Source organism: Falco cherrug, chromosome 5, assembly GCF_023634085.1.
Source record: "Falco cherrug isolate bFalChe1 chromosome 5, bFalChe1.pri, whole genome shotgun sequence".
In the NCBI taxonomy this organism is placed as follows: Eukaryota; Metazoa; Chordata; class Aves; order Falconiformes; family Falconidae; genus Falco; species Falco cherrug.
Window position 1 is genome coordinate 57,302,862 of NC_073701.1, and position 576,716 is coordinate 57,879,577.

Sequence of the window (576,716 nt, forward strand, 5' to 3'; positions counted from 1 at the left end):
CTGCCGTGATTACCCTGCTATCAATACAGGCTGAGTGGTGGAAGGTTTGAGAGCAGCCTGGAAGGTTTGAGAGCAGTCTTGCAGAGTAGGACTTGGGGGTACTGGTGGATAAAAATCTGGACATGAGCTGGTGATGTGTGCTCTCAGCCCAGAAAGCCAACTATATCCTGGGCTGCATCAGAAGAAGTGTGACCAGCAGGCTGAGGGAGGCGATGCTCCCCCTCTACTCCACTCTCGTGAGACCCCACCTGGAGTACTTCATCCAGCTCTGGGGCCTCCAATGTAAGAATGACGTGAGTTCAGAGAAGAACCACAAAGATGATCAGAGGCTGGAGCACCTCTCCTCTGAAGACAGGCTGAGGGAGCTGGGGTTGTTCAGCCTGCAGAAGAGAAGGCTCTGGGGAGACCCTAGAGCAGCCTTGCAGTACTTAAAAGGAGCCTATAAGAAAGATGGGGACAAACTTTTTAGTAGGGCCTATACCCACAGGACAAGGGGTAATGGTTTTAAACTAAAAGAAAGTAGGTTTAGATTAGATATAAGGACGAAATTTTTTATTATGAGGGTGGTGTTTTTAAGGACTTAGGAGAACGGAAGGAGACAGTCTTTGGGTTTTTAAAAATAGTTTCATGTATTTTATCACAGACTAACTAGAAAATTTCTTTTCAACCAACAGTGGACAGAGCCTATGGAAAGATCCTACTGAAATATCAAGCCCCTGGGTGTTTTGTCCCTGTTTGCCTGAGTTTGGAAGAAACGTGCAGTTCTACTGGGAATCTGTCTGCCTTTTAAGAATGTTGGAGGTTTTTGGTTTGAACCAGCTGCCATTACAATCAGCTGAGGACAGTGGCTTGGTGGAGGAAGCCTTTCATATTTTTCTTTCTAATACTATTTTATTTGTTATTCCATTATGGATGTGCTGTGGGATACTGATTGGGGGTTTTCATTAATGAAGAACCGAGAAGTCTGACCACCTCAGGTTGCTGCTGACAGCTTTCTTCATGATCCTTTCCTGAGACCAAGAAGAATCACCCAAATCACAGACTTCCAGAGAATGCTTTATTTCCCTTGATGCTCTCTACCAGCTGGCTTGCCCTTTAAAATTTGCCTGCGGGGGGGGGGGACTAGAAGCTTGCTTGTGAGTCATAATAATAATAAAAAAGGGCTTAAGACTTCATGAGACATTTACTGCTGACATAAAGACCACCAAAGTTTATTGTGTTATTACTGAAGAAAACATTTTTTTTCAGAGGAGTTATTTTGACTAGATCTAATTTCCTATACTTCCAGAATTCCCAGGCACCCTCTTTGCTAACTAAATAATGGAAATTTGCTGAAATTTGTTTCCTAACCCATAACCAGATATTAGTTTCTTTGGTTCCTTCACACATTGGTTTTCACCAAAGTGATGAGCTTCCTACTCTTACATTGACTTCAGTTTCTCTCAATAAGGGAAAGGCAGGCGTTAAAAACCAGCCCTCTACCCCTTATGTTGGGAAAGTTGGGAAAATACATAGCATTGGCAACAGGCTGGCTGATATTCATAATAATATTTTAACTGGAGTGCAGCAAAAGTTTCTGCTAGTCTTTTGACTGTTCATGAGTATTGTATGAAAACATCCGTACTTCTCAAAATCAGCCTGCAAGCTGGCAGTATTTTCTGGGTTTGCAGTAGAAGACTGGAAGTTGAGGAAAAGACCTGAGGTTTGAAGGAAGATGGGATTGTCTTCCTGACACTTTGTCTATGATGTTTGATGTGTTCAGCTATGCACTGCTTGGAAATCAACCAAGGATGTTACAACAGATGTCTGACTAGACATTCAGCTCGATATTGAAGATGAGAGCAGTGCTGAGCTTGAAGTCAGCTGGTGGTAGCACTTGACCCAAGTTCAGTGATAGCACCCCAGGGCTTACTGAGCATGCAGTGATTGTTGGGTGATGTTATCCAAGCAGATGTTCAGCTGGCAAACTTATCTTACTCTGCTGTTCTGTCCTCTGTGAAAACATGGAAAACGTATGACGTTGTGTCTTCCTGGAGGAGAAATAGAGACTGTGGGGAGCAGAGCTTGTTGGTCATGGCAGCCAAATGTTCCCACTTGGAATTTACCATGTCCCCCTGTCCATTTCAGAGTGAAGCTGCAAAACTGGGTTCACTGGCAGCCCTTCTGAGTTTGCTGCCTGCTCTGGTTTATGAACTGAGCTCTGTAAAACCTATTCCATATGTTGGTTTTTTTTAACAGAAATCCTATTGTTTTGATATGACAACTGAGTGTGTTATGGATATTTGATTCCTGTCAGGATAAAACAAAGATTTGCTCTACAAGGAATTTTAAGTCAAATGTTAGTTCTGCCTCAGGCTGGATTATATATGTACTGACAAAAATTAATCTGGTGTTTTATTCCTGCCTTGAACAATGCAAGATTTTCCTTTGGGGATTCTAAGATTGTTCTTACCTAGTAATTAAATCTTAATCAGGTTTTGGCAAAAGCAGTATATTTTGCTTGCAAGGGGGAGATCTCTCCATGTCTGTCTGTCCCTTCTCCTCCTCCCAGTCGGGTTTGGCTTGTCAGCTGTTCAGTCTCTGACCCCGCAATCTAGCTCTCCATCGTGTGTGAGAAATCCCTGCTCTACGTCCTGCCAGGAGTAATTTCGTTCGGTTCCCCTGGCATGCAGAGGAGGTTTTCCTCCCCAGGAATTACACGCTTTCTCTGCCAGGAGCCACGGATGCACGGTGTGTCTGGCACAGGGCCACCACGTGCCGTACCTGCCTGCTGCCAAGCGGGGACAGGCGGCTGAGATCAGAGGGCTCCGGGCAGGAGGCCCTGAGAGCTCCAGCTTCCCTCCCATCCCCAGGGATTTGCTGGCAGAGTGACCTTGGGTAAATGGCTTCTGTCCTTGTAACAGCCGGCCTGGAAAACTGTATGTGCGTGACAGAGCAGGGAAACTTGCTAGATTTAGAAAAAGATAGTATATAATGCAGTGTGCAGATGTTTTATGTATATTTGTATGCATAGTATTTCATCAATGTCAACGATTGTAGATGTTTGTCCTGTTGTGAAATCAACCCCATATGTATCCTGTCTTGGATTCTGACATCATGTTTATCTTGTCAGGAGTTAAGACCTTTCTTTGTTCTCCCAAAGCCAAATCCTTTAGTGTTATTCTGTAAGAAAACACATTGTTCTTGTATTTCCACCCTTCTGGTACTGGAGTGCCGTATTACCATTGTTATTTTGTTTCTAGAAATGCTCATAAAAGCAATGTATTTTTTCAGGAAGCTGGATAGCTGTCTCTCTGGTTTTCAACACCATCACCATCATCAAAACAATGATCTGCAGTACTGGCACTTCCAGGATGCCTTTCTTTGTACAAAAAGGTAGTCTTCAAAAGCATTAAGTCATGAAGATCTGCAAAACCTTTTGTACAAGTAGTTAAGTTTATAGATGAGTTAACTACCATGAAAAACATGAATGACAGAACAATTAACAAAATCTGATCACCTCTCTTGTCTCTTGCTCAGACTATTGCCTAGATCTGCCCCAATGACAAATCTTTAAAATTTATCAGGGATTTCCTTTCAGCTAAGGACAAACTATGACAATACAATCTCTTGGAATGGAGTTTTCTTTTTTTGTTTTCATTCTGGAACCATATTCTATGCTATAGCACTTTCCAATTTAATGTACAAACCTCTTTCTTTTCCAGCCAAGAGTCAAACACATATTATATGTATGTATGAACACTTATTTCTCTAAGAATTCTTTATTTTTACCTTTTAAAATGCACATAGATGTTGCAAGTTATGAAATTTTTAGAGCTTGGGAGGGCTGGAAAATGTGGTAATACTGCTTTACCTTTATCACAGCTTTGTCCTTTGCGTGACTCAAGGACTTACACTGCTATGAAAATTATATGCATATCCTTGGAGAAATCTTTTGGTTTTCCTTTATTTTTTGTTTTCTTTTGCAGACATGATCTATATGATGGTAATAAAAGTAAAGCCTTGGTAGAATGTTGCCTGGAAGAATATTAGGATGCTTTCCCATTCTTTTCTTGTTCATCTTGTAGGGCTCAGGGGGGATTTGGTTTGGTTCTGGTTGCCACCGACATGTGCATTGCAGATGCCAGAATGACCTTTGGGAGACTCAAACACTGTCATGCAGGAGCCATTGGTAGTGATGACAGCATGCGATTTAGAGAAGGCATTCACTAGTTCCTTTTGTGCGTCTGACATGAGTTTGTGAAAACAGAGCAAAATGGTGGTTTCCACTGCTCAAACCAGTGACCGCTGTGAAGGAACAAAGCTTTTCCTAAGTCAAATAGTCTGTAACACGTGGCAGTGTTCAGGGTCATGACACCATAGCCAGATCATTTCAGGATGAAGCGTGTTGCAAGAAGTTTCTGTCACCTATTCTGAAAGATCAAAGACCTCCAAGATGTGCATATGTTTCACAGTCAGCGGTAATTGGTTTTATGTCGAGCTTCGCTACGAGATTGGTTTTGGATTTTGTCCATCTGAAGTAACATGGCAGTTAAGATTTACCTAGCATATAGTGTTGAGAATTGTATTAGAAGTAATTTACCTAATGACTAATATCTGACCATTTCTTTCAGGCACTCTTCCTGGGCAAGTCCACTGAAAATGGAGATGCTGCCTCCACTTCCCCAATGGTAGGATCCATACTCTACTCTCTAGCTTGAATAAACCTCCTTGTACTATGCAGGGCATTCAACTTCGTGTGCTTTAAAAAAAAATATGGAAGTAACATGACAATGTTGGGACTTCCATAGCTGTGTTCAGTGTTCGGTCTGAATATCTGCGCAGCCTGCTGTCTTCCTGTGCTACCCACGGACCACCAGAGCCTTCTTCAGTCCTCCTCCTCCTCCCACGAGTCCCTGGCTTCCTCTGGCTCCCAAGCACTATCTCCAGTAACCCCCTTCTGGTACCTTGCAGGGCAGTAGCAGAAGTCAAGTAAGCCGCAGCTGGTTTGACTCAATTCATTTACTCCTGTTTTGTGCCCTCCAGGCTGTGCTTGGATCAGCTGCCTCCCTTGCTTTGCCCCTCACACAGCGCTGCTGCCCTTCCCAGTATTTACACACAGGCTTTCGTTCCAATGCGTAAGCACAAAGTGCTTGGTGGAGCGGAGCTGGGGGCTGACTTGCACTTGATCCAGCTGGAGAATTAGTGCCGTTTAAGACAGTATGGTCATTTTTCTGGTGGTTGAAAAGACAGATGTTGAAGGGTGGTGGATAGGATCCCCACTGGTCAGTGCTATTTCCAAGGTGTGCACCCTGGCAATGCAGCGTAACTACATCCTTAGTGACTTCCCTTCGGGTCAGCCATGAATGTGTAAGGATGAAGCCAGGACTCAGTTTACCAGTAAGTCTGGTTCCAGAAATCCAGCTGAAGATTTTCTTGGTGGAGGGTGGGTGTTGGACTCGAGCATTACCAGATCTTGAAACCACAGAAGGTGCTCAGCCTTGCAGGCACCTCCTGTGGACTTATGAGAGGTGGGCTCCTCTGGCTGACTGTGGAAGGTGTTTAGAGGGATAATGTAAGGAGTATGTTAACTCCTGGTGAGGTGGACTGGTGGCAAAGGGTTGGTTTTTTTCTGTAGCACCACAACCAGTTGCCGTAAGCAGTGGAAAGACGCTTGTCTTGGTTATGTGGAAAGACACCTGCCTACTCTAGAGGTAAGCACTATGGAAAGCTGTCTGCCTGCTTCTGCATGTGCATGTGGACTATTTCCACTGTGTCTAGTTTTCATCTGTATTGCACCTAGGTAAGGATGAGGAGAAGGAAAAGTCAAAGCTCTTCATGTTGATGACGTTTTGGCAGCAGGTTGCTCCAGTGAGAAAGCATTACTGATGCGATGGGGCAGGGGGAGCAGGATGGACAGGAGCTACCTGCTGCTGGCTGTTTTCCTGCCTCTTAGGATAAATCTACAGCTTACATTTTTTTCTGCAGCCTTCATCATGCTGGCATTTAAGTCAGTCTGTGCCGACTTGTTTTCTCACAGCAAACACAAACAGTGCTTGATGTGCATATTGTCATTTTCACAGCCCATATGGTCTTCTCAGGTTCCTCAGGTGCTTGGCAGAAAGGGGTTGTTCATCAGAAGCTTAATTCACAGCTCCGTGGGGAGTCAGGGATGCTCCCCAAGGAGGGTGAGCCACTAATCCCAAGCCTACTACTAGCCTCCATCCAGGATGGTCTGATAATTGGCAATGTGGAGCATGGGAATAATTTAAGAAAAAAAGGAACCACCCTGAGGAAGGGACGATTCCTGAATTTACTGTAATCATGTGTCAAACACCTGTGTGTCCATGAGGGAGCCCAGCTGGATCTTCTACAGTAGCTGGGGCCATAGACTTCTACCCCCTTAAACATAAGTTGGAACTGGCTGTCCAGAGGAAAGGGCAATGAAGTGCAAATGCTTCAAAGGCTTCAGCTACTGTTTCCTTCTGACTGGGGTCAATCCCCTTAAAAGTGAAACTCTGGATAAACTATGTGCCTAGGAGGCACAGGAATTTCTGCCAGAACAGAGAGGCCGGGTAATCAGTCACATTAATTTGGGCTAAGCGAAGCGTGAATGAGGCCTTTACTATTCATTCAATGTTAATCATATTGTTAGCTAGAATAACAAAACTGACTCTGTAGAAATCCAGTCTAATTTCCTTTTGTTGTAAAGTTAATCCAACCATGTTGTTATTGCGTAGAAGTTCTGTCTTCCTAAAAGATCTTTGACATTGGCTTAACATCTCTTTCATAAGCTTAATTCTGATTGAATACTGTTTTGGTATTTAGCAGAGATAACCACTCCATATATTTTGTGAAAATAAACTTGTAATCATCTGTATACCCTTGAAAAGGGAGACTACCGAACAGGTGCCCAGGCAGAGTTTGATAACTCTGAAATAATAAGGCAGAATCAGATGAGAAATAGTAATATAAATAGTGATCTAGACATTTTCCAAAAGGTAAAATTGCATGAGAAATGTTAAGTTGTACCGTCCTCGAGAGATGAGACAGACAGGTATGTGTCTATACTCATTCTGAGGGTGAGAGAAAACAAGACTTGGAAAGAATGTCACAATCACTGTTATTTAAGGCATATTTCAGCTCAATAAATAATTAGATCATATGTATTACCTAAACCTTGGCTAATGATGGTTCTTCTTGAACGTGCCCTTAAAATACAGAACTTCACTGAAGAAAAGGTTTAGGTCAGTTAATCCAAACCTATACCAATCTCAGCCTGTGATGCAGAGATGATGAAATAAGTTGAAAAACACAACTGAATCCTATTTTTAGGTCTGGCTTTTGAACATGCCTTGTGCCCTCCACTTAAAATATTGCCTCCAGGTACCCTCACACACTTTATACACAAAAGCATGAAAAATATGTATACAGAGACAGTAAAGTTGCTGGCAACCAATGCATTTTAACTCCCAGCCAACCACACTTGTGTGGTGCATGTCCTTAGTGAACCTTCCTCTGGCATTTATTTTGTGTTTCCAGCTCATGTAACATTGAGTTTTTATTGTAAAAGAAACGGGGTCGCATTTGGTAGGTTGCTTGGTTCAGTGTGGAGATTGGTATGGGCTTTCCTTTACATCCGAAGTCTCAGTATAACCATCTTTCCCAGTATTGCCTGAGCCTACCTTGACAAGCTTATGCAGAGGTGCTTAAGAGCGTGCTGCTGCCCTGGGAGGGCTGGGGCTGCCCCTTCCGCCCTGGTGCTCCCCTCTCCTCCCTGTGTTGGTGTCGGTTGCTGCACTACTGTGCCACTGTGCGATGCACTGGGTTCAGGTTGAGGAGCACACTGAAACCTTATACAGCAAATGAATAAGCCGAGGTTAACGCTTGGTCAGACCCGTGAGCTGATCTGACACACCACGTGGCACAGCATCCCCAGCCCTGACCCAGAAGTGGCTGTGGGAACATGTAGCTAGGGACCAGCTCATGCCTTTCAGCCAAAACATGGTCTTGCACTGGCTTAAGTTGCCTGTAGTGCCTTTCCTTGCACCATGACTGAATTTATAGACAAAAGGGAACATTTATTAAAGTTTTTAATTCTTCCTTTGAAGATAAACCTTGCTTTCTAAACCCAGGAAACAGATAAAGAGAATAGCCCCTTCAATTTTAAAATAGCTTTCTCTTAAAGCTGGTTGCATGACTTCTTGACAGGCTGACCTGTAGTGTCCAAGGTGCTAGGCTCAGTAGCTTTATGAATGAAGTGCCCTTTTGGAGTTATCTTCCAGTTAATTGGCAGATCAGAGTAGTGATTTTCATTTGCATATTTACAGTTGCTCTTTTAGTCCCATTAATTATCTTAATTCAGTACACTTCAGCAGAGGTCCTTGCAGTGCTCTTGTCTCTGCATGTTGTATGACCAGCCGTCAGACAGAGCCAAGGCTGTATCTCAGGCTTTTGCACCTCCTACTCAGGGACTTCCACCTGCACTTTGGATGTTGTTCTGCCAAGAGAGGAAGCAACTCACCATTTGACTTCATCATCTTGCAGACAGCAGGACCAGATCATCCCCAAATTCAGAGACTTGGGTCTCTATCAAAATCTGGTGGTGGCTGAAAGTGTCACAGGACTTTCATGCAGTGTGGCATGCCAAAGCTTGAAGTTCTTCTCTCCGCCTTCTCCAGGCACACATCCTGTGTTGCTCCAGACATCACTGGCTGTAAAAGCGTAAAGCCTCCAAGCGATGCTCAGCATCACTAGCACAATTCTTCTCCTGTTAATCAACCAAAGTCAGAGAAGGTTAGAAAATATGTTGTAAGCTCACCTTTCCAGCTGCCATCCTGCAGTGAGGGACACAAGTGGTTCCAAAACTTCCTTATTTTAGTGGATTTCTGGGCATGAGCGACGTGCCAAGTCCACTCTGAAAGGAGGTGTCATTTTTCTCCTAGGCACAAAGTGACACCAAGAAAGAACACCCCAGCTTCCAGCACCGTTCAAAGCTGGGGAAGGTGGGCTACATTTAAGCTCACAGCAGCTCTGAAGACTCATTGCCTGGAGGTTCTGGCTGTAATCAGAGCAAAGTGGTTGTCTTTCTGCCTGCAGGTGCTTAGGTGGGGTTATATAGGGCCATAAATTGCTGCTGGGGAAGCACTTCCCTGGTCTTTGTTCTCTCTTGGCTTTGTGTGTCACAAAATTATTAACAAACACCTGTGAGGGATTCTCACTAATGGATTGTTGTCACTGTTTTATGAATACAGGAACTGCTTTCCAGGATAACCCTTGGTCCATACCTAGGTCAGTGTCCCATGTTCAATATTGGTCAACGTCTCTGGGAAAAATGCCTCTGAGCTCTGCAATAACACATTGTCTATGCATTCCCTTTGGCCTTACATGTGGTGCCTGAGTACCAATAAATCTTTGATCTTTTCCTCCAGTGTGTTGAAGAAAATGAGAATATTTTTGCGGGCTGCATTTCAGGGAAAGTGTCCTGAGGACTCCCTAATGCTCCCAAGTTTTCTATGAGCTACAAAAATATGACATATTTATCAACATGTTTCAGTTGTAATGCTGATTGCCTGAGACTGACAGCCAGCGTTTTGTTGGGAGAGACTCTCAATCCTATAGTGCTTTTTAAAGATGTTGTCCCGCATATACCTGTCATTAGGCTTATTGCTTGGTACACTGTCCTCAGTACTCCTAGCGTCTTTCGTGTGTGGCTGAGGGGCAGGTTCTGACTGGGTGGGCAGAGGGTCCGTGCATCCTCAACTTCAGATGTGCCTGGTGGGACTGCATCCTGGCTGCTGGGAAAGGGAAAGGCGCGAGGTGTCTGTGCAGGTGGTCTGCAGCACAGCAGCTCAGCCATCACCCCCGCAACCACCTCAGATCGTCCACCAGCTGCCTTAGCAGACAGATGTAAGTACGAGGTCAGATGGCTGCCGGTTCTGGTGAGCTGGGATTACGCTTGAGGTGCTGCATCTTTCGTGATTCATAGCTGGCATCACGTTTGCCTGCTTGTGTTGCTATTCCAAAGTCCCATAAGCGAGACAACTATTAGCTGCCATGCCCTTGCAGTTGTGACTTCTTATTCCTTCTCTCCTGTGGGAAATCAGATTTTTTTTTTTTCCTTTTTCAGTTTTAAAGATGGAATCTGGTGGCTGGAGTTGCTTGGCTTTGCTCCTCAGTGCGCAGCGTAAGATGGCCCATTGGGAACTAATTTCCTGCAGCTGTGGTTCAGGGGCATTGTTCACCTCTGGAGAGACCCTGGCCGTGTGAAGGCCAGCACAGGTGACCAGTATGTCTTCACACTACCCTGGAGCAGTTTCTTGAGACAGTGGTGCCCTCCTTTGTCCCTCAGGATAAATCTGACTTCTTCCAACTCATTCTCATTTTACAAGAAGTTGGGGACAGAAACTGTCCTTAAGAAATTCTGTTATGAAAATATAGTTGAGGCTTTAGTTATTTTGTTTAACAGAGTTCTTAACAGATGGAATTAACTGTCCAAAGTTCTTTTAGTTTTGGTTGGATGGGACAATGATATAGGTTAATTAAGTGGCAATTGATTTTTGCGAGCAACATTGGAGAATAGGAATTATGAAACATAAAATCAGTTGAAAAATTATCAGCCTTCAAATGTTTTTAATCAAGTGGCTTTTAATTAATCTAAAATTGTTGCATTGTATTTAAACATGTATTGTGATTGCTAAACTTTAATTAAATAAGAATTGATTACTTAAAATAGAAGAAGGGAAAACAGTCTGCTCTGATAACATCTTACTTGTAGTTTTCTGCTGACCTGCCTGCGCCCCTGCCAGCACTCACCACATCTCATATCACTAATATTTTCTGTTAGGAGAAAGACTGCTTCTTACTGAGATGTAATTAAGCAGTAAATTAGTGTTGATCATTCGAGCTATGAAAACTCTGGAGCACTTTGCTGGTGTATGTGGTGAAAGCTGCTCCTGGCTGGCAGCCGAGGTCGTGCGTTGCTCTGCCAGCCCTGCCTGGGGGGTGCTCAGGGTGAGATGGGGACCCCTCCTGTGCCCACCCCACCAGGCCACCCTGCTCTCCTTCCAGGGCCGTGGTGAGGACATGCTTTGTCAGTGAGAAGCGTGGCAAACTCAGGGCTGACGTGGTGTGGATGAAAAGGTGGTGGAAGCCGGTGCTGTATCCCACTGGTCCTTGGTACGTGTCTTTTGGCATGACTTTCTTAGTCAAGCAAGTTAACCATTAACTTTTAGGTTTTCTTCTCATTGGTCTCTTACAAGAATATGAAAGGCAGACTGTGTCTGATACATTATAAACAGGAATAGCGCAATGAGTTACCTCAGTAAGGAAGGTGTCAGGTGATACAGCGATGTCCAACAGCAGGATTTTGGAGAGACAGAGCATGAGAGGACAGCAAATGGACCTTCCCCGTGGATGGGTTAGGGGCAAAGGTTGCTGCCCTGCTAAGTTTTCTCCCATAGCTTTTACAGGCATGGGGTGCAGGGTCATGGATGTTGTTCTGCGTGTTATTCAACCACCAGTCAAGGGAACCCCTTGCAAAAGCTGGTACTGCAGCAGCACGCTGTTGCTCTCTATTTTGGTGGAGAGACCAGGGATGAACGAAGGAGGGATTTTTTCATGCTCTGAAAGCCACAGCCTTTCCAGATAGACATGGAAATGCGGAGATGAGCCTGTTTACAGGAGCTGATGCTGCACTTGTGTCTCCGTAAGGCATCTCTGAATAAAGAAGTACAGCTTCCAGCACTGTCGGTTCAGCAGTTTGCCTACTTCAAACACAATGACAGGTGTTGTTTTGAATTAGTGACAAAGTAGTCAGCATCGAAATTACACTTACAATATGATGAACTTTAGTGTTTACCAGGAGTTATGCATCTTCAGTATGTTTATTAGTATTTAATCTGCAAGGTTGGGTCCCCTCAACATAAAAGTTGACATTGAACTGCTTTCTGGATTCTCTCAAGTGCTGTAAGCCACAATTATCTTTACTCAAGCTCTCTGCAGATAAACTAGAAAATTAATTACTCTTAGATATTATTTTTTTAGAAGCTTTTTAAGAGAGAAGAAAAGTTGTAAGTTTTCCGAGGAAGGGGAGTTGTCTCCTGTGGGGTGGGAGTATCTAACAGTCTTATAAAAGAGCTGAAATAGGTCCTGTAACCTAAAACCCCCAGTGAAGACAATTTTTCTTATTCTACATAGTTACTTGAGGACAAGCCTTTATGTTATTTAGTTGAGCTTTGCCTCAGTGGTATTCAGTTTTTGTTTGTTTTTTTTTTAAATATTGATCAGGGCATTGTTTCCATCAGATTTTGCACTCAGCCAGCCAGGCAGGATTTGCTTTGCCCATGAGGATGCTGCTTCTCTTCTCTGAGGCTGTGTCACTCAAAGTCAATGCTTCGAGGCTTGAAGTAAGTCCAATCTCTGCCCCTTGGTGGCTGCCACGTCTCAGGTCTCCCAAGGAGAAGAGCTCCTCAGGACCTGTCTCTGCATCCTTTCCATGAGCTCCGAGGGAAGGGTCTCCAACAAACAGAGTATCTCTAATGCCTTCAATGTCTTGTGAGTACCTTGGCTCAAATAAAGGAGGCAGACAGTAGGCAAAGCAAACCCTTTTCTCCTAATCAAGAGGGAAAGAAAATAATTGGATCCACTGTTCAGTGGACCCTCAATTCCACCTTCTGTAAGAGAACCATGGAGTTATTTGCTCGACATACTAAAAACCTTAAAAAGGAATGGAAATAAATAATTAGATCCATCGTTTGCAAACAACATCAAATCTTTGAATTAGGAAAGAAAAAAAGAAAATATGCAAATGTAAAATTTATTATTCATTGGCAGTAGCTATTTCCCCTTAGAGCAGGGAGATTGGGAAGAGCAATTAACTAATGGTCTTGTGTTCTGGTGTGTGCAAAGAGGAGCACAATCCGCTCAGGTCAGAGCACAAAGTGGAAGAAAAAGTACTTCTGTCCCTCCTGGACGATGAATGAGAGTGAGCCTTGAGCATGCCTCCTGCTGAGAGGCAAAATTCATGGTGGCTTTGTGCTGTGGGGTGGCCTGGCCTTTGCCAGGGGTCAGGACCCAGCCTGGCATGGTACCAGGCAGCTGTGTACCCACCGAGGTGATGAGGCCTGGGATCAGTTCTTGTGCTGGTGAACTGGCCAAGGCCTTTATGAGCTGCTGACAAGAATGATTTGAACAACAGATTTACCCCAAGGGACTCTGGATTGATTTGCAGGTGGGATGGAGGGAAAAAGCAAGATCTGACCATTGACAGATCACAGAAACCTCTAGCCAATGTACTTAGTGATTTAAAAATAACAACCCAAGTGCCAGATTGTGTAAGGGACAGAGTGGAAAAAATATTACATGGGATTATTTTTTTTCCTTTCGAGAAATTTGCTGTCCACCTTACCAGTAGCATGGCTCCTGTTCTGTTGTTTAGCAGAGCAGAGAGTGCTCTGAACTGGGCAATAAAACATAATGAGAGCAGGTAAACATCTCTGGGAAATACAACAGACAAAAAATAGATTTTTTTTCAGCTAGAGAGGAGATGAATGCAGAGGCATGGTGGAAGCGTCTGCAATAACAAACAGTACAGAGCAAGTAAATTGGCCCAACTGAATTTCCTTCCAGTACTAGCATAAGAGGGGATTTTGTAAAATGAATGCGTTAATGTAAAATTAATGACTTAAAAGAAATTGTTAGCAATCTTACTGAAAGGAACAAACCCAGTGTATTTCAAAAACTCTGCATATCCTAACTCATCCAATTATACAACCTTTGCAGTAATCACAGTATTAAAATTTTACTAAATATCACATTGAAATACTGCTTTTTTTGGTGATGAATACTGATTTCAGTAAACAGTAGGGTGGTTTTACAGTCAGAATAATATTAACGTTCGCCATCTCCTCTTCAAATATGTAATTGTGCATTTGTTTATTAGCTAACTTGAGTCGACTGTGCTGCAGATTTTTTTTGCTCTGCCTTGTAAGTGAAAAGACATAAAACACGGCAGAGAGATTTCTGATTGAGATGTGGGTGAATTGTAACACTCGCCTCTCAAGAAGCAAAGGGGTTTTGCTGCGAGGGGCTGTAGGCACACCACCGATCTGCCCAGGCAATGCTGCAGGGTAGGGACACAGCGCTTGTGTTTCTGTGACTGGTAAGCAGTGGCTATTTCTTCTTGATATTTACAGGAGAAGTCATTCTGATCTTTGCAGTCATAGGGAGGGACTAAGTCTTGCTCCAGGCCTGAGGAGTGCTTACTTCGGCGACATTAGAAGAACGGGTTAGATCAGAGGTCCCTCAACCCTTGTTTTTCGTCTCGGGCATTTTACTATGTGTCTCCTAGGTTGTATGGCTTTCAGTGCCTCCCAGTGCCATTCAGCACAGCCCATCTCCAATCTTTTTTTTTTTTTTCTGGATGACTGCTGAATATGTGGGAGAGCACACAGCACAGCTCCTGCCTCCCACTAAGTGGGGAGCTCTGCAGAGCTGAGGCTCCCTGGGTTTCCGACTCAACTTACCCAGTGAGTTTTTTTGTGTAAAAGTAAGCAAAATCCATCCACTTTTTTCTGCTCAGTACCTTCGTAAATATTTCTCTAGAACTGCTCTGCTGGCCAACTAAAACGTGTTTTTATTGTTGTTGTCATAGTGTAATGAGATTTCCCTCTGAGATGTTTTTATGTACTTTTCAGAGTAGAACCGAGCCAACTACCGTTGTAACGTGGCTTCTTATCAGAATGAAATTGTACAGACTACAGAGATCAATTTTTTTCCTCTCTTTCTTTTTAAATTGGTTTCTGATTTACCATTGTATATAAAACTGCTTACCTGGAACTGTCATGTTTGAAGTGCTGCATGTTCTACCATTTCCATGTTTGGTTGTTTTTTTTCCTGAAACCTGGCACCTGTTTTTCCTAGTAATTAGTGCAACAGCTCATGCCAAAGGTAACAAATTAAAGGCTCGGCTTTAATTTCATCAGGTTACTAAAGCATGAGCTCATTTCTCTATTTATGTACTTCTAATGGTAAGTACAGTTGCCAAAAGTATTTTTCTAGTTCCTGCTCCACGCTCAGAGCAGGGAGAGAGGCACCCCCAGAAGGCTATTTAACCTGCAGATCTTGAACACTTAAGGAAATGGTCTGCCACTTGGAGATGCTCTCTTTCCCCTTTGCCAGAGAAGGAAGCCTATATGTTTAGATTAGACTTATCTAGCCTATACCTAGGTAAGACAAGTGCCATCCCACTTCACCAACTTAAATACTTACAAAGGTCTTCAGACCACAAGGTTGTGCAATATCCCACTGGCCACAGCATACACTGAGAATGCTCAGAATAGTCCTGTTTTGGTACCTGGTCTGTAATGTAAAACTTACTTCAGGAGAAAAAATCAGTTCAGAACAATGTTAAACAAGAAGTGCAGCCTTATCTAAATAATACCATGTGCCATTATATGTGATTAAAATGTCTCATTTTCATAAGTAATTGGTTTTTTTATTTCCTGCCTTTATTCCTGTCATATATGCTGTTTGTACATTGAACAAATTGAGAAGATTCAACAAATATTCTGCAATGGAAACTGAATTTAGCTATGAATAAAAATGACAAATCAAAAGGCTAAACCCCAGTGGTATCCAGAAGCATGTTAAAACCCCTTCTATAAAGCAAAGATACATAGCATCTCTGGATGGGATTCTACTTTGTGTAAAAAATAGGCTCTATATGTTTTGTTTGAAAGTTTGGGATTTTTTTGCTCTTCTCCTTGTCCTCTGGTACCTGCTGTGGGCTTCTACCCACCTTCTCTTTGTTGGCAGAAAGACTCAGAGATGACAGCAACTCTGAAGTTCCATAGCAAGGAAATGCCATTTTCCAGCCAGAGTTAATCTCAACCACAGCGCCCACAGGGTAATTGATGAGGTGAGGTAGGATATTTTTTTTTAAATTAAAAGCATATTCATTTTATTAGCACTACTTTTTCTACCTAAATATCCAGGGACCACAGCAAGATACCCCACCAAAAGTCATCAGAAATAAAAAGGATTAAAAGTTTCCAGTGTCTCTTATTATTGCTTAGCAGGTGCCTCAGGTCAGAGCCCCCAGGTAAAACGTCTCTTGGTTTTCTCTTCATTTACGATCCTCATGGTCTGAAATCCACAGCCATGGCTGGCCCTGGTGAATCACAGACGAAGCTCTTCTCTCAAACAGCAGTGCAAGCTTTACCATTTTTTCTGGCAAGAAATGAGTTATCCACAGTTTGATAACATTACAGATCCAAGAATGCTGTCACTGCAAAGGACACTTAAGTTTTTCTCCTGAACTTTGTATCTTTATTACTTAGTTTTAGATATGTTTGCCCAGAGTGCTTTTAATTCAAGTTTTGGTCAAAACATTCCTATTCCTTATTCGGCCTCAAAAATCACTGAATAAGGAACTTCCCTGTCCAGCAGGCATCAGGAACATGTCTTCTTAGTCCTTTTTTTTAATGCGATCTCTGATGCTGCATGAGGCACTGCATGCATTGCTTTGGAACAGCAGGAAACTGCCTGTGTCCTAATCTGATTTAAATTATTATGTTGTCTAGAGAAAGAACATTCAGATCAAACATCTTAAAAATAAAAATCTCATATGCCACAAATTCCAGACAAAGCTGGAGTTTGCCTGGGATGTGATGACACCAGCCTGTTGTGCTCTTCCACAACAGCCTGTTAATTATTTCTCTCCTCAAACTGTGCATATATCATTGAGGAGGCTGATACATAAATTAAAAGGCTGCATTAATTTCAAGCTACATTAGGGAGGCAGGAGTGGAAACAGCCAATGTCTGATAAATAGGAAAAAAAAAGGCAAAATTAGAAGAAGTCTGAATGCAATATTTCTAGGGGAGTTATACAGCAAGGAGGAAAAAAAATCATCAGAAACCAAAAAGGTTGCTATTGCTGCAGGATTAGATACAGCATGTGGGCTCTGCAGGTTCCTGCAGGTCTTACACTTACAGAATCATAGAATCATTAGGTTGGAGAAGACCTTTAAGATCATCAAGTCCAACCGTTAACGTAGCACTGCCAGGTCCACCACTAAACTACGTCCTTAAGTGCCACATCTGCACGTCTTTTAAATACCTCCAGGGATGGTGACTCCGCCACGTCCCTGGGCAGCCTGTGCCAATACCTGACAGCCCTTTTGGTGAAGAAGTTTTTCCTAATATCCAATCTAAACTTCCCCTGGCTTCATCATTTACAGGCTGGGCAAAGGCAGCACTACGAAAGTACAATGTAACCCCTGGGTCTTCATCTTGCCTTCTTCAAAGCCATGAGGGAAGTATCATCATGCAAAGCCCAGCTGATTGTCTAAATCACACTGTTTCTCCAGAAGGAAGACTTGTATTGGAAAAATGGGTAGATCTGGTTGACAGAAGCCATCAGGGAGGTGTGGCATGCTCTTGCTTTCCTTTGGCTGTTCTGGAATCTGCAGTTCAACTCCAAAGGCTTTGGTGTGCTTCAGTACCAGCTATTTGAAATAGTGGGTTAAATTGGCACTGGAATTTCACAGGAAGGTTGCATTTGACATGACAAATGAAGGTATCTTCCCATCCTCTCCGTCTCACGTCCAGTCCATTCATTCCTTGCAGCTAAACACAGGTATCTTCCATGTGCTCTCAGGAGATGCTGTTCTAGCTGTCAAAACAAGCTCTTTCAGACTAAGGGACATTCTCTTGCCACTTTTATTTTTTTCCACAGCTGCTATGTATAACCAGGAAGGAGGTGGCTGCATTTGTCAAACTGGCATATCAGAAGTTAAGCTTTTAAATCCATAATTAGGTGTGCAAATCTGAGCAATTCAGTTCCTGGAAGAGCTAAGCATTCACATATTCTGCTGAAATCCCAAGGGTGACCATTTTGGCTAGCAGATAATGTGCACTACATACAAAGTTGTGTTTTTTTTTTAAAAAACAAACAAAACCAATTCTGTTGCAGCACTCTCCAAACTATCAAGCTGCAACAAGGTCTTTTACCATCTCATACCAGCATACTCTTCATACTAGTCCCTCTGCTGCCTTCTCCTCATTTCATCTCACCTCACCCAGGGCATGTGTTCTCTCTTCTTTTGCTTCTTCCTCGGCTGCTCCCTCTTCATTGGCTCTCAACCACTTAACTTAACCAGCCACACCTGCACCTTATCTACATCAGCCAACCCACCGCCCCTGAAGCCAGCCCACAGCTGTATACTATCAATGATAATTAACCCAGCTTCATTCCTCTACACAATTCTGATCTCAAATGTTCAGCAATCAAGACCCTTGTTAGAAGAAAGGGGTATAAGGTTGAGTAGCTCGCTTGGTGCACAGCCATGTCCTTCCCAGAGAGCACGCTGTCACCTGAACCAGATGTGCTCAGCAATTGGTCTTGCTACTTTATTTTTCCTGAGCTCATACATCAGATTTAACTTTTCTAGCTAGGGGCTGAATGGTGACTCTCATCAGCATCACCCTTCTGGAAATCTCCCTCCAGCTCTCTGGCAGGGGCTTTGCCCCAGGTAAAGCCTGATGCTCCTGGCTCCAGAAAGGCAGCTGGTGCCTTGAGCCAGGAGGGAGGGCAGGGCTGGTGGCTGGGATGCAGGACCTGCAGAGCACTGCTGTGAGCGGTGGGTCTACGGCACCGGGAGGGTAGGAAGGAAGGGCTGCCAAGGATCAGGCAGCAAATTCTGCAGCCAAGCAGGAGGGGCAAGACCCAAACTCAAATCCCCATCCTGCTTCATGGGAGGGGAGATACTGCAGGGGAACAGAGCCCTTCCCACCGCAGGCTCCGATGAAGGCGTGAGCTGATGGCTGTCCAGTGTCTGGGGGCTTTCCTGTGCTTTTTCTGAATGTATGAGGCCTTTTATTCTGATCCCAAAATCTGAGATCCATTAATTTTCTCTTTGCCATATTTCAGGATTTGGGAAAAAGAAGTAGGCTGAAAATGAACACAAATTTCTATTTAATTTTTAAAGGACCATGGCGTTGGTTGGTTTTCCGTGTGACATACAACAGCTTAATGAATTTACAAGGACAAGGAATGAGGGACCAAGTTTTTTTTTAATGCAAAGTGCTTTACAGAAATCTGTTAAAATCCAAGTGCTGACATATCACACTTTCCGCTAGGGTTTGGGATTACATGGGTGCTGCTTATGTTATGACTAGAGTTGTAGCCTAAATTCAATTATGGGTATTCCATGGCAGGTTTTACTGTACTGTATATCCAAGTTAATCTCTGTAGCTTGATTGAATGGCACTAGTGAGAAACCTGACTCATGCAACACAAGCTAACAACTTGCTCCCCTCTAAATACTCGAGAATTTGTTTTTTTCTTGAGTGCTAGCAAGAGTGGATCCAAATAAATTCTTTTTCCGGCAGAGGTTGCTGAAGGACATGGAAAGATTTCTCCTAGAGTAACTGCATTGTCTGCAGAAATACTGAAGTAACAAGTGATTGCTTGGGAAAATGTGTTAAATACCACCCCCCTTCCCCCCCTTCATTCTCTTCTCATCATTGTCTTTTTCTTGCTCTTTTACATGTCAGTGTCTTTAAACAGGGAGCCGTTCCAGCTGCGTCAAAACAATTTTCTTTTAAGGGTGCATGTTCTTCTTTTATTGATCAAAAGCAATTAGAAAGAGAAGAGCTGACAGTTTCACTGAACTGTCAATGAAAATACCATAATGAACAGTTCATTTTGAAATAACCGATTCTCCCATTAAATGACCTGTAGCCCTGGGGGAAGAACTGTGCGGGAACAAGAAGTGTTGTTTTGCAGCATGTTTGTGTTGATCTTTTGATATTTTCTAGGAACATAGTGGTATAGGTATTTCGAAAAGAACACGGGGAAGTGTGAAAGAGGCTGCAATGTACCAGGATCTGACCTTGCATTGGTGACCACGAGAAGTTTCCCTCTCTCTTCAGGAACATCTGGGTGTTTTGCCTCTGTTAGAGCTTTGCTGTAAGCACAGAGCTCTGTGAACCTCTGTTAAAAATGGGAGAAGGATGCCAAGTCCAGCTTACTGGTCTTAAATAACTTTATCTGGTTAACTGCTTCATAATCCCAACTATGCTGGTGATTAACAAACCATTTTATGATATGATCGTGAATGGTTTGAAGCGCTGTCCTCCTCCTCTGGGAAGGGTTTTGTAGGACACTGCATATCCTTGATGTGCACTGTCGGGTGTGTACATATACACCTTTATCTTATTTCATAGGCAGTTGCATCCGAGGAGCATCAGCAGCTGAAAATGCAGTACATCTTTCCACAGCCCATCTGAAAGACCCCAATGGCTCTTGGTGGCCATGCTCTCAGGTAAATGCCTCTGCTGCCTGCCCAGAGGGTGAGAACTGAATACACTGAGGGACTGCTGGTGGGGAGACATAGGTGACAAAACCAAACGCTAGAAAGATGTTAAACCTTCAGTGGAGTATCAGAGCAGTTTGCTCAGCTGAGGCAATGTGCTCAATGTGGTTTAGATACACCTTGCTTAATGTAAAATCCACTGTAGAAAATGTACTTATCTTTATTTGACTGTACTAGAAAAAAAGATTGTTTTGTGCTCTTAAATGCTCCTGCTCCCTGACTGACCTCCCCAGGACCACCCGTGCCCAGACTTTTCCTACTTTCTCCTTTCCTTTCCATGATCTCTTACATGTTAGGGTCCTCCCTCATCCCTCAGACAACTTTTCCCCAAGCCAAGCCTGATCCTTGGGCTTGTGAAAGCACGAGGGAGAAGAGCCTCCTCTGCTCCTCGCTGTCTGATCCCGGCTGACTCACTGCTCTGATGGTGCTTGACCCATTTCCAGGCCAGGAGCCAGTGCAGGTGAGCGCCTGCTCCCCCTCTGCATCTCACAGACACAACCTATACTGCATTGCTTTACATCCACAGCAAAGTGAGGCAGCGCAACTGTGTCTCTCTTGATCAGCTGACGTCTTGTCTACCTCCCTGATAAAGCAGGGAGAGGGTCTTACACCTGGTATTACAAGTCTCCTGCAGGTAAAGGAAACTTTCTCAAAACAGATCTGAAGCTAACCTGTCTCAGAAGCGGTAGAGCTCATAATTTTCTGTAAATGTGCTCTCCTTATCCTGGGATTTGAAGGGCTTCTCCACTCTGCTGCTGGGCCAGGGCCAGGGCTGTGCTTGCCATGATCTTTTAGCAGTGTATCAAACAGTGAATGACTTCTCCATGATATGGGCTACTGAAGCACTTGGTCTCCTTGGCCCACTCAGGGTGGCACCACCCTCACACTCACTTATTTGGGACATATTTTTTTCCACAGTCCCACAGGATGTGTCACACTGCTCAGCCTCACGCATCTGATGTGACCACTTGCTCTCCCCATGCTGTGTCTCTGAAGCTGAAGGAGAGGTAGATGTGCTGAACACCTTGGAGGAGTGCTTGGTCTGCAGCAGGTATCTGCAGAGCTCAGAGGGTCGGCATAGGTGCTGAGTGAGAAGCTTGGCAGTCTGAAGCTCTTCCCTGGAAGGTCTAATTTCAATGTCTGTTTGGTACTCATCAGAACAAATTTATGTCTTATAGCACAAGTATCAGGAATAGCTCGTACACTGATATGACTGGCTGGCATCCCTCACACAGAAAGTCAAGCCAATAGTTGGTGATACCATTATAACCATCCTTCCTGATCTTTGCTGGCCTCTTGGCACTGCTTTTATAAATATATGTCATGGCTGCCACTCAGTCACCCATGACCTCATTCAGTCAGGCATCTGCCTGAACTACCAGAAGCTCCAAAATCACAGAAGAAAAATTGCCTACTGCAAGTATCCTGTGGTCTAGGGTACGGTAACCAGCTCTTAGATGCCTTGTTGCAATTTGGAATAGGCCACTTTAAAGCTATAATCATTTAGTCGATGTAATCAGCAAGAGTTCAGAAATCAACACCGAATGCAGCAAAAAATAGATGACCAAGTTGGTGTCTTGTCTCCCAGAGGTCTGGAAAAGGGAACTTTGTCTTTCCTACCAGACTGGCCAAATCCTCCAGCTGTTACAGCAACTCTCAGGCTACTGCTTCGCTTCCCCACTCTGGAGTGTTCAGCTGAGAATTTGGAGCTCATTATATATTTTTCTGGTTATGCTTATTTTTTTAGCACAATTTCTCACATCTCTTCAAGGTGTGCATTTTTTGTTAGTTCCTATGCTAATAAAAATCTGTGAAAAGCCTTTCCAGGATGGCAAAATGAACCCCAAATTATTAGCTCTGCTTAGTTATCGCTTCGTTTCCCAATTATTGTTTCCAAATAAAATTTGTCAGTTTATGCCTCCTGACCCAGATGTAATTATAGCGTGGCTGTCAAATAAGAGGTGGTTTAGTGCCAGCAACTAGGGAAGCCTCCTTTGTAGAGACATAAGGAGACCATTACTTGCAGCTTCTTTTACAGGGTTTGGGTCCCATTTAAATAATGAGAAAATAGCTGTCTGTCTCCAGGAGAATAGTATAAATAGTTGCCTGTCCAGGTTTCAGCTGGGATAGAGTTAATTTTCTTCTTAGTAGCTGGTACAGTGCTGTGTTTTAGATTTAGTATGAGAATAATGTTGATAACACACTGATGTTTTAATTGTTGCTAAGTAATGTTCATACTAAGTCAAGGACTTTTCAGCTTCTCAGGCCCTGCCAGAGACAGGGCTGGAGGGGCACTGGAAACTGGTAGGGGACACTGCCAGGACAGCTGACTTGAACTGGCCAAAGAGATATTCCATACCATACGATGTCATGCTCAGTATATAAACTGGGAGGCAGGCTGGCTGGGGGCCACTGCTTGGGAACTGGCTTGGCATCATTCGGCGAGTAGTGAGCAATTGCATTATGCATCACTTGTTTTGTATATTCTAACTCTATTATTATTACCATCACTATTAGTTTCTTCCTTTTCAGTCCTATTAAACTGTATTTATCTCAACCCATGAGTTTTCTCACTTTTACTCTTCCAGTGCTCTCCTCCAGCCTGCTGCAGCAGGGTGGAGTGAGCGAGCAGCTGTGTGGTGCTGAGTTGCCAGCTGGGGTTAAACCACGACGCTGCCTTTGAGTGAAACATTTGGTGCTGGTTTTATGCTTTTCATGTTGCAACAGCAAGCTGCCTCAGTGCAGCCTGATACAACCTCTGATGTGTCCAAGCTGGAGATGAAAAACAGCAAACATAATTTTACTGGGCTGTTCGTTGGGATTTTATATGGAGTTTTCCAATGAGAACCAGTGCTGCTGGGGTCTTGCTGGCAAACATGAAAGTACTAGTTATAGATGAAAAGTGCAACTTGCTTTGATTTGAGTTCTGTAGGACTAGGTTATTTTTGTGTAACTCATGGAATGTCATTTCACGCTAACATCTGATACATGGATGGATCCTCTCCTTGTTTTGAGGATGTTCACGGAAAGCAGTGGGTTGCACAAAGGTCTGGATATGGTGGGCCAAACACCCTTGGTTTTTTTTGATTGTTGCTTTGATGTTTTTCACTTGTGATCCTGTATTGTGTGGCATGAACAGCCAGCATATGACCATGGTATTTTGGCATCCCATTACAAATTCTCAGCCAGTCCAAAGCTAAGCAAACATCACGAGCATGTTCTAAAAAGGCAAATCGCCTCCAGAAAATGTCATCCAAATAATGGAGTTTTTCTTCTTGTCCTAAGGGTTAAGCAACCATCTTTGGTCAGTTTGTAGACCAGAGGGGATCAGCTCCTTTTAGGCAAGTTTTGCCTCATTACAACATCTCTTGCGAAATACAACTTCTGCAAACTGACTTCTGTAAGAGGCTGGTGTTCATATGAACAAGGGCAGCATTCCCTGGAATGGAGTTCAGTGTTCCAAGGAGGGCTGGATGTGGCCCAGTGTGATGCTGATTTGTTTTAAATCTAGAAAATGAATACACTGTCAGGTCTGGGTCATGCATTGCATTTGGGAGGAGACATTCGGGGAGAGTGTGTGCCCTGCTTGTGTCCTCGGGCACTCTGGAGCAGACTGCTTTAGGAGTTATTGCCTCTCCCTGAGCAAGATGCCCTTGATACTTTGCCTCTGGCAGGAACAGGAGGGTCTGGGTCCCCCCGCGAGCTGGGAGAGCTCACGGAGGGAAGCTCCTCCTCTTCATTCTGAGCTCCGGTGGTGGTCCCAATTCCCTGGGAGCTCCTGACTCTCCGAGAGGCAGGAGCAGCTCCCCACTGTTCTCCCTGAGGTTGGAGCTTCACCCCCGAGAGGAGCTATGCAAGGCAAAATCTCCAGGTGCCTGCTGAGCCTGGAGCCATGCCAAGCCTTATTTCTCCATGCTCAGCACCGTCAGAAAGATCAAAGCATTGTTGAGAGGTGGAAATAACAATTACTTAGCAGAATTAACTTCTGCCTCAGAAATTGCATCTCCCCCCTCTAATTCAGTTGCCTCTGTCCTTACTTGGAGCAAGGAAAATCTCCAAGGCCCAGCTTTGGATTTCATTAACACTCCTGGAAAGCTGGGGCAAAGGCACCGGCTCCTGCAGGGTCACTCCAGCTGTGCACCTGAATCCGGTTTGATGACAGCAGTGCTGACATGACAGCCAAGAACGTGCAGGAACAATTTAAAGCAGGAACGGAAATGTTTCCTCTCAAAAGGAGGTGATACTGAGCCCTTTCCACATGCTAATACACATTTCTGTAACGAAAGCCAGGCTGAGAGCAATAGATACATCCTGCACAGATTGCAAATCATCTCATCTCATGTCTGGTTGCTGAAGTCCTGGATTTCCTAAGTTCTCTTTCCAAACTTAAAAACTTTTTTCCTAAGTATTAAATCCAAGGCAAATCCATGTGGTGGATTATAACAAATACCAAAATGTTAAAAACCAGACTCTCAGAATAAATGATGTGATCAGTTTAATCAAAAACCTTTGGTTTTTGTAGAAGTTCTGCACTGGGAGACCTTCAGCTGCTGTTAATTTTGCTTGCTTGCGGGAGCTGCGAGTAGGGACTTGACAGCAGCACCTACAGGGGCACCTCTCACTAAAGTGGCCTGTCCTGTGACCCACATCAGTGCTTACAAGCAGGGACAGGGTGAATTCCCACTGGCAGCTGAGAAAAAAAAGATTGCCTTCTTCCTGACAATTTCTCTGTGTGATTCCCCCTTTTCCCCCAGAGCACAAAATCCAGGATTGTATAGCTGATCCTAGAAATTAAACTCTTCAGGTGTGGTTAATCCTGCCAAGAAGCTGAGGAAGGGAAGGAAAGCCTTAGTGAGGAATAACCTTCTTCCTCCTTGCTCACCTGAGTGCTTCTTGCTGGTGAAATCCTCCCGCCGGTGCCTCTGAGCTGCAGTAGTTCTCAGCCCACGATCTGGTGGCACTCAGCGGGGGGTGTCAACCAGGTCCATGGAAGGTAATTAAGAACAAAGTCAGGAATGTGGTTAGCAAACCCAAATTCTCTGCCAGCATTTTGGAGGGCAGACTTGAAAACTGTCATGTGAAGAGCCACGAGATGTGTGCAAGGTACCAAGAAGTGACGGGGCTGTCACACCATCTATTCCATTAGCTGCCCTATGCGACACTCTGCCTGATGTTGCTTTGTTTGGTGGCACAAAGCTTATTGGTGTTACACTTGCCACCGGGTCGCCGCAGCAATCCTGAATTTACTGTGCAGGTAATATACCTCTGCCCTTTCACTTTCTGAAAAGCAGTAGTAACATCAACACAAACCCTCTTTTTCTTAGTAGTCCCCATGGTTAAAGAAAACAGTGATCAAAAATCATAACTTTCCATGCAGCTTTCATAGCATTTGAAGGGCTGGGCTCTCCACTGCCCTCTCCATGTGGAGGCAAGGTGTTTGTACTCATGGAAGAGATGCTGAATTCGGCACAGTGGGCACTGTATGTGTGACGTGCTCTGGAGCGATCAGCATTATATACATAAGAAATCGCCTTTGGATGTTACTTGTATTGGTGCAACCTGCCAGAAAGAAATAGTATTAACACCCCACACAAAGCAACGTGGTGCTGGGCAAGGACACGTGTGGTTGGATACCCCCTCCCAAGTCTTGTGGTAGCTCCTACCCACCTCTCCCCAGGATCTCTTCCTCTCCCAGGATGCATCCTGCCCACCTTGGCCACCCCCTTGCCCTGGCTCAGCTGCACATCAGCATTTCTGTCCCCGCATGGATCCAGCTGTATGCCTGCTATTGAGGAAACCAGATGTGCTGCCTGTATCGCCTGCAAGTGGCAGGGCCATGGCACGCTGGTGGCACCACAGCCTCTTTCCTGATCCCCTGTGCTGGGCAGAGCGAGTTGCCAGGTCTCTGCTCTAACTGTGCTGGGCTTACGGGGAAGGCTGTGATGGATGAATGCGGGAGCAGGGACATGACAGATGCCCATGCTTCCCACGGCTGCGCTGTGCTGTACATGGGAGCCCCATGCAGAAAGCATGCTTCCAGGGCTGGCCTCGCGCTGCGGCTGCCTGGCCAAGCACCTCTGCCAGGCAGTGCCTCCAAGCCAGGGCCGGGCACCAGCTGTGCTGCAAAACTCACAGCAGCGCACTGCCAGGCAGTGCTATGCAAAATATCATAGCCTGCAGTAATGCAGCATGATCAAGTGATTAGCAGCTCATAAAGGACCGCGTAACCCCATAAAACTATTGGACTAACAACACAGACATTTCTGGCCTGTAAGAACCAAGTAATGGTATATGAGGTACCAAGGTGTTATTCTCCAGTCTGTCATTACCCTAGTTGGTTTGTAAACTTGCAGGCATTAAGCCCAATATTGATGACAATGGAGCTGATTGTATTTGAGAGGCTGGACTTCAATTTTCAGCAGAGGTATGAAACCCACAAAGCAGCAAAACCAATCTGCAATTAGGAACATTTTTCTGAACATCTAGATTTACTCACAGCAGTAGAAAATCAAGTGCCCATCACTGTGATTTGGCACTTGGAGCTGGATCAGTGCCTTGTGCTAAGGAAAAATGGTATTTTACAGCACCACAGTTCCACCTTCCACACCAGGTTAGTGAAATTACCCTGAACTGGAAAAGGTGCCTTTGCAAGGAAGGAGATTGAATGGACTGCAAGAGCCTCTATTTGCAGACTGATAGAATAGGCATGAACTGGAGATTCAATCCCATCGCATGTATAATCTTCATAAGGGAATAACAAAGTAAAGGAAATACTTGTCTTCAGGTTATGGTTGTCTTGATACACTTATTAATGCTGCTTAAACTGCACATTTCCTGGGTAGTGTCTGATGAGGGACATTCATACGCCAGAGTTTCAGTTGCCACTAATATAATTGTTTTGTGCCACTGGAGTTTTATTTCACAGCAGGTATATCTGCCTTGCCATCACAGGGACCTGTTTGTGTGGACACAGTAGGGTGGCTTCAAGTGCTGAATCTGCATTTGTTAGCATACACATAAATGTACTTTCTTTTGTCTGCTTTGTTGGAAGCTGCAAGCCCCCAAATCTTGCCCTGAGCATGTGAAAGTGGTGCTGGGTGGGAGGTGCTGAGCACACAAACCTAGCCCGCTGCCTCATCTGCTGTTTTTCTCTCCCCGGATAACTGGGATGTTTCTTCAGGAGCCGTCCTCTGTAGCCACCACTCTGACCTCCTACTTGGATTGCATTAAGACCATTAAGATCGCCTCAATGACTTTTCTTAGTCTGTTTGTAAGCTGTCCCCTCTTTTAGGTAGTTCCCTGTTTTCTTAGTCCGGATGTCTGGAGAATCTCCTTGTAGATGTGATGGGATCCTGATGACCTGGTAAGGAAGGTGCTATTAACCCCTGCCACTATTTTGCTGCTTCTCCTAAACTTTCGCATCCATTCTTCATTCAGACTTAGCATTTCTGTTGCAAATGGGAATAAACTGCATTTATGGAATCTCTGCAGAGATCTCTGGAGATCTTTAAGAATGGGCCAAACCAACATCTGACAGAAATGGTTTAGGGATCGCTGATTCCAGCCATCAGGGTGAAGGGTGGACTACATGAGCCTTGACATCTCTTCCAGCCCTACTTCTGTGATCCATGCTTACATTGTTCTACCCAGATATCTTCCTGATAGCACAAAAAGCCCTAAAACCATGAGTTGAGAACAACCCAAACCTTCAAATTAGAATGCAACTAAATAATTTTGTTAATAATGTCATCATTTCTAAGACAGTGTCCTGATATTTTTATGCCTAGCATGATTTTCTGAACCCTTAAGGATTAGCAATTTTTAGTATAGCGTATGGCATATAGGGCTCCACAATAGCAGTAAATATTAAATAAACAAGTAAATATTTTAATTATTTATATATATAATAAAATACACAATAAAAACTATAAATAAATTTAAAAAACAAATACAGGCCTACGTTTACATCTAGAGTCCCCTTCACGTACTGATTATGTCCATTCCACACCTGCACCCCTAAGGGCATGAAGGCAGTTCCCATTTATTCCCTTTTTTCTTAATATTTAACAGCAAGGAAAGCTAATGCAGCTAAGCATTACTGTGGGATATGAAGCTGTAATTGAGGTTTCTAGGTGCTGTGTGTATACACATAATTTAATTGGGTTATTACACCCTTTGGTGAGGAATTGTTTGACAGACGGACATTGGTCTCAGGAAACCTAGCGAGAGCCTTCACGCAGTAATGCTCTCCTTCTCCCTGAAGAAATCAGGGTGAAAACCTCAAGTCAGTGGTGCTTTTGCCTTGGATGCAGCAGTCAGGTCCACACAACCAGCGTCACACTGCAGATGTGGCAGACAGCTAGCTTTCATGCAGATCCAAGCGTGGCTTGCCTGGAGAGCTGTCAGGCAGCAGCTCGTCCATGTTGACAACCTTGGCTGAACTCACACCTTTGCTCACCACCTCACTAAAATAGCCTGGATATTGCAGAGGAAGCCCAAATGATCTGTCTTAGCTTGGCACTATGAGTTCATTTACTGTAAATGGAAAGAAAGGGGCCCAAGGAAATGCGAGGAGCGGTTTTTTTTTCTTACCACCATTCAGTCCTCTTCCTCTTCAGGCCACCAATCGCTGGTCTGGCCTGCTGTTTGCTTCCAAGGTCTGTTCCCCAGTGGGTATTTTAAGGCTTAAGCTTTTATAGGGAAAGCTGATTTTTTTTTTTTTTTAAATGCAGAAGGACCAGGAAGTTTCCTGCAGTTATCTGGGAATTAATCCAAAGAATAGGACGAGTCCTGGCAAGTGGCCAGCCCTCCCTTTGAGACACCTGGGTTGGGCAGGTTCCCAGGCAATCCCTCTTAGCAAAAGTTTTCTCCTCAAACGGTGCTTTGCCTGCATGTAGCTATTTCAGGGTATAGTCAAAGCTAAATTGGGAAGTTATGCTCCAAGAAACTTGGCTCCACTCTAATTACATATTTAGTCACACTGTTATTGACATATTATAAATACCTTTAAAAGTGACACAACAGCCTGCACTTTATGTGCAATTTGGTAGCTCCTACCTCAGCTGATGTTTGCCTCCATGACCACATGAAACACTTCTGAAACACGGAGGGAGCCTCTCCCATACAGACATAGCAAGACGTGAAGTCCTTTCCCATAAATTGTTGCTGGTGTACACAGCAACACAGGGATTCAGGTCACCACAGCCCAGGTGTGTGAGTAACTGCTTTATGGCAAACTTTCCTATGAATATGTCAGAAGGTTTGGAAATGGGTAGGAAAATATCTCTGTGAACTGACAGATGGTTTCAGGAGTTCCTTTGAATGTGACAGTAAAACTGCCTGAGCACTGGCAGGTTTTTTTCCTGATGACTGCAGCTGGATGGAAATAGAAAATAAAAGAAGCTCCAGTTTGTCATGAAAGTGGATATTATTTACCAGACTCTCTTCCAGCTACCACAATGGTATGGTTACTGGTTTTCTGTAAAATGGATGTAAACTGACAGTAACAGGCTAATGGGAAGCAGATGTTGTCCAGAAAAAAACTCCTGGAACACACATCATACAGCATCGGACTTGTCACTGCTGCACCAGGGCTGCCACATCTGCAGGGAGGGGGCGACCCTTGGTCACAGCAGGAAAGAAAAGGGTTACACATTACCTTATCTTTTATTGATTTGGGAATTTCTGAGACCAGGTGCTTGCACACCTTCATCAAAGATGCTTTCTTTCATTTAAATGAGAGTATTTTCAGAACAGACAGCAGGGTCACAGCTGGGAGCATCATGTACCAGTTCAGACTCCATCCTTGTAACTACAGCTCTCCAGGGCCCTCAGTTCCTTCCAGCAACCTCCACCGCTGAACAGGGTTTAGCTGAGAAATCAAAAGGCTTTAAGTGCGCTAAATACACCTGTGACTTTATGTGCAGCAAACAATTTGGTTAAAAACAAAAGTTACCAGATTTTAGCATGTTCTTTGACAATGGGTTGCTGATGGATGGGAGCTACCATGGGCTGTCTAAGGAAATGTGGGGCTTCACGGTTGCCCCACTCCCTCAGCAAACTAGTCAGGTTCATCCCAGCACACCAGTTTACATGTCTTCCCATGAGGACAGGACAAAGGCCACAGCAAACGCTCAGAAAAAGTGTTTCCCAGTAAAGCCAGCTCCATTTTTAATGACGACAGGGTAAACTTTTTTTTATTAGCAAAATATCATGCTATATGTTTCTTTTCAATGCACTTACCCATTTGCCAGTGGTAGACTACAAGTTCCTAAATGTATTTAGGTGTATTATACTGTATCAAGACATTGTGAACTGAAACCAGCCATCCTGCCCAGGGTGTGCTCCTGGTGTGTGAGCTGTACTGGTTGTGCATGCTGATTTCCAGCAACCTCTGAGGGCTGGCATGTAGGAACCCTGGAAAAGGTGAGATGTTTGCTTTATGAGACTCTCTCTGGTGCAAAATAAAACTATAGAAAACATTATCTTTTTCTTATTTTTGTAAGCAGTAGCGGGATTTCCACACAGCAGAACCTTGCTTCATTTCTGTAACTCAATGGGGTCTCTGTAGATTGGCATTGAAATTGTTTAGCCACTGTAATCTTGCATTGTAATGGCATCACCAGGAGGTCCTTCTGTGCATATGCAAGGTCCATTACCCAAACACCCACCTCCTTCTGCTATGGCAGTCCCACCTAATAATGACTTTTTAATGAGTTTTTCCAGGGCTAAGGTTTTTTCTTTTAAATCCAACATTTTAATGACTTTTTTATGGCATAATCAGACAGTCTCCACAGACTGTTAGACTGTTTGTAGTGTTACAATGTTTAGTTGTGAATCTCAGTAGCATAGATTAAGTGCTTCCTCTCTTTCTCTAGGTATGTGGCTGTAGCACTTAGAAACCCCAAGGAAGGCAAAGGCAGAGTTGTGCAAGGCACGGTTTGAAAAATAAGGCAGTACCCTGACCATTACGAAGGACTCTACCTCTGTAGCTGACAGACCCCTGGCAGATGAGAGGAGGCAGGCAACAAAGGTCCCCGTGCTGTCACCCAGCCTGTGGCTCTGAGTGCAGCATCAAGGGCAGGGTGCTTGGGGCAGACATCTCCCTTATGCAGAAGGATTTTGAGTGAATGAACCACTAGGTTGTCCTAAGCTGTCACCAGCTTCCAGTCTCTTGTTTTATAACTTGCATATTTTCTTTATATTCCTCACAATTGCATTCCCTGCCTTTTAGAGTGAGGGTTAGCAGTTGCCCACTTTCCCATTTATGAATGTGATTTTTATCATGACCATTTTTTTATGAATGATAAATGCTTCTGTGGGGAGGGAAGGAGAACTGGTTTAAAATCCTTGTTTTGTATAATCTTCTCTGCAAAATGAATCTTTGTACATTTTTCTTCAGCTCATCTGTCCCACCACCTCTACCCAAACCCCTGTGCTTGGAGGGAGGTCACAATTTTGGTGACCATTTCCAGACGTTGCAGGTTATCAGCACCCTGCTGCGCTAGCCCAGATTTGCAGGGGAACACCTCGCGAGGCTGAGTAGCCAGGCTTAAACTCTGGCTGTTGGTAGGACACACAATTGCTTACAAACAACATCTCCCTGCAGGCCTCCAAGGGTGCAGGGAAAAGGGGCTCTCCCAGCCCCTAGACCTGGCTGTTTGGCCCTGGGGCAGCCCCATCCGTGCTGCAGGGTGCAGGGCACCTGTGGCAGCACCCCTGTGAAGATGCATCCCCTCTGCCTCACAGACCCATCAGGAGCTCCTGGGGTGAACGCACTGCAAAACTTTCACTTCCAGCCCTGGCTTTTCTCCGTGTATTGGTAGCTTTGCCTTTCTGGGCTTTTTTTTTTTCCTCCATCTTTCCTAAGACTGATTTGTTTCTTTAATACAAGGCTTTGTGGCTGGCTCAGCACAGAAAACATCCAGGGTTTTCCTGTGAATTTGCTGGTCCAGTTATTTTATCTGCTGTTGAATCTGCATCTGCTGCTTTCCTCAGCAGCCCAGCCCTTGGCTGCTCTCTGCCTGGGTTAAACAGAAGCTCTGCCACCTACGGCCCTGTGTGATCAGTTTGAAACCCTCTCTGAGCACAGATTAGTGTTCATTTCCTTGATGTGATGGTTCATAGATCTGACGGGCTTTTTGCACAGCCGCGGCAGCTCTGGCCTGGGGCACGTACAACACAACATTTACAGGTCTCAGAGACCTTCTGCCCTGGAAAGCCGCGCAGAGGACACGGTGCACAGCACAGCATTTGTACATCCCTGGTCTCTGGCTAAGGCTGTTGCAGGCTCCAATATTTCCAGCAAAGGGTGGGTTTGTGGCGGTGCTACCTTGAGGTGAGATTGTCCCTCTTTGCACTCAGGGTTGGCTGTGCCCCTGCCCTCCTGGGTTGGCATCTTCTCTCATGACACCATGCTCTGACTGTGCCCTCAAAATGGTCTGGACCTGCGCCTCTTTACCAGCTCCCCCTGGCACCCTGGGCACTGGCCTGCAGGAGGGACGGGGAGAGGAGCCAGGACATCTGCCAAGGACAGCAGGGAGGGTCAGCAGGGGAAGGCGGCCATACAGCACCTTTCTCCTCCGTATGCTGTGCCATTGGGCATAAGGCACCCCAAATTCTTTTCAGGAGGGGGAAATAGCCTCAGTGTGTTAAATGGTGAGAACAGGAGAGCTTTCTTAGAGCAGACAAAGGTGCCATGGAGTTCAGCTGAGCAGGTCAGGGTTTGGGGTTAAGGTGCCACATTCACCTTCAGGCACCAGGATCTCCTTTCAGATCTGCCCTGACACCCCATCATGGGATCTGGCCCTTCGCATCCGTGATCTCTTCAAAACTGAAGTGCAGCTTTCTTCAATGTTGTTTTTATTTTCTTTACTAAATCCAAATTGAACCACTCTTTAAAAACTAAATTCCCGTTCCTGATGAGTACACAAAGATAAGAGACTCGCTTTGGCCCTTGGTACTGAAAGCTCTTGCAGTTCAGCTTAGCAAAACGAGAATTGTTTGGGCTAGAACAGCCCAAAATATATTTTTCCAGCTCTCTTGCGGAGGATACTTTAAACAACACCTTCCTTTTGTCTTGGCATTTGCTCAGCTCCCAGCTTTAATCACAAGTAAGAACAGGAGTTCTCACGAGGCAAAAGCACAAAAAAGGCAAAGCTTGGTTTTTAAACTGATCTTCAGCCAGGTTTTGCCAATTAGGTACCCACAGAAGGGAAAATGGTTTTAGTGCAGCAAGGCCATCAAGTGATGGTGCCTTTCCAGGCCGAGCAGTCAAACGTGTGTCATCTGGGCCCTGTCCTCACTGCAGGAGCCGGACCATAGGCTATATCCAACAGTTAATCCCTGTCTTCTCACACCCTGTGCTCCTGCTCCTTGTTTCTTTTATCTTCCCAGCTGTGGAGAAAAGGGTGTTTTCTGTGCCCTGATCCCCTGCATGAACACCCTCCTCTCTCCCAGCACTTTCACCCTCTCTTCTCCCCACAGTTCTCCCCATTCCCCAGTGTACCCCTGTCTCCCCCCACAGCCCCTGTGCTCCCCAGGGAACTTGGCTGTGTATGTCATGTTTTTGAGGAGAATCATCTCAGCGCTGGAATCATTTGCAGCAGTGACAGCACCTTTTGTTTCTCCTGCGTGCACGTTAACTTTATCAGCCATTAGACCTTGAAATTACATTCTGCCCTTAAATGTACTGTTGGGAAATGAATTCAGCTGAGTAAATTGTAGCTCTCTCCAAACGTGTATAGGCTTGGGCCAGCTGGTATTTGAATTTCTTTTTATTGTATGCTTTCTTATGGGCCATAAAGTGTGTATGTGCAGTTTAGAAAGAAAAAATAAAAAGGATTCTGCTGTAAGGAGATCATTTGCAAATATTGAGCAAGTGTGTATGAATTTTACAGTGTAATTAATATGATGAAGTTGGTGTTTACAGAAGGAAGTTGGTTTGGCAAACCCGTGTTTGAGCAACGTGTCTGTAGGAACTGCATTAAAAGCCCCAGGTTATGTCTCCTCTGAAATGTCCCCTCCACTCCGTCCATCCTGATGAGAATCCCTGAGGTGCAGAATTCCTTCCAGTACAAAGTAACTAATTTTTCAATGTTGTTAGCTTCCTGGGTAGCTTTTGGGTGTATATACTCAGAACTTATAACCCATGCCACAAGTGCACTGTAAAATCCACCAAGACCATGTTCTTAAAAGAAGATAAACCTGAACGACTTAGAGTAAATGTCACAGGTAAAAAGCAAAAAAAAGAATGAATGGGACACAGCTCAAACAGCAGAAGGAGAGGACAATTTGTATACAGTAAGCAGAGAGGTGTCTCTTTAGCGTGTTCATGAAGAGGGAGAATGTTCACATTACCCAATGTCAGGCAGCAAATGTGGGTGCTGCAACAGAGATACTTCCCATATAGCTGCGGTGTGGGGTGGGGTGTGGGGATGGATTCATTTTCCTCCTTATTGACTCTTGAGGGTACTGAAGAAATGGCCCAGCACTCTGAGACCTGAACTGGCCCCTTGAGAAGTTCCTGGGAGGACCTAAGGACCTTAGGCCATCTGCCCTTTGTAATCCTTGCCTTGCTGCTTACCAAGAGTGTTTGCTTCCTCCGCTGATCTCTTCTGAGGTTGCTGCAGAAGAGAAGCATCCTGAAGAGCATGGTCTGGCTGTGCCTGCAGTGGGGGTCAGTGAGAAGCCCTGAAAGGGTAGGACTCAGATGGCCACATTTTAGGTGGCTATAGTAATTTTATGTGTGTGTCTCCCCAAATGCATAGGGTGCAGATAGAAAGCATGTGTTATTGAATGCACACATCCGAAGTCACCTTGAGGAAATCATGGAAGGAAACAAGCTGGTAGTTCACATCCAAGTGTTAAGTGTCTCGCATGGCTTTTGTTGTCCTGTCACTGTAACTGGCCACTCACCAGTTTGTCTGTGGTTGTGTCAATGGCTTATGTGCAGAGCTTGAAAGGAACCAGTCCCAACAGGAAGCCTGCCTGCCTCGCAGGTCGCGCTGCGGGAAGCAGCAGTGTCACGACTCACTGCTCTGAGCTGCGTGTGCCCAGCAGACCCACCATCCTGACCACTGCCTGTGTGAACACATCTCCTGAGCACAGTATGGCACTATGGTAAGGGACCTCCTCACCTGAAAAATCCATTGCTCACTTTTATTCCTACTCCTCTTTCTTCCTACTTCTCAACCCATATAGGAAGCTCTGACAGCTCCTTTTCCCTGCAAGTGCTATGTTTTCCTTCTCACATATACCCTCCCATTTAAAACACTGACAAACATCAGCATTAGAGAATTAGAGATATGGTGCATACTGCATGCAGCCATTCCGACTACAGATGCAAACCACTTAGTCTCCCCCGCTGAGCAGGTCTTAGACTCGCACCTTCCTGCCATGCCTGTTATAAGAACTGAGGAACTTTGATTCTAAGTGATTTTGATTAGTAAAATTTAATTATAAGAAACTTGTTTAAATGATTTAAATAGATCTATACATTGGGCACTTTGTATATAATTGAAGTCACAGGTTTTTATTTGATTAGATCTAACAGGTATGGATGTTAGAAAAAAGGTCATACTTGCATATGTTGCTGATTTCTAGGCTGGGTCTATGGAAAATACTGTAAGAATTTCTGGGTGTCAGTGAAATGCACAGCAGCAGTGAGCATCACGCATTAATGCTGATTAAATAGAGACAGAAACTACTGAATGGAGTAGTACAAACAGAATGTATGTGTGTATCTATAAACAAGGTATCTGGAATTTTTTCTTCAGTACTGTTTCTTATCTCAAGACAGAACATAACTTAGGAAAGAACCAAGGAAGACTAACAAAGTTAGAGATTTGGTGAGACTTACATTTAATGAGGAGAATACAAACCCAGGGAGTGGTTCTTTTCAGGAGAAAGATGATGTAGTGAGAATCTGATTGCTTGTGATGGGTGTAACACAGATCAATCTGTTCTCTTGACTGTATTTTATAATAAAGGAGCAAGATGATGCTTACATGAAAGTGAAGTAAAATTGCAAGCAATAAAATTTTATTCCCACAGCAAGTTTGTGGTGGTCAGTGCTGGAAGAGGTTATGCGAGCAGGCAGTGGGGCAGGATTTAAACAAATGTGCATCACACGGAAAGAACAGGTAAAGTGTTCTCAGACAGCACCATTTGGACCCTCACCTTCCCCAGAAGGGGTCCAGAAATAAGCCAAAGAGGAATGAAAAGCAGCCCTGGGATGGCCTTTGGGGCCTGTCATGCCCATGGTTTCAGAGATTGAAAAAGAAGGTGTTAATATTTTCCAGGATGGGAGGCCAAAGGGAATGAAACGAAATAGTGTGGTAATAGGGCCAGATTTGTTGAAAGTGAGTTCTTCCACTCCACATCCACGCAGAATTTAGCTGTTTGATGCCTTTTATTTGAAACTATTGGAGTCAATAGCAATTCTAGCTGTATCACGTACACATCAATTTAAGATTACTGAAAATACGAGGTGTGCAATGATTAATATGTTAATGTATTTTTATAGTCTGCATGTAATATACCCTCCTTCCATACAATGTAAATTCTCTGTTGCATCTGCTCACCAGCAGTTGCTACGTCTTTATTTGCACCACCACTGGTTTAACAGAATATTTGTGACATAATTCCCCTAATTAATTGCCTTAACAAAGTCAAATATTTTTCACGGTTATTTTTACTATGTTGGTTTTGGATAATTGTGTTGTTATTGTAGCAAATTTCTTAATTATCAGGCAATGTGCTAATTTAAACTAGGCTCTACTTGTCTCTGGAAGTAAGGTTCTTAATATATAATTAGCTAAAGCAACACATTATTTAGCTGTGGTTTTCAGACCCATATTGTATTTTTAAATATGCCTTCGGTGGGCTGGTGTTATTCTTTTATTTTTCCCTGGCAGTGCTGGCCCCACGCAGTCGCTGCTGGCAGTGACTGCCAGCCCGCCCCCCCCCTTACTCTGGCTGATCTGGGGGCACAATAAACCTCACACCCACCGGCGGCCCCCAGCTTGTCTCCACGCAGACACCAGAGGAGGCAATCCCTGCAGCTCCTTCTGGCTAAGCTTGAAGCTGTGTTTCTGTTTTACCGATTCCTGGTTCCGACCTTGCTTTGCTCCAGCACCTGGTCCAGCATGAGCTCCTTGTCTTCTCTGCCTCTACCGTCTGACCGTGCTCGTGACTCGCCCTCCCATACGGTATGCCCTCTGCTCCTCTTGCCCAGCTCCCAGCTGTGCCTCCTGCCCGTACCTCTACTCTGCGCAGCTTTTGCAGTGACTTTGGTTGTCCCACTGTAACACATTGTCCCAAGCCTGAGGCCTGAGCCCAGCCTTGCTCTGACTGGGACAACCTGGCAGAGAAGAAAACATCCCCAGCAGGCAGAGGATCTCAGCCCCCGTACGTGGTTCCCCAGCAGCCCTCGGCAGCCCCAGACCATGTTCCCTCCAGCCCTGAGCCTGCTGTCCCCTGGAGATAATGATGCAGATGTTTTACGTTGCAGTGGAGCTTTGCTTTGGGGCCTTCCCCAGACCTTGCTCTCACCAGCCCCAGCACCTGCCTTCAGTGAGGATTGTGCTGTACAGGGAGATGGCGCCTGCTTCACTTCCATCTCCCAGACGGCCTCCAGACAAACACGGGATTAACTAATGGGATCCTGGGTTAGCTGCTGAGGCAAGGCAAACTCTTGAAAGAGAGGGCATTTTTACACAGCCAGAAGATGTGCTGCTGTTTGCAGTGGCTTTGGCATGCCAATGTTGTTCTATCAGTGAGGAAAGAGAAGTACCCATCGTTACAGCTATGTTGGCCCTGTGGGAAGTACCATTATTGCATCTGCTCTCCCATCTTTAAGCTGATTAATTCTGTCCATAAAAGCTTATGGAAAGCGGAGATTCGCATTAGTTCTATTCATGAAAATCAAGATATTTAGCAACCCCTCTATCCTCAATTAACCCTTAGCTTCTACCAGGCTTAGGAGGCCTTTGACAGCTGTAATGGTGTTCTCTGAAGGGAAGGAAGACAATGGTGTGGGCTGAATGGCTTATTCCGTAAAGTCTCTTTGTCAGGAGGCAATTAGTTAGGCTATTTAGATGTCTAACTCTTAGATATCTTATTCCCATTGGGACTGATGAAAGCTGAGTGCCTAGGTAGCTTATTATGCCAATTGTTTTCAACAGGTTTGGGAAAAGGAATAAAAACCCTATACCTTTTTTTAAATTATTTTTTTAAAGGAAAACATACTTGTTAATGAAAACATTTCATCTTCAAGTCAGAAAAATCAGAAAGTTTTCCAAAAGAGAAGAGTATCAGCAAAAACATGTTTGTGTGAGAAACTAAATTTTTCCTAAGGTAGCTCTAATGCCCTTTCTCCCCTGCAGGTATGATTCTTTCTGTGCTAATTTCTGAAATACAAGAAATCCTAAACTGAGGAACCAATGCATGGTGATTTGACAAGGGAGAAGGGATATGCTAATGCAAAGTAAGTAGATGTAAATTAATTTTATGCAGGTCTTTGTGGTGCCAAGGAAAGAAAGGAAAAAGTTCTCATACCGGAACAATGCTGGAATGACTTTTGTAAAAACTTGGGTCTCTAATTTTTAGCCCTTTGGAGCAATAAAGCTCAAAATAAAACCCAGAATTTGCAAAAGTGAAGCAAACCCTGAGGAATATGGTTGTGTGACCTGATAAAGCTGATGTGCCTGTGTCTATGAGACCTTCCCTTGCCTGCTACAAAAGCTGCCCATGGATGTCCTCTTTGTGAATGCTGCATGTTTTCCAGCATCCTTTGTTCATGCTTCTAAATACTCTCTGGTATCTTCATTTTCCACCTCCATTTATACCCGAACTCTATGTCAAGTGGGGTGGGAGACCCTGGGGATCCCCTCCAGCTGCAAGGATCCTCCACAGCCACCCCAGGCATCTCCCTGTCTTGGGGCAGGTGCTCCAGCAAGCCCCCTGTCTCCCATGCTCCAGCTACCCGCCTGGAAATCATGCCTAAGTGGAAAGGAGATTGGGAAGGAAAGAGGATCGGGCTGAGGTCCAGGGTACCCATTTCTGGAGCTGCTGCCTCATTAACCTCCCTCAGGAGCCAGGACTTTGCTTCCTCTTGCTTTACCCAAAATAATTCATGAGGCTCTTAAAATGTATCCTGCACGTATTAAACAGGGAAGCCCATACAGCACACCTGAAAGATGGTATGAGAAAATAGGATATCTGAGGAGGTGTTAACAGTTTTATTGGGTCTTAATGACTGGGGGTGGAATTTTAAAGGCTGCTTCAAGACAGAGGTTTCTTTTTTGCAAGTATAACAACACGCTCCTCCCAGACACAGCATGGAGGTGTGGAGCCCCTTGGCCTGTCTACACACAAAAATGATACTGAAAACCCTCCAGTGGGGCAACGCAGCAGGAACTCCGGCAGTGGTTCAGTGTGATCCTACTGTCCCACTCACACAGGCATGTGTGACAGCACCCATGCCCACCTGGCTACGTGCTGCCTCAGTACAAGCAAAGCACCCCATGCAGAGGTACTGCAGGTTTCTCCTAATTGCCTGCAGACCAGCCGCCTTCTGAGAATTCTTGTTTTACAAGTTTAAAAAAAATTACCCCCTCCACCAACCAGCTCTCCAGAGAGTCTGGCATGCTGTCAATCCTGAAATGTCCGCAGGCTTTTATCCCTGCCTAAGAGTGTGTGTGTGCAGATTATTCTTCTGTATTTCAAGTTTACAAGCACACACACGCCTCGCTTTTGACATGTAAGTTAGTCACAGTTAAATCAGTTCTCTTCCTCTCATGTAGATGCATAGGCACTCACAGAGTCAACACCTCCATCTGCAAAAACCAAGTATTGTAATATTATGCATGATATACAGACACATGTACATACACACACACAGTGGACAACATATTGCTTGTCATTGTTCAGAACTAACCCATATTTTCCTGGAAGGACATCTGACCCACACATGACATAATCCTCAATGTGTCTTTGGTACAGCAAACCCATCAGATGTGGTTATCTTGAGGCCCAGTAATGAAAGGCTTGAAGAACAGCAAAACCACTGTTACTCTAGCAAGTGAAACACGCATGAAACATGCCTGCTTATGCCAGGACCAGGTGCAGACGCAGCTGTCAGTGCTTCCTTCAGCAAAGCAAAGGATTTGGTACCTTCTGCATTATCAAACCGAACTCTGGCCTTCTAGCTGCTAAAGAGAATTGAAGAACACACTGTGAAGAAAACTCAGAGTTTTCTGAGGGAAGAACGGATAAAGGCAAATAATTCCAAGGACAGACAATACAGAGTTTCTTTTTTTCCCTTCTGGTTACAGTAGTTCCTGTAAACTTGCTTGTTAAGAAGGTTATTTCTCCTAGTAGGCAATTAATGATAGTCTGCTTGGCATGCTCTTGCACTGCCTTGCGATGTATGAACCATTTCCATTCCAGACAATGACATTTTGACATGTGACATGGGATGTATGGAACTGCTCTCAGCTGCCTTTGGGGCTAATTTTAAGCCAATCAGTCTGGAGTTTAGCTGTTGCCAAGAGCTTCAGAAGGGTGCATCCTCTTCCTTGGCAATCCACTTTATGCTGTGATCTTCTAACGGGCATTAGCTGATTGGGATGCACACAACTTCTGTTTATTATTTTTGGTAGCAATTGATATTTTTGAAGATGCTAAGAACTGGCTTGTAAGCCCTGAAGTAGTGGTATGAATGACTGACATGCAAATCAGCCCTTAACAGGGTTCATCCACCTCTCCAGAGGATTTCTCCAGCATCAGCAAGCCCCCAGGGGACACACAGCTACTGCATCTGCTTCTGTGCAACCCCCAGGCTGGGGCTTGGCATTTTGGTGTTCACTCTGAGGTGGCAGTGGCTCAGCACTACTGAAACATCCCCTGGAACTGACAACGTAGCTGATGGCAACCACCAGGTTCCCCCATTTACAGTAAAAATGTGGCCAGCATGGCTTTGCAGCAGTGTGGGGAGTGGCACGGGCAGCTGGACCATGTTCCCCCTCACCTCCTGTCACTCACCATCTGCACCCCTGGGGTCTGTTGTGCTGCCCACAGGATCAGAAGAGGTGCAGCCGGTGTAAAATTTCAGAATTAGTCTAATATGATCTGACAAATGAGGGAACAGGACAGCTCTACCTCACCCATCAAGCCACCTCCATCCTCCTTCAGCAGAACAGTTCATTCCACTACTGCCCTTTGAAGTTCTGTTGAAAACAGCTGGTGACCCCCACAGAGTCTTCATGTCTTGTTACATCTAAGATTTTCAAATTTGGATGCACTGATCATGAAAGATTTACACAGCTGACCTGATTTTCCAAATTAGTGAAAATTAACATTAGTATCTGCAGCAGTGGCAGCTTGTGGAATTGAGATTGCTTGTTTACCCACTGAGATACAGAAATTGCTCTTCTTTCTTTGATCAGAGGTATCTCTGAGCACTTGAAACTTACTTAGCCCTGGATAAATGATTTGCACTGTTTGCATCAGGCCTGAAGTTAATGTCAACAGAGAGCTCTCTCCCAAACACTTCTGTCTCTCTCGGTGTACAATCCAGGTTTGGGGCTGCGTGTGTTGCTTTATTGTGTCATCTTCCCTTATAGTCTGAACTGTCAATGAACTTAATAAAGGTAAGATTTTCTCATTACATTTCTTAAGCCAAATATTTCATGATTGGTAATATTATAGAATATCACAACAGTGCAACTTTTCAGTAGGGACCACAGCAAAAATAAGGGACTCAAAAAGAAAAAGTGTGTTTTCCTGGGCTCCAAGTATAGATGAACCTTCACTTGAAGACTTTCAGAAGTCACCCACAGGGAAGACGCATTAGAAAATGTGCAGACAAAGATTTTACATACCAGCATAGAATAGATGATGGGTGAAATTTTCTCTCTGATGGTAAGGTTGCTTGTTTGCAAGGGTTATCTTAAGATAATTAGAGGTTTGTTTTTGTTTTAACTTCAAAAGGCTTTATAAGCTGAGGGAGGGGCTCAGGAGGCCTGGAAACATTCATATGTGTTCATTTAATCATTTATAATCAGACACATCGGCTCCATATGAGAAGCTAGCAATTCTATGAGTAAAACAAAATGAGTTTTGAACAACTCTGCTCTTCACCAGTAACCAGGTACAACATTTATTTTGTAAAGCATTTCGAACCTTACTCCAGGGAGGAGATGTGCAGGCAGTTCTCCACTTTAGTGGAGTTTCCTAACTGGTGTTTTTAAAAGCCTGCTCCCTGCCCCAGGACCCTCTGAGAAAGGGCCCCTATATGTAAAGGGAGAGAACCAGTGGGTGCAGCTGCAGCACTGCTGGACACCAGCTCTGGTGGGGTTCATTTCAGTCCCCTGTGTCAGAAGGGTTTTTGTAAAGAAGAAACCTCAAAGAGGACTTGTCTTGCTATGGCAGTGTTGGCATAGCCTCTGTTTTGGAGATCTCTGGCTGTGTTAATGCTGAGTCCTTTAACAAACATTTCCAACATCATTCACTTGTTGTTTGGGGTCTGTTGCTGAGGGAACTCAACAAGGAAAATTAGGTGAATGAATTAAGCTTCATTAATACCAGACAATCCCCATTATCTGTAGAAAATAATAAGACCAAACTGTCCAGCTGATGCAGTAGGTGATGTTCTAATCACTCGTATGAACAGTAGGGCTTAGAAAAGTGTAAGTAGTGCAAGTTATTTGAAATTTTAATAGTGTATCTTTGTGTGTAATTGGAAACTGGAAGGCAAAGTGCACAGCAGAAGCCCAAATTTTGCATGGTGAGCAGTAATGAAACAAAACTATTTTCTCCAGTGTTCAAGGTACAAAAATTACCAGAATGAGATTTCTCAGTCTACCAGAAATAGTAAGAAATGAAGAAGTGGGGGAGGGAATCTACTTAACTTTGAAAGAAAAAGAAACAAATGGAGAAATAGCCTCATGCTGTGGTAGAACCTGGTTTTGCATTGAGTAAGAAGCAAATTTCCTTTTGACTTTTAAAGGAGCCAAACCTTCTCATCAGAGCTGAGAGCATTGGGCCCATGACCATGTGTTTTCTGCCAACATAGCTGTAGCTCATGCTCAGATTAATACTCTGCTTGGAAGCAGCCAGCCTTGGGAATTCTCTTACCAGAGGGGGACATAGCCTAACCCTTGTCCCATCATTACATGGGAAGGCTCCAAGTCCACGTGGAGGAGTACAAGAAGCTTGGACCTTCACAGAGCCCCAGACCTCAGCCACTGTCTCTCTTCTGTTAAGAATGTGGATGGTGGCCTTGAGAGCCTAGAGTTTGAATTCACATTAGTTTTATGTTTAACAGGCAGTAAATTCACAATTGTATAATGAGGACATGATACAAGGAAAAGCTGAGAAAGATGCAGCTCACTCTGAGACACCCAGTCTGTGTGACAAGGGTGACGTGTGTCAATGACTCACCTGTTGGGGCTGGGAGAATGAACCTACCCTCTGGATAAGGGCTGACACAGAAATTGTAGATTCTTCCCCCATGCATTATTTATGAAGATGGATGCAGAGAAAATGCTGTGACATTGGAAAGTAAGCGTAAGACACCACATGCAAAGATAATAGCTGAAAGAGCTATATCTAGAGGGAAAAGGACTTGGGAAGAGTAAAGAAGGGGAAAGTAAAGGCAAAAATTGATACAGTAAAGCTGTGGTAGAGAAGGTTTTTAAAATTTCTGAAATACTAGGAGTGACCATTTTCATATTTGCTTTTTATGTTTATCAAATAGCATGCCAATAAAGGCTGATAAAGTAATTAATTAAGGAGTACATTTACAAATGTATTTTTCCATATATTTACTTGAAAAACTACAGATATAGCAGCCAAACTTAGTGACAAGACACAGAGATAATATGATGTAATTACATTCTCTCTCTGTAAGGAGACAAACACCACTGTCCTAAGGCTAGCTGTGGTTTCCTGAAAACTGCATTGTTATTTTCATTACGTGATGTGATACCTGGATGCTACCGAAGTATATTTTTCCTCTGGGAGGACTATCCTGATGAAATACAATTCTTTCGCCTCTTTACTATCCACAAGTTTGAAGTTTTACAGGTTACGTTTTCCAAATTCCTGCTCCTACAAACTCATTCAGGCTAATGCAACCAAATAATATTGAAGCAGCTGCAAATACAGAAACATTTGTGTTTCTCACCATTTCTTAAGTAATGCAAGTATTTTTTTCATTGCTTATGACTAATTGTTGTTGTGTCAAAAGCAGTAGACAGGAAAATTGGTGTTTCTTCTAAACATATCATTACAGTCACTAAAATAATGAGAAATACATCAGATATTTTTAGGTCATCATTTTTTTGTCAGGGAAAATAGCAACCTTTTTGAATAAACTGGAAATCATTATTGCTTCCACTGGGATTCACACTGAATGCACTAATTACGGTGCATTCATTTGGTACTGACAAAGTTACAGCAAAGTAATTTCATGGAAGCTCCATTATAAATTGCAGTGGGCCAGGTTGTCCCCAGGCCAGAAACTTGTCTTTAGTCTGTGCCAGGCTGCCTGTCCCCTGGTGGGGTGCCAGAGGGAGAACAAACTGAGCTGAGGGGTCATATATTGCTGCCCCCAGCAATCCCCTGGGATTGCCCTCCTGGCTGCCGTGCCCTTGGGCTCCACGGCAGGAGAAAGAAGGGCACTCTGGGGTTGGGGGAGAGGCTGGGGGCAGCTCCTGCCCTGCTGCAGGGCTTTGGGGCATCTTCGGGAGCAGCACTGCTTGCACTGAAGTGCTCAGGGGCTGCCTTTCCAAAATATCTTCATGTATAGGCACATCCTCAGGAAATTAATCTGTGTTAATTAGAGGTAAGTGTGTAAAATACCTCATTAAACCAGAGCAGACTGAGGTCCACAGATGTTCACCAGACTTTCAACGAACCAAATTAAGGCTATCTCACTTCCAACCAGGAGCATCTCAGTGCAGTCTGAGAGATGCAGATATCAAGCATGGTGCTTGATTCCTCCTTCGCATTCCTTGCCCACAGTGTCAGCTTCAGGCTCTCCTGCCCCAACATGTCCTGGTGACATGCTGCCACCACTGTTTGTGGGGCTGAGCAATGAGTCCTACCAGGGAGCTGCTCCAGGTAGAAAACAAAGCCTTCCCTCTTTTCATGCAGGCTTATTTTTATTCTGGATCAATTAACTGACATAATTTTACCACATGGCCCTAAAGGCAGCTGGGGAGACATAGCTGAGAAGGTGATAGGGAGCAGGAGTGGGTGGCTGAAATTTGAGGGAAACGTTTGAGCCAGTATTACCACAGAAATAAAACTCTGTGGCACTTGGCTAGCATTTGCCTGGTAGCATCTTCTCACTCAGAGTGGCTTTGTGATGATCTGTGCTTTGAAGATGCCAGAATGCTCAGGTACCGTCCTAGTATGGACACTGCACCCAATGTACGCTGTGATAAACATCCATAGAAGCAACAGCCTTGATGCCTTCTCGTAACCATGGCTCACAGAACCACTAAAAAAGACTTCCTTTTTTTTTTTTTTTTTTTTTTTTTTTTTTAATGTGGAAACTCCCTAGTTTCCCAGTGGGAAGGGAAGGCAAAAGAAGGCAAGGAAGGCAAAGCAAGGGAAAGGGAAGTCCCTTCCTAACACCCCCTGAGACTTTCCTTGGGTGTTAAAAGGATCATCCGCACAAACACACCCGATTTGCCAGGAATAGTTACCACTGCAATCATTTCCCTGTGTGAGTCCTCCTCATTATTATTTTTTTATTTGTGCTGAAAGCTGTTTGTTTTGTAGAGAATTCTATAAAGGCAGTTCTGCTCCTCACAACATCCTGAGGTGACTGTTGTGTGAAACATCCCAGGTGGGAGTAAGTAACGCTGCCATCCAAAAGCAGCTGAATGCTCAAAACTAGGAATATTTAATGATGTATAAAATTTCCAAAGACAGCCTTAAGAGAAACGGCATTTTCTGTTATTCTCCAAACATAACAAATTTTTTTTAGCTTTTTACTGATTATTTTTACATTCTAAACTAACAACTACTTGCCTCATCTGGAGTAGCAACTTTTTTTTTTTTTTTAAGCAGAAAACATTAAAAATATAAATCAATTTAGCTCATTATTTATTTAGAAAAAATATCTTGGCATTCACTGAAAAGAATCTCTCACATGTTTATTTAATTCATATACCCTTGCACTTTATTACTTTCAAAGCTTAATGGACTGAGATGAGATTAACAAGTATTGTTAAGCTATGCCCATTAACTAAAAGGCAATTCTGGAACAACAAAAAAACTATAATATATGTTAAAAAATCCTGGAAGATGTGGAATGACTCCTCTGTTTAAAATAAAAAAGAAAAAAAAGAAAAAAAAAAAAGAAGAAAAAAAAAGAAGCAATTGAGCTGTAAAAAAAGAGGAAAATGTCTCTATAGTCAAATTATCTAAAAATCAACATGCCTCTGTAAATTATTCCACAGATGCAAACTGCTAGCATGAACACATTGGCTTATTCTTCAAATGTATGATGGATCAAAACTCAGTGTTATTTTCCTGAAGGCACCAGGTTTCTAAACGAAATGGCCAATACAAGAGTATTTATGTTTCCTTCCTTTTTTTAGATCAAAGATTCACCTCACAGAATGGTTCCCATTACAAGGCAGGAGAGTGATCAGAAAATGAGGGTGGATTTCACTACAGTAGACAGAATTAAATTGAGATACTGATTCAGCTTAATTTAGCAGAAAGAGAATTAAGTTTTTAAATAATGAAACGTATTGCAAATTGATTAATGCTCACTTCCCTGAAGCCCTCTTTCTTTCATCTCAGTTCACTATTTGGAAGCTCAGGACTGGATTTTTCTTTCTCTCCCATCTAAGTAAAGGGTCCATGTTAAAGATTTCCTTTTGTGGTCACAAAACAGTCGTGTTTTGCAAACCTGTCTCTTCTGCTGCATTAGTCACTACACCTCTATGGGCACTGGAGACCAGAGGAGCTTTCCCATCATTAGACCTAGCATAAAACCTCTAAATTCTTCAGCCAGCATTGGGCCCTGGGAGCCCCGTTAACTCTTTGCTGTGGGCACAGTGGGACGGACCCACAGGGGATCCTGCAGACTACTGTATCTGGATACCACAGAACTGTGCAAAGCTCTTTGAAAGGCAGCCTAGCCATTTTTTGGTGGGGTTTTTTTTTGTTTCTTTGGGGTTTTTTTATACAAAACTGCCTATGTTTTTGTGTTTCATAGGCTTAAATAGGACGCCTGTGTCCCCAGAAAAATAAGCCTATCTGCATTGGCCAGCCCTCAGATCCAGGAGGCATCGCAAAAGGATCTGCATCAACCTATGAAAGGCAGGTATCAGCTCAGACACCTTTAAATATGTGAATAATCTCAGCTTCAACATTTCTTTGATGCACCAAATTCTGGCAACTAATGGGAAAGAACCTTTGTGCAATGCTTGGAGATGTTTCAGGACTTACACTCTGAAATCACACTGTGGCTTCTAAAGACACAACAGTCACACTGAGAAAAAATAATACAAGATTAGTAGAAAAGAGCTCCAGATCGCTTTCCGTGGTGTACAAAGACTGCCCTACAGAGCTTTGCAGCTGCACACCACCAGTTTTTGCCGTTTGCTGAACCTGCCATTCAGGTATGGGTCTGCACCATCCCAGTGGTGACCAAGCTTCTGGTCTTCTGTTCACAGGTACCTACGGGTTCAAAGGCAACCAAGAAATGCAAATCTATTGCCAGTAGGCTGTAACCCACCATGCAAGGGTTGGCACCTCAGCTGGAGGTGCTACCTATAATCAAGTGCCTTTGTGGGTTCAGAAAGGCACTGTATTAGAGAAGAACATCTGGATGAAGCCTTGGCACTTCTGATGCCAACGAGAGCTTTAACCGTGATTTTGTAGGTCTTTATCCACAATACTGCTTCGTTTGTTTGAGGTCAGGCGAAAGGGCCTGGCAGTTTTATGCTTACACGGTAACACTCAAAGAATGACGAGGCTGAAAAGCGTAATAATAGTTAATTCAAGAGCACTTTTAAGGCTCAGTAAAAGATAGTATTTAGAGATACAAGAGGATGGATTAATTTCTTGAAAGAAATAAATTATTACAGTATCAGAATAAGCGTATTTTTAAATAGTTTTTCAGAATATGTCTGCTCTGGGACAAAAAGAACATCTACATGTTGTTCTTAAGCTTTTATGTTTTATATTATAAACCTGCTCTCCACATTCATTTTCTTGAAATTACATTTAGTGACTTCTTTTTGTGTGTCATGAGTAATAAACCCTCTCAATATTCTTCATACTTTCACTGAACATAAAGACACAGTTTAAAGCCTTTTTGCTGTCTGTGGCTGAAGACGTATTTTTTTGAATGCTGCTTTCTCAGCAACTGATGTCCCATTATACAGCGGGGTTGTGAGCTACGATTTCGATTTATCATCCCAGGCTCTGCCTTTGCCCAGCAAATGAAAATGACTGAGTTTCCTGACATTCATGAGGAACTGCAGAGATGTGTATGCCTGCATGGCCTCCTTTTGTATGTACAACCTCCATTTTAAAGAGAGGAGACCTACGTATTGCCAGATCTGCTGAAACTATAGAAAGGGCGACTGGCACAGCCGGTGTCAGGCTGGAAGACCTGAGCCCTCAGTCTCTACATAACAACCAGAATGTAACCTGCCCCGTAGCCATGGGGCTGTATTTCTCTGGATAGATAACAGTGATTTGAAATAATTACAGAAAGGGTTTAAGTCCATGTTCTCATCAGGTTAAACACAGCCAAATGGAGACTCATGTCTGCATCTGTGCCATCAGAGGATACTGCCTTTGCTGCATGGAACATTTTGCTGAAATACAGCTCCTGAATGGATTCAGCTCAGTGTTATATGTAAAAAGACATGTGATTTTGGCTTCGCTAGCTAGCTGCAAGAACAGTGCCACCAATCATAATAAATGAACTGTCTCGCTTAGCTTAAAGATGCCACTGTATTTTCTCTTCATCACTGTAGTGGGAAAACAGGCAAGGTCTGAAGCCCGGAAAGGCTCAGAGGCAGCAAGAAGAATAAGTCTCTCTCCTAGAGTTAAATGAGCAGTGTAAATTACACCTTTTCAGTTTATTAAGTACTAATTAAGGGTTGCAAGCCTGGCATTCTTCTACCAGACGTGTGGTGCCAGGGAAGCAGCCACCCGTGCGTTTTGAGGTTGATTGCTATCCTGTGATTATACAGAATTCAAGCCTGGCTTTTTCTTTTTTGGGTTTTGCTGTCATTTGAATAATAGATCACCAGCATGCCTTGCTGCGGCGATCCATTATTCACAAGTGGTTATCATCCAAGAAAGATGTGTGACTGCTTCAGAGAGCCCATGTGACACCCAGACAGTGTGCCTGTGAACTGGGAGCCTCACGAAGGTCTGACTGACCTCAGGAGACGGAAGAAAGGGTCCCTGGCCATCCCCCAGAAGCAGTGGGAATGAGCTGATCCTTAGTATGTTTAGGCAGGAGATTCCTGACTCTGAATGGAGCCATTGCCTCTGGATATACTATAAATCTTGATGCAGCTCCAGGTGAAAAATACATGTTCCCTGAAATCATTCTCTGTGGGGAAAGTTTCTTCTGCAGTTTTCTTCTGCAGAGAAGGAGTGAGCTACATCACATCTTTTGCTGCTGTCAGAGCAAGGGGGCTTAAGAATGGGACCATAAAAGGACAGTGAGGTAGCTCTGTAAGTGATTGCAGGGAGTGTCTTCCAAGCAGGGAAGTATGTGTGAAGAATAATTGACAGAGGTTAACGTCATGGGCCAAGGTGAAGCAGAAGGTCCCCTCCTGATACCTAATAAGAGAGAAAAGTTTGTTAGGGGGTGGGAAACAGTAGAGATAGGGAAGGGGAATAACCACCGAAGAGCTGCACCAGCAAGGACAAGCACCCCATGCTGGGGAAGCGGGAGGAAAGGGGAATCCCATTGAGGGGACCAGCAAGGAGAGGGCTCTCTGCATCCCTGCTCTGCCCGGGTTTGCTGAGGCCAAGGAGGAGCATGCTACAGAGCCCGAGATCTCAGATGATGAGAACCCAAACAGGAGTTTCGTCTGAGTCCAGTTTAGCTGCCTGCAGCCAATCTAATCGTGCACTAAAATGTTTTCTTCCCACACTGCAGCCAGAACAAAACAACAGTAATATAGCTGAAGACTTTTTAGTGGCAGTGGAGCAAATCTAAGATCAAGAGTGGTTAATTGGGTCACGTGCCATATGATCTACAAACTTCAAACACAGAAGCTGACTTACGCTTGGCTGTTCCCACTGTGCCTTACGTTGTGCAATTGCTTTGTGTTGCTTTACAAAGGCGGCTTAGTTTAAACAGTGCTTTAGCCATACTCTGTGGATGTTTACAATGATCATCTCCCAGACAGGGAAAGCATGAGGGAGGTTCCTGCCAAATCCTGTACCAGCTAAACCCCAACTATCCAAGCATCTTCAGCACAATTCCAAATAACCCACTTGACTGAACTACAGATAAATAGAAGAAAGGCTAGGCTTATTGATTTTGTTTCAATGTTTTAAATACTTTTCTCCCCCCCCTTAAGTTGCATTAATAAATGCTAAAATAATTCCTTATTTTGTGACTTATGGCAACTGTTGTATGACAGGTTTTTCATTTTACTGGCATAGCTAATCAAAAAAATGCAGGAACGCACCCCCATTCCCCATTCATTTTTAAGATGGTTCGAACTGTTCTCCCTTTCTTACAAAGCTGAAAGCATTTGAAAAAAAAGTTCGAGGATAGACAACTTTGGCTCATAGTTTTATGCTTGCATAATAACAGCAGGAGAATAACAACAGTTAATTTAGAGCATTATTTAGCCAAAGTATAAGGTAGTATTTAGAGATAAAACCAGATGGAAGTTTTCAGAAAAGGTGTGTTCTGGGAAAATAAGACTAGGAAATGCAAAACCACAGCGTGCACTTCCCTTAACAGTTGGAACTGTAAAAATATATCTCACTGACATTGCAGACCCCAAGGTAGCATATGCATACCTCTATATTAGCTTTATAATTAACAGAGTAATGGTGATGGATACCATCATAAAGCTGTTCTCTGGGCTGATACATCTAAGCCAGTGTGTGTAAAATGGTATCATGCGGCACGGATAGAGGAGGGTGTAATTTCAAAGATATTACTCCCCAGGTGGCATTCCTTAATATTACAACCACTTTGCTTAATTATGCAACTGCTACTGAGAATATTAAAGGAAAAGCTGGAATCTCTGATTGTGTGGACCTTCTTGTCTATATTTTGGATACCTCCAACTGTTCAGCTGTAAATCTTTTAAGACAATGTGCTGTTGCAATAACTTTGTGCTAATTGTGTTTTGCACACAGGAATTACTGAGTTTTGCTAATTTTGAAAGAGACTAGCCCATTTTTGGCAATCACAGTTTGAAGTATGTACAAAAATAATTAGTCCACAAATATGTATTTTACTCTAAGCAGACATTAGTTCTAGAATGATTTCCGCTAAAATGTGTGGAAACAAACCCTCAAATTTTGACTTAAAAATAGCACAAATGAAATAAACCTGTCGACCAAATACAATTTTTTTCATAAATTTTCATTCAGAAAGTGTTTCCCACTTCAACTTACATAAAAAGCCACCAAATAAATAATGTCAAGGCAACAAATCCCCAATCCTACGTTGTTATTATTATTAATATGCTGGCTAGAATAACAATAAATAAGTATAAAGAACCCCATACACTGTAAAATTTGTCTTTGCATCTCACATATGTGGGGCAGATGGCTTACCTGCAATACAAAAATATAAGCAACATCCATTTAAGTCTGAATTATTTTAAGGTGTTTAGGTGGAGGGTTTGATCCGAACCCACCTTTCATTATCACATACACCTGAATGTAAAAAAGATTTACTCATCTGAATGAAAACATGGAGAAAGTCACATCGATCTCTCACTCCATAGGTTTTCTAAAGGCTTCTCTTGTAATGAAAGGTGCCTGCATAGTTCATCTTTTCGTCTGACGTATCAACATACCAGGGATACAGAAACAAATGACATCACCTCTAACAGATCTTTGCAACTGGATGATTATAGATTTACTTTACCCAAGAGATTTGTCTCTGGGATAGTGTCTGAATTTCCACTACTGTTTTTGCTCCCTGCGTGAGGAGGAAAGAAGGAAGAGTGTGATCAGGAGAAAGTCCAAGGAAAGCTGCTGATGGCAGCAAAGGCAGATGGAGAAATTTGTGTTACAACACAGTGAATCAGCCCTTCAGCAAGAAAGGGGATTAATTACTGCATACACGTACACAGTGACTAATGGCAGATAAATTGGAATAAGGATGAATTGTTTCCCTAATATGTCATGTTTGCTAGCCACAGGCTGCCTGTCCAACTGCCACAGTCCTGTGGGAGCCCTGCCAAACAGTGTCTTACAGCCATGTGAAAAACGGAGGGATTATCCCGTCATGTGCCCCTTATGGTGACTTCCAAATATTTCAGCTTAAACTATGTCCATGTCACCACACCTAGCTAAGACTGTCCCATACTATGCAGTTCTCCATTTCCCTAGGCAGAAATCTTTCAGATTGGAGACATCTGGGAAAACTGAAAAGCTGGCAAATAAATAAGAAAGATAATGTCTAGATAAGTTTAATTTGGTAAAGATCACTCTTCTTTAAGAAGACTGGGATTTAGTGAAGCTGTCATTCTGAAACATCTGCCCCCACCTTGGCAGGGTCCCTGCCTGAGCCTGCTGGGTGATGAGTGGCACCAGGGAGGCAACTTTCAGACTCATATTCATCACAATTAACACTAAAAATTACTCATTTGCAGATTCTTGGTTTCCTCACTGACTTGCACCAGTCCTGCACTTGCAAGATTCTTCTAACTCTACTGAAACTACTCATTGTCTGTGTGGTCATCTTAGAGGAAAGGGGAATCAGGCCATGTCTCTATCCTATAAAAACACTCTCACCCTGGCGCTAGCAGCATCTGCTATGGCTTAAACTGTCCTTACAGGACTAGGAGCTGGTTTTTAGAAAAATAAGGAGTCTTCTCAAAGGAATGTCGGAGCCTGGAGTCTCAGACACATCACTAATGATAGGTTGAGTTAAAAGTACAACAGCAAAGAAGTTGAAGTATACATTCCATAAGCTTAAGTACTTGGAAAATTTCCATTAATTTTTAAAAAAAGTTCCTCACAGTCTGGATGTCTTGAAGACCTCTGATATCTACAGAATTGTCCAACTATTAGCAGGCAGTTGACTGAAATTCACCCAGGTTTTTATTAATTGATGCTTGCAAGTGACTCTTTGGTCCTGGCAGCATAAATCCCCAGGAATATTTGAATACATCACAAAAATGATTGAGAACTGCATCCTTGCCTGTAATGACATTCAAAAGATCAAGTAGTAAATGGATAATCTGGCAGCCTGGATTATCCCGTTCTTTTGGAGCTGGTTCTGGCAGTTGAGGAATGGCTTGGTGGAAGATTGCTGGAATTCTCAGCTCAGGTGTTGTATCTACATTTGTTCTTGCCACATACTTGCTTGTAATAAGCACTGCATTAGTTTTCACAGCACAAGATTTGAAATCCTGCTCTTACACTGAAATGTAAATGCCAAAGGAAAATAAGAAGCAGCAGCAAAGATGGCGGGAACTTGGAGGGACAGATCTTCCTAAAAACTCGTGTTATTTTATATATTCTTGGTAAGCTAGTAATTCCTTGTTTCACTGGACTACAGAGATGTATGAAGAATTACTGAATTAATGTACATGATATCCATCAAAATAAGAATTTTTATGAATGTCATATATTAATCCTTCTGATCTAATAGCACAGTTGCAGAATGTAATTAGTAGCTCTATCAGCAGGAGTCTACATTTGTCAAATCATCATTAAATCAAAATTGGCTTTACGTGCACATCTTGTATAATCACAGAGGCCAGGTTCTTGCACACTTTCAAACAACAAATATAGCCTTCCTGCAGAGGTGATCCTACTGACTTTTTGTACGTGCTCCGACAGTTAATGTGATATACAGCACCTAGTTAAGGTTATATAAGCATCTGGCCCTAAGCACTATGTAGTGCTCTCGGCTGCTAGATAAGATGGAAGAGTGGAAGCACATTAATGTAATACTGATGCAAATACCTCCTTAGCCCAAATTCTTCTGGGTCTCCTCACAAGAGCTAGGAGAGAAAAATGTAAGGGTAAAGAGATTAGAACAAGAAAAGCTGCATGTAGCAGTGAAGGGATCAGCAGTCTCATAGTTCTTAGAATTTAATCAGGTGTACAAAATATTATTTTAATTTTAATCAAGGACTGGCCAGATAGTTGATAAATACTGGTTGTAAATATGACTTCTTGAAAATTAAGACTTCTAAATTGAAGCTTCTAACTGTGCTACTTGTGGAGCTGTTTGATCTGTATCCAGTTGTACTGTTGCTGCAGTAAGACATGGCCTTACAATGCAGTGAGTGGTTTGATAGCTTCACTAAGTTTAACATTGCAACAGAAAGTTACTGCTTTTTACTGTCATTTGCTACTCATGATTATTAATGAATCTCATACGTAAGGCTGTCTATACTTACCAGTCCTCATAGAACAGCATTATCAACTTTTCCCTTGTAGTGGTAAAGATATGTTACTTTGACATGTAATTTAATTAGCACTTTAAGTAATGTGAGGTTTTCTACTGAAAGAATTTGGATGCCTGTCTTACGGTTTAATACTATACACATGCAGTGCCAAATTCTGCTCTCGTGTTTATAACTTCAAGCTTTCTGGCACTTACTGCATCTTGCTGAAATGAGGCATCTAATTAAGTGAAGCATGGATTTACCCTGATTTCCTTTCCAGGCAGCGGAGATTTCAGTGGAGTAATTAGCCAAATGAAGATGCCAATGTCCCTTATTGGTGACAGAGCATGCCTAGCATACCCAGACCCTGAGATAGATGAGATGAATCTGAGACATTGACCTAAGATGTCCTTATATGTCTTCAGATAGACCTCAGGCCTTAATATTTTGAACTGCTCACTTCCAGAATATTAATATAATCAACAAATTAACTCACAGTATATTCAATAAAACCTGTCAAAAATATAGTATCTTTCTTCTGAAAAAAAGAAAAAATCCCCCAACAATAGATCAAAGTTCGGGTTTATTTTCTCTCGTGTTGCTCCCTACGCTGGTGGTCACAGCTTGGTACACAGATACTTTCTTCTTCTTTTTACTTGCTTCTTATAAATCTAAATTAAAAGTTAAAACAGTCTGTGGACTTTTTAAACTCATGAGGGAAGAATGCATGCTATTTTATCTCAGAAAGCAATTCCAGGAACAAGGTCTCTGTATGAAAAACTTGAGTATACTTCTTCAAGGCAAGATGTTGGCATCATGTCAAAGGCCACTTAATAGTGCATCTAAAAGTAATATTTTGGACTGAAACTTCATGGACAGGGAAAATCAAAACCAGCAGGAACAAAAGAAATTCAGCTTGTGTTGGAATCTTCCATGAAAAGTAGGTACCACGCAAAGGATGAGGTTGCAGGAAAACGAAATTAATGCTTAACTGATTGGCAAACTTTTTATTCACTGCATGGATGTAGTACTCTGGTTCTCTCTGCTTCTTCTCCTCTCTTGTGATTGACAGCATGTGAATTAATATATAGTGAGGTTTGTGTTTGTGATGCAGGCTTGTCTTGATGAAGAGCTACATTGCAGTTGCCAGTAGAAACTTCCAGTCCCCATTTTTCAAGTATCTTCTGCCATTTCCTCTGGGGTGGGTTATGTTTGGCAATCCAGAAGTAAACAGATCTGTGCTAGTGTAACACGTCTAAATAAGCCAGTCTCAGGTTTTGAGTGACATTGATTCGTACAGCTGAGCCAGTTTTTTTATGAATTTTCTGACTGGCAGAGCTTCATGGTACAGTCCTGAAAAGCTCCTGTCTGAGTATTGCACGTAGTATTTCTTTCACTTAATGCTTATAGAATAGGCCAAGTTAATGAAATTTAATACTGTTATTTGCAGAGGTCAACTGCAATTGCCTCTGTTTTCCCTCAAAACCCCAATATTATGTAAGTGAAAATCTCCAAACATGAAAATCAGTGAAAATACCTCTGATAAAACAAAAACTGGTACCCCCCAAACTGATGGTAAATTCAAAGAGGAAAGACAGAGTTTCCTCTAAGCTAAATTTTAAAAGCCATTATTTGATTTTCACAAATACACTAAAGCAAGAAGGCCTTTTCTGTGGGTATACAGAAAATGCATTTACCAAACTTTTATTGTTCTTCAGAAGTCTCTAACAGCATTGAGTTACTTGTGAGAAAAATCTTCCTCTGTGTTGTTAATTTCATATTATTGATGCGTATACTTTTTTTTAATCCCCATCCCAAATAATTTCAAAAGATGTTTTGCAAACAGATAATAAGCCAAAGTCTTTGGAAAGTCTTTAAAAAGCTGGAGAAAATAGGTATATACAGGTGAAACAGCTAATTATATTTTTTTCTTTCCATGGCCCTTGGGTATCCAGTTACACCGGAAATATTGCCCTGTGTAACTACTGTTAGTAGAGAATGAAGACACTGAAAAATATAAGTTATTGGAGATGGAACAAAGCAACAGAAATTGACTGGTTTAAACATGAGTTTTGCCCTGGACCACTGTCATGTTTTTGTCTTTTAATCAAAAGTATTCTTTTTCTTTCTGATCATATTGATGGAACATGGGCATCTGTTACATTTACCAAAAAAGCCCTCTCTGTCTATATTCTTGCATAGTGCATGCACCTTTTCAGGAATAGTAGAACAACCTGCTACGTGGAAATCTAGTCATTGCTGCTAACAGGAGCTACATTTATAGGTGAATATGATACATTTTCACCTTAAGAAATTTGCAAGTAAGGCTCACTTTCTTCCCCAAAAGTGGGAGACTGGAGCATTCTGCTGGACAAGTGAATCAGAAACACACAATGGACTGACTTATGAATGGATAAGAAATAAAAATGTTCTCTAAGGAAGAAGAAACATAGACCCAGCTGATGCAGAAGAACAGAGCAGTATTCCTCCTAATACAGACCTCCAGCATCTGGCAATATTTGCATTATTCTTGGAGCTGCTCCTGACCATGATGTATCAGGTTACTTGCAGCAGCTGGAATCAACTAGGATACAATGGTATGCTAACCAGCATTTAAAACACCATATATATTGGCCAGTATTATGAAATAAGTTTTACGGCAGGAACTACTGCATTCTTTTCCTCTAGCATTAAATTTCTATTTCAATCGCTAGCAGCGTGGAGCTGGTCAGATAATGTCTTTGTACTAGCTGGACTTCGATCCTGGGAACTCCCTGCAACAACAGAGTACTCTGAGGAGATAAATTAGTGTACGTGAATAAGAGTGTACAAACGATTCCATTTATTAATGGTGCCAGGAAATTTTCAATGATAATAACAAGCCTCCATACATAAACTTGAAAAATAATTCTGTACATAAGCTTTCTCTCCTTTTTTAAAGGGACACTTCTGAGGACAAACTCACAGGACTTGAGGTAGTTTCTTCCAATAGGAAAAATCAACATAGAGCAACCCAGAAATTAAAACTCTGAGAAGCAAAACATATATTTGTTTGTGTTTTACAGTGTTGATGGAAGGAAGTAGAAGCATTTGACACGTGTGATCTGTACATTGTCTAGGCTGGTCTAGGGTAGGTGTTGCCTTACCCGTTTTGAAGTTTGCAACAAGATGTGGGAAACCAAACCTCTTTCCTCAGCTTCCAGCAGCTCCTGTAGCTCTGCTCTCCGAGCTCCCCCACTGTGCCCAGACAGCTGGCTCCCTACCGCTGCATCCACCCAGCTCCTGAACAGGTCTCATGGTTCTTGTGCCAGGATGTCTCCATCACAGGCTCACCATGAGGCATACGGAGACTTCCATACCTCCTTTTTAAGGGAAATCGCAGCAAAACAGGCTTCGGGCAGACTGCCAGGGCAGGGCATTTTTGCACTCTTCACACAGGGTTTATTGCTGAGCAAAGCTGGCTGTCAGTACCACAACCTTCATGAGAACAAAATATCATTTGAAAAAGGAAGTATGTATGTTTAACTTGAACCAAAGGCTTACAGAGACAACCTCTCAGGGCTGGACACAACTCTTTCACTGATGCTTAGTTCTTTATGTTGGCCTGCAGAAGTCAGTGAGCCTGGCATCCCTCCTTCATTAATACCAGATCAATATTGAAGCCTGGAGGAGAACAACTTCAGCCTCATCCAGGCATGTCTACAGGCTGGAGATGGGCTAACCCCGCCACATCAGAGAAAGTTCATGCTTCTAGCCTGCTTGTGGGAGCACAGGCATGGCCTGATCTGATAGAAACTAGAAGCAGCCCAGAGAGATGATATGTGATTGGACTTGAATGCTGTTGTGCAGAGTTAACTCAACCCTTTTTAAGCAAGGTTGAACTAGAGATTGTGTTATACAGGGCACATCCTGGTGCCCAGTGGGGTTTTGATCTGGCTCCAGGAACCTGATAAAAGCCCTTATTGCATGGTCCAGCCACAGCCTGAGGTTTGCTCGCACAGGTTGTGCATCCCACTTCCCAAAGAGCTGTTGGGCAGCTCAGAAAGTTGGGCAGCCAAAGTATAGGAACAACGAATAGTCTCAAAAATTGTCATGCTTCAAATCTGTTCGATGTTTCCGCTGTCAGTTATACAAATACAGCAGCATTATTGTTGCAGGGCATGTTATTTTAAGACAGACAAACAGAGCTGGATTTCAACATTTGCTTAGATTCTGAGTTTTGCCATTGCATATGTTAGCTCTTGTTTTTTGTCAAAATGGCTTGACTAGAAGCAGTGTCTAGCACATACTCCCTAGGGAGGGATGCCAAGCTGAACTGTGACATACACTTGTTATTTCATGCTCTTCTACTGTTACTTGGGGTGAATTTGGTCATGCCAATCCCACTCGGGCTCTCCCAAAACAAATTAATCAGATGGAGTCTGTGGTCCTCCACAATTTTTAAGAGCCAGGCTGCAGAGATGTCAAACCGGGCAAAGAAAACTAGCAATCACCTGTTCAAAGGTTTGTCTCTAACTTCTTTCAGCTCCCTCCCTGGTAAAATAGGGGAACCTGGGCTCCTTGGTAAAGCAATTTAAAGTCCATGGACAAAAGTACCAGTGAACAAGGTTTAGGTGTTATAAGACTTAATTCCCAATGAAGAATTTTCTTCCTTCTCAGTGTGATTGCTGTGCCATCCCATGTCGATTACCATCATTATTTTCTTCTCCAGTACTTCCTTGCATTGGACATGTTTTTCACTACATTTGAGAGTAGGAAAGACCTTACAGTGACTTCTTTACAAGGACATTAATAATTTAAACTCCTTGAGAATGAAACTCCTTTTGTCACTTATCCTCAGCCCTACATAGTGGATTTTATTAGTATATATAATTTGATCTCCCATTAGTCTCTTCTTGTGACCTGAATATTCCCTCTTTCATGTCCTCTCTTGCTTTTTAACACCATGGAGATTGTCTGAAGCCATCAGCAAGCTACAAAAGTTTTTCACTGCTAGTATTTCTTCTTCAAAGAAGCCTTGCTATGGCCACTCCAGTCTCTACTAGCAGAGAAAGACTCTGAAATGCATGAGGCTCCACAGCATGGTCACAGTTATGATGAGCATATTAAAAAAAACCCCCAATGTTGTTTGTTTAAACTGTTGGTAGGGACCATATAATTAAAGAGATGAGAAGGTCTGGAGTTTGTCTTTTAGAGGAAGGTTACCCACGCACTGGCTTCTGCTTTACTACAGGTTGGGTCAACTATAGCCCTGCGGCTCACCCTGTGACTGCCTTGTTATTGCTGCCCAGATGGATTCGGCTCTTGTGCCTTGGCACAGCCTCAGCACATGCCTGCTAACCTGTGACTGTCTGGTGCAGAGTAAATGTGAGGTTACCCAGACAGTGTGATACCTCTTGGAGTGACCACAGGATGCCCAGCCTGGGAGGCTCCCTGCTGACCTTAAGAGTCCGACAGAGACAGCACAAGCCCAGAGGTGGTTTGGCACTGGCCCCAGGGGGGTTGCCATCATTCAGCAAAGCAAGTAAAAGCTAGAAATACCTCACTGGGTGCTCAGAAGCCATGGGATGAGCCCAGAGTGGGGAGGGTGAGGGCCCCATCATCTGGGCAAGCTCCTGGGCAAGCGGTCTGGCTTCTTGGTCTGGCAACCTGCCAGAGGCTGCCCCACTCTGCAGTGGCAGGCAAGCACTGGCAACGAGGGACCATGGCTGGAGATGTAGTTAAAACACGTTTTGCTTGAGGATGAGCCTTCAGCTGCTGGACCCAGCAGTGAAACCCCTCCAGGTGGTAAGAGATCATCGCAGACTCATGCCAACAACAGTGCGGGCCCTCGGAGTAAGTCCACGGATAAGTAATTTCCAACAAAGTAATGCAAATAGAGCAAAGAAACGAGACTACCTGTTTCATCCTATCTGTAAGCACACACAATTGCTCAGTTACTGTGTCAGGTAATCCTGGCTGGGATAGAATTAAGTTTGTTAGCCCTTTCAGTAAAGCAGCATTAGCTAAAATGAGAGCACATTTTATTCAATCTATCAAGCTAATCTGCTGTGCTAATGCGATAATCTTGGAAAGACAATTTGTGGGAGATCTCTAGGAAACCGGGTTTTACTTTTCCTTTGCCCCCTTTGGGAGAGTTCTAGGATAAATATGTGAAACATCCAAGCACTGAGAAGTTGTTGGAATAAAAAAGGATTAGTATATAACAATACAGCTCCATCTGTGGAATGACAAAGAACTTCACAGTTGCAAAATGAGCATTTTGTTAACTGTTGTGGGAATGCTTTTTTTATACTGCATTTCAGAATGTAGCAGGGAAGATTAGACAAATGTGCTAATAAGAGAGGAAAATATATGAGATTTTATACGAGTGCAGGAGAAAAAAAAGTTACGGGGATTAAACACCCTTTTGCTTGCTCCTGCAGGTTAGCCTCTGCACAGCATCTGCTCTGCCCTGTCATACCTGAGAACCTTATCAATAAAGAAGGCAAAGCTTAGATTTGGAGGTGTAGAGTTTTTTAACTTCATGGAGTTTGGATCAGGCCTGGACAGGGCACAAAACAGTCTGTAACAAAACACAGAGGCATTTTGAGTTAAATGGGATCTGGAGGGAAACACCTTCGTGACAAAATGAACCACAGAGATGCAGATACCTTGCTGATCAGGTTTTGCTGCAGGCAGGCAAATGCTGTGATTCACTTGGCAAGCTCAAGTGATCTGCTGGGTACTTCCTAATGCTTCTGGAATCTGCAGCTATGGATACATGTCCTCTTACTTAAGCTTTTCAGGATGAGAAATACGCAATAGTCTACACTTGCTGCTTGGGGTGATGGGGAGCAACCCAGGCCCCCAGGGGTGGTTCAGCCCCGATGCTGTAGAGCATCTCCATCTTCCCAGGCATCTCCATTTCCCCACACCCTATGGAGGAACCTCAGACAACCAGTTTAACCTCAGAACCCAGCTTTTGGAAGGCTAGGAGTGCCTGGCTGAACGAATCCTTCCGTGAATAACCGAAAATGTGATGCATCCTACCTGGCTTTAGTGATCTAAAAATTAGGTGTCCAGTCTAAGGCAGCTGACTCCCTCTTCTAGCCAATGCAATGAAGTAAATGCCTACAGAGGTCGATTTATCTGATGTGACTAGGTAACACAAATTACCCTCTGGCAGTGCCTGTTCCTCTCCAGAAGAGATAAAAGAAGTCCAGGGTGAGCAGCAGATGCTCTGTCTTGTCAACTCCTCATAGCCTTGTGGAGGCATCGGGATTTCCTCGTTATGGCAGATCTCCAAGCCTGCGCTGCTGCGAACACAACTGACCGCATATGCAGAAAGCCACTTCGGTAACGTTCTTCAGTTAGATCACTCAAGCTAATGTATTCCTGTGAGAAGGAACATCATCGTAATACGCTGAGTACTGTATGTAATGGTTTGGAAAAGTCTGTCTGGGCTGTAATCACCTTGGATGTTCAACGAGATTGTATACCTGCAGCTGCTCTATACACGTAGCCTATAGCATTCATGAATCTGAGTAGATAGATGTGTGAAAATACTTATATTTTATTCAATAGCGGTATCTGGAACCTGTTGAAATTTTTATTTTCATTAAACATGCAAGAACACTATGTACTGTGGTGTGATTTGCATGCATAATTTAGAGGGGAAGTTACCTTTTTATATTTTATGAGGGTTTGCTGCCATTCCTGCCTAGAGTTTATTAAAACAAATTTGTCTGTAAAACCAGCCACGTCTAAGGTGAGGATGCAACACTGCATTTACAGATTCTTTTTCCAAAAGCAATATAAATTGTGCACTTACAAAACTTGGTAAAGTACTTTTATCAGTCTTTATGAACCAGCTAAAATCTATGCTTTTAACAAAGAGTCTACAAAGTATAAAATGTTGGCAAGTATTCCTTGTATAATATATTTAGCAGGTCAGAGTAATTATAATAAATGTGGACTGTCTGCCCAGATTTTTGAGACGGAATCCCTGGGTTGCAGCTGCCTTTACAATTTCAAAGGTTATGCAGCTGGATCCCACACTATTAGTCTCCCCACTCACCCAAACTCCATCACTGCTCCGTCACTTTCTTCTGCACCAAAATACAGCAGAAACTTTCCCAGGCTTGCATTAGTTTTGATATAATCCCATCAGCTGCACTCAATCACATACTGCTCCAGACACCCTAAAAAGCCAGTTCTCCTGTATATGAGTTTTATCAGGTCACTTATTTAGTGAAATTTACTTTAAGATGAGCATGTTCAGCATGGAGAGAGCAGATTATGAATATTAATATCACAGTATATAATTGCAGTGTTTAGTGTGAAATTCAAAAAGCAGACACAGATATGCACCATAAAGCTCTTGCTTCCATGAAGTCCACTGAAGTAGAAAATAATTTTGAAGCCAAGCAAGGCATGATCAAATAAAATTCCTTGACTGACACTCTGGATTTCTAAACTTGCCCAAGTTTTATGTGACTTAGTCAAGTAATTTTCTACAGTTTACAAAATACTAACAAAAACACAGCTGAAAAAATGTAATCTGGTATTTCAAAGGTCTATTAATTTGTCAGGAAAATACATCACAATATCATATCTGTTACTATGCATTAACATTGGTGACGATTTTGTGTTTTTTGTGGGATGTATACTTTATCTAAACTACATGACAACAGCAGAATTGCTATTTTTCTGGTGGAGAACTTCAGAAACATCAAGAAGAGGTTGGTTAATTTTTTATTGAAAAAAAGATTATTAGAAAAAATTGGGAAGTAAAGTGGAGAGGAAGAGAGAAAACCATCTATTTTCTTTCTTTTTCCCATTTAAAAATAAAGAAAAAGACAGAATAAAGTGAAAAAAGGCAAGGACTGTGGGAAGGCAAATAGCTTATCTGTATACTTTTTGCTGGAAATGCTGTGTGTACTACTACGAAGTAGTGTTCACTTTTACAAACCTTAATAGGCAATAATAGTTCTCTGGTTGATGTGCAGAGCTAGAGAGGAGATGGAGAACTTGGCTTCATCTGTGCCACATGAGTCCTGAACTTTGGAGGGTCCACCTCTGTTTTGGGATCAGGGAGGATGTCCTGGGCCAGATGGGGATGGACATTTTGTCCCAGGACTCAGCGTGGGATGGTGTCTCCCACTCACCACATGTGCCTGGACCTGGTGGTGTCAGGCAGTAGCAAGTGGGGAAGGCAGCGCTCATGAATTTCATCTTGTGTCCTCCCAGGATGTCACACTGCCACTCAGTCGGCCGTGCTCTGTGTTCTCACTTGGCAAACAGACCCTTAAATCTGACATGACAGATGACATTTTCCATTTTCATACTTCTAAGCTCTGCTTTGTTTTTGCTGAACCTTCACTGATGTGCTGGACGTGGGCTCATCAAAGGTCTTTTGAACTAGCATCAAGGTGCTGCCACCAAGCTCTGGTGCCTATATACTGTGTCAGGGACAGCCAAATGTAGCTGTTTATCTAGCGTGCGGCATGACAGGGTGTGTATATTCATCGTTCCCATGCTGTAACATGTGCTGTCACAGCGTTAGCAGAGCAAGCATTTATTTTTTGTGGTGGTAACTTTCATGAAGAGATACTAGACTGTGCGATGGGACATCAAGTGCTGTTAAGAGCTGGCTGCATGCCCAAAATTATCTCACTAATGCTTCTCACTATAATGTGGTAATGACTGGGGTTATTTATAGCTGACTGGGTGGGGAGTCACAGAAATTGTTTTACATGCATGGGGAGAAGCACTCAGGCTGTTTCTGGTTTTGAGACTCTCAAGGAACGTGAAAAAGAGCTAATCATTTGGCCACAAATGAATAAGGACAGACAAACGAGTCGTTTTGAGGCAGTAATGTGATTTAGCAACTAGAGGTAGTGGACATGTGCTCTCAGAACTAAGCTGGAAAGCCCCAAACCACCCCTGGTCTTCTCAGCTTGTATCTCCAACCTCATCTCCTGCCTTCGCCAATGCACATCCTTCTTGCTTTCCTCCTGGGAGGGAAAGCAGCGCAAATGGAGGCAGCAAGGCCACCTGGATGCCTGCTCAGCACTGATGCCTGCCATAATTTGAAGGGGAACATACCCATAGCTACTGAAACACCTGGAAACCCATAGGAGACAGGGTGGCTGCAATGCACAGCAGCAGCAGCTCTCTCCTATGTGACCGTGCATGGTCTCAGGCTGTTAGGAGGGGTGTGAAGCAAAGCAGCAGGGGTGCCTCACTCTATACACGTACCATGCAGTGAGAAGAAAACAGATTTGGTTTCCCTGGCCCCATATACTGTGAGAAGTCCATCTCAGCACACCCATGCTGTCTCTGGTGGCTAGTGAAACACAGAGAGGGCCACTAGAGGGCTCAGAAACTGCTACTGCGGAGACACCCAAACCTCACCTATTGACATGTGCTGCATCTCAGTCATCACTCCAGCAGGCACCCGTGTGATTTCCTTCATTGTGGTGTTTACTTCATTGACTGCTAACAGGAGTAAATGGCATCTGCAAAATATCTTCTTGTGGGTTTGACACATCAGCCTATTTGCTCAGCAATGCATCTCAGCATCACTGAGTGCTATTTGCAAGTGCAGGGCATTAATTGTCACTGAATCTGAGTCTCAGAAGTTGAAAGCAATTACTAAGGAGTGAATGAATTCTGAATTGCCACCTACAGGGCATTTCCCTTTTTTGGAGATGTTTTTACTTTCATCTTACTGAAAAAAGAGGTAACCATATACTGAACACTTCAAAGGTAATATAACAGGGAATCATGTCACACATTCAGGTTATAGCTTGCACAGTTTTTCTGTGTTTCTAGATTACTGACTAAAAAGGCAAGCTGTTGCCTATGTTGAAATTACCGATTCCTGCCTTTTTTTTTTCCCTGACACATAGTAACGTGAAGTAATATATCTCTAAAATGCACAAAATCTTTCACATAAGCAAACTGCATGGCCTGATGTGGTCCTTTTTATTTTCACCATTTCATAAGTTGTTAAGTTTTAAGTACAGAGCTCACAGTTTATTTTCTCATTGTCAGCTATCCACCTACAAAATAAAGCATTGGCTAGGCATCATCAAATCACTGCTTAATTCTGCAGACAGGGTGCTTGTGTTCATTTTGGTTTTAAATATAATACAGTCTATTTTGTTTTCTAGAAGTAATTTTATCATTAATATGGTACACAGTTAAAGAATGTCTAGGAAACTATGTTCACCAGCATAAGTAATGTGATCTAATATTACTGCCCTCAAAATAAACAATGAGATGCATGGTGGCTTCTATTTCACTTCTTAATATAAAATATGTAGATAGGCATAACACTTTTTATTAGATCAGCTGATACAGCTGAATTAAATGAACACCCTGTCAGACAAATAATTCTTATCTCAGTCTAAAAACAGTATATCAAAAGTAAATGTTTCTAGCCTTGGATTTTTGACACTTTTTTGCCAGATCTGATGGAGACACTATGTGCTCTTCAGCTTTTGCAGATGACCTAAGGAAAATGTAACTACTTTCTACAAGCATTTTCTTGTAATGGATTTTCAAACATCATGCTTACAACACCGTTATGATAGATGTTTGCTAAAACACTGATTCTTTGTTGCTTGACATCATTGCCTTGAAGTATTGGTTTAAAATATATACTTTTATGCATCATCAATTAATTTTGGTTCACTGCTATCAGTAAATGATCCATTTTAGTGTTTATATCCACAAAGCAGTATGCCATGGATTTTTTTTTTTTTTTCTTAGACCTGGGAAGATACTTCTTTTGTATGGAATTCAGTGTTATAGCCCCTTACTGTTCACACCAATGCAATTACACTGTCCTTCCCATTATTAAATATTTCACTGAAGCAGATCAATCTAAAAATCTATGACATAATATAACTGTCAGAGCTTCAATACTGAAAAACTAAGAGTAAAATTCAGCACGTGCCAGGACTTAATCCTGGTGGAAGGTGCCTACCGGGTAGCCACAAGTCTACTGCACAGTGGGCAATGACTACAGAATCCTGCTGTGAGCTGCAAAGATCAGGGACTACCAGGAACCTAAGCACACTGCAGGGAATAAACAGCTCATTCTGAGTCAGATGAACCTGTTAGAGAAACATTTTGTAATTTGTTTCTGCTTTCTCTCCAGGTCAGTCAGAAAGTGCTGAAGAACCTCACTGTCAACAAGTGACTTTCTTTGCTTTCAAGAGATGGAGTCAGCCCCTGTTGATGCCTCTCAGCATCCTGATGGGGCACTGATTCAACCGTGCCTCAGAAGGAAATGTGTCACATAATGAGTCACCAGCATAGCTACCCCCAGACCTCTGCTATAGTAATTTAGGTCTCCCATCTGAGAGCTGGCAGTGACCTCATCTCTACTTGTGGTTCTTTGGGACAGTGAAAGCAAGTGAAAGATGTCATCACTGTAAGGCAAAAATATAGTGGAGACTGTTCAGCTACTACTGTGGTGTTTGACATCTGAAGCCCTTTGTACTCTTCTTGGTTTTGATAAGAATGGACAACTGCTCAAGTTTTCAATTCATGAAAAGCCAGGATAGTATTTACAGTACATTGGTGCTGTTATCAGGATAATGACCAAACATATTTGTACACACTTTAGACTATGGGTATCTAACTATGATCCATAGCTAGATAATAATTGGAAAATTGTGTCGTTTTCTTTTTTCTTGTTTTTTAATCTATTAAAAATATTACCACAAGGAAGAACGGGTTCACTTACAAAGAAAACTGGGAATGAAGAAGGCTGGGCCATCAAAGCAAGCAGAACGTGTCCAAAGGGAGCTACTCCTAAATTATATGTCCTCTTTCAGGCAAGGACCTAATGCAGTACAAAAATCCCTCACTTTTTTTCTGTTTTCTAAATAAATATTTCTGATCTGGATAAAGGTTTTGAGTTTTAATGAAGCCAGATGTCTGCCTCTGTGGGTCTGGGACAACAGATGGGTTCTTCTGTATTAATATTGCCTTCATTGTAAGCCTGAAACAGAAGCAAAGGTTGCTGAATGGTTTGGGAAGGGAAAGATATGTGGCTGTGCTGCAATATTTGTCATACTTTGGTTAATTTAGAATAGGAGACCAGGCAGAGAAATGGGGAAAAAAGGAAGAGGAACTTTTACTCGTACTAGTGCCTTTCCAGTGGGAAAGAAAATTTATTTGCAAAACCCATTTCCTTCCTTTCTTTTGCAAAACCTTTCCTTCCTCCCCACTGTTTGAGCTATTCTCTGTAGGGTCAGGATGCACTATCAATGGCCCTCTCCCCACCTCTCCCACAGTCCCATTAGTTTATCTGTTAGCAGGAGCAGTACGATGCCATGGCAGATATTAAGGCTATATGTCTACTGGTAAATCAAACAGGGGGGTAGGGGCTTAAGCCCCAACTCAGCCATCCACACACAGTTATTGGTGTGGTTCCTGAGAAATGCCTGGGCAATGTCCGGGGGCAGCATGTCCCCAGCACACATGCTCCATGTGCCCGCTCTGCAGTTGAAAAATCAGGCTGGTAAAGGCGAGCTGTGGGGGGTTGGTTGGCCTCACAGGCAGGGGCAGGCTCCCTGGCCTGTCTTATTTAGCAGTGTAGTTGCAGCTGGAGATGGTGTGAAGAAACCAGATGGCAAGCAGCAGGAGCGAAGAGGTGGAACTCCTTCTGTGGTCACAGGTCTGGGTGCTCTCCAACCCTTCTCAAACTCCTAGTCTTCAAGATCCCGACTGGTTCTTTGTGATCACAGTACTCTGATATATCTTTCCAGGGCAGTTTCTTCACTACAAGGAAACACTTTAAAATTGTCCATTTAAATGTGAAATATCTCATGGTTTTATATCAATTTAATCTGGTTTTCTGGAATAATCACACAAGTCTCTTTCTTGCTCTTTCACCACCCGAGAGCCAGGACTCTTTTTTTCCATCCTGTGCTAATGTTTTTAACCATCACCCCACCTTCTCTGGTCTGGCTACTCAGAAAACACAAGAATAGACAGTAGCATACTGTCAAGGGGAAGATACTTCTCTAAAAGCTGGTATTTCTGGTAGCAAAATATCATAAAACCTTTTTTCTCTTGCATCTCTTACCAGAAGTGGATCATATTTTCTTGAGCTTCTTAAATCTCTTTGTTTGAAAAGGCACAAAGACCATTAAGAGTACCTGAAAAACAAGAGCCTGCCATAAGGTGCCATGTGACCTTTGCTTTCTCACTTCAAATCCTGCACCAGGTGCCACAGAGGAACAACCACTGATGCCTAAACGATGGCTGGGGTCACAAAGCACCATCAGAAGTGCTGTTGCGCTGCCATCAGGCATCCTTGCAGAATTTAATCTCATGATTAAAAACAACTTTTGTAATCAACAACTTGTATAAGACAGAATTCCTGAAACATCAGCATTTTGGAGGTGTGCTTTTATGAGGCCTGTCATCAACCAACAAACATATAAAGACTTTTGATTTTCTAATTAAGAGTGAATTTATCTTGATTCCCCATATGCTAAGAGAGGTTGATTAGTGAAAGATACAAGGGATTAAAACTTTAGCTGATTATAATTAAGACCAAATTATTCACTGCAAATAAACTATCTGACAAGTTGGCTATTATCTTGCTCCTGAGCCAATCAAAAACCAATCTAACATTTTCAATTCCATAACTATTTTGCAAGTTATTTCCAAGTATTGACTACACAGGACAAAAGCATTTCAGGAGACAAACATAGGCACTTACATTGATTGTCCATCAACGTAAGATGAATAAGTCTGGAAAAGTTGGATGGTCTTAAAATTTTTACTGTATGTCTGAAAAAATATATAGATACACTTTAGGCACCATCCGATACAACACTCTTATGTATGCATTTTGTGTATCTTGCTAAAAGATATTTAAGTGTAAAGGAACTTATTTTCAATTAGAAGAGGGGCACAGCGAGGCATTTACTATTCTATTTTTATGATTCTGCAGCAGTGGGCCTGAGCAGCTGCAGGCTGCAAAATGGTGGTCAAGACCTTACGGTCTTTTTCAGGTTTTTCATGCAGTGCAAGGCTACAACAGCCCCTTTTCCTTTTATAAAATCAGCTTTACACCCAGTAATAGCACTTTGTCTGCCTACACCACTTCAAAGCTTCCTGCTGCTTTCAAAAAATCCATCTAGCAAAGGGTTTCTCTATTTCCCACTGGCAGGTGCCTAAGAAAGCAGCATGAGGTACCAGCTTGCTATGGCACGCTGTGCTGGTGGTGTGTCTCAGCGTACTGGGGGGATGTGGCCCTGGCTCTGCCAGCCACCACCTGCAGAGCTGGGACCAGCACCCTCCGGAACGCTGCCCTGCTGACCCCAGCTCCTTCGAGGCTCAGTAGCCACTTGCCAGGTAACACTACAGGAAAGAAACACAGGAGAGGGAATGAAGGCTTTCATAACCCCAAAACTCCTATTTGTTGTGGGAAAACAGATATCCTGCCGATGCTTGTATGCTCCAACAGCCCCACACCCCAGGTGCCCAAATACAGTGGTGCCTGTGATGGCGACAGAGCTATCTACACCCACATCATGGCACTGATGGCACAGTTAAGCCTGGCACAACCCCTTGTAAGTGGGCAGGGTGCCACATGAACAGATGAAAAGCAGGGCAGCCGTGCCAGGGATCTGGCTGACTTCATCCCAGGAGCACAGGGGTCAGCACCATCACACCTGTGAGCTCTTAGTGCCAAGACACTTGGCTAATGATTTTAGAGTTTGGTTAATACCTGCTGGGCCAAATGGATAAAGGACCATGTTCATGTCACTACAGGCCAGAAGTAGATTATCATGAAAATTTTAAATAAGAGTTTAGTGGCTGCATGTGAGAAATTGTTGGACTGAATTTTTAAATGAGCAAAGAGGAAACAATTATTTGTAAAGTTTGGGTGGGGTTTTTGTCTTTTGGGGGATTTTCAGACTGTTGGGTATTTTGCATTTCACAGTGATCAGATTAGAAATCCTGTTTGAATTCTTCATACTGAAGGATGACTTGCATGACTGGCATCCGAATTTTGATCGGGTTCTTGAACATTTTTCTGCTTTCAAACCAAAACATTTACGTAAATGCATCTTTCAAGGAAAAATGTCATCTGGCTTGTTCATAATTAGAAAGGATGTTTCGGGAAAGCAAAAGCTTTTTTCTACCTTTTAAACATGAACATCACATTTCTAGCTAGCTAGGAGGATTATTAGAGTTTGAAGCTGAAGCACACAAAATGCATTTCCAGGAAAGAAAATGCCATGTTATTGGGCGAGGCTGCAGTTATTATACTGAATTCTCCTGCCACGGTTCTTTCAGAGGAAGGTGTAAGCAGCAAAATGTAAAAGAGCCCGCCTACTGTGGACTCTGTCTTTACTCCTCTCTCTTTTCCCAGTTTCCTTTTGCAAGAGGACAGGAATAAGAGTGGCTAGAGAGGGGCATCATTTGCAGAGAATTGTGCTCCTGTAAGTGTCGCACATCCCAGGTTGCCAGAGTTGTGTGTGTGAAGCTACTAATAGCAATGCCAGAATTCTAATCCAAGCGCTTTTTCAGCACTTTTTTACTCTCCTTTTCACTTCTAGGAAGCAGCTTCATGTGCGACAGCAAAACATGACTGTAAGCATGGCCAAGGCTGAGGAGAGCCAGAGCCAGCCCATATGACAGGCAGCATGCTGGTGAGCCTGCCGCTGTGCTCCAGCCATCATCACCTCCTCAATGAGAGATTTCATGATGAATAGTCATAGCTGCCACATCCTTGGCCTTGGAGGTGATCCCTCATGATGTGTCACAGTTGGAAAGAAGAAGCTGCAGCCCAGGAGGGGTTCCCACATGCAAAAGCTTGTTTTGGCATGGTGGGGGATCGGTACAATCCCTGATGTATCAGTGTGCTCTGATGGTGATGAAGAAATCTGTACAATCTCTTCTCTCCGAGAGCAGCAAAATAGCTAAAGGCTTGTAAGAATCTTGTCATGCAAAAGAGTAAAGAGGAGAAACAGAAATCATTAAGACTTCACACTGAGAAGAGAGAGGGGATGTTAAGAGTGTGCACTACCTGGAAGGATCCTTTCTCCATCCCAGAGAGCTGGATGGAGGCAAGTGTAGAGTGCAGAGCTATACCAAGCAGGCAACATGAAACAAATAAAAAGACCCAAAGAAGTATCCAGGCTATCAAATTGAGAACAGTCTAAAAGACAGAGGTTTTATGGGCAAGAATGCCCTTTTCCACTGATCAACCAAATGGAGCTGAACAAATTGTCAAAGGTCAGATGAAGAGGGAAAGAAAGAGTCCCTGATTAGACAAAGAGAGTAACCTAGAAGGGAATTCTAGAAGGGTGAGGAGGGAGGAGGAAGTTGTCAGGAACAATAAGAATTTCCTGACCAAAATACTAAAGAACTCTAAAATGTGGTAGGGAAATCAAGAAGAGATTTATATGCTATATTTCTTATACTGCTCAAATAAAATCCAGTTGAAGGAGTTTAATTCAGAATGAGGATTTCCACATGATTTGGATTCTGGGCCAACACAAACTAAACTAATATGTTATATTCAGTGGTTATCACTGGTCCAGAGATGTTCACTACAGCTGTACTGGAGCATCCCACATAAGGTAATGGATCATGTTATGTAGATCTATAGATTTATAGACCTATACTGTCTATACTGATACGTGGATCCAGGGAGTGAGCTGGAGGGACCAACAGAGTCAGTGCTGTGGGTTACCCAGCCCAGGAGAGGCTCGCAGCTAGCGGGTCAGTGCTGGCAGCCAGCACGCAGCCATGCAGTGAATGCCCAGCAGGGACATTTGGCTTAGGTTATGACACTCCGTAGGCATTTCATGCAAGATCAGAATTTCATTTCAGAAGCAGACTTAAAATAATTAAATGTTGAATATATGATTTAGAAAGTATCAATGGACGAAAGATGTTCCTTTTAGAAGATGTGAAAAGAAAACCACTGCAGATCCCTCCCTTGCAAAGGTAAACAGGAAAATATTCTTATATGCAAGCTATAAGCAAAGTAGCAATGTATCTACAATAGAAATAAAGTAGGGAGGTGAATATCTCTGGCATTTCTGTTGTGTTATGACATATTGATTCCTTTTGTATGCCAATTTCATTTCTCTGGCAATTTTGGTTTGGTGTAGAAGTAGTGTTTAACTCACATACAATAGTCAGGGTATATCCCCTCTGCTAAAGTTCCCTGTCTAAAATAAATAAGTATTAGGACTCGAGAAGTAATTCTGTTGGCAGATGAGTGCAACACCAGCTGTATCTGACAGACAAGAGAAATCAGAATGTATTTAAAAAATATTTTGGTTTTAGATAGTATTTCCAGCTATTTGTTATACAAGAATTTCAGGGAGGGAATGTTCGTGTGAAAATTATATCTGGGCATCTCTTTTTCTCAAGAAACCCCAAAGAAAAAGAAAGTCATGAGATATGCAGCAGCAGGGGTGACTGGTGAGCATATATTTTCATCCCAGGATATGGATTTAGAAAGTAGGATCCACAACTGCTCTGTTTTTCTTGAGAGAACTGTAACAGTACAGTATTCACACACATACGATGCACATGCATGTGACAAGCCCTTAAAACACAATTCTTAGTTATTTTCATTGCTGTGGGTGGGTGAAGCCCCAGTGCTCATAAAATGTCTCTTATAAAGAAGAAGTGAAAGACTGTTTGACCAGTTTAGAGAAAACAAATGAGGAATTATTCTAAACTAATTCAATAGCTTTTCTTTTCCCCAAACTGCCATAAAATGTAAAATATTTGATAATACTGTAAACAAAAAAAATTATTGCTTGTACTTTTCCAGATGAATTTGTACAAGTTACTGCTATATTATACCACAGGGGTTTTAACTATATGTTACATATGATAAATTCTTCATTGCATTAGATATGATTAAACTTACGAAAATGCTTGACAGTGAGCTTAGAAACATATGTTTTTGCCACTAGGGTTACTCCCTTCCCTCCAACGTAATTTTTGTCCATTGCATCAGGAAGATCTGCTGAAACTAGCACAAGGCCAAGACACAGAAGTCACTTCACCGCAGACTTGAACTAAGATATCTATTTCCTGATAACTAGTGAAAATTTGGTCAGCATCACGCATTTCTTTATTTGCAGTGGCAACAGACGGTGAAAGGAAATGTTGAAGCTGGATACTTGTGACAGAGCAACCATCTGGAGAAACACAGAGAGAACAGGCTGCTTCTGGGCATCAGATCTGGGAAAAGGGCTCAATATATCTGCCCGAGGCTGCGCTAGAAACTGATGTCCCCTGCTCCACCGCAGCTGGCTGCTGTGCTGAGAACCTTCCAGGGCAGGTCCTGACCTAACACACAGTGACCTGGGCTCTGTTAAACACAACTCTTCTACAGGTAATTAGCAACTATAATAACGATAATGCCAACAGTAACATTGACAGTTGTCTCCCCAAATCCTGCTTACGAGCGCCTATGGGAATCACGAAGGGGTAAATAAAACTACTTATGTAAACGTGAATTCACTGATGGAGAGTTAAGCCAGCAGCAGTTAATGCCTAGTGATCAGTGTTTCAGCTTCAGTTTAGACCCGGATGATTTTGGGAATGAGTGTTCTACACCGTACTCCCTTTTATTGCTTTAGTGGTTCAACAACTAGAAATGATGGTTACAGATATTGCTTTAATGGTCGATGGGACAGTAAAACCTTCATCTGCACGAGAGGAGAGAGCAATGCCATCTCAGGTATCCCAAAAGCAATGAATGATGACTGACTGACACACTTCACCCAAGAGGAGGGTGACAAAGTGCAAAAGCCAAAGTTCCTAGTGCCTTGCCATGCAGCAGAGCAACGCACAGGCTGTGCTCTCAGGGTACATCCATTCGATGTTTTGCAGGCAGATGTGAGGCCTCTCCCACAGCTCATCCTCCATGAAAACAACACAACTTTGTTAGCTGAGCACAGAGACCTAATTATATGGGCTTCCTGGGCTAAGCAGCTTTTTGTCAATTTGCAATGTGACTAGCTGTAAAAAAAAAAAACCCAGCCCAAAATACGGCTATGCCCTCAGGCTGTGATGCCATGACGGCTCATGCCAGATCTGTGCACTTCTGGGTCACTGCACACTCTGGTCCATCCCAGTAAGGGCTTGCTGTCCCAGCCAGAGGTAGTTCACAGCTTTTTCTGATTTTATGTTGACAGCTAAAGGATGGACAATACATGATCTGGCACGAAGTTAGGCTCTTGATTCGGCACAAAGTCTGCTGCTACAAAATTAATCCATTTATGTTTTTTTAAACAAATGGGAACCAACAGAAAAGCGACTATGATTTTTTAGAGTCAGTATTGGGAACTCTGAAGTCAGATTTATGTTCTGACCAAACTTCAAGTGGTTTCAGGGCTCAGACCACCAGCTATCTATTCACTGGATTAACATGAGAAACCTCCATAAATGTTCTCACTAAAGAAACATTCAAGGCTGAGTGGGAAAGTTGGCACAGGGCCAGAGTACACCTGTGCCACTAAAGAAAATGCCTCAGACTATCTCATATTTGTGCACTTTTTAAAAAAAATATCATACTCAGCAGCCTTCAGCTACTATTTTACTTGGGTGCTAGTATGGGTTGCTAACAAGGATGTGGCAACGACAGCTATTCATCACAAAATTTTTTGCCATGCTACCAGTGCTAAAAATCATAAAATTTTTGCTCAGGATGTTCCATGTTTGAATATAATCTGTGATTTGTTGTATTGTTTTTCTCCCTGAGAACACTTTTCTTGAACTGGAAAGGCCAAGCTAACTGTAGGGTATGCTAGTCCATCTGCAGTCCCAGTCAGCTGCTTTTACCACTGCACTGGAGTTTGGGAGAGGAGACTGTTACATGACTTTTTGCAAGTTATTTCAACTCCTTTTCATCTTGTCCTCCATTTCTGTCTTGTCTCTTTTGACTGTAAGTGTTCAGGAAAGGGCTGTCTCCAGCTATGTATTTATAACACTAGAACCTTGATCTCTGGAGCTTGTAACAGCTCTTCATGCTTGTGAATTTGAAATAAATATGCCTTCATACTAAAAAAGCCAGACATAACTTAATCAGTATGAAAACAGGATGTTAGAACTTACATTTCAAGAACCCAATAACAATTTCACTTTAAGAAATTGTTTTCCTGCAGATGATTTTTCCAGCCCTGAAAAAGGCAGGGTCCTTCTGAAATTGTTTTTAGGAATAAACGTGAAGATTACATAGTTTCATATCTAGGATGTTCCTATTAAATGAAATTTTGCAGCCAAAAGAATACTTCCCATTCTTTTACGCCAACATAGTATTTTATGACCAGATTTACAATACAGTCCATAAAACAGAGACTTTCTTGCATACCTTCCAAACACAGGCCCCGAACAGCAAATCGTTGTTTGTGCACAAACTTACTTTTTAGTAAACACCTCCTAAATATACAGTACAAGTAATATTCAGGCTTCCCATCTGAGCAAATAAACTGTATGATTTCTCCCAGCTAGAGCTAGCCATCCGAGTACCACACATCCCATGTACACCAGCCACCCACAGCCCACAGAGACACCCACCCTCAGGACCCTACAGGAGGAGTAAAAATTCCCTTTTCTCTCCATTGACTTGCAGGAAAGCTGGATGAATAGTTTAGACTGGGTGCCTCCTTTTCAGACAGCTAAAAGTGGTGAGATGAATTGTATCCTCAGCCTTCAAATTCATATGATTTAACATCTAAGGAAAAATACAAAAAGTAAAATATATTTGTTTATGTGAGATACATGACTCCTGCCAGCACGTGATACTGTGTCCTTTCAGTTACCACTGGGACTCAGTGTTACACCGTTGGGTACTTAGAGGGAAAGTGTGTCTACCCCACCGACTTGCTGTGAACATAAGCTTGCTGGGACTGTACCTAGAAAAAAAAAAAACCCAAACCCAAAGATTTTAAAATGTGCAGGGTTGCCTTGGTGGGTCTGCCCCTGTGCCCCAGCTCAGGCACCACCTGCCCCAGCTTCTGCCTGAGAAAGTGCTACAGAACTGGGGTTTTAAAGCTTTCACCTCCAGCTATCAGAAAGTGTAATGAAATAGGAAACATCCTGGATGTAGAAACCATAATCGTAAGTTTTGCACAATATGACCTGTGTGTTTCAGGTCCATACCAAAATCTGTGGGGCTCTCCAACAGGCACAGTGGTTTGTTTGCGCAGAAGCCACAGCAGGAGTGGGGTCAGTCTCTTGCACTAAAAGGCTACTTATTGCAGAATATTTATATCACTATGTGTGTGATTTCAAAAATACAGCAAGATGAGAGAAAGAGATAAATCCAAAGAGACATGCAAGAGAGAAAGAGAAAAAGAAAGAAAGAAAGATAGAAGGAAAGAAGAAGGAAAGAAGGAAGGAAGGAAGGAAGGAAGGAAGGAAGGAAGGAAGGAAGGAAGGAAGGAAGGAAGGAAGGAAAAATAGGGAGAGAGAGAAAAATAAAGAAAATCTTACTTTCTTCTCTGAAGATGCTGCCACTTTTCTCAGTGCCACCCCAAGCAAGAAGTAGAACTAGGCGAGGAGCAGGGCTGTGATAGGAACCACAGGCTCTGTTGGAAGTGGTGGGAACATGGCAGGTCACTGAATTTAAAATTCAGCTTTTTTTCTGCTGAGAGACATATCCAACTGGGGAAGCAGCGGACTGCCTCAGTCTGTTGGTCTCCCCATGCAGAGTGGCTCTGTTGCTCTCAGATGTGGGCAGCTCCACCACTAAGAGTATTGAAAATGATGAGCAGGACTGGAGTGGGAAGAGGTGGGAGAAGTTCAAATGTTTGAGCATGCAATATTTACAGTTGAATTTCTGCATCATGAGATTTCATAAATAGCTTGGGTGCACAGTAAAAAAAAGTCTGGATTTGTGGTGGTATGCAAAGCTTTGGGAGCAGTTTTGTAATAAACTAGCACCCTACTTGCTCCAGCAAAACTGAGACCCAGAAAACTTCTGGAGGGTCCTGAGGTGGCATGTGCACAGAGTTGTATCTCTTGCTGGGCAGTGTACTGGAGGTGAAGAAGAGCTCAAAAGTAGCTGTTATTGCTCGATAGAGTGCTACAGTCCATGATACAGCAAGGCTGTTGCTCAGCTGGGAAGGCTCAGTCTAAGCACTGTGATGGTAATGGCTATTGGAGTTTCCCAGGCACGCCAGGGGTTGGTTTTGTGCAAGCCAGAATGAAAAGTAATTCAATTCAGCATGTTGACTGCAGACACAGATTAGCTTTAATGCAGTAAGTTCCCTCTCTCATCGGCCTAGCAACATGTTGCTGCTTGAATTGGCTAAGGAGGTAAGCAGCAGCTTTGGATTTACAATCTGGGTTTCAGCCCTTACTGGGATGAACAGGCAGATACACCAAGGCTGGCAAGAGCAAAAGGATGTGCATTTTGTTTTTCTGCTTAAGTCTGTAGTAAACAAGTTTCAATTTAAAACATGAGCTGATGATGGCCTTGGAAAATGAGGTAGCTCAAGCCCTTCCAAGCCCTTGTAAGCCTCATTCTGTCCTGGATCTGCAACCCAGTAACAAACTGGCAGCTGGCCTTTGGCCTTATCGCAGAAAAATTGTAACAGACTCTCTGCCCATGTTCAGAGTCATCCAACGCAATGGTCAGAACCCCAGCAAAACTTTCAAAGTAGCTTCACAGCTGACTCTCCTCTTCAAACAAGCGCAAAGACTAGCCAAATATTTGGGCAGTCAGCAAGCGCTCCCAGTGTCTGTCCACACATGAAACCATCCACAGGCTGCGGGGCCGGCATGAGACTGGGTAGTTAACAGCACCGCTGGGGAGCTCAGGGACCTTTCTCCAGGCACCATCAGACTCCTGATAACGGCACGAGTTGGCTAACTGGGGCTGCCTGGGCAGCTGTGCTCTTGTGGGTCTTATGCACGCTGGCAGCTGCGGCCACGCTCCCAGCACTCTGCCTAGTTGGGACAGTGGTGCTGGAGTCCTCTGGCAGCTGGTGGGATAGCAGACTATCATCATCTGCTGTAGTCAGAGTTTATTTGTTGAGCCCATTAACACTGATTTAGGGGAGAGCACATTTCTGGAAATAGGCCTGACTGTCAAACTTGAAAAACTGCCAGAAAGCAAGAACTAGAATCCAACACTTTCCAGGCTCCCCGGGCTCTTCCCTTCCTCAACTGAGACCTGTCATAAGGGAAACTAATTGTCCTTTTGACTTAGACACTTGTGATTGCTTTCCCCAGGCTGCTGGTTACATATTTACCAATAATGTTTTAAAAAGCCATTGTCATAACTCTTACTTCCCAGCTTAACATTCAGTTATGACCCTCTTAAACACTTAAGTTTATGTTTTTATCAATAGGCACTGCAGCTTAATGGAGAGAATGTCCTATGTAGCACTTATTCATAGTAACTACATCAGTCAGTCACATGGAAATGTCATGCCAAAAAGCCCACAACACCAAAAAGAAAACATTTTCTGTCTTCTGATATGATCACAAGCGATGTTCCCCAGGGCTCAGTGCTGGGGCCAGTCCTGTTTAGCATCTTATCAATGACCTGGATGAGGGGATCGAGTGAACCCTCAGTAAGTTTGCAGATGATACCAAACCGGGGGGGGGGGGGGGGGGGGGGGGGGGCGAAAGGTGGGGGAGTGTTGATCTCCTTGAGGGTGGAAAAGGTCTGCAGAGGGATATGAACAGTCTGGACCGATGGGCTGAGGCCCACTGAATAAGGTTCATTAAGAAGTGCCAAGTCCTGCACTTGGGTCACAACAACCCCACGCAGCGCTACAGGCCGGGGCAGAGTGGCTGGGAAGTGCCCGGTGGGAAAGGACCTGGGGGGGTGGCTGGCGGCCGGCTGGGCATGAGCCAGCAGTGTGCCCAGGGGGCCAAGAAGGCCAACAGCATCCTGGCTTGTGTCAGAAACAGTGTGGCCAGCAGGACTGGGCAGTGACCATCCCCCTGTACTGGGCACTGGTGAGGCCACAACTCGAATACTGGGTTCAGTTTGGGCCTCTCACTCTGAGAGGGACACCAAGGTGTTGGAGCGTGTCCAGAGATGGGCAACGAGGCTGGTGAGGGGTCTGGAGCACAAGTCTGATGAGGAGCAGCTGAGGGAACTGGGGTGGTTCAACCTGGAGAAAAGGCGGCTCAGGGGAGACCTTATCACTCTCTACAGCTGCCTGACAGGAGGCTGTAGCCAGGTGGGGGTCGGTCCCTTCTCCCAAGTAACAAGCGATAGGACAAGAGGAAATGGCCTCAAGATGCACCAGGAGAGGTTTAGATTGGGTATTAGGAAAAAATTTTTCACCAAATGGGTTGTCAAGCATCAGAACAGGCTGCCCAGGGAAGTGGTTGAGTCACCATCCCTGGAGGTATTTAAAAGACGTGTAGATGTGGCACTTGGGGATGTGGTTTAGTGGTGGATGTAGCAGTGCTACGTTAACGGTTGGACCTGATGATCTTAAAAGTCTTTTCCAACCTAAACAGTTCTATGATTCTATGATTTAATACTTCCAAATGAAAAACAGCACTTCTGAGCAGGCAGCTCTCAAATGACCACCAGGCACAGTGTCGCTGACTGCAATCTTGAGAACTAAGATAGGAATGGTTCCCCTGTCACCACTGCCATAACGCGTGTCTCTCCAGGGATAATCTTGCTTGGGAATGTCAGTCAGCACCTACTCTGGCACCAGCTTGTGTTTCTCTAATACTTTCTCTCCTCTGGAAAACAGATTTTTGTCTGCAGCATTATTCTTCTCTGTATTAAGAAATTACTTAAAACTGCTATCTCTAATTCTTGATTTATCCTCCCATTTACTAGCACTCTGGCAGACCTCTTAGTTGCTACACAGGAGCACGAAGCATCTTATTTTTGGAAAAATTTACATTTTATCTCCTGTTTGGGGTCATATTATTTTCCAGAACTGGCAGATTTCTTTTTAAACTTGATATTTTTTTCCCCTAGTACTCCGGTATAATTAGCACTAAATCAGACACTGAAGGCAGTACAGCAGAAGGCTGAGATAGGGTTTCCTGATAGTAAAAATATGAGAGACTGAGATAAAGATACTTCCGCTCCCAATATTCCCTCCTGGAAACTACAAATCCAGCAGATGAGAGGCCATCTGTGTGGATACCTTGTGATGCATTTTAACACTAAAACAGTAATGGAGCTGCACTTCTAGGGCTTTCCCTTGCCAGCAGCCATCCCTGGAAATCCCCTGTAGGAGTGAAAGGATAGATAAGGACAGTGCCATGGAAACAGCTGATCATTCCCTTACCTTTCCTAAATAGAGACTGGAGACTAACTTGCAAAGTCAAACTAACCAAATCTTCCCAAATCTAAGTATTTTGTGCTCCATTTTAGTGTAATAATTAAGAATTATGAGAAAATACAGTAAGAAAATGAGAGGTCTAAGTGCTTCTATTCTTGAAAAAATGTTTTAACACCTCTTTGTGGTGAGATCTTTAACACCAGATTTGACATACACTTTGACACACCTTTATTGTTGTGCTTTAGAAATATTTAAAAAATCAAATAGGCTGTATTTACAAAAGAAATCTGCTATGTTCTTCTAGGGCAAAGATTAATGCATAGCAGTGTTGTAACCTGAAAACCTTTTTCCAAAGAAAGCAACTGACAGACTTTTGAACATCATGCAACAAGAAACATATCCATGAGAAGCTGCCCTCCTGGTTGATGAGGCTCACACACTTATGAGTTCAGCAGAAATCACAAACCCCTGCCTCCTTCAGAAGAGGTATATGACTGGTTTAGCTAATCAAATACACCTTGCAATCAAGGGGCACTATCTTCTGGTTCAAGCTGGTTTTTGCAAGGATCTTAAACCCTAATTTGAGAAAGAAAAATACAGCCTGTTTCACCACTGATGAAAAGCTGCTAACCCTCACTCTAGATGATTGCACTGTATTTGGTTTTATTGAGGAATACTGGGACAATCTGTACGTGGGAAAAAGAAAGACCCTTGCTGCACTCCAGTGCACTTTTTTGTTCTATTTATTCTACTTAAAAATGACTGACGGGGTTGGCTATTCACCATGTCCTGCCTCCACTCATGATGGAGGATGGTGGTCTTACTGTGACTAATTTAATTTTATGTCTGGGTAAAGTGGAACACCTTAACTGTGCCCTGCACATACACTGGGCAATTTCCCTTCCTTCCACTTCTGCAACTGCATGGCCCACATCTATTGGAGATGCGTTGAATGGAGCCAAAAAGCATCCACAAACTCTCTGGAGCAAAGGTTCAGAAAAGCTGCAGAGAATTTCCAGTGCCATGATAATAATGCATTTGGGGATTCTGAGCACAGCTGTCTCTCTTGATGACCTCTTCCTAAATTTTCCAGCCAGCTGCTGTAGGCTTTTAGCCCTCTTTGAGTATTACCAGAAGCAATAGCCAGCTGGAAATCCAGATAGCTACTAGATGAATGTCATGACTGCTTCAGAACATGCACATTAAGGCCCTGGCTTTCAACATAATTAGGTAGAAGACTGAGCTGATTGACTTTAATAGCACCACATGAATTGTTGACTACATGGGCCTGTACATGGAGTCACCTGTAGGACAGGTTTTCTGTAACTGGTGCCATCATGTATTATAGTTCCTTTATAGTTCCTGCTGTCATAGACAAAAGTTTGCAGATTGACTCCTACAGACATTCTTACTTGGATTAAAAACTGATGTGTATCACCCTAGTCTGTGAAATAAGTTAAGAAAAAAAAAAAAAGACCATTGATTAAACAAGATTTAAAATGAAAAATGTGTATCTGTTTGTAGACAAAGACTGACACAAGGAGGTCAAACTGTACCATGTAAGGTTCAAAATGGATTAGGAGTGTCCACACATGATTAGCAGCCACTGCATTAAATGAACTCAGGACACCTCTTTAATTCAGCAGGTGCAATGATGCGTAACAGGCCTCACCGCTGTAGAAAAATGTATTGAGCCAAGACTAAAAGTAGCAAATGTATGAACACGTACATGACAATACATCCTCTTTAGTGGCTTCAAAGTTTATTTTAAATCATTAAAGAGCTAACAGCTTTCACTTTCTTTAAGAAAACAAAGAAGGAAGTCGAATACACACCTACTACAGCCACAGCAATGACGATGATCCTCAACTAAACACACAGTTTTAGGCAGAAAGGCAGGTTAGGATTTTTTTCATTAACTGAATTTAAATCACAATTTAACCATACTGTGATTGCTAGTTATGTTGTTTTACTAAGCTAACCATTCAAAGACAAGAAACCCCCTTTTTTTTTTTCCATTCCCTAGCTCTGTTGAATAACACAGACTTCTTGTACCGATGGTAACTCATTTGCATGTAAACTGTAATTCTGTAATGGACAGAGAGATCAGTCCACATAGATGCAATGACAATGTCAGGTTCTTATTTACTTGCCTCATACCATGGAATATCCTAAATCTTAAATTCCTCTTTTAGGAAATAGAAGAAAAATTAGCTTTTGAAAAAGAAACTCAGACCATTAAAGTCTAAAATGAAACACAATAAAGCAAAATGTTTATAAATGTATGTCAAAGAGTCAATCAAACTACAGAAAAGCTTATTTAACAACAGTAAAGATTAATAACATTCATTACTGTTTTCATCTAGAAATACTGCCTTTTTATCTGTCATGTGGTATAAAGAAATCTTTGGTTTTTCAGATTGAACAACAAAAGTACTCCAGGAAGTTCACACAAACAGGATGTCACTTATGGTGTTCCAACAACGTAACACCATAAACAAGTAAACAAACTATGGTATTTGTTTGTGGCAAATGCATGAGTATTTGAGTGACAAAGGAAAGTTTAAAGTATTAGAATGGAGTATTTTCCTGGGCAAAGTGTATAGACATTCATTTCATTGACTGGCACACACCCTCAGCACACAATTGTGCTGCACAAGAAAGTGGTGGCATTAAGAAACTGGTCTTTTAGTTTAGATGAAAGACTCTGTTCTTTGATCTTCAAAACATGTTCATGTTGATAGACATGTTACTGTAGTACTAACATTTCTATAACATATTCCTGTTGTGTAACCTACTGATTATTTTTTAAATTGTTTGGAGCTCTAAAATCAAACCCAACAAGAAAGCCTAAGCGTGAACTTACTGAAAGAAATGCCCTATTTCTGGCAAAGTATTATATACTCATCTTTTTTGTTTGAATTTTTAAACTTTACAATGATTTCATAAGAAAATTAAGGTAGAGGTGCTCTTGTTTTTCTTGATGAAGCAGAGAAGCCAGTTCACAAATAACAGTGGCCTTGGTCAGGTAAACACTTGCACACAGGCTTAGCTTTTGTACGATTGATAGTCTCATTGAATTCAAGGGGATTATTTGCATTATGTTTTGTGCACCAGCATGTGCTGTACTTGAGCCACTGTTGTAGCATACGCGTTTTCAGAGTTGAGAAATTAAAAAAAAAATAAAATAATTCAGTTCTGTCATCTTGGCAATGCTTTTCCATTTTAATAACAAAGGGGATAGCAGGGCCTGCCTGCCTACTGCTGCCTCACTGACAGAAAATACGAACTTTCACACAATGTACCCAAGCAGGATGGCAGCTCCTGACCTAGATCCTCCACAGGCTAACGCACAGATATGGCAAGGCCAGGCCATTCCTTCCGCGCTCTGTCACCCAGGCAAAGCTGACAGCTCGGGGCCACAGCGGATGGGGCACCCACCCCCTCTGGACGCTGGGGCGCTTCCCGGGGCAGTGAGTCCGCCTGGGGTAGGTCTCCACAGCCCGCCCGGTACCCCCGGGGGCTGATACCCCCGCAGGGTGAGAGGCGGCCCGGGAAGCCCTGCTGTGCCTGGCCCCTGCTCGTTCCCGCACCCCGCGCCTGGCTCGGCCTGGCCCGGCGCACCCAGCCTGCGCACCCGGGCCGCCCTCTCCCCTCACAAAATGGGGCCAGGCGCTGTCGCCCGCAGCGTCGGACCCGCGCGCCCCCGGTCAGCAGCGCCTCTGTCAGCGCCGACGCCGCCGGCCGCCCCAGGCCCACGGCGCGCGGCCAGGCCCCGCAGCCCCGCGGCCTACGAGCCCCGCCGCGGGCCCGGCCCCAAGCGCTGGGCCGCGTCTCCCGCGGGAGGCGGAGGAAGCGCAGCGGAGCGAGCCTCACAGCTCCTTCTTCTTCCTCCTCCCCGTCCCCCTCAGCCTCTCCGCGCTGCTCCCTGCGGGGCCGCTCCGCTCCGCGTCGCGCCAGACCAGGCCGTGCGGCGGCGCATGCCCCCGCCCCTCAGCGCTGGCTGCCGGGCCGAGCGGCGGCGGGGTCACGGCGGCGGCGGCCGGGTCAGAGGGTAAAGGTTGCTCCCCCAGCATCCTCCGTGCTGGATACTCAGCCATCTTGGATCCGCGGGACAAGAAAATTCATGCGGTGAGTCCGGCCCCGGCCGCCCCCTCCCCGGCCCCCGCCGCCGGCCTGGGCCCCGTCGCTGTCTCGGCCGCGGGCCGATGAGGGAGGGCCGGGCGGTGGCGCGGCCCGCGGCGGAGCCCTGCGGGTGCGGGGCCGTCCCGCCGGGTTTCCGTTTGCTTTTGTCTCCGAGGGGGAGCGGGGGGGACGCGCGGCGCCCGACCCGGGAGCGCAGCCGCAGGCCCGACCCGGCCCGGCGCCCCCCGCCCTCCTCCGCGGCCGCGGGCGGCGGCGGCCGCCGGGCGCCGCTCCGGGGCCGGCTGAGGCCGAGGCCGCGGCCCAGCGGTGCCTGGGCCCCGCATCCTCCGCGGCCGCCACTGGCAGCTCGGCCCGCGGCCCGCTCGGCCCGCCCGGGACGGCTCCTTCCCGCCGCCGCCTCGCCGCCTGCCCCAGCCCGGCCCCGGGCCTAGCGGTGGCTGCTTCCCCGGCCCCCCCTCCCGCCGAGCCTGTCTCCGCGCTGCGGCGGCCGTGCGCGGCCGCCTGGCCCCCGCCCGCCGCCTTCCCCCCGGGCCCGGCGCTGGGGCAGCGAAACCTGCCACCCGCGGCCGGGGCTGCCGCCGGCCCCGCTCCCGGGCGGCGCCGGGCTGCGCGCTTTGCCGGGGTGGCCTTGCGGCCTGCGCCGCCGGCCCCCGGGAAGGCCGGGGGTGCAGAGGGGGGGTTGGACGGGGCACTGCTGGCTGGCTGGCTTTAGAAAAATATTTTTTTCGCTTGCGTCTTTTCGCTCTCCTCCTGGCGGCGGTTAAGGTGGTGTATAAATCGGTTCTGGTTTTCCCTCGGACGTGTTTGTAAAACAAACTTGAAACGGGCCGAGCCGCTTTCCCGAGCGCTGCCCCCGAGGAAGGAGCCGGCCTTCCCCTGCCCGCCGCGGCGGCCGTTTGAAGCTTCGGCGTGAACCTGGCCCCGGGGGGAGCGCGCAGGTACGGGCAGGGATGACAGTTCGGGGATGAGAGGGGGACACTGGAGCAGCGGGGAAGGGTGCAGGAGGCAGTGTTTACACTGTAGTTAGTGTACGCGTGATCCTGGCGGAAACGAGGATTTGCTTACAGGTATTCTAGATTTAGCATTTCTCTTTTGGGTTGGGTTTTTTTGTGAAGTTACTTTGTTTTGGAGGTTTTGTAATATGAGAAAATGGAAACATGCTTGTGTTAGATGTGGATCAGCAGCTTCTGGTGCTGATCCACATCTAACACAAGCATGTTTTCATTTCTGCTGTAAGTCTGTTTTATCGGGGGAAAAACTTGTTTCCAACTTTGTGCTGTTTTATCCCCAGGGGAAGACAAGAACTTTTTGTGTCTCTTTCTTGTATATATGTGTGTGTGTGACTTGTGTGTGAAGGAGACATTCCTGTGTGCTTGCACGGCAGTAACATCTGGCGCTGGTGACTGGCTGCTAGTCTTAACGCTTCAGCTGGGGGAAGGGAGTTTGAGATGATCAAACCTGCTGTCACATCAGTTAAGTGGAAACCTTTGTGTTTCTGGAAACTTGGATGTGTTTCAGACTGTTAAGACTTGTATAGACCTGCAAGAGTGAAATAATTGTTTAAGTTTATATTGCAAAGGCATCTTTCTTTGGACCTGGAAGAATTGCTCTGAGTGTGTCAATGTACTTTGAGTTCTCTTATTGTGGCATGTTAATAGAACACAACTTACTGGATCCAGTGTTGTGATCTTGAAGACAATGTATGTGTCCAGTGCCTTTTTTTGGGGTGGGTTTTTTTTGTTTGTTTCCCCCAAATTTCACTGTTGTTTATGTTGAGAATTCAGCTGGCATGCTAAACTGCAAGGTGTCGAATGCTTCTGATTTTAGGAAGGGTTTTGAATACTTGCTATCATGAGCTGACTGACTTGACTTGCAAGTGTGTTTCTGTTTCACTTTCAGGAAGCTGTTGATAAAGCTAAGAGTGTAGTAGTAGATAAACCTTGTCTACAAGTCTCTTCTAGAAACTTTCATATTGGTGTCAAAATAGTCACTGCTATTGTAAACATTTGTGTGTCAGTTCTACCAACAAATGAAATCAAGAGCCCTTGGCTAAGAAATGAAAATAATAAAAATATCATGGAATGTATAAATTTGATTAGAATTCTCTTTAAGGTAATCTAACTTTAGAAAATTGGTATTCAGTGGGAAAAAGGGCAGTTAGCATGTCCTGAAGTTTCATGCTAAAAACTGGTCCCATAAGTGGCTGTTTGCACCTGAAGATCTTGGTCTGTCTGTACCTCAGTCCTTTTGCATGAAAGTTGTTTGGGCCTGCAGTGGAACAGTAGCTCTCAGGAAGTATTTCTGCTGTACTATCTATGCTTCCAAATGCATTTCTGTCTAGATAAGAGGTTAAGACTGAAATCAGAAACATTATTGCACTTTCAGCCTCTGCTGTGGCTTTAAAAAAAAATTATTTTTGTGTTGGTGTAATGGTCTGTCTGTTGTGTAGTAATTGCAAAGCTGTAACCTCATTATAGATTTAAAGCAGTCCTGTATTATTATAACTTTGTTTATTCAAAAATATCTTACGCTTCCTTGCTATTGACTCCAGAAGTTAATAGAACTTAAAGATACACTGCAGTTGGATTCAAATAGGGGTTTCTTGCACCTGGCTTTCTGACTTGATCTGGAAACTTGAGAAACAAATTGTTTGTTTTGTTATGAGGTAGTATAGAAAGTGCACCTAAGGTTCCAAGTACAGAATTTTGTTCTAAAGTAAGTAAATTCTTGGATTTAATGTTTTTTGTTGTGTCTTTCCTTAAAGCTATAATGTGCATGAATACAGATTTTTTTAAAGGCATTTTAAAAATGGTGTTCTTAAAAATAATCATGAATTCTTGGCAAAATACTTGCTGTATTTGTGTGTGTTTCTAAATGTTAGCTTAGATAGAAAACTGTGCCAGATTATATGAAAGTACAGTGCCATAGTAAGTAAAAATATTTTTTTTGACACATTAAAATGATTGCTCAAAAATGATACAATCTTATTTTTTAAAAATTATTGATACAGTGTATACATGAATTACAGTGCTTGTTGTCAAGAGCCAAGAAGTTCAAGTTAACCTAACTTTGCTGCATCTGGACTTTTGAGGTATAAGTAAATAAAAATTGTATATGAACATTCTTCTACAAAACAGGTATCTGTGAATATTTTTACTTGAACGTTGTCCTGATGTCTCAGATGCACTGTATTGAGCAATTAAAAACAACCTGTTTAAGTTGTTTCCTGCAAAGACCTGGCCTTTCTTTTCTCTTATTTTTTTTTTTTTTCTCAAAGCACGTATGTTTTGTGTTTATGCGTGTGTTGCATTGGTCTCCTGACCCAGGTTCCTGTAAGAACTATGGACAACTGAAAGTTTGTGGGTAGTCTCATTGACTTAAAAGCACCTACTTGCATGTTGGTGGTTAACTTTGCCTGAGAGTTTTTGGGATGGATGCTGTATGTTGACAGCTAACTATGCTTTATTGAGCATTATACCAGTGTAGGAAGAATTGTGTCAAATGAAATTATTGCACAGTAAGATGTTTAAAATTGTATGCAATTATTTTGTTTTTAGAGAAGGTGTGTGTTTGTACACCAAACGTGGTTTATGCTAGTCAGAAAGAGATTTCTACATAGGAATTTAAATCTTTTTGTGTTTGTATCAGCAAAAATAGTAATAAAAAAACCTCCTAAAATGTCCAGATGGCTTTGAATTTATTTTTTTATCTTTCATTTATAATACTCTGCTGAAAATGGAGTATTTATATTGTGGTAGTGTGTACTACTGGCTCAGCTTTTGGTCTGGTTGTGTAATAGGCCCCAAATCAAAGGTGTAAATGATCCTTGCTGAAAGAGGTTTCCGAGCCCCCCTCCAGTTTGTTTTGAGATCACATTGGTTATCAGTAGTGTTACAGAAAAGCCTGCATTATTTTTTCCCCTTGACTTGCTTGCTTTGCCATCTGACCACTCTCTGCATGCTAATATGCTTAATTTCACAACTCTACATTTCCTAGGAGGATTCCTTTCAGATTATGCTGGTAGGTTACAACTCGATTGTAATTGAGACTTTTTTTCAGACATACTCTTCTCTTGTTGAATTGCAGTGCAAGAGTTGTTGATCAGAAATTCATTAGTAAGTAAACTGTTGTTTCCTCCTGTTTTCCTTTTGATTTGGGATAATTTTTTGGGGGTATTTTTAAGTATCATCTTGTACGCCAAGTTGCTCAGGATCCTTTTTGGCTGCAGTGAGTAGTCTAATGAACTTCTGAAGCATTTTCAAAGCTCTGCCTTCAGATTTTTTTATGCATTTGAGGTCCATGATGGTTGAATATAGTTGGCTGAGGTCAAGTTATTTGTAAAAAGGTATATTTTATTTAAAATGAAAACTAATATGAAATGCTGATGGATTTGTGGGAAGTAAAATGGAAACTCCTACTTTGTATTACTCTTGCTGAGCAGACAGTAATCCAATGGGTTAAGCGTGAGTATAAGACTTGGAGCATGCTTTCTGTCTTTCTGAGTTACCTACTTAAGTGATGGGTGACTCTGGGTAAGTCATTTAACCAATTTATAGCCAAGTTCTAGTCTGTAATAAGAGAATCATGTTTTCCTGTGTTTTACTTGCATGGTTTGAGGCTTCTGGAACTTGATACCAGTAGCAGTTAACATGCATAGTTAGAGATGGCAGTGTTAAAACCACCAAAATGGTCCTATACCAAAATCGGGAGGTAGGAAGTTGTATTGTTTGTCCTTCCATGTTTTAGAATTCTATGTCCACAACAATTTCATTGCAATTTAAATGTGTACATTTGAAAACAATAGCAAGGAGTTTCCAGGCGCCAAAAAGAAGCAGTATGACTAACTACATTGAAATAACTGCTAGCTATTTTAAATTATAAACTGTTAATGTTTAGATTTGTAGGCAACTTCTTGGCAAATGAGTTTTTCTAAGGCTGCCTTCGTAACACAGACAATGATAATATATTATTTTTCTTGCCTAAGGACTGTAGGAAGATGGCTGTCCTAGTGCAAAATAAGTAACTAATCCTTGAGTCAGTGAACTGTGTACTAGTCATACAGTCTGTATGACTGTGAGTTTTTTCTTCAAGCTTCACTGGAATACTATTTTTCCCCTTCCAGCCTAATAATAAAACCTTGCATTGTCTGAGGTAGACTGACTATTCTTTGTAACTATTTTTAATGCGTTTTTTGTTCTAATTGTGAAAACTTGTTCTTGCAAAGGAAGTGTTGGTGGAGAATTATGATGGAAAAAAGGTCTGCCAACCTTCCTTCTGTTTCTCTACTGTGTAGGGGACTTCTTAGGTATATGCTTGAAATCTTTCATCATTCAGTAGTAACAATTAGTAAGAAAGTACTTGTTGCATATAAATATAATTTTTTAAAAAAAGTATAAAGCAGGAAAATAGCTGTGAAGTAGACTAAGTAGGTTAAAAAATGCATACAAGATAGTTTCTCTTCTTGAGAGTTTATACCATGCTTTGTGGTGTGGAGAAGTAGAAATCTGCAAGATTTTCAGAAATAAATCAGAGCTGTAGGCATTGTCAACTTTCGAAGGACTGAAGAGGTGATGAGTAATTCTGAATGTTGAAAGTACCTTGCAATATTGTATCCACCTGTAAAACTGTTTGCAGTAAAAAACCCCTTTCTATATGAGATATTTGATTAATTTGTTGCAATGTTGGTACTGTTATTGATACATAGTTGTGTGGTGTGCCTTTTTCAACATGTCAAAAGTATCATCATAAATTAGAAGGGTACCTTATGTTGAAATCTGAAGTTGTTGGCTTTTTTACTGGATCCAGATGCACATTTCTAGTAAGTTGATTCTTCAAGATCAAATTAAGATCAGCATTATATGTGAAAGTAAGTCAGTATCTCTCTTTATTTCATGGCAGAAGTTGGAAGTAAATTCAGGTTCCTATGCTGTTGTGATATGGAGTTAATTTATGGTTGTGTTTTAGGAAACTTTTTGGCATTTCAGGACAATATGTTTTGAGGCAAAATGTATTATTTGTTTTGTCCCTAATTTGTGGAATTTCAGTTATATTGGAACATGTATGCTATGGGATATCTATGATGACACAGGAAATACTCCGAATTTTGTGGAAGGGTAACAGAGATTTCCAGAAATTGGTGCTCTTGTGAGCTTCCCTTATCTCAGGTAGGTGTGTATTGTGACTACCAGCAGTATACAGTTGATGGCAAGTAGTATTTCCATAACAATTAAGCATTTGCAAACTGTTGATATTAGCTGTGATCTTAATCTTTTACTTGTCTCCAAAGGATGCATACCTTTAGTTTAAATGACCTTTTTTGAAGCATCTGGCAGTTCCTTTTGGGTCCTCACTGTAGATTCAATTTCAGGCCTCCCTTTCTTAAATACACTACTAGACTGAATTCATTTTTATAGCAACACTTTTACAAGTCTTGAAAACTGGGATGACCAACTGTAGGTCTGATTGGCAATCAGGAATGACTCGCTGAGAGCAGGCGTCTTTAACTGCCCCTTCAGTGCAGCATGTGTGTATTCTAGTGTACAACTGCTGGACTTTCCTATACCAGTGAATACCTGTGTTTGCGGAGTCCAGCGTTTAAAACAAAAATACTTAGAAGTGTATTTTAAAGCTTGGTAGACTAAGTGTAGTCCACAGGCCATGGTGTTAATGTACTTAGCAAGGAGCCTGAAGAGGAATAACATAGGCTGCAAATTAATAAGCTGCAGTAGTAAAATCTGCTGATAGTAGAACACACTTAATGGCCTGTATTATGTCTCTACCTGCAAGAAACAGGGGAAGCAACATTGATTAATCATTGTTTTGAAGAGCAGTGTGATGCATGATGATGCAGTTAACTGTAATTTTTTTAAAAAATGGTACAAATTAGAGGAACGGTGAAAATCGGATAGTGAGGGAAGAGTGGAGTTTAATCTAGGCAAATGCATGCTGGTTTCATTCTACAGTATCTAGTACTGCTTTAAAAAAAAAAGCAAATACCTAGGAAGCTTTGATACAGTTTTTCTCAGGGAAGTGATTTATGAGATTGTTTGGTTTCTCTATCCCTTCCCCCAGTGAGTGTATATATGTCTATGTATATATAAAGATTTAAAATGTCGTGTGTATAGGTAACCCAACTTCTGAGTTAACTCAGAAGTTAAGCATTTAATTTATACTTATATTTATATATGGAAACTTTAATCAGGAAGAGAATTTAAGCCTCAAATTATGGTCCTACAAACCTTATAGAATTGTGTCTAGGTAAAGGAAGGATGTCCAAATTCGTACACCCTCTTGGAAAAGATATAGTCAGACCTGATCTAGTATGTATTCTTTAGGATGATGGCTGGTCAAGCAGTTTGTGGCCACATGCAGACTTCCAGAGTGTGCGCACCACTACTCTTTTCCCTGGCTCAGGGAGGAGAGAGAGAGCGGGAGTCATGAAGAGGTGTGGAAAAGAAGGAAGTTGAGGGTTATCATGGTGTGGTAGAAGTATTAAGAAACAAAAAAACAGATCTGTAAGAAACTGGGTTTTATTAGTTCTGCTCATAGAATATGTCTGTATTTATGATTAGGAGTGTGTCTGTGTGTGTGTTTTCTTAATGAATGCAAATTAATTTTCTTAGTCTCAGTTGGTTCAGTATTTTCTGTGATTGGCAGAGGAGAATGCTAATCTGAATCGAATCTAATATTCTGCTCCAACTGAGCAATTGTTCTTTGTGCACATTGATGTAACTGTCCATGGCTCTGCAACAGCTTCCAGTGGAGTACTTATTTTTAGAAGCACATTACAAAATTAAGTGCATAGTCTTATGTAACACTTCTTGTATTGTTAGCACCTAGAGGCTTCCACCCCACTAGTATGAAGTGGAACATATCCTACATAATGTTTGATTGTATGTATTTACATCTGAAATATTTTCCCATCATTGTCTATGGCTAAACAGTAACTTTGCTTGTGTTTTAGGAATATCAGATATCTTGTTTGCACAGTTGGGTATGTTACTCCTCTGCATTTGCAGAGTTTTACAGTATTATTTTGGCGTATCTGAGCAAAACAACAGTTTGAAAGTACTGTAGAGTACAGCAGATATTTTTTTATCTAATTTGAAGAAGCCTGGTGGATTCCTGCTCACAGTTACTTGCACTTGCTCAGAGACTTATCAAATAATTTGGCTCTGCACGGTAACTGTGAGAGTTCTGAAGGTCTGTGGATGTTGCAGGTGTGAAAAGGAGATGTTAATCGTGTTAGTACACCGTTGAGGGCAAACTTTAAATATGCTTGAAGGCAAAGCTAATTTATTTGTTTTCAGTATTTTAAGTGACGTGATCAAATTATACTATTCTCTTACCTGTTATACACCTCTTGCTGTAGTCTTAGCAATGTTTTGATCTCTTCAATGTGACTTTGTGCTTTTCGAATTCAGGCTGCAAATAACATGTTACATTAATAGAATTATTATTAGTATTATTAATATTAGTAATAGAAGTATTATTAATAGAATCGTGTCTTGCTGATAGGATGACATCTGTACAGAACAAACTTGTCATGTAAATAATTTAATAGGCAGAAATTGGATTTACCGAGAACTATAGCTTTATTACAGAGTAACTTAATTCTCATTTTTTCACTGCTTCTTGAAGTAGGTGCTATATTTTTGTTGGAAGCACAGCTGAAATTTCAGAGTAGAGGACTAAAAGTTGAGAGCCTCAAAATCTGAGGCCAAACCAGAGACATCCATTGTTTGTTCTGTTACAAATTTTCTATGCTGTTTCTCTAGCATTGTTTTCTGACAACCCAAGTGCTTTGCTTTACAAGGTCCTTCTCTTTCTCTGAGGAATCTTGTAGTTAGTGAAGAGTGAATTCAAAGGCATCTGAGGTTTGAAGAAATAGATATTTGTAAAACTAAACAAACAGGTAATCTCTTCACTAGGTCACAGCTTTAGGAATAAATGAGACTTTGTAGATGCTTTTAATGATTGTTTTATCTGAACAATTCAGACTATTCAATTTCCTAGCAGTGTCTAGGTCAGGTATCCAGAACTTTCTGGGTAGCCAGTGGAAGTTCTGTCAGCTCTCAGACCTTCTTGTCAACCATGAAAGTCATCCTGAGAGACTGAAAAATTTGTGAAGCTTGTTTTTTATGATACTTAGAAGGCCTTCCTTCAGTATGAGGGTTTACCCTTGGCAAAGCATGAGTTACCTTTGTCCTTCCTGAGGCAAGCAGCATATATAGGTAGGTAGGTATGTACCATTTCTACACGGGTAGGTTTTGTTTCTAGGTTGAACTTGGGTTGTTCAGTGGGAGAGTGGGTAGGTGACTGCCTGCTGTCAAGCCTGCCATCCTGTGCCTTCTCCCTTCGGTTTTGGATCTTAAGAAACCCTCTTGATCCAGCTTATGTACTGGGGGGGGGGAAAACCAGCAAGCACTGCACCACCCTTCTTGAAGACCTCTGGGTACCATCCCCTTATTCTGGTGACAGGGAGACAATCCCTCCTGTTCTTGGGGAGCTGCTGGGTATGCTTGTGAGGGGAAGGAGCAGGATGTCCAACACAAAATTTTTGTTACTCAGCTTTGCCTTGTGAATAGCAGTGTTTTGTGTTTTTTCTCAGTTCTGGGCCCTCCAAAGAGCCCTGGGACACAGCTGGAGCACTGGGGGTCTGAGGAAAGATAGGAAAGAACATGCCAAGCGCAGTGTTCTTTGCATAGAAAGGCCAGGACTGTGCCCTAGCCACGGTGGAGCAGGCACACACTTTCCATAGGTGGGGCAAGGAGCTGGAGGGTGAGGATGGGGGAAGCATCCCAGAGAGGAGGAGCCTGTGCAGGCCAAGCCATGTTCTGTGCCTGGTGTGTCAGCCTGGGCCTGGCCTACCAGTTAATACTGCATTTGTAGAGGAGAAGTGCCATGTCTTTGTAGTAAATATGTTCCTCTGTTCTGTTTGGTATTGTTTCCTCTTTTTTTTCTGGAGTAGTAATCCAGGAAGCCAAATACAAGAATAACACCTTGGTTGTGTATTTCAGCATTTATATGCCCAGTCTTTTTTTTAAGAGCGTATCCCAGAGTTTCCTCACCATGGCTGTCTTTTGTTTGTCTGTCCACTAGTAAGAGAAGACTGCTAATGTCAAGGAGGCCCTGGTGGTTGTTGGCATTTTATCACTGAGTCTTGGCCTGGTTTTAGCCAGGGCTGTGTCAGGAAACTTGGTATTACGAGGTTCATGGGAGGTTGTTAGGAGAGGGGCGTTTTTGGAAAATCATTTCCTATTTATCTTTGTGTAAAGAATCACTACCTGCTTTTTACTTTAAATGCTTAATTGTCCTGTTAATATAACTTAATTTTGCGAACTTAGTGTGTTTAACCTGCACTCTTATAACTTGCTATTTATGAAAAGTTTTAGGTATTTAGGTATTTGTGGAAGATGGTGTAACCCCCCCTTTCCTCTTTAATTATGTGAAACTTTGAAATTTTATGTCAGGTTTATTCAATGTCTGTCTTTTTGACTTGCAACTTATGGAATGAAGGGATAGTCTTTTCATTGACTCATACAGGGTCGGAATGAGCTCACATCCCTCTAATGTTGCCCTTGCCATGGCATGCTATAAAAATGTCTGGGTATGTTTTGATCCTTTGAGGTATGGATGTTCTGGTTTTGAACATGTTTTCTGTGAAAACTCTTAGTCACTAATAATTGTAGTGACACTTTAAAATATCTGTTACTGTTTTTACTGGAAAGGAAGAAAGCATCTAAAACCGCAAGAGAATGACAGATTTCACTTAAGACGGTAAGCGTCTGCAATTGTCATGCATGAAGAGCATTTAAAATAATCCAGTTGTCAGTGTCAAACTCTAATACTGAAACAGAGGAGGAAAAAAAAAGTGAAAATGGTCTTGCCCTCATGCTTTGTAGTGTCAGACCCAGAAGACTTACCAAGTTTTGCCTTAGTTGAAAGAAAATTCCCTTTGGTGGTGTGTTTCTTCTCTCTTGAGTGCAGCTACCACGGTTCTGCCCACATTATCCTTTTTTCTTTTGATTTTCTATTTTTTTTCCTCTCTCCTCTGAAGAACCACTCAGTATTTTTCTCTTGGAGGTAACAGTCCAGCAGTGTCAGGATAAGAGTGCTTCTTGGAATAAGATGAACAGCTGCTGATAGAGTAGGTTTGGATTGGGTTCCACAGCAAGGTTGTGTCATTCACTGGAAACCTTACCAGGTCCTGCTCCTGTCAGCAGTCTGACCTCTGTGAATGCTGTCAAACTGGCAAAATAAAATCGGCAAAAAAATCAGAATTACGAATGGCTAGAGTACTAATGGAAAAATGTCTCTTGAGTAAGAGCGAGACTTCTAGTGATACCTTGTAATTACACATCTGTTATGAGGAGGTGATCTAAATTCAGGGTTGATATATGAAGTGAGAGTGATAAAAATCTATGCAGCACTGCTGTGGTAGTCATATTCCTCACATATTCATTTTGTAATAATTTCCTTACATTTTCTTGTAATATCAAATATGCTTTGAAATTTTGACTATTAAAAGTTCAATTTTTTTTCCCCACTTAGTAGCCTAACTCAGAGTTTCTCTGTGTAAAACTAGGGAGGAGCAGCTAGGTTCCATCAAGTGATGAAGGCATTCCCAGTGTTAGTATAGGCACATAATGCTGTGAAATTAATTTTTATCTGAAAATGTGGCTTTAGATAAATACAGAATGCTTTAGCTAGCCTTATTTTATCTCCTGTGCTCCCAGAATGTCTCCTTTTTCTGCTTCTATGCATTCTTACGGCTTGGGGTTTTTTTATCCCTGTACTTTTCTTACTTTTTTTTTTCCCCATCTATTCTTTCCACTGTTTCTTTGCTTCCCCATCAATTTAAGATTGAAAAGCGAAGTTTTGGATTAATCAGCAGGAATAGCAGTCAGGTAGTCTTTCTATTGCTATGTCATTAGCTTGTCTCATTTTCAGTTCATAAACTGAGAGGGATGTAGGTCACCGTTTATATGAGCATTTGAAGTTTCGTTACAAACAAACCCCTCCCTCAGTCACTACATAACCCCCTGCTTCAATAACTGTTAAAAATGCAAACTCAAGGAAATCAGAATTTAAGAAATGCTTGAATGAAGGTTTTCCTTCCTGTCTTAAGTCAGGTTTCATCTGCATATCACTGTTACATAGGTTTTTGATCAAATGGTGTTTTTCCCAGGGGACTCTGGTCTCATTTGTTAGACAGGATGCATGGTGTTTGCTCACTGAGGTTTTTCTTTTTTAATCCATTGTTCAGATCATGCTATGCAAAATTCTAAGTAAATTCCGCATTAATGTTGTCTCCCCAATTTCTTCATTACAATGTCATGGAAGTGCTGTATAATACAGTTTTCAAGAAATTATGTATTTATATTGCCTCACTGAGGTGACAGCCATGCATTACAAATAGAGAAATTGAGGCATTGCCTTAATATTTCATAACAGAAATATCTTTCATTTAATTTGCAGCTGTGAATGGTTAATGCTTCTGCATAGACTCTTGAAATATTTCAAGCAGAAGGCACTTGTGAAAATCTGTGTGGCTCCCCCATCATTAAAAAAAAAAAAAAAAAGGACAAACCGTGAGACAGGCATAAAGTTAGTTTTGTGACATTTAAACATTAGCTAGACATACTGCTTTCTTTCTATAGTCTCTGCATCATTAATTAGAAGAGGATAGAGGTAGATCTTGACAGTGGTCCCTGTTCCATTGACTGCACACCAAGAGAATGAGGAAATCCAGAAATGGTGGATCCTGGTCTGAAGCTCTGTGTGCTGTAGTGGGACCCTTTGGGACTGTCCGCTTTCCCATCAGCATCTTACATGTCTGTCTCTTTCTCTCTGCAGTTTCTCTTTCTGTTCCTGTTGTGAAGTCTTAATTCCTCTTCTGGTTTCCTCCTCCCCTGTGTCCTAGCTATTCTCCTGATGGCACCCAACTGATTTTCAAGAGAATTAAAGTATTTCTCAGTCCTGGGATGAAGAGTCCTTAACTACTCTGCAGCTGGGCTTACATCCACGCTGTCACACAGAGGTCTCATGCAAGAAGGTGAAACGTGTTATGGAAAGGCTGAGAGAAATTGTGGAATACTGTAGGATCTCAGTGTAGCATGTGAGTGTTGCAGAGCCTTACAACCGAAGCAGACTTGAGCATGTATTCCTTGTGATGGTACACAGTGCCTTCCTAAGATAAGGGCATGCCCTGCTTGTGAGTGTTGCACAGCTTTCAATACTAGAGCATTCCAACAGATGAGATATTTTAAAATGTTTTCAGCAGGAGGAGGGTATTTTCTTGTTCAAAAACATCCAGAAATTATTAAACTATCTTAGCTACTTTTAAAAAAAAATAAAATTAATCAGTTTGGCCTGAAAGATCATTGAAGGAGGTATTTGGACATAAAAGGTTTGTGTATTCTGTAATTTGGCCAAGTGAATGAATATGGGGTCTTAAAAGCAATGACAAAAATTATCCAACACAGTATTACTGCCTATGCTGTCTGGAACAATATAAGTTGCTCTTAAAAGTAAAAATGAATCTGTATGTTTTCATAGCTTTTTCCTTCTTCCCAAATAACACATTTGAAGGTAATTTTAAACAAGACCCAGATTAAAGTGCATTTCATGTGCATGCAGTTTATTGTGCAGCTCTCTGAATATAGAGTATAAGAAGAGCTGTAGAAAATTTCTGAAAAACGGTTAGTCTAGAAGTGATGGTTAAACCTGAAATTACAGGATTGTTTTCATAATTCCTAGCTTCAAAGCATGATATGGTTTTCAAAGTGAGTTACCTGCCCAAGATTTCTTTTGAAAATGGCAGTTTTGGAGTTATTAATGGAATGAAATGCTTAGAAAAAGTATTTTTGCACGCTTTTTTTTTTTCTCTGACAAGAAGGTTCACTTGAGGGAAGTTGTATCAATGGGAAGATTACTTATTTATTTAGGAAAATGGAGTGGAAAGCAGAGCTTAGCTGTAACTTCATAGTTATGGAATGGCTACCGTTGCTACATTAAAAAAAAGTTTGTATTGTAAATGAAGATACTTTAGTTGTAAGGGTTTGAGAGCGTTGTGTAGTAAGGAAAAAGGGTGAAACAATTAAAGAGCAAGTTTTTGCTACAAGAGGAGTGGATGTTCTTGAGTGGGGTGAAGGTTTTAATTGTATTTGGTGTGTTCACCTACGTTAGAAATATCTTGAAAATAATAAAGGTGTCTATTCAAGTAGTATATGAGTTGTTTTCTCCTCTTCTTTGTATTGTACAGGTGAGACAATTAATACCCAGACTCAGCTATAAATCTTTCGGTGTCAATTTAAGTTCCACATTTATCCCAGTATCTTCCTCCACTTAATGCTTGAGGTGAAGTTTCTCTTTTCTGACTTCAGCTGGCCAAAAGGTAGACGTCTAGGACTTTGGAAGTCCAGGGAAAGAAATGGAATCACTTCTTATGTATCCTTGAAAACACATGAATATACCAGAAATGAGCTGTTGTTCACTGTTCAGCATAACTGAAGAGAGTACGTTTGATACTGTAATGTGAATAACAGATCATACAGTCAGTTTAAGTGCTGCTGTACCATTTTCCTCCTTTTCACACTACTGGCAATATGCAGATATGCTGCAGATAATGAACAATCAGTAATTTTCTCTAGGATGGACTTAAAATGTGTAGCCGTGGCATTGTGAGTTGCTGGAGGAAAACTTTACCGCTTTATGCTTCTATTTCCAGGTAGAGATATTTTTTTTTTTTTTTTAATTTTTTTTTTTCCTTGCAGGTCTTGTTTTTTGCCTGTAACCCAGGGTTTTGGTAAAACTCTTCCAATGTAAATAGGCAGTAGTGATGCTAGGCTTGTACTAAAGTGTAAGAACCTAAGTAAGTCTTGTATCTCTATAGCAATTACAGTATAATGTATTAACAACTGTGAAACCCTCGGGTAATTTTTTTTTTTTTAAAAAAACAACACAACCCCACAAACCAGCCAGCATGTAACAATGTATAGTCAGTGGAATCCCTGCAGGATTATGCATTTTTTTTGAAGACTGCCTCCATGTGCCTGTGTGAGTAGTGTTTATTGAGATCACGAATGAGAATGTGGTTAGTGCATTTTCCTGTAAGGGATCAGTTCTGGACTCATGCTTTCTTCTCCCCTCTCCATCAGGCCTGTGTTGTGGTGTTTGTCCTTCTCGGTGAAGGGCCTGTATTGAATTATGGTTTGTTTGCCAGCTCTTCACTAGCTTCTTACTGCTTGCTCCTCAGGCATAGTGCCTCTGGGATCTTTCCTCTTTAAGCCTTTGTCTGGGAAACCAGAGTCTATAGTTTATAAAAATTGTTAAGATTCTTTTGGCTGGAAACTGAAAAATTTTTAATGTATAGTTTATAATGGCATGTAGCGTTAGTACAGATTTGTTAATTTTGCAGACCCTTAACGTGTGCATCCCCCTTCACACGCAGATATATAAATCACTGCTGGTTTTGACAAAAGATGTTTTAACTTCCAGTTTTGTTCTTAGTTTTAGAGACTCTGAACAGTATAAATTGGATTAGGTGTAGAATATGCAGAACAAAAAGTTTGCAAGCTGTGTAATTTTTGCTCAGTTAATGACTTGACGTCCTCTAATTTTGTGCTTGTTTTTAGAGTTATTGTGGAAAAGCCTTTATCAGTCCACCATGCTAACAGTATGAAGTTAGCCCAACGTACTGACCTTGCTTATAAAAACCTCTGTAGAATATGAGGTAGAGTTCTGGTCACCAATTCCTGTCTAACAAATTTCTCAGTCAGGCTACACTGCCTTCCAGGTTTTTTGAAGGTTTTTTTCAAATTGAACTTTTGTCTGTGTCAGGTCAAGTATTTAATTTACTCAAGAATCATTGAATTTTTGTAGTGTTCAAATTTCTTTGTGATGTGTTTGTCCTTTAAATTGGTTATTCAATTTTACAACTGTAGAAATCTGCTTGATACTGATGGACTTAAGGTAAACATGTACTGTGGAAACTTTTTTTTTTTTTAAAAAAGTTCTGGATCAGTAAAATATAATGGTAAAAAAAATATATCTAATTTTCTGAAAAGAGTTAAGATATGGAAGTTGTTAAGGGAGCCTCCATTAGGGTGGGAGAAGTATATTGCTTCCATATACATCATGTAACTGACACATGTTAATCATGGTGCACTTCAAAGGAGTAAACTACTGAAACGGTTTCTTTCATTTAGGCTTTTATCTTGGGATGTTTGGTCATAATTTAGGAACCTTTTACTCTGAAAGAAAAGTATGAGTGGGTTAATTGTATTTAATTGAAAACTTTTTCTTAAAGGATTTTTTTACACTGGAGCCATACCAAATGACATTAAATGGTAACTGTGCTAATTAGAAAAGACGAGGATCTTTCATACTTTAGTTAAAACTTTTAAGTTTCATGCGGTTTTGAAGATTCTTGAAAGGCCAGTTCTTTTTAAAAGTGAAATTTCTTTGTGTTAAGCATCGGCCTTGCTGGATTTAATTTCAGTATTAAAACCTATAGTTTCTCAATATTGCAGGTAATAGATTTAAGAGTGAGGTGAAATTTTATTTTTTTCTTCTTGTTACAGGGAGGTCTATAGAGATTTCTGGAATTTTTGTATATTTTAATTCTGTAGTGAAAAGAATATGTTTACTCTTAATTTACAAATAGGAGTTGCAATCTCCAAACTTCTATGCCATCAGCTATATGTTACAAAATAGGGCATTTGGTTTTTTACATAGGTGGTTTTTTTTTGAGGGATAATATAACCTGAGATTGTGGCTTTGCTACATTTTGCATTCTTGCACGACTTAGTAAACAGTTCTCAAGTGAACTTCCTTATAGAACCTTGTTATGGGAAAAATAAAATTTGGGATTGCATATTGAAAGGTGCCTCAAAACACCTCAAACCCACAGTGTCACTTTCATTAATCCAAGTTAACAAAATTTTTGTCCTCCTGAGATGTAATAAATCCCACATCTAATATGGTGCAGAGAAGTGCCTGTGATATCACTAGCTGTTGCAGAGGACTCTGATCCTGATCTCAAGATCAGAATGTCACCAGGAGGCGTAAATGTAAAAAGCATGATACCCACTTAAAAATATCTTTAGCTTGTGTCCAGATAGGAGACTGACAGTAGTGTCTTCTATTGTCAAGGTCACATTTGTTAAGCAAACACTTTGGATTATTGGGATGCTTAAAACTACCTGATGGACTTCCTAAGTAATGTCTCTGTTATCCCTTTAAGTAAATAATGAATCTGTTAAAGGGTTAACAGGGATGTTGCTTAAGCATTAGGTCTAGCTTTCCTCATTTAGCTCCAAGGACCTTCCCACAGGGTTCTTATGGAAAGTAAATGTCCAGATCCAGGGATTTCCCTGCTGTTGCTGAGTTAGGAGAGGGACAGCTGATTCTGGATCTCCTGTTTTGGGGACAGGTATCTGATCTAGTATTTGCTAAACATACCATACAAAACTCTAGGAGGGTGTCCCCTGAAGTGCTGTTTAAGGGTTTCTAAAGCAGAAGTCATTAAACTGTTCTTTGTTTATATGACTTCTCTGTTTCTTTGCAGCTGGTCTTGCAGCTTACCATTCCAAAGACACTGAGGAATAAGCTGTCTCTTAGAATTATTTTTATATCTCTGCCTTCCTTGGAAAATGCCAATCTTACCATTTATAGCCTGAAAAAGGTGTTTTGTATAGGAAGTGAAAAGCATTAGATGGAGAGATTTTAGAAGAAGTGTGGGAGTGTAAAAAGCAATGAAGGTCTGGGACTATGTGGGCTGTTCAGGACAGTGTCATGTTTTTCTCTCATGGAAGCAAGAGAGAGAAACTGTTTATGCAAGGTGCTGGCTTCCCCTAGAAAGAGATAGGGAAGAATGGTCTAAACCTGTTCTGCTTTACTTCTGTGGTGTCAGCCTTCTGAGTGAAATGTCACCTGCAGAGCAATAGCTTTGATAGAGCCATGTCTGAGCAGACTATTTATGATCATCACTGCCACAAAGCACTTTCTGCTTCCTTTTTTTCCTTCATTCATAAAAGCTTCATGGCAAACAACGGCCTGCCAGCACAGGTACCTGTGTGACAGGGAAATGAGAAAATAAACAGGAGATCCTGCCAGTCTTTAAACTGGCTACAAAGTTGCTGTGAGAACCAGTGGAGAAGTTGGTTGGCAAACCCTGCTCTGATAAATCTGGGAAGTTGTTTTTCACTGTTCATTGCTAGACAGGCTTGCAAGCACTGCCTCAGGCTCTAACAATTATCTCCGATTTCCAGCAAGGTAGCTGAATTAAAGAGAACTGCTACATCAGGGAGAGATGGGAACAAGTTTCTAAAGAGATATTTCAGGTAGTTTGCTGGGCTTTTGTCCAGCTTAAATGTCATCTAGGAAGCTATTGCTGTTCTTGGTCCTTCTCACAAAATTAGGTTTTGGAGGTGGGAGATGGAATGTTTCATAGATGGAGGAAGATCCTGGCTTGCCAACTAATTTAAATGTGTCATTGAAGTAAGATGTATGGTCTGTTCATGATGCGAGTAATATACTTCATGGAGTATCCATTTGAAATTGCCCAAGTTGAGGTGAAGTCCAAGATACTTTTCTGTATAGGGTGCCTTTTCTTGTAACTGTTCGTAGCCATTATACTTTTGTGCAGTATTTCCAGAATAACCTCTGCATTTTTCCTCTGCTTTGATGCCTACTTAAAGGTGAGTATCATGTCAGTAGGCAAATGTGTAGAAAGTCCTGTTGTTTTCCATGTCACTATTACTTTTTTACAAAATTCACTTGATAAGCTACTAACCCAAAACAGAAAAGGTTGATTGGGACAAATCTACAAAATGAGTTATGGTAAAATAAACTTTATGGGAAGAAACTTCAAATCTGTTGTCTTGCGTTCCTCTGTTTTTTTAATTTTTGTTTTTGTTCTGGTTTTATCTGTATGCCTGTCTTATCCAAGTGTAGCTTTCTGATATTTTCCTAACATTCAAATTACTTCTCTTCGTCTTTAATTGTGTCTGTTTCCAGGAGCCAGACCTTCTGCCTTTCTAGTAGCAAGTCCTGGCTTTTGGCTGCAGTAGGCTGAGTATCTGTTATAATAGGCTTATAGAATTTAGTTCTCCACAAGTAACAGTTTTTGTAGTAAGTTGTTTGTCTTACTTCTCAAACTTTAAATAGGGAAACAGAAGCTGAATTCCTTGCATTCTATCCACAGGGAGGGAATGAAGGAGGGAACCTATGCCATTCAGTAAAGAATATAAAACTGGGATTTGCCCTTTTGTGTAGTAGCAAAATATGCTAACAATTCCCCATAAATTTTGTTTGTGTTATTACTCTCAGCTGGTTAAGGTCTGTTCTAACTATTCTGTACTAACAAATATTTAGTGAAAAATTTTAGCTTTAGAGGCTCATTGATAGTATGCAAAGGAAGGAAAAGTAGACTAACTTGTATGACATTAATTTTCATTGTCAATCTTTTTATAAAACTGTTAGCGTCATTTTACTTATCTGTTGCTTTTGGTGTTCAAGTGGTACTGTCTGAGACCTTTGGGGTTTTTCCCCTTCTCAGTTGCTCTTTATGTTCTCATCAGAAGCAAGTGAAAATGGATGTAGGGCATATCCAATTCAACTCAAAGTAAACTCTAAAAGAGACCTAACATTTAATAATCCTGTCATCTAAACATAAAGTGTTCTGTTATGCTTTATTCAAATAATTTATTATGAGAATGTATTGAACTTTCCAAAAAGTTGTTTTGCGTATTGATATTGTAACTTAGGACTTACTCGAAGTCCAGGTATGTACAAGAGCAGAGATTATACAAATAATATTTTTCAATTGATTTGTCATGGAAGGTTTTAAAATACTTTTGTTGTATTGTTACAGGAGCTATTTTTAAGGGACGAAAGGCCAGCAAATGTGTAGCAAGAAAAATTTGAATATGAGGCAGCCTGAGGATGATACTATTGGGAAGACTTAATACAAATATATATTTTTATATTTAAATCCATGTAAATATCATTATCTCTAGCATTGACTTTGGAACACTTTTTGAATGTTTTATTATGCATACATATCTTTTAATCTTAATTACATATAGTTAGTCAAGATCATCTCTGGATACTCATTCCTAGAAGCTTAATTAATTTTAAATACTGCAGGAGAAGGGTTTAGCATACATAGTAACATTTGTAATACTGAAATTTGATGTAAAGCCTTAAGCATTCTAATGTACCTTCCTTTAGAAGAATGGTTCTTAATATATTGTAAAATAATCAAAGCAGTGCTCTATATGGCTCTATTTATAAGATTGCCTGTGTAATGACTTATTTTTAATTACAAGATCCTTATGCTTTCAGACATATCTGTGCGTACTTCAGAAAGGGAGCTTTTTTTCTTCATTTGTCTTCTAAATACTACTAGTGGCTTAAGAACTGATGAGTGGAATTACTGCTCTGGTCTGTCAACAGATTAAAAGTGTGGAGTGGCATAGACAATACTGAAGCAATAATTTGACCTAATGAGTTCTTGCATTGTCATCTGCAATACATCAAAAGAAAAGTTTGCTATTTAGCTCTTCCAATTTAAAGAGCAAAAGGCTGAATAGTTTTCTGACTTGAGAACTGATCGCGTTTATGAAAGAGGAAATGAGTAAGCTTCATGTTGTTCCTAGGTACTTTGGATTTACTGTCCAGGAATAAAGATGATTTTTCTAATCAAAGACAAAATAACCTGGACACTGATCAGCTGGAAGAGATGTGCCAATTAGTTAATTGACAGTGCTACCTTGTCTTTCCTATAAAAGGAATGTAAAATCTGGATAAGCCTTAGAAGGAGTAATTATAGCCGTACTTTTTGCAATTAGATTTTTGTATTTTTGCTTGATAATTATAGGTACTCTGCAAAGACATATGTTTTAAGTTATCTGTTGCCCAGTGTTGAAAAGTAAGGAATAAAGTCCGCATTTTCAGTGTACCTGGCCAGACAGTTATGCAGGTAAACATTCAGTTAGGAAAGAATATGCTAAGATATTTAATGTGAAAATCAGCTTTTCTTGAAATTTCTGTATGAAGGATATGTTATTACTGGGGAGTTGTAGATCATGGTGCTTTTCTTATATTTTTCACGTTGAATTTTTCTTCCTTGCTGTCTCTTTAAAGCAAGAGGAGGGAAAAGGCTCTTCTACAATCCTCTTTTCCTCCTTAAAAAAAAGGGGGGGGGGGGGCGAGGGGAACTTAGTTTTCAGACCTTAATTTAGAACAAATTGGGCCCTTTTGGTATTGATAAAATTCCCTGTGTGTAAAAGCACCTGCATTTAGGGATGGATTGGCCCTGATCCCATGCTAAACATAGCTCGACTTAAGACATGAGTTTCTGATGGCAAATTGTGTGTATAGTGTTTCCACTTGAGGAGTAGGTTGTGTGAAAAGTAAATAGAGGCATGATAGAAGGGACACTGCTGATTGGTTTTAAGTTGATACTTTTTAATAACACCTTTTGAATACTTTAGCATGAGGCCTTTTTATTTACTCAAATACTTCTTCCCTCCCTGCATCTCAGTTGCTGATCTACAGTTTGCTGCAGAAGCTCTTTTGATTGTCAGCAAAGGTATCTTGCTTGTCTGTTCTTCTCCTCACGCACCCTTTGCTGCCTGCTGGCTCTTCACGGACAGGATTGTTTCTGCTGTTTGTTGCGGTTGGGTGCTGCAGTTGGTCTGGGTGCACAGGAGTGTGTGAGCAGTGCACAGCATCTGTGGATGAACCAGGAAGTGCCAGTAAGAGTGAAACCAGTGACCTGCAAAGTGCTCTCAAACCAAATACTCAAAATACTGTTAGTATTTTTGCTTAACTTTTGGTGACAATTAGGCAATTTTTTGCAAGCAGAACTGACAAGTGCATAAACCACCGTTTCATGGTTTTAATAAAGTCTGTAAGAGATATTTATTGAAGTCATGTACTTGTGTCTCTGTAAGGAGTATGTGTATTTTAAGGGTGAAGGCATGTCTCCTTATCCTTGTAATAATAAGTCCTACTTAGGAGATCTGTAGCTGTTTATCATGAATTGCACTTTTATTGTGCTCTGTTATTGTTGCTGCATTACTGTAAAATTGCTGTACTGGCAGCCTAAAAATAAGGGCATTTTGGGATTATCTAATATCCACTTAAATAGCGGTGGATAAAATGCTTGAAACATTCATGGGATATTGTACTGTGGTGTTAGGTTGAATGGAAAATTGGAGAAGAAAAATATACCTGTGTCTGGGCTATGTTGATTTGAGTGAATTAAACTAGCTCTGCATCAGTGCTTGACTGTGCTAAACTAGCACAGGTGTGTGTTTGTAGCTCCACTTAAACATACGATGCTTGAAGAACTAAGGAGAAGGAGACTTGGAGAAACCATAATCCATTAGATGAAATTGAATGAAATCCAGTTTCAGTGTAAAAATAGATTTAGCTGCAGTGATGTATACTGACCAACTTCAAACAAGAAAGCAGGAATAGTGCAGGTGTGCTCAGGTGGGTGGTGTTGATTCACACTGAACTCCCAGTGTCCAGAGGCTGAGTTGTTGTCCCAAGTGTCTCGGTTCCATTTCTGCGGACACTGTGCCAAATGCTGCTTGTGTTCTAAAGACAGCGCTCAGATGCTGCGTACAACAGTTTGAGAGATCCTTAGTTTGCTTGTTAACATCTTTGCCCAAACTTCTTATTGAATGCAATACTCCTTTAACTATACTTAAAAAAAAAAAAGTTACTTTTGCAGGTTTCTGACGGTTGTGAGGATTGTTTTACCTTTGAGGCATGAGCCACACGTGTGCTTGCACAATGATCCTTGTAAGTACACAGCTACTTGAACTAGAGACCTCTTCTCCTTTGTAAGTGGTGTTTAGCTGGAGTGTTCTTGGTGCCCTGCCCTATTTGCTGACAACACTTCGCTATTTTTGTTTTTCCCTGAGTTGTACAGTTTTTCATTTGGAGTTTCTGGCCTTTAAGTCTACTCACCCTACTTGTTGTTGGTATCTGTGGTAGTGGCTTCATAGTCTTTTTCAAGTTGTGTGAGGTATAGGGCCAAAAGGTGGTGGCTAGGTGCAGAAGCTTCTTTTTAACTCTTCCTTAAACAGCAGATGATGGATGCCTGATAAATTAACCTGTCTGGGCATGTGCTTCAGGCTGCAAATTTGTGCAGTATGTCAGTGGATCTCTGTCTTCCCCACATCATCTGGAAGTAAAATAATTGACAGGTCTTGTGCCATCTTTGTCCTTCAGAGGAAGCACCACCCCCAGGTGCTAGGGGGACAGTGGCTTTACTTCTAGGATTTAACTGCAGGCATGGCAGTGTCTGGTGCATTAGAAATAGAGGAGGGGAAGGGAAACATCTCACAGCCTCGTGGATGCTCTGCAGTAGCTGGTAGGGGCTGGGCTGTTCTTACCTGCTGTGGTAGCCAAAACCCAGCTGTGCTTTGCTGCAGACTTCAGTTTCCTCAGTTCTTGGAAAGAAAGGTCAGAATTTCCAGGCTTGTAGGGGGGTATTTTTGGTATTGCCTTCATGTCTGGCTGTTGACAAAATTGGAGAAGTTTTAATAGTCAGAGTTTAGGGACAGGTGTTCTAAAAAAGCCCAGGATATGCAAGACTATACCTGTGTCTTTCCAAAATGGTTATGTCTGTTGTAGAGGATTTAATAAATCTGTGGCATTTGGTGTGAAAGCAGATGATCTTTCATTTTTTCAAGGTTTTTAGCTGACAGTGATTTCCATTGAGCATCTTTTCTTTTGCCTCTTCCCCCACCCCCCAGTTAAAGTGGATTTTATACTGCTTGAAGACCTTAGCTTCAGCTTTTCCTTACTTTCTGTTTAGACTTGCAGAAAAATACTGTCAGTTCAAGGTTTCACAAGCATTACCTCCAGTACCTATGACCCATCTGTATTCCCTTGTTGCTGTGACTAGATGTCCCAGCAGGTTCATATCACCTGCTTTCTTCCCCCTGCTTACTGTTTCCTTTTTCTTTAAATAAAAAAACCCCAAACCACAACAAACTCTCTCCTGTTCTTGATAACACTTGCCACAAGTCTTACCAGTTATGCTGCTACTATCCTACAGTTCATCACTACTTTTACCTTTCTGGAGTCAGAGTGTGGCTTTCAGCTGTACACTGGAGAAAGTTTCATTGCCCTGCAGAGGGGAAGGATTTTACAGGCTGTTTTTCTAATATTAAAAAGGAAGAATGTTGTGGTTTAACCCCAGTTGGCAACTAAGCACCACACAGCCACTTGCTTACTCCTCCCCTCCAAGGGGGATGGGGAGGAGAATTGGGGTAAAAGGTAAAACCTGTCTGTTGCGATAAGAACAAATTAGTAATTGCAATGAAATATAATAACAACAACAACAATTATGATGAAAGGGAGAGGGAGGGGGAGAGAAATAAAATCCAAAAGGGGGGACACCCCCCCCCTCCCCAAATGATGCACAATACAACTGCTTACCACCCACTGACTGATCTATGCCCAGGCAGTCCCTGAGCAGCGATCGCAGGCCCTGGCCAACTCCCCCCAGTTCACATGCTCAGTATGACATTCTGTGGTGTGGAATATCCCTTTGGCTAGCACAGGTCAGGCTGTCCTGGCTGTGTCCTCTCCCAGTTTATTGTGCCCCTCCAGACTTCTCCCTGGCAGGGCCCGAGAAACTGAAAAGTCCTTGACTTATTGTAAAGATTACCTAGCAAACTAAAAACATCAGTGTGTTATTAACATTATTGTCATACTAAATCCAAAACACAGCATTGTACCAGTTACTGAGAGGAAACATCAACTCTATTCCAGCCAAAACCAGGACAAGGAGAAAGAGGGAGACATACTAAACTTGGAGCATTCATCTTCTCCCCTCCCTCTTCCTTAGGGCTTCAGCACTGGCCGTTCTCTTGGCCAGTCAGGAAGGAGATCAGTGTATCTCTTGATTTCAAGATACTGGAATGGAAATATGGAAGTGAGCATCATAGAGGAAGTTTTTTTTGTTTTTGTTTTTTTTTTTAGTGATGCAGATCTGCTAACAGTAAAATATCTGGTTCATTGGCTTCCTTATGGCATTAAGATATGATGACATGGTCTCCATAATAATGAAATAGTGGTCTCTTAATTAAAAGAGACTCAAGAAACTGTATTCTTGAGTTGAAGCATCATTTTTTTTTTTCCTCAATGGAGGACTAAACTTCAAGCCCAGCGCCCAGAAATTTTGCTCATGTCCCATCAGTTGGATGCAGCTGACTGGGCTGATTCTGGACACAGTATCTGTGAAGATTCTCCTGTCGTCTTGGATTCAGAACCCTGTTCAGTCTTGGGCTAGAACAGGGATCCTCAAACTTTTTAAACAGGGGGCTGGTGCATGGATTAGGTGGCAGGGAGTCATCTGCGGCTGTTTGGTTCCCCCCCAACCCCCGGTGGGGGGTTCTGTAAATACCGGGGGCCAGATTGAGGACCCTGGGGGGCCATATCCAGCCTGCAGGCCGTAGTTTGAGGACCCCTGGTCTAGGTGCTTATCATACCACCTAGACTAAGGCCCTTAGGATTGTCTTCGTAACAGATTGCTCCTTCCAATTTAAAATTTAATTTAAATTAGCTTAACTTAATCTAGGATGGGATGCACAGGTCTTGCAGTTTAGAGTTGCTCATCCCAGTGAAGCAGAAATGTCACATCAACTTTCTGGAGTGATCATCTCTATCAGTACAATATAGCAGTATTGAAGAAAATACTGTGAAGTCACACGGTGTTTAGAAGGACCAAAGAAATTAACATGTCAGAGGTTGAGTTTGCCTTTAGTTTGTTTTCTGGGTGTCGTGAGTACCTTAGTAGAAGTCTGAGTCACTTCATGGCTTTGAGTTTGAATGGGAGACTTGGACCAGTGTATTAGAGGTGGACATGTACAGGTGGATCTCTGTCAGCTCTGCTTAACATATTCAGAAAATAATTCTTGAAATAACAGTTCTGTTAATTATAGTGCTGCAGTGATGTGTGTTGGGATATGCATGCCTTGAAGAGCACAGCAGGGTCAAGATTTGCCTTGGACCAGTGGGAAGGTTGGTTGCTCTTTTAATTACTATCCATACTCCTGTTTGGACCTGCTTCTGCATCTTGTTGGGAGCCTGAAGTACTTTTCAGTTTCCTTTTTCCAGCAGTAGTGTCTTCCAATTTTTAGGATAATATTAATTTAATGTTTCTTGAATTAAAATTTGCAATTAAAATAATGATTGCCTACAGTAGATATTTTGAAATGTCCTTTATTGATAGGAGAACCACTGAAAACCAGCTTGAGTGGTTTAGGTAGCTGTAATTTCCAGGTAATGGAACAAATAAGTGAGACCATAAAATTATGTAGTATCAACAGGAAATTGTATAATGTCATTGACACTGTAAATGCTTACCTTTACTGGCCCAAGCCAGATACTTTCTTTTTTTTTAATTACTTCTTGACCATATACCCATTTAAAGTTCCTTTTATCTGCGTGTTTATTCTCATTTTAGGTTAATTCAGCACTGGAAATGGCTCAGTATCAATATAGCGATGGCAATTTAGTCACATTTCACATTTTGCCCTGTTATGCCACAGTAAAATTGTTTTCTTGCTAGCATGTTGTCCAGAGAGACTACTGGTTTTAATTCTTACCATTGATCAGGTCATCGTAGGGAGCCTGTGTTACATCTGTGCAACGTGGGCTGAGTCAGTGTCTTCGGAATGCTGCAATTTTATGCATTTTTGTGGTGACATTTACTTGCCCTTTTTTATCCGTTTAGAAGATCTTTGACAATCTGAAATCTAACTAAATGAATGCTCCATCATTTTTAGTCATCTTTATTAAAAGTAGATAGTCTTCCCATAGGAAATTCACTCTTCAGATGAAGTCTTCAGTGTATGTACCCATCCTAGGTACTGAGGAAAACAGTTTATGCACAGATAAGAGATGCGGATTTTAAGGTTATGTTGTCAGAGGTGCAATATGAGGAGGAATTAAAAGTGAAAGATGAAAAGAAGTTGTCAAATTGTCCAGGCTAATGAAGAAATTTGAAAGGAGCAATTTGAAAAATGTTACTGAATGTGCATATTATTAGACAGAAACTGAATATCTACTTAGGTTTTATGACTTTGAATACCCTTCCATTATTATTTTGTGAGCTTTTCAGGGTGAGGGGATAAAAGAAAGCTTACGTTGTAAGAGTCTTCTATTGTACAAGTTAAAAAAAACAAAACCAAAAATCAAAAAGACCCCCAAACCCAACAACAAAAGCAAATGTAAGTGTTAGCAGTTCCTAAAGCTTTTTCAATCTGTAGTTGGCAGGGAGACCTTTTTATTGAGATATGGATGTATGCACATGTTTGTATGTGTTTATATCTTGATATATGGATTGTTACACTCCTGCCCCTTAACTTTGGTGAAATGAAAATCTTTGTTCTGCTAGGACTGTTAGGTCATCTGGATGATGCAAGTGAACAAGAATGTGGTTGTGAGGTGCCAAGTAGAGCCGTTTATTTTTTTTCCCAAGTAAACTGGACAGAAAAGTATGCAGAGATGTAAATGCTTTGGGATGATCTCTGCATTAATACGTTAAAGCTATTAATTGAAACTTTCCTGCATTATCTTTCTTCATAATAGTCAGATTGTGACTTTTTCTGAGGGGAAGCTGTTACTGTATTTTGGACATTTCTATGGAAAGAAAGGTGATCTTTTTGTTTTCAGCTCCTGAAGTGGTTAAAGGGGAAACTGATACTAGAACAAGCTTCAAGTATTTCTTTTTCCCTATTCATTTTACCTGCATAGTAGGAAATTTTAGAAGCTGTACTTGAATATTTCTGTGCATCTGTACTTACCAGGTGTGACACTTGGGTTACGTAGGTGAACTTGTCCACAAAGTAGCGGTGGTTCTGCTTTGATACCCATCTCCCACTCAAGTTAATATTGGTACTGTTACATAGTAAAAGATAATTGAGTATTATGGATCCTTTGTGTTTAATGTTTGTTTTCTGTTAACTACCCTTTGTGTAGTAGTTTTGTGCTCCTGCCAAAGTTCTACATGTTTGAGCAGTTTGTAAATAATTTTTGATTGTTTTAAGTGCAGGTCATTGGTGCCTGCTCTACTTCAGGCTTCAAGTGCTGCATCCTGAGAAACTAACGGCAATTTAGAGCCGTCTTAGATGAGTGTAAGATGCAGCTGAAATACAGTATGTGAAAGCTTAAGTAAATGAGATGCGGGTAAATACAGTAAGTGATAAACTTTGTTTTAGTTTATTGTGCATGGTTAATTATTCATTTTAGATGGTGGTTGTATTTCTGTGTGACAAATAAAATGACGATATTCATTTTAGCATGAGCCCATTAGAAATCAGGCATGACAAATTTAGGATTATTGGCTTTGTTCCAGTCAGTAAGATCAGAGGAAATGTAAAGTATACTCAGCTAGATGCAGTGAGTAGGTCTGCCTTGCTTATGTTTAATTACTAACAAGTTTGAAATCTGGTTCACCTACCTCTTCAGGCTCCCTTTATAGTCAGTGGATAGAGGTCAGTCTAAGAGTGATTCCTCCCCTGATACTTCCCTTGACTGACTATAAAGCAGGTCTTAATTGTTACTCTTGAAAGCAGGATTCTTCATGCAGCTCGCTGTTTCTGATCTCTTCCATTACTGACAAAGACCTTGTACTGCAGACTTGCTTGGTTTGGTGAAGCATACAAAAGGGCCTCATTTACCTAGAGAAACCTTTCCTTTTTATTTATGCATTACTATAGACAGGAGCTGTTTCTCTGTTAAAAAAAACAAATAAACAAACTAAAAAACCCTCACCAAACAAAAAAAAACCCATTCTCAACAGTTTGTTCCTGAAAATGACCTGCAGTGGTTGGGATTAGGATCTGCAGGTTTTGCAAGTATGTAAGGTTGAAGCATATAAGAGTATTTGATTTTGAAGGAAGGTGTGGAATTGAATTTGATTTTCAACTATAACAACAGTAAATCAAAGTTGAAAATGATGAAATTGTCCATCAGTCAGGACTAATGAGTATAAGACTAATTAATGAGTGTGAAGACTACGCAGAGAATACCTTTCAAAGTAATTCTTCTGCAGGGAAAAAAGCAGGCAACCTTTCCCAGTATTTAAAATGCAAATATTAAACTAATGTATCACAAATAGAAGCAGACTATATTATCTGAGCTTAGCATACAGGAAATGTTATGCAAAATGATGTGCATATTTTAATGTGTTTATACTAAAACACTGTTTTGACACTTTTACTGGGATTTATAAATTAAATAATGAAATCTTTCCAGTACTGAAATACTTCCTGTTGTCCTTACTGTATGTGACCTAACGTCTTAACATCAGACGCGTCTTTGTTTTAGCTTTGCATTAATCCATGTTAAAATTTGGAATGCTTGAAGAAATGTTTTCCAATTTTCCTGTCCCTTAATGTTTTTTTTGGTGGTGTTGGTTTTTTTTTTTTTTGGCTTTGTGTTTTTGGGGTTTTTCCTACTAGGATTGATTTGTATGGAGACAGTTGTCCAAGCTATGCTGTCTGAAATTTGAAGTGGGACTGGGTCAGTATGATCACTGCATAGTATTTCTGAAAATCAAAGGGCAGGGGGAAAGGAGGGAAGCTGATACTTGAGGAGAAGATGTTTAAGTTTTCTGTGCTTCTATCAAATTTATCATTAATACCCATTTTATCTTTTTTTTTTTAGAAGAGATGGTTACTTATTTTTCTGTGACCTTTACTCTGTGTCTAACTTTCTTGTAAAATAGCTCTTAGAGTGCATCATCATTCTGGGGTTTTTTGCTTGGTTTTTTTAGTTAAACTTTTTAAGTACCTAGCAATGTTTTTGTCTCTGTTTGTTAGAATGAAGGGTCAGTCACTTGGGTGAGGTTTTGGAAAAACTAAACCTATGCTATAGATAGAATTTGACTTGGGTATTACTCTGGAAGTTTAATCTGAAAGGGGTTTAGTACAAAACCAACCTGTGCTAAAGCAATGCAGTGTCCTCCTGTGGTGGATCAGAAGATCCAAGTAGAGTAGAAGCAGTGGCAACTGTATTTTAAGAAGAGCTTTTGGCACATGCAGGTATGGTCCATTTAAGCTAAGGAGGTATGTCCTAGACTGAAGCTGCTACTACAGGTTTTCTGGAAAATTGTAGTAGGAATACTTCACTGCAAAACTGGAGGGAAACTGTAGGTTTCATATGCATTTTCTTGGGCCTTGTATTTGTTGATATTTTCCTGAATTATTGTATGATAGACCAGAAACTAATATACCCATTTTGCATAAAAAGGCAAATGCTGAAATGACAAACAGTGCAAATACATAATGAGGACTACTGATTAACAGGGCAGGGATGTAGTGCTTGTTGTGAGTAATAAGCCGTTCAGACCAACAGTGCGTTGAGGGAGAGAGGGAAGCAGACACGGTTCCAGGATGTATACGTAGGAGTGCCTGTGTCCAAACTGTAGTGAAATACCGTTGCTGTATTCACAGATGTTAGGAGCTCACATGGAGTACTGTACTTACAGAAGTGTATTAACTTCTAAAAGGACTAAAAAGGAACATAAGTCTAGCAAAGATGGACCAGAAGAACAGAGAGGAAGAACCAAAGCTGCTCTCTGTTGGGAGTGAGCACAAAAGGAAGGGGAAAGGAAAAGCTGTTCTTTGCCCTCTGGGAAGGAATAAGATCATCATGATGTTTGTATAAAAGGGTTTTTAGGAGGTCAAAGGGAATTTTGGTAAGTATGATCAGATGCTGGGATAGGTTCCTCAGGGAGGTTGTATAAGCTGTTGTGCATCTGAGAGCTAGTAATGGTGTTGCCCAGTAGACACTGTCTCCTGCCTTCTGCAGAAGTGAAAGCTCAGCAGGAGCTAGGAGTTACCATGCAGGACATAGCTGCAGCTGCTAGCCTCTCTTGAGTATGAGGTATCTCTTTGCTAGGGAGAATTTCCCATTTCCTGCAAAATTCTTAATCAGCAAATTAACATCTAATTTGGAAAAGAAGAATACAGCTTGATGCACAGCCTTTGGGCCAAAGAATTCTCATTTTCCATGAAACATGGAGAACAAAAGCCTTGTAATGAGGTGGAATTATAGTGATTTTAATCAGCATAGTTTGTGTATATATATGAAATAGGCTAATATTTTTATTAGCATGTTCTTTTCTTAATATAACGTTATATACATGTGTAACAAAATGATGAAGATTGGCATTTTCTCATTCGAAATGTATTTATTTCCAATTTGCTTTGACTATAGAACTCTCAAGTCATATTTTGGTACTCAAGTAAGGTCCCACTCTTGCTTTATTAACCCTTGTCCCAAAGATGATGAGGTTGGAGTGTTGTGAAATCTAGTCGGTGCCATTTTAATTGGCCTGGTAAAGATTGCATTATAATGGCGTGAGGGCGTGAGGTGTCTGTCTTCCGTTAGAACTGAGTGGAAAGGTGCTTTGGTGTAGCTGGTTGATGCTGTAAAGAGAGGAGAGGGAAGAGCTGAAACCCAGATACTTCTGTGACACTGCCTGGAGAGGCTTTGCAACCCAAGTCCTTTCCCTTCTTGCAAGGGAAAAGGGCAGCCTAGTTTTGTGTTGAAATTGTGGTACTCGGTGATTATACTCTAAAACCAGTTGCTTATGCTGTGACTAATTTTATAGTATCTATTCAGGAAAAGAATATAACCCTTTCTCTCTAATTTCTCTTATGATTTTATTGTATTTGCATGTCAAATATGGTGCATGCTCCCGCTGATAGGGTTGTAAGACTGAAGGAAAGAGCCATTCCACGTATAACAAGTCTGAATTCAATGAAGTAAAAGAAACTTAATACAGTCTGAATGATTACAGCATTAGAAGAAATAATATTGTCAGGTGTATGGCTAGAACTGAAATCATAGCATTTTAAAACAAGTAAAAAAAGCATTACTGCCTGTGGGGTGAGGCATTCTGAGTTTAGAATCTACCTGGGAGTCTTGGAAAATAAAATTTTATGTCTTACAGTATTGGAGCTCTCTAAGGATCCAGTCCTTTGTCAGGTGGAAAGGATGTCTGCCTGTAAGACTTCAGTGATACAATTTTATATCTAATGTAGTTCTTACAGAAATCCCTTTCTCAAAAAAGAAACCTGTGGATTTTCAACAGTATTTAGTATCATTTCTGTATTGTGAGTTTAAGAACCAGCTGTCAGCCACATCCTTGTACACAACAGTGCCAAGTCCTACTTGTGTTGGGCAGTGCTACTGCTCTTTGCTAGTGCTGGCAAAGGGAGAGTGTCTCTGGATCATCTGGTGTAAGCACTCAAGAGACTAGGTCCCTTTGCAGGACCAGGGGTATCTGAAACTTTCTGCCAACTTTATTGGTGTTTTATATTGACTTGGCAACCATTGTAAGTGGAAGGAGGAAGACAGCCGCTTGCCTGCCATCCTACAGCTTCTTTGCAGGATGTGATGAGGCTGGGTGTGCACCAGGGTGATACAGCAACATCAGGTGGCAGCCTCTCCTCCTTTGCTTCCTCCCATTGTCCCACCATTGGCAAACCATGGTTTCTGCTGCATAATTGCTCAGGGACCACAGGGCTAACTGCTGTGGGCCTGGGCAACTCGGTTGCATTCTTCAGGCACTCAAGAACACTCTGACTATGTCCCCTGGCATATCAGTTTACCTTATAGCTGCAGTACCCTCAACTAGTTGTGCTGTGGTTCTTCTGGCCATCACTCTTAACAGAGTGAAAGTGCCTCTTGGCTCTTTGGTGAAAAAAGAATTACAACTTTATCATTGCATGCAACAGCTGATCCCTTCACTAGCTTAGGGTCCTAGAATGCCACACTGCATTCAAGACTTGGGTGATACGGTTTTTCACCAATGTAGTTGTTCGTTTCCTGTACCCATTACAACTGGAACGTACTGATTCTGGAGATCCTAAAAGGTCAGAGTCTCTCTGCTTTCCCAATTGTTTTTTAGTGATTTTTGCCTTTTTTTGGGTGGTTTTTGTTTGTTTGTTGGTGTTTTGGGGTTTTTTATGTTGTTTGGTTTTTTCCTTCTCATTTCTTCGGTGAACCAAGATTTCTGGTGGAAGTGTTTTTGTTCCCTTCCTTCTCCTTTGGATTTGGAAATGTGGATTCTGTGCTTCCAGCTTCTGTTTTGTTTTTTCCAGTCATCTCTGAAAACTGTTGGGGTGTGGATTTGAGCTTCTTCCCCTGTTGTCCCAAGGGTGGTTCAGAAGCGTTTAGGTCTGTCTTGTAAGGAGGCAAAGTTCCCTTTAAGATGTATAATAGAAAGATCCAGCCAGCATTCAAGTCTTATTGGGTTTAGCAAAGAATAAATTACACACAGTTTAAAATAATTTGGGGGGCATTTGTTGTTTCTTCTGTGGTTTTCTTATGAGACTTCATTCTGTATTACTTTTAGAATAACTTATCTTTAGAAGATTGAGGCGTCTGTGCCTTTCTGTTTGGACAAAGGATCTGTAGATATGTTAGATCTCTGTAGCCTTTTAGTTCATATTGCCAACTCCTTTTTCTGGGGAGGGGGGGAGCTTACTACTGATTGATCTTTTTGCTAAGTCTCCAAGGTAGTACTAATTTTGTTTTTAAAATGAAATTTTGACAGTTAATGACTCCTGCTTTACTTTGTGTGTGATCACTGCTTTTTATTGCATTTGCTTTAAAACTACTGAGAAGCTTTTTAATTTAAGTTTAATTTTATATTTTTTTAGGTGCACAAAATGTTTTTGTCTTCCCCCCCACCCCCCCATTTATGGGACAGTAAGAATTGTAAAAAGCTTGGAAGATAACTATATTTTTACTAATGATGTTTTATTAATCTACTTCATTTACAGGAAGTGGTCATCGGTCAAAATTTGCTTACTTCAGCAGAGACAAAAAATTAATGGGCAAAAGTACAGTGAGTAGGTAGGTAGCTATTTTCAGTGCACTTAAGGTTCTTTGAGGAGAACCTTACTCAAAGGGAGTGGGATAGTTATCACAATGTAAGATTTTGCTCTTCAAAACATTCAGGCAGTACATTCAACAATGAGGTGTTGAAGGAAGTGGCTCTGAAGTATGAGATTTTATTAAAAAGTGCCTTGGAATGCTGCATATATGCATTCATGTGGTAGAGAGAAATGAAACAAGTGTATTTATTTTTACATGTGCTTTAAAAATTTTTGCAAGTATTTTTCTTTAAGATTTGTAAGCGAAGTGTTCTTTCTGATAATTTCCCCAATTTTGAACATAGTTTACTTAATGTAAGTTATAAAGGGATTGGGCACAGGCATCTTGTTGTTGACTGTTGGAGTTTTACTGCATTCCATCTGCTGATATGTAGTGTGATAATTGCAACACTTCAGTATATTCTTTTCTTTTACAGTATTCTGTAATCAGAACAAAAATTAGTCAAGGTTCCATGATCGTAGCTTTGCAGCAGTAGTACCATACAGTGGGTGGGTGAGTTCTGCATTTTGATATGTGCATATTTATCCCCTTAATAAAAGAAACAGAATAAATCCTTGATTAAAACTTTCAAACTAACATAGTCTGCAAATAAATGTTCTTTGGAATCCCCAGTGTTCCTTCAGCTCAAATGGCAAAGGCTAAAAAAATCCCCACAAACAACTTTGTTTTGTTCATACCCTATGTGATTATTAACAACATACATTTCTGTATTTAAGGATAGCATTGCATTTAATTCAGTAGAGTAATCTCTGAAGAGGGAAGGTTCAATTTCAGGACTGTTTTGTTTTGTCTTTACATCAGTAAAGTAAAAATTCAGTGGCTTTATTTTTCTTTGCACGTTTCAAACTGTGGTGCTAGGTAATATAGCCAGTTTTTATGTTTGTGGCCTGAAAGTAGAGTAGGAAGGAGGTGACATTTCTAAATGGGGTATTACACTATTTTAAAATCTGTTTAATTCCTGTGACTTAGGAAGGGATTTCAATGGACTGCAAGACTGGGTTAATTAGAGCCTACGAATTATTGGAGGAAAAAAAAAAAAAGCAAATGTGATAAGAAGACATGGAGTTAAAAACATACTAGTTATCTTTAGGGTTTTGCCAAATATCATGTTAAAGTAGCATGGACATGTTCCCAGGAACATGTCATGACATGACGTGCTTAAGATTCATTAAAATAAGATGAGCAGTACAGTCAGTGAAGCTCAAGAACAGCTTGCTTTTGTGTTTTACATTTTGGCAATATGTGTTTGAATTTAATGATACACTGCAGAAAGTCCCAGAAGTAATTTTGAAGAGTTGTTCATTTAATTTGTCATGTATTGTTTGTTATGCTTCAGTCTGAGGATTTAAATGTGAATGTGAACTTTTCTCCTATGCTCTGTTAGCTTTTGTCCCAAAATCCCAAATTGGTTAGGAAAAAGTTATGCTTGGCATAGGTTGGTTTCTTGTTCCTCAGAATAACTTATCAGTGTGTTGCTTTTGCTTCCAAGGCAGCCTCCAGACTGTTTTGGCTTTCCTGAAGCAAAGCTGGGTAAGTAGTTTACTGTTAGAGAGTGTGCCTTTTTGCTAAGAGTCTGGTGTGGCTAATAGAGTGGTGGCAAAGTGTGTTTCTCTTCAGTCTCCCATGTAGTGCTTGAAAGAGGCTGAGATCTGAGCAGCCTGTAGCGTGGCATTACGGTTCCCTACAGAGGTGAAGGCTCAACTTTGCAAGCTGACATTTAAAATGCAGCAAATGGAGTGAGTATGTAGACTCGTACCAGGACTTTGGGAAGTTGCAGTTCAGTATCCTCAGTATCAGGAAGACAAAAGCTGTCCTGACTTAATTGTTGTGGTGAGGAAGGCAGGTGACTGCTCTGGTTTACTGAATTTATTTATTCTGAACCAGGCAGTAGGATCACTTCTTAAAGCCAGAAATCCTTGAGACAGATGCAGACACCAGGGCATGAGGAGTAAGGACTGGTATAGCTTAAGTGTTCCTACCCATGTGATTCAGGAGTGGCAGTGCAGCCCTACTTACTCAGATTTAGAGTAGATCTCATGCTTTTTGAAGCAGTACCAGACAGACCTGTTTTCAGATGAAAAGTAATTCGTTTATTGAGAGTAATTTTCAGCTCTGTTCTTTTTGAAGTATTGAAATGGGTTTGTCTGGTAAAATAAACCTGCTTTGGTTGTGTATTCTTCTATCTGCGTTGTCTCTTTTCCAGTCTCTAGCACTTTTGATACCAAGAAATATTACAGAAACCTCTCACAGAAGTCTATACCTAATGTGTGGTTTGCTTCCCTTAAAAGTAGGTATTTTAGAACAGAACTTGGAACAGAAGGATGCTTTCGTGAGAATGTTTTCGGATGTGGATTTTTGTTTGTATTAAATCCTTGAGAACAGGTTTGTTGCTTTGAACAAGAATGAAGTAGTTACATTTCAGAGACCCTGATTTAAAGGATATGTCAGTCTCTATGAGCATATATGAGGGGGAGGGAACAAACTAAAGATCTCCTTTAATATTAAGCGTAAGACCAATTATAGAAGCCAGTAATCTTTACAGAAAGAAACTGCAGAAACTTTTTAGAGAACAGCATGCATGCTCTCTTCCTGATGAGAAGAAATCAGGAAGCATCAATACAGAGCAAAAAAATTAGATAAGCAATGTTGGATGTTCCCAGAGGGACTTCTGTTTTATTTTTTATTAGGCTAAGCCCCACCTTTTCTTTCTTAGCAGTTTGTCATATCACTATAAATAATTGAGATTTGAAGTAATTTTTCCTCTGAAATTTATCAGAACTGTGATAGGGAAGCTGTTAAGCTGGAAAACAGTTGTAGAAGGAGGAAAACAGAACTGACCAAGGATGCACTTTCTACCCAGAAAGTAAAAAGCCTAAACAGTTTCATTTCAGTCTTTTGTCAGTTAATTGGACTATAGACTTCACAGGAAGCCCAGAAAAATGAATACACAGTGGATGCTGAGAACACTTTAAAAGCTCACAGAGCCTCAGCATACTGAAAGTCTTCATAGAATTACTGTGTTCCTAAATAACCTGAAACATAGAAACTTTTAAAGTACTCTTTTAAAAAGTTGGTCCTTTAAAGCAAAATCTACAGCTCTTCAGTTTTATCTGCTTAACTAGGACTGTGCATGCCCAAAGCAGCTAAGCATTTAATTTAAAGTTTACCAAATCAAAATAAAAAGCCTCTTCAAATCACACAACTTTTCTCTGTATGTTCTTTGTGGCTTGCTGACAGATTCTTTTCCTTTGGCATTCCTGTTATACTATGTGAATCATAAATTAACAAGCATTGGTCAATATTTTGTTTTTTTCAATGGAAATTTTAGACTGAGGGTTAACTCTTGATGTGACATGAAAAGCATAAGGGTAACGGTACTTTAGGTCTTTTAGGATCCGTGGGTTTATTGGGTTTTTGCTGCTGTTCTTTCCCAATGAAAAAGCAGTTGAGCAGATAAAGGAAAATAGCGCACGCAGGTGCTGCATGGCAACTGGCACCCTGTTGAGTGAAAGTGGGGTAGTTTGTGGTTGCTGCCCTCAGCTGTGTTCCTCCTCCTGTCCCAGAGGTGATTGTACCTGCTGTAGGGATGGTTAGACAGGGTATGTAGCAAATCCTGTGTGAATTTCAGTATACTCTACCAGGAGTAAATTGCTGGTGCTTCAGTTGCTACTTGTGTTCTGCAGCTTGTCAGCAGACCCCAAGGAAAGGGGCATGATGGAAGAATTTAAGCTGGTAGCAGTATTGGCCACCCTAGTTCAATCCACCACCGCATGTATTCAGTTACATATTATACTTGGTTAATGGTATTGTCCATCATTCAAGGAAGGATTCATCTTGCTGATAAAGTGAATTTGGACAACAGAGTGCTTGCTGTTCTTCATTTCCTAGTACCTTGATCTTCAGTTTCTTGGCTGTTAAAAGTACTGTAAATTGGGGCTATTATGTTGTCCTACCCCTGTGGTGTGGTGTAACCATGTAGTGAAGCCAAGCAAAACCAAGGAGCTAACTGGCTGGAAATTTAACAAGCCAGCCAAGAGCAAGACTGTGACAGTAGACTTTGCTGCTGTGAAACCCTATGCCTTCTGAAAATCCTGCTCGGTGATGATTCACACTGCAGTGAATATTTCAGTTAAAAAAAAAAACCAAAAAAACCAAAACACCAAAAAAACCCCAGGTGACACCCCCACCCCCCCAACCAACCAAAACCCAAAAAACTTCTTCCTATGCAGGACCTTAATTGTCCGATGAATATGTAGAAGGCTTTTCTCTGTCATTCCAAAATCCAAACCACTGGCTTCTTGTCAGATTTTTTAAATGTCGTCTGTAGTGGATCACAATTATTTGTTTGTATTCCTCCCTCCCGGTAACTGATTTGGTGTCACTTTTAAACTAATTTTAGAGTATCCTAAACAACCTTCCTATTCTTAAAGAACAGTTTGAGTCTTACGTAAACTGCTGTCTACCAACTATCAGTAGTATATTTGGTTTCCTTGTTCTGCTTCAAGGGTTTTATCAGGTATTTAGTTTGAGTCATCTGGACCTTTCTTTTCAGCTGCCAAACAAAATTCTCCTCACTACTTCAGAAGCAGTGAGTGCTAATGGGTCCTTCCAGGAATCTTTAATTTTGGAGGCAAATGGTTTGTCTGCAGTAAATTTGCTTGGTAACTATTTAAGTTCAGATTCCTACAAATTCATAATTTTTTTTGGCTCAATTTTTTCTGCATTTCACTTAGATGTGGGTGATCCAACAATCTCTTTATTTTGTTAATAAGTAGAAAGCTTTTAATGCAAGATATATAACCAGTCACTATATGAAATACTTTTTTTTTTTTTTACTCTTTTATTCTTACCTGTATACATTAAAATTATTGCTGTTTCTAAACTAGCTTTTTGAAGGTAAATTCTGGACAGAACTAGAAAAAACATACTTTTCAGGTGCATGGCTACGTTTTGGAAGTTGTGAATTGTGCACAGTGCTGCCTTATGGGCTGTTCATGTACGCTGCCTCCAGGAATGTTTTTCTTTGTAGTAATAAGCATTTTGATAACTTCCCTTTTAAAAAGAGGGGAAGAACTTAATAAACATAGTAAAGAATACATTTATGTAACAGCACAGTGAAAAAGCTTATGGCACCACATAGATTCAGAAACCATATTTAAAAAATGACAGTAATGAAAGGAGATCAAATACAAAGAATGCTTCAGTATTTGTAAGTGCTTTTGCCGTTTGTAGTTTTTGAGCTGATTACTGTAGACTTCCTGTCACTGAAAGAGAGCAGCACTATGTGGGTGATACTTTATTTAATTTAGGGATAGTTACAAATGTATGTAATGTGTAACTGCCTCTAGTTATGCAGTATACAGTTCATGATTAAATGTATCGCTCTTTGTATTGTCAACCAGCCTGATGCTCAAAGAAAGACATATCCATGCCTTTAGAGTATTCATTTGGATTTTGGAAATGTGGTAAAGGAATTAATCTTTCTCTGTCTTTTGTGAACAAGATTTAGTGCTGGAACAATGTGTCTTTTTAAAAGCAAAACTTTTAACAGTCCTGCTTCATGTTCAAGATTGTGCAGGGTGGGGAAGGGATTGTATCATTCAAGAAGCAAGACCTTCTTCCAGGACTTCTATGACCCTGAAAAGACATGAAAGAATTTGGCATCAGATTGTGGTGTAATGATTTCAATCCTTGTAATTTCCCTGTCTGAAATCCTGGTGAAGTGGGTAGAGACTGAAATAGATTTAAGCGTTTTGCTATTGCAACTCTAGATGAAAGCACAGTAATGGTGCTGGTCAGGATAACTTGAATCTTACAGTGTCAGCTGTAGGAAAACTAGAAGTTGAGATCTTGCATTTGCAAGCAGTTCACCTACTACAAAACTTTCAGTATGAGCAACACTATATACATTACCTGAAGGAAGAGTAGGCCTGTTTTCAGTAAAAATACTCTTTATTTTTTAATGAGAACAGAATAATGGGAAGTAATCCCCTGTTGCTTGTTTTACCAGGCTGTTGAGGTGCTAAACGTTGCTGTCCTGTCTTGGAGCTCTAAATACATGTGACTGTTTTCTGAGAAACTGTGAGGAAGGTATGAGATGGAAGGGACCATTCCATGCCTGGGACTTGGGCCAGGTCTAAGCAACACTTGCAGTCTGAGCTTAGGCTGCCAATTTGAGGTAGCTCTGTTTTAAAATGTTGTAGCGTAATGTCTGTCACTTCAAAGGGGAATTGTGTTAAAATGAAAAATGACATGTTATTTCAGTTTCTGATATGTGAACAAAGTTTACAGTACATATTGAGCCAAAGTTTTACATTGTGGGAGTCTGACTGAAGTCCACCTGCTCAGATGGGAGAGTACATAGCTAGATTAATTTTTTTGACAACCTTAATGGAGAACAGAATGATTGAAGAGGTTTAAATTAAATGTGGAAGATCAGTAAAGTGGAAAGGCATAATAGGTGCATTTACTGCTTCCTTAATTTTACATGATTGTATTTGTGGTAGCATAGTAGGGATCTGGGAGCCTGTAATTTATCTTTTCCAATGTGGTATAGAATCTAACTCTGGAAATTCTTTATTAACATCAATTAACACTTACATAATAAAAAAAAAATCAGTAAAGAATTGCAGTTCGGCAATTTAAAGTCTTAAATAATTCATTATCTTTAAAAAACATAATTACTGAATTTATTTCAGATTGGTTGTGTCCTTGTTCTTTAGATATGATGTAAAAACATCAAAGTTGTTTTGTCGTACTTTATTTTATGGCTGAACACGGTACAGCTATAATCACAGTATAGCCTGGCTGTATAGTCAGGTTACAAGAAACAGGCCTGGAATATTTTAAGAAACATGCTTCCTAAAGCATCTTAAGGATTTAATTTAAAAAAATAATAAACAAGTAACCAAAGAATTGAAATCTTCAATTTTAACTTTGCATTTTTGCATTTGCCCTGAAGAGTCACAGACTCAGAAGGGTATAATTATGTCCTAGGAGGATACGCTAAGAAGCCATACACAAATTTAACTTTAACCTGTCTGTGCTCTTGGGAAATGTTTCTGCATTTGCAGAATATACTGTTAGTCTGGAGGAGAGTCACTGAGAAGCAAGTATATTACCAGTAAGTCGTCGCAGCTCGTAAATATTTCTTTCTCTTCAAGGATTAAATATATTAAATATACTTATTGTTTTGAATCTTCCAGTTGTATTTTAAAGTAAGACAAGGTGTTTGATGGGCTGTGTGTTCAGAATGAGTTTTTTGGCAAGAATATTCTCAGCTATTTCTATTTTTAGAATACCTCTAGAAAAAAAAGAAGCAGCTCAAACCAAAAAGAACCTTGTATTTCCTAAAATTCAACATAAAGTAAAAATAGTGTTGTTACCTCTTTCTTGAGGATACTTCAAACAAATAAATGGTCAGCGGCTTACATTAAATAAATACTTTATTTGTGAATGTACTGGTAGATAAAACTTTAAAAATTAGTTGTGCTCTTTTTCAGTTGTCTTCTATCTTGTGATCCCTAAACAAAAAAAACCTCCAACCCAACAGCATGCCTTTTTTTCTTCTGGCAAAAGCTAGAGTAGAAATGGGCCTAGTTCTGATTTATTTAATGTCAACAAACTCTGTCTGAGTAATGAAAGAAAGAAAATAAATTCCTGTTGCTACTCTATTAATCATGATCTGCATCTGACTGTATAGTGCTTAACTGCAGGAAATGCTTGGGAAACAAGGGCTTATTTAAAATACAATGTTTCAGATTAACAAAACATGAAAGTTTGGCCATGTCCAGGAAGGAATAGATAGGCAATGCTGCCGTCTTAAAAAGTTAGTGAAATTGGTTGTTTTCTTTTTTTTTCCTCCTTTTTTTTTTTTTTTTTTTAACGTAACTGCCATATTGCTGGAAAGAGGAGCATGTTCAGAATCGGGATGGAAAAGTCCCAGCTGGAGCAATGATTACCCTTTTAGTTGAAGCATAGAGGCAGAAATCTGGCCTCCTGAATTTTGTTCACAGAAAGTGAATAAAAAGTCAGAAGAGTCCTTTTCTTTAATTTTGCATCTTTTATTCTTCTCCCACAATGGAAGAGATTTGACATGATGAAACCAGCTAAATCCTGAGATCATGAACCAAATTTGGATTACTTCAAAGTAGTTTGGTTTCCCCCCCCCCCGCCTCTGTTTATAAGCTTTATCTCCCTGTCTGATACATAGTGCAAAAGTTTTTACATGGTGAATGAACTAACAAAAGATAGTGTCCAGTGAGCAGGTACAGCCTACCCAAGGCTTAATATTTTACAGAAGTACAGATCTAGAAAGCTTATCAATGGGCATTTCTGGCTTCAACTGAATTGGGTGTATAGGAACTGTTAAGAAATACTACTTTGAAGAGTGTGTAAGGTAATGACTCTACAGAGAAAGCTGGAGGACACTTAGCAGATGAAACGATTTTAGCTTGGCTCAGATGTGCTATAAGGGACCACATCAAGATTGAGAGGAAGGGAAAAACCACTCTCTAAGTGATAGACCGCACATGTGGTGATCTTGCTTGTTCACTGACAAGTGTATCGACACCATTCTTCTAATGCTGCTTGAGAGTTGCTTCTTAGCTCCACTATCAGCAACCATCTTCCCTTGCTTGTGACGCCCAGCTGACCTTCATGTTTACTCATCCACTCCCATCCCCATGCTACCACCCCCTGCCCTGCCAGTATCGCTGCTGCTGGTGATCTTCAATTTTTCATCCCTTGGAGGGATAAAGCCTCCCTAAAACCTTTTGGAGTGTTGTTTTCTCTTTCCTTGCCACTGGCTTTCCCTGTAAAAGTTTCTGATTTGGCAACTGCAAGAGATTCAGCAGAGGTTTTGAAGCAGTGGGATGCAGTTTACATGTGAATTAAAAGGCTTTAAATTGTACAAAGTGAGTAAGATGTTTGGCTATCAGTACACAAGCTATTGTTTTAGTGTGCCACTTTTATTTAAGGCTATTTTGTTTCAACTGTCTTACCCTTTAGGAGGCTTAGGCATATACGTTTTTGTTCTTTTAATTATCATGTCATGCTAGAGTGGTGTGCTGTAGAGGAATGAAGCTGGGTTAATTAGCATTGGTAATATACAGCTGTGGGCTGGCTTCAGGGGCGGTGGGTTGGCTGATGTAGACAAGGTGCAGCTGTGGCTGGTTAAGTTAAGAGGTTGGGCAGCCAATGAAGAGGGAGCAGCCAAGGAAGAGAGGTGGAAGAAGCAGAGAAAAGAAAGGAGAGAGAATGAGCACCCTGGGTGAGGCGAGACCAGGAAAAGGCAGCAGAGGGACTAGCATGAAGAGTATGCTGGTGTGAGATGGTAAAAGACCTTGTTTCAGCTCGATAGTTTTGCTAGTGCTGTGACAGTGTGCAACTAAATGTGTAGATGTTTTAAAAAGAGGGAGTGTAATGAACCTTGCAGATAAATTTGTTGTGAAGTACCAAAAAGCAAGACCCTTTGTTTGCAATGATGTTGGTAATCAAATACCTATCTGTCCTCCAAGTGGGCAAATGATTTTCCTCGCTTTCAGTAAGTGGTAGCACAAGTTGGCTTGCGGAACAGGTAAGGACTCTTTCTTGGGAGAACGATAAGCTGTTAGCATACTAGTTACAATGGCCATAATTCAGGAAAATGGTTACCATCGTATTTCATTGTAAAATAAGGTTTGCATGTTACTCCACCCAGGGTTTTATTTTGTTTTTATAACTTCTTAGGGGACTCATCAGCATAAAACGTTTCTGAGATGCTCCTTATTAATGAAACCTTTATGTAATTTCTTTGATAATGAGAGCAATTATCTCTGCTTCACAAATGGGACCTTAGTAAGAGTAATTGGCTGGCTTGGACCACATCAGGACCTGGTTTGTTTTCCAGCTTAAGCTCTGTCAGTCCGTATGTGCATCATCTGAGTTGTCTGTCATTTGTGGAAAAAGGCGTTGAGTAGGTGGGAGTGATACAAGCATCAGAGGTGGCAAAGTATGTCATGTTGATATTGAAGCTGTAATGCTTGGTAGAGAAGAAGTATTTTAGCATAGCGTGTCTCTTGATTGTGAAGCTGAAGTCCCACGTACATAATCTTACTTAGTTAACATCCTGTTCTAATTGCTGTTAAAAAAAATGTTTTGTATGTGATGACTATTGAATACCAGTGAAGAATGACAACCTGTTAAAAGTTTTTTCTCCCCACCCCCCAAGTGTTTTGAGCTTTTCATCAAAAATCTTACTACTTTGCATTTTTAACATATCTGTCCAGTCTAGGGATTCTATGAATTAAAATGCTAGAGTTCTAAACCTGGTTTACTGCCTGTCTGATTATCGCTTAACCTACTTAATTCTCTTTATAGGAGCTCATTTATGTCCCTTGAGGATCTTTTCTCTGCCATGTTTCCACAGACATATCACAGAACATATACTAGTATAAAACAGCTGTCCTGTTTGGTGCGTTCTAGCAGAGGGGGAGTACAGTAAAGAGCGAGTTGAAGAGTACTCTTGACAGCAGACTGGCTTTTCCCTGTTGAAATCCCCTTATCCAGATTGCAACAGCTTTTTCAGGCTGAAACTTGATGTTCCCTATATCTGCTTTGTTGTCTTGGCACCCCTCCTTGAGCTTTCAGCTGAAGTTACTTCTGTTATAACTAGTTGTATGACTTCATACAGAAATCGGTTTGTAGGAAGTGCAGATTTCTTTAACTGTTGGCTTTTTTGTCACTATCTATTTTGCCTCTGTGAGAAATGCACAAAATCTGTCACAGTTCTAAGTCTTTGAGAACAATTTGCATGTGCTTAGTATAGTGTTATTTTATGGGCTTATTTCTCCAGTTACCTGATCCGGCTTTCAGACTGCACATACGTCATGTGAGTTTGGCCGTATGCACAATTTACTGCAGCAGGATTCTGCTGAAAACAGAAATTACATTTTTATCAATTTGCTCCAAGTATGGCAATGTTTAAGAAAATACCAAATTCCAACTTCTTTCTCTGGGGACTGTAGGGAATTACAGGATTCTGTTATTTCTGAAGAACTTAGTGGATTTGCTGATATTCTAATATTTTAAAGCTGGGTTTTACCATTGTATATGCCCTATTAAGGAACTCTCTAGACTACATCTGAGTAGATCTAGAATTCCTAACTGAGTAAAGTGCCTTTTTATGTTATAAAAAAAAACACAGCGGAGAGCAACAAAGAAGGCAGTCTCAGGCATGAAACTGGAGATAAAATTCAAATAGATAAACTTGCTGAATTAAAGGATATCTTACTCTAATTTGTTATGGAAGGGTGATTTCTGAAACACAGCAAGACTTGTTTTGTCTACAGCAAAATACTCAAAAGTAGTAATGCAGTCCATGTGACAAACTGCAATGTTGTTCAATTGAAAAACCAATTTCTATTTAAAACTGCAAGTATTTTTCCACCAGTGCATTTATGAACTACCTAATGGAATGAGTCAAAGGTTATCAAACAAAAGAAGGTAGGAACTTGTCATTTTGGTATCTTCCAATGGCAGTTTTCCTTATGGTTGAGGTGCAAAATGGTGGAGAGAAACTCACAGAATTAACTTGTGAGGAGCCAGAAGTGCCACTGTAGTAATAAGTTTATCATGAGAATATTTAAAACAACTTTCATTCCAGAATGGAATTTTGTTTTTCGCTTATTTATTTACAAACTTCACAGCTGAATTTTTCTAAGACTGACCCATTTCCATGTTAACCATATACCAGTTTTCACAGACAGATTTACTGTAATAGTTACTAGAAATGCAAGTTTACCCATCTGTTGTTTTATGTGCTTCTTCGCTTCTTTTTGGGTTTTATTTTGTTTTCCCATGACAGTGTAGGTACTTCAGAAGCATGTTTGGGTTTTGAACTTAATTTTGGTTAAGCCTGACTTCTTAGCATAACTGATTTCTTTGATGGTATTCCCAGAAGACAATCAGTGAATAATGTGATGCACAGGTAGTATATATTTAGCTGATAGTTGTCTTGATGGATCATCAACTGAGAACATACTTTAAAAGTTACTTTTTGTTTACAAATTGAACTAGTTTCTTTTTTTAAAAAAATATGGCTGAGGAATGTCTTAAGTAGGTAACAGAAGCATGCCAGTACATCATTTCTTTTCAAGATTCTTGCTGCTGTTCACTGCATTCCTACTTAAAATAGCATTGAATTTAAAAGTATGAGCCAGCATATTGCCCCCTAAAGTTACTGACACAATTGTCACTTCTTTCTAAAATACAATCATCTTTCATGATGAAACCTTAAGAGTTGAGGAGCATTGCACAGGCAAGTATATACCGTTTTAAAACAGTAAGTCAGAAATGCTGTTAAATCTAGAACTACTCTTAGTCTTGAATGGATTGTAAATACTACAAATGAATGGAAACATCAACAAGAGAGAAAGGGGCTAAATATACTTGCATTTTAGATAGGCTCTTGAATGTGATACATTGGTTTTGATGTGTTTTTTTTTTCTTATTACTGACTAAATAGTATTTGTAATATCAGACAAGTGATAGTTGTTCTTGACTGACAGAATTCTTAAACCATGTCTTTGACAGATAATCCAGCTGTGTGTTTTACAGTATGTGTGTGGGTATGCGTATGTGCAGGTCTTGTGACATCATTGCCCTGTCTATGAAGGAGATGCTTCTGCATCTCTTCAGGTCACATCACTAAATAAGGTTGAATGTACCTGGCATATTCTTGGTTTCTCCCCACAGCTGCTCCAGATGGAGTGCTACTTCATCTGCTCTTCTGGTCACTTTTGCAGATCCCTTGCTGCCTTTCTCATCTTTGAAATGTCTGTCTTGTGTGTGTTTGGATTTTGTTGAATGGCGTGTCCAAAGATTATTTCCTGAGTACATTCCACTGATCATACCCATAAGAGACATCCACGCAGCTTACTGCATAGTTATATCCCCAGCCACTGTTGATTTGTCATATCATCCAAATCTTGTGCTTGTGATTAACAGGAGTAGAACCTATGGGAATCTACCCCAGGATGGGCATGGTGTCAACCATCTTATGAAACCAAATGGAGCTTCTTGTAATCTCAATTTTCAAGTTTAACTTAAGTAATTTCAATGTTGGTTTATTTTTATTTTAATGTAGGATAGCTTTTCTTATTTCTTCTGTGCTGTTTTATTTCAGGAATGTTTTGAAATATTAATCTCATAATAGTTAAGGATGGTTAAAGGATTAAACCAGCCTGTAGATCTTGGTCAGGAGAGTTTCCGTGGTTTGTTTGATGTTAGGGACTGCAGTTTCCTGACACAGTTTGCATGCAGCAGAGATTTACAGTTCTAGTGTAGCTTTTGCAAACATCATTATACTTTATAGGACACTTGAAAAATTTTACCTTGTAGATGGCCATTCTTGAGAATACAAGTGGAAGATGGTCTAAAATCATAACTGTATGTTATTTATTTCTTTCATACTCAAAATTTTTGTCTGGAGTTCCTGCATAGAAGCTGCTATGCATCTTGTTTGTCGTATTTCATTTTTGTAAGGAAAGGCCATACGATGTTTTAAGGAGACTGGTTGTATGTTGAACTACTTTGAGACTTGACATAAGTCTGTAAATCAGATACTTGCTTTATGGCGGTTGTTCTCTACAGTGCTCTGTGAATTTTGAAATAATTTATGAACCATATGACACAAATACAATGAGATTATTCTAAAGACTATCCAACCTTCAGGTTTTTTTGGTAGATTTGTGCCTCATAGTGTGGTGGTCTTCATTTTAGTCTGCCATATAAAGAATGTAAAGCTAGTTGTTAAAAATTGACAGAACACCTATTTTACTATTGTATTCTTACAGTGAGTACAAATCTGTGCCAGTATTAAGCTTATCAAGGAAAAAGACTTTTTAACAAAAAAGAAATATAGTGAAATGTACTGTTTTCCATGTTTATATACTGTTAATACTAGAAAGTTGTTGCTTGAAAGGCTACCGTATCATAAGTGCATAGTATACTGTTAGAACTTATCAGTCACCTTGGAGAAATGAAGTGACTCATTGTGAAATGAAATGAGGGAACAAAGGATCTTAACTTCTAGTTTTATTTTGTCTTTCATTCTGAAAATAAAATATATGTATTTGTACCTCTGTGCTTTTCATGGTGTCTTTTAATAGCTGTACTTTATCACTCAAGGGTTGGGATTTTGCATCTAGTGAGTTGGTAGTATATATATTCTATTGTATATTAGTTCCAGTTTGGGCCAAATAGGAATTATCTTTGACACTGAGAGATAGGATCATAAAGAATGGCGGTTTTTACTGTAAATTGAGTTTATGCTATCTTTTACCAGCTGATGAAGTTCCAACTTCTATATTTTTGACTTAAATTGCAGGCTGATTTGGTGGTTACCAACATGTGGTTTCTGGTAGTCACTTACTTTTTGAGACACTCACTTCTCACTGAACTGCTCATTAAAGGTCACTTTTGTAGATACTTTGGATATTCAAGTATGTTGCCTTATGTGAAAACATTGATTTGTAACAGAAGAGAAATGGAATGAAGTGCTAACCTTGCTTACTAAAGACTTAAACAGCAACATCAGAAGCCTTAGTGTATAGATGGGTGGAAGCTCTGTAACATCAGACTGAGATTATAACCTCTAATTGCTCTCACATAATGATAGTGTACATCTTGACAAATACCATACTCATTGGAGGAGCAGGAAAGGGAAGATACTGCTAAAATTCCTAAAATGGTTTCTTTTTTTTAATTTGTATTACTGTATGTATCGTTCAACTCACGTAAAGATGAGATTAATCAGTTGTAATGCAATGATTGATTGGTGGTTTGGTTTTTTTTTCTGCTCTATGCAAAATCAAAACTATACATTCTCCAGGGAGATTTTGTAGTATTCTCTTAGTTTGAAGTTGGCTATGTTAACATCATGAGTGAGCTCTTCTTGAGCACTATCTATAGTAATACTGCAAAACAAAAACGTAATTAGTTTTCATACTTTAGTTTAACAGCCTGAAGCAAATTGTAGAATTCATTTAATATACAATCATAGAATCACTTCATAAGTGATTATAGAGAAGATCATTTTGCAACTGAAGATGACAACATTTTGAAGTGTCAACTTAAATTCTGTGTCAATAATTTATTTCCAGTTGTTGCTAACAGGTTTGTGTGCTGGAGTATGCTATACTGCAATGTTTCTTGTAATGAAAAGGATTTTTCTTGAAATCTGGAGGTTTTGTGGGGTTTTATTTTACTATTTTTTAAATAGCTATTGTTGATGGTTATTGTGTTATGTACTCGGCTGAAGGTAAAGATCAGAGACTGCCACAAACTGTTTATTAGATGCTTCAAGTTCTTAACATTTGTATGATGCTTTTAGTTCTTCCGTAGTGGAGGTTGTTAGGAAGTGTTCCACAGAAGAATTTAAAGATCTTGTCAGGATTGTATCTGCATTTTGCTTGGTTAATTTAACTTGAAGTTGTGGGCAAATCTGATTTTTAAGCATGACGTACTTGTGTTTTGAAAGAAGAGCTTGTGTTCACCTGATCAGAACTGGGCATGGTTTGTGGTAGCATGGCTGGTTATCTCTCTGAACTTGAATCCAAACATGTAGCTCTTTCCCTTTCTTTCCTCTGTTACCATGAGTATTTTTAAATAATATTTGTACATGGGTCTACCAGTGGGAGTTGTAAATACTTTTGCAATATTATGCTAAAGGATGAATTGATGGAAGTGCACCATTCCTACGTTTTTAATGAATGGTTACACTGTCAGTGTGTTTTGTGCAACAGAGGACTGGGTTCCCACAGTAGAACAGCAAAAGTAGTTACAGGATTAGGAGAAGGATCTGTATGGAATTAGGCTGAGTAGACAGGAATTCTTGACTTAGTAAAATTGTCATGCAACTGGAGTACAACTTCTGGGAGATGTGTTGGCATAAACATACACGCATGTGTGTGTCTATATAGGTGTGAACGAGGGACTTAAATACAAGAGGTGATTTCTACTTTTTACCTCTTCAGTCTAGACCCTGTGAAGATACAAAACCTAAAGACACTGTTACTTTCCAAAGGGTTTAAAATATATTTATAAGTGCTGCATGAACTTTGTTGTATTTACTTTTGTAGCTGATTGGACACTAATCTATGAGTCTGAAAAAGAAGCTGCAGTCTTTGTGTACAAAGTTTCCAGGTGGCTTCCTGTCCTAAGATAGAAGTGACAAAGTTCCATCTGCATATCTGCCCACATTTGGCACAGCCCCAGTTACTCTCACACCTTCTTACAAACAGTACCACAACAGTGTTTTTCAATATCCGTGTGTATGCTTGTAGCGTGACCGACTAATGAATATGTTAGTGAATACTGGAATAACTTAACGTGGATAGGAAGATGCCTACTGCTAATTTGGCAACCATGTGACACTGTCATTGAGTAAACCTTCTGTAACGTTATAAAAGTCTGCACTGGGGTAGATGCTGTGATTCAGAAGTTTGCCAGCCATTTACTGTCACTGCAGACTACTGGTACTGGCTGCTGGTGTTAGCGGAAGAAGCAGCAAGAGGCAAACAGCCTGGCTACCACAGCTGTGGCTTCAGTCTCTGATACCAGTTACTGGTCTTTAGCAGCTGCCTCGTTTTATTGAGCTGTTAGTTTTGTAACAGGGCTGGAGAGCAGCATGAATTGCAATGCGGTGTTTCTCTGTTGTGGTCTGTGCTGTGGTTCACCCTGAGAACAAGTGGCAGTTCTTTCTCGTGAAGTGAAATCTTGTTAGGGGTGCAGGCAGCTGCCAGAATGCCCTCCAGTGCCTGTACCACCTCCCTCAGTGGGAGCATGGACAGCTTGAGCACTGCATGCGACTGCTCTGCATGGCAGCATGGAACGACACAGAATGGCTTACAGAAATGCTGCTGTGAAGAACTGTCAGTCAGTCTCTGCAAAAACTTTTGAAGGTCTTCAGAGCAGCCCGGTGCAGTGATGCAGCTGGGTTGTAGGCAGGGCTTCTCCAGTCTTCCCCTCTTGCCCTGCAGCTGCAGCCTTCGGTGCACTGTAGCAGCACGTTCCTGTTAGGTATTGTGTAGAAATACAGGGTGCTAATAAAAATACCAATATTTAATCTATCTAATTACTAATTTTTTTTTTACAAAAGCATGGTCATTAAAGAAATTTAAGACTCCGTGTTAATATCAGTGCACTTCATCAGTCTTCAGGGCATAATCTTGATTGGTTTTTGGGCTACTGTCTTATACATTTATCAGTATAGAAAATAATCTTTTGGACAGTTTAAATTCAGTGGGGAGTATTTTTCAGCTTTTTGGTATATAGACTTCATATTTGGACATTGTAGCTTTCTTGCACCAGTTTTAAACACTTACTTTGAGACTGAAAGCTCTGAGCTTACCCCACTGACTCGGAAACCTTTATCATGCATGTGTAGTCAGCCATGTGTAAACCTTTGCAGAAATAAGATCAAAAGCTCCAGGGTCAAAGTCAGAATTGGTTTTTTCCCCTTACGCAGTTCCTATACTGTAGCTCAGGGTTAGGTATTACATTAGTACAGTGTGGTGTGTGCTTCAGTGACTTCTTTTCTGTCAGAGTTAAGTTTTGTTACTCTGATGGTGTATCACAAGAGGTTATGTGGCAAAAAAACCTCTTCTGTTATCCCAGGTATTGTTAAAGGAGCACCAAAAAGTTGTCTGGGGCTTGTGAGAAGCTGCCTTTTACCTTCTCAAAAGCAGTAGTTTGTTGAGACAGTCAACTTCCCCTGGTTGCTCAGGATAGCTTCACCAAAGCATTTCACTGTGCTTTTTACAGTGGTTAAAAGACAACAGCTCATCTCTCCACACTTTACTCAGGCAAAGGACAAGATAATCCCCTTAGCCTGTTAAATGCTCCATCCCATCTGGTAGGTGATAATTGCATTGTAAAGGGATTAGCACAGTGGGATATGCTTTGCTTATAGTGTAATGAAAGCTTCACTACAAGTGTGAAAGTCAGCTGAGTGCATTTGAGCAGTTTGGGACTTCACATTTGCACATTTTTGTAAACATTTTAAAATACAAGCTTCATCAGGAGAAGGTGTGCAGTACCTTTGCATGCCTTCACATGTGTGTAACAGACTATAAATTTGTTTTGAGACATCAGTAGTCTAAGTAACTGTAACCCTCTTGAAGGAGTGGTGGAATAAAGCTTTTGTTTAGCTGAACGTTTTTAGGCAACTCTCAGATTATAGCTGTATTAAATGCATCTCAAGTGCTGACTTTATTCAAAACTCCTACGACTTTGAAATCATGGGGTTAAGTTGTTGCTAGTATAGGAGCTGATGTTATTAAACACTACCTAGAAATCTTAGTCAGTAAAGGTGAAATTTGAATAAGCCACACTGTGAAGAATATCAGAATAATTTTGTCAGTAGGGATAAGAGGATTTCAAGCTGAAAGTGACTCTCCTTGTAGCTAACCAGAATAAATGTTTTGAAATTTCAATTTCAAGCATGAGACTAAGATAGTGCAGAATGACTCTTAAAAAAAAAAATTAAAAATGCTCCTGTGGGTTTTTAAGTTTAGCTAATGCTATCAGTAGTGAAGACAGTAAATCTTAGGGCTCAGGGCATTTCATAAGCCAACTATAACTTGGCTTCATTATCTTTCAAGATGTTTAAGATCTGTTTGAAAGTGTGTTATATAGGGTGGTAGCATAGGGTTGGTTAGCATCCTGTTGGTCGTGATCTCTCCAGTCTCCCCATATGGTACAAGAAACGAGGCGAGTTGCTCAGTACTGACCAGTATGTGCCATTTGGCTGGTTTGAACATTAACCTGTTAGGTCTGAACAGGGCTTTGTTAGCCCACACCGCACCATGTTAGTAGATAGATTAGAAACTTAAGAAGTATGTGTATTTTTACGTAAATGAGTGTCAGGTGTATAAATATGGACTGCATGTGGTAGATTCTTTAGTGATGTTGTATGATCTTACTGTGGGATTAAATTTTCTAATGAATGAAGGTTCTGTGACCAGCTGCATGGTTGTTGTTTCTTTAGTTTCCAGTTCCTGATTTAGCAGCTTGCTCTATGTGCCTGCAGGAGTAAGGGCACAAGAAAATTTAGTGGTTTTAATGGGCCATTTGCAGTAACTTTGCCAGTCTGTGGTGAGGTGGTTGACCATGGCTAGCTCAACTTTCTCTTACTTATTCACGATTCTGAATGCACAGGATCAAGTAGAAAGCTGCTTTTCCAATGTTGTGGTGATGAGACATGGGAGTGATTTCACAGATATTCTTTTTTCCTTCCCTTTTTCTTATTTCTTTTAAGGTGGCTGAGCACTAAAGAACATTCCTTAATTTTCTTTTAGATTGAAGGTGTTTACCTGAGGAGAGGAAATTTTGAGGAATTTGCTCTTTTTTCTGACATTCTGTAATTTTAAATAAACCTGAGTGAAAGGTTATGGGACTCAAAAAACCCCAAAAAACAAAAACAACCCCCCAAACCAACAAAAAACCCTCCAGCCAACAAACACACCTCTCTCCAAAAAAGTGTCCCCTCTTCCCACCCCAGTCCTTTCTGAAGTATGAGTTTGTCACATGAAAATCCCACTTGAAAGAACTGTTACATTGGCAATATACAGAAAATATTTTTAAAGAGGAATTTTCAAATCTTTAGAAACAGGGTGGGGGTTTTCTAGCAATGTTTACATATATTTAAAAGATATACTAAGTATGTAGCAAACCAAATAATACGTGGCATATAACCATTTTTCTTCTTATTTAGGTGACAAACAGCATGTTTGGTGCTTCAAGGAAGAAGTTTGTAGAGGGGGTTGATGGTGACTACCATGATGAAAACATGTACTACAGCCAATCATCGATGTTCCCACATCGGTCAGAAAAAGATGTAAGTTGAATACGCTTATTTTGTCCCCTTTCAATAGCAAGATAGTTTCAAGTACATGAAATATATGAGGAGGGGCTTCATTTAGCTTTAAGCTGTACATGACTCCTTTCAGTGGCAAGTGCTTTAATTTTAGTGAGTTTATGCATGTAAACTTCAGCCATGTGCTTGCCAGGGCTTTACTTTTTCACCTTTAAGAATTGAATTTGTAACTTAAATTGGGTTATATCTTGTGTTTACATGTGGTTTTGTTGTGGTTTTGTATTTTACATCGTCAGCTGTTCTTAGTTTTGGGAAATGCCTTGTGCAGCTTGTTTGTCTGCTCGGGTATTCTAATTTAGGTATTTCTTCCATTTGTGATGACACAAAGTTACAAACCCCATCATTCTTAAACATTTTTTCCCCTTGGTAATGTGTTATTGTATGTTAGAACTGCACTGGCATTACTACAACTCTGCTTATTATTTAATAAATAAATTAGCCAGTAAAGTATTTCACTTTTATATGGAGTGCCATGTAGAAATACATGGAAGACTGAAAGCATGACTTAAAGTTCATGTGACCTGAAGGTCAATCCATCTCATGACAGACTTGCATTTAATATGTGTAAGCAACATATAGGCTAGATTTTCTTTTTAATTAAAAAATAAGTCCTGCAGGCTTGCAAAAAGGTGTCATTGCTTCAAGTCTGCCTCCATGACTGTCCAGAAATATAGTTGTTTAATAGCAGATGTGAACATAGTCTTGATAGAGCTTAATGTATGTAAACAACCATTTCCTATAGACTCTTAACTGAATTTTAATCCAGATTTAAAAGTGAAGGAAATAAGTTTAGAGCAGAAAGCTTTTAAAAACAAAACAAAAGTGCTTAAATGCAGCTTTCCAATTCAGTTTCAGAAGTTACTTTAATGAGAAATTTCACGTGAGCCAGCAAAGGATTAAAATGTACTGCAATGAAAAGAAAATTAAATAGGATGTTCTTTTCTGTTTATGCCCATTACATATGTGCACGTACCACAGATACACACAGGCACAATGGAATATTTATGATGTTGAACATACTTTCTTTTCTGTGAGCACAGAGAGGTGCAGGTAGGGCTCTGAAAAACAGCAGACACTTATTTCTCTGAAGTGATTCTTAGGTATTAAGTCCCTGCTTTTAAATTGGATGCACTGAGGGAGAAACCCTTATGGTGTAGTAAGGAAGGTGAAGTGAGATGGATGCTATGCTGCACAGTGTGCACAGTGAAAGCTGATGCTTGGCATGTTGTTGACACAATGAATGAGTGTTTTAGTTGCCTACTTTTTCTGTAGGCAATGTTGCAGAAGTGGATCTTAGAATGGGACTTCAAGAGGAGGAAGGTGGGTGTTCCAGACACCAGGAATGACAAATAAGAAATCGTGAAAGTTTGTGGGAGAAGTGGCCAAAATGAGTCATAGAAGCTGCTGTAATTGGCAGAAGAGTGATGCCGTTCCGACAGGAAACGGAAGAGTGATTTTTGCAAAAGCTTTTTAAAGTTGTTTTTTTTTCCCAAATCCTTTTTAAGGGTTTTTTTCTTCCCTGTCGCTTCACTATTGACCATTACAACTTAGAGTTTATGCTCATGAAATCTTAAGCCATTATATGCTATTGTAATTTTTTTTGAAGTTGATCAAAATAAATATATGGCGGTGATATTGACATTGTACACATTTGTTTGCTCATGTATAGCTAAATGTATGTTCTGTGTTACATGTTCCTTTTGATATCTCATTTGGCTCACCTTAGATGAGAGAGGTTGCAAAGGTGGTTGTTGTATTTTAGTTTCCGACCAGTCTTGCAGCTTTGCAGACCTTTTCTATTTGAAAATAACTGTTTTCAAATAGTTTTTCAACTTGAGTTCTACTAAAGATGATGTTCTGTATATGAGAACACAATAAATACACTGCCTGTGTTGTTATTTGGATGACACTTAGTATGGACAGACAAAAATAAATTTGCTCAGAATTTTCTCTGAGTAAGTTCATAAGGGCTAATGTTCAAAATCTGGATCCAGTTTAATGGACACCCTGGGGGTAAAAATTCCAGCGTTCTAGATCTTGAAACACTTTGAGTCTTTCTGTCTTCACATTTATATTGAAATGGAGTAGGTAAGTTGGGGATAAAATAAAGGTAGAAGACACTTTGCAGGAAGGAGTAAATTGCTTTTATATTCAGAAAATCCAACCGGTAATAAAAAGTTTAAAACATAGCATACACAATCTCTTTGTAAGCTTACAAAAAACCCGGCATTCTTTATGCCTTTTTTTGTAGCAGAATTTTCTAAACAAGGTGTAGTGTTAGTGCAATTTAAATTATTCCTCTTTTTCCACTTTTGGTTTCTTGAATGTCTTTACTAAGGGCACATAAAATTAATGTGTTGCAGGGTTTTGCCACAAACTTGTAGAAAATGAATTAAACTTTTGGGGTTTTTTCCCCCCTCCAATGTATCATATGTACGCATGAATCTTCTAGAGTTCTTCAACCTGAAATAGAGTGGTTCTCAGGGAAGCCCTCTGTGAATGGCCTCCTTAATCACTGCTTTTTGGAAAGGGCTAAAGCGTGTTTGGTATTTACAGTCATACTGGATGTGACTAGGTCTTTTTCTATTTCTCACTTTGTTGAAAGCCTTCCTGATTCTGACTTTAAAATCTGCTACTTTCCAAGGAATTGTTACTGTGCTTGTGTATGTGTACTCCAAGCAGAGGAACACACGGAATGGTGAAACCTTCCTAAAATTGAGAGTAGAGTAAGGACTATTACTGCAAGCATATTTTGTATTAAACTTCAGAATCTAATTTTCACTTTTGCAGTAGAATTTTTGTCCTTGTGAAGAGGCATTGTGGGCTATGTGATAACTCTCACACAGTTTTTTGACTGGGTTGGGAGCTTTTTAGCTTTTTTCCTTGTTTTAACACCTAAGGTGGAGGCTTTCATTTTTTTTCAAATAATATTAGGAAATAGTTTTTCATTCAATAAGTGAAAAAAAGATTTAGAACCTATCTGAAAAAGATGTGAAAAAATATTGTATGCGTTTTAATAAATAATTTTCATAGCACTTAAAGTGGTATTCCTGTGACTTGTTGCTTTGGTTAATTTGAATTTTAAAATTTCCTTTACACAGAGGTGAAGTGAACTAAGGCTGCTCAAGTCCTGTCTTAAAATTTGAAGACTTTTTACAAATTGGAAGAAGTAGCAGCAAATAGTTGAGGACATACTATTTTGTTATTTTTAATCCAGAGCCTCAGTGTAGCTAAAAACTAAAAGCTTTCTTTTAATTTACCTGCTTTTTCATTAGGGAATACACTTCTAGACAGTCAGGGGGGGAAAAGTTGCATGTTGTTCATGCACAAATGATTCCAAAATCATACAGATGCTGTTTGGGTCTAATGTTTTAGGCATAAAATTGCAGTTCCTTAGATGAGATTAGGTCTTAATTAAGCCATCTAATGCTTCCTTTTTACTAAATCAGTGGCTTTACCTTGAGCCATCAGAAACCTTGCAGTGCTAAGTAGGGAGGTGGAACAGAGCACATCCATAAATGCTCGGTCTATGAATTCTGGGGTCAATGCATGATAACCAGGTCAATAATCCTTTGGCAAAGAAATGAGATATTTTATAGAATGCTTTAAGAAAATAGTTTAAGATTTGGCTTGAAACAAATGTGGTCCTGTAACTTAAATTGACAAGATGATGTACAGTGTGCTGACAAAATAATTATAAAGCTTATTTGTAGCAAATTTCACCAGCTTAATTGAGCTGTCTATGCACTCGGCAAAATCATTTTGAGGGGTACCTGTATTTTTATTTGCATAGAGTGACAGTGGTAGAAATTGGTAACTCAAAGCCTTCATACACTTCTGAATTTGTCTTCAAATAAGTAAAAAAAAAAAAAAAAAAGACAATGAGCTTTGAGAAAAGATGGGACCTGTTCAGTCTGAACTTCTTTGATTTCTCAGGTATAAGAATGTAAGAAGTGCTCTACAAGGTTTGATCAGTCTAGCCAAATTTTTTAATGATGATCTGCCCAAATTATGAGGAAAGTTAGATAATTTTTTTCAGTGAATGCTTTTTCCATTTCTTGGCCCAGTGCTTTGCTGTTCATTTTCTCTCCCAGTTGCTCAACAAATGATAAAATGCTCACACTAATATAGTAATAATTCACTGATTTGCACTTCTTATGTGTTAGTTTGAACTTACTCTCCTCTTAATGTGTTGTGTAATTCTGGACTTTCTCAGTTGAGATCTGATGTTCTTTTGCAGTTCAGTTCTTTCAAAATGTGGCCTCCTGTGAAGTCAAACATATTTTAACAATTGAGGCAAGTAAACTCAAGACTGCAGATTAGATTTGGGTCTTTGCAACTGGTAATCTAGCTCCCTGGCCTACCTTGCCTGGAGTAGGAGGTCCTCAGATATGGTTATTGAGCACAGCAAAACGGGTTATTGATTCTGGGAGCCTGCTTTCCAGAGTTTTCTTCCATCCTGATGTAGTGGAAGCGTGTCCGTGGTAGATCAAATTCAGGTGTTCCTTTGTCATGACAGTTGCATGAAGGCAGATGTCAGTGTGTGTGTCTTGTAATGGACACAGTGGTGGTGATAGAGCAAAAGGGGTGGTCAGAAGCTGATATCAAAGCCTTTTACTGCAAACTCATATTGAAGTTATTTTGTAGAACCTTTATCTAACTCTTGCTGTGTTTTGAAATGGCCTTACATAGAGGTGGTACTTTTACAAGAGAGAAAACCCTGAAACAAGATTTAGCTTACAATGGAGAATAGAGATCCAGGATCTTGCTAAGTCTAGGAAACTAAATTTGGAAAGGTTTAATCAGTCTTTTGGAGTCAGCTTTGGCTTTAGGGTTGCTGAACAACATGTTGTTCCAGCTGGATTGTTGACTTCTAATGATATTTTTTAGGATTCGAAGGAAACCTGTAGTATCTCGTTTCCCAAGGCATCTTGTTTGGCATTTGCCTTAGTCATTGCATGAGAGTTTGTTAGCTTAGTCATAATTTAACTTAAGATGTTGCACTTGGAGGAGTTGTAAGGATTTAAGAATTCCCATGGAACCCTCATGTATCAGGAGCAGTCATAGCATTCATGCTAATACTGCCTGGTTGAATAGAGCTACTTTGCATTAACGTAGCTTGTCATAGTCTGAATAGTTTTGATCTGTTTGTGGAGGACAAAAAAAGTAATTTATTTTCTTCCCAAACTAAGCTTTAATGTCTTTAATTATAAATGGCAAATGCATATTTCATGTAGGTTGCTTTGCATGTAAACATACTTGTAGATTTGACTGAATAGTGCATTGGTTTGCCTTGCTTCCTTTGTGAAACACATGGCTTAACCTTTTTTCTTTGAAGTGTGAGCTGCGAAGCAGCAGAGTTGCTTTTTACCTTCCCAGAGAGTGATTTTTTGCATCTTTTAGTGAGTACATAATATGTTTCTTTTAAAACAAACCCAAACTTTAAATGAATGAAAACTGCAATTCCATTAATGAAAACAGCTGGAAGGACTTGCAGGATTTAGAAACAAATTGGGGGAGTTTCAGTCTTTTAATGCAGTACACCCTCTCAAAGCCTACTGACATTCTACCTATAGCTTATGTTTTCATAATAGTTGTACAGTATGAAGAAAGAACAAAAGGTTTAGAATGCAAAATGCAGCCTTTTACTGTCACCTTTAAGTTGGTACCTGGATGGGTTTATCAAATAAAACAAATGATAAACTAATGTTACTTAGTGTATAAAACCCCATTTCCCTCTCTGTCACACAGTTTGCAAAAAGTATATATTTGAATTGGTTATTTCACATCACTTTACAATTTGAAATTCTGTCACAAGGATTAAATTGTTTAGATTTTTTTTCTATAGAAGAACTTAATGACTGTGGTAGGTGTTGTTTTTGTACTTCATCTAAAAGCTATATTTTACTGCATCTCCACTTAAATTAACAATACATAATACTTTTTGTATGTCTGCTTTAGCATTTGAAGTGGTTCCTTGGACCGGATTAATTCCATGCATAACATCTGCATTTTTTAGAAGGGGGAGGTTATGGTTTCTTACACAATAACTCAGTTCACTGAACATACTGTATTGTAGTATTGGTGGTTTACTTACTGAGTGTGTGGGTGGATTTTTTTGTTGTTTTGGGTTTTTTGTTTTGTTTAAAGTTTTTTCATATGCAAGTGGTTATTTAATTGAAAGAAAATATTTGCTTTATTTTTCTAGTTCTTAGTTGTTTATGGCATTTTTTGTAGCAGTTTTCAACAAGTTTTCAGTAATCTTTTGGCTCGTTAATACACTGTACCATCAAACTGGATGTCTCTACCCAGGGAGAATTTTTTTGAGAGTTTAATAGTCATGTTAACCTCATATTAATAGTGTTATGATCATTCAAGGCAACACTTTGCCTTTCAGATCTTGAGATACTGCTGCCAACAACAATGCAGTTCTACCTCCTTGTGCTTCCCAAGTGCCACTGGAGGCAGAAGACCACAATTGTAAATGATGAAATCTGAATGACTGAATAATTTATTTTTCAGTATTGTATTTAGTTTTGTATATCACAAATAATTTGGTAATAATTTTTACTTGCAGATAGTACCCTGTAATTATAAGGTTTTCAGAATTTCTGTATTGATCTCTGATTTTGAGATTTGGAAATATTTTCTTGCAACATGAGTATATTGTGAGCACAGTATTAAAAGGTGGTTTGTAATCTAGAGGAGGCCTACCTAATAATACTACTAAAAAACAACAAGCAGAGTATAGAAAAATCTGTATTCTTTTAATCTGTTGGCTTGATTTATTATTATTTTTTATAACATAAAAAGTATAACACTTTCTTCTTTTGAGGCTGTGGGTCAGCTGTTTTATTATTAAATAGTGCAGCACAGATGGCAGGTACCAGAAATAAAGTAGTGCAAATACAAAATGATGCTGATGTTTGCACCTGTGAGAAACGCATCATTTATCAGACCAGATATTACTCACAGACTTATTTGCTTATTCTAACACGCTTTGCTTTTAGGAGTTCACTTTGTAGTGTTGGATTGATGTATTTTAACTTCAGCTTGCCTTGTGTTTAAGAAAGTAGCTTTAGGCTGTAACTGCATAATATAGAAACCTTTGCAGAAGTGTTGCTTTATGGAGTTTTCTTGGTGCCGCCGCGCTGAGGTATGGTACCTCGGCAGTTATGGTGACAGGCAGCTGTCCCTTCGGTAAGTTGGGGGGTTTGCTTAAGAGGCAGGATGCTGCAGTATGGGGGAGGCAGGGAACCCTGTCAGCCAGCTTTGCTGCTGGGCCTCTTCCCACTGCCTCCCTCTGCTTTCTAGGAGGCTTCAGCCTGTGTTTGCCAGTCTCTCAGGATGGTTGTAAAGTGCGGCAGTTTTTTCAGCATTTTGGCAAATTTAAGCAGTTGCTGGTGCTGGGGTTTTTTTTGAGATTGTTGATACTCTGAAAGTAATTTATTGCAGTAAACCCATCACAAGCTAGTGAAAGCAGTTGCAGTAAAATCTCATTCATCACTAGGGATAGGAAATTGCTTGATAGTACCTTACAGCTTACTAATTTTTGGTGTGGAACAGTCCAGAAAAATTGGGCCATCTGCTTGGATCATCAGTTGGTTCAAGTTTAGATGCAGAATCTTCCATGTTCAGAACTGCACTATGACTGTTCGAGACTTGGGAGTAAAATCATGTTCACATCTTAGTTGACTGTTACCAATTCAGCCCATGAGTCTGCCAGTACCACTGAGTGGTGGTCCTTCCATACACTAGGAGAATAAAGCACGCTTCATGTTTCACAAGATCTGTTTGCTCAGTTGCCTCCTTGCTCTGTGGGAGATGCAAGTCTTAGGCATCCTCTGTCTCCTAACAACATGTACAGGGAAAGTCTATTGAAACAATCAGTCTAGTTCCGTCATACAAGGTTGGAATAGAAACAGAAATCCCCTGCTATTTCACAATTTGAGTTTTGTAGCTGTTAACCACTGGCAGATTGATCTAAACCTAAATGCCAAAGTTTTGAAGAGTGGAGGGTTTTTGTACATGTACAGGAAAAGCTATCAGTGTCAGAAGCTTATTTCAGAAATTCCTTGACTCAATTGAAGATTGTTAATCACTCTTTAAAAAAAATTGGTATTGTATACATATTGTTGGAATGTGCTGTTTGTTGATGTGACCTCAGTCATTTAGTACGTTTTGTTTTTCAAAGGTTCTTGCAGGTATAACTCTGAGCCTTTGTTTTCCTAATATATTAACATAATTGGGTAAAGGTTACAAGATCTTGGCAACTGGAAGAGCTTTAGTCACCCTAAGGGTTAGACTGCTTTAGTTTTTATTAAGGTTATCATGACCTTTGGCTGTTGTAGACTAAAAGAAATTGAAGAGTGACTTTCAGCCATTATATTTTGTGTCGTGTGGCTAGTAGACCAGTTGGGTAAAATAGTGATTGCAGAATGCCAGAAGGAATGTGTTTAATACTAGTAGTGTTCATCTGAATCTTTTGGTAGACCAAATTTGAGTAGACTATAATAGTGACTCAGAGGTGGTGAATGCAAATAAAGGTCCTGATAGCACAGGTTGAGGTTCTGGCTAATTTAGTTGTTTTGTTGTTGACCTAAATTCTATAGAAATAATAGAAAAAGATCAGTTTAAAATGGTCATCTTTAGCTATGACAGAAAAAAAGTATTTAATACTGGGGAGGGTGTTTTGGCATATTACAAAATAAACTAGAGAGAAAGTGAGATACCCATACAGAAGATTCCTTCTCCGTTAGGTTTGAGAAATGCTGCATTTAATCAGTGTGGAGAAGATCCACAGAAATTCATATTTATTCCTTCTTGAGGCTTGTTTTCTTTGATGTTCTAAGTGTGTTATGACTTTAAGACTAGTTGTTAGACTTACTGAATTTAATATTTGGCCTTTATTATGGTTTTCTATAAAGGTTTCTCTACAAGTCATTTTGCAATTATCTTTTCATGTAAAAGCAAATGGCACAATACATGTGACCTACTTTGTAATGTTTCAAAAGAAAATCCAGTTTCTAATAAGCAGTGTTCATTAACTATTATTTGCCATTCCTTTTCTTTTAACTGAATTTTAAAAAAATCAAGTAGTATTCTGTGTAGAAGAGATGGCATTCTTTTTCCTTTCTTTCAAGTAAACTAGTACCTCTCAAGTCTGTGACTTTTTATTAGTCTTATTTTTGTATCCAAGTTGTTATTACAAATAAAAGGGTTTTACGTGAGATTTGACTGTCTTATGCTTTCTATATTACATGCCATTACAGCAATTTTTTAATGTCCTGAGCAGCTGTTCTTACAGGATCATTGCTTTGCTTAACTGTTTTGCTTACCTGTCCCAAAGCTGGTAGTTTCCCTCTCAATGTCTAGTTGGTTTGGGCTTGTAGGTCGGTTTTTTGGGGCGTTGGTTTTTTTTTTGCTTTTGTGCCCTTATCATTGTCTCTGAAAGTGTCTCAGAACTTTTTCTCTTATTTTTTTCCAAGGAATTACAAGGTGTTCTGGGATTTTCCAACCTGTCAAACTTGAAGTATGCTTTTGAAGTCTGTCTTCCAAGGGTCCCCACTTCAGCATGCTTTGGTTTGTGTTGCAGAGCAGTAGTGTGAGTGAATTTGATATCAAAACAGGCTGGAAGAGGTAGTCCAGGGGTGCACCAAACACGCTCCACTCACTAACAGGCAGCCAGTTCATGGCATCAGGTGTTTTAGTCACAGCTAACTCTAGAAATGCATACAGTGTGTATGTTAGGCCCTCAGGACCAAATTTATTTTTTTTTTACAAATGCACTTCTCACTGGCTGTGTAACTTGCTGATGCAGATATGGCCTGTGAACTTTGCTGCATGGGTGCTGAGTTGAAGCCACTGTAGTTATTTAAAGTGTTCTTTTTGTTCACAGACAGTTCTTCACTGAGAAAGGAGAGCTTTGGTCCAGTTTGGCACTTTTTTTTTCTACAGGAAGTTTTTGTCTTAGTATTTCAAACCTCTTGTATATTTAAGTGTGGATGTTTATTGCTGTAGTAGCTTACTATAAAATATGTGCACTTTGTTCAGAATGTGTGACTATATAGTATTTTAGAGTGACATTTTTGATGCATTTTCTGATCGTATACAGTAATTGCCTGCTGTAATTTGTGGTTTTATGCCTTCTGATGTGTTCAAAAAATCATAAATACTTCATGATTTACGGGCATGAATGCTGCTTTTGATACTTGGTGTCTACAGTGTATGTTGTCTTTCTCATTTCTACTATCCAGATTTGGCTCCAGTATAGACAACTAGCAGATTCAGTTTATTAAGTTTGAGTTTTACGTCTGTTTAGATAAAGTCAACAAAGCAATTTACAGTTTATCACAGTAAAATTTATTTTGAGCTGAATTCTTTACTCTCAAGCTGAAAAAGCTTGAAATCCCCGTATGTGTAAGAATCCAGACATTCTTTTCCTCAAAACCATGCAAAGATTCAATCCAAGTTCCAAACTACTGTACTGAACAAGCAGACATTTGCTCATGGGTCAGTAAGTACGAGTCTTACTCTGTTGTGAGATGGATTGATTAGGTCAACTAATATGCCTCCTTGCTCCAAGGGACAGTCAACAATACCTAATGTTGTTGAAAATCGAATCTGTTCTTTAAAAGCATCCAAGGATAGATGTTCTGGTGCTTGACTGTCCTTAAGATTGCAAAAGGCTTTGTTTTCCCCCCATGTATTTAGCCTAATCTCCTGTTTCTCAGATTTACTAATAATTTCCATTTCTGCAGCAATGTGTAGTATAGTGTATTCTCTTCCTCTTACAGCAATGACTGGAAGTCTGGTGTCATGTCCCTGCCTCAGTTGCCTTATTTTTGGAGTATGTAAACCCAAATCTCAGTCTTCCTTCATAGGTCATGATTATTTTTTTTTTATTTCACTCTTCCCAAGAGTGTCTTTAGTTTGTCAGATTTCTTGTGTGATGTCTGAAAGTTGACAAAGACGGTTTTAATGGAAATATTTGGTAACACGTGATGTCTTCAAGCATGAAGCTAGCTATTGGGGTGGTACATTGTAATTTTAACATTGGAATCTTATCTGGAGTTCACATCTGTTTCTGTATACCTGCTGCTACCTTGCAACTCATTTCCCGCATTTTGCTATTGTAACTGATAATATAGGACTTTGCACTTGCTGTTATTACATTGAACAGGGATTGATCTGCTTCTGTGATGGATGTTTTGCAGGGGGGAAAAAAACCCTGTAAAAAATTTAAATAACTGAGTATTTCTTCCTCTGTAAAGATGGGTCTCTTAGCTACAAGGGTAGAAAACCTGAAAGCTTTAAGTCTTCCTCTATGCTATTTGTCACAAGTAGAAGAAAGTGTTTTTATTAAAGTCATAAATTATTATTGATGTGTAATAATGCTGTTACAGTTGCTACTGTGCAGATATTTTTGGGAAGTTTCTAAAACTTTTGATGACTTAAAATGAGTTTTCAGTTGCTGCTTTGACTTTTTTGGCAAAAGAATTTACTGTTATAAACTTTCAGAGCAAGATAGCATAATATCTTTGTGTCTTTAACTTTTTATTCTTATATTTTAGATGCTGGCATCACCATCAACATCAGGTCAGCTGTCTCAGTTTGGGGCAAGTTTATACGGGCAACAAAGTAAGAATTCTTTTTATTGATGATATGTTTATTTTATGCTTAATATGTTCTAGTTTCATGCTCTTTGGATAAAAAAACATGCATAGGGCTTTGTTTCCTGGTGATTGTTAAAAAAAGTCTCCTTATTTGTGTGATTTTTTAAGATACATTTTTGCTTTGCTTAGTATGCATTTTTGCAGTGTTTAGTATGCAAAGTGTCATATGTTGACACTGTATAGCTGTTAAATATCCAAATGTCATCATCCTATAAAGAATGTCTGTGACTTAACAGTGACTCTCTGAAGGAATAACTAAGGAAGGTGAGCTGGGCCAAAATGAGCCTGGTTCAGAATAATATGTAAGGAATAGAAGGAAATTCTACCTTAAATCATAACTGATATTTCGTGCTCTACAGCAGCTAATTAAATCTTGTGTACATGCTTGGCACCTTGCATTTGGCAAAGAAGTATGCTGGTAAGATTGTTGCCTTCTGCACCACTGTTTGGTTTTTTTCTTTCCCATCCCGTGAAGATTTTTTTTTCTGTATCTGCCAGTCTTGTGTATACTGCTGCAGTGGAAGACCTATAGAGCAACAGTCACAGTGTCTAACGCCAGCCACCTAACTCAGGGGCCAGTGTTGAGAACCGAACCTCCTTGTAGCTGAGAGGTGCATCCAGAAAGTGACTAGGAATATGAGTTAGATACACAAGTAAAATGGGTTTGTGAACACTTATCACTGTATCCTTTTGAATGTTTGCAACTTTCTTGCCAAGTGAATCTGCCTTGGATTCAAGAAAAGGTGTCTTCAGAGTACTTTAGAGAGTCTGGACTTTTTTATCGGGACAAACTAAAAGTTTTGTCTGCTAGATGCATGGCCTTTACAACTTCTTTCGGCTTTCTTCAAATAGTTTAAAAAAAATAGTGGGGTACCCCCCCACTATCTCAATGGCTGTTGATGAGTGACCATGTAATATAAACTGACATTTGATTATGCTACTGAAATTTATCTGAGCAGTTTCTGGCCAGGCTGAGAGTTGTGTTTGGCTCTTGGCTTTTTTGTGTCCTGAATCTGGCACTATTGAACCTTTCAGACTTAACTGTATAAAGATACTGAAGCAGTTTCTTCGTTCTCTTTATCAGTTACTTGTTGTTTGTTTTTTAAGTGCACTTTGTTCATTCAGTTGGTTGTGGTGCCTAGGACATAATCTCTCTAACATGGAGACATGCATGGCTAAAAACTAAATATTATCAGGCTTCAGTTTCTTCTAAATATTGAGAAAAAGGGGCACAAAACTTCTGTGTTGAAGTTGGTGCTTATGCTTAAAAATATTTCTAGGAAAAACAAAGCTCATAATGCCTATGCACTTTTAGATTGGTAGCTGTCAAGTCATTGAACAAGATTTCATGTTATAGAGTTAATGTAACTTGAACTTAGCTGTTAGACAAGAAATGGGCCACTTGGTTGATCAGCCTCCAGTACAGCCCATGCAGATCTTTTGTCTCAGTTAAAAAAGTGGAAAAAGGAAGCAAAAAAAAAAAAAGAAATCTTTTTTTCCTTATAGAGAATATTTCAACTACCCCTACTTGCCAGCCACAGGAATATGGTTCTGCTTTACTGTGACAGCCCTACTCATTAAAAATTCTAGTTTAAGAAAGCCAACAACAAGAAATAACCATTAGTGTAAAACTAGCTTTGCCGAAATAAATGCTTGCACTAAATTAACCTGAATATTGTAATCATGTTTTGCAGTGTACCATATCTAGTTTGGAAGTGTATGTATTTTTTCTTTACCATTTTTAAAATTCCATGTAATTTTTAATCAGTGTGAAAAATTATTTATAATATTTATGTGTTGAAATTATTCTGATGCAGCAAATTGCCAAAATATTTACAGTGAACACCTTGATATAATCAGCATTTAATGAAGTATTAAGAAGCTTGTTACAGCAAGTCACAGTGCATCTTAATCTGAGTGTATAGGGATAAATATAAGTGTTATCAAATCTTGGAGTGTTACAGGAAACTTCCTGGATTGCAAATTATAGGGTAGGACACAGACAGACAGCAGTTCCTCAGGTGTGAGAGCCAAGTCACTTGGAGGTTTTTTCAGACCTTGTCCATGATAATAAACCTGAGCATATGCTATGTCTGTTCTTTGTGTTCTTAGTATTTGATCATGTTATACGCTGGCACATTCAGCTCTTCTGCAGGGGATACTGCTGATTCATCATAATTTTTCTTTTGTTTGTCCTGCAAGATATAGTTTTGAGTTCTGTGAGCCTTCTACCTCAGCAGCCTTATGCCAAAGCAATAGGGACCGTTACTTAGAGCTGTCACATTTTGTATGTTGTTTGTTTCTATTGATATGTTGCACTAAATTATTTTTTCTCATCTTTGAAAAATAATTCTGAAACTACATAAACACAGAAAAGCAATGCGAGAATGATGAGAAACTTCATGAAGTTTTTTGCTATTTTGCGACAGGGCAGCAATGTGTTATCTTTTGCTGTTCTGAGTTAAAATTAATTTCTTTTTTATACCTCACTGAACTGCTTACTTTATTCTGTCACACCCAGTTGTTGGTGTAGAAAATACTTTTGATCACAATATTAAAAATCTTTATATTTTTAAATGCCAATAGAGAGCAGTTAAAGTTCTGCTTGCTTTCTTTTCTCCAGAGGCTGAACTTGACTTGATCGTGGACACTGAAATTCTGTTATCAAAAAGAAGCAACATAAACTTTACAGAGAACTGGCCTAGAATGTTGCTTTTGTTGTCTTAAAAGCACTGTTATTGTTAACTAAATATTCATAGCTTTCCTTTAATAAAAAAATTTGCTTAATTTTTAACAAGACAGATCAGTGTTCTAAATACTGGCCAAATAAATACCAGTTTATTCAGAAGTAATTGACACATTTCTTGAGTGCAGTTACTGATTTTCTCAAAATGCTGCCTTCTTTGAGATAATTACACTTTTCCTGTCCTCATCAAAAAACTGAAAACTGAACCCATTCTCTGCAGTATACATCTCAAAGGAAACAAAATTTTGTTATAACTCAAATACAGAAATTCCTTAAAGAGCCTTTCTAAAGTTTAACAAAAATGGGACTAAATTTGAGATAATTGGTCTTCTACTATGCAAGCAAGGACTTAGTTTTTACACTGCACTTTCCTTCAGTCTTTACACTTTTTTGTGGGTTGTCAGTGTAAATTGTTTCCATCTACACATGATGGAGAATACTTTGTTCCTGATTGCTCTATATCTCCACCCCTCTGAATTTTTTTTCAATAGGTGCACTAGGCCTTCCAATGAGGGGAATGAGCAACAATACCCCTCAGTTAAATCGCAGCTTATCACAAGGCACTCAGTTACCGAGCCACGTAACGCCAACAACAGGGGTACCAACAATGTCACTTCACACGCCTCCATCTCCGAGCAGGTATTTATTGATAGCCAATATTTCTGCGATTGTGTCTTTCTGCAGAGCTCTTGTTAAATGTTCTGCATATTTTGCCTCAACTACTTTACAGTCTGATTAATTAAAAAAAGAAGCAAAGTAGTTTCTATCGACCACTACCTGTGTTAGGGAAATAATACTGTAAAACAGTAAGGACTTACTGTAAGACAGTATTTGATTTTTGTATGTAAAGGACACATTGCTGGCAAATTCTGCTTCAGAATGTAAGAGGCTTTTGATTGTTCTGGTAAATGTACAGTTAAAATTTTTGTATGGATGTCATACATGGTATAAGAATATTAATGTAGTAGGTCTGAAGTGCTCATTAAAAGAGCTGTAACATCTTTTCAAATGCATAATACTTAAGTATTTATCTAAACCTGACCAAGGACTTGATTAGTATGTAATGGGTCACCTGGTATTTCTGAAGAAATCCAAAACTACATTAATTATAGAGAGTAATCCAAACATGCTTTATTGACGCTAAGCACAAATTAAGTTGCAACAGCTCAGAGTCCGCCCTACATTAGTAATCTAAAGGAGTAACCAAATACTATGGTACAGATTCATCTCTGTGGATGGTTTTTCTCTTTCAGGGGGATATTGCCTATGAATCCTAGGAATATGATGAACCACTCCCAGGTTGGTCAGGGCATTGGAATTCCCAGCAGGACAAACAGCATGAGCAGTTCAGGGTTAGGCAGCCCCAACAGAAGCTCTCCAAGCATAATATGTATGCCAAAGCAGCAACCCTCTCGACAACCTTTTACTGTGAACAGGTAAGGCTGTTTACTTGGACCATCCCTGTGCAGCCATGGGCATGCTTAAATGCTACTCTGGAAATCTAATTTTTATCCATTGCAATAAGCTCGAAAGCTGCTTTCTATGTTCTCATCTCCTGGCAATAAACTTTGAAGCTGCTTTTAATAGTCACACAAGTTTTTTGAGCCCTTTAAGCTAAGTTCTGTTTCTGACTATTGAATTTCTATGCTGCTGCTTTAAAATGTGATGTTTCTGATGTGTTCCCAAGTTTGTTTTTGAACCATATCTTGATTTTCTTCTTGGGGGTATATGCATCCATTTTAGACTGTTCATCTATGACTTTGGGAAGAAGCGAGGCAAGATTTAAAAACACAGTAGTTATTCTGGAAGAGTAGTTAACTGACCTAGACACGGTAGGGACCTAGTATTTTACTTTTTTCAAATTCTAGAATAATATAGAGAACAGTGGCTTGCCATTCATTTAAGAATTTGGTGCTCATTTGGATGCTAAAAGCTTCTCAATCACTTCTGCTGGTTTTCTAACTCTGGGCGAGATTCTAACATCATAGTCATTAGGCTTTTAACTGTGTTTGGTGCTGTGTTTATGCTTAGTTCATAGTGATAAACTCACAGAAAGTGTGTTGATTCTGATTATTTAATGTGTGGAGTCACAGCTTTGCACAGCGGACTGCTTTCCAGGCTTCATTCCACAACCTCCTGATTTCTGTGCTCCCAGTTTTGTCCTTTTTGTCCCTTCAGGCCCTTCCTTAGGGGACTGACTCTTAACAGGGAGCACAGACAAGTATCTAGTATTTTGCAACATAGGTAAAGGAAGGTGAAAACTAATGTCACAGTTACCTGAAACTTGGTCAGGCTAAATATAGGTCTGTAATTTCACTGATACAGGCATAAAAGTGCTTTTCTCAATCACAGCAATAGAGATTTGGTAGTAGCCATTAATGTTCCTGGAGTGTGAGAAGACTTTGTATCTTGCCTCTGATTCCATAAATTTGCCTTTTCTTTCCTGTGATGCATAGCAGCAAGTAAAGGAGATGATAATTTAAAAATATAATTTTATATTTTAAAGTATTTTTCAAACTTGTGTGTCATAAAAGGTTGAAATGGTAATGTACTTAATCACGTCCTCCTCATGCAGTTTTTTTGGAGATTGTTATATGTATAGAAGGTACTTGTTTAAATATAGTTCAGCTGTAGGGTAGATAATGAAATTCCTGTTCGTAGGAGCATTTGAATTAAAACCCTCATCTTTCCCTGTTTGCATTGTGTATCTCAATTACAAGCTGGGAAGGAAATATCACTGGAACAGTGACAAGTTCTTATTGCACAATTTATTAGCCTACAGAAGTGTGGCAGTAGTTAGTACATAACCCAATTGTTAATTGATATATTTAACATAATTTTGAAATGATACTTGGAGAAAAAAAATCATGGTGTTCCCTTGACAAGTGCATGAATTCTGTGACTTCCAAGAAGTGTTTTCTGAATGGTTGCCTTAATTGGAGCAGTGGAAGTGTTTAGGGTTTTGAACATAAAAAATAGCTCACTTTCCCTTTCTTAGTTACATTGGTAAAACAAGTTACAAATAATTTTAGAGAATATGCATTTTGTGGCCTAATCCCTTTCTTATCCCTGCAATTCTTAAGATGGTTATTTCTAATTACTCTAAAAGCAAACAACAAAAACATTGCATGAGAAATACTGTCTGTCATCAGGATAGATTATATGCCTTCAAGATTGAGTTGCCTCCTGTTGGTGCTCTCACCAGGTCTAGGATTCACAAATGATACCAGGAATTGATTTCTACAGATGTGTGAGTTGTCAAAGATCTGAATGTCTTTCAAATAACACCACCTTGGGAAAGCAGAGCAGGACAGGACCAGTCTTGTCTAACTGTTCCCTTTCCTCATGTCTCAGTCCAAAATGAAGCACTTAGGATTATTTCAAATTGGAATTAAGTACTTCAGATTTGTAACTGTGAAAAAAGTCCATGCAGGTAAAATTTTCACCAGGAAACGGTTTGACATTTTTATATATGGAAGCTTCTAAAACTTCAGCTTCCATCCTGTTACAGGGGAAAAATGAATGTTGTAATTTCCCACAGGTCAGCAGTTCAGAATTTCACTCAACTGGGGCCTACCTTTGGGCTTCTCAACATCTCCAGCTTGCACAGAATGAAGCAGATCATTTGTGAGGGTGTCTTTCCGACCATAGTAGTCTTATGTGGTACTTCGATGTCTTCAAAAATTTTTGCCTGACTACATGAACCTTTTAATTTAGCTGGTGTCCTTGTGTGGCAGAGACCATCCCATATGTACATGGTGGTGATTGCACGCCGTAACTGTTCAGCTTATAACGGAATCGTGACAAACTTTTGATCACTTCTGTGACCCAGCTTCCCACCTGCAAATGGGTGGATTGCAGTCTGACTTTTTTGCTGCTGCATTTACTGCTGCTTCATTTTTCTATATGAAATTCTTGAGTAATAATCACATTTTTTGTAACTTGCTGGTTGACAGATATCTCAAACAGTGGCTATTAAAAACTTAGTTCTTTTGAAGTCATTCTTGTTGTCTTCATACAGTGCCTGCTGCTGCTTCTCAGAGTTTTCAGAAGTATAATAGAAAATAATTAAAAACTGATTTTAGGCTAATGTGGATTGCATAAGTTTGATACAATTTATGAGTGTCTTAAGGTTTTCCCCTGCCCCAAATGCCTTCCACTGGAAATTGCAAAGTAAAGTACCCCTTTTGTCTGACTTCCTGGATTTTTTTCACAGTATGTCTGGATTTGGGATGAACAGAAATCAGGCTTTTGGAATGAATAACTCCTTGTCAAGTAACATTTTTAATGGAACAGGTGAGTTTCCTCTGATTAACGTTGATCTGAAAATACAGTGGAGAGATTTTTTTTTAAATTGGTCAATTTGAAAATTATTTATTCTGGTGGAGTGTAACTTTGTTATAATTTTCAGTTGTTCCATAGAAATGGTGCTCTGAGAGCAGTGCTATGAAACTGTTAACTACTTCATAACAGTGGATTTTAATACTTTTGAAGACAAGGTGAAACTATTCTGTAGAATAGTTACTGTACATCACATGACTGTAGATTATACTTAGTCAGAAATGCAAAATAGCTTACGGAATTGAAAAGGGGATCAGAGAAGAAAAGATTTATCCATTCTCTATGAAAACGTTATAGGGTAAAAGCAGTGAGAAAGCATTTTTTTTGAAATCTCAAATGCCTTTTGAATAGCTGAACGTGTGATCCTTTCAATCGGTTAAAAAGATTGAAAAAATCTGGGAATTTCTTCTTCACCTGAATTTAATGAACTAGAGAGGGGGAAATATCCTTGTGCCTTCGATTTCCATGCTTACATTGCTGTAGGTGGCTATGTATATGAAACAATTTGAGCTGCTGGTGACAACACAGAGTGGAAGGGTTTGGGCATCTCTTGGGACCTTGTGACATCTTGCAGAGCTGCAGCTGTGGCCTCACCTATGTAGTATTTTCTGCTGCAAATCAAAAAATAATCCCATGTAACTTGCGCTGCATTGGCTCTATGGCTGCTTCAGCTTTATCTTACCTTTTCTCAAGACAGAAGCTCCTTGATACTGCTGCTAATATGGGTTATTTTCTCAAATTTTTTGTTAATAGCTCCTTAAATTTTAAACAGGCTACCTATCCTAGTACTGTAATTTTGGTAGTCGGCGCAGTCTTTTAATTCAAAATGAGTAGACCTTGTCACTAAATACTGTTGACCAGCTATTGTTTGAAAACAAACCCCAAACATCTTGACAGTCTTTAGGCTAGCCTCATAACACAGAGGCTGTAGTTATTTGTGATAACTGTAGTAAGATTAAAAAGATCAGCTTGGAGAAAGAAAATGTGCCTGACATTTATCTTGTACATAATGAAGTCTTTGAGTAAAAAAACATAAGGGAATTTAAAATACCTCTTTTTATTGTAGATGGAAGTGAAAATGTGACAGGACTGGACCTCTCAGATTTTCCAGCACTAGCAGACAGAAACAGAAGGGAAGGAAGTGGCAATCCAACTCCATTAATAAACCCTTTAGCTGGAAGGGCACCCTATGGTAAGACTACACCTTTGAAAGCTCTTTGAATGAAACTAGTATTTGCTTGATTCGCCTTTTGCTGTTCATAAGACAAATAGGTAGTCTTTGCAAAAATGCCAGACACTTGAGCTCCTGCGTCTCATTTTAAAAAATAATCAATATATCTGTAACTGGAGAGTCCTCTCAGGCTTTTGTAAGTATTATAACTCATCTGCTTTAATTTCACTGTCAATAGAGGGGGCTGGGGTTTTCGGTCTGTATAGTATAATTACTCTGAAGCTGCTGGCTCTAGACGGTTGTTTTTTCATTGCACGTATACAAGAACTGTCAAGGCCTGAGTAGTAAATTTTGGAAATAATATTTGATTACTAGAGGTGTTACTGTGTAAGAAGTCAGCAGCTGTAAACGTACTGTATGTTTTCTCTGTTTATTGGTAGTACTGTTCACTTGTTGCTCTTACGATGAATGTGAGATTTCAAAAAATAACCTGTAAGCATCAACTATTATCAGTCAGATTCAAAATCTGTGTCTTACATAATTCTTGCTGAACAGCTTAAAAAAATGGTAGATAGAAATCTTATTTGGGTCTGGAAAAAGTTGAGGTAAGCTTAGTGTGAGGCACAATACTTGTTGGTTGGTTAGTGGGGTTTGTTACTGCTATAGTAGATTTTTGTCATGCATGTTGCATCAGCTACTCTGAAAAAGTGCTTTTGTAACCTGGAGTTATTTTTGTGACACTTGTGAAATTCCCAACCAAAAATAACCCAGTGTTTTCTAACTATAACAAGCTAGTATTTTTTCAGAGAGATCTCCAACTTTAATTGGAGAAAAATAACAGATACTGCATTATCAAGAGAAGGTAGCCTCGTGGATTAGGCATAACCAGGACTCTCTGCTTAAGATAGTTGAGAGAAATTGCTAAACAAGTTAAACTGAAGTGCTAAACACAGGGAAGAGTCACTTCCCCAAATAAAGGCACTGAAAAGTCACACTGAGAGTGGAGAACTAAAACAGCTTGTGGTTTACGTGAGGTTTTTGTCTGTCTGAAGGAGAAGCCATTACATAGGAAATTGATAGAAGGTAGGAAGAAGATCCACAGAGACATACTTCCAGCATGGAGCTGGAGTTCAACATTCAGCAGCAGTGCCACATTAAAAAACAGTCTGTAACTGTCCCCATGCTTACACCATTTCCCCATTTTGGTGCTAACACAGCTGTTCACACAACCATGTGGTGAACCAGGAAAGACATTTCTCCATCTGAAGAGTTGTCTTGAGCATCTGCTTAATGCAGGGGATGGGTATGGTGGTAGAAACAATCAGGAAATGGGGATATGAGATACACTGGACACTGTCTTCAGCAACAAAAAGTGGGGAACCGTTTTGGTTGTAGTCAAGAAAAAGTCTGAAACTGAGCAGAGATGTACTTCCTTGATGCTTCATTTATTCAGGAAAATAGACTTCAAAAACTTGTAGATAGAATGAGAGTACACAACATATTTAATTCATGATCAATTTTGTTCATCCTGCAGAAGAAATTGTAATGACTCTGGATGAAAAGGATGGACAGCAGAAACAAGATAAACTCAGTGCTTTTTAGTTAAATAGAGGAACTTTGATTTCTAACTTCAGAATACTAGAGAAAGTCAAATACAGTCACCTACTGAATCATTTTGGATCCTATACATTTATCAAGGATCTTCGAAAAACAGGCCTAGACTTCTTTTTTCCTTTTGTTCCTCTAGTGCAGTGTTGTTTGCAACCAAATCACTGTATTACTTCTCTGTCTCTCAGCAAAGATTGTTTGCTGGTGGGTGGGAGGGTGGGGGCTTTTCTTTGGTTGTTTTTGTTTGTTTGTTTTGAGTTTTGGTGTGGTTTTTTTTTTTTACTGGCATTCAAAAAAAAACCAAATACAAATGTTGCTTTTCAGTAGTCAGAATCCATGTTCCAATGTGACTGGCCTACTTTTTTTAAATTGGGGTCAGAGCAGTGAGAGTTGTAGGCTAAATGCTTTCAGTTTTCATACTGAAAGTAGGAGTTGTTCTTATGTCACAGGCAAGTATTTCATTGGTGATAATGTTCTGTTGCAAGTTAGCTGGGCATCCTTTAAGAATACATGCTTCGAAAGAGCTTATGCTGAGAGATTCCTCATGCAATTAGGGGAGGAGGAAAAACGTATTGCAATCTTATAAGCAGTACACCCTTCTTTCATCAGTGGATTTCCTTAAATAACATTTTAATAATGCCTGTAAAGATTATTTGATTATTTAGATGTGCAAAACAGGTACTGTTCCTGGTAAAAGTGCTGGGATTCATTCTTAAAGCAGTGGATGTGTGTATGAATTTAACACTGAGTGTTTCTCAGCTCACACTGAAGTAAGAGACTTTAATATGTGTGGATGTTTTAAATGAATACGCTTTGTTTTGGTTTACTTGTTTTTTGGAAGTAAGTTCTGGTGTACAGCTTGCACATAGTACAAATGGACAGTAAACAACATCAACAGCAGAAAACCCTTTACTTAGCAGTCATTTAATGTTGTTCCTGCTTTCATTTTTATGATAGTTGGAATGGTAACAAAACCAGCAAGTGAGCAGTCCCAGGACTTTTCAATACACAATGAAGATTTTCCAGCATTACCAGGCTCCAGCTACAAAGACCCAACATCGAGTAATGATGACAATAAATCTGTAAGTAATAATCTGTATTGTTAAATCTGTAATGTTGAATCTTCTTTTATTTTGAGTGTTCATATTTCTTTTGATGATTATGTTTTAAAATGGGAAGTGACTGTATTTGTAATATACAGTTTTCAAATTTGACCCTCTAAATTTTGCATAAGCAGCATTTCATATATAACTGTGTAAATGGAATTTCTCAGGAAGTTTTTTAGTCCCAACAGTCACTGTGACGTTGCTTTCTTAATTTGATGTGACTCCTGTGTATCTTTTTGTGTTTGGGGGAGGTCCAGGGAAGAACTTGAATAACACCTAAAAAGTTGAGTATTGATACATATTTTCAAGTTTTGCAATTCATAATTTCTTTTTCTACCAATTCCAGCTCATTTTTCGCTGTTGGTGCCTCTCATAAGTACTAGCAATTTACACATTATAACATCTTTCTCCAAAGATGTCAAATCCTTTAGAAGTTAGGTGGTACAATATCACTTCAAGGTAAAATTCTTGATGGGGAAATGAAATCACAAGGAATAAACTCTTTTAATAGACACCATTGCATTCATGGGTATATTGTAGACTAGTGCAATACATTGTGTCTTAAGTATTGTTGTAATTATGTGTTATGTAGCTTAGATCATAAGGTCATGGGATTTTTTTTTTGTTGTGTACTCTAAAAGTTTTGTAAGTTTGCTTTTTTATTACAAATGAAAGGTGAATAAAAATACGGATGGCAGAGAAGAGTTTCCTATAGTATTTGACAAAACGTTCTATCTAGTTTCTGATTGTTTTATTATGTGTAATTACAAAACGTAAGCTAATCAGTGTGGTATAAATACTGATGAGTAAGTAGTAGATGTGACTACAATCTCATGTGAAAACTGGAAAATACAACTGTTCAAAAAAGGCATGGGGGAAGCCTAGCCTCCAGATATTGTGGCCAGCTTTATCATGTGGAAAATGTTCTGATACAGTTAGCATTGGAAGCAGTAAGGAAGGAGGGAGTAAACATGATCACATTGTGTTACTGCAGATGTGTTTTAAAAATTATAAAGAGTAAGAAGTATTAGTTGTGGAAGATATCTTTTGTTAGTATATGGGCTGGAGCGCAATCGCAGTTTGCTTGCCAGGCATAGTGTTTACATCTCTTTCCTGATAGTTGCAAATGTGCCAACTGTAAGTTGCTTGCACTTGAAATTGGCTTGAGTTATTATCTGTTGCTACATCGTGGAGTGTTGTGTGGGGAAAAACACATGAAGTAATGAGTCCAGAATATCCTCTAGTCACAGGCACTTAGGATATCCATTGTGTATTCAAACTCAGGTGTGAAATATTTTCTTATCCTTCTAAACTACAAGCTGCTGTCTCGTTAATAGCTCTTACTGTATGACAGGTATACTTTAGGAAGGGGTAATTATTACATAAGGTTTGTCAAGAACTCAAGAGCTTCAGTTTGGTTCCATTGTAGTGCCTCATTTATTAGTGACTTGACATAGTGCTTTAGAGCACTTGACTGAAAGATATGATCGGTAAGGTTGTCCATTTTGGTTTGTTTCCATCTTACCAACTCTGCAAATCATTTTTTAATAGAATTTGAGTACATCAGGCAAAACATCATCCAGCACAGATGGGCCCAAGTTTCCTGGAGATAAAAGTTCAACTACGCAAAACAACAACCAGCAGAAAAAAGGGATCCAGGTGTTACCTGATGGTATGTGTAATCTCATTTTTTTTCTTCTTCAAAAGTTTTGACAGTCATTTAGATCACTTTGTTGATTCCTCTACTTCTTGAAAGGAGAAAATTAATCTGTTCTTCTTGCCCAGGTCGGGTTACCAACATTCCTCAAGGGATGGTGACGGACCAGTTTGGAATGATTGGCTTGTTAACATTCATCAGGGCAGCAGAGACAGATCCAGGAATGGTACATCTTGCATTAGGAAGTGATTTAACAACACTAGGTCTCAATCTCAACTCTCCTGAGTAAGTTTCTGGGTTTTAGTACTATCTTGAGTTTTGGATTTATTATGCTGTCATTCAAAATAGGCTCACTTAGCTCACGTGACTTGCCAAACCCACAAGATATCTTGCCACATAAAATTTGAAAATGTAATGACAGTAAAATAAAATTTTCATACAAGAGAATCGTGCTTCAAGGTGTGCTGAGATCTTGTTATGCAAGCTTCAGTGAGCCTAGTGGTTTTTCTTATTCTCCTAACTTCTTTAGGACTTTCTTCAAGGAATTGACAATGTATGGTTAATAAATTTCATGTATGTTATTTTTCAAATATAATAATATTCCTTGAGGATATCTGCACTTAACTCTCAGCAGTTTGGGGGAGGGGGAAATTCAATCTATATTAATGTAATAATGAACAGAGCATCTACAGTGTTAGCCTGCACCAAAGATTAATTTAAATGAAATTGTAGCTTTACAGTTAAATTCTAGCTATTCAGTTCACCTAAGTTTAGCCATCTAGGCTTCCTGTAGTGGCAGTGGGGATAAAAGCAGTTAGTGACTGTACTAAATAAGTGCTTAGGACAGGTGAGGTGAATCACCAGCCCAGGGTACCTCTCTTTCTCCACTAGTTACAGAAGGAACCTAGATCACTGGACAAAACAGGTATCTTCTATGTGACTGTAATTGTGAAAGAAATTTAATTTCCGGTACTCCAACTTTCCTGCTGAGAATCTCCCATCATTTTGTTTCAGCAGAGGTTTACATAGTGTTAGTTAGCCTTATTGACAGAGTAGCTTTATGTATTTTAAGGTTTCCACATAATATATTAACAAAACAAAGACTAAACAGCATACACAGGCACAGTTTCCATGCTTCACAAATTTATATGGAGCTGCATGTAATCAGGGTACATTGATGCATGTGGATATCAAGGTGAGAGGGAAAGCACAGAAAAATAGCTCCTGACTTTTCTTTTTGGAAATAATTGGCATTAATTTATGCATTTCTTTAGAGATGTTAACTTTTTAGAAATTGCCACTTCCAGAAATTCTTTCTATAGCGCTTGCATCCAAACTTCTTCAAATTGTTATGCCATCCGCACTTGTAGAAATATTTCAAAACAATTGTCCAAAGTCAAATGTCTGTAGTTATTTGCAGAATGTTACGTTAACGTAGTGTTGTATTCATGTGTAGTGCTAGTCTCAGAAGTCACTTGTCCATTAAATCGAGTAGTTTCCCCACTCCCATCCCGTTCTCATCCCCTTCTCCCACAACATAAAGAGGATGTGTAAAGAGCAGTAACGCTGGCCACAGGTTCCTGCTTTTCCTTGGTAGTCCAAGAGCTTACAGCACTGACTGGGAGACTGGCCTCCTGGATCTACGCAATACTTAATTTGCTGTTGTTAGTAGGGGCTGCTTAAACTTAATTTGAGGTTGATCAAGTACATCTGTGTCTGAATTCTTGAGTTGTTCCTAGACAGGTGGAACCTGGTTATATCATTTGGTTCTACAGCTACTTTCTCTAGGTGTTGGCATGCAGAATAGCAGTAGCGATACTACTTTTGGTGATACAATTTCATATATTATTCAGTGTTATTTGTTAGTTTTAATGAATGCCATAAAGCTTAAGCTTAACATACCTATTGGAAAGTCTACATAAACCCTCACAGGTTTACACAGTACCTCATTGCAGAGGAGTACTAAACATACTTTGCTGTGATGACTTGTAGCTGTGTTAGCAGCTACTGAATACAGCATCCAAATTACGAGTGTGTGTTTATATGAACAGTTTATATACCTGGCAGGCTGCTGCTTTTCCTTAGCAGCTATGCTATAAATAGCTGGGTTTCTAACATTTTTAGTGTTTAATTACTGTATATAGGGTATTTAGGGTCTTTGAAGGAGAGGATAGGGTTAATATTTATTCCAGACAGTTCTGTATCATAAAGTTAGTTTTACTTTATACTACAGAAAAGCTTTGCAAACAGCCTGTGCAGCCCTCAGTCTGGCCTGCCATCTTGCCTTAGGTTAAACAATACTTTGCTTGCTTTATGAATTGTTGTTTGAAAAACTAAAAGCATTTCACTTGTGGAAAACTAAAATTTTCTGCCCTGTGAGGTACTCTGGTAAAAATACCTGTGTGACTTAAACACTTAGCACAATAAATGTGCTTTTTAGAAACAGTTTTAGAATTTTGTGTATATCTCTAATGGTTTGAATTAACCCTTCTAACTCCTGGTTTTATATAGATTTTCTATGCAGGTAGGTTAAGATTTTTCAGTTGTTGAAAGAATGATTATCTATTGCCTGTACAGTCCTGTATTTCTTTGTTAAGAAATACGCTTTTAATTCCTTAGGACAACTTAAAAACCTACATAAACAAAAAGGAAAAAAATGGCCTTACTTCATTTAATTCTGTAGTGATTATGTAGCTGTTCACATTCTGAAGCTTTCTGAAATAGTCATCAAATAGACTAGGCAGTCCAGTACCTCCTTGAAAAATGTTAAATTAGAAGAGGTTTATTTGTATCTTAGAGGGAACACTGTGCACAAATTCTGCAGGTTTTATTGCATGCAATGGTGCAGTCTGGCTCTATAAAATCCTGGATTCCTTGCCCTAGGAAACCAAAACTCTAGAGCACACGACACCCCTCTTCTTGGGACGATGCCTATCCATACTTTCAGTTAAAGGAATGGTTTCACGATTTTCAACTTTTGCAGATTTTGCCACTGAGATCTTCCTTCAGGCTCTAAAGCTTAAGTTTTTGCTAACAGTAAGATTAGTTAGTCTAGAGTAAGATTGACACCACTTGATCAGTGTTGGTTTTTTTCCCATATAGCTCAACTGGGAGTTGGTTGTGTTCAGGTTATTTGATAGGTTTTCAATTATTTATTTTTTTAATAGTAAGTATGAGGTCTTTGACAAGAAGGAAGCAAGGATTTGATAAGGGTGTACCATACTCAAGTTTCATTTACGAAACTTGCCATAATGTCATGCTCTCTTGAATTATTAAAGCAGGCTGTAACTACCTGCCAAAAGTACATTTTGCTTGTCCTTTTTTTCCCTTTACCTGTTAATTAGAAAACTCATTCCTCGGTACGTCAGTCATTGTAGTAGACTTGAAAGGTCCATCATTTTCTCATTATTAAACTAATGGCTCCTTTTTTAATGTAACTTAGCAAAATCTATATGAAAGAAAAAGATTAAATAGTAATAACTTTATGTTCATGTTGGAATTCAATTTGTTTCAGTTGTCACTGAAATGTAGAAGAGTAAAATCTTTACTGGTTAGGTGTTTTGTTTTTTGTTTTGTTTTTTTTTTTTTTTTAAAAAAAAAAAAAGATATCTGCCAGTGTAAGCTTTTCCTCCCTTTTTAAATCCTAGGCTAATAAATCAGAACCCATCAGGCTTGTGGCAGCTGTTCCTACACAAATTGAAACCCTGTATAAGGTTGGATCCCTGAAAAGGGTTGGATTCCCTGGCACTTAACTTGAAGGAATGATAGATAAAAAAGAAAATCTTGACACATGGCACTTTAAATGCAGTCTTACTCTGCATGTTAAAAAGAAAATAAATGCAACTGTTTTAGGAAAGCGGGCTGGAAATTTCCTTTTTTCCTTCCTTCTCACCCCAGCTAGTGATTTTGGTTGTGTGGTGTGGGTTTTAGGTTTGTGAGGTGGGTTATGGAGGTTTTTTTGGTTGGTTGGTTTGGGTTCTGTGTTTAATTTTGATAAATGTGTGCTTTTCTTTTTCTTTAGAAATCTTTATCCCAAATTTGCATCACCCTGGGCATCGTCACCTTGTCGACCTCAAGACATAGGTAAGAGAGAAATAACTATTTAATTCAATAGTAATATTTGCAAATTATATTCATTTACATGTCTTAATAGTTGCATCAATTCCGATTCTTTTTTAGACTTCCATGTTCCATCTGAATACTTAACTAACATTCACATTAGGGATAAGGTGAGTACGTGTGTGTGTGTATTTTTTTGTTAACTTATTACCAGTAATTTTCTAAATTTTCTTTCAGATAGATAATGTTCAAAATCAGTGCATTTTATGGATGTCCTTAATCTTTTTAGGAACAGTGGTGTGTTAACCGGCTAATTGGACACATCATGCACTCATTCCACCTTAGGAACAGAAAGGGAAGATAAAACTGAGAATAGGCATGATTAGCAAAAGAGCACATTATGATTTTAAGAGTTTGCCCTTCATGCAAAATAAAAGTTACTTATAGTCTATATACTGTACTATTCACATGCCGTATTAAATTGAGCTATTTCTTCTTGAGATAAGCTCAGAATTGTAGTTCAAGATAATTTCACATTTATCTGTTGCATTCCATATCTACATGAATAGGGTGGGTTTTTTGTTGTTGGCTATATTTTCATTCAACTATTGTTCTGTAAGAGCAATCATTTAGAAATACTGTAAGAATTTTTAGCAATGTTTCTTAATAGAGTGTGAAGTGAGCAAATACATGTAAAGTTTGTTGGCTTGGTTTTGTATTTTTTAAATTAAAAAAAAAAAGTAGATAGATGAGGATACACACTAGTACAGGGACAAAATTCTGTCTTACCAATTCATTACTTCTGTTTCTTTTTCTGTTGTATCCTCTAAGTTGGAAAGGTTAACTAAAAGTGAAGAGAAATTGATTGTTTTTATATAATTATTACTCTTGTTATATTAGAGTATCACTTGGAACACACTTAGGATGGAAGCACGTTCTGGATGTATCCTTGTGTTATTTAAGTGGGATAGTATGTCTTAACACATTTATCTATTGTGATTTTTCATCCTCATTTTCTTCAATCTTTTTTCAGCTGGCTGCAATAAAACTTGGCCGATATGGAGAAGATCTCCTGTTTTATCTCTATTACATGAATGGAGGAGATGTATTACAGCTATTAGCAGCAGTAGAGCTGTACGTTCAAACTATTTTGTCAGTCTTATATGATTTAATCTATTGCACTAATGAAGTAGTAGATGTAAAAAAAAACCAAAAAAACAAAGAAGCCCAACAAGTTAGATACTGAAAACAGAAGCTTAGTCAATCTAAAGCCGGAAACCTTTTTTCAAATACCTCCTCCAACCTTGGTTCCATTTTGTACTTTTTTTTCATTCACATAGTGGAAATCAAAAGTCTGTCTCGTGAATTTTGCTTTATTATGAAGCACTCTGATAAAGTAGCAGGTGCTAGTCGGTATTAAACATCTAACTTATCTTCAACAAAATGAAAACTGGTAATTAGTGATGAAAAAGTTTGTTGTTTGAACCTACCAGACTTCTTAAAGTTTCATATGTGATTAGTTTGATGTGTAATAATTGTATGGAAGAGGTATGAGATCACAGGTATAATAATGTCTTAGAAATTTTGGTTTGATTTTGAATGCAGTGTACAGTTTTGATTGAAACCCTTGAAATTTTAGTTTTCTAAGTGAAATTCAGATAACTAACACTAAAAATTATTTTTCCTTCTATTAAAAATGGAAGATTTAACCGGGATTGGAGATACCACAAAGAAGAACGAGTATGGATCACCAGGGCACCCGGCATGGAGCCGACAATGAAAACCAATACGTACGAGAGGGGAACATATTACTTCTTTGACTGTCTTAACTGGAGGAAAGTAGCTAAGGTATCTCTTTTCCCTTGTGTGGATTCTTTAAGCTTGTCAACCATATATTTTTAGGACAAAAGTGAAACCCAGCCTCTTCCCCCCAAATCTCAGACTTGTTAACCTCCTATTGTTTAAGTTCATTATCTTAATTTCTGATGTGTGAGGGAATAAACATTGCCTAAAACACTAGCTTTCTTGTGGAAAAGGAGGAGCTGTGTCACTCTTCCCAATTTTCTTTGGGAGGTACAAGGGTGTAGAACTTGTGTTATGAATTTTATTAAAATTGAAAGCCTTTTTTTCATGTACAGAATTGTAAAATAGAAAGCATTATTTGGCATTTTAGAAATAGTGCTTGCAAATACTATTTTGCTTTAGAATGACTAGGGACCTACCACATCTCACCTTGGAACTAAAAGTGGGGGTGGGATGGGTGGGAGGAGTAGTTTTTTGTTCTGGTTTTTTCAGGTACTTTCTCTCCTTGAGCATACAGCAGAACTTGTTGTGCTGTTGTTGTTAGAACATCAGAGTACTTTGAAATCACTTCTTTAGGGAGGCGGCATATTTTCATGATGCTTGTTTTCTGTATTCTAGGCCAAGGCATTAAAAAAATCTGAAAGATAGTCTTTTCCCTTCCCACTTCTCATAGGTCTACACAGATTCTCTTCTCTTTATTTACCTGAAAGTAATTCCCCCAACATCAAGAAGCAATTGGTAGCTAGTATGTAGAACGATAGTATTTTCTAAAGATTTGCACTTTTTTAAAGTTTTGCAGCAGTAAGTTTACGTGATTCCCCCCCCCCCTTCCTCTCTTTGTCTGCTACACACACACACACACACACACACACCCCTGCCCTCCCCACTCCTCAGTGTCCATAGAAAGAGAGAACATCTTTTATTTTAGGCTTGTGTATTTCTTAATGTAAAATTGGGAACTGGAATATTGTTTTGAAATTATTACTTAATTTTGTGCAAAATATAGCAGGCAAGGTGAGTATTGATCACAGGAAGCTAGGGTAGGATTTGGGGGAGAGTTGCTATTTTGTTACATGGAAAAGGAATCACTTGCTAGAAATAGTTCTGTGACATTTCCCTGTGTGATAAATAAATAGCAACTCAAGTGTATGTCAGGTATCATCTTGGATGGGAATGTTGTTACCTCCTGATACTAACTTCTGGAGGTGACATTTCCTTGGAGGAAGACTAACACAGACTTACCATAACAAGAATGGCAGTATTTGGTAACTCCACGTTGCTTTGAACCCAAATAAAAATATGGCAAAGTAATCTTTTTTAACACACACAGAAGTATTAATTTATGTTTCAAGAAATTAAAATATTAGAAGGTGGGGGAAAAAGAATGAACTTGATAAATTTCAGTCTCTACCTGCTACATTATTAGTGAATGCTGGGAATATCAGTTCCTTAGAAGGCTGCAATAGCCATCACGTAACTGTTTATTAGTCCTTTTTTGAAGCAGTCAGACAAGAATTATTTCTGGTAAATTACTGTCTCTTATGTACAAATGCAACTGTTTTTCAAGGTACTTTATAAATTTGTCTTGTTCTAGTGTGTATGCTCAAATATAGGGCAGCACATATTTTAATGTGTTATGCTTTGCAGACATGGTGCGTTATGAGCTTATATATTTGTGTCTATTTTAAATTATACTGCATTAGGATAGATACGGGGAAATAGAACTGTTTACTTTGGATAATATTACTAAATCTTAAGACTAAGTTTGTAAAAACATAAAGCAGACATGGTTTAACAGATTTTTTTGATAGCATCCTAGATTGGTTTTAACAAAGCTCAGTAAAGTAGACTGAAAACATATTTTTTTTCAAGAAAAGATCAAGTAACATACTTATCTTTTTTTTTTATTAAGCTGTAGGCTCTATTTTTGTATTCCTAATAGACCAGAGAAGGAAATGCAGAAAAACTGCTGAGTTTTTTCCTGACTGCTGAGTCAATTCCTAAACTGTTAAGAAATAAAATCATATTAATTCTATGTTAATACGTGGTAGTAAATAGTGAAAAAATATGAATGACAATAAACTTCAAACTCGCCTGAAATGCAAAAGAAAATGCATGAAAATGCTGACTGCAGATATGTCTGTATATATGTTTTTTTCATTCTAGGGCATGTGGAAAGTATAGTATGGTTAAAGACACTTGGTTTTTCACTGAGGATTTGGCCATATGGTTTACTGTTGTTGAGGAGGCATGAAGGAGGAAGGGAAACAGATATGACACCAAAAATGCTTTCTACAATTGCACATTTACTGAGAATTTTAATTTAAATTGTCTGAAGTAAACTGTTTGGAATTTCTCATTTGAGAAGTAAGGAGAATTAAACCCATTTAAGGAACAAGTTTATAAAATCCTTTTACTTTGATTTTGTAGTTATGAAACGTAGAAATCTCTATGGGAGAGAAGGTTAATTTTCCAGGTGTTTATTTGCTTGTAAGACTTGCTGCCTATATGAAATTACTCCCTAGTCTTTTAAGGTCAATATTGATTTACATACTTTTCCATTGTTAGAAATCGTTAGAAAGTTAAATTTGTTCCTTTATTAGAGATGTGCCATAGCATTTTAATTTAGCCCCTAATTTAATTCTGAGTCTTTACATCCATCTTTAAGCCAGTATAAATGCTGCTTTTCTGGTCCCATTTTGAGTTTTTGAGCTAGCCATGGGATTTCTGCTGTCTCCTTTGATGGACTTACACAGTCCAGAATATTTTGTCCTCAGGACACTTCCTGTTCTGCTTTTTGTTTTGTTTTTACTCTGTTAATGTTATGGATCATCTTAAGCAATTCTTTTCTGTCTTTAGTATTCTTACCCATTATTGTTTGTACATGTGCAGGCTCATGTAACTTTACCATCAAAATAAGTTTTCAGAATGACATGAGAAGTGATTGATTTCTTTGCATAGAATGACTTATTCAGTGTTGCACATGTGCTTTAAGTTTCTGCGTACATTTAGTATTCGTTATTCTTGGTTAATAAAAGGTATTTAGTTTTTAGTAATTTTTTCCATATGGAAAATAAAACTATTTAACAGATACTTGTCAATGGATAAATGGCTTTTCACGTTTTATTTGTATCAGTTTATATTTAAAAACGTCAGTGCTACTGTTCACATCCTATACTACAGTGGCCCCTGGAATCAAAAAATAAAAACAAAAAGTATACCTGTAATACAATTATTTTTCTATATGTAATAAATAATTGCCTTTTAGTTTTCAAAAATATTTGGTCAATGAGTTCTTTTTCTGGTATTGTCAGATATAACTTTAGGTGTTCTTATACACTACTGGATATTGGACGTGAGTATTGCTGACACTGGGATGCAAAACAAAAAAGGCTGATTTAGGCCTGCTTATTTTAAAAATCGATGACAGTTTGAAGTGTAAACTCACTTCTAAAGACAATTTGGTAGGGATTCACATTTCTTCTTAATGAGGGCCTTGCGATTTGTGACACATGAAGGACTGCTCAAGCTACTGAGCATCTTTGAGGCACACACCTTGCTCACAGCTGCTACTGCCGATAGAGGCACGCAACCACCTGAAGTTTGGAAAGGCCTCCTCAGGCCACTGATGCTGTTTTACCAGTTTAAGTTGCCGTTTTCTGTAGGTAATTTCAAAGGCATTTCAAAGCTTGCAGAGGTTCAGGAGACTGACTGAAGCTGGCCATAGACGGATAGTAATCTGCAGATCCTTGCCACAATTACATGCAGAACGGAAACTTTGACAGCCATGAATGGAAGAGAAGTTTGGTATTTTTTTCTATTATAAAATTACTTCAGAATTACTGAAGATCCACCCGAACTAAACCAGCCTTTGACACCAAAATACCTGTGTGGATTAGTACACCTTGGTCTTGCTTCTGACAAGAGGAGGGAGCAGGCATCTCTTCAGTATCAGCACATGTGCATGTGTCTGCACAAAAGAGAGCATACACCACCTGGCCATGCAGTGTTAATGAGGAATGCCAAAAACAGTTGACTTGTATATACAACCTAAAAAAGCCCAAACTAACCAACACACCACTAAAATAGGGGAAAAAAAACCCACAACACAAAACCAAGCCAACCAAATAAAAAAGAAACAACCAAACAAAACACCTTGGTTGGAGTAGAGAGCAGAGAACCAGAAATGAAGCAGATGTGCAGCACTTTGGTGCAGGTGGCAGTAACCTCACATAGGCTTTGCTAGGATTTTCCAGGTTTAGGGACAGTATTCTCTAGGGAATACAGACGTACTGAATGCTTAGCGTTCTCCACAACTTCGTTTCTTTACCATGCTGAATGTTCTCGCAATGCTAGATGGACCTTCTTTTGCATTAAAGAAAAGTCTGAGGGTTGGATTTCATAGATTTTCTTTCTGGTCTTGCATTGACTTGGTTTTTAATTCGGTTTGCCTGTAAAAACTGTAGTAGTATACTGTTTAATCACTTCAGGGAGTGTTTTAAAATAATCTATTCACTACTTCTAGTTTTCATCTGTATGTGACAGTAGTAGGGTAAGTTTTCTCTGCAGATACAGATGATGTTCTGCTGGGGTTCTCCGCTGAGTTAGGCAAAAAAATTACTGTGCATGTAGCTGTTGTTGACTTTCCAAGAAATACTCTTAAAGAACAATTCTGAAACTGCCGCTTACTCTGTTTCTTGAATGAAGGTAAAATGGGGATGAGACACAAGTTAAGCTGCTGAAAGGATCTGAAAAATAAAATATTTCAGTAAGTCCTTATACATTTTTGCACAAATGAAGTAACAAGCACCAACTGTTGAAGTGCACTAAATGAGGGTTGTGTGCACAAATTAAGGTCACAGGGAAGGAAGCTGCTTTTTTCACCGGTATGATCGGTATGCATTTAGACATCAAGGGCGGGTGGCTACTAGTCAGAATAAGAATTCCTACTGGATCACGGAAGTGTTTTACAATTATGCAAACCAGACACCCTCAAATGCAAGTCAGGTGATTGTGCTGATGAGACAATAAAGCTCCTTATTTATGAACCAGTAGCTTGTGCCGCACCCAAGTACATGGGCAAAGGGTTTTTATTTGTGGTTATTTACAAAAGACAGAGAATTTCTCGTGAAAGATGCTGGCAAAGTGTAATACCGGAACGAGGAGCTTAGGATATACAGGAGGGTTGGGTGAGTCTGAAGCTTAAAACAGAGTATGAAATGTAGTGGAATATTTTGTTAAATAATGGCTTTAGTAGGTCTCAGTACTGTGTCTCTGGCATTTTAGATGGTGTTCCCCAAGGAGGAACCTAGCTAGTTTAACGTACAGTTGGGCCTGGTAGTATGCCACAAAATATCCCCCAGCTTCAGGTCATCCAAAATAGGTCTCTGTATGACTGATGTGTTGAAAGACCAAAGCTTTTATTCATAATTGAGCTCATGCTGTGATTGTGTATTTGTGTTTTGTGTGTGTATGTATATAAAATGGAGATCACGACTAGGGTTCTGAGAGTAGTGTAGCATTATTAAATGTTGCAGGTATAATGGCTTAGGATATTGATCTTTTTTCTACTTAAAATACATGAATCCAAGATGGAGAAATCATGTGTTCCTGCCTTAAGATAAGTTAGAACTTGATCCCTTCTGTGTTTGTGCTTTTCGAGTGTGGCTGGTACGAAGACCAGGGCTTGACAGGTAAATGATATGTTGTTTTATCTGTTTTTGTCTTTTTTTATTTTATTTTATTGTAGGAGTTTCATCTGGAATATGACAAATTAGAAGAAAGGCCTCATCTGCCATCAACCTTCAACTACAACCCTGCTCAGCAAGCCTTCTAAAGACTTCCCTTTTCTTTGGGGTATGGCTGTCTCAGCACAATACTCAACATAACTGCAGAACTGATGTGGCTCAGGCATCCTGGTTTTAATTCCTTGAGGATCTGGCAATTGGCTCATGCGAAGGGTCACCATTTGAGGTCCTGCCTTACTAATTATGTGCTGCCCAACAACTAAATTTGTAATTGTTTTTCTTTAGTTTGAGCAGGGTCTGAATTTTTGTTTCTGTTTTATTTTTTGCCAGCAGACAAGCTTGGGTCTGTAAAGACAAGCAAGTACACTGACAAAAGTTTACCACTTAGTTTTCCAAAATGTAAAAACAAAAAAAAAAGAAAAAAGACAAAAAATTAGACAACAAAATTTGCATTGTTCATTGTAGCACTATTGGTAATAAAAAATGTTTGTGCATTTTTATGTGAAGATCCTTCTCGTATTTCATTTGGAAAGATGAGCAAGGTTTGCTTCCTTCATTTTACTTCCCCTTCTGTTTTTGAAAGGCAGTTTTCGCCAAGCTTAATGCAAGAATATCTGACTGTTTAGAAGAAAGATATTGCCACAGTCTCTGGTTAGTTTCCAGAGTTGTGTATTACTGAGCTTCATCTTTCCAGAATGAGCAAAACACTGTCCAGTCTTTGTTACGATTTTGTAATAAATGTGTACATTTTTTTTAAATTTTTGGACATCACATGAATAAAGGTATGTATGTACGAATGTGTATATATTATATATATGACATCTATTTTGGAAAATGTTTGCCCTGCTGTACCTCATTTTTAGGAGGTGTGCATGGATGCAATATATGAAAACGGGACATTCTGGAACTGCTGGTCAGGGGACTACTTTGTCGCCCTGTGCACTAAAGGGCCAGATTTTCAGCAGCCAAGGACATCCATACCCAAGTGAATGTGATGGGACTTAAAGAAGTGAACTGAGACAATTCACTCTGGCTGTTTGAACAGCAGCGTTTCATAGGAAGAGAAAAAAAAAAAAGATCAATCTTGTATTTTCTGACCACATAAAGGCTTCTTCTCTTTGTAATAAAGTAGAAAAGCTCTCCTCACTGCAGTGTTGACTTTGATTTGAGATTGTGAAATTATTTTTTCAACAATGAAAAATGGAAGAAAAACAAAGTTGAAGTATTAAAACTATTGAGCTGTACAGTGGTTAAGACACTTGAAGAGTCTTTTTGCTGCTGACAAGTAAATTTGAGAGTTTTTATATTCTTTTCCACAGTAATGTTTCCACAGCCAAAAAGTTCGGTTAACCTTGGTTTCAGGTCCCCTCTCTATAATAGCAAATGGCAAATAATTTTTAGAAAGGTGGGTGGGTAACATTTAAAATGATAGAAAGATGCTTCAAGAATTCATCACAGAAGGAACATTGGGTTTAGAACTGATCGTAGCTTAGTTCTAGGTTGGTATTTTCCCACTTAAAACAGAAATACATTTCATTTGATGATCACTGCTACTTGAACTTCCAGATGCAAACAAACACGAACATGCACTGGTTCTGAAAATTGTAACTGTTCTCTAAAGCAGAGGAAGAAAAACAAACTGTTGGGATAGTTTCCTTTTTCTTGATGTGTCTGCCACTTCTCATTGAGTTGCCTCTGGTGATGCAAACAGTTTCAAAATAGCTTAAATTACCAAGACAAGAAAAGACAACAAAAGGCATCAGTGAATTGTGGGGGTATGGGTTTAGGTTTTCACCTGGTTTTCTATGTAGTGCAAGAGCAGCTTGTTGGCATGTATAGAATTATTCTTGGAAATTGGACCATTAATGGCGTTGCTGTGGCTCTGTATCAGGTGTATAGCAATTTTAAATTCTGCACTTTTTTATATCTATTTTAAGACGATAGACATAAAACTACAAGCCTATGGAATATAATTATTCTTTTTATTAAAGCGCGAACTGCTTACCAGCTTGAAAGTGGATGGTTATAATCCAGATGATGGCTAACACAGCTGAAAAAAATGGTAGCTTTTTTCTTAGAGCAGATACAAACATACATTTAACTATTCAAACATTAAATTTATAAACTTTAAAAAGGGTAATTTTCCAAAAGCATCTTGCTTACTACACAATGTTACATTTTTTTACTGTCAGAGGTCTGCTGTGATCTTTGCATATTTTTTTTAAGGATAACTGAAGTATCTTCAAATCAAATATGATTATTTCTTATTATATGGGCTTGGAGGTTTTTTTAATGTCATTTTTCATCTGCGTAGCCAATCTCATGGAAATGAACAACAGATATGGTAAAGGGAGCAAGATAAGTTACATTAAAAATGGTATCTTACGATGCTAAGTACCTATCAAGCTGAAACTGGGAACCTAAGTTCTCTAAAAAGTTACTTTGATGATACAGTTGTATTCAACTGCGTGATACTTCAAAAAAGCAAGGTGCATGATTTTAGCAAACTTCTCATCTGTGAGCGAGGAACCTGGTGCTTTGTTCCTTCCAAGAAGAATGGTCTGGCTTTTGTTTGTCAATTAAACAAGCATATGTAGAGACTTGAAAATCTGTGACTTAATTTCATATTGCACTTTGGGTTGAAGCAAGAGAAACAGGTTTAAACAGAAAGCAAGGTGTAAAAGTGTAAATTCTTCTTAGTTTATATCACATTAATTAAAAAAACAACTGAAAAGAAACCCATACTGCCTTTTTTTCTGAAAGGAAGAAAACCTCAGTCCTCATTTACACACAGGGCAGATTGGCAACTGAATTGACCTGGATTTTTAACACTGACAATTAAGGCCCGAGGCTGATTTGATATGTTTTTACATTCCACTAACACTATGAATAAGGGGAGAGAATAGAATGCTATTTTAAGAATACATTTATTTGAGATGGATTTTTTCCCTGTAATTGTAGCATTGTACAACAATGTGCAAGGTAAGTTCTGAGTAGTACACCTGGTATTCCCGGAAACAAGTAGTATTCCTATTTCTGGCCTGTTTAACACTCTCATATACATCGCTCCTTATTGCATAGCGTTTATAAATCTCTACTGAGTAACTCTTTCTTTCTCTGGAAATCTGCTACCCTGAATTTTCGGGGTTAAAATCAGTTTTGCTCACTTGATTATCCCTAGTGTTGCAGAAAACACTTGCAGTTGTTCTTTTAACAGTTGCTACTGAAACCACCCTCCTTGTGGGAAAAGTCATGGAGGAAGGAGGTAAGGATCCTCCACCTGGGTGTTTGAAAACAAAAAAGCACCCGGGGCTCAAATCTCTGCCTTGCTACCTGGTGCCACAAATACTTAAGCATGTGAGAACCTTCATGGGCTTGATTAATCTAATTACATAAGTAATCCAGGGAAGCCTGCAGATCCTCACATGGGTAAAAAACTATTTTGCACGTGACTGTGACCTCCGTTGAAGCGTTGGCTGCGTGTGTGTCAGGATTCCTGACTGACCACACTGCGCTTTCAGAGACGTGGCATCTATACGGTACAAAGATGTATGGTCATATCACTTTGCTGTGTGAGCTGCCTGAAGTCTTCTATATCCCTTAGCCGGTATTATTTGTACTTTTCTGTTTCCATTTTGCAGTTTCCATGGGGGAAAAAAATAATATCAAGAATGCACCCAAAATAAGAACTTGTGTACTGTATTCAGATAGGAAGTTGCTTGCAGAGTGCTGAGGGGCTCTTTCTGTTGGCGTGACCTAAGCAGCACTGGAAGGCATAGTGGTCTGTGGGGCAGTCAGCTCAATCCTGCGTGGCTCATATGTGGCCGTGGCTATTGAAGGAAGGGTGAGCAGTTTCTAAATAACGTTGTTTTAAAGATATTTGTCACCTAAAAGGAACATATTTTAATTTATTGGAGGGCGGGGGATTAACGCCCTGTAACTTCTGATTGAAAGTACTTCCACGGCTGGATGTTGACTGAAACAAAAAAGAATATGATTGCTATCTGTCACACTCAAGAAGAACTTCTAAATGTACAGTTGTCATCCCAAGCATGGCATGTCTAGACGGTGCTTTTGATTAAAGATCCTAAATACAACAATTTTTTCTATTAAAGCAAAATTTCTGACCATGCTTAGTTTTCAAATACTATATCCTTTCATCGTGTTCCTCAAAGTTTACCGCTGCCTAAAAATTATGCTAGTAGAAGTTGAATTCTGGTGAAGAATGTAGATTGCGCTAAGCAGTTAGTCTGGATTGACAGCTGATGCTTTTATTTTCACATGGTATGAGAATTAAAATGGTGTAACTGGTTTTGTTTCCTCTGATAAGCATGCATGCTCTCATTTTCACACACCTGAAAGCTGCTAGTATGTTTAAAAGACCTGAGGAAATGCAGCTGGATGACTTATTTTGAAATTGTGGTTTGAATGGCTTCAGTAGGTTTACCTCTTAAAACCACATTCCTGTTGGAGTTAGAGTTTGTTTTTTTGAAAGTAACGTTAGAGCACTCTGAACAGTAGTTCTGAGTGTTAATGGTTTGACCTGCTTTAGAATTAGCAGTGCTAGCTGTGCTTGCATATCATTTTCCTAGACCAGTTTATAATTTACATTTCATATTCCTTTGTCAGTATTAACATACCGATATTGAACGTGGGTATACATCAGAATTTTCCTGCTGAAGCTGCCAAAATAATTTTCTGCAAAACCACTTATTTGAACTTCATCTGCTTTAACAAACAACCCAGTGAAGTAGCCAGTTTTTACAATTGCACCATCCTGCCTCACCTGTAAAACGGTCCTGATGAGGAGCGAAGGGGGGGCAGGCATCCTGGCCCTGCTGTGATGCAGCCCTCGAGGCAGTTCTGTGGAAACTTCAACTTTACAGCTCTTCTTTTGGACAAAAGGGCTGTTTTGGTTGTTCCCTTGCCCCTAGGTGTGTTTCTGCCAGCTGGCTCTGATCTCCCTCCCATTGAAGGCCAATTTACTTTCTGGTGGGTGTCGCAGTATTGGTTTCAAAAAGGCATTTTGTTGTTGTGTAGATACGTGTTTGCTAGTCAAAAAAGGCAGTTCAGCACGGGCACTGTCAAACATGCAGTGCAAGGCAGCTCCACCATCGGCATCGGGAGGGAGGGCTGCCGCCGGGCTTCTGCAAGGGAGCAGGGCCCTGAGCCCGTTCCCGCTGGCTGGCCACTGCGGGTGGTGACACAGCCCCGCCACGGCTGTCCAGCCTCCAGGTATGTGACCGAGGTGGAGGCGCCCTGGCCATGGGCCGTGGAGCCCAGCCTGCCCTTGGGTCGCGGGGCAAGGAAGGGCCCAGAGAGGCAGGCAGCAACCTGTTCTGCTGCTGCTGGAAACTGCATATGGACGTGTAACTTGGTACGGCAGCTTTCTCGGCACTGGCTGCCCCTGACGCAGCCTGTGGTCATGGAGCCGGTGTCCCAACTCCTGCCCTCAGCAGGTGACAGCAGAGCTAAAATCTTGACAACAGGCCTCTGGTGCCCAGCTTTACTCTTACAAACAGGGCGCTGATGATCGGGTTTTACTTCCAAATGATCCAAATAGACTGAGTCCTGAGCGAGTTATTTGTGCAGAACTTCAAACCCCCAATTGAGATTACCTGCTTGAACGTTAAACACCGTTTCCAGTTAAAACAGTCTCAGCATCTCCTCTGGCTGCGGATGATACAGGAGCTGGGTGCACGCAGGACTGACTTTCAAGGTTACTGTGTCACCCAGTGAGCTGTTGCCTTAGTTTTCAGCTGATGGCACTTTACGTACAGGAGCAGCAAAGAACTGAACCGAGTACCGAGCGCCAGCTGTTCAGAAGGTAAGAAAAGACAAGAAGTCACAGTACATCTAACCTGGGAAAGCAGGGCTGGAGCTTCCCTTCAGGTGGCAGGCAACAAATCTACCTAATTAAAAATTTATTTTTTCATAATACGAGAGCACTTTGCAGCAAGCCTCACCATCAGGGGCTGCCATCACCACAAATGCTGGCAGCAAAGCCTGACTGAGGGGAACAGATGAACAGAGCCAAGGACTAACCAAGATGAGTTCAGTTTCTAGTACAAAAAACTATTGCAGGTTTAAGTAAAAATAAAAATAATCCCAGGCTTAGAGCTGGCATACTTTTTCTGAAACCCTTTGGTATTAGGGAAGGCTACTACAGAGCAGCTGGCCTGAGGGCAGCGTGGTAGTGCTTTGGTGCAACCAAGGACAATATTTGCATCCATTTATATTCATGTCACAGCATGGATTCTTAATAGCCTTCCTGCCAAACCTTGCTCAATAGTCCATTTGGGGAATGTATGGATCAACTTTATTTTTAAAAGTTTGACGTTGCACTCTGCAGTGGGAAAGTGATTGAAAAAGGTGTCCAGAGGAAAGTGCTATTTCCCGTATTCATTTTTCTATTGTTTCTGTGCCCTCTCGTCTGCTGTATCATCAAATTCGGCTACCGGCTCCAAAACTGTCACATTTTGTTCTACCTAATTGCCTATAATAAAGACTACAGAATAAAAATATACCTACTGCTTATGATACTTTGGCACTGAAGAGCTTGTTCTGTTGTATTGCCACGGTGGGAAATGCTGGATGAGAAGTACCAAACTTTATTTGAAAATTATGTGTATTTTCTTGGATCAACTGCTTTTCTGCAGACCTGCTTCCCCGAGGGCACTTCTTTTCAAAAGACCTTCCCGTTGAAAACAATTCCTTTGTAAAAACCTTTTGACAGCTATCATCTTGCTTACCTATTATCTTCAAATAATGCCGAAGGAGGCTGGGTCCGTCCCCGCTGCGCGGATGCTGGCTTTGGGGTTGGCCCGAGCGGAGCACTTGCCCTGCACCCCCAAGAAGTCACGCTGAGGCAGGATAACGTTCGGCCAGCTCCCGTTATCTCCCTTCTCAGTAAGGTGAAAATAGCAGCTGCTTCCTTACTTCCAGATATTTAATTTCATTAATTGCAGGTCTGACTTCTCGTGTATACGCAGCGTCCTCGCGGGTTTTGCTACGCGGGGACACTGATCGTGGCTTCACACGGACTTTCCGGGACTTGAGCAAGCGCGGGGTGAGGATTGGGAAGCACAAACTGTTTTCACATTCTGGCTCGAGCTGTGATTTTATTCTTCTGGATTTACCTGCACGGTTGTTATCCCATCCTGGGGGCGATGTTGGCTCAGAGGGGCCCCCACCCGCCTGCCCCCCTCCAGCTATTGCCCCTCGCCCAGTGCCCGCTATTAATCCGGAGCAGCCCTCCCCGCTGCAGATCTGCCGGGGCCGATAATCCCGTCGCAAGCTGTCCCTTCCACCCCCGGAGGGGCCTGAATTAGGTCAGCCGGCTTTACATTCGCGTTTTATTTACTTATCTACATTTTTGTTGCCGGGGGGGCGGCGTGCACAGCCTCCCCGGGCGGAGCCGGGCGGGGGCGGGAGCTCCGCAGCTTCAGCCGATGGCAGCGGCTGCCCGGCGGCGGGTGCCAGCGGCGGCCGGGCCATGGCGCGGAGCCGGGCGGCGTACGAGTACACGGAGGCGGAGGACAAGAGCATGCGGCTGGGCTTCCTGCTCATCGCCGCCGGGCTGCTCTCCCTGCTGGGCCTGGGCTGCTGCTGGCTGCGCCCGGCGCTGCAGGAGCGGGGCGGCGGCGGCTCCGCCAACTGCACGGTGCTGGCGGTGCGGCAGCTGGGCGAGCGGTTCGCCTGCACCTTCTCCTGCGGGGCCGCCTGCCGCGGCACGGCCCGGTACCCCTGCCTGCAGGTCCTGGTCCGCACCTCCCGCTCCGCCGCGCCCGCGCTGCTGCACGAGGACGAGCGGCAGCTCCGCTCCAACCCCAAGGTGAGACCCCCGGGGCGCGGCGGGGGGTCCCGGGGCCAAGCCCGCCCGCCCCCGCCGCCCCGCTGGGTGCCCTGCCACCTGCCCCTGGGACCCGCCGGTGGGCTCCGGGTCCCCTGCGCCGCCCTCTGCTCGGCTGCGGGCTTTGCTTGGAGGGGGGTGGGGGGTGAAGCCGCGGAGCACCCTTCCGAAACACCCGTGTGCTCTTACTCAGCAGGGAGCGTGTATGTAAGCGTGCTACACATGGTATGTGTAGCATATAGATGGTGTATATATATATAGTGTGTGTATATCTACACACACGGCATACAGTATAGTATAGCACTACTATATATATATATAACACCTTATATACATATATACACACCCCCTATATACAGATGTTTCCCGCTCAGCCCAAGCCCCTGGCCAACCCTCCCGTGGGAGCGGAGCCCCGGGCAGCCCGAGCACGGAGCAGCGGGGAGCAGCGGGGTACCTCTGCCGCTGGCCCCCGTTCCGCCCCACCAGCAGCCCCGGGACACCCGTGAGAAGCCAGGGAGAAGCTCCTGCTACGGGCAAGGAGGTCTGTCTGCCCCAGCGGTGACCGATGCTGTTGTGCTGCGTGTCCCGGAGGGTGAGGGGCTTCCCAGAGCAGCCCCCTGAAGTGCGAGGAGAAATTTCAATGGGGGGCTGGGCAGCAGGCTGGGCTGAAACAGAAATTTCCTCGGTGCTGTTTTGATTCTTAAACTTCTCCACACAAAACTGAAGGGAAGCATCTTTCAAGTTGTGTCTCCTGGCAAACTAGGATAGTCTGAAGGCAACGTGTGACTTGTGCTTTTTCTTTCTTTAAAGGCAGTTATTTTGCCTTCTCCTTTTTCTTTTTGTGCTGAGTGAAGATCACCCTGCCAGCATGCTGCTTGAGTGGAGCAGATTTCGTTCAGTAATTCCCAGAAAATAAAAAATGTGGCAGAACACTCCCCTTCCCCCTGAAACAGCCTGAAATTGGGAGTGTATTGGAGAAGCAGATTTTGCCTCTTCGACCAAAACATGGATGTAGCGCAGCGCCAAGGGTCGTGCTAAGCATGATGCAGGTGTCTGTGTGCAGGGGCTGGGGAGCAGACTTGTGTCTCCAGTTTGGGATGTGCAGCCTCACATCTCCGTGTAGTTACACTGGCAGGGCGCTCTGTCCCTTGGAAGGTGGATGAAGTTGCAAGCTCAGGTTTAGGGGGTTGGTTTTTTCCCCTTGGAGGCTTGTGGGCTCGGAAGGGTGGTCAGGGCAAAAATCAACAGAGCAAGAAGCAGGACGGTAAGTCTGACAGGATCTGGATTAAATTGTTGGCACTACTCAGAACTGATGAGTGATGAAGCTGTGGTGCTGGATGGCGCCTGACAGTGAAGCAGATGAAATGTTGGCCTGTGAAGGACCTTTGCAATCTTTTCCTTTCCCTGGGGGTGCTGCTGCCAGACTCCCCGTGGAGGGTGCCGTGGTTACAGAGATGTGCACCATGAGCACCCCAGCTCTCTGAGCACCAGGGCTGCCCTAAACTTCTCTCCATCTTCAGGCAGGCAGGGGAAAGTTGGTGAAATGCAGGAGAAAAGCCACCCTGTTGACATGGGGCAAGGATGCCGTGTTGTCACAGAGGGTGCGTTGTGGCTGTCCCCGAGCACAGCCCCATGGCCCTGTTGTGGCCGCCTCCAGCAGGGGTGGGAGGTGGGTGGTGAGCTGTGCCACCAGCGTGCCTGGGCTCAGCAGCTCTTGCAGCATCCTCGGTTTCAGCAGAAGCTTTCAAACTGGGCTGTGACCGCAATGTCTCTCTGAGTAGTTGGGGTGTTTTGTTTTGTTTTTACTTGATCCCATCTTCTGCCTTTCTGGAAGTCTGGTGGGAAGAGGAGAATTGCACCTGCCCAGGGGCTGGATTGCAGTTTCTTCAATGCCTGTAATTTCAGAAGCAATGCCTGTAAATGTCACTCAGAAGCCTATTTTTATTTAACAATTAATAACGAAACACAAGGCTGTGTGTTGGCAGTGCATGGTACTTGCATACTCTTACAAATATAGTCCGTTTTCTTTAACTTGCACCTTGCATGTCTAGGTGTGTGCGGTTTACTCTGGGCTATTGATTGCTGAGGATTAAATCTGATTTACCAGATGAGACCAAGCAGAAAGGATGTATTTTTTGATGTAAGGGCATTCTGTGGTAGTAATTGAATTTAACTAAGTGGAAAACAACATAGAAAAAAAACGCACTCCAATTATTTTCCTTAACTTAAGAAGCTTATATAAAAACAATATAAAATAAGAAGAAAAGTTGTTTAGGTTGCATTAGGAAAACATTCTCTTATAAGGGAATGAAGTATGCGTAACTGTCACTTTGGTTTTCCCTTTTGTCCCTAGTTTAATGTCTGTGAAGCTGAGCAGTTATACTTTCCTTTTAATTTTTGTCCTAAAGTCTCACTGTCTTTAAAAGCTTCCGGGATTTTGTACTGAAGTAGATTAGTTGTAGCGATAGAGTGGGAATCTGCTGAATGTAATGCTTGGGATCCGGTATGTATTTATGAATGAACACTTAGGGAGCTGTTTAACCCTTCCCATTTCCATCGCCTTCTTGCAGCGTGCTCGCTTGTGTTCATGCAATTAGGCATGCAACATGCTAATCAGTTCCAACTAACTAGAAGAAAAAAAAAAAAAAAAAGACCAATTTTGTTTTGAACAGTCTTGACATTTTACATTCTGTTTAGCTGCTTCTCTTTGTAGGGTAGCAATTTTTCCGGGTAAATCGATAGTGCAGAAAAGGCATAGTTCAGGCTTCTTAAAACATGCAACAATACTGAATCAGTTGGCAGCTTCACTCCACCCCAAAAATCCCCAGGTGTATGAGACTAAAAATCTGCTTTCTGCAACAGAGTGGGTTGGTACATGAACACATAAGCAGCTACGAATCCATCTGTTCTAGCCAGGTCTAGCTGCAGGAAAAAGAAATTTTATTCTTTTTTTCTCTCTTGCTTCCTAAGATAATCACATCATGATACAGCCCAGGATTCATTTTAGCTCTTAAAAGATTATATAGCTGGGTCAGAGTTAATCCAGAAATGTATATATAAAGCACTGGGCATGATTACATTTGTGTTCAGTCTGAGTGATTTGTGGATTTTTTTTTTCTTTAATTGTTGTCTCAGAGGAAGAAATTCCAGCAGTGACAGTAGCCTTTCTTCAGCTGCTTTGATAGCAATGATAATCTCTGAGATAAGGCTTAAGGGGGATTAAATCCAAAGTCAATTTGTCACTATCATTCTGGCCATCAAGTACGTTGGTGGTGTAGTCAGTGCTGGGACCCGGCTGTAGGTTTGGTTGGGCAAAACTGCAGGGGAGTATGTCAGCTGCTAAAAAGATTTGCTTTCTGGCTTTTTAGGCTTTTCCTTTTCTATGCTTGAAGTTAAGCATAGGGCCGGGAGAATTTGCTTACCGTTTTGTTGAAGAAACTTTCAGGGGAGTGACTGGTGAGCCTGACGTTAGCAGCTGTGCAGCAGGACCTGGTTCTCCCCATCCCTGTGGCAGGCAGGGGAGCAGAGCAGCCAGCCGCTGCTCCTTGTCTGTGCTCTGCATCCGTGTGTGCTCCTGTCGTGCTTCTTTCTGTAGCTGCTTGGCCTGACAAGATGATGTACAGTTATCTCTTCTTACAGGTCCACCTGTAAATGGAATTGGGTTTGGGGTTTGGACTCTCTTAAATATGACCCGTGACAGAGGAGGCTGCATAACAAAATACGCCCGACCCTGGAATGATTTTGGGAGGGTCTGGTGCATCTGATGAAGCATCAGATCTGTGTTTGGGCTGGTGCCCGTGAAGGGCAAACTCCACAGATGCTGTCTAGCGATTCCTCTGGAAGCAGCCCCAGGTACTGCGGATAAACCCCACTGCCCTCCCATCTCACCTGGGGCAGCCCTCACTGCCGCGAGCCTCCGTGAGGGCTTGTGGCTTTGGTCACTCCTGGTGGGTGTCTGTGCTGATGGATGCGGGTGAAAACCAGATGCCACGCTCAGGCCCAACTCCCTTGGTACAGTCACCTGGGAGGCGGGTATTTTTTATTACTAGTGGAGTGAGTCCTCCTGCTCGTCCTCTGCCACAGAGGAATGGTCATGGCAGCGCTTCCTCCCCTCCAGGTCATGAAGATAACCCAGTAATGTGTGGAGATGCTCACACACAAAGTTAGGAGAAGCTCATACAGTGCTTGGTGTGGTGGGTGGGACATCAGGTGCCCACCAAAGTCGCTCTGTCATTCCCCTCCTCAGCTGGATAGAGGAGAGAAAATATAATGAAAGGCTCGTGGGTTGGGATAAGGGCAGGGAGAGATCGCTCACCAGTTACTATCATGGGCAAAACAGACTCGGCTTGGGGAAACTAATTTATTGCCAACCAAATCAGAGAAAGGTAATGAGAAATAAAACCAAATCTTAAAACACTTTCCTCCCACCTCTCTCTTCTTCCTGCTTTTAACTTCAGTCCCCATCTCTCTCCCCGCTCCCCTCCCCGCAGCGGTGCAGAGGACGAGCAATGGGGGCTGCGGTCGGTCCATCCCACGCTGTCTCTGCTGCTCCTTCCTCCGCAGGGGGAGGCTCCTCACACTCTGCCCCTGCCCCAGCCTGGGCTCCCTCCCACGGGGCGCAGCCCTTCAGGCACACGCTGCTCCAGCCTGGGTCCCCCGCGGGGTCACCAGCCCGGCCAGCAAACCTGCCCCAGCCGGGGCTCCTCTGCCCACGGGGCCACAGGTCCTGCCAGGAGCCGGCTCCAGCCTGGGCTTCCCACGGGTCACAGCCCCCTCTGGGCATCCACCTGCTGCGGCGTGGGGTCCTCCGTGGGCTGCAGGTTGGTGTCTGCTGCACCGTGGAGCTCCATGGCTGAGGGGCACAGCCTGCCCCACCACGGGCTTCACCGTGGGCTGTGGGAATCTCTGCTCCAGCGCCTGGAGCCCCTCCTGCCCCTTCTGCACTGACCTGGGTGTCCGACGCGGGGAGAGTTGCTGCTCTCACATAGTGTCACTCTCTCTTCTGGCTGCTGTTGCACAGCAGTTTTTTCCCTCTCTTAAATACATTATTGCAGAGGCACTACCGCCATTGGTGATGAGCTCAGCCTTGGCCAGCAGCAGGTCCGTCTGGGAACTGGCTGGCATGGATTCTGTCTGACATAGGGGAAGCTTCTAGCAGCTTCTTACAGAAGCCACCCCTGAACCCCCCTACCCTGCTACCAAAACCTGGCCATGCAAATGCAATATGCTTGGAGATGGGGAGTCAGAAATTGTTGGCTTAGTGGTGCATTGTACTTTTGCAATGACACTTATCTAGAGCGTCCTTTCCACTCCTTCAGTTCATCACAAGCTTCCCAGCCTGCGTGGCACACAACGTGGGAGCTCTCTGCTGTGCTAAGCAAATGGCATGTGCTGTGTCCCAAAGTTCACCAGCAGCCAGGAGGATATTCTTTCCAAGCTGCTTGGAGACTGAGGCTAGAGACTTGCTTCTTAGTACCATCAGTCTGTCTTTTGACAGGCTGACTTCTACTTTGGGCCCAAATGTCTGTTTGTGTTTGGGACTTTCTTCATCTTATCTTGTAGACAGTGTCTTCCAGGCTTGAGACAGCCTGCCTCAGAGCCTACCTAGTCTGGCTTCTTTTTCATAAAATTGTGACTGAATTAGGCAAGGATTAGTCTTTGAAAAGCATGAATTGCAATCTGGAAGATAAAGCATGGTTAAGAGTTCATGACTGTGTCCCTTCTCCATGATATGGAAGAATGTCTGCTCTGATAAAGTGTTCAGAAGGACTGGGAATCTTCCCGGGCATCTGCAGAGACACTGGAGTGGGAGAATCCAGCAGCAAGCACAGGTACAAATCTTATAAAACCTTGGTGTAAAGGTATATTAGGTGCTTGCTGACATTTTTACTGAATTAAATCCTGAATCATCTATTTAAACACTGGCTTTGATTGAAGGGGGTATATTATTAGCCTGATACTGATTTTGAGCTGTGTAATTGAGACTGTATTTGAATTGCATAATAATTTTATCGTTGCTATGAAATAGTGTAGGAGGTGTGGTTATGGCATCATGTGCCAATGGATCCACTGAAAAGGCCTCTGCTTCATTAGATTTATTCTGAATGTCTAATCTTAAGTGTTATTCTCCAACTTTATTGTAACTTGTTTAAGGAAAAAACATCAAATAGATATGGAGTGGGACATTTCCACTGAAAACGGATGTTGTTGCGTGAGCTACAATTGAGCTCAAGGCGTCCTAGCTTCCTTTCAAACACTTAGCATTTGTTTATGTTTTGATGGTAGGATTTCATGCCGTGCCTTGTGGGGGAGGACTCCGGAATTAACCTTTCAGAAACCGCCTGTTGCCAAAGCCGGAGGTAGTTTCAGGTTCATCCACCAACTCACAGCAGCAAAAGCTGCTGGGTTATGATTCCCTTTTATCTGTCTGCTGACTGCTTTGGAGGGCGATACATTTGATCACACAGTCACCAAGAAGTGTGGCTGGGAGGCTGAGAAAAGCAAGATCCACCACCTTTGTGGATCAGAAGGGGCCAAAATGAATGTCAGGTTGGTGGGAACTGTGCTGGCATTCTTGGGGGGCAAACAACCTGTGGTGTTTGTGCAGCAGATTATAAATTCACATTGGAGTTGGACCTTGGGTGTTCACTGTGGCTCAAGGCCTTCATCACATTGAGAAGATGTTTCAGGGCGGCCCTTGGGATTCATATGGTGATGATTTTGTCTTGGGCAGGGACCACTCCTCTCTTCAAGACTGTTAATCCTTGACAGGCTTAAGCAATGAGTTCCCAGGGATTTATGGCAAGCCTCTGGGTGTCTCCGGTATGTTTGCCAGATGAAGATAAAGAGGAAGAGATGGAAATGAATCCCACATGTTTTCTGTCAGCTGTTGCTGGGATTACTTGTGCGAAGAGGGCTGTGAAATTTGAGTTACGGAGAACATATTCTCTGCTGTCCCCAGCTTCCAGGTGTCCCTCTCTTAGGCACTGGCTGTATTCCCATACACTGTTTTGTCTTGGCATGGGGAAAGACAGATGTGTTGATCAGGGAGGCTGTCTGTGGGGCCCTTTACATCTTCCAAACCAAGCAAAATCCCTGCCCTGAAAACCTCCACTGTTAATAGCTTCATATTGAGCTAAAAGTGTGGGGGCTGATTTCAGAAATTGTGAAGTCCTCTGTGACAGAACTGTCCTTGGAGACTGTCGTGGCTTGCTACTTGTCAGTTTAGATGGACATCTTGGACATCTCTTGGAGAAAGAGATCTCTGCAGTTGTTTCTAAGCCTGAAACTCAGGATGGGGATAAACAATGGTTCTCCAAGTTGTGAACTTTGTGAAGGATTCACATAATACTTGGGGGAGGTGGAAGGTCTCTGAAGGATCCGGAGAAAGTTTGGCCAGCAGAGGAGTGGTGGGGTGGTCACACTTTCGTAGCAGAGGACAGAAGTAGGTTCAGTCATGAGGAAGAAACAGTTCAGAGAAGAGAGGGAAACTGTATTGGAGCCGGTACCACAGGAAAAGGAGTTTTCAAGATTGCTGGGGAAATTTAGGCAGAAGAGGAATATATGTTGGTACTTAGTTGTGCCAACCAGTTCTGCATTTTGTGTTCTGGCTGAACAGTGGATGGTTTCGGGGACTCTGAGTAAAGCCTGTTTACTTCTATCCTCTTGTATACCTGTGTTGCAAAAGCATACCTAAAAGTTGGGGGCTTGGGGAAGAGCAGGGTGTAGATTACAGTCAGACGTAGGCAGTGAGTGTACTCACAACTCATGTTGTGATCATATGTGGGAATCCTTTTAGGGGTTTCCCATGCCCTGCACCTCCTGTTTCCTCATCTTACCTAAGTAGGAGTCTTTTAACTAACTTCACAGTCATTTTTTTCTGCTTGCAGCTCCCAGTTTTAAAGAAATTAAATATCTGTGCATGCACCTGAAGCCTTGCTGTCCATGTGTCAAGGGTGAAAAACCTTTATGTTATCCAAGGATCAGTTAAGCTGTGTTACTCAGTTTGGTTCAACATCTCCTGTAATGATCTCCCATACGGATGCCTGGTAACAATAGGAGGGGTTGGGCTTGGACGCTGAGATCCTGATACTGCCAACACTGGATCCAGTGGACTATTTGTTGGTTTGGTTTTTTTTTTGTTTAACTCCCTGTGGCTAGGAGGGAGGGGTGATGTGTCAAAGTCAAGACTTGGAAACGAAGTATGTGCATTGTGTGTGACCCAGAGCAGAGTCTCTGAAAGCCCAGTCCCTTGCACCAAGCTAGGGGAGAAGTTTCCCTTGATGTCTTTGGGCTTTGAAGCAGATGTCTGAGGGTGAGATCTGCAGATAGCTCAGCTGCACACTCAACTCTTGTTGACTTCTGTGTAGCAGAACCAGATGCTGAACCTTTCTGCTGAAGTGGGGCTTGGAACTTTCTGTGCTTGTTTCCCCGTGTTGGTGTTGTAACAGTGGAAAGATACTTGTCTTCTGCCAATGGTTATACCATCATCTGGGAAAGCTTGCAGGAACGTTTTGGTTATTTGTTAGCATCAGGCCTAAACAAAACCTGTGATTATGTGCCTCATTCAAAATAGGAAGTAATTCAAATCCAATCCATGCAGCTAGCTAGGAATATGTCAAAATGAAACAACCAGTTTTACATTCATCATGCAAAACCCCAAGGTCTTACGTGGCAGGTTGATTTGATAATGGAACCAAACATGGTAAAGCCCTTATTTTGTTTCTGAATGCTGGCTTATTCTTTTCCAGTACCTGCAGGGAGTAATTAACAATTGAAGTAAAGTTCAGCAAACTTTTGGTTTTTGTTTCTCTGAACTTGTACTTACTATTCTTTTCCCCTTTCTGTCACATTGGTTATATGAGGAAAATACAGAGGAAGTGATGCCCTGCCTTCTTGAGCGTAGAAGTAACTCTGTTTTGCAATGTGTGTTGGCAGTGTTCGTACATCCCTCCCTGCGCAAGAGATGATCAGGAGAACTCTGAGAACGTCACGTACAAGCAGAAATACTGGAAAGAGAAAGTGGGTTCACAACCATTTACATGCTATTTTAACCAGCACTTGAGGTGAGTAATCTAAGTTTGCATAGGCAGAAGTGTTTATGCATCTGTTTAACAGCTGTCCATTGGTTGTGTTTGAAAATACATGTACATGTATACATATATATATATGTATACACATATATATGAACAAACCCCCATATAGTCATGGGGTTTACCACACTGTGTTTAGTGGTGAACTTTGCGAGAAAATTCTATTGATTAAAAGCTACATAGAAAGCAGAGAAGTGTTTTTACCACTTGAAGCAAAAATACAAAACTCTGAGGAAAGTTTCCCTCAAAACATGACATTTTATGGTAAAGCATCCTGGCTTTTAACTCTCAGACAGAAAATTTCTGTCTTGGATATTAATGTTCCTTCCCTCCATGAAAGAGAAATTCTACTGTGCTCATGAGGGGCTGGAAGAAAAGGGGAGATCAGTAAATAGTATAAACCAGCTCAGGAGTTGTGTTCACAGAGGATTAATAAATCAGATACGTGTAATAAATGCTCACAGAACTGTCAGTTTTTATACATGCTTGCAGAGTAGAAAGCTGTAACTTAAAGTATCTCCTCTTCTGTTTCAATTCTTACTTTTACTGCCAATGTTGATGTGACTTACATGTGTGTAAGGATGATGTGTGGTTTCCGTCCATCAGTAACTGGGAAGGGGAGGGATTCTTTTTGCCTCTCTCTTTCTGACAATGATGTGCTGGGAAGTAAAAGGTGATGTGGTGGCAGCACCTTACTGTTACACAGTATGCAGGGTCGCTGGGACAACTTGGGACAACAGCAATAATTAGGATGATAGGTCCATGTAGACAGGGAGGCAGAAAGAGAATATTTAAAATCTCCAGATCAGCCAAGGTTTTATGGGGTTTAGACTCCAATTCTGGAGGCATATGACACTTCCTTAATTTGACCAGAGGAGTGATTTTAGTAGAGCTGGGGAGAGTGTTCTTGGCTGCTAAGTTAAGCACTCAAGTATCTGTCACATCAGGGACTAAAGGAGGTGGTTGCTTGGCCCCACCAGCACTTGCAAGTTAAACAGATGAGGGAGACCTCGGTGGGAATAGCTTGGGGCTTGCAGGTGCAATTCAGGGCTCAGTGTGGGAGTGTTGGCATCAGATATTTAAGTTTATTAAGACACACAAGAGGAAAACAGATGCCAGTGTGTGCTAGGACCTTAAAGGAACCAGGGAGCTGGAGCAGGGTGGCAGGTAGAGAGATGCCTGACTCTCCTGTGTGTGGTTCGCTGAGTGCCTTGGGGCCTCCAGGTTTGCCCTAGGCTGGTTATGATTGTTCCCCCTCCTTGGAGAGACTGCAGACCTAGTCAGTGTGCCCAGGATGACAGTCTCTTGTCTTCCGTTAACTCTTTGCAGAGGGAAACCCCCAATGCTTTGTAGCAAAACCTGGTTGTTTCTTATAGTGGGGAAACAAGCACTGTCTACAGTATGCAGAGATTAAAATCTAGGGCATCTTGTGTGGTGACATCAGACCTGGCAGGGACCTTCTTTGGGGCTGATTTGGCCCACAAGCTGTCAGTGCTTGGGTCTGCTAACCAGCTGAGTGATGATTTGGGCTTTTCCTGGCAGGTGCTATGTTCCCTGCGGTGCTGAGACATGGGACCTGCAGCAGCTGCTGCCTGAGTGAGCAGGAGAGTCAGAAACATGGGATCTTCTACAGGAGATGTCACGGCTAGGATTCATGTGAGCTTGGTGTGGGCAAGATGCTGTGAAAGTTTTTATAGTCAGTGGAGAGAAATAAGGGCCTTTCAACTTGCCCAGAAATAAATGCCTAATACAGCTTGGATGCTCAGAGATGTTCATTTCTCTGCTGTAAGGGAGCTTAGGGTGATCTGCTTGGGTGTAGGCACCTAGGTGGTAGGTGTCCAGAGCTAGGTGAGCTGGTTCTCACATCACATCTGTGGGTGAAGGAAAGGCAGAAATTTTCTGAGGCTGCATACCGCCTAGGGTCTGCCGTTTATGCAGGTTGACACTGAGGAATTGTGCAGCACTCAGGCAAGGTTTTTTCCTTATAGTTGCTGCATCCTGTACTGTTAAATGTTCTTGCCAAATGTAACGGCTGCCTTGAAATGCTGACTTTTGCTGATCATACAACAATTTATGTACAGCAGAAGAGAGGCTTGCTGCCAGAGATACTTGAAGATAGTCTAAGCTGAAATGTGTACACCATCTATTTTCCTCTGGAGATAGGATTGAGCTTTGAGGAAAGTTTTGCTGACAAGGTACGTGCTTGCTTAGGTATACTTTTAGAGCTACGATGACTAAACAGCTTGTGAAGCACTAAAAAAACATACAAACTGAGGGAAAAATCTGTTCACTTCAAAATAGAAGGGTACATATTTTCTGTCAGTATTTTTTTAACTATGTGGGTGAGCTAACTCTTCTTTGTCTCTATAAAACATATAGTGGTAGGTTCCTTAGAGAGAGCAGTATTTGCAATATTAATATTCTCTCTTTTGAAGTGGCAGAATAAAATTCTAGGTAAATATCTAGGCAATGCATGAACGTTGTCTCCTCTTTATCAAACTTAATTTAGCATCATTCTCAGAACTGCTGCTGCGTGCAGAGTGCACTGTTAGGTAGCACCTCCCTTCAGTTTGGCGGGGCACATTTCAACAGGCTGCTTTGAAAAGAAGAAAGTTATGTCATTTGTGTAGTCCAAAGATATACAAAAGAGATGAGAAGCAGACTTGGCAACTTCAATCATTCCTGATTAATATAAATAGAGAGGCCCAGCACAACTACCTGTCAGATATTTACCTTTGGGAACCAAAGCACGGCTTAGCTTGGAGCTCAGCACCTTACTGAAAAGTGAGGTTTTGTTTTGCCACTGTAGGCATTTCCCTTTAGTGTCCCGCTCTTCTCTGGCCAGCTTTGGGCCAATTGGTGCATGCTGTATGGGAAAGATGCTTTTTCAGACCTCTGGTGAAGGTGTCTGTTTGTTGGCATGATGATACTCTGGTCTGAAGGGAGCCCTGCCCAGCAGAAACCATCCCCCAGTGTTTCAGAGCACAAAATAAAGGACAAATTCAGATGAGGTTCTCAGGCTGTTGCCAAAGGTTTGAGAAGGCACTGAGCTCTAGTTCTTCAGTGTTCTGGATCTCATGCTGAGTGTCTCAGGATGTCTGTAGTCATGACCACATGCAAACAAGGGTCACAGCTACATGCCTAAAGTGGAAGGCCTGCAGGAATGGGTGGGAAGGGGGAGATCCTGTCACTTTATTTCTTCATGTCCCTGCTCTCATTGACATCAATAATAAGAATGAAAAGAGAGAAACCAAGATCTCCATCAGCTCAGACCCGTCAGTCTCATGCCGTGCAGAGACAGGCAGAGAAACATACATCAAGTATTTCTTATTAGTGGCTTATTTATGTGGCATTATTGCTTTTTAGCTCTGGGTTCCTCCAGTACAGCAACAATGCTCTGTGGTCCCTCTGCCACAAGCACAGCAGATGAACCAGCTACGTTTTATATTTCTCTGTGTTTGCTGCAGGATGCTGCACACAAATTAACCTGAGATTTAAAGAGCAAACACTGCCTAGCAATTAGCAACCGCCTGTGAGGTGTTTGGGTTCCCTGCAGGCCATTTATCTGGAAAGAATTATCTGCAGGCAGTAGGACTGCTCTTTCTTAAATGGTGGAACAGAAACCTCGGTTTGCTCTGGTATTTCACAAAGTTTTCTAAATTCCCTCCAGTCAGAAGATGCTGCTGCTATTCCTTATCCTTTCTTTTACTCTATCACCTGTGGAGGAGTGCTTGGGCCTGGGAGGGAAAGGACTTTACTATTGGTAAGACATAGCACTGCCTCTGTGTGCAGCCACCCAGCTGAGGATCTCTGTCTTGCAACAATAGGGGGAAAAAATACCCATGAGTGCTTGTCATCATGATGTGAATAATTGTGGGCAAAATAAGTGTATGCAGATTGCAAACATCTTTAAATCCAGATTGTTTGAATATAAAAAAATATTTGTAAGGTTTTCCTGTCCTGTGCCTCTGTCTCTGTCAGCTTCTACTGTGTCACATAAATTACATGGTGTGATGCATAAATGATGACTGAAATGTTTACATGCCTGTAACTTTTTGGTTCTGCATGACTTTTTGATGATCCTTGCGCCTAAGTTCTTCCCGTGATGTTTGGTAATTGCTTCAAAGTCTCTGATGGAGGCCTTTGTCCAGCATCTGTTTGAACTGCTTGGCAGCACCTAACAGGGACGAGTTGCATAACGCAACAACTAATCCAGTTACTCCTGGTCAGAGCCCCACGAGGCTCCAGCCTCGAGCTCAAAGTCCTGCTAAAAATAAGTACTGGTCTCACCTTTTAGCAGTGAAAACAAAATTCCTCCCTCCTTGTCCAGTGAAAGGGAAAGGTGTGTTTCCAGAGACTTCTTTAGGGCTTTTTTTTTTTTAGTTTGTTCATTCTTCCTTCACCCTGGGGCTGCTGCTGGGCGGCGGTGGTGTTGCACAGTGGCCATCGCTGCTTGCAGCAGAACCAGGTCTCAATAACTGAGCAGGGCATGAAAGTATTCAGGTTTTTTCCCCCCTTTTGTCCCACTAGATCTCTCTCTGTCCCCTGCCACTGCTTTGTGCACTGATGTTAGGAGTTTGGGTGCATCCTTTTGACAGGCTCTGCATTTACCAGAGAGGTAAATAGCAGCATCACCAGAAACAAGAGATGGTCCGTAACCAAGCTTAGAGGGAATATGTGCTACCCCTCTGGTCAACAACTTTGAACTAAAGTATTATATGGAAGTTACAGAGCAAAGATGGGTTTATTAAATGCTGTGCTACACTTGCAGAGACAAGGTGATATCTTTAATTATATCTGCTGATTTTCACAGGGAAAGGAAACCCATTTCTGGGCATGACATACCTCCTTTGGGTTTGGCATCTCTACCTCAGCACCAGGGGAGAGATGCTCTGGGGGCTCCCAGCAAAGCCATGTCTTTGTCATGAGGGGTTTTCCCCCAGGGATGTGGACACTTTCCCTTTTCTGTTTCCAGGCTGAACAACAAGTCTTCAGACTCTGGGAACAGGCAGGTCATCTGTACAAAAGTAGCAAGAAGAAGTCAAGACTGCAGTTTCGATACATGCTGACCTTGCTGTGCAAAACCAGCGGTTACGTTACTACCTTTCAGGTGTCCCGATACTTGTTTATTTATCTTCCCAAGGAAAGGGATTGTTTGCTGTGGATGTACAGCCTTCTCTCTTCTCTTCTTTTTGCTGTTTGGCTGTTAAATACACCTTTCTCCCTTCCCCCTGCCATCACCCCTTTGTTTTCTCTGCCCAGCCCCGCTAGCCTCTGCTGCTCCTGCCATTCCCACGGCAGCTCCATGGCTCCTTTCCAGGCTCCAGCTCTCCTTGCCTCTGCTGTTGATAAGAGTTACTGTTTTAGAGGCAGAATCCAGAGTTTCCAACTAAAGTTATCCGCTCCTTTGCCCTGTATCTATCGTTCCCAGGTGGCTGAAGTATTTTCCTACTGCTGTGCACTGCTGTTTCACAGGCAGGTGATAACCACCCACAGGCTCATTCTCCTGAAGGCCATGTAGTATGTCTGGTTTCTGAATGCCTGGTCATCTCCATCGTGGTGCAGCACCACACTGGGGCTCTGCCCCGCTGGCATAGCCCAGCTCTGGCTCCCCTCACCTCACAGCACAGCCACCGCGATTATCTCAGGGCTCAGAAGTAACTGTGACAGGCCCCATAAACCTGACGGCTCACTAGCAGTGTCTTTGCTCGCTTGGTGACACTCTCTATCTGCCCTTGGCAAGACAAGAATCTCTGGGCGCATATTTCTGACTCAAAAACATGTCGGGCAGTTCTCTTGTATTAATCACCATGTAAGCCTTGGAGCTAAAGCCAAAGGTTTTTGTACCAGGACAGCAGGACAGACCCAGCTCTTGATGATCCCTGAGGGTCACCAGCACCCTGGTAACAAGCCCAGCCCCGAGCAGGAGGTTGCAGCGAACTGCCCAGCCCCACAGCTGTGTCCCACTGGCCAAACAGAACTTCTGCAGTCCTGGCTGCTGCTCTGGGTATTTTCTACAAGCAGATTTTGTTCCTTATCCATCAGGCTTCATTGCAGGATCGCTTAGGAGTTGTCCCAGGGATGTCCCCAAACATTCTGAAGACTCAGATGTTAAAGGACAGCTGCTCTGCCCAGCTGGCCAGCTCCTTCAGAGGCTCACTGGGTGGTGGTGGCCATTCTGCTCTGTCTGAGAATTCGTTTCTTCAGGAGGTGGAGGATAACCCTTTTCTAAACTGATGTCATCATGTGAGGCCAACAAACAGCCTGGAAGAAGTGAAATCCAGCCTCTGCAGGCTAACCTGTTAATTAATCACTAATGACTTTGTTATGTTTAAGTCATCTGATTAATTCTGAATCTTACTCCCTCTATGTCCTAATTTTTCTGCAGTGTTTTGTTTTGGACCTTACCTATGGTTTTCAGCCTGGCACGGATCACCTGGAAACAAACACAAACATGTCTATTCTTCAGGTTTTAGCTGGGCGACTTCCTAGACCCTCACTCACATTGCCCACCATGCCAGTTCCTGGCTGCTGAGATGGGACTCGAAAACCCAGCTTGCAAGCCTGCCCACCTCATGCCTCCCTACCCCACTTTTCAAGGGGAGAACAAAAACCTGGGGATGAGCCCAGTTGCCTCACTCACAAGGAGCAGCATGTGGGGCCATGAGGACCCCCGTAAGCCCCTGTGGTTACCTCTGTGCATCTCCTGCAGAGCTGCAGGGCTGCTGAGGCTGCAGCATTCCTGCTGCAGAGGACATCTGGCTGCCCGGCCCCCACCCCTCGGGCTGTTCTCACCACCGACTTCCAAGTCCACTATAACGCATGTGATGCTGGTGCGTTCTTGCTGGTCAGGGGTGTTTTCCTCTGACTAGATGGTCCTTCTGAGGTTGTGAAGGCCAGCTCAGCTGCATGGGCGCCCCTCTGGCATCAGCCCTGGGCCTGGGGTCTCGTGCAGTGTGTTGTGAGGGTGCAGTACGGCTGGCTTTTGCTCCTTGCTTTGGAAGCTATTATTTGTCATGGGTTGCAGTCTCAGTGCCAAAAAGCAGAGGTAAAAGGAGTTATCTTGTAAAGGAAAATAGAAAACACTTTGGTTTTCAATAACCCCTCTTCAGGTATTTCCTTCTGCTGTAATAGCTGCATCTCAGTGGGACCCTCTGCTGCCAGTACATCCTCCGAGTTGTTTTCCAGAGCACTGTCCACAGCTGCTGGGAGCTCCAGTGATGGACTGCAGGGAAGGGCTCCTCAACTGGGCACAGCTGAGCCCAAATGGGTCGGCAGATGCAGAGGAAGAGCTGGCCCTGACAGGAGAGGGAGGGAACCATACGAACACAAAGAAATGGCATTATATGCTGCCAGAGTTGATCTTGATAAGTTTCCATGAGCTGTTACAGGCAGATAACCAGGATGCTGCCATCCAGGAGCGTGCCATCTATCTGCTTGCAGTGCTGTCTGCCTTTATTAGTTTTTCTCATTCACTCTTGGGGTCCAGCAGTGTTTATCAGCACTGGACAGTTAATTCAGGATAAGATAAAGAGCAGCTGAAAGCACAGCCGTTCTTCCAGAATAACCACACAGATTAAATAACCAAGTAGGAGCAAGGCTGAGATTTGTCCCATCATTTTTTGGCACCAAGAGTCAATACCAAGAAACTATACCATGGAGGGTCTCTGAGCTCTCCCACGCATCGGGTCACCCTCCAGGAGTGCTTCCCCCTCTGCTAGACTGAAGAAGGGCATTTAATGTCTTAAGTGTGGTGCTAATAGTAATTTAATGACTTATTTAGGAGGGACCCAGTCATGACTTGATGCATTGTCTGAAGAGACCCTGTGAGCAGTTGAGAGTGAATTGCTGTACGCTTTCTGCCATGTAGGAATTGCACAGGGACTTTTGCGGTAGCTAAGAATAACAATAATGTTCATCTGAACCCGAACCTCATCTTGAGGCTTCATTAAAGGCTTCTGTAAATCTTTGGCTGTTTTCCAAAAGGGAAACTTTTTAAAATTACTAAGTTGTAAGAGTTACAGTCAAACCTATAATGAGTGTTTGGTATCCATCACTGCTACCTTTGGTATAGATGTTTTCCAAAATATCTAAGGTTAAGTCAAAAGGGTATCTTGCTCTCCCCAGTCACACTTTTTTTTCTTTAACTGAATCCAGTTTTCTAGTTTGTTTGCTTGCCCCTTATTTTTGAACTCTTTGATTAGTATCTGCTTTTAAAAAAAATACTTAAAATTCAACAACACTTGTAAACTGAGAGCTACAAGGATTGAATACAGACTACATACGACCTCCTTGCCACTTAGCACTCTGTTATTCACAGATGATGATAAGGTAAATATGAGGGGAGTAGTAGTTTACCTCCTATGAAAGGGTGTTTCTGTTTGGGTGCTGTCATTTATATGGCATAGGCTGGTGAGTTTGTGCCCATAAAGCTAATATTATTGTATTCAATTTATGGTCTCCACATGTGCCTGATTATGTGTCTGGAGGATTTTGGTTGAGCAGATTCCACGTGTTCCACTATTGAATACACCTGGGTTTCTTTTGATCATTTTTTATGTTGCTGAGTTTCAGATTTTACATAGCTGAGCTGCTCATAATCAGTCTTCTTTTGTTCCTTACTACCAAAATAAAGAGAGATGTGTGGTGCTGGCCTTGGGGACCTGCAGGCTGGCACTGCGCAGAGGAACCTTAAGACAGCAGTTTTGGGGCAGGACCTCCAGATGCAAATGTGGGTGCAGTCAAATCAGGGATCGGATGTAGCCTGGCTGTCTGGCTCCACTAACTCCTTAAGGATGGATAAAACCCTGTAGATTTGTAGGCATCTCCATTAATTAACTTCTCCATGAAGGAAAAAGAGTTTCTTCTTGTTTCCCCTACAGGGAATGTTTTCTTAGTGGTGCATTCTGATCAGGATGAAGCTGTTGGGGGAGGGACAGCACAGTCATTGCACAGGTATCTGTTCCCTTGTGCCACTGCATTAGGAAAGCTTAATTCCCAGGGCCCAGCTGGATGAGCCTGGGTTGCCAGGATTTTAGGCTGTGAGGTTTGTCACTCCCAGGAACATCGGGTAGTGTTGATGAAGCAACATGGGATGGGAGTGTTTATTGTGAGTGAGGACAAATATGAGTCAAGACTACATATATTTTCCTAGAGAAAGTTCTGTTTCCTTCCTTTGCAGATAGTTTTCCAGCAGACTGCATCTCTGGCTGTAGACGGGGAAGCAGCAGTGAAGTACAAATGCCATGAGACTGATTTAATAACTGTTAAACTGCAGGGAAAGCAGAAAGAGCCAGAGCTGAGGAAAACCTGCCATCAGATTTCCCAACCAACTTCCCAGACTTGGAAGAGGCAGACGGACACCTGATCTTTCAGACATGTGGCATGGCTGAATTTCCAAACTTCTTGAGATGCCTCCATCGTCCTATTCTCCTCCTCTCTCTGTTTCCCTTTGGAAATGCATAAATCTGTCACAGACACAACTGTGACTGTGCGTTAGATGCTGTTGGCAGAGGCATGGAGGTTCGGGTCTTCAGGGGAGGCTCCCCAGACTGTTCCTGTAGGAGCATACTTAAGTCTACTGAGGAGCTGGTGTTTGGAGTACCAAGTCACAGATTATTGCTGAAGTAGCCTCTGCTGGGAAGAAGCTGAGTTGGGAGCCTCTGGCACCCCAGGGCCAAATTGGAGTTCTCCTGGGGGTAGGTTTTGTGCAGACCCCTGCGTGCCGGTGCAGCTGAGCTAGCCTGGGCCACCAGCAGTGAAGCACTGAGGACAGGGACTGGCTCTCCATCCAGACCTAAACCACAGCCAGGGCTTCATCAGGAGCCTCCCTACACCCCATGGACACACCAGCACTTAAATCTAGAAGGGAAGCTTTAATTGCACTTTAACTCATTGCACAGTGTTTGGTGCCATTTCAGGTAGGTATGAATAGCTGCTGCCTGGTATTTTTGCTGGAGTGCTTTTTTCAATCCACAGTGTGATATCGTATCTGTCATGGCTGTTTGTGATGATGACAACCCCTGCAAGACCTAAAGTACCATCGTTTTTTGGTTTGTTTTTTTCCTTTTCATTTGAATGAACCTGTTAACCTGTAAACACTGCAAGTGGAAAGCCCTCAGCCGCCACAAGTGCTGGTGATAGACGGGGCAAATGAAAGCAGTGAATGAAATGGCCCACTTCATCATTTTCTAACACTGTTGCAAATGAAACACCTTTATTGTCTCCATGGCAGATTCTTTCCGCTTATCATGAATTGATGATGACGAGTTGATTTATATTCTGTTCCTCTTCTGTTCCTCCTGTTCACAGGCCAGATGATGTGATGCTGAAGCGCACCCATGATGAGACTGTCCTCTTGCACTGCTTCCTCTGGCCTCTGGTTACGTTCCTGGTTGGAGTCCTCATCGTGGTCCTGACCATCTGTGCCAAGAGCTTGGCTGTCAGGGCAGAGGCAATAAAAAAGAAGAAGCATTTATAAATGGCAAGGCTGCTGGTGGAAAAGGAAAACCTGCAAGAAGGTCTCAAGTGGGGCAACCTGACACACCTGCAGGTCTGTGGGGCACCCAGCTGCACCTCCTTCCAGCGTCTCATCTGATGGTGGAGTTGCTCTTGCCTCAGGATTATTCTTGGGAGACTGCCCCATGAAATGTCAGCTAGTTGCTTCTTCTGCTATGACAGTAAATAAGTATATTCTACCAAAAAAAAATAATTCTACACTGCACCAAATATGCTGTGTGCTGTTAGTCCTGAACAGCAGCTACCCAGGTCCTAGTGGTATTGAGAGACAGTTTATAAAAACCCCTGATGATGCTCATTTCATCTCCACAAAATTATCTTTACTATTGTTTAATATTAAATATTTAAAATATTTACTTTACGATATATGGTATTTGCAAAATAATAAAGTTTGGTTGCTTGGGGTTTTTTTTAACCTTTTAATTCTTTTTTTAAAAACAGCTTTAAGACAAAAATAATACTGCCGATTTTGGGTTTTTTCCACTGTGTAGAACTTAATTTTAAAATTCAGACTTTAACTTCTGTCTGGGTGAAATCTTTCCTCACCACCTGTTCATTGTGAAGGAATGTAGAAATCTCTCAGAAATACTTCTCCAAAAAATGAAACAGTTATCGGAAAAGGTGATTAAATATTGGATCTAATTTTATTGCCTGGGTGGTATTCAGTCTCTACAGTTTTTCTTGTGTCCTTTCCAGTACTCTCTTCAAAATGCTCTCAGGCTGTAAGGAGCAGGGATTTGGAGTGCTTTTACAGCAATATGTTTTACCAGCAATTTCCCCAAATAGTGGTGTGTCTGAGCACTTGCTGAGGGGAGCCTGTGAGCCGTGGTGTGACATGTCACCAGACTCCGGGGATGGCTGAAGAAGGACATCAACTCTGTAGGGCTGTGGGTGTTTGCTGCTGAACTGCTCACCAAAGTCGTGCCAGGTCCATGCAGGGCTTCAAGGGGATGCTGCAGAAAATGCAAGGCAGGCTCGGCGTGGCATCTTGCTGGATCGCCTTTCTGTGCTTGTCGCAGTTCCTCGTTGTGTAAGGTGGGAGTACTGGTCGTAGCCCACTTGCTCAGTGCAGAGATTTCTGTATTTCTGGCAGTTTCCCCAAGCACATCCATTGCATGCTGTAGCCAGGGGCTGAGACCAGAGCAGCTTCGTGGCACTCATCCTCACCCCTGCAGAGCTGGACACCCCTGGGACCCGCTGTGCGGCTTTGCAGGGTTGGCATACAGCAGAGAAGAAAAGCTGTGTGGCTCAGTCAGGAAAGTGAGTCTCTCAGCATGTGATTACTGGCAAAGCATTTTAATCTACATTAACAGTTCTACAGCTCTAACCATACTGTTCATTGTACTAATCTCTGATACTCTTAGCGTTATGTTTAAATACCTTGTATTTTGTTGTGCTTTTAACACATAGGAGATGTATTTCCTGAGGATGAGAAAAGTGCTAGATCTGAAAGCCTGAAAGCTTTGTTGGCACAAGGCACAGTAACAAATCTGCTTGTATTGCCCAGCGTCTCTCTCAGATTAATTGCATTGTGTGTTTAAGAATTGATTTCCATAAGGCTTCTTACTTTGTAAACTTCTACGCGTCATTGTGCCCAGTGATGAGGGCAGCAGGGCATCATTCTTCACTCCCCTGCTTACTTGCTATATGAATTTTGGAGAGTCCTCTGGTCCCAATCCACGCTGGAATAGCTGTTCCTTTGAAGAAAGTTAAGGAAATCTGTTTCTGAAGGCAGGAACTTGATGCTTCTTGGCTAGTTGCTCTGTATGAAAAATCTAATTGGGTGTTGGTTGCATATGTTCAAGCACGTCCACTTCTGTGGATGAAAAATGCTACTTGTATGAAAGATTTCCAGTTCTCTCTGTTAAACATCATGCCTTTGGAGGTGCCTGTTGTTAGGCTCGTACAGATACCTTCTGCTGGCTCAGCCTCTGAAAAGCTACCTGGATATACCTGATGAAGAGAGGTGGTGAGCTCTCAGCCCATCATCTGAAAGCCTGCCAACTTGTGGAAGTGCTGTCCTGCAAAGGACACGGGTTTTCATTTCACTCGTGTCTCACTGCTGTGCTCTTGCTTGCATCCTCTGCGATTCTCTTGCCTTGGCAACCCACAGAAACGTTGCACACGTGCACACGTGTATTTTTTTATATGTATATAATACTTCTTTACACTCTGCAAATCCCAGAAAGCTGCCTTTGTGGGGTGGTTTGGTTATCTGGGTGAGGTGGTGGCAAATTCTCCTCCTCCATTTCCCCTTGGTAACTTCTTACAGGCAAGAGGAATAACCCCGATTTTCTACATATACACACCCATTGTTTTCCCAAGGGAGAAGGAAATACATGATGACACAGATTCAGCATGGATTTTTAAGCCAGTAGCTTGGGGCTTTCAAATCCAGATTAACAAAATCCCCTCTAGCTTTGCTCCAGAAGCTTTTGTGACTGACTTGTACAGCTGGCTCTCCGAGCAAAAGGCAAGAAGCGTATTGAATGGATGCAGCTCACTTGATAGGCAATCGCATCCTTAAATCTGTTAGAAATGCCATTTGCAAAGGCCTCTGGAAATAAGTAATGGTTACAAAGATGATATTAAATAATTTTGCAGAGAGATTAACATCCCAAGTTAAACGCCCAAGTTGGCATGCAAAGACAGGCAGCAAATATCTCCTGGGCATGGTAGTATGTGATGCTAAGGGGGGAAAAAATAATCCTAAAATTCACTCTTCTGTCCCAGCCTGCACCTCGTTGATTTAGAAATGTCTTTCTAATCCTCATACTTGATTGTGGAAGATGGGGATTTCCTTCCAGCGGATTATTCACTGATTTCCCCCTTGGCTTTGTGGATTTCCAGTTTTTAAGGCATAGTCTCTGAAGTGTATTTGCAGCCAGAGTGGCTGCTTTTTCCAGAGCCATCTGCAGAGTCGACTTTTGCGTTTTATTCAATATTTATATGCTATTGCTTTGAGGAATTTTGTTCCATCATGCTGTCTGCTGCTTTGCTTCAGCAAGATCTGCCTTCTCTTTCATGTATTGCAATTAAATCATTTTGTTTATACAGTATCTTTCTCTGTTAGCTTCTTAGGCTTCTTTTTTGTTGCACTTTTCCTGCTTTGTGTGTTTCTGTGTTGCCAGTAACAGGCAAGATTTCACGATGTATTAGAAAATTTAGCTACTGAAGAAGAAGCTTAGTTCAATGCTTGGAGAGGATGAGGGATGTCATGGGGGTATCCAGGGGCATTTGTAAAGATCATTACCTGTCATTTCTGCTATAAACGTAGTCCTTTGCCAAGGGTCCAGCAGAGTCTGCTGGATTTGAGGGGCTGTTATAACCTGGGCTCTTCGGTAGCTGCCACAGGATGCAAGCTAGGAAGCACGGTGGAAAGGTAGCACAGATCTCTGTTTCCAAACTTGCACTTCCAGATGTGTTTTGAGGGATTTGTCCTAGATCACAGCAAAGGTATCTGTGAGGCACTAGAGTGCAGAGCTCTCCATGTATGTGCCGCCCCAGCTCAGCCTGCTGCTGCCTGCCCCAGCCCTGGTGCTGCTGCCCACAGGACTTCCCTGGCTGCTCTTGGCCTCCAGGAACCCTCTGCTCCTGAGCCAGGGCTGCGGTGTCTTCTCCCCAGGAGCAGGGATGCCTACAGACAGCCGTCAGGCACCTCAGCTCATTTCATGCACTATATAAAAGGATCTGTTGAGCGTGTGTTGTCCCGTCAGAGTCCAGCTGGGAAATGTGAAAACGGAAACATTGGTTAATGTTTAAATCATAGACACATTGCAGGGATTAAGTAACCTTGAGGAAGTGGCTAATGCAGTTTGCTATGTATTCAGGCCTTACTTGACAAATTAAAACTGTTTTAAATTGGGCAGTCAACACCTGTGTGGGTCTGGTACAGCGGCGGGACAGTGTGGATTGCCTGTTAACAGAAGAAACATGCAATGTAAGCATGTTTGCTCAGCATTGCAAATACGGGAGCTTCCTGCTGAATCTGTGCTTCTGCAAACTTTAGCCTATGTGACCAAAAATATCTTAAAGCCAAGAATAAACACGCAGAAAAGGAGACACCTAGAACAGCATTTAATAAGAAAAGAAAAAAAACTGAGGCCATGGCTTATATTTAGACAAACAGATGAAAGGAAGCACAGCAGAATTCTTAATTATGAAGCATGTTGTATTATGCAAATATTTTCTTGCAATCCCTGACAGAAATCCTACAGCTGAAGTTACCAAAAAATCCACTTATTTCTGTGTGTGACCTCTTCAAGAATCTAAAGCTGTTTTGTTTTGTTTTTCTCTTAGCATGGAGCAGCTGCTATTCCTCCATTAACTTTCAGTCAGAACCCAACCCCTTCTCTTTCTGGCATCTTAAGAGGTTGCTACACCAACGTGTCAAGCTAACAATCCTTGCTGCAGAAAGCATGAGCGGGAAAACCTCGAAGGGAGTATGTGTGCAATTAATCATACTGCCTTGTCAGGTCACAGACCTACTAAATGAATCAATCCCAAAGTTTGATATTTGAGAGGCTGTGCAATTTTCTTTCTGGTTTGATATGCTAGCGTGAATGCCTCCATTACTTGCACTGCGTTTAATTCACAGCTCTTTGGTGGTCTAATGGTTTTAAGCCTCATGAGTCAAGAAATCACTTTGCATGCATTGGATGCACGGCTGGAGATGCAATAAGAAGACAGTGAGTAGCCCATTAAAATAGATAGCCCTAATTTGGATGTAAAATTTTATTATAAAGTACATTGACATAGCTGTAAAATAACATACTCACCTACAATATACAGTTTCCAAACAGCACATACAGCAATCAGCCTGAGGTAACTCTCACAGAAATGCAGTAAAAGTTACTTAAATCACATTTGGTATTGCATTAAAAAAAGAAATCTGCCTGTAATTTAATGAGCTATTGCAGTGTCAAACTTTACCTTCAATAACATAACCTTTTCATAACTTTACAGCTAACATAAGATTTATCTCTTTATTTGCATGCCAGTTGCCATTCACTAAAAGCAGTTGTACAAAATCAACTACTAAGCTCTTTCATGTAACTGTTCAGCAAGTGACAGGAACTGGTGGTTTCTGGACAAAATACTTCAACTGTTTGGACCCCATACAGCAGGATCAATTCAAAAATTGATGCAAGCAGCTAACGTTTTGTTTCAAAACCCCCGAAGAGCCAATTTCCATTTCAGGCCATTTCCATTCCCTCACTGTGGGATTAGGACAAATCCAGATTTCAGATAAGGAGTAATTTTTGACCATACCTATCAGAGCACATGCCAATATTGAAGTCTGTGTCTTTTCAATACACACACACGGCTGCATTTCAGTTCGATGTATTTCAGCGCAAGAATGCAACTTCAATGCATTTCAATACAAGAAATGCAGGACCCTACACCGAAGGTTTGTGGGGCTGCAACCTGGATTGCCCCTTTCCATCCTTACATCCTTACAGCAATCTGGTCCTGCTCATGGTACCCACAGGCAAGCGGGGAGAGCGGCCGCCCCCTCTCCGCTGTTGTGCCTGCCAAGGCTGGAGGCAGCATTATCTCCAGGATGTAATATTTGGCATTTTCTGGGGGCCTGGATATTGGGAACCCTGTCAGGGTGTGGGGCTGTGGCGCAAGAGCACAACCCGGGTATGTCAAGGAGCGTGCTCCTACCTAAGGGCAAATGCAAAACGCTGGAAGGGACGTGGGTTTGGCAAGTGAGATCTTTTGTGAAATTAAAAGGACTGAACTATCTTTTCCTGCACTATTGCTCTGAAGAATAATGTTTCAGATGATTAAAAACTAACCGTGAAATTGACTGGAAGTCTGTTTTTAGGCAGGGGGAGACGAGTTTGGAAGGACTGAATATACAGCAGTCAGTACATCTAAATGGCAAGTAGCCTAGATCCTATTTTTTTTCTAAAATGTAATGAAAAATGTGTCTGATACCATAGAAAAAGAAATAATATGGAAATTCTGGAGTTAGCTAACATCTCTTGCTCTTGATGGATTAATTTTCATTCCTAATTGAAAATACAGAGTGTATGCTATGAATCTACATGTATCTGGACAAGTGAATTCCAGGCAGTAAATGATTCTGGTGCATTAAAAGCAAATAGTGTCCTGTGAACTTTGCTGCTCTTTTTTTACAGCCAAACTGGAGACTAATGGAGACATATACGGGAAGCAATACACTGTAGAGAGCATTTTAAATAATGCCTCAAGATCTTATTGAAAAAATAATTTAGATCAGGCTGGCAACAAGCAAGGGGAGATTGAAAATGGGCTGCAGAACTGTCAACACAAAGCAATAATGAACAGTGAGATACTGAGCACAGGTGTGGGGTGAGGTGTCTCGGAAGCTTTATTTGTAATATGAAATGGCAAGGTACAGGGCAAATTAATTGAATTTTTTTAAAATATGCCAGATCAGGAGGTTTGTGAGCTCCGGTTTGATGGGCAGGTGGTTCAAAATCTGAGGTACTAAAAATATTAGCAGAAAAATAAAATGTCTTTTCTATTCCTGAAAAATACAAGGTAATAAATGAGGACAGGAGGGACAGAGCAAATATAATGTTTAGTGGGAGGAGATGCCTTGGCAAGCAAAAACATGACTGTAGAGCCTTCGGATAGTTGCCTGACAGCACGCTGGTGTGATTGCTGCTAGCTAACCCCGACACTGATGACATTTAGCTGGTGTTTCAGACTGAAACTGTTGCCTTTTTTCTGGTAGCTCTCACTCAGTGACTTCTTAGGGGAATATGGGGTTACCATGTTGGTTTTTTCAACCTGTTTCAACCTATTTTTTTAACCTGTTTTTCTCAGAGCAATGTGTATTTCCCATTCTTTTTATGGTAAAATGATTGGGACGTTTAAGGTAGTGTTGCATGGTATTTTTGCAGTTCAGGCAGTTTCTGCTACCTGAGCCTGCGTGTTGGGCACAGCATGGAGGGGGGTGGAGCTGAAGCTGGCAGAACCTGGCAGCAGCAGGGGTCTGCTGGCTTCAGGTTCTGTCACTGCAGCATCAGGACCTTCACACTGATTTTTCTTTCCGAAAAGCAACACTTTTCTGCTGCAAATTCCTGCATGGCTGCAGAATCCTTGCCTAAACTCTTTCCCAGAGGAAGGAGTTTGCACAAGTGGATGCAGCAAGCAGAACATCATTGAGGCTGAACATCTCAAAATTTGCTGGAGTCAATGTCAACAGGTTTTGGGTTAGGTTGCTTTTTCCTCCAGCGATATTTTGGGCATAAATGACATAGTCATGCACACAAGTTACTTGACAGTAACCTGTTTTCCTTGCATACAGGACATCCATGTGCACCTAAGGAGTTCTCAGTTTGAAAGGTGATCAAATTTAAAGGTTTAGGCAAAACTCCACATTTCAAGTCAGTTTTTAATGACCTACTGTTTAAATTATGTCTTGACCTGTCTTGAGACTTTGTGGTAATTTATTTTTTTTTGGTCCCTAATATCTCTACAGATTTACAGCCCATTTTGTAACAATAGAGCAGCTAATGTATGGCTGCATAGTGGAAGCTCATTGCAGTGTTAACTGTGCCTCCAAGATGGATTGGGAGTTGTTCCTTCCTTCCACCCTGCTACTGGAGTGACGCACATATTCTTTGATTTCACTCTGTTGCTTCCTTCTTAAGCACCCTTTCTCCAGGCACACAAATACATATGTATTGTGCAGTAAAGGTTTACCAAACTCATCATTATTCTGTATTCATGCACACTGAGCTGTCTCTCTCAATAATTAGCTTTATAATGATCAAAGACATTCTGTACCAACTTGCATTCCTCCTAGTTTTTTTGTTTCTCTATCACTCCTGTCTAATGCTTCTTATGTTGCATTTTCAAGGTTGGTTTTATTGATAGCCAAAATAAAAAGGCAAAACAAAAGTGAAAAGCCAAACTGATTAATTCTATATTTATTTTGCAAATACATATTAAAATTAACTTTTTTGTTGTGTTTGATGTACATTCTGTGCTTTGCTAAATAACCTTGAAGACTGTGTTGCCAAGTCAAGCATTGCTATTAGTATTACTCATTATGTAGCCCAAAAGTGCTCTGATAATTTGGCCCTCTCCATTTAAACGCTACCTATTATCCCCTATGAAATCTCAGAAAAACCCCACGTAATAAGTTCTGCAGTCTCTCTGACAATGAAGGATTTGCTTCCCCTTTCAAGAGAGTAGATTTCTGGCAAATGTGCGGTATTAAAATCTGCTCCGTCCTTGGGTGAGGAAGAAGAGGGCTGGCAGCACAGTTATTTTTCATAGCATATTTCAAACAGGGCTTTTAATTGGACTGTAGATCTCCTTGCATCCCCGGGAAATGGGCATTTCTTTTACAGGCAGCTGAACTGCTGCCTGCAGAGGTTAGGTGTTACGCAGAAGGTTGGGCAGTGAAACAGAGACAGGTATGAAGTGCAGGGATCCTAGTTCCTCAGTCTCTACCCCAGCTACTAGTGCAGTTTCTGGTCCTTTGCTGAAAATGTCTCCAGGAAGATGCAGATTTTGTGCTGGGATTTAGCATTTCTGCACATCAGTGGCTCCACTGAATTCTAACAATGCTCTGGGGATGCCAGTTCTGCAGGCCAGGACGTGCGATTGCAAGTGATGGTGCTTGCTTCTGCTTCCACAGCAAGCGCAGGACAAGAGTCTGGCGATGAAGTGGTGGTTCACTAGGCTAGCAGGGGATGGTACTCACACGCCCGAGGGAAGGGAGACTGCTTTTCCTCCCCTTCCTCCCTGTCCCCATTGCTTTATTCCTTACTGTTCCTCTACACAATGCCCTCACAGTTTGAACTAATTTTCTTTGAAGTGCAGGCACTGCATAACTCATACTTTTGCCTGCTATCCCTTCCCTAAACATCTGCCATTATTTATCCAGATGGTTTAAACTCTTTATGATCAATTTATTAGTCTCTGTGAGAATTACCTCCAGCTTTGTGTGGAAATATACGCAGTGGAGGAAACAGCTGCCAGCCGTAGGGCTCCCTTAGCTCCTCTTGTGATGGTTTTCATTACAAGGCGAACTCCAGCGCCGTTTCAGAGGGTGGGATTTGATGACCGTGCCACTTTCCTGGAAAAAGGCTGCTAGCAGCCCCATCCAACAAGCTAGCACAATCTCCTTTACTATCTAATTTTTGAGTGAAGACATTTTTAATGCTGATCCAGAGGCAGATGCCGTTGGCAAACCCCTTTCCTCAGCTACAGTGGCAGAAAAGCTCTCCTTCTCCTTTCCCGCTGGGCATGCAGCAGCTGGGAGGCCACAGTGGGCTCCCACCATGTGGTGCTTCTCCAGCAGGCTTGGGGACATGGCATTCATGCTGCCAGCAGCTGTGGCACCTGGTCCTCGCCCAGCCCTGCCCTGTCAAGTTCACGTTGTGTTCTTAACTGTAAGGAGGACTGTGGGAGAATGGGCTTAGAGCCCCACATAGATTAATTAATGTTCTGTTCTTTTTTTGTGTCATTCTGCCTTATTTTTCAGATTAGTGTTAGGCTAAACTGCCTCAAGATTGCGTCTTGCCCAAATCCCACATTTCCTACTGCTGACGTTTATCAGGAACTATGGTTAGGTCACACCAGCTTACGTGGCAAATTAGACCAGCCACAATGTTCAGGAAAAAGCTTGATTTTAATACTTAATTATGAATATCAAGTTGAAGGCTAGAGGGCCATTCATTTTTTCTGGTTAAAGGCCATTGCACAAGCAGCCTTTTGAAGTCCAATTACTTCAAGGCCCATATACCACTCAAATCTGCCTATGTCTCTGCCATAAGGTTTAAAAAGCACCACTGTTTTCTATAGCATCTTGCATGCCATCTGTTTTCCAAATCACTTTCCCCAGCTGCATAATTTAATTACTGAGATAAGAGCCAGAGGGGGGAGGATATGGAGATGTAGGTAAGGGAAATTTGTTTGTGAAGCCTCTGCACCCAATTATCCCTTTCAGTGTGCTGGTACAAGAAGATATAAAGTAGCATTTCAGGAGCAAATGGGACCTGGCCACATTAACAAGACCCTCAGCTTCCCCATCTTCCTGGAGGAGATCCATGAAGAGAACAAAGTCGCACCACGCTGGGCTTTCATGCACTTGGCATAACACAGGGCGTGGACCAATATCCATCCTCCTCCTGCTGTCCAGAGCTTTTCTTTCTTATTCGCTGGTTCCCTCTTCTTTGAGGCTGGTTCCCAGCCATCGATCATACTTACATCTATGGAAAAGTCAGTGCTAGACTCACTTTTTTTCAAACGCATTGTTCTTCACAGGGGCAGGTGGCCAGCTGGGGACTGAGCTGGGTGGGAGTCTCATTTTCTGGGGGTAAGTCATGCTCTGCCAGAGCAGCTGGGCTAAGGGAGCAAGAAAAGGTCCAAGAAACAAAACCAGCGATGTCTGACAACCTGTGTCCTGCCAGCCCACGGCTACATAAAAACCTCAGATGGTCTCTCCTGGGACAGACCAGAAAGATTAAAATTAGCCATTTGTTTTTGTTGATGACAAGGTAATTTTAACACAGATCACTTCCCTAGTCTGTTGCGCTGAGTGGCAGCAAGCAGAGGGATGCAGGAACAAGTGGGTGGCACAGGGGCTGGAAGGGAGGAGGCTGGGCAGAGACACTTCCCTGGGGACAGCTGCAGCTTACACAGAAAATTCAAGTGTGGTTTTCCCTGGCAAGGCTGAGTGAGGCTGGAGTGGGTCTCACTTTGGTAGGAGGACCTACTGGGTCATGTGCGTGTTCTCCCACCCACACCATGTGATCTCAGCAACTCAGCCCCCAACTCAGAGCATGACAGGGTCCAGCCCCTGCAATCATACTGTACGGTCCTTCACAGGCTTTTCTTTTACCTGGTCTCTGATGGTGATTCAGATAGAGAAGGGATTTTTTAAAAAAAACATGTCACCATAGAGCTGGTGGTGGTCTTTGGTGGCTTTATCCTTCTTTCTAGCTGTCTCTCCATCCCAGCATGAATGTATGTGCACTTTTGTCCACTGAAATGGACCCTAGATAAAAGCAGCAGAAGTTCACTCACCATATTTTCTGTGTGTTCTCCTTTTCCTCTAATGGAGTCAGTGCAACAAGATGTTTAGGTCTAATCCCACCAAAGCAAACAGAAATCCAAGCTGAAAAACATTGTCAAGTCAAAGAACTGAAATTTTCCTACCTGCATTGGTTCATTAACCACAACATACTTTACACAAGCTCTTCCTTTTGTTTTTTCCCTCCTTCATTTTTGCATTGAAATTTCTGGCATCTTAAAGGCAAGGTCTCAGCCACCCTGGGAGCTGTCAGAGGGGACTGGGGGAGCTGCTTGTTCACCAGAATGTTTACAGAAAATTTGTCACATCTTGACCAGATCTAATTGGCATGATGTGGAAAGAAACAGGCTCCTTGGATATTTTTAGTGCTCTACAACCTTTCTAGCACAGATCTGTAGGGCATTAATTAATTCCAGTTGTCTGCCAGTTCTTTCTCTCAAAGTTAGATTCTCACAAATAATTCAGCTCCAGGTATCTTTTGGATCCAGTGATAACAGGATGCTGGCATTTATCATGTGTGGTGTCTTGAGCATGTATTTTCTGATCTGTTTGATACTTTGGACATATATATCTCTTTATTGCCTTTGCAAGTATCCATCTTTTTCTCCTAGCGGTTTCATTAATGCTACTTTAGGCATTGACAAGCGAGAGAAATGCCCCCAATTAACACAGAGACCTTTCTGTAGCTGTCCTTTATTTGCATAACATTTTCTTCCCTAGCCAAGCTGCATGAAGCATTCTGACCACCTTCACTTTGCTTTCTGCACCCAATTATTTTTACTCCGTGTTTTTACAGTGTAGCTAGGCTCATACCAAATCTATTTGAGTAGCTTTACTACACGCCATCTGGTCTGTGTTTGATTCTCCAGGAAGTTTGGGCTTTCTTATCCATAATGCCACTGGTCTTTTTTTTAATTTCAAGATTCTTTACTCTCTGTGGGATGGAAAGCAGAACTGAAGGGCCTTCTTTATGTGCTGGCTGTGCTACGACATCAGACTTGGTCTAGGCGAAAACCACATGCATTTGCCCTGTGTATCCAATAGTACCGGGAAAGACCTAGTGATTATAGTGGGAACAGCTAATTTTAAAAACTTCTAATATTAAGTTTGCCAAGTAAAAATTATTTTCCTAACTTTGCATCATGTGGTAATGCAAACAGATTGATTTGAAACGCACCGCCATACCTATTGACATATATGTGCGTATCTATGCCAAGGACAGAAAATTTCTAAAGGAGTACGTATCCTCTGTCAATTCCTTCATGCTTTCAGACTGATGCAGGGATCTAGTGCTAGTGCTGGCACTATTTTCCCCCAGCACCTTGCTACTCTGATGATTAGTGGAGACATTTCAGCCGCAGATCTCTGGGGATCACCAGTAGCAGTCCTGGGGAAGAAGCTGAACTAGTGTGAAAACTGGGCTAAGGTTTTACTTTAGTGACAGACCTCTGAGTGTGACTCCAGAGGTCATTGCTGAAATTAAGCTTTATTCTGAAAATGTGGAGCAACTCCTACAGAGCTGCAAGGGTCTGAAACCCCCATGAGGCCCCAGGACCACCTCCACTGAGCAGGGTGAAGATGCTTAGCTCCTAGTCCATCCTCAAATGTGACCGGGATACAGGGATAGTAACCAGTTCATTTAAGCCCATGGATGTCTACACTGGGTGCTGTAGAAGTCTACTAAGATGACTGCTTTGTCAATCTAACCACTTTCTGTGTCTTTCAAGAGAGGCATTCCTCTGGGGTATGGGTCTTCCAAACCCCTTCGGCTGCCTGGGGTTAAGCAGTCATATTGGCATTTTGGGATGATTACCCTGGACAGGTAGACATCCCTCTGCTGGAAATGTTTCTCTGTGGTCAGATGGAAACACCCCTGGTATTCATTCTTTCTCCACAGTCAATGACCTTCTCCAGAAGGTACTTCGGACCTGAGATTCCAGAGCTGATTGCCACAACAGGTTTGTGGAGATGGAAGGAGCCAAGGTGAGTCATTGGCTTGGTCAGCGCCTCTTGAGTGAAGCCTGTGCAGGGCACATAGAACTCAATACTATCTAGGTGCCTGGCTCCCACATCCGAGGGACAAAGTTATTTTTTCTGAGCTGATGGGAAGGCTACAGCTCCACTAGAAGTGACAAGGACTTAATGAATGTATGTTGTTCTCCACAAGGAAGGACCAGACGAAAGCCAAATTTATACTCCTGGTAACCCACCAAAGGATTTTAATGAAGGTTTTATATTAGCCTGATCATCGGCTTTCTTCTACCCAGGTGTTGGACCTATGCAGAAGGGTGCACTTGAGCATCGCTCAGCGAAACATGTCTAGTTTTAAGGCCTGATGCAGACCAACCCAGCTGAGACAAATACATCCAAAAAGCATCCGTGAGAGCCGTGCTGTGAATCAGGGCTGCTGGGAGACACGTAACCCCAGGAGGGGCTCGCTCAGCTCACTCAGCTCACTGCTTTGTGCCTGTGCCCCACCTTTTAGAGAGAACAGTTCTTCCCCTTGAGCAATGGGTGAAGATTTGTAGGGGCAGAAATACCTGGTTTGGGGCCCTTTCCTGTGCTGAGAAGAGTCAGATTGCAGGTCTCAGGTGGCACCTGAGGACAAGGGTGTGTGGCCTCACTGCTGTAGGGAGAGCAGGAAACCTCTGCCTTTATCCTCAGTAAGAGGTGGCTGCTCCAGCTGCTCTCCGCTATTGATTTGGCACATAGGCAGGCCTGGGTGCCCAAACACCAAAGACAAGCAAGGACACGGCATGTAGTTTGGCAGGGATTTTGGCATGAGTGCGGGGAAGGCCATGTACAAAAATATCTGGCCCAGCTGCTGCAGCACTTGCCAGCAATGCTGGCCGGCCAGCATCCGGCTGTGCACAAGGCCACGTTGCCATGCCTTCCGCCCAGCTCTTGGCCACGTCTTGTGCTCTTGGCCCTCTGAAGCGTGCAGGTCCCCTCGAGCCTGGGGACAGGGGCAGCTGGGGGGGGTGGTGTGCCCCCGCGGGACGGCATGCAGCAGTCACAGACGCTGCCGGCCAGCAGAGCCAGTGTGTCCCTGTCGCGCCTCTGCAGGCACCCCCACATGCCATGGCTCGGGGATGGAAGGCCTCAGCAGGGAAGGAGGAACCGAGCCAAGTGCCGAGCCCCAGCCAAGTGTCCTCATTGTTTCCTCTCTCTTTCACCCCTGAAGCTGTGTGCACCCACCTGGAGCACCTCTGTGGGCTAAGATGTGCTAGGACACCCTTTCCTGCCAGGAACTTGGGTCAGGAGAGGTGGGGAGGGAAGCCTGTAGCTGGGCTTGGTGTGAACCCTCCCCATGCTGATGGTGCTGATGACCCTGTTTGGTCAGTGACATCCTTTAGGGGCACTTTAGCCTCCTTTGGGGACCCCAGAACCTCTGCAACAGCAGAGCCGTAGGTGCTAAGGTTATGTTTTGCCTGGAGACTTAGAGACTTTGAGGTCTACAGAAATCTTTGCCCTCTTGGGCCTTGGTACCTGAATGCCTGCTCAGTGCTGCTGACTACTCCATGCCTCTAGGAGCAGGGGCCACCCCTCATCCCAATCAGGGCTGCTTGTTGAGGTTTCGCATGATGCAAATGACAGTTAGCACCTAACGTGGGTATGAAGAGGATGTCAGGCACCTGCAGGAGCCAGATACCAAAAAGCATGAGGCACACGTGCCTGTTCTTGCAGATAGAAGCACCAGCGAGGGCCCCAGGGCTGTTTGTGCCTGAAGACCACCCAGCACCCTGGAGATAGTGCCCACAGCCGTTGTGTGATAAAAACCAGCAGATCAATTCAAAGGGACAGCCACTGGCAACTTGGTGATCAATACAGCCCAGCCACTGCAGCAGTGACCGTGGCATCACTGCCACCCCCACCCAGGGCTCAGGTGGCCGCGCACAATATATTTATGTTTATTTATGACAGCCACTGTGCATCCCCCCAGCCCCACATGTCACTGACCCTGAGAGCAAGGAAAAGTGGGTCTGGCTTTTGCAACGTCTCCAAAATGCGACATTTTCCACAAATTAATTGGAATGCTGGTTTTTTTCTCCTTTTCTACTTTTGCTGCTGGTGGTTTTTTTTTTTTGTTTGTTTGTTTGTTTGTTTGTTTGTTTTTTTCCCAAAGGCTGGGATTGGTATTGACCCTAAGTAATGTGCAAATGCTTGGTTAGTAACACTCGAAATTTTCACTTGTGGTATTTGCTGACACATCAATATAGCCACATTGTGTCTGCCATGAGACATTGACAGCAGTAGCTATTTCCAGGGTTTGGGAAACCAGCAGGTAGTGAAGATCGGGACTGGCAGAAAACGGCGATTGTGGTATAGGAAGTTACTTACCAGACAAAACAGCCAGCTCACAGGTATGAAAACTAGGTACAAATCAGGTCCATTTTATAAAAATAACAACTAGATTCTGGCAATATTTTAACAGGAATGAACCATCATGTTCTTGCTAAACTAGAAGAGACCCGTTGTGTTTCAGCTTCCTTGCTGTAGTATATAAAAACATTTGCATTTATTCTTGTCTGCAATGCTGGCTATGTTTCTCCTGTGTTGAAATATTAGTGGTACATTATTTTATCTTTATTACTGCTCTTTTGCGTCTACATTGGCTTCAGGACAGGGTACAGCTCAGAGATAAGCTTTTATGTCACAAAGAGAAAATCTAGCAATTCCCTCAGCCTTCAGTACACATCCCCTCAACAAATAGCTCACAGTACAAAATATAAGCTAATAAATCATTCCTTCTTTTAAATAAACAGAATTAACTTGTCCTAAACACTTCTGATGACAAATAAGGAATAACTGAGACACAAAGCGCTGGCAATAAGCATGCTACTGCCAAGCACCCTGAGCCCACAAGAATGCTAATGGTTTTTAAGCATTGTGGAGAGAGGGAGGGGAAGAAATACATTTGTTAAAAAGCATGGTTTAGATCCTCGGGTGGTAGGCAGTGATGGAGCTCCAATGCGGTGTTAATTGGTACAACTGCCTGGCGAAATGTCTCTAAAATAACAGGCACTCAAGTTCAAAATGCACTGTTGTTTCAAATACCCATTGCATAACGCAGACAGTATTTGGTTTATTAAAGGGGGAGAGCAGAGAAACCGGGGAGGCAAAGGGAACTACGGTATCTTTCCGCATGGGCACTAATCCAGCCAGCGGGCAACAGCAGAGTCCCCGTTCCCCCAAGAGGCTGAGTCTTCTGATGAACTTAATGTTCTCTGAAGACCGTCTCACTTGAAATCAAACTCACTTACGACCTTTTCTCTGAGCAGCAGGACAACAAAATCTATAATGCAAAGGCAGTCACACAGAAGACAAGGACGTGATTTTTTGTAAATGAATGTTTTATTCATGAACTATTTATAAAAATGTGTAAAATACATTCAAATATATTTGATTTGTTGACTGTAGCTAAAAATACAAAAATATACTTAACAAATGCATAAATTAAATTGACAATAGTAGCACAATTCTGTGTTCACCCAGTGTTTGTTAGGAACACAAATATAAGTAATTATATAGCATATGAGAATGGAATGTGTCCTGAAGATGTTTTTCAGACACTTTACTCCAGGCACTGGCAAAGAATTTACGGCTAGCCACATTTCAAAATTGTGGGTTTTTTCACTATAACATACTACCCTGCTGTAGAGCAATACACGTTTAGCTACCTGATGTTACTTACAGTATTTCCTTAGCTTTCAAATACACCAAGAAACCACTAAATCATCATGCGTATCAATCTACCAGCATCGTTGACCCTGCACGTGCCTAAATTCCACAGTATTTGCTAAATTTAGCTAGTCCCCAGTTTCCAGTATGTCCTGCCAGTCTTAGAAACCAAATCCTGGTCTGAACTAGCTGTTGAGCTGCAAGGCTACTGACAACAGACCAGTTTGCTTTGGCCATAGTGGCAGTACCAACAAGTCAGGAGTTTGACTTTATCGTCCTGAAAGGGACAGTCGAGGGCACGAGGTCCACAGCGAGCTGCCTAAGCACTGGGGTGCACACTCATCTTCTATCCCAAGTTGCAGCCTCCTGGGACTACAAATCGCAGAGCTCACAGCTCCAGAGCTGATGACAGGGCCATCAGGGGAGTGGTAGTCATTCGATATGTTGTTTTATTCACACAAACTGTGTATCTGATACACTGAAAGAAATCTGAATAAATGTAAGCATCTGCTACGCCACTCCTTGGTAGCGAAGCTGTGGCTGCAGTAGGCTGGATCTCTGGGATGTCAGACAAGTTTCTCTGATCTGTGGCCCTGCGAGGAGATGCTAATACAGTGATTAGATGGTTACTGTTCTCAGCCCTCTAGCCCATACATTAACATCCAGGCTGAGGAGCACAGCTAAGTGCTCATGTACTCCTATCTGCCTAGTATTTAACTTTTTGTTTTCAAAGTCAAAGCGTAAATAACTGTATGCAATACATAATATAAACTCAAAGCTCACACATTTTCTTTTCTCTGTTCTACAAATGAAAGGAAACTCATAGTATATTATGGCATAAAACAATATTTCTGGCAATTTTAGGCACGCATATAAGCTGTATAAATAACTCTAGCAGCAGAGAAAAATGTATAAAGTTGCACTTTTATGACATCTTCACAGTATGCCTATTTCTCTCACCCACTTTTGTGTTCCACTAGTAACAAAAATATCATTTATCAACTCCAGCTATGCAAAATTTTTTTCCCTACAATCGGTAGTGGATCTTGTAATTGTATTGCACAGATTAAAAAAAAAAAACAAACAAAACATTTATTACATTTTTTTCATTATTAAATAACTTTCAATACAAAAATTTGAATTAACCTAAAAGCCCAACCCTGCAAGTGCTTCAGAAGTGGAATGGTATTCTTCAGGCAAGCATACCAGCTGACTTCCATGAAAGTACTCAGGTAGCTTTATGGATAATGCAGAGATTCAAAGGACTGGGCTCCAAGTGTGCAAATCTTAGCTTATGGATCAGTGACAACACCAGCCTTGCTTTATAACATTATTATGGGGAAACATCAAGAAGGGAATTCTGAACATCATTCATGGACATTCAAAAGAGAAACATCCTCTTCAGTGGAGGATGTCCTTCTCCTTAAGAGCTGTCTTTGTTCAGTACACAGGCTCCTTCAAGTCCATTCTTGTTACATTAATGTTTTCCCATCAGTCCTGTTATTCAGCTTAGAGGCACAGTAAATATAATTAATTATACTGATAGCAGGTGTCTTATATTAACAAAATGCTACATAGATACTTTTTACTTATTCTTAGTGGATCTACACTGGTTTTACATGAGCAGAATTGGCTAGAAAGCAGAACCAGAGCAGTAATGTGTGTACAGTCTCACACGTGACCTATCTAGACAGAGTGTAAAGCTGCTCAAGAGCATTGTGCCGGAGTGTTTAAGGTCATCTGTCATGTTATTTAAGTGATGAGGAGGAAGAAGCTTATGAACTGTATCCATTATTAGCTGAGAGAAAAGATGAAAATAGCTGTCTGCTATTGCATCATCATTTTGGGTGCATATTTGTGAACTCTGTAGGTGCAGAGAGGGGAGCTGAGAAACAACGTTAAAATAAAAGAGCAGAATGATGTGTGTCTTTCTGAAAATGAAACAACATGCATACATAGTATACAATCAGACTTTTGACCATATATTGTTGAGCCATTTCCATTTCCCTCAGTATAAATGACACAGTGATATATAATGTGAAATAATTTAAGGTACATTTGGTATGTCTTCACAGTGTAATTGTACTGCTGGTAACAAACATGGTGATCTTCGTTCCTCAGCTACCACTGCAAAAAGAAAGGACTAAATGCAGTGCACGTAACAAAACAGCAATTTTAATGATGCTGTAAGTTCATCTGTTATTAGCAGGGTCAACAATCAATCTAAAGCGGCCATGCTTGTTTGTCCTTGCTCGGTAACCTACAGTCTATCTAGCAAACAAAACAGAGAAAAAAAGAGGCCTGCAGAAAATTTGCATGTTTCCTCACGGTTTTGCTTAGGTTTGCCTCTGTGAAAACGGCTTCCACTATAATGCTAATTCCCTTCTTCAGTTGCCACGAAGGGTGGTGAATCTTGAGGTTTGTGTGGAGCCAAAGAGGATGTACAAGAGGAAAGAGCAGTATTTTCATACAGAGACAAGTAAAAGGTTAACCAATCTTACATGTTCTGAGCAGCTGTGAAAGCTGGTGAAGAAGGACACAGAGAAAGCGGAGTTACTGAATGCCTTCTTTGCTTCAGCCTTTACTGCCAAGGCCAGCCCTCAGGTATCCCAGACCCTGGAAGCAAGAGAGAAACTGTGGAGAAAGTAAGACTGTCCCTTGGTTGAGGAGGATTGGGTTACAGATCATTCAGGCAAACCTGACGCACAAATCCATGGGCCCCGATGGGATGCAGCCCCAAACACTGAAAGAGCTGGCAGATGTTATTGCTAAGCCACTCTCCATTGTCTTTGAAAGGTCATGGAGGAGAGGTGCCCGAGGACTGGAGGAAAGCCAAGGGCACTCCAGTCTTCAAAAAGGGCAAGAAGGGGGACCGGGGAAATGACAGGCCAGTCAGCCTCACCTCCACCCCTGCAAAGGTGATGGAACAGCTCATCCTAGAGCTCATCTCCAAGCATGTGGAGGAAAAGAAGGTTACCAGGCATAGTCAGCTTGGATTTACCAAGGGGAAATCATGCCTGACCAACCTGATAGCCTTCTGTGATGGAATGAGTGGCTAGGTGGACAAGGAGAGAGCAGTGGATGCTGTGTACCTTGACCCCAGCAAGGCTTCTGACACTGTCTCCCATAACACCCTCGTAGGCAGGCTCAGGAAGCGTGAGTTAGATGAGTGGACAGTGAGGTGGATTGAGAACTGGCCGAACGGCAGAGCTCAGGGGGTTGGGATCAGCGGCACAGAGTCTACCTGGAGGCCTGTAGCCAGCGGCGTTCCCCTGGGGTCAGTACTGGGTCCAGTCCTGTTCAACTTACTCATCAGTGACCTGGATGAAGGGATGGAGTGTACCCCCAGCAAGTTTGCTGATGACACAGAACTGGGAGGAGCAGCTGATACACCCGAAGGCTGCGCTGCCATTCAGCGAGACCTGGGCAGGCTGGAGAGCTGGGCGGAGGGGAACCTGATAAAGTTCAACAAAGGCAAGTGTAGGGTCCTGCACCTGGGGAGGGACAGCCCCAGGCACCAGCACAGGCTGGGGGCTGACCTGCTGGGAGGCAGCTCTGCGGAGAAGGCCCTGGGAGCCCTGGTGGACGGCAAGCCGCCCACGAGCCAGCAGTGTGCCCGTGTGGCCACGAAGGCCAGCGGGATCCTGGGGGGCATTAGGGGGAGCGTGGCCGGCAGGTGGAGGGAGGTGATCCTGCCCCTCTGCTCTGCCCTGGTGAGGCCGTGTCTGGAGTGCTGGGTCCAGTTCAAGAGAGACAGGGAACTACTGGAGAGGGCCCAGTGGAGGCTGCAAAGATGATGGGGGGATGGGAGTATCTCCCTTATGAGGGAAGGCTGAGAGAGCTGGGCCTGTTTAGTCTGGAGAAGACTGAGAGGGGATCTTATCAATACATACAGATATCTCAAGGGCAGGTGTCAAGAGGATGGGGCCAGGCTCTTTTCAGTGGAGCCCAGCGACAGAACAAGGAGCAACGGGCACAAACCGCAATGCAGGAAGTTCCATCTGAATATAAGGAAAAACTTTGTTACTTTGAGGGTGACAGAGCACTGGAACAGGCTGCCCAGAGACGCTGTGGAGTCTCCTTCTCTGGAGACATTCAAAACCTGCCTGGACATGATCCTGTGCAACCTGCCCTAGGGGAGCCTGCTTTAGCAGGGGGTTGGACTAGATGATCTCCAGACATCACTTACAACCCCAACCAATCTGTGATTCTGTGAAAGGTGGCTTCTGAGGCATGCAAAGATAATAGGTCAAGAAAGGCTGAGACTCCAGATGCAGTAGGAAGGAAGAGTAACTATCAGGCTGTTGCCTTCTCTCTAGGAAAGCCAGTGTGACATGGATGTTCATAGTCCTGGTGGTTTGGAACCATTTAAGAAAACTATGTCAGAGCTGCCTAGCTGATTTCTTTAGCCATCAGCAGGCTGGCGTTCCTACCACAAGAAGAGTACAGCTTCAGTAAGTCATGGTATCTTGTAGTCACAAGTAGTCTTGGCTCAGGGTCACAGCAGTTCCTCAGTTAGGCACTTAGGTGTATTGGCTAATTCTCAGAAGACCTTCAGAAATATTTATTTCTCTCCAAAATAAACGTGGAATTTAGGCACTTGACTTCAGCAGCAGGCTGTTTTCTCTAGGTAAAGTAGGGGCAGATATATGAAAGGAGAACTATCAAGCCCTTCCTTCTTTTTGTGATGGAGAAAAACTGTGTACTGCCTTTTCTCTGTTTGAATAGTGTTTTATAGAGACAAAGAAAAGCTGAACAGTGTTCAGTCCTTTGAATGAGAAGCCTCTTTGCAGAGGAGAGGGGATGTGTCTTAATTCGCTTGGCTGGGCAGAACACCTGGTGAGTGCTCTCCGATTGTACTTGTTACTTATCACTAAATGCTTTGAGTCATCTGATGATTAGCACAGTCCTGCCAGCCTACATCCTCTGGTTTAGTGATGAGCCTTTCTCTGTTCCAGCTGCCCCTGTGGTGGTGACATCAGGCAACATCTACCGAAGCGGAGGAGTCTTTCTATGAGGACATGGTGGGGCCATGCTCTCCCTTTGTGAAAGCACGTGGCATTCAAAGACCAACACTTGGGCCAAGGCAGCTATGCTGCAAGCAGCTTAAGGCCGAAGCCAGTTTAAACTGTAGGAAATATACCATTATCTGTCTTTATTTCAATACGTTTATAATCTCTCTACTTTCTTAGCTGTCATGGTACAGCATTGTTTTTAGTGAGCTGCGGAAGTTGCCAGACTTCACACCCTTAAAGGTCTGTTAACATGAATGTCTGAGGTGTTTCCTTGAACACTTTTCGTATTATAATTATATGCATGTGAAAATGCACAGACACAGGCTGTGGTCTGATTCTGCTCTCTTAAACTAGTGTAAAGAAATCAGAATGTGACCCGTCTCCCCTCAAATCATACAGGGGGAAAAAGGCCTGCTAGGCTTCATGGCAGCATATGGTGTTTGGTATTTTTCTACTATGTCACATTAGACTGAAACAGTTGCTTCTAGTGAGGTGGACCCTGTTTTGCTCAGATGTTAATGAGTTCTGTAAAAAGTATGTCACTGTGTTATGGGTTATACCCATTTTTTCAGATCAAAAAAGCAGTAAGTTTAAAGTGTAGAGTAGCATTGTAACTCCTACACAGGACTACTGTTCCCTTGCTTAATAGTAGCTTATCTCATCTCACAAACATTGAACTAGTTAAAAAAAAATGAGGTTCTCCTTATAGGATTTTCCTGTGTGTTATATGCCAATACTGTCCTAAATGCAGCAGTCCTGGTAGCCATACAATTTAAAATAGTTTATGTAGAACAGTTCATAAAAACTGTGATGAGAAAAAAATAGTATTATCTGAAGCTTAATATTAATATAAACAATATAGAAAAATACATATTTACATAATGCCAAAATACAATTATATACATTAATATCTATTACACTTAAATTATATATCCTTTAAAAAAATCACCAGACCAATAAATTATACACAGTCTCAACAGAAAAATCTGGCACCTTTCTGTTGCATGAAATACATAAAAAACCCCAAACAAACCCCCTAGTTAAAAAATGTGGTCATGAAAGCAGATGTCTGTAACATCCTTAGTGCCTTGAATAAACAGCATCTGAAAGCAAGGAAAATTGAGATTAGAAAAAATAAAACAACCCAGGTGGCTTCATGTTCAGCATTGCCAGCTGACTACAGTGCTCTGAAAGGTAGCTGTGTGGCAGCAATGCTGGCTGGTGACTGATGTGACAGCTGAAGAACAGCTCCTACCTCTGCTTTTGTTAGCACTCCCAGCCTGTGAAGCCCTGGTTATTTCAGTCTTTGACCTCCTCCCAAGCCTGCTCTACCTGTCGATGACAACTCTGACTTCTACAGGCTAGATCAAGACAATTATTTTGATTTCTCATCATTTAATCTCAATTCCTAATGTTCAAATTTGAGGAGCTACCAAGATCCTGCTGCCTGACTCTGAAAACTTGTACACCCCTCAGGAATCAGCTCTACCAGGATACACAGGCCACCTCTGCTTACAGCTTCTCCAGACCGGTCCTCTAGCCATGAGAACAGGAGGTGAAGGGCAGTGCTAGTGCCAGGTTTGTTACTCCTGCAATTCATATCACCAAGGGACTGGATGCAGGCTAGGAAAAAAAAGCCTCAGGGATGGAGAGTTGAGGGAAAGAGAAACAGCACAGCCTTGGACACCTGCATTATTCGCTCAAAGGCAGATGGCAACTCTAAGGCCACCTGTATAGTCAGCAGCAGCCAAGGGTGAGTCAGGACAGAAATCGAACTCCATGAATGACAGGAGAGCCCAATGAGCCCAGCCAGTGGCCTCAGCGTGCTTAAAAGCAGATGGTGTAAACACTAGTGAAGTAAAGGAAGAAGCCAATATCATGAGAGGGAAGGGGTTCACTTCCCCCACCAGCACAGGAATCGTGAAGGGAGAGCATGAAGGTAAGGCAGAAGCAGGAAGAGATATTACAATGACTACTAACAGAGGAAATAAAGATGCGATTTTAAGGAGTATTGAAGATCTGAAGGTCCAGGAAGAGAACAAATATCAATGGCAGGGGACAGCACAATTTCCCCCCTCAATTACATGGTCAATGAGCTATTACATTTGGAACATTTCACTTTTAGATAAACTTGCACTTACCTCTGTGATATTCTGGATTCACATTTTCATATATTGGAAACAAGGGATTTTCCTGCTCGCTGCGAAGTTTTCTAGCTCTTAACACATCTCTCACACATTGATGTAGATACACATATTGACACTGCAAAGTAATATTTTTTTAGTCAATCTGGGATATTTTGTGATTTTCTGCATTGCGAGAAATCATTACAGGCTAATTCCCTCATGCAAAGTCAAGGGTGGTGTTAAAAATGAAAATACACTTCTAGAATTAATCCCCTTTTCACACTAGTAATACAGTAAACTTTTGTGATCACCTGTTCTTAGAAATGCTACCAGTAAAACATAAATGAACATAATATATTTTGACAGACCGTGTCATGAGTGAAAGCTCTATCAACTGTAAGGTATAATTTGTCATGATGTTGTGTTGGATAGCTACTGCTTCTGAATGCTCTGGTATAAAGTCTGTGTAACAGAATTAATATGTGCAGGGAAGCACATACAAGAGAGAAACATGTTTTGTTCTGAAAAGAAATCTTTTCCATGGAATGTTACCATAATATATAACTACTTCATATAACTTTGATGAAGCTGAATTTTCTACCATGGCACCCAAAAATTAGGCTAAGCATTTTTATATATCAAGGTGTACATTTTTAATATTACTTTATCTGAAAGACATAATTCCCCCAATAAGCATATGCATATTCTCCCCCGCCCCCCCATCTTCTTTACCTATTTTTCAGAAGAAATTCAGCTATTACTCTGTGCATTTTTCTCAGTGCTCTGGCTCTGGGAAAGTGAGGATGGCTGCTGTTATGCACATATGGCTGCTGTCTCTGCAGAGCAGAATCCTGCACCCCACCCACCAATTCAGTGGAAAGTTGGCCAAGGCACGGAGAACCCCTTTGGTAGAGACCATTTGGGACTGAAATGGTAGACAGCTTCTCTACCTGTGTTACAGCTGCTGTGCTGAGCCTACTGCCTTTTGAGCTGATGGACAGAGTTTTCCGTCTTTAACAGCTTTCAGCCAAGTCTAAAGCAGAGGCAGTGTTCTGTTGCTGCTGTTTTACTGTGACTGCATGATGTCAAGCAGGATTGTGCTATGACCTCTGGCTGGAGCACCTCATTGCAAACAGTCCTATCTGCTGGCCTGTGCTCTCCAGTGGGATTTGGCTTCCATCACATCAACAGATGGGGACCTAGCTGTTATCTCAACCCCCAGACAGACTGTGGAAGCCAAGACATGAACAATAACACCAGGAACTAGGGTCTTCACACATACCAAATGGAGTTTGTGGAGCAGATCTTTTCTTCCCCCTCTCCCCACCTCCTTTACTTCTTCTTAAAAGATGTGTAAGAATTACTTCATAATTCACCGCTCATTGCAAACTTTGAATCATCATAAAACTCCAGGATATATTTGCTTCATTTTCTTGCAGGAGCATGAGAGATAGTATTGCTTGTGCTCCAAGCTACCTTGATGAAAGGCTGTTCCAAATCAGAAACCATATACAGATGCAACTGACAGTCCAGATTAATAAGACTTGTTGAGAATACACCAGCTCAGTGGCTGTCCACTGACACAGCCACATGGTCAGTCTACAAGCACATTACAGCTCCAGTGGGGCGAGTGAGTATGTGTGAGCTGCAAAACCTGTCTCTGGGATGCTGACTGTGAATTCTTCCAGTAGTGGGACTGGTTACAGTGGGGATCTGGGTAAGAGTTGACCCACTGCGGGTTTGGGGCAGAAATGCATGTAGTGCTGGTAGTGGGAAGGTGGGGTGTTCCTTACCATTGCTGTAGATGTTTTGCTCGGATCTGGCTGCCTTTTGACTTAGATGTCATGTCAAGCTCATGCTAAAGGTGGACTTTGTATCACACAACTTCAGTTGTCTATAAGCATGGTGTCACATTTAGGCTTTTGAAGTAGTTGCCTCTTTTTTCCAGCTAGGGGAAAAAAGCCACCCTCCCGAGATACCTGTCTGCCTTTGCTGACTATGGCTGATGGGAATGTAGAAGGCGAGACAGACCTGTCTCTGAGGATGCCCAGACCAGGCTGAGAATCTGTCTCCCCTCCAACAGAAGGTGTTCTGTGATTAAGATAGTTCCAGAAAATCTTTATTTTGCATTCCCAGTTGAGCCTCTCTTTATACCCATGTGTAACTTTTACATCTATCAGAAAGTGCTGTCACCGATATTTTAATTTCCAAGTTGCAACAAAGAGCTCCATTAGTATCAAGCTACAGGCATACTCATCAAACTTGTTCTGATTCCTCTATTAACAGTTCGCAGGGAAAATGTAAATACTGCCTCCACAACTCGCCTTTATTAAATCAGCTCCTAAGTGTCTAGCTGCTATTAGTGTAATGTGATTTTCTTGCAGCTTTAAAAGTGCAGAAAGAAATCCCAAACATGTACTTTTTATGCACTTCAAGAATAAATGTACTTGCTTTTGCATAGTATCTTAGGAGAATGCTGATCAACTTTCCAATACCATTAATGAAAATGACAGAGCAGCTCAATAAAAAATGAACTGCAAAGCCACAAGGTCACAGTGCTTAGAGTTTTAAAATTATGTACATCTAATTTTCTCTGCCCTCCATTCCTTTTCCCTATTATGTCGATCTGTCTGGTTTAGATTTGTCTTCCAAAGAATTCCTGAAGGACCTATCTGTGCTCAAAGCTCATTTACTGGACACTGCACTAACACAACAACGTGCTGTTAAGTGTCTGCTGCATAACACTGCTGGGGTGGTTGTGGGCCACTGCCAATAGGAGAAATCTATAGGAAGCATAGCTATCCCTTGTTATGGTTTGGGTCCACTGAATGAGAGACAATGGAAACAATCCTGAACTAGAAAAACTCACAGAGCTAAAACATAACTAATTAGTATTTCACAGTGGGGTAACTGTGAAGTGCTTTGAGAGCTTTTAAGATGAGAGAGTGATTATTATATAGTGCAGCTGGTGTTGCTGTATTGTAGGCTATGCAAAACTTACCTCTGTCTGAACCATGTGAACCCGGTGAAGTCTTAGATCATGCACTGCTGCATAAATATCAACAGTGTCCTTTGAATCCAGCTGCTGCAGAATTCTGTCCAGTGCAATGAATGTGCCAGTCCTGCCAACACCAGCACTGGAAAAGAAAACAACCCGAAAGATTTAAGAGGAGATGGATCATAGCAATCAAGATTTTCATGTGACGCTTTTGTAAAGTTCAGATCTCCAGGGTGAGAAGCTCACTTTTCAAATGGCATCTCTGGGACTTCAAACACTTCATAGTGGCATTTGTTTAGGAAGGAGGAAAGGATAGCGAGGGTAGAGGTATCTCTGCTACTGCCTGTACTGCTTTCTGCTTTGCATTAACTCAGTCATTGAGATACACTGGGAGACTGCACCTGACTGTAACTTTTAAACCTCTTCTCTGCAGGCATGAACCAGTAGACTGGATCATAAAAGATCAGTTGGCTTGTGCCTCGTGGAAGGACAAAGCAAGGCAAAGTATCCCAGAATCCCCAGTAGCTGAAATGCTGGGAGGTTAGGTTTGGAGATAGGTGGCCAACAGTAGTGATGTAGTAGACATCTGATACATTGCAGCACATGATTGCATTGGGTCTGGCTGAGCCCCATAGCAGCCCTCATAGTGCTGTGCTTTGTACTGATAGCTAGGAAGGTGGTGATAACTCACCAGTGTTATGAGTACTGCTGAGCAGCGCTGGCACAGCATCAAGGCTGTCTCTCCAACCTCCCTCACACCCCCCTCACACCCCAGCCTGGTAGGCTGGGGGTGGGCAAGACCTTGGGAGGGGACATAGCCAGGACAGCTGACCCAAAGTGACCAATGGGATATTCCATACCATATGACATCTGCTCAGATATAAAAGCTAGGAGAAAGGAGTGGGAAGGGGAGCATTTGTTATTTACAGTGTTTGTCTTCCAGAGCAACTGCTATGCATACTGAAGCCCTGCTTCCCAGAAAGCGGCCAAACATCACCCACTGATTGGAAGTAGAGAATAACATCTTTTGTTTTGCTTCACTTCTGTGTGCACAACTTTTGCTTTTGCTTTATTAAGCCGCCTTTATCTTGACCCACAAGTTTTTTTTAATCTTCTTTTCTCCCCCACTGTTCTGCTGAGAAAGAGAGCGATAGAGCAGCTTGGTGGGCAGCTGGTATCCAGTCAAGGTCAACCCACTGCAATGATGTACAGGCAGATACAGGCAGGGTAATATGAGATACATGCCTCGGCCCATATAATGGGTGGAGGGGTCAGATGCAACATTTAACCAGTAGCAGTGAGAGATACAGCACTACACTGCACTCTCACTTTGCAATCCTATATTCTGCTGCAGCTGGCCAGTGGATCATGGAGCAGGCAGTCCAGTTTTGCCTGTTTTGTATATGTGTGTAGGGGTGAATCATGGAACAGAGGAAAAACTGCAGCCCTATGGCTGCCAGAGATGGCACAACAGCAGGAGAGCATGAGAAAGCAGAAGGAGAGGGAGTCTCAGTCAGAATGGGGAAAGGATGGATCCACCAGCTAGTCTCAACATCCATACATAGTCTGATTCACCCCTGGGTATATCTTACCTTTTCAGAACACCCCTTCGTGATTCAGATGTTGGGCTGCAACAGCAGTACACAGGTAGTTTCAAGAATGCAAAAGCTTATGAGCAGTGGCCACTGCGGACAACTTTAGTGCTCTCCTGCAGTCCCAGAAAGACACAGTGGTTCCCCTTAAATAATTTTTGGGGCATCTCCAGGGTGAGGTTGTGAGCAACTGCATGTGCCTTGGGAACACTCCTGTGATGTATCTGGAGACTTAATCCCATCAGCTGTCTCTCAGGTTCTGTGGCTGCCTAACAGGGATGAACATTTGGGATCTTCCCAAGGGTATGCACAAAGGCTCTGTGCCACTGACCTTTTGCTGCTGCACATACCTGCAGTGCACAATAGTTGGTCCTGTGTCTGGGGTCCTGTTGATATAATCCCTTACAGTTCTGACAAACAGGATCAGGGACTGGGTGGTCTCCGGCACACCATGATCTGGCCAGACAGTGTAGTGGAAGTGACGAATAAGCCTCGTTGAGTCAAGCTGCTCTTCCTGTTAACAAAAGTGTGGGTCATCAGAACAGGCGAGAGGAGGGGACACATACAACATGCACCCTCAGAACAAATGCTACTGCTACCACCAGAGATGAGCTGGGCATGGTGCAACTATGCTACGGTGGAAGAAACCTTCCAAATTTAGCCTTACAGGTGTTTTCAAGCAAATTATTATTTAAAAAAATCAAACAACAAACAAACCATGAACACAAACATACACTGCAGATTTTAAACTCTCGTATTGTCCACTCTGGGAGCACCGATTCAGACAGCATCTCAACAATCAGGTCTCCATAGTACAAGGAATCCTGGTCAAGGGGCCAGTAGTGGTCACACTTCACCTGCAGACACACAGAAAAAGACAGATATAGTGTGAGTAACAGCTATAAACAATGCCTCCATCCAGCACTGGCAGAAGCACACTTAGACCTTCTGTGCCTGAGGACAAAGACAGAAACGCAGCAGCTGAATTCAGAAAGAGACGCCACTCCCTGCCATGTCAGCTCAACAAACAGGGCCTTGGATGGGAACAGGCTAGGATGGGGCTAGGAAGTGGAAGTTTGCATCATAGATGTTTGTGGTGGGGGCGGGGGGGACAACAACGGGAAGTGTTGGAAGAAGGGTTTGCCGGAGTCAAGACGACACTCAATGAGTTATGCATCTTGCTCAATTTTATTAGTTTCTAACACTACTTATATAGAACCGATACACATGCATAACCGTAAAGCAGAAACATAATTGGTTAGTAGTCTCTAAACGCACGCGGTTCTCACACCCCTAATTATCATGACTAAAGTAAGCGTTCTATCCATGTAGCTAATTGTGTTGCTGTGCTTCAGCCTCGTAGTTTGTTAGTCCCTATTTTCCCATACCAGTCCCCATCTTTCTTGGCCCTGCACCTGCTTTCCCAGCAGCTGTAGCTTGTTACAGCCACGGCCTGTTGGCACAACATAATTACTCGGTCTCAGGATTCAAGAACAGCTCAAGGCTACCTTTCTTGTTAACTTCAGCACAGCAACTTCAGTACAATTCTGTTTACAGGCCTATTCTAATACCAGGCCCGGATTGTGCAGATCTTCAGAGATTCTAAGGCCATGCTTCTGCAGCCATTCTTCTACAGGGAAGCACTTCACTGATGCCCTCTTCATGATGCCATATTTTCTGCACCTACTCTTCTCACACATCTGCTTGGATGAGAGCTAGCCTTCCAGTGCCCTCTTGCCCACCTCTTGCTGAGACATGACAGTGGGTCCCACTTAGAGCCAGTGAGGTGCAGAAGGAGACAGGAGGCATCCTGTCCTGCATTTGCTTTTGCCATCTCCTCAAGAAACAACGGTAAACCGAAAGGAAACATCGCCATATGTGCCACTAGATGATCGCTACTTCATCTCTTTAACCTTTGTACAGATCTGGTCCCTGTCTTACAACGGGTGCAGGATGTGGTCATACATGGGGAGCTAGATTGCTGAAACAGCTAAATAACCTACCTACACTTGCACTCAGTAAGACTGTTAAGTGTGTGAGTGATCTCTTTGCTTACAACATTGGGGCTTATGTATCAGAGAGAATTCCATGTCTTTAATGATCAGCATTTGCTCTCTAGAGCTTAAAGTAGTCGTTGATGTGATAAACACATTTTTTGCTGGTGGTTGTCCTTTCTGCATGCTTAAGGGGATAATATTAGTAATAGTGAGCCAAGTCCCGGATTAAAGACCAGAAGCACTGAGCTCTGCTCATAACTCTAGCCTTGATGTGTCGCATAATCTTGGGATGGTCGTCACTGCATCCTCACTTCACAGTCTTAATCTGTCTACAGTCTTTAGATTATACCTCTTATCTCTTACTGTACATCTCCTTGACTGAGGCCTTTGGCATTAGTGTGATGCAAACAATAAGCGTGAACTTTTAACAGATGTTAGAACAGTCATTAATAATAAAGAAGAGTCACTGCTCACCCGGCCCTTCTCAACACACTGGGTTACCATGACAACATTGTGAACATTTTGCTCCCAAGCCATCTTCCAGAACTCATCTTTGGTGCCAGGCAAAGGGCCCTGAGTTGCTATGTATTCCCTGCGGAAATTATTGCCCTGCAAGTAAAGAGGACTCCATTAGTTTCCATAAAGGCAGAAAAAAAGAATTTCTAGCAACTGAACAAGCCACGGGGTTACAGCCAGGGCTCTGCAGCAACAGTGCCCTTGCTGGGACAACAGTTTTGAGAGTGAAGCTGTTGTGTTGGACCTGGAAGCAGAAGGCTGGTTGGAGCAGAGAGAAGGAAGAGACTGTGGCCTTGTATCTAAATACTGTTCCTTTTGTGGCAGTTAAAGCTTTTCATTGTTCTATTGTGTTCAGCACAGTCTCAAGCAATTTTGGAACTACCAGGGGGTTTTGTTTTATTTACTGTTTTCAATAAATTAGCTGAGCTCTGGCTTGAAATCTGGATTGCTAAAGCCACCGCTGTTATCAATCACAACTCTCTGGCAAATGGTATCATTTTAATCTCAGCCAGCTCCGCCATGCTGCAAGGTGCCAACACTGTCAGGATGAGCTACAGCTCCACAATGAGGATGCCACCTGCAGTGAAAGCTATGGTTGTTGTGGACACTGTATAAAGCCAGTGACCTTTACGAATGTGTCCTTGGCCAATCAGACCTGCTATCTTACATAACTACAGCAATCCAAGAAATCATCCTTAAATGCTGGGTAAATCACTCACAGTTAACTTAATGGCAGTGAGACACAACCTTTCAGCACACCCACAAAATAAGTTCTTAAGACTTTTAGCTCAAGTGAATAAATGAAGGGGGAAGGGAGCCTTAAGCATCCTGCTTTATATTTAGTTTTAGATGAAGGACAAATTACCACTGGAGGGAGGACTGTAAAATACTATCCTTGAGTCACTTACTGGTATGTAGCTTGCATTAATGTAGTCTGAGCAAGGGTCATCATCCACATTGGAAAGCTTCACTCTTGATGTATCATCTAGAAAGAAATTGATTACAAGAGGCTTATGGCTATGTCTTGATTTTCAGTCTCTCTCCCATTTACAGAAATGCATTTGCAAAAGGACTGGCAGCATTATTACAAGGATTTTATATGGAGGGCTAATTTAGAGGAATAACTTTAAATTTGTACTGCCTCTCTCATCCATGAGTGTTGTAGCACGTTCCAAAGACTAGGAGACGGATGGGTAAGAAGGAAGCAGTGAATATCCCAAAATTCCTCTGCTGAGTTGCATAGGATTTGTTATGGCAACGAAGGAGCCACAACAGCATTATCCTTTGATCCTGACAGCAGTGTGCTGTACTGGAGAGCAGTACCCAGTGCTGCCCTGAAAGAGCAGTAGTGCTTCAGTGGTCTGCACAGCTCGGGAGCTAATGTGTAAGCAGGCCAAACGTCTTCCCTAGGTAGAGAACCCTCTGTAGAGAGGTACAGAGCCTCTAAGCTACTAGGTCACTGAATTCCACGCTGGATCTCCGTCAGGTGCTGTTTCTTGTACATAGCAGGCATGCTCCCCAGCACGGCATGGCAGGCAGAACACGGGAGATGCTGTGAGGCTGTGTTCCAAGCACATACCACATCCAGCAGCAAGGCAGCATGTGGAGCAGCAAGACATGTGGTGTTCCTCCCTGATGCACAGCACGTGTTAGCTCCAAAACTGCTAGATAGGAGATTAAAGGGGGGAACTCTCAATGTCAGATTTGCCTCAGGAGAACAGGGCTGACTTCACAAGTGTGTCTTACCATGCAGAACCACACTAGCTCTACCTGTATGGTAGGTTTTTTGTGTCCTCTGAAGAAGAAAGATTTGACAAGACTGTCAAAAAGCACTGAATGGATGATACCCTGTATGTAAACAATCCTAATGTTATTTCTACTATCCTTGTTATCAGCAGTGACTGAATGCCCCTAATAGCTGGAGCTTCTTCTCTGTAAACTGAATGCTAGTCATTACATCTCTAGTGCGAAATGAAATTACTGGCCTTTGTGAAGCCATTCAGGGCCATATATCATCTGCCTCCAAGCACCAGAACCTGAGCTGGCAGAGGTATTTCATCTCTGACAGGAAGGAGGGAAGGGATTGGCTGCACTCTCTTTTCCACTAGGGTTGCTGAAAAAAGTGAAAAATAGCTGGTGTGATGTAATATTACACAACGAAACCTAAAACTCACAGGGCAATATATTATTGTATCGATTTTTCCCTCTGTTCTCTGGCAGAAGTGCTATGTCACATGTCTGGTTTCGACCCACATCTTTCAAGTCCTGCGAAAAAAAGTAGAAATAAAATGTGAGGTGAAAATAATTAAAGGACGTGACAACACAGGGGGACATAGTGCTTATCTGCTTTCAAAGGCCATGGACAGAGAATGGGTGTTTTTTTAAAAAAAACAAACTGAAATTAAATAGCTGACCATATTGTTTTAAAGCAAGCACATGGCTGGCAGGTGCTTTCCATGCTTTATCACACAGATATGCCACACAAATGAATGCTCCTGCCCTTAGTCAGATAGGTATCGGGCAGAGGCAGCCAACCAGAAGATGCTATGCTAAATGAAGAGCTGGGTTCTGTACCAGCACAAGTGGAGTTCAAACTTACTTGGATTTGTGTGAATAAGACAAACAAATGCAGGTCTTTCTGTTGTGTTAACCCATTAATTCAGCCATCCCGCCCCTTCATAAAATAAGTCCTTTGCCTAGATTAAGATCCCACCTCATACTCCTTGGACAGGAGGTAGTTGGAGTCTGCTTGAAGTTTGGTGAAGTGTGCTTCAAAATGACTGACTTTGATTGGACTAAAATATTCAACAGGAAGAAGAAAATCACAGGATGAATCAGAGTCATGAGTTACTTGGTTATCAAGAAGCTTGTTTAGGTATTAATTTTTTTCTTTTTACCTGGAAGTTTTCCGGTTCCTAGAAATGATTTCAAAAGAAAAAGAAACACTTCATCAGTGAGTGACCAGATGGCACTGTCCATCCATACTGTCATGTTAAAATATTGCTCTTAGAAACAAAACTTTTGATGTTACCCTTTCTGCCCCAGGTTCAGATGGACTGACAGTGGCCTGTCCCTGCGAATGCTCAGCCTTGCTGTAGGTCTCTCGTGGCCACTGCTGGAATAAAAAGGAAGGTATTCTGTTTTATCATTACGCTCTAATACTGGTAAGGGCTGCCAATAACACAGTTTATGTTTGAAAAAAGTTGGTAAGTTGGAAAAAAGGAATTTAAGAAAGTCTGGTTTGATTTGTGGCTCTGATCATGTGACATTGCTTTTAGCTGTGGCACAGAGTTTTCTTGTATTTTAGTTTGGTAATAGTGATCTGGAGTGTATGCATGTGCATAGGAAATAAGAATTCTTGCTCTGAAACACTCACAGCCCAACCTATCACTAAGGAGAGTGTCCTATGCAAAGACCGTCCCTAAATCAGTTGATTCTCTACATGCAGAGAGGAACATGTAGGTAGATTTTCAAAGCTGTAAAAGGTATGCAGATACCAGCACATACCCCCTTCAGACCAGGCCTCTACGAGATGCCTAGGTTCATAGCAGGGGTAAGTGGCAGTGCCACAGTAGGCTTTGGGAAAGCCACAGAAGTGGTACTGACTTCATACAGTTAGTGTTGCCCTTCTTCCTTTCACTGCCATCTCCTCCTTCAACACACCTCCCTCAGAGAACACTTTCTCTTTATGTATGATGTCGGAAAACCATACCAGTATACTTGCAGTCCTGCTGGCTATATAACTCACAACATGAAACCACACTATCTGAAGTTTATCTACACTAAAACAATGCAATGAGATGTGCAGGTGGAAAACACATCAACCTGCACTCTATTCTTGCTCTATATGACACTATGCACTGAGATGGTTAGGAGTGCCCAAGTCTATACATGCAAAAGCAGACTTTATTTACTATTGCTAATGATTTATGCCTCTTTTTTTTTTGGATGGCATATAGAGGAATACACCAAATTTCTTCACAGAGTCTAAGAACAGCATTGCTAAAGGTTAAATCCATTCTGGCTAAAAGCTATGTATGACAGGTTTTTTTCAATGTGAAATTCTGGTATCCGAAAAGCAAATTCACAACAAAATAGATCTAATCTTGTATCAGTAAAAGAATGGAATTTCAGATTTTCAAAGTTACCCTTGTAAAGGTTGTAAATATCGATTTTTTTAAATTTCAGAAATTACATGGAATTTCACAACAATAATATCATATCTCAGTCATGCAAAATGGTTTAAATTGATAAAGCTTTTAACAAAGTTGAGATAAAGTATTTAACTTTTTAAAAGCATATTTAAAATTTACTATTTAAGATTCATCTATAAAGTGAATAATACAACTATAATTGACAAAAAAATGAGAAGTAAAGTTTGAACTAATCTTTTGGACACTAAGGTAATGCCACAACTTAAAGATTTTTGAACTGAAGTTATAAAGCCTAAATGAACCGTTTCAAGAGCTTTCCATCAACAATCCAAATGAAATTGAAACATTTATTTTTTGACAAAAGGCATTCTATTTGAATGATAAACCAGTTTTTCAGAAATATTCAGACTCTACTGAAAACCAGAAGTTACAAGGTCCCTCTATGAGAGAATTCTGACTAACATCAGTAGGTATTTAAATCAAGAATATATAGATGTCTAATATGCGAGTCATTAGTTCTGTACTTTGTACAGATGTTGGAGGACATTAATTTTCTGTTGAATAGTCCAGTGCATTCCTTCAGTTTTACAGTTACATTTTAAATGTTGTATTGCTTAAATGAATACAATTTGACCTGACTTCAATAACAGAGACTGATATAGGGACTCAACTTACCTCACTTTTTGTCTGCAGACAAATAAAGCAGTAACAGCCACCAACATCACAATCAGAAACAAGCCAGCACTCACACCTTCAATAACTCCAAACAGAGGCTCTAGAAACAGAACAGTGTATTTATGTATCTTGAGGAAAAGACATGAAGAATCAATAACTTTCAGGGGTTATGCTATCATCAGCTATGAAAATGTTATTATCAGCTAGGAAAATGGTTAAATACAAGGAAATTTCGGCACTGAAACACTCAGCTAAAACCTAGCCTTGATGTTCTGTCCTTATTTTTTCCAGATATTACACAAAATCTTTCACTCCCAACTACAGTAAAACACAGCTCCATTGTAGAGGAGTTTGGTTCTCTTGCACTTCGAAGCTTTCTTGGTGATAGCTTCACTGAGCATTCACCCTTTCTTCTACCGTCAGCAGTTCCATCAAGCAGTCCTCTGAATTTTCAAACTAAGGCTGGATAAGCCATGGCTCCAGCCTCGTTTCAGAGCCGCCTTCAGTACACGCAAAACAATCGGGTTTTGTTCCACTCCTTCCAAATAGTTATAGACACCAGTGTTCTGAGGCACAATATATAATCACATGCTACAGTCACTGAAAAACCAGCCTGAAACTAACCTGCTTCTGTAGTGATCGGTAAAGAGAAGAAGGTGTCTGCAAAGAGTGGTTTAGGGAGTTCCTTTGGGTCTTCACTGAAGAGCTGGGTAAAAGCCCGTATGCTGATCCTAAAAAAACAGTACCATTATAGTTAGAGCTCATCAGATGTTCAGAACCAACAGCAGCAAAGTAAGAATTCATTTGCCCCTTAGAGAAAACTAAAGCCTTTCTACTGACCACAGGCAGTTCTTAATGCAGGCACCTGAGTTATTTGCTTTAGTTGGGAGAATACAGCTAGTGCAGGTGGAAGGCTCTGAGGCACCCTGGCAGGGGAAACAGATGCATCTCTGGCTGCTGGCACACACAGCCTGACAGTGCCTGAAGGCAGGACCAGCAGAAGCTGCAGTGGGGAGAGGACTCAGAAATGCCTGTCGGTAGCGTAGGACACGTTTTCCCTTTGCCTGGCTGGGTGGGGCTGTGCTGTCGGAGAATGTTAGTCCTCTTGGTAACGTGCGTATTTCCCAGGCTGAATTTTGGGGAAATGGGCCCTAATGAGAACAGACGGTGGTACAGCAGCACTGTCTCAATGATAGTGAAGCAGTTGAGAGGCATCATGTGCACTGCCTGGCACCCTTCTGTCCATGTGGCTGTTTGGCGAGCAGCTTGCAGATCTCTTGGGAGAGCGTTTGCCCGCGGGAGGGCTGTGACTGAGCTGCACTAGAGCTCAGGTTTGGCCTCACAGACTGCATAACTGCTGAGCTTGGTCTTGGCAGTTGTCCTCTTCTACACCCTACAGCTAACCCAGACCTAGCTCTGGAGCCAGGGGATGGTGCCACAGGTTAGCATAACCTCCAGGTTTTTCTAGCTTGTTCCAAAGGACTGGCATGGGGTACTGGTACCAGAGTGAAGCATCCTTGCCCTCTGTTAAGTACCCTTCTGACTTAGCTGATCGTCTTAAGTCTTTCCAAAGAAAGAATTAGCAGCTATAGAGCTCCCCATCAAGTTGAGGGAAATACATACACCTATTCACTGCAAAGAGTTTTGTGTAAAATTAATTGTTCATTCCCATGCTAGTGAAAGACTATGGAATGGGGGCATGTATAAAGCTTTTATAAATTCAGAGTGAAACACGAAGAACATCGTACAACAGTTCCTCTATGAACAACAGTTATTAATCTACAGAAGGTCAAGTGTATCAGACATTCAGACAGCACTATGCCTAATAACGTGACAGAGGACAGCTACCAACATAAATCTAACCTATAAGCAGTCCGAGGCTTTAGAGGTCCATCGCAGAATTTTTGCTGATCTGGATCACACCTTCCACCCAGATTTTCCATTTCTCCTCCAAGCTTAATGTCAAAGCTTTTATAGTCACTGTCAGGGTTTTCAGCACATCTACTGGCAAAATAGTTTGTCTGGTAGATGCGTATAGAGTCGTTCTGTTTGTACTCCAGGTAGGAAGGTAATGGGTGCTGCTCATCAGGCTTTGGTCCTTCACTACCTACATCATGTGCAAATAAAGACAGAAGGTTTATGTACTGCAGCCATTAATGTGATGCAGTTTATAGGCTCAAGCTGTTGACAGACATATTCTTATCCAGCTTTATAGCATTTCTTGGAGGCTGCACAGGCTACCTTGCGAATACGAAGCTACAGTGGTTAGGGTACCCTGTTTCTAGTACCAAGCTTACTATTATTTTTCTGGGGAACTTCAGACAGGAAGACAACACCTCAAAAGACCTCAACATACATTGCATGTATCTGGAATACATGGATACATGCAATAGCCGTGCACAGGTTGAATTCAGTGCTATGACTTTTTTTCCTGTTAGTGCTGTTGGTGGCAATCTGTGATCCAGATTCCTGGATCCTAGCACCAGCTATTTCAAAAAAGCAAGTAAAAAAAATCCATACACTGACAAGTCTACTGTATAGAGAGAAAAGCTGCAATAGGAAATGACAGGAGTTCCCTGAATGGAAACTCACCATACTGTGTAAAAGACTCAGGTAGGCAAAGCCACGGCAATGAATAGTCCCTTTCTCAAACAGCTTCATAGTCTGCACAAATACGACAGAGTAAATAGTGGAAATACTATCTCTGCTTTTTTTCCTAAGGGCTGATGGACAGAGAGATTAAGAAACTTTCTCAAGGGTCACAAAATACATCCTGGCATGCCAGTAAATGGAGCCACTTCCAAAACCAAGGTATTAATTGAGACATCCATCTGTTTTGTCCCATATAGGTCAACTGCAGAAAGGGAGGTTTACATGCATGCTGCAAGGGCAATTTCTGTTCTGTTTTACGGTGCTGCACAAAGTCATTTTCTTCAGTAAGCAGCCACCACCTGGGAGATGCTACCTTTGCCTTCTCAGCATAGCTTACTGAGGCTCTCCAAAAATGCTGCCTTAGTGTTCCCAGCAAACATTTAAACTGCCTTTTGAGATCTGTGCACAGCAAGGAAGTTTCTTCTGTGTTCACTTCCAATGGCATACAACATGTCTCCTACTGTGGAAATTTCCTGAACATGCATGACAGCATAACCTAGAGTACAGAAGCTAACTGCTGCTTCTGGCTGAGCTCTGCAATTTCTACTGACTTTCTGAGGAGAAGACTGAGTTCCTAAGTCCCCAGGCTAGGGAACAGGTATAGATCCAAAACATCTACGAAACTCAGCCGCTAGATGAGAAGAACCTCCTTTGATGTGTAGTGACAGCAGCGTACCTCCCCATGTAACTCCTATAGAGAGAATGGTGTTACATGACGACACTTACCATCAGCCTCTCTAACAACCACAGTAAAGTACTTCACAGCTCCATTAGTATCACTAAACCAGCTGCAGTTAAAAGTAAAGTTGATGGAGGATTTGGTAATCAGGACCTCCTTTTTGTTCACTCGTATGTCTGGAGGTGGCTGAGGGGGACCTGAGTAATTAAAAAAAAAAAAAAAAATAAATGAAAAGAGAGAGAAAGCATTATCTCTGTATTTGCTGTAAGCTAGACCTAGAAAGGGAAATGCAATTCATAATAAAGCTCAGCTGACTGGACCAAGTCTCTGATTCTATTCTCTTTGCAGTCAAGAAAGTGTCTTCACCTCCCCCAGGGAAACTGCCAAAGCATGAAACAAGCCAGCACCGAGTTAACCATAATAACAGTGGCAGCTTCTCAGTAGGAACTCCTGCAGAAGCCCACACTGAAACGCATTAAAGTCTTGCTAAATCTATGAAATCAGAAATTGTAGCTGCTAAAAATGACACAAGTTTAAGCCAGGTAATTGGAGGTCACTTAGCACACTCACTACAGAAAGTTACCTATTTTAAGAATGTAAATTTCTGCTTCCTTTTCCAGAGGAACAGCTCTGAGTCAGCCAGACACAGCATTCAACTAGAGTACCACTTTCCAGACTGACTGCAGAATTTCCATAGGAAATATTCTTCATATGATAGAAAGCTATACCTTGAACAGTGACACAGCAGAAGTACACTGGAAAGCAAAGTACATACAGAAAAACCTTCAGAGGACCAGTGCAGCAAAAGTGGGGATTTTAATCTACATCGCTGAATCTTTTAAGTCAGTATTATTGAAACTATTATTGCATGTATGGGAAACATAGTAAGCAGGTGGCTAAACTTCAAAGGTTTTAGATTATGCAAAAAGAACCAATAATTCACACATTTATATGTTGTTTAGCTGAACCTCTTAGATCCACAAAGCCTAGCTGCAACTTTTTCTGTTCCCTTGAGGTAGGGCCCCCAGTGTTAACCAGAGCCAGAGAGAGCAGCAGAGTTCAAAACCAGTAAGAACAAATGTGAAACAGCTAACCTTCAAATAGGACTCAGTCTCACTTCTTGTGGCACGAGTAGCTAGCTCTTACTACATCTGAATTTGTAGCATCCTTTGTGGTAGAGGAAGGAGATGACATGGTTGCAATTAAAAGGCAATTGATGGGGGCAGGGAGAAGGTGCATTAATGACTGAACTCTGCAGCTTAGCTCACTATCTTCCAAACCAAATATAATTTTTATGATCTAGCATTTCACACAAATGTGGCTTTTTATAAGCAGCCATAGAGGCATCCCTGAATACAGGCCTCCTGGCCATCCTGCCATTTTTGAGAAGTTTAGCCCTGGAATGGTTCCGGTCTCTGTGTTGGGCTGCACCACTGATCCAGCAGTGCTGGACAAACTGGAGCAGCTCTAGGGACAGCAATGCCAGGCTGTTAACCATGGTGATGCCTGGCAGTGCAGAGGCACCAGCAGATGCTACTCCTACCCTCTATCCAGCAGCCTTTGGGTGGAGAAACGGAACAAGCTGTTTCAAAGCACATGCTACAGAATCTGTGATCCTCTCTCAAGCATAACTCTTACAGGTGATTTGGTCAGGTAGCACCTCAGAAAAGTGTACAGAGAGTGCAAAGAGGATACAGTACCACAACCCAATGTCCTTACTGATGGATATTTGTGCTGAGGATGGCTACCATCTGTGAGGGAAAAGAGGCAGGCACAGGAAGCCAAGCAGCAACCTTGAAGACAATTAAAGGTGTGTGATGATGAGGGCATCTTTGGTGCTGAATATCAGAGTGACAGGATAATTTTTCATGATTCTCAGGCCATACTTCATGAATGAGCCAAATAAGCTGGCAAAGTAACGAGAGGCAATATAGTTAAGATCCTGCATTGTGTGTCACAACAGGGACCAAAGGACAGGTTCACTCTTTTGGCCACCAGATTATGAGTGCCACACATTGGCAACTGTGGAGTTCAGAACTCCTTTTGCTGTCTAACCAACACAAGCAATTGCTTATTGCTGCTTACTGCCTCCCTTTGCAGCAACTCTGTATTCCACTTACGGTCAATCATTGTGATGGTGCTGTCTTCAACTACTTCACTCGTCATGTCTGCAGAATGCACCTTGATGGACACCAGGTATCGCTTGTGGGGAACGAGTGTCATGATATTAAGCAGTGATTTGTCTTTTTCTATCCTTTTAGAAAATTCCACTTCGCGAGTGTCCATTTTTTTGCATTCGACGCTATACCCATCAAAGTCAGAATCAGGAGGAGTCCAGGAACATGCAATGGCAGTAGAGGTCTGGGGCCGACAATGAAGACTTTGTATCTTGTCTGGTTCTAGAGGAACGTTGAGAAGTTGAAGCTCAGTGGGAAAAGGGACAGGCATCACACACTCTGCTCACCCTACAGCCCCTAGATTCTGCATCTGGCTGGGAGCCAGAATTCCCACTTCTCCTGCAAGTGTGCGCTGCCTGATTATTAGGCAACGCTGTCTAACTCATTTTACCCACCTGATAGTGACATCAGCTTCAGCAGGGCTGTGAAGCTTCGGTAATTAATCATGAAAACAAACAAAACTACTTGCTGAAGTCTTAACAAAAACAACAATGCACAGCAATGGATTTCTAGAACTGTTACAACTTATTTGGAAGTTACATGTGGTCAACAGTATCTGTCATCTCATGATTGATCTGGTTTCCTGGGTAGCATGTGGTGGGCCCATATTACTAAAACATACTACAGAAGTATGCTCTATCCATGTAACACTGGAGCACCATTTATAATGCATGACACATAACAGAGATAGGATTTCACTTTCAGTTGGCGACATCTACACTTAAGTGAAAAAATACAGGTGAAAGAGGTAGATATGCTCTCATTTTAATCAGTACGCTGAATGAAGACTAAAGAGCTATTCAGCTTATTAAACACATATGTCGATTTGGAGCTGAATCCTACCCCAAGTGACATGAGGGTTTGCTGAGGCTCAGTTATTTTTACAGTTCCAGGTCACTTTTTCAAATCAGCCTGCTAACTGAGGTTGCTAGAGGCAGCTAGAGATGATGTGGATCCACAGACATGGACAGAAACGCAGAGAAGTGAAACACTCTGATTACAGTTTCAAATCTAGTACGGCAGGGTTTCATTCATCCTTCCTGTCTGATGATTCAGAAACATTTTGATTATTTCAGTATCCTACTGTCAAAGAAGTGTGGATGTTCAGCCTAATTTTACCCCTGAAACTGACTGATTTAGGCTCTGCAACCAAACTGCCCCACACTGGATGTGAAGATTGTAAATGTCAGTCCATTTTCAATCTTTAAACAGTTGACCTTGCATACAGAAAGAACTTAGAATCTAGCTGAATTTATTGCTTTAATTCATGAATTTATTAATGAAAATTACTGACTGTGAAAGGAATTGATAAGATTTAACAGTTTTGCATCTTCAGCTAAGTGTTAGTGGGCAATGGAAATCTTACTTACTCGTTCTCACACTTGCAGACTGTGACTGACTGTATGTCTTCCAGCTGTCACCACTGACAGTTCTAACATTGAACTCATAGAGTCTTCCTGGTCGCAGGCCATAGATGATGCGTACTTTAGATTTGCTGCTGCTGTAGGGATTGAATACTGTGAGGTGATCTTTTGGAAGCCACTGCAACTCAAAATCATCATAATCTGTCCAGTCTGGAGGACCCAGCCAAGTGATTGATAAAGAAGTGTTGGTAACATCAGTAAACGATACAGTGTTAGGAGGGCTGGGTGCTACACAGAAAGGGTGAGGGGACAGGGAAAAAAAAAAAAAAAGATATTATTAACAAATTTTTACAAAAAACAAGTAAGATGAAACATGCATTAATTTCTTCATGCATTACGAAGTGCTTTATATTATCCCATGTACAGAGCCAATTACTGCATCTGTGCTGATGGTGGTGACTTTCACAGACATATTCCTGAGTCTTTGAAAGAAAACCAGTGCTGAACAAAATCCCACTGCAATGGTTTAACATGCTTAAGAATATCCTTTATCTTTACACTTTCAGTGACTCTTACAATAAATCCTCACTCAGAGTAAGTCTGTTGGGAACTAGTATGAATTTTGACACATGGGACTAAATGAAAATCCCAAAGCTTTCGCGTCTTTTACCTGTTCTTCCTTCAGCATTTGCTGTGTTGGTCAGATCACCACTGTGAGTCACCACAAGCAGCGTGTACTTTCTGCCTGGAACTAGCCCCTGGAAATGCCATTCTTTCAGGTCTTTCCTGTGCCATGTTTCTTTCTGCGACCCATTTGGGTTGTAAAGATTCAGCTCATAGAAGTCAACATCTCCTGCTGCTGGACTCCAGGTGAACCACAGACTGTCTGTCATGTTTCGGTTGGATGCCTTGAGGCCAACAACTGGGGCTGGTACTGAAAAAAGATGATGACTATTACTTTATGTAGAACATCCTTAGGGTGAGGAGAAGCAACAAAACCAAGCTGACCTGAACCTTATCCTGTTAATGAAAGCTGTGTAATAAACTAGACAGCTATCACAGGTGGCCAAAAAGCCAGGAGGTATCAGGAAGTATATCTCAACAGTTTCCTTTCTTATTTTGAACTGTCACTGTCCCCAAAAAGAGGCTGAAACGTTTATAATAGTTTTCCAAATGTTAAGCAGCTTTTTCCTGGTCCGTGTCTGGAAACATCCAATTCTGAGGTAGCTGAAGAAAGTGCACTGCTGTCCAGAGGCAGTCTTACAACAGGGTTACTATACGGTGCCTAAAGGATAAATTTTCACAATGTTGGGGCTGCTAGAGCTGCTTAGGAAACTGCTTCCCACATGTGGCTGAACAAACATAGAGCTGCAGGCAAAGCTCTCCAAGGGAAACAAGTTTTATTTCGTTGGTAGATTGTCTACCAATTAACCCTACCTGCTTTGCTTTTTTGTCTTTTCCACTCATAGACCAATATTGCTTTTACGGTGGGAGACAGCTGTTTTCCTTTAAGGCTTAAGCAGCATGTATTTGGACATCCTTCTCCTGACCTGAGTACCTGGGAACTATTGTAAAGGTCTTTGCTTCACTTCCTCTGTTGTAAAGACATCATTCAGAATTTACCTTCTTATTTGCTTAATTCTTTTTCTGTGTAAGAGCCAATTTTGATATTTCTAATAGTTGCTCAGACCAGATCACTGGTGTCTCCCACGAGCACCATAACCAACACAGAGGAGACAGGTGGTTTTCTTATGTGTTCTTGCCTGTTCTCCCAAAGACAGACGACTCATTAGTGAGGTCTCCGCTGTGGGTAACAATCACCATTCGATACATCCTGCCTTGCCGCAAGTTCTGGAATGAACACTGCTGGAGGTGCTGCTCTCCTGAAATCCTGTCATGAAGGGACTTGTCTGGGTTGTATAGGAAGATGTCATATGAATCAAGCTCCCCTTGCGAGGTGGTCCAGCTGAAGGACAGTCGGTCAGGAGTGTTCTCTGTGACCTTCAGATTTGTAACAGCTGCTGGAACTGAAAAGAAGGATAAATGCAAGAGTAAATATCAAAGTGTCTAGCTACTAAGCTGAACTTTTAATAAAGTAACAACCCATGGCTGGAACACATTCAATTAAGCCACAAGTAGCTAAGTACTGTCAACAGCAACTTTCAGAAGCAAGGGGAACGAATTTATCAAGTGCTTCTGAGTCTCTTCAATACAATGTTCGTATTTCCCAGCAGGCCTGGTTCTCCAGCCTGTGCTCACACAAAACTCTCCATTAGCTTCTACAAGAAGCTTTAACTGAGTAAAGACTGCAAGGCTTGGCTTTAGGTTTAGAGGTGTGCATTCACATCAAATCCTGTGCTAAGAGCCTTGAGACTGTGAATTAAAAACTTGATGACAATAAAGCACTCAGGTAATTCTATAACAGACTGAGGAAAGCATTCAGCACTTTGGTTTAATATCCTTACTATGAACCATGGCCACATTATTATGCTAAAAAATTTCAGATTCACATACCAAGCACATATCAGATAAAACACATCTGGAATATGTTCCTACTAGGATATTTCCAGAATCAAGATATACAGATGAGACATGTATTTAATGATATCTAAGGGAACTATAAATAAACTGAGATGGTTTAGTGGTGGACTTGGCATTCCTGGGTTAATGGTTGGACTCAATGATCTTAGAGGTCTTTTCCAACCTAAACTATTCTATGATTTTACGTTCTAATTACCTGTTCGGCCAACAGTTTCTGCTCGCTTACTGAAGAGCCCACCACTGACTGTGAAAACTTGTATTTTATACTTCTTGCCAGCCAATAAATCTTCAAATTTGTGCTGTTTGGCAGTAGCTGGCTCTGATTTGTTGCTCAGGAGGATTCCTTGCTCATTCAAGAGCAGAATGTCGTATCTTTCAGCTACACCAGGAGCTTTCTGCCAGGTTACTAACAAGGAATGACTGCTGTAAGCATGACGTGCTAATAATTCCTGGACAGAGGCTGGAACTGGAAACAACAATTAAAGGCAAGACATTACCAGGAGAAATATGGACCATTCAATACACAACTGTGAACAGAGTAATTAATAGAAAATATCTTCATACATTTGCATGTTTACTGTGGGAAAAGGAATGTCTGTGCATATATTTACTCAGGCAAATGATTCCTAGATATAAATACAATCAGGTGAGGTTACAGAGCATCACGAATATCTGAACTGGGCATGGAGAAGCAATAGATACATACAAATTACCATGAAGAGAGAAAAGAGTGAGATGAACTGACTGAAACGGTTAAGGCAGGCATGTGAAAAAGAACTGAAAAATAAAGAAGTGGTAAATTGGTGCAAAATAGTGGCACAGAACATAAATGTTAGCCAGCAGCTGTTGCACAAAAGTCAAGGCCAGAGCAAATGCATGCAGGTGCTAAAGAGAGAGAATGGATTAAAAACAAGGTGTTCCACTGTTTTGTGTGTTCCCACACACAGTATATTGGGGCAATACATTGTTAAACAAGCCTTGACCATGCAATGGGTTCTGCTAGAACACAGTATCTGACTACAGGGAACCCTGCAGATGTATTTGTCAGATGGGTACAGGCATAGGACTGGGGAGGAATGGAACTGCATGCATCCTGTGAAGGCACATTTTGGGCTGGGGACTTGAATTTGACACACATTCACCCAGGTAGAGCTACTGACGTGCCAGATCTCGCTGGTATTAACAGACCCATGACTAAGTGTCTGCAAGAGTAAGGGCTCAAATGCTCTTTGAGATGAAACCTTCTCGTGCGCCTGGGTGTCCCCATACCCAATGGTGTGTTCATAAACATTACATAAGGGTCAGCTTCTGGGAATACATAATGCAACTTGCTCCTTGTCTCAAAAGAAACGTACTTGTTCTCCCAAAAGCTGCTAAGCTGTTGTGCAAGGTGCCACTGTTAGATTGCACCACCACCTGGTACTGCTCCCCAGCTTCCAACTTGTGAAACGTGTGCTCAGAGACATGTTTAGAGACACTCTGGGAATCAAGCTGATGGTTTTGCTGAAATATAGTCACTGTGTAGGAATCAACATCTCCACCTCCAGGAGTCCAGCTCACTTTCAGGCTGTTTGTCATGCCATTAGGTGACACATGAATGTTTCTGACCACACTTGGAACTGAAAAAAAGGGAACACAAAGGCACCTGCTCACAAGTTTCCTGTTTGATTCAGACTTTTTCAATTCCTACTTTTTTATAGCCACAGCAAATGATTCAAAGGGCAAAGAGCATTTACAGGTACAAGTAATTTCAGTCATGGGTAAACACAAGTAAAGCTGAAGACATTTGTGTAGGATTGTGCCATTTTAGAAAAGCAAGTCTATGTTTACAGGAACAACAGTAAGGAAAATATAAAAAAAATGGAAAAAATTTATATGTTCGTTTATCTGGAAAACCTCCTTCTTCTCCAAATAATACTTTAGAAACATCTCAGAAAATCAAATCTCTTTATTTAGACTTAAATTAGTTAGCTGTTTTGCAGTTATAATCTCACCCATTCATGTCAGGTGGGTAGAGGTGTAAAATAGCTTAAGTGATTTACCTAGAGATACTAAACAAACAACTGGCATACATAGGTGTCCTGGTTTCAGCTGGGATAGAGTTTATTTTCCTCTTAGTAGCTGGTGCAGTGCTGTGTTTTGGGTTTGGCGAGAGAAAAGTGTTAATAACGCAATGATGTTTGAAGTTGTTGCTGGGTGATGTTTATACTAAGTCAAGGACTTTTCAGTTTCTCAGGCCCTGCCAGGAGAGGGCTGGAGGGGCACAAGAAATGGGGAGGGGACACAGCCAGGACAGCTGACCTGAACTGGCCAAAGAGAGATTCCCTACCATAGAACATTATTCTAAGTATATAAACTGGGGGGAGTTTGCCATGGCCAGCCAACCACTGCCTGGGGACTGTCTGGACATTGATCAGTCAGTGGCTAGTGAGCAATTGTATTGTGCATCACTTGGATTATTTTTTCCCTCCTTCTCTTTGGATTTTATTCCTCTCTCCTTCTCCCTCCTTTTCATTACAACTGTTGTTGTTGTTATTATTTTTATTTAATTTCAATTATTAAGCTGTTCTTATCTCAACTCTTGAGTTTCACCTTTTTCATGATTGTCTTCCCCATCTCTTGGGCGTGATGAGGGGGTAGGGAGTAAAAGAGCAGCTGCATGGTATAGTTGCTGGATGGGGCTAAACCACGACAATGGGAATAACAAAAACCCAAACGCTAACATTTCATTACCATTCCTATGCAACAAATCAGATTATCGGCCAACAATCAGATATTGGTAACTGTGACATTTGTTTATTAAGTGCAGATCAAGTTGGCTGAAGTACCAGTGTGATTTTCAATGAGATGTGCTGTCTTTATGTCCTGTCAGTGTTACAGGAGCTCAAATAAGATTGTGGCTCACCCTTGATTTTCTGTGACTCATTCTTTCCTCTAGAGAAGCCTCAACACATTTTAAATACCACATTATTTCTTACTTGTCAGGCCTTCTATGAAAGTAGCACGTTGTGCATCTCCACTGATGGTCAAGACAAGAATTTTGTATAGACGTCCTGGAGTCAGAGCTGTGAACCAATACTCCTCAACGGTGTTCCCAAGGAAAATGGGTGGGAAGATCTTCATATCATTGAAGAGGAGCTGAATCTCATATTTATCAACATCCCCTTCAGCCTTTAACCAAGTTACCTGCAGATCTTCTGTGCTCCTATTACTAAGAGTCAGTTCCTTCACTGACTCTGGCACTGAAGAGATGAGAAGACAGACAGGAAACTTCTCAGTACTTATTACCAGGTCACAGCAAGAAGATAATAGCTCTGAAGCCATGCTCCTGAGCTAAAACTTTTCATTCAGTTCCCTAGGAAAAGCAGTAGACTGCACTTATTTGCAAGGGTTGCTGTTTGTGGTTTGTACCATATCTAACACTGGAAGGTCCCATTTCAAAACAGAAAGTCCACAATTTATCAGCATAAAAATAATGAACAAACAACAACAGAGCTTGCAAGGAGTTTGCATAGCCAACAAAAATTGAGCAGGATCTGCATGTACCAACAAATGAAGTGCAAACAGACCTGAACTATGGGAGACCTGAGGCAATCTACATGATGCAACATCACATGCGCAGTTCCCAACTCCTGCCAGACACAGGTCAGTTATTTTTGTCCAGTGCTACATCTGTGTTAAAAAACTCGGTTTCTTAGCATGACTCATTAACTTACATGTAGTGACAGGTGAAGACAGGCGGATTGCATCCAAATTCCTGCTGGCTCACAACTAGCCACCTTACCATCTTTGCCCCACGTTCTCCAACTCCAATTCTTTGGGTAATTTGAGTAGAGTGAGGTCTAGTCTATCTTCTTTCTTATACATTTCCACGACCAGAAAAAACTATCTTGTACATTCTGGCACAGTTTAAGCATTAATACTAAGCTTATGGGGAAATCTGTTTTTCAGTTTTCCAAGTTTCAGGATTTGCTTTCCAATTTCACAGTACAAGTCTCTTCTTTTAATTTCTATACATCTGTAACTTAAACACTGGTCATAAACAAATTCTGCTTTCCATATTTGGAACGACAAACATTCAAAGATTCACACTAAGTATTCTATGTTAAAATCATATGAGATCTTTGAGCCTAAGTATGGTAAATAGAAAAAAATCCTGGAGTGTCTCAGGATGTTTCCAGGGTGTTTACTTACTTGTTCTTCCATAGATCCTTTCACTAGTTTCGTATTTCCCACTCTTTGTGCTGACCGTGACACTGTACTGCCTCCCTGGGACCAGATTAGTGAACACACATTCATTTTCATCCTTTGGGACACTTTTTGTTTGGATGAAATCATTGTTGTTCTTGATGATCACTTCATAATTATCAAAATATCCAGAGGCGTGTAACCAGGACACCTTCAAGTAGTCACTTCTGGCTGAATTGCTGACAGTAAGTCCCTGAACACTGGAAGGGACTGAAAGAAAAAATACAATTAAAGATTCAGAAAGCGGTAACTTCCTGAAGTAACAGGAGCTGTGGCAGTAGACTATACTTGTGGTAATTACCAGACTTTTCTGAGGAAGTTGCAAAAAGACCACAATGTGGATTTAAGCAATACTCTACCCTCTAAAATAGTAACTGCAGTTTCCACGCTGCTTTACATCATATGACAATGGTTTGTCTTTCCAATTTTTGGTCTTTTGGAACTTGGTCAGTTTTGCTTACAGCAGTGAATTCCAAAGGTTCACATTAATCCTGATTTTGCTTCTCCTCATACAAATGCCTGTCCCTTGGATTTTCACTTAAACATAAAGAGAAGACTAAAACTGCACTAATTTGATACTCTTTGTCGTTTTAACACCCATTACTGTCATTCTTTTATTCTACTGGTTTACCAAGTGAAAAGTCTCAGCCTTTTCAATTTTCGAGGAAGTTCTAAAAAGTTTTCCATCGTTACTGTCACGCTTCTCTGAAATTTCTCTATTCCTGTAAAAATCTCCTTGAATATTGCACAACCAAAACCACAGATGTGTGTTATGTGACAAAAACCAATAGACATGGGTGTTACTAATCTATGTCACACCTTACTAATATTTTAGCAGTTAGCCTATCCTATCCCATTCTTTCAGTGTTTGAATAACTTTTTTGGGGATGCTCTGTGGGATATACTTGAAGATCCAAGCAGAGGGGTTAAGTAGAGGGGAAAATGCATTTGAGCCAAAACTGATACATGATTTCTGCTCACTTACAAGGACTGATACATGACTTTTACTCATGCTAAAGTAACTTTGTATGACATAAAGCAGCAGTAGGGGCATAAGAATAAAACTAAGCCTGTAAAGCTGTAATTTTATGGTTTGACCCTCCAACCCTTACTCCATCCTAGTTTAGTCAGATGTAGATAGATCATTGATAACAGCTATAGCAAGTAGTTATGGGGACTGGATTTACTCAGAGGCTCTCTTTACCTGTTCGTTCCTGGCTGAAGGAATAATTTTCATACTTCCCACTCTTTGTGGTTATCATCACATTGTAAAGCGTCCCAGGAGTGAGGCTGCTGAAGGAGCATTCACTGAAGGATTTGGAAATGGTGAGAGTCTGAACAATCTGGTCATCGTGAGAGAGCGTTACCAAATAACTGTCTACATCTCCAGAAGCTGGCAGCCAAGAAACACTGAGGTAGTCACTGCGACCTGAGTTATTTACTGTTACTCCAGTCACGCTGGAAGGAACTGTGCAACAAAAAGGAAAAACCAGAAGAGCTTTAACTAGCCAATTCCTGTTGTGAGAATGCCTGGAATGCCACTCTGCAAAATAAGCAGTCTGGGAGTCCTGAGAAGCTCTGCACTGACTCCCACTCAGCAGTACTCATCTGCTCTTTTGGATACAGTGAAGGAAATTGTCTTTGGTGACCTGACCCCAGCACTTCTAAAATCCCAGAAGATGAGTTACCCTCTCAAATTGCCATTCATCAGTAATAGCAAAAACTACTGAGGCTTGTATGAAGTTCAGGCCCATAGCAGAATATGTTTCATTTACAATGAGTTCTCTGACGCCTAGTGGCCAAAACATGAATGCAAGTTTTTTTTCAGGCCAGCAAAGTGAGCTCAAAGGTTTCACATTGCCAGAACCATCATCACTCAAGTACAAAACTATCATCAGAATTATCATGATTACCTTAATCATAATGAGCTGCCACATTTTCACTGGACTCTGATAAACTAAACTGATTTACCTCAGAAGAGGGGCTGGCCAGCAGCTGTCAGAGTCAAACCCCCTAGATTTTACAAAATATGTTTATGTACTTTAAGCCTTTTAACGTTATTCTTCTCCAATTGTTTTTTTTTTTTTTTTTTAAACTGAGAGGAGTTGTTTTCAAGAAGAACATTGGAGCCAACTGCAGAATGCCCAGCCTTTGCCAGATTCACATAAAAGAGGGAAAAATTGACAGCACAGGGCAGTTTCACCTATCTAAATATCCAAAGGACTGGTATTACATTTCATGAGTCATTAAACTTACAGATTTTGACACAATAGTACATCCTGTCCTATGCAGTATAGAAGGGCTTCATAGTAAGTAATTAGCACTGGTGGACATCCTTTAATATTGGATTGGAAAAAAGAATGTGTCATGAGAGACAGAGACACAAATTCATCCCACCACCTTTAGGCAGCTAATTTGCACCCAATCACCCTAGGCTGCCATCTAGTCAATGGAACTAGAAAGTCCCTTCCAAAGGAGTGATTCACCCACCACAGCTGTACAGCCCTCTCAGGGCATATTTTTGTCTTCACTCAGAGTGATCCTGCTCTACAGAGTTCCTCCTGTAGGCAGAGCTGTTAGCTCCCCAAAGATACATTAATATGAATCTGGATCCACAGTATGTCTGTGGTCATACACAGGAATTATATGGCTGAAATTCCTGTGTTTCTGAATTTTCAGTGCAGTGGCTTAATCATAAGACCATTCCCTTTAATAAATTCAGCTTTTTAGGAACTGACAAAAGACATGATGGAGTATTTTCCTTTTTACCTGTCCTCCCCTCTGCGATCGTTTGCCTTGAAGATATCCCACCACTGACAGTGGTGACAACAACTGAATAGAGTCCTCCAGGTTTCAGGGGATAGAAGTGGTATCTGTTGGTTTCACTGGGAACAGTCTCATTTTTAATGACAACATTCTCGTGAATCAGTAGCACTTGGTATGAGTCTACATCTCCCAGTGCTCTTGTCCAGTTGGTGAACAAGCTGTTGGTTGATCCCTGACTTGCCACGGTCAGACCAGTCACTTGGGCTGGCACTGCAAAGAAAATTGTCATAATGTTACTGAGGAGAAACAAAATAAACCAAAACAAAATCCCCCAAATAACCCAAGTTTAGTCACACTGAGGAAGTGCATCAAAAGAACATTCCAATTTGCAGCCAGACTCAACAGGGCTAAAAATAATCTAACTGTGGACTGCTTCCTGTCTGATGGGATGTGGTCTATGGGAAACTATCTAAGGCACAGAAAGGTCGTTCAGGCTTTAGTACAGCTTTTCTCAGGCTAAAATGATTCAAGATCAGGGAACTGGAGGAGATAGCATTTCATAAATATCATTAAACAAGAGCCATCAATTTAGGAAATCAGTCGGTTTTTTTGATGACTATTTCAAATAGAGTCTGTGACTTTCTCCCTTTCCTCTCCTATTCATTGTCTCTCATTCCTACTGAATGGCAAACTAGTTTGATGAATACCTCAGGCATAGTCATTACACATCAGCAAAGTGTCAGACCCTTTAATTTTGGGGGTAACTGAGATGGATGGTTTTGGTTTTAATTTTATGTCAGAAGATCTGCAGGATACTAACTTTTCTAGCATCAAAAGATGAATTAATTGTTAAGCAAACGGAACATTTCTCTAAGTATAAGCTGGTGAACTTGCCAGATTAAAAAGGAAAAAGAAAGAACAAAAAGGCACGTAATATCTAGCACAAATTTTACCCAAAATATTTTTTTCTTTAATTTGACAGCATTTGGTCAAAGTAAGGAAATACAGTTACTTCTTTCTAAGTATTTCTGCTTACACGACCAAGCACAACTGAAATAAAGAACACTAACTTTATCAAATGCAACTGCAAGTTCCATCTCGTTTTATATCGGCCTTTTTGCACACATAGTACTGAATTTGCAATCATTTAAGAAAGGTAGAAAATTAGGCACATAGCTGAAAAAATGTTATGTTGATAAAAAACTGAATCAAAAATCCCACATGTTTTATAATGCTGTCATGACACAGTAAGCTCCAACAAGACAATGAAGTGCCACATTTCTGTGCTAAAGATGACCAACCTGGGATGCATCTAAGACCTACTTCTGTCATATTACAACAGTATTTTACAAGCCTAGTAAGCCGTCCTACTGCAAAGAAGATTCAGGGGTTTGGAATGCTTATTAAGACCTACATTCAATTTAATTGATATTCAGTCTTCATCACTGAATGTCATGTTAACACACTATCCCTGCCTGATGTATTTTCAAGTATTGGTTCATACTAGTGAAGTGGGACACTGCAAACTTTATACCTGAATAGGCCTTCTAAAGGGGCATAAGGCAGAAAGAAATGAAATCCCAGCTATCTAATCACATAGCAGAGAAATGAAAGTGTAAGTCAAATTTTTCCTGTGGAAGGAGTCACAACATGTAAGGACAGACCACTATCAAGCCATAGCCATGACTAGATTCAGACACCAGCAGCTTGTTTTTCCCTGTGCTGTGCCAGACCAGAGCTACATTTTAGGACTTTGCTTGCACTGGAGAATGCATAATCCAAACAGAGTAAAGCAACACATATGGTTTAAAACTTGCACACGTGCACAAAATTAGCACCCTGCAGGGGGTGGGAATGGGACCTTCCTTGTGTCACAGTCATCCTAAGTGACAGATAGATTCTGGAATCAGAAGAGCGGAGAGATTGAAAACGCATTTTCAAGGTCACATATGTTTTGTGTCTGTCAACCTTGGAATGTTCCCCCTAAAGCAATGTTTTCCTGTATGATGGTGGGTTTTTTTCCTCCAGATGATGAATGCTTTGAATGAAGGAAATGACCTCCCTAAAGATATCCAGTGAAAATTTTTCTTCTTATGTGGAATATCGTGCTAACGTAGATTGATCAGACCTGACATAATATTTCAGGAAACCGTTTTGCCAGGAATTACATACCCATTTCCCCAAAACCTTAAATAAATATTGCAAGATAACTGACAGGCAGAAATAAGAGACTTAGAAACATAACATTTCTATTGAGGAAACAAACGTAAATTCAAAACTTTTGAGATTTAGAAACTGAGTTCATTCAGGTCACTAAAACGCAAAGAAGGTTGTTAAAGGTTAACAGAAGTAAAGATTAAAATAGTCTGACAAGATGATACCTGTTCTTCCTTCCACTGAAGTCCAGTTACTTAAAATCCCACTAATGGTAGTGATGGTAGCTGTGTATTTTCTTCCAGGTACCAAGTCAGTGAAAGTGAATTCCTTAGCTTCTTTTGCAAGTCCTTTTTTTATGACAGTAAGATCCCTGTCTCCCAGTGAAACCACATAGCTGTCCCATTCTGCAACAGGTGTCATCCACATGACACTAAGTGAAGATTCATTAGCATGCTTCACACGGAGATGGAGAACAGGCTCTGGAGCTGTAAAAGTACACAAATATCATGAGAACAGGACTTTGTAGCGAACACACATGCTATAGCTCAAGCTGCTGTAAAGAATATGTTCCATAAGACAGAAATGGGACAGCAACAGACTATTTGTAATCAAGAGGAGATTCTTTACCTATCTCTAAGAAGCCAGTCTTCTGGTATTTGTACTATTAGTATTATCTATAATATTATATATTATAGATAATACTATTATTATCTATATTATTAATATCTAGTATTTGTACTACTCTTTCAGTAAAGGGCTGTAGCAGCAGACTTCAGCAATACATTATGGCTGTAATGCTTATGTTTAAACTTATGTCAGGATTTATATTTTAGTACGAATGGAAATGCTGCAAAGACAGTGAGCTTCCTCTTGAACTGTGGGTGCTAGACAGGGATATAAAACATTTGTACCATAAACCAGACCTACGCCAATTTAGCTATAACAAACAAGAATGCAAATTACAGGATCAGTGACATTGATTTTGCACTGGTTCGTATCTCAGTCAAGTTGGGAGACAATCTGAACTTACAGTGGTATAAAAGAAAGAATCTGATCAGTGAATTTCTGTGTGTGTGCCTGTGTGTGTGTGTGCGCATGTATGCACACAGAGGGCATCTGTTGCCTGATGTAGTGCCCTGATCTGATTTTGTCCCTATTACATTGAAACACAACTCACTTTCGAAGATTGTGGGTTTAAGTAAGAGAAAATTAAGTCAGAATAGGGCCTAATACCTATGCTTCTTAACAGGTACATTATGTACCTGACTGTGGGTCAAACACAGTTGTGAAACACCCACTGCTGGATATTATTTATTGGACCACGTTCTAATTGCGTAGTTGTGTCAATTAAAAGCAACACCATAAGAAACTAACCTATTTGTAATGTATATCAAAGTAAGCAAGAAGAGAATGTGACTCGCTCTGATCAAGTTGGCTAGAAGTTAGAGAAAGTTTCAGTTCTGTAGCTTCTACTGGTCTTGTCATTGCACAAAATTATTAAAATCAAGCCCTACAGGAATGACAGGTAAGTGTGCAGCAGGAAAGGTGAGCACAAGAAAAGGTGAGGAGTAGCCCTATCTTCTCTCACATTTTTCAGTGAGATAAGGCTCAGGCTGGAGCCTTGCCTGATACTCCTCATCCAAGTCTTCTTTTCCTCTGAATTGCACTTATTTTGCATTTATGGAGCAGAAACATTAACAGTTATGTTGCAATTATTTTTTAAGCTTGAAGCAATCAGACGTGGCTTTGACTAACACGCTGCAGAAGAATTCTACTCATGTCCCTGCAGCGTATATGGATTTCCTTTGGAAAGGCTGACTTGAACAGACTAATCCCATTTTCTTTCTGGAGCACAAGAACAAGAACTGGGATGTTATGGAACAGCCACACTAACATATACCTCAGCCAGTTTTGGTTAACATCATTGATATTCTTTATACAGGTTGGCAAGGAAACCAGTTTGCCACCAAAAATACTGATGAATACAGGAAGATCTATATTGCTCTTTTGAAGAACTGTATCGAGAATCTAAAATCTATTACAAAACATAACAGTGAAACGTTATACATGTAGTGTAATGTCTCAGTCATGAAGAGTGGTGATATAATTTCCAAAACTTTCACTAACAAAACATTTACCACAAAAATAACCCTGAAAGTGTTCACAGAAACCACTAAAAATAATTATTTCTGTTGTTTACAAGGGAGCTCCTTTTTACTGTGTTAATAATGAAGTTCACCTGTGGATTCTCAAGTATTCTTTTTTATTGTCCACAAAGCCCCGCGGAGCATTTTGCACTTTCACACTTCCCAGATCAGCACACTGACCTGTTCTCCCTGTGCAGCTAGTCTTGCTCTGCAAATCCCCACTCTCCACAATGACATCCACGCTGTACTGCCTCCCCGGGATGAGGCCCACGTCGTGGATGAGGTACTCCGTGGTGTCCTTCTCGAGGGTGGTGTTGAGCACCAGGGCCGAGCGGTTCCACAGGAGCAGGTGGTACCTCTCCCAGTCTCCCGCAGGGGGCAGCCAGTTCACTCGCAGGGACCGCAGCCAGCCACCACCACCGGCTCTCAGCTCAGAAACTTTGAGGGGAACTGAAATAGATTGAGGGAGTAATTCTCAAGTGGGTTATTTCTGGTAAGGTGCAACTGAGCACTGGCAAAACCTGTCTCGCAGCATAGCTTTTTCTAGAAATACTTGGATCAGTTAGAGGAACGTGGCGTATCTTGTTACAAAGGTTGGCATTCATTTTAAAGACAATTTTTACTCTTCCCCACCCAAACCACTCACTGTCGGTTTCTGACACCAGAAATGGGGAAACCTTCTTGGTGCAGGAAAAATCTCCACCATGGACTTCTCAGATCATCTTGCAGTTTTCAGTTAGCTTCCCAGTTTTTTCCTGGACTTAAGTTCATCTAGAAACTGTCAATCAATTATTCAAAGCTATGGCCAAAGCTTCCTTTGCTATGAGCCAAATTCTGTTCTCAGCAGCAGAAATGCAAAGTCTGATGGCTTCTTGTGTAAAGACTTTGCATATCCTAGTCCCTCTGAGCTGTAAGGCACCACGTTTCAGAGGTCCGTTAAACCCTCCACTCTGTCCTGTCCTCCACTTCAAGGGTCCCGAATTTACATGCTCAGCCTTCCTGCCCTACTGCTGCAAGTCACACTGGACCACTGAAGCTCTTGTGATTTTCATGGAATAATTAAATATTAACCACAACAAACGGAGACTGGAAGACAGATGCAGATACTTAGGTTAGGATACCTATAACTTAGTGTTAAGATCCTCAGAGATCAGCATTGGAGCCCTGAGACCATCAACAAGTATTAGCTGTAAACTGCAAGGCTAGAATCATGCTCTCGTGTTTTCTCTGGCTTAGCTTAATTGCTCAGTAAAGGACTGAGAGATTTCTACTAGCACCACAAAATAATTGCCAGTGTCACTTCCCACAGACATAGCTGGGTGTCAAACCTAGATCTCCCACATGCCAGTGAATATGGGAGATACGTTTGAATTGCTGAGCGAGTGGATCTAAGCACACTGTTTTCTTAGGAAGCATGGGTGTACTTACATCACAACAGATAACGTTCAGCCTTGTCAGCCTGGCTGGACATCATTACACCCTTATGGCATAAGTTTCAGTCCCTGAAATGTCCATATTCCTTACCATAACACTTCTCAGCAGCTTCTGCTGCTGGTTTGGCACCCTCTCAGCACAGAGTGATGTGGATTATAGTCTTGGCATCCAGCTCTCTCTGTGAGTTACAGAGGGATCCTAAGAATTTAACCCCTTCAGTACCTGTAGACCTGACTGCCTGGACCTACAAATGGATCTTTAGGCCACAAAGCTTCTGCTGAAGTGACTCTGTTTTCAAAACTCTTGGTACCTATGGAAAAGTCAAGGGAAGGAACTGCACATGATCAGCATCCTTGGAAACGGGACTTCTACATCTTCAGCTTTGAAAGTACTGGGTCTAGGTCACAGATCTGAGGGTCAGTGGTTTGAGTGAGGGCCTGAAGCTCTCCCTTCAGACAGAAATGGGAATCTTTTAAGATCTTTAATGGTAGGCTAGACAAACAAAAAAGACATGCATATAACCAGTCCAGCTTTGTCCTTCTTGGACCTGAAAGGCTTCTCAGGTCTCTTCCAGTCTGCATGAGAACGGGGGTAGCAGCTATATGTCAAGGATGTGCCTTTCACAGGTTTAGTTGTAGATGATAAATATTCTCTAAAATAGATACTCTGCTCTCTCTCACACACACACATTTTATATTTCTTGGCTTTGAGTCTACTAGCAATTTATATATGTATTCTTCACCCACTTACATATTTTTTCCTATCTAAATTCTGCCTGGGCTAGGCTGGTGTGGAGAAGATGACATGGCTCTGTGACCAGCAACGCTGTGGGAGTATCATGACAGCATTTTTCAGGTTCAGAACTCATACAAGAGATATGTGAAAGAAAATTATACTTCTAAAAGAAAATTAAAAAAATCATAACCCAGCTCTACCCAGGCTGCCACATGCCTTCCTTAATCCATGCTGTTGGTACTAAAGAAAGCCGAGACCTAATCTTTTCCTATTTGTAGATTTGTATTTGGAGCAAGAGGTAATATTAGACCTTTCAAAATTACTTAAAAATCTGTTAACAATTTGATACAAGCAGACTTCCCCATGATATAATACATTTTATATACTATGCTGAGTTGAATTCAAGATAACAAAGTTGGTCAGAAGTGTAGTGGTGTGGAACAGTTTTGTAAGAGATTCACACAACTATAAGGTCCAAAATGCGTTATTGTTTCCTGCTCCCAAGCTATGCTGAAGGTGGGTTTGGCTGCCAGATTAACTGTTGCCAGAGAGTCAGGAAAGGGTACTCCTGGAACAATATTGTGCTCTTTATCTTATTTTCCCTGAAATCCAAATAATTTTGTCTCCTACAATGATTTTCTACAAGGCCAGTGTAGGCAAAAATAGCATTGGTTACAATGTTCTTACTGAAGCAAAAGACTTACATGTTCTGCCAGTTGCCATCCGATCAGTAAACAATTCACCACTGATTGTGCGGGCAGTAACCTGATAAAGACGTCCTGGAGTTAGCTTGTCAAAGTGAGTCTCTGTAACCAGTGGCTGTAGAGTTTTGACTTCTTTAACTGATCCAAGATGAGACAGAGTGATATTATAGAAATTGAGGTTTCCTGAAGGTCTTCTCCACTGAACTTTTAAAGCATCTAAGCTGTCATCGTTAGTCACCGTCAAATCTAAGACTTCGGCTGGGGCTAAAAATAGAAAATAAGAAAAAGAATAAAATATTTCCAGCAGAGAATGTGTACGACCTGCTGCCTCCAAACTACAATACTTAAGTTCTGCTTTTGAATAGTTATGTCAGATGGAGTATGAATGATTGTGCCTGAACAGTGAAAGGGCAAATTCTGGTTACAGTGAAACCGAACCCAGCCCTGTTTAAGATATTCTACTGCTGAGAGTGACACCTCTCACTATGCCCACTCTTGTTTCACAGAATACAAAATTTGTTAGCTATGTCTGCATTCACACTAGTCATGCTCACTATAAAACAGACCAGGTACATGCTCCTAAGAACAGAGACGTCTGCGTGCATTTTGGTAAATCCTACAGCATCATTGAAGCTATGCCTGATTTACACCAGTGTAGAAGGGATTGGAATCCATCCAACTCCTTTATTCAAATGCTCTACCAAAAGAAAAGCATAGCCACCCCCAGTATCTTAATTTCTCAGGCTCTGGGCATGCTGGGTACTGAAATAGAGGACCTCACTGCAAGCTAGATGAAGTGCTTCTGCACCCTGAGAAAACCTGTGAGATTTAAAGTTTTTGCACCCCACAACAAGAAGAAATAAAAAATTCTGAAGAAATAAAATTAAGCAAGAATATAATCCCCAGAACAACCAGTGCCAGGTGACAACAGCAGTCATCTATGTGCCCTAGACACCACAATATTGTTCACTTGATATTAAATTATGTTTACATGGTGAGATTTCTGTAGGAGAAACTGTACCTCATGTTTCCTAGAAATTAGGAAAGCAACTGCATGACCCTGGTTTTGTTTACATGAGTGTTTTAACCATTGAAGTCTAGTAGGATGTCATCTTATCTTCCTCTGTATGACCACAGAACTCTACCCTGAAGAACCTCCCTCCCCCCAAAATAATTTCTAAAACTCTGTTTCTGTGAATCAGTATTTCTCTGTAAAAAATAAAAACAAACAAACAAAAAAAAGAACCCCCAAAACCCATTCAATTTTAAAGTTCTTAACCTGCTCTACATTTTTTTTTCCCCACTTCCTTTTCAGAACTGGAGCTATTTTGCAATCAAAAAAAAAAAAATCACAGAAAATATTTTTTTGCAAAACTCACAAGCTCTACATCTCCCATTCAGCTAAGTAAGAATCATGGAGTTAAACTGTCTTCAGTACTGTAAAATAAGCAGACTACACACTGCTTCTGTTCACTGAAGAAGTTTGTACAGGAGCTAGATGAACCTGTTCCACAGATGGAAGATGATACCAGGGCACCTAGGCTCAGATTGTTAATACCTAACTTCACGTTTAATGGAGCTGCCTACATTAAGCAGTGCAGCTAAGCTCGCTGCAGACACCCTACAAGCTGATTTAGCCACTAACTTTGCTGCAGTGCTAACTTCAGGAGCTGAATAAGCGTATGGTGTCTCTAACTCCCTCTATAGCCTTTGGAGAGAAACACCTGCCAAGGGTAATTCAGCCACTGAAGTCTGGGAATATACACTTGGAACATGAATCATTTATTATTCTGAAAAATCGACTGTAATATTATTAGATTATGGCCTTAGCTTCTTGTTCTGTTGTGACAAATTCTGAAATCATACCTGTCCTGACTGTTTGAGAACTGCTGCTCTCCAGTCCTGCAGCCTGGGTTATGATAGAGAGGTTATACAGGTGGCCTGCTGTAAGTCCTGAAAAACTGTAGGAAGTCAGAGGATCTTCTTGGTGAATCTCATGAACTGGGACATGATTATCCGTTAACACCAGCCTGTAAGAATCCACGTGGCCAGAGCCAGGAGACCATGAAGCATGGATAGTGTCTGTCTTGACAGTGACCTGAATATTTTTCACAGGGGATGGCACTGTTGGAACAAAACCCACATGCTTAAGGCCTAATGGTTATCGCCACAATTTCAGCAATTTTAAACAGATTTACTTTTGAAATATGTTGAGTTTCTTTAGGGTTAGTGAAAACCCAACACCAAATTTATGTCCAAATACTTCATAAAAACATTAAAAAAAATTCCATCCTTAGCAAAAAACTCTCTTTTATGTTAGTCAGAGATTCATGCTTTGTTTATTTCTACTTATAATCAATACATACTTACATATAATATATATATATATCTCGCCAGGTAGAAGAGTTAGATATATTTGTTAATTTCAAAATGCAGAACCGCAAAACACTGTTAAATGGTTTTATTTAGATGAACTACAGTAAAAGAACTCCTACCAGTAGATCCACTTGTGTGAAGTTCTGGGGTAGTCTTATTTCCAGCAGCTGCGCTGAGGACAACATTGTATTTATTCCCAGGGATGAGACTAGAAAATGTGTATTCTGTTTTTGAAATACTTCCTGGTACAGAGACTTCTTGTATCTTTTTATTTTCATGATCAAATAATACTAGGTTATACAAGTCCACCTTTCCTGGGGAAGGATCCCACTGAACCTGCAAGCTTGTAAGTGTAGCTTTTTCCTTATTAATTTCAACTCGAGGTGGTGGTAAAGGATCTGTAGTTAAAAAAAAAAAAAAAAAAAAAAAAGACAACAACAAAAAAACCCAACAGAAAACATAAACTAGTGATTTTTGCACCGGGACTGTCTGATGTTTTAGACAGCAGCACAAAAAACCTTCTGAACTCTCCTTTATCATCATCATGCTCAATACTTTTCGAAAAGCCTTTGTCTTTCTATTTATAAACATCGTATCACTGAAACATGTCCAGAGTCCTGCAGAATTCAGAAATGTTACTTGTGCATATGTGTACACACTCACTCTCACACACACAAACACCACACACATGTAGGAAAATACTTCTAGTTGTAGATGTATGTAACAAGCTCAGAAATCTGCTGATAGTAAAACTGTAACAACTTTAATAAGAAACAGCAAACATGCAAACCCAGCAAATCACACTCCATGCCTCAGTGTAAAGTTGCTTTATAGATACAATGGTACCAGTGGCTTTCATTTCCTAGCACTCATGCTAAAGACTTTATCACTAATGGGCATGAGCATTTAGACAATTTTAGGGGCAACAATCCTTTGCTTTTAGTATTAACTTCAACCACTTCAAACAGATTCTGATAGAATACGCTTCTGCTCTGCTGTAGTATTGTTCATACAACTTAAAAAAAAAACCCAAATAGTACGTTGGATAAACTTTTAGGAACTATATTTAATTGGGACTATTTCTCTGAGAAACTCTCAACATTCATTATGGTGTTTATTAAGGAGCTCTCAAGTAAAATCACCTGTAAAATACAATACACTAAAGGGATGGCAAACATTGACCAAAACAACTCACTCTGGTTGCTTGTATTCTCCAGGTGTATTTCATCATTCACAAGACTTCATGTAAATCAAAAGAAATGTGTTACAAGTTGATGTACTAAAGTATTGACATTTATATATCCCAATAAGGTTAGGCAATTGCATATTAAAAAGGTATCATAAAACAACCCAAAGCAGCCAAATCAAACATTCACATGTCGGGGAGTTAAAGAATAAAGGTTTCCCAACAATTTAACAACTACATTTGGCTTTCACGTGAGTACACTCTGTGCTACTCTTGCCTAGCATCAGACAGGGTGCATCCAGGTAGAGAATTAACGTCTCCCTATAAACACTGCCTTAAACACAGAATAAGGCTGTATTTCCAGTGCCGTCACTGCTGTCTGGATTCCTGAACAAGACAGGAGAAAGAATGTGAGATGACATAATTACAAACTGCACTGTAAAGGCTAAAAGGACAAAGTCAAACCTACCCCTACCCTGCCCTACAAATACAGCAGTAAGAGTATCATGGGGCTAGTAGCCTTTAAGCTTCTTTTTCTTCAAACCCTGGATGGTGCAGAGGGTTTAACAGCTTATTGCAGAGCTCTGCTGAGAACACACTGCTGCCACGTTCTGCTGATATGCTCTGTCAACCAAGTATATTAGGAATTTTAAGGGAGAATGTCCTTCCTTAGAGACATTCAAAAGCTGTCCGGACATGGTCCTGGGCAACCAGGTCTAGGTGGCCCTGATTGAGCAGGGGGGCTTGGACCAGATGACCTCCAGAGGTCCCTTCCAACCTCAATCATTCTATGACTCTGTGAAAAATAGTGCATCCCCTTGAACCCAGGTCCCTGCTTAAATTCAGATTCTTGCTTTGGACTACAGAGATGCTAGTGCTCTTCAGAAAGAAAGATGAAATTTATATCAACAAAATCAATAAAGAAAAATAAATATCTTTTTTTTTTGACCTCTTTCTTAAAGGCCAAACTAAGTCTGTTTAAATCGGGGGGGGGGGGATTAAAACTCAAGTCAAAGACCAAGCACATCAAACTTCAAGCCAAATAGTTAAAATTTCACCCAATTACAGCAACTGCAACAGGAGGTTTTAATGAAAAGTGTCAGGAAATGTTAACAATAGACTTGACCACCAACTCCACCTATAATATATACTAAGCCACTAAAGACTATTATGTTGGCAAGAATGAATAGTGGGGGTATAATCTTGTTCCTTGAAGGCAATTGTTCTAATCAGAAAGGTCAAACTTTGCGAGTCAGAAATAAATTCCAGCGCTATATATGGTCAGATGCACAGCCAGCTGAAAAAGTTTTAATTTGACTGATATCAAGAGAACAGTCATGGCAAGAAGTTTAACTCTCTCTCTGACAAAGTTAGGATAAGGTTGACTGCTCTTTAGTCCTGCAAAAGTAATCAACATTGTAATCTGCATTATTTGCCAAATTCTACAAAAGAAGACATACACATTTTTAGAAGCGCTTATACTGTCCTGGGTAATCTGTCTTCTAAGGTGCATTAGCAAAGAAAAGAGTTGCGTGCCTAGAAGGTGAAGTTCAGAAATTCAGACTTTATCTAATCTCTCTGGTCCAGAAAACAAAACACTCAGTGCTTTGTACATCCGCTAGAACAAAGAAACAATGAGATTGGGAAGTGCCTGGCCTGAAAGAGCCCTGGATGGAAACAAACACTTAAAAAGCCATTTACATTGTTATACAAGTCTCTGCTGGCAACGATACAACCCTGATATATCACAGAAACACAGTATTTTCACAAAGATATTTTTATACCATTTGCCACTATATAAATTAATGTCTCCTGGTCTACAAAGGAATCTTCCAGAAGACTTAAATATTGTTTGGATTATATTGCACCTCCATTTTCAATTTTTGGGAAGACGATACGCTTTGTGTGCACAGCTGCTACAGATACATTTTATAGAAATCATAGATATCATCATGTCCAGTCCCAATGACACGACTCCCAAACACAGTCCGTAAGCACAGAAACAGCCCTATCTTATGCAGGAGAAAAAAAATAACTGAGAGATATGAGCCCAGGAATGAGTAACAGGGAATTCCTGCCAGTCTCAGCCATCTTCCTACCAAACTATCAACTTTTTTCCTAGTTTTCCCTATTCATAAAACAATAACCTACTTCACAAGGACTTTTGTGAAGATTAAGTAAAGAGGGTTGATTTCATGGTCCTTATTAAGTACAAATATTCAATTCTTTGGGATGATATGCAACCTAGAAACTCCTTAAAACACAGTTATTTATTTTCTTCTTGTACTCTGCCTTTTGAGACTATGGTCATAACCATTATGTGATTATGGATGGTAGGATTATACAGCCTATAGTCAGAGCCATGTCACGGTAGTTGTTCCTACAGATGGCTAATAAATCAGATTTGTCCCAAATAATTTGAAATTTACATGCTTCTGGCATTTACAGAGTTACATATCACAATGGAAAAATACTCTACCAGTATATGTCTTAGAAGGTAGAATTTTTAACCTCTTTCCATTCAAATATTTAGCAGTTTTTCTGACAAAAAATTTATTTAGCTGTCAGTTGTCTCAGTACAGGTAGCTTGGATTAGGCAGTAACATAAGATACTACTGCAATATTTTTGTAGAAAACAGTGTTGAAAATGGCATTTATAAGCCTATCATAGAAGACATATTCAAAAGCAGGGGAATTGCCAAGTCATTTTTCATGGCTCTCAAGACCAGTATTCCAAATCTGAATTTCAATTAAGAACTGAAAATCATAAATTTAACTGTAATTTAGCAGGATCTGTTCATGTACTATTGTTTTTAACTAGAATTCTATTTAAAGATGTAGTGATTCACCGAAAATATGCTACTGAAATACACAGTTATTCTGGTCCACAGATATTTGGAGAATTGAGAACTTAAGTATTTTATCTGAAAACAAGAAAAACACCACATTTTTTCATATAATAGCTCTCAGTCACAGAAATAGTTTTACTGAGACCAATAAAGAAGATAACATGAAAGGATCAACAGGTGCGTGTCCTAACTTTACAGTGTCAAGCATGCTGACTAGTGTATGGTTTTAGGTGCTGTTTAATGTATATATATTAAAAAATGTAACAAATGGTAAATATTACTGTGAAATAAATATACAGATTTGCGCCTACTAATATCTGTAATCTCAGTTTTGCAGTGGAAAATTTACTTGTAGCTCAGAGCTGATAAATGGTGTTATCAGCTTTTTCTTCGTTTCCTGTTCTACCAAAATAGCTGAAGTGCTAACATTGTATGTGTGTGTGTATGCCTGGGTATACCTGGCTTATATAGTGCATATGTGATTTTATTTTCCATTGTTTTGAGCGAACTATTTTAGTTCTGCTCTAGAGGATTAAATACTTGCCCTTTTAAATTGATAGCCCATAGACCAAAATTTCTTGAGTAAAAGAGACTCCACCTTGGTGGACTAATACGGATTATTGTACCAGTATGCTATACATTATCAGATTTGAGACCTATGCCTCCCCAAGTGAAACAGAAGCTGCTTCTCCACCCAAAGATTCACGAAGGGTCTGGTGTTACTCGAGATTTTATGCAGTCTTGGTGAGCTGTGCACTTACTCTATTGGAATACCAAACTCACTAACAAAATAGACTTAAAATCATAGCTATGACAATGAGTTAAGTACTTCACATTAAAAGGCCAAATTAAGTTAGGGATTTGGTTGTCTCCAAGCCTTCACATTACAGCTGCAACTATAGTATGCATTATTCGTCACTTTCACCTTAAGACCTTAGTTAGAACAGATTACACTCAACATTTAACAATTTATTTTAGATGTTATGGGCTTAGCTACTCCAGTACTTTATACAAGAAATACAACGAAAACTGAACTCGTAACAGGAATAAGCACATGAAAATTTTAACAGGATTGAATAGGAGCAAAAAGTTAAAAGTTTCTGTACTAGGTATCAAAACAAATTAAAAAATCTGCAACTGTCTCTGTGTACATTTATTGTATCAAGATGATACAGATGTTCAAAACCTCATTTTGCAAAAGTAAGCACATGAGATGGGATTCCTCTTACTTCAACCATCTAAACTTGGTCCGGTTTAACCTAGGCTCCTTTTATAGTCAGCATAGAAAGCTGGGCACCTCCAAAGGACATCTTAGCCCACCTTTCTCAAAGAGCTCAGGAAAGGAACCTCACTGAGCACCAAGGTCAGACATCATATTTTTAGACGGTCCATGATAGCTTAGTCCACTAGCATTCAAATCAGTGGGAATTATGTTTACCATATACCTGACAACGTGCCTCATGCTTCCATATTCACAGAATAGTTTCCAGGAACACGTCTATGGACATTCAGGCTGAGTAGATTGTAAACCGTAACTACTGACACAGGTTACAAAGGAACAGGTGAAAAACAGCTTCCAGGAAACTGGTTTACAATGCTTCCCCCCATGGAAACATACAGAGGAATAATTCTCCCTCATTCTCCACTGAAATGCATAATATTGACAATACAATGTGTGTTGTTGACGGGCATAACAAACACTATATATTCTTGAGAAATAGAACACATTGACAAATTTTGGAGCTAATTGTGTGTTTCAAACACCATCAAGCGATACAACTGATGTGATTCAATCAAGGGAAGAAAGGAACCAAGAAGCAATCTGAGTAGCTGTTTTTGCAGGAAACCTCCACAGTTCCTCTGTTCTTATTTTATGCTTTTGACTGATCTCTGCTGCCCAATATCCAAACATAAACTTCACTTCGACTACGGTCCACTGATGTGCAGTGTTTCAGCTTAAACTTTAATCAGTTTTTTCACTCTGATGTCAGCTACATGCTATGATTATAATCAGCAGTTGCTTCCCTAATCACTTGTATCTTACAGCCTTTGCAAAATCTATTTACTGATAAAAGTCATAAATGACACGAACACGCTATTGTCTAAATGCTTTTGCATTAATCAAAACACAGTCTAAAGTGGTATCTTTTTCTCTACTTCTATGCAAGTGTTCAATACTAGATCTCTACTGGCCAGTAATGATGGTGATTTATACCTGTCACTCTGGTAACAGTTGATCTATTCTTTCTACAAGTCATCAATATTAAAACCAGTTGGCATGATGCATGACATGGATTTAAATCACTGCCTGCATAGAAACTATTATTCATTTTTACCAAGTGACATGTGCTTAATGTATAGCTATCACACCAGCAGACTTGTCACTGGACTTTTTTAAACTTGACTTACCAAAGCAAATTAATGGAGGCTATTTAGTGCATTTGTATGGTTAATGCTGGGAAAAGGGTCTGACAGTAAATGATGTCTCTGAACTTCTAATTAAATATTTGGCTGCCATAATCTTCAATAGTAACACTGCAAAGTACCTCTCTGAAACTAACACTTTAGGAGCAAATCAGGGAGGCATCTAATGATGGACCTCATTTAAGACATGTCTGTTTTGAGTCTTGTGTTAATACCCCTAAGACGCTGGACTATACCGTATTTCATCATCTTTAAAAAAACCCCACTAACACAGGTAGAAAGAGTCCAATTCTGTCACTGCAGCTGGTGGCCCTGTGTCATTCATAGCTTCACAGCAGAGTTCACATGCATACACAAACACACATGCAGAAAGGGGGCTTTCCCTGGCAGCACTCTGGCAGGCTGCTGGCAATATTTTACAGCTAGTCATGGATATGACAGTGCTAGAGCTCTGCACACAACTGTACATCATAACACCTCACCGGTGGTATTCAAGAAAAACCTATCGCCAAGAAGCTTCAGCTTTACTTGCTGACTTGTAGACTATGGTTAGACTGAATAAAAGTATAGAAATGGGCTGAAATAGTAAGTTACCCTTGAACAGGATTTACCTGCTATGAAATAGATTGTACTTTTAAGCACAGTAAATAAGTTGGAACCTAAGGAAGTATGAAGCTAATAGTTTGCGTGAGCACGAAGAGTGTTAGGGGCTACCACTTCTTAAAGCATTCTGCTGGACGGCAGCTTAAAGGAGCTGCTGGGAGCACCCCCAGCCCTGACCCAGTCTCCTCACAGCACCTTCTCCTTAACTTCTAGCAGCGTTTATTTCTGGCGGTGGGGTAAAGTGACCTCAGGCGCAGCACAGCCACGTCCAGCAAACACCGTAGGTTTGCAGCAGCTGCCAGTGCATCGCCACCCTCCCCTTGCAGCCGGCCGAAGCAAGGGGCCGGGAAGGAAAATCGCGGCGTCCCTCCCCGAGCACCTGCCGCGCCCTCCGCCCGTACCTGTCCGCAGGGAGATGTTGACAGCTTCCCCGTCGGCGAGCGGCTCGATGCGGAGGTGGTACCGGGTCCCGGCCTGCAGGCCGCGCAGGGTGCAGCCGTAGGAGCCGTTGCCCGCGGGGGCGGGCTGGCAGCCGGCCGCCGCCCCGTCCTCCGAGCGCCCGCTCAGGCTGAAGTTGCAGGCGCGGCCCGCGGCGCCCCACCGCAGCCGGACGCTCTGCCCGGCGACGCGCCGCTCCGTCAGGTTGGCGCTGCATCCCGCCGCCTCCCCCGGCGCGGCCTGCGGACAGCGAGGAGAGCGCTCAGAAACCCGCCGGCCTCCGCCAGCCGCCGCTGCCCGCCCCCGGGCTCACCCGCCGACCCCGTCCGCGCTGCCCGCGGTGCCAACCCGCCCGCGCCCCGCCGCGCTCGCCAAGGGCGACCCCACCAACCCCCCCAGCCGCTCACCTTGGTCAGGGCCAGCGCCGTCCACAGGGCGAATCCCGCCCCATAGCTGAGCATCGCCGACAGTTTTTAACCCCGAAGACCCTCGCGGGGAGGGGAGGAGGGGCAGGGAGGCGGCGGGGGTGGGTGCGGGGTGTGGGGGCTACGAAGCCGAGTGGCGGCGGCGGCGGCGGGCCGCGGGGGCCCCCCGCTCCCCGCCGGGCTCCGCGCGGCGGCCGCCGAGCCCTCTGCCGGGCCGCCCGCTTGCTGCATGCGCTCGGGGCTGCCCCGGCCGCCTCGCCGCCTCCCTGCCACCGGGGTGGGGTGGGGTGGGGGGGCTGCCCGCCGCCCGCCCGCCCGCCCGCGGCTGAGGAGGAGCGGAGGAGGCGGGGGAGGCGGCCGCCGCTTCCCACGCTGCCATTCTGACCCGGGCTGACTGCCGGAGCCCTTCCCGCCGACTTCCGCAATCAAGAGGCTATTTCCTCGCGTCTCGCTGCGGGGGGCGAAGCGCGGCGACCCGGGACCTGCCGCCCGCCGCCGCCCTCTGCGCCCCCCGACCCGGGCGGCTGGCCCCGGGGTGCCGCCCCTCGCTCTCTGTGGGTCCCACCTTCCTCCCGGCTCCTCTCCCACCCCATCTTCCTTCCTTCCTCGCCGCATCCTCCCTATGGCAGCTCTCCCCCGGGGCTTCTCTCGCCGCGCTCCGCCGGGCTCACGGGGCCCCTCAGGCCGTGCCGCCGCTGGTGGGGGCGGCAGCCGCCTCACGCCGGCTGTGCCTCACTGCACGCCGCCTTGCCGTCCCTCATGGCTGCCTCTCCTCACAACCTCATCGGCCTCACCTGCAGCCCACCTTGCCTCGTGGCTGCCTCACCTCGTGGCTGCCTCACCTCGTGGCTGCCTCACCTCATGGCCACCATGTCTCGTGTGCCCCCTTCTCTTTACGCCTGCCACCCCTCACGGCTGTCTCTCCTCACGCCCGCCGCCCCTCACACCTGGCCCACCCTCCTTTTGGACTCAGCCATCACTCAACTGCCATTCCAGCTCCTGTGTCCCAAACTTTGACGTTTTTAGGGGTTAGCTGAGGCCTTATTTCTTTTCCCTGGCTTTGTGACATGGTGACTAGAGGCACTGTGGCAAGGAGAGTCCTGGCAGAGCCCGATGCCGAGCTGCTGCCCGCAGCCCCACACACCAGTAGAGGAGAAGCCCGTCTGTCAGCAGCCAAGTTATCTCAGCTTTTTGTTTTGTTCTGCATTGACTTGTGTCCTTGAAACAATTCCTTCCCACATCCCAGGAATAACTCCCAAGCTAAAATTACACACACCACAGAAAGCAAGAAAGTCTCTCTCTTTTCAGGCTGCACCAAACCAGCTGAGCGCAACTCCGAATTGGCTGGAACCATGGCACAGCTCTCTGTTTGTCATTTGTGCCCACTTCCTTATTGTTTACATTTCAGCCTCTTAAAACTCATGTATATGTGTATGTGGGGTGGGGTAAGGGAGAAGAAATATAGCCAGAAGTGGTTTAGACCTTCAGATACTCAAACAATACTCCAGCAGCCATGGGGTAAATTTGAGATTGCATAAAGAGGGAGGAATTTGACATTTACTTTCTTCAATGGGAATGGCACTTTTCTGCATCTTCCTGTACTGTGTGATATATGTGAGATTTCAACTTCTAAAAGCCACACCTCGAGCAAATTCAACATCACCTCTGTCTCACTTTTCCCCATTTTAGGGAGAAAAAGGTGCTAGGGTTTACAAACATTAGTCTGCATTTTCTGGAAGATGCTGCTGCAGGATCTTCCTGGGCATCAGCCTGTCAAACAAGGTACAAATGTCTGAAAAACTTTAGCTCTCATTCTTCTGTTCAGAAACCGAATGTTTGAGCACTCAGGGGTGTCACCTGCACCTGTGGAAAACTTCATCTGTCCCAGTGGAGCTCCATGCCGGGTCCTAGGGACATGGCACTAAAGGTGTTGGGCTTTACTCTGCAAAGCTCGGGATGATTCATAACTTTATGATCGTCGCCTTAAGTGATGACAGAAATATGTGTTTTTATTATGCCATTCGCAAGCTCATTACAGAGCAAGATCTCCCTTGGAAGAGATGTTTTATGTACTTCAGACAAAAGGAGGGACCATGCCCCAAAGAGCTAGCACAGTGATAAACAAACCATTGATGGAAAACACAAGATGTGTATATTAGACCTGAACTGGGACTAAAATGACATAGGTGTCTTTTAATCAGTTCAAGGTGAGAGAGTTTTACAGTGTAAATTCATCTTTAAATGATCATGCTTTTTGTACCTAATGGCATAAACCATGCCAATATTTTTCCAGCACTGGAGAAGAACAAATCTGAAGGCTTATCAGGATGTTTGGATTACTTCACACCCCTCTCTGAAAATGACAATATTCAGAGTAACCTGCTTTTTCTTGGAAAGTGGAGCTCACATTGTAAGGGTTTTTGAAAACATCCATAATCTGAATTTGCAGGGAAGATACAATTCAGATATGCATATGTAAGTTAGTTAAGTAGATGTAATATGTGAAAGGGAAAAAAATCCACAGCAGTGCAACTTGTAAGATTCAGGAAAGAAATTGAACCTACCACAAGTAAAATTTAAAGATTCCTGGAAAGCTCTGTCTGTTCTTCCAGCCAACTTAAGTTAAAGTGTGGAGAAAAGGGATGTTGCTGCTTGCTGCTCAGCGTTGCCCATAATTTAGAATTTCCTACTTTATTACTCTTACTCTTGCTATCACAAAATCTTTAAAACTACCTTTTTGTATATTCAGGAAAGTCCTGGTTTACTTTTGAGACTTCTGTATGTTACGCAGCACAAAGCTGCTGTAAGGGTGAGGTCTGACACAGATGTCTATGCCAGAACTGGAATAAAACAGGAGGGGTCCATCATTCACTGGTGGCAATATATTTATATAGAATAGCCAACACAATACAAGTAATTATTTCCAGACTGGTATTGAATAAATGGGCTTTTAGCAAATCAGCAGTCACACAGCCTTTAACACTTACTGATCTGTGTGGCAAGCCAAGAAACTAATTAAAAAAGAAAAAAGAAAAAAGAACTGGAAGTGAGTTTTGGGAGTGGCCGGACGTGTCTCTAATAGCAGGCTCCAAAGTCCCTTTCAGACACTTTCCCAAGGTTTCCTGACTTTTTTTTTTTTTTTTTTTTTTTTTTTTTTTTAACACCAACCTCTCTATGTCTTTCTAATCAAGAGGAAATGGGCTTTGCACAGCTTTTGTCATGGTTTGAAAGTGCAAGCTGCAGTTTTACTTGAAATCCAAGGCTGCTCTAAACCAAACATTTTGTTCGATTGAAGTGTCACCATTGTGTCCTTCCCCCAAAATGGGTATGCTCACAGACAAATAACATCAAGGCTTTGCTTCTACAAACAAGAGGACCTAGCCTGGGCAAATGCAGTTCGTAGAAGGTATTGTCTTCCTAACACCACCACTCAGGCTTACTTAGTCTATGTGTTTTCAAAGTATCATGTTAAATCCAGTTAATCCTTTAAAGGTCCCTGATAGTTTGACAAAAATGTTTTAAACTCTGCTCTGAAGACAGGGAGACAGAGACCAAAGATTTAAAGTTTGTGTGTCTAAATTCAAAAGTCCAGACCTGGCTGAAGGCTCTAAGGGACAGTTATTCATGAATATTACTTTTTTTTTTTTTTTCACAGATATACTTAGAGTGCTTATCCTCAGGATTCTGGCTTGAAAGCTTTGACCTACGCAACTTGCTCAGTGCAAAGCACGTGAATCAGAAAGTGAACCAGGGTAGGAACACAGGAGGCAGTACCTTCAGTTCAAACGGTGCCATTTCTCTAGCATCGGTGGGATTCTTTAGTAGGAGTGCTGGAGGCATCTTGGGTAATATCAGATTATACAGGACGTTTCTGTTTGGAGGAGACTAGTATTCTGGGCAGGAGGTATGCATGTGGATAGAGGGCATGGGGAAATAAGCTCAGCCTGCCTGCACAAAGCCAGAATAATCGTATTTTAAAACAACCATCTCCACCATCTATGGAACAGAGTGCAGCGCATCCATCATCGGCTCAGTCCCTTCCCCTCATCAGCACTAAAACAGCAGTGTCAGGGTCCGTAAACATTTGGGTCAACATAGTCCTGGGTGACACTACTTCTCCTTTCTCCCTGTCTCTAGTGATGTTGTTCATACCAGATTGCACAGATTGCTCTGTCCACAGCCTTCCCAAATACCAAACACATTTCTTAGTCTTACCCACAGTAACATGGACACCCAAAGTAGTAGCTGAAACAACATGTTTGCCTGCCCCAGTACACTGAGTGCAGTGTGATCTCCTGGAGAAGCCACCACAGGGAATTTAGGGATTTTCAGTCTAAACCGCTATGTGTTGATAGCCATACAGTGACCAACAATGTCCCGTATGCTTTAGCCCATGCACATCTTGCCAATGGTGATTCCAGATTTGCTCTCAGATTACTTAAGTGTGCCTTGCAGAAAGGGAAGACTAGAAACTGATGTGGAGGTACCGAATGCCCACCATTAGCTCCTATGGATGGGGCTGGCATTCCCCATTCTTCTCCTCTGCCAGGGCTGTTTGTGGTGGGAGAGGCAAGAGATCAAGAAATGGCTGTGCATCTCCACTCTGCTGGTCAGTAGATATGCTGACCAGGATCAAGGCCAGGGTTCTTGTAAGGCAAGTTACAGCATTCAGTTTTCACTTGTTTTGACCTGTAAATCATGTATGTAATTTTAGGACTCATTTATCCTAAATAAGTTCATAAAACACAGTGTGATTCTTAGAGCGTAATTAGAGCTAGACACTCATGTTGTGCAACAAACCAATGGCAGAGCCCAAGTCACTGACAGCAGATACCTGGGTTCCTGTGGCTCCTGCCACATCTGTGACCTTTCCATCACTCCTCACATATCCTCAGCATTTCCCTTGAGCTCAGAGATTTTCGCAATGACTGTGCACAACAGGATTGTGCTGTACAGAAGAGGCAGATTTTTTCTGCAGCTGTGCTTCTAGCAAAGGGCCCTATCAGCATGAACAAACCATCCCATCAAAATCAAGAACAAAGCTTAGCACTGTAGCTGCTTTTTTAGTTCATGAAACATCGACCTGTAATAGCTATCAGGCTCCACAGAGTGGAGCAGGCTTAATAAAAATCATTAATTCTTCTGCCTTACCTCTTCTGTGGTGCTAGAGTATTGAAGAGTAGTTGTTGGAATCCAGGCTTTCTCTGTTACTGCAGATTTCAAGTCGAAGTAGAGGTTTTCAGTAAGATTTTTACTGACATGTTCAGTCACATTTCTGATGAACATCTCTGTGCTACTCTTTAGCAGATTTTCAGGCTTAGGTGTAACAGTGTTTAAAGGGGGAGATGTAGTTCTAGTACTCCATACAGAAATGTCTGCATCAGGGAGACCTAAGACAAATAAAGGAAAATAATTAAAATCAGCTCTACATTTTTATAAACAATTCTTTGGATGCCAATATATGTGGCTGATATGACTTCTAGGAAGTTCAAGTGCATCTGTCAGTTCCACAGTTTTTTGTTTTCAGTGCAAACATATATTTTGCATCAATACCAAAGTCTGTGCAAAACAAAGGCAGAAGAAAATCAATTTCCCTGAATGTTCATACCATTCATTTTAAATACAGTCCATAAATGATTCTGAAGAGAAAGGTTGTACTTTGTCATTAATAGCACGTTTACACTTGTAGCTTTTTCACTTGCTTGAGTCTTACCAAACAGCACACAGTTTCAGCTTTATATTGTCAAACCCTGCCCTTTGTAAGTACATGGGCCAGATTCTCATCTGTCTTTTGTTGGTGTAAGTTTAAAATATGGCTTGTTCAAGATAATTTTTCAGGATAATTTGTTCAATATTTTTTTTTTTGTTCAAGATATTAATTCAAGATAGGTTCCTTGTGCCCATATGGGACATTCTTCTTGCTCCTTTAAATCACTCCCATGCAGATACCATGCTAACCCCTGGCTGCTTTCTTCCCAAGATTCAGCTAACATTTGTATCAGTTAACTGAAGTGCCTACAAATATAATGGTGGATTTGCTTTTTTAGTCACGTATCCTTCGGAGAATGCCAAAGTTGCAATTAGAGTGCAGGAAAGATTTTACTACACATTTTTCCTCCACATTTTCATGGCTCTTCCTCCCCATTGGTATGTATTTAATATCCTTTCTTTGTGGCTGTGAGGGCAGGGTTCAAGCTGTGGTGGCCTCTACATCTGGTAGCATCACATTTCAGCTAAGTGATTGGAATTACTCACTGGCCCCTTCTCCTCACAAAAAGCTGTCCTGCCACTGCTGTAGCACAGCTAGTGTGCATTGGCTCAATGCCCAAGACACTTTGTCTGTCCTTGAACTGGTGTCTCCAGCATGACAGAACCTTGTTTTGCTGCTGAGCCACTGGGCTGGTTGCCATTTATAACAATTTTAGTTCACAAACCCTCAAAAAAAAATGTAATGACTGGGTTAAATTGCAGCAGAAGCTTCCAAATGTAATTACTTGGTGTGCAATTATGATATCTTAGCAGGCCAATGTGTGGTTACCTCTTACCCAAAGGATCAGTGGGTCAGCTTCCATGAAGTCAATGTGATAGGTTTTTTTCTGTACATGTGTAAACATATATGTTAACATGTTTATATAAAGAAACTTGCAGCACTTTCATTTGCATTCAGAAATCAAAGTGAGATTGTAAGCCCTCGTAATAGACACCTTCATGCAAGTGTTTTCCTGTGCTTGACAGCACAGTATGTTCAACTGGTACACAGTTTTGGATCCTCCTGAAAAGGATTAGTTTTCTGGAATGGGTTGATAACCAGATTAAATATTTCCCCTCCTTTTATCTAACTGTGCTTCTCTGGGAATAAAAATCTCCAAGTCTCCATTTAATTACAACAAATGTTGATCAAATATTTTTTTCCAAATCAAGGCACTGAGAACAATACTACAGATCTAATTCTGCTCTCTCTTATACCCACACAAAGGGTTTCATTGAACCCTCAGGTCTGGTCCAACACTGCATGATCATCCTCACACTGCTGCATTTGCAGAATCCTCTACAGAGTGCCTATGGTGTAGAGTCTGCTCTGGTCCTACATCACATATCTTCATGGCCCTCACCAAAAGGACAGGGAAAAGTCTGGCAGGAGCAGCCCTGTGCTCAAGCTGTCATCAGCTGCCACAACAAAACCATTAGCTGACACAAGTCCTGACTTGGTCTACATTCCGTATCAGTCATTGTTTCTGGAGACCTCCTATTAATCAGGGGTCTTTGAAAGTCTGCAGTAGGCAACTAGAAATGCTAGCCCTAAAGACCTGGAAAGAATTAGGCCTGCTGGCTCTGTGCCTCTCAGATATCTCCAAGTTCAGAAGGGAGTAGGACTTGTTGATAGAAAGATGTCTAAAAAAAAGTGTATCTGAGTGATCAACAGCCACTTAGAAAAAAAAGGCCACTCAGCTGGGTTACTAAATATAGGTTTACACACCCAACTTAAAAACACATTAAAAAAAATATCTTGGCTTAATTTACAGACAAATAGCAGCAATTCCAACAGGAAGATGTTTGCATTCCAGTACAATTGTGCTTTAGGAAAGCTGCTGCTCCATAAAAGGGAAGCTGGTGCTGCCAGTGACATTTATGGGACACAGCAGCCAGAGGATAACCGGCATTCCTAGTGCAGGAGCCAAAGGGAGAGCTCGACCCTCCTGGAAGTGAAATGTTTGGTCCTCAGAAATGTTCCAACATCCTGAGGAGGTACCATGAACAAGCACTTGGTCACTATACAACCTGATTCCTTGTTAGGCTCAGGGCTACCCTGGGTTTCTAGCTGAAAGATCTTTCCCAGCAAAGACTAACAGTCTGTTATCTGTAACCTGTGGATGGAAATGGCTTCTGCATAGCACGGTGCCACCCTGAAACTTCAGATATACATCCCAGCACTTTCCATGTGTCCAACATCAGACTGACTAATAGGGTTCATATCTGCCCTCACTTCAAGAATTATATTCTTTTTCTAAGGAAAGCCACTAGGGTCCTAGCATAAGGACCCTCACAGCCCTTCTTCAATAGGAGGCACTTATAAAAGGAAACTGCATATTTATAAGACCCAAGCAAACAGATTTCTACACAAACACAACTTGAGTTACAAATTTTTAAACTAGAAAAAACTCACCTCCCATCTGGACATCAGTAAAGTACACAGAATTCTCAACAGTAGGGTCTTTCAGAAGTGTTTAGCATTGTTCTAGCAGTCTCTTTGGAAATCAGTCATAAAACTGTTCATGGGAACAGAGCTCCAGCACTGACACTGACTAGTGGCTGAATGATATACAGTGTGTGAACATACCATTGTAATCATCAGTAGCACACCCAGGAGAAATTATGACATTCTGACTAAGCGCATATTTCATCCATGGGGTGTACTGCAGACTGCCTCCATCTGTACAGCAGCAGGCCGCTTGCAAACAAAGGAAATCTATATGTTTTACATGTATGATGAGCACGAGCGCTGATTAGTTGTCAAGTACTGAGAACCTGACAGTGGTGTCTCCAGACTCAGACGAGTGAGCATGGTGCAGCTTTCTGAAATCTGCCTACCCTAAGTATGGTTTCACAAAACTAAGGCTGAACTGCTAGTGAAACATAAATGAATCAGATCTCTACTGTACAAGAAAAAAATAGTCTGTGAGACTGCATCTGACTTGCTGACAGCAAGACTTGAAGCTAGAAGGGGTTGTTTTAAGATCTCTGTATGTGCAGGACAAAATGAATTATCCTTTCAGTTGTCTAATTACTTGTAAATAGACTGCAAAAATGAAGACTCTTTAAAAAACATACTTCAGATTTCTCTTATACGTAGGAGTGTGACAGAAGAACAAAATCCACTAAATGTCCATCCTTTCCCATTCAGTGTAGACCTTTTAAAAACTGCAAAGTCTATGTTACTTGAAAAAAATTTACCTTCTTTATCTGAAATGTTGTAGAGTTAGCAATGTTTACATCTCATGTCAGAGTGGTCAAATGTCTCCAAACTCCACTCTCATCCTGAGCTGCTATTTTACTTGATTGTTTTTAAAATGCTGAAGTAGCCACTTAAAAGCTCTTTCATCACTGGTGGTAGCAGAACATCCCAGATAACTATGGTCATAATACCATAGCTCTATCAGCCCTATTTCTGGCACTCTGGATAGTCCCAGCTCACTCTGAAGTGGATTTTTGGTCACAGAAATGTATCTAGACTCCATTAACTCCATGGATGGAGCTCTGCTGAAGAAAGCTTAGAAAGGTAGCTACTATGAAGACACCTAGGACATGTTGCCTAAATATAGTTGCCTGGTGCAATCTGAGCTGCCCTAGGGCATCTGAGACATCTGCTCAGGGCTCTTATAGCACCTATGGGAGACCTGTCCCTTTCTGAGTAGGCAATCAGAGATCAGGTGGGATATCCTGGAGCATCTCAAATGATTGAAAGCACCTACATTGAGACAACTGAAATAAGCCCTTCCATCAGACACATACATTTAGACACCTAGAGGCTGAAACCCACTCCAGCTACTACACAGAGTTCCACACAAAGGGAGATAACATCATCATGAAAATTACCAGTATAATTTTCTGAAACTGGCATTTTTGTTAGCACTTGCAGCAGAAGATGAAATAGTAAAGCAGGACTTGCCATCCTCCTGGTTGCTCTGGGAAGCTGTTCGTATCGTTCCATTTTTTCCCTATGAAAGTAGCTGAGCTGATTTTGTTCTATACTGTCTGTGCTGTGGCTCACTGAGACTGAAAACTTATGAAAACCCAAAACCTAGGCTGAGCTGCAGATCTCTCCATTTCTTTTTACAAAATGTAAAAACACATTTGTCTTTGAGCTTCTCCCAGTATACTGTTGGATTGTGTACAAGGTCTTGTAATTATGTCCAAGGATCTGACATTGATTCCTTGCTTTTTCCAGGTGGAGCTGAGCAAAAGTGGTCAACCACGTATTGCTTTGAACAAAGAAAGAAGATTCAAGTAATTTTTGGTATTTCACAGGTTCACATCCATGTTAGCAAACTCTTGTACTTACAAAATCCTATAAAATAATAATGCAGGGAGAAAAACATGGGTTTGAGTGAATGTTTTTTAGGAAGAAATTTTGAGTCAGCTTGAAGGTTGAATGAAAATATTGTTTCTCACTGTTATAATTTATCCTGGAGAAATCTGTAAAGGTTACAGACACAACAATCCAAGCTGTTGTGAACCTAGAGATGGATTGTTGCAGGTATTACAAACACTAAAGGTGTGAAAAAATTAAAGCCCAAAGATATTAACATGATCACAAAAATGGGTAAGAGTTGTTGCCTTTTCTGTGCTTCTGCCACCTTTCTTTGGTGGTGGCCTGCTTTCCCAAGAGTGCCAAGAAGATACATGTGTCTTCCCTTACCAAGTTCTGCAGTTGCTACTGTTGCTCCAGTGGTTCAGAGCGTGCTCTGAGTGTGCACTGCTCTGGTCTCTTCTACCCTCCATCTCATCCACTGAAGCATCAGCAGTGTGATGTGAGCTCAGTAAACTCAGGTTCTGATATGAAGCAGGCAAACTGAAAAGGGGTTAAAGGGAAAAGCCCACATGAAACAGAAGATACAGGGTGAGAAACTGGGGCAAAAAAGGAGGAAGGACTGTGGTGGTAACAGTTTGAACATCAGATGGCACGTTGGGCTTTGGCTCATACGTAGTGTCCAATATTTTGTCTATTTTAGACTGCAAACAAAACAAGAGATAAGAAGATGCTGTATTCAGTATTGAATTCCTTGTCCAACTTGCTTTGTATCTTTGTAGATCCCATTATGGTTCTTAAGTTCTTGGCACATATCAGTAAGTAATAAAACCATTATCCTCGACAAAACTCTTTTGAATGGAGCTTTGTCTTGATATCCACAGTTCTAGAGCTTTGCAGCTACAATTCCTTCAGGAGATGCCCCTACTATGTATGATATGGTAGAAGAGAAATTCAATGCGGAGCGTCATGTTACAAAACAGTTAATGTCACCTTCTGCATCCAGATGGCTCTACAGGCTGTGTGACAGTCTCTAGATCTCAGTGAATAACTGCAGCTTACAGCCTGGACTTGTGTCTCCCTATTTGAAGTCATTCTCCACTTAGTGAATAATTTTTGGTCTGTAGTGGTTTTGTTGGTAATATTTGAGGTGCCACATAGTGTTGCTAATTTTATTGAAACTAAGCTACCCAGAACGAAAGAAGCTTGTAAGAACTGCTTACACAAAGCAGAAGTGGCATGGGTGTTAGTGTGTCAGCATTAGTGGTGCTCTGGGTGCTATCCAGACGTACAAGAGGAGATGGGGTTTGTTACACAATTATTTACATGCAACAATTTTTGCTCTTCTCAGTCATCCTGCCTTCTACTCCTTCACCTCCGCCATGTTTTCCTCCTCCTTGTTTCCATTCCTGTCCCTTTTGGATCCTGGGGTTAGAGAAGCTCTGATCCCAACAGCCGGCTAGTGAAAAGAAGGCCTTGGCCCAACAGAGTATTCCTCGCTCTGCCCAGAATCTCCTTATGAATTTGGTGAGAACTGAAGTATCACCACCTCAAGGGAGACTGACACCTCGTGGAGCTTCTTCACATTAGCTGTTTCAGCCAGAGACCACATTCAACCACGTGTTTGCCTGAGAAGGATTGTCTGTTGTTAAAGTCATCTCTGGCTGAACAGAGATGGGATACATATTTAAACTGATCCTGATTCCCACATAAAGTCAGGTCAGGATTGTAGCAAAAAATGCATATTCAAACACATCTCAGATGGCTGATTTGAAATCCAAATCCAAGCTCAAACTTTCCCCACGCTCAGAAAAATCATGCTTGGCATTTGAGTTAGGTCCAGAATAAAAGGTAGTTGCAGCTGTTGGGTTTGGAGCTTGTACTATATCTAGGCTGATAAGATGTTTGGGATGCAATTCAGTGAGTTATTCCTTTGCCAAAATAAAACTGTTTTTATGAGTACTATGAAAACAAAGGGTAAATTATATCAAAATATGGTGTTAGGCAGGAGTAGAAAAACTTACAGCTGTTTCAGCTCCAAAGACTTTGCTCAGTTTTTACTATCTTAGCTAAATATAGACTGAATATGTTATTCTAGGCTGATCCACTGCTGCTTTCACAGAAAGCAGACAGATGATCTTGGAAGACTAATTTTACACATTCAACAATGAAAATTTTGACACGTATATGGATGTCAAGACCAGCACTGTGGGCATTAGATTTTGTTCCTGTACTAGTTATTATTATTATTAGAAAAATCACTCTCTTTGCACTACTTCAACTCTTTATGAGTTTCTCATATACCTGGAATTCTTAGTTACATATTGAGGATCATAATGTACATTGATTTCTCAGCAGAGCTTCCCAGAGTTGTCAAAAAAGACATAACTGACACAGTGAGACCCTTAAAGGGGACTTACAGACCTGTCTATGTAGAGAATTTCACAAAATTAAGGTAAATTCATTACAGGACTGAGCACAGCAAATAGATGAGAAGGTGCTTTACGACCCCACGACAATTGTCTTAGTACTCATTGGTCTTAAATTGCTTCTGCTTTGAAGATGATTAAGAAAAGGATGTAAAGTTACTTTTAACTCTGTTAGACCACACTTCATCCAGTTATCTAAAGAAAATAACAATGCCTGCATACCTCATCTTAGCTTTTCATGGTGTCTTTGAATAGGCAAGCCATACTCACCCTATGCACAGGTCTTCAAATAATTTTCCCTTTTTAATCTCTAAAGTATATGGGAGGGCTGGAATGGCGTCTTAGCCAGTTTTCCATTCTCTGATTCTGCAAGCTGTCCTTTCAGACCTCCACTCAGGTGAGTGGTCCTGCTGCTGTGAGTAGAGTTCTGCACATGCAAATTCGCTGAAAAAATTGGTACCCTGCCTTACAATGAATGGGAGGTTAGAAAGGTTAGAAAGAACAAGGATTTGTTTTAAACATTCAGAAAACTTGGTCATATGCAAAAATATTGGGTCATAAACCACTTTTTAAAATCCTGTGAAGACAAGAATTAATGTGTGTTCCCCAATCAAAGGCTCAACTCTACAGGCTGTTCTTATTTATCATGAAGAACTGCTTAATAGTGCACAACAACGTCAACAGGATTGTCAGGAAGGACTGACAACAAGACATCAAGGAAAGTGTTATTAAGCAGTATTCAAAGTGTTATTAAGCAGTATTCAAACCATTCTGCCTTCCCTTTTGCTATGGATATGGAAACATATAACCACACAGGTATAGCAACACATCTGTAAGTCTGTGCACAGACCCATGCAGCTCAAAGTGCTACCTCAAGAATTTCTGAGATTTTTGATTCAGTTCATTATTTTCAGGATTTTGAGTGTTCTCATATATATTGCAACTAGCAAAGTGACACTGTGTAAACATGTGAACGTGTAAGCCATGTCTGTTCTAATCATGCATTTGGGTTAATCAGAGAAATAATTGTGCATATGTTTGATTTTCAGATGTCTTCTTGCTCTTGACAGATTGAATCTGGACTTGTATGATAAAATGAATGGGGAGGAGGAGGACTTATACATCCATATTTTTTTAAAGTACTAGGAATTAGCACCCACAATTCTGTTTAAAAGTGAAAAAGGAAATGACACAAGAATAGAAAGATGAGCTTAACATAAGCACTTTGATCCAAAGACTGGGAGTAGACAAAAGGAGAGACATCCTGGAAATATAAAACGGCTTAAAAAGCCCACCAGTTGTGAGAAAGACAGCAGTCATCTCAGCTGTTCTTTTTATAGTTCTCTCAACTCTTTTCAACTATTAAAAATGTTTTTCTGTATGAATAAAATATCATCATTTTTAACATTTGAGTTAGCACAGAAGAGACGTTTTTGTTACCAGAACTTTCAGGGTACTTCCTTGAAGGAGTAGCTCACCTTGCTTTGAGCACAGATTTACATAAACAGGTTTTCCCGTCTCGCTGGCTTCTAGCTGCATCCATGTGTGAAGGTATTTCTTACTCTGCTTGGCCATTACCTTCTGACCTTGCTTTGTGAGAAAGAGAGAGCTGTTGGCCACCTTCAGGAGCCCATCCTCCTCCTGGCAAGTCCACCTGACTGCCTGGGAACAGTCAACAGTGATGCTGCGAGACGACAGGGCAGAGCGTGTGGAGATGCTCAGGCACCGGGCAGATTTCACATGGAGGAGCCTGTCATCTGCCATCCACTGCCACCTCTGGTTGAGGTTGGTCATATTGCACTTTTCCATAATGACTCCTCTCTTTTCTGAAAGACATTGCTGTTTCTGGACATGGATAATCAGAAACCCTTCTGGAAGAAGAAAATTCCAGAAAAATACAACAGATTACACGTGGTTATTTAACAAAAAGCAAATTCTTGATGATTTAAAATACATTACTGAATAAATCTCTCTTCCCACTTTCTATGTGTTGAACTGTTAATGAACTTTACGTATGTTGAACCTACCTTAAAAAAACCCAGATGCACAACCCACATGATGCAAGTGCTGGTAAATGTAAAGATCGAGAATGAAAAAAGCAAACTATTGTAACAAAGGTTACCTTGACCTTCATTATACACAAAAATGAAGAAAAAGTTAAACTGGATATAAAAAAATCCTTGGACTACTAACTTTAAATACCAGTTCTAAATACCCAACTTCCTCTGCTTAAAAGCATACAGAGATCTACACAAACCCTCAGTCTGCTTTTCAGTTTTACAACACAGTCTTTTCACAATATAATTTACTGCCTGTGAATTGTTTTGGTAAAACTCATGGCATTTCTGAAGAAAACATATAAGAGGGCATTCCCAAATCTGTGTGCCTCTCAGTGCCCGTGCCGTTACAGGAATGGAGGCTCTTTACTGATAGGAAGTACATCTATTTTACTGGATTTACTCCAATGTCTCTAGCTGTTAGTTTTGTAATCATCCTAATTCATATTGGATTAGCAATTTGTGCTACCACACTTAAAGAGCAACACCAAACACTTAAATGAAGAGAACTACAGTGCATTCATCAAAAAAGCTCAAAGTTACCAATGCAAAATCTGTTATTTGTTACAGAACACAAAACTGGTGATTTCAAATGCAGCCCCCCTGCCATGACTTGTTTAGGATTTTTCCTTTTTTTTTAACTTTCAGTTACTCAAACATTTCTAGCCTCATTAGTTACAAAGTGCTAAACCTAATGTGTATTTATTTCCCTTGGTTGAGGTTTGTCATCCCCCTGTTTTTACAGACCTGCGTATTTTCTGACTAAGCATCACAGAAATCTCCTAGCTCTGGAAGTTTCACAAAGGAGGAATAAAAAAAGAGGAATCTCCCCCTCAAAGAGACTGTCCCAAAGCTCAGCTCCTGGGTTGTCTAGCAGGAGATCTTCTTAAAAAAAGAAGAGGTATCTCCAACATAGAAGGAGACAGTTTATTTTCCTTTAGAAAGAAATCTAAACAGAACAGGCTATGTTGGCCCTGCCCCCCATTCCTCTTGTATGAACCCCCGGCGAAGAAATGACTTGGTTTTTGTAAGTCACCAGCTGTGCCGGAGGGCTCTGCTCGGTGGCAGAAAGAGCAATACCGTGGAGGTGAAGTGGGGAGAGACACTTACCTGAGAATGTCAAGGCAAGACAGGTAGAAACCAGGACGTGAAATAAAGAGTCCATTTTCCCTCTAGCAACTCCCCATGCTTCTCTTAAAAAAACCACCTCAGATAAGTGAAGCGAAGGCTAGGAAGGAAATGTGCCTTCACAGGGGGAAAAAGTCAGTGACGAGCACTTCCTTCTATTCAATTGTTTTTGGGAATTTTACACCACTTTGTCCTTTCATACGATTCTTCAGAGTTTACTAGTTGCTTTATTTAGGAAAAGTACAAGCAAGAGAGACAGAGAGGTTTTCAAACACCTGGAAAACTAAAAGAGATGATATTGAATCTCTTTAGACTGAAAGAAAAGGGATTATACTTTTGTGTAGTTTGCTGTCTGTGAAATACTACAAATCTGCAGGTGATCTGGATGGTGCTGAGTAAGTATACACTGTGTTATCCAGGGAACACACATTTTTTTGTTACTATATATAATCAAGCAAAATCTCAATATTGATACTTCTAACTCCACAAGTTCTAAAAGCCTAGTGTAGGGGGGCGGGGGGTGGGGGTGGGGAAGGGGAAGAGGAGGAGGGAAAGCTCTGAGGTCTGCACTGGGTCTTACACAAACGCCCCTCGAGGGATCAAGTGATGCTGGTTTTGCCTTCCTGTCAGGTGATCTTCCTTGCTCCATGTCAGTGGGAAATTGGCTGGGTCCTCTGGATTGGTTCTCCAGTGGTCTGAAGCCATGGTGGAGGCTAACCAAATTGTTCTGGGCTGTGCCTGTTTATGGGGGTACAAGAGTGTGTGGTGCATTAACTGCTCTAGGCAAGAATAGAGACTTCAGCAAATATTTTATATCAAGTGTAATTTATTAGCAGTATGAAGCAAAGTCAACATCACTGCATTAAAAACTCATTATACCCTGTAAACAGACCTCCCAGTGCCGTAGGTCATAATGCCAACTTTGCATTTCTCTTAAAAACAAACTCTTACTGAACAGTAAAGGAAACAGTCATAGCAGCATTTTCTTTCTTGTATAACCTGTTGTGGAACAGTCCATATCACTAAAGGCATCTATCCCTTACTGAAAGGGATAGAGCAGATAAACAACATAAGCAAAAAATTCCGTATTAATAAAAGACAGACAAATATTTAAAATCCTTACCATTCAATATATGCTACAAAGTTCCTTTTAAAAGTAAAATGACTTACACAATTTACAAATACACTGGATTTGGGTCTGTAGCAGAAGCATGTTCTAAGACAATTAACAGTATAGAGTAAATACATACACACTGAATAACAGACATTGTGCTCTGCAACTGCTCTGTAAGACCTACAGTAAATACACATTTAATAGTTAATAGTATGAAGAACATATATTTCCATATAAAATATTAACTGCTTTTGAATATTTTCAAAAACAACTTTTAACTTTTTTATTATCTCATCTTCTTCTTTTTTCTTAATTCATAATTGAACACTTGCAATTTTAGCAGCAAGAATATTATGTGGCCAAGAAACAAGCTCACCACATAATCAGTAATAGCACTTTACAGTACAGTTGACAGTCCATTCACAAGACAGTTTGCAAACGTTAAAGCATTTATACACTTGATAAACATTTCTTCTGTAGAAGTTCCAATGTCCATCTGACTGCAGCAGTAGCACATACATACATTCCATATGGCAGATACCAGTATTACAGAATTAAACCCACCTTTAGATATATACGCGAAATCCATGTGTAGTTTCAGTACGGTACCTTCTTTATAAATCGTTTTTGGGAAGCTCACAGTACATTCATATATGGTAAGGGTCCAGCAATCTCTATAACTTTGCCAAACAGCCCACAGTCCTTTCAGAAGTTGGCCTCAAAGCCACTCTTCCCACTGCAGTAAACTCCTTGAAGAAGCTGCTGGTAGGTAATGAAACAAATTACCTCAAGAGACTGACATTCGGTTTTACCTTCCTTGGCTTCACTGGACAGCTTCTGCAGAAAGTCTGCTTTCATACAGACTCAGTGCATGGTGCACAAATTCATATTGTTCACTGGTCTGAACCATTCCACCCCTGAAAAGGAAACACATTGGAATGAGAACTTATTTCTTAAGAATGCAACAACCTCCAGCCCCTGCCAACCCCATGACCACCAGATAATACAAGCCTTTCTCTCAAATTCTGACTTAAGAGTTTGCTTGAGTAAGTGGGAGATTTGCCTGAGCAGAAGTACTTTCTTGATAACTTATGCCATCCAGCACATGCCCAGCATGATTCCTGATTCTGTCAGGGGAGGGACTAGACAGGAAAACACCTGGCGTCTACATTGTTAAAACCTACATTTCAAATTCAACACATTCAAAGAGAATTTTGCTCAGTCACTTAGGCAAGGAAGGCCAGATACATGGACACAGCAATAGTACTGATGAAGCCAGGGAGTAGTCAGAATCTGGCCTTTCATTTTTGTCCTTTACTAAAACTGTAACCTCTGGTGACCCTCAGATTGCCTGTGCAGAGAACACCTCTTCCTGTCCTCTTTCTAACGCCTACAATGCATCCTGTCTGAACAGCAGCCACCTAAGACATTTTACAGCAGTGACTCATTTCAGCACCAACAAGACAAAAGAGTTTAACTTGACCATAAAAAGGACTAGTTACAGCCAGCCTGGATTAGACGCCTGCATTTAATACATTCACCTGATAACAATCCCTTTTTCAGGTCTAAGTATGAGGATCAAGTCCCACATCTCCAAAGCCAATTGCACGGTAGTGGGGAGGGGATGATGTCCCACAGGAGGCAGATAAGAGTGGTTCCATTATTTAGTAAGACTGCTATTATTCCATTCTCACATTAAACTGACCCTCTTTCTGACAGCGCTAAGGTCTTCCAGGTCTCACTTCTCATGGAGTAAAGCCTCAAGTTTACTTAATTCCACTTCTATTTTCTCATCTGCCAGGGTACTCAAAGCTACCAACTCTGCCTCAAGAACCAAACGGCCAGTTCATCCTCAGCATATCCTGGAACAGCTAGTTACCTCTGGGGCGATGAAAGACTAAATGACCTTAGCAGGAAGGAAGACATTAAGATGTGTATTGTATTTGGCTTCAGCTAGATCTTCATTGAAACAATCAGGTTTGTGAGGGATTTGGATCCAGAGCCATGTCGAAGCCAGGCATCTTACAGGAGAAGATCTGAGAAACCCTCATGTGATCCCTTCAGACAGCCTAGCAACAAAAAGGTCTACTGATATACAAAGCTATACAAAAAATAGTAAAACTGCCTCAACGAATATTGACCTTTAGTATTAGAAAATATTATCTACAGCCACAAGGTCCTTTTATTTTCTTCAGTGCTACTGGATGGTGAAATGGCTGTAGCAGGAAAAACACAGAATAACACCTACTTCTTTAAGCAAGCAGCTACCTGTCTGTGCTCCTCCAGTGAGCTCAAGCAACTGTAGAACACTTTTTACTCAGCTGCAGGTCTATTATGATATGCTATACCTAGGGGTTAAATCACGGACCCTTAAATGGTCCCTGTCAGTGCAAAAAGCAGCAGCCTTTTAGCTTTGCCAACAAAGACATCCACAAATTCATAACTCTTGGCTGCCTGCTGCCTTCAGCTGCTCTCCTCTGTGCCTGTCCCCTGCCTGGAGATCCAGTGAGAGTCTAAAGGTGATGGGAGGGCTTTGCTGTGGTCCTCTGTGCTGCCTAGCCTCCTTCCTTCCTCCTCTCTGCTTGCATCCTGCCCTGCCCACGCAACCCCTTTCCAGCCAGCTTCCTTCCCTGTCTCCCCCATCAATGTTCCCCCAAGATGTTCTCTAAGGGAGTGGGTTTCCCAGGTTAGATTCGTTGTGTGGAAGGGGTGAAAGAAAAGAACATGTCCAGGGAGAAGGACTTGGCAGGAAGGGCAGGTTAAAACAGGTTTGGCTGCACTAGGCTGTTTCTGTGAGTGATCCTTGCTCCTCCCTTTTCAGTGCTGAAGTAACATCAAAAATCCTCACGAAGGCATATATAAGACTGCTGGGACTGAACCCAGCACTACCATATTTGCCTTGTGTCAGCAAGCACAGCTGGGATGTTATGATGCTTCTGAACTCTGTATGGGCAAACCCATGCACATTTCTGTCAGCCTAGGGGCACCTGAGTCCTATACAGAGGTTCAGACAACTTGGCCTTGTCGGTTAGGACCCTACCATCATAGAATGGTTTGGGTTGGAAGGGACTTTTGATCTAGTCCAACCCCCCTGCCATGGGCAGAGACATCTTTCACTAGATCAGGTCGCTCAAAGCCCCATCCAACCTGGCCTTGAACACTTCCAGGGATGGGGCAGCCACAGCTTCTCTGGGCAACCTGTTCCAGTGTCTCACCACCCTCACAGTAAAGCATTTTTTCCTTGCATCTAATCTAAATCTACTGTTTTTTAGTTTAAAACCATTACCACTTTTGTCACTACAGGCCCTGGTAAAAGGGCTTTGTCCGTCTTTCTTATAAGCCCCTTTATATATTGAAAGGCTGCAGAAAACAGTCCCTGGAGCCTTCTCTCCTCCAGGCAGAACAAGCCCAGCTCTCTGACTGCCTTCATAGGAGAGGTGTTCCAGCCCTCTGACCATTTTCATGGCCCTCCTCTGGACCCGCTCTAGCTGTTCCATGTCTTTTTTGGACTGGGGACCCCAGGGCTGGATGTAACACTCCAGGCAGGGTCTCACAAGAGCAGAGTAGAGGGGCACAACTACCTCCCTTGACCTGCTGGCCACATTCTTCTTGTGCAGCCCAGGATACAATGGGTTTTCTGGGCTGCAAGCTCATTGTTGAGTTGCTGGCTCATGTCCAGTTTTTAAGCTACCAATACCCTCAAGTCCTTCTCCTCTTTGTTCTTGTGCAAGGCTCACATTTAATAGTAAGGAATTATCTGTGACCCTAAGACATCAGATTGTGCAAAAGGCTGTGTGGAAGAGCGTTTCAGAAGGAAATCTGCTCAAGGAGGGAGGCTTCCTCTCCCGTGTCCCTAGTGCCCAAAAGGGATGTACCCACAGCTACAGCACCTCTGGGAGTGCAGCCTTCGTCCTCCGCTAGCCCGCACTGCCAGCTCCTCTGTGAGCTGCTGGGCTCTTTGCTTCTTTGGGACTTTCTGGGGTGATGCTCAGAAAAACCTGCTCCTGGTATCCTGAGGGCTTGGGGACAGTGACCAGCTCTGCCTGGCCAGCCATGGGGCAGGGCTGGGTCGTTTACCCTGCCCTCTGGCTTGCTGCTAGTGCAGCTGCATGCAGTCTGCTCCAGAATGAATGTGATGCAGGGGTTGGGATTTTTTTTTTTTTTTAACCTGAGGTGATTAGTCAAAACACTTGAACAATGAATTGACGCACACTGGAAACTCTTTTCATCCTGTCTGAGGAGCCAAGAGCAAAGTTATTGGACGTCATTCCAAGAATGTGCCTTTAAGGTTAAGAATGCGCAAAGTTTCTCAATATCACAGAAAGTCTTGAAGATGCCTCACATCAAATATTTCCTGTTTCTGTTGCAAAACAAAAAATGAACGGGGGGGAAAATAAGCTGAGCAGACCTGTGGGTCTGTCTTTCTACGAATCCACACAGAGTGTGGCTGTATTTCCATCCTGGGTCAAGATTTTGAGTGGGTGGTCCATTTCCTCATATTAGCTCAATACAGATGATTACTGCCAGATCCATTCACCCCTTAATTTACACTGAACAGCTGAGAAGAAAGCGGCACCTGTACATACTTTACCTAGGAACAGTTCTCTCCTGCCTCATTCCCTGTTGGAGCTCTATTTTAGACTTGGTTTCCAGAGGGGGTACATAGGCAGTTAATTGAACTATTTTTAAGCTTAACTTTTTGCCACAATCTGCAGTTTGCCTGGATGCTTGTTTGGATCTCACTGAGTGTGCTGGGCAATGAGAATGTTTTGGTACATTCCTACAGCATCACTGTGAGTCCCTCAAGCGCAGCTCTTTTATCCTGTTGCTTGATTCACTTCAGGAGAGAAGTGGCCACGGACCCATGTGACAAAAAGTTCACACACAAGTGGATACCATGGAGTGTGTTCATTCCATCAGTAGGTCTGTGCCTGGATGGTGCAGCTCTGAGCATGAGCAAGCCTGGCTGGGAACCCAGGAGAGATGAGGCATCAGGGAAGAAATATTCAGTGTACACCTTAGGCAGGTTTCTGGCTCCCAGGTGGTCAGAAAAGACCATCCTTTTCTGCTGAACTCTCTTGTTTTCTGTTTTGTGAGGGCAATTTGATGCACAAAGAATAAATTGGAACTCAGCTGCTAGCCACCATCATAAGGGAGACAGCCTCATCACTGTCCTGCTCTGCTCCTGGCTGTAGCCCATTGCTAACGTTGGCCACGCTGGTAACTGAAGCGCAACACAGCTATGTCCAGAGGCAGCTCTTGCAGCCAAGCCTAGTGAAATGTTAAGTTCATTTTGCCAACTTCATACCACACGTAATGACCATATCTCACAGACCACCTGCCAATAAACACCATGTCAGGACTGGGTCAGCAGGGGAAGCTGGTGTCATTGAGCTTTGTCCCTGTAACAGTGATACTTGGCCAATTTATGGACCCACAGTCTGGCTGGGCTAGCTGTGGCTACTCTAGTCTTAGGGGCTGCTAAGTTCTGTTAGCAATCCTTGTTATAAACTGACTGCCAGGTGAGTGAAGGCCATTCTACCATATGCCCAGCTGGAAAAAAGAGAAGTAAAAGAGGTTTTGGTTTCTGAGTTTTGCCCAGAAAAATGTCTTTAAAAATTAAAACACATATAAAAAGATATACTTTTTGTCTCCGGCAATGCCTGATAATATGAAGAGCTGAGGCACCTTAAGCAAGATCTCTGGAGTCTACTTATATAATCTGAATCTCAAAAAAATACAAAATGTGCAAATCACAAGATTTAACAATTCTTATAATGAACTTTGCGTCACTGAGATTGCTGGTATGAATGTTTATATTTGGGTCAGATTTCCACTCTCTTTCCAAGTTTATCTGGGCTACTAATACATATAAGAAATTTCATTAGTCAGATACACTCGATGAAATTGTGTTATCAATTAAATGCTGAAAATTTAGATTATTTTTTTCTGTGGCTGAAATAATGACATAAAAAATGATGTAGCTGAGACCTCAGTTTGCTTCCACTTCTCTAGGATGGATTGTACAAGCAATAAAAAAGTTATCTTATAATAGAAATATTAAAATGGGGGAGAACACTACAAACCTTCTTCAATAAGATGAACAGATAATCAGAATGGAGTGTTGGAAATTTGGAGTTGATAATTTAAAACAGAGTAAGCATTTTTCCCTCAGCTCTTCCATCTTTTTTGTTGCTGAGATTTTTAGGTCAGTAACTCCCCCTGGAGAATTTTACACTCCAAGTGACTCATGTTGCCCTGTAAGGATCACATTACAATCTCTAGTATGATGAAGGCACTGAGGAGAGGGCAGAGGAGATGATCCATAAACATGGTCAAATATATGGATTCTGGTCCTTCTGCAATTTGTGGTTCCAGTACCTTTCAGAGCTCTTCAGAACAAAAAAAGTCCCTTTGACCTAAGCTCTTTTTCAGCATTTGCACCCTTGTGGGTTGTTTCCATTTAAAGAAGAAATGCATGCCAGAAGCAGGTAAAATACTTGCATGGATATTATATGACCTGGTATCTACAGCAGGAGAGGAAAAAGACTTCTCTATTCTTGGTGCAACCCTGTTTACTTTATAGAAAATCCTGTTTTCCCAAGCAGACTAAGAAAGAAAAGTACAACCAAACCAACAGTTCCATTGTGCACAATACCCACATCCTCCTTTCCAACACAAATCTCTCTTCAGCCATGGTTTCACAAAACAAAGCGGTTTGCAACAATGCTGGCTTACAGTGTTCCTGCTCCCAAGCTGTGAATTCAATCAGGGAATTGATCTGCCTTCAGAAAATTCTGCAACAAATGCTTTGCTATTTTGTTAAGCTGGGTAAGTTTGCCAGCCCAATTCGAAAGGACCCCCAGCACTGCTGAGAGAATAGCAACAGCACCAGATCTGGAGCTCTCCGCTGTCCAAAGAAACTACACACTGAGTGAGCCTGGATGTCCCTGTCAATCCAGGCTCAAAGACAATCCCTTGCTTCCAGATTGCCCCATGTCTCCTGTATTCCAGTGGGATGCTGCAGACAGCAAAAAGCTCCAGGAGGGGAAAAGAGGAGTGCCAAGTGCCCTGCAACTGCAGGGTTGCCATCTCAGGAGAATTTCATTCAGTGGTGTCTCACAGAAAACAATATTCCTTATTTAGGATCTAAATACAAATGTCACCTTTAATATTGGGCTAACGCTGTCATAAAAGTCAACAAAAGTGATGGCAGCCATTTCATGTAATGCAACATTCAACTGTGAAAAGGTTTTCAGAATCATTACTGAATTATCACTGATCATTACTGAATCATTTCAGTAATGATTTGAGAATAATTTCAGAATCATTGACTGATTTATGGTTCTTTTGGAACTCACCGATCCACTCGTAGCTGGCAGACAATACTCAATGCATCTACAACTCCCTCTTCCTTCAACTGCTGACAACCAATGGTTGTGGCAATAAAACATCCAGTTCTTCCTATACCAGCACTGAAAAGAAGGCAAAATTTAATAGGGGAATAGAGTCCACAGATCAAAGGAGTTAAATAGAAAACACTAAATATATTTGAAAACACTAAAAATACAAAACAAGGAATTGCTAGAACCCACAGTTCCTGGGTGCATGGCTAGCAAGGGTAACCTCTCAGCTCACTTTCTTAGAGAAAAGTGAAAGGGTGCACTGTTCCAGCAGTCCAGTTCATGTGGGTAGTTTATGAGGCTTACATGTTTCCAGTTTGCACACAAGTGTGTGGTACAAAACCCAATCTCCATTAGCACCACAAAGTCCAAATGTACTCTGGTGCAGTCCAAGCAAATGATGGAGATATGCACTGAGGTGGGGGAAAAGTCCACCCAAAGGCAAAATCAGCGGGGCTTTATGTTTGAAGCCCCCAAAGTATACGGGGGTTTGTTCTGCTAACTGTAACTCTAACAGTGAAGGTAAAAAGGACATAGGACCATGCTGATGAAGTTAGCTCCCTCTCCTGTGACTCTGCAGGAGGGAGAAGGATTTGGTGCTGTAACTCTCCAGGTTTTCTTGATGCCTGCTTGGAAACAGCCATTTTGGCATTATTTTTACTCTGTGGCCTCCAACACTTTTGAGAGTCTCTGCCCCACTCTGTTTCTTGCTTAAGTAATGTGGAATTCAGTGCAGCTCATCCCTGTCACGCCACATGGCAGGAAAATGTGAGGAAAATAGTTAAAACATAGTCAGAGGTCAAGAGCTCCATGCCTGGCTTTATAATAAATACTTAACCATTGGGTGCCTTACTTCTTTATCTCTGCAATGGGTATGAATGCTACCTGCCTAATATGAGCCCTGCAAGAGTTATTTAAATTAATGCCAGGAAGAATACATTGAGTGTCTCAGATGGAAGCTTCATATATCTGAGTGCAAATTGTTACCAGGAGTATGTGCATTTGCTGTAGCTGAAACAAATCGCAATCTACTCAGCACAGAATGAAAGACAGGAGTGCTTTAGAGACTCAAGAGCCCTCCCATCTGGAAACGAAAACTTCCAAGAGGACTCAGAAATAGTAAATATATGAGGATAGTCTAAGCTAGCCATGAGGGGATGATAAGATGTAAAACTGGCAGTGTAAGAAAGGATCGAGTGAAATGAGATCCTGAGTTGACAGCCTGTCTCTTTGGACATCGATATCTATGGGGAAAATGTACCCAAAAGGTGAAGGCCATAGTTTATAAAGAGGGATTTCGAGAAAGCAATCTAATGCATACTCCCATTCTCTTCCTCAAGTATTTTGAAATCCTTGAAAGCAGGGCTAACACGTTTAACACGTTTAAACAATCCAGATGCAATTAAGTTAGCTATAATGAAGGGTTCTTTTTTTCTCTTTTTTTTTTTTTTTTTTTTTTTTGGGTGGATTAAGTGTTCTTGGACAAGTTCTTAATATATATTAAACTAACACTAGGGGTTTCTAATGTATTTTCTTCCTCAGCTCGGGCGTGCCAGTCCTATCTTACTACATAGTTTTATTTCAGACAGTGCAAGATAAAAATGACATTGTTCTTCACTTGCCTACACATTTCTTTCCTGGTATATCCAAAAAATACAGAGAGCTACTTAATTTGAAGTATATTCAAGCACCAAAACATGGTATCACAGAATGGCTGGGGTTGTAGGTGACCTCTGGAGATCATCTAGGCCAGTCCCCTGCTAAAGCAGTTTCACCTACAGCAGGTTGCACAGGATAATGTCCAGGCAGGTTTTGAATGTATAAAGGTTAGGAAGAAATTAAAACTTTTTTTTTTTTTTTCCCCTTTGGAAATCTGTGTTCTTGGGGTGTGTGTGATCAGATCTGCTGATTTCAAGGACCAAAACAAATGTTTATTCTTTTTCCTATTCTTTTGCAGAATACGAACTACTTTGCTAAAAACAAGTCAAATCCTTCTTATACCCTGAATGGGCTCATCACTGAGTGTGTGAGACAGCACTCTAGGCTGATAGGTTACCAGAAGTCACATAGAAAACCCTTTGTTTTTTGCACTAGTGCCATAATTCCCAATATTCTGAAGCATTTCTGCTTCAGATTGAAGATCATTTTTTGAGTATGCACTGTAATTGTCCCCTGGAAGTAACTGAGAATTGTGCAGTTCTATCTGAGGTCTAAGTTTAAAAGTACACGCACAGGCTCTATAAGACCTGGATGACCTCAACTGCAACTTCAGATCAAAAGGGAAGATATCTGACTAAAAATGGAGCATGAGTGAGTTTACCCATTTTGTAGACCATAGTGAAGTAAGTGTATAGATAGCTGAGTTGTCACTGAAGAACTATTAATTTTAATCACAACTGAGGTGATATCTAGGTCTTTAATCATGAATAAATTCCTGCTCATGATTACAGACCTTACTGTCATATCACTCATCTCAGAAAGACACCTTGTTCTTCTGAAGACCTTCATTACTGAAGATCTTTACTAGAAGAACTTTCAATAGCCATCTACAGATTTGTGGATTGTTTAGGGAAACTACAATTCCTGATAAAAATAGGTGCATAGAATTTGGGGAAGTTCCTTATACACCACATTCTGGTTTTGAAAAATGCTAAGTGGTCCAAATCTGGCTTTCATTTCCCTAAATCTCCTAAGTATGGAGTTGAAAATGAGTGGATCAAAGTGAAAAGTTTTGTTTTGATGTACTTCTAGGGGGAAAAAAGAAAAGGTACTATCCCAACTGTAAGAGCTATATTGTCACAGATACTAGACAAAACAAGTAAGGAAATGCTGATTTAATATTTTTTTTCCTGTTTTGCTTCATCTCCTTCTTTCCACCAATATAACAAATCCAATACTACTTCCTACTACTTAAATTGTTACATGGGGCCATGAATAAACATAAAGCAATAAAATGGAATTCAATTAGAACTACTAGAGGACATTCTCTGGTTCATTACAATTTGTGTGAATAACACTCTGCTCTTGAGTACTGAATAACACTTTGCTCTTGAGTATCAAACCAACTGCCTTCATGAAAGTGTTCACAAATTTTGTACTAATCTGTTTGGGTCTCCAAATCTGGACCTGTTGCCTGCTGTTAAAATTTGACTTGCTTTACAACATTTTAGCCAACCAGTGACAGGGCATTACATCTTACTTAGGTATGTAATTTTGCAACAAGACTAAAAAGAAAGAAAATAATGAATAAGAAACAGAAGCAAAATAATTTTTCCAGCTGGTCTTTCAAAGAAAGAGTTCATTAGCAGAAACGGAGAACAGTTCAGAAATGATTTGCTAGCAACAAAGGAATTCTCTCCAAAATGCAAATCCTCAAATAAGAACTGAAAAAGCCAGTTAGCATGAAGTGGATCTAGGATATTTTACTCTTCCCCAAAATGTGCTCTTTGTTTAGAAGGAGGACTGTTTGATGTGATTTGGTGTAGCCTTGCCTTGGGCGGTCATTTAAGAGAAGGATTGCCAATTACCTGCAGTGCACAATGACAGGTCCTCTGCCTGGTGATTCCACCCTGTCCTCTTCTACATCCAGCATGAGCTGCAGCAGAGGCTGAGCACTGTCAGGGGTTTTGTGGTCTGGCCAGGATGTGTACCAGTAGTGCTTCACACTCCGGGACTGACCCCCTTGCTGAAAATAACATGAAGTTTTTATATGCACACTTGTGGTGAACAATTCTTTTTATTTCTCTCAATGTTATGGTAAAAAGACAGTAAAAACATCAAGAGAGATTTAACAGTTGTGGTTTTTTTTTTTTTATTACACTCTGAGGTTGCAATTGCACGGAACAGGCGTGTTTCCAGGGACCCATTTGTAAGATGGGTTTGTGCACCTAAAAACTTAGCTGTTTTTCCAGCTGTGTAAGTTCTGCTCTGTCCATCTGACTACTGACTTGCTGACTGTGCTGTCAACTGGGAATTGTTGAAGGTCTCTGTTAGATCAGCAATAAGATCTAGAGAGATTATCTTGATCTGGGCTTCTGAATCTCTAAAGTATTACATATATTTCTGCTGCCTTTTAAGGACATTGTCATAAGGGTCTGATACCAAAATTACAAGAATATTTAAGTTAAAGGTGCAAAAGAACTGCCCTAGTAGATTAATCAAACATTCCAGTTTGTCCAGTTATTCTTTCCAACAGAGGCTGCTACCACTTACTTCAACAAGCAAAAGGGCTAAATATGGCTGGAGTAATTTATGTTGGTAGGTGTGACTTCTTCCCACTTCCCACTGCCCGGGCTGAAACCCCAAAAAAATTTTCCCAATTCATTATTTATTGTAATGCCCTGTCAAGAGCAGCAGATCGATCCAATAGCATGTAAGCATAATATAGGGAGTAACTCAGAAGAGGAGCATCTGTCTTACTTTGCACAGTTAATGCTTCATCAGAACCATGAAAGCATGAAGCTTTCCTTATATACTTCTTATATTTTTAGCTTCTCAAATGGGCGACAGATGCACTCAGCAAACAACATTAGCAGCATATCTTTTTCAGAATGATGCTACGCTAGTTCTTTCATTAACTAAAATCTTTCATTAACTAATTGGCAATGCTAAAGAGGCAATGCTAAAGAGGCCTCAAAGCAAATGTAATTCAAGAGAGTGAAACTTGCACTCTTTTTGAAGCCTTTTTTATTGCCAGAGTGATACAAAGCAGCAATAAGATAAGTGTTCCAGCACTTTGGTCTCAATCATACCTTGCAGCTGTGAGCTTCATAGCTCAGTTACTCCTCTTGTAAAAAATTATGCCCTTTAAAGAAAACTCCTTTAACTTCATTTAACATTAAAAAAAGAAAACATTAGGAACAATGCTTCTCAGATGCACATTATTACCTTTATTGTAAGCTGACGGACAGTATAGTTCTTGCATTCTTGCACACCGTTAACAAGGACTTCAACCTTCCCATAGATTCCTCTTTTTTCTGGCCAATAAAGCACACATTTCTGGAAAGCAAGCATCAGTGTTGTCAACAAACTGGATCCTGGAGCCATATTAATCTCTAATGTTTACAGAGAATGTATTTGTCTGGAAAGTTCAGATGAATTCAACTGGGGTGTTATTCCTGCCGGAAGCATTCCTAAATAAGATATTAAAGGGTTCTTGATGAATGACTTAGGCCTGAATTTCAGAATCTTGAGTTTTTTAAATAGGGATCTCTGTCACTGAACATTTTGAACAGATGTTTTTATTCTTCAAAGCTCAATGAACTTCAGTTAAAGGAATTATTTTCCACATTCAAAATCAAAGATCTTTGTTTTCTAGAACACTCTTTAATTCATCGAATTAAATTAATAAAGTTTACTCTTTCCAAATGGGATTTTCTTCTGAGCAAGAGATTAGGAATTTGTCCTCTTCTTACATGACTTTTTATCTTCTTTAACTCTCCTGAGCCCTGATACAACAAAGCATGTAAATGTGCCCTTAGATCTTACCAAATTCGGCGGAACTTAACATGCATGTTAAAGTATTTTGCAGAATCTGAGTTGTCTACTATATAACTTACTAGAAATGAATGTTAATAAAATGCATCACTCTTGCTAAGAGCTACACAAAACTATATACTGAATTCTTAATGAATCAGTAGTATTTTACTATTTCAGCAATGTATCTGACAAGCATCTACTATAAAGTAGATGAAGAAATAATATTTACAAGATGAATACTTTTATTTTTCCCCTGCAATAATTTGCTTATCTTCAAGTCAACTGCACTTTTATATTCATTTCCATTAAAGTATCTCTATAGTCCACCTGAAAGCAAACATCCCTGTTATATAAATACTTCTCTAAAAATAGATACTTATTACCTTAAGAATGTAAGGTGTTTGAAAGCAACATTTTCTGAAATAATGCTGGCCAATCTGACTTGTTCATTAAATAAAAAAAACACCCCCATCCCCCAACAATTAAAGAAAACCTTCTTTTTATATCTAATGCACAGGTAAAAACAACACTGAGAACAGACGTTCCTATAATAATAGGAACCTCAGGAAGAACTTGTTTGTATTTCCTCACAAACTTTTGCTGAAGAAACTGATATACATTTAGACAGTAGCCTACATTATGCACCAATACAAAACAAGTCCTTTAACATAATTGCCATAAAGCATAACTCCCAGTAAATCCTGCTACGAATGATCCAGAAAAAATTATCAGTGAGATGCAAGGCTTTACCACCAGGTGTGATCTTTAAGCTTCTATCCTACTTGATAACCCAATAGCTGATTGAACTGAATCATCTCTGTTGTAGAAATACTTTTCTAAAAATAGATGCTCATTACCTTAATAGTGTAAGGTGTGTGAAAGCCACATTTTCTGAAATAATGCTGGCCATTCTGACTGGTTTCATTCAAATCCTGTCTTTTGCAGAATTACTCGAACATCCTAAATTTGCTGTCTCCCCGAAGACATCAAGAATGGCAATAAAATACTCAGAAATTTGTATGAAAAAAAGTATTCACAAGTTGTACAGTCCCCCCATGTGACACATACAGCTACTATCATCTGCCAGATTTGCAATTCATGCCCCTCCCTGGGACTGTAGTTCTCAGTGCTAATATGGGAAAAAGAAAAGTTTAAATACACAATTGTACCCTGACAATCAACAATAGTTGAGTCAACCCCTGAGACTTCTTGATAAATGTGAGCATGCGACCTCACTACAAAGCCTGCAGGCACTCCAGAAGAGTGTTTTTCTTGACTCTTTCCCAGAACTGGAATTGGCAACTTGCGCTGGATGGACAATGAAATGGGGCTGTTCATTAAAATAACTTTCATTTAACAGTCTGTCTACATTTAGTGAGATACAATGGATTATTTTTAACACAGTCTCTGTGCATCTTTTAAAAATACCATTTGTTACTGCTTTAAAAAATAGCCTTGAAGATAGAGCTGAGATCAGCTGGTTCATGCACTTCTAAGAAGACAGATATGTGGAGGAATTAATATGCTTTTGAAAGTTAATTGTAAAAGAGGGATAAAGATGGGAGGGATAAAGATATCAGGCATACAGAAAATAGTATAGAAAATCCCATGAACATCAGCTAAAAAAGTAAATTGCCTCAAGCTATTACTTGAACCTGAAAGAAAATTCCACTATTTTCAAGTAGGTATAATTTGAACCTCTTCAAAAGACAAACACAGTGGTTGAGAAGGCTGCTTTCCAGCTTTGTATCTCTAATCAGTAAAAGCTTATTGCATATAGCATATATCAGAAAAAAGGAAGAATTCACTTGTTCTTATCATCACATAGTCCTCCACCTCTAATCTGTGCTGGTCTTGATTCTGTTCCTTGCTGTTCTTTCAGCCCACAAAATTTCCTTTCACCATATTCATCTATTACAGCATTTTCTAAATAGGTCACATAAACCAAACCCCCCCCCAAAAAAAAAAATACTTGCACGGCTTCCAAAAGTCTGGCAGTCTTCTTACGTTCATGTGGAAATTCTCATCTTCCTGCCATCTTTCAAATTCCCCCTTGGATTTATTTCCATTGGTTAGCTTTTTGCTAATAAATGGTAATTTATTTCTGATCTGGTGCCTGAACTTTTTTCTTTTTTTTTTCTTTTTTTTTTAAAAAAAACCAACCAACATTCCCAGACCTGAACAGGAAGTTTATACAAGAAACAGTATCTTGCTTGACTTTTAATTGATTTCAGCCTTTGTCTTTCCCTCTGACAGGGCTGCAGGCTTAGACTCCCTCCATCCCCTGTCCTGTCTTATTGCACACCTCTTCCCATGCCCACTGGGTACCAGGGTTCAAAGGATCTCTCCATCTCTCCTGAGGGGGATCTCTGTAAGTGAGTACGATCTGGCCCTGCCTCAGACTGGGGCTGGCACCTGCTATTTGCTGTGGTTGGCCTGTGCTCCTGCTCCTCTGCTGTTTGCTGTGTGTTGGCTTTAACTTGCCAGAAGTGCTCCTGTTGCAGCCTGGTCCCCCGGTTGTGCTAACGGAGGAAGGCTCTCCCAGCTGAAGTGTTATTTACCTGCTTTACTTTCCCTGGATTTGGACCCTTGGATTGGTTTAACAGCCCTCAAGTGTTAGTGGAGTTGCTTTACTTCAGCTCCACTTGTTCATTTTTCCATATAGCTATGTCAACAAATTTACACATTAAATGTCCCAATAACCAGGCCAACACACAACAGTAATGAATAATTACAACAAGGCTTCAGTTCAAGAATACCATTTTACTCCTGGCCTCTATTTACAGTTACTACTAGCTCAAGCATGAGAGGTATACTTTAAAAGGATTTCCCTTCATATGCTAAAATTCTCAGTTAGGACCAAATCTCAAGTTTTCCCAAAATCTAAGACATATCTATGATGCCAATACTCAACTGATAAGTAATTTTCAAAGAGGCTTATGTGAATTCTGTAAAAGGCAGGATTTTCAAATTCCAAAATGTATTTTGCTATGCGTAGATAAGTATGCCTATAGACCAAGTGAAGGAAAAAATGTTACATGAAAAAAACAGTGAGTTAACAAGACTGTCCTAGATAATTGCTGACAGCAAGATTTATATTATCTGAGTTAAATAAACATGTACTGTTTAGTGCATATGTCAGTACTAGTCCTTTCTTTTTGCAGAATGCTGCACAGTATTCTTTATGCTTCTCATAATTTTTCCTAGTTAACAGGTAATGTTTTTAGAAAGTTTTGAAGGCAAACTAAATGTGTATTATCTGTGGAGTACATAGGATAACTACGAAAAACAGCTGATACAACAGGTCTATAAACTTCTCTATAAAATTATAAAAAAGTCTATAAAATCCTTACACTCTGCATACTTGTCTAAATTCCACTGCTTAGTTGTCTTGACTAAACTCAGTAATATATAAAATTTATATGTGCCTTGTGGATAAAGGTTTGTAAGATCATGTCCTAAAATGCTACTACAGAATTAGAGATAGTGATCTTCAGTGGGCGATTATGTTATTCTCTTAGAGTGGCATGGATCACCCTCGCGAGGTGACTACTGCTGTTTGTTGACCAGGGAGGTACCTAAATCACTAGATGAGATGTGGTTTTTTCCTTATTATAGCCTAGAATTCTAAGTTTCTCATTATCAATTCAGGCAGAAGGTCCTTTGCTGTGGACTTTCCTTGCACAGGTAGATTTCCAATGTGTTCAGACATTGGGTAGTATTGAGGACAGGTTTTACAGATTCTGCTTAAAATACTCACAGCATCCATAGTTCCTTCAGTATTATTCTTGCTTAGAAATCAATCTCCTTTTTTTAATCAGACTTCAAAATGAAAAAGAAAGAAAATCCAGTAATTCAATGCTCCATGTTTTTTCAATACAGCTGAAATTAATATTTTGCTCAGCACTCTACTTTCATATTATATCTTCATCCATCTTACAAAAACTGTTACCACAGCAAGTCTTAACCATTTTTTCATCTCATGGAAGGAAGTAACTCTCTAAAAACCTTTTTTTATCATCATCATTTCACACAATTCCCATGGTTATTGCAAATTCATCACATCAGTATATTGAACTAGAACACTGATGTCCCTAATATTTTTACCTAGGCTAAATAAATGAATTTGTTGTTGAGATTAAAGTTTGGGGTTTTTTGAGCGCTCCCTCATTATACATTACTTTATACATTACAGTACATTATAGCTCAAATGGAGGTTTGACTGATATTATACCAAGTGAGGAATGGGGCCTATACGTGAGAGTCAGGTGTGAGGGTTTATTTGTGCAGGGGTGGATGTGGACAAGTGGATGAATACACTGTCAAACATGAAGGTATTCATATGCGTGCATATTGCAGATGCACCTCCCTGAAAATGATGGAAATAAACCAGGCCACAGAGAAGAAAAAATGTCAAGTGTTATTATGCTAAATAACATCTGCTCTTGCCTTCTCTATAGAGAGCAAACACTTTAACAGTCAAGTTAATATGCTGAGCATAGCCACTAGCTAAGCTGTTTTCTTTTCAATAGCAACCAAGGTTTCAGGGGGAACCTGCTAACAGTGGGAGAGCTCCTAAGGTTTCTAGACAGGGCAGGATAGCTTGTGCAAACACAGCCTCTCTATATAGCCTGGGAACGATTTGAGATTCCCCACCCTTTCTATTTGGAGGAAATCACCACTGCCAGGCCACAACAATGCAGACAAACACCAATGCCTACAGCCTGCCTGACTCAGGTAAACACAGGGTTTCCTGACGCGATGGAAACCACTGGGCACTTCTTTCAAGTCATTCTTCTTACACAGTGTCAGATATGAGTGTTTAAATAGTCAGCACTTCCTCAGTGAAATACTTGTTCTTCTGGCCAGTTAGGCTGGGGTAAGTTCTCTATGTTTTCAGGAATAATCTTTTTTAATGTAGGCTTCTGGACGCTTCACTTGAACAGTCTAGTGCAAAATGGCACCTGGTTTGGAAATATATCTTGGGATATTTTACAGGACCAACCTGCTTCTTGCATACAGCTTTCTTAAAAACTGTTAGATTTTAAGTTCATGTTAGAAGCCCAAACTCAGAGTGACAAAGAGCCAAGCAGTGGTCAAGGGCAGAAGAAGAAAGAGTATGTCTACGAGTCCATATTTAAATGAAGCAGTGAGGTTGAGCCCTGGGAACACACTCAGGATCTTGGTCCCTTGATCACCCAGCATGGGAACTTTGCCTGAGTAAACTGTGTTTCTCTGTAATCACGTGCACCTGAGTTTGGAGATCAGGGGTGTAAGTGGAACAGAGGCAATATGGCCCTGGTGCTTACGTGGCAAGGTGCTAAGGCTTGGTTGAGGCACCTATGTGGAGCTGGGAATTGTTTACTGAGTCTAGCAGTTTGGACTCAAGAAAAAAGTAAACCTCCTTTATGTCTGTCTCTCTCTTGTCCACAAGCCCTATAAACCACTTTAACATTCAGCCTTCCAGAACAGAGCTTTGTGTTGGTCCTCTGCACAGGAGAGTGATTTTTGTTCCTAATGTCTGGCAATCACAAGTATGGACTCTGGCGCTATCAAGGAAAGCCTGGCAACAATTTACATGAATACTAAATAAAGCTATTAAAGATGTAGTTAGGAATCCATCCAAAAGTAACAGAATGTATAACAGGCAGTTAGAGGGTCATTAGCAATTAAAAAGCAATTGTCATCTCTACTTGGTACTAAGGTAAAGGGCCATGCATTTCCATTCTGGCTAGGTCCCTCCATGGTATTGGCAGTTGGGAGCCCAAACTGTATTTCTGGGATGGTCCAGAAGATTTCTAGTATCTGGAATGGCTTAAAAAACTGCTAACTTCAACCATGTCAGAAAACCTCTAATCATAACACTAATCATCCATTCTTTATATACCAGAAAGTAACAAGAAGTACAGAGGTGACCAACAGATAAATAAGTTAATAATTTCTTAAAAAATTATGAACCCAACAGCACAGATCTAGAAAATGGAGTTCCTTTTTGTCTTTTTTTTTAATACATCTCTTATGATGCCTGAATGCCAAGAAGGCCAGTAGCATCCTGGCTTGTATCCAAAACAGCGTGGCCAGCAGGACGAGGGCAGTGATTGTCCCCCTGTACTGGGCACTGGTGAGGCTGCACCTTGAATACTGGGTTCAGTTTTGGGCCCCTCACTGCAAGAAGGACATTACGGTGCTGGAGCGTGTCCAGAGACGGGCAACGAGGCTGGTGAGGGGTCCGGAGCACAAGTCTGATAAGGAGCAGCTGAGGGAACTGGGGTGGTTTAGCCCAGAGGAAAGGAGGCTCAGGGGCACCTTGTCACTCTTTACAACTACCCGAAAGCATGTTGTAGCCAGGTGGGGATCAGTTTCCTCTCCTAGGTTACAAGCAATAAGATGTGAAGAAATAGCCTCATATTATGCCAGGGAGGTTTAGATAGAATATAAGAAAAAAATTCTTCACCAAAATGGCTGTCAATTATTGAAACGGGCTGCCCAGGGAAGTGGTTGAGCCACCGTCCCTGGAAGTATTTATAAGATGTGTAGATGTGGCACCTGGGGACATGGTGTAGTGGTGGACTTGGCAGTGCTAGGTTAACGGTTGGACCTGATGATCTTAAAGGTCTTTTCCAAACTAAATAATTCTATGATTCCATGATTGCTCTGCAATTGCAGTTGGTATATTTGGCTGCCCCAACGTTACTTTTCACGTTGCCCATTACCAGATTGTTTAAAAGGCGGTTATCTGCTAAGTTTTTTTCTGCAGTATGCAGCCACAGAAATAATTTCTTAGTTTCACTAGTTGTCATACCTCATTTTTTTCTTTCAGCTTTGTGATCATAACAATAACAGGGCTGTCTTCTTGCCAAACCATCTGCCAGAAATCATTCACAGTATTGATCATGGGTCCCTGGGTTGCAATGAAAGCCTTCTCTTTACCTCCATACCCCTGGTTTAGAAACAGACACAAAAGCATTTACTTTAAATTCATGTGGTAAACCAAAATTGCAGGTGAATGTTCTAAAAGAGCAGAAAACTTAATCTGGAATTAAAAAAAAAAAAAAGTTATTTAAACAGAAAGCAGTTATGACTAACAGTAGAGCAGATCAGAAAGTTTTCAGTAGAACAGTTTTTCCTCAGGAAACTACTGATTCAATGGACTGAAATGATCCTGAGAATACATCAATCCCTCTCAAATTTCTATGCTTACTTGGCTTCTTCTAGTTTACTCTGTTCTCCAAGTTGTTGGGGCTTTCCATTATCCAGTTGCACTTTAATTCATGATTCATATTGCTGCAGCGTTTACAAGGTAGTTTACAGTCAACATGCCACAGAAGACAAAAAACCCCCACCAACTATAAACCTCATTTCTTCAAAAATTAGCGACACAAAAAATGATTTAAAAATGCTCAAATGCTTGTGGAGTCAAAGACACTACTATGCATTCTTGCTAAGAGAGAAACGCCTTTATTGGACCTTATAGGAGGGACAGCATATCAGTATAGGGAGCTCTGAGAATGCAAATGTATAGGAGGTCAAAGAAAGGTCAGGCAAACAGCAGGGAAGCAGAGAAAAGGGAAAAAGCAAGAAAATAGGAAAAAACCCAAAAGACCACGTTATTTTTCAGGTGAGAAGGAGAACTTGTGCATTTGTGCAGTGACAGGGTGCCCAACAATAATGCAGATCAGGAGAGCCTGGCAGTGTCTGAAGGGGATGAGTGAATCAAGAATAACTGGAGGTGGTGCAGGAGCCTTTGGCTGTAGGTCTTCCTTTTGAATGCCTTTCTCCCTCACAGCTGTTATTCATTGCATAAACCAATAGGATAGATCCTCAGCTGGTATAAACAGTTCTCCTACTCGGCAATCTGCCTGAGCATGCTTTGTCTGAGACAGGTCTGTCAGATTCCCAGCAAGCCCAATGATATTGCATACATGGATGTGAAATTGCATTGCATTGCTGGGTTGTATTTTTTCTGCAGTTTCTGACAGTTCAACTGGTGTTAGTAGCAGGAGAAATCAACATACATTGGTCTGAAGGGTGATGGTATAGGGAAATGGGAGACCTCAGAGGACTCAAAACATGGCCTGGCTGACAGAAGAATTGCTCTCAAAAAATAACTGCTTTGTCTAGTTATATGATAATGCCTTCCATACAGAACACTGAAAGCATTGCATGTAAAGTGAGGCAGGGTAAGGGGCATGGGGATGTGCATGTATGTATTCATGCACTGTTATTTAAATAAGCAACATTACCCTAGAGGTCTAGGGCCAAATTTCAGTTGCACTATTACATTTATTCCAGCTGAGGATTTGCTATGTAACTAATCAAAGCATTTAATTTTCCAGGTAGAGGACTACACTCCTAAAATATGACTGAAGTAGTTTCTTAGTAGCTTATTCAGCATATACTGTGCCATGAGTTCAAGGCTCTCTGTGGGTGGTTCGGCAAGGATTATAACATAGCTGACACAGAAATAACGCTTTCCAACAGGGTTCATGCTGGTAAAGTCTTTGTATCATGTAATCATTCAATATAGGGAGTAAAATGTGAATGAGTATGTGTGCTGCTTCACATGTGCATCTTTAACACATCTGTTTATGCTCCTTTTCACAAACTTGTTACAGTATTTAAAAAATTATTTAATTGGTGGTTTCCGGACTATCAATTGGTATAGTTCTGCATTAAAAAAACCCATCACCACTGAACTTGTTTATGGATAACATGACTGCAATAAGCAACCATACAGCTTATAGCGCTGTTGATTCTGATTTTGTCTTTACCAAAATACCAGTATTTCTGTCACTGCGAGAAGATAACCCTCTTTTCCTTACTGTAAGGCAGCAGTACAAGATTAAACAGTAAATACTGAAATGAACAGAGAGTAATACGTGTGTTTCTTAATTTTTTTTATAAACTATTTGCTAAATTGCTTTCTTGCTGCCACCATTTTAGTACATTCATGGCTATGTGGGCTTTGGTACAAACAGCTCATGAAACTATTTCTATCACACCTACGTAGAAAAAAAGGTTAGGAATTATCAATGAAGATGGGTAGGAATAAAATGAGTGGCATGTTGGCAAAATCAGGTATTCACGTGGAAAATCAAATATTGTCTCAAAAGCACATGAAGGGTGTACATTTACTTACCCTAATGTAGTTAGCATTTATGTAGGTACTCAAGGAGTCAGATGGATTTTTTGGTTTCAAATACACTCTGCTTAGAGGATCTAAGAGCACAAGGAAGATGGAAATTGAAAAGAAAACCCGTAATTAGAAGATTTCTATAAAGAATCAGAGACTTGCTGAAGAAAATAATCTACTATTATTCAGGGTTGTCAAGCACTAAAACATTATGCATCAAATTCTTCCTTCTGCAAAGGATCATCACTTGTAACTAAGGTGCACCTATATTACACAGTGCTGGGCTGTGTAGAAGTATCTCAGCAAGCTGTGGGCATTGAAGCAACACTGTCAGGTCCAGACGATGTTCAGCAAGGTCTAGTCTGCCCGAGCTGTGTACCAAGCTGATCTGCCCAGACTGCCTCTGAAACCTGTGCCATATCATAGTATCATGCTACATAATTACACCAAGTCCTTTGGATTCAACTTTGATATCTTTGCCTGAAGTTGTACTGCTCCAATGACTCCAGCTGGATTTAAATTAAGAAAAGCTCCCTCTGCCTGGGATGAAATCAGCTATGTGTTTTTATACTAATTTAAGTTGACTGTAAGGGGCTGGACTAGGTAATTGATATCCCTCCCTTCAGTCCTGTGTTCTCATCTTACACAATTTGTGACCATTCATGTGTACTAGACTGGAGACAGGATGCCAAAATCCAGGAACAATCCCTTTCATGCTCTTCTTTCCTTCACTGTCTTGGCTGATCTAGAATGGAGTGAGGACCAGTTCTGTTGAGTGCAGAGCTGGAAGTTACTAAATCCCTCCTGCAAAGGAAGTTTTTGCTTGCTTATTTGTGATGATGTGATCACCATGTATCACCCTTTTGGAATTAAAGCCAGTAAATTCTCAATTACACAGTGTTGCAGAAAGGGATAAGGAGAAGGGGAGTGAGGTGCCTACGTTGTACCTGTCTAGGGGCACACTGACTTCTACACATCTTTTCTCAAAAAATATTCTACGGTTAACAAAGTTATATAGAAATATTTCTGTACTGAAAAATACCCAAACCCTTTTCTTCTGTCAATTTGTTTCTTTAATTAGAATCAGCAGCTTTTTGACAGTATACAGACACCTATTGGTTTGGAAATAGTCTCTGGATAACCACTTTGTTGAGTGTAATCTAGGCAACGTGTTCAAAGATACATATGTGGATTGCTGAACTGAGAGTGCTAAGAAAACACTATTATGTGGCCCTGCTATTTATACAAGGAATATATAATAGATGTACATATGCTGTATCAAAACCTAGTATTTTCAGAGTTGCATTTGGATTTCTTTTGTGACTTTTCATTCTGTTCCTAAGAACAAGATAAAACCTTTGCAAATCAAAGGAAGAACGATGTTCCCAAACATACTTTATGTCCTTTTCCCACTGGAGGTCACAGGAGCTTCTTGGACAGGACTGGAGCCTTTGGAGAAGCCAGGCTGGTGTTTTGAAAGTATGTTTCTTAAAATGTGCAAATGAATGCATGACTTCTAGTTCAAAGTCTGTCCATGGAAGTCTTGTCCTCTGCATTAATAGCACTACGTGGACCCTAGTTAGCTTGTGTAAAAATCTCTTTGTACTAGCTTTCCCAGCTTTTCCACTTAGAGCTTTTTTTTCCCCCTTAACAATATGAGGACAGGAAACCTCTCATTCCTTTTCAGCACAGAGTGATTATTAGCCATTTCCACAAATGCCTCAAGCTATGCGGCCTTGAAAAAACACCCACTTCCTCTAGCTCACACAATGCCTCTGATTCTGGTGTAGCTTGACCCCTACCTTAAAAAACCTCTTCCAAGCAGACTCAACATCCATGCCTTGCTCCTCTGTTAGTGAGGAACAGCTAAATCAGTTTCACAATTTCTGAGACCGCCTTCCAACTCCAATCAATGAAACAAGCATTGCTTCTGAATGGGAATCTGATAAATTAACAGTCCTGATCAGTTACGAAATAGGTAAGTGCTGTAAACTCAGCTCTGAAATGAGGAAAACCTGAGTGCCACCAAAGATCCAGAGCCACGAAGCAATCGTCAAACACAAATGGAAGTAATTAGCTTCCTCCTGAATGATAAATACCTTGGAGGGAATCATCTTTTCCTAAAGGGAGGCAAAGTCTAAGAGTCTGAAGCTACAGCAGAAAGACATGGATGATGGTTCCAAGGCTGAATTCAGTGATGTTTGTAAAATATCTTGAAATGCAGCAGAACTGTTAATCCCTTATAATTGCTAACAAAAAATGTGTCCTGCAATTTTGACTAAGGCAAAATTGCCACTGTTTTCTTCCAAGTATCTAGGAAGTCTGGAATAGCTCTCCCATTGAAGTAGAAGAAGCTTCCTCTAACTCTATCTTTCATAAATTAGTATTAGCCTGATTTTGCCCGGCTGGAGGAATAGGAATATGAGGGTGTTACAGGGGCTTGTAGCTTGCTCCCATGAGAGTGCCTGGCGCAGCGAACAAGCGAGGCTATGCAGTGGCACCTCTGGATAGCCTCCTCCACTGCCATCGATACTAAAGGTTCATCCACTCCATGAGCACCACTCCATCATGAAGACATCAGTCTCTGTCCCATTGCAAAGGCTGTATTTGTTGCATGGTGGGTATGATGTGCTGTGGTCGGGTTTTTTTCTTCCATTTTGACAGCTACTATGTTCTGAATTCTTTAGGGCATGGGCATGTTTACATTTGTAGCATTTTCAGGATAAGTGATTCGCTACTCCTAGTCCAGGTCTAGTTGCCTTTCTAACAGAAGGACTGAAAAACTGTGAGAAGGGCTGTCCTTAAGGTATTTCTGTTTTGTGAGCAGGAAAGGAAGACAAAGATTTTGTGAGGCAGACTGCTCTCACACTTGCAGCCCAAAACATCATAAATCTTTTGGATATTGAAACATTTTGAAATTCATCCACCTCTGTTTTGCCTGATTTTGCTTGCAGTCCATAAACGAATTATGGATACCGGTGTTATTTGGTAAACACTGTACCACTGAACGTGGAAAAGTCATTCCAGACTGCATTCCCAATCTCTGCCAGGTGGCGAATAGGCTATTAGACTTGCAAATAATACAACTGCCTCTGAAGACCTCATGTATGAAACACCTGCAAACTATGCATCATTTTTTAATCTCATCTGAATAATTTCTTCCCACTTTCAATATAATCCAGGATTTCTCAATGGAAAACTTAACAGATTTATTATGGTGAGTGCTTCTGCATTTTAAAACATGCTTCAGCATTCCAAAATAAAGTTTCATTCATGCGAAGGGAGTCTTTCTTACCTACTAAAAATAAGGTCTGCCTAATATCTATTTACATTTTTAACTCCGCAGTCTAACACAGATCAATTAGAATACTGGCTATTTACAAATATTATAGATGTTACAATACTGGTGACCACAACTAGGACACATTTTGTCAGCTCACTGGATATGCAAAAATGGTTTGATAAACTCTTGTTGAATTCCATTAAGATTAAACAGGGTTTTTTTCCCTTCTGCTTTGTAAATATGATCTTTTTCTTCAGTCTTTGAAAGCCTGCTTATGATCCTATTGCCTTCATTATGGAGCAGGACTGGAGTAAACGTGACCATTTGTAGTCAAGACTGTAGTGCAAGGGAGCTTGAAAATTCTCAACATCAAGGGAACAGTTTTTCAGCATCTGTCTACAAGCTTGCATAATAAAGTGCTTTGCTCATACGATTGAGATTTAACTTTCCCCTTGTCTTTAGCTGGAGTGCCAGAGTCAGTTTTAGCACAAGGACTTCAAGCAACAGCTTGTGGATTTGTGGGTCTGACTTGCCAAATGCTTTCTACCTTCATGTTACTGTGAATCTGTGAATCTGCTTTTCTGCCTGGAGTGTTTTCATGTAGGCTTTTGCCCTAAGGATACTCTTCAGAAAGGTGCCTCGGATGTGTTGCACACAGGCAGGTACCCACAGGACAGTATTACACCACTTGCTCCTTTGTAAGCAAGAGCCCACACATCCCCTGAAGCACCACAGGAATACTGCTTCTGATTTGAGGTGGAGAAGTGAGGTAGGAAGTGGAGAAGGTACAAGGCTTTGAAGCTGAGGTCCTGCTGCGGGGACACATAGCGGGGGCTGCAGAACACAAGCAGGCAAAGGCGGAGATGTGGAGTAAGGGAATGAGGAGGCAGCAGCAGAGCTGATGCCCTGCCACAAGGATGTGACTGCGGTGAGAGACTGGGAAATCTGTGTATGGGACTGGGAGCCTGCTCAGAGGGAGTGGGAGATGCTGTAGGTGGATGGCAGAGGGAATGCAGCTGGAGACAGGGAGCAGGGTTTAACAGGACCAGTGGGTGGGGTCACAGTCAGGAGGAAGGATGGAGAAACGGTGATTTTAAGGAACTGTTTAGCCACTTGCCTCTGATCCCACACTGTCCCCTCATTAGTTGTATTAGCATATTATTACAAATCAAGTAACACTTTAAAAACTTAAAAAGGCATCCCAGTGTTTGCACAGAAGCATTGCCTATGTTATATTGCAACTGAAACATCTTTCATAGAAATGTAACATTTCCTGCACTTTGTAGTCTTTCCATACAGAATAATTTTCATTAGGCATTCATTTTATTTCACATGAGTGTGTCTGGCTGGGTAGTATCTATTAACATGAATCTGCCCTCATATGCACCCCATCACAGAGTTAGCTCTTAGAAAATGAGAACATCCTCCACAGCCAGAGGGTGGAGCTGGCAGGACTGGGCATTTTTAGGAGATAATCCATCAGCTCAAACGTCACTTGTCACCACAGGTGCCCCAAATCAGGAGACGCACCCAGCGCTGGGAATGGAAAAGTTGATGTGCGCATACGAAGCAGTGGGTTGATATCATCTGAGCAGGAAACCAGGAGGGCTGTTCTATTTAATCATTCAAAATCATTTCCAAACCCTCTCAGACTGGGTGTGGGGTGTGCGAGTATTTATTGTGAGCATGTGCCTCAATCCCGAAAAAAACCTTCTTTGAAAAAGCCTGGTGCTAACACACAACAGACCTTTTGATTTCTGTCAAGGACAGTTACAAAGTGCCTGTCAGTGAGAAGCTGTGGTGCGCACCAGCAGTGTGCTTGGGCTGAAAATGTGCTGCGGAGTTAGTGGCACATGGAGTTAGTGGAGGTGAAAACAGAAAGGCATGCTGGTTCTCAAAGCTCATCAGCATCATCCACGGCCCAGCTGTTGTGTCCCAATTCAAAACACATGCCGCAGTGAAACAGGACTCATCGCATTTGCAAGGCATTGCTAAAGGTGAACCTGATGGTGGCTGGGGCAGCTTGGATGCGAGATGCTATGGAAAGGGAGGACTTCCAAAAATCTGCCTGTCAGGCGGAGGGAGGCTTGGCGATATCCTGGCTCCACTGCAGCTGATGGCAAAAGTCCTGCTGTCGTCAAAGGGGTCAGGATTTCACCCTCCGTGTACATCCTGTTGACACTGGGCCAGACTCTAAGGGATGCTGAATTTTCTGATTACTTTGTATGTAACTTGCATCAGTTATTTACTTTCTTTAATTCCCTTCAACATTCCTCGATTGCGCTCAGATGCACACAGCTATTGGTTGCAATAGATGAACTAACCTTAAAGACAATGGAAATTTTGCTGGGGGCTGAACAGAAGCGAGGACTCCACACGAGGTTCTTTCCCAGCTACGTATCACATTTCTGAGACTAGTCTAGAGGCTGAATGCCATGGGTTTTCATTAATTTGACAGCAAGGCCTTTGTATGATGTGAACACATTACAGTGCATTCAGGCTCACTGAGAAAAAACTTATTTAAAGTGCATGAATTTGTGTGACTTAACATATAACATAGGCCTACAAGGACATTATAGAGATGTTTAGAAAACAGATTTCTAGTTGATAAGATATGCTGTCATTTTTAAATTATTTTTCATTCCAAACCTAAGCAAAGGGATATATTTACATTCTTCTATGGGAGTGTCCTCAATCATTTTGAATCAGTGAACTTTTTCATTCTGGTGATGTCAAAATTTATAAAAGCTCAACTACTCATGTCTCTACTTCTGCGATGTATTTTGAAACTGAACACCAACAAAAATGATTAATAAAAGAGAAATGGAATAGGTCATTATCACACAGAGACAGAGACAGAGACAGAGACAGACAGACAGACACAGACACAGACACACAGACACACACACATGGTTATACAAACATTTGTGTTTCAGAGAACTGTGTATTTTGAAGGAAAACTATTCCACTGAAAAGTTTTCAATCACCTCTAATTGTAACAAAGCAATTCAGAAATATCACATTTGGGCCAATGAAAATACAGAAGCAGTATAGCAAAGCAGTAACGCGTTTACAGCACTAGAGTCAGCACTGTGTGAGAGTGGGTTTTTTATTAATGTAAATGGATTTCCACAAAGCCAGTTGACACACGGAGAATAAAAAACCATACCACCAGAGGACTTCTAAAGATGGAAGTCCACTACAAGAAAGGATAGGGTCTACTTGCTTTTTTTCAGACTGGGCCACTTATGTTGGAAAAGATCCTAAGCAGCTTGACCCAACCAGAGGAAATTCAGTGACTGCAAGATGGTTTGGGCTGTGATGGGGGCAACAGTCTAGGTCCTCTTATCCTGCAAATCAGGAGAGCTACTGCAAGGCATGGCAGACCTTTCTGCCCATCTGCCTGAGCTGTCCTCCAGAGAAAACCAGCATGCACCCGAGCTGCATTTCAGTACATGGTTGGGATGCTGCCAAAATGTGTACCTACTAAGGCATCCCGTCAGAGTTCTGCATTTGCCAGTCCTACAGCACTGGGCTTTTGTGACCTTTCAGTGTAGACTGTAAATACACTTAGGAGTAGTACACAATGTTCAAAGGTAAAGACAGGTAGATTTGCACAGCAATACGTTCTCAAAGCAGGACTAAATGACATAGTAGGAAACCATGGGCTAGCTCACTTACTTGGCAAAATTGTTTTATAGCGGTTTTTAGTTCCATGACTCGGGATGTCAATTTCTTTGGGATCCACAAAATTCATTGGTATTTCCTATAAAAAATAAATTAAATCAGATTGGTCTTTCCAAAGGAGCCATGCAGGAAATTATCACCAGAAGGCCATCTGCTGTTACACAACTGTCTTTTGACATCAAAGTTATTAAGAAAAAAGTGGTTCCCACCTCAAGCCTGTCAACACCCTTCCTTTAATAAACACAGGGAGCTGCATATTGAAGGGGTGACTTCCAAGGAACGCTTCCGATTAAGTATTAAAAGCAAAGTTTTTACAGGATTAGGAGAGAAGATAAAATCCACAATAGTTCTAGAAAAGTGGAGTTAAAGTGCAATACTGGAGCAGAAAAGTGCAACATTTTGCATAACTGAGGGAGGAACTTTAAAAATAATTAAATATTAATATATGGCAACCTTTTTTTTTTTAAATTTTGTGCAAAGCCCTTAACCATGTCAGTCAAAGACCTCCCTTGCTTTTTATAGAAACTACTGAAATGCAGTGCCTTAGTCTTTTGCATTCAGTGACTCAAAGGTGTAATAAAAATCTGAAGCTATTTCTCCTGATTCTCATTTTGATCTTTCAGTGACTGATCCACGTTGTCTTCTTCAAATATGCAGATATGCAAGCAACTAATGTGACAGTTTGCTTGAAGTTCCAAAAATATACAAAGGATAAACTCCTGAACAACTCAAAATTACTGTTTTTCAAATTGTCTGTCAGCATGAAAAGTAAAAATCCTCCAGTTTTTCACTGAACAAAATGTTTCACTTGGTCTAAGGGGGGAAAGAATAATTTTGATTTTGAGGTCCTGAAACATTGTTAAGTGTTCGTACAGTTGAATAAGAACAACCCTTTGAAAACGGCAAGATGAAACATGTAGGGGTTTTTTCCCCCTGATTGTGGGGGATGTTTTACTGTTCAAAACGATCTGGCAAAATCACATTAAAAAATGCTTCAGTTGACTCAAATCTTAATATTTTTTTTTACTAAATTTTTTTTGGCCACCATTCTTTAAATGATTGTAGGGTAAGCTGGAATTTGATCTTCAGTGAATGAATACTTCTACTCAAAAGCATAGTCATTACTAGAGATTTGAAAACATGGCTAGCCTGGGACATTTAGCCAAAGAGACAGAGGCATATTAAATATTTGTCTCTTACAGACACATAGGAATGTGAGGAGGGTCCTTTGACTTCATTACCGGAAAGTTTACTTAAGGATTTTCCTCCAAAATCAGCTGGTTTCTAACTCCCCAGGCGCAGGCTTGCCCAGGACTTTGGCACAGATGAGCTGCACGGCTGCTGTCCCTCAGACGCAGGCTCTGGTGCTGCCCAGCTTGGCTGGCTGCTGCGGGTGGTTTTTAGAGGAACACAGACGAGACCTCTAACAGCTTGCCAAGGAGGTACCCAACCAGCAGGCCTTTACACGGGTTCACCAAGCAGGGGAAGTTACCCTCTCACTTCTCTAGTTAAAGAGAAAGCAAATTTAAGTAAAATTGAGATGGGCCATAATGTACTGCTTTAATTCTTTTCTGCTTCCCAACTTGGCTTCTGGACATCTTACTACATGAAGCTGCAACTTCTGTGTTGGTTTTTATTTTCCTACCTTCTCTGCCTTATGCCCATGTGTTTGGTGGACTTTCTTTATTCTTCTTCTCTCCCTCACCCAGTTTCTTCGTCGAACTCTTGCTATTCAGCTGGTTCCTCAAAAGAATGACTTCTTGCCTCTCATTTCAGGCCAGCCAAAGTGTTGCTGCTAAGATACACCTTCCTTGCAGGTACTTCACGCAAACCTTTTTCAGCTCCCTCTTCTGCCATCCATACGATGCCTGTGCTAAGCACAAGATTTTCTCACTTATATGACTCCCTTCCTGCGTAGACTTCACCCCGGTTCCTTCAGGTCAAACCATCTCACCTCTGTCCTGCTTCTGATGCCCCTTCCTCCTCCAGGGACCTACAAAATGAGGTCCCACACAGTCCTCATGCCCAGCTCTGACTTTCACCCCTTCCCAGTGGTGACTGCTGTGAGATTCTTTCCCTTGACCCTTGGGCTCTGAATTTTCCTAACGGACTCTGGTAGGGGCTAGTGGCTGACCTAGAGCCTCCCTGGTTCAGTTCTGGTTTAGTACAACCACCACAGCGCATGGCCTTTAAAAGGCTTCCCTGCTGAACTATGTATCAGCTGAGAGAGCTGTACATTAACATGATCTATATCTGTCATCCGCAGAGGCCAGGAAAAGATGTGTGAGGAAGAGTCCTCTGCCTGCACAAGAAGGGACAGCAGTCAGCGGGGCTCTGCCAGCTGCCTGGCTGCCTCCCCACAATGCCTGCTGAAATTCTGAAGAAGTTCATCAGTTGGCAAGTTACTGACAGATGCAGAAATGCAACCTAGTTGAAAGCAGAAACATTTCTCTGGACCAACAAGGTCAATTAATAATATTAATCACTTGCATCCTGTAAACACTTTCTAGTTAGTGAGCTCCTCCCAGTAGTAAGTACTTGTGGGGCCAAGGGCACAGACAGAAATCTGACAATACACTGTGGCTCACAGCCACAAACAAGTCACTTACTCTGAAACCGGCTGTGCAAAGCAAGCCACTATTCCAGAAAAAATATCAGGATATTATGAGGATAGCATTGCTGCCAGCATGGGGGAAAATAAGCTCAGCAGACTGCAAATTACATGAAGATGTGCAAATTAGCGTACAAAGTCTGTAGCCACATAGGCAATATTTATCAATTTGTTTTATTAAACATATATACATATTATATACAATTAAATAATGACAAATACTGTCTAAGCTACACACATTCATGCGCTCAGTTGCATGCATACAATTATAGATGCACAGGCATATATGCCTTTGTTCATGGGCTACTTTACCTCTCCGGGTCATACTCTTCTAATAACAGCTATTCTGGCTCACATTAGCCTTTAAATGCTACAACTGTTTGTACACTCAAAGAGATATGATTTGGGTCTCTGAAAGCATTCAAGAAAATGTGGCAAAATCTAGGACAATTCATTATATACAATTCTCTGTTTTTATGAGAACAAAATTTTATAGATTTAACTGGCACTTCCCCATCCAGGACTGTATTTTCTGACACTCCAGTATTTTGGGAATAACGAATTTTTCTGTCGGGTCACCAGCTTCAGACATTCTGTCTTTTGAACAGTAGCAGCTCAGGCTACTAAAGAAGTATATGCTGGGCAATTTACACTTCTTCCTCCTTGCAAATCTCCCAAGTAAAAGTAGCCAATCTTCTTGTCAGCATTAAAAAAAAAGGAAAATAGCTCTTTTTTCTTAATAAATATTATGGAAAAATATTTTGATGGTAACTTACCATTTCTTACAATAAAAAAATAAAGTCAATGCCCCCTTAATTGTTAATAAAAAATAGATTTAATTAAAGGACTAAAAATAACCTGAAGCTGCTCATGTCTCAGTTTTCCATTGAAAACTTTGACCATTTCTCTACTTTTTGCACACTTGGAAGGTTTTTGTGGGAACTAATAATTTTAGTCTCAATAAGACTGTCTTATTGTATTTCTTCCGCTAGTTAAAACAAGCTGAGTGAGCAGAATGAGTGAGGGCTATATGTTGCGTTCTTTGCATGCCTCAAGTTCTTACTAAAGCTATTATCTGTAGCAAGGAAGATATTAAACAGATACTGTCCAACAGCTTCATCTTAAAACACATTTTTTAAAATGGTTTAAAAATGGAATGGAGAAGTCATGATCTTTTCAACAAAATTCTGCAGAAACACTGAATGGCCAAAGTCATGGCATGCCTCCCTGAGGGACAAATAAAATGTGAGACTCTGTTGCCCCAGAGCTGTGCACAGATGCTGTGTGAGAGCATTTGGGCAAAAAGGATTGTATGGAGGTGCCAAGCTGTCTGTACAAATGGTCTCCTAAAACGGGGGGTTTAAGCACAATAAAGTTATTTCTTCTATCTTCCCTGCCTACGCAGCAGAATGGCAGAGAACTGATGGCATAACTGGTGGTAAAAGTATGTTGGATGCTTGTAATTTTTTTCAATTACACTGTCTAACCAGTTTTTGGTAAAACAACTGAGGGATTTATTTTTCTCAAGCAAATGACTTCTGTTATAAACCCTGGCTTTTAAAAGCTGAATAAAAGGGCTGCTTCATAGGATGCAATTATTCATAATGAAAAACTATTTAGACTAAGATGGCACTCATCATCTATTCTATTGACTTACATGCACAAATTGAAAACAAAATGAAACCCGAGGGATCACGTGCTCTGGCATGTTTAATAAGAACTGAATTCTTTCTATGTCTTTGTTAGACCTGTAGTATGCTCAAGGGGTTGTACAGGTCCTCCTGCTCTTACATGCCTTGTTAGAATATGCATTTCTGTGTGGCTCTATTTGTTAAATTTGAGCTATTAAACCAGTCTTAAAAAGTCTTCTTCATTTAGTTTAGTTTGCTAACGAGTTGTAAAAGCTAAAATAGCTGGGCTAAGGCTGAGCGAGGTAGTTGGCTATGTTACATTCCTCCTCTCTGGTACCCCCTGATAGCAGCTGGTAGCAAGGCACGTGGGGAAACTAGAATGGGACAAGCTTGTCCTTGTATTGCCCTTGTCACCTGATACTGTTCTTTTAGCAAAAAACATGAACAATCACTCTATATTCACCTTCTCCTTGCTATCATGATATTATAGGCTTCTGTTAGAGCCTCTCACAGTCTGTTTTCTAAGCAGAAGTGTCCTTGTCTATTCAGTAGCTCCTGACACAGAAGCTGCCCTAGTCAATGATCATGTTCACCACTTCTGTATGTGCTTTGAGAGGGAGAGGTCTGAGCAGCATGTGGTTGTGAATGCAATATACATTTTTCCAATGTCATAAAAATGTTTTCTATACTATTCTCTAGTTCTTCTCCCAAGATTCTTAGCTTTGAATTTCAGAACACATCAAAGTACACAGAACTTTCTCTTAAGTGCATAAAATTTTATTTACCAGCCCTGAATTTTCTCTGCCTCATCACCATCATGAGATCCTTCTGTAACTACTTTGAAGTCTATTTTAAATTTTACTACCCTCAGTAATTCAGTGTCATCATCAGACTTCTCCACCTCACTGTTTATTCCCGTTTCCAGATGACTTAAGAGCATCTTGGTCAGTATAAGCTCAGAATTGATGCCTCTGGGACTCCACTGGCCACCTCCTCTTACTCTGAGAAGCAACCGATCCTTCCAGATCTACACTGTGTTGGTTATTTCCCACTGTATTGCATTTGTTCCTGTAGCTATGGGCTTGTTTCTTTTTCATAATTCCTTACAATTATTCTGATTTAGACATCAGATTTCTAGGCCTACAGTTCTCTGGATCTCTCCTGGAGCCCTTCTGAAAAACTCCTGTTCCCTCTGGCTCTCTGATTCCTCAGCTGCTGGGGCCCAAGTGCTAGGTTACACCTGCCCAGTTAATACGTCAATATGAACTCCTTTAGGATTCCTGGGTGAATGTTAGCATATTCCAGTGAGTAGCTTTTATTCATTTTATTGATTTGTTCTAGAATCTCTTCCATTAATATTTCAATATCAGACAGATCCTCCAGTGACCTGTTTGAATCTATTCCTGCCACAGAGGTAGGAAATTCCGTAACTTCTTCTATGGCCAAAGCAGATGCAAATAATGCATTCACTTCTCTCCTATTGCTTCAACTTCTCCAAATCCCTTTTCTACCATTTTGGTCATCTATTGATCCTTGTACTCTTTGGTGAGCTTTGTGCTTTTGATCTAGTTAAAATGTAGTTATAATTATTATTATTTTTTTAAATTCAAAACCTTTTTTTTTTGGCCTGCCTTATTCAGCTTTCACATTTAACTAGCTTCATTTTATGCTCTGCTCTATTCCCCTTGTACAGTGTCTCCTTATTTCTGATAGTCTCTCTCATCTGGCTGTTTTGCAAATAGCAGTCTTTTTCAGGTCTTCTTAAAGTGCTGTGTAATAATGTGTTTTCCCTGACTGAATTTTTCTGCCCTGCCTTGTTTCTACCTAGCCACTGTGTTCATTTTAGATTCTTATCCTTTTTTATTAAACACACTTGTAGGACATTTCAGTGGTTTTGGTCTTGAGTATATTAGGCTTGCTGTATGCAGTGCTTGCTAAAGATATTTTGGGCTGACTGTGGGTGTCCCTGTTTGCTCCAAAAAGTCATTTATAGTGATTAAAAATGTAGGCTTCAAACTACAAACATACGTGATGTCTACATGGGAATAAACAAAATCTCCAATTATTACTGTGTTTTCTGTCATCATAGTCTTTTATAATCTCTTTGAAACTGTCACAGTATTACAGTCCTGGCTGTTTGTACTGTAACTGTAATATGACATTTATCCCATCTATGAATGGGACTTCCAACCAAGAGGAATCTGTATTATCCATGGATATAACTGACTGACTTATCTGTCTTTACCGCATAAACGTAAAACGCCACCTTGAAACTATCTCCTCTGCCCTTCAGAAATGATTTGTACCTTGACATTAAAGTGTGGCCCAGTTATATTTTCCCCACAGTTTCTGTTGTGCCAATTATGTCAAAAAACATCATTTAAAGCTTGTTGTTAAACTCACCATGAATTCCGTTTGAAGTAAATGAGAACATGCAACTGCGTCTTGAAGCTGCTGCCGTGTCAGGACACGGCCGGCTGACTGTAGGTATTCCATCGCTACTTTTTCCCGTGGGGTTGGCACAGCGACGAAAGGTTCAACACTTCCCAAACAGCTCATATCCAAAGTCAGTGAGACATTGGATCCTCGCCTGTGTTAGAAAATAATTAAAACAGTTAAATAGATCTGTATTACTCTAAGTCCCATCCTCACGCAGCTGATCCTCAGTTATTTATGCACCCTGACTTTCCGTATAGTCACTGGGGAAATCTGGGTATGCAAACACTTCAAGACTGGTTTTACTGGCAGCACTGGGTGTGTGGACAGAAATCCAAGATTTTATATACCATTATCCTCTTGAATCTAACAACCAGTGCTGCAAGAACAGCATGCTGGGGAGCAACTATTTGGATTATTCTTAGAAGTAGAAACTGCTCCCTATGTGCTACGTAATTGTTATGGGTGTCAAATGTGAAAGTGATATCTTTAATAGAAGAAGAAATGTTTCACAGAAAAAAAGGGGGGATATACTTCTAACTGATACATATAGCAACCTGGAAATAAATTCACAATTATGTCAGCTATACGTTAATATAAGAATCTACTCAAATTAAATGTATAGAATGGAGGGAGGAAAAGTGATAAAATCAGCAGAAATAAGTTGCAAGGCCGTGCAAACATTGCGTCTTCCAAGACAGTGGACAATGTCTCACGTAAAGTAGGAAAGAAGGGAGAGGCAATAAATCACAATAAATGAGCTGCATCCCAGGAGGAGGAATGGTCGCAGACTCAGAGAGGTTATTCGGAAAGGCCAAACATCTCTTGCAGGACAATCAAGCTCATCAACGTTTCACATTTCCACAGGAAAATAAAACTCATTTCAACAACACCTTTGAACCATGAAAATACAAAGCCCACTTCTGTGTGCTTGGTATGAGTGCTACTCTTTTTGTTGCTTTCTTCAAACAACACTTAACAAAACTGTCTTTTTTCAGTTTCAATCCATCGATCACGTTACCTACTCAGCCCTTAACTTTAGGCATATTGATTGCAATAAATCCATGCTCTGTGAATTATGATGATTAGACACACATCTGTAGGCATTAATCAAAGTTTTTCTGTTTACTAATCAGAAACCAGTACTAAAGACTGTAAGATTCAGCTGTCTGAACTGGGCTACTTATGCCCAGCTCAATGTAAATGTCTCTAACATTTACCGAGCAGCTATGCACGTATAGATATATGACAATGCAAGTTGCATTCCTACCTCCACACATTATCAACTCTGTCAATGTATGCCTACAGGGGAGTTCTTTAAGCTCTTAGTTGCTCTACTACGCTCCGATATATACAACCACAATGTAAGATCTCTGTCTCAAGTCTCTCCTAATAGCCATCCTGCCAGATCAGAATACAACTCTACACCTTGCCCATTTTTAAAATCACGTATGCCAGTGATTAACCATTTACTGGTTAATCCATTATTCAGTGACTCCAGCTTTCCTGCTGGAACTCTGTGTGGTTGCGTGCATTTCTTATCTGCAGGAGAGCTCCTGCTGGGTGAGTGTGACTGCACATCGCTCTGGACACTGAGTTGTTGTTAAGATACAACTGTCCCTTTCACAGTAATACCACATATTTTTATAAATATCACACAGACATCACCGGATAGTATCTGTGGGGCAAGTGCTATTAATATTGGGGGAATGCTTTCCCCTAGTCCGCAGCAAAAGTCGCTTGTGTTAGTACTTGCTTTTTACTGCCCTTTCATTATTTATTGGTGGCCCATAGGTATTTGTATGCACATGTATTTGAGCAAATTACTTGTCTTTTCAGACACCGTGATTCCTTCCGTAGTGCTGGTGTTGCTGTTCAGTTTTCTGATCTTATTCTGCCACCAGAATAAGTACTCTTAGAGTTTATCACTTTCTTCTTTGTTTGTAACTATGTGAACATAACATTTTTTGTTCTGACACAACTGCCATGCACTTTCCTTCCTCTTATACATGTCAGCAGACCCTTCAGTAATTTTATTTTAAATCAGACCATTTCTATCACGTCAGTCTTCATGAATAGAAATGATGTGATTCAGGCACTCACCTGTCACTTAGCAAAACACAAAGCAACAATGGCCCAGAGACAAGACCACCTGGTGGAATCAGTGAATCTCACATTGTGCCATGGTGTCCATAATCCTATTTCAGCTTAGGCGATGGGTGGGTGAGAGCAAGAGCTGTGCTGCCCAGGCCCGCGGATGGTAACAGTGAGTCAGCGACAGAAGCAGAGGCAGGAGAGCCAAGGCAGCTGCAGGCAGCTGGCCGCCTCCAAGGGTAGATGGGGACAATTTCTGCTGGCAGAGGGAAGTATGTGTGGTATGATTCTGCTAATTTTGCTAGGAGGTAGGCAGAAGTGTAGTAGCATCCTGAGCAGAAATGACTAGTAACTAGATACATGCATAGGCTACCAGTAGTGCCCTGTGGCTTGCTACACACCTGCATCACACCAAAGCCCCAGCCAGTGGTACCAGTGCTCATACCCAAATCCAGAGCCGTGACAGCCTGGGAGGTGAACCTGCTCTGGTGGCCACTTTCTGCCAGACCCGTCGTTAGGGTCCTGGCTCACGTACACATCCCTGCTCCCCGGGGCCTGCCCCTGCTGCGGGGGAAGCCAGTCTCCCGGCTCCATGCTGCTTCTCAAGGAAAACATCCTGTTAGACCACTTTCTCACAAAAATCCTTCTGCGAAAGCACCTCTTCTGACCACGACTAGCAATTTGTTCCATGGAAAAAGGCAGTCCCTCAAACAGGTGGCTCTGAGGGCGCACATCACAAATCCAGTCTTTCAAAAACAATCCAGAAATCCACAGAAGAGGTGTGCAATGAACCCCTCCAAAACTGTTTAGGCTACTTTCGTTGAGAAATGGGTAGTGATTTAGACCCAGACATACTTCTGGGAGAGCCTACTGAGATTTCCTAATACAGAGGAAAAGTATTTGCATTGTTCAGTAACAAAGTACTGTGAAAATGTTAATATTTTCTTTGGCTTTTGCATTGTTATAATGGACAGTCTTGGCAAAAAGGCTATTTCCTTTTTAACAACAACAAAAAATATACCTGATCTAATTATAACTTTGAGTTTACAGCTTTACCATTTATGGGGAATATTGACGAATACCGGTGTTGAGAATCAAATAACTTATTCTGGAGAGAAGAAATAGTTTTTAGGTGCATATTTAACACATTAAAAGCTACACATTGAATAACAACTGAATACAGGGCAGAAAATAATTAACTAATCTTCTCTTTTACTACTAAGTGGAAAGAGGCTGGGTAGTGAAGCCCACCTTTTACCACTTTACTTGAGAGACTGCACAAGGCTGCTCACAAAGCAACAAGGAGGTACCATCTATAACAAAGCCCATTTTTGCTAACTATCCCATCTCCAATAGGTTTTGTGTAAAGAAATCGCATCAGACCCATGACAGTTCAAGTCAGACAACTTATTTTTCTTGGAAAGAGAGAAAGAGATATATCTCCTAACTACATACAGTTATCTTACCATTACAAATTAAACTAAAGAAGCCATAGACATGGGTTTTCCCCTATTCCTGAATATTTGCAACCCTTTTTTACCTTCTGTGTAACTTTATGTTCCCCATGTTAATAGTCTGGGCCAAATTAGAGAAGATTTTATTATGGTACACCTCCCCCGGCATCACCTTGAGGTCATGTCTTGATGGGGAAGAGCATCATGTGAGGAATGTGAGGAATTCTAAACATTCGTGACAACATTACATTAAAATCGTCATGAGACTAACTCTTCCAAAGTTTCACCCACCTCAACACTGGGTATGTGAATAATATTCACATATGCAAATATTCACATAATATGCAATCAGGAAACCACTTGTGCCTGTGTATTGTCTAGTATCCCAGAGGGGGGTCTCACCACATACTTACAGCCTTCTTTTCAATTGGGTAATAGGAACAAGTCCACTGATGGGAATCCACTGGAGTATTTTTAATAATACATTTATAGAAGCAGATTTCATTACAGACCATATAAAGAAAAAAAAAAAAAAAGATTAATGCAATATTTGTTTGAAAACTCAAAAGGAAGCTCCACCTGTCCACCTTGGAGGGCCACCAGGTTACTAAAGCCTATTAATCATTAGTGAGGTCATTTCCAGGTCTTCCCTGACCCTAAAATTAAGCCATAGCTGGTGATTATAAAAACCCAATTACCCAACATGTTTTCCCAGTTGTTTATTTAAGCTGGGTAATTTCTTTAAATACACATTCCCATGTTTATTCAGCACTCCTGAAAAATGCAACGCCCAGATTCCCGGTCCTGGGCTTTTCAATCTCTCTAGTGGTTTTGGAAGTAGCAGTGATGGCTGCTGCCTTCCAAGAGCCATTGTCCTCTGACCCCAGCACTGCAGACGCGGGAGGCGCTTCCTTCTGTGCCCTTGGTCCTCTGTCCCTCTGCCGAGCTCCTGCGTGGCCGAGGCGGGAGCTGTGTCAGCCGTGCAGGTGGAAGGAAGCCATTAATTAGCGGCAAGAGTGGTGCTGGCTGCGGCCGCTGGGGAAGGAGTTTGCTTTGCGTCCTCAGGTCCCACTTGTACCAGGGGATGTGCCGCAGGGCTGTTCTCCCTGGGTTTTACTGCAGGGATAATGGGAAAAACACCACGATTCCCCTGTGCGTTTTACTTCTCTAGTGCTCACAGACTAGGTTTAGACTTGGGTGCTGATCCTCTTCTCTTGCTGGTCCATCTCATCAGCAAATGCACTGAATTCAGGTGGGTTTTGCATTGCTGCAGTTGCACTGGGAGAGCACAGTTAGGCACATGGTTTCCACCACTTACTATGTTACTGGTGCCAGACTTCACCTGCTTATCTGGTTTTATGTTTCTGTGGAGTAATTCAAAGGAAACACCCCCATGCATTTGTAAAAAAGGAGAATGGAAAGAAACCATGGGTCTCAGCTTTCCTGCTGCTTTTAGCAAAATAGCTAAGAGAAAATATGGTCATGTAGATGACCAAATATGATACGTAAAGCTGCGGAGGGGAATGAAAAGCACAGTTAACCAGAAAAAGACATCATGTTATTGTTATTAATCCTGTATTTTGATATGAAATAAATCAAAGTAGCATACTGCATAACACCTATTGACTTCATCAAGAAAAATCAGTTTTGAAAAAAGCGTAAGTGGAAAAGCAGCAAGAGAGGGGTTAAAATAATCTTTGCAAAGGACTGAACATAGTGCCATTTTCTTTCAGCCTGGGGCAAACAGTAACACAGATCTTCTAATATATGACTGAGATATTTCTTCACAAATCCAGATTTATAACATCCATTAAGTCAGTCAGAAGGTTAAGAAATTACTCTCATTTGAAGTGAATCATAATTTGTTAAGTTTTAAATTAGCATTCACGTATTGTTAAATAGTTGCTTCTAACAAGCATAAGAACGATTTATATGTTTTTTAAAAATGCATATATATGATTCTTGCTCTGTACATGCCAGCCTGAAATCTATATCATCATCTTGTACTGCTTATGATACTGGATGTCTTGGGAAAGTAGGGCTGAATGAGAGTATGGTTACATTGACAAGTGTGGGAATCTCTCATGTTTTTTCTGACCATCAGCACACTATCATCTCAAACAAGTCTTCTAAGCATGTGGTAAAACTCCATTATTGACGACGCAAAATTAAAACCAGCAGATTTATTTTTTCCTAGGTCTATGTTCTTTTATTGGAAATGGAGATCTCATAAGTTTGAGTTTTCTGTTGTGCTGCAGCACATATCAGAGAGTATTCTGATAGAAAACCCCATCAGTTCTGATAATATACAATACCCGTTCATGTAGTTATCCTCTTATTTACTCCTACTTTCAACAAAGGTCAATCAGTATCATCGGTATTAGTCTGAGAAAATAATGAATAAAAATTAATTATGTAACTATGTGAATGTCATCTTAATAAAGAAATATTTGCACACAGTACTTATTGTATATAATGTAATTTTTATTTTTACACTCCTAGGTGCCCTATGAAGCATTGTTACACACATACTATGCTTGGCAGATCTATGATGATGACTCAGTTTCCCAAATGATCTCTGCTTTTCTTGCTGACAGTTCTGGGTTGGTGTTGGTTTTCACTTGAACAAGTGCTGTAGCTTTTAGGAACCCATTCAGACCTGGGGTTATTGACACTTTTAAACAAACCAAACTTACATCACAGCCAAGCTGAAAATCAGAAAGCTGCAATCAACCAATTAACAAGGCCAAAGAACTAGAGTTAGAAGCAGGACTAAAACCCAAGGTTCCCTAAATTCATGTCATTTCTCAAGTTACCTTAAGTCATTTAGCAATCAACTGTCATAAGCACTCTTCTCTAAAGGAAATTACTCTTCAATTGTTTTCAAGATTCGGATTATTTATGCAAATCATTTACTTAAAAAAACAACAGCAGAGGAATACAAGCTGATTTTGACAGAAATTATGTAACTATGAATACAAAATGATGGATCTGCTTTGCATTAAAGGATAATATGCATCATGGACAGTCTAAATTGATACAGCCCGATACCCTGAAGGACCTGTTCCACTCAGCTCATGTTTGGTCATTTTGCAGCAATTTTACTATGCATGAAAATATAAAATGCAGGACCAGAGTTTCAGCTTCGGCACTTCGGTGTGCAGGTGGTCAAAACCTTCCTGCTCTCCCCTGAAATACCAGTGCTACTTAAACCACCAGAAGTTACCTACTGACCTCCTATCATGCCTAGGAACAGTGGACCTCTCTTTATAGGCTCCTGGCCTCATTTCCAAAGCCTCCTTCCTCTGGCTCTGATTCTTCCTCTCCATAGAGGAGATCCTGGACAGGTAGGGAGATATTAGCCCGATGTTTCCACAAGCATGCTTAACAATTCAGTCATTAATATTACTGATATTTATAATATTTCTACTCTGCCTTACAATCATCTGCACCTAAGACAAACCCTGTAAGCCATTTTTGTGGGCAGCCCAATCTCCCAACTAGAGGACCTCATCTACAGTGCAGAGGGAGTAATCAGGGTCTAACACCGAAGCTAAGTCCTACCACCAGAAAGCCATGGATGGAAGATATTTAAGCTCAGGACTATAAGGGAGGCAATAGGATGAAGCATGCTGATCCTATGTATCTTCCTGAAAAGAACATCTGCCATTTCTGCTCATGTTTGCTCTACCACACGGTTCTCCTCATACTTGTTCCAGTGTTGCATTATTATTTTTTCCCACTTACTTGTCACTTGAAAAACTGATGCTTCCTGCCTCTTACCCTGAGGAATGTGTCTGGAAGTGCGACAACAAGCTGTGTGCCTACTGGAAGGAGATGAAGAGGGGTATATGGCTGCTGTAAGGCAAGACTTCTAATCCTCTGCAGCTTCCTAGCCAGTTCCTGGCAGAACCTGGTAGCATCCTCCAGTCCTCTCTCAGTCCATAGAAACTGATCAGGAGCCTCTTAAATAGCTTTTCTGGAAAGTGGAGGCACTTCATGTTCTCTCCAGAGGGTGTGATCTTGTTCCCACAGCCACAAGTGAGAGCAGACCAATACCTCTAGCACTAAATTGCAAACAATTTGCAGGATCTACTCACACCTCAGCATGTCAAAATGAACTGAGGAAATGGTTTTGACAAGTATTTCTGGACTAAGTTTTAAGCAATCAGTATCTGGTTAGGACAGGAATGGTTCAATATCCTGTAGAGGAAAACAGCTGACATGAGAGTAGTTTCAACTTTCCCTCTTTTAATCATGCTTTCTAATGTACTGCCAATTCACTCCTGTTCTGCCCTCGATAAGGCTACGCCACTGGGCTACGGGAACTGACTGTTCAAAAATGCAAAGCTTATACAGCCTCCCATCTTTTCCTGTAGATTATTTCTACAATCAAATTGCATTTTGTCACGCAAACTTTTCTCTCCAATAAAATCTGAATGGTAACATAAAGCTCCATTTCTGATTCATATTCACATATACATGTTTTCAGCATGAGTGAAAACTGAGTTAAATGTTCAGAAGTAAAAATAAATGAAGAGGCTAATTTGTTGTGCTTATTTGAGCTTTTTTTCAAAGAGCTGAAAAATGTTTACTAATTTATTGCTAATTTGCTTTAGAGGATAGAGCTTTAATTGAATGCAGTCTTGTTTATTGCTATTATCTGCTTGCATTGAAGCATTACTCTATTTCATACTGGAGGCCTCACTGCAGAAACATACTAGATGACCTGTTCTCTCTCCGATTGATGCACATGCTAATTTGAACCAAGCTACAATGAATATAAACAAAATGGATTACAAGAATAGGGAAATGGAAAAGAAGATGGAGAGGAGTAACAGTTAGCTTCTAGCATTGCACAGATTAAACTAATGCACAGATTAATGCATTTATTTAAGGTAAGGCAACCAGAGCTGTTAAAAATCCCCACATATCCTGTCTGCTGTATCTTTTGCTTGAAAATCAGAGAAAAAAAATCAATCTGCAATATACTTTTTGTCACACTTGCACGAATTGCCCCTCTACGATTTCAGTTCATAAGTACTGCCATGATGCACTGGAGAAGCTGTGGCCAGGCACCATAATTTCCCATTTAGATCTCTTGTCCAGGTGCAAAGCCTGATTACTTTTCCCAGCACATGCAAGGCTCACTTCTTTGCTGAGCACTACAGCATGCCTGGAGGGTGCTTGCCTGCAATATTCAGAGAACTGTAGCCTATCTAAGAGAACTAATCTAATAAATGAGAATGGAGAGGTGCAATGCTACAGCAACAGCTTCTAGGAAGTGTTTTTTTTAAAAGTGCTTAACAGATTTTTCCCTATTTAGTTGGTCAGCCCTATGGTAAACAAATAAATCATGGACTGATCTTAGATTTTTCAGCTTTTAGATAAAAAAAGTGTTTGAGGGTTGTGTCATCATGTGTGCCACCCCCCCCCCCCCAAAAAAAAAAAACCAACCAAAAAAACCCCCCCCTTACCAATAGGTCTATTTAGCTTCATGTGTTCTATACTAATTAATCTCTTATGCACAAACTCTACCTCTGTCCTGCACCTGCTGCTCATTTAAGGAATATAATCTACAACCCTTAGATGCGAAAAAGCAAATATATAGCCTACTCACACATTAATGTCCTTCAGTACTCTTTTGAGGCTTTAACCAAAAGCAGCTGACCTGGAAAAAGACATGGGTAGGAGTATTCTTAATGTAAATGGGCAGTATCTTCCGACAGTATCAGTAAGAGAGAATTATCTTTTATTGTGACTTGAAGACTAATCAGTACAATGAGTTCTTTCCTAGTGCCTTTGCCGTTTGGGAAAGACAGGAAGGAACATCTGGGAAAAGAGGCGTTTACTACACCCTGTCAACCTTAAGATAATAAAAAAGCACATTCCTTGTTTATTTGACTTGGTCTTCATTATCTTTAAACTACTGCAAGTGTCACACAGATTTCTAAGCAGAAAAATTAATTGTTAGTGCACTTCGAAGAAATTACTAAGCAGCAGCAGTTCCTGCAGAATGTAAAACCTCCAGACCCATACCATCGCTCAACGAAGCTGCGCCATCTATGGACACTTCTGAAGGGAGCCACAAAACTGCTCCACTCAGTCACACCGCGGATGAAGCACCTCAAGCTGCCCGTACAGACCAAAAATCCTTTTAGCTCACACACTTTGGAAGGCACAGTCCCATTTCTGGAGTGACTTACGTGCTAAGTTATACTACGAGTTGATGGGATTTAGGCTTTTAGAGACAGGAACAGTTTATGTGCACTCAGGTCAGCCATTTAGCTGCTTCTGAAGTTTCCAGAGCTTACACCTAAGCTAGGTACAAAAAACTTTCTCTCTTCCAGCTTTTTTTTTTCTTTTTGTTCCCCCCCCCCCCCCAATTCATTTTAGTAGTCCGACTTTCCAGCCTTGCCTTCTACAGAAAGGGTTGCTCAAACAAGTGTATTAATGTGCAAAGTGCCTGGATTCCCTCTGAAAATGAAGTGTAGAAAATCCACTTAGGCTTGCTATTTGAAATGGAGCAATGCTTGACTGCTATTAGAAGACAGCTGTAAGTGTCTACATACCCAGGCCTACTTTATCTTGCACTTCAGAGATTAGATAGACCTTTAAAAGAGGTATTGCCAAGCTGTACAGTCCCATTTAGGGCTGAGCAGCTGATGAGGAACCAACAGGTAAGTAACCTGGAGTTCCTTTCTATGGAGCTCAGTAGATCCCTTGAAGGTCAAGGCCTTGGCCACTGCCTACCTTCATCAGAGATGTTCCTATAGGGGAGTGCATAAGCTGAGCTCTAGGGGAGGGAAATGCACCTGTACCTGTGCCCAGAGATGAAGACACAGACCAGAACGAAGGCTTTCTCGATCCACTCTTCCTCATATGCACCATGAATGAGTCAGTACAGACTGGAAATTTCAGAGCGAAATAATTATAATTGCTTCAGATTCATAGTTCTGTATTAGCAAAGGAATCATGACATTAAGGAACTTAAATCACTTTATTTAAATTTACTTCTTTGAATCTGAATGGAGGAGGGAAATGTGAGGACTCCAATAAAAGCACTGTTACTCTAAATGCACATTGCGTTATGAAATAAAGAAAAAGAAGGAGAAGTCATATCTGAAGGATAAACCAAACTCCCTCCCAGCTCAGCTTCCACCCCATCTATCTCAGTACAAACATTCCCAACACACAAGGCTCCATACAGCTGATGATGTAACACGGGTCAGATTAGCATATATTGAAGGGAGTGGTGTAGAAATATGAACGTAAACTTGGTGTACTGTGTAAGACCAAAGGTTGCCCAATATCCCGTTTCCAACAATGGCCAGCAAGAGGAGGCTTAGGGAAAGAATGCAAGAACAAAGCAAGCAGGAATCACCCATTACTTAATTAACACCATTACTTATTTTTAGTATGCCCTCTAGCTTCTGGCAATCCATAGTTTAGGACTGTCGTGAACCAAGGTTGCTTCCACATCTTTGTGTCTGGTGTCTTCTTTTCTGGGGTTTTCCCTTCAGACAGCTTCCTTAGCCCACCTTATGACCTCCACACTGTCCCAGGACAACAGTGAACAATAGATGTGGGGACTAGAGGGGTATTTAGGCCATCTGCATTTGGGAAAATCCTTCTGATGAAGCAAAAAACATGTATTTTATTCTGATCTTATCCGTAAACTGCAAATGCATTCCCTGTAGCCAGAGGATTACCTTTGGGATTAATTACAATACCAGCTTTCTGCTTTTCACAATGGGTCCTTCTTTCGCAAACCTATTCAGTATTGTGCTCTGTGGGCCAAATTCTCTTCCCAGACACCTCCGTAAAACCACCGAGGCAAAACAAGCTAAATAGAGCCTAAAGTGAAACAAGACCACGCAAATTGGATTTATTAGCTGTTGCGTACTTTCCTGCTGTTCTGATTGTTTTCCTTCATTTGTTGTAAGGGCGCACTGTTACATCCACTATCAAATCCAGGGAAAGGAACGGAAAGCCTCTGGACTATGCAGCAGTCCTCCTGTGGAATTTACTACAGCTCAGGAAGGATTTGAGACATCTTGAAGACAGGAGATGCGGCTGCCGGGGATGGTGGGAAGCGGAAGCACCAGCCCGGGGAAGAGGGGCAGGCTCAGCTGCCTCCTGCCCAGCACTGTCCCCATCTCTGGCTGGCAGCGTGGCTTTCCAGGGAGCTGCTACTAGTTACCCCAAAGCACCGGGACCGAGTTCCCCAGAGAAACATTGTACTTAACGACATTTTTCTGTGTGGGAGTTATATACAGTACTTCCCCTTCTGATGCCTATCGCATATTTGAGCAGGCATTTGAAGTCGTCGTGTTCTGTTTTGCTCCTGTTATCAAACCACAATATTAACATAACAGGGATAATTATAGCTACCATAAATTAGTAACAACAATACACTGTTTGTTAAGCGTCAAAAGTATATTCTTTGATAGGGAACATAAGGGAAGTCCCTGTCCCAGAAAGAAATATCACTGCTGTAGCTTGTTACAGACTCCCCTGGTTAGAGAACTGAACGAAGAGTTCAAAAGTCCAGATAATTTATGAAGATAGGGTCCTGATCTGCAATATCGTCTTGGATCAGTCACTTAACCAGTTAATGTCTTACTTGCCTTAGTATGCAAATTGTAAAAAGAGTTCCTGAAATCTCTTGGCTGTACTCAGCTAAGGTTCAAAGTCAAACCTAACTGATGCATCATCTCAGATGTGGTGGTATCAAAGCTGACAAACAACTCTAGCAAGAACCTGGCTGAAATGTCAGTGTCGTATGAAATCAGCTACTGCCTCAGGGCAGTGTTTCTTGGGCTAAGCCATTCTCATAGCATACTCCCGGCATCCTCTTCTCTGCCGTGATGCTATTACTTCTTCCTTTCCTGAGGCTTGCCTGACTGTATGCATTACTACCTTGTCTGATGTCTAGATTGTAAGTTTTTTGGACAGAGGATCATTTCATTTTTGTGTGCATATGGAGCCTTGCACAGAGGGGTCCTGGTCTATGACCCAGGCTCTCAGATGCTATATTAATAAAAGTGCTAAAGAGAATTTCCCACAAAAGCTGAGGAATAGTCTGACCCACAGATCTGCAAACAAGAGACACTTCTGCTAGGTAGCAATGTTAAGTTTTCTGTACATACTAGCTCTGACTGCGTAAGAGATCTCTGCTGAATTTCCAGAACTGGATTTTTCCAAAAATAAGCAGTATAACTTGTCAACTTTTAATTTTCCAGTGTCCTCTTGACAATGCACAGAAACAAAATTAATTATGATTGTACTCCAAGAAGAGAGTCATGGACTGGAATATTAACTGATGGCTACAATATAAGCTGTAAGTACTATCCAGTACATGGCTTCTTGCATGAAGTACATGTACTTCATGCCAATTCAAAGATACACTTGGGTGTTTTATATTGCAGTTTTGAAGGCACTTTGATGTTTTTCTTGTTTGTCTTTCTCTGTGTTCTGTGTCAGTTCCTAACATTTTAAATTAAGAGGAACTGAACTAAATTCAGCTTTAGGCTGCCCTACAGAAAAGTTGGCCAGAAGGAACAGCAAGATCAGTTCCAAAACAAAAAGGAAGGTGAATATTTGTGTCTTAATTTGAAGCATTAGCATTTGTCAAAGCCCCCCAGATCTGAGAAATCAACATTCCTTGTAAATATAAAACTGTATATCTGATATGGGTGCTTCCTTCTACAGCAGTTCTTTGTTTTGCTGAAACCAGTAACTGTGCGTTCTATCAAGGGCTCATGAGATGCAATGTACCGCATCTTGCTTACAACTCAGTCTCATAAAGAAAATGGTGATCTTCTCCTGCTCTTTGTCCCTTAGCACGGCATTTCCAACCCACCCATGTGAAAAGGTGATATATTTGGTTGCAAAAGTCACAGATGGACACATCCTGCTACAGGCTGAGCCGAGATACTTGGAGCATTCAAGCTCAGCTAATGTGCATCTCCTCACTTTCGCAGATGTCCCACTCTGCCTGCACAGTAGGACAGCTGGTGAAGCAGTCACAGAAACCCTGCCTGAGATGGTCAACCATAGAAATGGAGTAGAGGCAGAGAGGAGCTGAGGAAATCAATTGCAGGAGAGCTGCAACAGTTTAACCCTCTGACCAAGCAGCACTTAAAAAACCAAAACTTGCTGCTGGATGAGACAAGGGAGTTACACAACTCCAATTACTCGGGTGTCCAGGGCAACAACAGCCCCTGTCATTCTAGGGCTCAAGAAGCATTTAAATATTCACATGGCTATTTCCCCTCAGCTTCTTGTGCTGTGTGTGACTTTTCAAAAGATCAGCTGGACGAATCACTGCAAAACCTCCAAAACTGTCTACCAGATGGCGGCCACTGATTAATTTGTCTTAACTTAAGCCAAAAAGGAAGAAAATGCTATGGGTGGAGCAGTAAAGACAAGCACAATCAACATCCGACCAAATAGGGTTTCCTGTCACCTTGGGAACGACACTGATTGGCACTGCGGTTTCCTGTGTACAAGCTAAAACCAGTAGCAACTGGAGTAACAAGAATAAATGCCAGATAAGAGACCTGGGAATACAACAAAATTATTACAAAAATCTTGACTAAACCTCTGAGGACAGTAAAAGCAAAACCAAGGGTAGGCATGGGCTGCGTGCTAAATGGAGCACTCCCTGGAACCTGAGAGAAGATGGCTATGAAGCTGCACCAGAATTTACCTGAACTAGGGTGGGCTAATTTGCCTGAATTATCCGCTCCCAGAAATTAATGTAACATGCTTTGAAGAGTTTTCAGTTCTTTGTACAAAAAGAAAAAAAGGGATGTGGGACAATTTAAAGCAGAGAGGGAGCTAGGAGCAGAAACGTATCATCTACCCACGCTAATCTGAAGTAATTTGCAAAATGTGATAGCGACACAGGGAAACGGACTGTGGGTGTAAGTTTGGGCGATGCTACATAGTTATTCGCATCTATTTATTTAGATCATAACTCCCACAGAGTTTTGCTTCAAAGAGCTCTAACCACAATCAAAACACTTTCCCAACCAGCCAGGAGTCAAACAGTTAAAACGTGGTTTTTAAAGCGTCTTTGTTAGGCTGGTGCCCGAGTTCACTTCCCCTCCGAAGCAAGGGGACAATTCACATTCCTGCCCTCTTCCTACCCTGCAGATAAGCAAAGACGTCTGTATTGGGTTGGACAGAACAGGCGTTTGTGCAACTCAGAGGTCCAGTGCTTGCAAAAAGTTTTCAGATTGACCGTGCACTAACAGAAATGTCACACGGATGCCAGTTGGAGGTAATGCGTTACTCTGCCTCTAGTCATGAATCCATGTGCTAAAACAAGACTTCTCAGGCACTGGGCAGGCGACCCTTGGAGCTGGATCCCACTTTATGTTCCCTGTTTCTCAGACCAGTTTATCCCACCTTGGTAGCCCAAGTTTTCAGCCCTTGCTCTTACCCTGTCGCCCAGAGAACAGGTGCCAGCAGTCGCAGTGTGGCTGTCCAGACAGCCGAGATGGCCTGAGGAACAGGGAAGCCACAACGCCAGGCTGCGGGGAGACCCTGCGCCGTAAGGAACGTTATTAAAAGGCACAGCCCGTGAGCAGCTGCCCATGAGCAGGACTGCTCCCCTCATGAGAGTTGCCACACCAGCTGCGCACATTGCATGTGCAAGCTACATCTAGAAAAAGAAATTAAACAGCACCGGGGAACAATCCCAGGCACTGAAACTTGGTAAATGATACTGCTACATAGCAAGCCTTGCAGCCCTGGTTTGTTTTTAGCTTTTGCCAACGAGAGCATGCCAAAGCAATTCACTGGCACCATTTGGGAACCAGCACATGCACAAGCCATTCCTGGTAGGCAGTCTGCATCCAGCCCTGGCTCTTTTGGGAGCTTGGCAGTATGGACACAAATTAATCTCAGCCAGCTGGCCTCAGTGCAATAAGTGTTCCTGGGTGTATGGAATTTATTACTGCATCTTATAGATCAGGACAGAATATAGCTGAGAGGTCTGACAAATGAGAAAAGTGCATTTTTAGGTCCTTCAGAAAGTTTTTGGATTTTTATTTTTATTGGTATTCTCTCACTCTTCTGAAATGATGTGGACAAATAGTTTCATGCAAGACTTTTACTGTACTTCTGGATAAGGTTCTCATCTTCACTACATCCCTTCAGACAGACATGCCAAGCAGCCACCCTCAATCCAGTGGTTGGGAGCATGGCTACAGGAGGTTTATGTGCCATGTCCAAAGTGCTTTAATGACTTGGTGGCAGAGATGGACCGAAGCACAAAAATTCCAGTTTACTGGTCGGTGGTGCTTTGCAGATTCCTTCTGATAGGAAATCACTGTAAAATTGTTCTCCAGCTAGTACTTTTGTGTTGATACATAGCTGTATTTTGAACAAATACACTGACATTTTCCTGAAAACAATCCCTAGGTTTTAAATGAAGAATGCAGAAAGCATATTCCGCTCTGCACAATAGGGTAAATTTACCCTCCAAATCTGTGCAAAGCTAGTATATTTTAGCCAGGAAATTCAAGGCCCCTTCCTGTAAACATATTAAGTTCCCATGCTTGTGTCATAAACTACAAAACCTGGCATGTTTACAGTAGTCCAACTGCAAGGTGCTACCCTCTAAGCATTACTCAAAATGATTACTCACAATGGATGGTTTTGTATAAAGATAACAGATCAGCAACACTGTAATTATATTTGCAGCAACTGTGCTCTGTGACCTAAAAATCAGAGCAGAACCAGAGAGAATCGTTGGAAATTTCTCTCATCTATTAGAGTGGAGTTTGGATTGAACAGTGGCATCCTGAGATGCAGCTGCCATTATATTAATGAGGTAAAGAGCACATCGGGTGCTTTAGCTTGGTTCCAACATTTCTTTTGAGGTTTTATTTGGTATACAGTATTGTCAAAATAGTGATTCATTTTAATAGATCCTGCTTTTCTAACACCAGGAAAACAGGTATTACAGTTAGTGTTTTGTCACCCACAGCATTTGTCATCCAGATGGCAATTGACAGGGCATAGAAACTGTAGAAGTGGCCAGAACAATAGTTGAATCTGTCTATGCAGAATAACTAATAAAAGAGAATAGTTATCAATATCAACATGGGAATTTTTTTCCACCTCCAAACCTGAAGCCCAAACTGTCCATGATTTTCTCTATAAAGCTGTCAAACACAAGATGTTTCTGAGGAAGGATGCCAAAGGCAGACCGAGAACAGTAACTGCTCTCTGTTACTGTGCGACTATATGTGTAAGTACCTCTTGCTAACACATTCCTGATTCAAACTTTGTCTTTTGTCAGTGAGTTCCACAGACTACTATGGGTTATCTGATTAAGTTTTTTTAAATTATTTAAAAATATATTGCCTTTCTTTTCCATCAGACTATCCTTCTTTCTCATCTTATAAGGAAGTGGACAGAGGTGAGCATTTAGCAGCTTTATAAAGCACATTATTTTAACTTTTATTACACTTACAGTGAGCTATACTCACTGTATGTCCACTGAATACTTTTTAGAACAGGAACAAAGAATTCTATTGTCAATTTACAGGCATCTTTAGGATGGTAAGAAAAACTGCTTACAGCCTGTTAACTGTGACATAGTTTTTATAGCATTGCCCTGCTTTGTGGGGAAGAGTAACATCACACACGGTTCTCATGGTCAAGGTCAGGCCAAGATTTAGTCCTACCTGTTACATTTGTAGGGAGTTACACCTGGCACTGATTTAGGTGATTTCCCCCTACTACTATTCTCTATTCTGATTCCTGCTGATTTTCTCTGGAGGCTGCAGACCTGTTTGCATAGTGTATGTTGAACGATGTCAGTGAGCAGTCCTCTCTCCTCCAGTTTTGCTCGTGCTGGCGTTGCCTGCCTTCCCTTCCACAGATTATCTTCTGTTTTCCCGTGTCACAGCAGTGCTTCCATACCATTACAGAATGCTTTTATCTCACATTTTAAAAAAATTAAAATATTTTGTTATTTCACTTATCTGCCAGGTTTATGCTCTATTTGCCAAACCTTTTCTTCTATTATATTATCCACTCTCTTGTATTTATTTGCAAAGAGAAAAAAAACTAGCATGAAGCACATGTAAAACATTACTTGGTCTGAATGAGAGTCCTGCATGCCCATAGCATCCTGATTTGTGAACATGAGGAGCTCTCGCTTTTAGACAGAAAAATTTTCCAATGAATACGCAATAGACAGAGAAAACATTGTGCTGTGATTTTTCCCACTGGTTATTCAGGTGTAATAGCCACAGTTTTAGGTCTTTGTGGCTAGGATGGAATGCAAATGTTTGCAAAAGCTTTCCAAAGCACTGTTTGTTTTTTTTAACGCACACAGTAGAAGAGCTGTTTTCCACATTTTCTTTTCTTCCATGTACTTTCGCATGCTAGATAGTAACTAATTTGAACAAAGCAGTACATTCTGTACCAGTTAGTTGAAATACAGTTGTCCTAGGCACAAACAATACTGGAACTAAAACTCACAGCAGCAGTGGCTGCAGAAAAAGTAAATCTAGTTGTAGAACAAGTGAATATCGTGCTGATGTAGTAACTTATTTATATTTATATCTCCACCATGCTTGTGTTTTAACAACTTGCTGCTTGTACTAAGAATTTTCAATGCCTGACATGTCAGAATGAAATTTAGAATATCACAACCCACTTCACCAGATTTTGATTTTGGCTGGGACCATTCTTATCAAGATGAATTCTGGGCCAACTAGCAGAATTAAAGGAAGCCTTACTCTGCTGAAGGAAAAAGTATATATTATGCATATAAACCTGTAAAAGCCTAAGCAGAAAAATAAACACTGATGCAATATTCATTTATGTGATAACGGAAGAGAGAAGGATTATTTACATCCTAAATTCAGGTGTCGGCACTATGATGTTGTGACAGTTCATCACCAAAGACACCCACAGGACAACATTAGCTCTCCTGCTCCTCCGGTCAGTAACAGCACTGTGTGGGTTGCTGATGGAGAAGGTCTTTGCTGCAAAAGAGCAGCAGTTGTGAAAACACCAGAAGAGAACAACTTTGAAGCACTCTACGGAATGACCTGGAGGACGCCAGGAAGCTCTGAAGCGAGCCCTTCACTTGCCTGCCCCATCTATCATTAACTGTAATAGAAAGGGGCCAGTGCCTCTTTGTTCAAACATCCTTCTCACCTCCACACCTGTCAGTCCATCCTCCACTCCTGGCCACCACCACTCCATCCTTTCCCCAACCACATGCTGCACATGGGTATGCATCCATGATCAACATCCAGGAAAATAACTCCCCTCCTGAGGTCACAGGGTCAGTTACCATCTTGGTTATATGACCACTGTCCCTCCTCCAAGAGCTACAGCCAAAGAATAAAAAATGCAGGCCACCCTGATGCCAGAGCTGAGTAGACTGTGAGCGCAGGGGAAGTGGCAGTGCTGCCCACAGCTGCAGGTGTCAGCCTCCCCGCGCTCAGACTCCCTCATAACGTCCTTCAGCAAGGCACCAAGCACTGGTGTATGGACCATGGACATGTCACGTAAAAATGTCATTCTGCACATTTGATAGTGCAAATGTTGCATAATCTGCTGGGGAGGCTGTGTCTTATAGAAATAGCTGAGGAAGAGCCTTTCCAGATATGCAGAAAAAAATGCACATGGACTTGGCTCTCGTATTCAGAAGCACAACGCATTTTAAGAAGCTGGACAAACTCCCAGAAACATTTTGATCTAGGCACAGTTATCCATTAACAAATTGTCTGCCTCCATAACAGCCAATGCTATTCCCAATAAAAATGGAAAGGCTCAGAGGGCCAGAAGATGATACGGTGCTTTGTGAAAACTCAGGTCCACCATATTTTTGCATTTAGATATGCTCCTTGAAGCAGCACCTAGTGTGCAGAGCTGGGACAGGCTGAGGCAGGCATCATTGACTTTGCTGCCCCATCCTTCAGAGATTCTGTCACAAACTTCCCATCTAGATAGCCAGGCACAGTGGTTGGCTCCCTCCCTGGTTTGGCCCACGGTCCATTGATTTCTCTTTGGAGAGATACAGTTTGGTCTGGACCCTACTAGGCATTTCATGACCATGGATCGCAATTAAGGAATCAAACCAGGGAGTTTGGATAGTTAGAAAATACTGCTCAGGAACCATCCGGCCAAAGGAATCACAATGATAAGTTTGTCAAGGACTCCCCATATCCACACTATCCTACCAAGAGCTTCTTTCCCTGGCAGAAAGCAAAATCAGGGTAGCAAACATTCTTGTATGGGTGCCCCAGGCTGTGGCTATGAGCAGGGGGGGACCTGCAGGCTTGACCCCACTCCATATTATGGAGAAAGGGCTGTGAGCAGACTGTCTTGTGCAGTGTGCTGCTTGCAGTGTGCAGACCCATGCTCCCATGTGTAATGAGGATGGCCCAAGCTTGCCTAGTGCAAGGTTGTTGTGGGGCAGAAAGGTGGAGAGGGGTTTTAAACTGTCCACATACCTGGTCATTAGATGATGACCGAACCAGTACGTGTTGCTGCATTATCACTTCTTGTCTCCTATGCTTCTGTTTGTCAAAATGTGTGTAAATTTGTTCATAATACAGGAAATAGGAAATAAATAAGGAATATACATAATAATAGCTGGTTATGTCAGAGGAAGAGAAGACAACCAATTCCCTAAAGTTCTCTCCCTCACATCCCCAGACATTCGTATCATTGAGCTTGAAATAAACTTAAACCACCAGTTCTCAGAAGTGGACTTGGGCTCAGAAAGTGTAACTGTGTTAAACGAGACAAAAAGAACGGAAGAATGGGATGTTATCACAATTGCTTTCACTTTTTCAGAACGACCTGTTAGTGTTTTTTTACAGTAGAAACTGAAGTGCTCAGTTCTTTCAACTTTTTTTCGCCGTAGTAATAAGCTGAAATGCCTGTTTTATTTGATCAAACATCAGGTTTACTTTCCTTTTTGTATCTCAGCTCTCCATTTTGACACATCTGACTCATAACTTTGCCTTTGTAAAGAATGAAATTTGGTTTAGGAGTGTTAAATGCTGAGTTCCTATATGTGGTGGTGGAAATTAAGATCCTAGATCAATAGGTTTTGCTTTCTTTGTTTGAGCAACAGAAACATTTCTTCCCCGATTCTTAAGTACAAACTCCCTCTACAAATTCCTTCACCCCAATCCCTCTCAACTATTACATATGCTATGTTAGGTACCAGGTATTATAAACCTAATATGCAATCCCCGTGCTGTGGAATGAAAGAAACTATCAAAATGTATTTAATTGCTTCCTCCATTCCTTATTTTTTGTAGCTGCAGTGCTATCACCATATATTTTGTGACAGCTCTGCCTTTCAGCACCTTTTACTCATGGAAGAACCATCCCTCTCCCTTAGCTCTGTCTGTGCCTCATTAAGCCATTGATAAAATCTCTGTCATTGAAATCCCATGGTTCAAGCTGAATCAGGGCTACTGCTCGACTCTGACTGTCCTCACAGACAAGGCTGCATTTGGTCTCCTTTTCATTCTGATTTCCCCATTATATCTGCATGGCGTCTGTTCTTTCATGTATCATCTGTGCCGGGGTAGAAGAGTTCAGTTGCACGGCTGCATGCTACATTAGTTATTCAGGGCACTGATGCTTTATGAAAGCAGCCTGCAGCCATCAGGCAAGAAATTATATAGGTTTCTAACACAGGAGAGACAGATGTCAGTGTGCATTCTCCCGTGGGAAGAATAACTAGTTTTGTAAGAAGAGCACTGGCCCAGTTTTTGAAACGTAGAATGAATGGCAAGGTTTGGTACCCAAGTATTTCTGACGAGCAGCACACAAGGGGCGGTTTCATTACTAATCACTTCTTCCTCTTTTTTGTAAAGCCTGTAGACCTTGGACTGTATCCCAACCATCATGGAAAGCTGGATTTAAGAAGAAAAATTATCTGAAGGTAATAGTGGGAACACTGTATGAGATTGGTAAATGCACTCAGTGTGAATATTTCTTCTTTCTAAGTTTCCCATGTGCTAGGTACTCCCTGACAATGAGAAAGATTTTTGCTGACAAAACATAATCAGCCCTTGTGCCCTCTGCCAGGATCTCCAGGATCAAAACAGGCAACAAATCAATGGGAAATGAAAAATTATTTCTTTGGAGTAATTGTTGGAAAGGGGAAGAGCAAATTAGCAAAAAGAATTCCAGTACTGCAGTCAATCTCAGCCCAAACTTCTGGACGTTTGTTCATACGAAAACAAAAGGAAAGGAGAGAATACCCATGAGACAGATATTAAGACACCATGATCCCACTTCTCAGCTGTCTGCATGGCAAAGTCTCCCATTCATTGACAGAAGATGCACACATGAAATCATGCAGCATCAGTATAACAAAACAGAATAAATCCTGAATGCACCAGGCACCATCCTACCTTTCCTGGAGCCCCACAGGTTTCATTCTGAAAGGAGACGGACTGACACACAGGGGAGGTTTGAGCTCGGGAACACACTGGCCTTGAGGATCCACTACTACATTGACAACCTTTGGAGTCTGTTGAGGCTGGACCATGCTGTTGGTGGTCTTAGACTGAGATGTCTGCAAGGGAAGGGGTGAGAGGTGGATCTCCTGCTTCTTTTCCTTCTCTTGTCTCAGTGACAACTGGATCTTCTCCTTTAATCTGTACAGAACCTACAGAAATAAAGAGGAAATCCCCATTTCAATACCCTGGTAAACAAGGCAAGGAAGGTATCACAAATGCTGGGTAAGTGTGGCTTTCACTCCTAGAAGGTGAGCCACGAGTTGTGTCACTGTGTTTCCCACAACAGGATAAATATTCCATTACATAAACCAGTGTGTACATGTGGGCAGTAGGGATTTTAACAGTTCTCATTGTGAGCCAGTAATTATTTGTAATACCAGTAGTCGTATTATTAAAGGGGCAAATAACATGGAATGGAAAACCGTTACAAAAGACACTGTGAAGAGGGAAATACTGATAAATAAAGTAATTGCAGAAATATTTGTAAGAATTTAACACAAGAGAGACAATGGCCCAAAATAAAATAAATGCTCATGATATATGCAGGTACAAGTCTCTAATTATAGCAGCCTCCATTTGTTTTAGAACAGATGTTCTTAAAATCTCTTACTCATTTTGCATGGAGCTGATGGTTGAACAGAGTAACTTTACTAGGCCACTTCTGTAATGGTAGACTGCTACTGCTCTGAAATACTCCTCAGGACAAAGATATTCTCAATATCCTCAGAGAAACATAACCTGTTCTGGAATAAAGCTGAAGCAATGTGTGGCCTATGAAGCTATTTATGCACCTGTTCAAAAAATTGTGTTTTACAGTTATCGAGACATTGATGTCCGAACATACTGGTATACCAGGATTCTCTTTCCACCTATTGCTTATGAACTTGGATGTCAGATATCTGCAGCAAAAGCTTCTCAGTAGTTGTGCTGATCCTCTTCCCCTGAACTCCACACCCACATTGCTGCACAGCAGCTCGGTGAGGGCTGGCGGGCAGCGTGTGCTTGGACGCGTCCCTCCAGAGGAACCTGTGTTACACCTATTTAACACATCTTACCTCTCTTGACGGGAATGCAAAAAATGATTTCTGAGCTGTAGTTGTGCCACTTTCAAAACGTGCCTTGCAACCTATGAAACTTATGAGAATTACTGTTCTAAGTATTGTTTGGGAGGTGGGTGATAGGCACTTACGCAGCTTTTTGAAGGTGTCTGCAGATACCCTCCTACCTTCTACTGTGCTTTATCTGTTGCTGTAAAACATTCAGATTGAATCCTGGTTTGTAAAGCCATAAAGACAAAGCCTGTATCAAAGCATTTTTCCAGTGCAAGTCAGAAGCTCTTTGACAGCTGTTTCCCCGCTAGCACTGCATTAAGATCTATCACTCCATAGCCTTCCAGAGAAGACTGGATGTATCTGATGAGTTTGTTTTTCCAAGGATTAGCCTTAGAGGTTTAGCTAGGAACTGGCCTAATGACATTAGCAATACACCCATTAAACAAGACTTAGCTACGTAATCCATCTGTTCATTCAGCAGAGTTCAGAATTAAATTGCATGGATAAGATAAGCTGCTCTTTGCCATTATTTTGCAGAAAAAACCAACCCTACCGTGAAGCAAGGCCACAGGTATCAGTAAAGATAAGACAGGGCCTTGAAATATTTTAACCTTCTTTTTCTCCAGTGACTGCTTTTGTCTCATTTGTTTCTGGTAACCCACAGACACACAGCTCTGACATTCATGGTCATGACAATGTTAACCATACCTTCTTGTCACTGATACACCTCAAAGTTTTGTCCCTTGGAGACCCAGGGAATTATGGTTTTGATTTCCAAAAACGTGGATGAGTATTATTTAATATCTTTTTTAATACTCTATTATTAGACACTAGGAAAAAAGATAGCTTGCCACCAGCAGAAATTGAAAAAAAAGCTAAAGGACCACATTTGATTTAAGAGTTAACATACTTTCCTCAGAAAGTGTGGTCAGGGCCGTTGTGTTTTTAATGAATGCCAGGTGAAAGTCAAACAAACAAGAATGGCCAAAAAGACAGTGATCAAGCCTATTACCAAGCTCTGCAGAGGGAACAACTTAGTTGTACTCATAGTTCAAATCTGTTTAAACACATCTGTCAGTATGGATGGAAACAGATACGAAGCTGCTAAATTAGGAAAACTGCCATTTTACCAATACCTCAGAATATTCATTGTGAGGGTAATCAAGAGGCATACAAGGACACACAAGGTGAGTCACTTGTAATTTTTCACGTATTAAGCCTAGGGTTCAAAGTCACAGACCAAAAGGAAAATAACTCTTCTTTCTGCCTCCTTTTTGACTCAGCTTATATGGAAGAATTTCAGGGTGCTGGCAGCGTGACATTCACCCTTTGTATCTCTGCTCAGATTTCTGCAAAGGAAAGCTGACATGTTGCACCCTAGCTGGGCCAGAACCTCCTACCTACCCATTCAAAATACCAGTGGAAACTGCTTTTATTCATCTTCAGAGATTGGAAGGAAATCCCAGCGAGATAACTATGTCTCCAGAATGAAGATGTTGGCAATGGTTATGTGCAGCAGTGATATGAAAATCTGCCTAGAGATATTTAGGGTACCCAGGACTGTATAGTAAAATGTCCCAGAAACAACAGATAATAAGAAAATTCACTCTAATTAAAAGTGTCCTCTCTAACAAGTACTTATTAACATGTGTGTGAGCCTACGTGTGTATCTCTGCATGAGCAGAGCTATTGTGCACATGTATACATGAGAAGAAAATCAGGTAACAAAATTTCCCTCAAAACCTGGGGAAGGGATGAATGAACAAAAATGTGACAGATGTGAGGCGTGTTATTTCAGGCATTACTGGGAGGCATTTGGATACCATGATTTGAACAGACTATAAAAAGTTCTGTAGAAGAATAATACCAGAATTCAGACAATCTAGGACTAGTTTACAGACAGAAGCCACCTAATTTTGAGTTGGCTTAAACACTCTTGCAGTACGATAAAAATACATGCTTTTAATTTTGATGTAAATCTTTATACTGCCAAAAGTTGAAGTTGAGAGACTCATATTTGTTAGCTGTATAAATTCTATAATCAAAGTGCTTTCAGCAGTTCTGTACCACTTGAGGAATCCTGAAACTTGCAAGGTTAAGAACAAGAGATAGGTCATGTGAAAATGTGGGAATGGATTTTTTCATTATTCAATGTTCTTCTTGTTAAACAAATTCTAAAATACAATCATGAAGGTAAAAAAATATTTATCATTTAAGTAACTATCTCCCTAAAACATCAAATAACTGTTCATAACTCATAAAACACTGGAGACAGTAATAAAAATATAGATCCTTACAATTTGTTGGCAAGGTAAAGTTCATGGAATCATAGATTCATAGAATAGTTTGGGTTGGAATGGACCTTTAAAGATCACCAAGTCCAAATTCCTTGCCATAAGCAGGGACATCTTTCACAAGTCAAGTTGCTCAAAGTTCATGGCTTTCATTATTTTAAATGAAAAAATCCTACTTTTTGATTATTTTTTTTATTGGGAAAAAGAAAAACATTTAGAAACCCCTCTCATTACAACTAACTACAAATATTTCATAATCTGAAGGTGATATTTCCAGACTACTAAACAGATACTTGTATGCACATAGTTTTTTGTAAAAAAAAAAAAAAAAGGATATGCAAACATACTGGTTTATTAAAACAGGAACAATTAGTAAGAAATCTGATAGCAAATAATTTAATCCACTGTCAAATACCGTGTTATTTAGTAAATGAAGTGATGGCTCAGTTATTTTTCCACCTATGTAAAATAAGAAATAAAGACACCTGTTTTACACATAGGAGTGCTAAAAATATTTATTCTTACTTAGCACTTTGCTTGGCTAACTTTATAAATGACGCACGACGTTCCCAGTGGATGTGAGCCCATGGTCAGCCCATGATGAGGATAGCAATGAGCTACACGTTGGCTTCCACATGTGATGAATTGCTCCTGAGATGCAAGAGGTTCCCATACCACAACAATGAGGACTAGCTCAGTAAATTAATAAAACAACCTCAGGGGTACAATTTACAAATCCAAATGTGCTACTGTATTACACTGTTTAGGAATACTCTGCACTGCAGGTTTTCACGTATATAGGTCAGATATTTGTTAAATTCCAGCCAAGCATTAAGAAGCCTAAAAAGTGTTAACACACAGTGCACTCTCAGCACAGGGAAGCATCACGATTTGTAAAAGCCAGTTAAGAGATAAGGCTGCATGCTTTTCAATTTCCGTAGAAATTACATGGTACAAAGCAGTAACACTGGCAATTCAGCTGCCGTACACTGAACACTGTTGATCATCATAATCATCAAAGTACTTCCCACTCCATACTGCAAAGAACCCTCCCAAGTCATCTACAGATGCAGGCTACGCTTCTGGTTTTGGATCCTCTAAACTACAAATAACCACCTATGGACAAACAGGTGCCTACCCTGACACTTTAAAAAAGGGGCTGTATTTTGGTGGTCTTCTATGGTTGCTACAGCCAAAGCTACTTAGGATGAGACCTAATGCCTTATGCTAAAGCTGAATGGTCTGATAGACTGCAATGGCTGAATCTGAAATAACGAATTCCTATTTTTCGTAAATATGCCACTCTGACACATACAAAGTGGGATGAAAAACAATTGTGAGCTGTTTCTTAGCCTTACAGATTGCACATACTCGATGTATCAGCAGGTCCTGGCAAAATCTGAGACAATGTCCACTTACACAGTCTGAACAGTTGCACACATAAAGATACAGGTTGGATTTGGGAGGGGACGGAAAGGGGAATGCCTGCAGGAAAGACCACAGCATCATAGTAAATCCATCTGGAAGGGAGTTCGAGGACTCTACTATTATTTACCTCTGCCCTAACTCTAGATCAGCTACACCCAAACTATTCCTGACAGATGCTTGCTAAAACCTTAATGGGTGAAAACTCCTGAGCTTCCCCCAAGCAATGCACTCTGGGATCTAGTGACCCATGCAATAACAAAGTTCTTTCTAAGGAGTCAGCCAAATCACCCTTTCAAAATTTTTTCTTCTTTTCCAGTCTCCAGTGGAGAATGTATTATCTTCCTTACTACAGCCTTTGAAATCTTTTCATGTTTGAGAACTATCATGTTTCTCCTTGCTCTATCATAAATAAACAAAAATTATTTCATGTCTTCTGTATTTCTGATCAGTCTTGTATCTCCTCTCTACTACAACTGCCCAACATTTTTCACAAGTGTGGTATTTGACAGAGACCACAGAGAAAGAGTAGCAATAAGCAAATTATTACCAGAGCCAAGCTGAATGCAGATCTTGGAGATCTTATCCTCTTGTATACACCCCAGGGCAAGAAGTATATTTTTTCCAACAAGGTGATGTTACTCATTTACTTCAGTGTCTGCTCTGTGGTACTGCTGGAACCTTTCCTACAGAACTGTTGCTTTGCCATGTATTTCTTATGTTGTATTGATACACGCAATTAGAGCTCTTGTCCCTGCCAAGCAGCATTCTTGTTACTTCCCACCTTTTCTCCAGCACCTTACGAATATTTAAAGTTCTGATACTGTCCTCCACAATGCTTACAATTCTAAATACCATCTCTGCATTCCAAATAATTAATGAAAATATTGTGTAGTTCCAGAACAAGGACAAACAACATTTTCTATACCCTTCTAGTTAAATAGTCAGTAATGACCAAAATATCTGCTCCTCCAAAGTAAAGAATTTGAGTAAAAATTAGTACTTCTAGAATTACTCTCCTATTTTTGACTGAGATGGCATGGAGAAATGGAGATGACTAGGCAGTAGAAATTACATGAACCGACAGTGTTTGTGAAAAAATAAGTGCTTTTCAAATCTTTGGGAGATTTTAAAAGCTTAAACAAGATTTTGTTAAAAATGTCATCATTTATTAATACCTTAAGTTTAGACATTCTTTCCATCTTAAGGTTGCAAGCAGGAAATCCATCCAGTTTAAAGAAGATTAAATGTGTTTGAGAGCAAAATATCTCAAAAGACTCCAATATTATGTGTTCATAAATGTTAAGAATTGTCATGGAGTTTAGTAAACCCTTTCATTTATGCACTACAGAAGAAACATACAATTCAGAGAAGGAAAACATGTGAGATACAACATTGGAAAAAATCCAGAAATTATCCTATGAAAGTCAGTGGTGGTGTAGTGTTGTTCATCTTTCGTGCAAACCTTGCACATCTCATATTCAGTGTATTAGAAGTATGTCTAATGCCCAGAAATGTGGCCACTGAAATCAGACAACGTGAATGGCAAAGCTGTCCATAATGTGATCACTCTTTCATGTACTTACTAATCATTTCAGTTTAAAATTTTAAAATGTTTATATTTGACACACGAATACTGACTGACATACACTCTTAACACTGTGCACTGACAATATTGTATCAATGTGGTGTTGTTTTGATTATCTAATAAAATTGAAATATAGGCAGCTAACAGAGCTTCAGGAATCCTGGGACCTTAGTAAGCAGGTTGAGATGCCATCACTCACATCACTACACAATTGCTCTGCTGATTTAAGAGTTCATTATTTATTTCTTCAGCTTCCTTCTAGTTACATTCTTCGATTGGACTCAAAATATATCAAGAAATTTGGTTCCTCAAACTTTGGCTTCACAGCATTATGAGACTGAACGACTCTTACTTTGTAGCTGAGTTTTCAGTAGCTTTGAGAAAACAACTGTCATGAAAAGATTGTGTGACTCTATCCTTCAGACTGAGAAAAGCATGGAGTAAAGAACAGCAAAAAAAGGTAAAAAGGAAACTTACCATTAAACAAGTTACTAGAATGACAAAGATGCTGAGAAATATGACAACCGCATAAAATCCTTCTTTGCTCCAGATTTTGTCTGCTTCACGCTGGCCTTGCAAAACATTTTTCTTTTTTAAACAATAAAACAGAAAGAGGAAAAGAAAAAAAGTTACACAGCAGCGTGCGCAGATTAAATAGCTCTTGTCAGGCATTAATCACCCAGTCCTCAGCTTTGTCACAGTTCACATTGCACAGTATATGGCACTCTGAACACTGCTATTTGCACACCCACCTCAGCCACGCACCCTGCCTGCACTCCGTGGGTCCGTGTGCCTGCGTGTGACCCAGGGGTCCTAATGCTACGTGAGATGATCTAAGACCTTCTCTGTGGCAGCTGAGATAATCCTTCACCAGGAGTCACGGGCTGGTTGAAGGTAAGCAAACAAGACCCGTGGTCTTTCTTGGAAACTACCTGGCTCATCAGGTAAAAGGGCAGTGCTCCCGTCCTGCCTCTTCCTCCCCAGTGCTTATCTCCGGCCCCAGCACCCACGCACCAGCATCGGGAATGTTGACACTTGACACAGGAGGAACAAAGAGCAGGTTGATTTCCTGGTTTGCCTTTGTGAGCTGGGAAGCCCCGACACTGTCACCTTTAGATTACATGCACACATAAACGTGCATACGTAAAAAATTACCATTATGACGAAAGTAATCTCCTTATCTACCTATCTATAATTCTGAATGTTCTTAAAGTGATCTCATTATCTTTGGGTCCCTGCTGATAGTACATTTCTAAAACATCTGTGCACACCAAAATTTCCAGAACTCCTGAGGAACTCCTGGGGATTATGTGATAATAATTGTAAAATCATTTATTTGGGTCTTTGTTGCAGTGTGGGGACTTGGTTGGGCTATTAAATTACCAGAATTTCACTAAGTTTCCAAACAGAGATTTGTAGTAGAAACAGGGCACATGTATCCTTGGTCTAACTGCAATATATTATTCAGAATAAAGTATGTTGTCTTGTGTTTCCGTGACCACAGTTCAGTAGACATTGCTTTCCCAATTTTCAGCTATTTGTTTTCCTTTCTTAGTTGTGTATTTTCAGTACAGTTCTCAAGGCTGAGTAAAAATTAGTTTCTTAAATTCTGGTTTCCGCTGGTCTTGGCATTTCCCTTTCACTGAAATCCCCTATGGCTTTAATTAAACTTCTTGTTTAACTAGTGAGTTTTTCCTTCCCATCTCAAGGTGGCCTTTTTTCCCCTTTGGGAACATTGTGTAAGAGGACTGGGAGTTTCTATAGAGGAAAGAGTTACTCCGTTTAAAGCTGACTGGCTGCTCACTGGACCTGTGTAACTGCAGGGACCGTCTAGCACTTTACATGGGTACTTCATGCTCCAAAGTCTGCTTAAGTACCCATTAGCCTGCTCTTTTGAACAGTCAATATATCAAGCAAACTCCTTGTGTCCATCAGCCTCCCAAACACAGAAAGTCCTCATGAAGCTGAATTCATGTAGAAAGGCTTGCTGAGGAGGAGGAGGAGATCGTGGCCTGGGGAAGAGAGGACAAGTTGACTGTTTCAGAACAGAAGGCATAATAAAGAAGAGTTTTCTTTGGAAGTCATAACCATAGGGACCGGAATGGAAATCTTTCATCCTCTGCTGCTAAACTACAGAAACAAACCTTGTAGAGTGTGTGTGTGCGTCTGTGTCTGTGTCTGTCTGTGTCTGTGTCTCTGTGTGTGTTTGTTCACACAGTGTTTCATGATCTGGGCTTAAAAGTATTGCAGGTATTGACAGTTTAACAAGGTTTATAAGTGTCAGTCTGGTGTTTAGTGAGCAACTTAAAAATCAGGGCTTTCAAAGATAAGCTGGAAATCTTGCCAAACTTTTCTGCAAAAATTGTTCCTAGACATACTCCAACAGCACTGCCACTCTAGCAGGGTGCAGCTCTCCGTGCAATCTGCTACCTCAGCGCAGCAAGGTTATTCCACTGCGCTCACAGCACAGGAGTCTGGTCCCACTGCTGGCTCACAGCCCAAATCTGCAGCTGCTCCACACTCGGGATGCTCCTGTGGAGCTCCTTGGGAATCCCATGGCAAAAGGAGCAGCTGTAGCTCTGGCCCATTAGCTATAAACTGTTTGACCCTGGGTGGGTTACCTGATGGGTTTCCAGCGTTCCAGATTTCTCAGGAGGAAACCTAGATAAAAAGCAGGAGCTGAAGGAGAACTGGCCATGCTGACCTTTTGTAAGGGAGTAAATGAAGTGGGTTTGTACCTCTTCACTTAAAGGACAAATACACTAAAAAGTAAATGAAGAACTAATGGGATTTTTTGACTCAGTGGGTGAAAGACTTAAATGAACTGTAATTCATTAGTGTCACAAAAGTCTTTAAATATTTTATAATAGACTTTGTATGCATAACTGAGTCTAAGAGAATTAATCTCTATGATGTCTATCTAATGGTATGTATATTCAGGATACATCTTTCCCTGATTTGTCTCTCTAAAAATTAAGTTCAAAGAGTATTAACAAATGCTGTAAAAAGAGTAAAAAATGTATGCCACAACTTAAACACATCTTGCACACCAATTTGAAGCACTTTAGTAGTACCTTCACCTACCCAAGGAAATCTCTCCCCCAGATCTGACTGTAGGACAGCAGAACCATTGCTTAACCTGCTCCCCAGTGACAGAAGAGGCTGTGACCTCCAGTAACTGAGTCATCTCACACCCATGATAAGGAATTGCTTTCTGAAACATCAGTACTGCTCATTCAGAACTTTGTTCCTCAGTCTGGGAAAACTGATAAGAGGGACAGCAACTGCCACGCTCACTACAGATTGCTGATGCCCAAGAAACAATCTTGCAGGGTGGCCAGACGCTAGGGGAAAAGCAAAAAAGAGAGAGGGCTCCTGTTCATGACCACGGGCAACGAGCCTCCCACATGGAGGTGTGCTGTGTCTCAGCTGACTGATGTTACTCCACATTTCTCACACTCAGTCAGGAACATCTCCCTACCTGAGAATCCACCAAGAGTTTCGGATAGCTTTTGAGGAGTGGGAAAGTACCCCTGCCATCAGAGGGCAGGAAGATAAACTCAAACTAAGCTGTGAAAAGCCACAGCTGATAAAGGCAGGGGAATGTCAGAGCAGGTGGGGTGGCAGGAGCGTTCCAGTAGTTCAGAAACTATCAGGTCCTAGAGCAAACCTGGCTACAAGGAGGCAGGCTCATTGTTATGTATAGCATCAAAAGCATCATAGCCCAGTGTTTGACTCCGTTCCTAAGGAGTCTCCACAATCAGGTGAATCATTCAGGCAGAATCAGCCAGGTTAATTTAAACAGTTTAAATTCAGCATAATTTGAGTTCGGAAGAATGTATTCTTAACAATCCCATGCTATCACTAACCTTACTGATGAGTGCCTGCACAGATATGTGCTTTGCTCTGAACTGGCCCAAATGGGTTTAGAAAATACTTTTTATAAACCTATTTTTTAATAAAAATGTCATTAAAAATCCACTCTGGCCTTTCTGGTCTTATTATGGAAAACTAGTGGACTATTTGTACAAATGAATAAAATGAGCAGCCAGCTTTTGATAATAACAAGAGAGACATTGACCTACAGTAGTCACTGTAAAGTGTGTGACTGAAAGATCCTGCCAAGGTATCAGGAGCTGCCAGGAATGGTAAGTCTTCACTGGAAATTAGGTGAATTTTCAAACTGGGTAAGTTAACCCCAGTTAGTTCCTTGGGCTGAAACCCTGATGAAAGCATGGCAAGCTGTAGTTCTGAGCTCAGAGGAAAGCTTACAGGGAGCTGGGGATGGAACTTATGATCAAAAAGAGTTCATCGAAGTTCACACTGAACTGCTTTGCTTCTTCTGCTAGCTTAACTATGTTAGCTAAAGTAGGTTAGGAAAATCTGCCAAGAAATCACTTCCACTCCCAGTGAAAACATGCAGGAATGTGCATGACCTCTCAGACTCCCAGGATGCTGGATAATACGCACTTCATGTGGCCCATGACAAAGCCTCCCCAAAGACTCTACCTTACAGACATGTGCGATAAAGCGTTGTGATTTCACCTCGAAGGCGGCAGGCCTGCAGGGCTCCAGTCCCCACCGGGCGCTCTGGGTGCACCCGCGCAGGCGTAAGGCCATGTCTGCCTTGCCTGACTGCAGCAGCACGTCCTTGTGTTCTGCTTTGTTCCCAGGTGCCTCTGTTGGTCTAGGCTGCTGTAATTTCTAAGCTGTTGGTTTTGATCACTTGTCCTTGCAATGACATAGGGTTTCTGCATGCTTTAAGTGCATGATTGCTTCCTTTGATTTCTTCTCTAAGAAGTTAATATCACACACTTCAAAGGCAACCAACAGAAGCCTTGTGCAAGGAGGCTGTAATGGTACATTTTGGAATGGCATAATTTTGGCATCAACTTTGGAAATCTCTCCTTCAGTGCCACATGTCCCAGCTGACAACGTATCTCTCAAAAGACAGTTTTTGAGAGATGGTATCTTACTTACTGCATCAAAACCATCTCAAGCTTTCCTCTGCTCTACTAAGCTCTGAAATCCAGTAGTATTTTCTTTTTTTCTCTGAGCACAATTTAAAGACATGAGGAAGTCAGGATTCCCACACTGTAATGACTGCCTGAGTCATTGAACTGAGTCCCACCAAGCACCAGCTAGGCTGGTTGTTCTGGGGAAGTCTGCTCCCGGCCCTGAGACATGCCATGGAGCAGAACACAATCCTAAATCCCATTTCAGACAAAGCTTTAGACCATAATAAACCAGCAAATGCTACAATTGCAGGAGGCCTTTGGAAGAGAAAGGACATATGGAAGATATTGCCCTGGATCCCTGACATGACAACACCACCATCAAATTAAATTTTCACTTTCCCATAGGTGCATATCCTGTTCCACACTAGGCAGCAAAGTGGCTCCTGCAGCAAAGGCATATAGGAAATCTGCTCTTTCAGCTACTGCAGAATAAGAAATCAGGATATGAATTCTGAGACAGACCATTTAATTGAAAATAGACCAATCAGTGACTAATGCATCAGCAGTTTTGAACTGGCAAGTTATTACCAGGATAAATGGAAATATAGTTCCAGCCACCTACATCCACTGAGACTTCTGCTGTTCATGGTATTGCATGGGCTGAGACTTTGAGCAAAGATCTTGGGTTTTCCTACATAATCTTGGTAAAGTTTCTTAGGACAGGGTATTTCCCCCCACCATTAACCCTCTACAGCTGGAGGTCTAATTTAAGATAAGCCTTGTTAAAAAGAGTCAACCAAGCAATCTCAGGAGAGGTATCTCAGAGATGGAATGAACCACCTGCTGAACGTATCTCTCTGGTTACTGTAGAGAGAGCCTGTAGACTTTCAAGCCTTAGGGCAGCTCATACTGAAATAGGCAGCTGAAAAACGAGACAAATTCCAGCCCTAACACCCCTGTGTCAGCCACTAAAAGGTGCGATTAATGCTTCTTGACTGCACAGATACACTGACAGTACACACACAATACTGGTTGTGAAACATTCAGACTTAATGGCGGAAGAGTGTACAATTTATAGCTCATCATTTAATTAGGATTGATAGCTCAGGAATATGCACACACAAGGGGTGAAGTATTATGTCAAAGCTATTTAAAGCTTTGTATAACTGTATCTGCCTTAAACTGCCTGTTTTTATTTTCTTTGCTGTTACTTTGGCATGATTTGTTCTTAGAACAAGTTGACAAAAGAGTAAGCAACTGACTAGTAGCTGAGTAAAGATTATATGTTGTTGTCTTTTAGCTGCTGTTTTCTGTGAAGTCTTACATATGTAAAGAATTTATTAAGATTAAAAAAAAAAGCCTATTAATGTAAAGTTCCATGATCTTTTCAGGATCAGGTCCTCAGCTGTAAATGCTGCTAACAACTAAAATATTAAAATAATCTCTTGCTCCTCCAACAGTATGAAAGGAGTTAGCTGCGCAACTTTCATTCTAATCTTTTCTAAATTACTCCATCTGCTTGTCTACATTTTTTCCAGAGAGAAAATTCAAGTATCTGAGCACTTGAAATTATTGAAATGTATCTAACTTGAGATCTTGAGTTCAGTGCTGTGGTTTTTTCCAGCATTTCTTCATAGCTTGATGATGTTTCTCCATTCATCTATTATTCATATATGTTCTTGTCCCATGTCTGCCTGAAGTATTATTTGTAACTGGAGTACTTGCAACAGATAATTGCATCCATCACAGCCGTCAGACTCATATGCTTCAGTAACAAAGGAAATTCTGACCTAAAGGAAGCTTAGCTCAGGTCACTGATGGGCGATATAAAGACCTGATCTGATGTTTGGACAGCACTGCTTGAATTGTTCTGTATTAGAACAGCTAAAAACTGAGAATTCTTTCATTTTCATAGTGGCAGGCTGCTGCAGTAGAGCAGGTAAAATTGCATTAAACTGGCCTTGATTTTATATTTCATTTTTTGTACCAAAGACGTCTTCCAGATTCTTGAACAGAGTTAGAATACTTAAAATAAGCGAAGCATTTCTAATCGGTAGAAATACAGATGAACATAACACCCAGTATTAACTCAGCAATGGCTCCAACATAGGTTTGGATGTAAACAATACAGGAACTCTTTACCATAGGAGGAAACACAGCTCATGAGAACCTCTCCTTTTTTTTGCTGCATTTTTGGATATAAACATCTCTTCCGTGAAAATGGGAGATTCAAAGGAAAATGCTGATTCTTGATAACATTTTTGAGGTTATTCAGACCTCACACTGGATTCTGAGGGTCTTTACATGCAGGTAAGGTTCTTCTAAGAAACTAAATAACATGCAAAGCGATGTGACCATGTCCATGAGCTTAGTGATTTCCTTTCCTAAAGGCCTTCGCTTTTTCATTTGTTGTGCATAGCTCAAGTGGTCAGCCCAGAATTAGATGTCCCTCTCACTGGTATGTCTGGGACACTGTGGAGACAGCAGTGCAGTCTCTGCTTTGACATAGATTCTTTATTTTCTCAAAAAAACCTATGGATGTAGTCATACAAATAATAGCTACAAATTTTATTTTTGCCTTCTCTTTGGAGCAGGTAAACAAAATAAGTCTCTCACTTCTCCCGAGAATTGAAAGAAACATGGGTACAATGCACAAATTCAGTTTTTCAAAATCATGTTAGACACAAGTTACACAGCTAGTGATGCTCACACCTGACATCTGCATTTCATTTATCTCTCTACTGAAATTGTTATACCTGCCAACCCACATTAAGAGACAAAAAGTCCTTGGGCCCACTTCCTTTAAGGCAATTGATGCACACTTAGGATCTAAATTCCGATTTCAATGGTAGCCCAGCTGTGTGAAGAGGACCTGGATATTAATGCTTAAATAGCCTAATGAAGCACTATTAAAGCAATTTAACAGGGCTAGCTGTATAACTGCCTTATAGCAGTAATGCCATCTTAGCTTATACATTTCCTGCCTCACGCTTGAGTACCTCAGCCTGAAAACTAACAGGGATATAACAGCTGCATAATGTGTAACAAACTACAGGTTAGAAAATTGATAACCAACCTCAGGGGAGACCTCTGTTATTCCAAACTGGGATAAACTCTGATGCAAAATGTTGATATTAAGGGAACGTAGCACTTCTTCAGATGGGAGTGCCTCAGAAATTCCTGGCTTTCTGTTCAGTGGGGACACAAACAGTTCCACACAGTTCTTCTTCCCCTAGGAAAATAAAAAAATGCAGAATCATAGGAAGGGTTTGAGATAATCTCTGCTGTTTATAGATTGTAACTATAATTACAAAAACAAAAGCATGAAGTATAAAGACTGCAACCTGCTCTGTGAGGACAGTATATCTATTCCCTGACTCCTTAAATCCCAGCTGACTGTGCACGAAAATGCAAATACTATATGTGGGCAAGTGTGCTTTGTGTCATTCACTGTTGACAAGGTACCCCTTTCCTGAGTCTAGTACCATTAAACAAGACAGGTCAATGTAACATGGTGAAGGGAGGAGCCACGGGATGAAGTCAAGGGCAAAGTGCCAGCAGGGATTTTAGCAGATAGTTATCTGATCTGAGCTGAAATGCAGCCCTGTTTTAAAGATGGTCCTTCAATGGGAATGCTTACTATAATGCTGTGGTGTTTTGGTACTGCCTTCTAATCCCATGTCAACACATTGCAGACACATACCACAACAACGTATAAAGTCCTTTTGGTTGACTGCAGTGCTGCTCCTTAAAATGGCACAATAAAATGAAAGGACCAGAAAAGTTCTGTTTACATTTAATGGGTAAGCTGAGAATGCCTGCTCTCCCCTTTATTAATTCCTGCCCTGGTGTCTTTGATGCAGTCTTGATAGCCCAAGGTGTGCTGTATTAGAGATGTCAACGATGCTCACTCTGTCACAAGGAGCAAAAGGAGAGACTGCCAGAGGGTTCCTCTGCTTGTGATAGACTAGAAAAGCACCTGAGACTGGCACTCCAAACAATGCGGGTGTCCAAACTGGGTGTGGGAACCAGGGCTATGGCCAGCTTAGCTGAAGCCATGATGTAGAGTCCAGACTTTGGAGGTTCCTACACATGCAAGGTAAGCATGGAACTACTACCTGCATTGCTGCCGGTGCAGGCAAAAACCTCACCGGTCTGGTTAATTGCTATTCGTCTTTGTGGGATGGGAGAGAACAGTTCGGACCAGGATAATCCTGATTTCCCCCATCTCCTTCCCATCACCTTGAATGTGCATCATTATCTTCACTGAAGTGAAGAAAAAGACATCTTTTGCTATTCTTAAAATATCTAGTTTTGCATTCAGAAGTAGAGCTGCACAGAAAGGGATGCTTTCAAACATGTTTGCCCTAAATCCGCCCTCTGTGCTCTCACATGCACCGCTGTTCCATCTGCTCAGTGAGATTGGTAAGGATATTGGCTACTGGTGGGACTGGGCGTTTTTCACTGGGACTATTCAGGTCAGCAAGGTTATAAGGGGTGAAAACATACCTACAGGTCTGAACCATCAGTTCAAGGCAGAGACTTTTGTCAAGCTGAAGAAACTGATGCAAGGCCACAGTCCTACTCAGTCTCTGACATGGGTAGCTGGCTGGTTTTGGGTGCAGGTGGCAGGCACAATGCAAGGCTTGGTTGGGTTGCAGCATTCCCAGTGTTTCATGTCTCCTCTGTTTAGGAGTTCCTCTGCCCATTAAAAGGCTTTTATAGGAGAAGGATTTACTGGGAAGGTTAAGGAGACAGTGGAAACGCCCAGTTAACATTTCCTGGCACACTATGTGTTGTCATATAGAAGAGGCAAGCAGGCCCTCTGCTCTCCCTGTACCCAGCCACATCCTGACTGCAAGGCTCCTGATCACTTCTGAGAGCTGCTCACTTGGGAGGAAGCCAGCTTACCTCATTTCAGTCATCTAAACTACCTCCAAAGTCAGCAGAGAGAGACTGACATCTCTAGAGAATGATTTAATCCATCCTAAAATAATCAGGAACTCAGTGCCTCTCCTCCTCCAGTTATCCTTCTCTATATTGCTTTTACAAGGAGCCTAAATGAGTAGCACAGACCAGGCTGAAGTAAGGTGAGATTAATTTTTATGTGCCCTACTTGCTTGCCAGTACCCTGCATGAGAGGAACTGTCTCATGTTAGAAGGATGTGAAATGAGGATGTCTCCTAAGATATATTTTTCTTCCCTGTGAATTTTGACTGTATGTGATTTTTTAGAGCAAACAGGGCAAAAGTTTGCTGTCTTTCTTATATCACTAAAATATTAACTCATAGCAGACTGTTACAGATGTCAAGAAGACTAATTAATTAACAGTACTTACTGTATTCTGAGCTATATGCAGGTGCAAAATGACATTACTTCTTCATTTAGACCACAAATGAGAGGAGAAAGGGAAAAGCTATGGAGTCAGTAGAACAAACAGCATATTTCTTCTGCTTAGTTACAGAATTTCCACAGAGCACAGTAAGAAAACTACTGAGTGACTTAGTATGTTGAAATACACATCCCAAAGTCTGGAACATTTCTCATTTAATTGTGCTTTTCTCTAAATATGTCTTTCAGCTTTTCGTTCTGGTTAATACAGGGGACAAAGGAGATTTAGCATCACTTGTCACGAATGAGTGACATCCCTGGCGAACATGAAAAGGGCTGCATTGCACTCCTATTGATCTTTTCCGCTATATTTCTTGTGTGATCTTTTCTCACAGACACATTATTTGAAGGAGTTTTTAATCCTTTTTGATGTATACAATCCTATCAAGCTATCAAGGCAGGAAATACTTTTGTGCTGAACCTGTCAGTTTTCTTCCCTAATATTCAATGTGCATGTAGAATGAAATGAAATAAATCTTCCCTCTGCAACGTGAACCGAATGCTAGCAATACACACATGATGTTGGGTATTTTTGCTTCACGGTAAATCTGTCATAAAAAGAGAACAGGATTAAGAATGCATGCCCTTAACCATATCAGAAAACCATACAATGACAACTGCTTTTAAAAAGCCTTTGTTGCTAGAAGCAAATTTGTCGTCATCTTTTGCAAATATGATACTGTAATCTATGAGATAATTTGTGAGCATATATTGTTAATAGCTGAATAGCAAGGCATGAATATTAATATTGTGAGAAGGCATTTAATTTACTAATGGAAAGTCTGGTTGTGAAGATGCCTTTGAAAGGGAGAATCACATGTATTTTTTGAGCAATATTCAACCTTTGAGAAACAAAACGCAAATAAGTGTTTCTTAATGAATGTGATGTAGAACTGTATTCGAATGAAAACTAAGGGATAAGCAATCTGCTTATGAATAGGACGCAAAAGAGATTTATCTGACTTTTTTTTTTTTTAGACTGTAACCAAGAATGGTTTCCTTTCAAAAGAAAATTTAAATCATTTTGTAATGGAGATCTATTTTTCTGTAGCGCAGTTAAAATATTGGAAAAAAGTGTTTTTCTGTCCTATTTTATTGTACTTTTCCATAGTGACAGGAAAATAAATTTAAGAGAATTCAAAATGCCCAGGTACATTTTATTATAGACAGCCCTTTGGTACTTACAATAAGTCTGTTGATATGAATTTGCTGAGGTAACAGTCCCAGTGCTGCTGCCACTCCCTGTCGAAATATCCGAAGCAATGTGATATTCAGCTTGTTTACATCCATTTGCAGTGTCTGAAAAACAAAACAAGTTCAAATGAACTCTTTGCTTAACACATTCAGTTCTCAAGATGACTGATCTCTGGGACTCTTTGGTAATGTTGTTTGGTTGTTTTGGGTTTTTTTTCCCAGAACAATAATCTGTGCCATCTAGTTACATGGCAATCAAAAATAAGCCCAAAGGAAAATTCAAGCATCTTAAATGCTGCTCATTAGCAAAGTACTACCTTCCTCAACTACATTCAAAGTAGGTTCCAGAGGTTTTTTGGCTAAATTCCTTGGACAAGTTACAAGATAACACAATTACTACATTAAAAATGAAAGTCAAGCATTAAACATCAATTCACCTTTACAGAATGAGATGTCGGATTTACTCAATGAAGGTTTGCTTTATTATCTTAGTGTTTCTCCCTGCAAGTGAAGAATGAGTCAGACATAGTGAAATTATACAATTTTAATTTTGATTAGCTGTTTCTGAGATCAAAAAAGAAACATTCTGGATACATCCCACATTCCTGCATTTCCTAAAACTTCCTCATGTGAGTCAGAGAACACTATATTTCTCAGCAGATACCAGCAATATCACTGAAGCATTTTCTTTCTTTGTCTTAGAATCATAGTGAAATTTAGATGTTTTCTCAAGCTCAAATCTTTCCTGTGAAGTCAGTGGAATTCTACCCAGGAAATAGTTTAGGTTCAAATCCTCTGTTTCCAAGATGAACCAGATATGGGTTCTTCACGTGATGCCTGGTGGCCAATAATCCCATGTGGTACTTTGTGGTCCCTTTTTTCACTTCGATATCCCCTTTGCAGACAATATGTAGTGGAGAAGAGAGGGAGGAAGAGTATGTCACACGGTCCCAGAAGGCCTCCAGGGTTTCTGGCAACTTCTGACTTAGGAAGTTAGTAAGTTCTGACTGAGCCAGTTGACTTGAGTTGAAAAAGACTTTTTATTTTAAACATCCTATTCAGAGCAACGGATCAGCTTCCTGCTCCAAGCAAATATTCTACCTTTCTAACCAGAGTTGCATGAAGAGAATTAAATATTTATGGGTCAGACATCACACTGGGAATATGGTTATGGTCCAGAAAGAAAGGCAACTTTTTTCTTGAAGAAAAACAGCATCACACGTTTTGACTCTTGTTCTTTATTTATCAGTAAGTATTTATAAGTTATGATCTAAAACCACAGAATATTTGCTTTCCTTGTCCAGTGTCAATTTGATTTTTCCATCAGTACTGAGTGTTTTTAATTTCTCCCCACCCCCTTTTCCTCATTTTTTACACTAATGGGATTGTTAGGTCTTGATGGATCAAGGAGATCTGCTTTTACTACACAGCTGAGCTTTAATTCAAGTGGAAGTATTATAATTCTTTGATTTAAATTACCCTTTCTACCCTGGCATTTTCAAAATGCAAGATCTTTTTCTCTTTGCTTCTTCTTGAATTACACAGACATCCCGAGCGGTTACAAAACTACTCCAGCTTTGTCACTGGAAGAGAGGAATGTCTCGAGAGGGGACATGTGGGGAGCTAACAGATCTGAGCACCATTTCTTGTTCCCCAGACTCGCTCGCTCTGGCCATGGCACACCTGAGCAATACAGCAGAGGAGAATTGGTTTGGAGCTGTGAAACCATCACTAGGCTGAAAGTCGACAGCCTGGTCTGAGGATCCTGGCTAAATGAGAAAGGGAGTTGTTGCTGAAATAGGAAGGTTGTCAGGAGGGTCCCTGGAGATCCATCAGGATGGTATAAAGAGTGCGAAACCGCTTGTCTAAGTCAGTGACCTTGAGTCATGGGGATAATGCTAGCTGTTGTTACTGAGCAAAATTAGCAGACATAAAATCAAAATACATTCACTTAAACACACTTGAGCCAGGGATCAGATCACATTAATAGAGATGTTGTTAAAGTGTGTTAACAGCTCACTGACAAAGACACCAAAATAAAACAGCCAGAAAAATGTCTGGCTTCAGATGAAATAGAAGATCTTAAAAAGCCTGCAAGGTTAGACAACAAATTCTTATAGATTCACTATGCTGGGATTTTGGTTCATCAAATCCAGGGACAATAAAAAGTAGTGAACCTCCATTATCTTCAGGACAGTCACATCTCTTCCTACGAGGTCTGAATTTGGTCTACTGCGTCCTATAACAAATAGTCATAAAAGGCCGCAGAGCGTGCGTGTGTCACTGTAACAGCTACACTGTCCGTGCTGGTCCTGGGGGAAGCCCGAAGACCACAGCACTCGCTGCGTCAGGCTGGCACCAGCCTTCTTAGAAAGCTCACCTGGCCTGGCAGCTGCAGATTTCAGGACCCTTTTAGAAAACCTCCCAAGTGGGTGGGAAGAAATCTGTTCTTAAGCCTCATCTCAGTGTTTCTTATGCAGCAGAAAGGATATTTTTTTTTTTTTTGTGACTACCCAACCAACCCCCTCTCCCCCCAAAAAAAGTATCTGAGGAAGAAAAAGCTCATATTTTTTAAAAGAACCTTGCCTCACTGTTCATTGAAATGATCTGCTTCTTAATTGCTGGCATTAGTGTGGAGCTTAGTTCCACGGTAATTATAGTCAAAATTAAATAAGAGCAACATAGGCCTCTTTTTCTTTTATCAGGCAGCACAAGAGAGTGCATTTGCCTCTTCCTGTCAAGAGGAAAGTTAGCAATCCAGAATGTGACACTTTAGGAATGGGATCTCTAACTCGATCAGTGAAAGATAATGTATAGAAATGCTCAATGGGACCCTGAGAGCACCTGCTTTAGAGTGAGCAGCACATCACAAACGTGTCAGTGCTCTCTATTACCCACTTGTTTGTATTGGATTCAAAAAATCATAAAGCAGGAGTGGATCAGACTGGAGACACATCAAGTTCAGCATCCTGTGGCCAACTCTGGATGCTTATGGAAAATGATAGGAACAGGGCAAGATTATACTCTTTTCCCAAGTGCCTTCTGAAAAGATCCAGGCTAATTTATGCCTACTCAGCACTAAAAGGCAATGGGTCTCCTCAATTACATGAATGCTATCCTACAATAACCCATACTGACACTATCAAGATCTGGGATGAAGGCAACACTTGGGGGCATTATATTCTCAGCTCTGGCATGTGCCCTTCCAGAAGTGACTGAAACTTCAGTCTGACCTGAGGGTCTGGTACAAAACTGCCTTTCTGCAAATTCTTAACTATGACAATTTTTGTTAAGAAAAGTTAGTCTGAGAAAGAAAAAGAGAAAGAAGATAGAGAATGGAAAAAAAATAATATCCTAACTATTCCTATCAGTAGAAAATTCCTAAAACATTATTAAAATTTAATATTTTAATATTATTGTGCTAGTCTGATGACATACCTAGATGTTGTGTTGACTACAACAGTAAGAGATTAGGATAGAAAACTGATAATGGATGCACTACAAATGCAACAATACCTGTACATTAGATGATCAATATAAACTGTCATTAAGAGAATCACTCCTAGAATGGAAACCTGTCCAGCCATTTACAGATTATAATTACATAGATTAAACCATTATGTATTCTGTCACCACCTCAAGAAAATGTGAAATTAACCCCTGTAAAGTAAACCCATAGAAATAAATAAAGTGTTAGCATAGATACACAAGTAGTGTCTTACTGTGTTCCTCTGGTTGCTCCTTTTGCTTTCAAAAGGAAAGGGCTGAAGCATCCCAGTTAGACAGCACGAATCATTTACCCTTTGCTCATCTGCAGTGTTTATCATGGATTGCAGCCTACTCCACAAGGAGTTTACAGTTTTGAACCCACAGCCACTGTTGGTCATAGCGACTTGTTGAGCTTAGAGGCGAACACCCTGGAGGACTCATTCCCCTGAGCAATTACCAACCGGCTAGCGACAGTTTCTAGGTTTATCTGATCCAAGCAAAACAGGTAGTTAGAAGGGAGGAACTTTTCTGCTTGTAGTGGAAAATGTGGGAAGACAGAGTTCCAGAAAAGGAAACTCAGCACAGAAAAACATCAAAGACCATTCACAACCTAGATCCTACAAGGGCTTTTTGATAAAGATTTTCATGTTAAAAAACAAAACAAAACAAAACACAAACCCCCCAAACAACAATAACAAAAAAAAACCCAACACCAAAACCAAAAACCAACAGCATGAAAGGGATGAATGTATAACACAATTTCTGAAATAATATTTTTTAGGATATTACAATAAATTGTAATTTCCCAAGTCAAGTTCTGCTTCTCAAAAAATAATCATACATCTCCTTTTCTTATCTTTTCCTTGTCATCAGTGGTAGCCTTTCTGCAACAAGCCTCAGATATACCATTCCTTTTCTATACACTGGTTACTCCACTCTAAACTCCTCTTGACCCTACCACCACAGGTGTCTTCTCAAACATCAGCTAACCTGAACATACAGGAAGAAAAATAATCAAGGATGAAGAAGGTTGAAGGTTAAAGTATAAGTCTTCACATATTTTTATGAAAAAAGAGTACAAGTAAATCAGCAAATTACAGATACTAGGAATTTTACATACTTAAGGGCCATTGGGTAGTAAGTTCTATTTTGTGTTAAAACCAAAGAAAGACAACTCTAAAAATGAAAATAAAAATTAACACCCCTATTTACTTAGGCCAAACAAAAGAGAAAACTCAGAAAAGAGTTGTCTTATCTGCCTGCACTCCACCTATTTATTTCTGTTTTAGGAAAGTCACCAAAAATGCTATAAAATGGTTTTTTGCACTACAGCAGGTACTGGACTGTGGCCAGGCCACAGGTCCCTCCATCTGAGCACCCTGCCCTGCTGCCTGTACAGTGACAGTGTCTACAGTTAATTAGTGTCACCATGTTTCATCTTAGCACCCTCATCAGACAGCCTCAGCTGTACAACCAAAAAAGCATGTATTTATTGGGAGTGAAGGTGTAAGTGTTGCAGCTGTATGTTTGGGCACAAGACTACAAAAAATCTGGCAAGAAATTGTGAAAATACCTGCATTTTCCCTTTTCTTCCCCTAAACACGTTAGATTTGCCTTCCTGTTGCAGTTTAACAATGTGAGGCCGCAGCTGCACTGGGCATCAGGTTAGCCCCTTTGGCTGGCTCAGGTGACTAATACACAGCCACAGAGGATTTTGGCTTTTATCATATGAAGTGTCATGTGTCACAGCAAGTTTAGTGTCTCATGTAGTCCACAAATGGCACGGGAGCCAGCATGTCCTCAGCCAGCATTATGCAACTAGAACAAAGCATTTTGCCAAGCCAAGTACCACTCCAAAGGCACTTTGCCCTAAGACAAACCAGTGTCTGATGCAGCATTCCCTCCTCCCCCATCCACCTCTCCCTCTGCAACGTTATTTTCTCCAACAGGAGAAGCCTGCCCTTTTATGAAGTTCACATTAAACTTTGAATTATGTCTGTAAACTAAGATAGAATTCTCCTGAGTATAAAATCCATTATTCTTAGTGATTAATTAAAGAAGCTTTGTGTTGCTATGTATTAGCAGTTGCCTGCAGTGACCTACTCAAACTTTCATACTTAATATATTTCTGCTAAAACACAATGTGACGATGTGACTAGAAATATAATTTTTGTGACATTTAAATACTTCTAAGGTCAGGAAGAAATTACTGAAAAATTGTGAGGGGGAGTCTTGGCTATTCTACAACAGTGCAGTGAAAATCACCTGAAAGTAGAAAAATTACAGGCATATGTTTGAGTTTACAAGAACTAGTGAGAAGTATTGAGAAATGCTCTGGACCTGAAACATGCTTCTATTTAATTCACCAATTTTCTTATGAGACACTGAGGCTGCAGAATACACAAATCTGCCAAACAGTATCAAATTCCACATGTAGCCTGCGAAAATTTAAGTGTGCTTCTCCAAAGAGTATTTGGGTGATGAGAAAAAGAACTCTAAACTGGTCCTGTATAAACATTAAAGAAAAAGTAATAGGAATGGGATGCTTGGATTGCTTCAGTCCTGGTTAGTCCAGGGAAGTTTTTTATATTTGGATGCTGCTTTTCAAGGTGTGACATTGTACATTCATTCACATTTTTGCTAGAGAAAAAATCCCCACATCTTATATGGAAAATCTTTGTTTAAGGTAAGCATTTATGGATTTATGCATTTCTCATGTAACATTAAAGAACAATTTTGGCTTTTGATCAATTTTTCATGGAAAGCATATACATTGAAATATTTATGCATATTATGAGCTCTCTGAAAGAAACCAGAGACAGAAGTAACACTAACGGGAAATGTAGGGTTACTCTAATTAGTTAAGACAGCTGTATGGTCTCCCCCCATACTGATTTTCGAGTGTTCATTAAAATATGACAAAATCAAAATTCACCGAAGAAAGCAGTCTTTCGCACACTGCAGTTAATCCACAGACCTTTTTACCACAGGAAGTTGCTGAGGCCAAAAACTGAACAAGAGGCAGAAAAAGGGCTGGATGCTTAGATGGATGCTGAATGTCACGGATGTCCCTCAAAACTGTGCAGAAGAGATACTACAAAACTTGTCATAGAGTTGAAGCCAAATGTCTAACTATCAGAAATGAAGATGAACCCTAGTGCAATAAAAATTTTTTTTTTTGGAAAAAAAGTTTCTCAGTCTGCTATTTAAAAATTTGAGTGCTGGCCATCATCCTGGGCTAGACACTGGATTTCATACAAGTCCTGTTTGCACATCTATGTAGCAACTGAGGGTGATCCTAGAGGCTGTGGCATGGCAGAGGCTGAAAATGCTCTGCCAGGTGTTGAGGTAAGGCCAGTGCATTCCACTGGCATCCACAGTTCAGACTGGCAAAGCTACTCTGGAGGCAGGCGGGTGATATGACTAAACTGGTTTATCTCAGCTATGTGACAGATTTACACTTATTTTTGCAGGGAGGAGAACTAATTTCTCAAATGAGATCAGCTATCTGGGGCTGATTTGACCACTTCTGTAGGAAGCACCAACACAAGAGTGAGAAACGCTCCATCTGTGAGGTCTGGCTTTGGTCCAGGATTCCCTCTCTGAGCTTTTACATGCACTTGGGCAGTGAGTCAGTCAGCTATAGAAAGACTGTGACCTTCATGGATGATTAAAGTAAATGACAATGCATTCAGCCTATTAAGGATAAGGTTTGTTAATGTCTGTCTTCAAGAGGCACACTTTGATTTCTATCAGTCCTACGTTTTGCATTAACCTCTGGGTTTGCGGCCTCCTAGCAAAGGTAAGGGTCAGCTTTTCAGTGTCATTTAACATGAATTTACTGATCACATCTAATGAGAAGACACGGAATAGTCTTCTATCTTTCTTCTGAAGGAAATCACAAAAGGTAGGTTATTTTGTTCTCCTGGCTTCTGAGTCACATGGGTCATTCCCGTACCACAACGTGATGTAGTTAGTGAGGTGACAGTCTGAATGTGGTTAGACTGTCCTCTCAATGCTCATCATACTCATTTCCCTTTAACTCTTTGCTACGGTATCATTAATGCATTAATCATGTGTTATGTATTTCAAAGTCTGAAATTACGTACAGCCTCCAAACACCCAATGTGCTATAGATTGTGTGAGACTAGCATCCCACAGCCCCACCTCAGTAGAGGGATAACCTTGTATAGAGCCCAGTACATAGGATTTTTGCAGAATCCCATACCCTAAATGCCCATGGGATGCATCCTCATTGTTGCTGAGGGGGTACAAAAGAGGGGAAGGAGAGGTTATCTGCTACCCATGGGACAGAAGTTTGATGCAGCCCTGTTATTAAATACTAGCAGTCCCTGAAGGTCTCTGTACCGTGGGAGCCATTTGGAAGGGGGAAGGAGAGGCGCAGGAGGCTGCAGTAGTTCTGTTGGACTTTGTGGATGATTTTCTAGAGCTTCTTTGGGGCAAAGGGAACATTCTGCTTCACCACCATGTGGGATTTAAGTACCTAGTGGCAGAAGGAGACATTTTTCTGTTGCGCGTGGAAGTATATTGCTCTTTTTTCGAAACCTGATCACAACAAAACTACATCTGTTTGAAAGAGTACTAAGCTGGGAGCATTTACAATTAGTGCAAATTAATTACCAGTAGGGATGAGAGGCCAAAGGTTTTCTGTGCCTCTGGCTTTAGCAAGTCTGCCTCAGTCCTATCTATATAAAATGGGGACAATAGTATTTGACTGTTTAATGGGATTTTATATATTTTAGTAAGAAGATGGGGGACAGGTACAAAGGATGGAACTTCTCAACTTCTTTCACACATAATATTAACATTGCCCCCAAAAGTTACTGCCTGTCTTTTTTTTTTTTTTTTTTTTTTTTTTTTTTTTTAAATTTGGTGCTGCATTTCTTCAAGGATTGGGATTTACCTCATCACAAAGTATTTAAGTTTTCTTAAAATAGCAGCTGAAGTTCATTTCAAAGCTCTGAGAGTTTTCTAGGCTTTTTTTTTCCTCCATCCACATCACCCTGCCCTCCTCCCTTACAGGTAGACAGTTGAAAAGGACAAGATGATGGAAAAGCACAAGATAATACAGAGGTGGAAACACATGGAGAGCTGGAAGAGCTCAGCCAAACACTATTTTAACCTTTTTGTTCTTTGAGAGGCATGTATAATGAGCTCCATAAAATTGTCCTATCTGTCTTTATTCAATATTAGCAAAAAAGTTATTCCCTCCATTACAAAAGAAACGCGTGGTGCTCTTATGTCCGGTACAACTTTTATGCACAGCATGATTGTACTAGTCACATCCTATTTCATCATCCCAAAGCCAGCTGTAATCCTCAGAGCCAACAGACCCATTTGAGCCTGTTCAGCACAGCACTTCATAATACGTTTGGGTTTTTCTGCCCAATTATTAAATCCCTAGGTAGAGTTCCAAATGCCAGAAAAACAGTATTGTTTCTCCATGCTCCTTTTGTGAAACCTTCATTTCAGTTAGTTTAATGTTTCAAATAATTCTTAGTTACTGAAGTTTAAATCCTTGTTAGGACTTTGTAAAATGGTCCTCAATACATCAGAATGCCTTCCAGAAAAATGAAAGACAAAAAACCAACCCCAAATTCATCCTTTTCATTTTACCTTCAGAATTTTCAATCTAGTTTGTAGCAGACATGTATGTGACCTTACAAACCAATGAAGAAGAAAACTAGAAACCTAAGACAATACAGCAACTACCACATCTTTCACTTACTTTCCTTAGTAACCTTTCTCTTTGCTTTGAAAATCAAGGCGAGACTCCAGTACTGCTGACATCTCAGCTTTCTCATGTATTTATTTTCAGAGACAAATTTTATTGGTAGTTTCAGATAAGCAAAATCTGCCTGAACATGCACAATGGGAATGTTGTAGAAAGAGGCAAACACTTTCCCTTTTTTCCCATAATTGTAGTGCTCTACGGTTTCTGGGTGTATGAAGAAGAAAATTTGAAATAAATCTGAAAAACAAAGTCTTAAAAATACATTTGGCTCAACTGGAATTGAGATATTGACATGAAAGGCTGTTCTTGTGTGATTCCTGAATACGGCTCGTGGCCCAGGATAGTATGAATTATTCGTCCAACACAGCCAAATCTTTTAAAGAAAGAAGCAATTCTTACACCTCAGCTCTTGAGAGATCACGATCCTGTTCTCAGGAAACAATGTCTAACAACAAGGGCTCTTTAGTGTGACACAATTCACCAGTATGTTTTGGGTCTTTATCTGCTTTTAGCCCATGAAGTTTGTTTATAGCCATTAACGTCACCATAATCACAAATTATTGGAATAAAACTTGTATTGCTGACTTTCCCTTACCTACTTTAGCACTCCAAATCTGCCAACCAGGCCGAGTGCAGACAATACAAGGCACCCTTGTAATTTCTGCCTTACGTTCCTTTTACTATTATGAACTTGAAACAAAGTTAAGCAAAATCGAGCTAAACTCTTGGAGACCTGCATTTTTATTTAGAAAAAGTTTGGCATTACTTTGAGTTTTATCCTGTCATGGGTTCATGTGACTGGATATGTCCCTTTGTCTCAAAGTTTTAGAAAACTATTAATGATTGCACGTGAGTCCTACAAGCTCAGAAACAAGAATGCAGAGAAAAGACAATCTCATGATTTTGGCAACTGTCTCAGGATCTTTGACCTCCTGGAGCTGCTAATACCAAATGTATTTCAGAGGATATGAGGCACAAATTCCCCTTCTCCTGAACATCTGGGCAGACAAAGGATTTCCCTCTAATGTCTAGTACTGAACATAGAAGGCACAGCTTAAGGGAAAACACTAACACCAAATCTTCAAAGATTTAATGAGAGTTTTACTTCAACAATTCCTATTAATACTAATAACAATCTTGTATTTTTGACCAGCAGCTCAAGATTTGGGTTTCTGACTTTGGAAATGTGACATGTACACTGCGTCCCAAATGTCCTAACATAGGACAAGTTTTCTGACTCAACCACAAGGAAAAAACATTTTAGAAAAATGCTTTCAAGCTAATTTAGGTGACTTTTCTTTAGAGTTGAATCCACTTGTGAGGTCAAAGATGAAAAAACTGTGCTGCCATGTATTATGAGATATTACTGCTCTAAAATAACTGGGACACAGAGCCCAATTCACGGATCTTCAATTTCTGTTTTTTATGTTTAGCATGAGAAAAGCATTCAATGTTGGTTTTTTTTTTTAAACACACAACACTGCTGTCAAAGCCCACTTCAGATGTTTAGAATGAGAAAGATGCATTTTTCCCCTTTGATACTCAGAATTGATCACCCTTAAAATAGAATATTAAAAACTGTTTGCGTGCAGTTCTCTCATTCTCACACATACACAAAAGCAAAGTAATTCATAATACTTTCAGTGAGAAACAGCAATTGCAGATTTGGTGGGTGAGGCTTCCTTTTCCTTTTTTTTTTTTTTTTCTTCTTTCTTATTTTTTAACAATATTCTTCAAAATACAAGAAGTAATTGTCCAGATTTCCCCAAGTGACCACAAACAGAGCCATTTGTGTTTGAGAGGTACTGCTCCTCTGTACGAATGCAGCGCATGCACTTCCATGCACGCTTCCTGCCTCTTTCCTGCACTCTGGAAACCCAGGAGATTCCTGGTGGTTCTGTGGCTGCTGCTCTGTGCTGGCAGGAAGAGATGCCTGGGAAGAAATGCACAGCTCCTCAGAAACTGAGCTTATGGCTCTAATCCAGAGCAGTATCTGTGTTATACCTGTCATATCAAAACACAAGTCCTGCAAATGATGGCAAGAGGGCTTGTAGACTTCATTTAAAAAAACCCAGGACATTTACCTTATTCCACAAAAAAGACACACAGCAGTAGCATCTATGCCTGTTAACAAAAGGCTGTCTGGCTTCTACCTTATATATATATAGCTGTTGGTATACAGCTAAAACTTAAGGCTTAAGTTTATCAGGAGAGGTGTGTCTACTCAAAAGAGTTCAGAAGTGTAAAAGCAAAACAAAAAGCTACAAAGCCTCAGGAAAAGTGGAGCAACATGATTTAACAGGCATATCACCGGAGACTATTTTTTATACACAATGTCTAAAAGGAGCAACTGACTTTAGCTGATTTTGAGAAAATATCTCCATGATCTATCATTTACAAGCTCTTGTTCCTTTTAGTTGCGATAAGACAGCAACCCATTCCGCAAAGGGTCCTAACCAGAAAATGCTTCTGGGAGAAAAATCTGCTGACATTATCCCACTGGAATACATATGACTGCCTGGGGACCTGCAGGCTGCCCCCGGGGCAGCTCGGCACCCAGCTAAACACAGATGTGCCAGGCCTGCACGGCTACTGCTCACTGCACAGGAGCAACTCAACGGATCCCATCAGTGCCGGACTAAACATGCACTATAATTTCTAAGATGCAGATGTGAATTTACCAGAGGGCTTGAAAGAGCTGTATCTCCTGCATTATCCTCATTTTCCCCTTCCCTGCTGTATTTTCCCTTCACACTGTGCTGGTAAATCATGTATTTTGGGCTGCTCTCGTGTCCCATCTCTCACTCCTCCAAAGAGAGAGAAGCCACAGTGTTGTGCAGCAGTCTGAATGTATGCGTTATATCCATTCACCTCCTCTCTTGCCAGCCCTGCACAGCAGAGACCTTATCACACAACTCAGCATGAGGGTGTAGGCCCACTAGGTGACCCAACAGGACGGCGTGACACAGCACCAGAGGTGTACAGCAAAGGGCTCAGCCCCATTTCTACCGTGACATTGCTATCACGGCTCTGTACGCAGTACCAGCAAGTTCAGCTTCACCAGAACAAGCTGGATCAGTTGCACAAGAGCAATACAGTTTCTCTGTATATGACTTCAGAGTATTTCTGGACACCAAGATACCATCATTACTACTTGACTAAAGCAGTAGGGTAGCGTGTTACCTTGATGAAAAATGTGGTAGGTCACTGCTAATGTGGTAGCTGACTGCCAAGGTCATTAGGGTTGGCAGGGAGCATCCTCAGTCTGTCAGCTAATCTCTTCTTTGCCTTTTTTCTGAGTTTGAACTATAATCAACAAACTTCCCTTACCAGCTTCATCATTAGATTTTGTGTATAGTAGTGGAGGAATGCTCATTTCACTAGCTGAAACAAAGCTGAACAAAGATGATAGACCATAAAACGGAACAACCCCATGCTGGGATGAACAAAGGAACCTAAGATCAACAAAACTGCTTTTACAGCTTCTTGTTTCTATGATCTTTTCCCCATTACATATAAAATTCCCAGAAAACCTTCCAGAAACTGCATAATTAAATGACTGGAGGGAAAAGAAGAAACTAAAAAAATAATCAAAATTACCATTTTTTAAAGAAATCTCCGTGTTTTAAGCAAAGGAAACAGCAAGAGGAAGGTAAACATTCATAAATATTCTTTGTTGTAGCAAAAAGGTTTTCAAAATATGATTTTTTCAGTTGTGATTTTTCCCCAAATTGATACTGCAAGAGAGGACAGAAAGAAGATCGGTGAAGCTGAATGTCATAGCTGAGACCCCTCAATTTTTCATCTACCTCTTGCCACAGGATACAGGAATATATGAGGGAGAATTCTTTGATCAACTCCATAAATATATGCTTCATATTTGCCATGTTAGACAAAACCTAATCAGTAAAATTTTTTTCTGTCTGTCTACACAGAAGCCATTTTACCCTCTCATAGCCTGCCATATTTAACAGAGCAATGTCTGTCTCTCAATAACTTTCTGGTATACTTTCCTTTTCTGAGAGCTGATCAGCCTGTGATGCAAGGGTCACATTCATGTGCACAACTTGAGGCAACTCACTTTCATCTGCCTTAATCAGGGATGTTTATAAGGCAGCTGAAAGGAAAGAAATCCCATTCATTCACTGCCAGCTATTCCTGCAGGTAGGTAGCAGCCCCAGACCTCCTGAGGTGCGTTCCCCTGGCAGAACACTACAGGTGGGCAGCGGCTCTTCTTCTGTCCTACTACAACAGGACTGTACAAAGAGGATGGCTTCATTGTCATGACAGACCTGTGCGAACAGGTACATAAAACTGTTACACCAATGAGGCAAAGAGCAGGACCTCTGTTCAACAAGAGCTCGCTAGTCCCATGAAGACTGAGGCAGCTCCTACCGGATTACTTGGTATGCATTTCCTGAGACGTGTTTTAGAAAGCTGCAAATCTAACCAGCAGCATGATTTTGTAATAGACAGTATTGTCTTTGTTAGTATTAACGTCTTTTGGTCATCCATATGGTAACTGCATTTCTTCGCTTATGATTGCATACATCATGTTTCCTGGGTCGGGTGTGTTTTCTCAGGCAGGTATAATGTGATCCGGCACCTCTGTTAAGGCAGAATTATTTGTATTCCTCCTAAACCATTTCAAACACATAGTGAGGGTTTACATCATGCTGGGTGACAGGGCGAGCAAGGATGCAAGAACAAAGAACACTTTAGTAATTAATAATAATTCTCAGCTTACGCTAGTAGTTCTTTTCATGTGTGCACACCAAAGGATGCAACGATGGGGACTAAGAACCTTCATTAGGTCTGAAGAAAAATCAGTGCATCACGGCAAAGTACTTATCTTACAAACATGAAGAAGGTACGCAATGCCAACACTACAAGTAAAAATGACAATTTGGACACCCAACACAGAATTCTGGCCAACATCCCTCACTATCTCATTTTCCAGGTTTTGGGGTTATTTTTTATACTTAATGTCAGAAAATGTTAGCGTTCTACCCCTAACAAAGATCCAAAACTTTAAGATTTACATAGATTTTAATGTACAGAAACAGAGGACTTCCCACATATCATTTACAAAGATCACTGAATCTAAGTTCTTTTCATGAACTATTTTTGTGTATGTTATATGTTCTTTTCTCTTTGAAGCCTGTATTATATCTCATTAAATTTTCTTCTGTTTTATCATGAACAATTTTTGCCGTTAATCAACATCATAATATATTACATGACTAATATGCAAAATACAAGACAAGCATTTAAATTATTTGCATAACCTGAATAAGAAGGAAACTTTGTCATGGCAGCTAAATGATGTCTTTTTTTCTTTTTTTACCTAATATAATTTGAAAACATATTCGTGACTCATCAATCTTTTAAAGTTAGACTGTGATTAGAGATTCTAAGCTGTAAGCTTGCAACTGTGAGTTTCTTAAATTTCATTGTAATTCTGTATTCTGTGTCTTCCCTTCTGTCTTGCTCGCTAACAGTTCGTATATAGATTAGACAGATCATAGAGCAGCTCACAAATGAGAAAAATGCATTTACCAAAATATTTTGCAAACTGAAATGAATAGATAATAAATTATTTCCATTTAATAGGAGTCCAAATAGGCTTAATCTTCTACCTGAACAATGAGAATTTTGCAATTTATGTAAGTAAAAAATCCAAATCTTCATTCAGTGACTCAAACCTTTTTAATTTCAATTTTAATATTTTGGAGAGGATTTAGTAAAAGGAAGTAGAATATACAGCTAAATAAGAAAGCTGACAGTTTTTGTCATTTAAAGATATTTTTAGTAAAACTTTTGTGCAAGAAAGAAGCTGCTAGTTGACAGTCTTTACATCTTTATGGAAGATGGCTATTTGGATATAAGATTTATGTATACCTGTGTATTCAACCTTCAAGTACAATAGAACACATGTAGAGCTTTAATTATTAACAAGGCATGTGGTTGTTTAGGCTGAAGAGGTATTACATCTGCATGCAATGAGAAGCAGCAGTGCTGTTCTTGGTTCAGAGCTGAAATAATGGGAAGGTAGATAGATGATGAGAGCTGGTCCTAGGAAGCAAGAACAGACTGGCTTAGAAGCTCAGAAAAGCCGAAAGAGAATCAGATTTAATGTTATCAATCCAGTTTGCTTCCCCTCATCTTTTCCTCCAACGTTCAAATTTCATTAAATAAACTTGATGAAAGGGATAATTTCACACCGTTAGTGATATTTACACTTCTGGATATGAGTTCCCTCTCTAGAAAAAGGTTGTAAATCAGAATTTCCTAAAGAGCCTCATAATGAACATGACCTTCAGGCTGGCACTGCTCACCTATCCGCAGAGCAAACCCAGTTGCAGACTGCTTTGAATTCGGAAAATAGTGACGGTGGCAGTGGCAGTGCCTCTCCGGCCTAAGGCTCTTGTCTCAGGTATCCCACAGATCTGGAAAAGATAGTCTGCTCATGACAGCTCCAACTTGTAAATGGTTCTGCTGGCCACAATTAAAAAGCCCCTTCAGGAGAGATAGAAAAATACTTCGTGAGTTGCAAATATGCTCTGGCCCTCTAGGAACACCTGCTGCACTGCTTTCAAATCCAGAGAGTGCTGACATCTAGACGTTCCCCACTTATGAAAATCCAAAGTGCTTCCTCATGAAGAAAAATACAAAGCTTGTGAAAAGACTAGAAACAGAATAACAGAAATTATGTTTCTGTGAAGAAGGCCAGTTTTAATCCCTTTAGATAACCACGTAAATACTGTAATGGGGGGAAAAAAAGCCTACATGAACTGCTGGCAATAGCTAAAGGAATAAAAACTATCAATGGATACCAAGGGGCTGTGGACTTGTCTACTTAAGCTTTTCTGTTTAAATATCAACAGGGATACACGATACACATCAAGACAGCAAAATTTTCCTAATGATAAAGAAGTAACAACTTCTAGATATTTTTGAGAGGTAAGAAATCAAGGGGTGATAGTAATGTGATGTATATTGTATATATTTCAATCCAAAAGTAATCACATTGGATGCTGAAAGAGCAAGTAGAAGGGTAAACCTGCAAACATGCTGGAACAGATGACTGACTGCAGAAAGTTTCTCCTAGCTCTGTGCTAGTCAACATCCTTATTAGAAGTCTGTTGAGCCACACGAAGTCATACGGAAGCTTGAAGATAACACAAAAGATTGAAGGTTACTCAGAATCAAGGAACACAGGATAAACAATAAGGTAGGTCAGAGCACTGGGTAGTTCAGGTGAAGTTCACCTGAACATCATGTACTTAACATGGCTAAAATCAAGACAATACAAATCTTGGAAAAGCACACGTAATTCACCTGCAAATAAATATATTTTTAAAAGGAGTGGCTCAGAAAGTGGGTCAGTTCATATCTGATAACCGAGTGAACAGGTACTCTGAGGACAACATGCAGGCTAAGGTTACGTGAATACAATCCCTACCCAACCCCTCTCTGAACTGGCTGGAAGCTGTACAGCAACGTCCGAGTGGTGGCAAAATTCAGTTATTACATCTTGTATCTTGGTAATCAACAGAGAAAACTACATGCAGGCTATCATTTTCTACCACTTTTCAATTCATTAATATCTCACTTATGCTGGTGATCAGGAGCACAACCGTGACCATGACCACACACCTTCACATGCACACAGTTTCTATGGGACATGGTGATTTTGTAACCCTCCAGCTGCCTCCAGTTCTGTAAACCCTTATTGACTTTGCTTCTGCTGATGAGCTGAGACTTACCAGGTGACACAAAACACCTGAGGGGCAACCTGCATAGACTGCAATTAACTCTCAGTTCCTATTTCTGTTATTTAATTAGCAACATCAATTTTGAACACTACACACACTGATCACAAAAAATACAGGCAATTACCAACAGTCATCAAATCTATTTTCTAAATTACATGCCAAGGATAGATGATTTTGAAGTACAAATATAATGGAAGTGAAACATTTTTTTTAAGCTGTGTCTCTGCTGCGTAAGCTTAACAGTTCCTCACATTAAATGATAACTCCTGTTTAGGGTAAGCGGACAGATATAACAGTCTAATAACAACCATTCTCCTCTGTGGAATTCTCAGAACGTGTTTTCCTACAGAACAATATAAAGATGCAGAGTGTGCATAAAGAAATGAACTAGAAGTGAGTTAGGCCTTGGGAGCATCATTTAGTCTTTTTGCTAATCTACGCAGATGTACACTGGAAAGGGTAAGGTGTTCAGTGGTTAAGCAGGGCTTTAATATCCCTGTTTTACTTTGGATCCTGCTTCACCTGCCCGCAACTGAGTGCTTCACAGTTCGTGGTCCAGAGCTTTCAGGAATAGTCCGTAAGTGCATAATCCTGAACACTGAAGTGAATATCTATGCTGGAAAAAGCTCTCCTTTCAATCCTATGGTCATGTAACATAGAAAGCCTAGGAGCCAGGTCTGTGCCTAGAGGACTCTACTGCCTTCTGTGTCATTAAAATGAGGAAAACTGAGTTTCTCTGGTTAGTTCCTGGTGTTACACCTTACTATAAATCAGCAAGTGCTCCAGGTTTCTGTTGAGCCTGAAGTAAGCCAGAGCTGGGGAAGAAGTGCAGATGCTTCTGGCAGTGGCAGAGGTTAGATTCAGCCAATGGCTCTAGGCTTCTGCTGCACTGGAAAGACTATGGCTGTGAATGAAAGGGATTATTATTTCTGATGAACTCCAAATACACAGACAGCTGCAAGCTGGGACCCACTGCTGCTCACACAAGCACCAAAGTCAATGATACTTCACTTCCATGAAGACAACGACTCCAAAGCAGTTGCTGGAACTTGATGCAAACTCCTGAAAAGCAATCGCTTAGCCAGGAGGATGGAAGCTATGGAAGGAAGCTTGGCAATGTGTATAAATATCTGACGGCAGAAAGTACAGAAGATGATGCTAGGCTCTTCTGGGTGCTGCCCAGTGACAGGGAGGCAATAGGCACAAACAGAAACAGGAGGTTTCATTTATCTATAAGGAAACACTTTTTTTACTACAAAAGTGGTCAAACACGGATTGCCCAGAGAGGCTGTGGAGTCTCCATCCTTGAAGATATTCAAAACCCAAATGGAGAAGGTCCTGAGCAACCTGCAGGTCTAAGGGACCCTGCTTTGGGCAGGGCGTTTGGACTATACAACCACCAGAGGCCCCTTCCAGTCTCAACCATTCTATGATAAGAAATCAAACATGACATTAAAGTTCAGCCAGAATCAGTGGTATTGTTCTATGCATTGTACTCGTATTGCCAACTTACAGCAACTCCTCCCCTAGAACAAAAATTTGGAAGTAATTCTCTAAGGGGAAAAGACACAGACATTTTCTAAAGGGAAAAAAGTAAAATCAATAAAGTAAGAAAGTTTAAAAAATGTTTATTTCTTTCAGGAAGAAACTCTCTGGCTTGCTGTTTAAGTGTTTCATCAAGATCACTTTCCCAAAGCTACAGGGTTGACAACAATAACATGAGAAACTTACTTTTGTATCTAATATTAAACAGCTGTGTTTATGAACAAACGCATGGCACAGACCTGCCAAGAACAAAAGTGGCATTTTGCAATCATTTTCCAGAGCAGCTCTTATGATTGTTCAAGGAACATGAGTGCTCCTATTAACTTCCACAAAATTATTCACATATTCTACATTATGCTTCAGCATGTTTCTGCCTTGCTGCTTATTAGCCTTTGAATTTTATAGAACACTTATAATAGGATCGTGGACAGTGAGTGCATGGTACACAAGGACAGCTCCCATCACTATTTACAAATCTGTTATGTGTATAACACTGCAAGGAGGAAGGCACTTCCTTCATATCACTTCACAGCATGAAATTTTCTGAAATATGTATTCTATTTCATGCTTAGTTGTGCATAAATTGGCATAAAATCTTACAATAGATCATGAAATAAAATTAAAACATTATTTATACTGTGCCAGCACTTACATTTTACAACAGAAGCACACAGCCCTACTGGTTCTGACCAAATGTCCAGCTTTCACAATGCTGTCTCATTCACAGCTGTAAGTAGACCTGAAGGGAAAAGTAAGGACAGGGCAAGCATATGAAATCTCTCCCCTGCTACTAACCCTGTGTCAAACCACTTCTGGCTTGGAGGATTTTCTGAGCATACTGTAATTTGCCATAACAATAACCTCCAGCAGATCGCTCTTCAAAGTTCCTTCTGTGAACCTGAAAAAATGTCCTGCACCCACAGCAACACCAGGTAAGATCTACTGCTCACTGTCTGGAGAACCGCCGCCTTCATCTGATCTGAACCTCACTCCTTCTGAAATGGATGCAGCTGTCATGCAAAGAGGAGGCAACCTCACAGCACAGACATTCCCATGATGTGAGCTGGGGCACTGAGTGCACAGGTTAGGCTACAGAGCTGCTCTGGCCTGTGCTTACCACTACAGAATGCTGACTTCCCCTCAAAAGCCTCACAACATGCTCTGATATTGTATGGTCTACATGCTTTGTCATGTTTCAATCAGGTTTTCTTCATCTGGTTTCAAAAAAAAAACACTTTTACAATTAATTAGTACTGCAATATTGCATATTTTCTTTTCTCTGTGCTTTCTTTTAGGATTATTTCTCAACAATAAAAGCATTTTGTTGATGAATTAACTATTGTCATAAACTGTTGCAAAATTCTGGCTTATTTCAAACCAGAGATTTTGTCAGGTGTAAGAGGTTCTAAAGAGCTTGAAGAAAGCCACTTAAAACTCTCTTTCTCTTTAGAAAGTGGTGATAATTAAATAAATTATGTAAGTGTGAGTTTGCAGTTACTGAACTCAGTAGCAGTGCCCCCAGTAGCTTCTGTAATACAGGTTTCAACCCTAGATTTTGCTTCATTCATTAGGAGCATAGCAGGAGAGCACAGGGAAGCTGCAGGAAGGCTATCTCCTTTTGGTATCAATATTAAAAATTTTCCCCTCTGAACTTGCTAGAGATCAAAGCACTCTGCAGAAGCTGTCAGATTGGGATAAGCTTCTGAGCCAAGTTCCCTGCCTTCTCACCTGCCCAGTGTTTCTGATGAAGGGACATAAAGGTGCCAGGCAAATACATGTTTTCCAAGAGACTTTCTGCTTGATCATTTCTGACCACCACATTTCTTTCCCTCTACAGTTCATGGAATATGAGATCGAACCTAGACCCAGGATGCTAAAGACAATTGTTTAAGCTGGTGCTTGTTCTAATTCAATCATTACACTAGGATTAACTTTACTTTGTTTCAGCAGAATTACTATCATTGCAAGGCAGAACACTAACTATTATTTTTTTTTTTTTTTTGCGCCTTCTGGAAAGGACACATTTAGGCACACAGATCTTTTACACAAAGGATGAAGAGACACATTGGATGTGGTTTGAAGACAAGAACTCTCTACATAATGGCATATGATAAAAACTATCCCCTTTTTTTTGATAGCTACAGCTTACTCTTCCTTGCCCCCTCACCAGCTGTTATTTTTCTATATGTGAAATGCATCCAAATCATTTCACATATACAAAAAAAACAACCCAGCCACCAAATCAAGCTAAGAATAGAGCAATTCAAACATATGACAACATGATATCCAGAAAACCACTCACGTTAGTCATTCAACTAATCAAGTCAAACACCATATTGTTAGAATTTACTTAGCAGCCATTGCAGAGACTGAGAAATGGCACAGTGGAGCGGAAAATCTCAGCTAGAGACAGTAACAGAGCTGTAGCTTGTGATATTGCCTATCCCTCTGCTCCACACCCTTCATGGCCTCTAGTGGCATAAGAAAAAGACATCTTTCAAAAGTACATTTCTGTATATTCAGAATAATTTGAAAATTACCTATGCACTGACTTTGAATGCACAAAGCCCTTAGAAAAGGATACAAAGTTTTCATGTACAATTTAGTTATCCACATTTTCATGTGACTGCAAACTATTTCAAGAAAGTTAAAGATGACAACAACCCTATGTCCAAAATAACATGGTGTCTTTGCAGTATCAGGGCCTGGTAAAAGTTTTTTCAGTTTTTCAGTATTGAATAAATAAACATTACATGACATAAAATAAAATATAAGACCATTACATTACTTCATTCACTAGGTCTGAGGCCTACAGAGTACTTTGCCTATGGTGACACATGGGGACTTTTCAGCAGGAATTTATCAGGGTAACAATGCTTCCATTACAGTGGGATATCACTCTCATGCTTTAAGCCCATAGAAAATTGTTCATAGCTATAGCATAAGCTTTGCAAAAATCACAAAAAAAGCTGGCTAAAATGTATAGTATCTTGTTGCACACAGAGGAGAGTAGCGATAAAAATCTCTTTGTTTTGATTGTGTACAATAACAGCCCTCCACTTTTAGCAGGTAACTTTGTTACGGACTTATTATCACTAAACTTGTACTGCCCAGCTGACTCTCTGTATAAGGTATGCAGAACACAAACTAACAATTCCTCTCCATAAAAAATGTGGGGTTTTCCATCTGTCAGTATCTTGGTGGGAGAAAATAAAGGTTTCAGAGAGACAAGCTTCTGAAACTGGTATCAGAAAATAATAACATGCTTCCAATCTGAGGCAACAATTAAACATTATTAATTATTCAAAAGCTCTCATCCAAGCAATCAATGCTAAATAGCAATTTAAGTTCTAAAAATGTAACCATGTTCCTAACCTGGACTAGCACCAGCTGAACAGTATAGTTGTTTCCACTGGAAGACTCCGCAATAACAGATACATTGCGGCTCTGGAAAAAAAAGGTTCAAAAAAAAGGCATATGACACTGAAGGGCTCTGGAAAATGGGGTCCAGGGAATTTGTGGGCTGGAGTGGAGTGGTACAGTTATGATGTTACTACTCCACAGAGTCTGCTCAGTCTTTCTTCTGCAGAAAGCCAGGTTACACATGATGCAAAGATGGACTTCTGGTTCATGAAGAGAAACCACGGAGGAAGGCAGGTTTGCAGTAGGATGCTGGACAATTAATTCAGTAGCTGAAACACAGGAGTTTGTCCTATTCACTGCTCTCCATCAGGAGGGTTAAATACAGGCAGCCATGATAACATATCAATTATTTTCAGCATTTAAATCTGGCAAAGCCTGGAAAAAAAAACAGTGATCAATAACTCCTGGACAAAATTCACCATTCAAAATTCTTTATGATTAGTGAATAAATCAAACACAGGCATATAACCAAAGTGTGTTCAAATAGCACATCAGGAGAGCGTATTAAAGACCTGACTACACCTGATGGATTTGGATGCCCCCAAGCATGTCCACAGTGGGGTCTGCAGCTTGTTGCAAAAGCTCTGTGTAATAGGGAGACAGCTGGCAAATCTAGAAACGTTGTGCTTCCTGACCATCCCTGAGGCTGACATACCAATGCGGTGCAAAACTGCTATATGGAAAAACATCGTAAATTGCACATAGAGATTAACCACATTAATCCAAATATAATCAAAGTGTTACAATATTTCTCCCACCCAAAGCAGGCTTTAAAAGATTCATGTCCTTTAGTGGCGTATCATCACTTTTTTTTTAGTAGCTTTCTGTATGTAATGAATATCTGAACCACTTTAGTACACTTTTTAAAAGATCCAGATATGATGTTCATTGGTGCCATTATTTTATTTTAACAATTAATACCTTGAGCAGTTGATTGAATCATAAAATGGGAATTGGACAGGGAGAGCAGTTGAGCTGTTCTTTTTTTAGCAGTTGGACAGACCTTCCACTGTTTAAATTAACATGACTGATGCAGGGTGAGGAAAAGAAAGACAAGGGAAATTATTAGAAGAGTGAGAGGTAAAGATTTGTTTTAATGATATAAAAATGAAACATGGAACCCCTGAGATGCCTTGTTTTTGTATAACTGCAAGGTGTGGGAGGAAAGTGATCTGTGGCAAAAAGTTTATGCCTTACTGTGCCTGCTGACCAGACAAGAGCCTCTGATTCACAGCAATAACGGTGAGTGCCCTTCATGTAAAAGGATGTCTACATACATTACAAATTGGTTTACAAACTATACACAGTATTAATTATACACAGTGCTGCCATTTATCACAGAAATTCAGCTGTCAGTGGGAGAAACAGAGCAAGTAACGAGGGCAGGAGTACATGCTCTATCACCCCTGTCCCCACAGATCCATGCTGTATGTTTTGCAGTGAATCTTCCTCTTTTTCTAATGGGCAGGGTGAATAATGACCTGCAATAAAGGCAGGCAGTTTAAGTTCTGCAAGACAGAGCTCAGCAGGCCTGAGAGCTGCCCTCTTTTCTGACACGTTACATGTAATAAATGACAAAATGTTTGCCACATCTCCCCACTTTGCTTGCCTGCCACCAAATAATGGATGCCTGCTGTTATTGATACCGTGAGAGCAGTTATCCTTCCTGCTCAGGTGGAGAGGCGTGCATTTTGGAGCTCAATATTTCTGTTCCAGCCCTCGCTGACTGCAGGGTTGCAGAAATACTCAGTGCTTTCATGTATCTGACAAACTGCATAAATGAAGCAAAACTACATGTTTTGACTTCCCACTGAAATGAGGAACCAAAAAAAGCATTTCCTACTAACTGATATTTTCCATTTGGCATTCTACTATTGGGCACTTAGAGAAAAAAAAAAAAAAGACAATGAAAAGTTAGGTTTTGCCAATGTTTCCACCTACATTGAAACAACAAAGCAGTCAGAAGTCTCCCAAGGGAAACGCAAGATGTAAGGTCCACCACTCTATGCAATCATAGCTGGGAGAGCTGAATTGTCATCTCTGGGCCCCCAGGAGAAAGTGACACCCACAGAGTCAGTTAGCACTCTTGGTGAAGGAAATCCTGATTTCCTTTTCAGAAACTCCTCCATTTTATATAAAGTACATTCAATCCACAAATGGTAGAGAAAGAGAATCTAGCCTGGTGGTTAGGACACCAACAGTGCTTGAGTGCAACAGCTACCGTTCCAGTAAATCTCCCATTAGCTCACATTAGGTAAGAACTTGTCAAGGCAAGACAATGAAAGCACCTGCCCCAGAAAAGCAGATAGTCCAGAAACTAAGTTCAGAATCCACTGAAGATGAGAAAAGGTTTCCATACCCTGGGAAGTGTATTCTAGAGACTCAGCTGCTGCACAGGGGATTTTCTGTGTCCTCTTCTTTGCCTTTCCCACCAGTTTTTCAGTCAAAGCTACTTCCTGAATTAGACCTGAATGTGAACTCTCTTGGGGATGACTTTTTTGTGACAAATTTATTACCTACCAAAAATATCTGAGTCAGCTTTACTGATTCTGGCTCATGTTAAAGTGGGTTAAAAACAAATCTGTCCAACAGAAAACTGATTTCTAGACATCTAAACTAGCCTTAGCAATGCCGATGTAGCTAAGAATTTATCCTCTCATTACCATTTTTTCTTGTGAAGTGAGTTGGTCGGAAGAAACTGGGAATGCACAGATCATTGTTTCTCCACTCATCACTTCCTCAGCCAGAGGAGTCTTTCTGAAACTGGTAGAAGACTGTATTTCCTTAAATAAACCAGAATAACAGGCACTAATTTAAATACTCTGTTCTAGAATACAAGTAAATTTTATATTAAAAAGAAAATATCTGTATTTTAAAACTAACTTTTCCTATGAACTCTTTACTTCAGTTCAAGACAGTGCTGCTAACTTGCATGCTCCCCACAGGTGAAACCAGAAGATGAAAGTAATATGTCTCTGAATAAAACCTGTAGCTGGAATATATTTTCTGCACTGTTACTTGATTTCACAGTTTATTATTCCTGTTGTTATCTCAGCAAGGAACGTTCCTTTATATTTGCATGCTACTTTTATCTATTATCTTTAATTGCCTGGCTCACTTTAATTATTTGCTTGGGAAATTCTGGGAATGTCAAAGAAGAATCTCTTAAAACAGTGACTGTGCTAAGAACCCAAGATTTCCTTAGCTGTCTGTGCATTAAAACCACTTCCTGCAATTATTCCATCACTTTTGACTTTGTTTTTAAAAATATGCTTTCTGGACTTACAAGGTCAAGAATAGTCTTCCTCAAACATGAATGAACTTCAAATCACGCAGAGTTGTCTTCCTGAGCTTTGCAAACAGTCTTTACTATTGCTTTGGGAAGCATGAACTGCTGCATGTATCTTTCTAGGACACTAGCTGAAAATGTCATTGCCGATATCATTAAGCACTGCTAAAATTTTAATTTTCTTGCTAATGTACTTAAGCCAATAAAAACATGTTCCTGCATGCATTTTAGATGACAAAACCCATTCTTCTCCCTAGCTGACCCATAACCTCCCAGAAAAGTCTCTAACAGTCTTGAATTTCTCCATGTAAAAATCAGAATGCCTTAGACAGAAATGTCAATTGAAAACAACAGAGGTGGCACCATGATGATAATTTCATCTTTATTCAAGAAAAATGAACCTTAAAAAATCCAGGGGAACCACCACAGAGTTGTTTGCTTGCTGTTATAATGAAGCAACGCAGAATCTGGCCTTGCCACTGGCTTGCCACATATTATCTACCACTTTAGCTATACTGAGTTTGAAAGATGAAAAAGAACAAACCCAAAGATGACACTTTCCTCCAAGATTTGTTTAATTGGCTCATATCATTTTGCCAGATCTTTGGGTGGTGAAAGTGGACATGGAGCCATTGAGTGGAGTTTGCTGATTTACACTCCAGAGGGATCTATTACACTTTGGTTGTGCTGAAGCACGGACCACCTCAGTGCCCCACGCTGCTTCTCTCCCTCCAGACTCTAAAACCTAGCTTAAGGTCAGTAAGTGAAGGCACTTGTTTTTCTTTGTTCTAGACATCTTCCTAATCAAATCTATTAGTGCTGATTTAATAAACGACATAAAAAAAGAAGGCTAGGCAGAGTTCTAAAGGAACAGGTGAAAGATCTGACAAGTATGGTAAGTTCAAACACGGGCCCTTGAATAACTGATCTTCACGCTAATCTTTCTGACAACCAGACACAAGCTATAGACTTCCTTTTTTTCTAACTAGACTCTGCTATGGTCAAGTATTCAGCTTATGAGAGGAGGACAAAGGAGCTGTGGAGTTCCTCCAGCAGCGATGAAGAGAATTGGGCAAATAAAGCTAGCAGAAAGAACAAACGTGTTAAAAATCTGGAACCAAAGCTGCCTGCATTCAGTCACAATCTTTCTTTTTACGTTGCTGGATTTGGGGTAGAGTTGTACTAAGTAAGAAAACCTAACAGTAGGAAAGCTGCTATTTCTCTATTTGAGAAAAAGCTAAAAACCTGTTCACAAGGTGTCATTTATTTCTGTCAAAACTCTTCACTGTGCATCTCCTCTCTGGTCTGTTCCCAATAGCTTTAGACAGCCCTCCTTTTTCATATGCAAGCCCCTGTTGCAACCTGCCACTTCTGCGGGCTACTTCTGGTCAGGAGGGATTGTTTATTGACAGCTGTAATGTCATGATTTAAATCACTTTTGCATAAGTCTTCTGAAGTCTATTAGTTTATGAACTACAGAATAAGTAACAGCCTGCTGCTCGATGATACTATGCTACATGTCCTCATAGAGCTTAATGGGGTGGAACGTGTGCAGCAGTTTCATATACAATGTGTACAACACATATATAACTTTTTAGAGGGATGGTGAGAGACTATTTCTAGAGTCTTTTCTTTAATGCCCTTAACAGTAAGCTAATAAAAACAGTGTCCCTGAGAACAAAAGGACACATTTACTTATAAGAGAGCAAGCAGAAACTCAGAACATCTTGCTAGAATGCAGATTTGATTAAAACCCCACAAAGGATACTGTTATGAAAGGGACATATACCAGATGGGCTCAATTTCTTAATAAACAGAGGAGTGATTTTTCAATTAGTTTCAGAATCAGTTTGGAAGCTCTCTAGAAGTGAAAAAGAACCTCTCAGTTACACTGATCTGACACTGCACTGTACTGAAATGATACAGCTACAAGTAGGTGCCTGAAAATAGATGTACCTGTTAGGTCATTTGGCTAGATTTGTTGCTAGTGTAGTTTCTCTGAAGTCAGTAGTGCTATACCAGCCATATATTTCATTCATCATGTTTTACCATCCACACTTCAATTTTTGGAATAATCAGACATATTGTGCGTGGTAAGCATATGGTGTAGTTGCAAACCAGAAGATCTGCTCTGAAACTATTTTTGGTTATTTCCCTCTCTTCTGTCACAAACCCAGAAATCTATAACAACAAATACTGTAACTGAATGGCTGTGTCTTCTGTTATAGCAACTATGCTGAAGTACCCAGAGATATTAATTCAGTACACACAATAAAAATCCTGTTTAGCGTTTTTCATGACACTAGATGGTAGCGGCAGTGCATGAAAAAATAGTTCTCTCTATAGTCCTGAATAGAAAGCTATAAGACTGGAAAATGAACATTGGCACTCATCTAGCATTTACTTTCTGTTGGCAAATAATAGAATGGTAGATTTTTTAAAACCCTTTCTAACATAAAGCAGTAAATTTCCCCTACTAATTAATTATTTACAAGCATGAGAAGTGAAATCTTTCCATGAATCCTCCATACATCTTTCAATTATTTTTTTTTCAGAAGGATAATAGATCAATTCTCCTAAATGTGAAATTAAATAAGTATATTACTGGCAGTAACAGTCTCCAAAATACCTGATATACCACATCATAGCACTCAGACAGGGTATTTTTAATTTTTAGGATTGTCTTATGAAACATAAAACCCTGTCCCTGTCAGGGAGAAACTTAACTACTCCCTCTCTTTATCTCTCGTTACAATGATCCCTACTCTTCCAGACTTACCTAGTATTCTAATGACAGTGGGAAACATCGTTTCCCTGTATATTCCCTCTCCTCTGTCTGCTGCATAACTGTACCTTTCCCTGCAAGTGGGAGACAAAAGTACCTCTGTGCCAATTAGCTTCTCAGACATTTTTAAGTAAGGGAATCAAGCCTAACTGCAACACACAGTGACAGCTGGGTTGTGGCAAGTCAAGTCACATCCTAAAGAGGATGCAAGGTAACTAACCGATGGGTTTATCCAGGTTATCTGCTGTTGAACACGCAGACAGGCACTCTAATAGTAAACATATCTCTCTGCAGCATCTCATCATAGCTCTCCAGAGCTTGGTGAAGAAACTGTTTTTTGCTGGCAATGGAAATGTGTGTTAGAGCATTTATCCATATTATTTATTTTACTAAAGAGCCCTAGGAAATAAACTATTCACAGGTTTATATGAATAATCCTGTCACTGTTATGAAGGGATCACTGTTAAAAGTTCCTTGCCTTCAAAATGTTTTATCACAGCTCTTGACTCATGCAAATTTAGAGAGTGCTTGGAAAGGCTTAAATCCTTCCTTTATACTCTCAGTAGGAATTGGGTTTAGAAACTACTGTTATAATAAAATTCAAATCGCTTGTTGAAGGAGTGGCAGTTTAAGGCCACTCTCTCAGAGCTGGAAGATGTGAAGGGTAGTCACAGCCACTTGTTTCTCATCTACATACCTTTTCCTCACCATCATCTCAAACATGGTATAATTACAGTGAGTGCCTGATGTTTCCTTCTGCACGGGATCACCTTTCCCATTACTGACAGTAACCAAACTCATAACATACGGTCACTAGTTCCTTTGCGTTCTCTTCTGCTTTTTGAAGCTGTTGGTTCTGGGAGAGCCAGAAGGCCACAAGCAAGCCAGGACATGGGCATCCTCCCTTAAAGCAAGGTTTCTTTCTGTCTAACACTCTCGGGCACAGCATGTATTATATGCCAAAGCAGAAAAGCTGGTGACTTTTGCTCCTCCACTTTTCATTTTATTCTGTATCATCAGAGATGTTCCCATTACTCATTTAAACATCAGGTCTTCAAGACTAGAACTGATAGTTTTGTTAACAAGCAGAGTTCATTTCATTTCTTTTAATCTCTGCTAATACCTGCACCTTTCTCCTTACCACCCACATTCTCTGCAGGCTGGTGGGAGGACTGCCCTAGTCAGATGGGAGATATTGACCTATATCTCATCATGAATTCAGTTTCTCACCAGAGACTTGCTCTGCCATAAGAGAAAAGGGAATTCATTCACTAATGCAGGAAGCATTAGCATGTGTAGTTATATCATCTACAGAGAATGAACTTCATTAACACAAACAATATGGAACCACAAAACCTTTATAGAGCATCTGAGTTCCTTTTTGGGGTTTTTTTTTTGTTGTTTCCTTGTTTGTTTTTTTTTATGAAACATTACCATTGATTTACTCTCCCAGATCTACTCCTTGTTACAGTCTGATGGCCAGCTTAAGTGTTTCATGAGAGGAAGAAAAATCTCAGAAGGTTTTATTTCTCTGAGGACCACATTTATTTGCAGATTTTTTTTCCATTGTTTTTCCCTGTCTCTAATAATACTGCAGCACTTGTAATAAAGAAGACTGTATGTCTAATATAATCTCGTAAATAAGACATTATGCAGTTAACAATTAACTATTAATGGAAGTGAAGATTCAAGGTTTATTTGCTTTTTTTTCTTACTGTTTCTGTGCAGTTGTGCCAAATTTAGTAACAAGTGAGAACAGCTCAGCTCACACTGGGAGGTTAAGACAAATTTTTAAGTATGCAATACATGTTTTCCTGCTAAAGCAGACAGATTCAAATAATATTATATGCCCACTTGGGCTTTCTTTTCTCACCAGGTAACATAACTCTTGCATCTTTCTATAGCTTCATAAAAAATTAAACCATTTTGCAGAAATACTTTCTCCAGCTCACTAGAGAACTGAGTGGGAAGAAGAATAGAGAAAACCACAGAAATTGTTTCAAGGTGATTCTTCATGTGGATCTCCCTGACTGTCTGCTTTCACATAGCTTTAGGATATACACATACTTACACAGGAGCACTGAAATAATTGCTTCCCAAATTGCTGTGAAAAAGGGATGCTGATAACACAGTGATGGGTGCAGAACAACACTTTTGGATAGGATGATACACAACATTTGATGGAAAAGGACAGGCGGTGCCATCATGACATGACTTGGGAGAATATTGGAAGATCTTCTAGTGATTTTCTATGGAATATATGGCAAAAATGGAAAGGCAGTACATGGTGGTACAACATGGTAGTGTAAGGCCTGAAAGAGATCCAAAATGAAGAATGTCTTTGAATGGAAATATAAACTAAAATCTTTATAGTTAAGCAGCTTTTTCACAGGGGTAAATGGGGAAGACTGGATTTCTCTAGCATGGCCTGCTGTGGTGTCAGAGAAGGAAGCAGCAAGTTTCCTCAGAAAAGTCCTCCGGAGAGAGGACAGAGGGAACTTAATGAGTGACCTTTGGAAAAGGAGGATGTGGATGGATTGGGAGCCTCCATTCACCTACTGGTCTCTCTCAGTTGTCAATCTGTGTGGTGAAGTAGAAGGTCAAGAAATTTTGTATTAATCATTAGGGAAGCAGTATAGTTGAGTCATATGAATAAATCAAGAAGAAATACTACTTGAGATAGCCACTATTCCCTTTCCTCCTCCTTCATTCCCCATCTAGGGATGAAATGAGTAGAAAAGAGATGGGAGATGAGGCAGCATAAAAAAAACCAAAACCAAACAACAAAAAACAATTAAATTTAACCTCAGAAGGAAATGATAGAAAAGAACCACAAAGAAGTGACCTTCAGTCACCAATGTGTAATGCAAAAACAACTAATTAGATCTTCAGTAAAGAAGCCAAACAAGAAAATTTGTGTTCCTGAAGTGATAAATTTGGTGGTTTGCTTTCTCCCCCACCATAACTTCCTACCAGCACTGCCACATAGCTTCTTTCCTGCGATAGCTGTCCCAGGGCCAGTTCTCACCTATTTTGGGCAAGAAGACTTTCTGCTACTTTGAGGAAAATGTGCTGGCAAACCACACACATGGGAAAATTCTTTGGAGAACAGTTTCAAAATGGATGATAACACTGCATGATACCATGTGTGATACACACACGCAGGCATATGCATGCATACAAGAGACAGAGCATACTAAATATGGGCTGTATTGTTTTAAATTGTCACCTCTTTTCCCTAGAATGCTGTAAATTGTAGTTTCATAATTCCAGCATGCAGGTAGATACATGTTTCTCATACATACTGACTTTTTCTAATTATTCTATTCCATCCTGAAGTGACTGCTGTAAATCAGATACACACACACTTGTACAGTTAGAATTGGAAAGAAACCGCATGCTTTGAAAGCCTTAAATACATTTGGTATAATTTGTAAGCTAGAGAAACTCTAAAGTAGAGAGCACATTGTGTGAAGACTAGCTTTGATTCAAATTCTTTTATCCAGTAAGCAAGGCCAGGCCAGGAGTTAAACAAGATAATGTGACTTCCGCTGTTTCTGACAGTATTTTTCTCCCTGAAAGATACAAGTATTTTTAATTGAATCAATTTTTAAATTCTTACTATGTGGTTAGAAAATTTGAAACAGGATCACGAGGCCAGTAAGAAAAAAACCAAAAATAATAATGAGAAGGCCTGTTAATCTGAAAAACACAGGTATACTTTTATGTTAAATCACAAATGTCTCTCCACTGTAAACTTTTTGCTCAAGGGATATTGACCTGAATCATTCATGTGAAGCCACCCTGCAGCACAATTCCGCAAGTACACGATCTGCCAGCGCACATTGCTCAGAGGCCACACTGTAGTCTCTGACTGTGACTGCAGAGCACTGCCCTGTCATCTGTAAAACCTCATGCTTGCACTGTCCTTCTTCACCTTGGTATTGCCACTTTAAGAATGTAAAGACAGCATGGCAGATACAATCAACAGTTCTTGGGAAAGGCAGAAACCTCCAGGAGCAGTTGGGAGACCTAGAACCTCACTGGCTTCTCCACAACTGACTCTGCAAGAGCTATAATCTAAAGTGTTTTTTCTTGTAGCTTGCTTGCTTGCTTTCATTTGAGAAAGCACACAATGTCTAGTATTTGAAAGTGACAATAATTTCTTCCTAATGGAGATTTAATTTTTCTTCCTTAACTATGGATCATCTCCATACAATATCCTTACAACAAATAAGCAACAATGCACAATAGTACAAATGAAATGCGGAATTTCCTTTTGCTCAGCTGATTTAGGTGATGGAGCTGCTGATCAATAGACTGTTGGCATTGGCATTTGTAACCTCTCAGAAGTGCAACTTGGTACCTGGCAGCTTTGGGATGCTTTTGAGATCACTGCAAACGGAACAGCTCCTAAACTTTTCCAAATCATGATTGTAATCCACAACAGCAAAAAAGCCATCAGCCCCAGAAGAGCTGGATGAAATATCTCTCTAAAAGTTTTCCCTGAAAAATAACCTAGTCTTACTTTTATACTAAAGAAAACAACATTTGAACGTTTTTAATGTGAAATTTATAAGTAAAAAACCCTCCTCAAACTGGCAAACTTGACCTTACTCCAGCTGGAATTCGTACATTGATTTAGTTTTGGAAAACAAAAACTGTGGTACATCTTTTTTCCCCCTCTAATTCTTCATCTCCAGTCCAAGTTTTTTGCCATCAACTGGAATAGAAGAAATTATTTCAAGCTTTGCTATTTATTTTCATTCCCTTTCCAGTTTTCCTATTTTTTAATTTGTGCTTTGCATTTTTTTGTTATTGCTTAACTTATCCAAATCTTTTCAAGTTTTTAAGACTTAAGACTTAAGTAATTAATTACAGAATGTAAAAGGCAGAAAAGATTAATAAAACACAATCCTGAAAAAAGCACAGGTACAATTAATTCTACTGAATGACATAACAGCAAAAGAGAAATTCAAAAGAATGGTAAAATTGGTGTGTGGGTCTGTGTGCGTGTGTGTGTTAAAAGTAAGTTAAAGTAACTTTTGATCTAACAAATATAATTTTCTATAGAATATCCACAATGTTGGACAAAAATAGAAGAAAAAAATGTCAAAGGTTTTCCGTAAAAAATAATCCAAAAAAAATAGAAAAAGAAAGATACATAGGAGTTTAAAAGCATGTCCCATTACCTTTATAATTAATATATTTTGCAAGAGAACTGTTAAAATTTATAATCACTACTGCTTACAGAGTTTCTCTGGTTTAGGATGATTATGTGCAGCGTTAATCACCAATCTCTGCAAAATACTGAAAGACAAGTAATAACATGAATAGAGTCTTACCAATCAGCTCTTTCACATAGCCATCTCTTTTCCAAGAAAACATATTGGAGATGTTGTGAGCTTTCTGATATAAAGATACTAAGGATGAGGAGAAGGATTTCCTTGCCTCTGTAAGCCTAAACCAAATATGCTTTGACCTCCCTGATCTGCCGTGTTAGCTGTAGTAGAATTCAGTGCTGAACAGTCTGTTATTCCAACAGCTTCAAACTGAGCACCATGCATTAATTATGAATTTTAGATTTTGATTGGCAGAACTGAAAAATTAATTTGTTAAAACAGATGGCAGCCTGTAATTTCATGCCCTGCTTTTGCCCTACCTGCAACATATGCATGCAGCACCTCCTCTGCAAATTAAGCCTTTCACTCAAAAAAATAATAAACATATTTATAGTCTGATTCACAGTTTTACCAATAGTTTCACTAAAATGCTTTCCTTAAATTGTCATAGAAGCAAATGTAGACTTGTTTCTACTAGAGGCATATCTTATCACATCAGATTTTTTAGAGTTATATTTAATGCCAATGTTTTTGTAAGAGATGGATTCATAACAAATTATCCATCTTCATTAGGTAAAGTCAGACCAAACCTACTGAATGTGTTATCTGTGACGTAATGCCAACAAGCCTGTTATTGTGATTTTCATTTTAAGCATTACAGCTTTAATATAAAATATCTATTCTTTGGATCTTTCACAGTACCTAGTATTAAAAGAAACGAGTTTCCTAAAACTTTGATTCTAATGCAAACCCTGTGCAATTTTGCTCAGATTTAAACATACAATTGATTTCTAAATGTTTGTAGTGAAAACCAGCCTATGCTTTTAGCTGTGGACTAAGAATTCTCTGATTTCAGATAACAGAATTAGGAAAATGCCTACCATATTTCTGGATCAAGTTTCTTGCTATTGAACTCAACCATGTCATATAAACTCACTGTAAACTGAAACTATAAGAAGAACCCAGAAAACTAGGCAATATAATCAATACCTTTTCTCCATGAATCTCAGGGACTACAGATTTTTCTTGCTGTTAGTGTGAGAAAATTCACTTAGGAAGCACCTTTTCAGACATATTTGCATACTGTTTTTAGTTTTTTGAAGGGTTTTTCCTTTCTAAAGTCATTACTGTTATATTTGAGAAATTCATAAACAGTTAATGTATATTTGCAACTGCCTCTGTATGTGGCAAAATTAAATAATATCATGTCTCAGTGGAGGGGGAAACTGAGGCATAAACAGCCAGGTCATGCATAAAATCTGAGCTGGCGATGGTGACCAAACTGAGATCACTGTGGACAGTGACATGGTTTAAATCCCATTTCACATCAGAAGGACTTACTCCCAGAGCGCTGGGGAAGGACTTTGCTTGCTTGTTTACACTTAGCCTGTTTCTACACCCAATACAGTATGGGAGTTATTGTACCCTTTATTCCCTCCTTCTAGTAATTTAGGGATTAGGGATGCAATCCAAAGTGAGAAAGATGCGGCTTTAATACTCTCCCTTTTACAAGGAGACTTCAAACCACATTTCCCCAAGAATGAGTCTTGTGTAACAGGCCTTCAGTTTTTGGATTTCCAGCATTCCCCATCCATCCCTTTGAAGCCATTTCAGAGTATATACAAGAAGTCCAGATATTTGAGAGAAGAGATAGAGAACAAAAGTGACTGTAACTCTGCAATTTAGTGACTGCTTTAGGCACAGAAGGAGGCAAGTCCTGGACTCTGTTCCCTGGTTTTTATCCAGTAAATATTTAATCATACCAGTATTTGGTATTTTTTACATAGTTACTAACAATTAGCAATTCTTTCTTAGAAAATAATAACCAAACACATACAAATAGTAATAATTTTTAAATTACAAGCAATAAAGCAATATCTTCTAATGAGTACCTCATCTCATTTTAAGCAGAAGTTCCTGAAACTAATTCCATTCCATCTTTTAATGTTTAATACATTTCAGAGAATTAAGAATTAATTTTCTTCTTATTCATGATTAATAAACATATACTATTATGCATATATATATAAATATATAATATGCACGAAATTTGATATCCTGTTTATGATAAAGGCCTTATGTTGCTAACTATTTTATGATCTTGCATCTCAGAGGACATTCAGTAGCAACATTCACACTTGTGCTGAAGGACCAGAAGAAAAGAGGTTTTATGGCCACATGGTCCCTTCCTGTGCATCCAATACCCGCAGGTGCCACCTGCTGAGTCAGCATTTTGAGGTGCAGTGAATAAAAACCCAAACAGCTTCCTGAAACTTAGAAGTTAGCCACAGCTATGGCTACTATGTGACGATGGCCACACTGCTTCCAATACCTCATCTGTCTCATTTACAGCTAGCTATTTGCAATACACACCGTAATTGTGCCCTTATTAGCTACTCCGGCTTTTAAGGGGGCTATGTGATCAAGCCAGCAAGCAGGTGCTCATGAAAATGATCTTTATAGAGGCTGAAAACATGGAGGTGCTTGGCTAAAATATCTGTGAGTGCAGTAGTTTCTTAAACATGAGCACACCTTGACAGATTTACAGTTGTAGTCAGAAGAAATGGTGTTGGGAAGCTACCCTGCTCCAAAGGCAGTAGGATCTGGGGCAGAGCTCTGACTGTCTCAGAAGATCATTCTTCTCCCAACCTCCTTCCCAGAACTGAATCAAGCAAGCTGTTTGACAAGGCCATGGATATCCAAGTAAACTACTGTTCTCCTATGTGCCACCCTTTCTGGTACCACTTCTGTCACAGGTATTTCACCTCTATTGTTGTAACAAAAGGAGCACAACTAAAAGGAAAAGGCTAAAATTGATGTATGTAGGAGTTCAGCTTGAATGAGTGCTACAGGATTAGACAGATGCACTTTTGTTTTATTTCATGTTATTATGTGACATGACAAGTCATAGAAAGAAAAGCAATTAAAGAACCAGGAACATTTTGTTCATTTCAGCTGCTGTGCTGAAGGAAAAGCTTTTCCTGGATCTCTGCCTCTGTGAATATCACATCTATCCTGGACCACGATCCAAATGTTATGAGAAATAACTAATACACTAAGTTAGGAGAATTGCCTTTTTCATTGTGTAAACCTTCAAGCACTGTTTTGCAAAACTCATGCACAAATGCTCTAAAATACCAGGATGCTATTTAATAGATTTAATATTGTTTGTCATTGATGGAGCCAAGCCAAATGTAAACAGATTAGTTCACTGAACATCAGGCATTAGGTTTGTCCTCAAAAAAGCACATCATGAGTGCTATTAGCCCTTATGGGAAGAAAGAAAGGACAAAACAAGAAATGAAGGATAGTTGCATTCTGGACCGCTCTAGCGGTCTGGAGACTCTGGCAGGGAGCTCTCAGGAAGAGCTCAGCATCGCACTGACCAACAGCAAGTACTGTAGAAGTACTGTAGCTGTCAAAAAGGTATTCTGTACCTACAGATACAACCCTGACAGCTATTCAAAACAAAAAAATGTAGCTGTCCATGCTCACCGAAATCCGAGAGCTTCAAGGTGACATAGTCGTGGTCATATTCATAAGACTCAAAATGACAACATATAAGGAGACAGAGCTCGCTCCATCCCTTCTACGTTCCTCATTCATCTGCTGTGCTGCAGTATTACACTCGCTGTTGGTCCGTAGCTTTCATTTTCCTATGCATTGAGATCTCAGTGCTGTCTAGGCAGAAACTACCAGTGAACTAGAGCCTTTTCTTTTATCAACAAAGTAGAAATGAGCACAGTACCATGTCCTGTGCAGCTATTTATCTAAGGCACGTTCAGTCTGAGCAAGTGTCCATGGGACGGGACCTTTGGCTCCCTCCCCTCAGTGAGACACAGGCAAAGAGATGATCCACTGTTTGAATGGATCCCCAGAGACACAGACTAGACGTGGCTAGAACTTGGGACAGAAACACTTACCTGCCCAAAGTATGCACAGCTATTTTCCATACACCTACATATTGTAATCCACACCAAGGCAATAGAAAAACATACAGGCATGGAGGTACACTAAGCATGAAAGAAAGGAATTAAAAAATTATATATTATCGAAGACCTGTTTCCCATCGTACAGCATCATATAGATAATACTCAAGAGCTGCTAAACTGTCCCACATTTTTTCTAGCCATGTTTTGATGTTAAAATAGCATGTAAATTACTATTAAATAAATGTATATGATTAAATAGTTATTTAAAACAATTCCTCTACTGATTATATTTTTCTGTCATTCAAAAACGCACTGTCAACTCTCCTCATAAAGCACTGCCAGATTACAGACAGGTGTTACACTCCCTGTCAGTAAAGACAATTCTAAGAAGTCACAGAAAGAGGATTTTAACTCCTCTAAAAAGAGGGTTACGGAAGCAATTTTATAAAAAAAAGGCCACTGCTGACCAAAACTTATCCATGTTTGTACGATATACACTTTATAGACTATTAGCACAAGCATTGTGATATTTCATAACTACCATCACTGTAGAACTAATCAGTGCTAGATTGGTCTGTAAACCAAAATTCAGCTCATTGAAAACACAAGTTGTAACAAGCATTTTCAAGTAACTACAGTAGCATTAACAACACACTGCTAAAATAGAGCTAAGTCACAACTTGATTATACCTTTGTCTATTTTATACCATTATTTCTAGGTTTAAGCACAAAATCTATTTTAAAAAAATCCAAGTACTTACATAATCAGACTTCATTACTGCCTTTACAGTAGCTGGTATACGTTCCTACATTCAAATTAAGAAAGTTGTGCAAGAAATTTTGTGGTCTCTGTTTCTTTTTCAGCCAATGCCTTTCCCCAACAGATGCAAGCAGTTTAATAAACATGGTACTTTATGAGATTAAAGAGCTAGAGATAATCCAGGAAACTGCAAATAACATAACAGGATTAAGTTTTATAGTTAGCTCAGTGGAGTGAAATAAATTTAGTTCACTCTGTTGTGCTAAAATGCACATAAAACCTTTTATTTCCACTAAACCTTCTTCTTGAAAGCTTCTTTACATCAATATCATGGTATATAACAAACTGAAAATACTTTAATAAAAATAAATATATTTAGGAGGAAAAAATATTCTGAAAATAATTTACTTTTGTATTGGTTTATAGAATTGAAAATCTGAGTAGCATTTTATAATACTTAGACTTGGAATAACCTTTCATGCCTTGTTTACTGGGCTATGGAAGTAAACATTCTTCGTTATGATTTTGTTTGATAGCTGTTCGTGAGAAACAATAATGCCTTGTGGAAATGGAAAACTTTGCAACCAAAAAGTCAAAAGAAAACACTTAACTTTCCATGCAATATGCCATTTTGAAATACATACACACAAATATACATAAATACAAGATATACTTTTAGGTAATAAATACAAAGTGTTCGTTGATAATTTAGGAAAGGCAAACCCTTAGCCCATCCACCAAGATAAGGATGTCTGCTGCTTTCAAAAGTGGCTTATTTTCTCCAAATTCATTTGTTCTTTCTGATTCCCTTCCTGCCTCCTTGGCTCCCACTGATTTCCCCTTACTTAATCAAGCTTACAGTGCTTAGGCACTAGAAGACAGTCATCGTTATTAAGACAGAATTCCTACTGATGAATCAATCTATGTATCTAGCATGAAAACTTGCATAACTGCTTCACCAATCAGGGAAGTCACCTGTGTATACTAAAAGTTACAAACACATTGAAAAATAACAAAAACTGTTTCATTTGCTCTACCATCATTACCAGAAAGCACTATTAATGGAAAATAAATGTTTATCTGGTTTTAATAAGAATTCTTTAGATACCCTTTAATTTTTTAAAAAGGTAGAAGACAACAGAAACGCCCATCAATAAATTCATAAACATTCCATAGAAAACTTCAAGGCTATGCACCTTGCAAAACTTTGTAATCATGATTAAAAAGCAGCAGATTGTTTATAAAACAGCTATTAACACCAAATATTTTAATCAAGTAATACATTGCCAAACATTGAAACATCTGGAGAGTCACAACTACAAGTATAAAATTATAATTCTGTCCACAGTTGTATGTTAACTTACCAGGACTAAATACAGGGTGCATTCTTGCAAATATGCCTCAGCACCAGCATAACTGCATAAAATGGGACTACTCTGGAGAATAAATAGATGTCTCCTGTTTGAGATGGGATTTCCACAGCTGTATTGTTTAGCAGCTACATGAGATTTCGCTCTGTAAACTTGTAGTTTGTCCATGTTCCTTTGTCTGGATACTGGCAAGATTACCTCAGGCCCAAAGCAAGGTCTACACGACAGCCCCCAAGGCACCTTAGATCAGCTTAGGTATGTCAACACTGCAGGGAGTGCTTGGGTCACCAAGCGTCTGTCCCAGATCCTGCTAACACAAACACCTGTGCCCTTCCCACATAGTCCTACCCAAGAAGCCCTCTTTGATTCCTGTCATCATCCATCAGATCCTCATAGCAAAAAGGAGAGGAAAGAATGACCCACGGCAGCCATCAGTACTCTAGGCACGTGGCCTTTCCCAAGAGATGTGCCTCCTTTGTACCTAAAGGAGGTCACTCCAAGCCCAGGCGCGGCTCCCTGCCTATGGGTGGCCCTACCTCAGCACGCCAGCTTTTGGCAGCGATAGCCCCTCTGCAGAGATGGGGTAGGAGGCCAAGCAGCCCCTGTGGTTAGCTGGGCTCTGGCCACGTGTAGTAGCTGCCAAGACACACAGCAGCACACAGGTAGGGAAGGTCCGCAGAGCTTGCCAGGACTGCACATCCCCAACCTGGGCTATGCCATGGCGGCACTGGCACAGAAAACGAAAGGAAGGCTTTCACATGGCTCCTGTGCCAAGTGACCTGCCACCACGGTTTTCCAGCTTGCTGTCCAAGGATAGCCACCAACGTAGACCTGCCAGAGTGAATGCCTGGGGTGGGATCTCTCATTCAGGCTAGAGCCTTGCTCCCAGCAGGGATTCAGGTGCTCTTCTGGCAGCTTAGTCATCTCAGGCCAGAGGAGGACAAGGTGCCCTTCCTCTGTCATAGCATCACTAAAAGGTCAGGCTGTGCCTTCAAATTGGCCATGATGCTTAAGGGCACACATGCTGGCAGACATGCCCAGTTCCCACTGGGGGTATGGGCAGGTATACGGTTATCTACAAATTTGAGGGCAGTAACCTAAGTACCCGCTCGAGAAGAGATATTTCACAGTCCTGCTGTAGCCCCCCAAACTTGCACAGACAATCGATGGCCCAGCATGCTGCATGGCGAGCTAAGGGAGCAGCTGACTGAACCAAAACACCCTGTGTGAATGCAGGTACCATGACTAGAGTCTGCTCCAACAACTACCAAAGTTAAATCTCCACAAAAGCCACATGCCTTCAACTCATTAGTTCTGTCAGTTCTAGTAATGTAAAGTCTTTTATAGATAGATAGGTAGATGAGAACATATTGATTGGTAACATTTATATGACTAATCAAATTTACATATATAAATCTATATAAATTACAAATACAAGAGATCGATACTTATCACTTTTGCCGTGCAATGCCTGATAAAGATAGGTTGCTTCCCAACAGAAGGAAAAGCACACAAAACTGAGATGGCAAGTGGAAACTTCACAGTGAACTCCTGTAATTTATTTTCATAACTACAGCTCTCAAATACTGTTGATGAATTGCCATTTCTTCATGATCTTAATACACAGTGGTTAACAGAGACTTGGGAAATATATACACAGTATGTAAAATGCCTTTAATAAAAGCAATTAGACAGCTGAACGAATATTGTTCATTACCACCTATGAGTACAGGGACATCTGGTGGACGGTACTGTGATTTGATACTATTTTACTTAATTTCATTAGATATTTTCCTCCAAAACTCCACAGAGTACAAATTCAATCTATTCAATGGCCTACGCTTAAGAAATAATGCATATTTCTATATTGCTAAGTGACTTTGACATGTACAGCTTACAATAAATTAATCTTAAATGAGCGTTTATTTCAGCTGAGATAATTTTTATTGTGTTTGAGCAGACACTAATTTGGTTTCTTTTAGTCACCACTCATGTGGCAAATGTGAACCTTTTCAAAGTTAAGAAATATCTTTTCTGTAACTCTTTATCAAAAATAGCAAAACTGCATCTTGAACTTCAAAGCATATTTTGGTTCTGAGTTTAAATGGGATTTTCAGAAATCACTTATATCATCATTTAATTCCAGGTCTGCAAGCATATGGGTGTACGTACATGCTTCACAATAATCCCCACCTTCAATCCAGAAGACCGTGGAGGACTGCAAAAGCAAGGCAACCCTATACCAACAGTAGGAATATTCTCCAGCTGTTTTTTCCTAGCTTATCACAAGCAAGTAAGTAAATAGGTTCACTCAGAGTGAACCGCAGCAGTTAAATGCCATGATAAATTAAATAATAATAATAATTAAAATAAAAACAGACAAAACCTTCTCACTAAAAGCAGTGTTGAGAACAACTGCCATACTGTCACAATATATGTTGAGAAGATGCACATCACGGTTCAAGAAAATGTCTGCATATTCACAGCATTGTCAGAGAGCTGGTAACAGAAGGGCCCTCGGCAAAAAACAAATGTGCACAGCAGAGGGGAAGACTTATCCAGGGAACCAAAAAGAAGTGTGGGCTAAAAAAATATGTAAAAATGGAGAGGAAATAGAGATCAGTAAAATGGTTTGAGGCTACAAGGAGCAGAAGACAAAAGGGAAAAGAAAGGCTAAGATGAAGGTGACTAAAAAACAAAGGCAAACCAAGACCTTGGTAGTAGCCTGGGGCTTACTGAGCCCAAGGTAGTACTGAAGAGATGCAAAAAGGAGAGGTAGAATAGCAGAGCATGAGAAGAATGAGAAGATGTGAGAAGAAGGGATGAGTGCATGGGCAGAAGTGTGCAGAAGAACAATGAGGCACTCTAAGGAGGGAAGCCGAGCTTCACTTCCAGCAGGTATATGAGGGCATGATCAAGCAAGATGAATACGCTATTTAAAGTATTTTTCCAATTTCAAATTTTTTATGTAAGATTAGATATTTGCCCAATCATAGTCTGAAACCCAAACACATGTTAAAAACAAGATGTGACAAGGGTTTGATGAGGAAAGGATTAAAGGATTTATATGACTTGCACACAGCAGAGTCAGAGAAGGAGTAGATGAGAGGGACTGTTTGAATGGATGATGAGACAAATGTCTTAACTAGGCATCACAGACTAGGTATTTTGGAGTCATGAACTCCAGCAAACTTATTACAGGAATGAAAGATAAGAATAAAAAAGGGTACAGAATACTGCACATGGTTAGCCAAAACAGGAAAAGATGGGGGGGGGGGGGGGATGGGGAAAGGACATAGGAAAACTGCAGCAACGTCCTTGTGAATTAATATTTTTGAATACATTACATGCCTGATTAGATGGAGAGAAATTATACTGGGCAACATAAAATGTATCAGTTAGAACTCTTATAAGTTTCACATCAATTCACATCAGTAGTATTAAATTGTAAGTACCAGAAGGAAATATAATTTAAGGAAGAATGAACAATGCATAAGTAATACAGTGCAAGTTTACCTGAAATAATTGTCTAGTTGACATTATGATTTTAAAATTAAATGGCTCCTGATTATACATAGAGAATTTTTAAAAGGCTTCCATGGATAATAAACGATCTTTCCTAACAGGGAATAATGGAGTGTGCTAGATGCACCACACTGCGTTTTTATTCATTCCTTTCTCTTTATGTAACCTTTCTGGTATTGCCTGTGAAAACCAACTTCTGCCTTCCCACTTTACCAGATAAAGCACATGGACTGCATGTGGTCTTATCTCCCTGTTCAGAAATACTTGCCTGTGTTTTTATTTTATACTGTTTCCTTTAATTTTTTTTTATTTTTTTTTTTTTTTGCAAGGATGCAAAAACTCCTGGCTATCTAGGTTGCATGAAGAACTCAGTGAAACTTTACCAGGATAATCTGTGTTGAGTCTCATGCCAATACACTGCCTCCTGATTTTGCACAGGCTGTTAGCAAAAGAACAATTAAGGATAGGTTCCTTCTCCAGCTCCTGTCCCCAGAATTTCTTCTCAAAATTGTGAGTCTTATACTGCTGAAAAATAATATATTGCTGATAATCTCACTAATGGCCAACCTGCTGAAGACCTGGAGACTGATTTACTTTGGAACAAGCAACAGATCTGTGGTTAGAGCTTTATACTGCCTATGGGAGACCTCAGCTCCAGTCCCTAATCTGTATATGCTTGAGGATAAAGAATTATTGCTTCGTCCTCCATATGCCACATGATTAATTGAATAACTAGACTTCCAGACAAATCTTATTCCTCCAACACCACAGAGTACACTCAGTCCAAATAATTAAATGAGAATTGATCTGGAAAGTAGAGCAAAACATTTCAGTATGTAAAAGAGACTTGGCTTTCTGTAACTCCCATATATTGAAAGCAAGACCAATCTCAAGTACACTGAAAACACCCCCTGCATAAGCCTGTCTCAGGTCTATCCTAAAACGTAAACAAAGACACTAAATAACCTGATTTGGATGATTTAACTAAAACTCTCCTTGTGCCTCTTGGCTCCCACCCAGATGTGGCAAAAGAGGTGCTGGAACCTGAGTGCCCATTGTAGCTCTATGCCTTGAGCTCTGGGATCTTGGCCATTTTGTGATACATTACTTTCATTTCCTCCCTACCTCCCAATCAAAAGGTCTATATAATTCCTTTTTATTGCAGGTTTTTTGTTTGTTTGGTTTTGGTTGGTTGGGGTTTTTTACATCAAACCTCAAAATTCTTTAAAAATGGAACTTTGTTTTGGGGATATCTCTGCCTTGAGTTTTTGACTCAGACTTCATTTCAGTGGTTCTTGATCAGCCTCATGTACAGCTCAATTGCTACAAGGAATAGGTGATCCACACCATAACTAATAAGCAATTAGAGAGCTACTTGGCAGCTGATGTGATATCAATTTTGCATTGCATTGGCCTCAAAGTAATTTTGAGAGAAGTCCACAATGAAAGACAAGGGAAAGAAAAAGAAAGCCAAACTTAGAGGCAGTCAGTCGGCCTCCAGTCAGAATAAGATGTAAGAAATCAAAGATGTAGCTTATATGTTAAAGTAGACCAGCCAAGAAAATAAATTACTGTGTATTGGAGTCAAAGGTTATAGTCAAGGCCTTTCTATTACAACTGGAGAAACAATGATAGCAGTAACATGGCCAAGAGAGCAAAGATCAATAGCACTAGAGCAATGGATGGAAAGGGTTATAAAAACATCAAGACAAAGAAAAGCCAGCAGCCTCTGCCAAACTTACACAACCGCGTTTGGCAAAGGCAGGGACCACTGGGACCGGCAACACACAAGACATTAATGAGGCCACAGTGGTTCAACAGTCCTTTCAAGTAGCAGATACGTATTTCTGAAGTATTTAGTTTCTTCAGTGATTGATCAAGAGATGAATAAGCAGCATGCCAGATGCACTGGATTCTTCCTTTAAAGTCTCTTACCTTTAATGAAAAGAATTTACAGGACTGTGCTCGTAACAAATGAGGACTGATGCACTGGCAACCCATGAGTCAAACAGGGCACACCAGGGAAATTTTGGCTAGCTCCCAGGAAAGCCTACAGCTGTAAGACAAGCCAAATTTACAGTCCACTGAAAGATAACAGTAGAAAGCAAAAGTGAATTTGATGTGGGTGAAGAGGAAGCATTGCCAAGGACTGAACACACCTTGTTGGCCAACCAACCAAACTGGTAGAGTTACAGAAGAAAGATCAGTTACATGAGAACAAAAGAAAGGGTTTGATTGTGGGTAGGACAGCTGGAAACATCTGAGTCTGGCCTAGAAATACATTCCCTGACCTAAAGATACAAGTGCTGAGTTGCCCTTGGATTTCAGTTTAATGACACACAAATGCAGAGACACCAAAGCTGCCCTTAAGCAGTGGTAGCTCAGTCAGGAGGATGCCATAACTCAGTGCTGATATTGATGCTTCTCATGTTCTGCAACACATTCCCTGGCACTGGGACTCCAAGGGACTTTTTGTTAGAGATGGCCAGCTCTGTGCACTGATGCTAGGCCTTGGCTAGCATCTTGATGTTAGGTCCTGATAGATGTGAGCTAACTCTGTGCCCAGTACATCTACATCATGATCTTACTATGTTAAATTGTTATATTGTTACATTACATTACCAAGGTTTATTTCATTATCTACAACATCCCTTAGTCCCTCACTTTGAATAATGAAAAAATAATTATAAAAATATCCTACTCAACACCTGGACAGAAATAAATAGGATCCTTGTAAATAAGCTCCTTATCTTTACTTTTTCTTAGCATATTTTTCACCACCACAAAGATGTGCTATTTGTACTGAATAATATTATTGTCAGACTGGATCTTTTAACTTTTTAGAACCAATATTGTAAATCCATTTATCTGTGAAAAAAATTCCTAAAGTATTTTATTAAAGCAACTCTGGTCATTTTGGCATAGACATGTATTACTTTGGCAGAGCAAGCTTGTTGTTTGAGTCTCACATTAATTTCAGCATGTATGCTGTACTCTCATTTCATAAGTGATGCAAAATGTTTATTTTGGCCATCATCTTAATGAGATTTGATTCCAGGAAGGAAACCATTAAAGGTGATAAAAAGAGAGTTTAAATTAACATGTTTAAATACAAGTGAAGGGGGGAAGGGGGGAGGAAAAAAGGTATTTTCTGTGGTGTTCCCTTGTCTCTGCTGGCATGAAGGACTGTGCATAGAATGAACTACTTAACACAGGTACTCTAAATCTATGCCTTTGAAAGAGGAAGAAAGCTCACTCACATTTACTGTAAGAACAGCCATCTTTTGTTCCTGGATCATGAAGCCATTTGAAGCCTTTGGAATTGTTTGGGCAAGACAAGACTTAATCTGATAAACACAATACTATCCTATCATGCTTGCTGAGCAAGTTAAAGTAGAACACGAATAACTTTCATTGACCAGAGGAAGACAGTAATTACAATAGAAAAAAATATGACTAAAGTAGCACTGCTTTGCAAGTATTTTTAATGTATCAGGCCCTCAGCCTTCTAAAATTAATTAATGCTTTAATGAAAGTTGTCTATTATCTGACTAACAAATCTAGTTTTTCTAATATCCAGCTACCCTGGCTTTCAATTAGACTCAATAAGACTCAAAGAGCCAAGAACTGATGAGAAGGGACATCATACATGATTTATGGATGTCCTACTTTTGTGTATGGTACATTTATTATTCTACTTAATGCTTTCATATGGTTTCTAATTCATTCATTAGCGAAAGACTCACGTTACAGTTATCTCATTAAAGGTTATATCAATTTTCAGGCAGATTCTTAAGAAGCATATTTAGAAATTAAAGCTACAATCATTTTTTTTATTTAGCGTATGGATTTCAAATTATCTATTTAATTGTTGTCCTATTACCTATTTCTAGAGGGGTCAGTGGTTTTGGGTGGGTTTTTTTTTTGTTTGCTTGTTCTTTTGTTTGTGGGGTTTTTTTTACAGTTTTCTTGAACAACATTCAATAGCTTTCTTGCTATCTCATTATCTGGGTGGTCTTTTAAAATTTCAGTTTATGTTTCCTTATTCTCCCAACTCCAGTCAATAGTCTCTTGTTCCAACCATAAAAGTATGTATACAGCATGCCAGAGAGGTGTTCCTACAGCTAATAATCACCTTCCTCCTCCCATCCCATCCATCCTTTAACAGAGTCTTTCTACCATGGTCAATCTAGAAACGCTTAAAACTAAGTTTATGTCATAGTAGGCAATGGACAAAGGGGAGAGGCCTTTACGTAGTGTAGCTATAGTTTAAACAGAAAATAGTGGAAGAAAGGGAGCAAGTATTGTAATTTTCAAGTTAATGTCTATTGCCTGTATACACTTTCTCTGTGGCTAATTAGGCAAAGCCACAGCATCCTGTAGCACCATTCCAGAGAAAGCCTATGAGAAAGGTTTTGGCAACAGCATCTGCTTCATGCTTATTTTTCATCATCACCTTAGGACAAGGAATATAATTTCTATGCTGGTTTAGCTTTACTTTGCCTGAAGAATGCAAAAGCTCTAACAGTGCAGTCTTTAAGGTCATTCTTCCACTAACCTAAAACATTTGTGTTTTAATGACCTGTAAACTCAGAAGACTGCACTACTATAGAGCTGCATGGTACAGTACCTGAAATTAAAATGTTATAACATGAAATAATTTTTATTACATGAAATTGAAATATCTCTATTTGTAAAGGTTAGCCTCCAGAGCTGTGTTCTTAATTAGACAATACATTACACGTTGCACAAAGAAAGCATATCAGCAACAATTTGGCTAAACAGTGCAGAAAGCTGTAAGTGTTGCCAGACCACCACAGGACTGTAACAGAAATGACCCTTATTTCTCTCAGTATGTTTTCAAAAAGAAAACAAGATTACTACTACAATTAGTATCAGCAAAAAGATAACCTCTTATTCTAAAAACACCAACAGGAAAATGGGCAGAACCCATGAAGTTAAATTCAATCAATGGCATTGTGTAAATCAAGCAAAATTTACTTTAGCATATCGTAAATCTAAAAATCTTGATTTATATTGTCATTGATTTCTGTGCTACAGTTTATTACAGAATGACCATTCCCAAGGAGAATGTGTGTCCTCAGCCAGTCTGTACAAAGCAGACATTCCACTATTATTCTCCAACAGCTAATAAATGCTGAAATGTAAATCTGTTTCAATTTATGTTTAAATAAACACAGATAAAACATATGCAGTCAACCACTTTCCTACACTATTCAACGCCATTGTATTAGCAGTCTGGTTATATACCCTCAACACTTTTCATGATGCTCCTACTATATACTCGATTCAGAGCACTGTATCCACTAAAAGAATTTTCTGCTGGTTTATTGTGGTGCAGAGCCAAATACGAATTATCTCCATTACAAACTGTCAGTCATGACTGACCTTCAAAGGAAGGACAGCAAAACATTACTTAAATGCTTTTAGCAACCACAACAAAGACAGACAAAGGCTCTGTACCTCTCTGCTTACCTCCCTGGCTTATTCCGCTTTCCATGAACCGTTTTAATACTGAGGTGACTGAAAAAACATCATTCAGTTGACAGCTATGCAATCCTTTCAAACTCCAATATCCTCCCAGCTTGTGCATTTCATTTCAGAATTCAATATTTATTTTTTGCAAAAGAGATGCTGAAGTGCAGTAATTCTTGATCTATGAAGCATTATAAAAAGTGTGTTCAAAAGACCATCTTCTACTGCCTAATAATGTTTGTCTGTTTCACTGTGTTTTAAAAGCATCACAAATTAATGTGGCGATGGTACAAAGAATTATTATTTTTCTTATTCAAAGGCAATTTTTATAAGGTTTAATATTTAAAGGGTTACATACAAGAACACATTATTAACCATGTATTGAGGAACTTTACAGAAGCTGTCACTTTTCCTAACAATGTCAGAAATGAAGAACCAAAAGGATTATTCCAGAAGCTGAACTGCCAGATCCAACAAAACATTGACAGATAAGGAAACACATGCTGTCTTTTTATCTGAGTGCCCTTTATCTGCCTTTTAAATGTCACTGTAGGGGACTTCGGTTTTCATAAAGATAGCTCTCTGAGGGCACTAAGGGATTAAAAAAAAAAAAAAAAAGAAGAAAAAGTTCTTCTTCAGTCTTTATTCCTGAACATTATCAACACAACGCATATATTTATTGCGGGAAGTAGTGACTGAATTGTTTATGTGTCATGTGTCATGACCCCAGCACAGCCATTTTGTTCGTATGGTTTTGAATGTCAAGCATGTGTGATTCCACCGAGAACCCGTGTGCCAGGAAACCTCCCCTTTCCTTAGTCATATTTAGGCAGTAATAGGTTTCAGCCCACTTGTAAAAGGAACACAGAACATTGATAGCAGTATAGAAATCTCCTGAATTTCTGCTGTACTGTTCAGGGTAATGGAGTCAGTGCGGTTACAACTGGCGAGGAGTGCAAGGCTACCTCCAAAGCTGAATGCTGAAACACCCAAAATGCAGTTTGGGCACTGTCATAAAAAAGGTCAAACAAAGAGCAAGGATGGAAAATCCACTGATGTCAAAATTTCTGGGTCTTTTCTCGTGGAATTCAGTATAGCATGGCACAGAAATGATACATTAGCCTACTTCAATCAGAGGAATAAATGCAGTCATGTAAGCAATAATGAGGCAGCAGGGGGGGCTTGTTTGTGGGGTTTTTCCCTATTTCAGAAACCAAGTCAAAACATGTACAAGAAATTTGTACTGGATCAGCCCAAGATAAACACTTCTCTGAATATTCAGTTTGCTGAAACTATGTGTTTTGGTTCACACAAATACTTTCACCTGTGAATATGAGGTAAGTGGTACCCTGTACCCCTTAGTTCAGTGAAATGAGAAAGACTCAGGTTCAGGTTTTGCCTCTACCTCCTTTAGAGCAACGCTTTGAGAAAGGACTCCCACATTTGGGTAAACAGTCTTTCTCCACATGTGAGTTCCTCTGAACAACTGAGGTATCTTGAAAATGCTTAAGCAAAAGTGAAGGTCTTTGATTTGGCTGCAACTGTGGCTGAATTCTATCCAATTTCATGGAAAATCTCTTGTTTTGCCACCAAAAAAAAACCAATCAACCCCCCCCCCCCAAAAAAAAAAAAATTAAAAAATCAATAAGGAATTTCCTGGAGGACAAAACCCAATAATTTGAAGAATGGAAAAACATAGGTAGATTCTGTTCTGCTACATGTAAGTGTCTACTTTATAGCTGGGATGGGCCAGTGATAGGAATATGCAGCTGAAAGAAGAAGTATGGAACAGCTGACGCTTTTTCACAGATAAATTGCACAATGCTAACTGCCAATGCTGCCAATGAAACTTTAGGCTTCAGCTTAAAAACATGTAACATGCCTGCTCCTGAAATCCATTTTTCATTTAACTGTGCAGTTTATGAAAAAAATTAAATGACTTCAAGAAACATGTTCCCTTAATTAAAAAATGCAGAGAAAAGAAAACTTTGTGACCAATAAAGATCTGGACAATTTGTGAAAGATATGACTAACTTCTGTGCAAGTTTATCATCCCACTGAATGTTACAGAAAAATAATCCCAAAGTTGCTAGCAGTAAGATAATCAATTAAAACACTGGGTTGCTGAATATCCCACCATTTTTTTAACATTTTGCAAGTCATATAACAAGTGCCTTAAGGAGATTTTAGTGCATGTTACAACCTAATGCAATCTTTCCTGTTTTTCACAAAGACTGACAGCAAACACAATACCATGATAATGGTTCAGCATGCAATTATCCCTGCTGAAGTGCACAGAAGGAAGCAGCAAGCAAATGAGGCCAACTAATGCAGACTCTCTAGATCTCATTGTGCAAACAAAATCCAGAATGACAGAGCTGCAGGCTACCAGGTCTATTTGCAAGCCTTGCTGCAAATATGTTATGTCTAGTAAAATTACTTAAGAAAGGACTGAGATAACGGTGAGCATCATTCTCATTAGAAGGTGGATGTGAGTCTAGATGCCAAATACTGGGAAGACCTGATGTTTGGGGTCATGATATAAAGTGCAAAGGAACACAATAGTGATTATAACAATCTCACTATGGGTACTGATTGATACTGCCCACTGTTGTAATGTGTGACTAACATTTAGAGCTTGTAGCCATTCAGCACTGTATTTATAATAAGGTCTTAAAACTTCACTGTCTATTAGTATGGGACTTATCCTCTGTTGTTCCAAGCATCAGACAAACACATGACCTGGAAATGGAGAGGGACATAGTTGATACCTTACTGGATGTTGAGATCTTACTCCTCAGGAGGCTCCTTTGAGAAGTCACTGCAGAGGCATGATTTTCTCTTTATGCCTCCTCTGCCTGGTCCAGTGCCAATCCCTCTCTCAGGCTGGCAGTAACAGACATTAAGTGACAAAAAGTGACATCTGACTTTGTGTTATGTTTCATAGACAGCTAGCTTGGCTGTCTGCCCCAGCACTGGTTGACCTGCCACTTTATGGACTACTTGTTCTCCTCACTCATAATTTTTTGCCTTATTCTCACCTCATTTTGTAGCTTAATATACTTTCAAAAGTATTTTGATCACCTCCTCACAGGGTCTACAGAGGGAGTGAGCTTAGGGTAGTTTTACCGAATGGGAGAAGTAGGATACAGAGAGCCCTCTGAGTCCCAGAGCTAAGCTGTGTGTGGTCTTTCTGCACACCAGAAGCTAAATGGCCTTTGGAGTCAGAATCTGGCAGACTCAAGGCTGAGACCCCAGGTTCATCCAGTATTCAGAAAGAAGCTCCTTAGTCACTTCTATTATTATAATATAGTATAACTACATCTAGCCACAGATAGAACTATATATACATACATCTACATCTATCCCAGTGAAAATTAGGACATTACTGTACAGGGTGTAATAGGAAGATAAAACTACCATTTCAAATAACTTCCAAACTAACTGTAGTACAACGTATCACGCAACAGATGATGGAAGGCAAACAATTCATGAGCAACAACAAGCCACTTGCTGCAGAACTGTTGTAAGAACATCCTCTGCCTTATCCATTCCTCTTCCCTCCTCTCCCTCCCAAACAAAGAATGACTTTTGGTCTGTGGTCTCTTAAAAGCAGTCCTAAATTTCTGGTCTAATGGATCACTCTCAGCTATCAAAGATTCTCACAGGCTTATATGCGTTTTTATCAGACTGAGACAGAATCATTTGAATGTAACTTTGCGGATTGTTTGCCATGGCCTTACTGGGCCAGTTAACTGGGTGGATGCTGTGCCAGCAAAGGCTGCCACAGTATTTGAAAGAGAGAAGAGCTCCTAACAAGAACAACTGAAAAAAAGGAAGATACTTTATCTTATTTCAAGGCAAGGTATCCAATATCAGTGAAAAAAAAACCAGTAAGAGATTATGAAAAAACAGTCAGTGGAGTGGACAGCTGGGGAAATCTGAAATAATGTTTTTTCACTAATAACCTATCAGAGCATCTTCTCTTCTTGGGATTCTCAGGTCATTTACCTTCTGGTACACAGAAAGATCACACACAGCTTGGTGCTGTGACTCAGAGGGCCCTCTGTGTCCTACTCCTCTCATTCAGTAAAACTTCGTGACTTAGCCTTGAAAAAGAGGGCATCTTATATTACCAAAATACCACTGAGAAGAAACATGCATTTTTCATCTGAAGAAAAGTAAAAAGCAAATTCCATAGACGTTGTTCCATTTTTATGAGTAGAAAACTATATTAAGTGTCTCCAAAAAAATGTACCTATAAGATTTTTTTTAAAAAAAACTGGAAATGATTGGAGGGATTGGATGCCCCCACCTTTTTATCAAGCTCTCTTCATACAGTTGTTCTTATGGTACTCCAACAACGCCCATCAGTAGAGGCAATTTCAATGTTCAGAAAGTAGGGTTATTTTGTAGTCTGGTTCCCTTTCTTTGGCTGATCTTTAAAAGGAAGAAGCAAGTCTTGCATCAAAAGTCTTGAGTGGATACATAAAGGAAGAGAGATCAGGACATGCTGTATGTTACTACAGGGCCTTAGGGATGACATTCCACATGGAAACCATGGTTTCATAGAAAGTACAAAGAATTAGAAAAACAGACATTTCCAGCAGAAAAAAAAAAGATGTGGGAATAATGAAATAAGATATAGGGAAAAGAAAATTCTGGGCCTTGACATTTGTAATTAAACCTGCTGCATCAGGAAATGGGGAACTTAGACGTGTAAGGCCATGTCAGTAAGCAAGTAAAAGATGCATCTTCTCTGAGTATGTAGTATGAGCAAAACTAGACAAGAGGATACAGCATTATTTATGGGATAAATTTGACGTAAGCGTAAAAGCAGTTCTGCTGTGGTTTCACAGCCTCATGGTTTTCAGCTACCCAAAGCCACCCAGAAGACACTTACTTGAACTGTGCCTAGATTTGGAAAGGATTTCCACATTATTTAAATATAAAATGTGTTGTTTAAGCTGGGATCAGCTCCAGATTAAGACGGCACTAAACATACATATCTCTGTATGTGTATGAATATATACAAATAGGTAAGTAGTCAGTGTGCAGTTGCTGCTTAAGCACCCACTATCATCAATAGAAATCTTGTCACTACAACCCTTTGGGATTAGGGAAATAGTCAGTTCACCCTGAAGCAGACATCAAGGCTACATTCTACTAGCAGATGAAATGTGTCTGATACTTTTCTCTGGCAGTGTGAAAACTGATGTGGAAATGGCCCATGTCAGTACTCATCTCCAAAACAGGATGACCACATCGACTTTGGATATGGTCCCTGATCTATACTAATTTCCCGATAACCCAGAAATTGTTTAGAAATGTGCTAGATAGCTTAATAGACTACCAATAGGCTAGATTTCCACTGCCTATACTGAAGCTTGAATACCTAGTTCACATGTGGTTATCTATCTATTTATAGAAACATACATTTGTGGACTTTTCCACTGAACCCTCTCTCCAAGCACTAGTATCACTAGCACTGTGCTCTTCAGTGTGCTTGAAGGCAGACGGTTCAAATACTGGTGACAAAATAGATGTAATGGTATGGCAGAGGTATAGTTCTGAGCCATTCAGCCTTATGCAAAATGCTATGCAAAAGGCAACATAAGCTCTGTAGCTGTCTGTGAATCTTACATCCTATTGACATTAGCTGAGAGAAACTCTAATTAAATCAACTCAGTTCAATAACTCATGTAAACCAAACAAAACTGATGTGCTGAATTTAATGCTACTGTAGAGTTTCCAAGCAACAGAAAAAGAGACAGATTTTCACATTTATATAAGAAGGTATATAGTAATACCAAGGTGTGAAAGGGAAAATTTTGATATATTGAGCAAATTTATTACCTTTACATTTCTGAAACACTTCACGGGATATAAGTGAAAAAAGCATCTGAGGAGCTTGGCCCAGTCCTAGTACAACACATTTGTGTGCCCAACAGAGACTCTGGACATACCATACTGGCAGGCTACAAGGGACGATGCTTTAGCACCTCCATGAGGAGATAATTAAGACCTAGTGTGAGCTGTAACCTTCACTACAAGTCCTTCTGCTTTTCTCTCAAGTTCATCCCTAACTACATATACATATGTATGTGCATTTTTTAACAAGTGCATTAGACAGTAACATTTTTAATCATAAGTAGTTGGATCCACAGACTACTTCTACTTTCCACGTACTGCCTTGACCTTGGTGGTCCTCACATTCAGTATTGGAAAGACTTGGAATAAACACAAATAGACATTTGGAGAACTTGATCATTTCACTACTAACTCTCTAATATCTTGGATGATTGTGTAGTTTCTGAGATCCAAAATAAACCCATACAAATAGAAAACTCTTGAGTATTACAAAAAAGTATATAATTCCATATGTTAACCAAGCAATTTTAATATGAGTTGGACACACATCATTTAGAGAGACAGCTAAACAGAACATATGGGTAAGCGCTAAGGCATTTATAGAACAGTCAAAATGCTTCTAAGAGCTCTGGATTGTCCTCACTTCCCTCAGCAAACAATGTGCACTGAACACACACACACGGACACACACACACAAAAAAACACAACCAAACCCCAAACCAACAGGAACTTAACACTGGGTAACGTGACGGAAAGGCTTCTGTTAGTTATTTAAAACTCACTCCCAGAAAATAAATCCTTGCTCCTTAGGCAAACAAGCACTACAATTTCCCCAGGTTCAGTAAAATTACTGCTTAGCATGCATTCTTTATTGATAGTCACAAAACATCACTTTTTGACACAATACCTGCAGAATTCCTGGCTTCATAGCACTCTGCTGTGCATTGGCAACATTTTGCTTATCAGATGGTCCAGTCCTTAGCACAAAATGTAACCTTGTAATAATTCTACATTAAGCATCTTTTCACTCTACATTTCTACCTCGATGATGAAGAAAATGGACCTCAAGACACTGAAATTAGATTTAATTCAGTTTCCTCCCCTCTGCAGAGACACAACAGCACTGATTTATTTCAAAAAAATAACCCCCGTTGCTGGCTTTCATACTAAATCACAATGTGCTCTAGTCATGTAACTGGATTACTGGAAGCATTAACACTAGCAATTGCCCTTTCAAGTTGAGCAACCAACAGCATTGCTAAAGGCTGGAACAAAAAGGGTCAGCCAGGGCAAAACAACAAATGTTGCTGCTCGCCCTGTATGATAAAAACTGAAAAGCAGCAACAAGCAGTAAATGCTAGTTTGAAACAAAGAGGGAGTGATATATGTGCGTTTAAAAAAAAAAAAACCACCACAAAACAAAACAACAAAAAAAACCCCCAAACAAACAAAAAAACCAAACAAAACACCAAGACTCCCCTGGCAATGACATTAACATTACAACGTACTTCAGGTGACATTCAAGAGCGAGAAACAAAATGTTGAAGTGCAGAGACCTGGAAGGAGCAGGACTGTGCTTGGATTATGGCAGCCACCCTGCTGTGGGACAGCTGCCCTTTGGAGGAAGACATCTTCAAAATTTCTTAGGGTGGGATGTCTGACTCTCAGCACCTCAGCTTTAAAACATATGCTTCCCCAATGGCTTTTTTGGAAAGGACGACATTAAAAGCAAACCAAAAGCACTGTCCTTCAACGCATCCAGAGGCAGCTGAAGATCCCAAGCTACAAACAGCTTTCATGTCGTGATTAGCTCATGCTGTTATGCCCCCCTTTAAAGCACATATGGTTCTCAGCCAGAACAGAAGGCTTCAGAGCAGCAGCTCCATCCTAGAAATGTAGTAGCAAAGCTTCAGACCGAGGTCACTTAATGAGAACTTAATGTAGATTTAATAGGTCTTTTCTTTATGTGACTACCAATTGAAACTCTGCCTCATTTAGCTTTTAATGCAGGCACAGAGCCAGTCAACTTAAAATCAAGGTAGCCCCAGCATATTTTGCAGGTTTCTTCCATTGCAAACTGAGAACTGACTCCAGAAGTGTGCAAAGCTCTACTAAAATAACAGGCCATAAATAACAGCATCATTTAACGAAAAAATGAGGGGCCATGCATATTCTGAGTTCCTTGCACTAACAGAAAGGTTTCACTTTCACAGAGGGTGAAATAATACTTGCTATGGAAAGAGAGCAGGTACCTTTACTATGAGGCTGGCCCTGCTAGTTTACACTAGCTTGGGGCATAGGTGTATCCAGCTTGCTTGGCATCTCCTCTTCCTGATCAGTACCAGTCAGTGCTGACTGGGGACTCTGTGTACAGTTGGCATGTCCCCGGTGAAGTAAGAACGTCAGAACCTTATTTTGCTCTGATACGGACACTTACATACAACTGAATCTAGTCCACTAACTATGCTAGCCATCTAATCTCAAAGTAGGAGGTCTTGTTCATGTGGGACGCAACAAGTCCAGAGCACAGGTTTTGAGCCTAATTCCCGGATAGTATTTTTAACTGTTAAAACTTTAATGTAAGACTAATAAAATTACTAGCCTTTTTCCACCCGATTATTCTTTACTGTGTCACTAGCCTTTGTCGCATTTGGTGCGTTCACAAGGGCAGATCTCTAGAGGTACCGCCAGTGTGAGGAACGCATACAAGATCCTGAAAGACTTAGTGTGCTAACATGCCTTAATGTTGTATGCTCTATCTTCTTTCCTTGTTTGTAAAGGCCATTCTCTTTTAATCTAGCATCTTCTGTACAGAGTAATTTACAGAATTAGGCAAATAGCTGCTGATTGTAATTAGTCACATTGTTCCAGTTTAATCTTTATTAGTTCATTCTAATGAGTACGTGAGCCATTATGAATGGTTATTCTTCCCTCCAGGAAGTAGAAGGATGAACCCAGTGCTCTTCTCCATAATCAAGCAGGGCTACCTATGCAGCAGGGTGAGGCAGAGCAGTGTCTGAGCAGAGCATATACAGACTCTGCTGTGCACTCCACAGAGGACAGCTCTGCTCACAGTATGTGGCTCTACTGGCACGAAGCGTGAGGATGCAGCAGGGTGGCATCAACATACAGTTCCACTGACGTGCCCTCCACTGTAGGAGGGAGAACTGCCATCACTTTTTTTGAGAATGGGAAAGATCACATACAGTTAACTGAACAAGGACGGTCCCAGCCCACAGGTCACAGAAGGAGCACGTATGGCTTACACCAACAAAAACACAGGTCCTATTCTTTGCAAGAAACAGGCTTATTTTCAAACAGCTATGTAAGCATTATGGTGGATTTACTGGGGAAATAGAAATGAATGAAACCTTTGTGTCAGCCTTTTAAAAATCTCCCTGCCTCTGTAGAATTGTTCCATAAAGTACATTTTCTTGTGCCCTATGCAGAATCAGTTTAAAAACCATGCAGCAAAAGCAGTGCAAACATCAATCAAGACAAGAGGACTAAATGCACTGGAGGTAAAGGTAAGTTCTTTACCTACAGAGAGGCTATATTTTCCACGGGTTCATCAGATTGCTTGTTGATCACTGTGGGCCTATATGAAAGCAAATTCCACTGAAGTGAAGAGATTTGAGTTGTGCAGTCATTATTTAGATTTAATGACCAGCCAGACAGTGGAACACAAACTTTCGATTCCCCACATAACAATCTGTCTGTATTTACCTACAGGCATATTTATTCACAAAAAAAACCCCCAAAAAACCACCTCCAGAACCCGGAAAAAGGCACTTACCACAACAATCACATTCGTTGCAGGAATAGGAAGATTTTCTATTTCCAAATCTTGACCAGTCATAGCTAACAGATTAAGGGATGGGTCGTAGGCAGGTCTGGGGAAGGTTGATTTAACAATTATTGCAGGGTGCAACCTGCTTATTTTGGTGTGGGAAGAGGAATGGAAATTTTGTTTGGAATTCTTATAGCTGTCAGTATCCAGACTTTTCTCCACACTCTGCACATGGTGATAAATGAACACAGGCTTTCCACTCTTTCGCTGATGAATTGCCAAAAAGTGGTCATTGTCTCCAGAAAAGCAGCCTGTAGAAAGAGAAGAATAAGTTTAGAATGTCTCTCTTGGATATTCTGTAGACGGCACTGGAAATGTGACGAGATCTTTGGGTTCTGCAAGATTTGGAAAGAATATTTGTGTAATATAAGAATTCCCTTAAAAACCCACAATGCAATTTCTATAGCAATAGCTTAACACTACAGACAGTCTACTAAGTACATGAAGTGTATCACATTCTTAAACTTCTTTTTACATAGTCTTTTAAAATGTTATTTATACTTCCAGCCAGGGCAACATTTCAAAAATGATGTGCAAGAGCAGAGCACACGCTGAGCCAAGTCCAACTTTTGTATTGATATCAACTCCAATAGGAAAACATGTGCAGTCCACTTTCCAATTCACCCAGTAATAGCAAATATGAGAATTGCTGTGATCATCTTCTATATATGAGGATTTGAGGAGAAAAGGCCAAGAACCAAATCCAAAAATCAGACTTAAATACGTAAGAAAAAGAAGAAAGGTAAAGTTCAGATGCCTGAGACCATAATCATAACTCTGCATTCCTTGTTCAGCTGCTTAAATCAGGAAACATTACAGTCCCTTGTTATGACCCAGCCTTCATCAAGCATTGCCTAGCCAGCCAACAGAGCACCTGGCTCGCTACAGAGGAGATACAGGTGTGTGCATTTAGCCATACTTTGCATACCCTGATGTTGGGCACAAAGAACTCTTAGATTACATGGTTTTAATAAACTATGTATTAGTAATAAATAAGTTTTCTTTTGATAGTCAAAATACTTTCTAATTATGCCTTTACAAAAGGAACCAGAACTAAATTTTTTTTTTTTTTTTTTTTAATGGCTGAAACACAGTGAATCTTCCATGCCTTTATGAAGAACAGAGCAGCTATAACAGCCCAGTTCAGCTTCTAGTCTGGAAGACGGGCTGTCCCTCTGAGCAGTAAAATAGGCAAGGATCAGCTCCTTTACAGACAAAAAGTAACTGAAACTGCATTAGTCATCTACTGGAAGAGCGCTCTGAGAAACCCACTGTGCTACAAAAGGGACTTTGTGTTCTAAGAGAAGTGAACCCAGAGAGCTTGCTCTGATCAGCCTGGAATTTCCTCTTGAGAAGCTGTTGGAGTTAATGGCAATGTTGAATTTCTGTGCTGATTTTTAGTTTAAAATATATAAAATAAATGTTATTTTAATTCTCATAATGAGCTGTGAAGAACAGTTAAGAACCAACAACATGTTTCAATTCAGGTTGAACAATAAATCATTTTGCTCTATTCAGACTGATTTTTGCCTCTGATTTTTTTGCTTCTGTAAGCAAATCAAAATAATCAGTCATTTGCACAGCTCTACCCAGTGCCCTTAGGAGATCTCAGTGTAGGTAATTACATTCTGTTGACCTCATTTCCTCGAGAAATTTCAGTTAGGAAAATCAAGGACAATACCTTATTCATGCTACAGTATTGCCAAGCATCATCGGGAAACACATTCTCTGCCATAAGCAGGTCCATGTCAGTAGGCAGTAAAGCAATTTGTAACATACATGAGCAGAAAAGCAATATGAAGAAGACAACACAGAATCCTGCATTTTGCAGTACACTTAGAAATACTCCTATAAAGTACAATGCTAAACCTAAGGCTACTCTTTTACGCGGTAAAAACACACACCGGTAATTTCCTAGATAACCACTTAGGTCACATGTGTACATCTGTTGTCAGGTTTTGATTGGGAAGATGACTGGGAGCAAGAGGGAAAAAAAAAAAAAAGGAAACTGCAGAGTATAGTCTTAAAGGTTGCTGAATTTCAAAGCTTGTTCAGCTTGCTGGGATCTCATTAAGCTTTGTGGAGGCTGGCTTCATTGATAAAATCCTGAGGGTTTGTCTTACCTAACAATGTAGAGAGTTGTGAATGGCAAAATAAAAACAAGAAAACATCAGCACTTCCCATAGCCACCTACTTCCCACAGTCACTTCTTTTTCATGTCTTCTGATCATAGATAAATACAGGAATGTAACTACAGACACATTTGGTGACTGTGGTTCCTCTTTGCTTCCTTCATTCCTACATCCTTGTTTCTGAGGAGTTTCTCCACTGTGATTCTCCTGGAATTCTTTATATTGTACTTCCTACACACTTAAATATTTCAAATTCCCCTTTTATTTCATTTCTTTTTACTGAAAGAAGCATAAAAAAAATATAAATAAGAACTAGCCCAAATTGTGCACTGAATAGTATTAAGGTAAATCCCAAGTATGACCTCAGAGTTAATCCTGGCTGAATCCAGAGTAACACAGAAAAACATGAATAGTTTTCTTATTTTTGATAAAACAATAAAGGAAGCGGCTGAAAGGTTTGCCTGCTCATCAGTCTCATTACTTTTTAACAGCATTATCACCATTTCCCACCAAATCCCAGCAAGCTTGCTTCCATTAGAATGCTAAAAATCACACCAGCAACACAGATCCCTGCAGTGGATTCGATACATGGTCCGATGCAGCAGATTTTCAAGATGGACAACAAAATATGTTTTGGTAAAGAGCCATCCTGTAGAAATAAGAAATTAATAAGTCTAATTACACAACATACTTTTTGCACTCTCACAAATCTATTTTTACCAGCTGACAGCACAGAGGTTCAAATGCATTTCAAGAAAATTAGAAGGCTGAATTTGGGTTTTGGAGAAGTCCATGTAGCCCCAGTAGCTTAAGTAGGTTACATGCATTTAGGGTGCCCCATGTGAAAAACTTCATTGACCTCAGTAGACCTAAGTAGCCCTCATAGGATAAAGCCCCAAACACAATCAGAGTTTGGCTCCCAGACTGTGACGGATGCCTCCGGTGACCCTAACAAGCGGGCCCCCTTTGATACTACAGGGGAACGTAAAGCTTTCTCTTAAGCTCATGAAGGGGTAAAATATTCTCTCTTGACCCCCAGACTTCAGCTCTGAACACAAGCAGTATGCACCTAGGAGACACTCAGAGAAACAAGTCATTAAGAAACACCAGCACTTCTGCTACACTTCACCTCTAAATACTGCCAGTCTCCAACCCTTAAGAGAGAGAAAACTGGGATTCCTGTATCAAGTTCTACATCTATACAGAAAAAGCAAATGCTCCTTTGTGGTCACCAGGGAAACCATGAGAAGCTATGAAGAACTGAAGTATGACAGCAAAAAAGTGATTTTGGTGCCTGTTAAGCTTCAGATATCCCAACACATGCAGAAATTCAGAAAATGAGGCTTAGGACAAGGCTCAAAAAAATAGAATTCCTAGAGGTATCTCTTCCATAAGCTTAGCAAACCGGATCCTAAAGTGAGTTTTGATATTCTGCTCACACTACTCTGTCTGAACTCTACTGCCAAATGTAGTTATTCATGACTGACTTGTAATATTCACCCAGTGCTGATATCACCCTTTAACTAAAATAATTTTATTCTACCTCCTAAAATTCCCTCCCCTCAAATGTATTTATAAAGAATTATAGTTTATTCTGCCTTGGCATTGAGGACAATAGACTAGATGTTCAGACTGTGATTCCACGCTATTTCTTCTAATCAAAAAGACTCTGAGTCTTCACCTATTTCTAAGTCACCTATAGCTTTACCTGTAGCTAAGTATAGCAATTTTTATGTCAGTGGAAAATATTATTTCATTATTTTTTCCAAAATGAACAATAATCCATGGTTACTTTCAAACTCACATCAGACCTTCTCTTTGCAGCAGGTTTGTATGTATCTTTGCTCCTGGAAGTCCACCTACCCTTCCTCCTTGTAGATCATCTCACCTTATAACCATTCCTGTTCCCCTCAGTAACAGATGCTGCACTGTGACTTTATACTGGTATGATTTGTTGATTCTGTCTTCCAGTTCTTCTGTCTTTACAATGTAGTGATTGGTCATCACTCTTTTTATTAGGCTTTAGCTCCTGATGAATATTGTTAGAGGTCTTCCTCTGTTCTTTATCTGCTGGTTGACTTTTCCTTCTTCCTTCCACACGCTGCTCCTACTTTTCCTTATAACTTTTTTTTTTAACAAAAAAAGCCTGTCTTGATCTTGCTTCCATGTTCCTTCACTGTAACCCCCCTCTCTAATTTGGCTTCTACTATACAACAGTATTCTCCTTCCTCCAAATTTCAGATTATCTTTAGTTGCATAGCCAGTCGCTGGAGCTTTGCTTCTAAAAACTGTACCAACTGAAACACCTCATCTGTTAAAGTGCAGCGAGAAGATTCAGGGTGATGTAGAATGCATGCTTTATACATCTGAACATCTTCACTGTTTGTACTGATTTCAGTATTTCTACCATTGCCACCAGTTGCCATATTTGTCTTCATCATCTATCCTGAAAGGAAAATTGGAAATATTTCGATAAAACTCCATTCTGCTGGTTCCAGCTGTTCTGCTTTCTGTGTTCACTTGATTTTCTTAGATGTCTACAGAAACATACAAGATAAAACAATTTCTGTTCTAAATGAAAAAGAAAAAAAAGATAATCCAATCTACAGAAGAATGATGGAGAATGGATCAGTAGAAGTCCATGCGAAATACCCATATGGTCCCAGTATATGGGAAACACAAAATCTTCTCATGATAATAGATGGGTAAATCACAAGAATGTTAGATAGCACACGCTACTGAGCCTGTCTTACACTACAGATTTGTATTATATATGCAGAAATGAAAGTCTACAATAAATGGTAAATCTGATGTGAAAGATGTTGTGGGCACTTTTGACTGCCCCAGTTGGCCTCTGCTTAACAGAGAAATCCTAAGGTTCTTCTAGACTGTCTTGACTCCCTGAGTAGTCTCAGACAGTTGACATTTTATTTTAAAGCAGCCTGCCAGAAAATTGGTAAGACTCCCAATTCTCAAATACCTTCACTTTCTCCAAAATAGATAAAAAACTTCAAGATAATCAACATCCATTAGAAAGTAACATAGCACGGTTTTCTTTTTTTAAAACACAAAAATATTACCATTTTACAGGGGTTTTTTAACCTCACATTCTCTAGAGTCAGAGACCAGAGCCTTATTTGACTGGAAAAGGAGAGTCCCAGTGGGACATAAGATTCTTTTGTAAAACTGATAGGACCAAGATAATGGTGTCTAAAGTCTTAGTGTGTGTCTGGAAAAACAATTTGAGGTCATTGTCTTAAGTCTGTTATTTGTTTTAATCTGAACAAATTAGATTCATAACAAGGCAAGTTCCTGAACATTCCCATTATCTGTAATGAGAGGTATACTGTATATTTACTGCTTCTAAGAAGTGCAGTCACCCCAAATCCATCCACAGAACTGCTGTGCTAGACCCAATTAGTAAGTAAAATGCACAAATGAATATAGACACATAGTGCATATGCTTTAAAACTCAATACTGTAACTAGCTTTATAATAACACTGAAGTCTGTTTATAGTTACAGGTATCTTAGTATATTACACTGCTTGAGATTTTCACGCTAACAAGCTGGAAATTGGAGGAAAAAAGACAGAAAATGTAGAGTCATTTCATAAGAGAAAAACATGCTGAAACTTGACTGATTGGTTTCAAAGATATATTTAATTCAAATTTCATTTGAGTTACAATACTTAATGCTGTTGCCAAATAATTTCACATTTTCACTAAAAAGACCTGCTAAACTTTGGTAATTAAATTTCATACCCTCAGGTCCCCCATGCTTTTTTCCTTTCTGTTCAGCTCACCATTCTGAAAGATGCTCTTTGTCCTATACAACCTTTCTTCACACCCTGTAAACCAGCCTCAGACTTTGGCCAGGCATGGTCTTTATCACCTCTTGCACAGTGGTTCACCTCTTCTTGAACAGGCACCCAGGGTCACTGTGAGAGGCAGGTCAATGTACTTATGCAGACCATTGATCAATCCTCTCCAATAATGCCAATGTTCTAACAGATTCATTGCCTGCCTCTTTTTAGTCCATTGAAATGGAAACAGACTCACACCCTGCAGAGCAGAATTCGCAGTTCTCTCTTGTCCATAGAAGGGCCAAATAAATGCTGGCCCAGAGAAAGGGGAATGCTAAAATGCTTAATGTCATGCTAGCCATTCCTGAGCATGGCTCTAACTCTCAGGAGTCCTGATGACAAAGATGCTAAGGGAAGTGCTCACTACTGGTAATTACTAGACACAGGATAAACACTACTATAGGTTTAAAAGATTTCTGTCTTCTCTGGGCTGTGAGGGCAGCCTTCTGACGCAAGCAACAGGATCTTCCTTTGGCTGTGACTTTAAAAGATACAAAATGTATTGCTTTTATACCTTTTTCATCTGTCTTACTGGAAGAAAAAAAAAAAAAACAACCAAAACACATCAGAGGAATCAACATATCTGGTGGGAAATAAAAATGTTTTACAGGAAGTTGAAAGCACAAATGAAAAGAAAAGCTCTCTGGTGGCAATATGCCTTGCATCTGTACTGACTAGTTAAAAATATGTCTTACTGTCAGCATAGTAGTACATCAATCAAATCTAAATCTCATTAGGATAGGCTATGCAGTTTTAGCTAAACACAAACTACTGTTCATCTTTAGCAAGGTGGACCAAAAATCACTACCAATAAAATGCAGTTAAACAGTGGCTAGAATATGACTTCAACATTAGCTGGATAACAGAGCATACTTTCAAAAGTGCTTTTGTGAGGCAAATCAGGCAAACCCGAAAGGTGAAAAATATTAATCCACTTGCTGGTTTGATAGCACGTACATGAAGCAACATGTTGGAAGTTTTGGAACTGGCAAAAGAATTCATCTGAGAAAATACTTTCATACATACCACAGCCCTTGTAGCAGAGGGACTTGCAGGCTTGTGACTGTTTCCATCATTCAAAGAATAATGTCAAAACACAAAGCCTGATCAGATCCTTCCTTCACAACACAGCTTCCTCTTCAGACAAAACCCATTAGAGCAATACAAATGAAGCTATTCCTCACCCAAAGTAGGCTGCTAGACCTAATGAACTTTCATCAGGCATACTCCTGCGTAGCTTCTCACACCCTCCTTCAGCTAGAATTTCTCAGCTCTATTACATTCAAAGCTTTGCTCTTGAACAAAGATGAAGCTCACCTTACACATGTAAGCAAAGCTGAGAGTTTATTGTTAGCATAATTACAATCTTAATCTAATTCAAGCAGCACTGTTAGTCTAGATCTAACTTTTATAGAAAACAAAGAATAATAATACAGGAAAAGTCACAATAATAGCAATAATGCAATTAAAATTATCTATCCCTTTCGCTGAATGTAAGGTTCACACACCCACACCCACACTCTGCTTCTCTGGGTCCTAAGGTCAGCGTTTTCACACTAGTGTTGGCAATGGGGCAATGTTAGGAGTTTTCAGCACCTGGAGTCCTTTGCCAGAAGGAATATGATGTTTGTGCTGGTGGATTCTTCTTCCTCCTCTCTTCTTCCTTCCTCTTAGGGCCATACGTATATATATTTGTTTGCTAACAGGCATTTACACCTTTTTCTTTCTTCAATTGGTCTGCAGCTCCAGGTTACATTTAAATTTACTATAAAAGGTGCGAAGTACGCATGCTAGATACTATTTCTTTGCTCTCTTTGTTAACCCCTAAAACCAGTTTTCTCAAGCTCCAGGTCTGCATTTTTACCTATTACTGAGCTTTTTATAGCACGGGGTCTTCAGTGCCCAGCCTGTGCCCCATCTCTTAACACCCCACACCTGCACTCCATGCTGCATCCCATGCCTCTGCACTCAGTGCCTCTGCTGTTCTACCAAACCTGTATTACTGCTACCTGTATAAAGTAGAGTTGTACCATGAAAAAATAAAAAAGATTTGAACAGCTATAGATGCTTGGTCAATTAGAGAAACTGCTGACAGAGCTAAACCGAGTAAAACAGGCAGGACAAGGGAAGACTGGGCACAGCAGGTCTGATAAGCCCCAGTCATGAGGCCTTGCAAACTCGGCACAAAGCTTATGGCTTTGTCACTGGCAATGGCAGCGCCATACTACATGGCTACAAGGTCACAGTCCTTCATAGAATCACACACAGAATCACAAGATGGTCAGGGTTGGAAGGGACCTCTGGAGATCATCTAGTCCAACCCCCTGCTACAGCAGGTTCACCTACAGCAGGTTGCACAGTCGTGTCCAGGCAGGGTTTGAATGTCTCCAGAGAAGGAGACTCAACCTCTCTGGGCAGCCTGTTCCAGTGGAAAGGCTCTACACTTTCCTAGCTAGGTCCAGTCATCAAAAGGCCAGCCCTTTTGCAGCACAGTGCCCATGACATGTCAAAATTCAGAGCAAGTAACCTACACCAGAGCTAAGCAAGCATAGAACAAGACAACTGTAAAAAACTGGAAAAATAGTTTGATTTCCCCTTAAACAAAATGTTCAGAACTTTTGACCAAAACAAAAAATTGACACAAAATCAATTAATACAAAATGTTTGCATGTATATACTGTTCATTTTTCTATGTGTGTTTGTGCATGTGAGAGCAACAAGCACATGCACACACATGTGAGCATGTGAGAGCACCCCCAAGAGAGGGAGGAAGTACACACAAGGTGGGTGGGGGAGTGATGATTGCAAGGAATTTTTTTCCTTTTCTAATAAACAATCCACTGAAAATAGAGACAACTGCAAATTCATTTTTGCTGAATTTATCCTTTTCAGTAGGGAAAAAAAATATGCCCTGGCCAAAAATATCCACAGTTACATGAATTTGAATTCAGCACAAGTGGTATGTTTCTTCAAAAAGACGCTTTGCATCTCATTTTATGGGCCTGCTGCCAGATATGTCAATAATGAAACTGGATACCACAGACCATTGATTTCACTAGGTCTACTCATGGGAATTAAGAGATGAGACATTGGTCCCAAAGGCACTTAAGTATTCTGCCATACTTATGCCCTGGCACTAATGTACCAAATCCATCTATACTAATGTATAGTCTCACATCAGACTTTTTTTTCTCAGAAGGTGTGAGAAAGTGCTGCATCAATTTGCTAATTTTGTGTTTACTGTCATTTTCCAAGTGAAGGTTGAGGCTAATTTCTGCTATGCATAACACGGATGTAAATATATAGTAACTCTACGAAATACATAATATCTCCATGGGAATCAGTAGCTGGTATGAAGGGGAGTCAAGTTCAGTCTCAAATTTTTGGCTGGGTGGTTTTTTGCAGTAACACTGCTCTAGGAAATCACACTGAGGATTTCTGAACAGATCTTATTAAGCTTCTCCAAGTGCTTACCCCAAAGGCATGCCGAAAATCCCACAGAACAATGACTGCTTCATGGAGTAAGAGCCCTACCCCTCCTTCTAGTTCCCCACATCAAGCCTCACAACATCCCTGTGGCAGGGGACCACCACCAAACATGACCACCCACTGCTATCTCATTAGCCTCCTTCTAGAGCGACACACTCCTCCAAGAGCCCAATTCATATTTTTTCAACAAGTTTCCTGCTTCACTCTCCAGAGATGCTGGAACCAGCCTTTGCTGTCTAAGATGTTTCAGTCTTCTCGTAATACAACAAATGAAATTAGGGAGGGATTTCAAGATCACAAATCTCAGTAATTTCCTAACGGATGCACTGAACATGAACCTATCATAGAAGACGATGTCTTTCATAATTATGAATAGCAAGAATTTCCACATGTAAAAACATGACAAGAGTCTCTATTCCAACTAAATACTTCCTTAAAAATATGAAGTCAGATACTGAATTATAAAACTATTTCTCCCCAACAGAACCTTTAAAGAGGCAGATGACTACCCTCTGATTATCCATGAGTCTACTAATAAAAGGCACAAATGTCTATTCTAGTAAAAACACCCACTCATGGCCAGCAATATGTTTCTAAAGAAGGCAATTATAAGTACCAGCTTCATTTAGGTTATGTTAGTGTAATGAAGCAGAATTCCAATACATTTTTAAAATCAATATCTCCTTCACATTCACTCTAAATGTATTTAGAAAGTAGCATTATTCACTCATTAGTATGAGGTTACTGAAATGGATCTGATTGCAAATGCATTTTGTGCAGATCTCACCTCAACCCCAGAAATACAGTCCCCAGATTTTCTTATTTTTGCGACAGAGCTTGTGCATTTTATAGGGAACAGGCCCCCCAACACTTAAGTAGAAACCACAGTCCACTCAAGTAATTTCCAACCTTGAGAATACCACACAGTGTATGTTTGACCAGGAATGCTGAAGTACTAGTCTCTGCTCAGCAGAACTTAGTACATTCACCTGGGGACTTTGGTAACAATTAACTGAGAACCAGTCATAAATATAAATACATAAACATATAAATATGTATGTCATATATGTACACACAACATACATATATATATATACACACACATATTTTCATAACATATGTTTCTACACCTAGTGAATTCTACCCAAAGGAGTTTTAGTTCATGGTCAAAGAATTTCCGTCTTGATATAAGCAATCCTCATGTTACTCCAGCATTGCCCCAAGAAGATAAAGTGCCGCTATTTCCTACCTACTATTTACCTGATTCCGCTGACGGGCTTGGGGGTTGAGGGTGAGACAAGGATCTACATGCTTCCTCTCTGAAAAGGCTAGTAGGGAGCTATTGGTCTATACTGACTTAAGGTTGTTGATGTACCTCTTTACTGATGAAAATAATAACATGAGGTAATAGAAGCCCATAGCAAGCTAGTGTAAGGCCTTTGCTCAAGAAACCATGGCTTAATGACCTAACCAAACCTTCAGTTGTCAACTTCTTGCTTTTCCAGGACCACGCTTTGTTCATCTTAAAAGCAAATTCTACAAAAATGTTCTGTTAGCGATTTTTAATACAAGGCAGGTGGTGGGTTGATACGGTGATTATTAACTAAGGTTTTTTCTAGCTTAGTTGATTTTCCAAGCTTCTTTCCTGTGACTGGATATTTAATTAATCATATATTTTAATTCTGTTCATGAAATGTGGTAAAGAAGAAAATGAGGTGAAATAGTTAATTAGTTGAGTAATCTGGATGACTCAAATAGCTCTCTAATTACAAGTTAGTCTAATGCATCACTTTGTGTTTTTGCTACCACCTGCCATTCTTTTACAAGGAAACAATGCTTCCCTAGTCATCTTGGGAGACATTAGGTTTTAATTCAAGAACATGTATTAGATCATACTAACTAAAAAAAAAGAGTATAAACTGGCTGTCATGCACTCTTTCATGCAATGCATAACGTAAGTTGAAAGTTCATGTTGACCTGTAATCAGTCACTAGAGGTTTAGGTCTTCATCCAACAGCAAGCTCTATACAGGTTGATTACTTCACCTGCTGCACTCAGCAGAAGGGACGAATTCTGTTTTCAGAGATGCACACACAAGTGTCTTCGATTTCAGAAAACAATATAAGGGTATACCAACAGCACAACTAGATTTAATTTTCTGTTTACACAGCTGTCGTGCTTTATGGGAATCAGTATCTGAATCAACTTAGTAGGCAGTACCTTTTTAAGCACAGGAATATTTCTGATCATATTTTTGACAAGAATATTTTCCATTTTTTGTGTGAATACATATGTGGCTATTGTAACACAATAGTAGTAGAATCATCCTTCCATAGGAAACCAGATTTCCTATATGACATTCATTGCCTTTTCATTACAAAGCACTATTTAAATACATTAGAGAATGAATCCTTTTTGCTGTGGCATTAGCTCAAGTCAATGCAGACTTATGTTTTCTCTAAAATCTATTATCACCAACTGATATCAAGGGAGATTTTGTTAATGTCTGCTGACAGTGTCTGTAGCATTCCCGAGAAACATGTCTCATATAAATTCAGCCTCAGAACAAAAAAGCCAAGCAGTTTCCACCACATTACAAAAAAAAATTACATTTGGGATATCATTTGTGATGTAGCACTAGTGGCAAGTGGAATGCATTTTGTGATTCCACATGAACCAAGGCTGCAAAATCACTGTCAATAATTCACATAATTCATAAGTTTAGGCTATACATAAAAGATGTCCATAGTGGTAGCCTGTGTAAGATGAAATTCTCTACTTGCATCAGATGAAATACAGAAATCTTAACAGTTTAAGCTTGCTGTTTTATTTCATTATTGTGACATCTTCAATGACTTCCAACAGAGCAAGTTATGTCCAGCCCTGCCTTAGAGGAAGCACAGTTGTTGCACCCAACTGGAGCTGTGCCCAATACACAAAGGGTGAATTCAGCCCCTGTCCATCCTGTGCTGCCTTCACTGAAACAATTATTTTCCAAGATTGCCCAGGGAACAAAGTAATACCATATAAACATATATTTTCCTCCCTTTTTCTCATTATTAGAGACACTTTCATAATAAAGGGCAAGCTTTGTTTGCAAGCATTCCCAGCACATTAATGAAAAACTTGGTAAGGAAAGTAAATGGCTTACTGGCAGGGTATAGACCCAGTTCCCATTAGTAGGGTGGAAGGACGAAGCATCGAAACTAATGTGAAGTGCACTATTAATAGATGATATATTGAGATTAGAAGGCATGTACACTAATTTTGCACAGGTGATCGTTTTAATACATGTTGTAAAAGAACTATCTAAAAGCAGCTTAAGGCTTTTGTTAAAATGGATCACGGAATGCTCCCTAGCTTTCAGTCGATAACCCCTTGCACATACAAGTATAAGGCATAACAGCGTGAGCTTCCTAACTACAGTTATAAAGGAAAGAGGCTCCTGAGATTTTATGAAGAGTAGCTTAATATTCCAGGGCAATAAAATATAACAGAGGCAAACCACTTCTCCTGACAACAGAATGCAGCGCCCACTTCCTGATGTACAAACAACTATTTTCATAACACAGCTTATTTGGGGGGGGTGGGGGATGCGGGGATGGAATACATGTCTGTGCGCTGCTTCCATATTAAGAGAAACACGAAGTCCAATTCTTACTTTCAATGATTCTGCAGTAAGATGATGCAAATTAGTTGTCTCTTAAAAATCTCTCCTGAAAACAACATTCCCGGGAGCGGAAGAATTATTACCTGTGCATTTAGTTGTTGCTCTCAATTAAACTTCAGTGAAGTTACAAGCAGGGTGCAACAGCCATTTGCTACTTCAGAAGCAGCTTGCCGTAAATGATGAAACAAAGAAACTCTTCGGCTCTACCGATTGAGAACTTAACTCGATTATACGGTCACCCGAGATTTATTTCCTTCCCAAGAGTATATATGCTTAAGTCCACACAGGGGAGAGAGAGAGAGACCCTGAACAAACACCCCGTTTTTCATGACGTGGTTTACGCCAGAAATACAAGCCACGACTATCAGAATGCAACCGGCGGCGGAACTTGGCGCCGGCGCTGGCGGCCCCCCGCACCTGTGAGGCAGCACGCGCGCTGCCAGCCAAGCAGCGGGTGCGTGCCCCCCGCCGCACCGCACCGCGCAGCCCAGCGCCCGCCGCCGCAGCCGCAATTCCCCCTGCGAAACCCTGCTGCCGCGAGCCCTCCGCCCGCCCGGCGGTTTAAAAAGCCACCAAATGTTAAGCAGGAGAAAGAGGGACCGAGAGGCGGGATTTGCTCGCGCTGCCCCAGCCGCCGGCCGGGTCGCCGCGATCCGGGGCCGGGGTGGGGGGGCCGCTCCGCGGGGCGCGGGGCTCGCCCGCCGCCCGCCCCGCCGCCGCCCGCTGTCCGCGGTGCTGAAAGGCGCTCGCGCCGCCCGCCGCTGCCCGGCCGGGGCCGGCGGCCGTCACCCCGGCGCGCGCCGAGCCCCCGCGGGGCCGCCCCCCCGCCACAGCCACAACAGGTGCGCCGGCGGGTGCCCGCCGCCCGCCCCGCCCCGCCCCGCCGCCCGGCCCCGGCCGCCCCCCTCACCTGCGGCGCGGAGGTGGAGCAGGAGGCACAGCGCCCGGAGGCACGCGGCCGCCCGCCGCATGGTGCGAGCCGCGCTGAGGGGAGCCGAGCCGAGCCGAGCCGAGCCGAGCCGAGCCGAGCCGAGCCGAGCCGAGCCGAGCCGGGCAGCGCCGCGCCGCCGCGTCCCGCTCCCCCCGCCCCCGCCAGTGAGCATGCCTGGGAGCGGGCTGCGCATGCGCAGCGCCGCACGGGCGGGCGGCTGCCCTGACCTGCCGCCGCGGCGCCGCCTGAGGCGAGGGGCGAGTCGGGGCGGCGGGAAGCGGCGACGGCTGGGGGTGGGTGGAAGATCGCCCGCTCGCCGCCGGGAGACGGGCTTGTGGAAGGGAGAGACCTCCCGTTCCAGCCGCACTACGGGCAGGAGGCGGCAGCGAGGGGGGCGGCTTCTCCCTCAGCGCCCTGCTGAAGCAGCGGTCGGGGCTCGCCGGGCCGCGGAGCGGTGGGGTTTGCGGTTCCCCGGTACCGCAGCGCTGGTGAGGCTCGTCCCGGTAGATGTGGCATGTCTGGGAGGGCCACGGCGAGGTGTGGTTTTGTGTGTGCAGTGGAGCCGATCCTCCCCTTCGATATACTGCGAAACGCCTTGTGTTGTAAAATAAGCAGTTAGCGGAAATTGTGTGATGGAAGTCATGGCTGATACAGGAGTAAAGTAACGTTTGCTTGAGACCTGCTGAACTCTGGCAAGTGGTTCAGACCAGGCTGATGCAACACGTACTCGGGAGACACTTAGCAATTGGATTGCATGGGTATCAGCGACCCACATAAAGAGGCCAGATGTGAAACAGAACTGTAACAAGATCGTTTTCTAAAGTTGAGCTTAATTGATCAAAAGGGTCACTGAAGGCTAACCTTGAGGGGAAGCAGCAGATGGGTCACCCGGCAAGTGATCCATCTACAGCCTATTGCAGGATGTGGCAAGCAGCGTACACGCACCATCAGGCCTGCAGCTGAAATGATGCATCCTAAGTAGAAAATAACAAAGGAGATTAACAGAGCTTGCATGCTTCTAACTGGCTTTGAATGAACCTTTGTGGAAATCTTCACATAAAGATGGGAAGGGCTGCACTGGGCCTGATATCTAGATGCAACTGCATGTGTGACTGTATGTATGCAAATGAGCTTCCTTTGCCAGCCCCCACACGGCTGTTCACATACATACAGCCAGGTCGTTCGCTTGACAGCAGCATAAATGAAAAAAGGCTTAGGCTGGAAGACAGCACTTGATCTTGAGCTCTGCCCAATATGGGGAATTAAAATGATCAAGGGGATTTTTGAACAAGGAGTGGTATTTGAGCCCTGTCATCTCAGTAATATCTCTTGTAGGTATTGTGCCTCAGATGCCCTGCTAAGTAGTGAGATTTCTGCTGCTTCCTCTACTGAGATGATAATTTGCTGTGGGTATACACAAATTGCAGCACATCCTGTTCCAGTTTAATCTTATTAGTTCTGACTACTAGAAATGAAAGCTAAAAGAAGTCTATCCATGCGATGCACCCCACTTGTGTCCCCACAACTACAGTTCCAATGTGCCCAGGACATATAGGAAAAACAAGTAGGGCACTGTACTTACTTCCCTCAGTGAGTGGTGCAGTGCAAATTACGATTTAGCCAACTTCTGGAGAAAGACAAAAGAAAAATTTACTTACAGTCCTCTGATGTTTTGTTACTGTCAACAAGTCATCGCCTTTGTGTGTTCTAGGTAAGGATTTAGGGTCAAATATGTCAATAGGATAACTCCACTGAAGCTAATGGTATTGATTTGTGCCCATGTGGTTACAGATGAGGCAGCTGTGGTTTCATATGATTGAGCACTGTAGCAATAGCTACTCACCTCACTTGCAGAGCCCTAAGGCGCAAAGACCAAATGACTCACCACTACTCTGGTAAGAAAATTGTTTTCCACTCGGAAAATGTCTTGAGATACGGTTTTGAGCCCACATCCAAGAAAACTTTTAGGCTTCCAACTCATACTTAAGATGAATTCAACGGGAAGCTAAGGCTAAATAATTCGCTGAATTTTATATCAATGCATCCTTTTCAAAGGCAGTCTTGTCAATGCAAAATGGAAGCATTACTGTGGAGTGGGAAGCTGTTACACAGAAAGCGAGCTAACACATGTTGCATCAGCTTGAATTCTCTAGCATCACTGATTTTTTATTTATTTTTTTATTTCCAAATATAGAACATAATATTAACACAGTGGAGATCACTGGTGTGTGACTTACTCTAATATAGTGTATTATGTTGAGAGCTGAATTAAGTGTTCAGCTGAATGCTGAGTGTTACCAATATTTGTGAGGTAAATAGTATGGGATATTACTAATTCTTTTCAATGTTTTTTCCATAGTACCTTCTTCTCTTACGATGTGACAGACTGAGTATGCTGCTGAGAAGTCACTCAATATCGGTTACAGTTAACAGAGACTAGTCCAAGTGTTGGGAGTTCTTGCTGTTTCCCTGCTCTGTCATGCTGACTAGGACATCTTCCTTGTCTGGGAATCATTTAGCACTCTACTTCCATTGACAAATTGCTTTAAGAGGAAGCTAAAACAATGAAAGCCAAATTGAAAACCAGTCTTCAGTTTAACAGGGCAGCAATTAGCATAGATTGGTAAGCACAGAATATACCTGAAGAAGAGAGAATCACACTTTTGTCTGAGACTAATAATATGGATGCTCATATCTGTTGTCCCTTGACAAGGGAAGACTGAAGCACTGTGTAGTAATAAATGAAAGCAGGTTGGAGGAGGAGGAGGGGTGAAGAGGAGGTTATATGCATAGATCAAAGGATTCTTTGGAAAGATGAATGCAAATCAGAAAAATAACTACTTTTTGGTGTGTGCATGTGTGTGTATAAAGTGATCTCAGCAGAGGAAAGCTCATGATATGTACGATTAGATCTCACGCTAAATTATATTGCTAGGATGGGAAGAGGGGTGCTTTTAACACAGTGCGGAAAGGTAACTGCTACAGGAGAAGTGTCAGGAAGGAGCTTGTGTCCTGAGAAATTGCCTGTGGGCAAAATCATTATAGTACCAATGAAAATATATCATATTCCTCAATGAGTATTGTCATTATAGGATTACAGCCTTCTAAAGTGGTCTGAGACTTTCCAGTGTATTTTTGGCAGAATCTCCAATACAGACATGAAAAACTGTCACTGACTTAGCTGAGACACAGCAAAAACTTTCATAGCAAAAGAGAAAGAAGATGCAAGGGTATTTTACTCTCTGAGCCAAGTAATTTGTGACTATGTGTGTAGATCTGAGACTTCAAGACTATTATGCAGATTTTGGCAAGACCATGTTATAATGTTTATATAATTTTAATTTTTTTTTTCTAAAGAAGTTGACTATAGCTCAAGTGGAAACAATTCACTCCTATTTGGTGAGGCTGTTTGGAAGGGTTCAAATGGATTAAGGGATACCTGACCAAAAGCTGCCTGTTTAAAAGAGACAAGACAGACAACTGTTAATCCCCAGTGAGAGCACCTAAAGTACTGAATGAGACCTGTAAAAGGCTGGTGTGGCCCTGATCAGTACTGAGGGCAAGACATGGGTACTTGCAAATGCATTTAGCCACACTGATTTGGCTCTCTGTCCAGGTCCATTCATAGCAAGTATCTGCAACAGCAAGTGGCAACTCTGATTTCATTCAGCCCAGGTACCATGTCAACATTTTCTCTGATTTCAAGTTCTTGTCTCTTTTATGCTATTCGTACCAGAGGGTAGTAAAGATACCACCCTCCAGTGTTCTACCAGGAGTGTCAAGATTTCTAAAGTCAGGTACTTTAAATTACAACACAGACAGAAAAAGATGTAAAAAGAAGTTTCAGACTATCCTTAGAAGACCTTTACTCAAGGCTAGGTATATACCTCTTGAATTATACTTATTTGTATAGTCAGTTATTTTATGTCAAAGTAATTTAGTATGATATTAAATACTCATTAAATGCTCTTATTAAATACTGGTAAAAAAACCCACAAATACGTGTGTGTATACCAATATACATTTAAATATGGAAGGCAAGTTACTCATGGTTACAAGTAACAACACAGCACATCTCTAAATGTTGCAGCTATGCTTGAGATTTAAAGTAAGTTGCACAGTACAACGTATGCACTAGATTCAAACCTCTCAACACAGAAGTAACTAAATTTGTGTAGAGATAATAATAAATGATAATAATAATAACAATAATAGTAGTAATAATAATCTTCTGTCTCAAGTGAATCAATCTTCAGGCATCTCTGATACAAAACTCTGATCTAATTCATAGATGACAGCATTAGGGTAAGTTCAGGTTCAGATAGGATGAGGGAATCTGGACATTTCTCTATTTGCAGTGTTAGCCTCAGACTGTTTACTTTGATGTTATATTTCAAGAAGCTCGCCACTCCTTGAAATAGAAAATAAAAACCAGTCAAAATCTTATTAATTGAATATGCAGTTTTGTGCAAAGTTGACTTTCTTCTCCTAGCCCAAGTTGTCCTGGTTTCAGCTGGGATGGAGTTAATTATCTTCTTAGGAGCTAGTGAAGTGCTGTGCTTTGGCTTTGACTTTTTGATGAGACTTTTCAGTTCCTCAGGCCTCGCTTGCAAAAAGGCTGGAGGGCCACAAGGAATTGGTAAGGGACACAGCCAGGTCAGCTGACCCGAACTAGTCAAAGAGCCTGGGGGGCTGGCTGGGGTGGGCAGGTCACTGCTCAGGGACTGGCTGGGCATCAGTTGGCAGGTGGTGAGCAGTTACACTGTGCACCATGTGTTCCTTTCTTCCTTTCCCTCTGGATTTTAATCTTTCCCTTCCCCGTTTCATTATAATTGTTATTATTGTTCTTTCATTTTTATTCTATTTCAACTATTAAATTGTTCTTATCTTAGCCCTCGAGTTTTACATTCTTGTCCAACTCTCCTCCCCATCCCTCTGGGTGAGGGGGGAGTGAGCCAGCAGCTGTGTGGTAATTAATTACCAGCCGGGGTTAGACCATGACACAAGTAAACAAGACCAAATTGCCAGTCATCTTTCTGAGATTAGTTTAACATTCACTGTTTTCTTGTATAAGAACTAAACTTGATTTTCATGAATTTGAATTTGCCTGACTTGGCTGCCCATTGGCTTTTCAAACCATGTTTCTGAAATGTACTTGCAACTAGGAGGAGGTTCCAGTGCATCAAGAACTGCAGCACCTTAGGCGGGATGACAAGAACATGAACTGGAAACTGTCATCTGTCAATATTGACTTGACATTCATGGAACATTAGGGGATGGGAGTCAGAGCAGTTGTCCTCAACAAATAACAAGTAAACATCTTGTATAATTAATATTCAGCCTGGCACTATTCAGAGATTCAGTGGGTAGAAGAATTTTTTCATCAATTATTTTGCTTTAGGGCATCATTGGATTAATTTTTGATTAGACACATGATATACTGTAAACATAAAGATCTTAATGTACTTGCCCTAGCCAGAAAGTTTAGATAATTGGTAGGACTCTGTTATCTCTTCGTGTCAGGCTGAAGTTAAACATGCATTTGCTGAGAGAGAAGGTACCCAGTCACCCCAAGACTTCACAGGCTGGGCCCAATAAAATCTCTGGATAAACCCTATGTTTATCTATCTCTAGGTTTGGGAGGTATGGGGTTTTTTGTGGGTTTTGTTTTTGGTTTTTTTTTTTTAAGTTCAGTGGCAGCTTTAAAGGATCAAATCTTCACCTTTCTACTCACACTGCTAATTATACATACAGACAGTCCTACTGAAGTTCACGGATGGCCTAAACAATTTTTCTTCAGCCAACAGTCAAGACCATGGAATGAAACTTCACAGGTAGCCACAGCAAAAGCTTATTTACTTTCATTCCAAGTTAAATCAACCTTCCTTTATGCAGCATAAACCCACAGCATAATACACATAATAATTTGTTCTAAAATCTGTCTCAAACAGTTTTCCTCTGGGGAAGAAGATGGAGAAAAGAATAAACAACATCAGGCAGATGATAGTTATATTGCTTAATACAATTTTGGTAGGAAGACCAGTCTCACAGCAACAGATTGGTATAAATTGGAACAGTATGGGCCTGTGTGCAGTTTGAGGAGCTTGCAGCACACTCTTAAATCTGAAGTCACACATTTTATTAGAAATATTACCTTTCAGATGTTTTGTTTGCTTGCTTTAGAATATAAACTGGAAAGCAGCAGCCTGTAATAAATTCATATCTTGCTTAAACAATATATGTACAAATATATTAAAGATATATAATATAACATTTAAATAATGTTTAACATTAGATCTAATTGTAAACAGGGCAATAAAGGAATTATCAAAAAGATAAAAAGTCTAGTGCACACATTTTAAAAATAAACTCCCCCTCTCTCTCCACTTCTTCCAGGTCTCTCTTCATCCAGGGCTCCTCTTCCATACCCCTCAGAGCTATTTAACTACTTTAGCAGGAACCAGCCACAGCTGCACATCATCCACATCAGCCAACCCATCGCCCCTGAAGCCAGCCCACAGCAGCATATTATTACTGTTAACTAACCTGCCTTCATTCCTCTATAATTCCTCTACAGGCTACAGGTTTGGAAGTATTTTTAGGAATTATGAAGATAGTATGACAATTTGCTAGCCAGCCTAGGTACTGAAGTATACATAGCTGTATTGAGAGTTGTAAGTGTTATTGTGATTCACAAATAAACCAGAATTTATTCTTTAGGGGAGAGTCAGAGAACAGTTAAATAAAAATTTCAGAACATCTGCAGTTTTTAAATCTCTAAGGTTTCGTGGCATCCTCTACTGGAGGGTGCTTTTCTTTTCTGGTTGCTTCTAAGACCTATAATTTCTTCAAGATTTGGTCTGAAATTTTCCATATCTCTTTCAAAGAGCTTTCTTAAATTTTTTTCCAACCAATTTACCTCTACTTGAAAATTTTAAGAGGTGCTCATTAAAAAGATGTCGCTAACCAAGCTTTTGATCCAAACTAAAAGCTATTCTGATATCAGGATGTATCTATTGCTGTTACCATAAAATCTTGTCCCAGATTTGACAGAGCTATAAGAACTAACGTTTTCAGTGTGTGTGCATGAGAGTTTCTGGAGGTGGTGACTGTTTTCAGCTGGAAGCAAAATTCTCTCAAAATTCTATCTGCCCTGAATATGCTTCAGTTCTGGTTGCTGGGTAGAATGCTTGTGGGCCATTCCATCTGAACAAAAGTGCATGCTTCGTTGCCAAGGTAGGAGGACTTTTGTAACTACAATTCTTAGCCACAGGAAGTCATAGGGTGGCAGAATGGAATATAGGGAACTTCTTTCTGTACCTGCTTCTGCAAGTGTGAAGGAGATGCTCAGAGGGGAATATTGAAACAGGAAAGGAAAATATTAGCAACGTGAGACAGCACAGGCATTAAATACTCTAATGCCATGTGATTGCAAAAGGAAAAACTGAAGTACAGTAGTGCATGGGGGAAAATATAAAAGACAATACAAAAAGTGGTCAGGGAAACAGGAGATGGCAATAGAAGCATGAAGGCCTGTGGATAGTTAAGTAAACACTATAGTTTGGAAAAGAATGCCAGATTTTTTTGTGGGTTGAAAAAAACATTTTAATTTGCTGAGCAGCAAGTAATTTTATCCAAACAAAGAAATAAACAAAACTTCCCGCTGCAATTTATAATCTGGAGAAATAAAAATGAGAGGCCAGCATTTAGTCATTGTTTCTCTTAATGCCAATTTAGGGATTGCAGTCCTGCTCTACTAGTCACATGGATGCCCTCACCAACACCTAGGGGACACAATAATTAAAGACAAGGAAAATAATTGTGCTTACTAACCCCGACTTTTTAATTGATAAAAAAGGAAAACAAAAACTAAAAAGAGAGCACAAACAAAAGGAATAACTATTTCATTTTAATTCTTTTTATTTATCCTTTTTGTGGAAAGGCTTTAACAAAGACTGCATCACTGAGTGTGGTCTAGCCATATGGAGTTCAGAATATCTACTTCTTCCAAGTAGCAGCAAGTCTTACCATAACATACTGTAAATAACAAAGTTAGTCTATAGGTGGATCAGCCATTCCAGCTAAGGACTGAGCAGGCCCACGTAGTTTATCACAGACAACCTAACCTGTAGGGTTATAGAGGAGCAATGGATAAAAATTTTTAATCTTACAAAGTCTGAAAAGTGGTTTTATAAAAATAATTCATTTGGAGAGCTGTAAAAAATAGTAACCATATAAATATATCTCAATAGTCTTATTTATAAAAAATAAAAAGTCTTTCTAACATTCTCTATTCTGACTAATATTTTAATTTAAATAGATTTCAATCAATGTCCTGGTAAGAACTTCAAAATAGATATATCAATCTAATTTCTTGGCAATGTTTTACCACTTTTTCTTTCACAGGACAATGCAGTCTTGTCATCATATTACAGAAACGTTCATGAAAAGAAAAATCACTATTGCCGAGCAGTGTATTGCAGCATTTTTATTTCACCGTTCATTTTCATTTATCTGGCTGTTTCTTCATTTATATAAGCCAATGGACAAACTACAAAAATTGCAGTGAACTTGAGAATAGGATAAATGCTTTCTTTTGCTACTTGCTTTATAATCTCATTTTTCTATAACTTCAGAAAAGGAGGAGCCCATCGGATCAGAAGTATGGGCTTCTTACTGTCTACAGACTCATTGTCTTCATCCACCCCTAATCCACTCTTGACATGTTTGCATCATGGGGCATCAAATCAAAGCTATGTCCACCTTTGCTTCTAATATGTCACTACTTTTGTTTCTAAAGAGAATAATTTTTTTTTTAGTCTAGAACCTTTCTGATACTCAACTATGTCATAAGGTTTATTTTCTTGAAAATAAAGTTATTTCAGCCTTCCAAGACAGGTCTTGTTCTTTCCAGTCACATACAATGGTGATCTAACTCTGCCTCAGTTACTTTTCCACTTACAGTTGATTTTATACTTTATTAGTATGTAAACCACTTCCAAATTATAATCAAATTTCTACAAAGCACAAAGATTTTTGTACACTTTCCAACTTGCAGCATAAAAGGAAACAGTGTTAAAAACTGAAGAATTGTAAATTTTGGTCTTGAGTCTTTAAAAAGTATGTTTAGCGGTTTACAGATAATGTATTTTATCTTTTAACACTTTAAAACTGATCCTTAACTAACAAAGGATGAGGAATTCCTTTATTTATCCAGAGCACTTCCTAGCAGAAAGTAATTCCCCTAAAACCTAACCCATAAATACATATTTTTATGTTCTCCAGTCATCACTGGTAGGAAAATAATTACAAATACCTTTCCAAACTGAGAAAAATACCCTGACAAGATTGGAATGATTTAACATTACAAATTTACTAATAACCAACTGTGAATCAATACTGTAATTTTTCTGTACATTTTGATACCAGAAAACAGTAACTAAGCCACAGGCAAAGCGCATCACTCATCCTCCAGCAGCTGGTACCCTGAGAGCAAAAATAGCCTCTAATGCTTGAAGTGGCTCAGGTTGTAGAGGACATTGTCTGTGTAATGATTTCAACTTGCTGTTGATTCTTGGGAATCTGTACAATTCCAAGTTATTTCTAAAATGCAAATTGGAGAGAAAATAATCTGATATGGAAGGTTTCAATTGAAACATTGTTTACGCTTGCACAGCCAAGCCAAATACCTCATTGTTTAGACTCTGTTACTAAGTCTTACATACTTTTAAATCAGCTGAGAATGGCTAAATAACAGTCTCACTGTTCTGGCTCTGTCTTTTTTGGATGCGATCCTAGGTCAGACCTCTAATCTGACTTTGTAATCTGACAGGAAGCTGCACTGGATTCCCAAATTTGTGTTGAAGAGCACTCTCTTGAACTTTTAACATTAACATTAAACATTTCCCATCCATTTCTTTGTATAAAATGTAGTCTCTGAGGAGCTAAATTAGATGTCTAAGGAGCAAGGAAGGAAACAGCAAAGCACATGCCTACTGACAAAATGTCTTAACTGCTGAAGCTTTACTCTTAAAGCAGTCAGATTTTCAAAGACCTCAACATAAGATAAATTTTCTCCACACCTAATCTAAGTCCTTCTGCAGTGCCATTGTCAGATTGTTGGTGGTGTAAAGTGGAAAATCAATTCTGCTCCCTCTGTCCTAGAAACACTTTCTATCACCTGGCTATGGCTGGCCCCCAGAGTCTGGTTGCCACACAGTCTAGCTCCTCTGTCATGTTTCCACTGATAAGTTGCAGCTCTTTCCTTCATTATAGCAAACTCTTCAGTAGATCTCCGCAGAAAAGCCCTTGTTCCAAGAGGGATCAGTAAAGACTTGAGACACAGTGTCTGTGTTGGTGGCAGCATGGTTATGACAGTCAGCAGTACTTTCCTAAGAACAAGTCAAGCTCTTTTTCTAGACTCAACGACTACCTTCCATAAAATTCTATGTATCTGCCTTGTAAATATGATAAAAGATTCTGGAGGGTCGTTTGACTCTATCACAGTGTTACAGAAATGTTACGGTAGCAAAGTCAAATATGCAGAAGATGGGAAACATTAAGGTTGTTTGCCTAGAAAAGTTTACTTTGGTCCTGTTGTGCATATTCATTAAGATAGATAGCCACATACTACGCTTTCCCACTTTTTTTTCTTTTTGTAATAAACCAAGAAGAGGTTTAATACAGTGGGATAGTTTTCAGATTCTGTTCCTGACATTTGAGGTATTTGCACAAATTTTCCTCAAATGTGTGCACACTTCCAGCATTTGCAGTGGGAAGAAGAAAAACGAGAGAAAACAAAAAAAACCCAACAGTGTAAATGCCACGACACTGGAAACGATCAAAACCTCACATTACAGTGAGGATTTCGTCCATTCAAGTAGCTTATGATAAGGCATTTATGTAAACATCCTCCAGTTTTAGGAACTACATAGCACATAACGTAAAGATTTAATTACCTTTGGTTTTCCACCAGTCTAGGCCTTCTCATCACAATTTTTGAGTTTCTTCAAATGCTGGCAGATGAAAGTGGTGTACGATAGTCTAGGTGTAAAAGGATTGGATTGTGACTTTTTAAAGTGGCACAGATGTAGAAAAACTGTTTCCTTAGACTTAAATTGCTTTACAAAACACTGCTGAATCTGGCCCTGTATCTCTCTGAATACTAACAAAATATATATGTCATTTATATAATAAAATGCATGATTACAGCCTGGACAGATGGGATTGGATATAATGGTCATTTATGACCCAGCTGAAAGATCACCTCTTCAGTTTTTTAAAGACCAAGCACTAATGAGGTGTCCAGCTGTGGATGCTGATGGAGTGCTGAAGACTTGCAGTTTGGTGTGTGTGTACCTCAGAACCATTTGTAATCCCCAAGTCCATTGCATCATTCACTGCGATCTTTCAGAATTGTTCCTTCACAGAGATATTTCCAGTTCTTTCTTTCAACCCTTCTGCTGCCCAGGGGTCCTAGGAGGATCATCTCAGTCATTGCTTATTCACAGACCTGCAATGTAAAACGAATAGTATTTTTTGTTCCAAAAGCATTTTATCTTGAAGCTCGAACATCTATACTCTTAGAGGGATGTATCCACACACTCTCACAGTCCTGGGCTGAACCCCAATAGGGAAGAAAAGTGCAGGCTGCACCTGATGGAGGAATTCAGACTGGGACTTCAGTATCTGGGGAAGTCCCCCTGGCTGTAAGTGGAAGTGAGTATGGCTACATGCCCTGGGATGTCCAGCAGGAGAAGGCAGCTGTGAATTCTGCCAGGAGCTTCCCAGGGGCCCAGAAACAGAAAATCTACTAGAAAAGTGCTGAACTAAAGAAACACTTAGACTTTGTGGTTTCCTGGCTGATGCAGCTCCTGACCGTTTGACAGCTTGATGCTTGTCTTCTAGCAGCTCTGCTACCACCATAATTCCTCTGCTACAGCAAATCTGTCCCAGGGCACATAGCTACACTTCTTTATCATGCTGAAGTCCCCTCTGCGAAGTCACTCCACGCCCTCGCCATTCCGGCTCAGAGCTACTTTGCCATTTATATTCATTAAACCCTGTCAGAGATGAGCAGCACCTGCAGCTGAGATTCAAGGAACTGTAGAGTTCAAACAGCAGAAAAAACAAACTAAGCCCAAGTAGCAGGCTCAGTCTTAAAGGCGACCCCAGGGGATGCTCAGTGTCGGCCGGGACGCTCACTAGATGTCACTGTTCTCCAGAAAGAAATGTGTGAGCACTTTTTTCTGGCTGTAAATATAGCGGGTCTTTAACCAAGTAGTGCAGCAACTCGTAATTTCAGAAACTGAGCTCATCTACAAAACTTCCATAGTTCAGGAAAAATTTTCCTCTAAATGCCTTACTTCACTTGTACTGTCTGATTTTCCTCTCACTTATCTCAATGTAAACCCACAATAACTTCTCTCCAAGCTGAATAGTGGTCCTGGTTCATGGCCATGGAAGAATTCTGCCATTTTTCAATCTTTTACCTAACCATACTTTCTCAGATACGTCCTTTAGAAATGGGTGGATCTCAAAAGGAACAATGAAGCACTTTACATTGTCTGGCTGCATGTGTACTTAACATTTTTTCGCTTTGCAGGTAAAGAAAATTGAAAATATTTTGATGACACTTTTGTCCAAGTGCACTTGGACACTTCATCTTGGGCACTTCATTTATCTAAATTGTAAGTTAGTTTTCTTAGGCTCCCTAAGCCCAAGAAATGATCACTACAGAGCAACTGAGTCTCCAGCAGTGGTTCAGAAAAAAAGCACACATCACATGCTTCTGGAAGAGCTTCCCTTTTTCCAGTGAGTACCTCAGCAGCTCATGGAGAGGTGGCTTTCCTTACCTGAGCACCTAAAATTACATCATTAAAATTTGGCAGTGTGAGTGCTCATAGACATACCGGACAGTGTTGTATCCATGTATTTTAACTTGGCAATTATGCTACTAGCAAGAAAACAGACTGGAAGAAGAGGCAGAGGAGTTCCTAAAAGGTAATAATCTGTGAAGAGGATAACTGAGTTAAATCAGGCTGTGTTAAACTAGGCTCTTTAGAAAATATTTCAGAACATCGTATGTTCACAAGCAGGCTACAGCATGGGGTCAACTAATAACTGCCAGATTTGGCGCTCCTTTCTTTGTGTTTGCTAAATCAATAAACATTCAGGGTGGGGGTGGAGGGGAAATCCAACCTACCAGTCACCCAAGTGTGTCCAGAGCATCATTAATGCATAACAGCATGGTCAACATGGGAGGCCACACTGCTGACTCGAGGCAGTTAGCTTAGGTGCTCTGACTCGCCTTATGCAGAGTCTACTGCTCTCCAGTGACTCTTTTACTTTTATACAGAGAAACTAGGCTGTGAATCGCCCTCAAGAGTGCAATTCAACAGCATTTTAAGTTGATCTAAGTCAGTGGTGTGGCAAACCCCACCTCCACCTCCAGCTGTACGTTCCTGCTCTTTCTCCCATGTGTCTGGTAGGTGGTGAGCTGGCTCAGCCAAAAATCTAATCCAGAGGAAAAAAATCAGATCAGGTTTTAATTTTGGATAAGCTCCCTGAAGAGATCTGATATTCAGCCACAGGGTTGGTGCAGGGGGAAACGTGGGAACGTGCCACCAGGATGATAACAGGCAAGACCCCGGTCACCCTGATGAGTTTTCTCATGCCTCTGGGGGACCCACTTCTCTAAGTAGGTGCCTTACATCGCCTGCGCTGGGCAGTGCGAGTTCCACCCGTGCTCGTCTTCCTGCAATCTCTGCCCCCATCCCCCAAACACATCTCCTGAAGTGTAAAACTTCCAAGGGCAGATTCAGGCTCCTGGCTCTCATGAGGTAACAAGATTTTTCTCCAGCACAGCATGGAAAGGGTCTCTGTCAATGAAGTGAGAACCTTGTGCTGGGTGAGAAGGACCTTCACATTCCCTCCTGACTAAAACATGAAAGCACAGCTAAGCTATATGACAGGGCACAATAAAAGAGCAGTAATGCATATTTCTGGGTTCCTGTAACTTTCTTAGGGGCATCTTGGCTCTCAGTCTGGTTACAGATTAGGAGGATGGCGAATGGCTTGGAGATATCTTTTGTCTCCAGCCCCAGTGCTAACCCAAGTACAGCTTGCACAGATCAAGGGAGCTCTTGCTACATATTTTAAATTATGCAAAGCAATTAGTCTTCATTAACAGCTTGTCTAATTTAGTTTCAAAAGATCAAGCTATTTTCCTGTTAGATGACTGAAGTAAAAAAAAAACACAACAAAACCAAAAAAAGGCACAAAAACTTAAAACCCGTATGTGACTGCCAAGTGTATATATCAGCTAAACTCAGGAGTCATTACTACTTACCTCAGCTTGTCATCTGTTCTTATTTTGTTCAGAAACTTCACATCATTCTTGACACTGTATCAGAACATTTCATGGATGGTCTTTTACACTACAAAGTGCCAAGTACTATGGGAGATTGATTCTTCATTTTGCTAGGAGCAACTAGGAGAAAGACAAAAATCAAAGCCTTTTAACTAGCCTGTAGCATCAAGTCTCTTAAGTGAATTGAAATTCCTGTCATGCAGTTTCTCAAAGAAAATCAAAGATTTCATTGAGCTTCTTTAGGATGAAGCTAAGACGACTGTCTTTAAATATATGACCAGATAGTTTTCAGATTTGGACGGATGGGTGCCTTTGCCAGCCACATCTAGGTTTTGTCTGCAGTATGTTTGTTTCTAAGAACACATATTCACAGTAACATTAATTCATAGGTTACAAGCAAGCAATTCTGTATTCTTCTTATCCATGTCTGGAAGCCTATGCTAGTTAAAGATATTCTGTCTGGGAATGTGTGTCTCCTTGGTTACACTTCATTGCTGAGAAACGAATGCTAAATTCGGAGATTTTGAAGGCCAGAAAGCATTCACCAGAGACTTACAAAACTCTGTGGTTTGTGATGCAGGTATTTATCCTCACCTGCAGTTAAGAAGGCTAAAAATCAAATAAACGCTGGGGTTTTTTTTCCAAGGAAGCCATTTGTGGTTTCCCTACTCAGGTATAATTTTATCTATATAAAACTATCTAGTAAAGTGGAAGGGATTCAATAAACAGGCATAAGGGGGAGTGGGAGACAATGCATTTTCTGACTGTGGATCACATTGCAAGGAAAGGGATAATTCTGCTCTGTTATCCTACTTTTATTTGTTCTTGGAGAGCTTGACGATTTCTCATATTCAGAGGGCTTCCAGGGCTGTGGAGGGTGCAGGAAATTGATGGAAATACAAATTCAGGTCCAGATTTACCAAGGTTCATGGGTCTGGAGCAGAAAAACACAAGGAAATTAGGACAGAAAACAGGATAGTCTTGGAATGTTGGGCAGGATGTGAGGGTCATGGTCAAAATCCCTCTGGTTTGCAGCTTCATCAGGGATTTGATCCAAATCCTTCTACTTCACCAGACAGTGCCCTGGCCAAGTGTACTAGGTATCTTCCATCTCTTTTGCTGAAATAGGTTCTTTTTGTGAAAGCACTACACATTTCATGGGTGCACCTCCCCAGGCCCTCATGTGCAAACAGAATATCTGATGGGGTTTTTCCCTTCCTCTTTAGTCCAACTTAATAAAATACATAAATAGCGTGAGTATTGCAATTATGTTCTGTGCCACAGCTTCCCATCTATTCTTAGATTGCCATTATGCTTTGGTTACAATATTTCAGCTCCTTGTAAGCCTTGTTGTTTCAAAAACATTATTTTTTTTTTTTCCTAGAAAAGCTGAGAACTTAGATGCTGTGTGAGTAAGTAACTCTTTGGCAGCCAAAGGGTTCTTGCTTGTTTTCAACTTGTCGTATAAGGTGCGGTTCAGAAAGCTGAGAGGTTGTTACCGCAGAACTTTAACCAAAACACCGATTCAGACATCTCATTAAATACATTTCAGAAAAAAACAACCCTGAAAGCACTGAATTTATGAGAACTGCAGTTGCAGGGCCATTAAGGCCTCATTGTCTTCTTGTATTTAGATAAGGCCATGCATAAGAGGTGTTTTTTTCCTGCAGTAGTTCTTGGGAAACAGTCTAGCTATGGAGCTTGACCCATGAAACACAAAGAAGAAAGAAGTTACCAGTTTTTCTGGAGGAGATCATATCAGCTTGGAGGGGAGAAATCATAGTTTTTTTGGCAACCAGCTAAGCCAAATGGCAAATGAGGACTGTGGTCACCCTAAGTTTCCTCTGCTGTGAATGCATGAAAAGAGGTGCTGTCAAAGGGCCCTTCTGACCATGGCTGGACTGCATTCATGGTCAAAGAAGCCTCCTATCCCCTTGCTCTGATTATAGCAAGAGCCTGAAACTGCCATGTTCCTCACTACTGAAGCTCTGCTGGATTCTCTGTATCAAATGAGAATCTGTGCCACATTACCTGCCCCTCAATACTTGCCTTGTAAAGCAACAAGTTCAAGGGGAGTATTTTGTTCTCTGTAAGTACTGAGGCAAAAAGAGATTAAATAAATCATCCAGGGTCACCTAAGGAGTCTGTGACTGAGCCAGAAATTTAGGCAATTCCTGTTCCAGCTCTTTAAATACAAGGCAGTACTACCATTCCCTGTAAAGCTTTCATGACTTGTTCTGTTTCAGTTTCAGATCACTTAAATAGAAGATTTTGCAAGGAGACTGGTTTATTAGAACTTATTTGCAAAGAGTAAGTTTGACACACTGTCTCTGAATATCACTTTTAGTGCTTCTTATGCATTTGCCATCTTAAAATTGTGGTACCACTTCACAATAGAACAAAGATTTCCTTTTTTCCAGTAAATCAATGCAGATGATTCTGAATATGTTCCATTGGCAGAGACAAAAAATTAATTACTTCTTTTTATTATGAAAATGTTTACCATTCAGTCTTGTGGGAGGAGAAGGTTGTGGCTGAAAGATGATTTGCTTGGCAAACCAGCAAACTCTCCATAATGCAATTTTTTTCCTCCTCAAGCCCAGATGCTTTTGGGACTTCATAGTGCTGCCACTTACACATATGAAAAGGCATATCCTCTCCCGACAGGCTCCTTGCATTCCTTGTCCATTGATCTAAATACCCCTGTTCTTGACTCTGAACTCAAGGCTCCCTTTGACAGTGATTGATGGCCACCCTCTCACAGGAAGAATGACTAACCTGTGAGTATTGGAGGCCGTACAGAATATATCTGCTGTACTATTTATTTTGGGAGGCGGACATGTGCCCACATTTTTATTCTTGGAATAAACATTCTGACATTTTCTGGCAGGTGTGAATGCTGTAACATACCAGAAGGCAGAAAAAAATTAAAATGACAGCTTCTAACCTCTCTGATGGAAACAAACTGACTATTGCTGATACGAAAATTGTAAACCCTCACCAGATTCCATATGAATTCTGTCACTTGGAAAGCCAGATTTTGATCTTAAGGGGTCCCCTGGCAGACCAAAATGAAAGATACCAATTTTTTTCAAGGGTGCCTACTTGCTCTTCTCAACCAAATCCAAGCCATCAGACAGCTGTATAATGAATTATGTAAATTTCAAACCTCAATCTGATTGCAGCCAACTCATCTTGCCAATAGTCTGAAAAGATTACCCCTAATGTCTAAGTGACAGCATGCAGAACCCTTCTCAAATCTCTTTCAGCTGTCATCTCATTGAAAGTGCATTGATGTAGCAGGTCTGATGTGAAGGGGTAATTTCACTTCTTATTCAGTTTAAGGTCAGCAGAATTTAGCCTTCATTTTACATAGCTTTATTGCAACACTTGCCTAGGAATTTATATAAAAGATTTTAAAACAAATATGTATGAAAATCTGTGATAATAATAGTTCTTTCCATGTTATTTGATATCTTCACTGTGATGTCTTAGAAGTTAACAGTATATATGGAGAAAACATTAGAAGTCACAGATGGGACATATCCTTTTTAGCCTGATCACACAAATGTATAATTGTAGGCTATAAATAGTAACAGCATTAATTGTCATTGATCTGTAGGTAGATAGTCTCAAATTTTAGATTAAATGAATGTTTGGTATAACTCAAATCTTCTGGTGTCAACCAGGAGAGTACAGAAGAAATAGGAGTCAGAAAATACAGGAGTCGAAATAGGGAAACGATGATAAATTTCAGTATATAGGGCAGAATAGGAAGAGTTCTGCATGTATTGCAAAAAAGTCTTAGGTAAATTAAAATTTTCCCCTTAGCATATGCACTGTATTAACAGCTATTTCTACCCTACTACTCAAAGAACGTTTTGATTGTGAAAAATCTCAGCTTAGAAATTAATCTATCCCATATGAGTGTAGCAGTGTAAGTCAATAGTTACCCATTTTGGACAAGCACACACAGAATATTTGTCTAAAAAAAATGGCCATTAAAGCATTTCAGCGCTTTAACACTACCACAAGAACAGAAAGCCAAGAAAGCCAAGAAAGCCTTAGAAGCCAAGAAAGGGCAAGCTGTCGAAGTGAAGGGATACAGGAGTCCATCACCAACCTACTGCCGTACCTTAGAAGAATTACTTCACTGCTTTGTGTCCCAGTTCCCCGTTTCTGTAACCATTGTGCCTTTTCACTGTGATGCTCAAGACCTGTGGTTAAAAAGCCGTAGAAGACATGGTTTTTATCACAACAAAACATTTGAGATTTGGTTTGGGGACTGGTTAAGACCCCTTTATATAGCATTTTTGAAACTATACAATTTCCACAATGTGTTACTATTCATATGTGACTAATTAGTAACTAATCAAAACGAGTAACTATGGCTAAGAGCAAATGGGCTCATCTCTACACAGATGCCTTGTTCATATGCAAATTATTCATATGTACAAATGTCTGAGAGCACAACTGAGATGAAAAATATTTAGGATTTGAATGAATGCAGGACTGCCAAACCACAGTGTCAGGCCACCAACATTTGTGGCATCGGTATAAAATTGAAATATTAAGAAATACTGCATTTTTTGTTTCTTTTTATTGGTCTTCTGGTTTTTGAGCCTGCCATGATCATTTTTTTCCAGATTTCCTCAACAACTAGAGCTATTCATAAATGGAATGTCTGTCCTCAACAGACAAAATCATTAAATTGTTAAAAAGTGTTGTGGAACATAATTTCTAAAAAAAGGACAAAAAAAAGTATAAAAACACAGGCATATTTCATTCTGCTAATGTTGAAATACCATTAATTTGAAGTCCAGATGAACTTTTTAAGCTTTATTAGTGTGGGAAGGTTGCAGTTATTTTCTCTGATAAAAAAATCATTAAATCTTGATGATGCTGTATTTTCCAGGTGCAACCCATACTGGTAAATACTTTTCTATCTACACAGGTGAACTATGGAGGCTGATTTTAAAAAGTAAAACAGACATTTTCAGTTTCATGATAGCAGTCTGTGTCTGAACCCTTTCAAAATAAAAAACAAACTAACCCAGAAGAATTTTACATACTGAAGAAATCTGTAGCATTGTTGAGCCTTCGTATGTTCCATTACTGCACTTCAACATTATGCTGAAAGAAGTATTACCGTAGGGTCAGGTGCAGATACACAGTGGAGAAGAGACATAAATCATCTTCTTTCCTATCTCCATCATTTACACTAGCAGTGTGGCACGGCTTCCCACATCATAAGATACGTCCACAGGCTGTGCAGCACCTGTCATTTAGGTCTGTGCTGGTGCTTGTTGTGACAATTGTGGAGCCAGATTTAGGTGATCACAGGACAATTTTCTGTCAGGTGACTGGCTCAACTGCATGATATTGGGCAATTTGCTGCACTGCCTCTACAACAGTCAGCCTCCTTCATGCTCACAGGTCATCCTGTAGTTGTCAGCACTGCCAGGATGAAACCTTCCTTCAGAACTGCAGCAAATGTACAAAACTATCTTCTCATCAAGGATGTCAATCAGTGCTGCCTATGTAGCCAATGGAGAGGAATCCTAACATCTGAACTAGATGGACTGAATTACAGGGGCCTGGATTATTTTGCCTTGCTGGGTTACCTCTCTCCATCTCTCTCTTTCCACCTCCAAGGAATTCAAATATGATGCTCTGGAGAGCAGAAAGTCACCCTATTTAATGTAAACAACATGGTACTGTAGTCCCTAAGTCAGGCATGTGGGCCATCTGCACAGAGTCTGATGAGCCATTTTTCCCTCCAAAAAATGGAAATCACACTCCTATCCTTTCTTATGAGTGAAGATGCATCAGTACACTTGCTCTGCCTGTTTTCTGCATGTGTTGGAGTGGTACCCTGCTCTTAGTCAAAGCCTTTAGCTACTAGTATCAAAGGAAGACACCCAGTCTGAAAAACAGAAAGCTATGTGGCTAACATTGAGAACAGAGCTCAAGCAGTTTTCTCCAGGAACAAGTTATGCCTCTGGCAGTTCTTATTGCATACTGTAAAGCAAACATTTATACTGGCTCTTCTTCTGCATCTGCATGGGCTGTGTATTCTCCATGTGCACTACACCCAGATAATCTGAATGGATCAAAAACATTTGTTTTTCTTCACATTTCTCTATGTACCAAGCCCTTGCAATTAAATATTCAGCCGAAACCTCTCGTGCTATTAGGGAAAACAAATAAATCAAATTAATTAATTTGAATGCCAGAAAGATCTATCATTTCTGTGTTCTAAGAATATCCCACAAACAATTAAAAGCTCGTGAAACAGAGGCAAGCCTGATAAAATGATGAGTCTCTCTGGCGCCAGCAATAGGCCTGACTGAAAGCCAGCAACAGACTAGCACTGAAAACACTACAGAAAGCATAAGTGACCCCAGAATGGATAAACTAGGGAAGAACTTCCCTTTGAACATCCTTAGTGATTCACCATGCTGATTGTTCCTTTAGTCTTTGGCTTCATTGACTGGCTCAAACTTGCCGATGAATTTCCAGATTAATTTTGTGGGTCTTTACAGCCCAGAAAAAATTAACTAGACATTTCAAGCTTGATTTTGGCTTTGGATTCAGTCTTTCTTCTTCCTTGCACTGATAAAAAGTGATAAGGTGATGGAGAACTGGGAATTTCCTAGCATATGAGTGGGCATGATACTGGATAACATAAAATTCATTTTATATCTATACTATCTGTACCATCTGTTCCTTTGGGTCCCAGAAATGGGCCATTCCACAGTGAGGCAGGAAATAGGAATGAGCTTCTCTCTTCAAAGCCTGCTTCAAGGTGTGATGTGATTTGGCCGTTAATCTAGGGATCCAGAAACACAAGAGGTTTTCAGGGCAGCCTGGCTAAAAAAGGATCTAACTTTTGGGGTGTGCAACCCCCCAAACAAACTTCATGTACTTCTACAGGTTTAAACTGTCCACTACTGTAAATTACAGTAAGCAATGGGATTGAAGGAGATTTCTTTCTTTTGAGGAGTTCTTTCTTAATCATTCTCTGCTCACAATGGTGCTACCGTTAATGATAACTGAAGCAAGCCAAGACTATTACACTGTTGCAAAGAAGAAAGAAAATGAAGTACAGAGGCTGAAGGAATTTCTTTGCAGCTACTGACGGGCACTTTGCATCCATTAAAAATCACCCCCACTAAACAGGCAACACTCTTAAATATCCCCAAATCAGCATAAAAAAAAATATCTTGATTGTAGGGTATAAGTAAATCTGAATATTTTTAATAAGCTGAATATGCAATTAATCTTAATAACACACTTGCCAATTTTAATTTGGGAAGAAATATCTGTGCTCCAGTTATTGAACTGAAACCTTTACCCCATTTGAAATGCTTTAGGATTAGAGATGCAACTCTTCCACCTCTTGATTTCCTTCTCACATGCCTATATTTAAATGGGGTAATCTCTCTCTTCCTCTGCCTTTTTCTTGTGAGGGAGGAGGGATGCCCGGTGTCCCTGGGATGAGGAATGGGGCAGAGCAGACCTCTTCCCACTGAGCATTTGCTGATGCACCCTTGTGGGTTGAAAATACAGATGAAGCCCTAGCAGGGAGTGCCAACGTGGTTTCTGCCTGGAAATTGGTGGGGAAAAGGGAACAGTAAAACATCTAAGTTTGTTGAAAAGATTGCATATCTACTGCAGTAGAAAATTGCTCAAAAATGTCATTCTTTAATTGCATAGTGTAGGTGACTGGGGCAACCATCACAAAGGGTGTTAAGAGTTACAGACTGCCACCATTCAGTTTAAGCAGGAGGAGGTGCAAACATCCTACCACACTGTTGCTCGAACGTACTCAGCCTCCCTGTTAGTATGGCTAGTCCTGCAGGTCACATCTGAATGCCTAAGACTTGTATGGAGCCCTGTTTTCACAATGAAATCCTGCCTTGAGAATCCACCCTGCATCTGTCCCCTCTCCTTTCAAATATAACCACGTGGATAACTCTCTACCGCTTCACTGAATAACCCCCACTCAAGAACAAGTGCACAAAAGGTTACCGTGCGTGATGGGACTACTTCATAATAAAATGCTTTGATACAGTGTCTGAGAAAAATATTTTTTATTGTCCAAGTTTCTTATAAATCACATCAGATGTATTTCAGGAACTTCGGTCTACCATGAACCCTAATGTTCAGAGATTAATTAGGCTTTGTGGCTTCGTGAAAGGATCTTTGAGCAGGGATCACATAGCCTTTCCTTGAGGGACATACCACTTCAATGTGAGTGAGGAAGTCCAGGGAGTCTGGCCATTCCAAATGAAATCGCTCACAGTGCGTGTCTGTGTATATTCTAGCTGAAAGCAAAGTCTGGAGCACAATCAACACCTTCCTGTTGGGGACACCTTGTTGTCTGATGTGGTGTAACAGAGACATTCTAGACCTTTGGAGTTGAGACCCAGTGCTCTCATCTCTGTGAAACTGGAAGAAATGTTACGATTCCATCAACATGTCCTTTTTTCAGACTGTCGCTGTGATTTATTGGGAATGATTAATAAAAACCTGTATGCTGGACATTTTTTGTTTATAGATGTGTTCCTGGTGACTGATTCATGTGTGATTTGTTATCTTAGCACACAGAAAGGCAGCTAAAACACATGTAAATTTCAGCAAACAGAAATTGCTTCATCCTGAGCATTAGATTCCTCACAAGCCAAAAAAACCCCATCTCCAATATATAATATATCTCAAGAAGTTGTTGGCTTCAGAGATGTATGATATATCCTACATGCTGCAGCTTACAGGACTGCTGTCCTATGGGTTAGGAATAATATCACTTGTCAATACCAGTAATAATTCCTAGAGTCATATGCTGTTAGTATAAATGAGGAGACATTGTGGAAACTTGTGAAGTAAGTTCTGCTGGTTTGTAACATCTGTCTGAAATCTATGAATGACATTTTCTTTAGTTTATATTAAAGCAAAAATATGAGAATCAATTTAAACTTCTGACTCTAGGTAGTATATTGGTTAGTGTGACATACTGTAACAGCTGAAAGAAAACTGAGTTTTGAAGATTATATGGTGTCCTCAGAATTTCTAAAATAATGGATAAAGCTTCCAGCATTGCACAGTGAGGCAATTCTGTAAATAATGCATGATATTTTATATGAAATAATGCTGTAAGGTAACAGTCATAGCACTTCCACTCGTCAGCAGTTGCTGCTGCATATGCTGTACTTGTTTTTACTTACTGCCCACAAAAAGTAGATATTTTTCATGCAATATTTAACAAGTGGTAGTGTTTTCACAAGAGAGTGGTATTTTCTATAAAACCAAAATGTAGTAGTTCTGGGTACTCTCAAATCTTAAAAAACTAAAACATGATACTGCCTAACAGAATTGCTGCCACTTTCTTTTTTTTAATCAAGAAGAAAATATTGTTTGCAGTTACAACATTTCTTCAAGGTTATTTAAATATTTGAGTGTTCTGTTTATTGTACTGATTATGACTTGCTTTGCCAAACCCAACAAATTTTAAGTCACTGCTTTGATAGTCTACCATTCCTTCTGTTCGACATGTGGTTTCTCTAGCATATGGATGTAATATTTCATATTCCACTTAATACTTCTTGTTAAAACTCGAGTTCTCCTGGAAATCTTGGTTCTCTCACCTTCTATCTGGTCTGCTATATCCAATCTGACCCACTTATGACATGCCTGAGGCTGTCATAATAGACTCTTCTAAATCCTTCTGTTAAACCCTTATTCAGAGCTGGTGAGATTTTCCACATTTTTAAGAACTTAGCTATGTGTGTATCAACTTCTTTCCAACAAGGCTAGTATTAAAATAAAATAAAAAAAGATACTCTGTCTGGAGTTTTTCCACCTAGAGTCTAGTAGGTACCATCAGTATGAAATGTGATGTCTTCCAGATGTTTTGGAATTTCTTGCAATTGTTGAGCCAATTCTATGACATTCTGAATGACAAAATCCAGAAAGTCATATTCTGAATACTTTCTTGTGGCAATACTTAAGGGCCTGATCCTGCAACATATTGAACATGTCATGAAAGGTCATAAGTGCCCTTAAATCCCACTGAACTCAGAAGTTAAGAATGAAATTTTAAAATTGTGAGATCTTTGAGCTTGCACAGCATAAACTCTGGAACACTGGTAATTGAGAAGACTTTACTTATGGAGACATATGTTACACATAGTCACAACAGTTGAGGAAATCAGTATATTTAGAACAGGAAATCCCTTTAATACACATGCCAATTAGATCAGAATTCTCTTTGAGGAAAAACACAGCTAGTTTAAGAAACATAGTGGTTTCCAATAGTCTTGATTCTTGAGCAAAAACATCTGCTAACAATGCTAACCATAGTAGAAAGAACATCATAATTAAAAATACATTTGACATCCAAATGTGAAGACACAAAGGATCTCAGCTTTTTTTTTTTTAATCACTTGGAAGAATAAAGCATTTATTGCTTACGTGATGTCCTGATTCAGAACCAAAAGCCCCAATGATTCTTTACATTGATATGAAAACACATGGGTTTTGTACTAATAAAAACTGAAACAAGCCCTGTGTATTAATCTGACAAATTACATGAAAATCATTGTGCAGTGGCAGTTACTCCCACTTTCTTTTTTTGTCTGCGTAACTTTCACAGCCAAGGTGTAATTTTCTTACCAACTGTCCAAATTGCTGCTTCTATGTATACTGTTTAATGGTGTGTATACCTGTGACACCTATTTGAGCAGAAATAGGATCTTCTGCTGTTTTCAGAGACTGATTTTTTCAAGGGATCCACCAGAAACATGCTTTCCATCTTTGGTCCCCAAGATACTCTATGACAAATTTAGCCTTTAACTGACAATTCACCCTAAAATATTCAACAAGTATTCTTACAGAGCAGAAAGGGGCAGATTTTTACCCTTTAAACTCTTGCATTTTTGATCCATCTCATTGCAATTTCTCAGATGAATGCAAAATTATCAGGTGTATCCCTGGCTTCTCACCCTGTACATTCTTCTGTTTAGATGTGCATTATAAAGATTTCAGTATTTCTTTAACGGATGGCTGATGTTCAGCGTTCTGAGCTTGCTCATTGCTTCACTGTGTTGCTCCACTGGTACTCCCTCAGTCTTCACCCATGTCACAGATAAACAACAAAAATTATGGTTGTAGTTACTTCTTAGTGAGCGCCCAGTTTTCCTGCATTTATTTTGTGCAACCTCAGAAAAGAATTTTCTGAAGTAATTTCTAGAAGTGATGAGATTTCATTATTGGCTACTTTGTTACACCAGCCTGTCAAGGTCTTTTCTACTCACTATCTTACATGTGATGAATAAATATTATTCTGTGGTGTAAACCTTTGATTGGAGTAATAGCAAATAATGAGATTTTATTAGAATATGAGATTCACAAGAACAAAAGTCACATGGACTTATTCTGGCAATTTCTGTCTCTAAAATTTGGGAGACTCAATGTACTTAATGCTTCCAAAACTTTCACTGCGAAGGGATAGCTCTTTGGATTTGACAAAGGCTTCTACATTGCAGAAGTGTTTCAGGCCACAGTTTCTACATTGTAAAGTTATTTGTGGAAGCTACATGTGTGTTGCTGTCCTTCAATTTCATCCCCACATTTCTTTCTGTATGGCATTCAGACATGAAGGCCTGTCAACCTGTTTGTCTCTCCCCTTGCTGCATACTGGCAAGTTGGCAAATGGATAAAAGTTTAGGTGGTTTCCATCCTTCAACTTACTTATAGCTCATAAAATTAAAAAAACCACAAACTTTCCTAGAACTAAAGCATTATGACATTGTACTTTCAGATCTTTACAATATCTGATTTGTTTTAAGCCTAGTATCTCACCATAATATGCGGTTACTTTTGACATTAACATTGGACTGACTGTCCACAGAAAAGCAGGAAGTAAAGATGCATTGCTAAATTTTACCAGGACAGAATTAATCTATTCAAACGCCTGAGGCATGCAGGCTGGTGATGTATTATGTTACTTTTATTGGGTGACTCTGTACTATTGACAGTAAAGGAGGAGCTCCTTCATAACATCAAACTACTGTAAAATTAAAAAAAGACATAACAAGATGAGAAATATATCTCCTAAAAAGGCAAAACCTCAAATCATTGATATCCTGACTATCCCTCTGGTGGGAACAGAGCGGATCAGCCATGTTGGTAACAGATGTGAGAAGTATGATCTGCTTCCTACTAGAGAATGGACTACACGGGACTTCATCTGTTTTCATTTCTTCTGAGGCTATGGGAGGGCTTCTCTGCCAAATCAGTGAGAAATAGAGAACTGTATGTTTTTTCTGAGCTAAACTACTGCTGCATCCCTTTGGGTTGCAATTTTTATATGTAGAGTGCTACATTTATTCAAATACTCACTAACATGCCAAAAGTACTATAGATTTGGAAACAAATATGAATTTCTCTCAAATTAAAGGCAATCAGTTTTTGCGTTAGCTGAGTGTTACTTCTAGCACCTTTTGGATCCATGTGATCCCTTTTAGCCTCTTTTTATTCCCTTTTCAGAGGCTCTGTGTCCCACCCCAGAAACAGTAAGCCACAGTGGCATGAGAGGGACACCTCCAAGAAGTTGAAGGACTGCACAACAAGGTTGATTAATATGTTTTCCAGAAAAAAATCAAGGGAAAATCAGAGACCTTCATTTTGATGTTACCCGTTGTTTCCATAAACAATGTGTTTCTTCCCTACTCTCAGTTTAACGGGCAGCGTCAGCCATGTTCACATTCTTGTTTGTCCGTGTTGTTCACTACCCATGGCCTGACTGATCAACTTCTTCCTAAACATTTGGGCCTCTCCAAACATAGCGAATGTGTCGTGGCTGCCAGTTCCATTCAGGAATCATTGGACTCTGGTGGGTTGCCTCCTCTGAGCACTGCTTGCAGAAGCTCTAGCCCAGCAAGTCCAACACAGATTCAGTGAGTTGCCTTAGGACTCAATTCAGCTGACCTAAAGCAGACCTAGTGCCATCTGGGTTGCTGTAGCACAATCACGAGGGGCTGTCAGTACCTGTAGAAGATCCATAGTCACCTGCAGGCTACTCCTTAGGGATCTAAATGTACACGAGACACCTATGTTTAGGCAACTGGTTCTTTAAATGTCTGTTCTATCCTCTTCTGCAAAGCTTTCAGTAAGAAATATGAAAAGTATTTTCTCAAGGGTGTTAAATATTAACTTCTATTTATGAAAGGAAAGATTACATTAACTCCAATACCAAAGAAGAAGGTGAACATAATGTTAGCCAAAGCCTTTGCCTTTGGAGTGGACCTGTAGCTCTTGGAAACCAACAGGTGAATTGTATCGGAATATATGTATATTCATATCCATTATATATTAACAGATTGTATAGATAGTGTAGATAGGTAAATAGGTTTTGGGATATCCTGTGTCCTTATTAAAAGACACTTTTAAGCTTGTTCCACAGAATCAGTCTAGTGCCTGGCAGGGTTTTGGCAGCCGAGTATCACAGCTGGATGTTAAGCCTGTATCACTGATCTGACCCTCAAAAAGGCTCCCCACTTCTGGAAAGCAAGCAAACTCTGCTCACATCTCCAGTTTATATTGGCCAGTATTGTCCCTGATGGACTTCACTGGGCTGCTGCCCCAGTGCCTCCGCTGTCTTTAGCACATCCACGTCTGGAAAGCTTTGGTAACTGGGGCAAAACAATGACCAGACTGCTTCAGCTCTCACAAAGTCTTACTTGTTCACATGCCTCAGCACCTGAAGTAATACCAAATACACAGGGGAGTCCAGTGCAGGGACACTTAAACTGGTTCTGTGCAAGCCAGTTCAGGACTGGAAACTGTTGCACTGCCTAGGTTTATGTGTGCCAGTGTGTTGTAACACCCAGATTGTCCTGGCTAACAGACAGCTGATGTCAGTGATGCTGTGTTGACTTAAAATAGCTGAGGATCTAGTCCCTTATGTGCAGTTGTGGAAAGAAAATATGGAATGAAACTTCAGAGGAGATTAAATGAATCTAGAGTCTAACCACACTTCAGAAATTTTGTCAGCCCCTTTTATTTGTTAGAATACCTTTTATCATAACCAGAACATTTCTCATTCTCCCCCCAAAAAACATCTCAGGGCAAACAGTTTCCTAGAACAGAAAAAGGAGAAGAGCCAGAACCTCCATAAGGTCTATCAAGGAGGTCACTGCTGCCCTCTAAGTTACATGGAAAGGGGTCAGGTAATACGGTGGCTGATAGCACATATCCCTAAAGTAAGATTTCTGCTGTACTTCAGTGCAGGAAAGGAGTCAGAGTGAGAAATAACAGAAGTGCTAAACCCACAAATTGAAAAAAACAGCACAACCACCCTCTTCCACAAATAATTATATGTATTTGAAATGTTAAATTGATCTAATCTTTGAAGAACAGATGCTGATATCTCTGTTAGATAGCTAATGTGTAATGGTCCAAAAATAGTAACATTACTGCAGTGATGCACAGCAGTCTTTTCACTGTCATTGATGCTCTCCTCTACTGCAGCCTAAGATTCTAGTGCCATCCTATTCCTTGAAAATTTCTTGTTCTCTGTCTCCTCTTCTGGATACTTTCACTATGTGAGAGCACATTCCAAACCCATATTCCTATTCAGTAAGATCACATACAGTGTTTTGGTTACTACGAAAAGTGTTGGAGGGAAAGAAAGATTTAGCTTGTCTGAAATGTTCCTGTTTCCAAAGGGAACTTAAAATACTTTAACTTATTGTGAAACAAATAGAGTGAAAGAAACCTGTACATGGTGAAAGGCTTAAATTATAAAGAAAAGTAAAAAGGGAAATTCTAAACTTTTTTTTTTTTTTTTTCCACAGTAAAAAGAGCAGATAAAACTCTTCAAGAATTGTGTCTTCTTTTCTTTCAAACAGCTGTATATACAATGCAGTCTCTGCCTCCCTGGTAATGAAAAAAGGCAAGAAAAGGAGGCAGAAAATTCTTTAGAAAAAAGCTGACTTCCCAGCTATATTCCATCCTTAACTCATATTTAGCTATTTACATGTTAGATATCTAGTTTAATCTACTTAAGCTTCCATTATAGTAATCCAAACATGTAGATATTCACTTTAAAGAATTGATACTATCTCATTTAAATGTCTGTCTCAGTTTGCCCTAAACTAGTTAAACTAGAGATACCCCTTAACATTTCTAGATTTAGGTATTAACACACTTAACCATGAATTAGTATTTATTGCTACTGAAGATTTTTTCTGCTTCACGTAGACCACCAGGAGCACCTCCTGATAATCAAAACAGGGCAAACTGTGTACAGAAGCAGCCTAAGACCGGGGTTTACATTCATCCCACCTAATCATCAATACCTGTGTCAAAGCTCATTATCTGGACTTGCTTTGTCACAAACAGGGAAGAAAAAAACTATGGCAGAAATGTAGACTGGAAGCAGTCTACAGGGAGTCTTCTAGTTCAGGACCATCAGCAACACTGGATCAGGTCAGCGCTGGTTTTGTCTTGGAAACATCCCAAGGATGGAGATATCACAGCCTTTCAGGGAAGCTTGTACAGTGGTTTCCAGAAAAAGTCACCTGTATGGAAGTATGGAATTAGACAACTCCTCCAATCTGTTTACATGGCCATTGCAGAACGAAGGAACTGTGCCTCAACGTGGGAGGCATCCAGGGATTTTGCCAGATGTGAGTGACTCGACGTCTAAGATTTGGCAGGACAAGGCCTATCCCAGTTAGCCAAGTAGCATGTTGTCTGTGAGTGAGACTTAGCTCTCCTAATTTTAAATATTGAAAAGTTTGAGTGTGGAGTCTAAGATCTAAGGAACACAGGCTCCTTCCTTGATCAGTGCAGAAATATTTCCAAACAGTAATTCATCCCATCCAAAGACAGATGGCTGTGAGGTGGAATGACCTGCCCTCGGGAGACACACTTTTTTTGTCAGCTATGGAGGGAGAGTAGATGAACAATTTAGGCTACAGGTATACATTCCAGATTGCAGATATTTAGGTATTTTTGAATCAGGTAGTGAGAAAGAAAGAATAATTTTCATTCCACGCACATATATATCTCTCTCCAACAAACATTACAAAGCCATTTTAACAATGCTTTGCATCTGCAGAAAGAAATCTTGTGCTAAAATACTGCTCAGACCTTAATTTTCCAAAATTATCCCTCTCTAAAGAGATCACAGGGGACTTGATAATAGAAATGAAATGCCTCAAGGTCTAACTTATATTTTCTACTTTTTCCATTTGCAGGAAAAATACCAAAGGCATAAACAGCATTTTTCTGTAATCATTTAGGGAGTTGCACAAATTCTTAAGGAATTAAATTTCAGTGTGTATAGACTATGTAGCAAAAAGAGTCCTGTATGCAATGAAAGATAAGCAATGCATGCTGAGATCCATAGTTTTGTCTAGAATAAAATATAATTTAGCTTTTTACATTTAACAATCCAATAAGATGAAGCCAATGCTTTTCTAGCAGTTTTAGTCACTCAGCTGGGAATAATTAGTTGAAGAAGGTATATTTAATACAACTAGTGAAGATTTTTAGAAAGGGTCACTAAGCAAAAAGGCAATTTATTACTTATTTTTGTATGAAAAAATTACCCTTTTATTTATCTAAACTACCCTGTGCATGAATGCTGCTACTGCTACTGCAGCCTCTATCTCATGTAGTACACATAATGCGAAATATTTTCTTTCGGTTTAAATGAAACAGCAGAAGTTCATGACTTCAGGGTAGGGGAAGGGGGAGAGAGAGAAAGATTTGCAATAGTTTCAAAACAGATGCTGGTAAAACGAGCAACAGCAACGTGGCTGTGACACCTCTGTGGTAGACCAGGAACACTGTACAGTGTCTAACTGATAGTTCTGTTTCAAGGAAGAAGGTCCCAAAATTGTATCCTTTATGGCTGTGGTCCTGTTTACTGTTCCTTTCCCTTTATGCCTGTCCTGGTTTCAGCTGGGATAGAATTAATTTTCTTCTTAGCAGCTGGTACAGTGCTGTCTTTTGGCTTTGGCGTGAGAACAGTGCTGGTGGCACACTGATGCGTTTGGTTGTTGCTGGGTGATGTTTATACTCAGTCACGGATTCAGTTTCTCAGGCCCTGCCAGCCAGAGGGCTGGAGGGGTACAAGGAACTGGGAGGGGACACAGCCAGGGCAGCTGACCTGAACTGGCCAAAGAGGTATTCCATACCATGGGGCGTCATGCTGGGTATATAAGCTTGGGGGAGTTGGCTGGGGCCTGACGATCATTGTTTAGGGACCGGCTGGGCATCGGTCAGCAGGTGGTGAGCAGTTGTATTGTGCGTCACTTCTTTTCTCCCTTCCCTTTGGAATTCATTCCTCTCCCCCTTTCCCTCCTTTTCATTATAACTGTCTATTATTATTATTATTATTATTATTATTATTATTATTATTATTATTATTATTATTATTATTATTATTATTATTATTATTATTAAATTTTTATTTTATTTCAATTATTAAATTGTTCTAATCTCAGCCCTTGAGTTTTACATTCCTTTCCGATTCTCCTCCCTACCCCTCTGGGTAAGGGTAAGGGAGTGAGAGGCTGCGTGGCACCATTACCAGCCCAGGTTGAACCACAACAATGCCCAATGTCTGTTCACATAAAATGAAGATGACGAGGTCATCCATCATTGAAAGGTTTGAAATTAATCTTAAATAATTCTTCTGCCAATAGAGCACTACTGTTTTCCAGTTAATGTCGATGAATAGACTGTCTGTGACTGAGGTCTTGGCTGGCAATTTGTAGTTTGGAGGTCCTAACGGATGTATTAATGACTGTTGATGGAAACAGGACATGAAGTAGCATCCCTATCACAAACCACGACGATGTGATACTCAGTAGAATAAGTAACAGAGTAAAACATTATTCCATGCAGTCATTTTAAACGGATATAGAGTTTTAGATGCTTTTTTGAGGCGAGCAGTTTCCTGGATATTGTCTGAGAAGCTCAGTCACTGACCACAGGATGCAGAAAGATCTGTGGTATGTGCTAAACTACTTTGTAGATGTCAACTTCCTTGAGCCTTTCCTTAAGCAGCTGAGTACACAGTGGTAGTATCCAAGTCACTGGGGTTTGGCAGGTTGATGTTGAGCTCCTGGTTCAGTCAGGTCTTCAGTGAACTCTTCACCTTTGTTTTAGACCTCTTTAATTTATTTGTCCTCTACTATAGTAGTACTAAAGTTTTATCAGCCAGCCCTGGTGACCACCCACTGACATAGAAAAAAATGAAATACTGTATTATTATATCCTTTTATTTGCATTATTAGATAAGTAAATATTTTCTGTTTTCCTCATTTGGTTAAGTATATATTTTTCTGTTTCCTATGGTCAGAATAAGTATCATAGCTGCAATCTTGATCTAGTTCTGAACAAGATATTAGAATAAAGAGAGCATGACTACCTCTGCAGCTACTTTTATCTCCTCCCCATTAGACCTTCCTGGGGATTTACCAGAAATCTATCAAACAGTACCACAATAACTACCCTTGGGCATGGTAGAAATCAAAGGTCACATTAGAGCTGGCTGAAAAATAGTAATTCCAGCTCATGAAACATACTGAGGTTTCAAAGCCTTTTCTAATATGAACAAAACCAATACCTCCTGTGATGGGTTGACCTTGGCTGGATGCCAGCTGCACTCCAAGCTGTTCTATCACTCCCCCTCTCAGCAGAACAGGGGCAGTGAAAGTAAGATGGAAAAAAATCCTCATGGGTCAGGATAAAGGCAGTTTAATAAAGCAAAAGCAAAGGTCATGCATGGAAGCAAAGGGAAACAAAAGATTTTATTCTGTACTTCCCATCAGCAGGCAATGTCCATCCACTTCCCAGGAATCAGGGCTTCAGTATGTGTAGCTGTTGCCCTGGAAGACAATCATAAATCATCAGTAACCTCCTTCCTTCTCCTTTCCCTTAGCTTCTGTTGCTGAACAGACATCGTTTGGTAGGGAATATCCCTTTGGTCGGTTTGGCTCAGCTGTCCTGTATGTCCCCTCCTAGGATCTTGCCCACCTCCAGGCTACTGGTGATGGGGACAGGGGAAGGTTGGGCAGACAGCCCTGATGCTGTGCCAGCGCTGCTCAGCAGTAACCAAACCACTGGTGTGTTATCAGCACCTTTCCAGCTACCAACGCAAGCACAGCGCTCACTGTGGGGGCTGCTATGGGGCAAATTAACACCATTTCAGCCAAAATCAATACATCTACTTCTAAAGTAGGATGTAGAAAAAAAAAAAAAACCCAAACAACTATTTCAGGAGACCAGCTGGAATATTGTCTATAACCTACAGAATTAATAAACAATAGGACAAGAGGAAATGGCCTCAAGTTGCATCAGGAGAGGTTTAGACTGGATGTTAGGAAAAATTTCTTCACCAAAAGGGCTGTCAGGCATTGGCACAGGCTGCCCGGGGAAGTGGTTGAGTCACCACCCCTGGAGGTATTTAAAAGACGTGTAGATGTGGCACTTGGGGACATGGTTTAGTGGTAGACTTGGCAGTGCTAGGTTAACGGTTGGACCTGATGATCTTAAAGGTCTTTTCCAGCCTAAAAAAATGTCTATGATTCTAAGATTAGTTTCTCACCTTGGACAAAAAAAGAGCCAAACTCAGCTCTCCACAAGGCACCAGGCAGTGAAGAAGTTTACTTTGAGCATCCCTCCTTCCAGGTAAATGTTTTTGTCTCCCTGATATGCTCCTGAACTGGAGAACCTCATCAATCACATTTTCACAGAATACTTGTCTGATTTATAAAACACTTTGGTTTCAACAAAAAAGCCATCATGGAAGAAAAGTGCTAATTCAAGCTCTGAAGCAACTATAGCTGCAGAGAGCAGAATAAATTGCTCCTCAGATGCTTGGCCTCCTATTCTGCACACAGTTGCCTATGTCAAAAAGCAGTCATGGAAGGTTATTGGTTCCAGTCAGACAGGCATCAACATTTCAGGGCACACAGAGTACTTGGGGATTTTGCAAGCCTAAGTATTTTGAGATGCCAATTCAGCCCAGTGTCTTTACTTACTTCAGATTTATGGTCAGCACGTCTAGCCAGTAGTAACAAATGAGGGTTCTTTCAGCCAGGGAAATATTCACACCTGATGGCTCAGCACTAAAATACAGCCATACTTCCAGGGTTTAATTCACTCGAGACCTCAGCCACACAGGACTTCCCAGCACTACAAATCATTGGCGCTTTTGACAAAGGCAGACTTGGCTTTTTAATATTGCGTGTCTCTTTTTTTTTTCCTTTCAAAAGGTTCCAGTAAAATGGGATGACAACTGAATATTTTGCAAGGTGAAAAAAATTATGAGGTTATGAGAATTAAATTACTGTACCAGAAAAGCTCTATCAATCATGCTAATTGAAATATCAAATTTACCCATCCCTTTGATAAGGGCGTGGACCCATTTTAACTGATTTCTGAAGCAGGCAAGGTTCATCTACTTGGACAGTCCTCTGCATTTCCTTCCCTATAATAGTCAAGCCAGTTTTAGTCTAATCTGATATTAAAATAAAAGTTTCAAAATGTATGAGAATATGCTGTCATATATAGAAAAAAGGATCCTTGTATTCTGACTACTCATAGTCGATATGGATTCCCTGGTGTATAAAAATGTATAAGCTTGTGCCACATATAACCCATTAAAAAATTTAGTCAACTGTATGAATAAAGTGATTGGAAACTGGGCTTTTGTAGCGCTGGCTGTTAGAGATTTGTAAAGATTTTTTTGAGAAACAGATTAGATAAAACATGCGTGTAAGGTTCTGCTATACTGAAATTTTATCAACTGCACGGATATCTTTGGTTATATATATATTCTTTAGCAATAACACTTGAAACTATTGAAGTTTGCATGAGGGATATGCCCACGAAAGCAGTGACAGCACTGAACTGCTAAGACAGGGGTCCTCAAACTACGGCCCGCGGGCCAGATACGGCCCCCCAGGGTCCTCAGTCTGGCCCCCGGTATTTACAGACACACACACACACACCCCGCCGGGGTTTGGGGGGGGAACCAAGCAGCCGCAGATGACTGCCTGCCACTTCATCTGCGCGCCGGCCCCCTGGTTAAAAAGTTTGAGGACCCCTGTGCTAAGAGCTTTGTATTTGATCTAATCACCCAATTTGCAGGACAACATTTCTAGAGAAATAAAAGCTATGAGTTGCAACATTTTACTGATAGAGGGGCAAGAAACAATAAAGGTTCTTGCATATACCTAGAACGCTATTTGGCTGAAGTGCAGATATTTGTGCCAGGTTGGTTGTCTCTTTTAGCTGATGGGAAGGTAAGATAGCCCACTTCCTGTGGCATTCCCCTCCTCCAAGAATATTCCAAAAGCTGTGTGATTTCACCTCCTCTGTGAGACTACATCTCCAAGGATGCAGGATGGTCCCACCCTTGTCCAACTGGGGTGTATCTTGCAAGTTGCCCTGGCTGCAGTGCAAGGCAGGAACATGGCTCAGCTGGGGAAGCCAGCCATAGCAAGGAGAAGTCAGAGGTATTCACACTACTTCTCTCCTAATCCACTATCTTAGCTTATTTTAACTAACTGAAGTGTTCAAGTTTCGATCAACACTCCCCAGACTATTCGATTTGGACATGTTTTATCAATGAAAAGCACATTTTTCCCTTGCATTGCTCATGTAGAATATAATTCAATGCAAAGTCCAGCTTTTCATCTAAAGTAATTCCAGCAGCAAACCTAAAAGCTGTTGTGTACATCAGGTTCTTAAGTTTACTACTGAAATGAAAAGAAAATTATGCTTCAGGATTGTGAGGAACAATTTTTGAAATGCAGATAACAATACTACTACTACTACACAAATTTAGTACAAGAAATAGAAAAAAAATCTTTTAAAAATACACTGCTATGTTTACCTATAGTTTTGAACAACAATATTTATCAGCAGAAATCTGTAAATAGATTTAGTTAATTCAAACTCTAGTTTTAATTGGTCTGCTAGATACCTTCTGCTTTCATAAGGAAGTAAGTGTAGGAAATGTTTTTCCACCTCTTCTTAGGAGGCTCATAAGGCTTTGTATGTTGTGCATTCACAAAGACTGACAAGAATTTCTTCACATTTAAGTTTTATTTAATATTCAGCCTTTACTTTTCTGTGTTTTAATGTAATAGCATTCTTTTAATAGGTTTTAAAACATATCATATGTTAATATTAAATCAAAGGAAACTCCTGACCATTATAGTTGTAAACACTATTATAAAAGAATTTTCACAACCTGATGCATGGTGTGATTTTGATTTTAATAATATGTAAACAAAAAATCTATTGCTTCTTGATCACTTTAGTAAACTCAGATAAAGAAGTAGCTGTTATAGAGGACCACGCGTATTGTGCCTCAACCTCAAGACAATTCAGATCTCTTTGTATACGTAGTTTATATATAAAGCATTTTTGCTGTCTTTAGTAGATCATAAGTCTTGAAAACTTTTATTGTTTTTGAAATGTCCTCTTGCTGCCTATGTTATGCAATAAATTAGTTGCTAATAAAAATGAGTTTGACTCAGCCAAGATGGTAGTGAAGTAGTGCTGTGGAGCTGCCAGTGAAGGCTTTGGTTCCCAGGCCTTCAGCCAACACAGACTGAGCAGATTAAAGAGATAACTTGCTCAGTGTTGATGAAAGATGGGAAAAGGTCATACTAAGATACTATCTCTCTCTTTTCCCCCCTCTTTTATGTTAGCACCTCATATGCAATTGATAGGTCTTCAAATACAGAGAAACACAGAGACGGTATAGCACAGACTCTTAGCTCCCTCCTAAACAAACTTCATTATCCAAAATTGGGTTATGTGCAAAATTCTCCTACATTTAGAAGTAGCTCCCTTGCCCAGCACGTAGCATCACTGCATCTCTTCGGTTTTGTAGGAGTGTACAATGGTGAGGTGGAGTTTCTAAACTCCAGCTGAACCTTTTCAAGCTGAAGGAACCTGTGTTTTTCTCAGTTGGCAGGTCTAGCATGTCCTTACACGTACTTGGGGAGCACCACCAGTACAGCTGTGCTGGCTTCCAGCCATCAGCCTCCTAGTTCGCAGAGGAGGATTTATGAACTCTCTTGGATGCATCCCCATTCAAACTTAAACATGAGCTTAATCCCAGTAAAGTCAGTGGTACTTAAACACACACAGAAAGCTAAGCATGGGTTTGCAAACCAAAAATGATTACAGGAGAACTGTAGCATTTCTACCGCCTTCTGCTTTGGCTCCTCAGCCTCCAGCCAGGTGGGACCAACAACAGCTTCAAGACCTTCTGGCCAACCCTCAATTCCTTCTTTTTGAGAAAGTTCACATTTATTTTATTTTCATTGCCAAATCAGAGTAAAGTCTATTTTGAAATGGCAAAGTACTACATGCAATGGAATTTCCTTCTTCTGCCCAGCTCTAATAATGGCTTAGAGTTGTAGTTGAAGTAAAAGATAATGATATTTTTATTAAACTAAATGACCCTTGTTAGCAACACTAAAGGGTCAAACTAGACGTGGTGTTGCTTCATGCTGCACAAATGGGCAGTAAAATGGCTTTATTTCCCTCTCAAAGCTCTATGATGACTTTTTTCCATTCATTTATGTGGTATCCCATTACACGCTCCCTGAATGTGCAGAGCAGGAGCATTCTGCTGAAATATCCCTGCCATGAAATTCCGTAAAAGCTCACACATATCTAAAATATAAATATTTCTTTAACTTCTAGCTCAGACCCCAGATTACCAACTTTTTTCTTTCTTTTTTTTTTTTTTTTTAACAGAGCTCAGTAATTTTCTTTCCCTCCCAAACTGAACTTAGGAAATGTATTTAAGCAGAACTTTCAAGATCTGAGATTTTATATCCCAGAAACTAGGGGAACTAGTGCCATGTACAAAGAATGCCAATGTATTTAGCGGTCTTCTCTGGTGAAAGTAAAGGGGCCTTGTGAGATGAGGAGAAGGTACGATTACGGTTGGAAATGTGGTGTCAGCTGAACTTTTCACCCTGATTAAGGCAAAATACTTATGAATGAAAGCAGTAGGATAATATAACCACATTGCATTTCTCAGTTAACTGATTATGTAAATGGGCTTCAAGACAGATTATAAGGAATGAATACACATGCATTGCTATCAGGCCGTTCTTGATCAGAATAATTTATTATAAGGTTATGAGTATCAACTCCTGCTCCTCATGTTTCATACCACTCAGAATAAGGCAGAGTAGCTTGTGGACAGCAGCCTGATTTAACCCAACGTATAGGTTGTGTATGATTAGTCTTTAAATTAAGATAAAAGATTGTTAAGGTTACAGAATTTTTCTTTGGTGTTTAATCCTCGTTTTGGAGGGAGAGAAGAGGAGGAAGAGAGAAGGTGGTACAGCACCACCTTTCTGCCACTCAGGCCTTTCCCCAGTCTCCTTCAGTCCCGCTGCTCGGAAGTACTTTCCACCCCCAGAGCTGAGCTATGGTTAACCCTTTGGGACAGCACAAACCAGCTCCTACTGAAACTGCTGGGAATTTTATCCTTATCTTCAGAGAAGAAAAAAGGCACACCACCAAGACCTGGGCTACTCAGATTTTATCTGGTCTCATTTTGCCTGATTTTCACATGTATGAGACAAGTTGTTCAGTCCTGTCATGTTTCTGATATTTCCTGCTGTGAATTTTATCTCCTTTAATTTGCAGCTCTTTCCTTATTATTCCCACTCACAACCTGCTGAAGTAATTACTCCTCCTCTCTGGTAGCATTACTTCACTATTCACACGTTTAAAGATTTTTCCTCCCTCTTTCTAAATGCCTTTTCTAAGCTATGTATCTTAACATCTATTAACCTGTTTCAGTTGGTCACATGCAATTGTCCTTCTAATTCCTGCTTTTGTTCCTATTTGTATTGAAATATACATATATAAACACATGCATATTATTTTATTTTACTTTAAAAAAACACCAAAACACTCTAACAATGGAGTGGCTATGTGCTAAACATTGGTAAGACCCTGATCCCACCTGTGGCACTCATTACTAATACAGAAATCATTGTTTTAACAGCAGCACAGTTCTCATTTTAAGTTCATGCCTAATTTGTTGTGCAGGATTATTCCCTGTTTCACCCCTCTCAGTGCACCCTCATGTATTATACTGTTAATCAAACACTGGTGCTTTTGGAGGCCTCTTTTCTCAATCACATCCATAGGAAGCGGGGATCAGGATGCTGGCTGGGAAAGCAGAGGGAAGCCAGAGTAGCCAGTCAAATGCATCTGTAGCAGGGAATGCAAAAGACCAGGTATATCACCTGTCAGACTTCACCTACCACAGCTGAAATATCCTTCTCAGCTGGGATTTTTTCCTTACAGGGGGTGTGTGGAGCTAGCAGAGGGTGAAATCTAGTAGCCTATTTTCTGACAAAATGGATTTTACTTGGAAAGTGCTGACTCACTGAAAATAAAGCTTTTCAGAGTGTGTGCCAGCTTCAGTGAAATAATGATTGGGAAAGTGTTCTCTGCTAATGGATGGAATTTCTGCTGAAAACTACAGGCAGAGGACCACCACCAAACAGACAAAAGCCTAGTTCTTGGAGTAGTCTCCTAAGATGAGGAGGTCTGGGGCTCAAACCCTTGTTCCAGCCCAGATTCTGCTCACCAAGCAGAGATTCACAGGTAAAAATGCCTGGAAAATGATGAGATGGAAGGCAAACCTTGCATTTTCTATAGCTTGTCATCATAAGGCAACTGCAGAAATGTACACTCGATAGGGTTCAATAATTATTTTCACTTGATAACATATATAGAATTTAAATTGCCCTTACTACACATATACTTGATTCTGTTGCATTAGTAGTTTATACATTAAAATTTTATATCCATGCCACAGTGCTAGAATAGGCTTTCCCTGCTCAGCTCTGAAATGTATTAAGTACAAGAAGATTTCTAAATAACTGGCACAGTAACAATTACATTAGGCTACTCAAGCACTGTTCAGTTTATTTACTTTAGAGTCTTTAAAGAGATACGAAACACTTTCATAGAAAATAAAATCCGACACCTCTGCTGTACTTCAGTTATCCCCCTGACATGTCAAACACAGAAATTTCTGCTAAATGACTCCATGGTTCTTGTGCCTTCCCAGCAGTTTGTCAAACAGTCTCTACAGGACGTCTGTGTGTGATAGCCCAGAGTTACAGGCTCTGGGAAGGCGAATCTCTCCTGCTGCATCACCCCAGCAGTAGCCCCAGCTACAGCCTCGTGCTCCTGCAGTAGGAATTGTACCACAGTGGGAGCAGAGGAAGAGAGATGGGGAACTCCTGAGCCAGAGTCCCAAAGGGTAGCCTGAAAAGGCTTTTTACTGCAAGGATGGGCTTTTATTGCATCTATTGTTACAGCCACTGAATTCACAGTGTTGAGTTGTCGATAATTTTTCTTATGTGTCTAACAACCTCATGCACTAGAGATAGATGCAGCATCATTTCTGTTAACTTGTGTTCGCCCATGGGCCTTACCCGACCTGATATAGGTTGGATCATCTCTCTTAGTCAGTTCAGGAGAAAACAGACACATTTGCAGAATCTGAAGCCTTGGTCAGAACAGAGCAGTTTAAATGGCTGTCTTTCACAGATGCTTTGCCTCAGTCTTGGTGGTTTCTGTTTAGGTAGTACTACAAAAAACAGGTAAAATCTATCTTGGCCATAGAGCTAATGAGGCTTAGACATGTAATCCTCACTGCGCAGCTATGATGATCTTCTGTTTATAGACTACTTTTTACCCAGGTGGATTCTAAAGAAGTACACAAAACTGTGCTTCTGTATACAAGACTTCACCCAGTGCAAGCCTGCAGGTCCCTCGGGAGTGGAGCTCTGCAGCTGTTTAAACAATGCACAGCAGTACCAAGCAGTTTGGACAGGAAGGTATTTTCAGGCTGAGGCTGGAGCAGCAGTTTAAACTCAAGATATATTAACCCTTATGAGAGTTTGGCTGCAGAGCTATAGGCAAGTGCCACCTTCACAAAGGAACTTAGCTGGTGGCACCTTTATCATCTCACTTGACCTTTCTGTGTCCTGATTTTTCCACCTCCTGGCTCTGAAATGCATCAAGGCAGTCCTTACAGATGACTTGTGAGAGTTAGGTTCCTCAGAGCAGATTTTGCATGGTAAAACAGCTGTTTATTCAGTGTTGAATCTAGGAAATACAGAGAGAGCCACCTTCAGTCCTGCTAATCTATGTTCTCTAAATAGAAGCTCGCTCAGGAAGTCAGAGGGCCAGCATGCCTTCCTCGTGCTGCGCCTACCTGCACTCACTGTTCATGGTCTTAATCCAGTGCCTGCAACTAAGGTACCAATTTTTATCAGAGTCAACTCTTTGTAAAGCAACAAGGCTAGGCATTATTCTGGGGTCTCGTCTGGCCTTCTCAAGAGCTTAGGCACTGCTCAACATCTGCAGAACAGCAATTTGGATTTAGACATCTCAAGCCTGTCTATTCCTCTTTGAACTGTTGAGTGAGTTAGGGACTAACTCTAGAAGAGACCATAATGAACTAAACCAATCTGGCTCTCCGGTTTGCATAAGGGAAACCCATACACTCAGAAAACAAGTATATCCAGAAGGAGCTAGAAGCCATTTGTTAGGATTTAGAAGCCTGAGCCAGAGACAGTCCAGCAAAGACTGCTACTTCCCTCATCCAAGCGCAGCTGGCACCCTCAGCCCCAGCAGGACCTTTCCCAGGAGCTGTCGCTACTCCGTCTCTCCTTGCAGGGCAGGGAAGCTGTTGTGATGGCTTGTGCCACCAAGCAGCCATCTGCTGCCTACCTTTGAAGACAGTGGAGGGGAGCAGGCACTTACAGGACTTGCTGCTCCTGACCAAACACAGACACCTGGAACAGGATACAGTTTAAGAAAAATATGTCAGAAGTAGGTACCTAAGTGGGAGCAATATGTCTAAGCTTCCAGTACAGTTGCAGAGATCTGGTCAACACAGTAGAGACCAGAGAGCAACTGAGTTCACCCTACAATACAGCTAACCTGTAGTGGGCTGAACTGCCCTCTGGTTTCCCGTTGCTGTATATCCACTGACCACACCAGACACTTAAAAATCTGTCTCACATTCAGACACCTGCATGTAGATCAGGGATTCAGCGCTCAGTTTGGAGCTGAATCTTACCCCTGCCCTAAGGCTGAGGTGAATTCTGGGCTGTTTCTCCCCCTTGCTAGGTAGGGAGCGTGAGTAGCTCAGGGGGGGTATGCTCATGCCCTCCTCACCTGAGCTGTGCTCTCAAAGCAGCATCTTTTCTAAGCTGCTAACCTGAGCCGAGACTGAGCAGGCCCCGCACCAAGTCTGGGTGCTCTATTCCTCCTCCCCTCTACCACAGCAGAAAGAGTGTTGGGCAGCAGGAACAAGGACCTCTTTCTAGCAGGAAAAGGGTAGTTAGGTGGCTGCCTCTCCTGCAATCCTGACAGCTCCTTCCTAAAGCTGGTCCAATGCAGGTATCCAGGCTGAGGCAGGAGCAGTGGTGCTGGGGCAGGAGCACCCAGGCTGGGGCAAGAGGACCAGCACTGCTGGCTCTCCCAGAGCCACTCTGCAGATGGAGGCAGCAACCCATGCAGGCAGCAACCCTGACAAACCTGACAGTCACACAGTCACAACCCAGCTAAGCAGATCCTGTGCACTCAGAGCCTCAAAGTTTGGCTGTGATCTGATAATGCTATCACAGCAGGACCCGTTCCAGCACTCTACCGCTTCTCATGTTAAATTAAAATACTTCTTGACGTATTGTGGGGATCCTGTGACAAGCTCTTATCTGAAAGATGCTGGCTCCGCTTAACTTCACTCTCAAATGCCTGGTTGCAAACAGCTGAATTTGTGTACCGACCAGATGAAACATGTATGAGGGTTAAGGGGATTGTTAATGAAGTGATCCTGCTATCATACTGTAAGCTCCATGTTGTAGCCGTACAAGCAGGGCTACTGAACTCACTGGGGGAAGGAAGAAAGGGAGACCAGTCCCTGGAGCTCATTCAAATTAAGGTCCCGGTCCTACAACCAGGTTCCCCAGTGTTAGCAGGCTTTCTGCCTGCGCACATATTGGCAAATGGGGACTTAGTTACGCAGTTCTGGTTAAATAGAATTTGAAAATGTAGCCTTTTCCTTATGCTAGAAACCTACAGCTGTGTGCCAAATACGCAAGATAAAAGAATATAACAGAACTGAAACAGTATAAAAATAGGTTACAGTAAGCATACATTTTTATAGCTACATATTTTTTCCAGTTGATTCCACCCAGTCCATCTTTCTTCAAATAATTGTCATTAATCAAATACAAATATAGGCCCCATGGGTCTAACTCAGATGTAAAGCTAAGCACATGTGTAAGTGTTTGTTGGTCTGGAGTCTTAGTTGTTGCAGTTTTATTGAAAAACATTCTACAATAGGTTTTTCTCCTCCACCTCCCCCCCCAGCAAATCAAATTACAGAGGGATTGATCTAATAATTTTGAAAAATGTTTTCATATATCAAATATAGTCTTACCCCACAAAAAAAATAGAAAGCTAGAAGAAATCTGCTTTTTTCATTGTCAATAGCAGCTACAGTCAAGTCTTGCTTTAAATCTTGTAGATGGGCAGCAGCTTCAGTGACATGCAGCACAGCAACGGTTACAGAGAAAACTGGTAAGCTCATAAAGCATCGCCGCACACAAGGCAGTAAAAGCAGAAGTGAAGGTTCAGAGAGGTTGCTGCTCCCTTAGACAGTTCCTTCAAAGACAGCAGAGGTGAAGCAGCCTTCTAACAGCAAGTGCCTGGATTTGGGCTCAGAACAAAAAAGCCAACCTGTACTCTGAACTGTACCCCACACATCTGCTGTTGCTGGAAGAAGTCTTTATTGATTTCAGTAGGATTCTGTATGAATACCAACATAAGTTGTGTGGCTGTGCTTTTGCACAGCTTGGTATATAAAATGTTGGTTTTGCGTGTCTACACATAAATGTATTTAGATCTATACATATTTAGGTCCTGTGTATACATATATACCTTACATTCACATAAATACATAAAGGAAAATTATTTCCCAAACCACAGCTAAAAGGGAACAAAGAAAAAGCCCAAAGCCTGATAACCCTTGGCACCCCAACAAACTCAAAGAACGCAAGAAAGCAGAAAGAAACAAGAGAGCAGAATGCAGCCTTCCCCACCCATCACGAGGAGTCCAGACTATATACCCTTACCATGGTCCCAGGCTGTAACAGCATCCTCAGCCACGTCTTTTTGTGAAAGCCTCCTTTCTGCAACATGCTCCAGCATTTCACATTCCTCCTCTCCACAACAGAGCCTTTGGATACGCAAAATCAACCAAGCCTTTTTTTTTTTTTTTTTTTTTTTTTTTTTTTGTCTCTAGCATCCTGTGACACATACTTTTTGCTTCCAGCTGCCCCGTGACTTACTGTAGCAGGAAGATCTGCCATTTCCCCATATCCCTACGATAAACTTTTCAGGGAACTCTGCATTTTGGACATTCTGTTCGTGCTGAAGTGGGATTTTAACAGTTTGGGAAAAACAAGACATCTTCATGTGACTTTAATTCAGTCTTGCCCTTGAAGAAGGATTTGTGCAGGGAACATTTAAGTGTAGAGTAAACTCTACACCTTTCCTTTAGGAACATAACATTAGATTGAGAGCAGGAATACAGGTTTGCAGACAAATAGCAAATGAGCTTGCAGGTTCACATGGTCTCTTTTCCACGCACCTTCTGCAAACCTCGGGCCAGAATGGAAGATGAATTACTCAGGTTTTGTGAGATCAAGGAGCAAGGCCCTCCGTGAGGAAAAATTGTGTAAAGGTTAAGGGTCGAGGTATGCCTCAAATGTTCTCAGTTATCTATTTTACAACAAGCCAAACACAAGAACAGAAAAGGACTTCTTAATTCCACTCTTCTTCTTCCCTATTCTTGTTGTAGGGGGATTTGCTTAATTCTTTACAGCTGACCCAGCCCTTCCACCCTGACAATCTTTGTGCGAAGTTTACGGCGTGCAGCTGCGGTCCTTCTGCTCAGGGCAAGAATGTTAACCCTTCCCCTGACAATCCTTGAACTGGTTATTATATACAGTCCATCACACAAATCTGATTTGAGACACTACCAGATGGTTGTTATTTAGGTGAAAGCAGACTCAAATAGAGTAATGGTCCAAAACACTACAGGGTCAGTTACTAAACTACTAATTTTTGATCAGAAGTTGGAAGGAAGGAATATGCTGGCATGGAGAAGGGGCATGGATGAGAACTGTTTGTGTTCACTAGGCCTTCGCATTCCTTCTCTTGAAGAACTTTCAAACTGAAGCCAAGAGTTTTTTCTTCCGTTAACTGTCTTGTTTGGGGGCTTGGGTCAAGTCGGTTGGTTGGTTGGTGTTTTTTTTTTTAAATTAGCTGTTCTGAAACACAAACCTTGTTAAGGAAAGGTTGCACTTAATGCACAGTGCAGCCAGAAAAAGAGAGCCAACCTCCTGCTGGCACTTCTGTGCCTGAAAAGGGAAGAAAATTGACACCTGGAAATGCTGACATTTCGGAAAACAAATCTTACTCATGTTGAATACAAGTAGGATGCTGGCAAACAACAAGACATTGAAGCAGTAGGAATGTAGGAAAACTTACAAAACAAAACCTGAGAGGACTATTTAGGAACAAATAAATGATGAGTGCGTTGAGCTATGCCATGGCTAATGAATTTGTATTATCACATTTCAAGTCATGGACAGAACATGGTAGATACTGCTTATCGTTCCCCTTATAACAGCTGCACAGATATTAACACTAAGCCTGATGCATCCTATTGAAACTATTGGATCTATACCGGTCTACCTCAAATCAGCATGACAGCCTCCTTTGGGGCTTTGCAGATAGCTGATGTTTCAGTATGGAGGCCAAGTTATCCACTGAATAGGTTCAGGCTGGACTGAGTTTGGATTTTCATTGTGTTTGCTTTCCTCACTAAAATGAGAAACCAGAAACGAGAAAATAAAAGGCAAATAAAACAAAGGGTGAGACCCCTGACATTGCAGGAGGAACTTCCGTCTTTTCAGTCTCGACCCAGACCGTCCCTGGCTGCGGGTGGGTGACACAGCCACCTGGCCAGCACTTCCCAGCTGGCCACAGCTCTTGCCAGGGAAGGTGTCCCCCTGCCACAGGACATGCAGTACAGAACACCTTTTATCCTCCAGTTTGACATGTCCCTTCCTCGCCCCATCTCTCCCTCATAATCCTGCACCTCACCAGCATGCTGTGACGGAACAGCTCTGCCAGGTCCAGGGCAAGGGCTGTGCCAGCTGGTAGCAGTGCCTTCACCTGGGAGGGGGAAATGCCCGTTTTGGTGATGGGAATATCTGCCCACCTGGGGAGCCCTGGGGTCACCAGCCAAAACAGTCTGGATTAAACAATGAGTATATTTTTTAAACAGATTTTCCTGCAAACTGGACAACTTTCTTTTCAACCTGCTGTACAGGTACTGAACAGACAGTCTTTTGTTCCATGGACACAGAGTATTCACCCCTTTTAGCATTAGGCATCAAATGAGTTAGCTCACCTAATGTCTGAATCACCACGTCTCCAATTTTTATTAAGGAAGACCAGCACAACCACACTTCTAACACAGAAGTGCCAGCTAAGCACTAGGGCTGGGTGAAAAAAGCCTGAACGCTTTCTTTGCTGCGTCTTGGTAGAGGAGTCCCGTTCATGCTGCTGAGCTCTCCACTGGTGTCCATACGCTCTCTTGTATACTGTCACTCCAGTACCTTCTCCATTTGGCTGGTTTATAAGCTGCTCAAGAAAACAATTGAATTTTGAATGATAACGTGCTATATAGATCTGTGGTACAAACACAGAAAGATGTATTATGACAATCTTGGAGTATGAAGGTGAATAAAATAAAGTCCAGACATTAACGTATATTTAGTTCAAGCAGAAGACGATTGGAATTAATTTAGTTCTTACACTTTAATATATCATATATGTACATAAAAGGAATGCTTGTGAAACAAAAACAATTTGCAAGCAAAAAACACCCCAGGAAGAGCTCTGCAGCACTGTAAACTCATACGATGGGTGTATTTTTGTCCCACAATGCTAGCCTTGTTGGAGTTTTTTGTTCTTTTCTGTATTGTACCTAATCTGTTCTTTCTAATAAAAAACTCGAGAAAGTTTGGGTTGTAGGAGCTTTTGCTATGCTAACAAACAACAGAAACAGCATCCCAATCATTTGGGGCCCCTTCAGCTTAAACAGTACTCATGCTAGTTATTTTCAAAGACACTGTCTTTTGTAAATAAACCCATATACTACTAAGGTTTTCAGAGCCGGAGCTTTTGTGTGTCATACCACAGAAACAGTTTTTCTCCTGAACCTGTTTTTCCCTATCATGTTATTGGCTTTTCATCTAGCTATTTATGGAAAAAGTAACCAGAAGCCTCCAAGCCTGTCACTGGAGACCACTTTCCCAACTCAGTTGAAAGGTAGTCATATCTATGGGTCTGAAATTTCTGCAAGGGTAGAAGGCTTTGGTTTGTTTCTTGAAAGATGGGATTGTAATGGAAAATAGCATTAGGCTAAAGAAATAGCACTGGTGGTATAATTTGGCAGAAAAATAAAGGCCATCCAAACAAAAGGGTTTGCATTTCTGGAAAAATAATTTTAGTTTTGTGCCAACACTGTCTGGACTGAGCAAAAATATGATTTACACCTTTCTAAAACCTTGAACCCATTGCCAGAAGTATGTAAAAAAGTCAAAATCCTAAGGAGTAAATTTCTTGGACTGCCGTTTCCAATGAGTATGTTTGATAAATAAAACTTAATTTTTACATCTGCCATGGATTCCAGGGTATGATTAATAGCTCAAATGTTGTGGCCAGTAGCCAATGTATGTATGTGATTACAGCAATCTTAAATATAGTACATTTTGAATAAATATGCCAAAAAAGAGTATAAAAAACACTCCATGCATGTTTGGAAAAGATCTTGTCACAGTGTCAAGTATTAAATCCTTATGGAAGTTAAATACCACAGGCATCATTAGGTGGAATCACAGAAGCATGGGGTGACACTGGCATCCGCTCAGCTTTCGGAGCTCGATCATTGAAACACCCTTTCTGTTCATTTTGTTTTCTACATTTTGTTTCAGCTAGTTTGCTTACATATCATAGTGAAAACAACCCAGCCAAACCCAAAACCCCCTACTATGCCAAAAATACCGTGTTAAATGGGCTGTCTTACAGAGTCACCCACATTTTAAAATGTTGTTCTGCTAACTCAGTTTTTGCGATCAACATGGTTTACCTCTTTCCAAGGGGCATCACGTTCTCACCTGTGCTGACCACAGCTTGAGGATAATAAGCAATGACTAAACTGTACTGCACTTGCACCACATAATTGCTCATTTAATGGAATTTTAACCAGGCAGATTTTACTGGAATTTCAGAGGAAATAGAGGGTATCCTCCAATTCCCTCTATCTGCAGGACAGGGAATTTTGGTTCCTTCTCTCTCCTTACCTTCATGCCATCACCTCTTCTGCTCTTGCAGTCCTGCTGCCATTGGCTTTTCCTTCAGCACCTCCACCGTGCCTCTGCTCTGCAGAGCAAAATTCTGCACCAGGGGATCAGTTTTAGGTAGGAGCAAAAGAGGTGGAAGCTCCTGGAAGTTTGGAGCTTCACTAAGGCTTGTTCAAGCCAATCAGTAATTTTGGCTTTAATACTAGCCACAACTTTTTAAAATGAAAACTTACTCTGTGTGTGTCTTGTGCACCAGCTCTGAAGTGCCTGAATTCTGTAAGCCTTCCCTCTCTGTAAAAAGTGGAAGGTAGCCTTGCAATGGTTTTAGGGTGATTTTTGCCTAGAACACTTTATCTGTATTTAGTAGAAATTTTATACACCACGTTCCCAATTCTTCCAGTTCTGTTCAGGGCAGAAATTTTTGCAGCAAGATGCACAACATCAGCTATGTAAAGTAAACACAATTGCAACCTTGACTTTTCAGGGAAAAGAGGGAGAAGTGCCTTTGCTACTAAAGGCTATCCTCTGCCTACCTCCAAATGGGTGAGGTTCACCTGCATATTTATATTCCTTACCTAGTTATGTTCTTAAACAGTAATCACCTCTAAAAGCAGGGCTTGCCCTACTCAAGTAGTGAATTCTGAGCCAACATTTGTATTAAGCAGTATTGACATCCAGTGGAGAGTTAGAATAATTACAGGCATGCGGATAACCAAGTGCAATCATCCCATTTATTTTCTGAGTTCAGCTTGAATAGTCTACTTATCTTAACCTACCGATACTATCTTCCTATAAGATGTGACTCTTAATCTGAGTGTATTCTCTTTGTTAAGAAAAAAATGGAATAATATCATACAAAGTCTACCATTTCTCTGTAAAAGCTTTTCTTTTGTGTAGTGTTTCCTTTTCTTCCACAAACTTTCCCTTCTCTGTCAAGGTTGTTCAGAAGTAACGTCTGGGCTGCAGGCACTGTTGTATTTTATTGGAAAGAAGACATGAAAGTATGTGTCTGACTTTTTCCAGGACATGTAAAATGTTACCTGTCTTTGAGAACAGTATTATAATGCAATTTAAACTTAGATCTGAGGTCTTAGACTCAGTTATGTTTCCTGAATGTTAGAGAAGATGGACATGCGTGAGCTGTTTTAAGTACCTTCTCATTGCAGTGGAAGCAATGAGCAATCTAGCCCTTGCAATAAAGAAAGAATCAGTACAAGACTTGGAGCAGTAGCAATAACTTCATGGGCACTAGTCTAAGGACCATTTTGTGATCCCATCTGATTCTAACAGAGCTATATTCTTGTCAAAGAAAGCTAATTTTAAAATCTTCGCTTTCTTCTGTAAAAGCTGTTAACTGCTTATTGTAAACTCAACCACTTGTCAGCCCTCAGCAATCAAAAACTGAACTTTTGACAAAAGTTATGAAAATCGGCTAAAAATCACAGTAAGACTGAAAGAAAAGAAAAAAAGGAAATGCAAACTGTATCAATGCATTTTGTATAGCTAAAAGTGTCTTTGTCACTGTCTTCTCTTCCTATACCTCAGTAAAATCTATCCTGGGACACTGGAGACCTCCAAGCATCAGCAGTAGAAAATAGTGAAAACATCTACCAGTCACAAGTTAAAAATTTACCTTCTTACTGTACTATGATGGCTTATGCCATATGAGTTGGTTGCCTTTAGTGTTGCCAAAAGGCATTCACATTAAGAGGAAAAAAAACCCACCAAAACAAAAACAAAACAACCAACAAACGGCTTGTAAGTGTTAGTTCAGGCTCCAGTGAATTTGCTGAACATCTGGTCCTGGTGTAACTGCTCGAAACTGCAGAAGGCAAGGTGTCCAGCAATGCAGATGCAGATCTGGGGGAGTGTTGTACATTCCTTCCCAGTGCATCCTTCAGAGAAAAACCAAGAAAACAAATATTAAAAGCAGCCGTGCTGCTCTAAAGGCATTCGTAGTGTCCACATGCTCTTGGGACTCCAAGGCCTTTGAGGGCAAATGTCTTAGTCTTAGACAATACCCTGGGGAGTTCATAAGAAAATAGGATTGCTGAGAGGAAAAACCTCTGGTTCAGATACTCAGTACTTCACCTTTTGGTGTGCTCCTTGACACTGTCCAGGTGACCCCACCATTAACAGCTCTCCACAAGGATGACTTGAATATGGCTATGTTCACCCCAGACCCCAAAACATTTGGTGAGGATTTTTTTTCAAAGACTTGGTAATACATATGAAATGCGTAGCTTTGCTCGTGAGGCCAAAAGCACCGCTATCAGGACCAACACCTCACAAGAGACTGTCGTACCAGGACCTCATTGAAGAAAAACTGTGTGGAATGAAGAGTAGTGAGCTACCTGTAGGGATACAACACGGGCTGATAGGTCCAGTCCAGGTGGACTGGGGGGTGCCTGAGGAAGGCTGCTCATGACAGATGTCTAGCTCCCAGGCAATGCTGACAGCCAGTATAGGCAGCATGTTTCAAATAGTTGAGAAAAGTACTAAAAAGGCCATTTCAGAGTACTGCGAGTGCCATGGGATGCATGTCATACAAATTACTCTGTCCAAGCTGAATCCACCTGAGAGGCTCTGAAGGTATTGCCAAGATATAAAGTACAGATGCCCATGGAAGATCCTCACGGGGGAAGCCTTCATGAGTGAACCAACAGAATACTTGTTAACAACATGCTGATATGGCCCAAAGCCACTGTGCTTTGAAATAAGGCCAAGTCTGCAAGATTCCTTGCACAACAGAAAGTGCAATATGTATCTATATATTTCTATGTATATGTGAGTATAAACTGTCACTCTTTTCATTAAATTGAAATAACACCAGATATTTTTGCTGGTAACTGTGCACATGCTGCTGTTTAATTCTTATGCTGTAGTCATCTGGTGGGTTAGATCAGGGCTCCCAGTTAATCATTTGCTTTTGCTACCTCCCAGATTGATTAGCCTGCATAATTTAATTGTTCCATCTGCCCTTTACCTTAACATTTCTCCTTGTCACACAGAAGAATACTAATCGGTCCCTACGCCTAATTATGCCGACTTCTTCTGCAACAGAAAAGTATTCTGTTTAATTTAATATATTCATTAATTTGTTGCGAGTTTACTGTTGCTTTTCCCAGTTTGTCTTATAACTGTTCTGATTGCTGTTGACTTCTTTCAATTAACGGCTTTCCCTAGGACTCTTGGAAGTATGAATAATGGGAAATGCACTGCAAAGATCTGTATTAATAGAATGTCACGTCTCTGATTAATTTATTACATTTTGAAGGAAAATTTTGTAGGAAGACACAAATTACACAAATTATAAAACCTGTAAATACAAATCTGCGCCTGAGAGTTTTAAAAAAACCACAAAGATATTTCAGAAAGAATAACAAGCCTCAAAGATTTTTTTATTTCTAAAAATAATCCTAATGTTAAAATACTAGCTATTTTTTATGAAATACACACTAGTTGACTAGCAGGAACATACTGAAGTTTGACCAACATAAGAGGTCTGTATAACTCATTACGGACCCAGGCTGCACTGCTGCCCATTGCAATGGAGAGTGTCCTTTGTGCTCTGCTTAATTTTTTAATCCTTCCATCTTTGTTGGTAATATTCTCCAACTTTCTGCTGAGTTTAGGTAGAAGGGAGCTGCTTGAGCTGACTCAGCATCAAGCACAGCAGTGCATTCAGCTGCCGGGGGCTCCCCAGGGCCAGGAGCCAGCTGAGCCAAGGGGGATCGCGGCAGGGGTCTCACCATGTACACCTGCGACCCTGGGAAGAGAGGTAGCAGCACAGGAGCTGGCTCAGCCCACATCCCCTGTGGTGTGCCGGAGAGTCTGGCGCAGGGTTTCTTAGTGGAAGAGCCGATAACTGTTTACATTACGAGAAACCTTTATCACAACGGGCATCTGCACTGATATTGCAACAGCGTGGCTGAGGAACAAGACACACTGTCTGCTTCCTTGCTTTTAGAAAGTTGTTAGACATTAGCAGCGCTGTGGGACTAAAATTCCCCATGTCTGGTTTTGAGAGTCTTTGAATATAAGAGGCTATATACAGCTCTTTAGCTCACACCACCTAAGAAATACATGTGTTTTGTTTTGGGTTTGGTTTTTTACGACACATCTGAATCTCATTGTCTTTCCTCTAAAATACATATCCAAGGAAAAAAATTCTGCTTGAGTCTATGCAATGGCTTTTATCAGAGTGCACAGATGCCCACAGTGAGAAATACCTCCTTGCCATAAAGCCTATGTTTGTGTAAACCATTGGGTCTGCATGCTTAGGTAGTCTTATTCTGTATTCTTTTTATGTATTTCTTAACCCGTTTGCAGTTGTCACAGGTTTTGTTGTATATGGCAATCTCCAATCTAAGTCCTAGGAACTCCGATCTCCAAACCTAGGAACTCAACCTTTTGTACCTGTCATTGACAATCATCCTTATTATTAATAACACTGCTTTGAATCAAATGTGAGAGTTGTACGGAGTCACAGGACTTCACATCCTGGAGATGAAAAATGAAGACAAAATGTCACAAAATAACTTCCAGATCCTACGTGCATAAGCTTCAGAGTGGATCCCTAAGGCAAGTAGGAGACATTCACAAAAGCTAACTTCTAAACATTCTTACTAGCATTTGGAAACTTAATTTAGCTCTAGACACCATAGAAGTGATTTATAGTTTCTGGTTTTAGTCTTTCTTTTGTGTCCATCTATCTCCTTTTCAATTCTTGTGAGACTGAGTTAACTCCCTGGCACAATTGACACTATCAGGTAATCTATCTGATAGAGCTAAAATAATCAAAAGTCGTTGGATCATGATTCACTTAGAGACCATGCAGGCAATGTGGCTTTCCCTTTTGGGAACCTTCCTTAAAGAATGTATGAAATTATACCCTTATTTGTATCCATAAACATATACAATTATCTAAGTCCTCCGAACCTGAAAGCATAACCTTGTCCCGCTGGAGAGCACTGTCCCTTTTGAGCCTCTGGTCTTCTGCTGCTAAAAGAAGTGTTTTCAGTAGTAACTATATTTTTGCAGGATAAAGCCTCTTGACTGCATCTATTCTAGTAAATAAGAAACAGGGCACAGCTCACACACGATGGTTCACAACAACAATGAAACGATGAGCACACTCTTGCCCACTTCTGGACGGTGCCTGTTAGTGCTGTCACAGACTGTGTTCCAGCCCAGTGCCTGCCAGGGACCCTTCCCACAAAGCAGCCTGACATCTCTGTTTTGAGAGGACAGTGAGTTCAGGTCTGTGGACAGGATCAATATCGTGCCAGCTGGCCTTCAGTACAGAGAATGATCCCTGACCTCGTTTAGTTGGTGATGTAGGCACTGCCCAACACCAAAATATTTATTAGAAGTTGTATCAGATTTATGGATTCGAACAACTTGTTTATCTGTTTTCTTTCCAAAACATAGTAGCCCTAAGGTTGAGAATACATTATGTTCTCCAGATGGGTACACAGCCTGAATTAGTGAGGCCTTGCAATACCAGCCCCACTTATATTTTTTTGTAGCAGAAAGCGTAGAAGGTTGTTTTCAGCAGATTTGATTACAGCAATTGAATTGGATTACCCTAAATGCCTGTGTTTGGATGAGGTGACTCATTCTCTAGCTATACCAGTATCTCTCCATGCACAGGGGAAATAGCTTAGCTTTTGGACATCTGGCTAGAGACAGCTAGAAAAAAGCCACTGGAGTTTGAAGCTGTTTTAATGAAGCAAGGAAGGAAACCCCAGCATTGATGTTGTGATGGTATAAATCTTCTGCAGCAATCTAGCAATGGTGCAACTGTTCCCTCAGTGGGCCAAGACTTGATGCTCGATGGTATTGTGATCTTGTTCCGCTTACATGCTCAAAGCAACCTACTAATTTATCAGAATGAGTGGAGTGAGCAAAAGTCTCCTTCCATACCCTGTTAGAGGTTGTTCAGAACAAAGAGACTTCTGTGCTTTTCATATGTGAGGCACCTTGTTAAAATTCTCTTCAAGAACTACAGCTATTACTAATTAAACTTCCTTACCATCAAAGTAGCCACATAAATCAGCCACACAATAATGGTCCTATGAAAAATACTTTATCAAGCCTTCTGAACACATTTTAATGCAGTGCAACTGAAAAATAACAGATCAACAACTTTACTTCCTCTGGTCAAATACTAAACCAACCAACACAGGTTAAAAGCAACTTCTGTTTTATACCTACAGCTTTGATTCAATCAACAGTCTTGAATACAGTATATAATGAATTCAGCTTTTGCCAAAGACATACGCATATGCAAATGACCTGAACATCAGCCTTATTCTTCTGTAAGACTCGTATCTTGTTTTCAGATGCCACTCTCAGATGTGCTACAGTACATGGTAGAATGAACCTGCAATGCTAGTGATGTGTTACGTGATATTTCTTGCTCATGTTACTTTTTGTCAACTTTATTGGTTGTTATAGCCCCCTTTCTGCCATCCTCTTGTTCTCTATATTTATTCACAGCGTCTGAAGATCAAAACTATATGAGATTTCTATAATACCTGGTTCCACAGAGTTTCAGATTCATATCTGCCTGGAACTGACATAATATTTAAATTAACATTAAATTTGGCCCTGACTTTTTTGTGGTTGGCCACTGGCTTTTTTAGACTTGAGCACCATCATTGTCTTAATGCAGATTCTCACTGCCTGCATCTTTTACTGCCTGTCCTGAGCTATTGCATGTTGCTGATGTCCTCAAGTTCTCTCTCTCATAAGAACTGGTTATAAATTAAGTCTTGGAAAACCAGAATAGTTTAAATATGCCCAGAAGTGTTTTACCTACCTCTGCTTAAGACCTGAGTAGTAGAATTAGCAAATGAAGATGACTGAGGTTTCCTTTTTTTTTTTTTTTTCATTTTGATAAACGTCTTTTCCTGATTGACAGAGATCAAGGCAGCTGGTCTGGTTTCTTGTCTGCAAGATACATAAAGTGTCTTAATCTCCTCTGTTACCTATTTTGTCTGGTGCCAGTGTCTGCACCTTCTGCAGTTTGATATGTGCAAAATTACCCAGTGACAAGAGTAATACTGTCTTGATTTGAGGATATGGCATCTGGACAAGCACCAATTTAAATTATTGGAGAAGCATATATTCCCAGCTGGACTCTGTGTAAGAAAGTAGAGGTTGAGAAATTCTCTAGTGAGAAAATTCTTTGAAGATCTACGCTCTGGCATAATATTACTGAATGAAAGCTTAGACCCTGTGAAGTATATGTCAACATAGCTGCTGATTTCCGTCAGCCCAGACCTGCTTCCAGTGTCTTCGATAGAACAAAGGATTTAGGGTTTGGGAGATTTTTTTTTTTAATAATAAAAATGGAATTTTGGCTGCCTCTTCTGCACAGAGACAGTCATACCAGCAGGTGAGAAAAAGTCAGAGCTGTTTAGTAAATGGAAAATTTATGCATAGCAAAGGAGAGGCTGTTTCACAATGTTCAGAGATGTGCTAGAGTTTTCTGGATCTACACACAGGCTGTGGGTAAGTAACCTTCTTCTTCCTGCATTTGGATACAGTAGGTGTGTTTTGGCGAGAGACACACCAAATAACACAATGTACTAGCTGATGGAACTGCTGAAATCAACACCAATCATTTCTGGAAAGCAGACTTGTGGGATGACAGATGTAACAGGGATTGCAATGATACTGATCTGATCTCCACCCATCCGGCCTCTGTAACTATAAAATAAACCAAAGGAGAAAACCAAAACAAATTGGCCATGAGAGCTATGGGATTTCTTCTTTAGCCCAGTGCCAGCTAATGGACCCCCTCAAGAAAACAAAATAAATTGTTTATTGTTGTAAAAATATTTTCCATTTTTGAAGTTGCTCACAAATGAATTTCCTAAAAGGAGAAAAAAGCGAGGAACAGATTAGGCAAGCTAAACTAAAAGCAAAAAAAGAGCAAAACCTCCAGCTATAGTGAGAAGAAAAAAATATTCCCGGAAATTTAATAGATTGTTGCTTGAGAGTGCTCTGCTGCAATAATTTCTGTAACAAGCCCACAGCCAAATCCACAGGATTTTCACCGTCCAGCTGTGCTTTGCAGCCATCGGGGCAAATTTGAACATACCTTTGAGAGATGGAGTAGTTCCTACATCCCACCTTTCCCCAGAAGCATAATCTGACAGTCCATCCCATTAACCAGCACTGGCCTGCTGAAGATTTAAAGATGCAGTGCTTCAGCAATGGCCCAAATAATTCCAGCTAATCTGAGACACCAAATAGACAAGCCTGATTTACAGATGTCTTAAAACCAACAACGGTTTTGGAGCATATGAGTACAGAGTCTCAGTTCTCTCTACCTTCTTGCTAGCAGAGCTTTCACCAGCCTATTCCCCTCTAGAATTCCACACTCAAAGTGCAAACGCCCAGTTTTGTCTTTAGCAATGACCAGTAGTAACACCACTGATTGAAAAAGGCCCTATCCATTACTGCTACCAAAGGCCTTACATGTCCTGTAAGAATTCCCTTCAGTTCTGTCATGTGGTTGACTGCAAATGCATCAGATATAGTAATTTAATTAAAAGAGCATCTGAACTAATGGAACCTCCTTTTGCTTGTGTCTCAGGATCAGCTGACTCCTGTGTCTACAAAGACATGGGTTCTACTGCAGCTTTTCACACACTTGGGGTGGTCATAAAACTCTACCTCTCTCTTTGGTGAATTCTCCAAGATATGTAAGCCCTCAACATGATTGAAGTCACCCAAAATGTTTAGAAAGATAGGGAACAAACAATGCACACTGGGAAAGCTTACTAACTTTGTCCCTTCCAGGACCTTGGCTGAAAGCGTTTCCTTTGGAATGAACTGTAACATATAATACTCAAAGAACTTGTATTCTTAACGCAACCGTCTGCTCTTTTGTATTATCAGTAGACTGCAGATTAGAGCAGAGGCCCCGCCTGGGCAGTGTACACAACAGGCTACTGCAACAAGTGATTTCAAAGCAGTAGGCAACCGAGGGGCTGAATGCCTCCTTCCTCCTGCACAGCATCTGCTGAGCCTGGCACAACGTGAGACCTGCTGCCGCTGCGGCCCACGCCACGCTTCTTGCACACACATCTTGCAGTTTCTCAGATGTCTCTTCAATAGCTCTGATTTTTCCATCCTAAGGAACAGAGAATGATGAAGGGAAACGCATTGCTTTGAAAAGAGATGCAATTAGTCACTCAGAGAGGAAAAAAGCTCTCATCAGGACTCATTCTGTGCAAAGGAAGAGACTGGGCTGCATGCCAGGGTGCTATTAATTCTACCTGGAAACAGATTAAATTCTAGGTCACCATTCTGGAGATGGAAACCTTTTGCTTCTTCCACATTTCCAGCAGGGCTCCAGAGTTTCTGGCAGTGTTTTGAGAATTGTGCTCTATAAAGCAGTGTTAAATACTGCACAGTTATAGTCAGGAAACACCTCAAAGTCCCCTAATGTCAATTAGCTACTTCCTCTGCAAAGTCATAAGCAAATGCATGAGAGCAGCTCTCCAGGAATACATTTGCTAACAGGTGCATTATTAGGAAGGAAAGAAGGTTGTTTATATTAACGGGAAGTCCCCTTCCAAATCGCCCATCCAGTGTTTTCTGTCTGCTGCTGGCCCTGCTCTTGCCTCTCACTTTTCACCCACAAGTGTTGGATAATTAGGGTCTCAAACGATGCATGAAGGGCCTCTGCTTCAGGGATTATCCAAGATTACTAGAAGGCTTATAATTCCCTTCTGATTCCAGAAGAGAAGCTGTGCATAACACATTGGTTTTCATAGATGCTTTCAGATTAAAATTACAGACATTGCTGACATCAATGATAAATTACAGCAAGCCAGGTCTTCCACTGGTATAAACTGGGGCAGCTTCACTGAAGGCAGTAGAGCTTTGCCAAATTACACTAGGTTGATGATCCAGCTCATTTCAAACAAGTTCTGCATGATGGCTTTTTTTTCCCTTTCCACTACAATAGTCCAGTTTCTTTCTCACTCTCCATTTCTCAAGGTGCAGAGGGACAACCACAGGCTTTTTCCCTACGTTTAGATTACCAAACTCATGGATTTATGCAAACACAAGTCAGAATCCCAGGCTATGCTGACCTGGACTAATTTTTTAGTGAACTCTGTTTTGGCATGTGACCAACAGCCACGCATTTGTATGCAACCCTTACATTTTGGTACACAAACTCCATTCAGATCATAGATGTTGTTCTCATGCTATGAAACCGTTCCTATTTCCAGCTCTACTGTCAATGAGTAATAAAGCATCCAAACTGGAAGAGATCAGCTATACACAGTACAGTCGAAAACACAAACCCTGAGGAAAAATCAGTGTTTGCAAGAAACTGTTGCAGAACTACGAGTAAATTGGTGTGAAATAATGCAGCTTGCCTTGAGAAATGCATTGGCACGGTCCTGTGCTCTTCCGAGGGAGAGAGGGACCTTCTGCCTTGGTCTCATTTCACAGAGGCAGTGAGTTAAAACAAATTAAAATGCTTGTACTGGCTTCGGGTTACAAGCTGGAGACGTCTACACATGCACGCAAGCAATTTGAAGGTGCTTTTAGAATTTGAGCCTGAGCTCCTCTGCCAGCTCAGCTGAACCAAAAGCCCTTTGGAGATGGCAATGGGTGCACAGAACAAGTGCACAGACACATCATTTGATCCTGTTGACACTTCTGGGCTGCATCTAACATACTTCAGATCAGCATGGATGTTGTTCTGTTGGATTACTTGGCCCTTTCCCTTTGGGGACAACCAATACATGGATATATCTTGCCTCATTTGAAGTATCCTAATACATTGCATGCTTAATGAGAAGAGGCACGGTGTGTCAGATCTATACCAGATGAGGGCTTTCCTTCAGGGGCAAGCATTTGGTCCTTGTGTTTTCCTTGGACATTTTGCAAGTTTCCAGTTAACTTAGGAGCCTGAGCCCTGTTTAAAAACTGAATTACAGTAGATCTACACCACACAAGGAAACAGTGCAGAGATGATAAAATGAGACCTCTCAGCTACAGCGCTGAAATGTGTGCAAACAGCAGACCCACCCTCCAGCACACTGTGGCCAGGTCAACAAGGTGCAGCTAAGCTGAAATGCTCTGCCCCAAACTGGGGTATGGCCCAGACAAGGTGCCCAGACCCCTGCTGCTGCTGAAATCGGGTTTCTGCTGTGTCAAGTGTCTCCTTACCATTCTCTGTGGCATGACACAAGCATATCCTCAGGCTTCAAAATTTCAGGGAAAAGGTCCTAGACTCACTGCCATGCATTTGCAAATGTTACTCTTCTGCCTTAATCAGGCAAGTTCTATTACTGCTTCAGCAACAGATATAAGGAGTCAGTAAAGGAAAGAATATGGAATTTAGCCCAAAGCCCTTTTAAATGCACTTCTATGGGTAATTTAATAGCTGTATTATAAAATGTTAAAGTTAGTATAAAAATCTGGGGAATTTCAGGCCCAAACTGTGTCAACTTTTTTTCTTTTACCTTCTTTCCTCTCAAGAAGCTTGTTTTCTTTTTATTGCATTCCAATAACGAGAGACCGTTTCACACAGGTACATCTGCAATATGTTACAGGCAGCATAGAATATTAAAACAACCTGTGCTACTGCTAGTGAAACTAATAGGGGAGGTAAAACTTTTCTTGGGCTGGGAGGAAAAAGGTGCCTATAGCAGGAACTCCATTACCAAACTACATTACTGAAGGTACTGCACTGAACCCTGAAGTCATTTCCAATTCAAAGTTTTGTTTCAAACAGCAACTCTGCTACTTAAAGAGGGGAGCTGGGTTGGGGCAAAGTGGTGGTGGTGGCCAGGCAGTTCACATGAGGTTACATTTAGATATGGATCAGGGGTTTAAAAGAAAACAGTAAGTTAATATAATAAAAACGAGGGGAATATAAAGCAGAGAGAGAGGAAGTTTATACATTAACCTTACTTACTGCACAGAGAGGGACAAACCTGTCTACTCTAATCCTCTGAATCTACATGAGTGTGAAAGTTCACCTCCAGTGTTACTGAGTTCACACTCGGCAAAGTATCAGCTGTGAAATAGATTGCAAAGCCAGGAGTGAGAGAACAATTCAGCTGAGAAATGAAGAGGTGAAAGGGGAAAAATGAGCAGAAGGAACAAAAAGGGGGAGTGGGAAGGGTAGCTGAGTGAGAGAAGCCAGAGAAATAGAGAGGAAGAGCCAAATGGAAAAATAAACAAATAGTTTCTTTTTTGGTTAAGGCTTAGGAATTCCTGCTCTACAGAAAAATTACCATTTCCAGATTTATTTATTTTTTTTATTTCAAATTGGAAGGAAAAGTCAGAAAGACAAAAGAATTTATAATGGAATTTTGTGAAAAAATTGCTTTTTGTGGTTCTGGCCACCCACCTGCTTACCAGACTGACTCCATGTGCAAATTCTGACAGAATCAACACATTCCACCAAAATGTCACTGTCCAGTGGAAAGTGGCTCCACTGGAAATACTTTGTCCAGATGTATATCCTGTCACTGCTTTTTTAAGCTGCATAGGTACCCGAGGGGAGCTTGGCTTCAGGAATAAGAACACAATATGGTCTGCTAGTGCACATAATTTTTCCGTTTAGATTTCAAAAGGGCGGTTACCAATGTGCAGCCCAGCTTTCCAAGAGCAAAAAAAGCAAATCTTTTTTTATTGTTGTACCTCTACTGGTGGAGGAAGAGGGGGGAAATGTGGGAGGAAGAGGAGAAGACAGACACATGATCATTTAAATGATGTGTCTCTGTGGGTGAGAGGAAATTCACAGAATTGAATTTATTCTGCAGCCCTGCAAAGGACTTATAGCTCTGTATTTGGTTCTCCCAACTCCACGTATTCTAGACTTTGTTATATTTTTCTAAGGTTGGTGAACAACTACTAGCTCTTTACTGGTGGGCTGGTCAAGTGTCAAGTACTGAACACCCTTGTAACTGGCTCCTGCCTCATGTTATTCACCCATGAAATTGATACCTTGTACGCTGGGAGCGCAACACCACAACATCTTCCCAGTCTGTGATCCTAGGCAAAACCATCTCTCTTGCCCCACATTTTGCACTCTCACGGTGCAGGTCTGGAAAGCTTTTCATGGTTGCAGCCTGTGACTGGGTTCTTAAAGCATCACTGTTTCTTCAGGGACAATCAGGACAGGGAGCTGACATGGCCAGGATGGGACAGCAGTGTTGAATGTGGACAGCAGTGGGGATGGAACAAGCCTAGAGGAAAGGATGGGACATCATCGGCATCATCCTGAAAACAAGCTGGACTTTAACCAGGGAACATGCACAGGCTGTGGGAGACCAGGCACCTGGAGTTCTGGAAATATGGATCAGGAACATCTGGAGATGGGGAGGAGCAGATCTGGTTGTAGCAAGAAAGAGTCTGGAGACCTGCAGGTTGAAAAATGGTGGAGAAGTGGGGTTGAAAAGGTGAGCGGAAGAGCATTGGGTGGGAAGAGGTTAGGAGCTTGTGGTGGGTAGAACTGAGAGAAGACACAGGACAGTTTTACCGTCACCCACCATCTCACCACATGAGAGTCTTCATCCCTTTTAGTGTGCTTAATTTTCTTCTAATTTAATGCCAAATCCAGCTGGTCTGTTTGATCTTAAATCTGCCAAACTCACTGATCAGGCTTGAGGTGTCCCAGAGCAGGGGAGGGGCTGTGGCCCAAAACTGTAGCCTGGACCCCATATTCAGAAACTGCACTCCAAGGCTGGCCTTGAGCCCCCCATCATGTGGCTCGTCAAGGCAGATGTGCCTCATCACATAACTCCACACAGCTGTGGCCAGTCTCGGGGAAATTTGCACTAGAATATATGAAACTAGAGGGAAAAAAAGTATCCAGCTACAAAGAGGGTCACATTACTTTGACTTGAGAGCTTAGATGTCTACATCCCTGCCTCTGAAAGCAATCCAGGATCTGTGAATTCACTTGCACATATAGATGTTTGGCAGATGCATCAGAGAAAACTGTGTGACTCCACCATACATCACCAATGGGTTAGTTTATCTAAGGTAAGGGACATAGCACTGGCTAAGAAGGCCTTTTTCTGCTGTATCAGTTCTTTGAAACTGATTTGGAAGCAGTTCAGGTTTTCATTCAGATTCAGTGTTCATTTCCAATAAATTTATTTTCAGTACCCCTTATGTTTATGCTTCTTTCAGCCTGTTTTCCTTCCATTTGGCAATCTGCATGTGCAACTCTAGCTGTTAGCTGTTGGGCCTGGTTGCTGCAATGGGAACTGGCTGAGCTCTTAAATTATGTTTGCGAGCTTGATCCCACTTGAATAAAATCAAAGAGAGCTTTCCACTAACTTTAACATGAACAGCAGAGAAATCAAAAATGAGGAATATTTAACTGCTTAAAAATATCCAGGAGGTTCCACAGCCATGAACTTTAGTAGACATATGCAGCCAGGACTCAAAGATGGGATATGAGGCTGGTTTATCAGAGTTCAGGCTTCAAAATGAAGTTAGTAGATATATTTACCATCAGAGGGACAAATTCTACCCTCACACACATATTCCTCCTTGCAACTCTATTGCACTCAAATTCTGCACTGTGTGAACCATCTACAGTTTGTTATAATTTGTCTTCTTATAATTGCTTTCTCACAGTTCTAGAACTTTTCAGGTGCCATCTCCAAAAGCAGCACTTTTGCACAGATGATGGAGATGTTCTGAGAAAATAGCCTTTTTGTACTAATAGAACAAGTCAGAGACATCCTAAAAGACATGCTAGTGCAATGCTGTTTTGTAGCATCCTGCTGATTTGCACAAAAAAACCTTTGTTGATTCCGCTTGGGTTTTTCTGGCCTTCAGCTGTGAGCTCCCTGGAGGCAGAGACCCTCTCCTTTTAATTTCATGGAAACTCTTCAGCCCAAAAGGAATGCTACTATGAGTAAAGGACAATTTTGAAACTTTGTGAAGCTACAAATGTTAGGTGGCGAGACCTTTCCCTGTGGTGATGTGTGTTCTCACACAAATAGTCCCCCCAAAAGTTGGCTGGACTCCTGCTGAGAATAAATGCTTACCGTTGCAAATAAAAGCAGCAATTGAGACCTTAAAGCTTTACTGTTAGCCAGCCAGACAATAATTCATTTGTACTTGATTTTTCATTAACTCCTTTTTTGCTGTTTAAGGGAATCTTCCCAGGGCTTTTTCTAGTTGTATTAACCCTAAGATATTTATCTTCCATGTGCTTTTCTTCTATATGAAGGGAAAAAGTGAAACCACATGAAACCGGGCAACACACCAGAAAATATTTATGAAATTTCTGGTGAAGTGTTTTGGCATAACTACATAACAATAACATACTCTTTTCATTAACTTGAACAAACAAACCCAATAGATTATTAAAAAACAAAACAAAGAAGAAAGTACAGATGCAATGTAACTTTACACTTATGCAGAGGACAGATTTACCAGCTTGTTTACTGCTTCTCTTGACGAAGAAGAGCTAACCTAAAACCCATAGGCAGGATCTACAGCAAAGAATGCAGGGGGAAATCCCAGTAATCTAGGTCTCATGGGTGCCAGTAAACTGGTGAGATCCACAGCACTGTTAAGGACAAAGAATTTGCAGTCATTTAACTGACGTCTAGGTAAACCTGATGATGGTAAAGGTAATGGATGCTCAGCGGAGCACTGAGGTGTCTCCTGAAGTAACAGGAATGAATCCCTCATTTACCCTCCTGCAAGCATGGACTCATAATTGGTCTAGAAGTATTTTCCTGTCTTTTTTTCCCCAGAAAATACTTGGTTGCTTAATAATGCTAGAATGATTTTGGTGTCATACAGCACACAAGAGAATACGTGCTGTGCAATAGTCGGAGGGAGAAGCTCACTTGAGTGACTGCTCGGTCCAAGTGTTCCCCACTGCTAAGCAAGCTAGCTTGGACAGTAGAAGCAGTAAAGCCCAATTCATATGACAGTCCAGGGACGCTATTTTATTGTACTTCTGAGGGTAAACCTATCTTCAGGTAAAACTTGCAGGTTGATTTATTTTGCAAAGGTCTTTGTGCTATGTTGCCTGTGCTTGCTAACTTGTAGCTTGCTCAGGCCACCTCTTTGCAGGACCATACTGTGGGACATAGACACCCTAAATGTCCATGTAAGACCAGTTCCTTCCCTGGAGAAGGGACACGGCAAACAGGAGGTAGGAGAGAGAAGAAGCATCAGCTCCACACCATGCTGACCCAGTCACAAAAGGAGAGGAACGAGGAAAAAGGAGAACCGGGAGCTGAAAACTGTTTAGATGCAGTTTGATGTGCCAAGTAAATGAAAATCAGACATGGGTGCTGCATGGTTGTGGATAAGGGGAGGAAAGGACCACTCAGGGTCACAGCTCCTTGGTTGTTATATAAGGGGGAATGTACCCACCTCAGCCCTCCCAGTAAATCCATCTCGGAGCCTTTAAAGGCATTTCTTTATGCTTCTTTGGAACACTGGGTCTCATGAGACAATTCAAAAAGACTGACTGAGCATTTCTAAAAGTCCAACAGCTATTTCAAATATGAAAGAACAAAGAGTAGGCTGGGATTCAGGGTTCTCACAGAGTAAGAAAGCATTAAATGTGAAGGAAGTGCAAGTGGGCTGTTTCTCCTACATTAAAGCAGATTAGTTGTGAAAGAGTGATGGGTTTTGTGCATTTTTTGTTCCTTCTCATGTGAACTTGTACATCTGTTAGACGTTTGTGTACTAGTTTATAAGTAGTGGAGCTATTTAAGCTAGTAAGATGTACAAATGCCCCAAAGGGATCAAGTATGTTAACATGTACAGCTGTTACGAAACTGGCATTTTCTGTGCTAGGCCGAAAAATTATCATCCTTGTGGCATTTCCACTTATTCAGAATTAATATAAATGTTGAAAATATTATTTGATTTCTCATACAATGAAGATCAGATCTGTAAAGTTTCTTTTTCCCCCCTTTTAAATAGAGATGGTGTTAAGCTTTACACTGTGCTTCGTCCCAGTGGTTCCTCCTGAGCTAAGCCTTATATCTTCTGGAATACCCTGATTTAATCCAATTTCAAGGAATAATTTCCCAGTCTTATATATGGAGGTATTTGGGAAGAGGCTTTTAGTTTTGTTTTAAATGCTGTCCTACTGTTTCAGCTCATGTTTTATTTTCCCTGAGAGAAAAGAAAAATGATTAGAAAACGGCTAAGAGTTACATTATTCCCATCACTACACTTTCTTTCTGCCTTTTAATTAATTACTGTGTAGCAGAGCTTGGTGACATTTTACAAGAAGCTGAAGTGACATGACCATTGTGAAGGAAAAAAGGCTGACAACAGAAGACAGTGGCAAAGTGGTAAAGCATGAGGGTGAGAGGCAGAAAATAAGTCATGAGCAAACTTCATCACCCCAGTCCAGCACAGTGAGTCCTCTGTCCTCTTCTGTCTAACTCGAAGTGTACGCACTTTCTTCAGTGAATCTTAAGAAAGCCTTGCAACACTGTAAGAAGGTAAAATCTGTCCCTTATAACAGAGGAATGACTTAGGTTCCTAAGGAGAGCTCTTGGGCTGTGAATCCCAGATGTGCAGACAGGATCCCCATGCAGGAGCAATGTGGATGCTGCATCCACCCCTGTCCCAGCAGGGTGCCTACCTGCCTGCCTGTGTGGCCTGGGCTACAGCCATCCATGCCCTTACAGCCCTCATTCTCCACTCAGGGTACAGCTAACTGGGACCATTACCTTGGGTTTATGTATTCCTCTTCACCTCAGTCCCTAATATGACAGTGCCGAGCATCACAATGCTCAGCCTGTTGGTATACTTCTCTTAAATCAAATGGAAATAGAAAACCTCTTCACACAAGGTGAGATTCAGAGGCAAAGGTAGGAAGACCTGCCCAGTGCTTACAAGCTTTGTCAGGACTTGTGCTGGCTGTGTTGGTCTCCCATTCCAAAGGGAGAGCCTATCAGCTGGTTATAGAGATGCGCAGAGACCTGCATCCCGTCCTGCTGAGGATTTTCATGTCTCAGCATTCATTTTGTCACCAAGTCAAGACTTCCAGAGGAAAGCCCTGAACTCTACAGCGGTCCAGCCACCCAGCTCTGCACGTTGCCTGGGCTTGTCCAGGCTGTCTTTCTTGTTAATGGGAAAAGACGCATACTTCTGCAGAGGTATTTGGCTTACCTGAGCTTGAGATGGATCTGGGTTGAGCTGCTGCCAAGGCCCCCAGAGCCGTGGTTTTCCTTCAGCGTCTGCTTCCAACAGCTGGTAGGGGATGGGCATGGGGACCCCAGGCCACAGGGTAATTGGCCTCTGCTGAGTGAGTTGGAAGAAACTAGTCATCTTGTGATGGAAATGATTCTGCTTCCCATCCATTCCCTAGCAAAGTCAGGCCATCCATATGGAAAGCTTTGATTGTGACTAGTCAACAAAGAAATATGCCATTGAGTAATTTCTGATCTGGCTTCACTTGCAGTTGTTGTCCTGAAATGTACCATTTTGAACATTAATGAGAATACATACTTCTAAGTTAGAAGTGGCCAGTGGGAGTGGAGAACTTCACTGTCTGAGCTTACATTTATGCCTTGTACTTGTAACTTAAGTAAAATACTGTGAGCCCATTGTCTTAGTATCTGTCTGCTTATACCATCCCCCATTTCCAGCTGCAGATTAGCAGTTTTCTGGAAATGGGTGGATGCTCATCTTAACCAAAAAAGAGACATCAGAAAGAAACTGGATTAATGCTGAGAAGAGAGGTTCATTTTTTAAAAGATACTTGTGCTTGTCACAGTGGAATTAAGAAATCTTATTCCTCTCACTTGATATATGGCACATTCCTACTCCCGTACATCTGTCTGGATACATGCCTAAGCAGCACACTTTCAAAGTGTCCTTAAGAGTGGCTCATCTTTTGTGCGCAAGTAACAGGATGATAAAGTCTCTGTAATAATCATTTATTGTTTCCAATTTCCATCTGTATCCGGGTGTAATGTTCACAGATTCAAAAAGCTGGAACAGGCAGGTATTGGCTAAGTAGCCCACCTGGCTCCACTTATCCCCCTTTCAAATTAGAGGCAATGTAACCCAAAACCTCTATCTTCTGCTTTTTAACATTTCACACAAACTCATTTGGGAAATTTATTGTGGCTTTAAAAAGATCTGACTTTTTTATTTGGTGCGTCACACTGCAAGAACAGTACAGTACCTGTTAGCCAGATGGTACAGGAATAACAGGCCAAAAGGTACCAGATTTCTTATTTAGAGTCTGCTGTGAAACATGCATATCAGATTCAGGTGATATTAATGAAAAAATAATGCTGGAAAAGTTACAAGCCATTATTCCATGCAGAAATGGCATTTTTCCCCTTTTACAAGCACTCTCAAGTTAAATAAGCTTTGAACTTTCAGATCTTTCTGTTTGCGGGGGTTTGCTTATAACAGTCATGTAGCCAATATGACGACAAGTTTGGAAGAGGCCCAGGTATTTTTAATCAGTAAGACCATGCTGCAGTGTATGAAACAGATTTAAACTGCTTTTGCCTTTACACAACCAAAATTTTCTCTAACTTAATATAAAATCAGTGTAACTAACTGACCAGATTCCAAGAAAATTTACTGCTCCTTAGCAGGCTGGGCTGCATTATAATCTTAATTGTCAGCCCTAATATGATCTTGCGAGGGTTTTATGAAAATCAATTTAGGTTTAGAGATCGTAAATGGTGTGGCGGCTCTGTCAGCATGAGTGCTATCAAACTGCTTTACTGTCATATCAAAAGTAATATCCAGTTTTGTTTCTTGTTGGTATTAAACCAGACCAGATGTGTGCTTTGAGTTTGTAAACCCCTAGTAACAGTGACAAACAGAATGAAAGTTGCAGGAGAAAACAACCCCAGCGCCTGCGCTCGGAGCCAGCCGGTCCCCACCCCGCTCTGCTCCCCGCTGTGCACAAATAAGCCATCCCTCCCACGGGGCTGTTTGCTTGCTCGTTCGGTTGTTTGTTTGTTTGGAGGGAATTGGGTTAGAGTAGCTCAACTTCAAATGAAAAACACATCCCAGTCTAACAGGACCTGCACTGGAAATAATGCATCAGAGCATCCTGGCTCTTTCTGAGGCCTGATCTGCACTGAAGTTTGGATGCTGGAGCTGTGCTTCAATTAGGAGTTTCCGGAGTTGCTGACATAGTCATGCCAGCAGAGCCTTAGCGCAGACAGCATCTGCTGGGAAACAGCTTCTTTCAGTCATCTTGTGTAGTTCCTTTGGGGAATGCTGTCTGCTCTTCTCCTTACAAGGGCTTATTCCTCTAGACGTACCGTCAGATCCTTCCCAGCCCAGCCAGCACCACAGTTCACCATGTCCTCACCCCCTGTGACTTTTCCCCTCTTCACATCCATGGTGGCAATCACAAGTGACACAGTGGGATGTGTGGGGTCACATCTTCTAATTGCAGGGCCACGCTGAGCCCAAATTACAAGGAGGTTTCCTGCTATGACCATAGGGTTGATGCAGAAAGATGACAAAGGTGCAGGGAAATTTAAAACTAAGGGGAAGCTTTAGGCAGACCTGCTCCGAGATGTTTTGTCCTCCCTCATGTTCCCCTCTTTCAAATAAGCCAGCACACCACACGCCGGTAGGTCAGCACCTCTGAACTACAGGCACCATTTCTTGGTTCCTTCCTCCTAGCGTTCAGAGTCCCCTGGTGTTCAGAGTCCCAGTTCAGTATCACCAGCAGGGACCTGACACAGTCCCCTCAAAGCCTCCTGCTACTGTGACTTTCAGCCTCTTCATGGGCAGGTCCCCCTCACCGTGGGGTCTGACCAGCCCCTCTCAGCGGAGTCTTTCTTCCGTAAGCTCCCAGCAGGTCTTCCTTATTGTTCTTCAGCAATATTCACCTCCTAGGTGGATTCACCACCTAGCAAGCAGCCTGTTGCAAGTAGGACCCACACATGTGAAAGACTGTGGGGCTTTCAGGGCTACCATAAAAAATACAAAATTAAATTAATACATAAACCTACCCAATATCTCACTTAATAAAAAGTTAACTCTAGTAATGCCAGAGGTATGCAAAACAATGGCAAAACCTAATCTTAGCAGGAGGAACTATACAACACTCCTCATCTCAGCTACCATTGTCGTCTGCGTAGGATGTTCTCACTACATAACATGGAAAATGGTAATTCTTGTAATTTTCCTGTCTTGCAGGAGCATTATATTTTACCTGATTTGTGAGATAAGATAATGAGCTGAGGTCTTCAATTAATATAGGAAACTGTTAGTTTCAATAAGAACAGAAGTATATCTTTAACTGTGAAATTACAGTGTTTTCCAAATTTCAGACAGACCACTTCAAACATGACCAAGGAAAAAAGGAAGATGAAAAAAGGGTGCCTTTCTACTTTAAAATAACATTGACATAATTTGCTTGGATTTTCACATTATTTTGAAAAGACCTTCAAAGCAGGACTGTCAAAATGTTATTAATAAGGTGTAAAATGGCTCATATGTTAACTTTTTTCACTTTTCATTACAATTTTTTTTACAAAAGAAAAAATAAAGAGAAACCGTTTCTGCAAAGTAAATTTAGCTTAAGTACATTATTATTTTTTTGAGCAAAATGGGTTATTGGCGTAAACCTGTGAACATTTTTTGGGTTTCCACGGTTTGATGAAAATTAGACATATTCTGTTAAACTCATAAGATGAATGTTCAAAATCATTTGAAACAGAAAGGAAAAACATATCTGAACAGGCTTCCTGCAACAAGATACAAACTGCACATGGCTTCAGCAAGAAGACTTGGAAGGCATCTTAATTTCTTTGAGCTATGAGACAGAAGGCCAAAGCCCTCAGCAGAAGTAAACTGGTATTGCTCCACCGAACACATTGGAGCTGTGCTAATGGCAAAGGAATCATGCTGATTGACATCAGATGAGGATTTGGCCCCGTTTTGTCTCCTGGGTGAATGAGAAATTCTGTGTTAAAGAGAACATTATTATTCCACAAATGGCACAGCACTGTTGCCCTAAACACTAACTCACTTTTTTTAGTGTTGACTCCCAAAGATTCCTTAATCAGGGTAAATAAATCTAAATCAGGGTAAATAGGGCAAAACAGTTTTCTGTTTCCTAAGATCATGATGTGGCACTCTTTGTTGCTACTTTGAGCTCTCCGGCCTGTGAATGTTGTGTCCACCAACCTGATACTCTTCAATTTTTATTAGAAAAAAAGAGATACATTCCTAAGAAACCATCACTTGCTGCTTTGGCAGCATGTTTACAATTAACAAGTACCATCCTCTGAAGAATTCTGCAGTTTCAGAAAAGAATAGCAACACATGGTTTAAAAATCTGTGAAATTATGTTGATATCTTATTAGTTCACTGTTCTGCAAATCCATGTCATCGGCCAACACCTCACCTACCCCCCACACTCCTTAACTCTTAGTTCTGCCCTCTAACATTTGCAAAATTATACAGAAAAATCAGAATAAAAAATTATAAAGTGACTGTGAAATCTTATTTTCCACGTGCAGTGCTAATCCATACTCCAGTGGGGTGAATATTTCTTGGCTGCAGGTAGATGCTAAGCATTGAAGTGTGGCTCAGGTGTTGAGCTGTACTTGTGCCTGACAGCAGGCACATTGGTTAGAGTAATAAGACATATATCACATAGAAGATACATGTAAGATAATACCCTGGAGAACGAATGGAAAGTAAAAGTCTGGGGTCACAAATTCTCCACGTGTTCTACAGCTCTAATGCTGGAAAAAACTGTCCTTGACATATGGACAAGCCTCAGGACAACCCATGAACTTTAGAATCAAAGACTCAAAGAATAATTTAGATTGGAAAAGACCTTTGATATCATCAAGTCCAACCATTACCCCAGGACTGCCAAGTTCATTATCAAACCATGTGCCTAGAGCACCACATCTATGCATTTTTTAAACACCTCCAGGGGTGGTGATTTCACCACCTCCCTAGGCAGCCTGTTCCAATGCTTGAATTAATTAAGGTAGCCCTTGCTGCCTTGCTTTCTTGTATCACCTTGTTTTCGAACTGCCCAGCATTTTCCATGACAACATAATCTTGCTTCCAGGTGCATGACAAAGTCTCAAAATAGAAAGCACAGCTGAACTGCACTTTGTAGCCTTAAAATATTTTAGCTATTCCCTTCCTTGTAGCCTTCATTCTCTTTTGGCTGTCTATAAAATTAATCTTGTCATATGAACAACTCACTAAGTCCACAAGATCCGCAAGAGCATTTGTGTCTGTTTCTCAGTCTTATAGTTGGGTCAACTGCTTCAGAACACAGACTATATACTGTGCTTTTATTTCCAGCCTGCTGTGAAGTCAGTGTAGCTCCATTAGCATTTCTAACAGCACATTACCTGGATATCTAACTCATAGCAGCATTTCACACAATCGTTCTGTTTCCAGCATAAACCAAACTTTTCTAGACTTCTAATTTTTCTGTGTAAGCAGCCTGTTTCAATGACCCACATAACTGGTAGTCAAGTGATAACAAGTCCTTTTCTAGCGAATCAAGAGCCTTAGAGTAAGTTGTCTCACTTTAGCTCTGCCAAGGTGAGAAAGAAAGAGGCCGAACATTGTAGCAGTCTAAAAGGCACTACATGCTTTATTAGGTGACTGAATCCCACTTAATTTATCCAATCTTAATTTTATGAATAGATCCACCAAAGTCCAGACAAGATCAGAGAACTTCTACATTCTCTCTATTTGGAGACATTAGCATGTTTGTGATGTGATGGTCATAGTTCATAGTATGCAGTAGTAGGTGAACCGTGTTCCCCTCTCTAAATATTCAGTCTGATGGCTTGCATTTCTTGAGTAAGCATCAATATTCATTTCTGTTTTCATCTCTTGGTACATAGTTTTCATCTCTGCCTACGTAGTTCCAGACTCTTTAATACATTTCTATTCAAACATAACTTAAAGTGATAGCCATCAGACAATAGGCATAAATTCAAAGCACAGATCTTCAAGCACAAAAAGTTTATACCATCTATATCACCCATCATTTCAAGCTTCAGGACTGGCTGCCATATGACCAGAAATACATCAAGTGTCCCTCTTGGAAGATATAAAACCCACTCCACCTGCTCACAAAATTCTCCACATCAGCATGAAATCCATGGCAGTTGTTCCTTTTACATTACATTGTTGTGGTTATTGCAGTTATAGCCACGCATTATTAAAATTGACTTGCATTATTAACATCAACTTATGGTCCATGCCATCCAAAAAAATTAGTCTTTCAAGAATATTGAAGCAGAGCCAATTTTAGTTCTGAAAAACTGCTCTTGAAGTCTTTTGTCCACAGCTTTTTGCATCTGTAGCACATCTCTTATGCTAAAGCCACAGGCAATATTTTTTTTTCTCAGATGTTTTGTATATTTCTTTGTATATATATTTTTAAAATTATGTTTAAACAAGTTCACCACACTGAACTCCAGAATGGCCTCTTTATTCTATTGATTCAAGTCCTTATTCCACAGGCTGAAAGACTAAGTAATAATATGAAAAAGGCCATAGCAGGAAGCTCCCCATGTCACCATAAGAATCCATGTGTAGAATGATCGCAGAATCTTAAATCACAGGGAGAAAGCAATTCATCATAATCATTTGTGCTACGGTATTAAGCATGTCAGAGATAGCACATATGTATCCTTTGTACCACAATCACAGTACACAAAACTATCTGGCAGACAATTTTCTGTACTTAATGTGATGAACTCTTTCAGAATCTGGAATGTCCCTTAGAGCAGAGGACATTTTTTAAATCCAGCCACTATAAAACAAGCCCTCATTTCCTTCCCCTTTCAGCACACTCAGTTGTGTTCAGTAGTCTGTAGTTTCTCATTTGTCCTGAGCAACACTCCAGTCCTTGACCAGTTTGCAAGAGGCTCCAGAGATCCATCATGCTTCCCATCAGGTTGGATTGTAAACTTCCATCTTGTTGCTCTGATTGCATTCCAGTTCATCTCATTTGCATTTTGGTTCCCTGGATTCCTCTCCCAGTTGCTGTTAGATATCTCATTCTCATTTGCTTCCTTTTCTGATGTTCTGAGCCTTGTTGGCACATGATCCTTACTCCTCACCCCCTCTTTTTTCCTGTCTATAATGGAGGTGCAATAACCCAGGTATCAAGGCAGTGTGCTCCCAACTCCTTTGCTACAGCAACGGGAGCAATGATTGCAATTTCTTCCCTATGCAGTAATGCAGTGTTTGTATATCTCTTTGGTATATTCATTCCTACTCCTGTTCACACCATTACTATATACTTTTTATTAAACTATTTCCTTAGTCACTTGTTTTCTTGAAAAAGTTTATTTTAATCCTGCGCCAGGGGACCTCAACAGTATTTACAGCAGTAAACACTCGTCCAGGCAGGGAACAGAAATAAATAATGGAGGGCCTGATGAACAGCCAACATTCATTTCCATGGCTCCACTTCCTAATATTTGTTAGTCTTAATATACTGCTAATCAATGATATAGATACTGAGCCTTAGTCAAAGATGGTTTTGACAAATATTTTTGAACAAAACTCAATATATTCTAATTTATTTTTTTTTTTAACAGAGACAGTAGTAAGTACATTTAATTCCTTTCTCATCCACAACAGAATCAAACCTACAGAAGATCTTTCCTGGTCTGAATTAACTGTAATAACAAAGAACTTAATGTCAAGTTGAGTAATGATAGATTTAATGGTTCAGAGTGTAGCTGTTGCTTTAATTCATGAATAAGATTAAATCAAGCTTAGGAAACATTTGTATTACAGTGAAGTAATATATTCAGCTGAAACTTTAGCAAGAAAATGCATTACGGCAACAAAATAGTCAGTATTCATATATCAGCCTGGGTGTAGCTGATCTGACAAATCTTTTAGATAACAAACACCACAAAAGCACAGTTTGAAACAGCTTAGAAACACATTATGTTCATTTAATAGCAGATGTGAAACTACTGACATTTTGGACCTTTTAATACAACCCCTGGAATCCACTCCACTAATTAACCTCCTTATGTCCGCAAGATCACAGACTTGCAGTGTAAAGAGCTGGTACGCTGAAATGCCTGAAGAGTGTTTTATGAAGTTATTTGAGAGAGCACTGTGGTTTGTCCATATTTGATGACTGGTTTTCTTACCAGTTTCTTCCATAGCCTTATGTGTGCAAGTCCATTAGCACAGTTTAGTTCCGTTTTTATGAAAAAAAAAAATGGACCCAACAGCCTTTTCCAATCTTGCACAGATTAATGTAGATGAAGAAACTGGAGTCTCTCTGATGAGTTATACTAGCTGAATGTGCACTCCTCACAGATTAGGAAGGAAGAATATTATATGTCTCTTATCCCTATTAGTGCCCAAGGACCTCTCTTGCCTCTTATTCCTTCATGCCTTTTCCATATCTCTGGTTCCTGTCTTTTAAAGAATTCTGGACTGCTTGAGCAAATTTTATAAAATCTAGGTGTAAGGAGATACTGCTGTGGAGACTTGTTATTCTCTACAAAGAGAAAGAATTTGTAAGTGTATTTGAGACAAAAAGGGTGAGGAACAATTTTCCCATTCCTCCCCAGTGTTCCAAGTTCAGATAGATAAAGGATTCAACCCTATCAAGTGGTGAATGACATCACCCCTCTACCTCCCCAAGAAACCCAAGCAGGCTCAGCATTTTGCAAAATACACCAAGGGTCAGCTTTCAGTTCAAAAAAGAAAGACTTGAAAAAACCAAAAAAGCAATTTAATCCAAACCACTGCACAAAAAGAGAGCCCTTCAGTGAAAGGATGAGAATATTGCTATTGACAGGGGTGAGAAGAAAACCTGCCAGTTTTCTTGAGATATAATTATCAAGAATAATCAAATTGCTATGGATAAAGCCAGAAGAGATCCAAGCCTCCCTTTGGTCCCTGAATGAAGTCCTAGTGTAAAGTTTCCCTAGAACGGCACAGCCTGGTTCCCTCCTGGAGGAGCTGTGTCCAGGCAGCTTCCCCAGCCTCAGTCTTTGCAGGGGGAGGTTTTGATTCTGGTCTGGAGCAGCATTAGGTATTTGTTTTATGACTGGCTGACCCGAACAACCCAGAGTCAAATATCCCCTCAGCTGAGGAGGGCTGAATCCAGCCTAAATCAGCTGAATTTCTCCCATGCCAGAAAACCTTTGGCTAAGCAGTTAGGACAGGTCTTACAGCACAGCCAAAGGACTGGCTTTTAATTTTGTGGTTTTAAACCTATTTCAGAACTTAAACTGATAATCCTCCATCTTAATTTAAAAATAAACCCTGCTGCATCACTTAATGACGTCTCTAAACATACTTGGGCCAGATCTGCAGCACCCCAGTGTCCTTCCTGGAGGGAAAGCCAGCAGTTCCAGCTCCTCAGGCTCATTCTCCAGGCATGCCCAGGGACTGTACGACTAGCAGAGCTGTCTCTTAGGGTACCCTTTGGCTACTAGCTCTGCTCTGATGAGCTTCAGCTGTGACACAGGTTCCTTAGGGGCCCTAACAGCCAGCCAAATTTGGGGCAGATTTGGCATGGCATGAAGAACAGGTTGAATTGGCTTTCAGCCTGACAGCCAGGACACAAAGGTGGGTTGGGGCCAAATTCCCCTCACATTGAGCTGAGTGCAGCAGACCCTTAGATCTTGATAAGCTCGATAGCTTTATTCTTTTTTTCTTTCAAATTAACCTGTCCTGTTTTGCTTCATTCTTCTTTCATTTTTCAAAATCAGATGCAATTTTTGTTTGTCTATATGCCTCTCTTTTTTTCTTTGTTGTTTTTTATTTCCAGTAATGGACTTATAAATAATCTCTTTGTTGTTTATGGCATTCCTGACATTGCTTTACTGACTCATATTACTATAAACTATAACTTTTTTTCTTTTTCTACTCATGCTGTATTTTCCCCCCAAATGCAATCCCTACTGAGAACAACACATTCCCCTGAAATCCCTTAAATGATGAAACAAATCATTCTTCAGAGACAGTTTGACCCAGGTGCGATATCTTATCTGTTGCCACTAAATAGCTGTTTGGCTTTGACTGGTTTGTGTTAAAAAGACTTGGGTTTAAGTTGGGAATTTGCTCTCCTAGCAAAGGCAGGGACACGTTGTCTTTCTTCATACCACTCTTCTATACTGTTTAAGATTATAATGATACATGCTTTTTCTCCCTTTGCTATTCCAAAGCACTAAAGTCTTGGCCATGTGTCTTTCCTCTGTATGCTTGATTTTATTGGGTAACATTGAGAGGTACATAACCTTGGATGAGATCGTTGTGAAAAAACAAAACCAACCTTCCCCAACACCCCACAAAAGAAAACTCTTATGGTTTTATTGTTCTATCGAGGATTTATTGTCAAATTTCATTTCAGCAATTCCAGACATCATGATTAAAAAGTGTATGTGGGCTCAGAAAAATGTCCCATTTTTATTTTGAGTCAACTGCAAACTCAAAATGTTCTCTGATAAAAATACCAAGAGAACTCCATGAAGGACTGGTGCTGAGATCTCTGTTACAGCATCATGGCTCTGAGAGGGACATCGCTGCACAGCAGATAGTTCTCATCCTACCAGCCCAGAGAGTAAGTAGGGCTCATTTCCTCGCAGGCTGGATTGTGGCTGAACAAAAAGGTCAATGAATCAATGAATAATCAATGCAGCTTCATGGAATATTACGCTAATGCTCTTTCCTGGCTGACCACTGCTTCTATTGGTTTTAACAAGTTCAGTATTGTAGGGTGAGATTCATTCACTCCAACTTCACCTATCTGCAATGCAAATGACTCATCTAACCTCGCTGGACATCTGTTTTAGAATGAGATGGCTCAAATCCTAGATGTGCTTATTTCTCTTCATTGATTATAAGGGAGTCCAAATGGTTAGCTCAGACATGGCAGTGGATGTGGACTAAATGATCTTTAAAGGTCCCTTCCAACCTAAACCATTCTGTGATTCTATGACATGAATTTCTGCTTTGTAGAGTTTTGCATATGGCCAGATGAATCCGATCCAGACAGATTTCTCTTTGTTTTGTGCTTGGTATTTTGCTGTTTCCTTTGAAAAAAAAAAACAGAGGAGAAAACTTCAGGAGGCTAATGAACGAGTAAAACAAGTTTTGCAACATCAAAGGCAATAGATGTGTTTTAGAGGCAAACCCACTTCTGCAACAAGTTGTAATATTCTGACTGACTTCATTGGTTTAATCCCATTGAAAAAGTCATGGTAGCACATAATCATAGTACTTCAGTTTTCTTCCTTAGAGCTTTAGGAAATAAAGACAAATTGCCTAAAATAAACAGAGGAACTATTCACCTTAGCTCCAAGTGAAACTCTTGTGTCTAAGTTCCTTGCTGAAGACATTTTGCTGTTGATTTTAATGGCACCACAGTTTTAACAAAAAGTCTAATGTATCATAGATCATTATTTTGATGAAGGGGGAGGATATTTTGAAGGCTATATGCAAAACCAGGCTAAGACAACCAAAATTTAGATGTATTAACAGCTTGCTTTTATACAGCTGTATCCCCCAGAGTAACATACTGGACCAGGCTGGTCTCCAAGCGTACACTGTGCCAGTCTCGTGTCAATGCTTATCACAAAAACACAGAAGTAATATTCAAATTTACAGCTGCCTGAAGCTAGCTACTTCTGGCAGCAAGGGTGAGCAGTAACTTCCCCTTCATATAAAACCATCAGGCATGCACAGCTCTAAGTCCCCTCTCTATGGGACACCCTCTGGTCCTTCATTCAGAAATGAGAACATTCCTTCCCATGGGAAGGAGGAAGAGGAAGATACAATCCTCTCTGCATTTTGCCCTTCCACTCCCAATTTTTTTCTGCAGTAATAATCCAAATGTCCCACTGCCATCCCATGATCTGAGTGTTTTGGGCTCAGCTCCCAGGATTTCAAATCATGGGTAAGACATGTAAGACAAAAAACAGTCTGGGGAGGTGGAGGAATCAGAAGCCAGCATTTCTCCGTCCAGTGAGTACGGCTGGGTTATGGAGTCATGCTTTTTCCTTGGTCCAACAAAGTCTGAATTCTTCTGGCACAGTTTCTGAGGCTCAGCAGAGGGAAGAGCAAGTGCCAGAACTGTCTGTAGCTCAATGGCTTTCCTGGGAGACACACGAATTTCTGAAAGCAGCTCTCACTGCTTGGCTCGATGGTCTGAGAGAAAGGGTCTGAGGGAAAGGGTGTGGGGACAGGGCAGAAACTTTTCCTCTGGGTGTGTTTTAAATGAAAGTTGTTGCTGCAGATGAATTTCACCTCTAACCAACCCCGTCAGTGTAATGCATGGGCAAAGGCCTCTGCTCAGGAAAAGCTTGTAATGTATTTATAAGCCACAGTCACATGGCTATGTCAAGATGGGAGCAGCCTGGGTGTGCTTTGAAACAGTCGTGGGCACTTGAGGGATTTCAAGATAGAAGAGCATGGTATGTGGTTTTCTTTTCAGAGCAGCTGTCTGAAGGTGTTTAAAGTTGCTCCTAGAGATGAAGATGGGTGCCCAGCAGGACTAGTGAAAACAGCTAGCCCCCAACACACAGCAATGAGGCTGTCGGCGGGCTGTGGAGAACCTCAGCACATCCCTATGGGCATCGTTAGACATCTAAATACCTTTTAAAAAATGTGCCTCCTGAAGCTATCTACTTTCTGTCAGGGAGCCACTTGGGCCAGCAGCTCCCTGGGGGCCATGACCACATGAGCTCCCCTGCGGTGGCAGGGCCAGGCCTGGCAGCTGGGGACCCTCGCACCGCCCCAGCCATGGGCAGGGCAGCCACGGGGGCACTGGGGCAGACCCAGCCCCTGGCATCGGGCACCTCCCGGGGGATGGGCTGAGGCCAGCCCATGGGTGGGCCCAGCTTTGTGGGACTCCATGGCTGAGCAGGGCAGGGCTGTGGGGACCTGGAGACTGGCCCTGCTGCGGTATCACTGGGGCAGGGGCTGACAGCCCCAGGGGGCTGACGTGGGGTCCCAGGCTGTAGGCAGGGTGGGGAGAGCCCCAGGGACCTGGGTTGGGACAGGTCAGGGACAGGCAGGGCTGTCAGTGCCTCAGGACTCCAAAACTTGCAAGCGCTGGTCGATCCAAAGGCAGATATGCTTTGTATTGCTGCTGCTGAGTTACCATCCGTGCCCTCTGTCGTCCAGCCGCTGCTGGCAAGCCCGCTGCTCATCCTACGCCGGGTGAAGTCTCACCCACATGACTTCTGTGTGCAGCTTGCCTCCACATGGGCTTGGATTTCACACCGATGCTTATTTGCAAAACATGTGCCACTAAATACAACTCTCGCATGCAATCTAAGCATCATTTGGGCCTGAGAGTGACCCTCTCAGCTGCTAGGATATTCATTTAAATGTCCCTGAAGGGAGATGCGGCTTTCCTATTTGGATGAGAGTTAGTCCCCGTGCTTCTCACAAGTAACAAAGCCCTGACCATATATACCATATTAAGTGTCAAATTGACCTGTGACACTCGTAATGAAAATACCCTGCCCTGCAAGCAAAGCTGCCCGGCGGCATGTGCTTCTCCAGACCAGTCAGCCACTGCAAGATCATTTACAGCTGTTGATGGTGACTTTGCTATGGGTGGCGTTAACACCCATGGTGAACTTGGGATCTCAACATGACTTAAATGCTGTCTTCAGATGAAATAAACTCCTCAGAAACACTAAGAAAGATGTTTATTGCAAATAAAAATTCATATTCACATAATTAAACCTTACAAAGTATAAGGAGGTCCTTTTGTAAATTATGAAGCGTCCATGTGCACAAGAGCTGCCGCTTTCATCAGAACAGCTGCATAGGACATGCATATATTTATCTGAATATGCCAAGCCAAATACCCTTCTATCTACAAAGGTTTTGATTTGGCTGGTGACATCGTTCTGACACTTCCATAGTTTCATTTTCTCTGGATCTGGCAGTACAGGCTCATAGAAAACCCCAAACCAAGAATCTGTAAAACAAAGACATTTCTGGTATTACTTGGCAGTCCTGGAAATCCCAAGATACAACTGATACACAGTGGGAACATTTTGTTTGCAAATGTCTTGGATTTACATGCAGGCTAAATCTGCTTACAGAAGATTTTTTCCATTGTAATTCTTAAAGAACATGACTCTAGATTATAGCCATTTTAATGAAATCAGTATGTACCACAGGTAAGACTGCAGACATGATGGAAAACTTCAATTTGTTTAGAAGATGGATTGCTTCTGTGGACAGGGAACCCTATAACTCTGGAGGTTTAAAATGCAATTGTTAGCTGAAATGGAGCAGCAAACACTGAGAAGTTCAAGAAATTCAGACAAATATTCAATATTTTATTTTCTAAAAAATTTGGAGGAACTTTCTGATTTCATTGTGTATTCTAAGGGTTGTTTCTCTTTGAAATCTCCCTTCTTTTCCGCTGTCATTCTTATGTGTAAAGGCATACATGTGTATATGTATGCAAGCACACATCTATACACATACCCCACCATACTGATTAGCAAATGATCATGCAACAAATCTTATGTAATGTAACAAATCAGTTACATTTTGGGATAGAAACACTGAGTCCTCTAAAGAAGCTGTTGCTTGAAATATAAAATTCAGTAGGGTCACCTTCTGTAATGAGAATTACTGGGTGAAATTCCACAGCCTGTGAGAGACAGCTGGCAAGATCAGAAGATCAGAAAGCTTCCTTCTGGATTTAAAATTCACCAGTCTCTGAAGGTGTTTCACAAAAGTGGAAACTGTCCAGTTGATGCTTAGGAAGCCATGAACACCAGCATGATTCATTTATTTAAGGAAGAGACAATGGAGAGCATACAGGACACAGGGCTACAGCTAAGACAAGGGGGTGGACTCACAGCTGGAATAAGCCAACAGGGCTTCCCTGACATACCAGGCCCACATTTTCACTTGTGCCCAAGTGAAACTGGGCCCTTCTTCTCAGTATACTTTCCCATAATACAGCAAGGTGAAACCATTAACAGCCCACAAGTGGCATAGGGGAGCAGGCACATGGGGGAATGCTGTGGAAGACCATTTTTCTTTGTCCACTTCATTTAATCCGAGGTTTTCCAGAGCAGAGATGGTTGAGCACTTTGCTTTTGATATGCAATTATTTGATTTTAGTATCTTTGGAAAGGCTAAATATTTATCAAGTGTAAATTGCCAGCTGACAATTTGTACCAGCTGAGGCTCATACTGTGTATTCATGTTGTTTTCTAATCCTTTTATGACTGGGAGAGGTAACCACCACAGAAAATGCCAGCTGGAGAACAGGGAAGAATGGTGGCTAATGAACTAAAGGCCACAATTCGTGTAACTGCAGTAACTAGAGCAAAGTGACTTATAACTTACCTTCAGGATACAGATGCAATTTTACATTTCTATTACATTTTTAGAGGCCTTTTAATATTGGTGTATTTCACCTATTTCCCTACCAATGTCTACATATAGGTGAGAGACCTGAACCCCCACATACAGCACCTTAAATAAGAAGAAGGCTGTGCCAAGTAAGAAGTTAATGGCCTGTCCTCTCCCAGTGCTGCAGCTGCCTAACTCTTCCCCACTTACTACTATTTTCCTGGAAATGTATTTTTGAGTTAGGTCTCTTGCCCACTCTTCTACCACGAGGAGCAATCCTCTGCCAATGATGTTAAGAAGTTTTTACTTGGAATAACAGACTGAACTTTGCACAGCAATCTTCGTCATTTCTGCTTTTCCCTCAAACATCCATTGGCGGGGGGTGGGGGAGGAGGGAAACCACAGAGGAATAGTGAAAAGAAAGAAAATGACCAAAGAAATCAGCATGATGAAATCCCCTGTTTCTTTGTCATTTTCTCCTAAATGAAGCCTATCATTTGTCAACTAGTTGACTAGATAACCTCACTGGTTTTCCTCCTCACTTGAGAGAAAATTTTGTGTGTTATTCTTCAGTGTATGATGAAGCAATTAAAATAAAGAGCTCACATGCTCTGTTTTTTCTACACACAGAAAAATATGGAGCATCACAAGTGTGCACTCAGGTACATTCATGCACCATCTTGATGGAAAAATTATGCCACAGAATAATAATTTTGTACCATAATTATTTGTATATAATTTGTACCATAAGAATATGCAGTTTAGGGGTGAAGTTTTCTTATGAGATGACTTTTTCCCCAAGCAGAGAAGGAAAAGAGGAGGAAAAGATCAGCTATTCTGCCTTGTGTCTGCCTGGGGCTGGGTATCCACACACCCCTCTGTCCACAGGGCTTGCTGTGAAGGCACAGCCTGGCTCCAGGACAGTCAAATCTTTGCAGGAAAAGTCCCATGTGATATACTTATACAGGCAGCAGGGTGGTCTGATCCCACCTGAAGATTGCAGCTTTGCCAGCTGTATACCATTTATATGAAATAACAGTAAAATTATAACTGAGGTGAGAGGTGGTTTTCCCCTGTCTATTAATTGAGCATGCCAGGTGTTTTAATCCTATTCCCAGTGTATTTCTAAGTAGAACATATTGCTTGTCAGCTACTAAATATTGTAATGTTGTATACTGGTACCTCAATAACAGCCAGTCCAAAGGCAATCCCCGTAATTATGAGCAGATGGTCTTCAAGGAATTCAATAATCACATCTCCACAAGGCTGAAAAATAAGACAAAATGATTAATTATAGGTAAGCAATATTATCCTAAGGTTATTAGGAATGCATCTTCTAAAATAATTCCTCTCATGCTCTCTCTCTCTCTCTCTCTGTTAAAGAAAGGCTATTTGAATTTACCCTGGCTTGTTGCTAACAAACACAGAACACAGCTACGTGTACCTTGTGCTCTGAGAAAGATATCTAGTCTTTGCCTTCCCAAATACGAAGACAAATTTAGTAGCCAACGACAAAAGAGTACAATTCCAAATGAAGACATACAGTTGTAAGGCCTAACATTTGCATGATTTTCAGCTGACAAGGAAAGAAGCATTTATTCTTACTTTCACTTGATAACCATTCGCTGCTAGGAAAGAGCCAATGCACCAATGACCAGATCTGAATGAGAACTTCAGTTTTCCACTAATCTGATCTTTGGATTTGAAACTTCAAAGTTTATTATTAGAATTGGGCTCAACTAACAGTATTTGGATACACAACCCAGCTTAAAAATTATTTGTGACCGATGTTTGGTGGTCTTGGGCTGGGGCTGAGGAGGAGGAGAGTGATCATATCTGAAGTTCTATGCAGAGCTACTCTCATTTTTGCTAAACACATACATCTGTTCTTATAATGACTACATCTTCTCCAGGCGTTGACGATACTCCTGCAAACTGTAGGGAAAGCCAAGTATGGCTTAAATCCATCAAAATTACAGTAGTGTTCCAACACTACAACTGCCTTCCCCCCAAATCTAGTTATACTCTTTCACCATATTTCCTCCCTCACAATAAACACATGGGTCTTCTCTTTCTAGTCCTTCTAAAAATCCTGTCATTTAAGGTGACTCAGAACTGCACTGAATTTCAAATCCTTTGTCCTGGATCACAAGAGTTGAATGTCTGTACTAATGTCTAACATCACCGTGAAATCTGTGTGTTCATGTGAGCGACATCTTGCACCTGCAGTAATTTTGCTGATGGCTTCTCATTTGTCCTTTGAGGGTTTGCCTGAGGCCAAAAAGACATTAAAATGTGGCCAAAACAGACTCTTTGAATACATCTTTTTTCCAGATTGGGTTCTGGCATCCTCTACTTAACCAGACTGTTCCCTTGCTTTAAAATGGTATTTGCTTCTGTGGGACTACACAGGGGGGGAATTAGTGTTCAGACAGGACGTGGCTAAGGAGCTTTGTACTTAGAAAAGTATACGACCAGAATGGACATTTGCTAAAATCTGCTTTGTGCTAGGTGCAGATTGGCAAACTTTGTACTACTACCATTCTAAAAATGCAGTTATTGTCTGAAAGTTTTCCGCTTTTTTTCATATTTTTCTTTGTATGCATGGAGTCCAAATTTCCACATAAGGAGACAGATAAATTTTGAAATTAGATCTCTGCTGCCCACCTACCAATTTTTGAGTATGCTTGCTTGTTGTCTGTCACCAGACATTTTTACCTTATTATTATATTAACTGCCACAAGCTTTTCAAAAAGCTGTAGTTGTAGGAAATTACACACTGAGTATGCTGCCATGAAGCCTACTACATGTAAGGTTTTCTTCCAGCAGATCCTGCAAAATGAGTGTGTGGTTTTTTATTAAAGGACTGTAAAACCCCAAAGGTCTTGCATTTAATGTGTTCATTTTTCAACATCCCTTAGCCGTTTGAAAGCCTCTGAATCAACATGTCTACCACCAGAATGAGCCTGGGTGGGAACACAACCTTCTGAGGGAGGAAGGAGAGTCAAAGGGTAGCTGACATGCTATTCTGACCCAAAAGCATACCCTGACCCCAAAGCCATAATAGTTTTCACCCATAGTAACCATGCTGACTGCTGAGGTTTTAAGGGGACTGCACTGCACAGCTGAAATAGAGACATCCCAGGGAGAGGAACCAGCAGTTTATTATTTCATGTACGCACAGGACTTGCATAACAGATGGCACAGGGGCAATTCTCACTAATAAAGAGAAGGCAAAACTTTGCCTTTTTAGAAAGGTACAGAACTGCTGACTATGCCAGTCACCAAAGACAACCTTGGGTTAAAACCTCTTGTTGGAAAGAAGAGTGGAATATTGTATTTTTCTCACCTTTTTAAAAATGTATTTGCCTTTAAAGTAGGTGCAGAGGTCTGATTCTCTGTCCTCTGGTTCACATTCACAGATTTTATTGCCACCAAGAGCCTGAAAATTGTTTCCCCAGTCTGCAGGTCCATTCAGCAAACCGCAGCAATGGTTCTGCAAGAAAGGAGGAAATGGGGAGATGAGGAAAAAAGGTGGTGATTTGCAGTTCAAGGAGAGTAGGCAAAGGAGCGGAGAGTAACAATGAAGGAGAAATTTCCTTTTATCTTTTCCCATGTCCCAAATCAGTATGTCTCAAACGCCCTTTACATTTCCACACCATTTATAAAAATATAAGTGCACAAGTTTAAAAAAAGAGAGGAAAAAAGACAAGATTTTCAGCATACACTGCTGAGAAAACATTAACATACTATAAAGCTAGTAATTGTCAATGGAAGTAGAACATGGAGCAACACCGGGCATAGTATTTTTTGAGAATCAAGTCTTCTTTCTGCAGGTTATATTTGCAGAAGGTAAGTAACAGCTGAGTAACATCCACATCTCACATCCTGAAAAGCCAGGCTGAAAATGTAAAATTCAGGCACATAAAACTCTGAAATCTAGAAAAATAACCACTTTGAATGATGGTTAGCCCTTTAAATTAGAAATGGACTGAGGAGGCCAGGGCTCCATTTGGGGTTTGTGAAACCTAAACCAGGTGCAGTTTCACTTCATGTTCCACTTTATTCAAGCCACTAAACCTCAGAGGTGCAGACTTGGGCTTGAGGTTTTCCCCCTTTCAAAAACCAGCTGGAAATGTTCACATAATTTTGTATAAAAGCAAAAGCCGTGGGACATCATAAAACAATCCTGGTCTATTTAAAAATTAATACAGTAATTATGGGATTTTTCATTTTGCTCACCCTTCAATCATATCTCCAGGGGACTGTTCATTCTATCAGAATAAATAAACTGGCTCAGAAGCAGAGGACAAAGCTGGAGGTAGAATGGGGAAGTGGAAGTGGAAGTAATATAAGCCACCCAAATATTGTTTCTTGCTTCCTTTTCTTTCATAGCAGCAGCCTTTAAAAAAATAGGAATTGTTCAAGCCTACCCATTCAAAGCCATCACCTATTAGGGACTAAAGCAAAAAATAACAGCAAGAACTATGCCAGCGTATAGATACAGGTACTAGTTGGAGGGGCAAGGGTCTGCACCATCAATGATATAGTGAGATTCAAGGGTATTCTCTATGTGATACCCAGGAGCAATCTGGCACTAAGTGTCCACCTTTTGGGGTCCTGCAGGTGGAGGAAGCCAGAATAAGTATAAGCACAGTGAAAACAAACTTCCCTTTCAACGTATTTTCTTCCTCCTTTTTACACGATAAAGTGTGGCATTTAAAGACTGCGTAGCAATAGGATATTCCAAATGAAATACGCTCCTGAAGTTTTCCTTATCCTTGATGTAATCTTGCCTTAAAAGTACTGGATAGCTCTTAGCTGGGGTGCAACGAAGGAACAATATCCCTTCACAACGGAAAGCTGTAACAAAGAAGCAGGCAGCCCTCCCATGAAACAGCTTAGCTGTCAGTCTCGCTTGCATGTTGTGTGTCTTTGCTCCATTGCTCTTATAAACACTATTGCACAAAGAAATCAGCACAGAAAGTCCATGCTGTATCAAGAGAGCAGAAGCCCCCTGTGTAGTGTTTTAACTTGCATTTAAGTCAGACTCTTCCCCATCCCCAGGGAATAAAATTCAAATATATGGTGGAGTAGCCATAAAATTAAGCACAGCCAAATGCTAGAGGTAGAACAGATAGCAACAACCCCTGCCCTCTGTTAGATTTTAATTACCATTCTCTCAAACTTCTGGAACTTCTCTTGAAACACTTTAGCTTCTCCTGTAGAGCTTTGCAATTCATTCACCTTCTCAAGGAGAGTCTTGTTAAGGGATGTTTCAATCTGCAAGTTCAAATATTTTATGAGTTTTCAGGGTAGAAACAAAACTCTGGGAAGACATCAATGACAATGCAGAATAATACCCTACCTGAGATCTATACACTGCTCCTAAAACACCTCCTGTGATCTGAAGGATCAGGATCAGAAGCAGTCCAATAAAAAACTAGAAAGAAAACAAAAGGGGGAGAAAACCATAGCGCTTTTTGCCAAGATGAGACAATTTCTTCTAGTGAATGCTAAACTTTCATGTGCTTGAATAACCGTGTAGGTAGAATGAACTGAAGTTCCAGTCAGAGCTGCTCCAGTTAATTTTGTCTTTGACGATGAAAAAAGGGTGTGCTCAAGACAGAGTGTGTTCAGCTGGTGATCAAAACAAGGTGCACACCAGAGTAGTGGCATGATGGGCAGTGCATAGGCGAGAGGTGTTGGGCAGGAGTATAGGCAGTACGTACGTTCTAGGAAGACCAGCAAAGGGAGCAACTGGAAATTTACAAAATTAAATGGGATGGGTAGTGGGGGAGAACTGGTGAAGGGAACTTCAGTGATGCCTGGATGCCCAAAAAACTAGTGACATGCTTGAAGCCCTCTGGATCCTGTCATCTTGATGAGACCACCCATCAGTTTTTCTGCACTAGAATTCAGAAGCGGCTCAAGCACAAGGTAAGTAATGAGAACACATGATCATAATCAAGCGTTTGATTAATAGAAAAGGTCCCCATCTTCATTTGATACCACTTGCAAGGACTTTATCCATCAAACGTAACTGTGGCCTGTTAAAGGTAGCCAAATGTTTTTCTTTCCTACCAACAGCAGCATGCACCGGCTCTCCTTTATGGCACCGCAGCACCCCAGAAAACCAAGGACCGTAATGATGGAGCCCACAGCTATCAGCAGATCAACCCCTGCAAACAGGCTGGCGTCTATATCCAGCTCCTGAAAAGAGAGGGAAAAAAATCTTTCAGGAAGCTCCTCCTAAAAACTTCTGTATTACTCAAAACAAGATAATTACTTTATAACTGATAAATATATTGATTATCAACCACAGAGAAATTCTGATCCATAAATAGGCAAGTCTCTAATGCTCCTTTCTTAAATGTTTTGTTGGGGAGCTCTGTAGAACTTGGATTTTCACAGTCTTTGGTTCTGCAGAAGATTAAAGTCAACTTTGCAGAGTAAATAAAGATTTCATCTTTAAAGTGGCTTTCATTTAGTTTTCAGTCGATGAATCTTTGCTTTTTACTGGAAGTAGCAAAATTGATTGTCTTGAAATCTCCCCTACATTAACCAAATGTTAAAGAAACAAAACCTCTGTTTGTCATTAGAAGGCCAGAAACATACTCTGTGGCAGTTCCTGAGAGAACACTTCTCAGAGTGATGCTGGATATACTAGAGAAATAGATGTATTTTCCAAAGCAGCTTTTTTTTTTCTTTTTTTTTTTTTTTTTTAGGCATGATCTCTAATAATACCCTCATAGATGCGGACTGTATTTTGATGTGTGGGACATTCAACAAAACAATTCATATACCTCAATATTATTAAATATCAAATTATTCAGTTCCCATAGGACTGCCTAAGGCCAAAGGCCAAAATAGGGAAAAATGTTCAAAGAATATTTTCCAGTGTGGCTGGTGCCAAGATTAGCAAAAATGTCTGGAAGTTGTCACATTTATCTTCTGATGGAAATTGCAAAGGTATATAGACAAGTATAATTTGAAGAATGTGTTGTTCTTTCCCCTTCCAAGCTGGACTGAACCTCCTGTTATTTATTCTTAGAAAGCTCTATTCATCTACAGCCAAATCCTTATGGTCTGTTCAATTATTACTCAAGCAAAACATACATTAGATTTGAATGGGAACTTTGCCTGTCTAGAGGCAAAAATGTGAGAAAAAACTTTCAGTTTTGGTCTCTACTCTTAATTCACAGGTTTTGGGGAGTACTAAGTGTCATGTAAGAAAACCAGTTTGGAACACACTGAAGTATGCTTTTCTGAATAGGAAATCTCCCCAAAAATAAGAAAGTATAATAGTGGTTATGGTTTTCCAAACTCCTTTGTACCATCTGAGCCATCATACTAGAGATGGTCAACCAGCAAGTATGGCAATTTTAGCTTCTTGTAAAATGTTGATTGAGGAGTGAAAGTTGTAATTCTTCCTCTTCCACAGCAGAGAACGGCAGAGCTCTCCACCATGACCTAATTTACCCTGTGACACAATGTCATCGTGAACTGAATTCTGTTGCATCCTTCCTCTGCCAGACATAGGGCATCTGGAACTGGCTAAGGGCAACAGTGTCATCAGCCAAATGGCAGGAAATATATAAAGCTATTCTCTTATCTCCACCATCATTTTATTTCCCAATGGGAGAATACTGACCTAAAAATTATTGTTCTTAACCAACGAACTGCGGTAAAGCAGCAGCAGAGTGATCTGAAGATTTGCAACTTAATCTATACTAAAGGCTTAATCTGAAAGCTGAAGAAAAATGTTTCCATGCCACACCTGGCCATTTTTTAATTTCCATGGCCAGAAAGCCTTTTTGGAAATAGAAATGTGCAAATTAAATTTTCACATTTATTTAGGTTTCTATGGCCCAAATTCACAAGAAATATACTGTTTAAACCTTGGAGTTTACTCTTCTTCCTGTTGGTACAGCAAAGCACCAATAGACAAAGATGGCACAGTGCCTTTCAGGGGAGCATCTATGAGCTGTGAAATCAGCTTCACTCAGTGGTGGTGGAAAACATGCTGCAAGTCAGAGGCCAGTGCCACTGGGAGCATGCTTGGCAAAAGGCCCACAGGGCCAAAGGGCCCTTGCACCAACAGGACCAGCCTCTGCTGCACGTCTGCAAGATCAAGGGGCCCTTGAAATTGTATTTTCCCTAGCTTTGCAGGAAAGGAAAGTCATAAATTCTGAAGTTATCTAATAACCCAGATAAAATCCAGGAGCAGAACTTGGGGACTTTCCCCTTTTCTCCTCCAGGAGGGCTGTTAGGATATTTTAATCTGAAAAAAAAAAAAAAGATTTTTGGGTCTTTCTGTATAAATTTGAGGGGAAAAGGATAAGGTGTTTTTAAGGAGCCACTCAAAATAGAAGAGAAAAATCCTTGTTCCCTTTCAAAGTTACTGGGGAAATAAGAATTGTGCTATTGAAGATACTGAGAAAGGTAAAAATATTCCCTAGAAATATATGGAAGTAACCCTAGTTATAGATATATAGATATATATGGCTATAGTATTCTAATAGGGAAATACATTAAAAAGTCTAAGTTGCATGGCTCCTCATTATTCTCTGTAACACTGAAATCAATAAAAAACCCATCATTATTTTTCATTAGAGGAGAGAGAGAGAGACATGTTTTCCAACAGAAATCTGTGTGCATCTGCAAGAACCTACATTAATAACACTAGAAGACATTTCTTGTAGTCACATGTCTGTGCTTACGTCAATCACTTTATCTGACTACCTGCACCATCTTGTTTAATATGCATTGATCTTTACCCACACAAACCACCTCAACAAAAACATAACAAATTTGGGGAAATGAGAATGAGAAATGAAAGTATATATAGTAGCTTCCACATTTTACATGGTTCTCATATGAATGCTACATTTACCTGCTGAGCATCTTTGCTAACACGTATCCATACAGAAACTCCCAAAATAACCAAACCACACACCTGCAGGAGAAAATAAAGAGTATTTAGAAAGATTAGCAATTTTAGATGAATGTTCAGCATCCAAATCGTACCAGATGCTGGCCAAAATTCTGAAATCATTTGGCTGGCAAAGTGAAAGAAACATGAATTGCTGGAGAATAGAATATTGATTCATATCCAGGAAACTTCATAAAAGTAGTTAAATCTTCAGTTATGCACCAAATCCCTGATGTTTCTACCTCAGAGGACTCTGTATAACCTTGATGATTTATACATGTGGTTGGGATGCACACAGAAATTCTGTCAAATGAGAGAGGAATATAAATTGCTATTGTATGTATATAACATGGCTGTTAAGAACATTGTTTCCTGTATAATGGAAACACATGAGATTTGATAAGGGATGTTTGCATAAATATTGTTTCTAGAATTATTCAGACTTATTCTCTAAGTCTTATTATCAGGAAAAGTTCTAAATAAAGTCTACTGTTTCTATTGCAACAATATTTGGTGATCTCTACTCCTTAGAATATTCCTCCTATAAAATTACTATAGTTATTATTTCCATTACATTTTTACAGAAAACAACCATACTCAGTCATGTATGTGTGCAAGTTAGACTGGGACGACTTGCTTTAAGATGCTGAAGTCAGGGTAGATGAATCCCAGGTCCAAACATGTTCCCTAATCACTAGTTGTGCTCCTGTTTCATTGATCATCGAGGTATCATTCCACTATGCACCAGTCACTCTATTCCTAACCTTGTCTGTGATGATAATTACACAGATTTTCTCTTTATTAAGTGCTGGAGACAGGTAATTAAGAGGCTAGTCAGGTGTAAGGATTGTGCCTATTGAGATGACTGGTAGGAAAGAGACATCACTGGGGACCAGAGACTAGTCAGATTTGGAATTATCTTCTTGTATGTCATTAACACCCAAGTCATAAACGGCACTGAAATGTTGTTATAAGCTTCCCATGAAGATTAGGATTGTACCTAAACTTTTAAAATTAAAAGAGCTATTTTTAGAGGTTTTAGATAGTTTTTCTTAAAAAATACTTTCCCCGCAAAAGGTTTCATATAATATTTAGCATCAAAGACCATAACGACTTTAGCAGATTATTTAATATGGAACAGAGCCAGCACTCAGACATGAGTACCACACATTTTCCTGCTTTAAGTAAAGCTCCTATAAGTACATTTTAAACATGAAAAGGAAAGCTGTACAATCGATGACAGCTATATCATGTTATCAAATTTAACTAGAACTCTCCACTGAAACCTTCTGAATCCCACTGAATCTGCCTAGAAACTGATGGTATCATATGACTCTATTTGGGTATTGTTCAGCAGCACTATGTGAGCCATGTGGCTACACACCAGACAACATGGGCTCACTAATGTGAAAATTTCCACTGAAGCAGCTATTGCTACAAATACAGAGTTTGGCTCACTGCCTTATTTGTTACATAGGACCTCCCATAAAAATACAGCATGGTAGTAGAGGTAAATATAGCTGAATGTACAGGAACTTATCAATCAGACGGGAATGCTACAGTATTTCCTCCATTCAAAAAAGAAACATCATTTATAAATTAAAATTTTTAGTAAGGTGTATATATTTTTATGATAAAAATAGAGTTGGTCTAGGCTGATAAGAAAAGAGCCATGTCATTAAAATCTTAATGTTTTGTTTCTGTTTATTTTCATAATATACGAAGTGTACAAGAACACATCAAGAAAAGTTTTCAAGTAACAAATCACAATGGTCCGTTCCTAAAGAGTCCAAGTTGAACATCTCAAGTTTCCTGGAATACTCCATGCTAATTATTAAATTTTCTTAAAGTTTTGACTAAAGAAACTTTAATTTCAGGAAGTTTCATTTTTAATGAGCCAGTATTTTCCAATGGAATAGAAAGAGCTGCTTTGAAAAGATCCTCACCCATTTTCCCAAAAGCAGATGGCTATTGTACTTTTGCCTCAATCCTTGACCAAGCATTAGTGACCTCATCACAGTCTCACAAGCTGACCAGGAACGAGACTGTTGTCCCTCAAATTCAATCGGTGCTTCTGTTCTTGAGCTCTTCAGTCTTGGTGTGATGAAGAAATACATCCTAGTTAAATTAATATCACCTCAGATGAGCCTGCTGTCACCCGCAGTATATCAAGACTACATTTCTCAGACACAGGAATACCAAACCTATGGGGAATTCCCTCCACTGGCACACACTTTCTAAGCAACCAGTTAACAGGTATCAGAAGGAGCTGTCTACAAAGTTGCTCCTGTTAAGGAAAACATTTGACTGAAATACTTCCTTGAGATACTTGAAATTAACAGTGCTAGGAAGGTCCTACAGGGAATGCAGTTGATGGCTCAGCATACCATCTATGCTTCTGTTGCTGCTTTCAGGGACTGAGATGTTCAGATGTCAGGTATGGGGAAGAGCCACTTCGGTTGTAGATGGGATTGCAACTCTGGTATCAACAACTGATAAAAGATCGCTCTGTGACTAATCAGGTCACCTCAAACTAGGATCAACACTAATATTTAGTGAAAAAAAAAGGTGGTAATTCTACAATTTTGCAAGATGTAGCAGAAGCTGACAAAACGAGGGCAGCAGGTGAGACTGGGTGTCCTGCAAACTCTGAAGAAGGGAAAGAGGAAAAATCTGACCTACATATCAGGTTTAATGCACAAAACTGATTTAAGGATTAATTCAAGGGCTATAAAAAGGTCCATATAAGCACCCAGCTCCAAAGTATAGGTCTTCAAAAGCCCACATTTAGCTTGCTTTCACCAAACTGGAAGAATGCAAAACTCTATGGACACACTATGGGTCTGTGGATTCCCAGGGGGCACAAATCACATAGTGAAGACAAAGCCTCTCTGCAGAGCTGGCTTAGACTATATACAACAGCTATGTTGTAAGAGCTGCTTAGAAAAAGGCATCAGAAGGCTGGAAAGCCCATTCCTGAGCCCCCTAAGAGGGGAAACTCCCAGAGAGACTGCAAAGGGCTTAAAATGAAAGGATGTCAGGTAAATATACAACCATTGCCCTTACCTAGTTAAGGTTAAAGTCACCTTCATTTCCCACTATCGGTTTAATTTTCTACTTGCCAGCTGCCGCGTGCACCAGGGAAAGCAGCTGTGGGATCGGTGGCTGAAAAGACATCACTGTTGCCTGTACTTTACTACAGCAATTTAATGATTTCCAGGAATTAGAGAGGAATGTGAATCAAAGAATTCAGCTTCATTGTACTCCATCGGCCCATATTCCTGTTTGCACCACGTCTGTTCTTCCCTGTCTTGGTAGTGCTAAACCCTTTCCTTCAAAATAAGTAACTGTAGCTGCAATCCTGTCCCCCTCTATCCCATCCAGGCTGTCACATGCACAGCAAATGCTCTCAGCATTTTCTTCCCCAGAATAGAGTATGCCTTTTCCTACTGTTGGCATAAAGATATGTTTGGGAAGTTTGTTCCATGCCTGTTTGTTTCCTGAGCTTTCAAGACTCCCCCAGGATTGCATCCTGAGTTTTTTTCCTAGGAAACCCATGGTGCCACTGGAGGCTTTGATATGGGGCATTATTCGCATGTTCGTTCCAGAAGCAGTTTGGAGCTTTTCTAATGCTAGTCTGAGATGTTTGCCTGTGTTTTAGCTTTCAGTATATACAGATGAATGTGAACAGGAAAAACTTCCTGAGGGGCAGTAATTCCAAGTCAGAAACTTATGGACTCTTTTAAGCATCGTTGCACAAAAACTTCAACCCAGATGTCAAATATCTTCAGTCTGCCTTGATGGAGGTGGAGGAAGAAGAAGGGGAAGGCAGTCCAAACCATCACTGGCCTGTTAGGAATTTCTTTGTGAGGTTCACAAAGAAATTCAAAGGATTTTGCTAATTCTTCTCATTTTGGCTAGCCACAAATTTTCCAAGGCCACTGTCTGTGGTCCCTTTTGAATGGTGTCACCTTTTCACTTGAAAAAAATCCCTTGAGGCAAAGCCCATAATGCGGCTAGCAGTTCCGCGTCTGGTTTCAGTGAACCTCTGGTGAACCTGACACATTTCTGTCAGGAAAGCGGACAATGGGTTTGAACCATGAGAGAAATGTTCTTTAACTCAAACCTTTCCAGACCTTCCAGGACCTGAAATTCTTACAAACCAGCTAAGATGTTATAAATAGACAAATACGGTTCAAACAACACCTAGAAACCTGCCTGCTGCCCTGTGCTGTATCTGCCTTGACACAGCTATGGGCAGTGCTGTCAGCCCATACCATTTTACAAATGTTTACTGTCCACCATCAGAAACTAATTATGACACTGAACATAAAGCAAAGAACCACAAAGAAGGATATGAAAACCATTTATCAATTAGGAGGTTAAAAATGCAAGTGAGTTTTCCGTATCTTCTGTTGCAACTACATTTTCAGGACTATGTCATTTGGATGCAAGCAGCACACAATAAAAGCAAGAGAACAATGCATTGTAAGTGAAGAATCTGTTATCTTCTGACTGAAATGAGTTATGTCCCTTCATATGAGTGGCACAATATGGGTAGGGAGACAGGCACATGGCTGGTCTACTTTTGAATGTGGGGAGGGAAAGCTATTTTGAAGGAAAAAGACAAAGGGAATGGCAAAAGTTAGGCATATTCTCCCCTCATTGATTTAGAATCGTACCCTGGTTCCACTTATGTTCTATTTTCTTTACAGTTCCTTCAACAACAGCAGCTACAGCATTCAGATAATGTTGAACACATTTCATGCATCACTAATAACAATTTAAACACCAACTTACCCAAAATAGGAAGTTGAAGATGAACATGGAGTACTTCATGCAGCCACTTACACCCGCCATTTTCAACAAGCTGAGATAAAAGCAAGCACTGCAGAAGAAGCCTTTCTAAAAGTTTGACCTCGATGTAAAAGTTGTCCCTGTGTCTTCAGAAAACTTCTCAAACCATGCCAGATACAACGTGCTCTGCTACCGAAAGCAAAAATTGTGACCAAGGCATCGACAATTATTTAAATAGTTCCTATACCACAGGTAAATATTAACCAGAGCATTGGGGAAGCACTACCAGGTGTTATCACTGAGTCTCCAAACTGTTACTGCATCTCTGTACTTTCCTATGGTTCTGTTAGTCTTCTCCTACACCTCAAAAGCAAATAGATAATGCAGCAAAATCTGTCATTTGAAGAGAAAGGGGAAGTGAGCATAAAACCACTTCACAGACCTACTTTTAAGAGGTGGAAATGAATGCATTTCTTAATGCTTTTAAGTTACAGGGTTTACTTTTTTGTGTCCAACACGTTGATCGTGTTGACCCTCCTACTCCAGACATCCAACTGGCATTAAGGGATGGGTCTGTGTTATCCCAGCAGAGGAGGGGCAAGCAATCTGCTGCCATTTTCTCCCTCTCAGTGTCTACCTCAGATACTTTCTGTCTCCATCACCAAATCAGGACCCCAGGAATCTGAGCACTGTGGTGCACAAAATGTCCTACTGTGCAGATTTCCAAAAGTGTTGTGAACCCCAGCACAGCAATCACAGTGCTGGCTTCAGATGCAGGATATATCTCAGCAACAGGAGCTAGATTTGTCCCAGAAGAAAGGCAATAAACCTGTTTCATTAGTTTTGTTTTATGTCTTGTTTGTTTTCTTTTGTGCTCCTCAAACTAGGAATCCTGAGGGGAAAATAGAGGTATCATTGCTCTGTTTTTTCTATCAGCCCATTTTCTGGAGAAGCCTGGTATAGCAGTCTTTGGAGGGATGAGGGTCGGACAGGTTCCCCTGAGCTCGTCATAAAAAAAAAAAAAACACTTCATTTTGCAGGTGAGCATGAAGGATTTAAATGTGAGAGATTAAGGACATGCTGGACTGAACTGATTTATGAAGCCCCTGTGGCCCAAGGCTACTTTTCAGTCTTCACTGTCAGTTCCCATTCTTCAATTCTTCTGTCTGTATTTAAAAAAAAAATAAAAAAAAAAAAATAAAAGGGAAGTGCCAGTATAAGTGCTAGTATATAACACACCTGTAGATGGTGACAAAAAGATGTAACCTAGAGCCTGGCTCTTGTAGGATGCAGGGAAAAATTCTACATTACATTTGGAACAACTTCCTCTAGCTGCTCTCTAAAGAAGTTTTTGATGAAGGTGTAATGTTGCAATATCTTCATTCACTTTCACTAATTATATCTAAACAGACATCAACCAATCCCATTTTTATGATTGTCTCTATACCTGCCTTTGACTTTCTGGACTGCTTTCTGGAGTAATGCTATTTTTTCTAACTTTAGGAGATCGGCTGTCTGACTAGCTTATTTCGCAATATCCACCCTGAATCTGAGACTGTTCCTAAAAATAATTGCGCTCATGAAATACAGATTTTGTAAGGATTGGGAGGAACAACTGTGTGGTATGGTTTAGATCTAAAGCACTCAACAAATAAGTAAGATGAGAAATGTGGGTGTCTTTATGGAGGGATGCCATAGCCACAGATGAATCATGAGAGAAGTTTAAAGGGCCATATAAAACTGTATGAAAAGGGCTGTGAAGGGTAATGAGGGAATCACAGATGACACAGGATTTGAAAGAGGTAAGTCTGCAGTCAATCAGACCATGCAATTGCAGTAAACTAAGTTTATCATAAACGGAGTTCAGAAACAGCATTTCGTACACCAAAAACTACACAGCTATAAATCTTCATGCACAGTAGATACTCATTAAACAAGGCTTGAGCTGTAGCACTGTTGTCTGTGAGATGCTTAGCCCAGGCACTCAGTCGGAAATGTCTGAGAGAAACTGCACTAGGGCAGTAAAAATATAGGCAGCAGGCTTGAGCATTCACACCCCAGACCTTTGAAAAAGGCTGGTGTGCAAGGACCTTTCATGCACAAGAGGCCTGCTCCCTCTTCACTTCCCCACTTTCCTCCACAGCACTCTTGGATTCTGGGCAGGTAGGGGTCTGCACCAGCAATGTCTTGAAGTGACTCCCAGAGCAGTACACAGTGCTGGGCTGTCAGAGGACCCCAGGCTAGTCTGGGGGCAAAGAGCTTCACAGCATCTCTGGACTCTTCTCCAGCCTCCATCCTCGGGAGATGTAAGACCAGCACAGTTGAGTTTCTCATTCAGGATAGGAAATTTAAACAGCTGAGCATAGATATGATTTAGGTTGGAAACCTGTTTTCATCACAGTTTTATATTTATGGCTGTGTCTGTTGAAGAAATTTGACAGAACTTCTGGGATTTTTTTTTTTTACTTTTTTTTTTTTTAAATACAGCTATTGAACATTAACCACAAGCAAGTTCTGATAAGATCCCTGTCCCTCCTAAATCTTGAAGAATCTCCCTGCATTTTATATATTCACTGACCTCTTTGAAAAAAGAAAAACCAGGCTTTCCTAGCTTCTTATCTATGATGGCAACTAGAAAGTAATGTCAAAGTTAAATGCATTTTCTGGTGGGTTTCCAGTGTGCTAAATATCGCTGCTGAATAGAAACTCAGTATCTGAATTCACTACCATCACTATATGTTTCATAACTATATTTAATGGTATCCAAGTAAAAAATGTCATCTCAGATTAAAAGCAAACAAGCAATTCATGAAGTGACAGATTCTCAGGTTAAATCTTCTGTATGAGTTGATGATTTCTTATTTCCTGGCTACACAGTACACTTTTATACGTCTTGGGGAAGGGGAAAGCCACAATTATGGCACAAATTACATTTGCAGTTGTACCTACAAGTATGAAGGTCATGCAGATAATTGCAGAGGCTTATGAATCCCAGCAATGCCATGAGAAATTTAGCCTCTATTTGCTTGCATGTGAATTCGCACCCATTACCCCTCCACTAACTGTTTAGACGATCAGCTATGCTCTACCAATAACAAAGCCTGTGCCACAAACTGCTCAAAAGCTTTTGCTATTAAAGAAGTTGTTAAACCCCATTCACTTACTGCTCCTCTTTACAGAATAGAGGAGGAGATTGTCAGTGCGCAGCCTGGGTGCGACGCAGGGTGGGAGCCTCTGATGCAACACACACCGCTCCCCACAACAACAGGGCAGCTGTGATGACATGCTGACTTTGCCCACTGTGTCACACAAGAAACCGGAAAGGGAGAGGCATATTTTGGCAGGCAAAACTGCCAGTACACCTATAATGAACCTGGAGTGAATCATCTCCCCCTTGACACTTCCCAAGCAGCGGCGGTTGGTTTTATAATGTTTTTATCTTACTTCTCCCCCGAGCCTTTCAGTCTTTTTCTTGTTTTTTTACAACCTCCAATTCCCCTTGTGAGGTGTGTTTCATGGTCAGGTGGTGACCAAAGCCCCGTATCAGATGATTCACTTTATAGCCAGTCATACATTCAGGGCTGGACTTGAAAAACTGGTTTGTCCTGGGTAGCAGCATGCTCTTTGAACAGTGGGATGTGGAGACTGGATAATAGAAGATTATTAGCCACTGGAATTTTTGCTTGGTGCAGTGATAAACACACAGCAGAGAAGACGTGTAAGAGCTATATTCAGCATGGAGCTTGCAACCTCAAAGAGATCAGTAGATCTCTGGATCTGTTGAATCAGTAGGGACAGCCTATATAAGCTGTGCAGAGACAGATGTCAGGTTGCCACAGCATTCTTCCTTCAGCTGAAGGGATATTTCACCTCTTGCAACCTGACCTGTTGCCCTGAGGTCTGTAAGCAATACAAGTTTCTGCATTTTCCGATTAATCTGTTTAAACAATAGGGCAAAGTATAAGAGATTTTTCATGCTTTCACAATAAGTTGCTCACCCATGATGTCAGGTGAAACAAATGCTGTGTGCCATCAGCCTTGATAGCATTCTGCCAGTCATCTAAATGGGGAATACTGTCTAAAGACCTGTTTGCACTTCAAACAGTAGGACAAACACCTTCAAACAGTGGGAAATGACAGCATCTGATTTTGTTCTTGAAAGTATTTGTAGCACTGCATCTGGCTGAGATTGCAGGAATTCTACTACACCTCGGGTCTTGGGTTCAACCTTAAAAACTAGATCTTACTGCAATATCATAATAAGTAGTAATACTTCAATTGTAAAACTGAAGTATACTCCCACGTCTGACTCTTAGCAAAAGACTACAGTGTTCTAACAGATCTTTTTTATGGAGAATTAATTCACATTGGAATGCGTGTGGCACTGACATGGCTGCTGAGTTTATACCCAGCTTCCAGAGTCAAACAATTACAAGATTCCTTGTCCTTATTTTAAAATATACTTTCATCTAGACCTTGAGATGAAGGGTAGGAGTAGAAAGCATGGCAAAAAGATACCTGAAAACTTCAAAGGCTGAATAAAAAATAGAAGAGAGAAGACAGTGGTATTGCATTTAATCCCATGAGGCTTACACAGTTTTCATAATTTTGGGTAGATGACTTGTGATCAACAATATTGATTATGAGCAGATAAGCTTTTTGCAGCTGCTCTGCCTCATGTGGCTTAGATGGCTATGATTAAGTCCAAGCCTGATCCTGCAATTGACCCCATGAAAAGGAATAAGACTATTTTCAGCCAGTGCTAGTCATGTGTATGGCTGGCTAAGTCAACTGTCCAGGGTGTCTTGACAGCTTCTGCAGAGGAATGGAGACTGCTAGGGAGTGATTTAGTTTATCCTAAGATAGGGATGAAAACAGGTCAAGTGAACTGTGCCCTTAAACTGCCTGTTTCTTTCCACTGATCAAAAAGTGAGGCCAGGAAACTGAAGTCATATGGGATGGATCCCACCCAAGAGCCTCCCCAGCATGACAGCATCTCTGTTTCACAGCAGACCCTTTCTGCTTTTCTAGTGCTCTAAAGGAAGAACATGGTTCTTTCCCCTTTAGGATTCATTTACTTTAGTAGACTGACACAAAAAGAAATAAAAGGAAATGAGGATCTGGCCTTAATAGTTGTCTGGAGAATCTGACCAGTGGGAACAATAATGAGAAACGAGGATCTGGCCTGTGGGCACATCTGCACAGTTTTTGGCCTGATATGCCTTTGCCCTGACCCCACCCAAAGCTGGTGTGCAGCCCAAAACAACAAGGCCAGTCTCTGAGAGGCACTGATTTGTTGCAGCTCAGCAGTACAGTGACCCCAGCACCTCCTCAGTTCCACTTCAGGGTGAGCTAGAATCCACCTAGAAAGCAGTCCAGTGTGGTCCCTTGGTGCCAAATACTGCTATGGACTTCTTTCCTTTCTCTTCCTCCCTCCTAACGCACCCTGAACTGTTACGAGGATGAACGGGGCTGTGTCTCAGAGCAGGATCTGGAGCCTCTTTGTTTCCTATGGGCTACAGGAGTGAACTGGGCTCCTGTTAATGCCATACTGAGAATTGATTTCTTGCCTGTTAGGAATTTTACTTTCATTTTGAAATAGTAGGTATTTACAGCCGTTAACAATGTAAACCCTTTTTTCATGATGCCTATATTCCTCTGTGCTCCAGCCAATAAAAATGTAAGTTCTTTAAATAAAAGACACAGCCCAACACATGAGTTGGTGAGCAACCAGCTTGGACGAGGCAGTGGCCTGACCATCAAAACAAACCTAGATGTCCCAGCCATGCCTGTACACTCAGGAACAGGCAAATCCTGTGTCTCATGCTGGTCTCAACTCCAGGCTGAGAAATGTATAGCTGGGTTAACCTGGTGCTCTGCCCTCTTCACAAGGCCTGGAGAAAGGTAGCATGGATGTATGACACTCCGTTCATCCCAGAAGGGGCACTCGCTGGGGGACTCCTGTGGCCCAGGTGAGTGTGCTGGCCACTGGGCCGTTGGTCAGAGGTGTGTCTTGCCCTCCCTCTGACCACACTTTTCATGGAAATAATTTCCCTGTGGAGAGAGTTTAAATGGGGATATGTCTCCACAAAAAGTTCCTGTTCTGACAAAGGAGTTTCACCAGAAAAGCCCCAGCCAGCTCTGTGCTGAACTCCTATCCAGGTGCTCCATGGCCTGGTGCCAACATCACTCACATGTTCCTGCTTTAGCAAGGTCTAGTGTCTTGAACACTCTCACTTCCCCTAAAGCAACAACTCTTCCACCAGAAAACAAACCGCATGCAGCGGGTCTGCCTGTGGTCCACTCTCCCTCCCAGAGGATGCAGCCTCCTCTTGCCATACACCACCGGTTCTCTTCTAAGCCTTCCATCTGAAAACTCTCTGAAATGCTTTTTTTTGAGCTTTCATTGATATTTGGCTCGTATCAAAATAAAAGAAGTCCTTACGTACAAATAAACTCACATACCTAATCCACATATTTCTCTTTTCACCTTCCCTGCCTCCCCAGACCTTTTCATTTACTGCTAGCCTTCTTGGCTCTGTTACATCCTTTTTGCTCATTTATGTACTTCATGAACTAAGTGTGCTTTTATGTCAGGGCTTATGTCAGGGATTTCCTATTTCCCAGCGCCTGGTCAGGATTCATTTAAACTATATGTCTCCGGGTTTAAAATATTTTGCTGGTTTCAAAATGAATTCACCTTGGATTAACACGGTAATCAGTGTCAGTAAGGGTTTCACTATCTTGCCTGTAAGTATATTATTAAGCCTAACTTTGTAAAAAAAAAATGCTTGCTAAAGAACCCATATTGAATATGATTCTTGTAGGTTTGTACTATGTAGAGACAGCTCAATGTATGGGAGCTGTTACTAACGTAAGAGGTGGTATTCTTTAACCCCTGGCATTTTCAGCATATCTTGAACTGTCTGTGCTGTAAAGTACAGATTGCTGTGAAGAAAGATGCCCTAAAAATATAGAGAACAGCCTTTGTCAAGGAAGAATCAAAAGGTTTCAGCTGCATCTTTAGAATATCACCTTCTTTTTCAAGCAGGGGTGAGCTGATCTAGGAGTGTTTCTCCTGGAAGAGGACATGCATATTTCATATTCAGGTCTAAACACCAGGAACTTGATTCTGATTTTGTTTATGCCTATGTAAATCAAAAGAAGTTTATAAGGCAAGTTGCTGTCAGTACAGATTAGAAATTTTATATCTAACCTTCCTCCCTGCCCTAACTTTTCCCAGGGAAAAAGAATAAACCTGCCAGAAAAATGTGACACTTTCTCCCTGAATTTTCCCTGCTGCCCTCCAGCCATGGGTGGGAAATGTCCCAACAATATGAGGCCCAGACAGGTATACATTTGTTTTGTGATGCAAAAATCAGATACTCATGCACTAGAAAATGAGAGCTAGGTTATTCTGTTGTTGTTTTAGAGACATCAGTTATGTAACTATAATTATATTATTCACTATAAAGATGTTTTCTTAATGTCTTACATGAAAACTCTACATTATACGGGCAGGCAGGCAATGTGGTCACCAGTTATGTTTAGAATTAGTACACGGGAAGTACATAACATCTGTCATGAAATTTTGCTCCAGAAATGCAGATCTGATATTTATTTTGACAAGTGTATTTCTTCTATTTCAGGATAATATGACACTCAATCCCCACTTTCACTGAGGCATACCTCTGTTTGGCAAAGTAAGTAAACACATACAAAAATCAAAAAACAAATATAAGTAAGCAAGCTTTAGCTCTCAACGTTATTAATTCCTTAAGTCTCATCTGGGGTAAAACATCCATGCTCTGGAAGTTGAATGAGAGTTTCTTTCTTTTTCTCTTGCTGTAGACAAAGTGATGCTATCAAAATAGCACTATACAGCAAGTGAGCAACAGGCTTCACAGCCCCCTGAAACTCAGGGATCCTCTGGGACTATTCTACCAGATGTGTACAGTCTTTTCACAGTCCGGAGAAGAGTTTCCATCAACCCTCATCTGCTCACTGACCTTCACAATCCCACTGACATTAAACTTTGCTGCTCTGCAGCACTCTGTGGACACTGGGGTATTTTCTATTTCAGAAAGTTGTGTTGCTTTTTCCATTTAATCCTCTCACACACAAACCTTTCATTTCTGCTCCTGAGTGCTGTTTTTCACAAAGCTTGAATATGAAAATTCTATCATTTGCAGGCTATAAACATTTGCTGAAAAAACCTTGTATTTTCATTCCCACTCATCTTTGTCCCACAAGTGCTATTCATTTATCCCCTCTATACATAAAAAGGCTCTTTTCCTTCCAAATGTTTTGCTGTAGCTGAAAGGACAGGAAGAGAACTGAAGAGTATTACTGAGAACTTATAGTAACTACCAAATAGCAGAGTTAGTGACTTTACCTACTGGCAATGATCCAGATTTATAACTTGCACATGTGCAATTCACATTTGTACTAAAAACTAATTTCCTACTGAAGCCATTGAAGAAAGGTGCCATAAAGAGCCCAGTCCTCAGAAAAGCTAAGAAGCCCATGCTGAGGGACTGTTGGCCTCCCAAAACTGTAATCAGAGCTGAGTGCTGAGCTGCTTTCAGAGGAATCTCAGTACCATCCAGTGCTAAGCTTCAAATGTTAACCACTACTGTAAAAATAATTCCCCTTCTTTCAGCTTTCATAAGTTTTCTGGGATTACCTCCCTCTGAACAGACAAACACATGGAGCTAGGATACTCTTGGCTGTTGCATAAAGATGATTTTCTTCAATGCTACAAGTGTCCAAAACCCTTCTTTACTGAGATAGGAAGAAAGAAGATGCATACTGGAACAAACCCGGGGGCTTTGTATCTACAGAAGCTCTCAAAGACCAGCTCAGACTTTTGGAGGCCATGATGTGCTTCCTGACTTGCTCTCTGATCCCCTTGACTCATTCTGTGTCAAACAGTACGATACCAGAAGGGGTGAGCTTCTGAAGATGAGCCTCTGATTGCTACCATCCATGAAGGATTTCAAAGTTCTGCAGAGTTTGTCCCAGAGCTGACTCTGAAACTTTAGAAACCCCCTCTGCAGGGCCAGGGACGATAATCTTTATGGAACTACTTTGCCTCAGAGTATCTGCCCTGGGTAGACAGCTGGAATGGCAGATGTCCCAGTTAAAGAACTAATGCAGCAAATCAAGTCAAAATTGAATTAGTAAACTTCCTATTGTATGTTATCAGAGTTGCTGTGAGAAATAGATGCCCCTATGAAAGTATTTGGCCAAGACAAAGCCAAATCTTGAGCAACCGTGTTTACATCCATGGCATGAGCCAGAGGAACTTTCAGGAAGTGAAAACTAAAATCAATGCAAATGATGAAACTCAAGTTTTAATGTAAAATAGAATCTATACAACAGATAACATTTAAAACATTAAAACTTACAGGAAGTGAGAACTAAAATCAATGCACATGATGAAACTCAAGTTTTAATTTGAAAGAGAATCTATACAACAGATAGCATTTAAAAAACAGATGGGAATGCCAAATGAAAGAAGAGTGAAAACTACATGGCTAAAAGTGAAACAGAATTATTTTCCTGTCATGCCTCCTTTGAGCACCATCACTGTAGCTCTTAACTGTTAAGGTAACAAAAGACACTGTTCCGTTAAGCTGTAGGCTCCCCATCAGCATATGGTTAGGCTTTGTGTCTTCTCTTTGCTAAACCATTTACTATCTCAAAGTGAAGAATTTCTTCCTTTGTCATGTCCATGGATGAGATTAACAAGCACACACACTTTATACACTTCATTAATCCTTGTGATGATTCATGCGCATGGGGGTCATACTCTAATCCAAGTCAGACCTCTAAAAATACTTGACCTCCAGATGGTTGTGCTGACTGCTGTAGCTAAGAGCAGACTTTGGACACATCGTCTTTCTTTTCATAGCACGATAGTACAGATTAAACATATTCAAAGTATCCATATAAAAGACATGCTTAACAGTGTGCTGACTATACATAAAAAAGGTCATTTGGGCAAGGATTTTGCTTAGTCTGAGATTTAGTTCAAAGTCTGGCACCATTGCACTTTGCTCTTGAAAGAGTGTTTGGGTACTGAAAATAAGGCATAACCACAGTGCTACAAACAATGAGCTTGTTATCACAAGATGTCATACATAGTGGAAGCATCCTCCAGCCTGCACTGCTGGTTGCACAGGACTGCGTTCCAGGGTGCCCAAGTTCTCTGGAAGGGGTGCCAGTAAAATACTACAACCAAACAGAAATGTTGCAAGAGAAGAATAACCATGGATCTAATCACTATTTAGCTGTGCTTGGTTTCAGGTCCATACTTGGCTTTTAAGGCTTGTAGCTCTTATTGAGGAGTTAAATGTATTCCCCGATCTGAATTACTTCCTCTCCTGTCCTTTCACCCCATCACGCAGAAATCAGACCTCTGCTTGCATCTGAGTACTGCTATTTTGATTTAGTCTTATCACTGCACCACTCCAAATTTATTCTATGACAACCACCCAGAATCCCCTGTGACAAAGGTATTTATTTTCCAGACTTTATGAAAACGATTCCTTTCACTTAATTGCAGCCACTTAAAAGGTAAGTCTGTAATTTAAGTTAGTTTTCTGATCTGAAGAGGTCCATCACAAGTATATAAAACAGGTGAAATAGCTTACTGTTGGCAAGTATTTATCTCTTTTTTCCAACTATAAAGAGAATTTAAAGGATTAGCTCAGATTATGTGTCGGTCTTAGGAAGCTAATATTAAAGGAAATAGATACTACCCTAAGAGCTTTCTATCTGCATAAGAAATTAAATGTTGTGCTCTGCGTACCATAAAAGTGTACCGTAAAAGAAAGTCTGCTGGTTTTACTCAAAGATAAGATATATAGCTATTTTCCAGCCTGTTGGATTACTTAGAAAATATTTACTCATCCCAGGAAGTCTGTTAATCATATGCATAAAGGATCAGATTCTTACCTGGTATAAATGGAAATAACTTCACTGATTCCAAAATTGGGCTCAATAGCAGAAAGAACATACCACAGGCCGTTAACTCCTCCTGAGACTATTGAAAAGGAATTCATCAGATCAGAATAGATGTAGGAAGTTTAATATCTTCCACAATGAACCATCTGATGTATTTCCTCATAAAGCCTGTCAACAATGGCAAAAAAGAGAAAAAAAATCATGAAGGTCAGAAGCTGTTCTCTCAAACCCCATCTGCACTGCAGTTTCAATAGATGTTAAATGTGGTGGATTCTACTTCACTTGAAGCATTTAAATTAAATCTGAATACCTTTCTGAAAAGATATACTGTAGATCAAAGAGATGCATTGAGCCTGGAGCAAAAATGAATGAGTGGGTTTCTACGGGCTGCATTATATTACAGTTCAGAATAGATGATCTTAATGCTCTCTCCTCACCTGAACATATGAATCCAGTCTCATTTAGCTAGACAACACTTCAGTGCCATAGGTATGCTGATTTCATGAACTATAAAAGTACATCTAATTTTAAGAAACCGGCCTTTGAGCTCAGTGAGTACTCCTGAGTCACATAAACCAGTCTCTTGTTATTGCAGACATCATGTTATATCCTTTTTTATCAACTTCCACTTTAGCAGTTTTGGGTTTTTTTACTTTCTCTACTTCTGTTGCTATACTGGTTAGGAAAGTTCTAATTTCCATTCTGAATGTGCACATGGCCAGGTTACATTTATACCGTTTATTTCTGTCTATTCTGACAACCCTGTCTTTTAGCTTAAATGGTTACTTTCTTTCTGTAACACCTTTATGAAGTGAAAGACTGCTTTGCTAAAAAGATGCCATGTCCTTCTAGTTTCTCCTCACAAGATGCTTGCCATTCCATTGCTGAACTGAAACATTTCTCTCCGCGCCCGTTCTGTTTGAATTTATCTTTCCTGAATAAGGGAGCCCCATGTAGGACATGGAGTTCCAGATGAGGTCTGAAAAATAGCCATCCCTCTTTCTACAGATAATTTCTTTCCTGGCCATAGTGTCTTTCTTGGCTGTATCACATCAGCAGTGCATACTTATCCTGGTAAATAATATGCCCAAGTTCACATCCTCAGTTGATTTTACCTGATTAGGTTTTGGTTTATAATAGGTGGGGTTTTTCTTATCCCGGTCCAAGCTAAATACTTGACATTATCTTTTGCAGAAATCCATCCCACTCTAATCCCCCAGTCCTCAGGCCATTCAGTTTTTCTGTATATCTTAATCGTTCATATTTTGATCATCTCACAAACCTTTGTGTCATTAGCATTTCCCATCAGTCCTCCTCTATTCTCTACACTACGGTGAAAATGTCAAAAAACCAAAGGTCCAAACTGCTCCTTTGCTGTTCCTTTGCTGCTCCTGCCATGCTCCTCTAGAATAAACTAACTTCTTTTAATGCCAGTATCTTCCTTTTCAACACTACCTGATGACATCTCTAGTTTAAGCATCTCCTTACCCACCACAGTGCACTTTTGTGGATGTCCATCTTCACTGGTTTAACGGACAACCCTATGTGGCATCCCATCACATGCTTTACAGAGATGGGACAGAGAAGAGCTCCTGCATTTCTGCATTACCATTGTTTGCAGAAGTGGTTGTCTTATCAAGCATATTTTACATCTTTCAGGACAAGGCCAGTGATGGTGATTTTCTGAATATTAGCTGAAGTACTTTCCTGAAAAGCAGAACTTAGTGTCTAAGCAAATCTCAGCCTTGAAGGGAGGCGAGGGAAGAATCCCCAGTCTCGGGGGACAGGGCGTTAAGGAGGAGTATGAAGGTAGGGTGTGCAAACATAATCTACTTTTCCTGAAGCTAGGACCCTGTGGAAATAAGAAAGCACAATCCAGGTGACTAGTAGGAAAATAGGGTTAGTTCTGTATTAGTTTACTCTCTAGGACAGTAAACTACTCATGGATCGGTTGTGGGATTCAACTACCATAGGTATGCATGTTGCTTGGAATCGGTTCTTGAATGTTGTGAAGATCCCTGAGCTTCCAGCTTTAAGTATTCACCTCTGCCCAGCACACTGACTTCCAGTTTGTTCCAGTAAGGGTCTTGCTTTTCAGGGAGGTGGGTTAATCTTCCTTTACTTCCAACAAGATTGTTTGCCCTCCATTTCCCCACCGCCAGTTCTCTTCTCACATCCCTTTTCCAGAGGGACAAGTTCTCTCTGTTTTTCATCTTCTTCCCCAGATCATAGCTGCCAGATATCTCCATTCTTCCTCCTGTCTTTTGTGAAGCTAGCTATTCTCTCCAAAATCCTTCTTTCCCATCTTCTCTCCCTTTCTGTTCTTCATTTCATGGCCCAGATAATTACCTCTGTGTCTTTCAGTTGATTCTCTGTTCCTTTACATTTTTCTTACAGACATACTTCCCTGGGTCAACTTATTTAGAACAACAGCCTTGAGGATTGCCTTGTGCAGTAGGTATTTGCAAATTCTGAGTTTTCTTTGAAACCTTTTCTCTACCATATCTTCTGTATCTATCTGTACACCTGCACCAGTTTATTCTGCAGACTATAAATCTTTTTCTTGGAGCTCTGATCTACTCAATGCATGTACAGCTCTAATCAGATATACGTTCTAAGCTAATACATAATATGAAGTTTCTTCCCTGACTAGATCTACTGATTTTACAATTCTTTTGATTTCTTCTCCTAGTAGTCTCCTAGTCATCATTGTCTTCTCCAAGTAGTCCCTGCTTTTAAAGACCAAAATAAATTCACATTTTTAAGAAAAAGAAAAAGCCAGAGCTATATAAAGTTAGGCTTTCACTACTTTCTATTTGCTTCTGCAATAACTTATTTTTGATTACTGGAATGTAACATCTGGCTGAGATCTCCCAGCATCAAACTAGACTTTCATAACCAACTATTGTGTTTCCAGGCAATGTGTCTCCCAAATTATGACAACATACCAATACAGACATAAAATGTGTTTATGAGTCTTCAACTGCTGTGCAGGATGTGAGATCATTGGGCTGAATACTTAACCTCATTAGGCTTGTTTGGGCACCATTGCAGATTTCATGAGAAAACTTAAAGGTAGTTAAATAGCAAACCAAGTGTCCTCTATGCACAGAGGAATCCTCTACATTCACCAAACTGACGGAACTACTCTGGCACCAGCTTTGGTTATAGAAAGTCTTTTGGGGCACGGCCAAGCGAGCAATAGTGACCCTAACTGCTGGAATACCGCAGCACTCGAAGCAGGCTTTTTCAACCCTTACACTTCTTGAAAGCAAACTCTCTGCTCCAGAATCAGGAGTCGGGGAGAGAATAGGAAAACAGAAACGTGGCAGAGAATCAATGACAAAGAAAATACCAGGGAAATCAGGGGAAGGAAGAATACTGTGGGCTACTTAGAGCAAGGGAAACAAAGAAAGATGGGGGTTATACTTGGACTGTGCTATACAGTAAATTATCCATAAGACATCAGAGACAGCCACTTTAAAATGCTCCTGAGCTTCTTCATGGTTAAGGCAATAAAGCACAGCTTTAGATACACATTTGCACCCCTCAGTTTGTGAGTCAAGTAACCTAAGGTTAAGCAAAAGAAACCCTGGTTTGAAACTGCACCCAGCCTTTCTCCTCCCTTACTCTGTTAATAAATAATTTTTGTAGATAACAATAACTAGTATGTGGGATTCGTAATGATGGAGAATTCACTCACATTTACACTACAAATTATCTACAAACACACCTTGAGAGATGATAAGAACATGTGTGTGATGATGCATAACTGTTGGTGCCTGGTACATTACTGATTAAGCTACAATACGGTGTGTACTGTTATGCACACATTTGCTGAAAAAACAGGAAGGAAAAGGAACACTCCAGCAAACAAAACGTTCTTATACTAAACTCTCTTTCCAGCAGGTATCCAGCTTTGTTCCTAGGGTGCCACTGATACAGCATATTTTAGCAAGTTTCAGTAAGATAATATTTTTCCAGAAATTATAAACTAAATATAGGTTTATCATAATGCTTTACACCTTCCCCACCTTTTAATTAATTTCTTGGAGGCTTTTTGTCTGTTGGTTATGTCTTGCTCCTCAGTGTGTAAATAACGTCTTTCTACTGCTGGCAGCAGTCTTTATGTTACTTCAGACTTTGGCCCCGAAAGTCTCCTGCACCTGTGCTGTTTCAAAGCTCTGCTGAACCCCCAGTGACCAGCTCTGTGCCCAGAGTTTTTCTTGGAGAGGTTCATTGCTCCCTGGGCTGCTTGGGCAGCCAGGCACAATAAACCCAGCTTCTTGCTCAGGGCTGCAGAGAGACTCCCCCTAACCACACAAAAATAGCATATAATTGATGTAGTAAATATTTGTATTCATAAGCAAGGAAACAAACATTGCAGGTTAAGAATGCCCAAAAAGATTTGGTGGAGTAAATTGTTTTCTGTTAAAATAAATTACAGTACAACCACAAAACCCCAACATTCTCTGTATTTTGAGATCTTAGGCAAGGATTACTTAGCTTGTATTGCTTCCACTTTTACAACAAAATTATTGTGCCAATGTTAATTAGATGTGCTTAACAACACATAAAAGTAACCCCAAGCAGAACTGGAAAAAAAGTCAATTTTTTACTTAACTAAACTTCTGTGGTGAGAGGAATTTTATTGAAAACCTTAGCACTGCAAAATCACACACACAAAAAAAAGCTGGACTCTGTAAAAGTCACAACCATTCATGAAAAGTAGTACACAAAGTTTTGGAAAGAGCTAAAAGAAAGACCTTTCTATTCCAAAACAAACTTTAAAAGTCAGAAATGAAACAAAGATGAGTAGAAGGTGAGAGAAAGCAGAAGATAAAGTATTAATTATTTTGTGCAGGGGCAAAAATGTAACAAAAGAAGGAAACGAGAAGCAGCATTTTTCCAGGAAAGCCATCATATATGAGCTTTTAGATGCAGTTTTTCATAGAAGTTGGCAGGAAAGGGACTTACTTCTACATCCATAACACCAAGTCAGAGGTGAATAGAGTGACCACTGTTTTAATCTTATACTTCTGGGACAACATTTGTAAATAGAGACAAGAGAGAGACATATCCGGGGCCAGTATGAGATGAGGAAAGACATATGAGAAACTTTAAATCAGCTTCTTAGGAAAAAGCAGAAAATAGCTGGACTCCTTCCACCTTCTCAGGTAGTACTGTAGCTTAGACCCAAACAGCAGGAACATAAATTAGTAGCTGTCACTGTTACTGTTGTTTAAATGCCAGCAGTAAATGCCTCACAGCACATATGTGTATATAGAGCTTGTAGCTGAGAATTTTCTCAAAACATGAAAACTACTAGTGGATACAAAAAACAAATGCAGCAGAATGCAATGCAAGTCCCGGATGCTGTGAGATAGCTGGCAGCGTGGTGGATGGATACAGCTGGAAGGAAATAACGCCGCATTTATATATGCAAAATATTTTCAAATATTCATACCTGACCTAGCAATGGTGGGGACTAATGTGGGTGGGGGTGGGGGGGTGGGCAGGCATGTCCGGAAAGCTGCTTGGCTAAGAGTAAATGCATCAGCAACAAAAGCAGAGTGGGGTCGTCTTCAGAAGGGACATAGGTCTCCACACACACACAAACTTGTCCTCTTTGGGAGGTTTCCATTTAGTAACCTTCCACTTCATTGAGTAAGCGTTATACTTCAGTCTGGAAGTTTCAGAGAAAGAGGGGCAAAGGAGGGTCCCTCACAGTCTTCACTCCATGACAGCTGATCAGGGATAATAACATTTACTGTGTATAATTCTGCTACAGTAGCCCAAAGAGGCAATCCTTATCTAAACCCCAGGCATAAGGCAGCACTCAGTGTGACTGTTAGCTGGTCAGAGCAAATCAAGGGGACTGTAAGCCAGGCCTGTCAGAGAAGCAACAATCTCCTGAGACACACACGGTGAAGGTACAAGGTCACTGAATGCATTTTTGTTTGGAGGAAGCGAAACACCTGAGCACTTCTGGGAGAGTACAGCCACCTACTAACACTGTGAAGTAGATGATTTCTTGCTTCGTTCTTTGTCCACCCTCTTGGTTGTCTCAGAGAATGCGACCTGTACACTTACTTGCAGAGACGCTGGGCACCTTACCTGGCTGGGGTGGACAGAGCTCCTCTTTCAACAGGAAAAGGGGCAGCCAGCAGCACAAGGTCCAAGTGAAAACCCCGCAGGGAATATCTTCATGGATGTGCTCAGACACCAGATGCTCAGGCAGGGATGCCTAGAAGCACTTTAGAGCATCATTTCAATAAAGTATAATTACTATTGTGAACAAGTTATTTTCAGTTATTTACCGGTGGATGACTATAGTTGGATCTTCTGCCCTTGGGCAAAAGCCCAGGTCCTGCACACCCACCCAAGACCTGTGCAGGAGGCTCAAGCGTTTGTTCCCTGGCTCGCAATACTGCTAAGAGGCAGAAGATGGCAGAAGGAAGCCCTGAAATGGCATCCCACCAGCCCAGGTAGGAAAGCCCTGCCCGGAGCTGCTCAGCGCGGAGGGAGGACCAGCCACATCTGACCCCCGTCCGTCTAAGGGTGGCTTCTCGTCTCGGCATTTTGGAGTGTTTTTTTTGTCTTGATGTATTATATTTCTTTACACCAGAAATACGGGAGAATAGCTGAACGCTGTGTGGGAACATAAAAAGCTTAATCCAGTGGTGGGCTGGGTGTGAATTTCTCTTTACACCCTGGTATGTCGTACTGCTTTTGTAGCCACAGCTACTGCTGAAACCAGATTCTGCTCTTTTGTGGCAGCCTTCAGAGAGTCATGTTCTGAAGGACAGCAATCCTGTCCTTTCTCAAAAACAGATGAAACACCAGATCTGACGCTTTTGTGCAGATTATTTTGTGTTTTAGCCTGGTGCTTTGATTAATAAGACCTTCCTGCACTTTCTGTTTGCAAGGATTTGTTTGCAAGCTGATCCCACCACACCATCAGGAAGAAGAAACAACAGCACAGTGCCAGTGCCAGTCCCGCTCGCTTTCACACAGTGTTAAGCAAGCTGTCAAAGGTGATGCTCCTTCCGTTTGAGTGAAACTTTGGTGAAATCACAAAATCCTTTCATCCACGTGGAACTTTAAAGAGAGGTTATTAGATTTTTACAAAGCCTGCAAAGCTGAAGACAGAAACATCATCTGATCCTTGAACATCTGTTCCTTTCCCTCTACTCTCCTCACTTGATCAAATACCTAAAAATGAGAGTCAGCAGCTAAACTAATCTGTTAGGGAACAGATCCTAAAGGCAATGGCGGAGTGAGCAGTGACCACAGCTAAGTCTCTCAAGGTAGCTGGAGGTCCCACAGTGGAGCTATTGCACAGTAGGTTGACGAGAAAACTCCCCTTCTCCTGCTTCTCTGCTCTTTCCTTTCTCCCCACTTCAGTCTACCTGGAAAGCCCAGTACTCAGAATGGCTCCCTACCATCACTGCTTTTCTGGCAATCTCCTTTTTGCACCTTTATTTCCCCACATACAAGGAGGGCAAGGAGCAGGGTGCTTTCACTGGGTATCTTCCACCAGGCTGCTTCTCCTGGTGCATCTGCTGCCTGCAGCACCCTGAGGTGATGGCAAGGACAGGTAGCCTCTGTCCCCAGGGCAATTCGTGGAGCTCTGCATCACTGCAAATAGGCCCATGCTCAGAAGAGCAGTAAGAATTTAAGATAGCAGTCAGCAAGAATAGAAAATAGGGGTTCACACAGTTACACTAACATCAGGTCTTTTTATACCATTAGAGTGGTGTTACCCTGACTGCACACACTAAGGATGAAGGCCATTGTGGTTTTTTTATTCATCCATTTTGTTCAAGAAAGGGCAGCAAGCGGCTACTCACATTTTTACAGGAACTGGAACCTCTGTAATGTGTCTGTCCACTCTGCCAGGCCCAGGTGACCAAAACAGGAACTGCATTGTTTTGGTGTCCCATTAAAGGCCGGTCTAAGCACAGCACTCCCACAGCATGCCCACTCAGCTCACTGTCCGCTGACACTCTCGCCCTTGCTCTCACTGACCTGATAAAGCGTGGTACAAATTGAAGTTGTTTGGGCTGTTAAATAAGACCAGCTGTGTTAATTTTATCTCCACTCAAAACACAGCAAAACAAATACACACAGAAAGGGCTTGACAAGGGGAAAGAGAAGAAGGAAATCAATAGGGAAATAAATAATGTTTTTTAAGCTTCTAAGAGGGTATTAAAATAATGCAGATTAAAGAGCAAACAAAAGCTCTGAAGCAAGCTGACGGTGTGCTTTTAAGTGAACATGTGTGGGTTTATACATTCACATATGCCCTACAGGTGCACTTGCCAGCTATCCAACCAAACTGTATAAAAAGTATGCATGATTTTCCCTCCTTTCCCTCCGCTCCATCAGACATGTTTACTATAAAAGAAGCTGAACAAGTTTGCTCTCTTCCTAATAAAAACTGTTAATAATTATTTCAAGCATACAAAAACTTACTGCTTTGCTTTTCCTCTTAAGCCAAAACGATCAGTAAGATGTTCTGTTTATTACTCTCAGCACTTCAGCCATCACCCTGGTTTTTAGACATTGGCTAGAAATTTAGTAGGGAAAGGAATCACTACCATCTCTTCAAATAGTTTATTTGGCTTTTGGCCTCAGTTTCTCTGCAGAAATCTGTGAGAAAATTGTTGATAGTCTTTGATGGAGTTAAAGCCTGTCATGAGATGGGTCCTGGAGCAAGTTTGAAGGCCAGCTCCCCCTGGTTTCTCGCATCAGAGACTAAGTTCTGCCAGTCTGGGATTAAAAGATTGAGCAGAAAAGCGCACAGAAGCCCTTACCGCCCCTCTCCCCTTGAGGCTGACAGGGAAAGTGTCATGTCCATCAATAAGTAAGAATGACAGAGTGGGGTGCGGGGGAAGTACAGAAAAGCTGAACCATGGCATGCTGTTGGGATTTAATCCAACCTGGCTGCAAAACTGGTGGTTTTGATAAGAATGGCATGTCCATCAAGTATTTCCTGGTCTGTCAATCTGGTAAGTCCCATCAGAACTCTCATTTCTCACCATATAGAAAAGCACAGGATTATCTCACTGTGAAAATTAAAGAAGTCACATAAAGCTGCTTTAAGAATACCCAGGGCCTTGCCATATATCCACATTGTTTTATACCAAATCCATAGAAGACTGGGCCCATTGTGCATCCAGTAGACTGCCACATTTTGGGATGGGTCTTGCCGCTGCAGTGAAAGTGTTGTCCTTTTTCATAAAACTCACAAGGTTTGTTATGTCCAGTATATTGCCAGTAACCCATACCAGTTCCTGGGACATCTGGAACTGAGCCAACTGGCTGTACCCAGTGCACAACCTATTGTAGAAGTGAGAAAAACATAAAAAAACTAAAAAAAAATATGCTTTAGTAAGCAAAGAAAGGAAGAATTGCTATTGGTGATCCCCAATTTCCCAACTGCCTAGATGTCAGAAGAGAGCGAGAGAGGCAGAAAGATTTCTTTAAAGATCTTAGTTCTATCCCATTTGTAGATGCCCTTCTCCTAAAAATTTATCTCTGCAAACAATTCCCAAATCTCTCACTATCTTCTTCCATGTAATTTTCATTCTAACTCTTCACTTCCACATCTCTGACAATCAGTAACGGTTAAAACTAAATCTTCTGTCCATTTTCCCTGATATTTCTACTGTCTTAACCTCACACTTCCTCCAGCCCATGATCAGGGACTGTTTCAAATTTTGCGCCCTCTTTTAGTCACTGTATGATCCAAGTCTATGTGCCTCCTCCTGCATAATAGCTCACAGATTCATCCTTTCTCTTAGCAGCTGGCTAAGGGTCATAGCAGGATCCCATCATTTTGCACTTTGTCTGTAATAATCTGGTCTCCAGCCATGTTCCAGCACTACTGCTGCCTTCACTTCCATTCAAAACACTGAGATTAGAACCACGTTCCTGGCTCATTGCTTTGGCTGCATCACCACTCTCCTTGTGTCCTTCCAGTGGCTTCGCATTTTCTGACACAGGCATCTTATCTTTGCCTTTAAATCCTTCACATTTAGCCTCACCCTATCTGTCAAATATATTGGCCTATCAAACTGTCAGCTCCTGCCTGTGATCTGACAAAAATGACAGCCTTGATCATCACGTTTACTTCTTTTTTAGCCATGTCTATGCTTTCATCTGCCTGTCCCCTATGCATAAGGAAAACTACTATGGAGAATTCTTAATTTAACCTCCCCTGCAGGCTTCTGTGTCTGGGGACAGAAAAATAAATCCCGTAACTCCCTTCCTGCACTGGCCAAGCAAAAGCATACCTGCTAAGCCTTGTTCACTTTATACTTGTTTTATCCTTTCATCTGGCTACCGCTGAGTTCACCAACCACGACATGGAGAGGAATTGTATCCTTTGCTGTCTGCCTCCAACCTGCACACCACCGGGGAGCCCCTGCTACTTACAGAAGTGGTAGTGGTGACTGAGAGGAATCTCTCTGGAATTGTTACTGAGGAATGTTTACTAAGGAATCCAAATCACCTTATTTTTGTAAGGGTGAGGGACCAGGCCCATGAAAGGCCTTAGGTGCTTAACTTAATGTTTAGATGCCTAACCTCCCATGGAAATCAGTAGCAAGTACCTTACAGAAACCAGACAATCCCCAGCTCTGCAGGCATGTCTCTGAGGCCTTAAGCCTACTAATGGCTGCAGCGGCAGGTGTGTGTGGTTACCACTGCCCATGCTCAGCTACCGAGCAAGGGTTTCCATATAACTGCATCTCTTCCCAGCAAGCAAAGCTCAGTTTCTGGGGCAGTGCTGTGTTAGTCTCAGATTATCCTGCTTCTTCGTCGGCTTTCTCTGCCTTACACATTATCCTCCTTCTCTTCTCATTTCCTCTTCTGCCAGTCAGTGAATGTCACCCCTAGATAATGACAGTATCCTATAGCCACAGTAATATTCCTGCTTACACCAGCAACGTGCTGGCCAGTTCCAGCTGAGCTTGTCACTCGTCTTGCTCCCTTGGCCTAGTTACGCGTTATGAAAGCACTGTTTCATGCCCTCTGCATATGAGCTTTTCCATTATGGTTGCTTAGCTGCCACAGCCAGGATCTGCCTTTAAGGTAGTGACCTCGTCACAGACTCTAGCATTGCAATGATTGATTTTAGTGAACAAAGGCATTTATTCCCAGCTATCATTATTATTCTGTTTGCTTAGGTCTTGGGAACCTCTTTAGGCTCTCGTCTTGATGTGCTCCGGGAGCAGTTATAGCACTAGATTGCTCAGGACTTTGAGACAGCTAATGGGTATTAATGACTAGACTCATTGTCGTATAATTGCAGAATATGGGGAGGCTGTTATACTCAAGTAGTTTTGGCCACCTCCCCTTCTTTCACAGCGGCCAAAATCTTGTAGCTGAACTGTTTTGCCTAACAAAACTGTGGTCTTTCTGGCAATTTTTCATTTACTGCTCCTACTACTATGACTTCTTGGCAATGAACCTTAGTGTAACAAGAGTTATGATATGGAGTTAAATGACAGAGTATGGAAGAGGTTGTAACTTTATTAACTCTTAGCCACCAAAGTGGAATGGTGTTATATTTGGATTTTTTATTCTTTTGATGTTTCTAGAAATCCCACTGAAACACTACTGACTAAAGTTCAGTCACTCATAAAACTTTATAGATCATTAAAATTTCTGTTTATTCCAGCTCTGAGGGAGATGTAGGTTACACTGTTTTAGATGTTACTAGGTTTTATTCCTTAAGGACCAATAAAGATCAGGCCCAAATTAAATCCCAGAGATTTAGCTTAGAGGTTAATTTTTCCAGTGGACAGCCTGCAAAATTAAATTTTGTCCCAAAGAAATCACATTCATTTATGCTTAATTTCATCTCCCTCTGTGTAGAATATGGACCAAAAGTCAGGTAAACAGGAACCCTTGTGGCTTTGATAAGATCCTTCCCTGTCCCTTACAGGAGGTGATACTTTTTAGTTTAAAACACTAAGTTTAATTCACTCTGGTTCCCATTTCACTGGGCCTTGTACCCTGACTGCTCACAAGTGAGCATACACAATCTTACTCTGGTCCCATTCTGGATGAACCAAGTCCCTGAAAATCAAGACCCTTGAAATTTCTGGATTACAAGTATTGTTTAAATATATGTGTAAGCTACATGGTGCTGTTATGGCAAAAAAAACCCTCTCAAGTGGCTTAGTGGGTTCTTTGGACAACCCAACTAAGGTTTTTCGGCAGCATGTCCAGAGGAGGAAAATCTGTCTTAGACAAAGGGATCCATCATAAGACAGTGAATTTGATCATTGTGACTTGCTTCCACTATGTTGTGGTTATTTGCTTTTTTTTTTTTTTTCCCCGCTTCTTATCCATAATTGTACATCTGTTTTCTCATTTCCCAGTACTGCTCCAGTATACTGGCTTCCATATATATGCAGACCTGCCCAAGGCAGCACTTAAGCACATCTATAACCTTCGGCATGTGAACTGCCTCAGGAGACCTTAGCTTGTGCTTGACTCTAATGAGTTTTTCTGATCAGGGTGTTTAAATATTGAAATGCTGGCAAATATTCAGATAGGAGCATCAGGTAATTCTCTTCAGGCTTCCCCAGACTCAGTACAAGTTTTGCAGGGTAGTTACTTTTAGGTGCTGTCTGTGTGCAAAGCTGAAAATGCCAGTGATTTTACCATGCTAAATCATCTTCCTGGTCAGTGCGTTCTTTTGCTGTTTCAGCTTTTAGTGATGACTAAACTCGTAGAGAAATCTTCAGCTACTCTGAGGTCAAAAAGCTCTCCGTTCCATTGGAATCTCTATCATTTAACATGCCCTGTTGAGGCTGCTCTTCTCTATAGAAACTTTTTGAAAGCTTTACAGTGTAAATGCATGATTTATGTGCAGTCCATAGTTCACCAGTTTCAAAGGATCTGCTTTTCTGTCCAAGAGCTGCATAAATACATCATGTTTTTCCTTTTTATAGGATTACTTTAGAACAAACACATTGTGTTATGATCAGTAATTAAATCAATAAATCTCTGAAACAATTCACAGCTTTCTGATTTATCTGAATGGTCAGAGCAACATCTTGTGTTCACATTGTGCTCTTTGAAAATTACATATGGCTATGTTGACAAGTTAATTTTTTCCATGCCATCTCTTTCTCACTTCCTAATGAGACTGACGGCTGCATATAGATCAACTATTTTTCATAATGTACTTTCTGGAGTACTTAGCACTTATGTTTTATATCAACTTTTATTTCCAGAAATGAATTAGCACTTCAGCCCAGAAACCCCTCTAATGTACACGTATTTTCCCAAGTTTCACAAATAACACATGCAAATACCTGCACAATGTGTATGTGTGTTTGTCAAGGAGAGGAAGGAGGGTGTATCAAAACATTTGGATCTTCAGCTCAGACAAGCATGCAGAAGTTTGGATGTTTGTTCAAAGTCTATCCAAATGTATCTGAATCTTTTGGCTCTGGAAATCAATCGGAAATCTTGCAAGGTCAAAATTTCTCATGAGATTACCTCTAATACCTCTTCAGCTTCACTCCGGCCAGTAAAAATACCACAAAATACTCTCTTGTCCACTTTTTATCCCAGCTGAAAATGGAAAAGATGAGGAATGTGAAAATTAAACAATTAATCAAATTTTTTCCAACCCTCAGGAAAAGGCTTGGTTCAGTTCAAATTTTTTTCTCAGGGTTTCAGGTTTGCTCTTGTTTTATGCAAACTTGTTCACAGAGTCCAAGTCCATATGTGAATTGTACTCATTCTCGTGGTCCGAACTGCTCCTGTTAACTTTGATGGGCTTAATAACAGGTCCATAGCCTCCCAGTCTCAGAGTACAGTGTTTACTAGGGATTTCTGTCCTTACATGCAATCACATCCCCACTGTATTCCCATTTCCTGCCATTATGGGGTACTTTTTTCAACAGCTCTCCTGACAAGTAAAGAAAACACTGCTCTATACATCTATTTTAAACTGTGCAGAGGCCTACTCAAGCCCATACATCACACAAATTATACTGGGCTAATGTGGGATTTAATGTGATGCAGAGGTATTTTGCAGGAATGTTGCATATCAATGTACCATGCATGGCTTTTCCCCACCAATGATACCCTGAAACATTATCTTCCGCTAAGAAGGAATTCCAGGAGCACTTTTTGCCCTGATCCTGATGCTGCAAAGACCTTCTTCAGAATAGGTGACCTCATGAAGTTCCTTTCATTTCCTAAAGCCTAGGTCTCATGCAGATTAAGAAAAGTTTTAGATTATTTATCTAAAAACATTTCATAAAATCACTGTGATCTGTTACCTCAAGCTTGCATGTAAAAAATCCCACACCATTTTTAATAAATAAAATAAAATAAATTATGTATTAACATGCAAATACCATTCACTGCTTATACCCAAGGAAGGTTTTGAATAGTTGCTGATTGTCACAGAATAAGTGGTAGCACCAAAAAGAAACATTCCAGATGGAAATTCCTCTTTATTCTTCTTCATTCTGCTTTATACTGGTAAATCACATGTCAAGGAGATTATTCCAAAATTAAACTTTTGCCAAAATGCTCCGTAACCAAAACAGAATAAACACACTGTTCTTGACCACTTCACAAGAAAGGAAATTAGCGCCATGAAATTGCACAAAATATATTATTGGATTGTTTGTTTTTCTCTTAAAGAAGTTCATCATATAACAGATGAAAGGTCTGTAATAATTCAGGAAAATATAATAATATAGTTGCTAGCACAGATTTGTATTTTCACTTTGCTTCAACAAATGTGAGAATGCCAAGTTTTCATTTCTGAAGGTGTCTACATAGCAGTATGCAAAACATACCTGTTTTTTTCTTTCAGATTGTAATGCCATCTCTGTTTATTTTCCCACTTGGACTGCAAAGAAATTAGCAGGGGTTGTATGTTTGCCAGTCATCTTGCTTTGTTCTGAACACCACTATTAATTTTGTCTAGAGTTTGATGATTCAGTTCTTTATAGTCTTCTATACATCTCGTAGATAAACACACACACACTGTAACAAAGAAAGAAATACAAAGTACTTAGCCCAACAAGAAACCTTCACTTTTCCAAGAGGTCAATGAAACAGAAGGTGGTTTGGACACTGATGATGCAATTCAAATGACTCATTGTTCTGAAGTCATTGGCTGGCATGAGGCAAGTAACTTTACTGGGATTAGTCCCAGTCTTTTCAGCTCCTGAATTGCAGCTGCACTGAGTTATTCCTGGTTAGACATGGGAATTAAGTTATGGGAAAAAACGGACCAATAATGTTATTTCAGCAGTCCAGAGACATGCCTGCCATTTGGTTTAGAAGTTACATAGATAGGTTTATTCAACATTTTCAAAGATTTGAGTTTATTTCTTAATGGTGTGCTTACCTGTCTTCAGCATTTTTCCTCCATTCCCAAATTACCACTAAATGGCAATATTCAGTGAGACTTCAAGTCATAAAGACCAACGAGAACTTGTAACACCCTAAAATGTGTGCTTCCCATGCAAACCAATTCAAGCTTACCCCATGGTGTTCGAGGTTTAATGGGGTGGATTTTAGAAATTCTGGAACTATGTTTATGCTAGTAAACAGGTTACAGTCAGGACATCACTGTGAACAATTTCCCAGGATCATCTGTTAAATATAATTGTCCAAATACTTCCCAGTTTTGACATAAGACAATTAATACTCTCCCAGATAATGTTAAGGTATGATACAGGGCTTAGCACAGGGAAGACTTTTCCCAGGAGGAGCATGGACAAGGTCGTCCTGTTCAGAGGACGAAACACGTTTACCAATCACAAGGTCTGCCATGGCACTTCTCCCTGAGATTGACACCTGTCCCATTTTCTCTACTGTAGAGATCAACTGTCTGTATGCAGGGTAGCAAGTTAATGTGCCTTCTGGGGATGTGGGGGTCAATGCAGCCAAAAATAGAACTTGAGTGAGTTTCCATGAAGAGAGCCAGATCTTGAACAACTGCATTCTTCACCAACAAAGACCAAGATATATCTGAATTGGACGTGTTTGGAAGAGTCCTTTACATGTCACTTGTTTGACAAATGAGCTACATATCTTCCCTCATGCACAAGAAAATAACTTCAATCATAGCAGATGAATTTTGAGCTGATGGAAACAGGATTTCTGGCATATGAAAAATAAATCTGATAGTATTTTTATACTTAGAACTAAACAGCATCTGCACAGATGAGAATGCAATTACATGGGACAGCAAGTAAGAAGTTGAATTCCATATGAGATTTTTTTTTTATCCTGAAGACTGGCATAATTAAGACTTATCACAACTGTTACATTGTGTTAAGCAGTTATAAAATTCTTCCAGTAGTTTGTACATTCCTTGCACACAACTAAATAATTCTTTTTCTCTCTTTCTTATTTTTTCTTTAAGAGAATTTAGTCATTATAAGTGGTGCCAGATCTGTAGCACTGGAAAAGAAAGACCTCAGCTTTATGGAAGGTAAGGCAGTGAGTGGCAAGAATGCAAATGTATTTGTGATGCACTTTCACTTTTTAGCTTTACAATGAAAAGTATTACTGAAATGTCCTTTGTTAAGAGCTGCTACTATGCTCTAAATGCATCTTTCTATGTGTATGAGCGTGTGACAGAGTAAATAATGGAAACATTTATGCATCTGTTTCATAGGGTTGCCTTTTCTTTCTTCAGCAGAATGAGTCATTGCTGTCCCAATGAGGGAACAGCAGAGGAGCTGTCTCCCAAAACCAGTGGCACTCTCCGTATCCGGTGTTCAGGAGGTTGCAACAAAATCGAAAATATCACAGATAGAGAAATTATGGGAACCCAACATAGGTATCCGGGTCAGATTGCAGGCAGGTTTTCTGCCGCCAGAAGACATCCTGTCTTTTCTTCCCTCGAGCTTCCTTTCCTTACTCCTCAGAACCGGCACCACAAATGCAGAAGGCAACTCTATGACCTGTGACAATCTCGGCATCCATTGGCTACTGTTTAAACAACAGCCAAGGCGAATCAGCTATCAGTCTTTGTTTCATGCTCATCCATCCTCAAACCAGCTGCACAGAAGGACAAGCATCCTGGGAACAGGAAAGAGGGTTGGATCTGGAGATAAAGGACAAGATAGCAGAGCTGATGCTCTTGTCTCTGCACCTGCAGTACAGCATGCATGGCAACCTTGATCTTACACAGGGAACCATACCAAATTGCGTCAGGAACACTGACATTTCTGTGATGGGAACAAAATACATACATTTAGGAACTTGACTAAAACCAGTTACATATTTCTTTGGGGAATGCCAATGATAAATTACCAAATTTGGTAACTAGATTTTACAGAAGTATGACTCTCGTATGCGTCCAGAAGAGAAGATTTAAAGCGCAATGGGATAGAGCGCGGTAGGAAAGAATTCCAAATGGCTGCCACTAGTGAAAACACAGTTTTAATCTGTTGTCTAAGTAGAAACATGCAATTTTCCAGAGTATAATTAGAGTTGGTGAAGTTCTGTGTCAAGAAAAGGGCAAAAATGGTTTAAGGTAAGTTAATAGAAAGGCCACAGTTCAGTGCCAATCATTTAAAATCAGTCTCTTCTGACTGCGTATCAAACGTATGCAGACTGCTCTGGTTTCAAGCTTATTGGTTTGGGATTTTCCAGTGCTCTGCGCTGCTTGATCAGGAACACATGAGACCATAGAAGTGTCAAAGGATATCATTGGCAATATCCCAGTAGCAAATCTTTCCTCTTTTCTTGCACGGTCCATTTAATTGAACACTCGTATCAGTGGCAGATTCATTGCAAAACACATTTTTCATTTTTATGCCCTTTTTATGAAAACTGTAAAGTTATATGCTTAAAAGACTTTGGCTAAAAAGTTATGTGAAAATGGGTAACATTTACTTTTGCTAAACTTGGGGTGGAGTAAGCAGTTCACATGTCAATAACCTTGAATATAATGTATTTTTATTAACATTTCTATTTACAAGCTATTACCAGATGTCTGATTTAAAAACCATTTTTGAAAGACTAAATTCAACATACCTGCTATCCTTATGCATCTGAGGGGGTCCAGCTATTCATACAAGATACATTTGGGAATACTGAAAAAAAGCTGGCTGATGTTTTTCCTTACTTTTACCTTTTTATGCCAACCTAAGTATATCTTAAGTACATTGCAGAAGCTTTCTACCCACCAACGGGTGTTCCGAATACTGGCACTACCTGAAGTGACCCAAGCTGACAAAAAAATCAGGGCCAAACCTGAGTCCCCTTTTTTTATGGAAGGAAAATTCCCATTGACGTCAATGGGAGTTTTGCCTGACTGCAAAATAAAGAAATTGGCCCCAAATGATATCTCCAAGGGGGCTTTACTCACAGCACACAGCTGGATGTCATGAGCCAGATCTCCAGGATTCCATTATTCTTCTCCCACCCATTAGTGAACTTAATAAGCAAGCCAAAGTAAGAATAATACCTCTGCTCTGGGAAGCGAGGTTAAAAAGTGTGCCACACATTCTGCATGTACATGCGCAGCTTACAGTCATGTCATTGTTCTTGGAAGGAAAGTTATAGTAAGAGGCCACCATGCTTGCTACAGTAAAATGAAGGGAATTCACAACAGGGTCATCAAAGCCATATAGTGCCATAAAAGTTAGCAATGAAAGGACCTATGATTAGATCCAAAAAGTCTTAGGCCCCCGAAAAGGGTTTGTTTTGGGGTTTTTTCAATTCAGTTCATTTTATCCAGTGACTTCTTGATATAATACACAGGACCAGTTCTCTGAAATAAAGATCAAGAGTCCAGGACTCCCCTCCTTCAGAAGATTGCCCAGATCACCCTCTTTTTCTCTGGCCCAATGAATCTTGGCTCCTTTTTTTGCATTTACTTTGACAAAATGGACTAAGAACACTTCCCTATGCTTCCTCACAGCCAAGGATTAAGGCACCCTAGTGGGAGATCTGAATCTGCCTGTCCCTAAGATGAAGAGCACCTGAATCCAGATTTTCTGCACCTCCAGGCTGAAGATTCACACCAATTAGATTATTACATAGAGGAGGATGGGGAAGGTGTCTTTATGCTCTAGCTTTATAATGAAGGTGGCACCCACAGACAAGTTTTGTGGGGGGTTAAATACCAGGGTGTGCATCAGAAACATCACTGTGAGTCAAAAATCCTGTAAGAAACAGAACTTTAGCAATACCTATTTATGTTCCTTTACTGTCTGAAGTGGTCAGTGTTGATATTTGCTGGACTGTTCTCAAGTTGTGTGTGATAAAGGTCTGACAGGCTTACTGCATGATCCATCCACATGCCACAGCTACCTGAGACCTACCACCTTGAAAGCCTCTGACTCTCCTTTTCACTGATCAACTTATGTCATTGTGGATTAAAGCATGGTGCTTCATTCATTTCAGCAGTTGTACGGGCTCCTGCCAGCATCTTCCAGGTCAGGAAGTGGGCCATTTCTGCACAGTCCAAAGAAGAAACACACACCTCCCCCATAAACATGTTCAGCATTACTGTGAGGCTATCCTCATACAGAAGTCAAATAAGACTCTGGTGTGTCAGCCATTCCTCCCTCTTTTACGTCACCAGCTAACGTAGTGAGGGAACATTCTGCTCTGTCATCCAGATCTTAGATGTTAAACTCTTCTCCTCAAGACTGAAAAAACCCTTGTATTTTTTTCAAACTCTGACCTGATTTTCATGATCTATTGATGAGTTCTCAACACAGGCGCAGGTTTCAAACTTAATTAAACTTAGGTATCTGTCAAAGAGAAAAAGCAATTAGTATACAGAGTTATGTTTTGAAAATTAATGCAGAAATTTCCCTGACATTGACACAAACTTTAGAAGTGCTGCCAGCTAATGTGATCAAATTGATCTCCTAAAGCTGGAGTGACAACACATGTATCACCTTCACCAGGCTTCTTTCACAAGATGCTTCTTGCAGGAAAAAAACTCTTGTCAGCCTTTGGGAGTTAGTGAGCCTATACTGCAGCAGGCCTGGGTGGCAGCCAGAAAAGGATTGTCTTCAGAGGATCATGGGTAATGCCTTGCTAATTATCTATAATGGTAACCTGGTAATGTTTAATAGTGGGTTAGGCATTGCCTTCTCGTCTGTCAGATGTTATCCGTTCAAGGAGAAAAATATTTGTAAGGTGATTTCACTTATGGTTTCAACATATTCTAAATGAACAATCTTTGTTCTCCCACAAATGGTATTGTGTTGGGTAATACAGTTGACAAGGTTTCATAAATCCTTTTCCAAGTTCAGTTTAATTACAGTTCAATATTCTTTTGTTTCTATTAACCCAGGTAAATAAATAGTGAACTGGCAATTTTGAGCTGTGATCTATGGCATAGTCCCCAATGTACTGGCACACATGGAATTCTTGCAGATCACAAATCTGCAAGAAACATATCTGTGTCTTCCAACAAAATGTCACCAACCCCTGAAGGAATCCATATTTATACTTTGTGTGGTGTGTTACAGCTTCACATTGGAAGCAGGCAGACTCTAAAGCAGCACGCTTGAAACAGAGGGAGAAGGAAGATTCCTTCTTTGAATCTTGCTCTTTCCAAGTACTAGAATCGCAAACCATTTAAACTAATTTATCATGATGAAAGCAATTACCTTTCCCGCTGCCCTGTTCTTTCCCTTTTCCACAGAATTCCTTTGTTATTCATTATAAAATGATCCTCTGTGCTTTTCCTCCACAGCTTAATACCCCAGTTCTCTGCTAATAAAATGTGTATTTCAGAATTCACTTTCCCTCTTTGTGGTAAAAAACCCTTTTAATCTCTAACTGGCAAAGAGTGACCATAAAATTTAACAGATTTTGGTGAGATCCTTTATCAAAGAAACTTCAAAAAATCTCAGCTGTTACACGATAAGCAACTGCTTAAAATAGACAAAGCAAAGACTGAGGCTAAGAGGTCACTTTTTATAGGAGTATATCTCTGTTGTCCTATGTTAGTCTATTCTGGAATCAGTTTGGTTTAACACATTTACACAGGAAATGGATGAATAAGAAGGCAGCAAGACTATCATATAAAATAAACCACAGTAGCCATAATCAAGATAAATGAAAAGAATTGCAGAAGAATTTCATAATATTCTAGGGTTAAGAAAGAAAATGGAATTTGAAGTTTACTATTGACAAGCGCAAAGCAATGCACAGAGGAAAAGTTCCTTATGGTTCATTAATTTATTAATTCTTACTGTTAAGGAAACCAGTTCTGGGGTGATGGTGAATAAGTACCTACAAAAATAGTGTAATGTTCATTAGTGATCAAAAAGACAGCTAGAACATTAGGAAATATTGGGAAGGTAATTGAGAACAAAATGCATCAATACGAACCATGCAGTATATGCATGTTGAATACGACACACAGTTCTGGTTCCCAAAGGATATAATAGAAATAGAGAAAATACAGATAAAAATGCCAGAGTGATTAGATTGAAACAGTTTCCATGCATGGAGAGATGAGGAATAGTAGGACACTCTTAATCCTTGATAAAAATCCTGAAGCCTCAGAGGAGACTGTGATGGGGAGGGTTAGTGGGACACATTAATTCACTGGCCTAGACAAGTGCATAGAAAGCACCACTAAAAGCTACAATAAGCAATGACAGGGGGGGAAACTGGCACATGGAGACTGGAATCTTCTGACTAACAGGATCTGGGGGAGAGTAACAAGGAAAGATAATACTTGCCTTGGTCCTCCATTATTCTTTAAGTATGTTGTCTCAGGCATCAGTCATTGGTTGTACTAAGCCAGAGAGTCTGGCCTTATGTGGTAGTTTATCTGTTCTTAGAATCTCCTCAGGTGAGATTCACTTAATCTCCTTTTGGATAAGGGTTTCTAAAGTGAAGAAACCTACACCTGAAGTTGTCACCAGTGGCTCTCATTATGCAGAGAATCAGGCATTTTGAGGACATGATTCTTCTAAAGTAGTTTAGACACCTACCTCAGAATGAGACAAATCGTACTCTACAAATGTTTGTTTCTCTCCATTGACTACAAAGGGAGCCAAAAGGGATTTTTTTTTTATTGTAGATGTTTATATTGAGTCAGGTGAATTTCATCCACTTGATCTATTCTTTTTCTCTGCTACTATTGGAATAAAACTGTTTAGGAGTACAGCAGAGCAGAAACAAGGCCAATTAAGCACTGTAGATGCGCATTCATGACGAGTACCCAAACCACGTTCTGAACTATGATTTCCAGGGATTCAGAAGAGAGGCAAATGGGCTTATGTGGCAGTTCAAATCTTGTGGCTTAACGCTGTTAGGCAGCTAAGCACCATGCAGCCACTCACTCATGGCCCTACAGCAGGATGAGTGGGAGAATCAGAAGAGTAAAAGTGAGAAAACCTGTGGGTTGAGATAAAGACAATTTAATTGTTTGAAAAATTGGAGGGGAAAAACTGACAACCCAGAAAAACAAGCTGACGCAAAAGGAAACAATTGCTCATCACCAACCAACTGATGCTAGCCAGTTCCTGAGAAATGTCAGCCCCCACCAGCCTCCACCCGCCCCCAGCTTGCATTGCTGAGCATGATGCCATATGGTGTGGAATATCCCTTTGGTCAGTTGGGGTCAGCTGTCCTGTCTATGTCCCCTTCCAGTGTCTTGTGTGCCCCCAGCCTGCTCACTAGCAGGGCAGTCTGAGAAGCAGAAAAGACCTTGACACTGCGTAAGCATTACTCAGCAGTAACCAAAATATTCCTGTGTTATTGTTTTCATCATAAATCCAAAACATAGGCCCCTACAAGCTAATATGAAGAAATTTAACTCCATGCCAGCCAAAACTAGTGCAAATCTGTATAAGGAAAACCTCCTATAGGTAATTTGTAGTCACTGCCTCCACTATGCTCTAAAGAAACGTTTTTGCTATGTGTCTGGTCAGGATGTAATGAAATGTTTCCTAGGAGTTCTCCAATGGGTATCAGGGAAGGCATGAGACCAGCCCCTTTCAGCAAAGTCTGTCAGTTAACACTGGTGACAAGCTGAGTTTACATGTATGTTACACCTAAAATGCTGAGTAATTGAAAGACTGTCTTGCTATCAGTACTGGCAAGTACCTCCTAGGATTTGCTTTTCACACGGTAACTACAAGTAACACTACCTGCACATACATTGCCAACACACAGGGAAAGAGCTGTCACTACATTTTACCATGCATGACCTCTGTTTTAACCAAAACACTCCACTAAAACCATTGTGGTTATGCTTAAAAACACAACAAGATCAGGTACGCAGAATTTCCATCTTCAGTGGTGGTTCAAATTTCTCTCACGTCCAAGTTCAAGGCAAAAAGGATGTGCTGTTTCCTCTAGATTGGCTTAAAAAATGAAAAATAAATATTTTTCATGGAGTCTTACAGGCTTTTTGGCCTTCCTGAATCACACTGCGTCTGGAATTCTCCACCCTTTTGTTTGGGTGGGAGACCCAAATGGAACTAGCTAGCGCAACCTTTGGCATTCCTGAAGTTTTGGCAATCTGTTTAGGCTAAATAGGTCAACAGGGTGGAAATAGCCCCTAAAGCTTCGAACTCTATCTGAAAGTTAAAACATCACTAGCTATTTTTATCAACACATAGGTTAAGCTCAGGCTCTCATGAAGCATAAAAAACCCCTCATATGACAATGTCCAAAGAGGTCAGCAACCCTGAGTTGGAGAAAGGCAGGGGGAGAGACTTTGCCTGTTGCAGCCCCAGAGCAAACTTTAAAAGGAGGAATTAGGAATGATAAGGAGAGTGTTCTGGACTGTTGTGTTGGCTGCATCACTAGAGGCAGGGATTCTGAGGCAAAGGCAGAAGAGGTGTGGCTGAGCCCTGTAGACATCTATGATGTGACTCCAATGTTTATGGAAAGAGAACTGCAGCCAAATATTTGGAACTCGATGAGCTTTCTCAGCTACAAATAGCAGTTATTCCAACAAGCAAATGGGCTTCATACTAAACTTTCTGGACCCTGGCTTTCTCCCCAAGATCCTCTGTGCCCTGTCTTACTTCCTCATTCAGACTCTTCTTCCACCACTTAAATTTCATAAAAAACATCACAAATGCTTTCAGTATACGAAAACTAAGAAATCTCCAGATGCAAGGGAGTAGGAGCATACCAGATAACCTACTCCTTCCTCCTTCTTTAATATTATTCTTACATTAATCCCATGAGAAAAAAAATAATTTTTGTGCGAATTACAATTTCAGTATTTACATGCTACAAGGCAATGATAATCTAAATTGCCATCTATGCCAGCAAAATGACACTTGAGGGTAAATGACATCTGAGTAAACTTGTTCCTGTAGTGTCACTCATCCCAAATATCTCCTAGTTTCTTTTGAAGTTTTAATGAATGGAATTAAGACTATAAGGCTGATCCCAAACTTTGTTCTAACCAAGTCATGTCATATCAGTGACATCACAAAAATTCTTTGTACATAAACCCAGAATCTTTGTTTATCGGACGTGTGGCTACATGATGGTTTAGTTTCATACAGTTTCTTAAAAACTACAACATTCAAGTATTCAACTATGGAACTATTTTAACAAAGGTGACAACAGTTGAATTTAAATATTTCATTTTTAAATCAGCAGCACAAGGGTAAGCATAGATCATAGATATCTGTCTACGTATAAATGAGTGTGTGTGTTTGAGAACACATATTAATAGTTATAAGGAATAATTATGGGAGGGACAGTTTGTTTTAAAATGGGACATGGCTGGATATTCATAGGGAATTTGGGATGTCCATGATGACTATAGAATGAACAAACTGACATTGCTGGTATTATATACTTTCAAGATCATCCAAGATAATTATTTCCTTGTTTTATTTTAAAGTCTCTGGTGTTTTTTGTCTAGAATCCTGCTGAGTTTATACACTATCAGACTTAACTTTGGTCATCTTGGCTGGTTCACTCATGGTTTCAGTGCTGTCACATGTACAGAATTCCGTATTGGCTGCATATGTTTATATAAATGGATTTACATTTTCAAACTAGCAGTATGAGCTTATGCACCCCTAAATTATGAGAAAAGTCCCAGCACATAAATAGCTGTCTGAGTACATACATCTAAAAGACTCAGAAAAGCATGCAAAGTGGTTAACCTACCAATATATAGGCACATACCAATTTTGCATACTGAATATATTTGCACTAAGAATTAGATTTTCCACTCTTGTTGGTCTATATTTGGAGATGGTGGAGAAAAGGGCTGCAAAAAAACCTGATTGTATTTCCTTAATCCCAGGAGATCTGTGTTTAGGGTTTTTTTTATTTTTCCACTCAATTAAGTGTCTCAGCAAACATACCTCAGGGTCAGCCTGTACCACTGTCTACGTATGGCAAATGGCTATCATTTATATCAAGGGCGATCAATGCACAAGATACTTCCATACTGCCATGATCTTTTTGCAGCAAAGGATTCCCTTGCAGCAGGAAAACGCCTGATGGTTATGCCAGTTATTTTAAGTTCACTTTATACCACATAAGCAGACAGAAGGATTTAGTCAAGCCTGTTGTAGGTAAAGCATTCCATACATCTGAAAAAATTGCCCTGGATGCCATACTTCATTACAAAGACCTTGATTTTCTCTTTACAGGATTTTAGTTTCATCTGGAGAAAAGCTACAATTTTATTCAATCTTCTTATATACATGCTAATATATTTAGTCTAACACCTCTACATTAAATACAATTCTGTATTTAATGGTTTTGCCAACACTTTTATTATAAATGTTGGGTTTCAAAGGTGTCAAGCTCAGCCAGAAAAAATTGGTAAGTACCACATTTGTCTTGCATAACTCTGTGTGTGTTAGGAGCCTATTCACCTTGCAATAACTTCCAAGATAATCCATTTGGAGTATTTTGAATACCAGAGTGAACTGAGGTCGGACATTATTAGGAGAGACAGAGACAGATTGCCAGCTGGCATAAGCCATTCCAAAAGCTACACTTATTTAAATTACCAAAGGATCTGATACTTAGTCCACTAAAAAAAAATGGAAAACTTAACCAACTGAGTCCTTGTACAATATGTTGTGACCAGATTTTTTAAAACCTGCAATTCAGGGCATGTACTCCCCAGCACTGAGTCATACTGCAAGGGAAGCATCCCTGGCATCAGCAAGCATATTAGTGGATATAGCTCTTACTTTTAACCACATGCAAGACAGACAATATGTTGTGTCGCTTGAGAGGACAGATGCCTATTTCCAGTCACAGGATCTGATGCAGTCCTCTATTACAGCACTGGAAAAATGTTAATTGCCTAAGTGGAAGAGACAGGAAAAACTTTTGCCTTCATGAAAATGCAAGAGAAATGAGCATTCAAAAGTTTGAACCAAATACAGGTACTAGTTTCATTTGTTGGGATCATCCAGGCCAATTTGGCCATTAGAGCAATGACTGTTCTAAACTTTTTAAAAGATATTTTCAGTACTGTAACCAACACTATTATTATTGATCTTCCATTCTAGGTATTTCCATCAAAAAGCAGACATCTTTTAAACTGAAATCTGATGTCTGTGACAGGTTATTTAGCATTTTAGGCACTGGGCAAAGCATTAGTGCAGTCTATAGGCCTGGTTTTCACACATCGTAAAACAGGCCACCATAAGAAATGAAGTTTTTCTGAGGTATCTCTAAGCAGATGTTGGACAGACCCCAAGCAAATTCAGGAAGAGGTCAGTTCTGCTTCAGTCTCTGCCCCCGCTTTGCTGGGTGGCCTTTGAGTACCTGGCTGCTATTTCTCCAACCAGAAAATATGTACACTGATATCCATCTCCTCAGAAAGACCATGAAGCCACTGAAGAAATTACAACTAGTGCATTACAGACAACCATGCACAATCACCAGTGCATAATTACTTAGTAATTATATTTTTTATTAGGATATCAAGACCTGGATCAATGCCATCACAGGTTTTTAGCAGTCCTTAGATTACACGATCATCACACGTTTGCCTTGTTCTGGAATGGTAGCCTTAAGGATGGAAGGGAATTGCCAGGGAGCAGCTGGATTGGGCCTGTCCACTTCAGGACAAGCCAGGAGCTGCAGGCAACCCAGGCACAGGCCAGGCAGTGCCCTTCTGGTGGGTGCAGGCCTACAGCCCCCAAGCAGGGCCATGGTGGTGACAGTGACAGCATTGCCAACCCCCTGGTGATGGCTGAAGGTGGTGAGGGAAAGCAGCAGGGCCAGAGGCCATCCAAACAGTCCCACCAGGCTCTGCAGGGCCTGGGCTGGTCACAGGGCTGCTGACAGCATGGCTGCAGTCAGACATGGGTCCCAGCCTGTGCCTGCCCTGAGCTCCTGATCCACAGGTGGAACTGGGGGTCCTGGATGACCTGCTGGAGGACAGGAACATCTGGGTTACAGAGTCCCCTTCATGCCAGACAGTTCCCATTCATTAAGATCCATCTGAAAACTGCTAGTGACTTGCCTGCACTATTGCACTAGGAGGGCTGCTCCACAATCTTGCACTTATGGTGGCTAAAATATTTCTTCTTGTTCCCAGCTTGATCTGAACACATGATGTATTTACCACGAAATTCCCTTTCAGTCTTCTAGAGAATTTATTTTAAACTCTCCCACAAAGCAGAGCCTCTGACTCCCCATCAGTCAACTATCCCTCCTCTGTTCCAGGGCAGCTCGCTTCCCTGAACACAGTGAGCGCAACTGCTCAGTGGCCGCCGAGGATCGCCTTCCTCCCCTTCTCTCAGAAATATCTCACCTCACACAGCCTATACTCCCTTGTGCCTTCAGCTTTGTGGGGTGGCCCTGTGATCAGCTAGTCTTCCCTATTCTTCTCAACCTTGGGATAGCACATACACCTCTTTCGATGTGTCTATTATTTTTGGCTAATGAACCCCTGGCTTATTTCAAAAACATTTGTACATTTTCCTCATAACATTCATTGTAATTGTCAAAGTAATCCAATGCTTCTCATACGATAATCTGTTCCTGCTGGATATTGGCAATACCTCTTCACTTTGTGGCATCACGAAACCTCATGATCATCCTCCAGACTTTTGTACCACTTTCAATAGTGAAGATAATAAATAAAATCCACCCCCAAATGTGCTGCATTGTTCTCAGTACAACACACTACTGGTGGTCTTACAATTACCAATAGCATTTGCACTCCAATTTGTGTCAGGGAAATTAATGTCCCCAAAACAATGCCTAGTAAAATTATTTCTACATTAATGTTGAAGGGAAAACTCTCAACATGTAAAACTGATCTTAAATATCTGTTCACAGAATAATCGTCTTTATTTCTTCCCCAGATTGAATATCTCCTGTCTTCTATGCATGCCCCTTTTTCTCATTGTTTTACAGCATTCTGCATGTAAACATGTACAATGCCTGCCCAGTGCATTTATCTTACTTTCTTCTCTGAATGATGCATACCCTTCAACAGGTATTTCTCAGTTCATCTGACTCCTCTGTTATGCCTCTTTTTATTTTCTGTAATACTTAATTTCATGTAAAGCATCAGTTGTTCATATTCATCCACTTTCTTTTTGAGGTTCCTTACCTTACTTCTTTCAACCCTTACCTGTTTCAGTTGTTTCTTTATGATTTCATGCAGTTCTGTAGCTAGATTACATGAATTTAGCTGCAGCACTCACTTGAATATGACTCTACTCATTATTAATACTTTATTCCTTTTGATGTTCTTTTCTTTTACAATAACTTTCTACCCTTTAACTGCTTTTTTTCTACCCTTCACCGACTTTCACTGTTGCTGTGAAATAAGAAATATTGAAATAAGAAATAAGAAAGACTTGGAGATTACATAAGCATCTCTCAACCTTCTCTCTGCATCTACCTGTTTAAAACTTTTCTTGTGAATTAACAACTTACTTCCATAAGCCAGAACCCACAAACTGACCCAGTATCCCAGTTTTTTATGTTATCATAACCTCTCTCTCTTTTACTAGAAAAGATAGCAGTGCCACTGAGGTCCCCTGTTTTGCTTCTCTCAGGATGCTACCTGGCTGGCCTAGTGCTAACATAGCAATTTATTTTTCCCACCATAAATTCTTTTTGCTATTTTTCTCTCTATTTACAGGCATCCCAGATCCCAAAAAAGGGTATGCCACTTTGTCCTCTGAGCTTGTTCTGGTGACAAGGCTGTTGATTCTTCTCAATGAGGAATACCAGTCACCCAAACCTCCGTATTTTCCATGAAGCCATGAAGAAGGTTCTTCCATTTGTTTAAAACTAATTTCATCTCATCTGCATTTCTCTTTCAAATCAGACATGTATCACCTATTTTCTCCCTTTGGTTCTGATCTGCAGCTATCCTTCATAACCATACCTTATTTTCTTGCACCAGTGCTGTCTTCCCCTCTTCCTCCTTCCCATTCCACCTTCCATGTTTTCTTTTGTGTAGCAGCTGTTTTCTGTTACCCTACTGCTCTTCTGCTAGGCAGTCTTTCTTGTTGGATATTTCTTTGGATGTCCCTTTCCACCTAGCTGTTTTCCCCACCTACATCACCAGAAGTTACCTGCACCTCCTTGGTTACCTGTGTCATCTTCTCCTGTTCCATCACATCCCACATCCATCCCTGATGTTGAACTTGACCTATGGTTGCACCTCCAGTCATCCCAGCTTCTCTTCTAGGAGTGTGAGTAACATTTCAGCCAAAACTGCCTTCTGTCATAAATGCTCTAGAGGATAATACTCATCCTATAAATTCTGCAGCTGGTAATCTCTGTCTCTTCCTTGAGGCACTAACATCTTCCATTCCCAATCCCTAGCATTAACAAAAAATCAGGGCAAAATGCAAACCCAACCACACAATCCCTTCCTGTATCTTCCTTACTGTTTCATATATTTTTCATTATCTAACAGCAAGAGGACACAGAGAGGTCCCTCTGCATAAGTCAAAATCTATAAATAATGGGCTCAAAGTTTTTAAAAATAGGAATTTAAACTTCTGAGGCTGTGTTTGGGCACTGGCTTGAATTTTCCAAATGCACGGCTGTCCACAGCTCCCAGTGATCTATGTCACTAGAAAACTGAACTGGTGCAAAAAGAAGACTTCAGGGCTTAACTTTAAGCACCTTAAAAAAAAAAATCAAAGACCATATACCAATAATCTTATAATTTAAACAATAAACATTGCCCAAAGAAAGTGTAGAAGTGAAGCAGTGCCTGAAACACTGAATCTCTTATGTGCCTGGACAGGTAACATTTTAGAAAGGATCTACAGGAAAATACATATCCCAGAAATGCAAAACTCATCTCCATGATATTACTGGGAAGCTTTGCGTTTCTAATGTGCACTGAGATCCCAGAAAAACTGAGTTACTTTTGATGGGTACATTCTGAGTCTGGAGTCCATGTAATAAGTAGTACATCCGCAAGTTAATGTGAGTCTGAAATGGTATCAAATCTGGAAGTGATAAGTATCTCCCCATGAACTAACATAAAATGGCATTTTATAACAAGAACTGCAAATGAATTACATGGTCAAGCAGTGATTAAAACTACAATTACATAGGGAAAGGAAATACTATACAAATCTGACTAGCACTTTTCCCCATGGATGTTGTAGTCTTTTCCTCATGATCCTGCTCTAGATTTCCCTTGACCAGACAAAGGTAACAATGCTAAATTGAGACAAACAACATTATACTAAACACGTTATGACTAACAGTTACGATGCTAAGAAGCAGTGACATTTTCAGGAGAAGGTTAACTGAGTATTGGAACACCTACCTTCAGGAGTGCCCAAAGCAATCTACAGAATGGAACTGGGAAGGAACCTGTGCCAGAAACCTCATAAACACCATGATACAATGGTGAGATGTCTACACTGGATAAAGAATGCATCCTATCAGGAAAGGAGGATGAGCTTTGCCACATAGGTATACAGATACCGTATTTTTATCATGGCTGGAAGTCCCAAGGAAGTAAGTGGAAATTTCCAGCCAATAAGAAATGTTCCAGGCTCCTTTTCCCAAAGAAAACTCCAGAATTATTTGGTAATGGGTAAATGTTATTAAAATATTCATTCTTAGTATTATTTTCTTTCCCCTAGTAAAGTAAAAATTATAATAACTTGGTGAAAAACCATAGCTGTGAATTGCTAGTTATTGCTGGCATCATACCCAAGTAGCACAACATTTTTCCTGCCTGCTGTGCAGTATAGCTGGCAAGTTCCTGCAAATTAATGACCTACTCAGAAACAGATATTTGGACAATATTTTGTGAAGGGTGGAACAGTCTTTATTGCTAATATTGAGGGATAAGCAGCTACGCAGAATCAAGAGAACTACAGGAAAGACTATGCAAGTGTAAGAATCAATCCTCTCCATCTTTCCTCATCCCCAACACAGAAGAGTTGGTCATTGACTCCTGATTTCTAATGTGAGCTGCTAAATTTCAGTCTAAAGCTAGTGCTCTAGTAAAATGAAACACACTTAAAACCAAACTTCTGGTGAAAGGGGGTGAAAAAGAAGTTTAAAGCGTCTTTTTTATTTTGTTTGCCTGCCTTTTTGCCTTTTTCTCCTAATATATCCCGAACCTTCACACACACACACACACACATGCACACACACACCAGATTCTGAGAGTAGCAAATGCTACTCAAGAAGGCATCGAGAATTTCTTCTTCTGGCAGAACCATGTTCAGGGACGCATGCTGATTATAGCACACTACATGAATATTGCACAACAGTATTAACCTGTCTGTCATTGTGTTGTGTGAATAGAATAACTGTACTCTCTCAGTTAAAGCACTCCCCACAGGAACTGCAGTGACATAGGAACTGAGCAGACAGCTCTCTCTAAAAAGAGACTGGCACAAAGAAGTTTCCTTTTTTTTCCAGAGAAATTATTACTATTTACATCACTGCATTGAACATTTACTAAAAAACTACTTTAGACAGTACTGATCATGGAAAAGGACTTCATTGGAAATTAAAGTATGCAGGTCTCATATTCTGTTAAAATCCTTCGGATTCAGCGTAATGGAGGGCCTATGCAAATCAGAATCTGTTTACTTATTATACCCTCCTACAGCTGCAAAGCTGTAAATTACTACATTGGTTACTAGGAAGAGAAGACCCAGGCCCAAAATTTAAATATAAGGGCATGTGGGAGGGTATGCACAATCTGAAATGTTTTCATATTTTCTGAAATCTAATGAGTTCAGATAATTACAGAATTGAGAAAAAAAAAATCAGTCTGTTTTGTATCAAGAAGACAATTGCATCAAGAAGACACACTTGGAGCCCAATGCTGAGTAATAAACCACCCGTGCAGTTTCCATTTTTGACTTCTTGCTTTTGGGGGATGTGTGAAATAAGCTGCAGATGACAGTCAAATGCACAGGCTTTGGTAGCTTCTTTCCAATGAATGTATTTTCCTGGACATTTGCTGTTCTGAATTTTTACAGTGTGAAAGTAAAAAGAAACAGTTGTGCAGTTAAACTGAGGTTTCATTTAAAGGAATTGCATGATGGATTCATTACTGAGATGGCAAGTACAGCTCAATCTAGTCAATATGGAATTTCCTTTTTCCATTCTCTAGATATAACAGGACACAACAGGCAGTGAAATAGGCACTTAGTCACTGTTTTTTTACAAATCTTAATTCCTTTATTGCCCAATCTTGCAGTTGTGAACTTGCCAACATTTCTCTTGCCATAATTCCTGCAAAAGCAGGCCCTTAAATGTGAAACGTAATTA

The 576,716-nt window shown here is 40.9% G+C and overlaps 5 protein-coding genes and 1 long non-coding RNA gene across 20 annotated transcripts; 3 read left to right on the top strand and 3 right to left on the bottom strand.

The window, feature by feature from the left end:
• The first annotated feature begins 35,320 nt into the window (after positions 1-35,320).
• On the top strand, positions 35,321-47,722 carry LOC114016478 (uncharacterized). The gene is made up of 3 exons (XR_003560931.2): positions 35,321-35,479; positions 38,746-38,846; positions 47,604-47,722. It is a non-coding gene; the product is annotated as an uncharacterized LOC114016478 (long non-coding RNA).
• Positions 47,723-84,787: 37,065 nt separating this feature from the next.
• CNOT2 (CCR4-NOT transcription complex subunit 2) lies at positions 84,788-176,307 on the top strand. Of its 9 annotated transcripts, XM_055710812.1 has the most exons (18): positions 84,788-85,361; positions 119,216-119,288; positions 120,820-120,860; positions 139,087-139,209; positions 140,521-140,568; positions 150,822-150,888; positions 154,161-154,308; positions 154,923-155,105; positions 157,886-157,965; positions 159,077-159,202; positions 161,747-161,871; positions 163,447-163,567; positions 163,681-163,837; positions 167,574-167,635; positions 167,732-167,781; positions 168,645-168,745; positions 169,315-169,459; positions 175,164-176,307. In XM_055710812.1, exons 4-18 carry the CDS (start codon positions 139,099-139,101, stop codon positions 175,248-175,250), a joined length of 1,611 nt encoding a protein of 536 aa, XP_055566787.1. In that variant the 5' UTR covers positions 84,788-85,361; positions 119,216-119,288; positions 120,820-120,860; positions 139,087-139,098; the 3' UTR covers positions 175,251-176,307. The 9 variants fall into 9 exon arrangements, with proteins under 9 accessions (XP_055566787.1, XP_055566788.1, XP_055566785.1 ...); XM_055710813.1 differs by lacking the exons at positions 119,216-119,288; positions 120,820-120,860 and adding an exon at positions 111,356-111,434; XM_055710810.1 differs by lacking the exon at positions 120,820-120,860.
• Positions 176,308-182,092: 5,785 nt separating this feature from the next.
• On the top strand, positions 182,093-210,595 carry KCNMB4 (potassium calcium-activated channel subfamily M regulatory beta subunit 4). 2 transcript variants are annotated; one of them, XR_008732322.1, is made up of 4 exons: positions 182,093-182,995; positions 191,951-192,078; positions 202,417-202,657; positions 206,923-210,595. XR_008732322.1 is itself a non-coding variant. In XM_055710817.1 (3 exons), the coding sequence occupies exons 1-3, from the start codon at positions 182,657-182,659 to the stop codon at positions 202,583-202,585; spliced, it is 636 nt and encodes a 211-aa protein (XP_055566792.1). In that variant the 5' UTR covers positions 182,094-182,656; the 3' UTR covers positions 202,586-206,913. The 2 variants fall into 2 exon arrangements, 1 of the variants encoding a protein (XP_055566792.1); XM_055710817.1 differs by lacking the exon at positions 206,923-210,595 and having other exon boundaries at positions 182,094-182,995; positions 202,417-206,913.
• An 8,408-nt stretch (positions 210,596-219,003) lies between these two features.
• On the bottom strand, positions 219,004-288,089 carry PTPRB (protein tyrosine phosphatase receptor type B). Of its 4 annotated transcripts, none has more exons than XM_055710984.1 (34): positions 287,954-288,089; positions 286,265-286,657; positions 277,482-277,720; positions 271,869-272,145; positions 264,525-264,803; positions 263,896-264,153; positions 262,030-262,293; positions 259,337-259,606; positions 257,234-257,494; positions 254,856-255,122; positions 253,291-253,554; positions 252,033-252,296; positions 250,817-251,080; positions 249,194-249,457; positions 248,035-248,304; positions 247,061-247,324; positions 245,968-246,231; positions 245,304-245,585; positions 243,877-244,155; positions 241,804-241,953; positions 240,289-240,532; positions 239,050-239,156; positions 238,426-238,525; positions 236,628-236,708; positions 236,494-236,511; positions 236,310-236,391; positions 235,771-235,861; positions 234,505-234,581; positions 233,555-233,689; positions 231,818-231,940; positions 231,434-231,597; positions 229,495-229,630; positions 226,509-226,629; positions 219,004-225,470 (listed from the first exon to the last, which is right to left on the bottom strand). In XM_055710984.1, exons 1-34 carry the CDS (start codon positions 288,006-288,008, stop codon positions 225,448-225,450), a joined length of 6,630 nt encoding a protein of 2,209 aa, XP_055566959.1. In that variant the 5' UTR covers positions 288,009-288,089; the 3' UTR covers positions 219,004-225,447. The 4 variants fall into 4 exon arrangements, with proteins under 4 accessions (XP_055566959.1, XP_055566958.1, XP_055566960.1 ...); XM_055710983.1 differs by having other exon boundaries at positions 236,628-236,711; XM_055710985.1 differs by lacking the exon at positions 243,877-244,155 and having other exon boundaries at positions 236,628-236,711.
• A 690-nt stretch (positions 288,090-288,779) lies between these two features.
• Positions 288,780-437,130, bottom strand: PTPRR (protein tyrosine phosphatase receptor type R). 3 transcript variants are annotated; one of them, XM_055712523.1, is made up of 14 exons: positions 437,003-437,130; positions 422,884-423,188; positions 364,719-364,832; positions 361,219-361,374; positions 353,662-353,772; positions 346,718-346,974; positions 324,715-324,901; positions 318,064-318,148; positions 311,106-311,185; positions 308,769-308,906; positions 301,376-301,486; positions 300,016-300,173; positions 296,447-296,560; positions 288,780-290,002 (listed from the first exon to the last, which is right to left on the bottom strand). In XM_055712523.1, the coding sequence occupies exons 1-14, from the start codon at positions 437,061-437,063 to the stop codon at positions 289,909-289,911; spliced, it is 1,971 nt and encodes a 656-aa protein (XP_055568498.1). In that variant the 5' UTR covers positions 437,064-437,130; the 3' UTR covers positions 288,780-289,908. The 3 variants fall into 3 exon arrangements, with proteins under 3 accessions (XP_055568498.1, XP_055568500.1, XP_027667603.1); XM_055712525.1 differs by lacking the exon at positions 300,016-300,173; XM_027811802.2 differs by lacking the exons at positions 422,884-423,188; positions 437,003-437,130 and adding an exon at positions 402,827-402,938.
• Positions 437,131-517,594: 80,464 nt separating this feature from the next.
• TSPAN8 (tetraspanin 8) lies at positions 517,595-533,436 on the bottom strand. The gene is made up of 8 exons (XM_005431883.3): positions 533,022-533,436; positions 528,183-528,245; positions 525,371-525,499; positions 524,655-524,729; positions 524,462-524,569; positions 522,636-522,782; positions 520,469-520,552; positions 517,595-517,886 (listed from the first exon to the last, which is right to left on the bottom strand). Exons 1-8 carry the CDS (start codon positions 533,079-533,081, stop codon positions 517,833-517,835), a joined length of 720 nt encoding a protein of 239 aa, XP_005431940.1. The 5' UTR covers positions 533,082-533,436; the 3' UTR covers positions 517,595-517,832.
• Positions 533,437-576,716: the final 43,280 nt, after the last annotated feature.

Bases quoted from the DNA above. Each gene is read 5' to 3' on its own strand.
- PTPRR (XM_055712523.1), bottom strand. From the start codon at position 437,063: ATGCGGCGGGCGGCCGCGTGCCTCCGGGCGCTGTGCCTCCTGCTCCAC. The intron at 324,902-346,717 runs GTAGGATGGTGC...TTTCTAACACAG, and splicing joins CCTGTGGGGCTCCAGGAAAG to GCGAGGATCCAATGTCTCAC. The intron at 318,149-324,714 runs GTGAGTTTAACA...TATTTTTTATAG, and splicing joins TACTTCAAACGGAATTCATG to GAAATACCAATGAATTTTGT.
- PTPRB (XM_055710983.1), bottom strand. From the start codon at position 288,008: ATGGACTCTTTATTTCACGTCCTGGTTTCTACCTGTCTTGCCTTGACA. The intron at 257,495-259,336 runs GTCAGTGTGCTG...GTACTTTTACAG, and splicing joins TAGCTGCACAGGGAGAACAG to CTCCAGAGCCTGTTCTCCAT. The intron at 241,954-243,876 runs GTAAGTGGAATA...TTAATTACTCAG, and splicing joins CACCATCACAATGATTGACC to GTCCCCCTCAGCCACCTCCA.
- KCNMB4 (XM_055710817.1), top strand. From the start codon at position 182,657: ATGGCGCGGAGCCGGGCGGCGTACGAGTACACGGAGGCGGAGGACAAG. The intron at 182,996-191,950 runs GTGAGACCCCCG...GTGTGTTGGCAG, and splicing joins AGCTCCGCTCCAACCCCAAG to TGTTCGTACATCCCTCCCTG. The intron at 192,079-202,416 runs GTGAGTAATCTA...TCCTGTTCACAG, and splicing joins TATTTTAACCAGCACTTGAG to GCCAGATGATGTGATGCTGA.
- CNOT2 (XM_055710813.1), top strand. From the start codon at position 139,099: ATGTTTGGTGCTTCAAGGAAGAAGTTTGTAGAGGGGGTTGATGGTGAC. The intron at 154,309-154,922 runs GTATTTATTGAT...TTTCTCTTTCAG, and splicing joins ACGCCTCCATCTCCGAGCAG to GGGGATATTGCCTATGAATC. The intron at 161,872-163,446 runs GTAAGTAATAAT...ATTTTTTAATAG, and splicing joins GTAATGATGACAATAAATCT to AATTTGAGTACATCAGGCAA.
- TSPAN8 (XM_005431883.3), bottom strand. From the start codon at position 533,081: ATGGCGGGTGTAAGTGGCTGCATGAAGTACTCCATGTTCATCTTCAAC. The intron at 528,246-533,021 runs GTAAGTTGGTGT...TTTCTCCTGCAG, and splicing joins TCTTCAACTTCCTATTTTGG to GTGTGTGGTTTGGTTATTTT. The intron at 524,570-524,654 runs GTAGGGTATTAT...TTGAACTTGCAG, and splicing joins GAGCAGTGTATAGATCTCAG to ATTGAAACATCCCTTAACAA.